This window comes from Chiroxiphia lanceolata, chromosome 21 (assembly GCF_009829145.1).
Source record: "Chiroxiphia lanceolata isolate bChiLan1 chromosome 21, bChiLan1.pri, whole genome shotgun sequence".
Taxonomy (NCBI): domain Eukaryota; kingdom Metazoa; phylum Chordata; class Aves; order Passeriformes; family Pipridae; genus Chiroxiphia; species Chiroxiphia lanceolata.
Window position 1 is genome coordinate 1518627 of NC_045657.1, and position 566992 is coordinate 2085618.

Consider the following 566992-nt stretch of genomic DNA (forward strand, 5'->3'; position numbering starts at 1 on the left):
GTGCTCCCCAATTCACCCATCCATCTCCAGCCCAAAGTGAGCTTCCAGGGGTGAAATAAGGTCATGGCAGAGTGAGGAGGGAAATGGAATCTGTGTGACAATAAGCCAGGTGTCACATCCACGCACAGAGCCCGAGCAAGGACAACGCGGTCGTTCTCTGGGAGCGGGGCTGGGATGTGGGGAATTCTGAGCAGATGTTAATGGGATGAATACACACCAGTCCTACAGCCTCAGAATGATAATGCCACTGAATACCAAAAGCATATTGATCTCGTGAAGTGCATAGTCAGAGCATCTAATGGCTCTGGAGAGAGCAAGGAAACACTCCGAAGGGGAAGGGGGAAAATAAGAAAAAGAGAAGATGAGATTTAGATTGGAGAGTTTTATCAGCTAAAAAAGCCTTGGGGCACACAGGGATGTTAAACTGCTGCTGCAGACACTGAGGGACCCAAGAACACACTCTCTGTGCACAGGAATGGGAGAATAAATTTACACAACTGCTATGATTGTAACAGGTCTAAACCATGTGTGCTAGGTAGAATATTAGAACCGGGAAGAACCCAAAGAGGAAAATAAATCCTTACTGCACTGTCCTGATGGACCAGAACTGTGGGAAAAGAAAAGCTACCACCAGTGAGGCAGAGAATGCAGATACTGTTCAGAGGAAATTCAAAGGGAAATTCTTTCTGTTTTAATGACCTCAGCTGTTATTAGTGATGCAGATCAGGCTTTTGTTCTGAAAGGAAATCTCATTGCTAACCTGCAGTGTCCCTGTCAAGTGAGAGACATTGAAAGCCCCTTTTTACACAGGGGCTGTGTAACTGGAAATTCAATTCATTCTCTGCTCTGATATCTGTTTAGTTCAGCACTACACACACCGTGGAAAGCAAAGTGTTATCCCTGCACTGCACACGAGGGCCAAGTGGTCCAGAGGAACACGTTCCCTGCTCCACGGAACAGATCCAGTGTTTTCAGCCTCTCACAAAGACATGCAGCTCTTTGAGGGAGTACAAGGCTCCAGGACAACAGGACTGCAAATTATCAGCTGGTTCAGAGGTGTTTTTCTTTTTTATGAGCTACAAATCAGCCTAAGCTACTCTAACAGAGAGATCCCTCTAAAGTTCAGTCCCAGCAGTGCCACCATAGGAGCATATCAGAATTCTGTGAACACTGGTCAACAGCATTATATATCCCTTGAACCACGAAGGACATTAAGCAAACACACTGAAGAGATGACAAGAAAAGATTCCAGCTATCCAGAGCTTCCCACTCTCTGACCACAAAACCACACTCTCACATCAAATGGGGAATGCAACTCGAGGGACGTTTTAATCCTACACCCCTGCTCTAATTAATAATCCTACTTTATCAATATTTGATGGAGCTGTTATGGTGTCTGCCCTGACCATTACACTTTTCATAAAATGCTCTGAATTATGCTGCTCAGTAGCAATGCAAAAGCAATGTACTCTTTTGCATTGGTAATACAGAGAGGAAACACGGCACTTTCCTTGGGCAGTGCCTTTCCAGAGGGCCCTGCTCCAGGAGCAGCCTGTGGGATGGATTGGCAGCTCAGGCAACTGAGCATCAACTGCTGCAGAAAGATCTATGGACTCAGCCCTTAACAACCCCTCCCCATCATACCCCACTATGCCACCATCAGATGGGGAGGAAAATAAACTCATATCCTGAAAACCAAACCACAACAGAGATAATGCTGAGACAACAGAGCATGGTCATTGTGCCCACTGGCAGAGAGACTCACTGTTAATAAGGAACAAAACCAATTATGACATGAAAAACTCACAGTTCTTTGCAAAGAGAAGTGCTGAAGAGAAGGATGCTAAACACAACAGCCACGCCTGTCCCTCCCCACAAACCCTTCCCTCCCTCACACAGCCCCACACAGGGAGCAGGCCCAGCCGTGCTGCTGTGGCTGCACTGCCACAGGTCAGGGGTTCCTGCTCTCCCCAGCTCCTCACAGCACAGCCCCAAAGCGTGCTGGGCCTTCACTCTGCCCTGCAACCGCAGCCACAGAGCTCCCCCAGCAGCTGCCCTGAGCAGGAGGACTCACTGAGCCACTGCCAGTGCTTCAGCTAATGGCAATTGCTCGGGTAAAGGCAGCTCAGAAACAATTACAGCCACTACACGGAAAGGAAAACATTCCCCAATCCACACAACAGTCTTTAAGGATCCTCTTTGGGAAACAGAATGCTCAGAATTCTCCATCAGTGCAGAACCATTATGATCAGTCCCTGCTGCTGAGGAACAGAGACGCAGGGCAAGGCAGTGCAAATTCATGGGTACACAGAGGGCTTTTTCTGTACATGCCTCAGTCTCTCAGTTCCTGAACCCTGGACCTTTCACCTGCATTTTCTCAGTGCTCCCCAGCTTGTTCCCATACAGCACAACTGCTCCCGAAGCAGGGGAGGGGCTGAAGCAAGGCACCATGTTGGCAGGCTCACATTTTCCTGTCAGACTGCACATTTTCCCAATTTCAGGCTTTTACTGCATTAGACAATGTTGGATCATAACTGCAGCTATCAGTTAATGGAGAAATACAGTGCAGGAGCAGAGAAGCAGGTGGATTCATCCTAGTTCAGAGGCTCTTCATGGAACAACAGGTAGCAGTCAGAGTGCCAGCAGCAGCCAGAGAGATCACTAATTACTACGTGCCTTCTACACTTACATCTGACTCAAAGCCCAGAGTAATTAAAGACAGCCAGCAATTACAGCAGGCTTTGGTTCAGGCCCATGGAGAACATGCTCCCAGGGAGCTCAGTCCTTCCACGTGTCAGCAGGTTGTGACAGCCATGAGATTGGCAAAGGTCAGAAGAACTATGGAGAGAGGGAGTAAGTCCTGAATGACATCTGTCCAGTGAGTTGAAAACACAAGACAATGCAAGCTTTGAGGAAACTTTTATGTCATCTGTCCTGTCGTTAGAGAGAAGAAAAGATGTGGTTGCATTTTACTTTTCCACAGCAACAATACAAGCACAGAACAGCAAACAGATGGAGGTGTCATAATGAAGTGTGAAACAGAAAAAAAGAATAAAGTGAGAGCCCCTCTGCTGGAGATCCTCGTGCTGTGAAATCCTGTCTGTAGTGACCTGTCAGAAGAATGCCTCGATCACTGCAGGTTGGGATAAGCACAGGTACATAACCCCAGAGCCAGAGGGGCTGACAGCCCCCAGGGGAGGGCTGGGGATCCACAAGGCAGGTCCTGAACTGGGCAGGGCTGCAGCAGTGCCCCAGCAGACCCAGGGCACGGGGTGGGAATCAGCCCTGGAATTACACTGCCTGCAGGAGCATTCATGCAAATTCTGAGCAGTGGAGCTCTCCAGAGGTGCCAAGTGACAAAGGGATGCTTTGGGTTGTTTGTTTCTGGGCGGGGAAATGGGGAAAGTACAGAAGAGAAGAATATCCCATAAGTGGAAGGAACTAAATGTTACCAATATAAAGTGGAAAAGGTTTAACATGGACTCTCAAAGACTGTGTGTCCCCATCAGAGGTTAGCAAAGCAAACCTAGCCTGGTTTAGCTGAGCAGTATGGATTTTGAGGGACATACTGTCTTACCTATAAAAAGAGAGTTTGGAGATGTTACAATTTAGTCTTTTTTTTTGCCAGGAGATCCTTTATTAACATTGCTGTAAATGGTAACTTGTTCAACTGAAGAAGAGGCTCTTCCTGCCACGAGCTGTAGGAGGACATTAGCTTTCAATTCTGTTTTTCAAGAATGTTTCAGATATTGATCTCTACCTCATGCTCAACATAAGTTATGTTTGCTTCACAGTTCTGGTGCTCAAAGCAGAAAGAAGCAGCATTTTCCTGAACCTCTAAGCAGATCTCTTTTAACACCATGTTCTCTGAACAGATCATCCCAGTACTTCTCCATCCCATAACCCAGCAGCCATAACAAACCAAAGTATTTGGCAATACTGAATTGCTCAAAGAAATCTGAGCCTTCTCTCTGTTCTTAGTTCTCCCTCAGGGCCCTGAGTGGGTTGCAATAGCACAGACAGTTGCTCTAAATAGCTTGGATCCAAACTCTGCTTGATGGTGATTAAATATATAAAATGTTACCCATCCAATGATTGAAACACAAAGACCCAGAGCACCTCAGCAATGCTTTCCACACAGAGCAATTACAGCCCTGGAAATACTGGAAATACCATCCTGTCATCCAGGCACAAACTACTGTTCTAAAGAGAAGGAATCCAGAACAGAGAGGAACAGTGAGAAAGTTCAAGATGCGAGACTGATTTTTTTCCCCTTTTAATTCCATGTGCAAGCCACTCTTTTTTGCAGACCTGTATGAGAAAACACATCACAGACACTCAGTTACTACACAGACACCATTCCTAGGAATTATGATAGTCTAGGCCATCCCAGGCAGAGTTTTTTCCTGCTACTGTGAGATCTGTACCCTTCAGAAGTTAGGGTTTTCTCCTTTGAAAAGGCTTTACTTTATGAAGATGTTGCTAACAGAGGAAGTGAAATCTGCTACTGCAAATTAATTAGACTTTGTTATATAGCTATACTTTTCCCTAGTACAATACTGACAGCTGGTTCTGAACAGCATCTTGGTAGTGGTTCTCAGGAGCTGCTGACTCACTGGGCTCTGATCCTCACTGTTCCAACAAACTACACAGGAAGGCAAAGCAAAAGCACAGACAAGGCAAAAACCATCTCTGGCTCATCAAGTAATTTAAATACATGAAAGTAAGCATGGCTTTATAGTCCTTCAATTATGTATTGCACCTGAATTATGCATGGAGCAGAGGGCATGCAGGAACCCTGGTGGGAGGAACCAGCACTGTGCAATAGCAGGACCAGGCAGGAATGTGCTCCATGACAGGTTCTCTCCAGTGCAATGGAATTCCAGGACATGCTGCACACCCCTCTCATTGCAAGGACCTGTCTCACACCTCAGAAATCCCATTGCCCCCTCAAAAGAGAACATTTACATTGCTGGTGAGCAAAAACTTTCTCCTACGTCCTGCTGTACTTTTATTTAGGCTGAATGCTGTTCAAGAATAATGTAATCCAGAGGTGCTTTAAAACTATGAAACCTAATTTATTTCATGTCAAGTGCTTAAATACAGAATACAGACAATGCCCTTCATATCAGTGGTTTTGTAATGTATGGCATTTACCTTATCTGCACTTTCACTGTTCTGATGACTATGACTGTTTTTCCTACTCTAGTTCAATATTTACACCTCCACCATTTTTGTGAGGGACAGAAATGAATCAACTCTTATAATGTCATATAATCAGGTTGTAAGGCCCCTTGGAAACAAAAGCCAACTTTAATCACTGTATCATTAATCAACATTAATCATGATATTAAATTCTGCCACTGTTACCTACAGTGGATCTATAATGAATGAGCACATACACAAACGATCCAAGAGTACAAAGACTGTGTTCTGTCCTTAACTCCACTCGCTTCTTCCCATTTGCTTTTGTCTTCTATTTTCTAGCTTTCATTTTAAGCACCTAGTTGTGTATTATACATAAATAAGGACAGACTATTTAGAGAAGTGGCAGTGGATAAATGATTAATCCTGTGAGTCAGTTTGACAGGTTGGTCTGTCCTTACCCATTTCCACAGCCAGACATCAACAAGGACCATCCTTCCAGCTCCCCCCTGCCTCCTCCTCAGCCTGGCTCTGTCCCGGGCACTGGGCAGACACTGAAGCCTCTCACCGAGCACAGACAGTGCCGGTCCCGGGTGCTGGGCACTGCTGGCACTCCCGGAGTGACTGTGTTCTGGCCATGTTCTCCCCTTCCCCGGGCGCAGGGAGCCGGGGCCGGCACCGAGCGGCCGCTGCCGCGCGGGGGCAGCGCTCGGGCCCCGGCACCGCAACCGGCACCGCCGCTCCCCGCTCAAGGTGACTCTGCACATGATTCCTTGCCTCCTCATTAACCACTAGACATATTTATAGACAAATTAAAGATTCAAACTTAAACATTTATTCAGCTAATCGCCTTGAGTTCTAGCAGAATAAACAGTGTCAAATCAATTCATTAGCTCGGGGGTTCGTGACAATTTAACACGTCCTTTTTCTGTTCCCTCTCCGTGGTATCGTGTCTCACACAAGAGTTAAAAACATCAAACGCTCGCAGAGCTCTTTATAAGAAGGAGAATAAGAAGTTCTGAACCATCAGCTATTTGCTTCAACTCTCAATGAACATAAAATGGATTTGCTGCAATAATCAAATTAGGCTTGCTTCTACACCCCTCTCCCAAAGACATCATGCCTAATCTTTCAGTATTTAGCTGTTAATTCAATTACCAGCTTATTGAGAGCAGCTACAAACACCGTGTGTGTTACTCCCTGTGATCTGGATCACGTGAATGAACAGTGTTCCACAGGAGGTGCTCTGGACACCTGCTTTGGGGGACGTGCAGTGCAGCCTCCCAAAAGCTGCAGATTTTATTCTTTAAAGATGCTACAACAGCTATGACTTAATGCAGTTCATTCCATGCATTTTTAGATCACACAAGTCTCACCAGGTCAACCAAACCCCTCTTCCCCTCTCTGCCAGGCCATTCATGAACGCCCTGTTAATGCAGCACAGCATCATTCTGCCCTCAGTGTTCCAGACTTGCCTTCGTGCAGTTTGGCCCATTTCCTTTATCCAGACCCTGCAGACTCTTCTGCTTTCAAGTAATTAAGCACTTAAGCTTTGCTAATGGATTTTTATTTGCAGTTCTCACATGTTTTCACTAGCCTGGACACATGCAGGATGGCACAGAGCTCTAACAGAGGGATGTGGACCCCCTGGGCAGGGCTGTCCCCCTTCCTGCTGAGCACAGCAGGGCACTGCTGTGACAATGACAGAGACTGGCACCGTGCTTAACGAGCAGCACAGACCCTGGCATGGGGACACTGGCAGCTTAGGTTTGGTTGTTGTTGGGGGTTGTTTAACCCCAAATCTCCACCACCTTTCAAGTGGTAAAGCACCTGAATTAACCAGAGCCAGCTCTGAGAGAGCAGCACATGTGATTTCGTGCCCTTTTGCCACATGGATGCCTTGCAAGGCCAGCATGGCAAATCTTCTGCAAAGAAAGAAATCTGAGGAGATCACACTATTCTTGCCTTTACAGGATCTGAATAAGAATACTCATGCCCTGTTCTAGTAAAAACAGAAGTAGAATTACAAAGTGAGAAAAGAGCAATTTTCAGGATAGGGCACAACTCACAAATTGCAGGAACAGGTCACGATGGACAATCTTCTGGTGTCAGTCCTTTCCAAGTTTCAGACCTCTGCAGAAGCAAAACAGAAGATTCAACAAATTAAAATGTTTATGAATTAAAAAAAAAACCCCAAACCATCCCATCCTGGGTACTTCTACTCTTCCCCTTTAAATTTTCCACAGAACAGTGCTTTTTGTAGCTGCCAATTCTGTGACCTTGCTGGAAGTGGCCAAGCCAGAGATCAATTAGTGAGCAGAGAACAGAGGAGCAGCTTTGCCTGCATTGTGCCTGTCCCCTGGGAAGAGCAGCTGTGCTTCAGGGAAGGAGCAGCATAACCCTGGAAGATTGTTATCCAGCAGGAGTGCTAACACAGGTTGGGTACTAATGCAAGATGCACAATGCAGCAGAACTGACAGGAAACTGGAACATCTCCTTTTGCCTTTGACTTGCACATTTTAAATTTTCCAATGATTTAAAAATACTTTAATTTTGCACATAAGAAAACCTTGTTACACTAAATGATACCCACAACAAATACACACTGGTTTCAAACATATAAATTATGAAGCAAGCTCTATAAACCCTCAGGAATCCCCCAGCACCCCCCATTCCATAGGATGAACCAAAGCACAGAAGAATTTTGAGACTTGACTGTGTTCCACACCAAAGCACAGTGACAGGGGGTTGCAGCCCCAGCACTTCCAGGCTCCCCAGCTAAGGGCCCTGAGTGCTGAATGCCCTCAGAACTCAGCTGTGGGGCTGTCCACCAAGGAGACACAACTGCTGACTGACTGAGAGCTGTGCTGGGCTGCATGAACCCCAGCTCTTCAGTATTTAAATGAGTGCATAAATATTTCACATAGAACTTAGCCTAAAATAAGCCACCTGCCTGGTTACTACAATGCTACAGCAGCCTGTCTGCTTGCCTGAATTTGCAGGCACATAAAATGTTGTTTGTGAGACACACTACCCCATAAGGACTCCCAGAAAAAACCTCAGAGATCAATAGTCCTTAAATAAGTAATCAGATGAGCTGAAATAATTTAAGTCATCAAAGAGCAAGCAGGATAAATAAAAAGTCATAACTCTGAACATTTGCATCTAATAGAATTTTTACATTTATTTAAGTTAACTGATAGAGAGGCTGAACACCAAAGCAGGAGGCAGAACTGCTGGCTTTGGGCACCACTGCATTCAGGAAACACCTCACCAGCTTCAGCAAGGGCAGTGTTTGATCCCAAGGGTACAGCTTGGGAGCGTTTTCCAAGTGCCATTGAATTCTGGCTGTGTGTCACAAGGTTTCTGATGAAGTTACAAAACTACTTCATTATAACCAAAATTCTCATCATAGCAATACTTTTAGACCAGATTTCTGACCACAGTTCAAAGCAAGACAATTACAATTGTTCCCAAGAGTTCTCCACTGTCTGCTGATGAAAATTAGTCTTGGTAAAGGTTTTTAAATTATTATGACTGTACTGCCAGCTGCACTCAAACAAACTCTGATTCAAGTTCTAGCCTAAGGGTCATCGATTGACACTCAGCCACTGCTTCCATCAAAAAAATACTGATTGCCTAGACAGAAACAGGTATGGGAAGGAGAAATCATGCAGTTCAAAAACCAAAGAGGGAAGGAACCAAAACCACTGAAAACAAAAACTTTTTGTACCAGAAACAGATTGAAAACAGAAAGAAAATTAGCATTTAGGAATGAAAAAGCCTATTCACTGTTGATGCTAAATACAACACCCGTGGAGAGAGAAGCTGGGTTTATTTTTGATAGCAGCATAAACATTAAAGATAAGCCAAAAGCATTTAGAAAATATGGGTGCAGTACAAAGGCTCATGTGATGAGGACTGTTTTGCTTTTAATCTTGACCTGGAAAACCTCTCGTGTGACAGAGCCTCTTTTCAGTGCAGTCACAGTCCTGCCTAGTTGCTCTGCCCATTAGTGATAAAAAGGCCACCCAAGTTGTCTCTACTTCGGAATGATGGCAATTTTTCAATCCTAAACTTCAAAGAAAAGAAAACCACCCTAACACATCTGTCTAAGGACCTGCAGTAAACTCCTGTCATCCCTTATCTGGTCCAATCAGGTTCTTCCCTAAACCAATAACCGTGACAGCTGTATCACTGTTTTTCTAGAAAGGACATACATATTGACCCAAATATTTATCTACTTGCCACTGATATAAACGAAAATACTTATCTCATATTGATATGAGATCTTATATTGATATGAGATAAACATGTAACATATCCTACCCCCAGATGGGAAAACAGCTGATTTGCAGATTGGTTCAGCATGTCCAGTGACATGTAAGTGCAAACCACACCAACCACAGCCTCCAGGAGGGTTAAGCACTCCAGGAATCCCATCTCAAATGCGTATTAGAAAGTATAAAGGCCGAAAACAGTGAACTTCTGTGAAGTTCAGTGCAGCTTTGGATGTCTGTTCACACAGTCCAGAGGGTCTCCAGACCTCATCTTTGCAATCCATGCCATTGAACTGCAATGTGGAACATGCTGCCCACGACACTGCCACCCCCCTCGTGCTCAGGGACAGCACAGCCCCAGAACCTCCCTCCTGCCCCTTCTCCTGGCACAGCCTGCCCAGCAGAGCTGCCCTCAACCAGCTGCAGTGCTCCATTCCCAGGGGCACAACAGGCAAAAGCACTTCCATTCACAAGAACAATGCTGCAGCCCAGATGATGTATCTACACCCCATGTTGATATGTCACGTTATACCATGTTACAGACCAGGAGACTCCACAGGACCACCTGGGGCCTCACCTTCACTAGAAACTGTAATTCAGTGTTCACTGAAGGCAGCAATGTTACTTGTTTCCAGGCCTTCCTACTGGGTCAGTACCCCCATGGAGCCTGGTACTGTCCCTCAGAGCTGTGCCTCCTGCTCTGAGTTTTGTCATGGCCACCAGAAGAAAAGTTTTCCTCGTTCAGCAGCTGCAGGACGGGGTGAGAACACAAGCAGTGCACTGAGGGCAGCACAGTCTGCACCAGAGCTCAGCTGTGTCTCTCTGTGCCCTGAACAGCACCTATAAATATGGGATTAAAGCCTCTATGTTCACAAAGGGTTCAGGCACTGCTGACCTGCAGGCTCCTCCAGACAGCTGCCCTTGGGCTGGCTCTGCCCAAACCAAGCCAGTGTGGGCTGGCTGTGAGGTGAGGGCTGCCTCGCCCTACAGCAATTCACGGGCTGGCTTGAGGAACACTCTGTGCCACAGCTCTGCACAGCTGGGACACGTCAAACAAAGAAGGGAAATCAGAAAATTAACAAGCAGAGCAGCACATATTGAGGCATGCACTCTCTTTTTTAACCTAGACCTTTGTTGATTTTAATAATTGATATAAAGTAACAGATGACTCACTAATTGCACTTCTAAATTGTAACCCAACCTGGAATCAATCACACATGGCATAACTTCTGTTCTTATTTGAAGCTAAATCCACCACAGTGCCTGCTGTAGCCTCTCTAATAATTGCATTAGTCATAACCTGAAAGTATTTCCCATTTCCTTGGTTCCAGTTTTGCTTGCTTTTCAAGCTCATCCTCGTCCCTATCGTTAAAAGGATCTCCGAAATGTTTCCCCACAGAGCCTCCTCTGGGGCCAGAAGAGCCCTGTGTGACATTCCATGGTGTGATTCCTCCTCTCTTAGGGTCTGATTTTCCTCTAGCACCATTTTATCTCCTTTGCTCTAGTCAAACAATCATTCAGGATTGTATCAGATATTAGCAAGCCCTGTGTGAAACTCTTGGTAACGAGTTATGTACACAAGTGACTGCCAGATTTACCCAGGTCAGCTTTTGTTTCACAGCACTAATTCTCCATTTTTAAGTACCCTCTACACTGGATACTCCTCTGCTTGATTCTCTCATTCTATGCCCAAGATATACCCCAAAATAAAAGTGAATACATACGTTGTAAGCATTTTTCAGAATAAAACTCTTTGCCCTATCATGCCACAGATTAACCATCTAGAAGCTCTGGGCCAAACAGAAATGAAGGCAGAATGAAATGAAACCAATAACAGCTGGGATCAAATGTACACAATCCAAGGCAAATTCCAACACCTGGGAACGATGCAAAGTCAAGTAAGTTCCTTTACAAATTCTCCCAATTATTTGTTCATTTTAAGTCCTTGTCAAGCTTATGAGACTAATTTCCCACGCAAAGCCAGCTTTTTCTATGAAGATTTTTAAAAGACATGCTCATACAGTTATTTTTTCCAATTCAAAGTCTGTCCTCAGCTATCTGTGCACAAATCCCATTAACTTCAGCACATGTCTAAAGGCAGAATTCGAAACCCGTGAAGAACTGGGTCACTGGACAATGGTGAGTCTCAAACAGAGATTTCTGAGTTATCACAAGGAAAAGATCCCTCTTCCCTCGGGCACTACGAGAGCATTCCCACTCGTCTGTAAACAATACCAACCACTTGAAATGTGATCGGCTGCATTTCATCCTTGCTCACTTGGGTTTCGGTTTCCCCGTTCCCACCGTTAACAGCCATTTAGTCCTTAACGTGGTACTAAGGTGCCCCCCGAGGGGCTGCCCCTGCACAGGCAGTGCCCGCCTCGCTCCAGCTTAAAAAGGTACCTACCAACAGATTTGGAAAGGGTCCCCCTGCTTCTCGGGGGTTATTTGGTGCCCAGGAAAGCAGCTTTCACGTGCTGGTCATTTATACCAGCTCCTGCCTTGCCTCTCTGCGTTTTATTTAATATTGGTGACCAAAGTTCTTTATCACATCTATCAAACACAGCACAATCTGGCGTGAGGTCTACAAGCAGGAAAATCAGTCCAGGAAAAGAAGTTTGTGTTACAAAATAATTCTACATTTAACGTGTCAGTAACCATCAGTGAAATAATAGTCTTCAGCCACCACTCCTGGTCTCCACACTGACATCTCAGATCTGTTTTATTCCACTATAAACACTCTATAGTGCTTAAATCAGACCATCCTGACCTGATCTAGCCAGTAAAGAGACACAAAGACAGGACAAGGCACTGTGCAGTATTCAGAATTTAACTGTGAATTCCCTTTCCACACTCACATCTCTCCAGCCCCTGAGATTCCCCCATTTGTCCAAGGGATGCAGGTAACACTCAAAAATACATGACAATGTCTTAACTATCTCTGTGAAAAAAATCTGTAGGAAACACACATTATTTTCACCATAGTTATATATTCAAAAAATAATTCTTTCTATGCCAGTATTTTGTACCTAGAAAGAGCACAATTATTGTTAATTTTTTGAACTTTCATCAAGGTATCTCTAATTTCAGGGTGCTTTTGGCACAATTCAATCCCTATCTCTTATTGACTATACTTAGAGCTATAAATTCAATTTTCTTCCTTTTTATTCCATGAAGCCTAAAGACAGATGTTAACTTTTTTCCAAACCTCAGATGTTCTTTTCCTTGTTAAATTTATATCCTTGTACTGCAGCGCCAAAGCTCTTTCAATCCCCTGTATTCTAAATTAATCCATCAATCCCCTTTCCTCTGTGTTTTTGCCCTTGGCAAATCATTAGCCCAAGGGAGAACTCAACAGAAGAATTCAAGATTTCACTCAGACCACAGCTGAAAACATCTTTCTTTTACCTCTGCAATAACTTCACTACCTGAGGTGCCATCTCTTGCAGGTTTTCCCTCCTCACTACATTTCCAGCTGTGCTGCACAGCCACTCATTTCACAGCTGCCCCTTCCCATCCCACCATCTCTCTCAGCTGCCTTCCTGGGGGCTATATTTGTGCTGTGTTTCTATTTCCTGTAACTAATTTCAAACAAAAACATTCTCATGTGAAGTCCTTGGACAAGTCCTTGATTTCTATCTATTATCTTCTGTCTCTTTTCAAGGCCCACACTGGTATTTTAAGGTCACACAGGAGATTTTGACTAAACTCATTCGCTGCTTTGAAATCTCTCAATTCAAGACATGAAAGCAGTAACCGATATTCCTCATATTTGTTTCTCCTTTCAATCCTCAAACACGATGAGATAAAAGTCTGTTACAAAGGCAGAGTTATTCTGACTGTTCAGAACCAGGGTGACACTTCAGCCACAGCCTTGCAAAGGAGTACACAAAACATAAGTTTAATTGGAACAAGCTGGACCTCTTACTGCATGCAAAGTTATTAATGCACACGTGCTTTTCCTTCCACTCTAATGCTGAAATCACTTTCATTTTTGAATGAAAGTTACTGTTTCACTTCAGCACCGCAAATCTCCTGATCCTACAGCCTTTGGCCAAAGTTCCCTCACGGGCTGCTTCAACACAGCACGTTGTGTGGTGATTATTTTGGAACAGAGTTCCCCAGTCAGCAGTCTTTCATCTTCACAGCCTATGCAAAATCAGTTTTGAAAGGTGTAAAAAGTGATACCGAACACGACTGCCACGCACCTGAACGGTGAGAGCTGGGTTTGAAAAGGCACTGAACCTGGAAAACCTGGCAGAAATTCTCAAGCACTCGTTTGAATGCATCGGCCATTTGGGTGTGGAAGCACACGGAATGTTGAAGGGACACGAAGTTCTGTAAGGGTTCTAGAGAATGCACATCCAAAGACACAATAACACACCAGATTCATCCCTTCCTCCTCATACCTAAAGGTTCTGCCTTGCCAGGGCTTCTCTGGAGCCTGATGGACATCAGTGCTGGGAGCTCCTCAACTCCACAGCCACGTTCTGGGATTGGGAAGAATTATCCCAGGGAGCTGAAAGCCCTCTCGAACCCATCTGTCTTGATTTCTAGAAGAGAAAGATGGAGATCGTTGAACCCCACATCCCTTGTGCAGCCCGACCTGCCCGAGCACACCCCAAAGCTGCCTCGATTTTACCCAGCTCAGACAATGGCTGAGGGTTCCACACGGAGCACAACCGCCCACATGGAAACGCTGTTCCTGGGCTCAGCTCGGGAACCCGCTCCTTCTGGGCTTTGGGTTCGGCGGCGGGACGCGAAACCCACCGAGGCCGAGCGCGGTGTGAGGGGCCGCGGCCCTGCCTCCCTCACCCCGACCCCCTCCCCTGGGCGCTGCCCCCGGCCCAGCCCGGGCCCCCTCAGCCGCCGGGCCCCCTCAGCCGACGGGGCCGGGGCAGCCGGCGCTGTGGGCACCCACGGCCAGGCCGGTGCCGCCGCCCGGAGCCGCCCGCAGCCGGCCCTGCCCTCACACACCTGCCCGCCCTCTCCCTGCGCTCCCAGCGCCCGCCACGCTCGCGCTACGCCGTTTGCGCAGCGGGCGCCCTCAGGTGCGGCGGCCGCGCTGACGACACTACGGAGAGTCCGTAACACACACCGACCTCTCCGGGGGCTCTGCGCAAGCGGCGCTCCCAGGTGGGGCCCGCGGAGCGCTCGGGGCCGCGGCGGGGGCGGGAGCGCGGGGGGAGCGGCGGGCGCGGGGTCCGCGGGCCGGGCCGGCCGCCCTACGGCAGCGTCGCGGGGCCGGGCGGGCCGCGGGCGGGCGCTGCGCCGTTGGCGCAGTTGGCGCGGCCCGTACGCCGGCGGCGCAGGGCGCGCTCAGGTGCAGGGAAGGGGCGGGCGCCGTTGCCCGGCAGCCGCAGCCTATGGGGGCGCGGGGCGCGGTCACGTGCGCAGCCCCGCTCGGCGCTGCGGAGCCGGAGGAGCCGGACGGGGCCGCGCAGCCGGGACGGGGCCGCGCCGGGGCCGGGGGGCAGCGCCGGGGCCGCCGCCGAGCGGGTGAGGCGGGCGGGCGGCGGGGAGGGGTCGGGGCGGCGGGGCGGCCGTGCCGGGCACCGCTCCTCCCATTGCACCGGGCACTGCGGGCAGCGGGCAAGGGCAGGACGCGGCGCGGGAGCGGGGGGCGCTGCTGCGCGCGGGGGGTTCGGGGGGGCTGCGCGGGGCCGCGGGCGGGGGCGGCGGAGGGGCGGGGGATCGGCGGCCCCGGGCGCGGGCGGCCCCTCCGCCGGCGGCGGGCGCGTTACCGGTGCGGGGGGGGGGTTACCTGTGCGGGGCGCGCTACCGGTCCAGGGGCGCGCACCTGTGTGCGGGGCGCGCTACCTGTGCAGGGGCGCGTTACCTGGGGAGGGGGGAGGTGTTACCTGTCCAGGAGCGCGCTACCTGTGCAGGGGCGCGTTACCGGTGCAGGGGCGCGCACCTGTGTGCCGGGCGCGCTACCTGTGCAGGGACGCGTTACCTGGGGAGGGGGGGGTGTTACCTGTCCAGGGGCGCGCTACCTGTGCCGGGCGCGTTACCTGTGCCGAGGCGCGCGGGCGGCGGCGGGGCCGGGGCGCTGTCCCCGGGCGCTGTCCCCGGGCGGTCCCGCCGGCCCCAGGTGTGGTGGGACGGGGATGCTCCGGCACTCCCGCGGTCGGAGCATCCCTCCCGGGCCCCCGGCGCTGGGGACACCCGGCTGTGTTTTGGTTCATGGTTTGTTTGATTTTTTTCCTGCACTGGGTTTTGGTAATCATTAACCCGCTATTTTTTTCTGGAAGTGAGAGTGTGAAAGGGATGTCCAGGGAGCGACACGCGGGTTACTGAGCAGAGCAGAACTTGAGTTTTGAGTCAAAGTAGAAACATGCATTATCTGGCTAGATGTCTTATTATTTATTTACATGGCTCTGAAAATGGTGCCATATGATTTACAGAAAGAAGAGAGCGAACATTCCAAACAGCTCCTGCACAGGGCAGGGCAGAACAGGAAATTTGTGACATGGGGGTCCTGGATGTGTCTGAATTATTTTTTTCCTTATCTGTGTCCTATAGTTCATTAAGAGTTTTTAGAAGTTTTATCGTACTTTGTCCTGGAAACTCATAAATGCTAAGTGTGGTTAAAGCAGAGACAGACTTAAGTGGGGATTCTTGTCAGGAACAGCAGGTATTTCAGATCTGCAGTTCCAAAAAATGTCTGTGAAACTGTACGTTAATTAAAATAGCTGGGCTATTTAACTTAATTTAAAATAGCTGGGTGTTCTAACAAGCATTTGAAGCCTGGCCTTGTAGGGTAAAGACAGAAAATGAAAATAGTTTCTTCCATTCATGCACAATACTTTCTAACATCCTTAGAAAGAACAGAGAAGGAAGGACTGTTTGCAAACCTTGGTCTGGTTTTCTCTGATTTTTAAAGACAGGGTAACCATTTCTGAGACCCAAAGGAAGCAGCACCGGAGGCAGAGAGGAAGGAAGGAAGGAAGGAAGGAGGATGGAGCAGTTCTGTCTGTACTTGGAGGGGAGGCCATAAAAACTTTTGGAATGGGAAGGGAGGAAGGCCTGGTGGTGTCTCTGGAGAGGCTGCATTGCTCTATTCCTGCCTGTGCACAAGGTTGTGTCTCACAAAAGTGTTTTCCAAGAATTGAAACAGCCATCAGAAAGGTGGAAAAGCTGGGTGTGTTATTTCCCGCTGGTGCAGAGAGGAAGGAGAAATCCATGTCAGCAGACAGGGGCTGGCTGTAGCTCCTACTAAATTCCTGGTCGTTTTTAGGAAGTTGGACTTGCCTCTGGAAGTTCTTGGCATGTAGCATTTTCTTCTCTCTGAAACTTTCCAATCGTTTTCCTTTGCTTCATGTTGGTGTAGAATGAAGGGAGAGCTGTGGAGAAGAGTGGATAAGGATTGCTAACAGTGAGGGTTTGATGGTTTCAGTTTGCTGTTTCTCAGAATCCCATCACGGATGGTGCCAGTCTGGTGCTGCTTTGGCATTTCTAGTTCAAACAGAATCCTTAGGCTTGCTGATTTTGTTAGTCCTGATTTTATAAAGGAGTTTTATTTGCTTGGGCTGTTCATCCAGCCTAGTTGTTATTGCTGAACTATTGGCAATATTGACATCTCTGCACAAAGATGATGCTGATGAAGTGCCAGTTCTTGCTCCATGTGGTTGACAGGTTAAATACGGGGTGGAAATCTAGGACCTAATGCCTTGGGGAAGTGCAGAAAGATTCCATCTAGAAATACTTGTGTTGGGGGCTGGAGGAGCCCCAGGGGTAACTCTTAGGAAGGGTGCTGAAGGAGTGACCAAATCCAGCCTTGTGGTTTGTCCTGATGGAATTTCAGACGTGACTGGTTCCATACCAGAGGTTCAGAAGCAAGAGAATGAAGTAAGCAAATGGAAAGGTGCAACAGAAGCTGGCATAAGGCAGGCTGTGCCAGGCCTAAACATTAGAGAACAGTTTAAACTCCAGTGGATATGGGGATTTTGGTGACCCTTGTTTCTGACCTGTAAGCAGCTTTTCCATGGATGTTCATTCAGTACACGATGCTTGAGGTCACAGAGCTCTCTTTTGAAGGCCCTCAAAGGCCTGTGGGTGGACTGAGATTTTTTGGGGGGTTTGAACTGTGAAATCTTATTTGGAAATAAAAAAAAAATTAAAAAAACTAGTCAAAGGAGCTGCTTCATGTTGTGAAAAACCTCACTGTAGAATCATAAAAGCTGCAGTTTTTCCACGTTGCTTTGGAAGCAGCTGAACTTTGTAACTTGGCATGTAAATAGAGCTCTTTGAAGAGCACATCCATGGCTGGAAAGAGGGGAGAGGGAAAGAGTCTGGCTGGGTAACAAGCTTCTGAGTGTGTAAAAAGCCCCAGTGAGCATGTTTCAGTATTAATACAGAGAAGAGAAATTTGTCCTGGGTTGGGGTGATGCACAGACACCTACAAGGGGCCAAGGTGTGTAAGTGTGAATATGGGAACAGTAGAACTGTGGCAGTTGGTGTATTTTCTAGACTGGGCTGGGTGAGGGGGAGCACTGGGGGCAGGTGAGGGAGAGGTACCCGGGAGATTTTGGTGGCTGAGGGTCAGTCAGCACCTCCCTGGGCTCCCTTCCAGCTCCTGGGGAGCCTGGATTTATGGTGTCTCTCACCATGCCAACAGCAGAGCTCAGCATGGCATTTTGGGGTCTGTACCTCATTTTATGGGGTTGGGGGAGGGAGGACTGAGCTAACAACACCCACATAAGGAGCACTTGGCTGCTGTAGTGTCCTGGATTCGCTGTAACCCAGTAGTGTTGGCAAGTGAAGATTGCACTGCTGCTGAGTGTGCTGCAGGGATGAAACCAAAAGGAAAATTCCTGTTTAAAGCAACAGGAAAAACTGATACAGATTGAAAGAGCAGAAAAATTTAAGTCTCGAACCTTTCTGTGGAAAGCAGAGTTTGAGTACATTTGTTGCACTTGCAGCGTGATTTGATAAACAGAAACTTTGTACTTGATGTTTAAGGAAGCAGAAGCCTGAGCTGCCCTACCTGATATTTACTGATAATCTTTTGTTAAAAGCAATAATTGATACAAGCTACAAGGCCAGAGACAATATTTTTTCAGTTGTACTTCTGCCTTTCTTGGCACTTGTGTAGTTTTTCCTTCTTACGTGCAAGTTTTTCACGGAGCACTGATGGCAGAGAACAGTCCCAGTTCGTGTCTGATCCAGCTCACAGAGGGACAGTGTTCCCATTGAACTTCCCTGAAAACCTCAATTCATGTCCCTTAACAAAAAACCTGCACAGGAATCCTTATGAATTATAGGAGTGAGTAAACATGTTGCTCTTTGGATTTTTGGGCTTTATTCCGTAGCTAAATTACCTTCTGTCTCCGGTGGTCTCCCTCTGAAACACCATGGAATGGGAGAGGACAGAGAATCCTTGGGCCATGCTGGGCTGTTGCCTTGCTCACAGTTCTCCTTTGCAGTGCCCATCCTGACCTTTCCTGGGCAGAGCTGGAATGTGGACGAGGTGCTGTAGGAGAGAACAAACCCGGGGTATGTCGTTTGTTCTGCTCTTGGGGAAGGGATGTAAAGCACAGTCCTTTTCTGTCCCTCTGCTGAACCCAAGAACTCTGGGACTAATCCAAGGGGGGATTTTCTGGGCCACCTGCACATTTGCCCATTGGCTTCTCAAGGGAAGGCCAGGGATTAATTCGTGTCCTTGTTTTACACTGTTGGTTTTTCTAGAACTATGCACGACTTCACAGCTCTTGGAGTAAAATACTGTCGTAACGTGCTGGCAAATTAAAGGTGTAAATGGATGTTGAAGAGGAATAATCTGATGAAATCCATTTTAGGGGATCTCTTGGATTGTGGAAACTGAAGTGATCCTGCCACATGGGTTGATTTACATTAGTTCCCTTATGTTGTGGTTTGGCATGGTGTTTAAGAGCCTTAAGATGCTGCTGGTGATTGACATAACAAAATGTAAATTATATGCTGTTTTCCTAAGGTCTAATTTATCTGTCGTAAGGTTTGTGTACCAATAGTACTGAGCTCTTCTCACAGTAATGTTCTCTTCATGTAATGCCTACGTAGGGGAATTAAATTACTCTTAATTGTATGCTGAAAAAGAAAATAAACTTGGGGTATGTTTGGCTATCCCAGTAAATTAAATTTTGCTGCTTCTTGTTCTTTTTGTGCATTTACTTTGACTGTATTGAAAGATTAAATGTTTGAATATCTGGTTGGGAAGAACATTCTTTCTTGTGGGTAGCCACGAGATGTCACAGAACTTGAAGAAATATTATAAACCAGAGTTGATTAAGATTTTAGACCTTAAAGTTTGAAGTGAAATAGTGATTGAGGCAGAACTTGGCAGCTGGCTTGGCAGTAAATGAATTCAATGGTGAGAAACTGGTACTGCCTCACAGAAATTGCCCCCCAGTAGGAGCAGAAAAGGGCAGGTTGAGTTTAGGGCCCTTCCTTCTCTCTTTTCCCTCTGATTCTTGGGAGGGGAGACACTTTCACTGAACACATTCCTAGTTTGACTTGTCACACAGCAGATTGGAGTGTTGGCACAGCATCTCAAGTGTTGGGCCCTCAGGAGTCTTTAGTGTTCCCTGAGACACAGGGATGATGTTCCATGGGGAGATGTTTCTCCTGAGCTATTGCCCTGGGTTAAGAATGACCCCAAACAAAATCTTCCCTAATCCCAGTTCTCAGCTGGCAGCACCTGCCTTCTGGAAAGGCACCAAGAGCCCCCAGGGGTGTGGGAGGCCAACCCCACATCCCCTGTGCAGCTGGGTTGTGTGCCCACAAATGGGCTGTGCCAAAACTGGCCCTGCACAGGCTGAGGAGGCTGAGACTGCCAGGAGGGTCTTCTTGGGCATCCAGCACTCCGAGTGCTTCCAGTGAGAGTTTGCCAAGAAACGGCTTCACCTGGTTCCAGTGGTACTGTGGAACCAATTCACCTTTTTTAGTCTATATTTGAAAGGGGATGGCTCCTGTAACAGTGGATTGTGGTAAGTCAGGGAGGAGGCATAAAAATTTTCATTACTTACTGCAGGCTTTGTTTTTTGTTATGGTGCAGCAGCCAGTTACCAATTTAACCCTTTCCATAAACATGATCTCTCCATAAGGAGAGTGTACCAAAGTCATCAAGGAAATGAGCCACCATGCTGCACTCCCTGAATTCATTGCCTAATATTATTGAAGTAGGGATGTTTTAAGCTTGCCAGCTGGCATATGCCTGATTAAAGGAGGTGTTTGATTTAAAAGGTCTTTTTTACAGCCTGCTTAGCAGACAGGGAGCAGTTGGACCAAACACATCACCTGGAGACTGGGTGAAAGCCTACGGTTAGGACAGTACAAATAGGCCAATTCAAAAAACCAATTACAGCTCATATTAAAAAAGAAAATCAGGAGCATTTGAGGTGCCTGCCCCATGGCTCTCAGTGTCAGCTGGTGCTGTGTTTCTGACAGAGCAGCAGCATGATCACCTGGTGTGGGTTGGATCCATGGACTGGGCTGTGCAGGTTTTCATTAACCACAACAACTGACACGTTATCAGTGGATCTGCTGAGTAACTGTGTGTTAACATCTGATCAGTTTTGAAGTTGAATGCACAGAACAGCTGTTTATGTGTTAATTCTCTGGCCACGTGGGGAGAGGTGGCAGTGGCCCAACCTGCGTGGCTGGTTTTTCCAGCTGAGGAGGCTCTGTGATGTTCTGGTAGGTGTGTGACTGATGCTCAGTCTGGGTGAAGACATCCATTTTCCAGTATGAAGACAAGTAGAAAAATCAGTCATTTATTCCTAGTTTTTGATAAATTTGTGCTGAAGGGGCAGCTCTTTGCATATGGCAACTTGCTCTTTTTCTTGGATCTGGGGGCTGTAGTTTGCTCCCTGACCCTCCATGCACTTAGTGCTTTTCTACTTTTCCTTCTCTGCTCTGCCTGATTGCTGTATGTCTAATGTGACAATTTGGGGATATTTACTTTAATGGAAAGGACTCGGAATAGAAAAGGGAGCTGTAGGTGCACAGCCTGTGACTTAGGGAGTGAGGTACCAGAGAATACACACAGCCACTGGAAAGTGAGACAAGGAGAGAACATGGATCTCCAAACAGGCCATTTGAAGGGGTTGCAAGGAATCCATAAAGGACAATATGGAAGACTATGACGTGCTTGTAGAGAAAACTGAGGAACAGAAGGTACCCATGAAAATGTGGGAAGTGTTTAGCCCCATAACACTGTATATTGTGGCAGTTGTGCACCCAGAGCCACACCTGGACTGATTTAGAGTAGATTAGTAAGAGACATTTCAGGTTGGGCTGTACTTTACACTGGATTCCAGAAACCTGACTGGCTAATTTTTCTTTGTATATAAAGACAGGAAAGATGTGCTTAGGTGGGGTCTTCTACTAATGGGCAACACTTTAGATGAATGTTACTTATGTAACTCCTCACCCTGAAACAAAGAGAAAGAAGAATTTGTATGGCCTCAGTTCTTGGCTTCTGCAGTTGCTTTGCTGAACAATAAGTGCAGTGAGAACTGGAGATTTTTTTTTCCCTTAAGTAAACCAGGCTGAAATCCTACCTGAGAACCTGTTGGGGCTGGTGCCTGGACTCTCACTGGAGGGAAGGAGCTTGGGCTCATCTTATTTGCTTCAAAGACCTTTGCTAAACTGAGAAACAAGATCCCAGATGTAATCTCAGGTATCTGCTGGAATTTGTAAATGCATAGATACAGATTCAGAACATTTGGATTTCTACTCCTCTTCTACTTCCAATCCCAATCTCTTCCCCTTTGCTCTTTAGCTGGTTTAGCTCAACACGAGATGAGAGGAAAACATAAATGCTCAAGGCCTGATTTCTCCCCACCTCTGCTTTGAAGGACTTCTTTTCCATGTCATAGACTCTTACTGATTATCATTTTTCCAGAGAGCTGAAGCTGTTTGGTGAGCAGTTATTCAGTGTCCTAATGCTTCATGATCTCTTGATTCCATGTCTGGATAATTGGACTTGGCAAACAGATTAGGGCTTCTTTGGTTACCCAGTCATGCTGTCCAAGTCTTCAGTCATACAGAGACTTAATCTGTTCCTTTAAAGTGATCAGCTGTGCCATTTGGGTGACCTTAAAGAGCAGCACCAGCCTTGAAATGCGGTGCTGCCTACAGGGGTAACGGGGATGGGGCATCCAGGAGAACTGGGAGCATTCCTTCCAAAACTGGAAACTGCTAAAAAGCCCAGTGGGTAAAACCCTTCAACACCAGGCACTGAGCAACTCTGTGATTAACCTGCAAGTATTGATTAGGGGAGCATTTGGCCCCTTTTCAGGTTCTGCCGCTGATTTACCGCACAATTTAATTTCTTTGTGTCTGAAGTTCCCCTATGAAGATCTGAAATATTTCTCCGTCTTAGAAAAACTGTTATTTTAAAACCAGTGATAACTGTACTCCAGTAAATATGGTGACAAGTGTTCTAGAAAAGCCAGGAAGAAAGGCAAATACTGGGAAAGGGGGGGAGACAAAACTGATAACTTCTCTGTTTCTGGTGGGTGAGGGTGAAATTGGTGACTGCCAAAAATATGAGCTCAGAGAAGTAGCTTGTTCTGCTCTGAGCCCACATCTGTACACACCTCCTCATCTCTACAGATGGCCAGGAGGCTGGAGAGAGAACACAGTTGTCTAAATTTGTGTAAGAGAAAAGAATCATGACACCCACCTTGGAGCCGCTTAAGAACCTCCTATAACCGGGGTATTTTCAACAATTTACAAAATTTGGTTGACTTTTTAGCCTTAGCAGATTATGTGGAACCTGACACTGTGCATAGTTGCTAAATAAGTAACTTTTTAATATTAATTTGTATTAAAAGGTGGTTCTCTGGAACTGTACTGTTTATTCCTTCAAAACTAGCCTGCTAAGGAATAAATTTGCTCTAGAAGTCATCTTGCATGCTGATGCTTTAACAACTTATAAGACACTTTTCCACTTTAGATTTCATACTACATTTTAGAAATAACTGTCACAATAGTGATGGTGCTATCTGAAACAATCATGATAAAAGGCACAAAGATAAAAACAAAATATGTTTGCCTTTATGTTTCTTCTCTACTACCATTAGTGTGGGAATGAGATCCTTTTCCACTATTTTCATGCAGTCTGCTTTATCTTTTGAGGGAATTCAGTCATTTTCCTTTTGTTAGCCCAGGAGATATTGTTTGAAGCAGGTAGCTGGGAGTCAGTATTATATAAGTAGTAAACTCTTGACCAAAAATCTGGTTTTGTGGATGTGGCCTCATGTAATAAACCAATAAAAAGAGCAGTTTAGGAAGTGCATCTTTGCCAGGTCTCTGCTCTTTGCAGAGGGGTTGAATACTCAGTGTCCCTGAACTGGGACTGTACATGTTGCTCCCCTCCACCCGGAACACTGATGAGCCTGAAACTGGAAACTTCCTGACCCTTCTAAAAACAAACGAGCTGTGTTGTTTAACTTCTTGCTGTGGGTCAGGAGCCTGAGCTTCCTGCCAAGTTTGTGTGAAACAAAGTAAAACTGCAGAGTTAAGGAAAAACTCGTGCAAAAGGGTGTTTATGTGGAACTGATGGAGCTGTAACTGTTGAGAATCTACAGCAGATTCTTAAAAGGGTAATGAGAGATGTCCTGCCCTAAACATCCTTCGGTGAATGACAGTTCTTAGTTGAGACACTTACCAAAGTGCATAGGTGCAGTGTTTTGCTCCTTAATATGGCCTCTGCACATCAGTGTTGAAGTCACCCCGTTACAAATGGCTGTGCTCTTTCTGTGCAGTTGGGTGGTAACCAGCCTCTGTTTTGGTTCCTGTTGAGATGCTTCCAAGGGTGCTTTTAGTGGTGCAGCACGAGCACAGGGCCATTGTCATAACAGCATTCCACCCTCCCTGAGGAGTTGCAGCAGCCCCACACACAGAGGGATGAGGACACTCATCCTTCCAGCACCGTGTCTACAAAACTTTCTCTCATGCCTGTGTCAAATTCCATGAAATTTTGAAGGGGAGCAAGTGTACTGAAAGGACATTAAGGGTAAAGAGGATTCAGAAGCGTTTGCAAGGAATGGGCAAGTAGAGAGTGGAGCTCAGCTGGTTGGGATCAATGGCTTGCCCAGGGAGGTGGAGGCAGTCCAGGTGAAACTGTGACAGGTTCCTTCTGGAGTATCCATTTCCTGACGCTTCTGCAGTTACTGCAGGCTCAGAGTATCACTGAACTGGTGCTTCTGCAGTTGCTGTAGAAACTGTTGGCTCAGGCTGTCTCCTTGCAGCTCCTTCAGAGGAAGGGCTGCTTGGGGAGAGCCTGGCTGGCCATGGACTCACTGCTCCCTTTGCCATTTCCCTCACCCTGTGAGCTGTAATCTGTATTTTAATACAAATCCCTTGGCCAGTGTCTTTACTTTTGCTTATAAGTGTCTGAGCTGTACGTGGCACTCGCACACAGTAAGGAGTCCTCTTGTGCCAGAAGAACAAGGACTTGCTTTCTGTTTGTGCTGGGCACCAGTCACTTGCAGTAGTTTTAGTGCCAGTTTTAGCAGGTGCACCTTGTCTCAATGAGCTCCCTTTGCCCTCATCACACAGCACAGTAGCAAGTCTCATGCACAGCCTATAGAAAACTGAATTTTGGCAGAGCTGAGGAGTACAGGATTTACTGTACTTCCTCTGCTTTCATTATTTGTGCTCCTCTTGTGTTGCAGTTGGTGATTGTTGTGGGTCCTTTCCAGCTGAAAATACTCTAACAAACTTTGAAAAATCTCCTGAAAAGATCTAGGATCAAAGCAGCCATCCTGAATGAACTCCCAGGACTTATAAACTGCTGTTGGATGGCTGGAGCTTAGTGTGGAGCAGACTGAAGAGACCTTGTTTGAGGGGTGTGATTGGGGTCCAGGCATGTGCCCTCCTGGTCATCTGGGAGTTCCCAGTGTCTCTTCTGATTTGTAAGAGAGGTGCTCTCAGACCCTCTATCCTTTCCATTTGGTTTTGGGTGTTTTAGGTGGCCATGTAGTATGTAGTGTGAAGGCTGGGGAGGCTGACTGGTTAATTTGTTTGTTTGTTAAGAGAGAGAGAGAAGAATGAACTCCCTTATCCTCCACAGCCTGTTCCTATGTCTCTTAAAGCTCTAGAAAAACCAAGTGGCAAAGGCAGCTGCCTGTGGTTTTCTTCCTTCAAAGCCAAACCATATGGTGGAATTTGGTGTGCAGAGTGAGATGCTCAGTGCTGAGGAGCTGCTTTATAGAGCAGGGCTGCAAAGCTTCCCCTTACCTTGCAGAAAGGTTTGAGTCCTTTGCTGGTGTCCTGCAATGTTCTTCTTGTCCTTCCTGGCTCCTGTTCTTCCCGAGAACAGACTGTGTGTGTTCTGCTGCCTGACAGAAGAGGGGCTCCATTGTCCTCTCTGGAAAAAAAAAAAAAGAGGTTCCTGAGCCCACATCAGTTTGACTTTCAAAAGAGCAGAGTGCTCAAAAAACGTGATGCCTGAAAAGAGGACACATTGTGAATTAGATTCCAGAGTTTAACCAGCCCATATTCAGATATTGAATTGCTAATTTGAATCTCATGAATGCACAGGTAATTGGTGTGAAGGTTCCCTGTGACAGTTTGCCAGGCTGACCTGTGGGAAGGGCTGTGTCCTGCAACAGAGGGGGAATAGCAAAAGCAGCCAGGAATGCAGTGTCTGCTCAAATGAAACTAATGAAGCCTGAGGAAAGGGTGGAAAGCTGAAAAGGGGGGAGAGGATGCTTGGTGTGTGTAGTAAATGACAAACTGCTCTTCCAAGTCCTGCCACTGCTTTACTGGGGCATTGGGGCAGTCACTTGAATCCCTGGGGTCTCTGCTAAATGCAAAGAATGTAACATTTACACCTATCACAGCAATTGCAGAGTGATGTTTGAAGTGGTGTGGAATTCTTGTGCGTGTACCTAAGTCTGATTTTGGTTGTTTTGCTAATAAAAGCATGTTGGGACTTGTTACTGTAATCAAAATGGAAGAGACTGATGGAATGTCTCTGTCAGTTGTCTGAAATCATGTGTTCAAAGGCATGATGTTTTTTCCCTAAGCTTTGCAGAGTAACAGGACAGATCATGATTGGATTGCACAAGACACATGCTGGGTCAGTTTAAAGTCTGCCAAGTTGTAATTTGCAATTTCTCGAAAATTTAGAGCAGAAACATCTGAGTGCCTGCAGAAATCATCATTCTAAATTTAACTTCTGGATTTTGTCTCTGTGAAGCATGAAACTGCCTGGTAGTATTTGTCCACTGAATTTCAGGGACAGCCTTTGCCCGTGTTGACAGTTCTGCACTGGTGGTTCTGCTGTTCTGTGAGTTCTCAATGCTTTAGAGCAAAATGCTCAATGGAAAAGTCTTAGCTAGGTTTAATTATTTTTTGTTTCCCTCAAAACAAGCAACAAGCCTTTTCAAGAATGTTCTTCTATGTTGTTGTTGTTTTCTTTAATGTATTTCTGCAGTCAGTTAATGATGAGCTAACTTTTAGAGGCCAGTAAGAACCTTTTCTGAACGTCCTGTTGGAGCAAGTGTAGGAGTCTGCAAATGTCACTGGGAAGGCCCAATACAGAGAGTTTTGTTTCCACAACAGAGGAGCTGTGCAAAGAGAAGAACTCATAAACCAGCAGAACCAAGTGCTCTTTCAGTGCACAAAGCATTTATGGATTTTTTTAAAGAAGAATTTTTCTCATTAACACAAAATTTTAAGGTTATAGAGTTGAATTTTGCTTTAACTGTGGACTAAACTACATTAGTGGCATTATAACCTGACATTTTTAGGCTACTAAAAGTATAGTTTCAGACTGAAAACCAGGCAGGTTCTTTGCACTGACAAGAGAGTTCAGTGATCGTGTCCCGTTGGTGGTGGTGATGGTGTTGACATGGACACAGATTTCCATAGGTGGCTAAACAGGCAATAAAAACATTTACACTCTAATCTCATTTCCTCATAACTTCTCCCTGAGGGATGAAAGGTTTCTCTCCCCCTGCCCACCCGAGGAGAACACCCTCAGTCTGTGTGGCAGCTGGTTTCTGATCCCAGGTTTGGTCCTGCCCTCTGCATTGGGACCGTGTGCTCTCCCACCCTGACAGGTTGTGGCTTCCCAGGTTCAACTTCTTTAGAGAAGTAAAATAACTCCCATCAGTGTTGCTGTGAGGAACAGCAGCTTTCCTGTTATTGGGGGAACTGAAGTGGCCAGACACAAACTGCAGTTAATGGCCCAAAATAAACCAACCTGGATTGTTTTTCTCCAGTCTTTCCCCTGACAGTAATTTGAAGTGTTACTTTTAGCAACTCCAGTGTATGAAGGGAGCTTTGGGGAGAGAGTTGTGTTGCTGTGAATTGATCTCCCTGCCAAGCTGAGAGCTGAATGCTGCTCCTGACTGTCAGGCTGTTTGCTCCCCGGGGTCTGCCCCCGTTCCTGGGGGCTGTGCACCCCCTCACACCCCGGGGGTGTTTTCCCCTCCCCACACTCACAGAACAGCAGGGTCCTGTGGCTCGTGTGTTGCCTCCAGGATGCTCATGTGGATCTTCTGCTGCTGTTCAGAGATTTGTTGCTCAGTGTTGACAGGAGGGCAAGGTCTGACGCTGGGGACTCGATCCCAAGGAGATGGTGGGGAATGCAAAGGCTGAGGGAGCTTCTTTAACAAAGGAAGAGCTGGAAGTGTCTTTGCTGCTGTTCCAAGTGACACACTGGAGATGACATTATCTATAAAGAGAAATTAAACTAATTCACAGCCCTATAGGAAATGTGAAGAGGCCAAAGCAGCAAAGCTATGTCCATGATGTTCAAAATGCCATCCAGCTAGGATTGGCACATTTATTCTTCCCCCCCACCCCCCCGATTTTATTTGAAATTTGAAAGATAAGAAAAGATTGAGTGTAACTTTTCAAGTTCAGGAACACTTACTTGGCACAGTTGTGTTCTCCAAAGATACTGGAGAATACAGTGCTACAGACACCCAATGTTGCTAAATTTTTTAATTTCAGTATCCTATTAAAAATAAACAAACAAAAAAAGTCATTACTCGGGATGCTCCTAAGGGTAAGAATGACAGATATAACTTATACTGAGAAATTAATTTTGCAGCCTGGCTTGTGGTCTTCAAACTGAGCATTTCCACCACTGATGGTCCCTGCTGAAGTTCCTTTTTTTCCGTTCCCAACCCCGTCCTGTGCTGTGCAAACTGGAGAGAGGAATAACAGATGAGTTTTGCAAGTGAAGTTGGCAGATCCGACAGCACAGGCGTGCACTGGAGATCTGCTGAGGCAAGAGGATGCTGGACTGAGCCCATTTAAAATATTTTTAGACTCAATAGTTTTCCAGGGCAATAGGACTTTTGTTTTTAGTTATTAATTTTGTAAATCTCTAAATATGTCTGTGGCTCTTTTTCTTCGTCTTGCCCAAGCCGGGACTTCCCACTACAAAGTCTTGTCCAAGACAAATAACCTGGGTCACAAATGTCAGGCTGACAGTTCCTCCTCTGCCATCTCACACGCTGGTGTGTTTTGCTTTGATGGATATTGTTGCTACCTTTCATGCCTAAATAACCTAATTCAAATCTTTTGGTAGGGTTATCGTGCATTTGAAGTAAATAATTGTGTTGTGAGGCTGAAAATGGATGGCAGGCAGGGTGCCCTTCCCTAGAGAGACCTCCCTTCTCTGCCATTGTGGGGCTTGTGCTGTGTTTGGAGAAGGTTTCAAAAGAGCCATTTCTGTTCCCCAGACAGCCCCAGATGGTAGTTACAGATTCTGTTTCAGACCTTTCTGTGCCATTACATGTTGTGACGTTGAATCAAACTTCAAAAAACATGGTTGGATGGGCAAGAGATGGCAAGAAAAAACACTTAAAACCTTCAGCTTTTAGTAACCCTGAACCTTTGACAACGTGTTCATTGACAAAACAGCCTATTAGTCAGGAAGTGAAAAATTACCCTGAACTTGTTTGGGAGTCACAGTGGAACCAAAACATGGGAAAAGTCTGATGGAGAATGTGTACTGCCTGGGAGCACAAGAGCTTTTTGCACAGTACTCACAGAGTCTAGTGGTCTTCCCTTCCAAATCCTTTCAAATCCTCTCTCTTTAATTAAAAAAAAAGAAGTCACTGAGGCAGCAAGACAGACATACTAGAAAATGCATTTCAGTGGAGAGTCATGAATGTTTAAAGTGGCTGAAGGCAGCCGGGCACAGCAGCCAGTGTGGGTTTGCAGTACTGAAAACAGTGTCTGTATATATTGATGTTGGGGAAGAAATCTTGGGGAGAAACTTGTTTAAATTTCACTGTTGAGGGCTGCTGAAATTTTAGTCAGAGCATTTGTTCTCAAAAACGTCTTAATGCTTTGAAACTGAAACCTCATGTAAACACTGGGGACATGTGACTCTCAAAGACCTATTTGCATTGTGTCATTTGTAAGAATTACTCAATTTGTTTTATTTACAAGCAGAGGCTTAGGATCCATGTTGCCTTTCTCTGCCGTCTCCCTAATTCCCGGGCTGTGCATTAGCCTGAGCTGCAGAGCAGGGAACAGCTGGGAGAGCCAACGTGCTTGGCTCTGCCTCATGGACCGAGGAAAGGTGCAGCCACCAAAACAAGCAGGGCCAGTGCTCCTGCAGGACAGTTTCTTCTCCAGTCTCCTTCTTTACATTTTACTTATTGCCACCCTGGGGGCTGCTGTGACTCCCAGCCTGTCCCATGTGTGTGCCCGTGGCCTCATGGAGCTGTAGAAGCCCCTGTTGGTGGCAGTGGCCCCTCGCTGGCTGTTCCCTCACCCCAGCCCTGCTGGGCTGCAGCTCAGGTCCACCTGCAGTATCCCATATTCTATGGGATATGAATCACAGCAGCAAGGAAACTGGGGCACTGCAGCTATTTTGGTGGAGCCGAAGGGTGCTGGGGAAGGAATGTCCCTGTTCTTGGTCTCTTGGACGCTGTGGCTGCTTCCCATGGTGGCTGTGGAGCAGCGGGAGCCTGGCAGGTAAGGCAGTGGACACCAGTGCCAGGGGTGTGGGAAGTCTCTGGGAGTCTGGGATCTGCAGAGTGCTGGGATGGTGAGGAGCCCAGCATGGCACTGACTGCACTGTGTGGTGGAGGAGGTAGAACTGTGATTCTCTTTTGGAGAATGTGATGTCATTTCAGGCATAGATCCAGAATTTTGCTTAAACCAGCTCTTTCTCTGGAAAAATGACATTGCAGATGGTGAGTGTCATTTCAGTGTAATGTAATCCTGTTATTAATTTAGTTAATTCTTCAACTGTAAATGAATGTAGCCTGGGTTAGGAATTTCAGATGATTTTGAGTGTGGATGGCAGATTATGACTGCAAAGTAGCTTCAGGCTGCCATTGTCCAATTTAGCCAGGAGAGCAGGAATGCCTTTGTTAGGGTGTCACAAGCCAGAAGTGACTTTAGCATTTCACAGATATTGAGAATCCAGTGGTGGTTTCTGCCTTGTCTCACATGAATACTTTGCTATTCATTATTTATCTATTATCCAATCTGTGACTTTTTATTTTGGTTTTTTTCAAGACACCTGCCAAGAAATGCACCCTCTAAAATGTTTTGTTTCCTGGAGTGCTCAGATTTACAGGCAATTCAGTTTTGGATATTTCTGACTGGTTGAACAGGAAAAACATTAAACTGTTCATGTGTCAATTTGTTACTTAAGTGTCAACAGACAGTTCTTAAATCTTTCTGCACTTGGTCTGTCTCTAGTCAGTCTTGCATCCTGACACCCACACCAAGAGGTGAAGGCACCTTCAGAATGATTTCCTTGGAGACCCTCTGTAGCCCTGGCAATGCTCGGGGTTGGTGCAGGTGTCAGGGACTGTGAGGCAGATAAAAATCTGGAGGGAGATTTATGTAAAAAACACCACTGGTATGTGCTCTGAAGACCACCCTGTGAGTGTGGTGGTGTATCCTCCTGTCCTCAGTAGTCAGCAGCAGATTAAATCCCAAGGGAGAAGGATTTATATTCTTTCTAAAACTATATTCTTTCTTATACAATTCAATAGCTGCAGTTATTTCTGCTAATGGTATTTCTTTCTGAGACTGGCTGGTGTGATTCTATCTAAAATAGAGCATTTTCTTCTTCAGATGATTGTGTATGTGCTCACACAGTGCCTCTGTTGTTCCTTTTTTAACCTTCCTGTTAGGCTGGTAATGATTTCCCCTTAGACCATCTTTTCTTCACCCTCTTTCCAGGAGCTAAAAATACAAGCTACACCCTGACATCCTTGTTTCTTTTTACCTTTATACATTAATCTAGATTAAGCAATTGCTTGGCTTTGATTCTTCAACTTCTTTAATTACTGTGCCAGTGTGATTTATTTTGGCTGTTTTTCTAGTCCTTACTCCCCAGTTGGAGGGGAGTCCACGTGTTCACCCCTTTTCAGTTGCATCTGTGGCCTGAGGGTCCCCCAGTTCTCTCTCTGTGCCTTGGCACAGCTGGATTCTCTCCAGGAGCTCTCCCAGTCCCTCCCTCCACACTGACAATGGGCAGTTGCTTCGCTCTCCTGGTGCTGTCAGAGTTGTCAGAGCTCTGGATCCTGGAAGGTGACTTTGGTTCCTCAGTTCTGATGGTTACAGGTTCCAGATCTGTTTATCAAGTGTGTGCCTGCCCTGTCTTTGGCACTTAAACCTGGCTGTTGGGGCTGCCTGGCAGAGGCTGCTCTCAAGAGATCTCCGAGCACAGGAGCCTTTCCTTGAGATGTTGTGAGAACTGAACATGCAGGAGTAACCCCAGACTCAAGTATTTGTTGTATGAAGTGTAAGAGTTCGCCAGAGGAAGTACCTTTCCAGCTTTTAACTGTAGTGTTGCTTTGTAATTATTCATTTGGCTGGAAAATTCCAGCCTTCTAAAGGCTAACCCAGACACAACTTTGCCAGGAAATGCATTACATGGAAAATAATGAAACTCCTATGAATACACAGTCTCCAGGTGAAACTGGATGCCGAGCATATTGTTGGAAGCAGTCTGAGCCTTATTAAATATGTATCCCAGTGTTAGGGCAGCACTGCTTTCCAGAGTGCTGCTGGGGCTGAGAGTGGCCAGGATTTCTCTTCCTGTGGTGGGGAAGGAGAAGTTCTGTGCAGTGCACGGGGAGCTGGGATTTTAACTGGGGAATATCTGCACAGGGAGCAGGTCAGCCCTGCTTTGCAGATTTCTCTGCCCTGCGCTCCTCTCTGAATCCTCGTGAATTGTATTTCTTATCTGTTCCCCTCGGTTTGTTGATACTTTTAACATGAGGGAAAACTATTTTGATATTTCTCTGTCAGTTATTTTGACATTAATCAACACTGCAGATCTTGTTTTGTTTGGTGTCTGGGTACATCATAAAGAGAGTTGCTGAAAGAGTTCAATTACAATATCAGCATCTCTGCCAAATGTATTGAGCTGTTCTGAAAAGCCGCTTGTCTTTTCTGACCCAGATACACAGTTTCCAACTGTGGGAGATGCTGCCAGAAAGACTCTTGGCAGAAGGCCAGCAATAAAATTATACTGCAGAAAAAACACAACATATTTTCAGCAGCACTTTGTGTGGTGTGACGAAAAATTACCTGTCTCCTGAATGCAAAGCAGAGGCTAAAATAAACTTCCAATCTGAAGTTGCAAGCCTCTCATTCTGACTTTTGAAGGTCATAAAAAAGGATATAAATTCCATTTTTTTCTATTACTGTGTCTGATACACCTCAGGCTGTGTTGGATACTCATTGGTTTGTTATTAGCAACCTTGCTGCTCTGTTAATACAAGCTCTGCCTGCTCGTGGGGTGGTGCACACTGCAAACTGGGCAGACACTGGTGTCAGGCTAGATTAGGAGGGTGGAGGGTGTTTTTAATGCTTCAGCTGAACACTGTTAGCGTGTGCCTTCTCGATGGAGCATTAAAAACCAATTTTCATGGTGTTCTACTTGGCCTGGCCAGGAGCCTGAACAGCAGCTGACTGAAGTGAGGGTTTGGAGCACTGGTGTGGAGTGACCCCAATTCCCTCTTCTCTGTTGCACCAGTAACCCTTCCGTGCAAGGTGCTGCTCCAGGGGAATACTGGGATGCCAAACACAGTTCATGTCTCCTTTCCAGCAGCTCATGGCTCCCTGATTCTGGTATTTCAGTCCCCGTGGAATGCACGTACCTGTTTCTGCTGCCTTTTCACTCTGTTCACAGGCACTCCAAGGCAGCTGAGCATATTCATCACCCCGGCTGTTTAACTGCCTGTCCCTCGGGAATGCAGCTGCAGATGCAGGAATATCTCCTACTACAAAAGCCTCATCTGAAATTCTTTTCGTTTGTCTTGTGCCAAAGCATAAACTTCCTCTGTGAAGGATGGGATGTTTAATGGAACTGTTGCTACACTGTCATGGTGTTTTAATAACATTTCTAACGTGTCAAATCCCCAGTGATTTTAAACCACGCTGCAGACTCCGCTCGGCTCCGCCGTGACCTGGTTTGGAGACAGCGACTGTTTACTCTTGTTTCACACTTCAGGGCCACATGATGCAGAGGAAAAGGGACTTTTTCAAGGTCACCAAGGTCTGGGTTGGTGCAAGGAGCTTTGGGTAGAAGTTTCCGTGCAAGTGTGGGTGGCAGCCCCTGGGTAAGACAGCCACATATTTTAACACTGTACTTTTTAGACTGGGCATCAGCTGTAACTTCCCTGAGGATGCAGGAACAAATATCCTGCTCTAGCCTGGTAGTGGAATGAGGCTGTCGGATTTATGGAATTGCTCCTCACTTCACATAATGCTTTCTGATGTATTTGGTGCTGAGCTATGTTGTGCTGCCTTAGTCCATATGGTTGGAGCAGACTTGATTTTGGTTTTCCTTAATTTAATTCTGCATGCTGTCAGATGTACTTTGTTCTGTATATTGTGTCTACACTTTTATAGTAAACTCCCTCCTGTTTAGTGCTTTTGTTGAAAATGTTCTCTCAAAGTCTGAACTAAATTAGGGTTTCACTCCTGTGCGTTTCTGAAATATTCGTAGGATGTTAATGACTGGGAAGACATTGTATATCAGCTTCAACTCAACTTTCAGAGGTTTTTTCCCCAGCTTTCTAAATTTGATAATAAAGATCCCTTTGTAGTTTAGCTGTCTGTGCCCTGACCTCAGCCATGCCCTGCTGAGAAACAGGGCAGGTGAAACCAAACTCATAAATACCTTCATCCAACAACTTTTACTTGTCACTGTCTTGAAAACAAGAGAACAGGTTATTGCCTGCTTAAGGCAGGGTATGGAGAGGTGGGGGTGTTTGTGCTTCATCAGTCCAGCAGCAGATTAACCCCCCTCATAGCTGTGAAACACTCATTTTTGGTCCGTTCTGGATTTTCAAACACTGAAAAGCACTGGGCACATCCCGAACTGCCCCCTGAGGAGTGTCTGTGTGCAGAGCTCGTGGTGTCTCTTGCAGACTTGCCCTCTGGACAAGAGCCTGCTCAGCACTTACTGAGCACCAGGATCTGCCCAGCCAGCTCTCTCTGCCCATCTGCTTCCAGAGCTCTGTGTGAGCTGATAAGCAACAGCTTGCAGCAGGCTGGGGAGGGAGGCCAGGCTGGTGCTGCTCCCTCAGAGACACTGCACTGGGCATGTGCTGAACTCAGCACCACATTCCAGTGCCCTTCTCTCTGCCTGGAATGGCCAAATTACAGCCACCAGAGAGGATAACAAACCGAAAAGGTGAAGTGTGGGAGTGGCAGGGAAGAAGAGTAGGTGAAGACAGCTGGAATTGAGTGTGGAGAGAGAATAATTTGAAATAGATGATCTAGAAACATGTCTCATAGAAGTCTCTCTAGTATTCTATCTGCTGACTCAAACTATTATTATTATTGTTATTGTTATTATTGTTACCAAAACAAAAAGACCTTGCAAAGAGTCTGGTTGGTTCTGGAGGTGGTGAAAGGCTGTGGAGTGTGGAGAAGCTTGACTAGCTCACTGAACAAACAGTGCCAAAGCACTGATCTTTTCTCATTTTCCCTCCCAGCTGCCCCTGCCTGGCTTTCAGGATCTCTTAAGAGAAGAGGCTGGTTCTGTGAAAGAACACCCCCTTCTCTGATTGCTTCTGAGAAGCAATTTGGTGGAGTGTTAATACACCTTGGTGGGTACCGAGCTCTGTGATGAGCAGTGGGGGCAGTCGGGGTTTTCATTAGCTTGCTTTTCCCAAGTATTTTTAGTATGACTGCACTTAACTCTCCTGGGGTTTCTTCCTTGGCAGCTGCAGCTGCTGGAGCAGGCAGGGCTCTGCACAGTGTTCTTGTCTGGCTGCTTTTTGTTGTACCCAATTCTGCACCCTAAATTCAGGGCTGTGCAATACAAACAACTACCAGGCACCTGCTGGTCCTGTAAACCTGCTTAATTTCTTCCAAACTAGGCAAATAGGGAAGTAGGATTTGTTGTTGCCTTTTCCCCTGTTAAGTTCAAATCTCTACAGGATGCAACATTTTAATTATTCCATCACACCACGGTCTAAGCATCTCCTCAGCTTTCAAGTCATCTCACCTACCCCTCTGCTGTTGCCAAGCATGCTTTTAATCTCTAACAATGTCAGGATTCTCTGACACACAATATGCAACATATTGCAGGTGAGGGGGGTCGGCATACGGGAGAAAAGGAAAATGTTTGAGTGCGTGTGTCAGGCTGCACAGATTTACTGACTGGGTTTGCAATTGCTTCAAAACGTTGCTGGAGAGCTGATGCAACAGTATGTGCAGTGAAAGGAAAACAGGAATTTTCTGCAAGGACTGGAGTGTCTTGCTGTGCAGCGAGCTTATGCTTTCCTCTCTCACATTACCTGCTCTGTTTTTCTGCTCTTCTCTCTCACAGAGCATTTATTTGCAGCTTTCTGCTGCCAGTGCTGGAGGTTGTTTCCCAGTTTAGTACAAGAAGGCTGCTCTCACAGGATCTTTTCCATGCTGAGTGCTGGGAAAGGCAGTGTACGGGCAGCACAGGCGGTGTGGGTGATTTCAGCTGAGCTGCTCGCAGGTCTGACGTCTGCAGTTTGGGAGAATGTGCTTGTCCTTCTTTAAATAACAACTTGCAGTTATTGCCACCTGAAGCCTTGGTTCTTGTTGTGCAGCATCTGACGCAGGATCGAGGGCTGCACTGGGGATTTCAAAAGATAATTACTTTTTGATAATTAAATATGGTGTGTTTGATTGCTAACGTGCATGTGACATAAAAATAGAGGCTTCTTGAGCTGGTATCACAAGGAGCATGTTTGCAGGGCTGGATTTCCTGCCCTCATCCCAGGAACTAGAATTGCCAGGTGGCTGACAGAGCTCCCTGAAATCAGCTCTGGCACGGGACAGTCGTTCCATGTGTGGGCACAGCACAGGTAGCTGCTTTCCCCAGTGACTGCTGCTGTTTGGGGAGTAACTGGATCACAGGCTGCTCCCATCTCAAAGCCTGTGTGCTCTGAGCAGTGCTGGACTCCATGTGCTGCATCGAGCACTTCTGGAATCCTCATGCCCTTGCTGCTGCTTTCAAGCTGTTTCTCTCTTTTTGCAGGTGAATTAGACAAAGTGACTCCCAGAGCATCTTGGCTGTATGAACTCTTGAGCTGTCAAGAGACTGAGAGGCTTATGAAGAGGTTCTGTCAGGCAAAACAGTGCTTAGCAAAGACACCGAGGAGGAGGGAAAAGGAGAAAGGGAGGGAGAGAGAGCTGAAACACTAACAAACCATGGTAGGTATTTGTTGTCTTTCACAGGGCTGCATTAAAAGTGTTCTCTGCTGCCAGTCTTGCATGGGGCCTGATCAAACCCGAGGAAGGGGATTTTCTGACCTTGCACTAACTGAGGGATGGTGCTGTGTGCTTGGAGCAAAGCAAGTGAGGTTTGATGTATTGTCAGCCTCTTAAAACCAGAGAGTTGTCTTGTGAGCCTGCAGTACATGAATTATTAAATACAAACCAAGGGGATGCTCATAAGGTTTTCTAATAAAACTGGCATTAGCAGGCTGTAGCAAACAGCATCAGTGACCTTGAACTGGCAGATTGCATCACCAAATGCTGACATTCCCCTTCCACCTCTTCTCACAAAAGCATTATTATTCATACCTGTGTGTGGCTGAACGTGGCTCTGTGCAGATGAAATGTGTTTAGCCAGAAATACCTGGTGTATGTTGGTTAAGTGAGGAGTCACCTCTCATCTGCCTGGGAATGGCTCCACATTGGGAATGGCTGAGATGTGAATTTGTAAAGGTGTTCCAGTATGGAGTACTGGATGGTAAAGATAAGACATGGTGGGATGAGTTGTTAAACTGCAGCTCCTGCTGTATCCATGTTATGGATAACCACAAGAGGGACCTCCTGGAAGTGTTTTGCAGCCTTCCAAAGAACAGGGGATAATACCAGCCCCTGATAGATGTACTGCTGTTACTGCCCAAATTATCCATCTGGGTGGGAGCACAGGAGGGAGGAAGGGAATGGCATCACACTGACCTTCAATGGAAGGGACTCAGCGAGTGGAATAAACCAGGAAAATGTGGACAGTTCCTTAATGAGGATCCAGCCCAGAGGCCTCTGAGGTCCTTTAAAGGCCCTTTGTGTTATCAGGAATGGGTACAGTTACAAACCCATGGAGTTGGGGTGAAAATGAAACCTAATTAGGGTGCTTAATGTGTAGGAGGAACAGAGGTTCCTGGTTGGTGACTCCCAGGTCTGGGAGGCTTTTGGGAGGCTTTCAGCAGTGACTGATGTGTCTGTAGAGACCAAGACTTACTGCTGCTCTTGCCAGAGGTGTGTGCTGTGATCACAGCTGGTCTGGGGCACTACTTAGATCAAAGAAGTCTCACCTGGAGAGCGTGTGACAAACCAAAAGCTTCCTAGCATGGGTTACCCAACCACCCAAGTCCACCTTCCTCAGCCGTATCACTCAAGACTTTTTTAATTAGCACTCTCATCTCTGTATTAATTTGAAATTTTTTTTAAAAGAAATTATTTCAGTCTCCTCTTACCAGTTTATCTCTGTGCTCATCTTCATTCCTGGCTTTGTAAATCCCTGTGCAGTTTCTGAGCCTTTTGCAGCCTCTGTATTGCTGTGACTCCATCTGCAGCAGCAGCACACGTGAGGGACTGGCTCTCTGACTGCCCGTTCCAAGGTGTGTTGCTGTTTTCCCTGGTATAAAGAGAAGAGAGGTGGCTGCACTCAGCACATCCAGAATAGGCAAAAACTTTATTTGGAAAGTATCAACACCTTCTACAAAATAGGAATCTTCTCTCCTTGCCTGCCCTCCTTTCCACATGCTTTGCCCAGTCCGCTCCCACCCTGGGATGCTCACGTTCCAAATTCCCTGCCTTGGTGTGAGGTTCCCGGTTGGGATCAGGACCCTGGCTCTCCCCTTCGCTCTGAGCTATCCAGCTGCTGAAGGCTGGCACAGCCCAACACAGATTGCTGGAATTCAGGAACACCTGAACTCCTGCAAGTATCCCAGGGTAGGGCAGTCCCCCTTTCTCTCAGTGCTGTTGCTCACAGTTTGTATCTCCATGAGATGTAGGTCCTTCAGCAAGATCAGAGTCCAAGTGATTTCTCACTGACTTTGAAAGGTTAATGTAAATAACCAAACAAGTCAAAGGGAATGCAGCCAGGGGTTTTGTGTTCTCCTGCTTCAGCACTCTGTTATACTCTCAGCCAGCCAGACCATGCCCTCTTCTCCAAGAGAATCTTGGTGGGGGAGGTCAAGGAAAAGTGAGAAAAACAATGAAAGTAAGTTCTACTGCTTTAATGCTGATTTTTTTTTTGTACTTTTTTCTTTTTAAAGCGTTTGCTTTTTTCTTTTTAAAGTTTATTTAAATAAAGAAATTGCTTCTGCATGGTTATCCTAAGAGACATTACTACCCCTGCCAGGGAGGATTCCCATTCAGGCAATGTCCTATTGATAATCCAGTAACTTTGCTCTCTTTTCCTCCTGTTTCCCACTCCTCCACAGAGATCGATCCGATCGTTTGCTAACGATGACCGCCACGTAATGGTGAAACACTCAACCATTTATCCATCTCCAGAGGAACTTGAAGCTGTCCAGAACATGGTATCGACAGTAGAATGTGCCCTTAAGCATGTCTCTGACTGGATGGATGAAAAGAACAAATCTACCAAGTGTGAGGGTGATGTGGAAGCCAAGGAGGAAGCTGTGGAAGGCAATGCCAAGTGAGCCTCACCCTCCCCTCCCCCTGTGTCCCTGTGCTGCTCTCAGCGCTTCCTCTCCTCCCAAATAAGAGTCCCAGTGTTCCTTGGTTCTGCTGCATGTGAAGGTTCATAGAAGGAAGGGGATATATTTGGACTTTCTGTGGTGGGAGCAGGGAATGGCAGTGAGCCCAGTGTGGGCAGCAGTTGCTCTCCGTTTCTTTGTTTGTTTTACTGTGGTGTTGTGAAGTTGCATTTAGCAGACAAACCTTTCAGCAGTTTTAAGCAAATATATGTCCCTGTAACACACCAGTGCAAATCCACAGCCACGTGCTTGGGGGCTCATGCAGTTTAATACACAAAAGAAGTTTTTATAATCCAGCAGTCCAACTTTGCTAAGGCTCCATTACCTGCCAGTGCTGTTGTGGTTTAATCTCAGCCAGCAGCTCAGCCCCACACCAACAATGATTTTTGTTTTAAAAAAAGTAATCCAAGGCTGCAGTAAATGCTTTGGAGACAACTGAATGAGACAAGAACTTGTGCTGACCTATCAGAGAAGCATTTCCAGTCTGCAAAACTGGGTTTTTTGCAGTCGTTCAGGACTCAAAACTAAAGTGTCTTTACATTGCTTTGGAAGTTTTTTACTGTGGCTCTTAAAGGTTCTCCTAAACTGCATCTGGAGAGTAAAATGCCATTTTAATTAGCCCAAATTGTTTCATTTCCAGGGATCAAGGTGGTCGGACGTTATGTGGTGTGATGAGAATTGGCTTGGTTGCAAAGGGCTTGCTGATAAAAGACGATATGGATCTGGAGCTGGTTCTTATGTGCAAAGAAAAACCCACAAAGACCTTGTTATGTATCGTTAAAGACAATCTCCCAGCTCAAATTCAGGTGAGTTAATCTGGGGCAGTCCTGGTAGCACTGCCAAGGGTATTTGGGGAAAGGCTGCAATTTGTTCCAGGAAGACAGACAAGTGATATAAAGGAATTTAGTTTGAATCTAGGACGAAATCTGGGGCGTGTGACATGTTTAATGTGGTGCCATGAAGTACTTGCTCACAAAACAGAACATCTTCCTGCTGCTGTTGCCTCCTCCTGTCTGTGCTGTCAGTGCCCTGAGGGCAGTGACCCTCGTGTGTGGGACTAACCCAGCACATTCGGGCTCTCTGGGCTCAGTGTGACTGAACTGCAGTCCCAGAACCTCCCCTGCTCCAGTGGGTCACTCAGTCCCTGCTGTTGTCCCATCTCCTGCCTGAACCTGCAGTTCCCCCTGGAGCTGCTTCACTGGGGCTGTTCCCACAGAAGCCCCTCTGTGCTGCTGAGGTGAGAACGTGTCACTGCAGGTGGTCACTCACTCGCTTTGGCTCCTGTTAATCACGAGCTCATATTCATTTTATTTATGGCTGTTTAATTCTGCTGTTGGCATGCAGCAGGCAGCACTTACAGCTTGTTTAGGGAGACTACCTTTGTGACTGAGTTTCAGGCTGAGCAATCAGTTCAGCTTCCAGACTGACAAACACTGGTGCCAAGGAGCTGCCCAGGTATTCCACTGCAAGTGCCCCTCTCCAAACCACGACCAAACTCAATCTGCTTTTCTCCTGATCTGCTTTTCTCCCTGTGTTTTACCATTCTTGACAGCTGTTCTCACCATTTATTTGCTCACACAAAGGGCTTGTTTTAATGAGCTAATGTTGTACCTGCAGATGTGGCCCTATCCATAGCTGAAAATGCAAAGGATCTTTTGAGGAGTACAGAGTTCATTTTACTTGTTTGAAAATGATAGGGTTGTATTCAGTATTAAAGAGCAAATTTTGTTTGTAGTGAGGCATGAAATGAGGAGGGTTGAAAGTGAGAACAAAAGTTAGTGTGTGCTTCAAAAACAGTGAGATGAAACAGGAGAGTAGATGTAATTAAAAGATGTGAAGACTGAATAAATTCAAGGGACAGGCAGGTAAGATCCTGGGGGGAATTATGATGGGGATTACAGCAAAGATGAGGCTGTGACTCATGAAACGCTACAACTGTCTGGGCATGGAGGACAGGAGAGGTTCTGCAGAGGGATCAGGTGCTGGGGGGGAAGGAGGGTTTAGGCCCATTAGTGGACAAAAGGAGCAAGTGCAGTACAGAGACGTCAGCAGCTTCTGCTTTGCTGCTTTGAAGGCTCATCCTGAGCAGATGCTCAGCCATTCTCCTCCCAACAATAAAGGAGCTGCGGGAGAGCAGATGCAGCAGGGGAAGGAGTCGGAACAGACATTAGATACATGTTCTACCCGTATGGTCTGTGAGCCAGACTCGCACGCAGAAGGGATGGCTGCAGGACTCTGAGCCATCTGGGGCTCTCGCTGTGCTTCTGGAGGTTGAGAGAGTCCCAAAGGACTGCTCAGAGACCTGCAGAGAGATCACTGCAGAGAACTCGGATACAATGCATGTTAATGGAGCGAATGGTAAGGCAGTTGTAGTATGGGCTAGAAATGAAATGTTTGAAATGGTTTTTAATGAGGAAGGCAAGGCCTTATTTGTTATTGCAGTGTCTTGTGGGCTTCTCACTAGCTGAGGCACACACGCAGATTCTGCAGTCTTCCAGCTGATTGGGAGATTCTTGAAATCTTTGTTGGTGACTTTCAGAAACTTACAGAAGAGAAGTATCTGGTGGAGGAGCATGTAAATGAGGCAGCTATTGTTATCCGTAACACAAAGGAGCCCAAGCTCACTTTGAAGGTGATACTCACGTCCCCTCTCATCCGAGATGAAGCAGAGAAGAAGGAAGGAGGTACACAGAGCGTTTTAACTTGGGTTTCAGACTGTTCTAGCTAAATGCCCTGACTGTGCAGCACAGGGTTAAATTGGGAAGCAGGCTTTTAGCTGTGCATCACGTACTGACCAGACTGGCTATCGCCACCATAGATTACGTTACCTGTGCCTTCAAAAGACACCAGTCACTTAATCTTCATGTAAATACGCCTAATTTTCATTGGCCAGCAATATTCCTACAGTGTTAACTTAGACATACAATTGGATCTTAGTTCTCCTTTCTTTACACTTGCGATTTAATTCTTGAGCACCTGGCGCTGCACAGTCTTGTTTGCAAAGTAAGTCAGTCAAGTGGGATTGGTTCGTAGTTTCTTGAAAAACTCATTAAAATGTTTCTCTTTTTATGTAAAAACCCTCTCCTGCAAAGCTCGCCAGTGTGTCGTCCTGGCCCTCAGTTTTTATTGGTTGATGATGTGTATGTTTCTGGCTTTAGGAATTTCCTAACTGGGATACAATTGAAGTTAACGGTGCTGTGATACAGCACTTTTGCTTCTGAATTGAACATTGTACCTCATGTCCTTAGAGCAAAATAGATCTAGAAAACTGTCACTTAGTCCTTTCCATTCCTTCTCCCCTACGGCGTGATGTCCGACACAGCTCCGTGCCCGTGTTGGACAGGAATTCCGTGACAGGAATGTTCACTGGTAGGACCAGGGAGGTTGGAAACAAACCCAGAGCAGTAGAGAAGAGCAAACGTAGCCATACTCTGTTGTATTTTTTAAATCTTGTCAGTAATTTCTGCTTCCGCTTCCCAAACCTATCCCTAGAAACTTTGCCACTGGATGATGTCAGACCTTTGACCAACTGGCCACTCTCTGTCATGACAACTGAGGCAGCTGGGCCCGTGTGGGCTTAGGGAACTCCCTGTCGCTCTCTTCCCATTTCTAGACTTGCCACGAGTCCTTTGCTTCCTCCCTCTCCCACCTGAACTACCGACGGGCCGGGAAATGTTGGTCAGTTGCTCCTCACTCTGCTGGAGGCGATGGCAGGAAGGATCCCCTTCCAAAGACATTGAACACTTTGGCAGCAGCTGAATGCAGAAAATCTTACAGAACAGATGAATGGCAAAGATCCCCTAATTGCACTGGCTGTTTATTCTCAAATTAGTAACCATGCTCTTTACAAGGCCATTAAAAATAAACTGCACATTGCTTTAGTTGTTCAACTTCCCACAAGATGCTGAGATCAGCCCTGGAGCTGCTGCAGCTGATCCATGTTGATGGGAGAGCACAAAGTGCAGAACAAATTCTGATGGGGCAGGTTTTGTGAGGTTCCCACAAGGGGATACAATTTTGCACAAAGGCTCCTGCCCAAGTATTTTCTTGCAAAAAGTGATGCTGTTGCAGCAATGAAGTCCAGGGTCTTCTGAACTCAGATTGAAGGGGGATTAGAATTTTTATGCTTTCTCATACTTAATACATAGGTGTTCTATTTTGTTTTCAGTATATTAAAATATTTTTTAAAGTTCTCTACTATTTTTTTGTTAAACTTAAATTGGTTTTACCACTTCTCTTGGAGTGGTTCTGTGTGTCATTCTGTACAGCTGATGAGAGAGGGAACAGGGTCATGGATCTTGTTTTAAAGCCCAGGTTCCTTGACACTGATTCATCACAAGGGAACACTTATCATATTCCTTTTCAAGGTGTGTGAAGCATTGTGCAGATGTCACTAAGTAAACTGAAATGGAGGGGATACTTTTTTTCATAATGCTTCCAACCACATTTAGGTGACTTTCACTTAGATTCAGACCAAAAAAGTTTCATGTCTAATATCAAGGGAAAATAACTGGAGGAACTGGTGAAAACACCTTGATCTCCAAAGCAGTACCCCTGAACAACGGCAGCCAAATGTAAATACACTTCCTATGCAGTTTTACAAACTTGTTAGTTTACTCCCTGCATTCTTTCGAGTGAAGGAGCTCGAAATGCAGCTCAGCTTGCCTTTCATCTTCCCTGTAAGCTGGAGCCGGGCTCCGGGCGCGGAGCCTGCGGGGCACTGACCAAGGTTTCGGTCGGTGGGATTAGCACTAATCTGTCCTCTAACCAACGGCAAGGTCAGGCCAACGGCCCTCGGTCCCAGTGCTCCCATCTGTTCTGTAGGAATGCTGTGTGTGCCTTCATGCCCTGATGTCAGAATGTATCAAAAAACATTCCTGGATTTCTCTTCAGTCCCCACCTCTTTGGAGAAGTGTTCATGTTTAAGATGTGGTGTTTGTCCTATTTGTTTTTGCTGCTCGTTAGCAAAAATAAATAGTGGCCCAGTGTGTGTGTGCATTTCAGTGTTCTCACAAACAGCTACCCATAAAGCTCTGCTTTCTCATGTTGACTTGAGAAGCCAAGCACCTAAAATTCCTGCATTTTGCATCAGTTTAAATTTTAAACCCCTTAAGGAACTGAGTTTTTAGTCATAGCATCAAATATAAATTGGGCTTTCCAAACCAGAACCTTGTAGCTTGCAAATCAGTTGTTGTTACTGAGTGTACAGTACCAACAAAATGATGAATCACAAAGTGGGGCTCAGATCCTGTTGCTCCTGGAGCAGGACTGCCCAGCCCGTCTGCCTCTGCCGCCCTTGGCCAGGCACACGTGGCCAGTGGGGCTTCCATGGGGCCAATGCCTCTGGAGGGGCAACAAGCCCCAGATTTTGACCTTCCCTCTCCAGAGAAGATGAGGCTCCTTGTACAGCTGCAAATGACTGGAGTTGGCAGCTCCTGTGTGAAGAGAATGTGTCCAGCAGTGGGGAGAGAATTCCCAAGGGATTGGTTCTGTGCTGAACAGTGGGAGCTAATGTCAGGGCTTTATAACTTACTCTTTATTAAACTCCTTGGATCATTGCCCTTGTTAAAACTACAAGAGAAAAAGGAAAGCTTTGCAATCCCATTTGAAATTTCGATTGGGTCTCACTTTCCTGACTGGCAGAGCATGAAGAAACATGCCATTCTCCCGAGGGGTCCGAAGGGAGCCCGCTGCAAGCCGCTCGCCCTCTTCACTGCCTGTTCTCTTCATCTTTCTGTTTAATAGAATCTTGCACCCAAAAGTTGGCTGACTGCAACATCAGGACACTGGGACTGAACTGGCAACTGGCAAAATCCTCCAAGATATTTGTAAATTAGACCTTGGGAAACACCCTTAATCCTGTAGAAAGAAGTATGATTCTAACTTGTTGAAGCAAATCTTAGGAGGTCTTTGGTTCACCTGAATGACAGATGACACTTACTCTATTTGTTTTTAAGTTAAAGGAAAAATTAAATTACTTTGTCAATGGCTGCAACACACTTTAGCAAAGCCTGGTACAACACTTAGAGTCCCAGTTCATTGCAAAAAATTAATCATTTTGCAGTCAGTCACCTTTGCCATTTCTAACGTTTTAAAATAAGATTCTGATCATTCATTGACAGTACTTGTTTGATACAATACTTGAGCTTTAAGCAGATGTTTATATTGTCCCAGTGAAGTTTCCTCACAGAAATACACGGATGGATGTTCAGTAATCATGTGCCACAAAACGTCACTCCTGGAAAGAACGAAACTGCAAAGGAAATTTAAAAACAAATCTTGCATTCCAAAGTGACCTTTTGTGCTCAAAGAAATCCAGTGCTTTGAGACTTTGCAGCCTTCATTTGGAAAAGAGACAAGAGGAGTGATTAATCCCTATCCTGGAATGCTGTTGATGAGGGCAATAACAAACAATGCAAATATCTGCTGCGAAGTTCACAGGGGTTAGAAAATAAGCTTATAGCACTTGAGCCAGCAGCTGTGAACTGCAGCCATCACCTGTCACACAAGATACTGGTTCTGTTCAGTTTTACACTCGGGGGGGTTTTTTGGCTCTGGGCTCTTTCTTCCATCATAACATAAAGTGCTTTTACCAGAGCAACCTTCCCAGGGAAGGGCATAGGAGGGGAGGCAGCTTTAACATTAAAGGTGCAATTGCTCGTGCAGCCAATACTGTTCAAAGTAACCCCTGAAAATGGACTTAGAGATGTCACTAATAAGATGTCACTAATAAATTCAACTACAAACTGATGGTACTTTTTTCTCCTACCTTGTCCTGGTATTTTAAATGTCTTGCTGGACTTGGCTTATCTAGCAGAGTCTTCCATTTGAAATGGATTTTGTATTTCATTCAGTTCTGCAAGGGTGTCTAAAGACCATTATGAGTAATGAAAAGAGTATATTTATTTTTAAGTCAACAGTAATGGTGTATTCAGAGAAAAATAACATATTCAAGGTTTTAGTTGAGTCATGGGTTCATTTAGTTCTTCCAGTGTGTTACTCTCATGTCAGCTAAAACTAGTATCTTTGTAATCTGATTTCAGAGATGTGCAAAATCTGTCAATTATACAGAGTTTCTGGAGAATCTGAATGCTATGAACTCCTTAGGATTAAAATAAATAAATAGGGAAGAAGGGACTGATGCATAATGTCCCTTAACACAGACTCAGATGTGACTGCTAAAGGCAGTTTGTTGCAAGCTGGATGAAAAAAAGAAAAAGAGGGGAAAAAAGGGGGAAAAAAGTGTAAACCTGCACAGAAAATACCAGTGTCTTGTCTCTCAAATGCATCTTTGAATATCCTCTGTTGATTTCAGTTGCTGTTGGGCAGATTTTTACAAGAGGGCACTTCCTGTCGAATCCATTCATGATGTGGAAGTTACCAAACTCTCTCACTCTTTCATATGCTCCGGTTATATGAAAGACTAATCAAACTACAGTATTGTACTAGCACTTCCCATGTATTTCTTTTGCTGAATTATACTGGCTAGTACTGTCCATGCAATACTATTTCAAATATATTCAATGTTTTTCTCTGGAATTCTCAACAATTGCATGGATGTAACTTCACTTTCTATTACAATTTTTTTATATACCCCCCCTGAGAATATCTTCCTCTTGTCCAAAGGAGCTTTGAAATTCTGTGCCACCTTTGTGGAATAAAAGTCACAAAGAAGGAAAAGAAGAAGAAAAAAAGCCCAATACATCCCAACAGAAAAAAAAAAAAGGAAAAGTGCTATATAGCTATTTTCTGCCCTGAAATGTGTTCTACATTTTTAATAAGATCCCAGATTGTCTGTAGCAGTGGCCACCTTTATTATTACTATTATTTTACAAGGAGTGAATGCCTTTGCTTCTGTTGCACACGTGCACATTTACTACCTTTAATGGCTTGTTTAAATTAAATAACACAGTGCACTTAAAATTCTGGGAGTCTTATTATCTCATTGAGATGCTGCCGCTCTTTTTGTACTGTGACAGAAACCCCTTGGTCAAATTGTATCTGTCTCTTTTTATCCCATTTTTACCAGTAGATAATGTTGCGATGAAAGATCCTCCGGACTTATTGGACAGGCAGAAATGCCTGGAGGCCTTGGCGTCTCTGCGGCACGCCAAATGGTTTCAGGTTGGCTATTTGTTCTTACCTTGTTGTTATTGTAGCCTTACGAGGTTTTAATTTGAGACACTTTTAATTTTAATGCCTCTTTAATTTCTGACTAGTCCCTCCTAGAGCAAAGGTCTAGAATTCCGACCCCAGTGCTGTACTGTGCGAGGGCAAACGTGGCAGGGAGACAGCCAGCTGGTCCAGAGTTGTCATGAGGCTACAAAAGCAATCTTGACATTTCGCTTCCTTTTTTTATATGTCTCTCTAAATTCAAGTCTTGTACTTTTATAGAAGTGTTTTTATTTTGCATGAAGCTGATTAAGTATTAAGTAATAATTAAAAAAAAATAATCTATCCCAGGACTCTGTGCATTTAAAAAGAAAAGCAAAATTGAAGGCCAGGCTTTTGCAGGTGTATTGGAATCATTTTGTTTGTTTTAGGCCAGGGCAAATGGACTAAAATCATGTGTAATTGTCCTTCGTATTCTGCGGGATTTGTGCAACAGAGTCCCCACATGGGCACCACTGAAAGGCTGGGTAAGTACAGAAAGAGCTGAAGGCCACAAGGTCAGGTCTCAGATCTCCTGAGACTTGTAGCAATGTCTGGACTGGAGAGAGCAGTGTCCTCTATGAGACTCCTCCTTAAAGCCCTTACCCTTTTCTCCCTGCGTAGGGAAGAGAAGGAGAGTATTCCTTCAGTCTGTCAGTGTACTGATGCCATGGAAGGACACACACTGCTGTGGGCCTCATGCAGCCCTGAGCATTTGCAAGAGAATCCCACTCGTTGCCTTCAGTCCCTCTTGCTTAGCTTTCCAAAAGAACCCTGCTCCCATGACAGCAGCTCTTACCCTTCCAGAGGGGCAGGTTTGCTCTCGTGCCCAGAGAGGAACACTCTGTAGGTCAGTGGTGATGGTGTTTCTCTCTGAAAACCCTCTGAGAGGTGCAGAACACTCACCTGACCTGGCTTGAGAGGCTCCTCCTTTCCAACTTCCTGGGCAGACAGCGGAGAGCAGTTGGTGTCCTCTGAAGGCAGCTCAGAGCAGGGGACAAAGACGTGTGCCATGAACGAGGATGTGGCCTCCTCTGGGATGGGCCTGTCCATTAGACCTGTAGTGGATTAAAAATGAGTAACCTGTTCTTTCCCTCTGCCCCTCCATATTTAACTGCAGTCACAGTTACCCTTGTGTCCATACTAATCGTAATTTAATGTCTTCTAGCCACTCGAGCTTATATGTGAAAAATCTATAGGTACTTGTAATAGACCTCTGGGCGCTGGGGAAGCGTTGCGACGAGTCATGGAGTGTTTGGCATCTGGAATTCTGCTTCCCGGTAAGGGGCCAAATGAACTCCAGGAACACAAGGGGTTGATCAGCCAGCTTTAAATTTAGCTCTTGCTGTAGGATTAGATGAGAAATGCCTGCCTTGAACTCTGAATCTGCTGTGGAGTGAAACTAATGGTTTCTTGTGTAAAATTAAAATAAAAAAAAAAGGAGGTTGCATGGTGGTCACTGTGTGAATGAGTACTGCCACTGCAGGAGAGGTTAATGGGGGACAAAAGGAATGTGCATAAATTAACCCCGATCTCATTAAGAGGTTACAAATAAATAGACAATGTAGCTGTCCAAATTATTTGGATTTTTTTATTTTTAAACCTACTGCTTTCAGTTCATGTTATCACACACGTGCAGCGTTACCCTGCTAAGGCCACTACTGCAAGGATTAAAACCTTGGGGTCAGCTTGCTCTGTATGAGGTCTGGCTCCCTGCTGGAGAAGGAGTGATCCCCACTCTGCAGCAGCCAGCCCCAGCCTTCAGCATTCCCTGTCAGCCCCTGTTTCCATATTGCTTCTCTTCCCTCCCAGTAATCCCTCTGCCTCTCTCTCCCCGCCAGGAGGGCCGGGTCTGCACGACCCCTGCGAGCGCGAGCCCACGGACGCTTTGTCTGACATGACAGTGCAGCAAAAAGAAGCCATTACACACAGTGCCCAGGTAGGACACCCTGCAGATGGACTGCAGCAGGGAGAGCAGCTCATCAGCACCAGTTCTCCTCTGCCAGGGGAACTTTTTCCATGGCAGCCCTGACAGTTCTTGTGGGGTGCTACCCTGGCCAGGTTAACCCCCAGTTCAGGAGTGCAGGAGTTCAGCGTGTGTGAATCCCCTCAGGCAGTGGGATTGCCTGTGCCCTGCTCACATCCCACCTCAGTGCCTGTGGCACAGAGCTCGGGGTGGGCTCCCCTCAGGGAGGTGCTGCCCCCGCACCCCGTGTGCCAGGAATTAACCAGTTGCACGTTTTTGGACAGTGGCATTCTCCCCAGCTGGAGAAGCTGTCTCCTCAGAGGAGGGGGCTTGTGTCTACAGACTTACCCACAAACTTGGCCAGGTGATGTGCAGTCCTGCTGGGATGTAACCCCTGTTTCTCCTGTCCCCCTGCAGCATGCCCTCAGACTATCAGCCTTTGGGCAGATCTATAAGGTGTTGGAAATGGATCCCCTCCCATCCAATAAGTCATTTCAGAAATATTCCTGGTCAGTAACCGACAAAGAAGGTAGGTATCGTTTGTTCCAAAAATCACTGATTGGGCAGTAAACTAGGGGTTAATTTAGAATGGGTGAAGTTCCTGAGTTATGTGCTGTGAATGTGAAGTAGAGGCTTTTCTTTGTGTTATATGTGGGGTGATTTTTTTTTTTTAAATATTTCATAGTTAGGAGAAAATCTGGAATTTCTGTTCTCTAGAAATACCAAGAGAGGAGTAGGGGTACCGCTACAACAGAGCTGATTAATTTCTTTAAGCAGAAAGAAGAGCAGAAGTAGCATTTGATTCTTATGCTGGGAAGTAAAGACTGTAAACTGTCAAAAAGCATATAGTGAGTGTCCATAATAAGAATTACCCAAGGATTCTTCCTAGAAAACAATATACATCTAATAAAAATAAATTTCCACTTGTATTTTTTGTAAAAACAATACTGGTGGAGTTCTTGCCTTAAGAGTAACTGTGGAAAACAGCCCTGCAGGTTTGCAAGGCTTGTCTCCCACCTGGTATTGGCCACAGACGTCCTGCCTGGCCTGGTGCACTGAGCAGTAAACCAATATTGGCTTCTGTGCAGCAATAAGAGAGCTGTGACTGATGGATGAGCTCTTGTCACTATAAACAAGCAAGGAACCGTGTGGGACTAATCAGACTCCTGCTGTGGAATGCTGTTTTTCTAATGGCATATCCATATTACAAGGAACTTTATACCCCAGGTACAGGCTCGTCTGCTCTGAAGAGACCCTTTGAAGACAGTGTCGGGGATGACAAGGATCCAAATAAAAAGATGAAGCGTAATCTGAGGAAAAGTAAGTGCAGCACTTCTCCATTCTGTTTTCAAAGATCTATTGTACAGGGGGAGCTGCTTTAAAAGCTTCTCTGTGTTGGTGTGGTAGAGCATGTGAAAAAGTCTTTGGAACAAAAAGATGTTGTCTCTATCACCCCGCATTTGGAATGTCAAACACATCTCTTACTGTGCATCTGAATTTCCCCTGACATGTTTTACTAACTGAATGATTTGCATTTTTAACTGGGATTACCCATCAAGTTACACTAGAATTGAAGTTGTCCAAGCAGCTGAGGGATTTTATTGATAATGTCCCTATACTGTGGGTTTTTCAAAGTACTGCACTGACTTTGCTGAGTGAAGATTGGACTCTGCATTGTTACCCTTCTTGGTCTCCCAAGACCTCCCACAAAAAAAAAAAAAAAAAAATGTTTGATCTACAAAATGTTAATGTTGCATATAGGCACAGACTGGAAGTCTCCTGGCATTGCTGGGATCCAGTCCTTCTGGGGGCCATTTGCATTGTGCTACCTGGGTGCCAGCTCTGGACCTTGTTCCCCACTACCTATAAAACTTGTTACTCCTTTTATAGCAGCCAGGAAGAGTACAGCTAGCTGCAAAAGAGTTGTGTTAATATAAAAACTGGGTAATTATAGTTGCTACCCCAAATTAGACTTATTAAATAATATAGTTTATATTAAATATTATAGTTTATATTAAATGATATAATTAATCTTATTAAAGCCTTAACAGTGTTATGGCTCTCCTCACCCTCTGAGAGGCCAAGGGGTGGTTTTGCTCCTTGATACAAACAGAAGGCACTGAAATGCAAACTGTTTCATTTTTCTGTTCATCTTGTTTTGTTCATTTTCCTTCCCCCTCCTTCCCCCACCCTTTCTACTATCTTGTACTAGTACTAGATAGTAAAGCAATAGATCTCATGAATGCTCTGATGAGGCTGAACCAAATCAGGCCAGGGCTTCAGTATAAGCTGCTGTCACAGTCTGGTCCAGTCCATGCCCCAGTCTTCACAATGTCTGTAGATGTTGATGGTACGACTTATGAAGCATCAGGACCTTCTAAGAAAACAGCCAAGCTCCATGTGGCAGTGAAGGTAAGGCAGCCTCAAGTAATCTGCTAACCCCAGATCTTGGGACAGAGTATGAAATGTGGATAGAACTAGTAATATGAAACCTCAAAATTAAAAAAACATTGGATGAAGCTGATCTGCTTCCTGTGTGCTTTAAACACAGCTGGGCATGGTTCAAAGAGCATCACTGGTTTTGTGCTGTCGGGGGGCAGAACTTGCCAGGGCTCTTCAGGTCAGCTCATGTTGCAATGGACTGAATGTGGTGGTCAAGTCCTGGATGGGGGGGATTCAGTTGAGTTCTGTTCTATTCCTTCCTATGTTGGTTTGGAAACAGCATGCTGGTGGCTCCCTCTTTCTCCCCTTCCTTCTGTCCATTCCTGGCTTGTGAGCACCTGGAAAGATGGAGTTGTTTCCTGGCCTCAGTGTCTGAAAGAGTACCTTTGTGTACTGGGAGCAGCAGTGGATGTAAATGATGGGTCTCCAGTCAAATTTCCACTAGGACTGTGGTCTCATTCTGGGATGAGTCAACCTGCTGTTCTTCTTGGGGGTGCTCTACATGACAGCAGTGGCAGACTGGAACACCCAGTGTGAGCATCCCCCACATGTGGTGCTTGGGGACGTGGTTCAGTGGGGGCTTGGCAGGGCTGGGGTAACCCATGGCTGGATTTGATGATCTTACAGGTCTTTTCCAACCTAAGCGGTTCTGTGAAAGAACCTTTGTTAACAGAACTGCACCTCTGACAGGAACAGGCCCATCTGTCGTTCTGTGCTTTGTTTTGTTTTGAACAAGAATTTCCTTTTCAGAAGCTTCATCTGGCAACTTTCTGCTTTCCTTTGACTTCAGTTTTCAAAATCCCATTGTCCTATGTGCTTTCAAGTTCAAAGTGTCCAGAAGTATCTGAGGGCATGTGTTGTTCCTCCAGGAAAAGTAGCTCTCTGCATGTGTGTCCTTCCAGGCCTTCTGCCTTATTCTTTTTATTTTGCCTCCCTCCCTGCAATTGTTAAAAAAAAGGCCCAAAAAACCCACTTGCCCTGAAAAGCTATGACTGCTCTGCCCTTGAACCTCTCTGCATCAGCCAGATCTGTGCTGGTGCCGACCCAGCTCTGTTTTCTCTAAATTTACACATCAAAACATCCATGATTCAAGCCAAGAGGAAATGGGTGGTGTGGCAGAGACTTGCTTTTTTTCTTTCTTTCCTTTCCTAGCAGACCCAGGCCCTGCCTTCCCACTCTTATAACAGGGAATAATGTGACCATTTCACTTTCTAATCTGACCTCTTTAAAATGCAGAAGCCCTGAAAATGCATCCAGATGTTCCCCGATGGCATGGGAGCTGAGCCTGGGGTTACCTGTGCAGTTCTCAGCTGAGGGTTGGAACAAAGTGATTTTTGCAGACTTTGTTCTTGGGACTAAATTTTCAGCAGAGCTTCGGGCTCCTCTCAGATTCCTTTAGTCTGGTAGCTCTGCACTGCTGGGTCAGGAAGCTGGTTAAGGGAGAGGCTGGCCTTGCTAGTGGAGCATGTTTTTGAAGGAACTGAGCTCTAGAAGTACCATCTTGTACAAGGTTTTAATACTCACAAGACTGTTTGCCTTGTTTGCCCCACAGTCCATCTCCTGATCTGTCCATAGACACAGAGAGGGGAAACATGTGTAACTGGGCTTTTAAACAGCGTCTTTAATCTCTTATTTTACAAGGAATTCTCGAGATGGTGAATGATGCTCATGAGTAATTGCTATCTTTGAGACTAAAATTCTTGTTTGTGTTGATTCCACTTTTAGAAACCTGGAATTATTTTCCCCATTGATACTGTATTCCCCACTGATATCCATTGAAATGGTTATCTCCATTTCAAATAGGAGAAAACTACCATTCTAAGCAATCTGCTTGTATTAAGTGTATGGTGGATGTTTTTTGGTGTTGTGATCAGCTTTGTATTTGTTCCTGTCCCGCTGCCTCTGTCACAGTTCATTTCCTGGGGCTTTGTTGTAGGTTTTACAAGCCATGGGGTATCCCACTGGTTTTGATGCAGATGCGGAGTGTGTGAGTTCTGATGAAAAATCAGATACCGAGGGTAAAAATGAAACTACGTCTTCAATCTCAAGCAATAATACTGGAAATTCCACAGCGGACACCTCTGCTACCCTAGAGGTGAGGATTGCCTGGAAGGTACAGAGAGATGTGGGCTTTGGGTTTTTGCTTTTTACTGGTTTTTTTTCCTGTTCTTCTACTTGTCAAGATATTAAAACATGAATTTCTTCAGTTGGGAGACACTTAATTTCCAGACAGTGTGTTATCATGGATAACTCAAATCACATACATGTTTAGTCCACTGAGAAATTTCCAGGGAAAGGGGGTGTTTTAAACCCAACTGCCCTGTTTGTAACCGTGGCTGAGAGCATTCCATTGCAGGCTGATCTGCTGGTGTGCTGAGATCTCAGCTTTACCTTCCTTGCTCTCCAGACAGTTACAGATATTTCTGCTGAAACACGTGACCCGGGGTATGAGACTCCTTCAGTCAGAGCTGGGCAGTGCCAGGCCGTAATTAGATGGAGCAGAGACGTGTGCAGGGTTGGGAAGGCCGGTCTGTCCTCTCCAAGATAAACCCTTCCCTTTCAAGGAACTTGACACCACGGCCCCACCTTCAGCTCTGCATTCTCTCAGGGTTGTAGTTCCAAGTTCAGGTTGTGCAGGCACCAGACCAGGCCATGAGGACACTGCCCTCGCCAACAAACGGCTGTGACTTCTTTGACACCATCATTTGTCCTCCTGCCCTTCTTCAGAGACTTCCCACGTGCTCTGCCAGCACAGCACATCTTGCTGCAGCCAAGGCAGTGTTACCTGGGATACAGGTCTGCACAGCTTTGGCCGCCTTTTGAAGAGATAAAGGCTCTAAAGTAACACCCTGAATGTCTCTCTAGGTAAGAACTCAGGGTCCCATACTCACAGCAAGTGGGAAAAACCCAGTGATGGAGCTCAATGAAAAGAGAAGAGGTCTCAAGTACGAGCTCATCTCTGAGACTGGGGGGAGCCACGACAAGCGCTTTGTGATGGAGGTGAGTGCAGCAGAGCTGCAGTTGGGGGGAGTTCATTACCATGGGTCAGAGCCCCTTCCTGCTGCAGTTCAGGGTATAGTGCAGGCAAGGATGTTGGTCTGTAAGGCATTGATGAAGATGAGGGAAGCCTCACGTGATTCCTGTCAAGGAAGGCTCCAGGGGATGGGCTAAATCCAGTAGCCAATAGATACTGCTCCTCTCTGAATTGCACTTGTGGTTTCCAGATTCCCAGTATATGGGATACACGGGTTCTCAGGATAACCCTGGTATCCTTTACCAGCTTCATATCTAGATGAATGGAAATTTGTCACATAAAACACAAGAGGATTTTTTCCTCCTCAGGTTCTCTGTGGGTGGCACCTCAGCCCAGTGGGTGCAGTATGGTATTCCCAGAGATCAATACTAGGCATAAACTCATGTCTCAATTTTCAGGTAGAAGTAGATGGGCAGAAGTTCAGAGGTGCAGGCCCAAACAAGAAGGTAGCAAAAGCAAGTGCTGCATTAGCAGCACTTGAAAAACTGTTTTCTGGGCCTAATGCAGCGAACAACAAGAAGAAGAAGATTCTTCCTCAGGTAAGAATTGTTACTTGCTTTTTGGACTGCTCTGTTATCCCAGCTCTGGATTGTTTTTTGATACAGGAGGCAACATTCTAGTAAAGTAAGGTTAACACAGGCCGCTGTTGTTGTGAGGTGGTTGTTTGTCTTCGGGGTGAAATCCTGGCCTGCTGCAGTGGGTTCAGGAGGGTAAGACAGAAGCCAAGACAGTGCTGTAGGTCGAGGAGAGGAAGCTTGTAAGGAGGTGGGAAAAGAGCAGGGAGGAGCAGCAGAGAGAGGGTCAGAAGCCAGTGGTGTTCAGTGCTGACCAAATGTGAGGTAAATAACGGGGTCTGGGTGAGGGAACTGCTGGGCTCTGCAGTCAGTGCCCAGGCAAGGGGCCTGCCATGTTCCTGTCAGTCACAGCCTCCAGCACAGACCGCTCCAGCCAGCCTGGCACATCTGGCATGTTAAAGAGCTCTCCGAAAGGGGTCATTTAATGCAGGTGGCCTTGTATTCCAGCAACACTTTCACTCTCTGAATTGCTATTTTTTGTCACTCTGGGCAGACTAAAGGGGTTGTCAATACAGCTGTTTCTGCAGCAGTCCAGGCTGTTCGAGGCAGAGGACGAGGTGCTTTAACACGAGGGGCATTTGTCGGGGCAGCTGCTGCTACTGGATACATAACACCAGGTAAGGCACCACACTCAGAGCTGATACTTTGCTGATTTTTGTCTGCCAGGGCATTCTTTTTCATGGGTGTCAGTCACCTGCGTAAGTGATTTCTTTAATCATCTGAGATGAAGCAGAAGGCAGAATTCATGGGGCTCTAAATAAATCAAAGAGATGGAAAGCTGGCAGTGCGTGTCCTTTAAAATGAGTGTACAACTTGAAGCTTGGTGTGCACGGAGCACAGTTATGGGCATAATGGCTTTCCTGGCTTTATTATTTTATGATTTGTCTTCTTCATAGTTCACTGCCATGGCACAATTCCCAAACTCTCTTCCTACCTAAGAACCTCCTGGATCATGTGCTGTTTAGCATTAGGAGTGGCCTTCCCAAGAAACCCTTGTGGACATGAAGTGGGCAGGCTCCAGAGTCCCTGAGCTCCCAGAAACTTTATAAATGAACTGCACCTGGAAGCATCTATCAGTAGCTTCTGTGGTGGCCAAAAATAAAGGAATTTCTGTTCATACTCTGGCTGATGTGGAGTCGTGCATTGTTCTGATAGCAGAAACTGCTTTGGAAGTCCAAAGGCTTCTCGTTCCCATTTCACATTTAACCAAGAAAAAGTTAACGAAACGGACACTTTCTCCTTCCCCTTACTTTTCAAAGTGCATTTTCTTTGTGACTCTACAACATGTAGATGACAGGGAAGGGAATCCAGACATTGTTTTCACTTAAGAACCACAGATTTGTAAGAATGAGATGCTGAAGATGCCTTAGTCAAAGCAAATCCAGTAGCTTCCAGAAAATAACACTTACATTTCCCATGCTCAGGTTTTCAGATTACAGCATGAGCACTAATTACACCCTCCAGCAGCTCAGTGTGCCAACAGCACAGCCCTGTTGTTTGGGAGCCTTCCTTCCTGGCACAGTCAGCAGCCTGCCGTCTTCATTGTTCCTGTATGGTCATGTCATTTTAAATATTAAAAACCAGTAATTCATTTTTAATGGCTGTTAACATTGTTTTTGGAACTGTCTGTCTGCCTGAGGAGTCATTTATGAGACACTTTAACCTGCCAGGGGCATGCTTCTTGCCAGTGTGGAATTACTCCAGAAATAAGTTTAATTTCCCAGTTGCTGCAGTTAAGCTTTTATTGGCCTTGGCCTTCACAGATTATTTTTCTCCATCCTCTATTCTTGTCAGAAATCTCTTGCTTTTTGTGATGACACAAGCAATCTCAACAGAAAAAACCCCTGTAGAGCCTCCATGAACCACTGAGCTGTAGTGACCAATGTTGGTGTAATCTCTGTTGCTTTTTGTCTCACTCCAGAGTCACACTTTGCTCTCTGAGGGAAAACGATCTTGCTCTGTTTATGTGGAGGTGTTCAGATCTCCTCTGTGGAACTTTGTCTGCTAGAAATGGCAGAGAAAGCAAAATTCACAGGAGCTTTACCACTGGGGATGTGGCATTTGTCACAGGCATCCAGCATTCCCCTCTTCATAATGGAAATTTAGGAAAATGACTGTTCTCTGCATAGACTGCACTTGTGTTTTAGGAAGCACATAAGCAAATATGGGATCTCTGGGTCATGCCAACTCTGTGCTCTGACAGTGCAGACTTGAGGGATTCAGCTGAAAAGAAAATGCTGAGGAAAGGAAATAGGGAATTTAACTCTCTGATGCTGAGGCTTGAGGCAGTCCCTGGGTAGCTTGTTCTTCAGGCCAATGCACAGGATGTTGGCGCTTTCCGCAGCATTTCCAGGTGTTGGTGTCTGTCTTTGCTGCAGTCCCCTGCAGGGTGCAGTGCAGCTGTGCCTGACCCCTGTCTGTGTTTCCCTGCAGGCTATGGAGCACCGTATGGGTACAGCACAGCGGCGCCAGCCTACGGTAGGTACACACTGTCAGTAACAGCCCGAGCCGGGGCACAACGGGGGGGGCTGTCCACGGGTGCCAGGGCCAGGAGAAACTCAGAGAGATCAAAGCTCTTAAACCATGACAAAACACTCTTATGCCATAACCTTGTGGTTCTTTTTTGGTTGGAGTAGCTTTTTGCCTCTGCTTTGCCTGGTCTGTGGAAGGACTGCTTGTTCTAATTGCCTGTTCCCTTTATACTGGAACCCAGTGGAAGTAGTTCCCTTACTTTTTACAGCCAACCCGTGCTCCATTCAAAGACTACCGAAGGGCCTATTTCAGCATCTCTGACCCACATTTAGCTAAGTGGCATTACAGTAACATTGGTGAAATGTTTGTCCCCGAGTGTAAGTGGCTTGTGGACAAATCTCCCTTAATGCTGTCAACTCTGTGAAGGCTATGGGCAAATACACCCCCACCCCCACAGGCTAAACCACCACTGCTTGGGACAACAGGATGGGTTTGGGTTGCTTGGACTGTTAGTGATCAGACTGAAGGCAGCCAGGACATGGTCATTTGCCACAATGCTTTTTACTATGAAACGTGTGATATTAGGCTGGCAAAGCACTGGTTTCATGGAGATTGTAGAATGAGCTGATGACCAGAGAGCTGTGATGGAAGGGTTTTTCTTAACTTGGCTTCTCCCTCCCCACTGGCTTGTTTGATGCTGGACTAACAATGCATTCCTCTAACTGGCCCTTTTGGTTACTTTGAATGAGGTTTATGTGGCAATGGGAGCAGAGCAGTTTGGAGTCAGTGATATGTCCTGGCACACACAACTGAGCCCCCCAGAACCAGTCCCAGCAGCCTGTCCCGTGGCAGGGACTGCTCACAGCCTGCTGCTCAAATGGCCAGCACTTTTCAAGGCCTGCACTTTTTCCTATGGGAAACTTTGGCTTTTTAGCATTTGCAGTGCTTATTCCTCCCAAATCTGTGTCACTTGGGCAATGCCAACTCCCCTGATACTATTATAAAAGTTTGGAATATTTTGAAATGTTGATTTCATGACTTTTACAGCAGTACAAGCTCTAAGAAGGGAAGAATGCTGCTGCTTTATGGAAAGTGTTTGTTTTGCCTGACTGGGACCAGCTGGTCCAATTCTGTACTGAAAGGGGATGGAGGATGGGCCCACAGGCCGCACTCAGTGTGGAATTCTCCCCTCAAAACTGGAGCAAACCTCTCCAGTTTTAGACCTGCTGACTGGCCACGTGCTCTGACAGAAGGGCAGCTGGCAGCAGGGCTGTCCCATGGAGTGTTGTCCTTTGTGGTGCATCACAGGAGGAACAGCTACATGTTTCCTCAGGGAAAAATGAAAGGAAATTTAGTTCAGGGTATGGATTTTTAAAAAATCCCCTTGGTTCTTTCCAAGCAACATTCTCAGAGGATAACCAGGATGAGTGGCATCTGCATGTCTGTATTTTTACAAGCAGTGACACGCTGTGACATGTGGAATCCTTTCCCTGCTGCAGACAGGAATGCAACTGTTACCAAATTTCCTTGCAGCTTTTCTTGCTTTTTTCATTCATTCCCTCTGTTTTGTGGGATTTTTCCTCTTTTTGCCTATTTTGGGAGCTGGATTTTAAGCACTTAGCTGTGTATATGTGACATACCACTGACTTCAAAGCGTTGTGGAATTGGATGCCCCCATTTTTCACATAAAGAGTTTCTGTTCTTAATGTCTTATGATTGTGATGCAAAGTTCTGGGATAATGCTTTTTGGCTGTAAGGTAAACATGTCTCTTTGCCTTTGTAAGCTGTTGCATGTTGGGAAACTTCACTTTGATCATCTGGTGCTCTGGAATACCTGCTGTTGCTGCTTTGTGATTTCTAAATGGATACATAGGTTAAATACTAGAATTTAAATAGGCAAGATTAAAACACCAAACAAACGTTTAATTGTGCAGAAGTTTGTGAGGCCACAAGAACTCTAAAATAATCATGAAATCAGGCAGATGTTAATCTTTCCAGATTTGCCACTTCAATACAGGAGAGGGAATGCAGAATAAGGAAGCAGATGCAGAATTTACTGTAGGTGCTTGATTTTTGGCTGACCTACCTGGATGCTGATCAAAACTGCTGAACAGTTTCCCTGTGAGTTGTATTTTATGCACAGCAGTGCCTGTCTAGAATATCTGCAGTTGCAACTGGCCTGTGAAATGAACTCAGAACGAGCTAGTAGAGATTAATTACCATAAAGGCCATGAAGTAGAGCTTCAAGTCCAAATACACACTCTGCTTTTGAGAATATCACTTCCTTTAATTTTACCAAACACCAGGACAAAAATAAAAGCAGACTTTAAGCCAACCATCTGTCTGAAATAGTGCAAAGTGGTGAAGTGTTACTGTTCACGGGACTCTGCACCCTGAAATCCCATTGACTGACTGATCTGGAAAAGGTTAATGAGAACACTACTGTAAGCTCTTATCTGACTTTCTTGGATTGCTGAACTTATTTGGAGTCCTCTCCCTTTCTTCTCTCTGTAGGTTTACCCAAGAGAATGGTTCTGTTACCAGTTATGAAATTCCCAACTTACCCCGTTCCCCACTACTCATTCTTTTAGCAAATGGCAGAAGCTAATTCCTATTGATTGAACAACACAGTACAGTACAGAATGTTAGAAGAAAAAAAGCCTTTTTATCCTGTTTTCTTTGAACACATACTTGAGCAAAGTCATTTGTAAAGAAACATCTTTTTCCTACTTTTTGATTTTAACAAAATGCAAATTTAGTTCTCTAAAACTTGAAAAAAATGTTCTGTGAAATGTTACCTCATTTTCAAATAACTTATACCAGCCTTCTGTTATAGGGAAGAACTAGAAGCTTAAATCTTACGTTTTAAATGAAGTATCCGATTATGTAAAATTAAATTTGTGAAGGATGTATAGAATATAAAACACTGATCACAAATAAACTGTTTTGTTGTAACACAAGAGTACTGCCTGTTTCCTAATGCAGTCACACAGACTCAGTTAATGACCTGTACTTGCTGTAGGGTTATTAAATGCAGGGCATAGTTCTTTAAAAAACAAAAATAAAAATTAAAAAAAAAAAAACAAAAACAAAAAACCACACGATAGAAACTTTACAGTTAACATTTAACTTTGTAAATATTATGGTGTGTAATAAACTTAGTAAAATCTGGGTTAAAATATTGTTTTATCTTATTTTTTATAGTTAAGCATCAGTACCTGAGTTTCCTTATAGATCAGCATACTGTAACTGTGACTTTAGACACAGTCTTAATTATCCAAGAAGACTTTTCACTCGTACACAAAATGCTGAAAAACAAACAAAACAAAGGGAATTAATCTTAGGCTGTCTCTGTATAAGGCTGCATTCTGTGAAACAAGTATTAAACAAAGGAAGTTCCCACAGAAGGATTTGTTATGCAGTTCCAGGGATACACCTTACACCCGTATTGCCCAGAGAAAGGACGACACTAATGTTACAATCAGGTTCTTCAGAGCTCAAAAGCTGCTTCTTTTCCTTTTTTTTTCTCTTTTTACCAAAAAAAAAGAGAAAAAAAAAAGAAAAAAAATTGCACTTGTTCTTGTGGCCTTCTTCACTTTTGAGATTGTCTGCCCACCCTTGATTTTCCATCCACCATTTCTACAGAAAGCATTTTAGTTGTCAATTGTGTATTAAACCAAAGGTTCTCCTTTTCCCCCTTGCATTTATAAGAATCTAAAGCAGCAACAAGGTCCCCATGAAAACTTGCTATTTAATTGTCCCAGTTCTTGTTGAGTGCTGCTGTGAAAAGTGACACACTTCAGCCATAGGCCAGTACTTTCTAAGAGTCGGTGCTCAAACCCAAAGAATCCTCTTTTCCATGAGGAGTGTGTGCACCTGTCTGAAATTCCAGGACAGGCCCCAGCTCCACGTTGGAGTCTCCATGGATTGTGGACTGCTGTGGGCTCTGATGAGGGATTCCAGTGGTCTTTATTAAGGTATCACCCCACGAATCAGCAGCGTTGTTGGTTGCACTCTCTCCTCAGCCCTCACCCGTTGCTTTTCCATAGGCTGGCTTTAGTTCCTGCTCTTCCAAAGATTTGCCTTTATCCCCTGTTCTCTAACAGACTCTGCTGCTGAGGCAGGGGGAGCTTTGTATGTGACAAGGGTGTAAAACCAGTACTTAAAGCAACGTAAAGTTCCTCCTCCCCCACACCCCCTTTAGAGGGAAAGAAATATTAGAAAAGCTGAATAAGGGGTGGCTTACAGAACAAGCTGCTTTCCTTGGAATTAACTGCAGCTGTTATTCTTAAGCTAAGTATTTGTGCTTAGGAATGTGTTTCCATTTCACTGGGTTTCCTTCTGCCGGAGCTCTCCTGCCCTTGGTGCTGGTGGTACTTTAATAAGACGTAGATTCCTGGCCAGGAGGGGTGAGCCTGGCGTGTCCCCCCGCGGCAGCGGGAGCAGAGCAGGGCCTGGGGATGGACCCAAATTGAGGTGCTCAGAAATCACTGATCTGGTTTGCTGGCCTATGGATGAAAGGAAGCCATCACGGAGCAGAAAAAGCATGGCTGATCAGAGCCCATTTTTGTTAATCAAATATTCATTAAAGGAATCTTTCCTCCACACACTTCCCCCCCTCCCCTCCTTTTGGAGTTCCCCTAATTGGCAACTGTTTGTAGTTTCTTTTTTTTTTTTTTTTCCTGAATCCCCAGCTTTGTAAAATTTCAAACAAAATATTCTGCGAACCAATTCTATACCATGAACATTCATAAGCCAAAAACTTGTTCTTATTTCAAAGACAAGAAGGGCGCTATGCTCTTTTCCAACATGATGGCAGTCATTTCAGACGATTTATAGAAGTCATTTTTTACTTTTTGTCATTTGTTGGGAGTTACTAACCACATTGTAAACTTGCCCCCTTGCTGCATATTTTACATTTCTCTGCTTTACTGAAAATATGAATGAGCTGTCAGTTCTTTGTTTAGAAAGTGGTAACCTTGGAAGTGTTAGATGTTTCAATACCTTCAAAGAATTCAAAGTGCCCATTTTACAATGAAAATTCCACTTGCAGCTGAAAGAGCAGAGAAATTTAAATGGAGCTTTAGCCTCAGCCAGTCTCAGCAATTAACGTGAGGTTTTTGCTTCTCTGCTCTTCTCCCACTGTAGGTGGTTTTTTCATTGACAGTCCCTATTGCCAGCCTCTCAGCATCGCACCTTTTATTATTCACTTGGGCCCTCAAGATTTCTTCTCTGACTTCTAGAACCATCAGGTTGTGTGGCTCCAAATGGCATTTTGTACATGTCTTAAAAGCAAGAAAAAACGTGGCTCGTTTTGAGGTTTCTCAACTTCAGACATGGAATCTGAGCTTTTTTCCTTTTTTTCTTTTTTTTTTTCTTTAAAGTGTTTTTCTCACTTCTTGAACTTTGCTCCATGTAACAAAAAGCAATACTTAGTCCAAGCCACAGTCCTCTCTTTGGGTACATAGCAATAGATGTGTATATACTTCTGGTTAATTCTTTACACTGAAAGGGAAAGATTGGTGTGTCGGGGGGGGAAAACCAACCACCAAACCAAGGCACAATCCGGGCCGAGTGCTGCTTCAAGCAGTGACATCTGCCTGGACTTCCACTCCTGAAGTCCCTCCGAATTTTAATACTCTGCTCTATTTGCATGTCTCCTATCCAAGTTGCTACAGCTGTGCAATGGTCCCTCCTGAAGCAGCAGTGCTTTGTACCATTGTGTATGTCAGCAGACATGAAATGTAGCAAAAAGGTAGAAGAAAAAAACAGAATATGTATTTTTTTCCAAAATATAACTAAATGATATCTTCTCTCTCTCTCTTCCCCACATCATTGATATGAGGCACAAAAAGGGTAGGCCTAAACTGGAAAGTCAAGTGGATTGCTTTTGTGTCTCTTAATAACCATCACCAAATGATAGGAAAACACAGTATTTGGGAAACATCCAGTTCAAAAAACTTTGCTGCTCTAAATTTACTGAGGTTTTTTCCTCTTGAATATTTGTATGTTGATACTTTGAGATTGTCAATCAGCAATAATTGAAAGGTGAATGTTTTTTTAAATGGTATTGGAACATCTATATGTTGCAGCTTAAGACTTCTAAGCAGTTTTCAGCAGGTTAATTCCACTTTATTCTCATTCTCTCCGGACCTTCATAGCCATATGCACTTGTATAAAATAAGCAGAAATGTAGTGACTGTAAGCTGAGATCCTGATATAAAAGGTAAGAGATTTTATTTTCAGCTTAAAGAATATTTTTATTGCTTTTTTTCTAAGAATCTCATATATCTGTGACAATCTTGTATATGGCGCGTTTTTATTATGTCTTGTTTAACTCGGTGTTTAAAGAGGTAATACATAGGTCTGAATCCCAACTTTGTATTTCTCAAGCCCAATTCAAATACCCCCAGTTAGAAAGAAAATATTACCTAACACTTTTAAGAAATTGTTTGGATTTATCAACAGACTGTTCTCCTTCAAATATTTTTCTCTTGTGTAGCATAGAAAGCTGTATTGATACTGCTCTGTCAGGCACTGCATTCCCTGCATCCCTGTGGATACCTCTGGGTAGGTACCAAAGCCAGGCTCTGAAGGCCACACCTTGGTTCTGGGGATGCGGGATGGGTGACACTAACGAACTGCTAACGAGAGAAATTATTTCCCTAAACTATTCAAGCTAAACTCCAAATTAAGAAGGAAAGACTTTGATGATATTACAGTTAAAATCTGCAGAGATCAAATTACATTAGGCCAAATTAATTCAGGAAGCAGCCAAGTTTGCTTCCCTCCCGCGGGTGCAGAGGAGGGGAGGAGGGCAGGCAGGCAGGGATTTATCTCTGCGTGAATCATTTGCTTAGCTGTGGTTTTCTACAGCTGGAAATCAGGATACAGCCATCCATAAATAATTGTTTTCAGTTCTGTAGTAAATGTTTTAACACATTTTACTTGGATTAAAATGGGTTTGGATTATGACCCATTGGTGCACATGATATGTGTAGTTTTAAAATACTATTTTTTTTATTTGCCTTTTAAACCTTGCTTTATGCAAAGTTGCATAGTACAGAACTGCAGAAGTGCAGTACTTGCAGAACTTGAAGTTGCTGGAAACAACTCTTTTTATATAAAAATGCTTAAAAAATAAAAAAGCAAAAGGGAGCAAGTTGGTGACGATGTAGCAGCATTTTAGGGTCTCGATTCAGTGATTAAAACATAAAAAAACCTGTGACTGATCACAGTTTATAACGGTATCGACCAGTCTTGGTACAGACTATCTGCATCAAAATTCAAGAGCAAATATAAACTGTGTTTGATTTTAATACTGAGCCATCAGATTCACTAAATGACTGTGTGTGTAGGTTATCCATAGCTCAGGACATGTGCACAGAATTACAGGCTGATAAAGAGCTGCTGCTCCTGTGGGCAGGAACCTGAGCTCGCAGGTGGCACCTGGGGAACTGGACTTGAGGAGCTGTTGCAGGGGCTGGCCCTGGCAGCACAAACCCCTTCACTGACACTTGCAGGACAGCTGATGAGCCATCAGAACGTCCTTCCTGCTCAGGGGTGCAGGTTTCCATCTGTTATCTTCCAGGTACAAACTCGGGGCTGGGTCTGACACTCCCTTAAAACTGGGCTCATTTTTCATCCCGCCCGGCCCAGCCGTGCTGATCCCAGAGCAGCAGCTGATCCCAGAGCAGCAGCTGCTGTGCCTCCTTCAGACAGGAGTTTAGATGCATTAAGGTGCATTATAATGAACTTCTCCTGAGTATTCCTTTCCTAACTGCTGTCAGCCTGACAAGCACTGTCCAGTTCAAGGACTGATAATAAACATCTTGCCGACTCTCATTTGATCTGCTTCTTCGTGGACTGTGCTTGGCAGGTTAATCCATCTGTGTTTCTTTCCATCAGAATTGCTGTGACTGTGAATTTCCCTGTTTTTCTGCCATCATCCTTTTAACTCTTGCAATCCTAAGTATTCCACTCTCCTGCTGTTTTTTTTTTAATTCTTTGTTGGATCTTTTTTCTCTAAATTTCTCTAAAACACCGTTGTTTGTAATGCAGTACTTATGTCTGAAATATCCCCTTGCCTTTGCTGCCTCCCTTCACAGTTGGAGAGAACCTTCTCCTGACATGTGAAACAGGGTACTTAAGACTCCTGAATCCTGGGTTCTGCAGCCACTTGGAATCAGAGATCAGACCCAAGAGTGCAGGATTGCCTGGGAACCCCTCTCATTGATGTGGAACTTGAGCAAAATAGCCCCATGTGTTGAAGGGTCACAGAGTAGGCTTGTAAGTGCCTCCTAATGCTCTGGCATTTGAGAGAGCAGCCAAATTCTGTCAGTAGGTTTTAACCTAACTGAAGTATCAGGCTATTATCTGATGAGTAATTTGGGTAACATCTGCTTCATCAGTGTTGCAACAAGCACTGTTGTGCCAAGGCAGACCTAGAAACTCTTTTTTGCACAATGCTTGTGGGTTTCCTCTGAAAAGCCTCCTCAGAGCAGCGTGGTGTGAAGTGCCTCTGCTGTGAGGTTGGAGGTCTGCATTAGGGCTCCTGAGCTTTGTACTTCTGCGTGTGCCCAGCAGCCAAACACGTACCCCTGGTCCCATGTGCTCTGTGCAGCTGCCAGGATCGCTGCCCATTCCACAGCACCTTCCCAGGGAAGCACAAATGTTATTTCACAGTTTGAATTTCTGGTTCATGGAAAAGAATTCTGAAGAAGTTCCTTTCAATTAGTACATCTATAAATAGGAGAGCAGGGAAAGTCTGTGCCTGTACACTACCCACCTCAACGCTAGTTTTAGCTAACCAGATGATCGTGTGTATTTTGGGAGATGGTGTCTGGCACTTAAAGGATTAAAAGAAGCCGGAGATTTACAATAAGGAACTGACCTGTTTGATGTGTTATCTGTACTGGAGGTGAATGGCACTGCTATTGTCTTTGGAGTAACATCTGTGAGCTTTTGGGGGTCTGCTTCAGTCCTACTTTGCCAGCCACAGGAGATTCCTCCAGCCACGTTCTACCTAGAGCAGGTTTTAGAGTAACCAGACTGGTTTGGAGGGCTTGGCTGGCTCAAAGCATGGGCTGTGATGCTTCCTGCCATAGTGTCCTCCCTCTGCCAGTGCTTGCTGTCTTCCCTAAGCACACATTCAGGACTTGGAACATGGTGACCTTATTCCTGGGCGTGGTGCCAGGTGGATGGAGGGAGGCCAGGCCATGCTCATGAAGGGAATGTGGAACACGCGGCCTCGGTTGCCCAAGCAATTTCTGTTGGACACAGTGCCCAATCCAACCCTCACAAAGGCAATTTAGTGCCTGGGTAGGTGGTTCCTAATCTGTCTAATTTGCTGTCATGTAGCCAGTGTGAGCTAATTAGATGATTCAGCAATTGTCATGGCTCCCATTTAATGTGCTGTAAATGCTGCTCCCACAACTTTTTCTGCTGTTAAATACCTTTGCTTCTGTACTCTGTCCTCCTGCCCTGCCCTTTCTGATCACCTTCTAGTATCCCAGTAAATAGCTGATTCTCTCAAATGATGCAACTGTTACACAGAAGTGTCTAGATTCTTAAAAACTTTTAACCAGACTATGAAGCACTTCAAAGAAACTAGTTTTGCTACAAATATTTCAACTTATTCATGTGCCAGGGGACTATTTCTACTCATTTACAAAGATCTGAAAACTAGTCCAGGATCTCTGATCTCTGGAGACAAGGATTCTTTCTTTGAGAACACTTGCCTTCTAGTAGGAAAAAAAGATTTAAAGTGTGTCATACTCAATAGAAGACTGTGCCCTAAAGGCCCTGAAAGAACTTAATTGGGAAAAAGTGCACAAATCTAAAATTGAGGCTTTTTGCTTTCATTGAGCTACTGAGAATAATTTCCCTGACAACAAGTTCCTCAGATTATTAGGAAGTAGAAAATGCAGGAGGAGGTGCATGGAGATTTTTTCAGCTAGTCTAGGAAAAAAAAATCTCCTATTTGTTGGCTGTTCAGCTATGGAACATCAAACTCTTGTCATTTCTTAATCTCCACAATAGCAATAAATGTGAGCAGCTTTAACGTGCCATCCCTGATCCAGTCCCAGCAACGCCCCAGGAGAGTGAGCCTGGCAGTGCCTGTCTTTTCAGTCACCAATTCCCTGAAATGAAGTGTCCCTTGCTTCATTTGTAATTCTGCATCTGCACTTCTGAGAGCCAGTCTAGAGGTGGGATTCGTGAACACCTCTCCAGGTCTGTACAGATGAAGAGCAGGCAGACAAGACAGTACTTCAGTCTTTACTCAGACAAAATGGCAGGTTTCCCTCTCCTCTTGTGCTTGGTGTGCCAAGATATGCTCACTCGGTATTAGAACTTCTCGCCTTTAGCTAAATTCTCAGTAGACAGCTGCCTGTTACTTAATCAAGGGAAAACTATGTCCCAGCTTCCCTGAGTTCCAAGTCACAGAAGCAGCTTACAAAAACAGCTCCTATTTCCGGTGGCTCTGGGAAACAGCACAAGAACTCTGCGGCTGCAGATTCCTTTGGATACATGATGAGATGTGTAAACATGAAGTTCAGACTGTTGTTCTCAGTCGTGAAGCTGCCTAAGACCTCCCCTCTCTGGCATCAAAAGAATGAAAATGAGCTCTGTGCTGGGCTCACTGAGGAGCTCTGTTAGGAAGGACTGCTCTGTCTCAAAAAACAGTAACTCGGCTCCAGTGTTCAGCACACAGACCCTCTCGGGCTTCCTGCTGAATAATCTAGTGAAAAATGAGACACTTCATTGACTTGTTTAAAGCAAAGCAAAGAGACAGTGTAGTTGAATCTGCTGTCTATACAACAGGAGACAGCTTGTCTAAGGGCTCGTCGGGTTCATTCCACTCTCAGAGGAAATTCTGCTCAAGTCATTGTAGAGCAATTCACGGGAGAAACTGGGCACAGAAGTCCTGGGCCTGTGGACCATGGCAGCAGGTTCCCCTGCCCTTTCTTTGCAACATAAACCACATAAGCCAGTAGTGAAGTATTTGGCATTAAAAGAATTGTTACCATGAAGCTGTTTCATTACTTAACTCCAGAGTTATGTCTCCTTAGCTTTATTTGTGTCATCTAAATCCACACTTATTTATGTCCACGTATCCTACAGCTCCTGACACATCTTTCTTCTTCCCATCCTGCTCACAATAATGGGACTGATTCACTTGTTGGTTTGTAACTGTGTGAGATAACATAAAAGCACAAGTAGGACACATCTGCCTGTTCCTCTCTCCGGGATCTCTTAGGAGGAAGGGTGCTCTTTCTGCCAGGCCTGTCTGATGCTGTGCAGGCAAGGCAGTGCTCCACTGTGAGTGGTAGGAGTTAGGTAAGAGAAAAGGTCATCACACAGTAAGATTTAAATAAAGTGGGGTTTTTCTCCAATTCCTGTGACTGCATGAAACATTCAGACCATGTGTTTTACCTTGATTTTTAAGAGGAGCTGAATGTCCAAAAGTGGTGTGTGGGGATGTGCAGTTCTAAAGCAGATCTCTGAATTTAGATGTTGTTTTATCTTGTATTTGGTGCCTTAACTCTGTACAATTTAAGGTCATATATACTATACCACAGGTAGTTTAGTAGTAATACTTGAAAAGAACCCATCAAGCCTAGTCTATAGAAACTCTTGCACAGACTGAAGCCTTCTCAGGGGGAGAGTACTCTTCCATGTTTAATTAATAATCTACCGATAAATTAGAGTTGTAAGAATGTAAGAGCATATAAAAATTTTAACCACAGAGACTGAATTTATCTGATTTCTAACTTCAAAGATTTGGGGCAATAAGATAATTAAAGCTACAGTCTCTTTTATGCTGTGTAAGTAAACAACAGCAAAATGTTTTCTCACCAGCCTGAAGTGCATGTTTGTGAAAACCTCTGGACTGTTATCTCTACTAGAACAAATAACACTTAATTTTAAAAGGCATTAATTGAATGTAACTGGCTATCCTTCACTCATTAGTACAGGGGAGCTGGAATGAGTAAGAGTCGCAATTCACTTTTAACTGATTAAACTTAAGCCTCATTCCTGCCCCTTACCTGGATCTAGAAGCTCCAGCTGCCTTGTGCTGCTCTGCAGTTCCTGAGGTGTAGTGCAGCCCCTGCTCGAACACACCATTTCTGAACACATCTGGTCCTGGCAGGACGGACTGCGGCGAGAGAGAGAGAGACACGGAAGTAGAACGTCTTTCTCCAGTCTCAGGTAGAGCATCCTAGATAGGAAGTTGGAGGGAAAGTTGCACTGGCTTTTCCAAGTCCATTAAGAGTCTGTGGTTTATGTCTGCTGTGGAAAACCAGCAGCTTTAGTGTTCTAAAGGCAGGGGCAGATGGTATTGCTTTTTCAACAGTTAGTAAGAAATAAGAGGTTTAAGCTATCCAGACAGCTAAAAGCTGACAGTGATGTTGCTACAGGAGAATAATTTTTTTTTCTGTTCAGAAATGAGTCCAGGATTGCAGGTTTTCCAGAGGAGGAACACGAGAAATCCAATCATCAAATTCTTTTTCCTGATGCAACCCCACCCAAAATAAGGAGGCAGCTGCAGGCAGTGTATAGAGCATGCAACTGAATTTTGGGAGGGAAAGGAATAATAGTAATTTCCCCCTAAAGGAATACTAGTTAGTTATTTCTAGAGTGCCCAGAGTATTCTAGACAAGCTGCCTTTACAAAAAGGAGCAAGGCAACAAGGGAGAGCAGACACTACTCCCACAACTACCTGCTGTAATGTACCAGGTCACCAATATTGGTGTAACTAGTTATGACAAAGTAGGTTCATCTTACCAGCAAAACGTATTTTGACATTCTATCCACTTCTATTTTTTAAGCTAAAGGGGAGTTAATCATAGCACTCATCTGTTTCGAAGGGAGTAGAGCAGAAGGTAAGTTTTAACTTCATACTTCGAAGCTGCTATGAATAGATAAACAGTGTTCCATGGAAACAACCTGATATACTTCTTTATTTTCTTTGTGCTCCATTTCTGTGTTCTTGGAAAAGCACAAGCTTGTGTAAGCATAATCAATACAAAGTTACTCAGGGTACTGCATCATCCCAGCAGTGGACACTAACCACATCTTAAGTCAACAGGCACATATAAATCAAGCTTAATTAAGAGGAACAGGACATCTTGGCGAGTTTTGTTTTACTGCTGGCACTGCTACAATTTACTGATCTATGCATACTGAAATGTGTGTATTGCTGCACTCCCAACAGAACTGAGGGAGTTCTGTAAGGGCGTCCTGTAAACTCACAGAGTCAGTGTAGGAGAGGCAGTATTTATTCTTCTTTCATTATTTCCACAAAGAACTGTTTCTGAGCAGATGGAAAGTGATACTGCTCAAAGGAGAGTAATGGTGGGCTGGAGAACAGCATTCAGAGCAGTACAGCTTTTGAAGAGTTAGTGATCATATGAATTTAATTATGAAAATTCTGATTTGCTGTACAGATTATTTCCTGTGTTTTCAAATTCATATCACTGCTTCCCTGCTCAAAAATAACAGGATAAAGACAAGTGTAGTTTTCTAATAACATCTATCACATGGAAATCCACATCCACTGGAGGAAAAGGGAGGCTGTACTGCAGGGAGCATGTTCAACTACAGAGCCATTCTCTGGGCAATGCTGCATAATTTAGGAGTGGGTAAACACGCCTTCAGGGACAACATGACACACAGCAGATGGTTAAAACAAAAAAAATCACAGAAAAAAGCCTCAAAGCTTTGTCCAGTCATACATTCAGTGTTCCCTGCCAAAGGGACAGGTACATTCACAGGCGCTTAGTGAGTTATGTGTCAGGCATCACAAAGGTCCTTAAGGACAAACATTTTGGAGCCAGTCTCCTTTTGGACAGAAAAGGGAGGAAGTTGACTCTGTCTTCCAGTTCCAAGGTGCAGTGTCTTATTTCTAATCCTAACCCTAAGTCAATATTTATTGATCCAACTGACTAAGCTTTTTAGGCCGACCAGCTCTCTGCGAAGCAATTCTGTTCTCTTGAGCCTCTGCAGGGGCCAGTAACTGGTGCTTAACTACTGCTTCCACTGCGGAATGTCACCGTCCTCCGGCTGCCCCAGAGCCAGGCTGGGACACTTGCACTTCTCAGAGAGCAACACTGCTGGGGTGGGGGCTCTCAAAAGCACTGAAGTACTACAGCAGAGCAAGTCCCAGTGGGCTGTGTGCTTTTTAAAGTCCTGTCTAGCTCTCAGTGACAAAGTTGAGCATGAAACCTGCGCTGCCAAAGTACCAGCCCCTTGCTGAGGAGGACATCGATGGGAAGCAGGCTTGGAAGTGGAGATTTTGAGGAAAGGCTGTCCTTTTCCAAATCCAATCATAGGCTTTTTTTTTTTTTAATGGTTGAGCTTTCACCCACCAAAAGTCACCATCAATCCAATCAATTAAAATTGCTGCTAATTTGGGTTAAAATATCGTCACCTTTGTATAACCCAAACCACCACCATCCATCCATCTAAATAATTCCTAAGCAAAGACTCCTCAGGAGGCAGAGCCCTTCTGACAGGAAATCTGGCAGTGCAGTATGATGTGACTTCTCTGATGACAATTCCTTCTCCAAGACAATGAAAAGACAGAGGCAGTGCTTTGGGGCAGTGTTTCATGCTCAGCAAGTTTGTAGAGAGAAGGAATGCAATTCTATAAATCACTTGTACTGTATTTCTGTTTCTAGACTTGAATGAATTTCACTTTTCCTTTGTGGGTCAGCATAGTAAACGTTAAAGAAAAGCTCTATTTTTCTAAATCTCTTTCACCAATAAAGGTCTGACCTGCAGCCAACAGATGGATTTATTTATCCATAGAGGATGGAGTGTTTATTTTTACACTAAGATTGGATATGGATTGAATACAAAGAAGTATGACCTTTAAACTATCTAAACCTTAAGTACTATGAATGAATTCCACAAATGAGTAATATGGTAGACAATTCAATCTTTCTTCCCAATAAATCTCTATCAAAAGAAGTTACCCAGAATTGAACTTCCAAACGAAGTACAAGAGATCCTTGTGGTCTAATTACAGACCACTTTGAAAATCCTTCAGTTTTCTCCCAATTTGTAATCAGTAAAGAACAATGATGACTGAACTATCCCTGACTATACTCTAAATAAAGAAATTTCAAATAAAGTAATTTGGCAACAACCGTAGCTATTTATAGCATTAAAAATGTGATCTGAACATCCAAATCTTCTTAATTTGGAAGCAGTTGAGTGGGAAGAAAAATAACTGCACACTGAATTTTAAATTGAGCTGTCTCTACTCACTAGCCAAAAAAGCCTGCAAATGTCAAGGGAATGCTCTCTGTACATTCAGCTGCTTCCTCCCGTGCTGCTGTACCGTCCACTCGGCTTCATTCGGCTTCTGTGCCGTGGTTTGTCCGCCACCACTGTTCCTGACTGTACACAACAGATCTGCACTGTAACCTCGGGTCATTTGCCACTGATTGTAACCCAGTGCTACAGACTTCTCTGTACAGAAACCCAGAACCATGTCCCATTGCTTCCAATAGCTCCAATAAAGGCTTATCTCTGCAAACAGGAATCACGGCCTAATGATTGGGTTGGGGGGTTGGTTACAGAGAGGGAACTGGCTTTAAGGGATTTCTGAAGCCTGGGAAGCCAAACCACAGAGATCCACGAACCTGAGTCTGAGTCAGGTAACAGGCTCAGCAGAAAGGGGAGACAGGCTTCTGAAGGCTGCAGTGTTAGCAGAGATGGAGATGTCAACAGAAGGCACATTTATGCTGGACCAAGCAGAATGCATTCCTTCACAGAGGGGAGAGTGAACAGAGCACACAGGACTGCAACTGTGCAAGGGCTGCTGCACACAACTACCTCTGGGGTTTGCCTTGGAAGCAGTTACAGAAAAGCCAGAGAAGGCTGTGATGAGATTAGCCAGGAAGGGAAAAAAACTGGGCAATTCCTAGCATTTAGCTAATTAGAAACACTGGATGTCTATTTTCTAAAAAGATGAATTCCCTGTACAAAGAACAAGTAAGGTTCTCTCAAACTTAAGTATGTCCAAGTGTCTAGAGTTACAGAACCCAGTTTTACTCTTGAAGGGAAGCTAGAGAAGACATTTAACATATACTCTTACTGTTCTTAGAAGTGTTTTTACCAGTCTTGAAATGCTGAATTAAAGTCTGAGTGAAGAGGTCATTAATAAAATTTAGAAGAGATCAAACTTAAGGATTAAAAAGTGTTGTAAGCTGACTATAACAGAGAATGCTTTTAATAAAATGAGATGTATGAAATCCCACAGCTCAGCATACATGATGACTGGCCCAGGACTCGGTGTGAGACTCTCCCTCGACAGGACAGTGTGCAGCCAGCCCAGTTTCCTGGTGTGCTGCAAACAAGTCAGTTATGCACAAAGAACTGAGAGACCAACACATCTCTTAAAATTCAGAGCTGTATCAAATATTTAGCAAGTAAGATCCACAAAGAATTGAACAGGCAGTTAAGAAAACATCATTAACACTTGGCTGAAACTGAAGTTTTACCTTCTGTATCAGCATAATGCCAACCTATGCACATGCCTACTGTCAGCTGGTTTACCAAGAGGCCATTCCAAAAGCTCCCTTGGGATTATCATCTCGGAGGTGCTGAGAAGGCCAACAGCTCTTCAGCAGCAGCCTGGCAACTGCTGGTCAGTGGAACGAGCTGGGCCCACTCCAGGAGCTGGCGGGCATTCTGTGGCCTGGCAGGAATGGAAGAGGGGCTGACAAGGGAGTGATGCCCAGGAGGAGTCACACAATACTGGGGCTGGATTGATAAAGGAGGTTGGCACATCCTTCTTTGTTCTCTGTGAAAATGCCTGACATCTCCCACAGCTTTACTCCTGCCCTGCTGTAGCTAAGCTCAGTTTGCCCAGGCAGTGACAGGGTGTCTTGCTTGGGAGAACAGGGAAACTGTGAGCTGTGGCTCAACCTTCCCTCATCCCTTCAAACCAACATATACCCACGTCCATCTACTTTCTCTGGGTAACCTGCGGTGCCTCTCACTAGGAATCTGCCTGCACATGAACGCACACAGTGAAATCTGCAGCAGAAAGCTCCTTCAGCATTTTCAGGCCCTCCCCAACACTGCTTGACCACTCCAACCCCGTCCCTTGCCGGCAGGGCACTGAAGGGATCCATGCAGAAGGAACCATCTGCTTAACAAGCAGGATGCCCAGTTTACCTTGCTGCAATCAACATCACCTTGGAAAAGTGATTACACAGGAAGCAGGAAAAAAATATTTATTGACAGATGTCTAAGTAACAAGCCAGCTTGTAACTTCCATGTGCAAAGAACTGCTGCATCTATAAACCTGCCCAAAACAGCATCCCTCTTTCTGCCAGAAGAGAAGTGACACCTCACTTAATCGCTCACAACATTGTGCTGACTTTGGGGGTTTCCTGCAGGATTGAGTTCCAGCAAGTCAGCTAGAAAGAGTTCTTTTCTTTCCCATTTGCTAAGCTGTAAATTATCCTTCTCTTTTGGGACCCCAATCCTTGGTACAATCAACTGAGAGTAACTGGAGCTGCCACTGCTTTCAGGGCCCTAAATTCATCTTCACTTTGGGCTATATGTTCCAGCACAGTTATTTGCAAAGCTGTAAAAGGCCTGAGTGTATTCTTGTTACAGTTACAACAAAAGGCCTTTTCTGCTCTAGGCACCAACATGGGGCAAAAACCTAAAAAGGCCTCTGGATCTCAAAAAAAAGATCACGTACCCTGCACAAATAACACTTTCCTCATCCCCTTGGTGGCACACACCAAAGGTGGCATTTCCTGCTCACAGTAAAGGCAGGCTCAGCTCTCTGCTGGTTATGATTTATTCAAAGAGTTGGGTTTTTTTTTTTTAAATCTGCGTAACTTTGGATTACAGTAGAAGAGGGAAGGCTAAACCAGGGCAAGATGACAAACTACAGCTCAGTAAATCCAATTATGTTGCCCTGCAAAGCAGTTCCACACAAACTCCTATACTGCCAATACTGCAAGTCTTGAGGCAGCCACAGGATTCCTGCATCCAGTGCAAAGCAGACACATGGACAGGGGGCTGAGCTGCACAGGTCACTTACCCTGGGTTTAATGAACAATGTTATTTTGAGAAAGATGCTGTTACACGTTGAAACTGTTCTCACTGAGATCAAATGAATGATGACCTGAATAGAATTTAGAACTTGCCAGTTATACTAATTAGTGGCCTCCTCACTCTGTCCTAACCACAGAAACGACCAGCACCTGTAAATTCTAAAGACATTCAGAGTCCAGGCTGCTGAGGAAGTGGTGTCCTCTGAAACCAGGCTATTCCTGCAGTTCTGAGGCTGGGGGCACCCAGGAGCTCTAGTTTGCTGTTCGTGTCTGCAGCAGCAGCCACGGCATCCATAATTCACAGCAGTCTGCACAGGCTCCCACAGCCCCTCTGGCTGTGGGTTTGCACTGTACCACACTAAAATCACCTCAGGGAGACGCACAGTTGTCATCACACAGAAACACCATCCTTCCCCCTCCGTGCTAGACAAGATCTTGTTCCACGAGTGATTCCCTGGGGGATTATGCAGCAGTCCTACCATGCCCTGGGTAAGCAGAGAGCTCAGATACACATTGCTCTGTAAGTCACCAGCCTTCATCCTCCTCCTCTTTCCCACCCATTCTCTCTGGTGTGTATTAAATAACTGTAAAACCACTTCTTTAAATGAGCATAAACATTCAGGACACAGAAGGCATTAAGTTGCTTCCCTTTTTTCTTGCCAGCCAAGAACTGTGCCAAAACCACGTTGGTTTGCTGGGGTGTTCTTCAAAGAACTGCTAAACCCCCTTTGCTTACGCCGTGACAGCTGACAGTGGCACAGCACTGTCTCATCTCAGAGAGTCCTTCACTACCTTTTCTCAGACACAGCAATCAAATAAAATCTGCACAACAGTTTTCCTTTCCCCGTGCGGCACAAACTGACCAGCCAGATTAGTAAACCCCATATCAAGAGTTATTCCAGTGTCCCCTCCCTAGCAGCTTTTCTGACTGGGGCTCCAGGGCTCCCCTTTACCCTGGATGTGACAGCTCCCTGCACGAACAGACGCTCACAGCAGGGAGTTTAAACACACAGCTTGGATGTTTTCATGGCACACGCTAACTGTGCTCGGCATGGGGAGGGCTCCTGCTCAGAGCTGGCAGCCTGCAAGTCTCTCATCACTTCTGCACCTTCTGGAGCCTCAGAGCCCACAGTGGCTGCCATTCCATCTGAAGCACAGAAGCACCTTCCTAAAAATCACAGCTTCTGCCGCACAAGCTGTTGATGAAGGTGGACCTCTGTGACACCACAACTGACCCAGCCTGCTCCCCTCCATAAACCAACCTGCACTTGGAATCCTCAGCACCTCCAGTGACCGCCATGGCCACACTTAAACCACACACCAAGGGCCCTTAAGGGATCACGGGAGAGCAAGAGAACAACCAAGGTCACATCACCTCCAACTGTAACTCAAGCCATTAAAGCTGATTAAAAAATACTTTTGCCCTAACATTTTAATCAACATGCATTATAAGACTTCTGTATTCTGAAAAACTTCCATTATGTGATAAACTTTCGCTATGAAGTTTGCTACACCTCATATCTCAACTAATGTTGGTAAACCAAGAGAGGATCAGAAAGACTTTAAGCCAAGGTGGTGTACTTTAAGTACTTTAAGCCAAGTTCTGTATTAGAAACACATCCCATAGATTTACTGCCAACACATTTCAATTTTACTACACTTCCTCTCAGCAGATCGTTTTTGCACAGGGACATAACTTTCAGATCAGAATTCACAAAATGGAACGTTCTCGTTTTGTAATTACTCCAGGTATCGCTCAGACTGTAGATTCTGGATTTGCTAAAAGGAAATGATGGTTCACACACACAGGTTTTTGCAAATGCTGGGCATTTCTGGCTGGATGCTACTTGGCATCCTGACAGATTCTTTGTTAGTTCCTTACTTGAATCACCTAACTGCTGAATTTTATTGGAATAGATTTTAGCTCCCTAAAAGTATAGAAAACATTTAATTTCACATTAAGAGTTTGTTCAACGAAGACGATTGCTGCTATTTAATACTGCTCTTTAGAAGTCTTGCAGGGTGCAGGACTTTTACAGTGCCATCTGCAGCAATTTCATCTATGCCAATTTGGGCCAAACCAAGTAGAACAATTACTCAATTAAAAATACAAGATATTTCACAAAATTGGTGAGCAAACTGCTTCTGCAGTCCTCAGGAGGAGCTCAGATAAACCACATTCTCCTCCTGTTACTTCAAGAACAAAAAAGTTCTATTTAAAATAGTGTTTACCCTCTGTATTTGTATGCATTATGTGTGTAAACCTATAAACTATAGTAGGATTTTTTTCTGCACTCACTAATTACTGCACAGAAATAGCATCCCTTTACACATCTGCCCAAGCATGACCTCAGTGATTCTAAGATTTACCGAAGTGGGTTTATTTTTCCTTATTTGAGCTTTCTGTGCTCCCAGCACTGCAACACAACCAGCACTCAGTAGAACCTGTACCAGGGAGGAGCCCGTGAATTCCCTCAACCAGCAGCCAGTGGTGTGACTGGCTTCTCATCAAGCAGGGTCTCCACGGGGGGAACAGCCCACGGCAGCCACTCACCACATTACAGATCAAACAGCTCCACTTTATTACCCCTCACAGCCCATTTCAAAGCTTTCCAGCTCGGGGGGTCCTCAGCTCAGCTCTCAGCACAGACCTGCGCCCGTGACAGGGTGACACGAACATCACCCACCTCCTGCTGAAATGGTGCTGCTGCAGGGGCAGAACCCACCAGCTTCCTCAGCCTGAGGGGCCTGAGGGCGTCTGCAAGGGGGAAAAACCAGGGGGGAAAAGCAATTTAAACCCCGTGCAAATCCAGGGAAAATTTCACATCTTCTCCACAGGGGCCATTAACCCTCCAAGTTCTGCACACGTTTTCCCCGAAGTATCACCCATCTCCAGCAGTTAATGGTTTGATGTAAAGCTCTGGTGTTTGTCTCGTGCCCTGGCGCTCTCCTGACACCCACAGACGTTGGGAGAGCTTTGGGAGGAACCCCGCGATCCCCTCACGAGGCAATGCCCCGCCCAAAGGCCTCTGCTCTCCTCCAGCCCAGCAGCATTGTGTCCCCGCTCCGCACCTCCTTTCCGTCGGGCAGCCCATGCCTGTTCCCTTTCCGCGGCGCACCGCCCCCGGCAGCCCTCACAGCAAACAAAATGGCGCCGCGCCTCGACTCCCACGGCCCTCACAGCGAACAAAAGGGTGCCGCTCTCGCGCCGCCGGCTCCCATTGGCCGTTCCTGCTGCCAATCAACGCGCCAGCCTATCAGAGCTCGCCGCGGCCCGCGCGCCCCGCCCCCGGGCAGGAGGCGGGAGCCGTGAGGGCGCTGAGGCGGCGGCCTCCCTGAGCCGGGCGGGGGTTCGCGGAGCCCCAGGGCTGGGGTGGTTTGTTCAGGCCGAAACAGCCCGAGACAGTCACACGCACGTCGCACTTCACTGTCAGCTCGGTTCCACTCACCGCCCTTCAGGAAGAACTTAAGAGCACCATGAGGGAACACTTGACTTCAATGCTACACCCATAAAACGTGGCTCCTGAGCAGGGCCCTCGTGCTTGCCCATGTGTCCTGCCAACGCTGTACTCCCTGCAGCTCTGTGGACACAGTTATCCTAAGAAAACGCCCTCAGCCCTGGATTCCACTGCCCTCTTCATTAGTATGCTGAAAACGCGGCAAAACAAACCCTCATTCCTCAAAGTCATTAAGACATGCAGCGGTAAATTCTAGCAAAGCCCTGAAGGCTTTTGTACGCAGAGACCTTGATTGTCTTCGGTAATACAGAAGGCAAAATACCACACAAAAAAAATAGAGGAAAAAGGAGGAAAAAATAAAATAGAAAGCAATCCCTAGTGTGTCCAGTGGTGGCTCATTTATTTAGTTTAGAAGGACCCTCAGTTGAGTTTGTTGGCTCACACGAGGTTCCCTGATCCATCAGGGCACCGGCACAAGCCCTGGTGATCCACCCGCAGTGTTGTCCCCGCTCCCACCCAGGGCTGGAAAACCTCCCTGGATTAAGCTCTTAATGTTCAGCACCTCCGAAGTGTCTAAAGTTAGGCTGGATGAACGCGAGCCAAGCTGTTGAACAGATGGAGTGAAATCCTCCTCTTGATAACAGGAACTTTATATCACTGCCACGGATAAGAAGGGCAGCTAAAAAAAAGTCAGGGAGGTAGTTACATAAATTTCCAGACGGCTTACCAGCAATGCTTAAAGGTAAAACTTTCTGACAGATCCTGAATATCCACTTCCAGCTGCAGACCCTGAGCAGCCAAGAAGTTCTGCAACACAAATGAGATTGTAACACTGGAGCTCCCACACTGAGCCCATCGGAACTCAGTGATACAGCACAAACATGCAAAGCATTTGGAGCCTGGAGCCGGGGGCACAGGGGATTAAACCCAGTTCAGTGCTCAAACCCAGCTTAGAGGCACATGTGAGCTGAAGGGTGATTGACTACCAGCAAGTAACCATCTCATTAATGCCAAAAATGCTGCCAAACACACTCATTTCTTTTCACTTTACAGGGCTGTAAAACACTCATGCTTCACAGCAACTCTGACTCAATGTCCTTGGTTTTTTACCTTGCTTATTCACAGTTTTGAACATTCCAAATTTCCTCATCTTAAAACTGACCTGCTTCCTTGTGTAATTCCATGTAATTGTGCTTCAAAAGATGCACATCTCAGCACAGGATCCATTTTTCTTGATTAGTTGTGGATATTTTAGATGGAGTGAAACGCCTTGGTAATTCTGTGCATCAAAACCCTTCAGGTAGGCATGTAAAATAATCCATAATGGCTGGAAGCTGCCTATGAAATGTTTCAGATGAAATGCTGGGAAGCAGTTATGTATGTCCCACATCCATACTAAAATGGGGAGTATATCTGCCTGCAATTTGGAGGTAATGTTTACTTAAAGAGTGGAAGAAATCTGAACAATAAAGCAGCTTTCCCCTCCCTCTAAGTACCTCAGTTGTGGAGGAAAGTACACTCTTACACCATTTCCCATTCTCTTTGGGGAAGACAAGTGAATGAAGTGCTCTGGGTTGTTTCTTCCTCTCCCTACTTACCTTTAAACTTTAATTAAAAGTTGTAATTACAGAGAAATCGCAGAGCTGACCTTACCAAGGGATGTCCCTCTGGGAAAGACAAAGCAGCAGAGACCACGCACAGCCACGTAAAGCCATTCTCTTAAAGCAAAAGTAGGGCTGGAAAGGTGACACCACAACAGCCTCCTAGAGCAGGGCTGCTTCCCCAGTCACCTTTAGTTGTTTTGGTGACAAAAATGCATTTTTACTCCTTGTTCTCTCTGCAGAACACGGAGCTGGGGAGCTGAGCTGCCCCGTGACCCAATTAGTGCACCCTCCAGTCGTGCAGCTAAAAATCCTGGGGAGGATGACGGGAACCACACGTGACCCCATGGAATTTGGTGCTGATGGTGATAAGCAGAGCTTGCCTACATCTATTTTGCAGATTCAAGCAGAATTTGGAGGGCCATGGGAAAAAAAAAAATGTTCTAAATTGGGCATGTTTGAGAAATACTGAGTCACAAGTCTCAAGCTGCACAAGGTCATTTTGCAGTTTCTTTTTTCAAAGCAAACCCTAGATTTTATTATATAAACCAGTGTTGGCAGCACTCAGAACATGCAGTCTTTTTTAGCAAAGCCCTTTGCAGCATGACTATAGTTTCAGTCTTGGAGAAGCCTGCAGATGCTACTGCTTCTACTTTAAGAAGAGAATTAGTTTTATATTGCAAAATATTTAATTAACTTCCTGTTCAAATGAAATGAAACAACAAAATAGTTATACAATTTTACTAGTTTATATTTCAATTCATAAAGTATACACACTGCAACTATGCTACCACAATGTCCACGCATCTAATATTGATGGAGTTACAGTATTTTTTTTGGTATTAAACAATAGGGATAATGTATGCAGTTAAGGAAAAAAGCTTGGACATAGCATGTTCTATCCCGTAGTTACAGAGTACATTAGCTAGCATTAGTACAGTAAACAAGAAAAAGGTAGAAATACAAAATAAACCAAATATCTTTATATACAAACCAGTGCCTCTTATTGTTACCAGCTTATACTCACACTGCACACAAAATTTATCCACTGATGCAATAGATACTTCAGCATAACACAAACCATTATAAATTAAAAAATTACAAGGTGCAAAACTCCATTCTACAGCTTTCTGGTGAGAACTCAGTACAATCCAAGGAATAAGGACTCCAAGCACGTTTAGCACCTATTAGTGCAACTGCATCGAGCGTGAAGAAGGACCTACACCCCCTCGGAACTCCCAGGGAAGAGAGGTGACAGCTAGAGATGCTCGCAGCTACACCCACGCTGTGATTTCTGCCTCATATATATCTCAGTTTATTGTTTCTTTGTCCCATTCATACCTATGTGCAAAACTAAAACCTGGAAGCTCCGGGGGGGAGCTCCGCAGAAGGCCCTGCTACAGCCGGGTAAAAACAAACAAACAGGAACAAAACAGAAACCGGACAAACCCCAGACAGAGTCAGTTCCATGTCAGACCATCCACATCATCAGTACTCTTGAGCAGTCCTGTGGGGGCGGGGGAACGCTGCTGATATGTGGATGAACAACACGACACGAGTGAAACGGAAATTCGCCAAGAATTCGCATTATTCTTGTCTAGCACTTCCACAAGTCTCCCAGCCTGCAGTGGGGGATTCGTTTGGCTGCCCATGCCAAAAAAGCCCAGAGTTGCATAGAATTGATTAGTAACAGAAAGAAATGCCAAACACAGAGAGATGGATGCTACATCTACTAAAACAAAGTGGGGTTGCTCGACAGGAATGCTGAAATCATCCCCATTCATAAAGCAAAACATGTCACCTCCTACTCTCCATTTCCTACCTCTGGGGACTGCTTTCTGGCACTGATGTAGTTCTTGATAAAGTTGTCTTTTTTGTTGCATTTTTTCCTTTTTTCCTTTTTTTTTCCTTTTTTTTTTTTTTTACTTCGTTAGTGACACTTTTCCTTTCAAATAAAATATTAAAAAAGGTTATAACTGTAAAAAAACCTATCATATGTAAACTTAACAATTAGGGTTTGGTAAGTTCTCGTACCTAGTCTGTGAAAAGCCTCCAGCCAGACGCAGAATGGAGTGTTTCTCTGAAGAGCTTCAATCTAGCTACATCACCTGTTAAATATCAGTAGTATGAACATCCCATGTCTAGCAATAAAACCTCTCCTGTGTTTCCATCCTCTTTATCACTGACCTATTGAAATCCTGACATGCTGTGTTTCTATTTTATTTACATTCTGGTCCTCTCATGTCACAGAATTAAACATCTGGCCAAGGAAGGCAACAAAAGGTGTTGTGTTAAAAGGTGTGTTTGACAGAACTGCTTTTCAACAAGTCTCTTTTCCTTGGACTCCAGTCACTGTTTTTATAGAGCTTATTGTTCTGTTGAACCACGTTTTCTTTGCAGCTTGTACTTCATTCAGGGCCAGACCCAAATGGTGCTCCAAGTCCTGCAAACACAAGAGTAATTTCATTAATTTGTTATGCATTCACAGTACAAGGTTATAGGAGTCAAACTTAGAAGGCTCTAGGACATCTACAACCTCTTGGCCACTTTTAGAAGTTAAACCAGTCTTACATAAGTTAAAAGCAGCACAACAAGCCAATGAAGAGAGGAAAAAAACCGCTTTGAAAAGCAAAACAAGACTTGTGTCCTTGCCCTTAGTGAAACATTCCCCTTTCTTCAGTACATCCAAACCCTTTAATTCTCTCCCATCTGAGGAGGAGCTACTCCCACAGGAAGTGGACTTTCTACAAACTAATTTTTACCTTTCCGTGAACAAGCAGCACTGACACATCAGTTTTAGGCTAAAAGAACAACGTTGTCATGTTTTACACAAATACCTCAAGTACCTGGAGTGCTTTCCAATCGTGTTTTAAGAAACATGTCTAACATTTGTCACATGTTAGCTCTTCATTTAACACTGATTGCGAGATAAAGGAGTGTGTGATTCAGTGCTCTGTCACAGCTTGGATCCCTTCCAAGCAGTTGCAGAGGATCAGGCAGTCAGTGCTGCACTGCAGACAGGCAGATGTCTGCAAGTTGGAGGAGCTGGTAAATACAGTTCGTGCAACTCCAATTATGTTGTCTGCACACACCGAGTTTCACCCCCAGTGTTTGGTTAAATAGCACAGGCAGGAAATAGCAGGTTACAGTTTCAACCAACAGGCTCCGTTCCAATCCCTCCACAATTCCCACACACATTTTTCTAGGAATGCAGACACACTGTACAGACAACAGAACGAACCTCCAGAGCATTACCTGTATTTTACATTCCGCCTCCACAAGCTGCAGTTTGGTCTGGGCCAGCTCAAGCTCCATCTCCCTCAGCTGGTTCTTCAGCGTTTCCTTCTCCTCGTCCGTGTCCTCGTCCGACCCGTCCTTGGCAGTGCTGGCCACCTTCACCCGGCCCTCCTTGTTGAAGAACTCCCGGCAGTGCTCGCAGTCATCCACCTTTTGCTAAACAAACACCTGGTTGTGAACCAAGGGCTGGGCATGGGATCAAAGCCTCTTCCTGCCTCTGCACCAGAGGGATCGCTCATGGGAACCTGTGGGCAGGCACAGCCAAGCAGGAACTCCTGCCACCCCCCCCTCGTGGGCTCTGCAAACACTGCTGTGTTACTTGGCTACAATAATGGGCTTTGTCCCACCCCCAGGTTACTTTAAGGTAAAAGACAGCCAGAGAATCTCTTCCAGAAAAAAAAGACCCCTCAGAAAAATTGACAGTTATTATTGCCCAGCATCAACATTATCCTGTAACCACTACAGCAAGACAGGGATGACACCTACTCATCTTTTCTCCCAGACCTCCCCCTTGTAATCTCTTTTATCTACAGGAACTGTCTTGCAGCCACCATTTTAATAATGTAATAAATTGTGTGCTTGCTGGCATGATTTTGCTAAGGGACTGAAACATTGGAGACTGAAACACTGGAGACTGTGCATCTCTCTGCTCTCTTACCCGTATTTTCTCAATTTCAGCTTTATTTGCTGTTTGTTGCTTTTCCAGTCGCTCACTCAGCTGGGAACAAATCTGACAAGCAAAATTATGTTACCAGACCATTTATAAATGTAAATTTCCTCCCAAATGAATGCTAAAGTGCAAATAAATGCTACTGCAATATTAACATGGATAGTCTGAGGACTCTTAGAAAGCCAGGAAAATTGGGATGCTGCATTAAGTTGTCCTATTGTACATATTCCCATTCTCTACGTATTCTTCCATTCCCACAGGAAAAGGTGCAGTTTCAATGTAAGTTATTAGCAGTTTGGCCTTGCTAAAGGAGCCAGAAAAGGTTAAGAATAATATGGCTCTTTTTGTTGCCTTTGGGATAAAAGAACCATCAAGACAGAGTAGTAGAAAAGCTAATTCATTCCCTGAAACCTGTTATGGGCCCACTAAAAAGATACATGAATGTGCTCCCGTGATACCTTGTGATCAGGAGCTTGAAAACCAAAGGAAATCTTTGGAAGGAAAATGGCATCTTCTTTTTATTTCTTAGGTGCTGTTACCATTTGACTGAAAAAGGAAAGCTGGGAGAGAAGCTTTTGCAGATGAGGTGAGCCTTTGATCCACAGGAGCCCATCTGAACAAGGTCAGGCTGTGGTGACTGATCAAGTACAAACACCCACATCAGGGCAGACAGGACTGACCCCCAACACCAGCACCTCAGCAAAAGAAAATGCACAACCAACCCCAGGCTTCCCATGTCTCCTCAAATGCATGGCACAGATCACACTGATTTCCCGAAATCTCCTAAAATACCTGGGGAGGTCTTGCACTTTGATAGCAACCACATCCCCCTGAGGTTGTACTCACCTGTTTGTAGTCACCAATAATAGAACTGTTCTTTTTGATCTCTGACTCTGCCTTATCTAGTTCCCTACGACACATTTCCTTCAGCTGCAGGAAAGAAAAAGAAAAAGAAAATATGGCTACAGTCTGAAAAATACCCAGGTGGTATTTCCTCCTCCTCCTTAACTTCCCTGCTCTGCTCTACAGCAGGGAGCAGTGGCCCAGCTCAGCTCCATGGAGGCAAGGAAAAGCTGGGCTTTGGTGGCCATCACTGACAGCAGTGGACTGGTGAAGGGAAGGAAGCACTAGAACAGTGCTGCCAGCTGAAGTCCTGCACTGCCTCTCTGTGCAGCATCCCTGGCACAGCCTGTGACTTTGTGACTCCGAGTGAACAATTCCCACCCTGCGAAGCACCTGGCAGGGAAGTGCCAAATCCTGCTCTGCTGACGTCCTTCACACCGCAGAAGAGGGACAAACATGACTTAGAACATTAAGCCCTTCCCACACTTGTCACTTGTTATTTTTATCATTTCTGTACTGTACAGAACAGTGGAAATGGCAGAAATGCCCCCAACCTGAGCAGATTCTTCCTCCAGGCGCCTCTTTTCTTCCTCTGCATCAATCAGCTTCTGTTTGGTCATCAGCAGTTCCTTATTCAGGGCATCTGCCTTCTCCTCTGCCTGGAACACAGAGTGGAGGCAGCACTGAGGGGCTTCCCTGCTGTGCCTCCACCAGCACAGAGCCAAGAGTGCAGCCCTGTCAGTCTTGTTAAGGTTTGGCTCACTGTTATTAAAAACAATACAACTTTATTCTGAAAGTTATTTTTCTAAAAGTTACCATTGCAATGGCAAAGCACCAACAAATCAAAATTAGTGAACAGCACTTACATTTCATCACTCCAAAACTTCCTGAATTCGGTCATTAGTTTTAGCAAAACTGGAGTAGGGATTGCTCCAAAGAAATCCAATAACAGAAGTAAGTTGTGTTTTCTTTGTATCCAGACTGGAAGTTGACCAACACATTTTGAAGACAACCAAAGGCACAGCACCAGCTCACAACGTGCAAGATCGATAAAAGACTAACAACCAGCTCAGACCTAAGTTCAATTTGCAAACATTCAACCTTGCAATGAAAACAGAATTAATGAAAAAGGCCTCTAGAAGGTTTAAAAAGCCCCCAGAATTCTATGGCACCTACCAATGGATGTCATACATCTCTCATGTCACCCAGAAAATACTGCATGAAAAAGCTGAGCTACCAAGGCAAACATAAGAGCCAGACCCCTCTCTCCTGCCTCCTTAAGGAAAGGTCCCACCAGAAACCAACAATCCCTTTTTACTGCAGTTTTTAAAGAATAAAGATATGTTATTGAAAAATTTCAGGCTCTTTATAAATCACTAAAAACTCTGTAAAGTTAAGACACCTCTTCCTGTCTCACACACACAACACAGCATTTCCCAATAGGTGTATGGATTCTACATAAAAATAGATCAATAACTCAACTGATATATAAAATCTTCAGAAAGTAGCTGTACCGATTCCCTTCAAAGGAAGAAAATCAAAAAGTGAATTTTAGTCCCTTAAAAGTCCTGCTGATCCTTTAAAACAGATGGCAAAGGCAAAGAGAACATCTTTTCATTATAGATGGATTTTAAGCTGTTTTAAAGTTAAAGCAAACTGGGATGTGGGAGCCCAACCACAGCAGAAATATGAAGCCTATTTTCTGGTCTAGTGAAAGGATATTAAGGAAATTTTTGTATTTTCAAATGCTGTGCTTTGATCTTTTAGGTTGCAGATTTCAGACATGCCATGAAGGCATTAGAAAAGGTGTGTTAAACACTGTCCTTCGGTACTTTCCTTTCAGGACATTGGGCTGGCAGAGAGAAACTTATTTCAGGACCCAATTAAAAGAATTAATCAGGGTCCTAAAGTAGGATCAAACCTACCTATGTGCTCCCTGGGGATAACCCAAATGCTGCCAAACATCATTTATCATCTTTGAAGACAAGACTATTATATATCCAGTGAGGCATATCAAAGGTTTTGTCTGATTTTGTTCCCCTCCCAGTTCTCCATTTAAACAAAACAATGTAAAAGTGTAACTGTGTCTCATACAGGCTCAAGCAGCCACAAACAACAGTTAAAAACTGGTAGAAAAAGTTCCTTCAGGACATTTTTTGCTGGAGTCCACTCCACTGCCAGTTCTGGGCAGTCTGTAGAGCCTTCTGGAAGCCTCGTTAATGAAGGGAAAAAGCCCAGGCAGGAGGAGGGGAACACACCAAAGCATGGTGAAAACCTGCTTCCTGATTCACACACCTTAACACCAGAGAGCAGTAATTGTAATAAACCTGACAGTCATAAACCAAATCTCATTAAGAGCAACATTCACCCACTGGCATCAACATTTAGGGCAGGAACATTATTCCAACAGCAAGTTTCCAGGAGGTCGTGGGAAACCTTAAATTCTCTGAGGCAGATACACAGGAACATTTGAAAGCCTGTCAACTCCTGCACTGTATGACTTTCAGAAGTCATTTTCCTTTGAGATTTCAGAAATGCACTTATCTTGGTACAGAACAAGAATGGCAAAACACGAGCACTTGAACTCTTCCCCTCAGCTCCCCCAGCAGACACACGAAATGTGCTCCAGCCTGCCATGTGCTAGAAATGCCAGTACCTTTCTGTCCCTGCATGTCCTGTCAAAAAAGAATAAGCAGATCTCCCAAAATAATAAAATAATAACATATCTCAAACGTGAATGTGTAGAGAAGGGAATGGGACAGCAAGCTGAAAAAAAATTCCTGTAACCCAAAGTGAACCTGAAGTTTCCTCCTCAGAGCTCTCCTGACATGGAAAGAGCCCAGGAGGGGGAGTTCACATGGGCAGATTCCAACAAGCCAAATGGGAACCACAACAGTGTTTTCAGAGTTGCCCGAGGTACCTGAGAGCCTGAGCCACACCGAGCCAGACAGACTCAGCCTTTCAAGTTTATCAGGCACTTTGCAAACCCTGTCTGCTGTGAAATCATATTCATAAAAATCCCAGGAAAACAGAATCCAGCATCCATGTTACTGTCTCTGTGACAATTCAAAGACTTGGCATAGCTCTTGCTAGACTTTCTTTGAACATACAGAGAGAAGAAGGCAACTACTCGAGTCTGGGCTCAGAAGCTCTCCTTTCCCTCAGATTACTCAGAATGCTTTTCACACTCATCAGTATTTCAGTCACCAGTCCTGTGTCCTGTGTGCAACAAGGATGTGGAGGAAGGAATCCTGGCCCACCCAAATAAAAACTACTCCGTGTATCTCCTCTCCAGTGAGAGCAGCAAGAAGGAATCAGCCCTTGTCTGCACTAGACAGCACACAGACACATCTTACGTTGTCCAGGTCCTTCCTCAGCGCGATCTTGCTGGTCACCAGCTCGTGTGCCAGGTCGTCGTTCTCCTGCTCCAGCCTCATGTTTGCCTCCTGCAGGCGCCGGTTCTCCCTCTGGGGGACACGAGACAACAGGGATCCACAAAAAGGCCTTCCCAGAAGTTTGTGTCTAGAACACCAAGCCTGCTGTTCTTACACACAAAAGCCAGCCTGGTATCCTGAGTATGCAAAGACAACTCTACCTGCATGACGTTCCCTGAGGACAGAACTAGCTAATCATACTATAAATATAAAATAAATACAGTATTAGCCTTGAGAAGAAACCAGGTATAAATAACTCTGCTCAGCTATGACTTGTTGAGCTACAGAAATGTTTCTGAAGCCTGCAATGGGAGTGGTATCATTCTGCCATCGATACCTTGCCAGGCGCTTCCTACAAGTGCTGCTTTTCCTGGCTCAAAATAGATTTGCATGCTGGAAACAGGTGAGAGAAGAGGATCCTGGGAAAAACACTCTATTTTCTCCCACCTGTTACAACTCCCAGCACAAATACTAAATAGTTTACATAAAACTTTTCTGATTAAAATACATAAATTTATATATATGTGTCTGTGTGTGTTATTGTAGTACATGTACACACACATAACATTATATGTGTAATTTCTTCCTATATTTATTTGATAAGTAAACTACTCATAAAATGATATACTTTACTGTAACATACCTCATTTGAAATTAGGGAGAGTAGTATTGGCAGGATTGCAATCATGGAAGGCAGAGCTAGAATTAATTAGGCATTTCCTTTCTGTTCATGGGTTTTGGTGCAGTTGGCACGTTACACAAGTGCTAGAAACAGGCTCTACTGAAACACTTCTGCAACCCCAAATATAAATTCATATTATTCTTTTTCTGCACAAAGCTGGGCTCACAATGACCCCATCCTGATTAATGTTGCCAGTACAGAGAAAGATTGCCTTCATGGAGCCAATTCCCCTGTTGCATCCAAACTGGTCACCAAACAAAAGAGCTCAAAAAAAAAAGGAGGCAAAATAGGAATTTCCTGTTTGTTAAATCAGGCTGGAGAAGGTAAATGTTACCTCAAATCTTTCTATAGGATCCTCCTGTTGAGCTTGCTGCTCTCTCATGGTATGATATTCCTTTTCATATTTCTTCAGCTTCTTCTGGCTAATCTAAATTAAAGCAGCCCATTAGTTCCTGCCCAGAACATCAATGAAAGAACACAATTCACACAGGGTTATTATACCAGCTTTAGGCAACTGCTGCCTTCTACAAAACACAGCTCATGGCTTCCCCCAGCTCTGAGTGTCAAACCCTCAGAGATGGTCAGAACCTCGATTCCACTCAATACAATGACAGCAGCATCTCTGCCTCTCATCCTTTTGTGGAATACAGGGAAGGTTTCCAGAGGCACCCAGAGCATCCTGCCCCAGCTCTCCCTTGGTGCTGCACAGCTCTCTGCTGCTCCACACACTGCAGTGGCTCAGCAGAACAGAACCCCACGAGCCAGGTTTAATTTCTGAACTGGCCTGATGCAGAGGCTTCTTCAGCTGTAACATTTACCATCACACAGAGGTATTTGGTTTACTTTAACATGAGACTGCGAGTACTGAAAGGGCAAGTGCAGGCTCAGCTGACATCTCTGCTGGTGTCACTCAAGCTCAGCAGAAAACAGCCCAGGCCCTGGGTTGCCGAGGTGTCCGGACAAGCAACAGCTCCAAGGCATGTGAGCCCTGTCCTGGGCTGCTCTGGGGTTTGGGCAGCTGGAATGCTGCCCTGGGCTCCCATGGACACCAACACAGAAAGGTGATGTTGAATTCAACATTTTTTTGTGCTCAGTGCTCAAGTCCTACAGGGCCAGGGAACACAAGGGAGGCTGTAACAGATCCTGTCCAGCACCTTTCCTGGTGTCACCTGGGCCATGTACTAGAGTGGTTCAGAACAGGGACCATGCCCAGAGCACTGTGAGCATTTCACATCCCACTCACTGTGCATCTAAACGAAATCTCTGGCATAAAAAGTTGCTACTGAACCTTTAGCATTATTTCAGTAACCCAAATAAATGGCTATGGTTTCCTCTTTAAAAAACTCTTGTCTGAGAAACAGGCTGAATTTTACATGCATAAACGACAGGGAGAATGGAAAACGTGTTTGGTTTCTCTTCTCTCTGGTTTTATCATTAACAGCCTTCCTGGAGAGGAGCTGCAGAAACCTGGTGGCCAGGCTCCCTCTAGTGAGGGCTGACCAGAAGCACCTCCCGGCCCTTGGGACGAGGATGGCCCTTTTGGAGATGCCACCCCCTTTGCCTGGAGCAGCTCCAACCACATCACAACTGCGAGTTATTCTTACTAAGCACCCCAGAGACCCACCCAGAGTATTAACCCTTCCCTGAGAGTGAAGGCAGAACCTTGAGTGGATTATTTCCCTGCTCTGCCTCTGCTCTAACACTGCCAAGTCTTTGGGTTTTGTACCCCAAATCTCCAGCTGTCTAAAGGTTAGATCTTGAAAAGTCAGGCAGGGAGACAGACACACCACTGTATTTTCATCTTCTTTTCCAAGTGCATTAAGAGCATTTGCCTTTTTCAGGTGATCCTGGGAAGATTTGCCACTGTCACCAATTCCAGGCACTGGAGGCCTGGAGGGATCCCTGCCCTGGGGAAGGATTCTTGGTTTGCACGGTCAGAGGAAGCAGAAATGGACACTGCAGTCCCATCATAGTTTTTCAGGGGCACAGGAGGCAGCTAATATAACTCTGCTAACATTTGTTGCCCAGAGAAGCTGCAGCTGCCCCATCCCTGGAAGTGTCCAAGGCCAGGTTGGACGGGGCTTGGAGCAACTCGGGCTAGTGGAAGGTGTCCCTGCCCATGGCAGGGGTGGAATGAGATGAGCTTTAAAGTCCCTTCCAACCCAAACCACTCTGTGTTTCCATGATTTGATGGCAACAATGATGAGTGACTTTAAGAATCTAGTGTTGTCTCCAGCTGATCCTTTGCTGACCTCCTTTCAGCAGAATGCTGTTCTAATCACAGTGCCTTAGCCAGGCTACTTCTCCCTTCCTATAAATTATTTATTTTGACATCAGGCCCTTTTCTGCTCAAAAAAAACCACTTGCAGATACAGAGCTGGAGATTTCTACTGACAGCAAAGGACTTACGTATTAGGTCAAGGAAAGCAATATGTGCAGCACTTCCATCAGATGTGATACAGAAGTGTCCAGCACCTGTGCTGAGCCCAGCAGTGCTGTCTGTGCTTTCTCCATAACCTCCCCTTTAGTCCCCCCAACCCTCACAGCACTCCACAAGCTGTGGACAGCCTTGCCATGTCCACTCAGAGACTGTTTGCTTGTGCCACTTCACACAGCACTGGGAACGCAGGGAATTTTGGCAGAGTGGGAAGAGGAACAAGTTGTTATTTGGGAACATAAACGATAAATGTACTTATTATCACAGAATGAGAGAATATGCTGGACAGAATGGACCCACAGGGATCATCGAGTCCGACTCTTAATCCTGCACAGGACCACCCCCAGGAGTCACACCGTGTGCCTGAGGGATCTGAGCCAGATGCATGTGCATCATTTAATCTGTGGCTAATGGTAAATTAGAGTCAGGAGATAAAACAGCTTTACTCTTGATTATTCTGTAATTTCTACACTAGTTTCATAAAAAATATGCTTGAACTCTGTGCAGAATACTGGTATCCACACTGCTACTACACCAGGATCAGGATCCCAAGCTGCCTTGGATGTTAACATGCTGTGGAAGTTGTGTAATTCCACGCTGATGCTGCAAAGATTTCCACTGGTGAATCTGAAGGAGAAGGGATACTTTGAACCACACCAGTGTATCCAACTCAAAACTAATCTATGCAATCACATCCAATTAACCTGCATTTGCATCTGGACGAGTGAGTAGCTGGGTTACAGCTGGAGACAGGAGGTGTCCCCAGAGGAGCCTGCAGTGCCAGCACCCCTCACCTTCATGTTGCAGGCCAGCTCCATCAGCTTCTTGGCGTTCTCCTCGGAGCGGTACCGCTTGGGCAGCTGCACCCGGAAGAACTTGAGAGCCCCCTCGAAGTCAGTCAGTAACAAATCATCCTTGGTGGTCTGCACACAGGGAGACAAACACCAGAGAAAGCCCGTTCTGTACAACTGCTGAATTTCCCAGAGACAATAAAGCAGCAAGAGTTTTGGAAAGCTCTCAAAACATCACTGCTTCTTAACCTTCTGCAAAGAGTGCTTGTTTCTATTTCTCCAACCTTCTATTCACCCCCACAAAAAAGCACAGTGCTGCACAGGATGTGCCAGACCACAGCACGTGTAACACAGGGAGTTGTTGGCTTCTTAAAAGAAAGCATCATATTTTTGTAACCGGCGTCTTAATTTTTTATATTCTTAATGTTTCCATGATGATGCATAAACCACAGAGTAACATTGTATACTCACTTTTAATAATCCCAGTGCAACGTTAAAGATAACACTTATTCCCTGGAAAAAAAAGGAAGACAAAACAAATTAATTTCTCAGTGTTTACAAGCCTGGGTATGAATTTATTTGGTGGGTTTTGTTGCTTGTCTAGTTTCTGTGACAAGGAAAACCAGGATACACATGTAACAAGGTGCTCTTTTAAATCAAAGGCCCAGAGAATGACTTTGCAAACAACTGGGAAAGTGTCTTTACTGAAGAGCCATTACAGAGAGCAAAACAATTAACACAGTTTTACTATCTCCTCATTAGTCTGAAACAATGAAGGCACTGTTGTGCTCTTTATTTATTTTTAATGACTAGTTGGCCAGCTCAAGATAATTTAATTTTCATATAGCAACTTCTGCAAACACCAATTCAAATGCAACAATATATACACCAACACATCAAGTTCTCATCTTCCAAACCTGGGACAATTTGTGTCATGAAAAACAAAGTGACTCACTCCAGGACGAGTCCCACGGCATCTACTTTGCCACTACTCCTTACAGTGCTTTATTGATATAGTCCAATTAAATACCAACAGTTCCCATAGTCAGCAGTAGCACACACCTTCTCCAGGGGTCCTCTTGATAATTGTGACACTTTGCTCATCTTATTTCAGGATTGTCTTTCTTCTTCCCACCGAATTATTCTTTCACTATTACTTTACAACGATTAAAAAAACCCTTAAAACTTCCCTATGAGCACATTTACTGTTTATGAACTGAAAATGTGTTTCTAAACAAACAGAACTCATTTTCTCCATACCATCTGCTGCTTCCTATTCCACTGGCACATGGACAAAGCAAGCAGCAGACACAGAGAAAGGGCAGGAACACTGACCAGGAGGTTTATGAATGCTGGAACCCTTCAGTGAAGGAAAAGCCACTTCACAGGAACAACTGCAGGTCCAAGGAAGAATGGATGTGTAATGTCACCCAGCAAATCATTAAATAACTCAAGGATGCTTCAGTGCAAGATGGGATTTGTTCACTGATGTTAATAAGCACTGACTCTAATTACACTGTTTACCAGCACAGCACCAAATACACTGTTCTAAACATGATTGCAGACAAAATCTCCATGTAAAGAACTTTGCTCTCTAAATATATCCTGTGAAACATAGAGAGACTTCAAGTTTCCTAGGAAAAAGAGCTCCAAGCTTGTTGCCCAGCATGAGAGTTAGCTGGGCAATTTTATACCCAATGGCCTCCATGCAATAATATTCTAGGAAAAAAATAAGTTCTCATTGTGTATAATACACTGTAAGAAGAGAAGATCCACGTATTTTTAAATTAACTCTCATCCCCTGAGCACTGTTTAGAGTCATCTCACATAGATTCAGCAGTGCTATAGGAAATAGGAGATTATAATATTTTATGTAGATATTGACTCCTAATTTGAATCTTTGAAATGCTGAGAACTTCTGTCATTGCAGAAATATAACACTTTACATAAAAATATCACCTGCCTTGCTCTGACAGAACAGATAGTAACAAGGACATGAACATAGTGACAAACTGTCAGGAGCTGGGAGCTGTGCAAGTCTCCAGTTAAGACACACACCTCACACAGGAGCAAGTCAATAATATGGAAGACCATGTAGAGAGGGAATTTTGCAGTGAAGAGGGTCAGGAACCACTGGGAAGCATACATGTGTGCTTCAAGGCTGATGTCCAAGAAGTGGTTATACAGGTCAGGAATGTATTCCTGGGAATAAAACACACACACACACACAGAGTCAGTTAATTTAGACTATTCAGAGCTGCAGCTGAAATCTCAAATTACAGAGGTAAGTAGGGGAGGGTGACAATCAGTGCAGCAGGGCAGGGTTCTGCACCCACCATTCCTGACATGCCAAGGGGCCTCCTAAGGATGCCAAAGGCTTGTCCAGGTGTGGATGCCCACAGGGACACTGGAACTTGGCTCAGCAGACCCAGCCAGTGCTGGCTGACACAGCAGAGCCACCTCTCCACCCTTGCTGCGAGGTGAGCAGCACTGTTCCAGTCTGAGACAAGCACCAGGGGTCTGCAGGCTCTGAGCACCCACCTCCCCAGGCCCCAGCCCCACCTGCATGAGGCGCTCCAGCTGATAGAACTTGCAGTGCAAATCTTCAAAGTTCTGTTTGAAAAGTTCCCTGAGTCCATAATCGAACATGATTTTGACCAGAACACTGAATGCTTGCTCCTCAGGCATCTGGGAGAGAGGAAATCATTTAGCACAGAACACTCAAACCTCTCCTATCAGCTCCCTTGGCTGCACCTCCCTCCTCCTCCCTCTACTGAAAGGATAAATTGTCACCACTTTTTAATCCGGTTTGAGGGTAAACAAGAATATTAACACACAAAATGACATTCAGTGTTGCCAAGGGCATTGCAGTCTTATTCTGTGGAATAAACCACCTCTCAATCACTCCACTAAAAATACATCTTCCAGACATCAAGACCAAAGCAGTTTCCTGGTGTCTTTGTTCCAAATCATGTCAGAATCTGAATGTTACAGATTTTGACCAGTCTAACCCTCTGTCAGCTACATAAATAAGACAGAAGCAGTATTGACTAGAGGATGTTAAACAGGATCTTTTCCTTATTCTTAATTTTATATTTACCTTTTTCAATGACATTATTTATTTGGTGTTTATTTATTAGATGGCCCAAATAAGAGAGATCAGTAAGTGCCAATAGAAATTCCACCTATCCCAACTCAGCATTGGTTTGGGAAGGTTCAATGTCCCTTTCCTGCCAAAAACTGAAGAAACACTCAAAGCTCATCAGTGTTTTGACATTTTTCCCTGCCCTCAAAATTCAGTTTTCATATTTCTGTAGACAAGTCTGACTTTGGGTCAGTTCCTGGTTCCTGTAAAGGACAGAACATCCATTTCAAGTATTCTATTATTAATCTGCAGATGGAGTTTGTTAAAACTGAAAACTTTGCTGAAACATTCCAAACTGGGAGTGAAGGACTCTCAGAAACTTAATTTCCTTTTCTGCAACATTTGTTTTTATTATTTATTTTCCCCAACAGCCACACTCCAAAGGCTGACTTCAAAGACAATCAAAGAAAAAGAAATTTAATTGAAATTTAGCTTTTTTAAATGCATACATTAATCTCAGAAGCCACAACTGTTGTTAAAGGGAGAACTCTGGAATAACACGTGGTTCAGTCATGACAGTGAGTCTCTCTAATGCAATGGATATTAAAAAAATGGACATATGACAATGAAAAAGCTGAAAGAAAGCACATCTGTTTCAGTAGAAGTGTTCAGTTCTCATATCAGGAAGTGCTGCCCTTCATGATGATTCAGTGAGGAAATTAAGAGTTAATTGCTCGTCAAGTAAATATTGCAGATTACAGTTACAAAGAACTAAAAGGTTGTTATCATTGAACACTTGGCTTTTGTTTCACAAGAATGGAGTTTACAACCTCTTCTATATCCTCCACTGACTTTACAACACTATGGAAAGTCCTCCCCTGAAGACCAGACCTCCCCTTCCACCAAACTGCAGAGAACTCTTCCAGCTCAGTCCTCTGTGGCAGAACAGGCACTGAAGAGCAGCTGAGAAAAGGAACCTCAGAGCACAACTGGGCTTGGGAGCTCTGCAGTTCCAGCTCCCCCTTGCAATAGAAACACTGACAAAAAGCAGACGTTACTTTAAACCAGAGCAGTCTATAAATAATTTGAGCAGATTTCTAACCCTCTCCTATTTCCCAAGCGTGAGTGAATCTAAAACTTTTGCTCCTGACACACGGGAACCATCAATCTCTCTCCAGCTTCTGAACACACCAGCAATTAAAGGCTATTACACTGATGAGATCACTTCTATCAACAGCAATTAAGTTTAAAAAAGCATAATATAGTTTCTTTTAAAAATATTAAAATATTATTGTATCCTTCCCTAACCTCTGAAACCAAGGAGCACAAAGACCTACAGGAAACAGCCCACAGGCAGCACAGTCTGCACTGAGACCTTATGACTGACATCCCCTCAATGCCCTCCACTCATATATATACGTATATATATACATGTATACAGGACATGGCAATCACGATCCATATTTCTGACTGATTCCAGTAGAAACACCTTCTAAAAAGCTTAAATCTGACCTTGAAACCCTATAACAAAAACATTTACAGTGCTGTCTTAAACACAAATTCCATGTCTACTGGTGCTCGTGAGTACAGCCCTGAAGGAAAGGGGTCCTGAAACAGGAACTCAGGGAATGAACACTGACTGCAGACCAGAGTCCTCACAAACACCACAGGAGGCTTTAAACAATGCACTCTTTGCTGTCTAAAATCACGTTATTACTGACCAACACACAAGTGGATACGAGTCCTGCAACTCCACTAGTTCAGGAGTTTGTTCCAGGCAAAGTGGAGCAATAATTATTCTTCAGTTTGAAACAACTGAGGGCAAACCCAGCACTTACATGTAACAGCAGCACAGCAGCAAGAAACGACTGGCCTTGGCAGTAGCCAATCTCTTCATCGTAGACAGAGTAGGCCTGAAAAAAGAATCAAGACTTTACTTCTATCTGTCTCAGGCTACAAACACAAAGAATACACAGGTGCCACAGGGACATCAGGAAGAGGGAGAAGACCAGGAATACAAAAGTGCTGGAAGCCTAAACAAGTCCAGCTAACTGAATGCAGTGAGCTGTCCATTCCTGCCGAGCTCCTCCTGTTAATAAGCAGCCTCAGTGCATGTCTGTGGCTTTATAACATTTATGGGAGGTACATAGTTATCTCCAGTTACATAATTTGTCCAGCTTGATCCAGGCTGACAGGTCTGGAATCACGGGAAGTCTCTGCACCAAACACTTCAGTGGTCAGGAATCCAGAAGGTTTTATGTCTCCTGTCTGAGTGGCACCATCACCAGCTACGGTGAGGAACCAGAGTGAGCCAGGGCCAGAGTCTGTCTCCATGACAGGCAATGGTAACATATCCACATTCTTCTCAGCTACCAGTCACATCTGTCAGTGATGCTGAATGCAAGTTACCAAAACCAGCCCAGAAGAATTTAAAGAATACCTTGCATATTTTGTACAGGGAGTCCTGGCCATCCCCCCCAGTATCTTTAAAATAATCATGAGCAGGGAACGTTCGATTGATGTCTCGGGTGATGGCACTGTCTTGTGGAGACTCCTGTTAGAAAAAGAACACAATATGTAAATTAAAACACATCAAAAGAATATAAATCACAAATGCTAGGAACTGAGAGTTGGAAGATTGGCACTGGGTTCTCTGCACTGTTCTAAATTTAACAAAACACAGCCTACTCCACCAGAGCAGGCTGGCAGCTCCACATGACAGTCTGGATAGACTTGGTTACCTAAACACATCTGGGAAGGGTCAGGGAGGGGCAGGTCACACACAGACACAGACACACATGTTCCAGGCCACTGCAATGCAGAGCCTTCCCCTGGAGACTCCTGATCCCCAGAGCTGCCCAGGTACGTTCCTTTTATCTCCCCACCGCAGGGAGTCACAGTCCACTGTAAGCAGCTGCTGTCCACAATCCTGTCCCTGAGGTTCAGCTCAGAAACCACTCTGCATCCCCTCCTCAGAATTTAACTACAGAAAACAGAAACCTGAGCATGAGTCCCAGAAAGTATTGCTCAGTAAAACACAATCATGAGCAGGGATTTCAGCATGAGGAAGATGGAACTTTGTTCTCCACACCACTCTGACACCAGCAGTTTCAGATGCCTTGGACACTTGGAAAGCTGAACAGTAACAGAAAAAGTGTTTTACTCTACCCCAATAACCCACGTTTCTGTAGCAAATGGAAAAAGATTAGAAGTAAAAGATAGTAAAAAAAGTACACGATGTAGACAGTGTGAAGATCATTCAACAGGGCTTGTAGTTCTTTTTCTTCACAAAAGGATTTTGTAAACAACAAAATTACCACAGTGTACTTCATTTTCTCTTCTGATTTTAATCCAAGGTTAATGCTCCTCTCTGGGGCTTAATACAGACATTTCATTAGGAAAGCATTATGCTGCTATTAGAATCAAGTTACCAGATTGTTTGGGAAATTATATCAAAAGTACTGTTCAGCATTCCAATTTGATAATAATTAACGTGCTAAAGAGTCTGTCTCATTAAAAGGAAATCAGAAACAAACAAAATCCAGTGCTCAATAAATTTCATATAAACATCTATCTTTTAAGTCAAAGACAAGTACACTAATGGCTGGCTGTTGGCTTCAGCATGTTTTGCAAGGAGAAAAAGACAACGCTCAGAAACAATCCTGAAAACTTTAAACATGTGAATACAGTCTTAGTGGTAACTTTCAGTTTCTGAAGAGTTTGCAAGGCTGACTTGCAGTGAATTCTCTGCAGGAGCTCAGGTGCTGCTCACTGCCAGCAGCTCTGGTACCACACAAGGGGGTTTCCCGAGTGTCACCTGTTCTGCTGCATTGGCAAAATAACCACAAATCCACTTGCCTTTTAATCCACTTATTTAACAGCAGAGACCAGAGCATCTGGTTGGAAACTCTTAAGAGAGGCTTCTCAAACAAATCACTCATTATGGCTAAAGAGAACTAATTAGTGGCCTCTCTGGCTTTGCGTGACTTGGTCAGCACTTGACTCCTGTGTCTCAGTACAATTCCTCCAGCAATCTGTAACTCAAGTTCCTGCAGCTGAAGCACAGCTTGGGGAGAGAAAAATCAACGGAAATGATAAGGTTTAAAAAATGTTTTCCAAAAACTGTGGCTTTGAAATCTCCCCATTGGTACAAACTGCTGCAATCCAAGCATTGTGTAACCTTTTCTTTACTCCTATTTTTATACCTTGCTGTGAGAATTGGCTCAATGGGCAATTTCTCATGCTTTCAGGGGACTGGGAACTGAAGGAAACCCTTCTGAACCCACACCCTTCACAAACTGGGATTGAAAAATAGAAAGCTAAGAATGACAGGAAGAAAAAGAAAGTAGTAAAGAAAACAGAATGGAAACCAGCCATGAGAACTCAGGCGAGTGTAGTGAAGATTAAAATTCTCATGACAGTTTGCTGCTCTGAAGGAAAGCAGGAAAATGCAGATGCTCAGACTCAGAACATACCTTTCCTCCCCCTCTTTGCTGCACTTTAAAATATTAGAGCAGTTATACCAAAACCTTCCTCTCCAGCTGATTTAAACAGAAACTATGTGAGTAATTATGGAAACCAGGACACAGTCCAGCAGGGAAAAGCCCATCTATTCTGTCAGTCTGTATAGAAAAGCACATTAGTTCCCACCTCCCAAACTTGTCACACTTAAAAGACATTTTCCTTGTATTTTTGCCATCTTCCTGGGAGCATCCCAGGATGTGCAAACCGTATCATGCAGTTACAGACTTGATCAACATCTTCACAGTGAGACTGTGTTACTTTGGAAGCTTTTTCTGTAGCTTAAGGCACAATCAGAGCCATGGAAGAGCTGGAGTTCCCAGAACCTCTTCCCAGGGCTGATCTACTTGCAGTTTTCAGCAGCTCAGGTTTATTCCTCCTAATCCCCCACATAAACCCAAGAGGATGAAGAAGCAGCAGCAAAGAATTGCTGAAGGAACAAGATCTGAAATAAGAGATCTCCAGAGAACAGAGGGAGTTGCCTGCTGGAAATGGCTCATGGAGAAATGGGATGGGGTATAAAACCTTCACCTAGACACAGGATGGCTTCAAAAACAGCATAAAAAGGGAAAAATGGTAAGGTCCAAACTTTAGATTCCTCCTGCCCCAACCCCCAGAACGATTCCAAATGTGGAATTCTGCTCACTGGGTGAGTTATCTGACACACCCAGCACAAACCCAAGCTGTGCCTGACTCTCACTCTTGGCACAATGGGATCCATTTCCACATTGCAATTATTCCTTAGGAAGGTTCCACCGACTTTGCAAGAATTCTGTCACACGGGTAGAGATTACTGTGGGAAGAGTCTGGAGACTGGATCCATCAGTGGAATTTTCCTTGCTTTGCCCAGGGTCAGATCAGCACGTGGTGTGTTGCTGCAAGGCACAGACAGGCCATCCCAGAGCCACCAAGCCAGGGGCAGCTTCCAGCACATCCAACAAGCAGAGAGAGCCAAACCCCTGCAAATTTCCTGGGCAGCAGCAAGGGTAATGTTACACGATGGGGATCAGTTATTTGGAGCAGATCTGTATGTTTTAAGCACATTCAAAAATATTAAAAGGTCTTTTGATAGCTATTTTCAGTGTTAGCAGGACACTGTGTCACCTGGTCTATTTTGCAGGTTGATGGCATTCCCAAACTACTTTCATTAGGCAATATTTACACTGACTTTTACACAAAGTGCATTTCCTGCATTTGTGTTTGCCCAGACCGCTGGAGAAGGTTTTGGTAAGAGGAATTACACCTGTTACTGAGACCTTAAGGAAGTATCACAAACCCCACTTTCAGAGTAATGTACTTGTTAACTTCCCACAAGGAATGCTGCCCACAGAATGGAAGAGTTACCTGGAGTCAGCACTTACTGAGAACATTTACAGATAAACAGTATTTGTGGAAAAAAACCTGAATAATTTAGACAAATTTGGAATGGTTAGACAACTGCAACTGGACACAATAGTGCATTGATACAGCATACTTTCAGGCCAAATATGGCAATATAGTGCAATTCTAAAAATAAAAGTGAATCCCTTGTGATATCCAGTCCTTTCGCTCTGTTCGTTTCCTTTTAGGGCTCCAGTTTCCCACAGGAAAATCAGAGCACGGAGTTTGCCCACAGTGCCCTCCAGCACGGATGGACACAGCACAGACACAGGCAGGCTGCAAGGGCTGCCTGCTCCTGCCACCTACACACGGGCCAGGCTATTTAGAGCTACCAAGAGAAGAGGAAAAAGCCCCCCCCAGTCCCCAGGAACACACCTTTACCAGCACACACACACAGAAGGCATCCGGGACAAGACGTGAAAACATGTGACGTATCATTTATTTCTTAAATGTATTTATGATCCATTCAGACCTTTCAAATAAAGTGTACAAGTGCATTTCAGAATAAAAAACTACACTCTTCACACAGCTCTGTAGAACACTACATTTCATCAAGGAACTTGAAGCAAAAACTTCCTATTAAACCACCCATGCATCCTTTGGCTACAATAATATCACTGATCAACAAGTACTGCTAGTCAATTCAGAGTTTCCCTTTAAAGAGAAGGAGCATCCTAAAATATGCCACCCCTTCCAGAGACCTCTCTTTAAAGAGAGAATATTAAATAAATTAGCTAGGCTTTTAGGCAAACAGTAAGGCTACTTAGTACTGTTGATGCACGATCCATATATTTGGAGAACAGGCAATCCTAGGCTATGTGAAATGCGTCAACAGCCCTTGAAATTGTAGTAGTATCAAGATTACATCAATCCAGAACAAATGGCAGACAAAAATGTAACCAGTGGAACAATCACTGAAAAATGTGCAGTTTCTCTTAGGATGGGAAGTGCTGATAACAGAGTCAGAAAAGTGTTTATAAAATCTGCTAAGAACCACATTGACATTCTTAAAATTACATATTGTACAAAGCCCTAAACTCTGTGCCTGTACAGCTACTGCCATGTTCAATTGCTTGTTTGGAGGGACATGTACACACATATGTAAAATACACGTATATACCTAGTTTAAAACAATCAATTCAACGTGGCAGTGACTGTACAGCTGCACAGTACACAAATATATATATATGTACATCTACAGCAAAAAGGGAACAAGCCAACAGATGTGTGACACAGCTGGGGTACAGACCACCTCAAAGGGAATAATACATTTCTTTGAGTTTTAATAGCTCATAGCAAAATTACCTCTTGGAAATAGTTATGCAAAGATTTAGAATCAGATATTTACATGCTTCCGATTTATCTAGTTCCATTTAATAATTAAAAATATGCAAGTATTATTTTAAATCAGTATCATTTGTCATTTTTGGCTCAACTGTAGTTTTTCTTATTATTAGTCTTCGTTGAAAAATCAGCTACAGAAATGTCTATTAAAACAACGGGGTGGAAGAACCCCTCTGCCCTGTATTTTAACAACAGTTCTGAGTTGGCACAAAATAGGTAATTCTGGAGCCACAACAATAACTCTTCCTCAGCTGCCTTGCATGAAAACACCCATCTTCACCATCCCCCTTCCTGTGCAGGTACAAACCAGAGCAGACCCAGTGAGAGGAGGGACCATGGAGGAGCCCCCCCAACACCCCCATGGTCCCCACTGTGTCAGAACTGAACCAGCATTAGAGACTCTTAAGGGTTGGACAGGCTCTGATTCACCTGTTTGCTTTTCTAATCTGCTTTGGTGGATGTTTTCCCGTAGATCCTCCTAGCAGGGGTTTCACACTCACAGCTCTTTCTCATCTTCTAATACAAAACAATTTCCAGCATTAAAAGGTGCACAAGGTTCTTACAAACACACACATACACATTCTTACCTGTGATTTTATCTATTCTTGGCCCTCTCACACTCAGGGAAAAACTACCAGTTGGAACACTACTGGTGGAAGGAGCTGGACTGTCTCCCAAAACTCCTGTAACAACCCTCTGACAAAGGTCAGATCTCCACAGAATGCACCAAACAACTGGTGGCTTCTGCTGTACCAGGGACTGGGAAGGTGCAAGGAGACAGGTGGGACACAAGGAAAAAATGAGCATCACAGAATCATGGAATGGTTTGGGTTGGAAGGGACCTTAAATCCCATCTCATTCCAACCCCCTGCCGTGGGCAGGGACACCTTCCACTACCCCAGGTTGCTCCCAGCCCCGTCCAACCTGGCCTTGGACGCTTCCAGGGACGGGGCACCTACAACCTCTCTGGGCAACAGAGAGGTTTTAGAGTGAGATCACTCCACTGTGTTTCGTTCAGCAAAGCAACCTAAAAGCACATGCACGCACAGCCTCCCATGCTCGCCTTTAACTGTAAACAGCAGGTGAAAAAAACAATTAAAAAAGGTACGAATACAAGTTCGAAATCCCTGAAGAAAAGACATACCCACGAGTATTAAGAACAGTAAAAAAGCTCATCATTAGCAGTTGCAAACTCGTTTCCGTCCTGTTGCATTCATTAGAGGAATACAAAATTGAATCTAGTGTTTACATGCTAGACTTACAATAGAAACTGGATTTCAAAGGTTACATATGGAGAGAAATGTATCAGCATAGGAACCTGCAAAAGACTGTGCTGTACAGCATTTCTAAAGACACAGGTCTGTCAAGACAATACACATGATTGCAAATCCTTTCAGACAGTTCAAAAGCATGGCTGGAGGTAATGCTGCTTCCTGTCCTCTGAAAGGATTAACTGCACCATTATTTTTAGTAGGTTTTAGTGACAATTTAACCTCAAGAAATACCTAACCCCTCAAAAACTGAGGTGATCAGAAACATACAGGTACCTTACAGCCCTCAGGTTTTACTTCTTTGTACACTAAACATCAATTCATTTGACAGCATCTACAGAAAACGTTTTAAAAAATGTTGTTATGAAATACTTTTAATACTCAGTAATGCTAATATTTAAAAATACTTCACAGTGTGGTACTAATGTAACTTCATAAAACAAGCAACTTGAGTCAGCTAAAGCTCAAAGCCTTACGTTATATTAAAATAGTCCAAAGATTCCACACACACACACAGAATCACTAGCACTATAAATATACCTAAGCCACTTTAGTGCAAAGTCTGGTTTTGCTTCCCCTGACAAATCCCTCTATATTCCTGCCAGCATATTAAAATGTCATCCTTTACTAATCTAATTATTGATTTTCAAGGATTCATTTACAGCTGAAATCCCAGAAGAACTTTTTTCAATTTACCATAAAGGTAATGACTTGGTTTATTAAGCATTTGATTGCTCGACTCACGTGATCTCTAACGCTGAGAATGACTGGCACATGCACAGCAAGACAGGAGTTCATCTTTCCAAGGAGTCACTTGAATTTATTTCACCTTTTAACGAAAGGATCTCCAGTAATGACCATCAGAGAGAAGCCAAAGCTTTGAATTACAGAATTGCTATCCTCATCTTACAAATTGCTAATCAGAAAGAAGTCAGAACAGGCAGTTTGGACTCCCTGCCCCCTTTCTAACCCCCGAGGGTACCCTGTGCTCCACCTCAGGTGCCTCACATAAAGGTACTGCCCAGGTGGAGCCCTCCCCGTGATCACCAACTTCAAAACATGTTTGTCTACCTCAACCCACATTCTAAATATAGTCCAATGCAATGTGCATCCACTCAGCATTTCTAAAAACTTCTCAGCAAATAAAGCTCCTGGTTATCAACCCGTGCACAGGTGTCAGTCCCACAGTGACCTGATGCCTCCTGGTCTCTCCTGGAGCGGAGCCTGCACAGCCTTTGATCAGCCCAGGGATTGTGACACTCCTCCAAAACAGCTTCAGGACAAAACAAAGATGACTCGTTAATAACAACTTCTGTTTCTCAGCTGAAATAACTACAAAGTCACCAGCTAGAGGGTCAGTTCTGCCTGCACAGATTGCTGGAGAACACCTGAGGCTGTAATTAAAGCTGGATCAGGATACAGGAACATCACTTCTGGTAACGTTTTCATTAACTGCTAAAGCTCAAGAGATGCAAATGGGATATGGGTGAGAGCCACAACCACTTCCATCTGCAGCCACCACTACAGGCCTGTAGAGCAGACACAGCCTGTGGCTTGTTTTCCACTCTGCAATAGGAGCAAGAGCTGAGAGGTGACAGAGCTCAGTATTGCGTGGAGAGCCAGCAGCAAAGCTGCCTCCGTAAGCAAACATTTCATTTGTCTGGAAAATGATGTCACAGGAAAAAAAAACCTGAAAAGCTGAGTAAACAAACTATACCATTTGGATTATTTCCCTGGGGCTGGAACACTTCAGATAGACAATCATGACAGAGCCTGACTTTACCCCACTTCACCTGAACTCAAATGAGGGGCTGATCCACCACCCCAGGCCTGCAGGGAATCCCTCTGTGGTGGGTGCAGCAGCCCCAAGGCTCCGAGGAGCTGCCTCCAGAGAGCAGCAAAGCAAAAGCAAGAAGGTTAAACTCCACATTTTAAAAAAATGTGCATTGTAAAGAAAATGACCCAAATTAAATACCCCATTGTTCTGACCAAACTCCAGTGGGTTTCCTTTCTTTGTTTCCCCTGGCGACAACTTTCAGTTTCTGTCTCTAAATACAACTGCACCTCCTCCTAAACTTATTGGATTTTAATTTTGAAGTGCTGTCCTCTTCCAAAGGCATTTTACATACATAACTTTAGTATTAAATGCCTTTGCTTATCTGCAGAAGTGTCTTTTAAAGTGGTATCTCTGCAATGCACGGACAGGAAGGGAAAAAACAACTGGAATTGAGACATTGACCTCTACAAGCCAGGAGGACACTTCTCTTCTAGTGAAAATGGGTTGTTTTCATCATCCTAAAAGAGGGGCTGTTTGCTTTCATGGAGACAGTCTGTAAAACCTGATGTCCCAGTGCTCTGACCTGACCACAGCCCCATACACACCCCAGTATTCATTTGGTAAAAAATATTAAAGAATATTAAAGTTTGGATAAACGTGGATTAAAATCCAAGGTTATCCTGAATGACACCATGGGAAGGATGTGTCATTGTATTCTGCAAAGTCATGGAAGGGAAGAAAAACATTTCTAAACCAAACAACAAAATAAGGGCCAAGTCAGGCCAATGTCTCAGCAGGTGCTTCAAGTACTCAGAACCAAAAATGTGTTAGAACAACAACAAAAGCCCTCCAAAACCACCACCTCCTCTTATTAAACTAAAATTACCTACAATGGATGAATCAAGTAATCAGAAAAATGTTAAATGGGCCTTCTGTTTTTAATGTCTCAAGGCAGATTCCTGCACTCACACTCTGGTTGGTTCCTAAGAGATATTTTTTAAAGCATCGACTTGAATTAGGAAAAGTTCTGCCAACTTCCAACCCTGATGTGAAGTAAGATGAGACTGAAATATTTCAGACTTCCTGACTCATGGAGTTACATCCTTGATCATTGCAGCAGTTGGGAATACCACAATAAACAGTAAAAAAATCTGCATATTATATTTGCACACTGAATGTTTCCACCTTGCATCACACCCAGGCCTTGGAAGTGCCTTTTTCTGAACAAACTGCTGAAATTTAGGATTCTTACACGTAAAACCTCTCTGTGAGAGGGCAGGGCCAATGCCAAAGGGCTGCAGTTTGGGAGTTCTCCTTCTTCTGCAATTCTCTGTGCCTTAGTACTTTGTACCACTTTCTTCCTGTCAAAGACTTGTGACAAATATCCAAGACTGCCCCTTGGCACTCTGACACCGAGCCATGTCAGAATTCCAACCAGAAGAAACACATTTCTGAGCGATAAGAAGCTTAAAAACAAGTACAAAACCCCCAACAACAAATCAAGACTGTAGAAACTGGTAACATTTAATTAAAAAAAACTAGCAGTAGCATAACAGCAAAACTGTTGTTTCACACAAAACATATCTGTTGAGTTTAAAAATACTGTCACTTGATTGAGATCATAAAAAAATAATATTTCACAGATATTCTCCCAGTCTATTTGGAAAATGACAAAATAATCACAACCTAAACTTCCAGTAATCCTTAAAAAGAATAAAAATAAAGTGTTCTAGATGAAGTAAATTATCACCTTCTGAGAAGTTGTGAGTATTGAAATCCTTCCCATGGCACTAAAAAAAGCCACTGAATTGCATCCTGCAAATTGAACCTTCCAGCAGCTTAATTTGAGAGCGAGGCAGATAACCCTAATAAAAAAATCAGTTTATAGTCTGAGATGGAACTTCAAAATTAGTTCATTTAATCACATCACAACACAATTTTCATGAGGCTGTAATTTGATTTCTGCACTCTCCTCAGAGTGGCATTTATCTGTGCAGCGCTCTCGAGCACCGGCACACTCGGGCACAAACGGAGCCAGGGAAGGATTAGTTTCATGTGTACAACAAGGAAAAGGAGCCAACTGCAAAGTTTGCTGCCTGACAATTCCTAGCACAGACTGTGAGGAAAAGGATCCCTCCCTGTGCCTCGTGTGAGCTGCATGACAAAGGGTGTTCAAAGGGCTGCTGAGCAAACAAGGTAATGTGTGGCAAAATTATTTCTTCCAGTTGGCACAGTGAAAGGGAGTCACCCCCTGCAATTCCATGAGGACAACAGACTCTAATGTTATGAATACTTAAAACATCTAATCACAAACAAACCTACGTCAACATTAAATTAACTTAGAGGAAAAAAACTCTCATAATTTAAATTATTAAAAAAAATTAATAAATTAACACAGACAAAAAGAGAAATACTTGAACCTAAAACTAAGCTACTGAGGCAACATTAAAAGTGTCTGTACAAACACTGGATGAAACTTGAATGCACCAACTGGCTGCAACTCCTCTCCATCCTCATCTCTTGGGGACTTCCAGATTCTGATTTTCACCTCTCCCAGAGATTATCTGAGCTGAGGAAGACTTGGAGATGAGTAAGGCAACTGAAAACAGCCTGGCTGTCAGGAATGTAGAACTGAGCCTTAGCTGCAAAGCAGCAACAGCTGCAGGCATGGATCTGCATCTGGAACAGCCACTGTGCTCCAAGCACAATTCCAGGCTCAGAGCTTCAGCTCCAGTTAAACCTCTATGCCACGATTTAGACCCCTTACCAGTTTTAAACATTTTCCAAATTCTCCAAAACTAGCACACAATGATACTATTTAAACCCTCTATTCGTGAAAAAAACCAAAAGCAACAATCTTTGCTTCCACTTAAACCTGAAACTGCCATTTCTGGGGTTTTAGGCCCCAGCAGATTCTTCTCTTCCATTAAGTTTTAATCAAATGCTATTTCAATGATACATTGCATCACTTCAAAGACTCGGAAATGTTAGATAAGGTGAAGAGCAGAGAAAAGCTATTGGGAGTTTACCTGAGAGGCTGTTCCAAAAATACCACACACACACACTTTGATATTAGTGACTAAAGCCCTTAAATTGTTCCCCAAAGCCCACCTGTGCCATAATACCCACAAACCGCTGGAGAACAATTAGCCAGCTGATGTGCTGGGAGCTTATTATACCACTCAGAAATGACTCACTACACCCCTGCACTCCCCCCACGGCTGTCTGTGTCTAACCAACATTCAGACTGAGGGCTCTGCAGAACAAATCACCTCTGCCACGTCTGGAGGACCCGGCACAAGCCCTGGGTCCAGACTCTGCCTTACTACAGAGGAGAACAGATGTCCATGGGAAGGCATCAGGGTTTACACAACCTGTGTTCTTCACATTTCAGATGAACTGAGGAGGAAGTTTATCTGGAGAGGTTTGGACTGTGGATGGAACATGCTGGGAGCAGATCAAGATACAAGTTAAATGCTTTGCCACTGGGGTCCCCAAGGGAACGGGGCAGCAGCAGCAGCGGTTCTGCCCCATCCTCCCCAGAACAGGTACACACTCACCCCCGAGAGGAACCAAGTGCATCAGCACTGAGTGCTCACAAGCACAGGCTGTGCCAGGAGTGCTTTATCCTGCTGCTCTCTCTGCCCTTCCCTGTTTCCTCACTGGCAGCCCCAGGAGACTGTTCTGGTGCAAATGTGGATGGGCAGAGGGACTGCAGCAATCCTGGCATGTGACGGGCAGAGACTGGGCTGGGATCCTCCAGGGCAAAGGGCTCCCAGCAGAGCAGAGAGGAGGGGGGTGTTTGCTGGAGGGACAGGGCAGAGCACTGAAAAGATGATCTTGATCTGCAACAACAGACAACTTGACACCATTTAAAAAAACACAGTCTTCCCTCTGGCCAAGAGAATTACCCCAATTCTAAAATGATCCAATTCCTTTTCCCTAACCTTTCTTCGTTCCCACTGTGACTAACAGCACACACCAGCTGTACCAGAGCAGCTCGGGGAATTCCCTGAGCTCCCAGCACCACGGAGGGATAAACAGGGGATGCACAACCTGCCCTCAGAGCAGGTGTGGTGGAGGGACAGGCAGACACAGGACAACACAACTGTAACCCACTATTACAGGAACACTCGGTTCACTTGCATTTTCCAAAATGGCATCAGTAAAAAGACAAGGATATTCCTTAGGAAAGACTCAACAATTCTGCCACACTGCCTTCTTAACAGCTTTCCAGTACTCCAAACATTTAATCTAGGCTAGCTTGAACAATGTGGTCAATGACATTTGGTTTCTCAGATATTGCCTTTGTCTGACCAGTTAGATATGCGTTTGCCAACAGGATTTAGCTCCTGCTATATTTGAACCATCTTTAATCCCACGAAGGCTAAAGAAAAATGTCTCTGATTTAGCTCTGTGCACTTATGAATAACTCAAATACTACAGTTAAATTTACAACATAGTTCCCTTAGCTGTTTAGAAGACAATTGTTTTCTTTCCTTTCCCCTTAAGTTCTAGTATGTAAAATATCAGAAGAATTTAGATTAAAAAAAAAAAAAGGGACATGTTATTTTTAAAGTTGTTCTTGAGAAAATTTCCACATACAAACTCGTGGCATTTCTCCACTGGTTTGAGAATAATTTTCACATGTTGGCATCATCTTTGAGTGGCTGCCACAACTCTGGTATCATAAAGCAACACGTATTTTCTCATAGCTTATCAAAACACATTTTATTTAACTGCTAAATTTGGTCTGATCCAAGTTTTTCTTCTTACTTCACAACAAACAGGAAAACGCAGATGCCATACTCTGATCCAAACATGCATCCTACCAGGGAAACAGGCACGGACCCAGATCAGCCCCAAGCCTACGACTGCTCAGATCACATCGCTGCACTCACGGCTCATTAAAACTGAGTTCACACTGAAATGTTCACATTGTTCACTCCTGTTCTACAAGTCCTGTCTAGGTAGCACTGAAAAACAAATTGTTTGGCCCCTTCTGTTCTGACGCTGGAACGTTGTGTCAATATACTTTGGCATATATTAAAAAAATCCCTGTAATATACCATAGACTGTGACATTTCCACTTCAGCTCTATCATTTACATGTGAAGCACGAATCTCCAAAGAACCCAGTAAAGCTGTAAGAAAGACTACATTTTGCCGAAGCTCTCAGACACCCACTCCATTCAGTCACACCAGCTGGAGAGGTAAGTGTCAAGATACAGCTTTATTCTTTAAAATGAATATGGAGGTGAAACTCCACAGCCTCCTCCACAGCAATCATTTTTTAAAGTGAAACCACAACGATATGTGCTCCTGATTCTTCTGTGTCAGCAGCATTTCTCAGAAACCTTTTTGCAAATCTGGACATCTTAAAATCATATCTAACTTATTTTGCAATTTGCGGAGTCGTCCCTGCACTTCCCAGTCCAGCTGACAGGCGTCCTAGACATGACATCCATTGGAAGATCTTTTGCTCCTAGAGGTAGAGGAGTCCTTAGCTACCCTCTGTCTAGCGCACGAGGCACAGACGGCCCCCGAGAGGCGCTTCAGCCCCTTCTGAAAGACACTGTTGGAGAGACTGTAAATGACACAGTTGCAGAAACTGTTGCTAATGGCAAGCCAAGTGGTCAAGAAGGACGCGACGCGGTTACTATAGACATTGGAGCTCTCCAGCAGGAAATAGATGATGTAGGGCAACCACAGGATGTAGAAGACACTGGTGATGCGGAACAGGACCATGGCGTAGCGCTTGTCCGGGCAGGGCTGCGCCTCCCCAGCCTCCCCATCCTGGGAGCTGAAGCGCACCCGCCTCTCGTTGATCTCCTTGGTGTGCTGCTGGCAGATGCGGAAGATGTTGAAGTAGGTGAAGCAGACGATGAAGGCGGCCGGGGCGTAGAGCATCACCACAATGAACAGGGTGAAGTAGGGGTCAGTGTTCCAGGAATTGGCGCACCACTGGAACACATCCCCGTGGTATCCAGGCTTTCCCCAGTGAAAGGAGGGTAAGAAGACCAGGCAGGAGTAGAGCCAAATGGTCAGGATGCAGATTCGCAGCCTCCACGGGGTAACCAGCGTGTTGTAGGTCAGCGGCTTCGTGATGGCGATGTATCTGTCAATGCTAATGCAGGCCAAGGAGGCCATGGAGACGCTCTTCAGCACTGACACCACATAACCAAAGATTTGGCAAACCAAGGACTCACTCAAAACAATAGGATAGTGCAGCAGAGACAAAGAAGGCACCAGACAGCTCACGCCCACCAGGAGGTCAGCATACGCCATAGTCTGGATGAAGTAGCTGGTGGTGTGGTGGTTCAGCAGAGGTGCACAGTGAAAGACAAATATCACAATAATGTTGCCCGAAATAATCAGCACCATGAGGAACACAATAATAACCACTTCCAGGAGGCAAAAATTGATGGTCTCCAAATAGCTAATGGCCAGGAGACAGAAGGGCCGGCCACTCTGGTTGCCAACCAAAGAGGAGTTCATCTTGAGCACTGCAGTGATCGCTCTACTTCATGCTCCTGCCTGCTGTCTGCAGCCACTCCAGGCAGCTGCTGTCATTGCGGCTGGTGCTGTGCGTGCAGCAATGTCAAAACCGGAGCTCCGGTCCCCAGGGCTGCTCCAGATGCTGCTGCTGTGCATTGTCTGCAGCACAACTCCCCTTTAATTCCGGCTCCCCGCCGCTGCCGGTGCACCGGGACCCGGCGGCAGGCATGTCAGCAACTTCCCCGGCGCACGGGAGAGGGCTGATATTGGTGCCCGCCCGGGTGGGCTGCCGCGCCGAGCGGGGACGAGGGGCTGGGGGAAGAGGGAGAGGAACCTTCTGCGAGTCAGGACGAGAGTCCTCCCAAAGGCTGACAGAGAGAAGGGGAGAGTGTTTTACAGAACCGCCTCTCCCCGCCGCCCCGCTCCTTCCCCACGCCCTGCCCAGCGCTCGCCGCCGGCCCCGCTCCAGCCCCGGTGCCCTCCCCACGCCGGGCCCGGGCCCCGCCGGCGGCAGCGAGGGGCGATGCCGCCCCCGCGGAGCCCCGGCAGGCGGGCGGGGGGGATGCGCGGCGGGGAGGGCGGGGGTCCAGCCCTTCTCCGCTGGCTCCATTTTGCACGGCGCTTTTGTTCGCCGCCTCTGCCGGCCCCGCCGCCGCCCCGGCCCCGCCGCCCCCGCCGCCCCCCGCCCGGCCCGGCCCCGCCGCCCCGGCCCTACCTGCGGCGGGCGAACAAAAGCGCGGAGCATCCTCGGGCGGGCGGCGTGTGCTCCGGCCGCGGCGATGCGGAGCCGGGGGCGGGGAGGCGGGAGGAAGGGGAGGGAGGCGGCGGGAGCCGGGGGAGGGCGCGGCGCGGACCCGGCGGGGAGCGGGGCCGCAGCCCCTCCGCCCCTCGCCCAGGGGAGCGGGGCAGCGCCGGCCGCAGCCCCGGCACGGCGGGGGCCGCTCACGGGGCGCCCGGAGGGCCCGGCCCACGAGCGGCCGATGGCGGTGGGAGCATCACCCGGAGCGACCCCGCCGCGCCCGGAGAACACGCGGGTCCCGGCCCTGCCCGCGCACCCCACTACTGCAGGCACACACACAACACACACACACACCCGCACCCCGGCGCTGCAGGGACACACACACACACACACACAAAACACTCACACACAACACACACACCCCCGCACCCCGGCGCTGCAGGGACACACGCACCAACACAGCCGAGGATGCTCCCTGCTCCTCCTCCCGGCACCTCTGCACGGCCAGCGACAACCGCCCACCACGGGCGTGAATTCACGCGGTTCGTCGTCACTTAAGGCTTTTCCATCCCAGCCCTTTTGGGGAAATACTTATTCTGGAATAAACGTGCCTTTGCTAGGCGTGGTGTGTGCTGTTTAGGAGACACCTGACACCAAGGGCAAAGCTGAGAATGGTGTCCCACCGTTAATCCAGATGTAGCTCCAGGTAGGCAGGCACCTCCCTCCACACACATACACAGAATGCAAAAGGACTTGCTGGCCCTGACAGTCCCCAGGACACCCCACACCAAACCAGAAACCAACGACATTCCAGCCAGCAAACACGTGAGAGATTCACAGCACAGCTCTTAAACTTGCGTTCACACCATGAGCTAACACCATCACACTATTTAACCAGGAAAACCTCTCTGAAGGCAGAGAGGCATAACAGGAGATGGGTATTGTTTGCTGTTTGTCAAGAGTGTTTTATACAGGTGACATGCTGGAAAACACATTCCCGTGGTATTTGGAAGCTCATTCTCTGCCCCGATACCAAACTGCCCCACTGGCACAGCTTAGGACAGGCCCATCACTATGGGAATTGATCTTCCATCAGATCAAACCAGTAAGAGACTGGAGTGAGGCTCTTTGGCAATCCACATCATTTAGGCACACATGAAAGTGTGCAGCTGGCATCCTGACAGGCCTAAGTCCACACACTGAATTCAACCAATGTCAACAAACCCAAGGTTTTGGTTAACCTAAGCTAAATACTGGTCATTCTGTGCAATTCCTAATGGATAATTAATTGTGGCCAAAGCAACCACACTGCAATGCTCAGGATTGTACCTGACCTGTAAGTAGCAAAAAAACCCCCCATTTTATGAAGCACTTGCGTTGGTCAAAAATCTGTGCTGGACAACAGCATGACTTGGCAGATTTTTAGTTCATCTTGTGCAAAAGCCTGAAAACAAAAACTTGGGGCTTCCACCCTATCTTTACCCCAAAAAGATCCCTTTACTCTTGTCCTTCATTTTTGTCACAATTTATGGTGTTTCTACTCGTGGCAACTGAAGTACTAGAACTGTAGCTAGGAAACATAAACTTTGAATTAAATTTAGGCAAGGGCATTGTGGTTTTACAAAAAACAAGCTATGATTGAATTACTGCTGGAGAAATGATCTCCTATCTTTCCAAAGCAGAGAATGATTTACATACCGATTGATTCAAATAGTATTTCTGGATCCTTAGGCACGAATAGACACATTATAAACATCCCCAGGAAAACAACATACATTGAACTTTATCTCAGATGTATAAAAACAAGGTAGCAATGGAAATTGTGAGCCTGACCAAAACAACATCTGGTTGCAGGAATTTTTAAACAGAAGGTGCACCATGAAATCAAAACCTGCCCGATGTTCAGGTTTTTATGAGAAGTACAAGCTCAACACCCATCCAGCTGAGAGGTATTTCTGTCTGGTTTTCCCTTTAACTGCCATTCTATTGTTTCCCCAAAGCTGAGAGCAATAACTCTGTTCAGTGCTGCTGCCAACTTACTCCAGCTTGTTTAAAACACCCAAACCAGCAACACCTCAAATTCCTCCTCTTGATCACCCCTCACCAGCAGCCCGAAGTGGCCAAGGGGGTAAGGTGCAACTGGAAGGTAACTGGGCTGGGGGTCAGCACCTGCTACCCCAGCTCTGCTCCGGGGCACAACCAGCCCACTGAGGAACCACTTCCAGAAGGCACTGGCTGAGGTCTGCTGGGACTGAAAACTGCTGCATTGGAGAGACTTCTCCCACTCTACACCGAGGTACAGCACAACCTCATCTAAGGCAGTGAACAGGTACTCAAGAAATCAGTCAAAGTTACAGCGACAACTCTGGGGAAAACTACTTCTTGAAAAAGATAATTAAACTTTTATCACCACGTGATCAAAACTAATCAAACACGGGATCTTGAGGTTCAGACACACTGACAAGGCTACACCGAGATTCACAGACATGTAGGATTAATTTCAGTTGATTGTACACAATTGTGGCCCTTTGTACTCCTGCAAATTAAATTTATTCTTTTTAATTTATACGAACATATGGAAATAAGATTGTGATACAAGTGGAAAATAAGTGTTAACCACCCACAGCTAAAGTTCTGTCACATTTTATGCTACTGATGACAACACATTCAGTCAAATAATGGTAGTGACATTTTAATCTATTTCTTCATTAAAAACTAGTATCATTTGCACCAAGACAGACAAGTATATTTGGTAGAACATCTGTGTTCTGTAATCCTCTGCTCATGGAGACAAAAAAGTGGGAAGATGAGAAAGTATGTAGCAAGACTCCTGCTGTAAGAAAGACTGGAACAAATTAATCTCTTGCCAGGCCTGGAATTTCTACCAGAAATGGTGACCCCGGGGTAACATTCCAGGATACTCCTCCTGCCACTGGACTATTATTTTTTATTTTATTTGTGCCACAAGATGTCCCTCTCACGTTGTAATTTCTTAATATAGTGTATTTATCTGGTACAACAGTTCATGGTTTTTTTCCTTTCGACATTTCCTCCCACACAGACCTATATCCAAGAGCTTTTTACTTTCTCCTCTATACTGTAAATGTCAGATTCTTAAAATGTTGGTATTATGAAGAACTTCTCCACTGAGAGATTCAGTATTTGTACTAATCCTTTTTAAAAACCTTATCTGAAAAGTGTCTGTTGTCTCTTTTGCTTTGTACCATGTTTACTCATCTTTTTTTAATCCACATGGCTCATTTTACAAATTTTCTACTCAACAATACTTTCCATCCACCTATGGCTGTCAAGAACACGGAGTATTTTTCCTGCAGGTGTCCATAAATGCCTGGAGTGAGTCTCCACATCTCTTCTCCTACCCTGCAGTGGCTGGAAGCCTGAAGATTAACAGCCACAACCACGATTGCCAAAGTCCTACCAGGAACAGATGCCTCTCCCAGGGATTGTCTAGATCGTTTTACCTAGAGCTTGCTTTCTGTCCCCAGTAGGGACATGACCTTAATTCACTGGGCTGGCTTCCATCCACACTCCCCACCACGAGCACAGCAATCTGGAGTTGCTAAAAGCTTTATTATTGCACACAGATGGTGTGCAAATTCTCAAAAGTGACTCGTGGAAGCACCGCGACGGTGCAACTTCGCCATTACCGCAATAACAAAAGCGCAGAGAACAAAACCCCAGCCAGAGTTTGGCAAAGAAATAAAGAGCAAATCATTAATTAATGCTGCCATGATGACTGAATGCAAGGAGCACACCTTGATGCACGGGTTCAATGCCATTTCTAAGTCATATTCAAGAGGAGACCCGGACACAGCCTCCACTGGTAGAACACAACAGGAGACATTTCCTTTCCACTCCTTCAGTAGCCACATCTCAACAGCACACAAACAACTGTCCTTGCAGCAGTTAATTTGCAAAAGAAAGCAAAAACCCAGAGATTCCCTGAGCCTGCACAAGAAAGCAACCACCAGAAGGAATCCTGAGGTGCTGCATCCAACATCCTGCACACAAGGGGAAAAAAATCCCTGGCAGAGGCCAGAAGGTTCTGAAGCAGCTGTCAACACAGATCCTTATTAATTTGGGACTGTGCTGCTGCGTGGGGTCATGAAAAGCCTGGCAGAAATCAAGTGCAGCTACAGGAATAGAGGTCAACATTAAGAGGGAAGGGGCACTGGATTAGGAGCACTCACACAGGCTTTCTGCATCTCCTGCTCGCACCGAAGGGCAGAGGTTTCACATCGGCTCCTTGTGCTCCTGCACCACCCCACAGCAGTTACTCTCAGATAAACCACCTTCAGTGCATGGTAATGCAAATAATTGCATGCTTGACAGAGAGGAACTGGTATTAGGGACATGCAAGGCACTATGAGGATGGTGAAGCAATGTAACATAATGGACCTTTGTCTTCACAAAATTAACAATTTTTTTCCCAGACACATTTACTCCTAAGTATTGCTGCATATTGACTGTAACTGAGCTGCTATTTTAAGAGCAGTAAGAATTAGCCACGTTAGAACTCCAAAATTATCAAATTTCACGACAGGCATGAAATATCAAGAAAGGCATGAAAATAAAAATTTAAGGCCAAAGTGCAGTCCAGCATTAATTTATACTGTTGGCATATACTATACACAAAGGTTCTACAGATATTGCTGGATCCTGAATTCATGCTCTCACCAGCCTCGCAAACAGTCTTTGCATTCCCTGCCTGTTCTCCTCTTTAGCACCTCCACACAGTGACTGGAAACCTTACCCTTCTTCCACTGCCTGCAGAGTGAAGAAACCCCAGTGCCACTGGGAACCAAACAGACACTTGTGCTCTCAGACACCAACCTTTGTCCCTTCTACAGACGCAGTCCCAGCCTGTTTCCATATTTAAGTCACTGTTTTCATATTTCTCAGTTGTCACAACAAGAACAACAGGCACACCACTGGGCTAATATGGCACTTCCAGATGAAGGCAGCTTTGTTTTCATTTCCTTGAGCTGGCCATGGCAGCACGCTGATGATACACCACAGACCTCATGTGACTACAGCAGGGCCTGAAAATGGTCAGTCAGTACCCATTTGCTTTAATTTCTTCATTAGTTTCCATGCTGAAGGACCACTGCAGGTACAGCCAGTCCTTTTGCTGCAGAACACAGTGCTGGACCAGCCTACTCTCCCTTTTACTTGGACTCTAGAGATGCTTCCAACACATGAAATCCAGGCTATTTTCTTTGTCTCAGTCAAATGAAAATGAGTGGAAAGGTTTCACAGGTTTAAAAATGAAATGTTACACTATTCCTTTCTAGCTGACAAAGATAGTAGCAGTACATGTCACCAACTGTGCCACAAAGACATCATCCTTTCCATTCTGATACCAAAACACTGAAACAGAGAAACAAGTGATGCTGTCAACCACACACCAGGCAATTAAAATAACACAACAGGGTAACTGTGATCACTCCTTGCCACAGCACTCAACCTCCACATTATTTATATGATTTATTCACCATAAAACCCAAGTTACAGCTCTACAATGCATACACCAATATTAAGGCATTCAGATCAAGTTTCTTCTATATTCACTAAGTATGTGAAAGTACTTATGGCAGAACATTTTTAGCTAATCTGATTCATTCGCATCACGTAGGATCCTTCCTGCATGAATCCAGCAGAAACCAAGTTTAATTTCAGATGCCCTCCTGCCCTCAGAATTAAGGTGTTTAATTGCTCCTTGTGAATCTGTGCCATCAGAACATAGATATACAAAGGCTGATTCAGTTGTTTTGCTTTTTAACTGGTGAATAATTAATTTCTGTTATATTTGTACTAAAGCTGCATCATTAATAATTTCTAATACAGTCCTTCTAGACTTGCATGTTTGATGAAAGCAGTAAAATCCAATGTAGTTATACAAATAATGGTCAAATCCAAAGTAACACATCAGTGTTCTGGATAACGAGTCAGTGACATTTCACTTTGTGACCCATTTGTTACTCTAGAACTTTGAGAAACACTGGATGATGTCTGTACATACAATTCTTATTTTCTTTTCCTACCTTACTGAGGTCAGCATTCAAGATGAGGAATTAAACTGCTGTCTAAGGCAAAAATGTCCAAATTCTGGTTTTTCTTCTATCAAAAAAGGGTGCAATATCAACTAATGTCAGACTTTTAGCATAAATATTAAGACAATACAGCAAAATTCAGCTTTCAATCAGAAAAGCCAAACAAGCAAAGGAAAGGAACCTCTGTCAATTATGAGAGCAATCAACAGGACATTTATTTTTTACAAACTAACTCAGAACTCGTCTGAGGGAAACAGAACTAGGCCTATTAAAAGGAAAGCAGCCTAATGCCACAAGCAGCTCTGCCTGTTGGGGTTTTTGTTGTTGAACCCCTATATTCAGACACACTCATGAACCCTTAGGAAGGCACACACTCCCAAAAACCTCTGTCTGCCCATTCTTTAAGACATGGGGGAGGGGAAAAAAGCCGCCCAAAGCTGCTGAGAAGCCTCCTACCTTGGTGATGAGGATGCGGTACTTCTCCACCAGGTGGTCGTTGTTGTGACACCCCGCCAGCAGCTGCCACACCTCTCCCCGCAGGGCCTCGGGGACCCCGCTCCGCACCAGCGCCGACAGCGTCTTGGGCCGCACGCTCAGGTTCAGGTGCCTGGGGAAGGGGGGGGAGGATGTCACTGCCACCCAACCAGGAGCAAACACCACACGTGGCAAGTGACAGCAATTTCAAGTGGCAAGTGGCAGCCCAGATGCTGCCAGAGTAAGAGAAATTCAAGTTACGGAAAAATAAACGTGTATTCGGAGAAGTAGTTCACGAGCTCTCTTCTTGATTCCCATTAAATTTAAATGTAATACACATACATAACAAGAGTTCAAGAAGAAAAAGAGAAATTTAATCTAATGTAAACATATTATTTCATAGTAGAAGAGGTAGCTAAGTTGTTACCTATATATATATATGTATGTAAATAAACCTTTGTAAGTATTTTCCCCTTTCCTCAATGCTGAGTAGTTGTGTTTTGTCTGAAAACCTTCTCACGCTGGGGAAAATTGTGGGAGGGGGGCTTCAACTTGGAAATTGGATTTCTGGGGGTCTCAAACCATCACACATATATAATAATACACTCAGCAAACCGAAACTCTCCATCAAATACTAGAACTGGAGGACAGAGGTCATAAAGTGTAAATTCCAACTCCAGACTACCCCAAAATGATCAGTAGCTTGCAGAGGTCTCCACTGCTCGACACCCCACGCCCCAGCAGGCAGGTAACCCTTGGGGTGAGGGAGGGACAGAAGACAGACAGAGCTATAAAAACCACCTCACATGGTTATCTAACTACATCCCTGCATTAAAGCAGCTTCCACTGCACAAGCCAGTCCCAACTAAACAGCTCTTTCCAGCGAGACCGCTGACAGCTCATAAATTACAGCTCTGAAAGTTGTAAAAACCAAACCTACATATAATTTATGCACTTACAGCAAGTTAAGCTGAACAGCTCATTTGTGGCTTATACATAAAATTCCCAAAAGACACAGGCCTTAAATCAAAGAAATTAACATTTTTCTGCAGTTACTAAAAAACAAATTTCTGGGTAAAGTGATCAAGAGAACTGACAGACAAAGCCAGGCAAAAAACTGAACTTGTGTCACATCAATCGCATTATGTTCCTAAAAAGCTGTCATTTGATAATGTTTGTAACAGTCTAACAGATATGTGGATGATAATTTGACACAGATTGGGACTCTTTGCTGCCTTTCTTCAGTCTACAGTGTTCTGACTCAGTAATCTAGAGACTAACTATGTGGACATTTAAATCAGCATTTACTGCACAGAGCCCAGGACCATCATGTCCTCCTTCACTTTGCCTTCTCTAAAAGAAATCAACCATACCAAAAATAATAATAATAATATAGTAGTCACACCTATATCCATATACAGTCATACCTACAGACATACATTCACAGAGCATTTATTACACCTTTGTAATATATATTTATATCAAATAATTGTTACATAGAAAATAATCAATGTTTTTGTAGAGGCCTCTAAAACTGCTTTGCCCTAATCTCAGATCAAAGTAAGCACAACAATAGTTCCAATGAATACAGTCATGAAGGCTGTAGACTAAAAGCCACACACTACTGGAGCCTTCCAAACTATTTTGAAATGAGAAAATTGTGTGACTCAGCAGTTATGGAATATCAGCCAAATACTATTTAGAAATCACAAAATAACAATGCATATTTAATTATTATACAAATCTAATTACAGAATTCTAAAAAAACTAGCATGAAACTTCCCAAACTCTGATTTTTATGATTTTCAATCCTCTTATGTTAAAAGCTGGAGGATCATTGCTTCCAAATACACATTTTTAGTTAAGAAGGAAAGCCCTTTAACACATATTAAAGTTGTTGCCAGCATTAGCACAGAAGCATTTCATATCCTCTTAGAGCTGCCAAAACATTTCCAATGGGAGTCAGGTGGCTTAATTATCTTTGAGCCCTTGGAAGAATTACAAAAAATTCAAGTAGAAAGAAACTTTCTCACAGCAGCAGATGCACAGAGCTCATCTGGTAAAGATGTTTCTCCAAGTCTAGGAGAGGGAAAAGGGCTCATGGATCATTTTACCACAGCTTTCCCCCTTCTTACAAATGTGTCCATTTCTATGTCCACTTTCTCACCAAATTAGTGCAAAACCAAACTGGAAGGAAAAGTGTTTATTCAAATAAATAGTAACTGCAAAAAATAAAAAAAGTTGTTATAATCTTATTTTAAAGAGATTCCTCACTAAGTGGTCACATCAATACTTTCCCTCATTCAAGCTGCACAACCCTACCATCCTGCTCCTTAAATCTAATCCCTGCTGTCCTACTCTTAAATCTAATACCACATTCAACCTTTATTTGCTGTGCTCCCTTTGCCCTGCTCCTCACCAATATTAGGAAGCAAAAGGCAACAAGTAAAGCCAGAGTCAAAATGAAGCCTGTTTGAGCTCAGTCTCGTGTTCCTTGTCATCCCCCGTTCTGGGGAAAAAAATAAAACCTAACAAAAACCCTGAATTTTGCAACAATCAGCATCATTTCAGAACAGCTCAGGCTACTTCAAGATGAATAAAAGATCGCTCATCAAAGGAGGACGGTGTTGCATTAGCAATTGGACTGTCAAGAAACACTCCTCTTGTACACTGCCATTTTCCAGGGAAAAAACCAGCAGAGCTCATGTACTTCCTTCTTGGCAGGCTCTGGAGCCTTCCTTTAGATAAGGAAGAAAAACATCTTCGCTATCCAAGTCCAGATCTCCCATTTTCTTAAGCTACAGTCACTAAGATGTGACAGCTGCAAGAAAAACTGGCTGTGAACTACACTGGAATTACAAAGAGGAATGGGAGTGACTATGCAAAATAAAGACAAAGGAAGAGCTGCATTTTCTTTATACTACTTAGTTTAGGTTTTTCTTTGACAAATCTCAGGGAACTCACAGATAAGCAGAATACTCATTTTAAGACAGAAGCACCTAAAGACACAGCATAAGTGAATTTCTATACATTAAGCATGCACTCAAAAATTCAAATACTTAAAACACCCCGTGAAGAAATCAGAAAACAAGAAGCCAGAGAATAAGGGGCGTTGTGGGGATGAATAAAGGACTAAATCCATCCTAATCTTGTCTCAACTGGCCTCTGGAAACAACAAAAACTCTGAGAAGAAGGAGCAAACAGAACGAGAATATTCAGAACTGTAACTTGCAGAATGTGATTTTGCCACTCACCACTTGGACAGCAGCTCTCCCCACGTCTCAAGAATTTTTTCTGCACACTCTTTGGAAACATCTCCAGAACCACTTAAGAGTGGTTCATCATTGTCTGCCAACAGAACAGAAGGGACACTTCAGCCAAGGCCACATGGAAGGCCGGCAGAAAAGTGAAAAAGCAGAAACCCAAGTCATCCCCATCTCAGCTCAGAGCTCTAGGGCCACATGTTTATATACTCAGAACTAGTCCACGTTTTGGTTTAAAAGAATTTTTCTAAAGCAGAGAAGAGTTCTTGAAAATGTATTAAGTTCCAAGCTGGGCATGTCCTGGTACAGTTTTATCTATCACAGTTGTCCAGTTCTCCTCTTCACCAAAACATGCTGCCTGCTGAGACTTTCAAATAATATCAGCTTCTCATTTTTACTCTCAAATCTGTTCACAGCTGCTCAGGGAGGGGCAGAAGCTATAGGATAATCCCCAATTTTTAGCAGCCTCTTTTCACATTGCCCCAAATATATCATCACACTGGAGGCCTGGGCTGGGAAAAGCACAGATACAGAAGTGTCAGGGGAGGGAGAGGCTGCCCCAGGAATGCTGGGGTACTGGTTAGTGACTGCTCAGAGCACTCAAGCAAATAAAAACCCATCAGGAGGCCAGATTCTGATTGGAAATGATTCAACGTGTTTTATAACTGTGTTATTTACCATGTGCCCTTTCTCTCCCAGTCCACAGAGCACACAGTCTGCTTCTTACCTTCCTCTTCATCGTCCTCAGGGGGAGAAGGGATCATGGAGCCCTGGGAGCCCGACTGGGGCAGGCGCAGGGAGGGGCTGGCCGTGGTTTTCCTCCTCTCCCTCTCGGACTCGCTCTCCAGGCACACGACTTCATACAGCGTGTCCGAGTTATTCTTCCTGTCCTTCTGCTTGATCTGGGAAACAAGTTCCATTGCACTGAGAAAAGCTACACAAGTGCCACATCACTTCCTAAGGCTCTGCCTTCTCTGTCTGGAACGGAGAGCTGAGGAACAACTTCCATCCCATCCTGCAGTGAGGAATGCTGACACAGGGGAGTGCAGCACACTTAACGCACGGTGCAGGCCCGGGAGTGCTCCTGCCATAAAGGAACTGCACACAAATGCACAGGCTTTTAAAGCTATAAATGCATCTGTGCTCCAAGAGAGGAAGGTTCCTGCATATGAAGCAACTCCACCCCTGTTTCTCCTCAATTTTCAATGCTTTCATACCTTCCTTTCCTTTAAAGGAGGACTTTTCTTTGTCAAGTGGTTCTAAAATTTTAATGCAGTTTAAGGACTTAGAACTTTTTTTTTCCTAAATGAATAAAAATAGATAGTAGAAAAGGGAAGGTGAAGAAGAGAGGGAAATAAGATTTATAATTACACTCTACACTAAGCTCCCAGTGCTCAATTTTATCCTTTGGAGCATTAAAAATGAAAAGAAATGCATCAAAACTAAAAATGACTAAATCACTACATGTAATCTGAGCAAATAAAATCCCTCTGCTTTCACCATTTCCGAATAAAGAAACACTGCCAAAGTAAGATAAGCCAATTCTACACAGCTGTATTTTTAATAGGCTAATCATGACTCCACAGAAACAGGTTTCCCTTCCAGGCTTATCAGGCAGTACATTCTATATTTGTTGCTTCCACTATGAATTTTGATAATCTTCCATTAGTAAACACTGGAAGTTGGATAACCTGACAGTGCCTGTGGAAAAAGAGAATTGGCTAAGGTAAGTCACAATGCCTGTGAATTTGGTAAGACAAAAGATACAGAATTAGCTCAGCAAGATAAGCTTCCTTTAAACTGCCAAACAGAAAAGGCACCTTTTGGAGGCTGTAGAATATTTATAGCCCATCAGCCTCAAATGTTCAACATCTCCATGCTCCACCTCAAAAATATCCTAAAAAAAAGGCTGAGCTCATCCATGAAGAATTTTTCCACCTTAAATTTTGAAGGAAAGTGTCTGAAAATGTGTATTGATATTTTACATAAAAAATAGGACATACACAAAATAGAATCCCTGGTGAACCTCATCTTTGTTACTACCCAGATGCCATTCGTTGCTAGCACTTGAAGACAAGTGCAAAAAGAATGAAGAAAAGCCTCTTGTTTAATTGAAAACCTCTTTAAAAGAGAACACTTATCTAGTAATCAGGACTCCAACACTGCTTTTTTTTGGGCTGCACCCAAAATTACTAAACCTTGAGAGAGCACGTACATCCTCATTGTTATTTGCTTTTGTACATTTCCATTTCTTTAAACAAGACTTTAATTTCAGAACAATAATTTCTAAAAGAGCAGAACAGCAGCTACTCCAAATGTATCATCTCTTGAGTGACTTGGACCTTCAGCTTACCAGCCTCATTTTAAATTATTGCCTTGTTATTATGAATATCCTGGACAGGAATAATCTTTCCCTTTTTAGTAGACAGCATAAAAAAGTAAGTTGGAAAAAACCAGTAAAATTCTTTAACAAGTTCTAGGAATGTTTTGCAGTTGCTTGGATTTTTTCCCCCAGGGCAAAACTGGGGTATGTGTGAAATCTCTGCTTCCAACCACGTGGAAGGGGAAAACAGACTTTCACCAAAAATAATTTATTTTGGAATTTCAGATGGATGTTTGCTCATCTAAAAAGAATCTAAAAAGAAATGCTCAATTTGTATGACAAGTTTAGTGATGTATCAGATGTCACAAGGATTAGAGACTTCTTTTCTCTTCACCTCAATTGTACACAATCACCCCATTCTACCCTTGTGTCAGCACCTCTCAGCACAGCCCCAGATAAATCCTCTGGTCCTTTGATTTCTGTGGTTTGGCCGGAAAATCCATAAGCCTCTATGGAACTTTGCAGCCTCATCAAAGCTATCAAAAAAGCTATTTCCAGCTCTTTATGGGAACTGCAGATAGCCAGCAACAATCAGCATGAGAAAGGAGAGCTGCTCTAAAATTGAAGAGCATTTATTCAGGAGCAAAATGTGGTATTATGAACACTGTATTCGTAAAGGTTTTACCAACCACAGGGAGAAACAGCCCATTAACTGTCGATTCTGTTTCTTTATTTTTTAAAGCATTACCTGTTTCAATTTTAAGAAAAAATTTTCAGTGGAGCTCCTCTTGCTGAAGGGCCAGAACAGCCTCTCATTAGGGGAACAAACCCTGACTTTCGTCTCCAGGATGAACCGAACGGGTTCCTGCACCTCAGTTATCACCAGATCCACTGCTGTGGTCATGAACAGCACTTTATCTGCAGAGAGAAAATGAAGTGAGAGTGCTAAAAAAAATATTTCAAATAAAATATTCCATAGCCTCTTTCCTGGTAACATGAAAGAACAAAGGAAACTTCCTTTTTTAGAATCCATTTTTCCCCTAATTTAAACATCTCAAAACCTTAGAAGTTTCAAAATAGGGAAATCAGATGACTATGCACTACCCACTAGGGAGTAAGGAAACTGAAGTCTTCAAGCCAAGAAAATGATCTTGTTAAAGAGAATAAAAATTCTGCTTTTTCAAATCCCACTGAAGTGTATCCAAAACATTCATTAAACATTTTAAGTGCATATCTCTGCACTCAACTGCACAGTGCAGGTCTCCTGCCATCCAGCCTAATGACACTTCAGCTCTTTTTTGGTTTTAGAAGTTACTTGAGTGTTAAGTACCACGATATTAAAGGCATTTGAGACCATCTCAGCTGTGACATTCTGAAAATTGACTGCACAGTTTGATGCTCCAAAAGGAGGCTCAGTGACCTATGAGATCTCTTCTGGTACTGAACTGCTAAATCGTGTCCTTCAGGCAGGATGACATTCAATCCAGCAGCAGATTGTGCCCAGCAGCTGACTTTTATGACTTTGCCCAGTCAATTCCCATTAACTTCCCCAACCCTTGGCATGAAACTGTGACAACAGATTGAAAAGATGATAATTCAGCTGACATCTTAAAAGAAGCAATGACAGATCTGTTTCAGGACTCGAGAGAGCAATGGAGCATCAGCTATTTTTGGATGACAGTTGGGAGTGGTTTACTTTCATTTTCATAGGTACAGGGATCCTTCTGTTTTAATTAAAAACCTGGGTTTGGAAAAATCTGAACTGACCACAAGGAACTGAGCAAAGCAGAAATCTGTAGGAGTCGTTTAGTGCAATTCCCAACGGGATTCTTAAAAAGCTCCCATGGTGCACAAAGCACCTGCATCCTGTGCCCACACCTGCACAGCCCCCTGCTAGGACACAGTGCTTACAAGGTATGACTGAACACTGGGTTTAGTTGTCTTTTTTTTTTTAGATTTTTATGTGGCATTTGGCATCCTACTTTCTAAGAATACATCCCAAACTGTGAAAGTCTTTTTGTGGGATTCATCTTAAGGGAAAAGAGAACTGATCCAATGCCCACTATGGAAGTCATTTCCCTGCCTAGGGATAACCCTGGCAACGTTCATACCTTTTGGTGTTTCTTCATTTACAAACTGGAAGTGTGGAGATTTCTGATTCCAGCTCCCGGTGATCACGTAGGATTTCCCATCAGAGCTCTTCCCCATGGACTCCTGGAAACAAGGTAAGTGTATGTATCTTTATTGAAATTATCTCTACATCATGAAGTCTCAGCCCCATAAAAGAACCACTGCACTGGCAAGGGAAGGACAAGTCCCTGTGACAATCTGCAACAGATGATCTCTGAAGAACAGGCTTCCCATGCAATCCTTGGTCTCCTTGCTGATAACAAAAAGGCCAATTAGTACTAATTATTCTATATCTATGTGGTATGAGCATCTGTCTAGAGAGATGTGCAGACCAATAGCTCCTTTGGGAGGTGGCCACAGAGCTCACAGGTGCAGGTGAGATCACAGCCAGTAACACGTTATTCAGCCATTCAGAACCAAGTCAGTGTTTTATCTAATGTTCAGCTTGTCTGTCTTCCCAAGAACCTTTTTTTCTGGGCAATCCAAAGCCTGGTAAAAAGCAAAATTATTCATGTAGTATTGAACCTTTTTGAGTACTCACTATTGTAACAAGCATGTACTGCATAAATACTGGTAAGGTTGTTGTCACTTCACACTTGTGAAGTCAGATGATCTCTATCATTATTTTATAGATAGAAAAGTGAGTCATAAGAACAAAGCACCCACTAATTCTCAGTGTTCCATTTGAAGCCTCTCAGGCCTCGATTTATACAGTGATAAGTATGCTATAAAACTTTTCATGTTCAAAGCACAGTTCTTTAATATTCAGCACATCTAAAATAAGGCTCCCATGTTTCTTTTTTCAGGCCATTAACTGAGAACAGTCATGACTGACTATAAAATTGAGCAACTCCCTTGGCCAAGCATCAGGTCATGTTCTAACTCTTTAGAGGCTCAACCCAGCTGACCAGAACCTCACCCTCAACACCATGACCCACAGCACCAATCCCCATCAAGTGTGCAGAGGTGTCTAAATCTTTTGTGTCTATTACAATCATAGCCAAAATTATTGCTGAACTTTATTAATAAGAGATCCTCACCAAATCCAGAAGGTGCATGTCACCACTCCGGACGTCTTTCCCACGGCTGAGGAGGAGGCCAAAACATCTGCAAAGCCAGGCAAAAAAAAAAATAAACTGTAAAAACTAGACTTACTCATAAACAACCCATTAACATTTCTTATCTACATAATCACTGTGATACATCACAAACAGCCCATGAATCCACTGACAAATGTCAACAAACCATCAAGCATGTCTCCTGCCTTTCCTTAGGTTTGGGTTTGTTTTTTTCCTGCACAGAATTTACCCTGCAGTACAGACAAGAATCAGATGAAGTGCAAGGCCCTGTCTTTCATACTTTCATTTCACAAGGACTTTTGGCCCACACAGGTATATCCCACTCCATCCTCTGGTTTGCCACACTTGAGAGGTGTGGCATTAAATCACACAAATGGAGAGTCCATAGAACAACTGCCTCAGAGGAAAGAACACAAACATCAAACAGATAAAGAATTGTTTAAAAACTGATGAAATTACCTCTCAATAGCAAGCTCTTTATTAGTTGTCTGTTGGACGTAAATCACTATCTTCTTATCAATCCCCTGGCGCAGTTTGAAGCATTGCCTGTCCTTGTCTTTGGGAACTGCACTGTTATTCACCAGGAAAGTCAAAAAAACCCCATTTATCTGTATTCCTTGCATGTACCAAAGCATCAGACACTGGTAAAGACAACTTCTTACACCAAAGCACTCATCCAACACTTTCCTTCCTTGCACACTGCAACAGGTAATGTGAAAGAAATGAAAATATAATGATGTGAAAACCAAGGACACTCCATTTTCAGAATAAAACCTGTGATTTTATACAGTGGGGGTCAGTGTTGTGAGACTTCCAGCAGCATTTCAACCAAGTTTCTAAATATTGATTCCCCAAGTAATAATATAACAGCATTATCTGTTATGCTGCTTGCTCTCAAGGGAGGTGACTGCTGGGGCACATGACAAGCCAAGAGTGCACCAATCTTTACTTCCCTTTCTTCTTCATTAGAGAGAAGTATTCCCTCAACTTCCAGGTGAGTTTGAGTCCGCACAGGAAGGGTCACACAAGGATTAGTGTCAAACTGATGGAATTTGTTATTTGAACTGAAGTATCAGCACCTTTCAGAAAAGCCCAAGAACCATCAGCACCTTTTTAGGCCCTGAGCTGAATAATTTTTCAGTTTCAACACTTGAGCAGCCTTTTGGAGTGCTGAATAAATACTGGATTATTAAATGTGATTTGTTTATTTAATAAATACATCTTGAGCTGGATGTAAATCTAAGGAGAGAAGGAACTCTGGAGCTGTGGCTGGGAGCCAACGTGCTCAAGAAGTCAGAGTGTTTGGTAGACAGGCTGTGCTGAAATAAAGACACTTCAGCAATTACAGCACACTGTAAATGGTTACATAAAACACATAAGGGTAGCATATAGCCTTCTTTCATGAGACTTTATTAAAAATATGCACCCTTATGCCTCCTGCAGCATTCCCACAGCCTCTACACCTGGCTGAAAACATGCCCAACTCTGGATGTGAGAGCACAGTCACAATGAGGCACTTTCAGCTTCAGCAGCAATTCAGCTGAACACATCTTAGATATTGCATAGAAGAGGATTTCACAGAAAAAAGCAAAACAGAAAAAGCACGTTGCAGGTAGCACCAGGTTCAGCTCAATGACCAAGATTAAATAGTCCAGAGGGTTATCACTGTTTTACTTCCCAAAAATGCCTGGGTCTGGGATTTATTTAAACTAGAAGAGGAAACTTTCAGAAAAGGGAGTTTAGGAACCACCTCAGGCTCACACTCTGCATTCACTCACTGTCAACAGAACCACATGTTGGATGACCAAGGAATCTATACCTGAAATAACCCTTCCCATCGTCTTCTTTGATTTCCAGGGACACGGAGAAGGTGAAGATGTCGCTGTCGGGGGTCTGGGGGGTGGCAGTGGCCGAGAGCGGGGTCTGTTTGGCAGAGCGCCGGAAGGCAGTGGCAAAGCTGTACAGGATTCGGCTCACCTGCAGGGAACACAGCACAGGGAGCAGCTGACACCCACCTGCACCTCCACTGGGGAACAGAATGGGAGGAAATTGTACCAAAGTAATTCAGTTTTACCATCTAATTAACTGTTTCTCTGCACTTCATAGAAGGGTAAACTATAACCCATGCACTCATGTTTCATATCTGAGGCTATTATAATTAACTTAAATTGGGTAGAAGAAAGCCAAAAGTGATGAATTACATTACTTCTAAAGAGCCTGAAATGCTTCAATTTAATTTCAGTAATAAAGTTTACATGTACATAATTACCATTTGACAAAGAACTTGAACTTACAGCCTCTTGGATTTCACATCGGAAGACATGAATCCTGAAGAGTTCTGCATTGTAGTGGCTTTCAGTGAAAGCAAAGCAATCACTTTCAGGGGTCCCATCGTGCCCTCGTACACAGAAAAGGATTTTATAGATTGGATAATTTGCTATTTCTGTGTTTGTCTGAGGATCTAAAAGCCTGTTAAAATAAAGAGAGGGAGAAAAAAAAAAGGCAAGCTTGCACCTTTATAAGAATTATTTCAGCCACGTATTAACTGGAAAGCTTTAACAATTTCATACCTACTACAGAAAGTACATCATAAAAACTATCTCCTGCTTGTCATTTACTGCAAAGCTTGAACACAATAATGATATTTAAATTGAACAGCATAAAAAAGGACAATGCAACAGAATTCCATCCAATAATTTCCCCATGGTTTTCAGGGATTAGTCTTCAAAATGTTACACTAATATTCAGCAATGGATAGACTCATCCCTGTTAAGCCTTGTGTATCAGACATTTTCCATTCCTACAAACTACTTTCCAGGCTACTTCCAAATTGTTCACAATAACCACTCCCTCTATGGCTTTGGGGACAGCTTGGATCAGCCCAGTATTTCATACTGAGCCTTGGACATCAAACATCTTCAGTAAACAAATGTAAAGCATCACTCTTTCCCAGATGTCTTTTAAACCCACTTTTCTCACTAACCAAAATCCCAAGTTGCTCATGTCTCCTGCCAGGTGAACCAGCAGCTTGTCTGCTCTCCAGAGGAGCTGAGCTGAAGTGCCCGGTCCCGGGTGAGCCCCGTACCTCACTGTGCCCTCCGAGACGTTGGGCACGGACAGCGTCACGTCCAGGGAGATCTGGCACTGGCTCCGGAGGATGGACATCATCCGCAGGGCCTCCACCTCGCTGCGGGGCGCGTTCACCGAGGCACAGCCCAGGTAGGTGAGCTTGCTGAACACCACGCTGTCCTCATCCGTCACGGGGGTGAAAGGGCTCAAGTCCTCACAGTCTGGGGCGGGACACAAAGCTCAGCGTGAGAACCAAGACAAGGCACCCGTAAGTGAAGTATCAGGGACTGACTCAGCACCAACTCAATGACAAAAGAGACCAGGAAACACGGGGAGGTCAGGTCAGAACAAAATACCACAAGAAAACCCTGCCTGAAAGTGAGTTAGTGATGGCAGAGAGCAACTCCACTGCCTACAGCCAGCTCACTCAGAGGGCTCCATTTAAATATAAATATATACAAGAATGCACTGATTTTCATTAAAGCAATAAGATGCAGAGAGGAGCTAAATAGACCAATATCTTATACAGCCAGGCAAGTAAGCTTAATATTTCTGCACACCTCTCAGGCTGGTATAGCAGGTGTTTTCAGAAGAGAGGACAGTTCAACATATGTTAACTCTTGCCTTAGACACCCAGGCATTTACTGCACTAGGTGATTATAATGGCAGAGACAGGCAAAGGTTGGTGGACACACCTGTTCCTAAATTCTCCTCCCTTTCTCACAAGAAAACAAGCTCATAAGATAACACCAGGCACTCCCAATTCCTTTGTTTTCTAACCTCCTTGGGATGGTTTCACTGGCAAACTCATTTCTGGTTTCTGGAGTCCTGCCACTGACACTGGGTTAATGGTGGAGGATGCTGAGGCTTCAAGGACAACAGGTTCTTCCCCATCTCCATCAGTTCTAACTTCTTCTCCATGGTCCCTGTCACTTGACTGATCTTCCATGGGTGGATCCATCAGCACGTCCTCGAGCTCCCGCTGCAGCTGCTGTTCGCTTCCATTCCCCACGATCTGAGAGCCACACACAGAGTTGGGACACAAAAAAAAAAAAGACTGTTCAAACAACAAAAAACACCCCTTCTGGCACAGGGTCATTTATATGGCTTTTTTTCTACCAACCAAAGCAGCAGTTAACAAATATAACCCAGTTCCAGCCATAAACACAAACTGCAGAGTGCAAGTGCTCACCAGCATGGATTACATCCTCCCTGCTTTAACAAATCAACAAGCTCAAAGCAGGAATTTTCTAGCACTGGAAAAAGTGAGGAGATTACTTTCAAACTAGTCTTTAATCGCCAACTACAAAGACCAGCTTATGACAGAGAAACTCAGAGATGCCCACAGTATGGGCTATAATAATTCTCAGATTAGTACCAGAAGGAGACAAATAGAGTTAAGTACATTGTGTGGCTCATGGTAAGATAGCAAGGTTTCATGGGAAGAGAAGAATCTGGAACAAGATTATGCCATCATGCTGAGGAGAAGTAACAGCACTGGTTTACTTCCCAACACTCATCTGCAGCCTGACTTTGCATTCATTGAAGGCAATATGAAAGCATGAAGCAACTTAAACAGTGTGAAATTATGTCCTAGGCTAGAAAGAGAATGAAAACGTTCACTTCAGGAAACTCTCACATATTGTATCTAAGGAAACTCTTTGTCCATTCCTCTGCAATTAACAGGGAAGTGACCAGTGCTTTACAGAGTTTAGAAGTCAAGTATGGAAATGGAGTTCACAGAGCATTTTACCAGATGCCATCAGTGAAAGGTACTCGATGCCAACACTTCAGCTGCTGCTGGTTATTACTGCTGGCACCAGAACTGAAGCCTAAGAGCATTTCCATATCCTTACCTCTCTGTCAGATCACTGACATAAGATGCTACACACAAGCTAATAAAATCCAAATTACCCCAAAAAGTAACAACTTAGCGACTGTTTTGCTGCAGAACCTAAACAACAACAACAACAAAACAAAGACATTTACGCTTTTGAAACTCTTGCTCCATTTTTTGTATGGATTAAAATACACTCCTGTGCTCCCTGGGACCCTCTGCCAGGAGCAGGACAGAGGAACTGCCTCACTCAGCTGTACACCCACAGGAGTGTCTGTGACCTGTAACTAGTTACAGGAATGCACAGATTTCCATTTTCCTCCAAATAATTTTAGCATTCATTTGCATGATTCACTGTGGAAACAATGAAGAACCTTGCACAAGCATGGGGCCATCAAAGGCATTAAGCTTTTAAGTATCAAGTTTATTATTCAGGTCTTTGCAGGCATTCATCAGACAGATGATGATGATGGAAGATGCATCATGTTACTTTAATGTATGAAGTTTATGTGTTTTGCAACAAAATATAATGAATGAATTATAATGTCTTGTCAGCCCCTTTAAAGCCTATATATTAAAAAACCTGAAGTAACTTCTAGTTTACAGCATCTGTTCTCTGCAAAACCTGAAGTTAAAATTCGTTCTGGCAAAACTCTTTATCTGAGTTTTGCTCACAGTCATTAAACAGACTTTGGTTTGGGAAAGGAAGGTGAAAAATTCATACCCGGTGAGAATTAAATGTTGTAATGGTATTAACATAAAATGCACAGGAAAAGTGTTCTGTTTCATTAAGAGTGATCTACTGTATTTGGTAAAATAATCAGTATGAATTTGAATAGTTGTAATCAGTATGAATATCTAGACACTGCCCTATAAAACATGATCTTGAAAGTAAAATTTCCGAGAAATAGTAGTGACAGGTAAAACACAAATCCAAGTTGTTTATGGTGTGATAGAAAATAGCCTGTAAAAAGAAAAAAATCCATCTCGTAGATATTCTAAAACCTCATAATCAAAACCTTCATTTAAAAAGCAATTTAAAATAATCTCTCCAAGAAAGCCTTCCTTGTCACCCCAGACTACCCTCAAAAAGAATTCTAGAAGACACAGGAAGTACACTTTTGGACTTTAGGAGCCCTGCTGGTCTCATAGCCCCAAAAATCAAGTGCAACAAACCAGCTGCCTGCAAAATGGGGCCTAAAACACAAATTAAGGCCAACTTCATGTCAGCTGAAGTCTCCTATGCAGCCACATAAATTCACTCCATCACGGGAGCAGGGCACAGGAAGATGTAAACATGCTTGAAACCTTGCTGCAACCCAGAGGCAGCACAGAGGGTGCAGCAGAACCGAGGGCACAAGGGAATAAACAAGGGGCCCCCAAGAAATGCTTCAGGCAGTTCTTTCTGAGATAGAGCAAAGAAACCATTGACCCCAACCATAGCTGCCTCCACTTCTCACAAAACTGAAAACTAATTTTACTTAACCTTTAACTAGGAGGTAGGAAACTTCCTTTAGAGCAACAGGGGATTTATCAGAACTGTAATTTATTCCCTTCTCCTGACGCATGTGCTGGGCCTCTGCTGGGAGAGGTCTGGCTGCACTGGGTAGTTCAAGAACATCTGCTCTACACTGTGCTGCAGGAGCAAAGCTTTCCTGAACCCAGTCCAGTCCCACTGCCAGGGGGCAAAAGCAGACTCAGAAACAATACTGGAAAGCAGAGACAGCTAGAAAATTGTATCTCTGGAAAACAATCACTGACAACCCCTTTTTAAACTGAACGAAGTATTTCAGCACTGACAAAAAGCAGAAACACATTTATAAATTAAGACCAACTGAAGGAAAATATGGTCCCTGATTGTTATCAGAAGAAATATTTCTCTGTCTGGACTCGAGGAAGAAAAAAGAAAACTAACAAAAATTTACATTACTTCACAGCATTATTACTTAAAACTACAGCATATCAGCAAATTTGAAATGAAAGCCTCAGGCCTAATATACAAATGTCACAGCCTGTCACGCTCAGCAAACATAAGCCTGAGCTTCCAGCACCATCCTCAGACTGTGCTCATTAGCAAATGAAACATCCTCAAACTGCTCTTCTAAGAAAACAGAGCACCAAAAAGGAGACACCTGCTCTAAGAGGAACCTGAACTCATTTCCTGCTTTTCTTAGAGGGCACATCAAAGAAAATGGGTTTGACATATACAAATTAACTTAGTTATAGGTACCAAAGCAATTGCTTCTGCCTGAAAATAAAAATCTCATTTGTTCCTATAAAATACATAACCTCAGTTCTCCTGTTGTACTGTTAACATTAATTTTTCATATACTACTGAAACACTTTTAGATATTGCAGTAAGAGTACTTTTAACCTACCTCTGACAAGCTTCCCTACTCCACTTACTAAGTGACTGTTTGCAAGCTGAGAAAAAAAATATACCAAAACCAAAGCCATTTGTTATGGCAGAACATCTTTTTTTCTTGTAGAACAACACCAAAATACCAACATTTCTGTCCTGAAAAACAGCTAAAATGTCTTCCTGTTTCCTCTGTTAAAAATTTTCAGCTCCTTAACCAGAAGGAAGGAGGTTAACAGGAAGGTCCCCATGTGGGAGAATTTAGACTGTGCACTGAGTGCTTGTTTAAGGTGTGAAATTCCCATTAATCACTCTGGTTGCAGCCAATCCCCAACAGCACAAGCTCTCAACACCAAAATACTGAAAGGCTCCAGGTGAATCACTTTGTTCAAGGGTTGTGCTCAGTCTTGGCACCAAATTCATAAAGAAGCTTATCTTTAAGACCTGCAAAGCTCTGTGAAATTTGGTGCCGAATCAGGAACACCATAACTTTATTTTACAATTGTTGATGATCAGAAGGCAGCAGTGATCGTGTTCTTCTCTCCTCATCAAGAGAAACAGCACACCTGCAGCCAGCACTTCAGAAACCACTCTGGAGGCACACAGTGATATCAACAGTTCCCATGTGGAGCAAGAAGTGTTGCAGACTACAGTATTTCATGTTTCCAAATTTTCTTTGGGGATAACAGGCTGGAGACTCTGGCTGACAGGGTGTGTCTCCTGGGGTCTCAGATGATGCTTTGGGGGGTAATTACATGCACAGAAGCATTCTCAAGGTAAGCACCACTATGAGGCTGATCTGAATTCTTAAGTAGTGATGCTGATACTATCTTGGTGCTGCTGGTATTTGCAGCATCGAGAAACACAAGTGTGAGGCTACAGCCTTTCAGTGGGCATCATAAACCACCAGCCTCACGGTTTAAGAAATTCTCAAATTTTTTAGACTATCCTATGATGTGAAGTGGCATCTTCTACAATAACCATAAAATATAAGTGAACATCTTTGCCTGATTAAGCAAAAGATCAGTCTTGAGACTCTAACTTACAGAATTAGCTTGGAGTCCTATGTAAAGGAGCCACTATGGTGGCATGTCTTGTCCAGGACTCAAAGGAATGTAAGGAAAACAAACAAAGCACTGGGAGGTAAAAGCAAGATGAACAAAAGCATCAAGAAATGTTCAATAAAGTCTCTGTTACTACTGCTGCTACGGAAAAGAGGAGCACCCAGCCCAACAGGCAGAACATGGGATTTCTGATCATCTTTAAAGATCGAGATGCAGCTGTAGATGTCAGTCTCTTGTGATGGAGAAATATCTCGTTCCATCTCCCATAAAGAACCCACTAACTTGACTCACTCTAGAAAGGATCCAGTTTTCAACATGTTAAAATGATGGAATTTGGAGTGATTACCTTGCTTGTGCTTAAAGACTGCTGAAATGCAAATTGGGAGGAAAGCGCCTTTAAGTAGCAAAGAAAACCCAAAACCAAGAAAAGTAGAGAGTGACAAGGGTCTCTTCTCAGAACAGCACTTTTACAAGTGAGAAGATGTCAGTGCCCTTCCAGTTCTCACAAGGCTTCCACACAGGCTTGTGTTCTCTGATTCATGCCAAGTTGTTAGTTATAGCTACACTTCTACATGTCTTAAAGAGAACATTTCGCATTGGGGAAAACTTTGAATTAACATATATGCTCAAATCAATGTATGCTAATACTGCTTTCTACCTGAAAGCTGTGACAAAATCACAGTTCCAAGTTCTTGCCAGTCAGTGTGTTTCATCCTAAGCAATTCCTGCAGGATTCTGCAAAGTGGGAAAAACCCACAGGTAGTGATGGAAAGAGTTCTTACTCAAAACCTAATTACCACCTCTGACATCAGCAATGCAGAAATTACTGGCCAAACTGATTCTGGAATAAGCTTTCCCTTCTGTCAAGTTTTCCACAATAAAGAAGTCCCTCTTTAAGCTCTCTATGGTTAGTTTGATTTAGAAGAATAGGGAACAAACCCAGGTTATTGATTCTTACCTTCAGTCCTGTTTTTTCATCATCACTACCATTATTTGTAGATGGTGTTTCATCCCCTTGCCTGGAAACCAAGACAAAATCTTCACTGTTAAGAGTGGATACCGAGTCTGAAGAGACACTGATTTTTCCAACAGAAGCCTTGTCATCCATGACTTAAAAAGGAAGTTCGATTCATGAATGAGATTAAATATGTTATAAACTCCTGAAAAACAAAAATCATAAAAATACTTATATAAAACTTCATCCTAAAACGCTCAAACGCTTCTTTTCAGAAATCTGCTGGCTATTTATAAAAAGTAGCTCATCTGACAGCACGACCAAATTCCAGCTCCTCTGTCAGTGTGCACTCACAGTCCTGCCTTCATTTTGCTGAGCAGCACATGCTACTACAGCACCGGTTTCCACAGCTCACAGAAGGGAAGTTAATAAATCTTTGTGCAGTATTTCACGGTCATGTCAGGCACTGCTTTCTACACATCACACAAACCAGGCCCTTGGAACATACACTACACTTGCTGACAATTAAGGCCAGGACTATAAAATCCATTTACTTTCTTCAGGTAATATCTGCCTTCACCTGTGTTCACGCAAAAACTACTTTTTATCTATCAGAGCTCACTGTGTGCTGCACTCACACACTTTTCCCCCAAAAGACAGTTTGACCTAACTCTTGATGTTTTGTGATAAGGATGCTCTAAAACCTTGGGACATACAGCATTTTATAAATCTATGCTGAATCTTCTGTACTGTAAGGAGCAATAAAAGCAAAGACTTCCAAGAAGCAGGAAGAACAGCGTAGGCTGGATCAGTACTGAGAAGCAGAGCCAACAGAGGATTTTAAAAAGCTGGAACTGGCACTGAGAGGCATTTGAAGAAAGGAACAAAAGGTGAAGTTCAGCTGCACACCTTGAACTCTACAGCACAGATTCCCAGAATCCATGGCTCAAAACAGACTGCTGTGATAAAAATGGGCGATTAAATTTCCCAGAAACCCAAATATACCCTTATCACAATGGCTCGGGTCTTTAGAAACTCCTAAGCATGGCCAAGCTCAAGTGCTTTTTCAGCCTCAAGTTCTGCCTTCCAACCTGGAAGCACCATCCCAACCTGGCTTCCAACAGCACAGCCAAACCAGGGAGAGCCCTGGCAGAGCCACAGGCACAGCTCCTCACATTCCTGGCTGAACCAGGAACAATGCACCAGGAATAGCAAAGCCTGCTTTCATTTCTCTCCATGCCCTTCTCCCCACAGACCCCAATACAACATGAAGTCTGCCAGGAGGATGATTTTTTTCCCTCTCTGGTTATTTTTAACTGATCAGTTGAACCACTTCATGGTCCTGAAACATGTTTACTGGACAGCCAAAGCAGAGAGTAAGAGGAAGAATGAATGTGGTTTGTCCATGAATGACAACACACTTGTGATTATTTGGTTTCATTTTCAAAAGCATCTAAGGTATTTATATATCCTTTGCAAAAACATTTTAAGATGGGAATTACTGGCTGAGAAATTTAGACATTTTGAAAAGTTTTACTCACAATATATGTCTATGTGGTATTACTCACACGTATCTTAAAGGTAGGGCAGAGTTCTTATTTTTAAAGATGCTTTTGTTTAAAGAATTCCTATTAAAACATTTCTATAGAAGCTCCCTATTGCTCCATCTATATAATACACACATCTCTGAAAATACCTGAGCCAAATATCTTGAAACACAGACTAAAAATAAGCTTCAAACACTAAGCACCCCTTTGGCTTTACTGTTTTCATTCAAACAGAGCAAACTCATCTGCCACACTGACAGCAGGAGTAGAAGAGCAGGCTTTGATCTCAAGCAGCAGTAAAGATCATCCAGGCCATCAACTTAGCACTTTATTTTGGTACGGTGTGCCTGTCTTGAAGTGCTAATTTCACCTATTTCCCAAGTCTTTCAATCTGACACCTTTCACCACCATGCCTTCAATTCAGTAACAAGCACCCTGTGCTTTCCCAGGCTCCTTGTTCTGCCCGGTAAACAAACCCCCCGCGGCTGCCGGGCCCAGCCGGCCCAGCCTCACCCACAGCAGTGTCACAACATGGGATTGCAACAGCACAAGGTCCCGACGAGCCCGGCTTTGCCACCCTTACAGTGAGCAAAAGTCTCACTGAAATTACATAAGGTAGGAGAGCCCAGGAAAGGGGACGATGGGGCAGACGGCTGTACAAAGCTTTTGTTTGTCAGTGGTGTTGCAGCAAGCAAAGCTCAATTACCCAACTGGGCTAGAATCAGCCACAGAGATTCACTGGATTAACGCTCAAATAGGCAAGATGCAAAAGTAGTTTTAAAATTCTGCCTAAAGTAAACAAAAATTTCTATATTCCCACACTTTGCTTTGCATGGGTTTTATTTCCTCCATTCCCTGCTATCACTTTGTTCCATACAGATTATTACCACATGGATCATTTTACCTGAATCAGTGGCAGGATCCCCAGCAGAAAGCCTACGAGCTCGTTAAAATACAGGCCAGCCTAGAAGGGCACACATCAAAGAGCAGCAGAGCAATCAGTGTGGTTTATGATTCCTCTGGAGCTAAAACCCAAGAACAAGCAGCAGCAGTGACAGTGCTCCTCAGTAATTCCTGCAACTCACCTCAGCACCAAAGCCTTCTGCTCTCAGAGAGGCAGAGGAAAGGCCCCAGCCAAGCACAGAGCTTGAGTTTTAACATTCCTCAGAAGGAGCCAAAGTCTTATCCCCTACAAGGAAACACTTTGGTTTGCTTCAACACAAATAAAATATGAGCTTTTCAATTCAGCACAGTTTAGTTCCTGACACAAAACTACACCACAATAACGCAGTATTTGCCTGAAGGTGTCTGTACACTTCCATGGGAGACAGAGTGTCTGGGTAACATGCACACGAAGAGGTGAATTTTTACCAACCTCTTTCGTTGCTCACCTGTGTAATTAAATGGCTGTTGTGGCCTCTCCTCACACAACAGGCTATTAGAAAATCTGCAAACGGAGAAAGTCAACACAGCTGGCTCTTGGGTCACTGCTTTCAATTGGATTTAAAATTCTAATTCTCAGTGCAATTCCCCTTCGCCACTGTTGTTATACAATCCCTCACTTTCTCTGTTCAAGGAGGGAACATCAAAGACCTCATTCACATGCTAAAACCTCAAACAACTGGAAAACAAGCCTATCAAAGTTCAATTAGTTACACAGATTTATAAAATAGTTATCCTTTATTTTCCTACCCTTTCCCAAATATTTGGCACCTGACCTGGAACCTGTGACCAAAGCTTTCCTTGTAAGTACTGCCAGAATGAATTTAAAAGAACCTAAAGCAAACAGAATATATATAAAAACAAAGAAAACCTTCCGTTTGACATTACTGTAAGAGACTGAGGCTTTAATGCCACCTTGAGACACGTGTGACAAGTGAAGCAAGGCACTCCTAACTATGGCTGCTCTCACTCCATTTCTAAAGGACACCCATTTTCTGGTGTTTAGAACATCCACAGTCACACAAAATCCAGAGGGTGATTGGAAAAATCAATGCTTTGCCCGTGAACTTCTTGGACCTTTGAGTCAACAGCACATGTAGCACCCTTAGCACTGAATTTACAGTGAAATACAACATAAAATATACTTAAGTTCTGGGTTTCCAGGGCAGAAAAGAGAATAAACATGAGAACAGGTATGCAAACTAGGGAGGAAATGAGATTTCCCCCCCCCCCCATTCATATCTTTCTCAGCTTTTGTACTTCAGGTGCAGTTCCTGAAGCGACTTCACGAAGTTCCAGTATATCTGATGAAGAATGCACCAGATATAGAACAATACAGCAATATTAACTAAAGTACTGAAGAACAGTATAATTCAAGAAGCTGCCTTGAGAAGCAAAGTCAGAAAGCTTGGCATGCAAAATAAACTTATATTCTCTAGCCCCCAAAATATTAGAAAATGATAAAACATTAAAAAACATGGAAAACAAGGAGGTGGCATGCAGCAAAGACATGAGGTGACTGAAATACCTAAATATAATGTATTTTCTGTTTTATTCCTCTGGCTTTATGCACAGTCTAACAATAAATCCAGTATGGTTCAATTTAAACATACAAAGGTCTGCTTTCCAAGTGGTCATCATTAGCATCTTGGTGTGGGTGAACAGTGGAATTTGTGGCAGAGCTCAGAAGCTTCACAGTGCACTTTGCAGAGCTGGGCTGTGACAAAGAATCCAGCATTCTGGAGGACTTGGAGCCCTTACAGCCTTTGATTTTTTTTTTTTTTTACCTGCACAACTCACCTAGTGCACACTTGTTTTACAAATACACAGTGAGTCCTGGAAAAAGGACTGGAAAAAGCTCCAGGACAGTGCTGTGGTTACAGGTGGTCGTGCCAGGTGTGTCAGTCTGAGCAGCAGAAAGGTAAGAGCAGAAGTGACATCACACTGACACACACGTGGGGAAGGAGCTGAGGCTGCACTTTTCCTGCACACACACACACATACACACACACCCCACCTGTGTTTCATCACAGCTTTGGGGAAAAAAACCAGCATACGAGGAAGATCAATCACTAGCAACCTTTTTCTTCTCACTTATCACAAGGTCAGTCTGCTTAATTGTGTTTGATCTTTACCCACCTCCCCTGTGCAGCACACACTCCCAAATGCAACAAGAACTACCTGGCACTCAAAATGAAGCAGGAAAGCCAGAGGGATCCTGCATGTGAAAATATGGATTTAGGACGACTAAAGAGTAATTAACAAAAAATAACAACTACAATTCTAACTTTTCTGCTCATTTTACAACATGCTGACAGGCCAGAGATGTTCCCACTAATTTCAAGAGCCAGAAAAAGATACTGTTATTTGGAGATAATACTGTGTCCAGTTTCACCCCTCTCCTCACAGACCTCAGGAAGCTGGGTGAATCATGAGAACTGTATGCAAAACCAGGCACCAGAAAGACACAAGAGTTAAGCTAATGCAATCTTTGTTAACAATCCTTAACAGTTCATAGTTATTGCCAGCATCATTTTGCTTTCAATCTTAATTTGAACTATCTGCTCAGGGGACAAAACTGCAATTTTAGGCTCTTGTAATAAGCAAATTCCCCATCCCAAAAACGTGTGGCTGGTCCTGGGAAACCACAGTTTATAAAAGAAATGCTGACACTGCCTTAGCTGGCCCAGCACAGGAATGTCACTGGAATGAATTGACTATGAACAGTTGGTTCATCCTCACGCTGCAGCTGATGCTCCCCCAGCATCAGGCACATCTCTGCCCTGTGGAGCTGGGACAGGCAGGACACAGCCCGGGCTGAAGGCCAGGATAAAGGCAGGGATAAAGGCAGTGCAGCCAGAGGCTACACAAACTCCAGGGATGATGCTCTATGTGCTTCTGGAGGTGCTCTCTCATTAGGATTCAAACACAAACAGGGAGTTACGCTCACCAGACAACCAGAGAGCTTTAAAATATGCTGTGAAAGAACTGAGAAAAAAGGAGCTACGTTCAGTGTGTGCTACAAACACTGCCTGCACTTAGGGCTGGAAAACGAAAGGAAATCCCTAGCCAAGCTCCATTTGTTAATTTGTTTACTGTGTACACAAAAATAAGTTTGCTCAGGTCCTTGACCTTTTAATGTTAAGTAGAGGCCTTTAAAAAGAATCCAGTGTTTCCACAAGTCAATCAGCAGTGGGCAGTCCCTGCAGGTACACGTCTTCTAAGCAGCCAAAAGACTCAGAAATAACATCAAGTTGTGCTTTAACAAAACCTCTAAGTACCACAAAACAGGGAACAGAGCTCAAGCCATACTGTACAACAATATGTGTATGCACATGTTATAAGAATACAGGCATGCACTACTCATTCTACAGCTCGTATTCAATCTTTTCCCTCTCCAAACCTCTCACAAGATCCTTTCCCTCTTTCCAAACCTCCCCTGAGTACTTTTGCTCCTTCTCCTCTCTCCCTCGAAATGCCTCTATCAGGCAAAACTACACAGACATAAACCACAAAGTTTACTTCCAGCTGTTCGATTTCCACTTCATTTTTGCTTATGAGTGTTTTTAACCCAACTTAGCACAGTCTGCTCATATTTCATTTTCACCCCTAACTGACACAATCAGCCCTTAAAAATTATCTTCCGGGGATGTTTTAATCGAAACAAACACGTCCTTGACAACAGGAAGGAAAAAAAAAATCCGAGAGAAACACCGAGGTTACAGTACATGAACCAAATAAAGACGCCTGCACGCAATGAAATGCCATATGTTGGGATCCATCTGGAAGCAACAGGCAACAACCGACCCAGCCGGGACGCGGGGAGGGGATGCGGGAGCCCGGCCGGTCCATCCGCGTCAGCCCCGCGGAGCCCGGGACCGGACGCGGGGGGAACCCGGCGGCCCGGGGACGCGCTCGGCGGGGTCCCGAGGGCACTGACAAGGGTCGCGGCGGGTCTCCCCTGTGCCCCACCCGCAGCCGGGGAGCCGGAGAGCACGGGCCGGGCCCGGCGCCCCCCGCCTGCCCCGGGGCTCGGCCCGGCCCTGCGGGAGCCGGGGCGGCCGCACGGCCCCGCTCCCGCCGCCACCGCCCCGGCCGGGCGGAGGGGACGGGGGGACAGCGCGCCAGGAGGGAGACACGGCCCGGGGGGGCGAGGAAGGGACCGGCGGTACCGGGGCGCAGGAGGGGCCCCAGCTCCCGTACGGCGGGCAGCGCCGCGGGGGGGAGCGGAGCGGAGCGGGCCGGGCGGGGGCACGGGCAGGGCGAGCCCCGCGGCAGCGCGACCGCACCTACCCCGGCCAACGCCGCCGCCGCCGCTGCCGGAGCCGGGCCTGGGCCGCCGCCGCCCCACGTGACCGCGCGGAGGGGCGGCCCCGCCGGGGCTTCCGGGCGCGGCTCTTCCGGCGGGCGGACAATGCGGTTCCGAGTCGCGGTGCTGGGCTGCGGCGGCGCCTGTAGGTCCCGGCGGGCCGGCGGGGCGAGGGCGGCGGCCGCGGAGCGCGGCTCGGAGCGGCCCGCGGCCCCCGCTGCCCCCGCGGGCCGCGCTCGGAGGGCGGCCCGGCCCGGCCGGGGGCGCGGCGGGGCGCGGGGCCGCCCGGGGGGCGCGGCGGGCGGCCGGGCCCGGCCCGGCGCTGGGGCGGCGGCTCACGGCGGGTCTCCTCCCCTCTCTAGGTCCGTAGGCGGAGGTCGGAGCGGCCGCGGGTGCCAGCGCGGGGACGCGGCCCGGCGCTACAGGTACCTGCCCCTTCTGTCTCTCCCTCCCTGCGCGGGGCCGGGCCCGGCGCGGGCATCGCGGTTGGGTATTGCTTGGGAAAGCTGCGCGGGCTCCCGGCCGAGCGGGGCTGGGACACCCCTTTCCCGGTCACCGGGAAGTGCGTGTGAGCAGCCGGTGCCGCCGCAGTCGGTGAAGGCCGAGGAAGCACGTGCTTCCAGCGGGGAGCCCTGCCCGCCCGGCCGGGAGCGAGCCTTGGGCTGCCACCATCCCGAGGAGGAAGGGGCTTTGGGGTTCGTTGGATGCTCTTGGAGATCAGTAGTAGTGGAAACTGAACGTGTGCCAAGGCACAAGTCACAACCTCTTAGTCTTCAGTTTCTCACGATGTGACTCTTGTAGTCTGTCAGGGACAGGCTGAGTGGCTGCAATAGCTGTGTCTGGTTAACAGCTGCAAACCGAAACAACTCTGATTAATGAGAGATGCTTCTAAAAACGTTCTTTTTTGGGTTCTTCTTTGAACCCTTGTCTTGTGTATACATGCATTTCACTGGGCACGATGCCATTCCTGTGTGCACACCCAGCTGATACTTCGTGCCCCAAGAGAGCAGTATCTGCTTTTATCTGTAAACTTCAAAGCTTCCTTTTGAGCTTTATGTGGTGTTTGTAATAGTTGGGAAGTGTAAGTTTTGTTTTGTTTTGTAATTTTATCTCGCCAAATCTTGCATCATTTAGTCTCCTCTGATTTCTTCACCTCCTGCAATCTCAGTGCTCTGGCAGGGTTGTGTTAACAGTGTCTCATCAAGAATCAGTGTAGTCTTATAAATTCTTAAAAGAACTGTTGAAAGATAGAATAGTGATACTTGTTTTATGGGAGATCGACTGTTCTTCATTCCCAGTACTATCAAAGAAGAACAAACTTCCTAGGGAAGTGATCTTCCAAAGAAGAAGACAAGAAATAAGACCTCCCTTATTCCCCAGATGTTGAAAAGAGGGAGCCTAGAAAGGGTCATACTGAAGATTTTTTCCTGTGATCTTCAAAAAACCCAAACCAACACACAGCAAACCAACCCCTACAGAAAACCTCGGAAGACAATCTAAACTGATGGGTGCTGTGGGTATTAAAAATCTTGCTAAAAATACATGGCTTCCCTTTAAATTCCAGACAAGATGTGTGGAAAACATCTCAAGTCTTTAGGATACTGCTTCAGGAGAATTTCTGTCATAGCACCTCTACTTTTTATTCAGGCTTCATTAAATTAAAAACAGGTAAAAAATTATTGTAAGGCAAGATATAAACTTGATTTTTTTTTTTACTTGTAACGGACTTCAGTGTGTATTTAGGAAACAACATCTGAGAAACACCCACTTTATGTTATTACTTTAAATCTTTCTAACCTGCCTTTTAGAAAACAAAAAAGTTCTTATTGTTTTTTTTCTTGCTGCTTTTCCTTAGGTGTGCCAAAATGTCAGAAAGATCGGATATTCTTCACTTCAAGTTTGACAACTATGGAGATTCGATGTTACAGAAAATGAACAAACTGAGGGAAGAAAACAAATTTTGTGATGTTGTGGTCCATATAGATGATGTTGAAGTTCACGGGCATAAAATTGTCTTTGCTGCTGGCTCTCCCTTTTTAAGAGATCAGTTCTTGCTGAATGACTCCAGAGATGTGAAAATCTCTATCCTGCAGAGTTCGGAAGTGGGGAGGCAGCTGCTTCTCTCCTGCTACAGTGGCATCCTGGAGTTCCCTGAGATGGAGCTGGTGAACTACCTGACTGCTGCGAGCTTCCTGCAGATGAGCCACATCGTGGAACGCTGTACCCAGGCCCTCTGGAAGTTCATCAAACCGAAGCAGCCGCTGGAGAGCAAAGAGTGTGAACAGCAAAGTGACTCCTCGGAGCTGAAGGAACATCAGGGAGATGACGACTCTCTGCAGCAAGACTCGCCTTGTATCCAGCCCTCAGAAGACAGCATGGACATGGAGGATAGCGATATTCAGATCATCAAGGTGGAGTCCATCGGGGAGGTGACAGAAGTTAGGAATAAGAAGGATCAGAACCAGTTTATTTCTTCTGAACAAACTGCCCTGCATTCCTCAGAGCCTCAACACTTTGTTATCAACTCCACCGTTGAAAACAGAGCAAGTGAAATAGAGCAAAACCACCTCCACAACTATGCCCTTTCCTATGCCGGCAGCGATAACATCGTTCTGGCCTCTAAAGATATGTTTGGGCCCAACAACCGAGGGATAGACAAAGGCCTCCAGTGGCACCACCAGTGTCCAAAGTGCACGAGAGTATTTCGGCATCTGGAAAACTATGCTAATCACTTAAAGATGCATAAGCTATTTATGTGTCTGCTCTGTGGCAAGACATTCACTCAGAAGGGCAACCTCCACCGGCACATGAGAGTGCACGCAGGCATCAAACCATTCCAATGTAAGATCTGTGGGAAAACGTTCTCTCAGAAATGTTCCTTACAGGACCACCTCAACCTGCACAGTGGGGACAAGCCCCATAAGTGTAACTACTGTGACATGGTTTTCGCCCATAAACCCGTTTTGAGGAAACACCTTAAACAGCTGCATGGTAAAAATAGCTTTGACAATGCCAATGAGAGGAACGTGCAAGACATAACGGTGGACTTCGATTCGTTCACGTGTAGCGCTGCTACAGACAGTAAGGTCTGTCAGCAGGCTGATGCCAGCCAGGTACTGGATGCAGGGAAGCTGCCTCAGGCTGTGCTCAGTTTAAGAAACGATAGTACCTGCGTCAATTAAGCAATTAAAACCTGCCCTGTGCAGGGATCATGACTGAGAGGAGCAAACCATTGGTTTGGGTTCTTCCCCAAACTAGTAGTGTGCCCCAAAAGGCTACAGATGGTTGGATTGCAAAACCTGGCAGGTCTTCATCCATCGTTCTTAGTCTTACTTGATATTTTCTGTGAATAGCAATCCTCCTTCAGGTTTCTGTCTGTGTCTCTACTGTGGATTATGGGGTTAATTATTTCATTTCTCTCTGATTAGGAGACTCAAGACTAACACCTTTTGAAAGACTGTTGCTGTGGGCTGCAAGTAAACCATCTGCTGTACAGTTAGAGGCCTCTCTGTGTCTGGGCAGATGGAGGAAAGAGCAAGGAGGACAAGTCTGAGAGAAGCCGATTTTTTTTTTTAAAAAAGCACTGGATAACTGAAAACACTCCATATACTTAAATTTAAACTTACCTCTTAAAATTACCTTTCTCTGATCTTATCCCTAGACTCCTACAGTTAAAATGAAGTATTTTTGTGTCACTTTTTTGCCCTTTCTAAACTTATTTCAAGAAACTTCTGCTGCCAATCAATGCTCTCTTAATAGCTCTCAGGGTTTTTAACCTCAACATGCATTATGAAAAGATGAAACCCTAAATGATTTGGCAGGGTTAGCTGATCATTGCATAGAGCTGTTCAAACTGAGGATAAATTGCAGCTCTGGAATGTGAGAGGCTGGTGCCTGCAGTGCAAGTATGACCCATTTCTTATGCTGGCATACCTGGGATTTTTAAAGGGCACTCACCAGTGCATGTACTGAGACAAGCTAAACACTTCAAAGCTAAAAATTATCATCCATCTTCCATACGTTTTGCAGCACAAACCACAACAGCTGTTGGGTTTAAAGCAAAGCTGGAGTGGAGAAATACTGCTTTTTGACACTGTGAAAAGAATCTGTTTTTAAAGCTGCAATGTATAACAACTCCATGCTTTTTTTTTTGCCTTTTTTTCCCCCTCTTAGTTCTTGTATGTTTCTCTTTGATGTCCGATAAGGGCCAGGTGTCAGTTAACTTGAAACAAAAATACCTGCTATAAGAACTTAAGCAACATGAAGTTTTTTGATTTTGTTGACATTTTGACCTGCATAGTTCACAACCATTAGTGTTTTACAGAGCCTGGGATGAGGTATAGGTAGCACAATTTCTGTAGGTTAATATATCAGCTATTGACTGTACTCAGCAATACCTCTTGTATTACCGCCTTAAACATCCAATGTAGCGGGAATGGCATGTTCATTGGGATTCTGGGATTACACTGTATTGCTTCTCAAAAGTGCCGTGGAATTATCCGCATCCCAGTCGGGCTGAAAGCAGCTTAATGGATCTGAGGCACACCATTCCCAGTAGAACAGCACTCTTAGTACACTGAAGTGTAGCATAGACTAATAATCAAATGGCTGATCCTCGGCAGAGAACTGCTGTTTGTGTTTGGAATAAGTATTTCTTCCAAGGCAGCTCCTTTCCACAGGGTTTGCCACGAGGCTGAGATTATGCTTCCTACCTAAACGTAGCACTGTCGGTGTGTTTGAATGAGGGGTGGGGGTGAAAGGCTGCTATTGTGTGGTTAAAAATGCTAAACAGGTATGACCAAAGGTGTGTTGGAGCAAAAAGCGTTTCTCGTATGTCATTATCAGCAGTTGGTCTTGCTCTTCAGTTCTGTGTGTGTAGGAGCCAGGATTTCCTTACACAGACAGTTCACTGATGGACGATAAAACGTGTTGATGTTGCGGAAAGGTTTCAGAAATCCACATACTTTGAAGTAGAAAAGGAAGGTGATTCTGTGAATCGGTTTTTGCAATTGAGTTCTTGAACTACTGTACTTGACTGTTACACGAACTCTTACATGGACAGCTATGAAGTAAGCAATGGAAATGGCATCAGGGCATTCATCTTTCAAGTTGTAGCAAATATATTCAGGCCTAAAGTCTAACTATATGAAACTTTTTAAAATTATTGTTCAGGTTCCTGGGGCAGAAAATAGGTTTGCATGGGAAGAACTGTTTTTCCTCTTAAAGCCACCTGCTTTCAGAATTGTTTTGAGCTAAATTTGACCGTGACAGTTGCATCTGACACTTGCCTTCTACCTTCAGGCAGAGAATCTTCCGTATTGTTCAAACATTTGGATAATCTTATTCAATGTATGGAAAAAGTTACAGCACTAACGTCAAAATGAAGATAGACACGGAGAACAGGAGCTTGCAGAGCCAGGTCAATGTGCTGGAAGGTACTAGTGAACAATCCAACCCAATACGAATATGGACGTGAAAAATAAAATGGTCTTCTGCCAGAGAAAGGAATAAAACTGTACAAATGCTAGAAAGTGGCAGCAAAATGGACAGTATTGAAAGTTTTGTCTATCTGGGAAGTATTGGGCTTTTGTGGATTTATGAAGCTGTAATATTACTGTAAGGAAAATACAGCTTGTTGAAGTAGCTGTGGGTGATCTGAAGATGATATGAAGAAACAAGGGGTTTCCTAAGAAACAACAAAAAATTTTTTGGGCAAGATATGTAGGCTTTTAATCCACCCTGTGCTGTGGCGATTTGAATGTCTGAGAAGGCCGAGACTGCTGGTGGTTCAGTTAAAGGCTGCTGTGGTCATTTGGAAAAAGCAGAAGTGCAGAAGACTTTGGTCAGTGAAAATGGACACATCTGTTGGATGAAAAGTGACTTCTACTAAGGTCTGTGCTTTCAGCCTGGCAAAAGGGTGCAGACCAAAAGATTTATGCAGGAGATGGCTGCGTGACTCCAGAAACACTGGAGATCTAAGGGCACTGGTGGTAGAGTTCATCTAAGATTTGCCCCTATATGGAAAGACAAGTGAAGAGTATAGAAGAGGTACTAGAAAAGAAAAATGTGGCTAATGCTTCTTCTCTGAATTACAGATTCAAATGGAGTGAGAATTACTATAAATGGAATACGCAGAGGCAGCTCGGTTATAGAAGAAGATGAACTTAATTGTCCATGTATGTAAAATGTTGTCTTCATTGCAATGTCCCGAGTAGTGAAAGACTAGATCCATTGGTTGTTGCTACTGATGCTGCATATTCAGATGAGGACTATGGCAGTTATCATAATCTGTGTGTTACTGTGTAGAATACTATTTGCTGGTAAGTGGATAGTCTCACAAGTTAATGTGCTGTACAACTTCCTGCATATCCTAAAAATAACTGAAGTCTATTACAAAAATATTTTAATAACTCCTCGATATATTAGGATTTTTTTTTTATGTTGGCATTTTATTTATTTATTTTATATAGAAGAAGGAATTCTTAGAACTCTTAGGTTTGCCAGAGGTTTGGGCTCACCACTTCTCTGAGTGGTTGTAGCTTGTGTAGCACGTGTTCCTGCAGCACCTGCTGCAGCTGCACAGCCTCCTGCATAGATCAGGGACGAGTGTTTCCTTAATTTATTTTTCTTTTAGAACACAGGTTTTGCAAGTTAGTTACCGATAAAATTGAACTGTCAGTCTTTTTCTCCCCTGGCTTTTTGGCAAAACTTAGCTGCCGCTGAACTGTTGTTGAAATAACTGAAAAATTAATTTTGTGGGGCTGATTTTGGTTCTGGAGTCGTTGGGAGGAGTAAAAGTGAGGAGGGAGAATCAAAATGTGATACAAACCGAAACTGTTGAGAGAATTCTAAAGTCACGCTAAATGTCGATTTTTAAAAAGAGGGGGAAACAGTGGTGCCTCCTGACTTGGCAAGGGGTGAGAAGGCAGGACGGAAGGACGTTTTTCCTTTGAGATTGTATAATCGATGGACTGAGCATTAGCTACCTCTTCAGTGACTGGGCAAAAGTCTTACACTACGTGTGATAACCAAAGCAGGCGGGTCGGCGGCTGCCGGGCGGTGTCCCACGGCCGGGGAGCAGCCAGCAGCTCGTCCGGGCGGCGGTTCTCCGTTCTCCCGGCACGTCCCGGCTGGTGGCGAGGAGAAGCCCCGGCCGCCGCCCCCGGGATGCCTTACGGGGGCCGACGCGTCGCTACCTCTCCGGGCCGCGGGGCGAGGCGCGCCCCGGTGCCGGTGCGGTGTCCCCCGGCGGCAGCCGCTGTAGCAGTGCCAAGTCTTCTAATAAACGTGCTGCTAACTCTGTGTGCCGCCGCCTCTCATTTCCAGCGCGGGCACGGCGCGCCGGGGGCGGGCGGGCGGAAGGGGCGGGCGGGGAAGCGGTTCCGGGGCGCTGCGGCACCGGCGGGGATCGCGCGGGGGTGCGGGGACCGGCCGGTGAGCGGGGCGCGGCGGGCGGGCCGGGAGCCCCGGACAGCGGGCCCTGAGCCCCGGACAGCGGGTCCTGAGCCCCGGACAGCGGGCGCGGGTGGGCAGGGCCCGGGGAGACGCTCCGGCGGCGGCCGCGGGTCCCGCCATGGCGGCGGACTCGGAGGTGCTGCACTTCCAGTTCGAGCAGCAGGGCGATGCCGTGCTGCAGAAGATGAACCTCCTGCGGCAGCAGAACCTCTTCTGCGACGTGTCCATCTACATCAACGACACGGAGTTCCAGGGGCACAAGGTGATCTTCGCAGCCTGCTCCACCTTCATGCGGGACCAGTTCCTGCTCAACCAGTCCCGGCAGGTGCGGATCACCATCCTGCAGAGCGCAGAGGTGGGCAGGAAGCTGCTGCTCTCCTGCTACACGGGCGCGCTGGAAGTCAAGAAGAAGGAGCTGCTGAAGTACCTGACGGCCGCGAGTTACCTGCAGATGGTTCACATCGTGGAGAAGTGCACCGAGGCTTTGTCCAAGTATTTGGAGATCGATGCTTCCATGGAGAGCTGTGCCCAGGCTGCAGAGGGGTGCCACTCCTCAGATGCTGAACTGAGGAACGGGGATGAGGCTTTAGATAAAGACTGTGAAATAATTGAGATCTCTGAAGACAGCCCAGAGAATGAAGAATACCCGGTGAAGCAGGAGGAGGGGGATGGCCCACGGCCCATGGCACAGAGCTTGGTGTCAGAAAGGAAGGACACAAAATCCCCAGAAATATCAACAGTGGAAATCGGGTATAAGGATGATGAAATCTGTATCTTCAGAATGGATTCCGTGAGTGTAGCGAATGTAGAAAATGATCATTTTCCTCAGCCTTGCACTTCCTCTAAAACAAATTTGTATTTCCCAGAAACCCAGCACTCTTTGATAAACTCTACAGTTGAAAGCAGAAATACAGAAATGTCAGGAAATCACTTCCAGGCTTTTGTCAGTGACAACCCAGAAGGAACTTCTAGCGGGGTAAATGGGTTCCAGAGCCTGGAGGATTCTGGCAGCTCGTGGCGGCACCAGTGTCCCAAGTGTCCGAGGGGGTTCCTGCACCTCGAGAACTATCTCAGACATCTCAAAATGCACAAACTCTTCCTGTGTTTGCAGTGCGGCAAAACGTTTACGCAGAAAAAGAATCTCAACAGACACATCCGGGGGCACATGGGGATCCGGCCCTTCCAGTGCATGGTGTGCCTGAAGACTTTCACTGCCAAGAGCACGCTCCAGGACCACCTCAACATCCACAGCGGGGACAGGCCCTACAAGTGCCACTGCTGCGACATGGACTTCAAACACAAATCTGCTCTCAAAAAGCATTTGACTTCTGTTCATGGGAGGAGCAGCAGCGAAAAACCAAACCTGAACACTATTACAAAGGTTAAAATAGACTATGACTGACAGCTGGGTGGCTGTGGAGTCAGGCTCCACAGAAAGCTCCTGGCTAGTGAAATTCTAGATGCAATTCCAGCTCCAGATCCCCATGTAACAGAGAGAAGCACAAACAGGTGACTGGTGATCCCAGACAGGCCTTGGGGTAGCAAACTTGGCTGTTCACTTAAGGTTGCTGTTGCTGTCAGTGAAAAAAAAAAGGTGTTTCCTAATTGAAAGTAAACTGCAAATGATGGGAAATTATTTCATGCTTCTATTATTCTGAGCATGTTCTGATCCCCCCCAATGATGTTTTACATTCCTGGTTTCAAGGGCAGGCACCACTGACTGTCAAACTATTACTGATACTGCAATAAGCTGAAGCCTGAGCCATGGTGTTGGTGACAACAGCTGAGGGAAGGGGATGTTTGTGTTTATGCAGTCCCATCCAGTTCATGGATCATTTATGGTGAAATCATCTCCTTCCTTGCCCAAACTTTGCTAGATCATTCAACAGAAAGAAGGTGTGTTTTCATACCCAAGTCTGTGATGTTTAAGAAAGGATACACAACAAAAACTTCCTTACAAGGAAGCTTTCAAATCGCCTCTTGCAAATAGAGAATTGGTAAAAGAGAAGTAAACAAACAGTATTGCCTTGCAGTTCATTTGTAACTGGATAGTCCCATGAGAAGGACTTGCTTTTAGTTTAAGTTCTGAATTTTTATAAACTTTCTTATAATAGTGCTTTTTTTCTGTCATACCAGTGTTTTGCACCTGTATTTGAGTAATTTCAATTAAGTTTAGTCCTGGTTACTGAGTTGTAACATTTGCCCTCATTTTTTACAGACGTTAGATACACACACTCATGTGAAATTCAGCTGTGTGCTGTTGCGTAACCACAGTTTTAACATTAATTTTGAAAATTAGCAACAGCTTAGACATAGGGGTCTCATACTCTGATTCTGTGACACGGTAACACAGTAAAGATGTGTGTTTGCATAGGTGTGTTTGTGCTTTGTCAAAGCTCATTTTGGTTTCATTATGATCATCGAGAGCCCTGTGATGCAGAGTCTGTATCCTGAATGTGTCTTTGACTGGTACATGTTTCTTCCACTTAATGTGATATAAATAAAGAGTTAATTCAGTTGTTAATATGAGATAATGGTACTTACAATTAGCAAAAAGCAGTAGTTCTTACTCCTGTCTGTATCACACTTTCCTTCAAGTTTCAGAAGTGCTGTTACAAGTTCTTGCTCCGAGTCCAGACATCTGGCCCGAGTGCTCCAGAATCTGGCTGGTTCTAAAATCCAAGATAATAGTTTTTAATGTCAGTTCACAGGTTACACTTTCCTCCCCTGTGTCTGTGAGTGCACCAGCCACTGTTTGGGGTTTTACTGATCAGCTGCACGAGGGACTGGGTGTGTCCAATGTCTGCCATGCACTCTTCTGTTACTGCCTGTTACAGGCACCGTGAGGTGTTCTGTGGGTATTTCCCTCGTGGGCACTTCCCTGTGTGCCAAAGGGGAAGCAGATGCTGATCTTCTGTGGGAGCAGATTGCGAGTTATTTTGGTCATGCATGTAAACATGAGAGGGAGTTGTGTTGTGTGACAGGCCACCAGCATGTTCTGTTCAGTGGCTGCAGTGTCTCGGTGACCTTTGTGAACAAACCCTGGTCTTGTGCACATGTTCACATTCAAGGTGTTTCCTCTCCCCTGTCTGTACATGTAACATGTCCTGTCATAACACAATAAACGAAATGCAAACAAGGCATTGCTTCAGAAATACATCTCCTTTCTTCTGAACCAAGTTAACAATTCTGTGCATACCTTAACACTTGGTATTTTGGCTTTGCTATGGTGAGTAAACAAGATGTGAACAGAACACGGTGTTCCAGTGACAGTCATTTAGTAACACGTTTCTCTGCCCTTCAAAGGGGTCTGTGTGACCCACTTGTGCCATGAACTCCTCCCTCTCCGGAATGGCACCTCTGCACTGTCGCTTTCGTTAAGAAACTGTTGGTCTCTCAGTGCCCAAAGGAGGAAGGTCCATCCAGGTTGTTTCGGGGGGCGCTGGGATGGAGCCAGAGCCCCGGTGCTCCCCACACGGCCCTGGGCCCGCCGGCCGGAGCGGCCCCGGCCTCCGCCTCCTCGGCAAGGACAAACGACGTGCTCCAGAGCCCGCCTGCACTCCTCTCATCCTCCTGAGCGCCAGCGATAGCAAAGTTATTAATTAAAAATTAAAAAGGACAACAAATAATCGGCCCTAGCGGCCGCGGAGCGGCTGAGGCGACGCTGAGGGAGGCGCGCCGCTAGGCGGCGCTAGTGGCGCCGGGCGGTGCTCTGGCCACGCCCTCTCTATGTCCGCCGCTTCCCCCCTGGCGGCGGGGCCCTTCCGTTACGGGGCGCGTCTGCGCCGCCGTCTCTGTGGTAACTCCCCGTTCCTCCCTGGCCGGGCGCGGTCACGTGTGCGCGCGCGGGCTCTCGCGAGAGCGGCGCGCGGGGCGTGGCGGCGCGGCGCTGTCAGCGCGATGAGGCGGCGCCGCCGGGGCTCGCGCCGCTGCCTCCGCCGGGCCGCGCGCGCGCCCCATGGCGCCTGAGGCGGCCCCGCCCGGCCCCGACCCCGACCCCGCGCCCGCCGGACCCGCGCCCGCCCCGCCGAACAGGTACGGACGGCACGGCAGCGGGCGGGCTGGGCTGGGCTGGGCTGGGCGGCGGCGGCCGCCGCGGGGGACGCGCTGACCCGCCGGGGCCCCGCCCGCGCTCCCCCCTCCCTTCCCGCCGCGCTCCCGGTGCTTCCTCCGCCTCCTCCCGGCGCTGCGGGAGCGCGGCCGGGCCGGGCCCGCCCGCCGCGGAGCGCGGGGGTGTCGGCGGGCGGCGGCGCCCGGCAGGCCGCGGGGCCGGCCCGGGGACACCGGCAGCCATTTGGTGGCGGCCCCGAAATGACGGCGGGGGCCCGGCCCGGTGCGGGAGCGGGGCCCGGATCGGGGCCGGGCGCTGCTGACAGCGGCCTGCGGGGGCACCGGGGCTGCGGGAGCACTCACGGCACCGGCGGGCGGGGGGGGCAGCTCCCGGTGCCTCCCCCCAGCCCCTCGGGGGCCGCAGCCCCGGCGGCCCGCGCTGAGCCGTCCCTGGCACGGGGAGAGCCGAGCGGTGCCGGCTGTGTTCCAGGGTGGAATACCCCTGGAGCTGAGCTTTGGGGTAATGGTGGAGGGCAGTCGTAGGGGAGGACAGGCCCGAGGGCTGCAGGCACCGAGTCGCGTTTGAAGTGTTTTAAAAAAAACAAACAGCTGAGCAGGAGAAGCGTGTGTAGGTTGTGCTGATGCTCGAGGTGTCCAGTTCGGTGCAGAAGTCAGCACAAAGCACAGCAAGGGCAGAGAGTGGTGGGAGAGTGATGAGTGCTCAGTTCAGGGTTCAGAGGGGAATGGCGTGGAGCTGGAATGAGAGAAAATAATGACAAAGTTTAGGCAGGCAACCAGGACAGTTTCTGATCCAGGCCTGGTTCACTTCCGTGCAAACTTAGCATGTTGTTTGGGTTTAATTGTGATTCCTGTAGCTTTCCCCAAGAAAAGGTTTCTTATTAACTTGTGTTCCTGTCTTGTGCGAGGTTGTGGCCATTTCTCTCAAAAATATTAAATTCCAGCAGATTTTAGTGTCAGTGCTTGAGATATCCCAGAGTGAACTCCTAGTCTTGGGTGTTGATCTCATTTATTTAAGACTTTGTTGATTTACAGTAGATAAGATACTTAAAATATTCAGAGGGTGAGAGTAACATTTGTTAGGAGTGTTATATATTTCATTTGGTGATATTTTGTAAACCTTTAATGGGATAAATGGAAGGGGTCTCCTTGCTGACTGGACAACCCTAAGGAAAGGAAAAAAATTACATCCATGGGCATATTAAGCCATTCTGTACAACCTTTAAAGAGGCTTCCCAGCTCCTATGGAGCCCTGTGTTTTCTTGTCTACATCTCAGAATGGAATTAGCATTTCATTACAATTATTGGGAAAATGTTAGAATACAGAATTTCTCTCTTGTAAAATATATAGTTTAAGGATGGAGGTTGTGTTTTTGAAAACCAAAAAGCTTGGGGAACTGAACCATACATGGGAGTCCTTATTCTGTGAAAATATTAACTGGAGAGTCAGGAATTCTGCAGCATATCTCTTCGTGAAGTAACTGTGTCAGAATAGATCTGCTTAGAAATAGATTCCCTTTCTCTGCATTCAGAGGGAGTTCAGCTGATTTTGGTGGCAAAGAAAATTTTTCATTTATCTACCCTACAGTTAGTCCTGAAAAGTCAATACTGTTACAGGAGCTGGTGGCAAGGACAGACTCCCCTTTCAGTGACACCTACAGCACACGAGGAAAAACCCACAGTGGCATTACAGAAGTATTTAGGAAACTTTTCAAGTCTGTTAACAGGATTTCTGGTGGCAGCGCTTGAGCAGGGAGGAGCAGGTGTGAAGTGCTGAGGATGCACTGACTGGGGTTGGTTTGGAGGGAGTTACCTCTGAACTGAGTGAACTTTGGCAGTCACTGAGCAGCCATGAGCTTAAATTTATGTTAGTCTACTGTACCCCTGTTCACAGGAATTATTCTTCAGCCCCGTATTTTAAGGAGACAGAGGGCATCTAAGCTCAGATTTTTAACGCAGATAGCAAGTGAAGCATCCCGTAGGCATTTTGGCAAAACATGGTCTGGATACATGTATATATTCAGATGTATATTTAGGACACAAGGAACAGGAATGAAGCTCTGTCAGGGAAGTTCAGGTTGGACATCAGGAAAAAGTTCTTCCCCCAGAGGGTGACTGGGCACTGACCAGGCTCCCCAGGGCAGTGATCACAGCCCCAAGGCTGCCAGAGCTCAAGGGGCATCTGGATGATGCTCTTGGTCATGTGGTTCAGTGTCAGGTACTCCTGAGAGAAGCAGAGTTAGTCCTGATGATCCTTATGTGTCCCTTCCAGCTCGAGATACTCTATAATTGTAGTACGTCCCCAAGATTTCTCTTGGTAACTTTCCTGGGATGTGAATTGGGCTGTGGGTACTCCCAGTAGCATTAATGGTCAGTGAAAACATGGTGTTGAAATACTGTATTTAGTGGTCATTAAAGACGTTATATAGAGAATTTGCACGTGATACAAAGAGATTTACATGTGACAGATATTATGGAGTGTGGAAATAAGCAAGTCTGCTCTTTAAAGAGGATTTATTTTAATTTCAGGCCGTCATAGCTGAACGATGCAGATCTGTTACAGGGATGGCCCTTTCTTAAGCCTTTAATAAAGCTACTTTTTAGATCTATAGATGATGGCTGTTGAAGAGAAATTAATAAAAGATTCTAGCCCTTCCAGCCAATACTTTTGCACTGACAATTTGATTACATGGACATTTAAGTTTTTGATCCAGTCAGAATGCTTTCAGAAATACAGAACTTAGGAAAACTTGAAAAGGCTGCCTCTTTACAGTGCAAACAGACCATTAATCTGCATAAATGAAAAACTGTAATGGAGATCACTTTAAAAAAGAAAAGGAAATGCCGTGATCTCTAGCATTAAGAGCAAGCCAATATCAAGGACTCTTCAATTTGGTGATTAAAAATCAATTGAATTCTCAGATTTAGGCTTAATCCACAGTGAGACTGCAGTCGAACCTTGGTTGTGAAAATGCCGTATAATTTCGCAAGTTTTCCAAGATCTTCCTTCATCTGTAGAGAAGCCTTCCCTTTGCTCAGCACTGACAGAGTTATTCCATGTCTCATTTGTATCCAAGCTCTGCTTGTTCCTGTTCCCTTTGCCCGTGGCCCACAGGGCCCTGAGCAGAGCAGAGCTGACGTGGAGCTGTGGGGAGGCAGTTAAGGCTCCAACCCTTCCCTGACAGGGGATGGAACTTGCCTGTCTCGCGTTTTGGCAAATGCCCTGACTGAGCAGTGTGGGAGAGGAACAGACTGACAGAACACCCTGATCACCTAAGCTTGGTATCTTCAGGAAATCAGAGCTAAACGATGTATATCATGTCCAAAGGGGGTTGAGTAAGCACAGTGACTTAGATTAGTTGTAGAGAATACCTTGGGGTTAAGTAGCTGAAAGTTATTGTAAAATAATCTTACAACTTCCATCATCTATAAATGGTACAGCTGTTTGAGGAAGGTTTTGAGGTTTCACCTATCTTCCCTTCCACCCCACCTTCCAATTTCATCACATATTCTGTTCTAAAATGAGAAAATCATGATTACTCTGCTCCATTGCAGCCATTACTGCGATGGGAAAATACTACTGCATTAGAAACACAAAATTACTCGGCTGTACTGGTTTTTGCCATTACATAATGTCTGAACTTAGGCTTGTCCATTTCTCTGTCATCTGAAGCATTGCTTCTGATAGTAATACTGTAAAACTTACTGTAACTTCACTGTGTAATGATCTTTGAAGTAGCAACTGCCATGTCTTTTCAGACTGTTTGCCTTGTGTGTTTGACCAGTTTCTGTATCAGCCATTTCTTTGGCATTTTTTTTGCAGGGTGCTTCTACTTTGACAGGGAAGAGAAGCCCTGTGTATGTGTAGAGATAGAGAACACTTCTGCCACAGCGAACAGACCAAGGTTAATTGTTCTAACAGAGTGTACTGCCTGTTAAAAACAAAATCCACGGGGTTTCTAGTTTACCTTCTTCTTGCTCTCCTGTGTTTGCTCAGTTTAGAGGGCTGGAGCAATTTGTTCTTCAAGAGGACATCCCTGAAATACATTGTTTCTGACAAGGAGCAAGAGTCTATTAAACATTTGGCTTATGCTTTTTGCAGAAGTTGACATAGTAATTAGGAGATGTGAGATTGTTTTCCTAACACACTGGGGTGCGAGAATGGCAGGAGAGCTGGCAGCTCAACAGAGTATGGAGATTCCTCCCTCTATGGCTGCTTGAAGTTTGGGGAGCTTTTCCCAGCTGTTTGCTGATTTAATTAGATTTTTTTCCTGTCAAGAAATCTGAAGGTCAATACATGCTTAGTAGAATCTGTCATTTGGGATGATTAAACACCCAGAGATAGGTCTTTAAAACCTGGTGGTGCACACTTGGAGAATCTGTTGTGTTCATTTCTATGCTGGTCAGGAAAACAACTGTTATTTTAAATGCTTGTAAACAGAGAGGTGCTGCTTTCTTGCGAGTCTCTGAAGTACCTGTGGAAACAGAGCGTGGGTACTGTCAGAGAGAGAGAGATCCCTGCGTTTGAGATAATTAATGAGCAGTGTGGACACAGAGCCTGTTTATTAGCAGCTCATTAGCAACATACTAGCAGTTGAGCTCTCCCTGTGCCAGCCTCTTCCTAAACTTTTCCCCATGAGTCATGACAGTCACACACTTCCCAGAGTGCTCTGTGCTGTTACCTGTGTCCTGCAGTCAGATGGGCGAAGAAACAGCAATATCAGTCCTAGGTCAGCAGCAGTGTTGGTATCTTAATGTTCCTGGTAACGCTGCACAGAGCTTCGAGGAAAGTGTTTTCTGCAAGACTTTGCAGTTCAGTGCCTCTCTAGTCTTGCTGTTTTGATGGGGAAGCAGATGTGCTAAAGGAAATGGTGGGATTCTTTATAGAGGAATCAAAAATCTCGCTAGGCATGTTGGCTCACTCTTTGGTTTTGCTTTTGCTTGTTTTGCTTTTGAATTTCCTTGGTTAAAAGACATATGTAGCAATAACATGCTAAAGACGACTGTGTTTGTTCATCCCTGCAAGAGCTTTGGTTGTGCTTTCCTAGGAGCTGGATGAAAATCTGGTTTGTCCAATACATGTGAATATTCTGGCTTGTGTTGAAAGTTTAACCTCAGCAGTTTGGTTTTGAAGGGAGAGGTTCAACTTTCAATTTAGTGTGTTTTACACTTACTATGGGAATTCATCTGGGGGGAAAATCGCTGCATTATATTGAAAAGCTCACCGAGATAAGGACATCTTGTACAAGGATCCTGTTACTTAAAGGGCACTGAATGTTCATAGTACTAAATAGGATTTCTAAACAGATGGTCATAATTAACATAAAATACATCCACAGATAAGAGCCTATTTAGTGTTCTAGTAATTATTTCAATGGTGTGATACTTTAGCATTAATTAAACCACAGCACAGCCAACAATGGAATTGCAATAAGGAGTTCCCGAATTCAAACACGGAGGGGAGATCTTGGCTTCCTCAGAACAATTACCTTTTTTCTGTCATCAGAGGAAAAAAATAGAATGCTAAACACGTAATTAAAACATTTCTCTATTTGCATTTGTGACAAGCTTGCTCCTAGCCTTGAAGTGACCTAACTGGTCTGTGGGTTGCCCAGAGAGTCACCACGGTGGCACATCGTGGCCCAGGGTGGGGCTGTGCCACACCGAGGTGGAGCTCTGGGTTTCAATGAACTCCTTAGGCCTGGCACCTTTTCCGAGAACATGAGTTATATAAGATTATATAAGATGGCATGTCTCAGAGCAATCTCTATAAATCCATATCTTCTTTGAAATACATAAAGAATTTGTTTGGCACAATTGCACAGAGAGATTTTTCAAGAGACTGAATAGCAAGCCAGCTGAAGGTATTGCTTGCCTTGTCATAGGTTTTGTCCTAAGTACCTGGGTTTTCCACACATCAGAGATTTTCTCACTGCCAGTTCATGCCCATGAAGTTGTGTGTAAGGCAGGGATGTAAAAAGCAAAACTGAGTACAGCAGTCTCTGCCCTTGAGTATTCCAATGGGTTCTTGAGAGAAGAGGGGAAAGTAACACAGGAGAATCATAAAACTAAAAATTAATCTCTCATTCTTTTAGTGTTTCCTTATGATTCTTAATTTATTTGTCGCAGAAAGAGAAGATGTGTTTTAGAAAAAGCAAAGCTGGTTTTAGTTTGATGTGTGATTAAGTCTGGATAAGTTCTGCAGAAGGAAGATGTTGTTCTACTTCAAATGAATATAAGATTTTAACTCCACCAAAAAAAAAAAACCCCAAAACCAAACTTTAATGCCATTTATTGTGAATAGGTTCAATTTGTGGTAGTCTGCATTAATTTAGTTCATGAGCCTTTTTTGGTACAATTGTTAAACTAACACAGAGTTGGGGGTTTTGAGTGCTTCAGCATAAGGATTTGGTTTTATTCTGTGTAACACTGAAATTGTGGGCTATTTTTTTAAATTAAAAATCATTCTAAATTGCCAGAAAGCATCTTTTAAATACTCTGTTATTCACTTACAGCTGCCAAAACACAGTACAGTGAAATAATGGTCTGCTAGCCTGCTAAACAAGTGTCCAGCTTCCACAATGCCTGTGCAGGCAGCTCAGTGGACAGAATTTCTGTCCTGCCCAATCTGCTACAACGAGTTTGATGAGAATGTGCACAAACCCATCAGCTTAGGCTGCTCTCACACCGTGTGTAAGACCTGCCTGAACAAACTCCATCGCAAGGCATGTCCTTTCGACCAGACCGCCATCAACACCGACATCGACGTGCTTCCTGTCAACTTTGCACTCCTCCAGCTGGTTGGAGCCCAGGTAAGGGTTCAGCAGCTCTTTGTGTTGCCACTTTGTGTTGTTACCATTCGTGTGCCAGTTGCGATACGTGTTGTCATCTGGTCCCCCTCGTTTTAGCCCGAAAATCGGTAAGGCTTGACTTGGCGATATTTAGAAGGCCATACGTGCTCTAAAAGCAACCACACCATTTTCAGGACAGTCTTCTCATAAAATGAAAACAGGTCCTAGTTGTAACCTGAATTCTGATTTAAAAGGGCTCTTGAACTGTGGCTGGAGGAAAATCCCCATTGGGAAACAGTTAGTTTTGTGTCCCACTTGTCATAAGAAGAGTGAACCTGCAGATTGCACTCGGTCATCGTAGTCCTGCAAGAAATGTCCTTTCTACATGTCACATGTTGGAAAGTGGCTGTTTAACCAGGTTCCAGCAGTGTGTGTGTGTAATTTTTTTTTAAAATATGCCTGATGATGGGGCTTTTCAGTGGCGTTTGCAGACACTGGCTAATCAGGCCAGGAATGTTCCCTGTGCTGTCTCGTAGCAGTGGCAAAACAGTGATTATATAATCAGTGCTGCGCTTTATGGAGACTAAATAAGTCTGTTCCCCTTGTGCTGATTCATGTGCTTTTTCATGTTGCTCTCACTCCAGCACCTCGGTGATGCAGTAAGAAGATGCTTTTTACTTTGCTTTTTGATACCCTATCACATGCCTTGACACAGCTATTGGTAATAACACTGTGTCAAAGTGGTTTTGTTTCTCAAGTTCACGTGTTCCTTTCATTTTTTTTTTTTTGTGTCAGATCACTGCCTTGATCTTACAATATTTATTTTCTTGGTCTCCTAACTTCTTGCAATGCCTTCCAAACAATTAATGTATTATGACTAATACTCTCCCTCTGTTTTCCTTATCTGACCTTGTTACTCTAGTTTGAGTTTTTTCCACCAAGTTAGGCTTCCTGGTTCTTCTCTCAGAAGATTTCAGCATGCCCAAATGATGCTTAAATTGTTTTTTTTAACTTTGCTTTATTATTTTCACACCAGTTGATTTTTGTCTTGTGACTTCCCTCGTGTGTCTGTAGTAAATCATACTGATCTGGTACACTGATCATCCTCTCAGACCTCATGTTGTTCATCTTTTGAGTGCCTTTTCATTAGACCTTATTGTTTTCTATCCTATTTCTGTTTCTGATGTGTCGAGCACTAACAAAACACGTCTTTGATCCCCCCCATCCTCGTGTTGAGTGTTTTTAGTTGCTGCTCCTGCCAGAGTGGGTGCCTGGGCTGGGAGCTGTGTCCCTGCTCCAGGGCAGTGCTCACTTGCAGTGTTATGTAATTAGCAGTGGTGTGGCACCTCACACAGCTCACCCAGGTGGATGTCATTCTTCTCCCCCCCTCCTCCCCCTTGCATATTTTTTAGGTACCTGATCATCAGACAGTAAAGTTGAGCAATGTAGGAGAGAACAAACATTATGAAGTAGCAAAGAAATGTGTTGAGGATTTGGCACTCTACTTAAAGCCATTGAGTGGAGGAAAAGGTGAGTCTCTACTAACAGTGGAATTTTGATGTACCTTACTTTTGATAGCACTGTGTTTTCAGCACTGATTGTAAGTGTCAGTGAGATAATCCTCTTATTTTTTTTAATAAAATTTTCCTTATGATTTTGAAAGCTCATTCACACTTGTGACACTTGTTTGTGGTTTTTTTATTTTAAGTTTACAAAATACTCTATTTTATTTAATAATATTGCCTTGGGGCTAACTTTGTACTAAAGCTGAACTTTCCCCAAAGGGTGGCTTTGATGTCAGTTTAAGATTTTAATTAAAATTCTTTTTGATAATGAGTTACACAGAGTTGCCCAAGAGAAGGGGAGGTACCTGTGACTAGTATCCCAGTCCTAGAGAAAGAAATCCACTGTCAGACATTTTTGTTTGTGTTATTGAGATGAGTTTGATCAGAAGCAATAGTTGGCCTTTTTCTCCCTTTTCCTGAAGGTGTTGCAAGCTTGAACCAGAGTGCACTGAGCCGTCCAATGCAGAGGAAACTTGTGACACTGGTGAACTGTCAGCTGGTGGAGGAGGAGGGTCGGGTCAGAGCCATGAGGGCAGCTCGGTCCCTGGGGGAGAGAACTGTCACAGAACTCATCCTGCAGCACCAAAATCCTCAGCAGCTTTCTGCCAATCTCTGGGCTGCTGTCAGGGCACGAGGGTGCCAGTTTCTAGGACCAGGTAAGGTACCTGTAGATCTGTAGCAGACTGTACTTAGCTGTCCCTTTACTTAACAAAAATTTTTTTTTGAAATTTCTTCAGTTGAAGATGTACAATCTTAGTTGCAGCATACTCTTAAAATTTCTAATTATCACGTATCTCTGATAGAAAGGGCAAACTCAAGAACACTACTGAAGCAAGCATAGAAACAAGAATGAAATTCACTTTAATCTGGAAGTTGTCCTCTCTTGATTCCAGTAACTGATGATAGCATTCCAGTACTGTTCCCATATTTAGTTTGTACAATTTCATGGTGTAGCATTGATGAGTGGCAAAGGCTGCAAGACTGCACAGTGGAGAAGAGTATGAAAATTGCATTACTGATGTGTTCATTACTGAAAATTAGTCTTAGCTCTAAGTTGCTGTGCTTAGAGTGCTTCTAAATACTTCCTCTAAACTAGCAACATTCTTTAAAAGTTTACAAAGCTTTTTTTCTTATGATTAGTGAAATAAAAAGTAATAAGGGATTACGTTCAAGATGATTCAGTTGCTCCTGCTAATCTGTTCATATATGATAGTGTTGCTGTTTTCTGGAATATATTTAACTGTCTCTCCTTTTTGTGTGTTAAAGCTATGCAAGAGGAGGCATTGAAACTTGTCTTACTGGCACTGGAAGATGGCTCTGCACTCTCAAGAAAAGTTCTGGTCCTTTTTGTTGTGCAAAGGCTGGAACCAAGATTTCCTCAGGCCTCCAAAACGAGCATTGGTCACGTTGTGCAGCTACTGTATAGAGCATCATGCTTTAAGGTAAAACACCAGGATCTGGAGTTTGTTACTGTGAACTAGTGCAGCTCCAGAGAACCCAGCCTAGGATTAGTGTCTGTCACCTGTGAAACGTTCTGTAAATTCGCTTTCTGCACATTAAAACAGTGTAGAGTGAAAAGTCAGTTGTTAAAGGAGGGATCTTTAACTGTTACTACTTATTAGGTCACTAAAAGGGATGAAGATTCTTCTCTGATGCAACTGAAAGAGGAGTTCCGGAGTTACGAGGCGCTGAGGAGGGAACACGACGCCCAGATCGTTCACATTGCCATGGAAGCAGGACTTCGAATATCACCAGAACAATGGTCTTCCCTTCTTTATGGAGACTTGGCACACAAATCACACATGCAATCCATTATTGACAAGGTTTGTCAAAGGGGTGATTTTAGTGCCTTTGTAGGATTAGATTTGACTGTTAAATGTTATAATAAAAATCAATTCCTTGAATTAACTTTTTGTCCTTAGTCATGTCAGATATTAATTAAAACTGGATTGAAGTTTTCCCTACTGTAGCATATTCTTCCTATGAAGTCCTTTAATTCCCTTTTTGGTGTCTTGTGATGAAGCTGCATAGGGCAGATTCTGAGTTGAGAAATAAAATTTCTCTCCACTGATCCTCTCTATATGCCATCTGAAGACACTATATATTGAAGTTAGGAACCAGAGTTGTGAATATCTTTTCAAGATGAGTAGTTCACAGCTGTAAGATGCAGCACACTAATGCTCCCTTTATTTTCAGCTCCAATCTCCAGAATCTTTTGCAAAGAGTGTACAAGAATTGACAATTGTCTTGCAGCGCACGGGGGATCCTGCAAACTTAAACAGGCTGAGGCCTCATTTAGAGCTCCTGGCAAACATAGATCCAAATCCAGGTATGCAAATTCAACTTCTTAAACTCTTCTTGTGGTATTTTTCATTATCTAGCAAAATAAAGTATTAAGATGATAACCTCCATTCCTGGTTTCAAAATCCCCGTTAATTACCATAACAAACTCTTCTTCAGGGCTCTCTGAGTTCTGTCCTAGGACTTGGTGTTGTGAAGTGGTAGGAGAGTTGCCTTTTATTTGTGATACTACTGGAGTTATTGACAGAGTGACAACCCTGCTTTTAATAATTTCAGATGCAGCCTCTCCAACATGGGAGCAGCTGGAAAATGCAATGGTCGCTGTCAAGACTGTGGTCCATGGGCTGGTGGATTTCATTCAGAATTACAGCAGAAAAGGCCATGAAACTCCACAGGTAACCATATTTGATCATTGCATTGTATGTTTTAAAGCACATTTACTGAAAGATGCAACTTTAAAAAAATTACTGTTGATTTGAAATATTTATGACCTTTTCTGTGGCATAATTGATGACACTGTTATTTACTGCTTTGGGATTTTGAGAACCTAACATTTGTGAGTATGGAATGCAGCAGAGCTGGCTGTAGTGAGATAGATTTTCTGTATTTTAAGCCTATTTTTATGTGAATGTCTGATAGATTGTAAGAGGAATGTCTTATGGTTTGTTTTTTTTCTTTAAAGCCACAACCAAATAGCAAATACAAAACAAGTATGTGCCGAGACCTTCGACAGCAAGGGGGGTGTCCAAGAGGAACAAACTGTACATTTGCTCATTCTCAGGAAGAGCTTGAAAAGTGAGTATGGGAGACTTTTTCCTTTTTCTTTTTTTTATTTTGAATCCAAGCAATCTCCATAGAATTTGAAAACAATCTCTTCTATACATTCATTCGTTTGGAAGGATTTGTGAATCCCTAACGTGACAATTCTTTGTATGAAATTAGGAATAGAAACTAATTCCAGTTTTATTTTTTATTTTACTCCATATGAAGTAAAATTTCCTTTCCTGAAACTGAATCTAGGCTGTGTGTCTCTCATGGATTGGCTATGTCACCTACGAGAGAGAGTGTTAATTACATTTTAATTGATTAAAGCATGAACTAGTTATTGAACAGCATGCAACATCTGCATTCTTAGAGCTGTCTTCACCCAAATGCATTTTCAAAGAACTGCAGAATGGATCTTCTGAGGGGGGAGAGATGATTTTGAGTTACAATTGTTGAAAATAAGTCTGTAATTTTTTTAGTATCGTTTTCTTCTCAGTCCCTTCCTTTTGCTAGTTTTACAAATATGTTACAGTTCACAATGGGCACTTTAACTCATCTCTTGTGTGTGTTTGCACACGTGTTTGTTTACAGATACCGCTTGAGGAACAAAAAAATCAGTGCAACAGTGAGAACATTCCCCCTTCTCAACAAAGTTGGCGTAAATAGCACCGTCTCAACCTCAACGGGGAACGTCATTTCTGTCATAGGAAGCCCAGAAGCAACAGGGAAGATGGTGCCAAGTACTAATGGAATAGCTAATCTGGACAGTGGGGTTCCCCAGCTGATCCCTCGCTGTGCAGACACCTCCCTGAGGGCTCTGGAGAACACCAAGAAGGGAGGGAAGACTGGAGCCAATGGCCAGAATGCTTCTGGGTCCCCTACAGAATCACTCCCTGAAAAGTAGGTGACTTTTTTTTCATCAAGATGATTAAACACAACACTTTGCATTCAGATTATCATGGAGTCTGTGGATGGCAGACAGCAGATTCTGAATTCTGGTCCTGGCTTGCAGTCCTTGCTGGTGCTTGCTGGCTGCAGAGTTGTGTAAGATCTTGCACTGCAGTGCAGGTATTCTTTGGGTTCAGGTGGTCACAGCCAGCATCAGTTGTTTCAGTTATTGAGTACTCCAGTGCAATATGGACAAAATGGCAAATCTCTCCCTTTATCTCTTATTAAGTTGTTCTCAGCATGGTATCCCTAGTTACTGCTGGGTTATTACATAGAAATAAAACACTTAAAATTGGACATTTCCTGACACCGAGAAGGGTGCACTGTGTTCCTGGAAACCTTCTAGTTTTGGAGGTTTCACTTGAAACCAGTCAGCTACTTCTGGAGGAAGCACTTAGTCTCTAAACAGCTTTTCAAAGCCTTTGTCTTTACCAGAATGCAGTTAGAGAGGGTATGTAAACTTCTGGGTACACACCAAAACTTTTATATCCACTGCTGAGTTTTCTTAGGAGAAAGTCTAAGATGCACCATCAGTTTGGGGTATGAAAAACAAATTTCCAGAGGAAGTGACAGGGCCTAAATTTGCATGTTACATGGGAATGTGCACGAAGAGATGGCTGACAGAAATAAGTGAAGATCTGCTTAATGGTTTCTTGGTAATCCTTTTCAGTAAAATCGGTTCTCCACCCAAGACTCCTGTAAGCCAGGCAGCAGCTACCTCAGCTGGTCCTCCTAATATTGGAACAGAAGTGAATTCTGTGCCTCCAAAATCCAGCCCGTTTGTTCCCAGAGTTCCCGTCTACCCTCCACATTCTGATAACGTTCAATATTTCCAAGATCCCAGGACTCAGCTGTCATATGAAGTTCCACAGTACCCACAGACAGGTGAGTGAGATGAGCACTGAGTCAAAATCAGCTCTGAATTTTTCTGTGGGAAAGCCTGAATGTTGAGAAATAACTTTTATCTCGGTTTTGTCAATTTATTTTTCATTTTATTTTAGTTTATTAAATATCTGAATCTTCACCTGATGGAATGCTAATCTTTTTCATTGCTGGGTATGTGAGGGACCTGCAGTTTGCTCCCAGTGTTGGTGGTTGTTTGTGTGCTGTATGTTATGCAACTTGTACCTCAGCATCCAGAACAACTTGAACCTCAAGGTGTTTCATCTGCTTTTTCCTTTGTTAGTGTTTAACTGCTTTTATTTAGATTTGCTCACCTCATGGTCTATCTAATCCACAGGCAGGATTCAAAGCCAGAGGCATAGATTGCTTCTGCTTTGTGCTTGCTCAAATGTATTTGAAAGATTCCAGTTACCTTTTTAGATTACAGTGTGCATGTTTGTATTTAAGCAAACAATGAAGTGTTACAGCATCAAGTCATTCACAAGCTCTCAAGAGGCAGAGATGTTCAGTCCTCTCAAAAGGAAGAAGAAAGTCAAGTGTGAAATGGTTACTTACATTTGGAATTTGGAAATGGGTTTTTTTAGCAATACAGCTTTTTATTTTAGAGAGAACTATTTTAACTCCCTATATAAAGAGGTGTTTAAGATCCTGTCTTTTCAGTAGCATAGTTATTCCACAGTATATAATGGCAGATAAACTCCACCTTCCAAACTGGGTCCAGGTGGTGAAGGGGCATCTGCAAATGTGGTTGTCATACATGAAGTTGTGTTTCACAGAAGCGTGGTAGGGTCAGTAACAGGTTTGCAAAGTGTGACTCCTCGTTCTCTGAAGGTGCTCATCAACACTGTTTACAGTTTTAGAAGGTGTAAAACTTTGGGTCGTTCGTGGTTGCATTAAATATGCCTTTTTCCGATTTTTAAGGGTATTATCCACCACCTCCAACAGTACCAGCTGGTGTGGCTCCCTGTGTTCCTCGCTTTGTGAGGTCCAATAACGTTCCAGAGTCCTCCCTCCCACCTGCTTCCGTGCCATATGCCGATCATTACAGTACATTTCCCCCTCGAGATCGACTGAATTCTCCTTACCAACCTCCTCCTCCGCAGCCGTATGGACCAGTTCCTCCTGTCCCCTCTGGAATGTATGCTCCAGTTTATGACAGCAGGCGCATCTGGCGCCCACAGATGTACCCACGAGATGATATTATTAGGAGCAATTCCTTACCTCCCATGGATGTGATGCACTCGTCTGTCTATCAGACATCGTTACGGGAGAGGTACAACTCTCTGGATGGGTATTACTCTGTGGCTTGTCAACCTCCAAACGAGCAGAGGACTGTGCCTTTACCAAGGGTAAGTGAGAGCCAGGAAGGAAGGGTGTGTATTGTTTTGGTTCTGAAGGTCATTACTGAGAGGTTGGTAAATAATTAGCATAGACCCGTTTATTTGGGGTTACAGTGATCAAGACATGTGACCCGGACAAAGTTCTTGTTTTGTTTTTAACCTTAATAAAATGGGCTTGTAAAACTGACCACTCTAATCTGCATTAGGACCAGAGCCCCTCTGCCTCTTTAATTCCCTTGCACGTTGCCTGAATTAATTGCATATTGAAGATTTGAGTTGCCACACATGGGCTGGGCTCTCCTGCAGATTCTTGGGAAATTCTCCAAGTGATGCCTGTGGAGGGTCACAGACCCAGGGAAATCTGGGGGTCCCAGTGTGTCCCTTGCAAGTATTTGTCTTCTCCTTAGAGTGCAGTAGGACATACAGTCCCGTGCTTGTTCTTGCCAGGAGCCTTGTGGTCACTTGAAGACTGGTTATGATGAGCAGCTGAGGCGGAAGCCGGAGCAGTGGGCACAGTACCACACGCAGAAAACTCCTCTGGTATCGTCAACCCTTCCCATGGCAACACCATCGCCAACACCACCTTCTCCTCTCTTCAGTGTAGATTTCAGCACAGAGGTGGGAAGCCAAAGAACTTCTTTATTTTCCCTTCCTGTTTCTGAGAGGTGTCATTTAATATTTCTAGTAAAAGATTTTCCACCTGCTCTCTGTTCCTAAAATGAAACTGATCTTCTAGCAAAAGGAAAGTAATATCTAATAATGATCCATTCAATTTGATATTAAGGTGATGCTAAACATGACTGCAGTAAAAAGGTCAAGAAGTAAAGTGACTCAATTCAGCCTCACTAAAGGAAATGTAATTTTATTGAGCTAGCTTTGTGAACCTCCAGGTTTTTGTGTAGGGAACAACAGTTGCTTTCCATTAAAAAGAACATTCCCTTTCATACTCCAAATGGCTTTGTGACTTGATGAGTAGCCTGAATCAAGCTGCAAGTGCTTGTCAAGTCCCAGAAAATGCATATCCCTTACAAGTGGCAAAAGGCATTGGTAGAACATTGTGTACTTAGGGGATAAGTCCTGAAAAGAAGAATGGGAACTCAAGAAATAGCAGTAGTGTGCTTTTGAAGGGAAAAAAGCAAACTTGTGATATTTTTTTCTACCTGCGTAAATTAGATGCTAGAAAGAAACTAGTTTGAGAACCACTGTGCCAAGCAGTCGTAGCTGTGGTTTGCCAGTTTCATTGATGATATTTGAGGTATTAAGACTGATTATTCAGAAAATGCCATGTAAGGTAGGGTTACCTGAAGTCCCTTATGGGTGCATTCAAGATGCATCAGGGTTTAGTATATTTCTATCTGCCAGTTGCTAACACATTAAAGGAAAATGCATGGCTTCCTCTCAATTAAATTAGTGTGGGTATTTGCCTAAAGAAACCTGCCACTAACACAGTGGCACTGATTTCAGTCTCTCGTCTTGGCAGGCCAGGCAGTTATTTGTGTGGCAAAGCTTGCCCTCTGACAGCTGCCAGAGGCACTGGTTTAAAATTTGACAAAACAGCTTATGTTGTCCCCAAATCAAGTCTTGAATACGGCTAGAACTCCTTGATTGACTTTTGAGATAATTTAATTAAATAGCAGTAAATGTCTCTTCTCATTTTAAAACTGAATTCCCTGTTTCTATTATTCATTGCTTATTTATTCCCTTTTCTGTAGTTCTCAGAGAGTGTCAGTGATTTGAGTGGAACTAAATTTGAGGAAGACCATCTCTCTCACTATTCACCGTGGTCTTGTGGCACTATTGGCTCTTGTATAAATGCTATCGACTCAGAGCCCAAGGATGTGATTGCCAATTCCAATGCCGTGCTGATGGTAGGGGTTTTCTGCATGTTCTCTCCTTAGTGTGATGATCCTTACGTGCTGAAGTGTCTTCTCTTTGGTTAAACCAGCCTTTTTTTTTGTTTTTAAGTTGGTAGCTTCCATTATCAGTATTTTAAAATAGTTTTTGCCCGTTTGGAATATGTTTTTCCGGGTTTGTAAATAGGCAACAGTAATTGGGAAGTTATCGGCTGACTGAAGAACCTGAACAACCTCAATGAGTCCATATTTCTCCTGTCTCCTGAATGTGTAGGATTTGGACAGTGGGGATGTTAAAAGGAGAGTGCACTTGTTTGAGACGCAGAGAAGGGCAAAGGAGGAGGATCCGATAATCCCGTTCAGCGACGGACCCATCATCTCCAAGTGGGGTGCGATCTCCAGGTCATCCCGCACAGGTTACCACACGACAGATCCCATCCAGGCCACTGCTTCCCAAGGAAGTGCTACTAAGCCCATCAGTGTGTCAGGTACAAGTGCAGGCTTTGTGACAACAATTCATTGTTCATGTACATCATGAACATTTCATCCTCCTCGTGCTTACTGCAGCTATGAAGATGCAGAGAGCTAAAATACCTGTATACCCCACTTAAGAACAGAGAAGATAGTGAATGGTATCCTGATTTTTTTACAGATTATGTCCCTTATGTCAATGCTGTTGACTCAAGATGGAGTGCCTATGGCTCGGATTCTGCTTCATCAGCACGTTATGCAGAACGGTACAAACTCCTCTCTGTGTTCTCTTAAAAGCATTTTCTGTAGCTTGCAGTTCTTCAAAATCCTCAGTGTGTGGGGAATCTGGAATGTCTATTAATAGGCATTCTTAATTTTAAAGTAAAAGACCTTTTACCTAACCAGCATAAAGCCTTGGAAAAACTAGGTTAAAAGTTGTGTAGTCTTCAATACTTAATGCAGTTACACTGCTAGTAATTGTGCTTTATTATCCCTTGAGAGGCCTAATAAAAGTATTGGAGTCAGGTGCTGCCAAGCTGTCATGTCAAAATCTGAGTAGTTTTCTTGCCACATCTTACCCGTATATAAAATAAGGATGTTTGCTTCATACAATGCCTTGAGGTTTTGGGAGCCCCTGTGAAGATGAAGAGCACGTTGCCTTAGTCACACAGTTTCTGCCCAAAAATCTAACAGTGATAGACTAATGAAGTTTATGGGGCCTTGATTTAGAGGACTTGTTTTTAATTCCTAGTTTTGCCTTCTTTCTCTTAAAGGGACAGGTTCATAGTTACAGATTTGTCTGGTCACAGAAAGCATTCCAGCACTGGAGATCTGCTGAGTATTGAATTGCAGCAGGTAAGACAAGATGATATAATGGGTTTTTAATGAAAAAAAAAATTGTTTAGTAAAGTGGTTTTAAATAAGTTTTCTTAGTGTAGCCTATAGAAAATAGTACAAAAAAATGACAATTATCAATTAGGGTTAAACTAGGAGCTAGTCCTGCAATGCTTGGTATGCTGCTTTAGGGCTGCTAATGTGAGCTGTTCCACTGACATCAGTAAGGCCATTTTGAGGAGAAGGTGGTGGGCCTGATGCATGTCTGCAGATGCAGAACAAAATAAATGCAGTGCATTAAGGGCACCCGTGTTACCCATCTAGCAAGGGAGCTGTGCTTGTGCCAGCTGGTTTGTTTTGCCATTTGACAACCCGTGGTTTAAGTGTAGTGGCTGGTAACTGATCCCTTTCTTTCCACAGGCCAAAAGCAATTCCTTATTACTTCAGAGAGAGGCCAATGCCCTGGCCATGCAACAGAAGTGGAATTCTCTCGATGAAGGCAGTCGTCTTACCTTAAATCTTTTAAGCAAGGAAATTGATTTGAGGAATGGTGAGGTAAAGAAAGGGGTAATTGGGATGAACAAATCTTTGAGGGGTTTTGTATGTACAGAAGTGCCTGAATTTTAAATAAGAGTTAAAACTTAGTTTTAACACTCCCAAATGTTTATAGCATGTTCTGTGCAAGTTAAGTCACTGTTGTTGCACTCAATCATTTACCTGAGATTGGGCAGGTGCACCTGCTGTGCTTCTACTTCCATTTACAAAATGGGAAGAATAAGACAATAATTTTCATGCAGTTGTTAGGTTTTTTTCTATCTGTGTGAGTTATAGATCTAAACATTTTGCCAATGGACTCTACTGAAATTTCTACTTCAGTATTCATTTTATCTCTCTGTTCTGGTACTTTATTGTGATTACATTTAGCCTTGTATCCTGTGTTATCTGTGCCTGAAGCTCTATTGTGTCTAACTAGCTTGTTTGTATTGTAGAAATGTTGTGTCCTAGAAGTGCATCTTCTGTTTTCACTGTAATACTCCAGTGTTGTGTGAAGCAGGTGAAAAGCCAACTTGGTATTTACAGAATGTATTAATTCTCGTTTTAGTCTGATTATACTGAAGACTGTGCAGACACAAAGCCAGATCGAGACATTGAATTGGAGCTGTCAGCCCTTGATACAGATGAACCTGATGGGCAAGGTGAACAAATAGAAGTGAGTACAAAAATCTGTGTGTCACTGGGTCCTTTCATTAGTCTTTCTGTTGAAAGCAAAGCCTTTTGTAGTGACATGAAACATTAGCCTTATTTTTAACGCTCGGAGTCTTGTACTTCTCACTCAGATACCTGGTAGTTAATATTACTGAATTCAAAATGAGCTCACAATTTATACTACTCTTGACAGATGGCTGTCATTCACAGCCATCTTGGAATAATTGGCTTTTCCTTTTAGTAAAATGTGGTGGGCATTCCAATAGTATGACATGAAAATAAGGAGTTTTATGACCAGACTCCCATTTCCATCAGCTTAATGTAGTGGAACATAATAGGAAAATGTAAAGCTGATGGGGACAGAATTGATGGGCATTCCTCCTTTTCTCTTGTAGGAGATTCTGGACATACAGCTGGGGATTAGCTCCCAAGATGATCAGCTGCTCAACGGAACAACTGTAGAGAACGGGCATCTGCTCAAGCAGCACCAGAAAGAATCTCTGGAACAGAAGAGACAAAGTTTAGGTGAAGACCTTGTGATTCTGTGAGTGTTAGACAAAACAGCAGTGTCTGCCAGTATTAGACAAACAGCAGCATCAGAATAGTGGAAGCATGATTGTTTAAGGATGAACTACATACCTGCTCAGACTTGGATTAGACATCTGCATTGTGTATGCTTGGTGAAGTGAGAAGAACCTGTTCAGAAATAGAATTAGGTCACAAACCTGAAAGTCACAGGCTGGTACCATTGTTCGTATGCATCGTTGTAATTGTACACACTGAAACGTGTCACAGCTGTTCAAAATACCTTTCACATTCAGTAAGCAAAAAATGCAAAATATTTTTATAGTTAACAGAAATTAAGAAAAACTTCAAAAAGGTTAAATGTCGGACTGTTTGCACAAATCTCCATGGAGAGGTAGATTTTAAAACACACTATTTTAGGTTTCTATGTTCTGTAGTCTTTAATGGGTAAAGCAGCCTTTGAAACTGAGGCAGACTACATTAACACCTCGAGCGTACCGTTCCATAGTAAGATCTTTAGCCTGTTGCTAAAAATGAGTCGATGTCAGTATTTATTTAATGCACACAATTCAGTTCCGGATACTTGTGCATGTACTTGTTTAATATTTGTGTAACTTATTTTTCTCCTCAGGGAGGAGCAGAAAACAATCCTGCCCGTAACTTCTTGCTTCAGTCAGCCGATCACAACATCTGTTAGCAATGCAAGCTGCCTGCCCATCAGCACATCAGTCAGTGTTGGCAGCCTCATTTTGAAAACTGCTCACATTATGTCTGAGGATAAAAATGACTTTTTAAAGCCTGTTGCAAATGGCAGGATGGTTAACAGCTGAAAGGCATTCATCTTTCCAGCTTGTGACCACACCATGGAAGCATTTACACTAGCTTTTTATATATATAATATATATTATATAATGTATATTTTTTTTAAAAAAAATAATATTGGGGTCATGCATTTCCTGTGGACTCTTTGATACTTCAAGCCCCTCTCGCATTAGCATTCTGAAGAAAAAAAAAACTTACTTTACTAGGGTAAGGCGTTCACTTTCCACAAATGAATGGAATTTGGACATTGTTTTACTTAAGCTTAAAGCAGCTTTTTATGAGTTTGTAGCAATCCGGTGCGGTATCTGAGCCATTCTTGTTGAAAATGGCTTCTGTAGAAAACTAACAACTCAGTTATTTAAACTAGCAGGATCCTACGATGATACATCTAGTGAAAGGAAGACTAACTTATTTGTCTCTGTTTTGTTTCACGAGAGAAGAACTTGTGTCTTGTTGCAGCTGCTTTTTCCTTAGTTGTGGAACTTTGCATGGAGCATTGTTTGAAGGCTGAGAGGTGGAGATTTGGACTCGAGGCTTTTACAGGGTTAACACACCATTAGCTTTGCACTGTTATTTGCAGGTCTGTGGTGCAGTGCTTTGCTGCAGGTTTTGGTTTCCATTCCTCCCCCCAATTTGTGCTTTAGTGCTGTAGGTACACATACACAGGCTACTTGTCCGAGTAAAGTTATCAGAAGTAAACCAAGTGCCTAAGTCCTCCAGCTAGTGTAGTAGGTATTGATTTCCCCAAGTTATACGTGAAACAATTTGCAACGATTTTGAGAGGTTATGCACTAATGTAACAGCGATTTTGGGTTTTTTCATATTTTTTCTTTTTTTTCATTAATAGTTCTCAACTTGGAGATTATAGGATCCAGATGACTTGGCAAAAAGTATCAGGTGCTCTTGGCTTTCCTTTGAAAACCCTGTATCTAGTGTTTGCACTGACTAACAAGATGGTATTGCTGTTTTTTGTACTGTTTTGTTTTTAATTTAAACTAAATATTGGGAATTTAAGGCGGTTGTAATTACCTTTGTTAAATGTTGTTAATCATAATTTTGTATTCAGGTTTAATTTTTGCTTATTCAGTGGCAACTTATTTTCAAAGACCTTGAAAATACAATAAGATAGCATTATCTGACCTTCAGAGTACTGAAAACTATGAATTTATGCCCTGTTAAGAGGTGACTGAGAATCATGTTAGACATGTCAACTGAAAATTGGATTTCATAAATACACATGAACTAGGCATATTTTTTTGAGAAGCTTAAAAATCCAATTTTTTTTTTTTTAAAGCAGGACTCTCCCTCCTGATGGTTACTGTCTTCTCGTTTGTCCTCTTACTTTTCTTTGTGACAAGTTTTACATTTTTTTATGTTTTTATTAACTTCTGTGAAGTTGTTTACTCTGAAAATTGTACTGGAATATTTTAAGCCAAGCTGATCTTTCACCAGGTGTACTGCATGTAAGGGCTTTTCCTGCTAGCAAAATGCTTAAAGAGGATCATGTTACTGGTCGTCTGAGTTGTTATTTTACAAAATCACAGCTATGTGGTCGGGTAAGATTTTGATAACTGTTTTGTGCACGCTTCTGGGGGGTGGGGGTTGGCATTTCCCTGAGGGTTACTGATTAGACTAAGTAAATATTGGTGTTTGATATATCTCTCCTAACGAACCTGTCCATGAAATGATTATGTTGTAAATATACCTGCAAATCCAAGGGTTAGTTTTGATATTCTGGTGTCAGTATGGAAGATCTTACACATCTATTTAGTACTCCAGTGTCAAGGAATGTATGTAGAAAAGCAGTCCAGTAGTCTTTTCTTAGTTTCCTTTGGCTGTTGCTGTACCTTCTCCAGCCAGTGCCACCTCATTGTAGGGTTAGACTGACGCTTCGTTTCACTCGCAACGTGAAGTGAATGGATACAAGAACCAGACCACCTTTGCCACCTTAACTTATTTCCTATTGATGTTGACTTTAACTTAGAATGTTAGACATAAATATGATTGTTGTATATTTTATACCAAGACCATTCTGTAAATACGAATTTATATTACTTTTGAAATGCTTCTGAGATACTATTATTTGCTGTACAATGTAATTCCAAAACAGATATGCAAACAAGTATGTCTCTTTCATGGATATTTAAACAGTGAGATCTTCCATGTTGAAGGTGATGTAATTTTTTTAAAAGATTTTTAAATTTTAAATTGCTATTTTGTTACAAAAATAGAGAAAATATAAAGGTTTGAGAAGTCCTTATTTGCCCTCAGGGAAAGAGCCCTCTGTGCACCAGAACTCCACAGAACATCTTCAGCATGATCTGAGGGTGAATATATACTACATAAATTGATTGTGTATTTACCTTTAACTTTTTAATTTTAAAATTGCAGTTTTAAAAACTTGGTTGTGCTCTGCTGGAGGGGGTTGGGATAAGCTGCTTACACACATTTGCCTGTTTGTCCAGTGAAATGACATAAGCCTGACATATTCCTGCCAACTTCTTGGCATATTTAAGAACAAATGTATCTCTAGACTTTTGTCTGCAGCAGGAGGTCCCGTGATAGAGCAGTTCTCTAGGGTGACCATACACTTCAAGTGGAAAGCTGGTTCTGAACTGAGGCCAGGGTTTTTTAGTTGATTTTTTAAGCTGTAGAAGGACAGGCAAAAGAATTATTTGGGGGTTTAACAGCATGCCAGCTTTGTCTTACTGTTTGAACAGTGACTGTGTGGTTTTTGCCATGAAAGTAATGCCCTCCAGTGCCCTGACAGGGAGAAGAAGCTGCAGGTGGGAACACCTGGCTGTGGCTTTCTTCTATATTGAAGTTTCAGCCCTTGACCCTTTACAAACAAGTATGTATTCATGTTGTTAGTTGTAAATCAGGTGCCTTTGGGCTGTGGAAGGGCTTATTTTCTGACACTGAGATGGAGTGACTTCCCTGTGTGTGTTAATAGCAGTGATGCCCATTTAGGTTTTGGCCTGACTTACCTGTGCTGTCAGAAAAGAAGGCCCGTAGCAGATCGGGGAGAGAGATTGGCTCTTTTGCTTTGCTTGGACAAGCATTTTGGGTTGTTTTGGTTTGGTTTAATTTTTTTTTTTCCCCATTAGGGGTACAGCAGGGATTTCACATGCAGGAGAGACAGGAATTATTAGTATCTAAGTTAATTGTGTTGCCTCACTACCTGGATTCATTCCTTGATTTGCCTCATTTCCCACATAGGTCTTAATAGAGACTAATGCTTGTGCTGGGAGAATGCTTGTGTGAGAAAGTAATTATCTGTACATTCTTAACATATACTTAGAGCAGAGTGATTGCCCTGCTACTGATATTTTGTTCCTGTAAACAGGTGACAAGAAATGAATCTTAGTGTTTATGCAGATTTTGCATTGTAGAATGTATACTAGACCCTTCAAAGGCAAGGTTAGACTCTTTGCAAAGCAAACTGGCGTTGGTTCTTGGTAGTCTAGTACAGGGACACTGAAGTTTGGCATTTGATTTAGGAAAAAAAAGTTGTACACAGCTGATTATGTTAAATAAGCTCTTAATTAAGCTCTCTGTAGAAGTCTAATTTGGAAGGTTTTAGTGCTTTGATAACTCAATTGAAATTTTAATTTCTCCTGTACTCAAGAGCTGAATGCTGTTCTTGTATAATAGTGTACTAGGCTGGATGAGGTACAAAATAATGCACAGTGGTCAGAAACAGCTGAGGAAAGAACGCTTCAAATAACTCAATCTAAACTCAGAATAGTTCCAAACATTGGTTTTGTTTGCTTTTTTAAAGCACAAGTTGTCAAGTTGTACCTGTTGCTGTACATAAACACTGTATGCCAGCAGCTCCTTGATCATATTTGTGAACAGACTTTTCATTCATTATTAGACTGTTATTAAAGGAAGGTGTTGAATTTGAGAGTGTAACAAAATGAGAAATGATCAGATGATCTGTAGGATGTAAAAGTCCATTTTTATGTTGTAGTTTAATCCCTTTATTAGGAAGTTCCCTCTCATTGAGGGACCTCTTCTGCAAGCAGAACCCAGTAAATGTGCTTTTTTAAATGACCCGATTTCCCAGTATAAATGAACAGCTGACTTTGGCAGTAGTCGTCCCCGTGCATCTCTTTGCTGGCAAGGGAGCAGGACAAGGGGAAAAAAAACCCCAAACTGTCAGCGATGAGATGAAACAAATCTGAATAATCAAAGTGCCCAATGCCCAAACATAATCCTACACCCCGTTATTTACGGATGCTTGTGGAAGCTTTGAATCACTCGAGACTTTGCTGTAAAAGCTGAACTAAAGCAGAGCCTGGCTGCGTTTCTTACTGCCAAAAGCCAAGGTCATTTGCACATAGCCCCTGGATTTCTCCAGAGTAGATCTCCGTTACCCAAGGCATGGGAATGCATGCGTTTTCTTAGCTGGGCAAACAAGTACATTATACAGTAGTTGTGATACAACACACGTGGCTTTGATTTGTACTGCACATACCCACTGTACAGCCACTCCAGAGTATTGTGGTTAGCTTGCAGCATCTGCTGTCGCATTGATACTGTTTACTGCGTATTCTTTTCCCTGGAAGTTTTAAAGAAAATTTTTTTTTTCTTGTTGCATTGATTACATTTTATAAATTTGCTTAGCTGGAAAGTTTGGGAAAAGAGGCCTGTTTGTCAATTGTACAACCGATTGTGAAGCTCTAGTGTGAATATTTTTACGTCTGTATTAGACATTTTCTTTGCAAATCTATTGTTCGATTGAAATGTAAATGAAATAAAAGATGGTGTACACCCATCATGTATAAAGCAGGCACCATCGCTACGATGGATTTAATGCTCATTTTTATGGCGCATTCTCAGCTTCTATTTAAAACTATAATTTAAAGAAAAAAAAAATCTGTAAAATGAAATGGGGATATATGGGGGAGTAAATTCTATTCCGTTTATTTCGGTTTTGATTCCCACTGGTAATGTTTCCCTTCGTGTTAGAGTAGGGGGCCCCCGGTGGGGCCCGTGTGTCGCTGTAGCACTGACGTGCAGAGGTTGTAGCTTTGGCTGGGCACGGATAGAGCATCCCGGTTCGGTGTTTGAGAGACTCGATGGAAGAAGTTTGCAGTATTGACATGTATTTGCATGCACGAATAAAAATTATTTGTCCACCTTAACCGGGCTGTTTGTCTTCAGCCGGGGCCGGGGAGGGACGAGCGGGGGGGGTCTGGTCCCGCTGGGGTGGGGGGAGCGGTACCGGGGTGGGGGAATCCGGCTGCTCCCCGGGCGGGGGAGCGGTACCGAGAGGGGTCCGAGGGTGCTCCCGGTACCGGGGTGGGTCCGCGCATTCCCGGGGCGGGGCAGCGGGGCCGTTCCCCTTCCCGGGGCCGTTCCCGTTCCCGTCTCCGCCCCTTTCCCGCCGTGCCCCGCGCGGCGGCCCCGGAAGGCGGCGGGAGCGGGTGAGGCGATGGCGGGGATGGGCCGGGCCCGGGGGTCCCGGGGAGGAGCGGGGGGCTCGGCCGGGGGTGGGCCCGGGGACGGGCGGGGCTGTGGGGCCGCTTCGTTCGGGGCCCGCGGTGTCACCGGCCCCAGGCCCGGCCCCTCGGGGGTAATCCCGGTAATCCCGGGCCAGCTGCCCGCTGTGATCGGCTGGAGCTGGGTTTAACTCCCGCAGCGTTCGGCAGGAAAACCGGGAGCCCTGCTGTGTCAAGGGCTGGAAAACCGGGAGCCCTGCTGTGTCCAGGGGCTGGAAAACCGGGAGCCCTGCTGTGTCCACGGGCTGAGTGGAGTCTGTGCCACACACGCCCAGGGCTGGCTTCTGCGAGCAGGAGAGCCCTGCAGAGAAGTGTGAGCCCGAGTCAGCTGATCTGGCTAATATTCCTCCTTCCAGGTCTTGACAGAAGCTTGTCACTGAAGGACTGCAAGGGAATACAGGTCAGAACGTTTTAATTGGCTTAATTGCATTGGTGGTTTTTCAGCTCGCGTAAATAATTGTTAAAATAACGCAAATAATAGTGGGCATTTAAATGTCAGTGACTGGGAATTGGGCTGGTGGAGCTGTCCAGGGAGGCTCACAAGGCTCCTGAATCATGGTTAGAAAATTAATTCTCCATGAGTGAGAACACAGGTGTTTTCACTAGTGAGCCTCAGAGCAGTTCTGTTTGTAAAGGTTTTAATTTAAGTGAGTTTGAAATTGTGACCTAAGAATTAACCCAAGGGAATGACTCCACCAAAGGCTGTTGGCTGGTGGGCTGTGAACTGTTCTGGGGCTAAAAACTGCCCTGAGGAAGTGAAGGATCATGATGATGCATTTAAGGTGGTATCTCATGCTGCGTGTTTGATCAGAGGTGCATCCTCTGGTTTGTTAATTTATTTTTTAGGACATAATGACTACTGCAGATGATAAACTGCTTGGTGAGAAGCTCCAGTACTATTACAGCAGTAGTGAGGGTGAGGATGAGGACAGTGAGAAGGAAGATAAAGAAGGGGAGAGCAACATTCCTGAAAGTGTTGGAGAGGTCGAGCTCAGCAGTGATGTTAGCACCGATGTTAGCACTGTCAACACAGGTATGATCCTATCGGTGGATTTGTTCTGTAAATGCTTTTTTTATTGGAAATTTTATGTGTTATTCTAAAATTCATTTTTCAAAGTGAAGCTCCTGATGTTCTGCATATTTGGGTCAGAGAGTGATCGTTTCCTGGCTGTTGTCTAACCGTATTTTTAATAGCTGGTTCTTGATTTTAATGTTTGATTTCTCCTCTGAGATACCTCAGTATTTTATCTGAAGCAGTCAGGCTTTGGATAGAAAGCTGATACAAGGCTGATTTGTACAATTTGGTTGATAATAAATCATTATTTTTGTTCTGATGAAAGCCGTGTTAACAGTAGGGGAAGCCTTGAGGGCTGGTGGTTCTATTTCAAGAGCACAGATACTGATCTGTGGGACAGTTATGAGAATAGCCTAGTTAGATAAACTTTAGTCTTCTTACTAAAAAAAAATAGATACAAACTCAAGGACATGCAAATGGCAAATCAGTTCTTCCATTTCAGTGTTCTGCACGGTTACAGAAAGTTTACAACAGGGCCACTGTTTTACTGCTGATTTATAAATTACTACTTGATTTTAAATGCTGATAAATATAATTGTGTTACCCTTTTATACGAAATGCCCACACATTTAATCTCAGGTCCCAAGGGAGTCATTAATGACTGGAGGAGGTTTAAGCAGCTGGAGACGGAGCAGCGGCAGGAGCAGCGCCGGGAGATGGAGCGGCTCATCAAGAAGTTGTCCATGACCTGCAGGTCTCACTTAGATGATGAGGCTGAGAAGCAGAAGCAGAAGGAGCTTCAGGAAAAAATCAATGGAAAGGTAGCATGGCACAAAGGAGTTAAAGTGCCACTTAAAATGTTTAACATTTTCGTTTGCCACAAATAAGTGGTTTAGCTGCAGTACCAAAGAAGTCCAAACCCTTTTCCCAGATTTCCCTGGTGTGTTGATCAAATAAGTCAACTTCATTAGTATGGAGAGTGGTACAGCAAACCTATGAATGCTGCCTCCCCTGCCTGAAGCAAGAGCTTAGGAGCCCTCATTGATTCCATAGTAGTAAGTGGATGTTGGGAATTTAACTTTGAGCTCCAAAGATAGAAGGCATTGGAGGTAGAGAGTGGTTTTAATCAGCTGGGCCATGAACTAGCCCTGAGTGTTAGTGAAGTTAGTAGTTAGCAGACAGTGTTTCTGCTGTCAGGTGATGCAGGTTGGCTGTGCTCTCCTGTACCTTGAGTGATGCAGATGAACAGACTGAAGTGCATAAAATCCTGTTCATTGCAGTTCTAAAGACAGGATGGTGCCACCACATGTTAACTGGAAAGCTAAATGAGGAAGAAGCTCCTCTTAGGTCAGGCACAGTTTCCCAGTTAGCGCTCCCAGCTCGGTGAAAGCACATGGGCACCATTAACCTGGATTAAAGTGGGAGCACAGAGCAGCCACTTGTGCCATTAGTGCAGCTTGTGGAAACTGGAATGCCCAGGGCTAAAATTGCTGTTCCCACTGGACATGGTTTCTAATTAGCTCAGAATGGAGTGTAATACAGAGGGTGCTTGAGCCTTGCATGGGTTGCACTTTGCTGTTATTACAGATGAGTGACCCACATTAATCCTCTTGATTTACATTCTCATTACATAAGTGCCCCACATCGTGGTGCAGATCGTTTTCACGTATCTCTGTGTGTGTTCTTAGATGACTTTACAGGAGTACAACATGATCCACAACGACGAGGACGACGAGGAGTTCCTGCAGCGCTACAGGAAGCAGAGGATGGAGGAGATGAGGCAGCAGTTGTACAGTGGGCAGCAGTTCAAGCAGGTCTTCGAGATCACCAGCGGAGAAGCGTTTTTGGACACGGTCGACAAAGAGCACAAGAGCACCCTGATCATGATCCATATTTATGAAGATGATATCCCTGGCGCCGAGTCCCTGAACGGCTGCATGATCTGCCTGGCTGCCGAGTACCCCACGGTGAAATTTTGCAGGGTGAAGAGTTCCCTCATTGGGGCCAGCACCCGCTTCACCAACAACGCCCTGCCAGCCCTGCTGGTCTATAAGGCCGGGGAGCTCATCGGCAATTTCGTGCGCATCACTGACCAGCTCGGGGAAGATTTCTTTGCTGTAGACCTGGAGGCTTTTCTGCAGGAATGTGGTTTGCTGCCAGAAAAAGACCTACTGCTCCTGACTTCTATACATAACCCTTCTGCATGTTACAGTGAGGACAGTGATCTGGAAATAGACTGAGGCACTGACGCCGAGGGCCCGTAGGTGTAGTTGTGCTGTGGGATGTTCTGTGCTAGGGATTGTTCTCTCCCTTCCATAGCGTGGGTATGTGTTCCTCCCCCTCCTGCACTTCGACTTTTGCTTGTTAAAAATAACATGAGGAATTCCTAGCATTTTCTCATTTTCTTAATTCAGTAAAGTACAGCTGAAACAGTCTCATTTCTATGCAATTCAAATGTGTTTTACTTACCATGAAGTTTTAACACGATTCAGTAAGTTTAGGAAGTTGTGTGTTGTCATCTCCCTTCTCCAAATTTCTTTTAAAGGTTTTGTTCTCAGATCAGCAGTGTGTGGTCATTGTCCTTACAGGTTTCCTGAACCAGTGTAATATAAATACCAGTTGGATCAAGATGTGGTCACCAACTCCCTAAGACAAGAATTGAGACTGCAAATAGAGGCATTTTTAAAATTCAGGACTTAATAACCTGGTGCTGAACTGCTACCAGTTAACAGTGCAAGGTCCCATCTGCCAGTTTGCAGTCTCCTTCTTGGAAGTACCTTGTTCTAACACTTGGCCTCAAATATTTGTTCCTTTCTCACTTACAAATAACAACATCCCCTGACTTCATCCTGAAAATTGCTTTTCAGATGGAGAGAGTTCTTCTTTCTTTAACCTTCCCTGAGACTTAAATGAGAAAATCTCGCAATTACAGCTTTTAATACGTTCTTGGGTTTTAAAATGCTCATCCTTAGAGTTCACAGTAGTCACTCCATCAGAAAATGAGCTCTGGCTCTTCAGAGAGACTGTTACAAAGAGCTCCAACGTGTGTGCTGAGCAGCAGCAAGAAGAATTTTGTTGGCAAAATGCAGAATTAGGACTTAAATAACCTCAGAATTTCATCTCTCCCTAAAATTACTAAATCAGTGCTAAAGTTCATTTCTGTCTGCCTTCAGTAGTAAAAAGTAGACTGTCATTACTTAAATATAGGACCCAGTGTAATGCTGTGTTTAATGATGAAATTTACTTGCAATTTTTATGTAAACCACTTTGGAACACCAGGAAGAAATGCAAATGTATCTGTGGGTCATTGTAGGATCTTAATAAGAATGGATCTTGGGCAAGAAAAAGGAGAATTTGTAACTGTGTCTATTTGAACTGTGTTTTTAGAAGTAATACGAGCAGAAAAATAAATAATCTGTAATTAAAAATGACTGAATTGGCACAAATTGTAGCTGTTTTAAGGAAACTGGCAGAAATCCAGGTTTTTAAGTGTGCTGAGAGATTATTTCTTTTCATCTCAGAATTGCAGAAAAAAACCCCTCATGTAAGTTATATGAAATTAAATCACTGAGTGTGGATATCAGCCCACTTAAGGAAAAAGTCAGAGTAGCTGTAACTTATATCCAGGATGAGATTCAGTGAAGTCTGTTGTGCAGGCGGTGCATTTCAGCATCATCACAAAACCTGGCTTGGAGAGGGGGTCAGGGGAGAGCTGAGTTGCTGCTTGAGTTGCTTTGAAGGTTTATTTTTATAAAGTGATTATTTTTTTTACCCCTGTGGCAGCAAAACTGTGACAGGATCAGACCCTCTCCTGCTGCTCTGTGTCCCATGGCCTGGAGCAAGGTGACTCCTGGTGAGGAACCTCCTGTGCTCAGGCATGGGAGAGGTGGTTTGCAGTGCTGATAGCAAAATGGAGAATAAAAAAGGTCTGAATCCAACTGCTCTTTGATCTGGAAGAATACAGGGGAGAGAAGCTGTGCTACAGTCCTGCTGCTCATTTGTGCACACATCACGTGGGAGTGAGGGGGCTGAGCTGAGAAAAAAAGCTGCTGCTGCTTTTGGCTGTTCTCGAAGCTAAATCTTCAAGAAGTTCTATAAATAGGAGTTGGAAAAAACACTTGCCAGGTAGGTTGTGTTGCCACTGGGAGATGTTCTGTTTTGGAAAAAGCAGCTCACGGCAGGGAGGCCGCCGGGGATGACGGGTTTCACAAGCAGCTGTAACTGTGGGAGGGGAGCGTGGGATCACCTGGGGCTGCTCACGGGTAATTGTGTTCCAGCACAAACAGAATTTGGGCACAGAGCGTGAGTGCACAAGGAATCATGGACAGCTGCTTGGCGAGGGCAGGAACGAAACCCCAGGATGAGCTTAACGTGGCATTTGATCGTGGTGCCAGCCTGGGTGCAAGATTTAGAAAAGAAAAGCTTGTACTGATCTTTTTTGGCCTCTCGTCTTTGTAAAATGTTCAAAATACACCCTTGCTGAAAGTCCACACAAGGTTCCCCGTGCAGTCACTGACCTGGCTCACAGCACAGAGAGGCCTGCTGGGGCAGACTGGGGGAGTCCAGGGACTCCCTCCAAGGGGATAAAAAGCTTTTCCATTCAGCCTTTGGACCATTCACCCCCTGCTCAGTGAATCATCGCCTCCGAGGCCACACAGCCCCAGATGGATGTTTTCATTGTTGCTGCACGAACCCAGGCAGCCCCATCCTTCTGTCCACAACCTTCCAGGCGCTGGCAAGCTGCTGAAGACTTGTTTAAAAATTCAGAGGATGTCCTAGGAGCTGTGTTTACCAAGAGCTCATGCAGAGGGTATGTTGGCAGACCCCAGAGCACACAGGAGGATGTGGGGGCACAGGGAGTTCTTGCCAGGGTTGGGTGATGCTGACAGACAACACCATGGATGCAAACCACTGGCTCCTGCCTTGGATGTGGCTGCATGTTTTGATGGACAAGCTGGTGAGGATGTGAGTGATTTCTGCAAGCTGCCATGGCTGGAAAAGCGTCGAAGAAAACACAAGGGCCCGGCAGTGCTGGGCTGGGGGAAGCTCTGTGCAGGGCTGTTGGTCCCTGGGCTCCTGGAGGAGATTTCAATAGTGTATTGGATGCTGTGCCCAGGAATGGTACCTGTTGGTCCTACAAAGAAACAATTTCAAAGCTTTCCCTGCCAGCAGGAGGGAGATGCTTCACTGTCCTGGACTGGGGGCACAGCTAGAAGAGGGGTCAGGTTTGCCAGTGTTGGCTCAGCTGAGTTCCCATGCAATGTCCCTCCTTGGTGGCAGAGCATCCAGGCTCCCTGTGTGCCTGAGGGGCTCTCCTCACTTATCAGTTGGTCCCAAAGCAGCGCTGGCAGCCAGTGATAGCCACAAACAAACCCAGGATGTTTGTGGTCTAACTGACACCAGCCCAGCTCGTGCCTGTCTCCAGCTGGGGAGGGATGCTGGAGGCTGGAGCAGCTTGGGAAGAAGGGTGGTCACACGCACGTCTGGCTGGAGGCACGGGGGGTGGATCCAGTGTGGGTGGGAAAGGGCTTGTTCTCCTCTTGGCTTGGTGCTCAGCACTCCTGCACGACATGGGGGGAGCAGCAGGACTGGGGTGTCTGTGTGCCAGGACTGGGCAGGGCACAGGGAGGGCAGGGCCAGCCCAGGTGAGCACACAGCAGGTGAACCTGCCTGCTATGCCCTCGTGGGTTGTGTCAGCCTCTCTGCCTCCCCATGTCCTATCAGGAAACTAAAATTCGGATGGTGCCCTGGTAAAACTATCTCATTTCTGAAGGGTTAAAGAGAGCGAGAAGGCCTTAGCAGTCTCTACTTGCAGATGTTCCCTTGCTGTGACATCCTCCCAACACACCCCTGCCAAGGCACCAGCCCTTTAAACCTCCTGTAACATCTCCCTGTAAGCAGTTTTACTATTGCCTGGAAGAGCCTCACAACCCCCTCTTGAGGAATTTGGATCATGACAAATTTGGCTGATCAAGGTTACAAAATCAGTGTGAGTAGGGTCCAGCCGGGAGCAGCGCAGCCCCCACGGCCTCGTGGCACGAGGTCACCAGGGCAGGTGGGAGTCCTGCCAGGACACAGCAGGGGCTTGGGAGCAGTCCCCTCCGTCGGCTCAGCACAGGAGGAAGGTGCAGCCACCTACTCCTTTCCAGACTGTGGCTGTTTCATGCCCACAGAACACCCGGGCAGCCAGACTGACGTGTGGATGGATTTTATGTGACAGAGATACACAGGGTTGGGTGTGAGTGCTGTGTCACCACAGAATCACACAACACCCTGATTTGGAAGGGACCCACAGAAATCATCGAAGTCCAGCTGCTGGCCCTGCATGGGACAATCCCAGCAATCCCACCACATGCCTGAAACCATCACCCAAACACCCTGAACTGTGGCATCAGGACAGCACAGGGCTGGGGGTGGCTGAAGGGCAGCGTGGCTCAAACCTGCAGGGGACACTTGGGCTCAGAGACCCCCACAGAAGCATCTCCTAAGGAGGGTGGTCACTCCGTTTATTCTTCATGTGCGGTCAGCAATGACCCGGCACAGCCAGAAGTGAGAGGAGTTTTTAAAATCATTTATTACTTTAAACGTCCGTTTTCCTGGAGGTGACCTGGGATCTGATGGGGATCAAGGCCAGTGACAGTGGCTGCCAGTGACACGTGGCTGGGCTGGGCGAGGGCTGACGTCTGCGTGCAGGGAGCAGGACAGCAGCAGGCTCTGTGTGCTGTGAGGATGTGTTTGCTGAGCTGTTAGTGCAGGGAAGTGTGATGATGGTGGGATGGAAGGGACTCCATTGCTGTGTGTGCACAGAGGCAGCATCTCGCTCCGAGCAGCCCCGGGTGGGCAGCCAGCAGCACGTGCCAGGGTCCAAGCCAGTGTGTTGGAGGCACAGGAGGTCTGGGAGGTCTGATCTGATGCTTCTCCCCTGGTCTCCTCCAGGAGAGACACTGCTTTGGTTCCTTCTCCTGGCTGTGTCCCGGCTGTGCCCCTGTGCTGGACAGGCTGGGGTGGACAGTCCAGAGGATGCAGGAGAAGCAGAGCAGGGCAGGTTCCTGCTGCAAGCTCAGCCACTGCTGGGGTAGCAGGAACACCTAAACCGTGTCCTTCCTGTCCATTGGGGAGCTCATCACGTAACCAGGTGCAGCAGAGGAGGGAGGAGTGTGAGGGCTCTGCACTCCTCTGTCCCGAGTGGGGAGGCCCTGTGGAAGAGGGGCTGCTGGTGGTCTGGTGCTGGGATGCAGCGGGGATGGAGGGTGACGAAGCACAGGGGAGTCCAGAGCATCCCCTGGGGAACCCCAAAGCTGGTTTTGTGCAAGGTATTCAGTAGCAAGAGATGTGAGTCTGCTGAGGACAGCAGGGCAGCCACACTCCTGAGGCACTCCAGCTGGGAGCAGCCTCTCCTCGAGGGCTGGCATGGAGGACATTCAGGATGGGATCATCTCCTGTCCTGCTCCTGCTCGGCACAGGGGTGGGCAGGTCCCTGTGTCCCCACTGTTCCCTGCAGGAAGGAACGGGATACTCAGCACCAGGCCGGGAGCTCAGCTCAGCCAGTGCCCGGGCAAGGACAGTCCCTACCTGGGCAGGTCATCCCAGTGCTAGAGCTCTGTAGATGGTCCCCCAGCCCGAGGGCTGCCATGTTCCACAGCATCTGGCACGTGGAACCCGACGTACGGGCACCTCTTCACGTTGAGGCACACGAGCTTCTTGAGCGATGCCGTCTTCACTATCTCAAAGCCGGTGGCTCCACCAAATGTACTGGGTTTCCAGTACTCTGGGGAGCAGATGGGATTTCCAAAAAGCCCCTTTAGGGAAAATGGAGCTCCAATCTCCACCATGCTTTCCCCAAAAATGCCATTGGGTTGGGGTTTCTCGAGCAGCAAGCCTGGATAAAACTCCAGAGCATCAATGTCTCCATACAGCTCTTCCAGCTCCGCCGCCTTCTCTTCCTCTCCTGCCCCAAGGGAACATCAGAGTGCTTTAGCAAGGGAATCAGGCCTGGCAAGGACCAGTCATCCAGCCCACAGGAGGAAGGGCCCCTGCAAACTGGGCATCAGCCCAGTCTGCCCCACTGCGAGGGCCACGCCCAGGCAAGGCTGGGATGGGCAGGAGTGGCTGCTGTGCGGGGCAAGCCCGGTGGCAGCGGGACAGCTTGTGGTCTTGTACCCACCTGTGGGCACAGGGCACCTACCCTGCCCCAGCAAAGCCCCAGGCAGCACTGCAGCCCTACCTGTCAGCTCCTGGAAGGACTTGTAGGGCTTCATGCCAAACCTCTTCCGATACTCGTTGAAGGGCTGTAGCCTCAGCTGCCGGGATTCCTTGATGACCCCAATGGCCACATGCAAGACATTGGCGTTGATGGTCTGTCCCCCACCGATCTGGAGGGCAAGAACACACGGGGGAGCACACGTGAGGCACAAGGCAGCACCAGCATCAGCTCCAGGAGAGCCACTGCGCTAAACCATCCGTGTGTCATGGAGACACATCATTGCAGCAGAAACAAGAGGGGGAACCACTGGACAGTGCAAAAAACAGCTATAGAGCAGCTTGGGTAGGTCAGCCCTGTTCCCAGGGCAGGGAATGGTGTGGGAGAAGCCCTGAATGGACCGAGTGACCCGGGAGGAGGAGAGAGGTTACAGAGGGCTGGAGTTGCAGGGAGAACCCGGACACCCAAAGAGCCTCAGCCTCAGCCGTGCTGCTTTGCACAAGAAAAGAGGTTCAGGAATGGAGACGCAGTGGCTTGGAAGAAAACATCCATGCGATGGCAGCAAAGAACAGTGCCAGACAAGCTGCTCCACTCCCCACTGCTCCGGGTCGGGAGATCGCCCCTTCCTCAGGCTCCGGGGTGTCCGTCACTGGGGTGGTTACTACAGAGCACCAAGAGCAGCAACCGGCGCTGCCAGGGCCAGCCTTGCCTCGGTGCTTGTGGGGAGGACTCCTGATGTGCCCATCAGGTGCTGCCCTGGGCAGACTCTGTGTGTGTCCCACTGCCAAATGGGGACGGTCGTACCACCTCCGGGGTACCACGAGTGTCCCTGTGAGGTGTCACAGCCCGGCACTGCCAGGGAGGGGAGAGCAGGTCCTTACCCTTCCTGCTACCTGCTTGGAGAAGGACTCCACCAGTGCCTCCACGCCGTAGTCCATAAGCATGGAGGTGTTGTAGAGGAACTGCTGGTAGCTGTACTCTTCCCCCTGGATGACGAAGGAGTCGGGCATCAGCCCGTGCCAGTGGTAGAGCTGGTTGAACTCCACCGCGATGCGATTCCGGTACTGGAACTGTGACCCAAACAGCAGCTCAGGGTCGAACTTGAGGCTCAGGTAGTACCCACTGAGGTGCTGGACATAATCTTCAACAACGATCTTGATGGTCTCCCCTGGGCAGGAGCAAAAGAAGCAGCTGGTGGCAGCAGGAGCCACCAGCTCTGTATCCTGAGATGTTACCCATGTGCTATGGCAGCACATCCCAGCACCCAGCATCTCCTGGGACCCTTCTGACTATGGGCTCAGTGAGCTGGTTGGGAATTTTTCAGTGAATTAGTTCTTCAGTAGCAAAGGTCAGCCTAACAAAACTGAAGGGTTCCTGAGGGAGCTGACCTGGATATATTTTTTAGAAGTACTGTGGTGACACGGCTTTTTTATGGATTTTGGTCAGAAATGACTTTTCATGAGACATGAAAAGCAAATTTATAATGAACATTTAAAAGAAATAATTCAAAATTATGACAAAATTTTTCAAAATTAGTATTTTTGATGGACCAAACCCAATTTTTTTGCTAAATGGGCCAAAGCCAATGATCTCCAGAAGGATGCCAGAGGAACTTCTCAAGGCAGTCTGGCCACCACCCTCAGAGACTGGCCAAAACTGGGGCCTTGGGGCTTGCCCGGGGAGGTGGGACACAGAGCTCTGTGGTGCCCGTGCCCCGTGGCAGTGCCGTCCCTCACCGATGAGGATGAGCCGCGCCGTCTGGAAGAGCTGCTCGTCGTCCCAGGTGGGGTGTTCCCGCCTGAGCACGTCGCACACGCGGTTGTGCTCGCGCAGCCAGAGCGTTCCGTACACGCACAGCCCCGGCAGCAGCCCAAACACCTCCTGCCCCATGGCCAACTGCTGCTCCTTGGGCACGGCAGACGGGTACACCATGTGAACGGGAGCGTCGGTGACCACGGGGGGGTACATCTCCCCATCCACCACCTGGGGACACAAGAACGAGGTGGGAGAAAGGGCAGAGGGGAGAAAAACACTCTGGTGAAAGCTTGCCCAGCCAGGAGCTGCCTCCCTAAGGGCATGTCTGCTCCCCTGTAAGAAGTGAGTGGGATGGAAACAGCTCCTCGTACAGTCCCAATCTGCTGCACCCCAAAGCTTGTCCCCCAGCCAGCAGCCACATGGGGCATCAGGGCTGGGGTCTCCCTGGAGCTGCCAGAGGGACATGGGCTTCAAACAGCCCTGGGTCACAGTCCTGGGTCACATTTCAGTCATGCTGGGTGGTACCTGGAATTTCAGTTTCCCATCCCTGAAGAGTCGCAGCTGGTGCTGCCGCTGCAGGTTGTCCCCGTAGAGATGTCCCAGGTCCACCTGAGGAGGGGGCAGGGCATCAAGGCTGCTCCGAGAGGCACCTGTGCCCCGTCACCCTCCTCCCTCCCACATCCCCCGTGCCCCTCACCCCGTGCCCCAGAGCCTTGGTGAAGCCACGGCCCATCTTCCCAGATGTCTTGAAGAACTGGTGGGTGAAGTGCTGGGCAAAGAAGGCAAACATCATGTTGGTGCCTCGGGGATCAGCCTCGAACTTCTGCCGCAGCAGGAACCTCTCTGCCAGGAGCTGGGGGTCGGGGAGCTGCTGCTTCCCTGTGAAGGATGGAGGTTGATGGCAGATGCCCAGTGCCGGCCTGGCTGGGTGCCAGCGCTGTCCACAGGGCTGCTGGTGGTGTCTGCAGACACATAGCCCTCTCACACAGGCCGTGGCATGCCCTGAGCTGTCCCAGCAGCATTTCAGATGCCATCAAGCTCCTCCTGCCATGGGGCCAGCCTGGGCAGGACAGTGGTAGGACGTGGCACTGCCAGTGGTGCCTTGCAGATGTGTCCACGGCAGTGAAAGCTTGGCCATGGGTGGGTGGGAAACCCTCAGGGTGCCAGTTCTCCAGGCCAGCACATACCTTTGGTGCCCATGGGCGTGGGGCAGTCGTCCGGCACGGGCGGGAGGACGCGGGTGTAGTAGCTGACGTTGGCATAGGCCTCCCAGCTGATGTAGCCATAATCGGAGTTGAAAGTGGGGGGGCTGGGGATGAGATTGGCACGAACTGAAAGGAGAGAGGGGGATCACCACTGTGGGGCGCGGGGCAGCACCCCACAGCCTCTGCCCTGGCCCCTGCCCACCCGCTCTCTGCTGCCAGATGCCCTCCCCTGACACCCCGAAAAGCAGGAAGGTACCAGCAGCAGAGGCACGTGGGTGTCCTGGGATTTGCTCCGAGCCTTTTAAAGGCTGCAATTCCCCAGGGAAAAGGAAGGCCTGTGCTAATGCTTTAAGTGGATTTTTGGATGATAAATGAGATGACAAACCCATAGAAATGGTGAAACCAACAGCCAGAGCCTTGCGAGTGTGTCCCTACGGCTCCGAGAGCTGGAACCTAAATATTTATGCAAAGTGATAAATGTGGGGACATGAGTAACAAGGGCCATATTTGCACAGGCTGCTTTCCATGCAGCTGCACGAGAGCCCCTTGGCCCGGGGAGTGCAGCATGCCAAGAGCTGCTCGTGTTTTCCAGGTGGCTGGCAGCCCAGCACAGGGCTGGGGACCCCCTGAGCCCCACCACTGCCTGTCCAGGCAGCCCCCCTGGGCTGAGTGACAGCGTGACAGCATGATGGAGCGATGGGGTGACAGCATCCTGGCTCTCCTGGTGAGGTGACTCCACCTTGATGCCCACCATGCCCACAGGAGCTGCTCAGCATCACTGCAGCCGTGCCATCCCCACCCACACCTCTGCTCATGCTGGGGCATCCTCGAGTCCTGATGAACACCGAGACCCTCTCCAACCCCTCACCTGTCAGCACAAGCCTCATGAGCGTGTCCCTGATGAAGGTTCTGTTGATAATGTCCCAAAACCACTTGAAGTGGGTCAGGATGAAGTGGTAGAAGGCAGGACTGGGCTTCAGCAGGTTGTGGAGGCGCGTCCAGAACTCAGCTGGGGGAGGCAGACCAGGCAAATCACTCACCCCACTAATGAAGCCCACTAACAGCCTCGGTCTACCCACACCACTGCTGTTGGTGAGAGCAGTGCTGTGGGCACAGTGAGCTGCCCTGGGATCCAGGGGCCAGATCTGGGCCACGGGGACTTACGGGAGGTGCAGTTGACCCCGTAGTATCCTGTCCTCGTGCAGTCACACTCGTATTCTCCCAGACCAACCCTCACACACACCCCTTGGTGCAGGCAGGGGAAATAGCAACAGGGATTCACTGCAGAGAGAGAGAGAGAGAGAGAGACAGAGATCACCATCCAGCCACCCTGTCACAGCATCCAGTGGCTCCCTGTTCCTCACAGAGAGACACTGCCTCGGACACAGCTGAGCTGGGTGCAGCTCAGGAGATGAGGTGCTTTGGTGCAGCCACCTCCGTGAGCCCAGACCCCAGCACGTCAACAACGTGCTGCAGGAGCCCAGTGCTGCCTGTCACGGGGGTATGCTGCACACCCGGGGCTGTACCTTCGTGCCTGGGGGGCTGCAGTGCCCCCAGAGCCGCAGCAGGGATAAAGCCATGCAAACACACCCCTGTTCACCACAGCAGCCATTGTCAGGGCAGGGTTTGCTTTGGCAGGCAGCCCCTCCGCCCCGAGCGGGTGGAAGGGGCCTCGCCGGCCTCACTCCCCGCTCCAGCCCGGCCCTTCCTCCACCACCTTCGTGCCCGGCCTGCAGGCACGAGATAAGGGCCCCTTCCCGCCCGTCCCAGGGCGGCAGGATCCCGTGGGACAGGAAGATCCCCCCGGCACAGAGCAGCTCCTGCGCTGGGGCAGTGCTGGGCACTATCCATGCCAAGCTCCTCTGATCCATCCTGAAGCAGGCAGGTCCTTGTAACTCCACCATCCACAGCCCCTCCAAGAGCAGCAAAACTCAGGGGAGAAAGAGCAACACAATCTGGGGTGGCTGGAGAGCCCTCTGCCTTCCATCAGCCCAGGGAATGCTGTGGAAATTGGGACGTCCTCTGCCACAGCTGCCTCCTGAAAGCCTCACTGGTGGCATCCTCAGCCTCACTGAGGTGGGTTGGTTCCCACAGACCCAGGATGGAGCCTTTGTGCCAGGAGGATAAAAGTGCATAGAGCCAAGTGGCTGAGTGTGTTGTAGCACATCAGAGGTCACCAGCCCCACCAGGACACACAGCACTCAGGGACACGAGTGCCACCAACACAGCATGCAGCTCCAGAGCCACTGGCTGTGGGAATGGGGAGGATGGGCAGCACGCCCTGAGTGCCACAAAAGACTGAGCGCCACTCCCAGTGTGCCCAGCATGTTCTGGATGATGAAGGAAGGTCTCCTGGGTCCATCACCTGCTCTGCATAGTCCGTGAGCTCACCAGGCCCCTGCCAGACCTGGTTCAGATTCTTCGGGAATTTGGGAACAGGTTCCAACACTGGGGTGGAGAGGGTGGAGGTATGGGCATGCAGAACAGAAACCTCATTTTTTCCATAGGAAATTGAAGCTAAAAATTAACATCTTTAAAAAATAAAGCTAATTTTGTGACGTTGCTCAATCTTCCAGCAGCCACATGCTCGAGGCAGGGCAGGGGCTGCCTGGGAGCCCAGGGCTCAGCCGGCAGCTCTGCCGGGCTGTGCTCAGCCCTGTGGCCCCAAATCCCTCACGGCACAGGGGCCGGCTTGCAAAGACGTGCTCAGCTCCCAGCACTTCCATCAGGCTCCCTTTCATCTTGGATCTTTTCATGTCTCCAGACGGGAGGCAGCAGGCAGGATCTTATTTATCTCACACAAATTAAGGTCAGACCACCCGTTCGGATTTTTGCAAGATGGGAATTTTTGGAAAGGGGGAGGTGTTGCAGTGCATCTGCAGCATCCTGCGGGATATTCCCATGCTGGTACCTCTCACATGGCTCTGCTGCAGACCCTGCAAACATCCCAAGGAGCAACCTCGAGCTGTGCCCCGTGCAATCCGCAGGGATGCGGGGCTGCTGCAGGTGCCGCAGCCGCAGGGCTGGGAGGATGCTCCACGCCGCAGGCTCTGGCAGAGCAGGTCGTGTCCTGCCCTGTCTCTCCAGCTGATAGGGGGAGTCAGGAGAAGTTCATCCTGCCGGGGCTCTCCCTGGTGCGGGGCTCGATGGGAGGTGGTGGGGAACCCTCCTCCGAGGTGGGTTTGGCTGCATGCCGGGCTTGGCCGAGCCGCCTCCTCCCACGGTTCAGCGCAGTGTCAGTGCCGCGGGGTCCCGGAGGTGGGGTGGGAACAGCATGTTCCAGCCAGAAGGGTGGGAAGGGGATGGATGGAGCGTGTCCTGGCCCGCGACAGCAACCCCCTCACGTCCTTCTGGAGCCTCCCTCCCGCAGCAGCTCCTGCCTCTCCCCACCCCGGCCAGGAATCCTGCACCAGCCCTGCCAGGAGGCTCTAGGTATGGGAAAAGCTGCTGCCAGTCTCTGCGTGGAGCACGGCCCCTCCGTGACGGCAGGGCTGGTGAACACGCTCCATCACCGCTGAAAAATGCCAGATTTTGGGGACAACATCCGCTCTGCAAACCGCAGCCAAAGCAACTTGGGGTGAATCATGGCCGGGATGGAGCCAGGCTTGCTCGATGGGACATGGCCCCGCGGCCACAGGCTTGGGGATGATGAAAGGCTCACGCACTTGTTTTTCCTCATCCAGGAAGGTTTTTCTCGGCCCCACGAACTGCTCGCAGCACACGCACCACAGCCAGATCGTCATCTGCATCCACTTCTGGCAGCACCACGAGCAGGAGCAGCGTGCCAGGGCCGCAGCTGTGCACCACGTGGGCTCAGCCACCCTCCCCCTGCACCTGAGCGGGGCTGTTGGCCCTGAGGATGGGCTGGAGGGGTGGCAGCCCCAGGGCTCTCAGTGTGGCAGCTGCCTCCCCTCTGCAGCCTGAGGTGACGCTCCAGGAGCCCAGCTGCAGAGGGGATGTGCTGGGAGGAGGCGCAGACCATGGGCTATGCAAACAGGCATGAATCCAGAGAGGCTCTGCCAGAGGTCCCCAAGTGCCCTCACACAGCCTGGTCCATGCCAGACCTGCCCTGTGGTTGGGGCTTGGGCAGATGCTGATGTTGGGGTGCTGCCCCAGCTCCTGTTTGGCAGCAGTGACGCAGCTGAATTGTGGAATGGCTGTGGAGAGGACGGTCAGGTTTAGTTTGCAAAAACACTTGTACAAAACTTCACCCCTGAAGGCAAGCCAGCTGCCAAGGGCAATATCTGCAGGGAAAACTGAAAAACACCATGGGAGCAGCCTGGCTCCACTCAGCCAGAGGAAAAGTCTACAGAGAACAAACACCGTGGCTCAGAGCCAAGGTGCAGCCAGCAAGGATCAAGAGGAGAGCTCTGAGCAGCAAACACCAAGTGAGCAGGAGATCCCAGCCTCAGCCCAACATCCTGTTATTTGGTCTTGGGGAGCAGATCCGAGGGCTAGATTAGGGCTGTGGTCCTCCTGGCACAAGGCTGGGGAGGAGCAGAGCCCAGACACTCTGCTGACAGCACCTCAGGGCACAGTGCAGTTCCCCTAATTTCTCAATCAGATATCTCCCTCCCTAATTAAGGCTTGGAAGAGAGACATCCTTTCATGTATATCATGTATCCCAGGTATTTTTTTTCCTCCACGTAGTCAAATTTGCTTTGATCCTGGTGTGCAGCAGTCAGCTCCAGGGCTGCACCATTCCAGCCTGCATCTGTCCCAGCTGCTTCAGGCACATGGGTCTCCAGTGTATCCCTAGGCCTTTGTCCTGTGCCAAGCAGAAAACACAGGTGCTGGTCCCAGATGTCCTCAACCCTCAGAGGGGCTTCTCAGGAAGATGAGAGCCATGCAGAGGGATGGCCAAGCCAGAGGAAGAGCCACACAGAGACTGTCCCTTGCCTGTCCCTGTGGTCCAGCCCAGCAGATGACAGCCGGGTCCATCCCATGGGATTACTCCTTTCAACAGATGTGCCCAATGTGCCCCTCAGTGGGGTGACTGCCACCTCCCCAGCACCGGCCCCCTCCTCCAGCACTGGCTCCTGCTGCTCCTGCTCTGACCCTGTGCCTGAGGCTAAGAAGCCAGAGGTTTTGCAGGGTGTCTTGGCTACGCTGGCATCACCCAGCCCTGCTGTCCCCAGCAGCTGGACCTGCCACCTCCTGCTGGGTGGACTCCTGGAGTCTCCTGCAGAGCTGACACAGCCACCTCTCTGCATGGCCATAGGGCCTCTAAGCACTGCAGCTCCGGGTCATGTTCCCCTTTTGAACACATTTGCTGCCAAAACAGGGAAGTCTGCCCCTCTGGGTCACTGCTTTTGCACAGGACCAGCTGCTCCAGCACAGAGCAGAGGGTAGACCCCGGCAGGGTACTGGACACAGGGTCACCATCAGCACCATTTGAACACAGTCAGAGCCCCTCGAGGGATGCAGCCCATGGGTCTGGGCTGGTTTTGCTGAGAACTTTCCTTTAGCAAGGAACTGTAAAATCTGATAAGTGCCCCAAGCTCCAACGGGGATGGCGTTTTCCTCCAGGGAGGAAGATCTTTTCACAGAAGAGGAACTGGAGTCAATGCCCCTGCTCAGGACCTGGGGGAATCTGCACTGTAGGGGCTGGGGATGGAGCTAATGGGATTCAAGAAAGGGTTTTGTTTAACAGCATGCTCCGTGGGTGCCTGCCACAAGCAGCATTACTCCTGGACATCCCCGAGTTCACCTGAGGTGGGCAGCCTGAGCCCAGTGTGGCCATGCCAGCACGTGGTGAACTTCTGCAGCACGTGGGCATGGGAACCAAACGATGGCTCAGGGCATCGGAGCCATCCCTGCTGCTCCCAGCCCTACATCCTCACCCCCAGCTGCAGTTTCACCTGGTGTGCGTTCTGGGACAGCAGGAAAGTCCCTGACTGCCAGCATGCATGGATATTGTCCCTCTTTCTTTCGAGAAGCCCCATCCCGGCTGGGGGGCTGCAGGGACCAGCCGGCTGCTGTCCCTCAGCCCAGTGGCTGGCCTGCCCCGGGGTGGCCGCAGTCTTGGCCGGGGTCCAGCCCTGTCGTGCGTCCCCGGCCACCCCGGGCCAGCGATGTCTCCTCCAGGCCCTGCGTGTGGTCCCTGCGCTGCCGCTGCGGGAGGTGGAAGGGAAGTTTGTTCTACTCGGGCGGTTTTGCTCCCAGCCACGCGTGACAGGCCAAATCCTGCAGCTCCCAGCGCTGCGGGCACCCTGAGCCGGGCGGGGGATCCCGCCAGCCGCCCCTGCCCACCCTGCCTGCCCTCCGCTCGGGGCTCCTGCTTGCAGCTCCGCGGGCACTGGCGGGCGAGGACCAGCCCTGGGCGACGGGTGCGATCTCTCCCGGGACCCGCCGGAGCGCGGCCCCGTCCCGCAGCGCCCGCCCCGCGACCCCGCGACCCCCGGTACTGGATCCTGCGGGACCAGGTCCCCCCGCATCCCCCGGGGCCGGATCCCCCCCGGTGCGGGATGTCGCCGCTCCACCGGTACGGACTTCCCCGCGCCTCCCTCCCTCCCGGTGCGGTGTCGCCCCGCGTACCGGAGCCGGTGCCGGCGGCGCTCCCGGCGGCGCAGAGCAGCAGCACGGCGTGGGCGAGCAGCAGCCGCAGCCCCGCGGCCGGGGGAGCCCGGGCCCGGCACCCACCGCCCATGGCGAGAGGCAGCTCCGCCGCGTCCCGCCGTCGCGCCCGGCCCGGCCCCGCCGCCCCCGCCCCCGCCGCGCCGCCTCCCGCCCCCGACGGGACGGGACGGGACGGGACGGGGCCGCCTCCGACAGCCTGGCCCGCCGGGGGGCTGCCCCAACCGCCCTCCCCTCCCCTGGTTGCCGCGGCCACCCGTGCCCCCCCAGTCGTGCCCCGAGGTCCCCCAGGAGCCCCAAGTCCCCCCATTGCCCTCCCTGAGCATCTCCATACCCGGCTTCTGGTACACACATGCCCCTGCATTCCCATGCCCTTGTTCCCACGTCCCCCTGCATCCCCATTCCCAAACCCTGATCCCTAGGTCCCCCGGGACCCCATGCCCATCCCCTGATCCCCTGGGCCCGGCTCAACTCCTCCGAGTGGCCACAAGAGGCTGCCCTGGCAGCGCCGCCCGGTCGTGCCAGGAACCAGGCTGCCCTCAGCCGCCGGTGGCCAGAAAAGCCGAGTTTATCGGTGAAACCATCGCCGGGTGTTTCCTGCCTGGATGCTTTGTTCCCAGCGCCAGCCCCTGGCAGCAGGGACAGGATCCAGCCAGCCGAGCCCGGGCAGGCGCAAGACACCCCACAGGGATCCTGTGGGGCTGGAAGAGGTTCTGCTTGGGTCTGGGGTGGTGTGAGCATGGTGGGCTGCAGACCTTGCTGGGATGTCCCCAAGCTGGTGGCCCCCAGGGCTCAGGGCCTGTGGCTGCTGACCCTCTCTCGTGCTGCACTGCGGAAGCAGCAGAGACCCCGACACAGGGCCGGCTGTGTGTGGGGGTTATCTCGGGTTGTGCTGTCCCTCCTTGCAGAGCTGCAGGAAGCCCCGGCAGGCGGTGTGCGGTTCCCACACGGCTCCTCCGTGGATCCTGCGTGGTTCCTGCACAGGGTTCCAGCAGCAGAGAGGGAGTGTCCCCACAGGCAAGCAGCCTTTGCAGGTGTCCAAAAATGAACAAGGGCCTCAGATCCAGCATCAGCCATGACATAAACATGATCTCAGTGGGCTCTCAATGCGCTCACACAGGGTGGGGACACCGCCTGTCTTCCACTGAGGAACATGGCTGGAAACGCGAGGCGGGTTTTGCTGTGTGTGTGCAGTTGGTGCAGTCGGTGTGTGCTGGGGCCAGGGCTGCTCCTGCCCTCTGCCAGGCTGCCCACGGTGTCACAGCCCCACCGAGAGCAGAGTGGTTCCCCCGTGGGCATGCCTGTTTCTCCTCCATCCCCTCAGGCAGCACCACCAGCCTCAGCTCTGGTGTATCCCCCTCCTGTCCCACACCCAACGCCTGATGCTGTCTGACCGCAGCACGTGTGACCTGTCAGGGCCTGACCCCTCTCACCCAAGGGCCAGCCCAGCAGCCCTTGGGGATGTCCCTCTCCAGCAGCGCTCCCATGCTCACTGCCCTTCCCTCTCATCAGGTTTTAATAATCACCCTCTTGCACAATACGGGAAACAGTTGCAACAGCCCAGAGCCGGCTGTCTCGCTGGGGCCGCTGAGGGGCTGCCGTGGAGGGGCTGTCCCCACGCTGCTGGGCAAGGGAGGGGGCTGCTGCTGCCAGCTGCAGGGTGTCCTGCAGACCCCTACCACTCCTCGTGTCTCACCCAGTGCCCAGATCCCTCACTCCAGCACTCAGTGCTGCACTGGGCTGCTCAGCTCTAACCCAGCAGCTACCGAACTCCCCAGTGCCAGCCCCGGCTGCCAACAGACCTCCTGTGACTCTGTCTGAGCCACAGCCCAGGATGTCTGACCACATGTCCCAGACTGGGAGCCAGCCCTGGGTCCCCACATGAATTGTTGTTCCCAGCCAGTGCAAGGACGGGTGGTGCTGCCTGGGCATTTTGTGAGACTGTGGTTTCACAGCCTCAGTGTGAGGCTGGAGCCACTTGGGACATGGAGGCACGTCAGGGGCCACGGGCTCAGCAACCTGGGCACTGGGTCTGGCCAGCAAACACTGACACCACACTGGAGTAGGGAGGGGAGCTCCAGTGTGGTGCTGCCAAGCCCCAAATGTGCCTCACCACCATGTCCTGGGCAAACGTGGGAGAAACCAGACAACCAGACATTGACCTGATGAACTCCCTCAGAAGGGTGAGGGAGGCTCTTGTGGGGCAGTGGCACTGACAGTGGCTTTGGGAAGAGCAAGGGCCTCCCTGGGACTGGGTGGATGCAGGGCTGGGGGATACCTCTGGGGTGTGGCCTTGCCATGGCTCCTGGGAGCACTCCTTGCTGACCAGCTGCAGATGGAATGTGGCACAGGATAGATGGGCCTGTGGCAGTGGCAGCCTGGGCTGGTCGGGTTCTGGCTGGAGGGTTTCAACCCTGAGAACCCCAAACCTTCTTTAGTGGTGGCTGGAGAAGTTCCTGATGCCCGGAGGTTTTCCCTGTCATGCCACACTCCCAGCTGTGCCTGTGCCGGTCCCACGCTGCTCTTCTGCTTTTCACAGCAGCAGCCGCGGGCGCCGGGGCTGCGGCTTTGTCCCTTTTCCTCCCGCGGCTTCCCTCCTTCTTCCGGAGGCACAGCTGGAGTTCTGCTTCCTTTTTCTCTCCCCAGTGCAGGGATGTGACCGTGACCCCACTCTGGCTCTGGCCGTTTCAGGGCTCTTGGTGCTGCCCTGGGGATGCGCCAGTTTCAGAAAGGCGGGATGGGCGTGGGAATGGCCACAGCGCTTCAGCTCCAGTGTAGGGTAGGATGGGGAAGGCGATTTCGGAACCGGGCTGGGATGCACCCGAGCCCTCCGTGACCTGTCCTGCCGTGGCCCCACGTGCAGGTCCAGGCAGGGACGGCGCGGCGGAGCGGCCAGTGCTGCCGGCGCGTCCTCCCGAAGGGAGGCAGCAGAACACCGCCGATGGCAGCGCGGCGGCGGGCGCAGGGAGGCACTGGGAGGCGCTGGGAGGCACTGGGAGGCGCGAAGCACCGCTGCTCCCGAGCTGCTCTTCCTTGGGCAGTCCTCCGTCTCCCCTCGGGACCCTTGAGACCCCCATCCACTGGGTTTGGAGTGATGCTGCCTCTGGAATCTGCAAAGCCACTGGAGCAGGACAGGGGGACATAAGCGACTGAGTGGGTTGATACCCCAAATCCTTTCCCCCATTTTCCCAGGGGCTCTGGAGCCATGGAGACACCTGGTGTCATGAAGATATCCCATAGGAACACCCAGTGCCGTGGGAACACCTGGTGTCGTGGTCCCAAAGCAGTGAGATGGGGGGCAAAGTGACAGCTCAGGGAGTCCACCCACCCTGAGCCTCATGTGTGGGGGGCAGCCAAGCAGGGGCACCCCACAACTCCCCAGTCCAGTGCTCCGGGGGTGGCTGTGCCTGGCCATAGCATGTCCCCCTGATCCGAGGGGATCTGCATTACCATGGACCATCCCCGGGCTGATGACCCCATCCTTGTCCATCCCTGAGCAGCCCCTCAGTGGGATGTGGCTCAGTGGGGGAACCCTGGTCGTGGTCTGCGGGGGATGGGCAGAGAACACAGAAGCTGAACCCCACGTTTTTCTGCTGTAAGGTTACAAGTCCCTGTGGGGAAGGTCCCTGACAGCCACAGGAACTTAGTCCAGAACTAGAGCAGAGCAGATGCTGGTGGCTGGAGACCCTGCACGAGGCATCCCTGGGCTCAGAGGGTCTGTGGGGGCGCGGGGCCAAGCGGGGCAGCAGCGGGGGCAGCCTGGGGAGCGAAACTGTCCCCAGTGGCCGAGCAGGGCAGGCGGCCCCTTCCCCAGCTCCGCCGGGCACAACGGCGGAGGACCCAGCACTTCCTCCGGCCCGGGGAGCTGACAGACGGTTTGGGGGGCTACAAATCAGAGCTGAAAAGTCGGGGCTGGACAGGCTGTCTGGGAACTCGTAACCTGAGCCCCAGGAAAGGAGGACTCAGGAAAGCGCTTTCAGCAATCATATTCATCATCTTCAGCTCGGGCTCATTAGGCTCGCGGAGCCCGGCCCCGCCACCGCCAACGCCTCCCGCACGCAGATAGAGCCGCCGGCTCAGACAAATAAATGCTTCCAGCTTCCCGGTGGATGCGGCAGGTCAGGGAGCATCTGATGCCAATTACCCGCGGTGTAGGGTTCCCCGGCCGTGCTCGCCAGCACCGCGGCTCCTGCACTCCGGCCACGGGGTGCTCGGCCACCTACACGTCCCCTCCAGTTTGGGGTGGCCCCATGGATCACCTTCTGCCAGAAGCCATGGGGGCAGCCACAGGGGAGAGTTTTGGTTTCCCTTTGCAGCAGGAAGAGTATCCCTGTGCCACTGAGCTGTGGGCTCCTCCATCCCAGGATCGGGGTCTGGTGCAGGGACTGATAGCCTGAGCATTTCAGGGGATGCTTGAAGGCCACCTCTCCACATGGCCATCCCCACCAGCACTGGGCACCAGCGTGTCACTGCTGTCACTTCCTCCCAGGTTGTCCCCAGCACAGGTGCTCACAGCATGGTGTGGCAGGGACCCTCCTCCCTGCTCCCCAGTGCGAGGCAGAGGGTGGACAGATGCCCTGGCTGGTGCAGCAGATTTGGAGCCATCCTGGCCAAGGGTCTGGCAGAGTCCCGGGCACTAGGCAGCCCTTCACCAACAATGGGAAGGGTGTTGGGGCTGTGCATCACCATGTGAGAGGACATGGGTGCCCTGCACCCTGCTGTGCCCACCGTGCATGGGTCCAGATATCCCTGGGGCAGCACGTCCTCATCTCAGGGGCTGAGCAAAGGGCAGCTGTGGCAGTGATCATCGGGTTCAGGTCCAAAATTACACTGGACCGTGGAAACCCACAGACAGGGCTGGGAAGGGCTCCCAAGATCCAGGCCTCCATCCTGAGGGGTGATGGCAGCCACCACAGCCATGTGGCCTCACTGATGCCCCCCTTGCCCTGCAGCTCTTAGGGACAGCTGCACATCCCCAGTCCTCGAGGCTCAGCCTGGCCTGGACATCCTTAATTGCCCAAAGGTTGCTGTCCCCAGGCCTGGGGCCACGTGTCAGAGTGACCCCGGGCAGGAACCTGACACGGACACGAGTCATTCGGGATCAACGCTGGGGGCCAGGAAATTGCAACGGACACGAACCTAAATACGCTGCACGTCCCCCCAGGTAATCAGGGGCCGGGCCAGATTCCAGCTGACAGCTTAAATGCCTTAATTCCTTGGCCGCTGTGGTTGGAGGGGGTCCCATGTGCCATGGGCTTCTCCCAAACGGCCTCTGAGCTGGAGATTTGTCTGTAATTGGAGGCGTGTTGCATTCCCCTGAAAGTAGCCAGGTCCCGCTGGAGGGGGGCTGCGGGAAGGCAGCAATTTCCCTTATGGAATTATTTACCTGATTAGAGAGTTTATTTTATCAAAATTGCTTCAGAATGGGGCTGCTCAGTGTGTCCAGCGTGGGGAGCTCCCTGGTGGGGCTGGCGACCTGGAGACAGGTAATTTGTGTGGTTAATGGGACTAATCCACCAGGCAATTACACCAATAGATTTCACGGCTGCAAAGTGCTCTGTTCCCATTAATTAAAAATCTGTTAAGAAGATTAGCACGTAAAGGCATCAAAAGAAACCCACGAGTTTCTTTCCCCACCAGCCCTCGAAGGCGAGTGTGGGAGTGCTGGATTGCTCACATTAGCACAGAAATTATTCTTTTAAAGGTAAGGGCTTCGAATCCAAAGTAACCGCTGACAGTTTCCCCTGACTTCCCTACCAAGAGGTCCTTTATCTTTAATTATAGTTTGTTTAAATTGGGCCTGATTGTTCATGTGGAGTGTTAGCTTAAATATATTTGGAACGCGTGGTTCCCCCGTGTGTGGCAGTGCGGTGAGAGGAGGGCTCAGCCCTGTGCCCTGGCAGATGCCCCCACTCTGGGCTGGTGCTCAGGACTGCTCGGGAGCGGATGGGGGTCTGGGGGAGTCTGAACTCAGCGTCCCACGGTTGAGATGGTCACAGCAGAGCAGGAGCAGGATGGCAGTGCCAACATTGGTATCACCATTGGCCGGGGCTCACCCACCAAACCCGGCTCTGCAGTGGGCACTGGGCTGGGTGGGCACCTCCCTGGTGTGGTGAGGAGCCAAGACCTCTCCAGTGACTTCCCTGTGGCATAAGTCCCATGCCAGCACCACTTGCACCCCGCGGACACCCCGCTCCCATCCCCACGATGCTGCTGCCGGCCAGCCCGGCTCTGCTCGGCCCCTCGCTCAGCGGCCGGGGCTGCCCCTGGGCTTTGTCCACAGCCAGACTCACAGCAAAACAAAAGCAAATTCCCCGGCAGCTGAAGGTGCCATTTTTACGGCTGGGCTGAACGAGGAAGTATTTTTTGATCTCTTAAAAATCCTGAATATTATCTGACAGTTTATCTTGTTTCTCGCATCCGTGTCTTTGCAGCAACGCCAGCTCATTTACATGTGTATTGCGCCTGCCTCCACGGGTGCTGAGGTCAATTGAAACTCAAGAAAAGAGGAGAAATTTATGCAAAACTGTTGATTGCATTTGTATGTAATGAAATCATCCAATATTCATCTGACTATAGACTCTAATCTGAAAGGAGAAGTGAAGGACATAAGAGTCACTGGAAAGCAATAATGAGCTTCTGTAGTGATTAAAAAAGCACTTGAGCTTTCTGAAAATCCAGCCAGAAATCGTGTCTAATCAACACGGAATATAGGAGGCAGAGATTACATTGATACATTTTGCAAAGCTCACTGTTGAAAATGTATGCGAGCTGTAAACTCTGACATGCCATCCAGGGTCTGTTGGATACAAATCCGGGCGGCACAATCAGCGCCCGGCTCGTCCCTGGCACAAAGCAATCTTGGTGTCTCTGCTCGATGACTCACAAGGAGCGCAATCACATCTATTTTGAAGAGCAATGTTGTTTTTTAACTATGTCGAGAGCTTCCAGCTTCCTTGGAGTTTTTCCTTCCCTTTGCCTCCGTTTTGAGTGTCCCCCCGGCCGCCCAGTCCAGGAGCTGGCCAGAGGCTGGTGCCTGCCCTGGTCCCTGTCCAGCAGCTCAGAGCAGACTGGAACATACTGGTGGTGCTGAGTGTGGCTGTGGCAGCCTGGGGAGGGTGCAGTCTCTCCCGAGCGGGGATGTGCACAGGAATGTACCCCTCGTGCTGGGAGTGTGACCCCTCAGGGACACCCCCCCCTTCCAGGCCATGGCAGCACTCGCCAGGTGGGAACACAACAATGCCTCAGGTCAACAGATGCTGTTGGGAGAGGGCTCCTGGTGAGGGCAGAGAGCTGTGGACAGCCCAGGGCAGAGCATGAGGGGCCTGGCCACGGCCCTCCCTCACCCCCTGTCCTGCACCACCCACAGCATTTGTGGCTGAGGCCAAACCATGTGGTGGCCGATGTGGCATCACTGACACAGACCCACATTACACCAACCCAGCTGCTTTCTGGCCCATGTCCCTACCCCTCCTGGGTTATTTGGCACAGCTGGAGCTCCTTCCCACCCGCCAACAGCATCAGCTGCAGCTCCTTATCAGCTCTGGGTGCAATCCAGGCTGGAACCAAGTGAGAGGTTCCTGCTGGTGCTGCTGGAGGAGTGTTTGGAGCAGGCAGATCTTGTGCTGCAGCTCCTGGTGTGGAGCAGCAGGTGATTTATGCTGTGAAGGGAAAGTGGGACCTGTCCAGAGCTATCCTGTGAGCGAGCTGGTGGTGAGTGCTCATCCTCTCTTCTCCTGGGTGGTGCTGCTGTGGTCCTATGTGGTTGGAAGGTGCTGGGGCTGTGGCTGGTGCTTTTTTCTGCTTGTCCTGTAGTGTAAGGTCCCACAGGGAGCAGGATGGGCTGGGGGGGGCACAGCTCCCTGGGCTCATGTGTTGCCTGCCCTGCTTTGGTGGTACCAGGGCTGAGAGCAGCATCTGTGGGTGCTGTGGCTGCTCCTTGCTGATGCAGAGCACAGGGCTGAGGTGGGGATGCAAATAAATGGACTCCCCAACCATCCAGGCAGCTCCATCCCCAGCCCAGTGCTGGAGCAGTTTTACCACAGGTTTTATTTCCTGGGAGGTGCAGTGAGATGCTACAGGGTGAGGGAGAGCAGTAAATATTTGGGAAATTCCTCTGTACAGTGACCCCCTGAAGCTCCAATGCCTGCCTCCATCAGCCCATCACCACCCCTCAAGGGCTTGGAGAATGGGAAGAGGCTGGAGAAACACCCATGGGCAGGAGCAATTCTCCACCCGCCCTGGCTTTGTGGAGCTCCCAGCTCAGCAGCTGCTGCTCCTGGGCAGGTATCAGGAAAACCCTTCAGGGCCAGGCTGCTGCGGGGATGCTGAGGCTGCAACAATGGCAAAAGAAGCCCAGTTGATAAATGTCAAAAGAAATCCAGTAATCGGCTGAAAGCAATTTCCCGAGCCGAGGAACCGCCCTGGGCTCGCCATCTTCCTTTATTCATTTATCATGGTAAGGGCTTTGGCCAAAATACACAAAGCAGAGAAATTGTTGACATGTGGGGCCCTAGCAGAGCAAATCCTTCATCCTCCTCCCCCTCCCTGCGGCACACAAACTCACTTTTTGGGAGTTGTTTATTTAAGGAGTGCAGAGCACTCGGCGCTCTTTGAACCCGAATGCCTTGGGAGCAGGGCTGGGGGGCTGCCACCACCTTCCTGCTCCTGCCATCACCAAGGCCGTTTGCTGCCATCAGGAAGTACCTGCTGGCAGCCAGGAGCTGAGCTGTCTGATGTGCTCAGGACCTTGTGCTGCTTCTACCTCCTCCAACCCCACAGATGTGGTGCTGGTGGCTTGCACAGGTCTTCTGTAACTGGTCAGAAGGGGCAGATAGTGGTTCTGGAAAGTTCCTGTGTTGGCTTTTTGGTTGGCTAAAGCAGTCATGCTGACAGCACTGGTTTCAGTTCTCTGCCCTGGGAACCACAGAGCCCCTGCCCACCCTGCACAGCCAGTGCTGAGCTCCCTCACCCCTTCCCAGTGGGGTAAACGCTTCCTTTGGGACATAGGAACCCAAGAGAACACACCAACCAGGACCTGGCTGTTGCAAGGCTGCTCCTCCACATCTCATTTTGACTTTATTTCAAGAAAAAATAAGTGCTGAGGGTTGTAGCAGGTTCCCCCTGCACATGTTCCTGGCTCCTCCTGGGCTGGTGGTGCAGGAGCACAAAATGGGGTGTGAGGTGAGCAGGGCAGTCCTTCCTCCTCAGCTTCCCTGGCAGCCCTTCCAGCAGCCTCCAGTCCTCCTTCTGGATGTTTTATTTCTCATTTCACCCAATTCTGTTCCCACCTGGATGAACAGCAAGCAGAGTTCCCCCCTCCCTCCAGCACTGCCTAGGTGGGCAATGGGAGCAGCCAAGGCACAGAGCTGCTCATCCCTGAGGCTGCTGCTTCCAGGCAGGGATGAGTGCTGGGGCACGTGGCAATCCATTCCTGCTCGAGGGGCAGTGTGTCCATTGGGAAGGTGTTTATCCAAGCAGCTCCTTGGTCTTTGCTGCCAGCAGCTTGTCCATCTCAGCGACAGCCTCATCTGCCATTTGCTGGATCTGTGGCAAGACAATACAAGTCAGAGTCCTGTGTGAGGGGATGCCAGAGTTTAGAGGGAAAGGAGTGACTTCAGGGCACGGCAGAGACCTGCTGGTGCTGGCACCAGAGAAGAGAGGGCTGTTCCCTCCTGCAGCACTATCAGAACACACAGGTAACAGCAGGAGCCTTAGTACGTGCCAGGAATACACACACCCAGAAACCATCTGTTTGTTTCTTGTAAAAAGAAATAAAATGGTGGTTGTCCAAGCCCTGCCCAGGGATCAGCTCTCCTGGTAACATGGGATGGACAAGGCAAGAATGTAAAAGGGATCAAGATGTGCAGGCCCTTGAGTAAGAGCAGGTAAAGGCTGGAGCACAACGGGGGTTATGCACTGGTTTCACAGGTTTATGTTCTGCTTGCTCCCAAGGTCTAATGATGACCTTTCTTCATGAGGAAAAATTTGGGTACAAGAAAAAATTCCACTGGAGATGTTACCTCTACCAGTGCAGAAAACCATCTGTCTGCTCTGGGAGAGCTGCTTCCCAACAGGATTTGGTTACAATGGCATGGCCATTTTTCCTGCTTGCACAAACACTCTGGATATCGATGTTTATTTTTGTGAGCACACAGAGAACTGTCCCAGAGCATTTGCAATGTATCTAACTTTAGCTGTTAATAAACAAACAGCTAAGAAGTAATGGCCTGCCTTCAGAGGCATCAATTCAGCAGAACACTTAGGCTTGTGCCTGAGTTTATGCCCAAGTAATTGACTTTAGTGACATCTGCTCTTAGGGAATTAGGCATGTGCTTAAGTATTTTCCTGAATTGGAGCCAAAAACTCTGGACAGAGATAATCCTGCTAGCCTTTTCATTAATAACAACTGAAACAATCCTCATTAACACCCACTGTTTGCAGTGGCACTGGGTGAGTGGCGGTACAGACATGGACAAGGATTGTTTTGCTCCCCAAATTCAGCTGGTTTGTGCAACAATTCCTCGTAGTGCAAAAGCTTTTGGGGAATGTTTTTTCCCCTGTGTCAGCCTACCATGGTTCATATCATAAATTTGGCTTTGAGATTGAAGTCCCCAATCTCACAAAGCAAAAGCAAATACAACAGCCATTGGCCAACTCCAAAAACACAGCCCATTCCCTGCCGGGTTCTCAGTGATGGAGATTTGTCAGCAAGGGCTGGGACAAACCACTGAGCTCTGAGACACCAAGATATGGCAGAAGGGAAGAAAATTACCTGCTTTTCTAGCAGATAGATGGTATCTTCTGACACTTTGCTCTTGGACTTCTTTACCTGGCTGATGCTTTTGCTTCGCACCTTTCTCAGGGCCTCTTTGGACTTGTTGGTGGCCTGCTTGGCCAGCTTGGCCAGGTTCTCCCTGTGCTCCCTGGTGACCCTAGAAACACAGGGAGAGGAAAAACACCAAAAGAAAAACAGTGTCATGTGTGGTAAAGCCAGATTTATTTTCTGTGATGGACTTTGGGTAAATGAGTGATCCTCTCTGAATGGTGAGGCCCTGGCCAGGGACACCCAAAAGCTGCTGGTGTTAGACAGACCTTGCTCTGTTTGGAGGCCCTGTGTGTCACAGGGCAGAGGGACTGAACAGCTCAGGGCACGTTTTTATTCTGCTTTGGTCCACCTGGAAAAAACAGCCACCTCTGCACAGCATCCCCAGGGCAGCAAGTCTTGAGCCTAGAACGAAAAATTTCCAGCCTGGCCCTAAGCTGGGGAACTTGGACTGAATCTTACTTGGTTTATAGTTGTTGCTGCAGTGACTGAAAGTCATGCTGAAATGTTCAGACTTTCCTTATTTCCTGCTGCCAAAGCATCTGTGGGAAAGAGGAAAAATCCAGCTCCAGACCTGAAAGATGGAACTGAAAAGTGTCATCCTGAAAAGCATAATCCTGCAAAGCTGGGAGGAAATCTTAGTTCCTGAAACTCAGATTTGCCTTCCTGCAACTGAAAAGCCTGAGTTAAGGACTGGGAAGCTACAGAGTTTATCTTTCACTCAACTTTATTCCAGCTCACCATGATCAGGATTTCCCACCAAGATGATGTGAACACCTGGTTGGACACGAGGATGCTGCTGGACATGGTCAGCCACAGGTAACTTGGCCCACCTTTAGCTCCACCTTCCCCCTAACATGGAGCCAGTTATTGCTGTGGTGCCACGAGAAAATCCTGAATTTCCCATTCCAAACTGAAAACTGCAGGTGGTGAGAAGGGTCTGACCATCAAGAAGTCTCAGGAATGGCTAGGGTGTCCCCTCAGCTCTGGTAATGCTCCAGCACCTACAGCTGATCACTGTCAACTGCTAGTGCTTAACAATAATATTTTAATAATTTTCATGGCTATTGGAGTTTCCAGGCTGCCTGGAGAGGGAAAAACCCCGGTGCTCTCGCTGAGACTTGCTAGCTCAAGGGAGATATTGCAAAATAAACATTTCACAGGAGTATTTAGAAATTGGCTGTAGCAGCCTGGGTCACCAAAACACTGGGGCTAAGACTTTTCCTGCAGAGAGCTCAGGAAATGTGGGGTGGGGGTGCCTGGGCTCTGCCCCACAGTGGGTGTGTGTTACAGGGAGGCTGTGGGGGCACAGTGGGACCCTTGTGCCAGCAGGTCCCTTCCCTGCAGGCAGGTCTCTCCCAGCAGATGTCTGCAGAGGTACTGGCCTCATGCCAGCCATCTCTATTTCATGGTGCCAGAGGGAACAGGCTTCCTAGAACCAGTTAGAAATTACAGGAATTTGGGATGGCTAGGAAAGCTGACAGACCCAGAGAGCAGCATCCCAGCCCTGGCACCCAGGGTGCCTGTCCCCTCCCTGGGAGATGGCCAGGGAATGTCACACAGAATATCCTGAGTTGAAAGGGACCCACAAGGATCATCAGTTCAACCCCTGACCCTGCCCAGGACACCCCAACAATCCCTCCCTGTCCCTGAGAGCATTGTCTAAACACTCCTGGAGCTCTGGCAGCCTTGGGGCTGCGCCCACTGCCCTGGGGAGCCTGGTCAGTGCCCAACCACCCTCTGGGGGAAGAACCTTTTCCTGAGATCCAACCTAACTCATCACATGTGGCAGGAAGCTCCCGGTCAGTACGGGCTGAGGAGCGAGCAGGGATCCTTGTGATCCTCGTGGTTTCCCTGCATCCCAACATCGGTGCCTCCGGGGCTTCTCGTGTTCGACCTCCCTGGCCAGAGCTCCCGCAGCACATTTGGAACCACCAAAGCCGGCTCACAGGCAGAGGTCCCCGTGAGGTCAGACTCTCAGGCAGCTTTTGGGCGGGGGGGGAGTCAATCCTGGCTGCTCAGCTTGGAGGGGGGAGCTGGAAATCTCTCCCATCTCCTGCTGGGTGGCGGGGGAGCCGCTCAGCGCTGGGAGCCGAGCGCAGCTCTCGAGCTGAGCCGAGCCGAGGGTATCACTCGCCTGCCCGGGGCTGCTGAGCCTTGAAGGAAATGTTTTTGTTTATGCAGCGCTGCCAGATTTCCTCTGCTTCTTGGCACGGGGTCACAGCTTTCATGCCTCCTTGTCTGTCTTTATTAACACCAATTTCTTTTTATCACCGTGCAGTGCCGGGGAGTTTCTCAGCGGGTTTTATGTTCCAGCCAGACTGTGTGTAAATTCTCAGCAATGCTACCAACAATGCCAGAAGTGGACGCTTTTCCAAGCAGATGCTGTTTCTGGTTAAGGAATCCATCAACACGAGCCAGGCCCATGGTTTCTAAGGACAGTTGTTTAATCCTGCCCCTAGATGTGGGACTTTTAAGCTGTTCTTAGGTATGTTTTCTTTTCTGTCTATAAGCCAATCCCTATTAGTAATCCCTACCCCCACTTAAAGCTAAAAAAAAGTGTGAAGTGAACTTGGGGAAGGGGTGCCAGAGTGGGGAATGAGGACAAGGTCCCCATCTGTCACCCCCGATGCCCTTCCTGCAGCTCACAGAGCAGCGGGCTCAATTCCTGCTGTTCCCCCAGGGACCAGGACAAAGCCTGGTGAATGACATGTCAGGGGGGGTCACAACACACACCATCCCACGAGTAAAATCTTTTTTTCTGCCTCCCCCAGCTCCAGTGGTTCAAGCACTGCAGCCCTTGGCAGAGCAGACCCACAGCGAGCTCGACAGGGCTCGTCTCAAAGCAAGACGTTTATCCGGGTAAGAGCAATTTCTGTATCTCAAACACGAGGAATTTCCTGTGAAGGAGAGGGATCAGTTAAAGCAAAGCAGGCTGAACTAAACACTCTGCATTCATAATTGCAGATAAACACAGGGTGCAGCATTTATTGCTCAATAAAAAGCAAGTGACAGACTCCTGACAATGAGCGAGTGCAGCTCGGAGCAGCCTTGGTGTGTTTTCAAGTGAGATTTTTTGTGTCCTTTCTCCCCATAATAGGTATTTTTGCATATTTCTTAAAGGGCAAAGGGAAAAAAAAAGCTCACAATGAGTCATTAAACTTTCAAATGAGTCATCTGGCTTTCAGTAAAACATGTGTAAAAATATTACTGATTTACAAACAATATCCAGTGTAACACAATGGGTCCAAAAAAGATGAATCTAAAAATGAGGCAATACCATAAAAGACACAAGGTCAGGTCAAATTCGGCCAAGAGATCAACCAATACAAACGTTCCCATGGCTGGTTCCTATTTTTATTTTTTAACCCCCGGAGGCTACTTTTTTATACAAATAAATATTGCCTATGCAGCGATAGCCACAGAAACAGGCGAATGCCTCGGGGAGCAGAGGGATCCTGGCAGGCAGCAGAAGTAAACACCAACCACACGAGTGTATTTTTTCTGCTGAAACGGCAGTGCAAAACCTAAACTAACAGAATAAATACTGAGAAGCAAACTCCACTTTTAAATGCTCAGCTGAAACACTCTGGAGCACAGCTGGACCTGCACAAGGCAAAATACGACACACGTGTGTCCAGCTGACAGGTCAGAGTGAGAAGTGGTTTTAATGACAGGTAAGGACAATTTGGGTTTGGTTTTATTTTTAGTGTGACTTCTATTCATGAAAGAACCAATTTCTGCAGTAACAATATCAGTATCTCTTAATTTTGGATGTGTTTGCTCAATTTCCATATCAGACGTAATTTGGGCAATTTTACTGCATCTGTCTGTCATATATCCTCTCATAAACTGTTGGAAATAATGAAAAACCTAGAATATTTTAAAGAGCAATTCAGGGATATAGTATTAAAGAGAGGCCTCTTGCAGAATTTGATTGTTTCTGGCCCCCTCTTTGCAATAGGGGGTTTTAAAAGGCTGGAACTGTCTGCTTGTCTTTTCAGTAAGTGGATGAAACTCCCAAAGACCCAGCCATGTAACTGGAGAGCAAAAAGGGACTAGAGTGCCAGTGAGGGCAGACCCACAGGGCACAGCTCCCAAAAAATCCTAACTCAGGACTTCCCAGGCTCCCAGGCAGCCAGGAAGTGACCAGGAGCAGCAACCCTGACACACCAGAGGAACACTGGAGAACACCAGGCAGAGCTTCCCTGGGAAGAGAAGACTTGTTTTCGCTCTGCAGCTCCACAGAAGATGGTGACAGACCATGCACATTTGTTTAAAAACACAGTATTTTGTTAAAGCTCCAGATCTGCAGTTTTGGAGTTTCCTCCCCTGCAATTCGTATTCAAGGATGACCCAAGTGCCCATTAACAATCAAACCACTGTGCAGCAACCCGGGAGCCTCAGCAATTATGAAGATAATGGTGCCCTCCTCCTCCTCTGCCTCCTCTCCTGAGGAATGGGGGAAGGGCAGGGAGCACGGGGAAAGAAAATCAGCAAATAGAATGATAATGTCATTGCCTCTCACCGACTGCAACGGAAAGCTGCAATTAGACTTCTCTGATGAAAATGCTCGGTAAAATTCCATAGAATTTTTTTAAAGGAGATCTAAAGCATAAGAAATACCTGGTTCATCTTTACCAAGAAGTCACCTGCTCGTGCAAGGGGTTTGTGCACTCCCTGTGTGAGAGCTGTTTGTCTTTACCCCAGGGTGTGAGTTCAGGTACAGCCACATCTGCCCAGAGGATTTGGATGCTCCATAAGGTCTAAGCACCCACAGGAACCTGTGAGCTTTCCTTGTGCCACCCAACCCTGGTGCCCCTGTGACAGGCAGTGTCTGTGCCAGTGAGTGGAGCTGCTGGGAGCCCTAATTTCACCTGAAAGGACCCCCATTCCCAGGTAGAGCCCAGTATGCTGCAGTCCAAAGCATACTAATGGATCATCAGGATGGCTTCTCCTGATCACAAACTGAAGCATGGATGCAGTGGCACCTCCTGCCTTATCCAAGGGCTGGGAGACACCTGTGATGGGTGAGGGAAGCAATGCTCATGCCTTGGCCAGAGGCAGCCTGCTTTTCCATCAGCCCCACACCAAAACTTCCATGCAGCCATCAGTTACAAAATGTGTATTAGATGAGAGGAGGGAGCAGATTTTTCAAAGCTATAAATTTCCTGCCTCTCCCTTTCACCACTTCCTTTTAGTGTTCTCTGCACCAAGGTGCTACTCATCCCTAATACTACTGGTTCACTAAATTCACTCCTGCCTTACTGCTGCTCTTTGCTGGTGTAATTCTGGGAATTTAGAGCAGGGCAACAAAGAATCAGCTCCTGGGTTAAAGCAATACAGGTTCAAAAGCCTCTGGCTCTCCTGCAAAGTGCTGCAGCCAGCAAGGACCAAGATTTCTCTGCAGGGGGAGGATGAAGAGCAAAACCAACCACCAGATGCCAAGATGTGATGACTTAGAGCTCAGGCACTCGGAAGAGGTTCCACCAGACGCTTTTAGGGGCTCAGATTTTTTTCCAGACCTGAACTTACAGCTATTTGGAAAGCAGCTGCATCAGGATATTCAGCAGTCATGCACGTTTACCCTCTGAAGGGCACTCACTGCAACCTACTGTGTTGTCTTGCATGGTGATGAGCTCGGGCAGTGATACTCACTTAGGAACTGGCACCCGAATCATCATCCCGTCCACCTCGGGGTTCAGGTTCATGCCACTCTCCCTTATAGCCTTCATAGCTGCAGCTGTGCTCTGTAAAGCAGATCAAAAGGTAAAAGGGAATTAGGAAATAATCATTCCCATATGCCAGAACTCTGTCAATAGTTGGCAATCCATCTCCATGGAACATGGAAACATTTACTTCTGTTACCAGTAAGATCAGGAAGTTACATTGGTGCAGAGAGCTTTGATCAGACCGAATGGGAAACTACGGCCACTTGTATCGGGGTAGGGGGGCACCAGGGGGGGAGAGGGGAAGGCAGACAGGCAACAACAAAAGAAAACTGTTTTGTTTCTTTGAAACTATTCGAATGGTTTGAGGCAACGCAGAGTGAAACCGCAATAAATTCCCAAGGCAGAGCCTGACTGTGGCGAAGGAGATGAAAGATTCTGAGCATTTAAAAATTCCAGCTGAATGTTTCCCACTAGAAATCACCCAGTGCCAATTCCGAAACGTTAACAAACTTAACCACTTCAGCACTACAACCTGACCACAGGACATCGGGGTGGCAGCAGATGGCTGAGAAACAGCGCCCGTGCCCAGCTCTGTGTTTATTTTACAGCTCATTACCGAGGATTAACTTCTCAAAACTCCCCTGCCACTGGCTGATGCTCTGCTCTGCTTAAAAGGTGGGGTGGCAGGTTTTCCTGGTGACTGCAAGGTGATTAAAAGGCTTTATGTCCATCCCAGGGCACAGGTTGTGCCTCTAGAGAGTGCCAGGCAGAGTTAAAGCAGAGTTTGGCCGGGAGCTCCTGCGAGGCTCTGCCAGGTCGTTTTGTTCTTGACATTGCCAAGCCCAAGGAGTTTGTGTTCCTGTGGCACTTGTGTGGTGTTTCCTACCAGGCACGATGCTATTTCTGATACTCTTTGCCATCATTAGCTTCAGCTCCAGGCTGCTGCAGTGTTTATGTCATTCAAAACGTATTTGTGAAGCTCAGATTTTGTCATCTGAGGCACAAACTAAAGCTCTGCAGATTTGTTCAGGTCCCTGACACGTGACATCACTGAACCTAATGAATGCTCTGCTGGTGTTCTGTAAGAGACAACTGCTGTCCTCTGAAACTACAAGGGCAGAGAAAACGCAACCAAAATGATCTCAGCACGCTAGGAATAAAAAGGGACAGTGGAAAGAAACACTCAGTAAAAACTGTGTTGTTTAACACAGATATTGGAGGAGGTGGAAGGAGGGGAAAATATTGTAATATTTTCCCCATCCTCTTGCAGCCCATGAAAAAAAAAACATACCTAAAAAACCAGCATCTTGTTCAGTTTTATAAATCTTGGGCAAACAGACTTTGGCCCTGCAAGTCTATGACTGTTTCATTTCTCACTCTTCAGGCACTTTTATTTTCTTCTCAATGTCATGAAGTACTGACGATATGCTGCAAATGATGACATCAAGTAATCGTGTCTGTAATGGTTTTAAAGAGTTCAGTCCATCACAGAACAGTTATGGTATAAAGCAACTGTACTGAGAGAAACAGTTCTAGTTCAAGTGACAAGTGGTCCTTTGGCTTAGAAAGCAAATGCAGGCAATGCTATACAGAGGATATTTAATTTCTCACATGCCCATTTCTCAGCCTGAGGTCCTGTTTGACACGGGGTAAGTCCTGGAGTGCCTTCCCCGGCCCTCTCAGCGTTGGCTCTGCGGGACCTCGGCGCACTCACTGATGAGGGGCCTCTGTTCTCCAGAGCCTTTGTACACTTTAAGAAACACTTAGGCATCAAGTGCCTTACACTGACCTCCTCTGAGACTTTGCTGACTTAATTAATAGGGGAAAGCCTTTGCAAAATAAATAGAGGTAAGCCCTGGCAAACCTCCAGATGTGGGTGAGATGAATCGCTGACCCTGCGCTGGCTCCTGGTCCCATTGCCTGGCTCTGCCTGTGGGAGCTGCAGGGCACCCCAAGGGCTTGATCCCCAGGTGGGATTTGCATTGCTGCCTCATTTAGGGGCAAGTCTAAGGCTCCTGCAGAAAATTAAGGGAACTTGTCTCTCACAGAAGATAACTTAAAGCACTTCATTTGTGTTCTGACCTGCAGATGCCGCCTAAGGAGGAGCTCACCAACCTCAGCAGTGCCCAGCTCGAGCTCTGTGACACCGAGCACAGCTCAGTCCCACCAGGGAGGCTCCTCAAGCTCACAAGCTCCATCAGCAGCTTCTCCCACGAGCTCTCAGGGGTGTCCCCAGCCCTGGTGGTAAGTAAGCAAGTTCCAGAGGTGTTTGATGGTGTGTCCAGCACGAATTCCAGCTACACGGCTGTTTCCGTGCCTGGCCACGTCTTCACAGGGAACTGAATTAACACAACAGGGCAGGCACAGTGTCAGAGACACGTCTGTCACTCAGGTGAGTGTGTGTGTGTGCTCAGGACTGCTGGGTGCCATAAATACATGGCAAAAGGGGAGGGCTGGCAGGACACAGGGAATCTTGTCTGTGACTTAATGTTGCTCTGCAGATCCACCTGACAGGAAAGCAGCCCCCAAAGCAAACCCCTCGCAGTGTGGCACTCACTGGATACAGCCCTGAGAGCAATCCCAGCATGGAACTCTCCTGTGACCCCTCACAGCTGCAGGTGAGCTGCTCTGTGAGCCAGGCAGGGCTGGGGAATCACTGTCAGCAGCAAAATACCCCTTCTGTTCTGTGTCAGCACAAAGTGACACAGCCCAGCCAGAGCTCCCAGCCCTGCCACGTTTGACTGATTTTGTCTAAGTGTTCCTTTGCTCAGCATCAACCTGTTTGTTCCCCTGGTAATTATCCCTTCCCACTGCCTTCAGTCACGTGTCCTTCCTTACCTCTGGAAAACTGGTCATGTTCACTATAATGAGCTGTGGTGATTTCTGTGAGATCTGCCCCAGCTGGTTCAGTGGAAACTTCCCATCTTTGGTCACCACAGTTATGTGATCCAGGGCCCCTCAAAAGAACCAAACACAGGCACTTTCAGTATGATACAGCAGTTTGCAGCAGTGCTGAAGAAAAATGCGTCTGCAGTGTCCCACTTCCCTCCTGCTTTGCAAAATATAGATGTGACAAAGGAAAAAAAAACGTGTTTATTCAGACTTCAGGTGCTGTTTGTGTTCAGGCATCCCCTGTGTATTCACAAGCTAAATATTTCAAAGCTGCTCTAAAGCACAAAAACATGAAAACAAAACTCGTGTTTGTTTTTGCTACTAGAATAGAAAAACTAAGCAGGATTGTTAAGAATGAAAAGGAAATAATTATTTTTTAATCCTTAGTATTTAAAGAAAATAAAAATGTCGCTGTAAAAATCAAGAAAAATATTGTCTTTAACTTAGCAGTGCTCTCTTAAACCCCTCTTTTTTTTTCCCCAGGTCCCCAGAGGGGTGTTGTACACTGCCTAATTTAAGGTATTCAGTTTCTCCCTGAGCTACTCTTAATCTGCTCTCTAGTTTCTGCTGCAAAATGTTAACAGGCCAAAAGGCACATGGGACAGGAGGTACTTTATCAGTAGAATTAAAAAAAATACCTATGGTTAAAATAAATAGTTAAGAGACCAAGCTACGCTTTCCAACTCCATTAAAGACAGAAGTGCCCCTGCCAGAGCTGAGGTGGTGAATGATTCAAATTTGGTCATTGTTTAATGTTAAATTTTATCCCTGCAACTTGATACACTCACAAATGCGTGAGTTCAGAGTGTTATAGTAACTGTGGCTTAGTCAAATATATTCACATTTCTTCCTAAAGCACAAAATCCACTAAGTGAAGGAGGCTTGTACAGGTCACTGCCCACAAAGACGCACGGCAAAAAAAAGTTTGCATATGCCAGACACCAGCCTGATGGCAATTTCCAAAAGGCTAATTTGATGGCAATTGGATTTTTCCTGCCTTACTGCACCATTAGCTGACAACCTGCTTCTCCATCACATCTGCAAACAGTTCAGTTAGAGACTTTTGACATCTCCCACTTACAAAAGCTATTTCCAGGAAGCTATTAGCCAAAATGGATTCTTCCTGGTCAAGCTCAGGGTGAAGAAAGCCTTTAGCTGGGATGTCAAGGCTGCAGTAACTGGGTGCCCCGTGAATAACTCCAGAAAAAGAAAATCAACTTTGAAAAAATCAGAGTTCTCCGTTACTGGGATTTGTAACCTTATTTACGGGCCACAGAGCATCACACAAGGAAGTTACCAACCTGGTGAGGTTCTAACACTGATGTTCCTGCTGAAATCTTCTTTCAGAGCTTCTATGACTGCCTGCATGTCCTCACTGGTTTCCTCCAAATTGATAATATCCTCAACTAGGGCAGCACTGATATTCACTTTGGCTTGGCTCTGCCCTTTACCTTTAGCTGCAGATTGCACAAAAAGAAAAAATTTAATTTCTATTTGTGACAACAATTAGTTGCTGCATTAGAAAGCAGACTCAATACAGAACTGAGTCTAAGATAACCCAAAGTAACTGTACTTTTTAATGATTAAAAAGCCCAGTACTTGAGCACATGTGCCAAAATATATACATATATATTATGGAGAGAGAGAGGGGTTGCAAAATCAGGAAAAAGCTGCTGTTTTTACCCTTTTTGGTAGCCAGCTGTCTGCTCAGTAGCACCTGATGGCCACACTGCCTGCAGCCCTCCAGGAGCAGGGCAGGGCAGCCCGCGGGAGCCCCTGGCAGCCCCCTGGTTAGCAGGAAGGACGAACGGTGCAGCAGGGACGGGAGAGGACGGAGCCACCTCAGTGCCAGAGCCATCATCCCAGCTCCTCTCTGACCCACCTGGAAGAGAGAAAGGCAGGGGGGCTACTGGGCCTGCTAAAAACAACCTGATTTAGGGCTTAGTGGTATGGGCACAAGGTGACAGGTCAGCGACGTGGGCACTGGGTCCGGGCATCTGCAGTGGAAAGGGCTCGGTGGTTGCCAGGTATCGGTGCCAGGCTCTGCGCATCCGTGCAGACGGGCACGGGCCTCTGGCACAAACCCCGCGGCTGCCGAGGTGGAGCAGCTCGTACAGTACCGGGTGTGGGCTGAAACTTCTGCCACACGAGGTCTGACGCCCCGCGGCTCCCCCGCACTCACGGGGTTTATTTATTCCGGCTGCCCGGGGCTGCGGGGCGTTCCTGCAGCCGCGCCAACACCGACGGGGCTCGGTGCCCGCCGGGGCGGTGGAGGGAGGGATCGGCCCTCGGTGCGCTCCGGTTCCCTGGACCCTGCTCCCCCCGATCCCGGCGCGGGGGTCCCGGGAATGCCGACCCCGCTCCCGCTCCCTGCACGTGCGCGCAGGACACGCCCCCTCGGGACCCCGCCCCTCCACATGACCCCGCCCCTGGGGACGCGCCCCGCCCCGCGCCTGGCCCCGCCCACGCCTGTCCCGCTCCTTGGGACGCGCCGGCCCCACCCGGTCCGGCCCGGCCGCTCCCCGGGGGCCCTGCGGAAGGCTGGGCTGGGAACCGAGGATCGATGGGGGAGCGGGGATCAGCCGGGGGCCGATGGGCAACCGGGGGCGGCGGAGGGGAGAAGGAGGGCGGGCGCCGCCGCCTCGCTCACCGTCGCGCGGCCCTGCGCGTCCCGGCCAACGTCATCGGCGTGCGCGCGTGACGTCATAGAGCGGCGCCAAGGGCGGGGCGAGGCCTGCGCGGCCCCGCGGTGGCGGCGAGAGCGGGACGGGCCTGGCCCTCGGACCGACCCCGGACAGACCCCGAATCGACCCCCGCGGCCATGGAGCCGGGCCGCCAGGCGCTGCCCCTCGAGAACGCCTCCATCCTGTCCGAGGGCGCGCTGCAGGACGGGCACCGCCTCTGGATCGGCAACCTCGACCCCAAGATCACCGAGTGAGTCACCGCCCCCCGGTGCCCCCAGGAACGGGACCGTCTCCCCCCTCCAGCAGCGCAGCGCCCCGGGCCACGTGTGCGCTGCCTGGCCCTGCCCTGCCCAGCCCTGCAGCCCCCGGGGCTCAGCCCCAGCACTGCCGTGCCCCCGGTGCCAGCGGCTCTGCGGGGCGTGAGGCTCGTCACCCCGGTTTGGGTGCCCCAAACCAGCTGGTACAGGCTGGTACAGCACCCCCAGCTCCTGCCTGTGCCCTCTGTAAGGGGTGACAGCCGCCCACTGGAGCGGTCCCCGAGTCCCCCCGGCACTGAGGAGCAGCCCGTGGGGGGGGGATGTGTCTGGGGTGTCTCCAGAGGGGCTCAGAGGCAGGTCCTTAACCCCTGCAAACAGCATCCCCCGAGGCACTGCTCGGGCTGGGAGCCCAGGGGATGAAAATATCCTTGTTCTCTAAACTGGGGAAGTGGTGGAATATCACGTTAGAGACTTTCAGGGTGACAGTGGCCAAACAACGGTAAAACAGGACACAGCCCTGGAAATCATAACCCAGAGTGGTTGGGGTTTGTTGGGAAACGAGGGTGGGCAGAGGAGATCTCATATCCCCTGTATCACACAGGGGCCTGGTTTTGTTTTGCTGGATGTGGGCTGAGCAGAGGGGAGTTTCTGAGTGACGAGGTGGGAGTGGTGGGGCTGCTGTGCTGGGTAACTGCACACATCAAACACGTGTCTGTGCAGTTTGTGTTTTCCCCAGGCTACAGATAATTATCTCCTGAGCAAACACAACATTTGAACAGCTAAATTGTCAAGGGAATGTAATGTGCTGTCCAATATTTGGATGGTGTGCTGTGAAATCAGTAGGTTGTATTAAAAAGAAAAAAAAGACACAAACCAAAACAATTTGGAGTTTACACACTCCTGAGAAACAAGCATTTTTGATTAACTATTGTGTGTGTCTGTCATGGAATACTTTTCCTTCCTGGTCCTTTTTGTGTGTGTGCAGGTGCTGGGGTTTTATTCTGAGTGTGGTTCATCTGAGCAGAGCAGTTCCCTAATAGCCCCTAAATGGGATCATTAATGCATTGTGCTGTTCAGCCATTCAGCTCTGGGAGGTTTCTGCATTAATTACCATTTTTATCCCACTCCCAGCTCTGTTACTCTGGTTTGTCCACATTCACTGACCATGTAAAATTAGATACAGGAATTCCTGAGGGTGTTGTTTGCTGGGTCCTCAAGGATTCAGGAGCTGGTTTGGTGTGAGGGTCGGAGCAGTGAGTCTAAGTGCATTGGGCCCTTCACTTCCCAGGGTGATCCTGGGAAGTGCAGGTTGTTCCTCTGAATTTCAGCCAGACAAGTGGTAGTTTTATATGGCAGAATTCACCGTTTTCATCACCTGGCTGAACTGAGTTTGGTGGTTTCATTCCCCAGGGTCCTCGAACCTTGAGTGCTTCCAGGCTCCTAAATGTTTCAGGTTTGCCTGGTGATGAGTGACAGTGCTTGTTGCTTATTTCAGGCTTTGTAACCCTGCTTTTGGTTTTGCTTTAAAAATGGCTTTTCTCTCCTGAAAATTGTATTATACCTCCATTTCCTTGTGAATAAAAGAGGAGGAAGTTCCTTTTAACACGTTGTCAGTGTAGAGAGAAAGTGTGTGGTCCTATATGAGGTCAATAAGTTTCTGTAAGTCATCTTGCCCTTTATTCTCTTATGCTCATAGCTGCTCATCTCAGTTACCCTTGTTGAGGTTACTGCTCACGTGACTGAATCACTTCTCTGAAAAATAAATAGCTCTTTCTTCGTTTGCTGCTTTTGTCTGTTTTTTAGGAGAGTAGCCTTTTTTGTTTCTGTGCTGGGTTTGCTTAGGACAGAGTAAGGTTGGTTGAGTTGTTGGCGGAGTTTAATAAGTGGTTTTGACACTCTCAAGCAGAAATGAGTTCAGAAAGTCTTGAATCAATCCAAGGCTTCCATTTAAAGAGCAAACTGCAGCTGCAGTCAAGTGCTGGGGAGTTAAAAAGTAAGGTACACGTTGGAGCACAAGCTGCAGGAACAGGAATTTATAGATGTAGGGCTGCCCACAAATTACAGCCTGGGACCTGATGGGTTTTGGGGGATTATTTGGGGGGTTATTGGGCAACTGTGACTCAGCTGGGAGTACTGACATACCCTGTGCACTGGGTTAGGGTGGGTCTCCTGGTGGGCATTGCTCCTTGCTGGTGATGTTTGTGGGTGACTTCTTTTATCCAGCATCCTTAAAGGACTGCCTGCCTGTGGAAGGAGATGGTATTAGGAGTCTCCTGGGAGTGTTTTTAGCAGCTGGAAGGAGGTGAGCTGGCACCAGGGGACCTCCCAACTGTTTGTGACATAGGACTTCTGGTGCTGAATAATAAGCCCTGTGGGGTCTGCCAGGGCAGAGTGATCCCTGCTGTGGGGTCTGCCAGGGCAGAGTGATCCCTGCTGTGGGGTCTGCCAGGGCAGAGTGATCCCTGCTGTGGGATCTGCCAGGGCAGAGTGATCCCTGCTGTGGGGTCTGCCAGGGCAGTGCACGAGGAGAGCAGCAGGTGGTTGGTTCTGGTTGGGTGTCCTGAGGAAGGAAACCATAGATCCCCCTCACCATCGCTGGGGGCACTGCCTGGTGCAGTGTTTGTCCCCCGGCTGCACAGCAGGGCAGGGGTTGTGCTGTGGTTCAGCTCTTTGATCCCATCACCCCTTAGTGCCCCCATCCCATGGGGCAAAACCACGTAGTTTAGTTACGTCTCCGTGTGACAAGTGGGGCAGAAGTGCCTCCTCTGCCCATTCCTGTTTGCAAAGCCCTCTGAGACTTCACAGCGTTTGGGGCAGGCAGGGATTTCGTTTTCAGCTCTCTGGTCACACACACCTATTATCTGGTTTCCCGTAGCCTTTGAATGACCATTCATTTTCCACGGGGGGTGAAATAAGCGGGTGTTCGACTTCCTCGGGCCGCTGTGCTGCTTGTCGAGGATCCCATCTTGATGAGTCTCACCTAGAAAACAATGTGTGCACAAGTTGTTGTTGCAGCCCCCCGCCGGGTCCCAGTGGGGCAGAATTCCTCGCAATAATGGCTTTCGCATGTGGCCCGGTCCCCGCGCGGGCTCCTCGGGACAGCATTGTTCGGAGGAAGCCTTGCCTGCGTCTGAATAGCGCTGGGGGTGCCAGGAGGAAGAGAGGAGGAAAGGGAAATGGGGGAGCTGCTGGTTTGTGTCGCATCCATATCAGATGACAGGAAGTGGGGATGGAGGGTGGCCGCGGGATCTGCGCGGGGCCACGGCTGTGCCAGCACCCCCCGGCTCTGCACGGCCCACGGGGTTGCCATAGCAAAGCTTTTTGTGTGGTCTCACTTCTTTTTTTATTAAGGCTTCGGGGTTTCCGTGGCTGGTCTTCCTTCAGTACTGAAGTCCTGGAGAACTGCTTGTCAAGTTACTGTTAATGCCCTCAATATTTTAGCAATACAAATCATAGTCACAGCCTGAAACATTTAGTTGTACAAGAGCTCTGAGCTGTTCCATGGAGAGTAGGTGACCTGCAGTTGTAGGTTTGCAATTGCAAATTGCATTTGCATCCTCTTCAATTTAAATAAAATAGATGACACAAGTTGCTTCTAGACTCTTAATGAAGTTTGTTTTCAAGGAGCAACTACCACCTCCCTGCTAAGAAAGTGTTATTTGAATGCAGAGATTCACAGAAGAAAACAAACCATGAGGAATTCCTTTTGGTAGGACAGCTACAGGGTTTTGTTGGTGCTAAACAGAACACAGGGGAGAATCCTCCTTGCCTTTCCCCTGCCTCTGTAATGGCCAGAAGGGGAACAGCATTCTGGTGATAGGGACTTTGTTTCCATCCCGCTGAAATTCCAAGGGCTTTTTTCAGCAGTATGTTTACAGAAGCAAACCTGAGGTGCGTTTCCGTATTTTGGAGGCTGCTGTGTAACCATCACCTTTTTTTTTCCTGCTCTTTTCTGTCCCCCTTGCCTTCTGAGCACAGACTGAGGGTTCCTAGGCTTCTTGGAAGACCATGCACTTCACGTGTATTCTGAAGGATGTAGGAAGCCTCCCATAAGCAATTCCAGTGTGTGTGCTCTCCTGGGAGACAGCCTGGCCCTCCCGCGCTGCTCGTCTGTGCACACGCTGCACCTTCACCTCTTTAAAAGTGCACATCCTGAATGTCCAACGAGACCCATCCTGTGGGATGACTCACATTCCTGGAACTTTCTTGCCTGGCTCCTGAAGCTTAACAAAGGGCTAAAGCCCTTTTCAGACATCCTATCAGGCTTTATTAGGAAAAATGCTATCTGCCCTTCCCATCTGGACTGTCCCTGGAGTTGCCTGGTGCACTTGGCTGGCTTGGGCCACTACTGAGCATTCGTGTCTGGACATGGAAGGTTTCATCCAGTGCCTGGTGCTCCATGGGCACTTGGTGTTATCCTGGTAGGCTTTCAGAGCACTGAGTGTTACCTTAAACACTGAAAATTGGGCTTAGACTACTTGGCTGTCTAACAAACGCTGTACAGCTCTTGGGAGGTGAGTCCTGACTAAGACACCCTTAATAAACAATTAAATAACTCTTAAATGCCAGGGATGGGGTCAGACAGTGAAGTAGCAACTTTCCTCCCAGGTCAGCCAGTGTTGTTAAACACTTCAGTCCCAAGGAACCAAAAAAGCTGCAAAGAACTTTCAGGATCAGATGTGGCCGAAACAGCAAATGTGCTCCTTGTTTTAAGTTGCTCCATGCACTAGATACTAAGCAGACAGACTTACCCTGGCTTTCCCCAGTTTTATTGGAAACAGCACACAATCCCCACTGGATGGCAGGAAGATAATTGGCTAAAAAAGTGTCTGACTTCCATGAGCCTGTCACTGAAAAGCTGTCTGAGCCAGAAGCACTGGCAGATTTAGCCTGGTTGATAGTGAGGGCTGTCTGGTGCCCTTTTTTTTTTGAGATGTATTGGCAATTCCTGGTTTGTTCTGTTTATTCTTCTGTCTTCCTGCTTCCCCAGCTCTGCCAGGCGAGTGTGGCTGCCTGTCTGTGTGCCCTGGCCATGTCCTTGTCAGTGCACTGGTATTGGCACAGGGAAGGGATGGGACTGGCACTGCTTGTACAGGGAGTGGGAGGGCAGCAGGAATAGCAGGACCCTGAGGGACTCAAGTGCTGTGGACTGTGGGCTTGGAATACTTGTGCTGGTAGAGGAATTCAGGGGATGGAGCTTCAGGTGGTTACATCAGGGCTAGAGGGGGGGAAACATAGTGGTTATGCTTCAAAGTAGGTGTGATTTAGAGAAGCAGAAGGCAAAACCCTCCCAGACCCTCAGGAGCCATTGCATAATTGCCCAAAAGCCAGCTATTAATAGATGTTCTGTATGCCCTTCAGCTGGCTCTGCTGGGAGGCAGCTTTGTGCCTTGGGGTTTTGGAGAGGCACTGATAACACCACTCAGAGCTCTGGATGCTGGAGGGGTGCTGTGCAGGGCACCCCCCTCTGCAGGGATTTGGGAATATGTGTATGACACAGCTGAACAGCTTCTGTGACCGAGTGTGAACTGTGTGTGTTGGGGGTTCCTCTTTATCTCCTCACTTTCAGTGTGATAAAAGATGTCATGAATGTCTTCTCTCCCTTTCAGATACCACCTTCTGAAACTCCTTCAGAAGTTTGGCAAAGTAAAGCAATTTGACTTCCTCTTTCACAAGTCTGGTGCTCTGGAAGGGCAGCCAAGGGGTTACTGTTTTGTGAACTTTGAAACCAAACAGGTAAGTTGCTTTTATCTAAAGTTCGGATGGTTTCTTTCCCCTCCTTTTTTTTTTTTTTTTAATATTAATTTAGAGCTACAGCAGGAAGGGATAAATTCAATACCTTGTCTGCCCAAACCCGTGGACTCTGACAGCTCCACTCTGTCACAGCCACTTTGTGACTGCTCCTGGAAGTAACAAATACTGATTTCCTTTCTCCTCTGTGGTCTTTCCCTGAGTCCTGCTTTCTAGTGCTTCTCAGAAAGGGGCAGTTCTTTGGCCCACTTTTGCAGTGAGCTCATGGAGTTGCACTGTGGACACGATCCACACCTTGAACCAGCCTGCCAGACCACCTGAAATCCAGAACTGCTCTGGAGTCCTCCTGGTTTTAATTTTGGCTTCATGAAAGCACAAACCCCAGCTTATACAACATGACACATCTGCAGCATCCTGGAGTGAGCTGCCCTTAGCTCTCCATTTGGGCTTCTAAGTCTTGTTTCAAATCAAAATTTCAAGTCATGCTCCCCAGCAACATCAGAGTTGTAGTTGTTTTGTCGTAATTCTGCTGGAATTGTCCAAAAGTTAGGAAGAAGAGCATGTTTGGAGGTTGCTTGTGGCTGTATGACCTCAGTTGCTGACAAGGATGTCAGAAGACCCCTGACACTCTGGATTACCTCTAGAAAATTATTCACAGCAAAGTGGAGCAGCATTGCAACATAAATCTTCAGCTGCTGTGAGTCAGGTTTTATGGGAGTGTCCCAAAGCTGCTGAGAACAGGACTGAGTGGATCATTCCCCAGTGCCCACGAACAGGATCTGGAATGAGCATAGATAGGTGTTAATGAGACACATGTAGTCACTGTAAAGAGCCACAGTATTTTCTCCTGTAGCATAAACTCCCTCTGAATGCTGTATTTTCCCCATTTCCTCCCCCCAAACGAGTCTGAGGATAAAGCAGTAATGCTGCTAAGTCTCTTTACTCAGATGTTGGGGTCTTCCAGAGGTATCCCTGGACTGGGACACAACGGGGTGGACTCTCTTTGCCCTCAGAGAGAGGCACTTACAGTGGGCTGGTTAACGGAGAAAAAAGTCTCTGTGCACGTGAGTGGGTTTTGACTAAAGGCTTGGTTTGTTTATGGAACTGTCTTCCCGTGCAGGAAGCAGAGAAGGCGATCCAGTGTCTCAATGGGAAGCTGGCCCTTTCCAAGAAGCTGGTGGTGCGGTGGGCACACGCACAGGTCAAGGTGAGCGGCTCCTGCAGACAAGAACTGCTTCTGCTCTGCAAAACCGAAACACTTGAACGTTAAGGAACAATTCTTATCAGAGGTGTATTGGACTGGCAGGGCAATTTCACTGTGTTCTGGGAAATAACTTGTGGAGTTGATGTTAACAATGTACAGCTTCTCTTTTGTACCATGCTGTGCTGGATTAGCTGTGGGTGAGGACAGGCCCTTTAGCCTGCTGTTCTTTGTGAGGGGATTTCTGATCAGAGCAGTGTGAACACATTACTTCTATAAATGTCCATGTTTCACTCTTCCCAAACTTCATGAATAATTGGCTGCAAGTTTGAATCCTTCCCATTGTGGTTTTGCTCCCTTTTGGGATAGCAGAGGTATGGAAATTCCCAATTACCGGTAACTGTGTTACTTTGTTTCACTTCTGAAAGCACTTACGTGGCAGGAGTTTTAATTAGTTTTGACTTTGAAGTAACATATTTCACATCTAAGCTAAATATCCTTTTATTGCTCACTCTGCCACATAAACAATCAAGTTTTTAACTTAGTAGCTTCTGGAACACCCTTGTTTTAATTTTTTTTTTAATTCTCGTTTCTCCTACAGTTATTTACTATCTCATATTTGATAAAGCAGTTCATTTTTAATAAATTTCTTTGAAGATAAACCAATTCTGGGGGAGGCAGAGGAGAGCTGTTTGTTGCTATGTTCCTTTGGGGAGTTTCCTTTTAGCACATGTTGATTATCCTACAAGCAGCTTTCTACTCTCTCCTATCAAATGTATTAGTGCATCTGTTTTGGATGCTAAAAAACCAAACCAGGTATCTTCCTGGGAGGAAACCATGTTGTTTTAATTACTGACTTCAAGGGCTCTTGTCAGCACATCCAAGCTGGTGCAAATCCTGTCTCCATTTTCTGTAGCTCCTGGAGTGCCACGTGCTTCCAGATGCCTGGGGAATGATCAGGCCATAGAAGGAGTTTGAGGAGTGAGTGTCTGCTCAGCTGGAGCTGAGCTGGGCAGCTCTGGGCCTGGCTGGCCAGGCTCTGGGGAGGAACATGCCTAAATAATCACTTTGGTGCACATGGCATTTTCTAATCCCTCCGTGGAAAGATTTAACAGCACAAAACTTGGGCTTATTGTAACAAGTGTTTGTTTTAGACGAGATCAGCACAAGACAGGCAGTTTTGAGATGAGTGGCCAAGGCTCACCAGACACTGTCGGTTTGAGCAGCTCTGCTGAAAACCAAACCTGACTCTGTGCCAAGCGAAATAAGGAAGCAGAACACTGCAAATAGTTCAGGAGGCCTGTTGCCCACAGAGATGACAGACTCACAAGCTGCTTTCCACAGAAAGGAGGTGGTTCCTAACTGGTCTTTTTTATTTTTGCCCCCTTGTTTCCTCACAGCCCCGCCTGATTCCGTGCACTCGTGTGCTTGGGTCACCTTCTGGCTCTGCACACGAAGAGCAGAGCAAGCAGAACAGTAGTTAGTTACCTTAAGATTTACCATCTTTGCTTCCTGCCTTATGTAGAGGGGAACAAGAAGTGACAGGATAAGGTTTAAGGATCCATAGTACAACGCACATAACTGGTATCAAGAGTCTACATTCCCTGCTGGTACAAACCAAACATTGTGGTCGGGCTTTGTTTCTGTGCTTGGCCACTCAAATCCTTCCTAGCCAAAGCTTCACAAACCCCGAGGTGATGTTAATCCAGCTTTAAAGTGTACCTGTGGGGAAATGTTTCTTTGTTCCTGATTCCAGCTGGCTCAATCCCTGCTCTCTTCCTTGCAGAGATATGATCACAACAAAAACGAGAAGATCCTTCCAATCAGTCTGGAGCCGTCGTCCAGCACGGAGCCGCCCCAGTCCAACCTAAGGTAGGAGGTGGGGTGGGTGAGAGGTGACCCAGCTGTGGGGCTGGCAGGGAACCAACTTCTTCCATTTCAGTAAGATTAAGATTTAGAGCTGTTGGCATTGTTTGTGCTAAAATTCTAATGTGGCAGAAGAGCTGTTTTTTGGAAAGGCAGCTGCTGTAACTCATTTAATGTGGGACATTTTAGACTGGAAGTTTATTTTCCAACATGCAAAGCTACTTGGGCAGTGGGAAGGAAAAGAAATGAGGAGAGGAATTGGGAATGTGTAGCATTCCAGCTCCTTTGGCCAGAATATGCTTTGGACTTCATGTGGATTTCAGTGAGGGGGTTTGTGCTGGACTGATTTGTTTCAGCAAAATGCTTATGAGCAGAAATTTCTACTGTAGTGGCAGAAGATTAAAACAAAGTCACAAGTAGTATTTAACATAAAACTAATTTATTTTATTTGTTTTTTCTGGTGTTAGGGCTGTAAGTCTTTGTCTGTGGGATGTGATAAATTCCAACCCTTGCATTTACCTAAAGCACATAGTGCTGCTTTGCTAATTCTCAGTATGGCTGAGAGAGTGTGTGGTTTTCCTCTGTGTTGTGTCAGTGGAACCCTGTAAGGAACCAGGACCAGATTAATGCATTAGCCTTCAGATAAAATGAGCTTGGAATTCAGAAGGAACAGGCTAGGAAGCAAGGAGCAGAGGGGTTTGAGTCATGCAGATTGCTAGTTGCATCAGTGGCACAAAGGGGTTGTTCTAGTGAGGATGGATGGTGCAAGAAGCCACAGCGGGGAAGGGAACATTGCTCAGTCCATATCCAACAGAGGATACTGAATAACAAAAGTCCTAGGAATTTGGGGTGTAACCTAGGATAGCTTCTCCCTTTGGGATAAACCCTGCTAATGCTGAAATAATGTTTCTTCCTGACCTAATTAGAGTCTGGGGTTTTCCCATCCCGAGCAGGCTGTAGCTGGGAGGAAGTCTGGCTTTCATTTCTGTGCTGTTCCCAGCAGCCTGCTCGGGGCTGTGCTCTGCTGCACATGCTCAGACCTCCTGAAGTGACATCATTTCACATGGAGTAGGAAGCCTTGTCGTGTTCTTGCCTCAGCGTCCTCAAGAAAGTGCTGAGTAGGTGCAGGGGCCGTTACTTTGTGGTGCTGTGATGTATCTTGGAGGAGCAAATCCGTGCTGAGGGTTGAAGTGCAGCAGTGTGGGCTCTGAGCAGTGTGTTCCTGCCTCGCTGAGGATGCAGCAGTGGGGCTGCCTGGCCCCTCCTCGTGTGATGAGTATTCGTGTGTCAGCAAAATCTCTAGATTGCTGTAGTCTGATTTCATGCTAAGATCAAGCTCAGTCTCTCTTCTGCTTTTTCTCTTTCCAGTGTCAGTGCAAAAATAAAGGCCATTGAAGCCAAGCTGAAAATGATGGCAGAAAACCCCGATGCAGAATATCCTGCAGCACCTGTTTATTCTTACTTCAAACCACCCGATAAGAAAAGGACTACTCCTTACTCCAGAGCTGCCTGGAAATCCAGAAGATGATGCTTTAGGAGCGAGTGATGGTAGCAAGAAACACTGCTTTGTATACGTGGAGTGCTCCAGTGCTTTTGTACTTTGTAGAGTGGGAAGGACGCTGGCACCTGAGCAGGGCACGGCTGGGCAGACACAGCCTGGCCCACCTGAGGGGCTGCAGCCCCTGCCAGAGCAGCTCACAGCTGAAGGCTGTTCAGAGAAGTAGGTTCCCCTCAAAGCCTCTGATGAACACGCAGACAACTTCTCGTTAGCGTGCATTCATTAGCCAGATTAGAAACAGTAACCAGCGTACGGAGCAAAGCACATCCAAAAATACTCCATTTAACTGATTACTTTTTAAGTATTTTTGAACAAAAAAGTATTCCGGTTCATGTTTTAATGGAGGGGAAGCACTTGGTTTTGATTAACATGTTGTAGTTACCATGGAAAACTTTTTCATCTCAATAAAACTCATTTTAAATAGATTTTACAACACTTCTAGTGACTGTGCATGCAATATTTTATATGCACCAGAGCCAGTTGATTTTGCATTTTGATTTGCAGACTTCACAATGTTACTTCAGGATGTGATATCCTTAGGCTAATGACACAGCACAAGTATTTTCAGTGTCATTTAGGTTGTAGGTGTGTGCCTCTGTGTAGGAATTGGTGTATTTACACACCACTGATGTGCTGTGCCCTGAGCTTCAGAGTTTGTGTTCAGTGATCCCCATCAGTGGTAGCTCCTCTTGAGCCAGATGTGACAACATGAGAGTAACTGCAGCCTCTGAGACACCTGCCAAGCCCGTGACCTCAGTGTTTGCCCCCCGTCCAGCCCAGCTTTGGTTTCCACTGGCTGGTAAAGGTGGTCAGCTGCCCCTTGGTGTGTTTGTGGTGAACTGGTTCTGCTGTTAGCTGGGATTACCTGCCCCAGGGACTGAATCCACAGGTCTGATGGATGGCTCTGGATCTGATCTGCAGCTCATTTTCTCCCTAAATATCTGCAAAATAGAAGTCTGAGAAAAAAAAAAACCAAAACATTTTCCTTTGTGCACACAGTGCTGTGAGTGCGTGTGCCAGTGGGATGTCAGAGAACACCTGCTGGGGTCCAGGTGACACTGATCTCATTTTCCAGTGTGTGCTCTCCCTGCTCCCATCAGACCTCGCCAGTCACTCCGGAGTTGCTTCCCCAGTCTGGTTAACGGTGGTCTCAAACAAGAGGGGGGAGACAGTTTTTAAGGAGCCCCGGTTTGTGCACGCAGGAGCTGCTCAGTGGCACAGCCCAGGGAGGTTTGTATTCCCTCAGCAGCACGCCTCCCTCCAGGCAGAGCACGCTTCCTGCTTCCCAACCCAGCACCTGGAGCGGAGCCGTGCGTGTCTGGTGGAGTGACTGTTGAAAGATGAATTGTTCAGAAGTAGGTCTCATGCTGATAATGTTTGCCTCCTAGTTTTTGGGTACCTGACTAAAGGGAAAAGTCATATCCTTGGGAGTTTGTACCCCTCTGAGTGTCAGGAACACCGGTTTACATTCCTCTGTGAACAGCCTGTGTTTGATCCTGTGTGCTCCAACATTTGTAGCTCTCTGGGTCTGTATCTGCATTGTTTAGAAGAGCTCTCAATTCTGTTCCCATCAGGAATTTAGAAAATATCTGGATTCAAAGCAGGTGTGTGGTTGTGCTCCCATCAGAAACACACTTTGATATTTATTTGTATTTAAATACAATTTGTTGAAATTCTCAGGGCCCTGAATAAACATTTTAAATGCATGTTTTCCTCCAGGAAAGCGAGGGTGGCACAAGCAGGAAGTGAGTGAGGGTGGTAAATGCTTGGCATCAGCCGAAGTCCACGGATAGAACCCGGGTACAATGGCATCAGTCTCTTATTTTAATTGTTTTTTTGCACTGCCACTGTCACTAACAGAAGTGCCTTGTCTGCAGCTCGGCCAGACTCAGACCTGGGGGAGCCTTATTGCAGGTCAGTGTTTGTGTTGGTCGTCGCTGCTGCCGCCGACCCGGCAGGCGCTGGTGCTGCCGGTGCTTCCCGGGAATGCTGCGCTTCCCACGGCCCTGCAGCAAATCCAGAGAGCTCCTAACCCTGGAGCTGAGAGGAGGTAGATGCTCAGAAACATGTTTTCATGAGCATCAGCCCTGGGACTTGGCATGAAACCATCATAAAACAGGTTTGAAGGGCAGCGGGGAGCGTGGCATCGCTGCAGCCGGATCTGGAGCTGTAAGGAGGGAGGTTGGCAGCTGGTGGTGGGCAGCAAAGTGGGGCTTGGTGCCCAGCTTCCCTGAAGAGGAATTGGGCTGTTTCTTGCCTGCAGCACATAGTCCTGTCCTCTGAGGGGATCCTTGCTTCCCCTGTATTTCCAGCAGGTCCCTGGGAGCAAGGTGGGGTACCAAGGGCAATATTCACAATGTGGGCTTTTCCTCAGTATTTCTGCTATTCTTATGCCTGTGGTGACAGTCCCTCACTCGGGATGGGTACGGAATCATGCCTTCGCTGTGGGAACACAGAACATTCCCAAGCCCAAATTTCAGGATTCTGTATGAGCTACTGTTTGACACGCTGCCACCTCATTGCTGCCTTGTAGGAGCTCCAGCACTGGTGGAGGGAGCACATGGGGGTAAGAGTGGGGATGGAGTCGGTGCTGATACCCTGTATCCACTGCTTTGCATTCCCCAGGCACTGCCCAGGCCCTGCTCCTGGTGCAACAGGCACATGGGAGATTTGCCCGGCCTCAGCAGTGAGGGCAGGAGACCTGCTACCTGCAGGGGCCAGGACATGATCCCAAGGCTGAGGCATGGCTGAGGCTGGGCTGGAGTCACCCTGTTCCTGAGCCTCTTCTGACTGCGGGGCCCAGGGAGCCTGGTCTTTAATGAGCAGCACAAGGGTGAGTGGGGCTGGGTGGTGCTGGGCCGTGGTGCTGAGCCATGGCCATCACAGCCCGACCTCACTCTGCGATGCAAACAAACCCTGCGTGGCCCTGCCTCAACTGGCGCTGCGTAGGGGGACAGACAGCTTTCGTGGCTGTGTCCATGAAAACTCCTACGTGTTTCTTCTGGAGCAGCCAGAGCTAATTGAGACCCTGCCAGCGAAAACGAGGGGTTTAAATTGTTCTTTCTCAGCATCCCGCCTCTGCACTTGTCCACGTTCCCCCCATGCTCGGCCTCTGCGGAGCTGGGGACAGATGGGAGGACGAGCTGGTGGGCCTTGGACTCTGTTTCCTGGGGGTTTCTCAGGCTTTACTGCAACCTCGATGTTTAAACCTAATGCCTTGTATTTATTCTAAAATGGCTTTCATCTGATTTCCCTCTCGGTTAACAATTTAGCTGTCACAATCAATAACGGCGAGGATCCATCCCCGGCCGCCATCAGCTCACGTTACCGTCCTGCAATTACCCGGCGGTGGCACCGCTGCCGGGGCTTTGCTGGGGAATTATCAGGTTACTAATGAAGCCCGGGCAGCGGCGGGCGGCCAGACGCCGCGGCGGTGGGCGCGATCCCCGCCGCCGCGACCCGCGGGGGGCTGCGGGGCCGTCCCGGACCGTGCGCCCCGTCGGGGCGGGCAGCGGCGGGGCAGCACCGGGACGAGCCGGACCGGGGGTCCCCCCTGCCCTTCCCTGCCCTACCCTGCCCTCCTCGCCGCGCCCGCGGGCGGTGCCGCGGCCGCAGGTAGCGGGGCCCGGCGGGGCGGGCGGCCCCCGGGGCGCGGCAGGGGGGGCGCCGCTTCCTGCCCGGCCCGCGGCCGCCCCCGGCGGGGGAGCGGGGCCGGCGCGGTTCCCCGCCCGGCTCCCCGCCCTTCCTGCCGCGGCCGCGGGACGCGCCGCCCGCGGGCACGGAGCGCGGCGGCGGCGGGCGGAGCGGGGCGCGCCCGCCCCATGCACCGGAGCCATGGGGGCGGGCAGCCCCGGGGCCCGGGCCGCCGCGCCCCGGCCGGCGCCCAGGCGGGCAAGGTGAGCGCTGCCGCCGCTGCCGTCGGGGCCGGGAGCGGGGCCGGGGCCGGGCCGGGGCTGGGGCCGCTCGCTGCCTCCCGCGCCGGAGGGGTGGATTTTTCCATCCCGGCGTTTTCTGGGGCGTTTTGTGCTCGGCGGAGGGAGAGGGGGAAGAATTTCGATTTTTAATTACTACCATTAAAAAAATCAAATTTGCAATTCTTTGGGTGGCCTGATGGATTCCCTGATTGACAGCCGGAATTGACACTCTGGTACCTCTTATCTCGGGCATTTACGGCAATTTCTAATTGCAGGTAGTTTGGGGGGTTTTTCAGCGCCTTGGCTCGCATGGGAACCGAGCGATTACTTCAAGAGGCCCGGGTTAAGTGCAGGCAGGGGGAGAATTCAATCCACATTCAAATTGCTTCATTAAAGAGACGCAGCTTTTGTTGCAAAGGATTTAAATGGCCACTAGAAAGTTCTTATTTATTGTTTTGAGGCGGTTTATATAGGGTGCCCCGCGCTCGCCCGGCGCATGGAGCCGCAGCCTCCGTCTCCCGCTCTCTCCATCAAGGTGATGCCGCCGGAGCCGCTGCCCAAGGGGAGCGCCCGCTGTCTCGATCCGCACTCCCGCGCCATGGTAAGCGGGACCGGGGGCTGCGGCGACTCGCCGGGACCCGCCGGGCCGGGGATGCGGGGTCGCACTGGGCCGGGGATGCCGCGAGCTGTGGGGATCCGCCGGGCCGGGGGCTGCGGGAACGCGTCGGGCCGGGAATTACGGGATTCCCGCCGGGACCCTCCAGGCCAGTGTTGTCAGGGGTTTGTGGGTGCCCGCCGGCCCGGGGATGCCGAGAGCTTCGGGGACCCGCCGGAACGCTCCGGTTCGGGGCTGCGGGGAACGGCGGGGCCCCGGCTGACGGCCCCGCGGCGGCTCTGCCCGCAGTCTCAGCCCGACGGGGAGCCGCTGCCCGGCGCCCTGGAGAAGGAGGACGCCCGCTCAGCGCCCAGCACTCCGTCCACGCCGTCCGTCTGCTCCCCGCCATCCTCTTCCTCCTCCACGCCGTCGGCCGGCAAAAACGTCTGTTCCAGCTGCGGGCTGGAGATCCTCGACCGGTACCTGCTGAAGGTGAGCGGGGCGGGGGGCGGCGGGGGCGGCGGGGGGCGGCGGGTGGCCCTGGGTCTCAGCCTCTTCTCTGCCGCAGGTGAACAACCTCATCTGGCACGTCCGGTGCCTGGAGTGCTCCGTGTGCCGCACCTCGCTGCGCCAGCAGCACAGCTGCTACATCAAGAACAAGGAGATCTTCTGCAAGATGGACTACTTCAGGTAGGGACCGGGCCGGGGCCGCTCCGAGGGGCTCAGCCGCCGCCGGGTGCCGCGGGGCCGGGGCCGCTCCGGCACTGCCGAGGGGAAGGTTTGGAAAAGCCGCCGGGCTCCCCGGAGCAGCCGGGCGGGAGACGACCCTTGGAGCACGGGAAGAGAGGCGGAAAGGGAGGTTGGGGTGCAGTTGCCCACCCTCCGGAGGGGTTCCTGCCCCCCGGCCGTGGCTGTGTGGGACACCTCGAGCTCCCCGTCTCGGCGGCGGGAGCGCCCGGCTCCGTGGGTGCGGCGTGGCGGGGATGGTGCCCGCGGCAGGGAAACGGGGATGGGACGGAATGGCCTCGTCCCGGCTCTTGCCGGAGGGTAAATTGGTGCTGCTGGCCTGCGGTGCCGAGCCCCTTTGGGGAGCTCCTGTCCGAGCTGCGGCCCCGCAATCGCCGGAGCGTCCGCGGCGGGAGCGCGTTACGGAACCGAAACGAACGACGGGCGGCGGCTGCGGTCCCGGGGCTCGGGCCGGACCCGCACCCCCGGAGCAGCCTGTCCCGCAGGGAGGAGGTTCTGTCTGCGTCAGTCTTTCTGTTCTAAACCTTAACCCACGAATTTTCCCTTAATTTGAGTGGAACGAGGGGATTGAGTATTTTGAGCTCCTCGCCAGGGTTTAACTAAACATCGGAACCCCCGCTCTGACTTTCCCCATCCTACCAGGATGAGGGAATGCTGTTTGATCTGAGAGGAAGGGGAATGGCGGGCAGGAAATGGGAATGACCCCGGCGGGGCGCAGGGGGCTCGGAGCATCCTCCGGCCGCGGCGGAGCTCGGGGCTGCCCCGGCGGCAGCGGGCAGGGGAGCTCGGGGGGCACCTCCGAGATTCCTCCGGTGCTTTTTATTAAAGGGTCTGCAAATACCCGATTTTCCGCAGCTCAGCCCCTGCCCGCGCCGGGCTTGGTGCGGTGCCGCCGGGGGTGCGGGGCTCATGGAGGCGGGTGCGGGGCTCGGAGAGCTGAGTCTGTCCCGGAGTCACGGAACTCCGCGTCCTGTCCGGTGGTTGTTGTTCTTCTTATTATTAGTTATTGTTATTATTTTTAAACTGCAATTTTCGGTGACTTCACCGAAATCTCCTCCACTCCACATAGAAAGGCTCAGGGGGTCCCGTGGCCACGGTGATGTTTTGGGGCACTTTAAGCGTTTTAATTCATTTATCACCGTTCTGGTGCAGTTGATGTGTGGTTTATTTTTGGTTTATTTTTGAGAGTGAATCTTTCCAAAGGCGGTTTTGAAGTAGCGCCGGGATCTCGAAATGACCTTCGAGCAAATGTGGCAAATAACAGCGTTAAAATTAATCTGTTTCGCGAGCCCCCCGTCTGAGCAGCCCCGATCCCCTCTTTCGGTGGGAGCAGACGGGCTGTGCGCGTCGGTATTGACGGGCCAAAGGGAAACAAAACGAAAATCGCGGAAGCCGCCGCAGGACGCTCCCGGTTCCTGCGGCAACCGTTCGGGGGGCGCGGGGGCTCCCAGCCCGCGCTCCGCAACTTGCCTTTTGCACTAAAAAGTGGGGATTTGGGGAGATTCTTTTTTTTTTTTTTTTTTTTTTTTTTGTGAATCTGAGCGGCGGCAGCGGCGGCGCTCGGAGCCCGGCGGGTGCGGATCTGCCTCTCTCGCCGCAGCCCCGCGGGGATCGCTGCGACCCCCGGGCGAGCCCCGGGCCGGCCCCGATGGTCGGGGGTAGCGGGCGGGGGTCGCTCCCGCGGCGGAGCCCGCCGGGCTGAGCCGCCGCCGTCGGTGCCAGTGCGTGGCTGCTCACCAGGGCAGGGGCCGGGGCAAATCTCCCCGGCTGTCCTCGGCCAGCTCGGCCCTTTGGCCGCTCCCTCCTGCACCCGCCCGGCCCTGGGAACATGCCGGCCGGCATCTTGCTGATTCCGGCCAGTGGGACTCAGCGCTTGGCGCAAAACAAACTTGACCCTTGGGATGGATTTTAAAAATTGTATTTATTGTTTGCTGTAGATGAAATATGTGGGGGTTTTTTTTAAAGCAAAGCAGAAACCCCATCCTAATGCGTGTGGTTTGGAGCCAAGGCAGATGGAAGGGGCAGTGGGATGCTCTGCACGGAGCACATGGATGTTCTATCACTCCGGTGCTGGTTCTGACACTGGTGCTGTTGGGGGACGCTGAGGATGGAGGCTGAGAGGCACAGGGCTGTCATGTCACAGCCCCACTGCCCACGGGGAGCATGGTTAGGCCTGCTCTGTCCGAGTGTCGCTTCCCTGTCCCCGTGAGGGGCTGTGTAGAGGTGCTGGCACTGCTGTGGATCCACGGCCTCATGTGCGTTTTTAGGCAAATGCTGCTGTTTTCCTGTGTCTTGTCAAATAATTACATTTGGCGTCCAAGGCTCCAGTGCTTCAAGGAGAACCAAATTAAAATTGGATCTCATTGAGCAGAACATTGTGTTCCCGGGCGATGCAGGGGCTGCTCACAGTCAAGCTCCCACAGCTCCGGTCACCCCGAGGCCTGGCATGATCCCGGTGTGATTCCTGCTGTGCCCCTCTGTGACCTCGATGGGCAGCCCACGGGCATGTGAGCATGGGGTCACTGGCCTGGCTGTGGCTCAGGTGGGCTCCATCACCTCAATCAATGCTCCAGCTTGAGCACTGCCATGTCACAGCATGAAGATGCTCGCTGAGGCACCCGCTGCTCTGCTGGGAGATTGGGGTGATGTCTGGAAGCTGCAGCTGCCTCTGAGGGCTGTGTATGGGGCTTCTTACAGAGTGGAACCAGGAGATGTTTGGAGCTGTGAGCGGCCCTGGGGCTGGGTGTCCCTTGCCCTGTCCCCACAGGCAGGGATGGACAGCAGGGCTCAGGGAGCTGTGGTACCTGGGGACAAGTGGTGTGTGAGAGCCAGGACACACCAGAGCGTCCTCGCGCCTCTGCTCTTCCCACTCCCCAGATGATGCGGCTGCCCCTGGGGGAGGTGGGATGAGTCTTTCTTGGATGACTCTCTCTGGGATGAGTCTTTCCTGGTAACGTTGTTCTCAGCTTTCATCTCCCAGGGTTAACCTTTGTGGAGAGCCATCAGCATCTGCTCACCCGACCACAAACCACGCGCGCGGGGTGTGAGCCGATGGCTCTGGGAGTGGTTGGTGATGCTCCTGCCTGTGCCACAGTGCTGGGCTTGGATAAAACCTCTGGCTCTGTGTCTCTTGCTGCAGTGCAGCCCTGCCACCATCCCTGTCCCTGTCCCAGCCAGGCTGGTGGCAGGGGCCATGCGGAGCCCCTTTCCTGGTGCTTTGTTCTTTGGGCTCTCGCTGCCCTGTGAGCTCAGGGCACTGATGCCGGTGTTCTGGTGGAGCTCTTCATTTGTGGCGGTGACGGGTCGGGGCAGAGTGTTCGCAGGCATTTCCCTCTCTGTTCCTGTGGTGCTGGCAGCAGCAGTCTCACAGTGGTGGTCCCTGTGGTGACAGTATCAGGTGACAGTGGGTGCCGTGCCTGGCCCCAGCTCACCCTGGTTTCTGTACAACCCGACTGCTGCAGCGGTGCTGCAGACGGGGGTTGGCCAAGAGCTGCAGGCGCAGCGTCAGCGGTTGCCGGTGCCGCAGCCTGTGCAGCCCCATGCCCACGTTGCTGCTGAGCCTCAGCCTCTCTCTGGGTGCTGTTGGTGCCGTGGCTCTGTAGGGGACAGTGGCATCAGTCCCTGACTGTACTGGCTGCCCTGTTCCCACGAGCTCCCGCGCCTTTGGCAGCCCCTGTTCCGCTCCCTGGGCACTGCCACCAACCCAGGGGTCCCGCCTGGCCCCAGAGGGTACTCCATGCTGTCTGGGGCCTCCTGAGTGTCTCCCCCAGATCCCAGCTGGTGTGTGATTGGGGTGTGTGACCTTTCCTGTGCAGTGCCCGGTGTCCCAGTTTCCCCCATCCCCGTGCTGTGCTCCCCCTGCACAGGCTGGGATCCGAGCAGGGAGCAGCCATCACCACGTGCCATTAGCTCGGTGCACTGCCCCTCGCTTGATACTGCTCAGCAAGTACGACTGTTTACATAGCACATTGTTCAAAGTAATTCAATTTACAGGAATGATCTTTACTTCTAAATAAAAAATTAATATGGTTCTTTTGTTTGTGCGTTTATATAAACGAGCTGGCACGAAGTCAGTTTACAATGTTCCCATCTGAAGTAAATTAGTGAAGTCTCTTAGCTAAGTCTCTGTATAATTTCAGCACAGAAATGTCCTCTTTCTTTTTTTTTTTCTTTTTTGGTCAGCTATGGTCAGGCTGAAAAATTTAGACCCTTCGATTCCTCCCAAATAGTTTTGCAATTAGTAATTCCAGCACAGGACGGCCTTCTACATCTTGTTGAGCCCATGGTGGGCGGCAGCTCTGTGGTGTGGGGTCAGGCACAGGCAGTGTGTTGGTTGTGGTGGCCTGATCTGGGCTCTGTCACTGCCTGTCCACAGCACCTGGGGCTGCACTGGACAGGCAGTTTGTGGGGTTTGTGGTGTGGGGTCTCTCCTGTTGCTCAGTGTGGTTGTTTCTTCTTGGTGTTTTGTGCCTGTGCTGAGAGATTCAGGAGCTGCTCGGGCAGGGCTGGCAGTGGCTCTACTCCCCACTGTGGTGGGGGCTGGTGAGAGCCCCTGGGGAGCCTGAGGTGGCAGTGGCAGTGCTGGGGCTGTGCTGGGAAGCGCAGTGGCTGCAGTCGGGGCTGTGTCAGAGCCAGCACCAGCTCTGCGGTGGCAGAGGACAGGCTCCTTTCTCCCCTGATGCTCTTACCGCTGCTCATTGCATTTATTTTTTTAAGCAGCAGCAATACTGAAATGCAGAAATCAAACTAAGGCTGTGCCTGGCTCCTCCAGGCACTGGCCTGGGGGTTCAGGGCTGTGGGGGCCACATCTACTGCTCCCTGTGAATCGCCCGCCCTTGGCCGTTGGCATCCTGGCAGGAATGGAGGTTTTCAGGAGCACACGATCCCACGGTGCAGGGATCCTGGCTGTCTTGTTGCCTCTTCATTGTGCTGAGCTACCTTCCAGCATAGCTCACACCAGCACAGTCATGTGCAGCGATGAGACCTCCTCGATGGAGGAAAAACCAGATGCGTGCGCCTGTACGTGTGAGGAGAGCACACATGGTTTGATTTATGGCAGTGGGAGAGAACCAGCTCTGACACAGTTTCCATCCGAGTCTCACACTGGCTGTTATCAGAATGAAAAATCCCACGGGCTTGGAAGCTGATTCACGGCGCTGCGTCACCTCAGCCCCTCGGCCGCGTCTGGTGCTGCAGGGCTGTGGCGAGTCACACCCCGCTGCTGCCCACACCGCTGCCCACACCGCTGCCCACACCGCTGCCCACACCGCTGCCCACACCACTGCCAACACCACTCTCTGGGGAATGGCACCTGTGGGACAGTTTTGTTGTATCTCTCCATGCTGTGGGATTCGGGCTGGTTCAGGGTGAGCGATGGGGTTGGCAGCAGCGCCTGCGCCCCAACATCACCCTGCCTGTCCTCACCCTGCCTGCCTTCACCCTACCTGCCCTCACCTGCCTCTTCTCCCCCCTGCAGCCGGTTCGGTACGAAGTGTGCCCGCTGTGGCAGGCAGATCTACGCCAGCGACTGGGTGCGGCGAGCGCGGGGCAATGCCTACCACCTCGCCTGCTTCGCCTGCTTCTCCTGCAAGCGGCAGCTCTCCACCGGCGAGGAGTTCGGCCTGGTGGAGGAGAAGGTGCTGTGCCGGATCCACTACGACACCATGATAGAGAATCTCAAGAGAGCGGCAGAGAACGGTACGGAGCCCCAGCACTGGGGTCACGGCCTCGCCCCGGGGACCATGCAGGGTGTCACTGTCCCCTGCCCTCATCCCGGAGTGGCGGGGTCGGTCGTGTTGTTGCCAAAAAGGGTTGATGGGTGGCCATGGGGTGGCTTGAGCACAAGGCCCTGGGCTGGCAGAGTGCTCACGGGGGTGGCCAACGTGCTGGCAGCACCTGTGGCTCACGGCAGACCTGGTTGCCGTGGGTGGTACCAGGGACGAGTGCCTGGTCTCACACAGCCCAGCATGCAGCACGTGAGGAAGCTACTGGGACTTTGAGGCTGTGAGTCATAAATCTAGAAGGTGGGATTGGCGATTCAACAAAACCTTCCCATCATTTTCCACCCGCCCTGCCCATCCTGGGCTGTGCTGCTCCCAGCTGGATGGTGCTGTGCCGCGCCATGGCCAGCCAGCCTCCAGTGTCCCAGTCGGGTCGGTGACACCGAGGTCACACGGCACCATAGCTCCCGTCCCCTTGAGCCCAGCCCCATCCTGCGTGGCAGTGGCCGGAGATGCTTGGAGGAACAAATCTGTGGGGTTAGTCCAGCGTAGTGCACAGAGAAGCCGGGCAGTGCCACGGCATGTGTGGGAAAAGTACCTCAGTGCATGGTGGGCACAGGCAGTGACACGCCATGCCCCGGCCCATGCAGCATGTGGAAACCATTAACAACCTGATGTGAAAATAACATGTTTCTGTTTACTGTGTTTGAGTAAGAGGATGAAAACAGAGTGCCCAGACAGGCTGGGAGGGTCCCGGCTCAGGACGTGGCTCACGGCATGTTGGTCCATATGGTCAGCTGCTGTGGAGGCGTGAGGGAGGTGGTGGGAACAGGGATGGAGAGGGAGATGCCACATGGCCTGGAGGAGCAGTTTGGTGCGAGAAAAGCAGGATCTGGCACCAGGGAACCTCGCAGAGCTGTTACCCCAGCTGAGGGCTGGGATGGTGGGTTTTCTGCTTCTCAGAAGGACCTGCTGGTGTGGGCTGAGCACTACGGTGTTGGGCAGCACTGGGGCACCTGGTGAGTGCCCTGTATGGGTACCTCTGTCAAAGTGTCCCCTGGTTTTGAGAAGGGGGTGGGATCACTTTGCAGAGCTGCAGTTGCTGTGAAGTTGGAGGGCCATGCTCCCCCCTCCAGCAATTACCCAGCAATTTCTTCTGCACATGAGGTTTTACATACAAGAAAAATAAACAGATGTTACTGAAGTCAGAGTCCCATTCATCATCCGAAAAGAACAAGTCAAACTATATGAGAAAGTCCTTCAACTCAAGCCAAGACAATCACAGCCTGGTCCAGCTTGTGGAGCGAGCACTGGGCTGTACAGGCGCATCCTGGGAGTGGGGTGAGCGCCAGCCCTGCTTGGCCTTCCTCCCTCCTCCATCCCTCCTTGGTGCTTCACCTACACTGCTGAGAGCAGACAGGCATGGCCTGGGCTGCAGGGGGGACCCCAGTGAGGAATGAGGGACCCCAGCTCTGGCCACCCTCCCTGTAGGCTGTGTGGCAGTGTGAGCACAGCTGGGCTCATCCTGACGCTGTGCTTGGAAAGTGGGAGGTCGGTGTCCCCCTGGTGTGTCCCCCTTAGTGTGGCTGCTGCTTAGGGCATGGGCACCCCAAGGCCATGGGGATGGTATTGCTCCTTCTGCTGCTCAGGGACCCAGGAGGAAGAGGAGATCAGGGTGCTGGGAGGATTTGGGGCCGGGGAAATGAGCAGAGAGCCCATTGAAACTCTCTGAGCAAATGAAACGACTGATGGAGGCAGCACCGGTGGAGGAAAACGGGGTCACAGGGAGCAGCACAGGGCAGGAGTGATGGATGTCAGTGAGCCCAGCAGAGACAGGGTCCCTTCCGAGCCGCTCCCTGGAGGATGTGGCCGAGTAGTGACCACGAGTCAGGGCCAGTGGGACATCAGTGCTTGCCCTCACACACCACCTTGACATCCCTCTTCCTGCTGCTGTCTTCCTGTCCCTTATTCCCCAGGGCTTCCACCACTTGCTGCATTTTTCTTAATTCAACAGTAAGCTCTTCGGGGGAGGTGGTGTCTCCTTCCCAGTGTGCTGAGGGGCTCAGCAACCCAGGGCAGCTCCCAAGGGGCAGTGCTGGCTCTGTTCTTTCTGCTCCCACTTGCAGCAAAGGATGCTGTGGGTGCCCTACCCTGCCAGGCGTGTTGTCCCTTGGTTGAGGGGATGCCGTGGGTGCCCCACACTGCAATGCCACCGGCCATGCTGTCCCCCAGTTGAGCAGCTGCTGCATTTGGGGGTGCCAGGTGGGCAGGGGAATTTCTGACCTGTGGCTCATGGGCTTCTCTCCTGCAGGCAATGGGATCACGCTGGAGGGGGCTGTGCCCTCGGAGCAGGACAGCCAGCCCAAGCCAGCCAAGAGAGCCCGCACCTCCTTCACCGCCGAGCAGCTGCAGGTAGGGGGGCTGGGCCGGGGGGGCTGGAGGGGCTGCGCCTCCCCAGTCTCATCCTGAGCCCCTCTCTCCTCTCTCCCTCAGGTCATGCAGGCACAGTTTGCTCAGGACAACAACCCCGACGCACAGACGCTGCAGAAGCTGGCGGACATGACGGGGCTGAGTCGGAGGGTCATTCAGGTGAGGGGCAGCTGGGTGGGCACCATAGGTCAAGCAGCCCCAAGCAGGGCAGGGAGGGTGCACCTAAAGGCTGGCACCAGACAGGGCTCACAGCCCCGTGGCCCCTCACTCCTGCACATCAACCCCATGACATGCAGCATCCAGCAGCTTCGTGCTGCCTCCCCAGCGTGTCGGCTCACTGGCTCCCGTAGCAATGCCAGCACCATGCTCCCTCTGTCTCTCTTGTGGGTTTTCTATTTGTTTTTCCCTCCTAGGACGCAATGAAACAAACCCCTGTGCAGCCCCAATAAGTCACCAGGTGGGAAAGCTGCCCATGAGCACAGTGACCCAGAGCTCTGTGTTCTGCCCCAGCTCAGGCAGCCCGGGAGCTCCCCTGGCAGTCAGTAGCAGTCCCTGCCATGAGCAGGCAAAATTCTCAAGCTTCAGGAAGTGTTGGGATTGAGAAGTTTAAAGAAAAAGGGGTTTTGCAGCCCCAGGGGACGTGGTGGCAGGGAAGTCCCCATGCCTGTGCCGGGAAGGGAGGGAAAGTGGTGCTGTAGGGACTGAGAAATGTCCCCTCTGCAAATCCCAGCTCATCATCCCTGCAGACAGCCCAGCTTTGCCTCTCGGTGACATTTATACTCCTCACTTTAATGTTCTGCTGACATACTTTCTGCATACAATAAAAACCACAAATGATGAAAATAAATTTGGAGCTTTCATCAGGGATTGTTTTGTCAATGACACATTTAAATTTTGTGTGTGAAAATCTGGCTCGAGCCTCCATTACTGAGATTCTTCATTTAGCTAAAGATCAAGCAGGCTGCACACCAGGTGATTTTTTTTGTGGATATTTTTCAAAGGCGCTTTAAACAGGAAACAATTTGTCAAATGCTTGCGACTGTTTCCTTCTCTGTGGTCCAGTGTGCTCAGCCTCAGAGAGCTGATCTTCACTCAGCCTCCTCAGCATAAAAAAACCCTTCCATGCATGTTTTATCTCTAGGATGTAATTCCCTAACTATTCCTTTAATTAGAAGCACTGAGATATGGTCAGAGGGCTCATACCTGCTGCTCACACAGACTAGAGCTGTGTCCCACCACAGTGCCCTCCTTTCTCAGCTTTAATATTCTGTTGATGTGGTTTTTGAATATGGTAAAACACAAGTGTATTAAAACATTATTGTTTTCATCATCCTTAAAGTCACAACGTCTCCAAGTCTAACTTTCTGCTGGGTCTTGTCTCCCCTTGTTCCTCTCCTTGCCAATGCTCACGTGTTTCCCAACTGATCTCAGCTGTGCTTTTAGCCCAGGTGAGCTGGAGCTGCAGCCTAAGATTTAAGACCTTGAAAGGTGCGCCCGTTCTTTGCAGGGGAGTTGAGCAGGGACAAAGCTTTGGCTTCACTCATGCTCCGATGGGTGTAAAATAAAGCTGTGGAAACCAGTGAAACGCTGGTGAGGGGCAAATTTCTCAATTTTATTTCTTTTTTTTTAAATGCTTGGAGCAGACACCCACCCTGGGGTTGCGGTGAAGGACCACACTTCAATCCAGTTGTCTCTGAAGTTGACGCAACATTTGCTGCTTTTGTTTCAGGTTTGGTTTCAAAACTGCAGAGCCCGCCATAAAAAACACACCCCCCAGCACACGGTGCCGCCCTCGGGAGCGCCCCCGTCCCGCATCCCCTCCTCGCTCTCCGACGACATCCACTACTCGCCCTTCAGCAGCCCCGAGCGGGCCCGGATGGTGACGCTGCACGGATACATAGAAAGTAAGAGTGGAGAGTGGCCGGCGGGGCTGCGGCGCTGGGGGGGACTCGGGGAGGGGCAGGGGGAGCTCCCCCGGGGCAGGCGGTGGCACCACGGCACAGCACTGCCAGAAACGCTCCTGTGCTGCTGCTCCTCCTCCTCGTGCCTGGTGAACTCTGCCTTTGGAGTTTTCTGAAGGGCTGTTAATGTGGGAGGCTCAGATGAGAGAGGGAGGGGACAGAGTACTGCTGCTCGTTCCCTCCATGCCTCATCCTCAGAAGAGCCACTGCCTGGGTTTTACCTGGCTGATCCTTGGCCCTCCATGAGTTCTCTGTGTCATGGAGGAGAGCTGTGAGTGTGCCCTGTTGAGCTCGGTGCTCCGTGCTCTCCTTCCTTCTCCGAGCAGCAGAGTTGCTTTCCTTAACAATTCCAAGTGCTGGTGAATGATTTGTGAGTGGTGGGCAGCTTTGGTCATGCCAGGATGGAGGCTTTGGCTCCGTGGCTCTTGTGAGGTTTCTCCCCTCCCTCACCTGTGTGGGCTCCTGCTGTGCCTCTGCCTGATCCATGGGGCACTTCTTGCTCCACGTGTGTCCCAAGCTGCTCCCGGTGGAGGCCTGGCCGTGCTGGCTGGAGGGCCTGTATTGTTTGTAGTAACAGAGGCTGAAGCCTCTTCTCATCCACAGGTCAGGTACAGTGTGGACAAGTGCACTGTAGACTTCCCTACACTGCTCCACCAGTGCACCTCAAAGCAGACATGGAAGGACCACTATCTAATAGGGGTGAGAAGGTAATTGTAGTCCCTGCTCCAGGCTCTGGGGCCGACCCTCCACTGTAGCAAAGATCTGTGTGTAACATCATTGCCACCTCTGCCTCCTGCTCACTGCTTCTCCATGACCTCCCATGTGTCTGTCCTTAGTCTTGGTGGCCCTCAGTTGGTGTACCCACTGTTGGTCAGAATGGCATCACTTTGTTCTTCACTAAACACCCCTCCTTGTTGTGAAGTGCTGCATTCCCTGAAGGATTCTCATGTCCTCCTGCTGACTCCCCTCTCTGGTTTCTCCCCTTCCTGTGTGCCCTGAGCTCTGTCCTGCTCCGTTCCTCTGTTGATAACAGAGCAGAGGGGGCTGTCAGCCTGTGCTGACTTCCCAGTTTTCCATGAGTTAACAAAAAAATATTCATTTCTTGTGGATTGCAGTATTGCTTAAAAAAAACAAACAAACAACTGGCTGTTACAATATCTGAAGCAGGAATGTTATTTCACAATGTCTGGCCAGGGAACAATATTGCATGTTGATATTTTTCTGTGCAGTGCTTCCAGTATCTAATACACAGCTTACCGGGGGCAAGACTTCTCAAACATGCTTAGGCTTGTAAGATTTTATTTAGGGTTCCAGTTTCAGTGACTTTCCTTTGAGGAAACACTGAGCCTTTGGCAACTCTTAGTGGTTTTAGCTTTTGTCTTTACTGGTAGAAGTTCTCAGCATCTCTCCTTTCAGATCTCTCTCTACTCAGTGCAGCATTGGCAGCTTATTGAGCTCTGTTTCAGCGAGCACAAGCAGGGGAACAGGAAAGTTACTTTTTCAGTCTAAATGCTACCATTTTTTCATGATACTTGCACAGTGAGCTGGAGAGTTTTCAGAAAATATTATACAGTCCCTGTGCTGTCATTCAGAGAAGCTCTGCTGCAGCAAGCAGCTCCTGATTTAAATGCAATTACTTGCTCGCAGCTGTTGCAGAATGGGGTTCTCAGGACATGGAGCTGCCCCCCAACCAGCTCGTTTTCCAAACAGTCACTTGCATGTTGAATTCCTGAAAACTGAAACAGCTTTTTTTTCCACATCCAAGATTTTTTTAAAAGCAGTGATAGCTGAGATCTTGGGAAAACACTTGTAAATGCTAAGTCTCTGTTTCCCTTTTCCTGTGGAGCACCCCCCACGCTCCCCTTGGGGTGCCCAGTGCAGTGGCTGGTGAGATCTGAGTTGTGACCAGCTCAGTAGCCACTTCCCTTGCCCGATGGCAAAGGCAGGGGCCGTATTTGCAGAGCAGTGAGGTGAAGTGGTTTGAGGGGAGCCTGTGGTGGTTATCGAGGGAGGGGGATAGAGTCAGGACCACTCAAAATGGTCTTTGTCTTTCTTGGTAGCTGCTGTATCACAGGACAAACTGGTTAAATCCTGGTTTCAGTGTGCTGACCAGTTTTGTTTGGTTTCATAGCTGAAGGTGTGCCCAGAGGGGCACCTTTCCTGCAGGCTGTGCTGCCACAGTCCCGTTACCTCCCACCTGGGCTCCTCAGTGCAGTGCCAGCATCCCTGGCAGCTCCTGGGCAGACAGTGCTTCCAGAGGGGGTTTTCCTGGGGGGAAGTGGCTTCCACAGCAGAGCCCATGTCTGTCCTGTTCTCCCTGAAAGCACATTGCCTCCGTGAGTGCTGCCTGTCTCCAAAAGCAGCTAACTCTCTGCTCCCGTTTCTCCCCCCAGGTCATCCTCTTTCAGTACTGACTGCCCGGACTCTTCCTCACCTGCCCATGGCCCTACCAGCACCACTGCCCCTCAGCCGCTGACACGGCGTCCAGCCCACGGCAACTGGCATCAGTCCCAGAGGAGAAGCTCAGATCCAGCGCTCCCAGTTCTTCCCATTGACCAGCACCTCACGCCCACTCCGATTTCTCCAGCGACACTCTGTGTGTGTGTGTGTTGAGTGCAGAGTTACATTTGACACTTGTTTCTTGTGGACTTGTAAAATGATCGTGAGTCTCTCCAAGGCAGTGCCAGACACAGTCAAAACTAGTGACTCTACTGTGCTTGCAAATCTTGCTCCCAAACCCATGGGAATACGAACAACCCAGAACACGCTGAGTCTCAGGGGGGTCGGTGATCACCTCTGAACATAAAGGAAGGAGGAATTTACGTGGTTTGGCCTGATTCTCTTTTTGCACCAGTGAAGCGGTTCCCGGACATCCCTCCTTATTTCCACTTGCATGTGTGAAATCTGAAATGGGCTTTTTGGCTCAGCAACTCGATACATAGACAGACCTTCCTGAGCCAAACTCGCAGGTAGCCGAGACTCCACTAAGTGGAAAACATGATGCCAGCTGGAAATAGGCAGTTTTTCTTCCTCCTCAAAGTGCTTTAGAATCACATGTCCTTTGATCACTCAAAGGTAAGTAAATCTTAGTGTTTTTCCCCCCCGTTTTATAGGAGGGGAAACAGAGATGTCCTAAATGGAGAGGAACTGTGGGGGTTGGTGGCAGAGCCCGGTTTAGCACCCTGAAGTTTTTGATTGCTGACTCGTTCTTAGAACACTGAATATCTCTCTCCTCTCACAGCCATCTGCCAAATCTTCATTTTTTAAATTTTTTTTTTTAAAGTTTTTTACTCTTGTTCTTTATTAACAAACTACTTTATTTCCTTGGAGTCATATCACAAATGGGTGATTTCAGAGTGTACCTACACAAAACTCTCAGACTCTCCATACTCTGGGACTGGGAAATGCTCAATGGAAGGTGACCATAAAGGTGTAGAAATGTTCTGCCCTGCTGTGGACCCAAGTTCAATCAGTGGAAACAGTCAGGTAGAAACTGGAGACCAGTTAAAAAGGTGAAGACCACAGTAAGGCCAGCAGGAATGGTCACTAGCCGAGTGGACAGCGAGGTGGTGGCGTGTTCCTCTGTCTGGCAGCGTCGCTCTGATTCCCTCTGCCCTCCCGTTCTGCCTTGCTGGAGTGCAGCTCTTGGTCCTGCCAGGCCCTGGGATGAAGGTGCAGCTGGGGAGAACTGCTGCTGGCGGGCTCACGGCAACAGCAAAGGAAATGCTCAGCAGTCTGGCCCCGAATCAGGAAAAAGGCTCCACAGTGATCCTTCATTGACGGTAATAACAAAAAGTAAACAAGTGACCTCTGCCAGCCCTTCTCAGTTTGCACCGAGCCAAGAGCAGGTCTGTACCAAAACCTGTCTCCACGCAAGCACACGGGCCTGTCCTGCTGCTAAGTGTCCGTGAGGCCGCACGTCCAGGAATGTGAAAGCCCACTACGAGCCACAGCCAGTGAGGGGAATGACCCATCCGTGCCCCAGGAGCAGGAGATGGGAACTCATCCCTTACATAACTTGTTTTTAGGTCGAAGTGTGCATACACGTGTTTTCCTCTCTGGGAGATCCTGGATCCATCTCCAGCATGGAGGGCAGCCGTCCATCCCACTGCTCTGGCCAGCCCCTGTTGCACACATGGCAAGGCTTCTCCTGACCATGTCCTTGAACTCCATGTGACACCAGCGGCCAGGCACGTGGCTCTGGCTGACCAGGAATGGCCTGGGGAGATGTGAATGTCTGCTGAGGTGGCCACCAAGGTCTCTGGGTTTGAGAAGTAGCTGAGTACAAGCACACGTTGATATTGGTTGGAGCAAATGCATATGTACACGCACACTCTGCTCTGTGTGTGTGTGTGTATGTACTGAGAGAGAGTGATGGTACTACCTCGGACAGTTAAGCCAGTATCTGTCTAATTGCAGCCAGCAGCTCTATCCCCAGGCTTTGAAAGCAGAGAGGGAATTAAGTCCAGAAAACATTATTGTCACCTCCTGACGTGCGAGCGACCATTCCCAGTGTGTGACATCCCCAGTGACAAGGCACTGCCACACGCCTGCCCTGACTGGAAGCAGCACTGCAGAGGTGTCCCCTCGGGGAGGGGACGGTCACCAGTCACAGCAATTTTTGTCCTTGCCCGTAGCAATGAGTGAAGGACTGGTGTTCCCTTCGTTGGCTCTTGGTGAGTGTTTGTGATCACAGGTTGAGGTGGTTGCTGGGTTCATGTGCAACAGCCTTGAGATGCTGGTGGGGGTCAGGGGGGGTCACCGGGGCCGACTTTGTTCTCCATTTGTGCTCACGCATCCTAATGACCATTTAGTTATGGAATTAGTGCCGTTATTTCATTTAAGACTGAAGGAGAGACTTCAGGCTGTAACTTGCCCTGACATCCCACAGTCCTTGAGATTTCCACAACTGTTTTGTGGAGGGAGAAAAGGGTTCGATGTGTTTCTCTTCTGTCTCGGTGGTGCAATGAAAGGAAAACTATGAAATATGTATCTGCTAAATACCAACTTGATCAAAAGAAACCCCACTTGTGAAATGTACTGTATAACCCAGGGTTTGTCACCGATCCCACGGCAGAGCCGGAGCACAAGGTAGGGGCTGAGGGGGTGTAGGTGTTTCTCTCCAGGGACGTGGGCTCACTACAGACTGTGCTCGGGGCACTTCCCCCCATAAGTAGCCAGGAGCAGCTTTGCTAATTCAGAAATCAGGCTCTGTTTATATTAAGCCCAAATTGTTTGCAAAAACTGGAAGCAATTCAGCTTGTGCAGTTTTAGAGCTAATTATGTGTATGGAAAATACTCAACTGTACCAAGAATGTAAGAAATCTTCTAATTTATTCAATACATTGTTTCACAACATATTTCACACTGACTGTTGCCACTGAACCAAACCTTATCTCAGGTCATTTGCATTCATCTCCTGTCTGTGGATTAAAAAAAAAATAAAATTAAAGTCATTCTCATTTTCTTAGTTTATTCAGTAATTGCCAGATGGGTTCTGGTGCAGCAATGCAGACTCCACGCACTAAACTTTTCCAGTTGCTATTTACAAAGCCTTTTGCAGACAGAACCCACTGAGGACAGCCAGTGAAAGGCTCTTCACTCCAGTTTAATAAGGTAACTAATACGGCTCGGCTCTGAAAGTGGAATGGTTTAAGGTTTTATCACCAGTGATTTTTTTTTTGGCTCATGCTGGTTAACCCCAATGCCTGAGCTAAAGGTGCTTACACAACTCACTCGTTGGGATGGGAGTGGGAACCAATCCTGCACTACTATCAGTGATTTATCTGTAGGATGCCAACTAAACGCCAGTTTTATTTCATCTGCCAATCATTTTGTTGTAGCATGTTGCAATTCTGCATGTCTTGGCTACAATGGTTAAAAAATTTTTTCTCTGAATGAGTGGACAGTCAAGACTAATATTTATTTTAAAAAAGTAAAACTAAATTGTAAGCACTTTTTTGTAAAACCAATGTCTGTTTTGTTACATACTTTTAATGTTGTGCTTTGTAAATGTCTTATTTGTGTAATAAATAAAGTTAATGCAAGTAGAAGTGCTGGCACTTACATCCAGAAAATGATGTAATTCCATTTTATTTTATTTTTAAATACTTTCTGGCTTACTAATCAAGCAGCAACCCACCCAGTTTTCCTCTTTTATTATTTTGTTAAACTCTGGCTTCAGGAGAGTTCAACAAACGTTCGTAGTAAATGGATATAATTTCCTAGTTAGCAAACCAGTCATTAAAGAATACCTCTGGTGTACATTATTACAATGATCAATCAATATCAAAGTACTGAGCAAAAAGAGAGGAAAGGAATTCACCAGGACAGCTAACTAAAATCTGGGAAAATAATGTTGATTAAGATGGATTTGAATGACTTCAACACCGAATCTGAGGCACTCCTTTTAACAAATTGTTTTCAGGCTTAATAATGTTTATACATACTACACTGCACACCTCTCAGGAATATTATTGTGAGTACAGTCGGCTTTTTTGCCATGGCTTTTGCTCAGCATGACTGATTAAATGATTATTTCCATTTTTGTTTGTGCTGACAGAGATGACAGAAAGATTATATTCCTGTCGAGGGAAAGGGTGAGACAAATCCACGAGGACAAATTGCGTTTATTGTGACTCAGATTACCTGCTTTGCTGGAATATTATTGTCTAGCAAGATCTGGTTTATGGTTTCGGTTTGTGCTCAGCTCTTCCACCCCCAGCTTTCCGGCAGGTCCGAGTGATCCATTCATGCTCATCATCGTCTGAAAGGGAGATAAAGAGAGCGCTAAACATCCCCGTGTCAGAGCTGCTCTCTGCAGCGCTGGGGTCCAGCTCAAACAAGCAATTTTTCCTTTGAAAAGCAAATCCGTTTTTAGCCGTTGTCATCTCTTAGAACACTTTTTTTTGTTGCTGTTGTTGTTTGTTTAAAAGACCGTGTGCAGTTGTGTGGAAATTTGTCAAGGCAGGAGGTACTGGATCTGTGGCAAGGACTGATTATTTGTCTGTTTGAAAAGCTTAGCTTGGGTGAACTATAAGATTTGCATGTATAGATTTTATATTTTGTGTTTGGGGCAAAATATGCAGGAGAAGCATTGAAACTATCAGAAGTTAATATAGACCTTTTTTTAAAATACTATGCCTGCGTTGCTTGTCAGTTTATGAAAAACAAAGGTAAAGAAAAATCTATAGTAAAACCCCAGGTTCTTGTCTTCCAGCTTCTCTTTCCATGCTGTTTTTGAGATGTACGTTGTGGCAGGTATCCATAAACTGATGCAGTGGCTGAGAGACACATTTTAGACCATCTTCTGTGTCCCTTGTTAGTATTCATGTCTGTCGTATTTATTTTGAGAGCATAATGACAGTGTGGAAAGAAAATAAAAGCAAAGACAATGTAGGAAAAAAATAACTGCCCAGCAAAGTTTGAATAGAAATTTTGTGTATGATTACAAAAAAATACCCTGGTGAATGTTAAGTTGTGGCTTCTTAATTCCAGGGATTTAAACAGTCTTGTCTCCAGAAACTGTTCTGCAGCCATTTCTTTTGTGTTGGTGAAGGGGAAAGGAGATCTATGTAGTAAACCAGGAAAACCAAACTTCAAAGAGCTTTGGAAAAAAAATCAAAGTATTACTTAAAACAATATCTGTATTTATTTTTACATAAGTGAAATGTATTCGAGCTGCTTCTTGTGTTTAGCACTGTCTTAACAAATCCGTACTAGGTGCTTGTGATGTGTGTTTCTAACCTGCTTCAGTTTAGATTTTAAGAAAGAATAGATGACTGGGAGGAGGATGGAGCTGAGGGAGCTGTGACCTTGTGCTGTGACCATCCTTTGGCACAGTCAGGCACAGTCCCATTTAATCACACACTGAGCACCCTGCTTGGGTAGGTCAGAAGAGATGGAGAAAAAACATGTTCCCTGTAAGGAGTCAAATTTTCACGGAGATCTTTTGATTGTGGAGTTGTACCTTTACATTAAAGTGACAGAGGAGCATTTGAAATGCAAAAGGGAGGAAGGTCCCGGGAATGAACTGACTGAATAATCAGTTGTGTTGTGTTAATCTAAGAAGTGTAAAGTATGTGACAAATTCAGTCTGTTGCACAAGTCATCAAGCTCGGGGGTTAATCTTATTGATTGTGGAGGGCTTTGAATCAAGTCAGCTTTGTCTTTCCTTTTTTTTCTTCCTTTTTTTTTTTTTTTTTCATGCTGCCCTCCCCTTTTTCTCACTCCTGGCCGAGTGAGGCGGGCACACGCCTTGTCGGGTGCTGCTCACAGGCTGCTCCCTTGGCATCCTGGCACAAGCAGGGAAGCATCCTGGTGAAAGCAGGGAAGCACGTGCCAAGGCATTTGCTCCTGTCTGTCGGCAGCGCTCCTGTGCCACCCCTGGCAGGCACTGATGGGAAGGGCCGCTGGCTGGAGGGAGGTTTCCCTGGGAGCCTGCTCTCCAGTTCGCCCTGTGCTCGCAGTCACTGGGGCCAAAGTGCTGCTGTCCCGCTGACCCTCTCCTGGGTTCCCACTCCGGGTCACCGGCTTTCAGAGCTCAGTTTTGGTGGGGAGTGCCCACCTTCGAGCAGCACCCCAGTGACCGTGAGCGGGCTGAGGACACACCGGGGCTGCCGTTGTTCCCACAGATCAGCCACAGGGCGCTTTAATGACTGGAAAATGGTCACGATTTGGGTAGAATGGCCAAGTTCAGCTCCCTCTGTGTTTCACTGATCTCTTTTTTATTCTTTATGCCTAGGAATCCCTAGGTCCATAACAAAATGCCCTGTTAGTGGCGAGTTTCTTATTCGGGTATAAACTAGGGGAAAACAGAGGGGGAAAAAATATGCTAAAAAGGGAATTAAAAATATGAGCACTGAATCTTGCTTAAAGACCACGCAATCCTTAGAGGCAGATTCCACTGAGGGCTGCAACAGGAATGCAAATGCGGTCCTTAAGCTTTCTTAAAAACAACATCCAAGCCATAATCAGTGTGCTGGCTTTTGTTCTATGCACTAGGTGTTCCAGACAGTAACGACGTGTCACGTGAGCCCCGGCTGCAAGCAGAGATTGTCCAGCCAGGGTGGCTCTGTGATTTTAGCTGGAATTGCCTTAACTAAAAAAAAAAAAAAATAAAAAAAAAAATAAATAAAATAGTAAAAAAAAATAGTTTATCTGAGCTTGTAATAATGGCAGGAAAAATTAAACTTTTTCTGCCCTGGTGAAGGAATAAGCAGAAGTTACCCAAGCTGTACTTCAGCAGTGGTATCTGGGTGTATTTGCCTCACCTGAGCACTAGAAGTAACCAGCCTGACTTTTACTGGAGCCATCAATAACTCTCACTCAGCTGAGCACCCAGGGATAAGCACAAAGAAAGGCAGATGTAACTTGGCTTCATCTCACAGGTTTCCAGCCTGTCCTTGGTTTGCCCAGGTTGTTTCCTTCTGCATTCTGGGTTTTCCTGGTCTCCGAGCAAAGCACACAAGGCAAGTAGCTCCAAGGATTTTACCCTCTCCAGGCCTGTCCCAAAATGTCTCAGTTCATGCAGTGATCTGATCCCATGCAAATTAAACCCGTGTTCATAAGCCCTGCTTAACTTGTATTTAGTTTATTCAGATGTAAAACTGAGTGAACAAGTGAATTGAAACTTTGTGTATGAAAATGATTCAATCTGAAGTAAATCCCTAGAACTGCCACCCGACCCAGTGTTCTGTACAACTGCTCCTTGGTCTAGGTAAGGGGAAATGAAAGGATTGATCCAGCATAGCAAGAAGAACCACAGCCCCAGAGATGAGAATGGCTCCAGGGCTGGCTATGGGAGAGGAGGCAGGGAAATATTAGAATGTAAAGAGTTAAGCTATGGTAAAACATACTTTTGCTACACTAAAGAAGACTGGTTGATAATTACTGTAGTTTTAGGGCTATTTGAATCAGTGCAGCTGCAACCTCTTCAGTAGTAACCCCTGAAACAAGACAAACTGGGTTTATTGTACTGAACAAGTCTTAAAGCTCCTCCCTGATTGTTAGTAATTGGCAGCAATGGACTTAACAGCCTCTTGACTACCCTTTTTACACTCTACCTGACTGTGCAGCTAACAATTTAAATCACAGATGCCGATCCTTCTTTGTGGCAGCTGCTTGTTAACTACACGTTCCTCTTTTTCTGTCACTGGCTGCTTCCATAACCCTGCAACACCAGGGTTAGATTGGAGAATCACATTTCATCAATATTTAAAATGGAATTAAACCTTGAAGTTTGATTAATGCTACCGGATAGTGAGTTGTAATTACTATTTTGCAAATTGCAATTGTTTGAATATGTTAATATGATTGTCTAAGCACATCTTCACCTTCAGAAGTAATTTTCCTTTTAAAAAAGATTTGAAAAAAAATACAAACTCTTTAATCAGTGGTAAATTATCACCCTGTGCACAATTAGGTAGTATGGGTTCCTCATGTGGTGTGCTGAATTTTGGGTCTGCATATTTATCTTTTAAAAGTTTATCCATTTTTTTTAGATTTTCCTCAGTAGAATAAACACTGATGGAACAGACTTTGCTGAAACAGGACCATGTTGAAGGTAAAGGAAAAAAGCTTTGTCTGAGCATTTCATTGCAATCACATGTACCCCTGTGCAGTTATTAAATGTTAACCAGTGTTTTCTTCCAAAGTCAGTGAAATATAATTATTATTATCATGGCATATTATTGAAATCTTGAAACTAAGAGAGACAGAGAGAGATTGTAATGGATGAGCTGTTGGAATATATGTAAGTATTGACTGATTCTCTTGAATTATTTCCTTGTGTCTCATCCAAAAATAAGATCAGTTTCTAGCACCCCCTAAATATATTTTCAATATTGTGGGTGAGATCCTCAGCCAGCCCACAGTGGGACAGCTTCTCTTTAATTTTTGTGATTAATTCAGGCTGTTTTCATTAAGCAGGCAGAGGCATATGGAGCCAACCCTGGCAGGCACCTGATCTCCAGAAACAGCATCTCCCACAGTAGATGATTAACCAGGGGTGCAAGTCCTCCTGATCTCCTGTTGGACACTGTCTACACAGTCAACAGGTCAGTTTGGAGACAGTCTCTTTAGGCAAATAAGACCCAGCTAAAGCTGTTGTTTGTAACGTGCTCCTATAAGTAGCCTGTTCCAAAATTTCTTCGCCTGGCAAGTTTCTGCCTTGTTTTGGGTGGCTTTAGGGGAAGCTCCAAATGCCAGCCAAGTCCAAACAGGTCTGTCAAAACCCCTGTTAGGTGCGTTCCACAGTGAGCTCAAACTGCAGCTCACCCAGATCAGTGGATTTCTGCTCAGCATCTCTCCAAAATGAAACCACTTGTCTAATTTTCAATGATCAGTCTAAAAGTAGTGGCAGAAGAGACTTCCCCAGCTACCACACTCCAGATTTATCTCTCAGCTGGGATTAGAAACAGCTGAGAATTCAGGGTGGCCTTGCTTCAGGGTGCTTCCAAGGGATGACTTGCAAACACGCTGTAATTTAGGTGCGTTTAATCTTGCTATATTAAATGCATATTGCAAAGTTTAGAATTATTTGCTTCTAGCTATCGTGTTTCTGTGTTGCTTATGGAAAGCTCAGCTATGAGAGACTTCTGAGGACTCTGCATGTTTAGGTGTCTGCCATGGTGCAGAGCAGAGACTGTCAGCAAGGACAGTATTGCCATGTAAACTTCTAGATTTTTTCTCTTTAATGTGTTCCCAGGAAACCACCTAGAATATGTATTGGAATTAGAATATTTAGTGGCTTACATAGGGAAAAAACTACACCTTAAAAACCTTGTCTATGTTAGGTCTTTGTAGCTGTGTGTGATCCTGGTGTCTTAAAGGCTGACCCTACACTGGAGGCCTGATGCACTCCCCAGTGCTCCCCAAAATTCAGATCCATGGCTCCCTGCCCTGCCCAAGGGCCACGATGGGCATTGTCCCTTTGTTCTCTTGCTTCTGGTAAAGTCCCTGTGAACAAGGAGGGAAGTCGTTCCCTGGTCTGTGCCTCCCCCAGGGCAGGGAGTGCATCCTGGGGACCAGCCCCGTGGGAAGAGCAGCTTTCCATGCCCATGGATTGTCAGGCTGTGTTTACAACAGGCCATCCTCGAACAGGAGCTGAGCTTCCTCTCTGTTTGCAGAGGGCCAAGCACTCGCAGCCCATTGTAAACAACAATATCACCGAATTCTTTCACATCCCTGACTCCTCCCATCACCCGCGGCGCAGTTTATCGTGTTCTTCCACTGCACAATTCCAATCCCATGTGATAGGATCTCAGCCATGGATTCTGCCTGGCACACCCCTTCCATTTCCACTGCCCCCTCCGGGTCCCTACCACCCCTTTCCTTACTGCACCTGACCCCACCAACATCAAGGCTGGCAAGAAAATGGAAAATACGTTTTTCAATTAACCTTTGCTTCCACCCACAAATTCTCACCCTTCCATTTACTTTTAATTACTGTCATTCCAAAATGGCCCCCAAATGAACTTTCCATCTCTTGTAAAACTTGTTTTCACATGGACTGTATAGTGGAATGTAAGAGCCTATAAGACTTGTGTGTAAGCTATTTAATGGATTCACAATAGGACAGTTAGCACCCAAACAAAGGTGTTATTCTTGGCATGCCACTCTTTGGAACTGAAACTTCCACAGTTTTCAAAGAGATAAGAGCAGGAAACCACAAGGAACAATATATCTGCAAAAGCTCTAGCTACTGAAATTACCGTAGTAACTTACATCGTGATGCATATGTTAATATTATCACTGCTGGCTCCAGTCTTGAATATAAATCACGTTGGTTCATAATCTATTTTGCTGAATGGAGGATGTTTTAGATTAAAACATGTAAGCCAAATTTAATCTAAAAATATTCTTGGTTGCTCGGATGAGAAGTCTCCAAGGATCTCTGTCTGTCACCTGAGCAGACTCTGACACCGAGAAAGGCATCAGAAGTATGAATTTTGCATTCAAAATGTGCCTGATCCCAACACATTTCTATAAATAAAGATGTGAAAGGAGCATATGATGGGTAGGAGAATTGGTCCAACATTTCAAAAAAGTGTTTAGGGTAGAGTAAGGAAAAAAAAAAGAGAAAACTACAACTTCCTGTAGGAGTTTGGGATCTTCATTTTAAATGGGGTAGACTCAAATGCCTCTGCCATCTTCATTGCTCATTCGTTTGCCTTCCCCCTCAGCAGTCCCTGTTTGATACTTGCTAGGGTTTGGCCTCTCCTCCTTCTAAGATTTGGCTGTTAAACTAATTTATTTAAGAATTGGGGATTATTTAGCTCCACAGCTCTCACATCGGGACAAAACCTATCTCAAAAAATAGGAAGAGGTGGATAAGTGACACTTGGAGATCCAGATCAAAGTTATAATACAATCCCTGACCTTCTCAAGTCTTCTGACTGTCACAGAAGCAGCGAGTCTGGAGAGCAAGTACCCAAAAACTGGAACTGTGTGAATGTGGCCGAAAAACTATGTCCTGGGACTGAATGCCAGAGAAAAAAGTGCGTGGGAGGTGGAGGAGACAAAATCAGAAGGTGAATTTGTAGGGACTTGTGTAGAGCCTTGTGGGCAACGAGAAGAAGCTGAGTGCCATGGCAGAGAGGGAAGATATTTTTTGCAGTGGTATTTTTCAGGAATAGGAAGCAAAGAGGCCAGAAAGAGGAATTAGCAGCAAAAAGGATAAGCACTCCAGCTGTTGTAAGAAAAGCAAAGGGCTACTCGCTTTCAGATGCTTTACTTGTGTAAATGGAGAGCAGTATTGGCTCTCTGCTTTACAAAGCCTGCTTTCAGAAATAAGTTTGTCAGCCAAAGTAAAGAGAAAAAGATCAATGGATTGCAATAAACGGCATTTAACATAAAAATGAGTAAAATTTACAATCCAGTTAACTTGTTAAATGTTACAAAATCAGCAAACAATAGACACGATTTGTTTTGTTCAGAGCCCAGAGGTAGAGACCAAATCCTCTAAATTAATTTCTGCAAAAGCTGGGTTTTTTTTCCAAACAGGTCTGGATCCTATTCGTTGTAGAATATACTGATTACCAACTATTTTTAAGAGCTTTACACAAACATTATTTCTTTTGTTGTGTGAAATGCAGAATCAGCCATCTGGCAAATGCCCCAGAGCTAAAATCTTTTACATGACATATAATTCAAAATGATTAAATATACAACAGAAAATAGCTATAGCATTGCACTTAAAATAGCATGAACTTTTACTGCCGATCAAAACTGATTTCTTTAGCTTAACAAGTATCCAAAGAACAATTATTTGAAGAGCTTTTAAGAGTTTCAATATGTAGGAACTAAACCTCATCTAAATTCAGTATCTTAAGTCAAATAAAAAAGAAACAAATGTACAAAAGATTAAATGGCCCTGCGTTATAAGTAGACATTTAAATCTATGGGAAGCTAAATTCATTCGAGCAAAAATACTATATTCTCTCTGAGTGTGTGTTGCTGGGGCTTCCCCCTCCGTTGCTCAGGGCATCTGCCTAAAGAACTGGTACATTCTTAGGCAATGGCCCAGCCTGGGCTCAGCCTGTCCCTACCCTCCCTGCAGCAGCACAAGGGGCAATTCCAGAGAAGAACAGGGGGTAGAGCCCCGAGGGTGAGCCCCCAGTGCAGTCAAACCTTCTCTCCTGCACCACAGTCGACTTGAAGTTTTAAACTTGCTGTCTTTTTTTCCAGAAATACTCCAGGCCTGAAAAATTGCCAGGTCCTCATCCCACACCCAATTCTCCAGTAGTTTATGAGAAAGAGCACGCAAACATCTGCATGTGTTTGGGGTACACCAGGGTAGGTACAGAAATATTACCCTGAGCAATTATTGAGCGGTTATGGCTCTTTCTCAACTACATTTTTCAGAGAAGTCAAAGCCTGCGTTTCCCAAAAAGCACTTGGTGCAAGGCAGATCTGAGCTGCAGGACAAAAAAAAAGAAGTCTAAACGTGGGAGATTTCTCTCAAGGATTTGCATACTTGGATAAACCTGAAATGGGTGAACACATCGCTGCCGACTGCCCAAAAGAAATTTTGCTTCCAAATTCTTTCAAACCAAGCGTGAGAACCTCCACCCCAAGGTAACAACGGGAGGAAACTGCAAATCTGTGTAAATCTGTGATTATTAAGGCTTAGAATTAAGATGGCTTTGCCCCCTTGCCTGGGGAGTTGGGTCAGCTTTCATGACCAAGGAACCTCAGACGTTCTAACCCCAGACTTCTCTAAACTATAAGAAAATAATGTTCTTGAATCTTGACCTTTTCAGCTCATAATGATTCCTGAAGCAGCAGGATTTTTCCTGTTGCTTTTCACAAGACTTTCAGGCTTGTAGAAATGCTGATTGCTGGCTGGTTGGGGTCTGCAGCAACACCAAACCCCCTCCTCTTACTAAGACACTTGTCCTGCTTTTCTGGGCCTTATCCTGCTCTTAATTCAGTTCCCTGACTGAGCACTGAGTGCAAAGGCAGATTTTGTGTATTCCTGCTCTTGATTTTATATGAAGAGATGCAAATATATTTCAGGTAATATTGACTGCACCCAACACATACGAATTAAACCTGAAGATGGAATATGAAAGTAGTAGCACAAATATTCTCATATTAGAAAGAGGAAAAAAAATGTTTTATATTATTTAACTTGTCCTTGGGAGAGCCACAGTAGAAACAAGGCAATTTTCATCAGAAATATCTTTGCTTTTCATCAAGAGAGGTGACCCAGGCAATGTCCTGAGATCTTTTCCATCTCGGTGTAAAAAAAATCCTATTTTTGATGGTATTTTCTCTTTGAAAGCTCTGGGCTTCTCTGATAATTGAGGGCCCTAAAACCTGACTGTCACAGCTCTTCTTGTACCTCCCTGCTTTGCATTAAAAGCAACATCTTGTAGTTTCTACTTTTCGCTGAAAAATTGGGAAATCATCCCATCTTTCTATTGACCAATCCTTACAAAGGTGCCAGGAGTCCTATTTCTGGGGGGGGGGAAAAGCAAAAGGAATACTCCTAGTGAAACAGGAGTCTGGCCCCAGTATCTATTCAAAATAAACAAGGTATCTCCTTACAAATGAGCACTCCCATTCTTATTTATGTGCTCAGTTTTGCCTACTTCCCAATGCTGGAAAAAAAGAAAAGCTTGAAGAACACATGGAGAATGAAGAGAAATCTGAGCACCCCCGAGGAAACAGAGGTTTAGGGATGGAGCAATAACTGCAGGGCTGTAATGAGAATTTGGAAGACTTAGCTAGATAAAAACGTACAACAAAACTGTTGCTGTCATTTCGTTCCCTGGGCTGATTATGTTTTCACAACGGGCTTTTGCTCTGCTGCAGCGGTGAGAGCCCTTGGAGGAAATGAGGATCAGACCTCCATGTAGGGGAAGGCAGGGCCTGCCAAACTTATCGGGGGCTCTGAGGGGCTCGACATCCTCTCATCTCCACAGAGAAGGGCTGGAACCAAACTCAGGAGCTTCAAATGGCGCCTGTTTTCTTCTCCTCCGGAGCGGTACCGGGATGCTGCCAGGCTGCAGGCGAGGCAGCGCCAAGGGTTCCTCGCCCTCTTCCACAAACAGCCGAGAAACAATTAGAAATTGCTTCATAATAGGGGTGAAAGGTGAGACCTGGAGTGTTCTGCAAACCCGCTGCCAGGGCTGAGGGAGATACTGTCATTTTGGTAAACCTGTCAAGCTGTTGTAAGAACTTCCTGAATGCTTCCTACCATCTGCTTTTGATGCTTTCAAGACTTGGCTGGAAGCCTGGAGGTTTTCCTGCTCCTTCCTGCCCAACCTATAATGGAGTAGTTCTGGATCTGTTCCCTGTCATCTCAGCCTCTTCCTCAGTTTCTTCTGCTTACAGCTGGTTGTTTTTTTTTTTAAAATTTTTTTTTTTCTCTTTACTTCAGTGGCCTTGTGCCCTGAATCATCTCTCCTGGGGCGGGAAGAGTTCCTCTGATGTTGAACAAGTGCCGGGTGTTTCAATTGTGTTCATGTTCTTGAGAGGAAGGGTCTGGCCTACATGACACATTCCTTCTTCACACTCACATCAACAACTTTAACTTTGTGCACAGGCTCTCGCTGGAAGGGCCACACAAAGCCCATCTCCACGACTGTCAGGCCTCACGCTGTGCTGGGCTGCCGAGCCAATATTGATTGATATAATTTGTAGGGTTTGAGATAAATGTCATAAAGGACAATGAGTTCAAAGAGCAGATTAAAAAACAATAAATTGAATTCCAAGGCGTTCCCCCCTGTACTAATCTGTGTAGGTTCCTGTGTTTTTGGAAAGCATGTTGCTTATCTTCCTCATCAGTAGGCCCACTGCATTCCAGTATTTTGGATCAATGCCATTTGTAATAATCTGGATCAGTTTTTATTCAACGTTTATAAAACAGGCCATGTATCATAGGGTATATTTTATAGCAGATGGTATCTCCAATTCATTTAACCCCCCCTCACTTCCCTCCTCCAATATCACAGTGCACACTTACAAAAGCTCTTGAAAGTAGAGCAGGGCAGAATTTTTTTTTTTCTCAACAAATAGTAAATTTGCTGAAAAATGGAGTTTCCAAGCAACAAAACTGTTAAACTGTGGCATGCTGAAAATGAAACGTTCTGGTTTTGAAAAAACAGGTTTTGCAATTTGGGCATTTGGGGGGGGGAAAAAAAGCGAGGTGGGTGGTTGCTTTCAGAAATCATTTTCATTTAAAAAACCTCTACATCAAAAAGGTGATAAATACAAAGGTTAAATAGCCAGAACACAAAGTGGGTTTTTTTCAGGTCAGATTAGGTTTCTTGAGCTATCCCATTGTCAGCCGTTCGAGGATCTTCTGTGGTTTTTTTAATTTGAAAAGTTTCTCTTTTGGCTTGATGAGAATGAATTTTCCCCAAGGCTTTTCAGTTTGGGGACTTACCCACAGGACCCAGTATTTGCCAGACTCTACTCAGAACACAGCTCTCAAAAGTGAAAGTGTCCTGTTCAGGAAGGTAAGACTAAGACTGATTTTAATAAATTGGACTATTGTAACATGTAGAGATAAGCACATGCTTGAGCACTTTGCTGGTTCACAGCATGGAGCTTTTTAGCTTTCAGGATCAATGGTGTGCCCCTCACAACCACTCCCTTGCTTGAGATCATAACAGAAGAGACTGAAGATTTTTCTGAGATTAACATACCAAATGGTAATACTATATATTTAATTGTATCTGCTTGGGAATACTTCACTGTAATTTTGCAAAATATGATTTATACAACTCTGGGGATGCATAAATCACTGATAAAATAAATAAGTAAAAGATATTTTAGCTCGGTAATAAGAGAACCAAATCATGGAGTTGTTTATGTTTCAGCTTTAATCCTAGGAGATAGGACAAATAAACTCATCTTACTTTACCTTGTAAAAGAAGTTAATCATACCTGCATTTCTCAGAAATGTGAATTTGTAGTCAACAACAACTCTGGTTTCAGGATTGTAGAATCCATCACCACAGTCGTAACAACCTTCTGGGATTGTTTTGGGAGGATCCAGATTTGTAAGCTGAGGAATGCCTGAAGGAAAAAAAAAAAGGATTGATTTTGGTTTTTTGGGTTGTTTTTTAAATTTGAGTCTTTGATCAAGATGACTAACAAATACATCTCCGTGGCTTTTGCTATAAAAACAATGCTGTTATTTTACAATAATTTTGTAAAACATTTTTACAGTTTTGCAGATGGAGAAAACAAAAATGGAAAAATGCACACCCAAAAAGTGTGTGATAAGAAGCTGCCACTTTGATTCCCTCACTCACAGTCCTGTGATTCAGCCCCACCGAGCTGACATTACAAATACGACCCTAAAATCCAAACTGGGGCCAGGAGAGACTCGCTGGCCTCACAGAACTACATGTCATCACTAAAATATTCTATGTATAGAGTACTGTGTGTATTATGTTACAGATTTTACTCACTTGTTTCCTTATAAATCTTTCCACCTTTCGACTACAGACAAATAATAACATTATAAAAGCAAAAATATAGATGGGACACAAATGCCTGCCTTGGCATGTACTAAAAAGCTACAAGGGGCAGATGACTGAAACTTTATTTGATGTCCTGTTATTAAAAGCACACTGCTTATGCAGTGAGGGTGAAATGTGTCCAAGGGTTAATCAGGGTATCAAAAGCTGTAAATAAAGCCCTGTCCTGTTGGTCATCACTCCAAGAGCCCCTGCTGTGGATGCAGTGCTGCATCCCAGGCTGTGCTGGTGGAAGGTGGTGTCCACATTCTTCTGGCAGCCTCCTATGAAATTAGCCAGAGCCTTTCTGCTCCATGTTACTCATGTAGCTGAATTAATCTTTCTTAGGCAAAGTTGTTACTTTAATTCCTTCCAGACTCTCGGGATCGCAAAGTGCAATTTAGTACCTGGTGGTTTGAAACCAGAACAGATTTCTGTATAAAATCTTCTGTCGTAGCCATCGCAGTAATGCCAGTTTTTTTCTTCATATTCGAGACCATCTGCAAAAACGAATTTCCCCTGCAAAACATGTTAATAAATATGATGGATGGAGGGAACAGCAGGGCCAGGTTCCTCGGTAGAACCCCAGCAGGGCCAGCACGGCTCAGCTCGGGTTTGGAGTGCTGGGAACTGTATCTGAGGGATGCCCAGCAGCCTCCCCCCACCCCGAGAGAGCCAAAAATCGGCTTGGCTCGAAAATCCATGTATTTCACGTCCAAACCTCCCCCGCAGCGGGGCCGCTCCCGACAGCGGGGACCCCTCGGGGTGAAGCCCCCCAGGCCGGGGTACCTGCGTGGGGATCCCGCGGTCCCAGAGCGCCCGGTATCTGATGCCGTTGGGGAAGAACAGCTCTCCCTCGCCGTGGAACATCCCGTCCCACAGCGCTCCCCGGTACTCGGTGCCCGTTGGCAGCTTGTAGAAGCCGTGTCCCTCCATCCTGGAACAGACGGGGTGGGTGGGGAGGGGGGCTGTTCCCCCCCAATCCCCCCGATCCCACCTGCCTCCCGCGACCCCCGCCGTGCCCTCTGTGTCCCCGTGCCCCTGGCCGGCCCTCCTGACCCCCCCTCTTGCCCCTTCCCGGTCCCTCCGGTCCCACCTGTCCCCAGTATTCCTCTTGCCCCTTCCCGATCCCCCCGACCCAACCTACCCCCTCCCCGGTCCCACCTGCCCCACGCGCCCCCGCCAGATCTCCCGTGTCCCCATGACCCAGCATCCCCCTGCGCCTCTTCCCGGGGACCCCTGTCCCCACCCGGTCGTCCCGTGCTCCCCGGTCCACCCGATCCTCCTTGGACCCCCCGTGTCCCCCGATTCCCCCTGCCGCACTCATCTCCCCCCGTGTCCTCCCTGTCCCCCATTCCCCCGATCCCTCCCCCCGTGTCCCTCGTGTCCCCCCGTGTCCCTGTTCCCCGTCCCCACCTGCCCCTCACGACCCCTCCCAGGTACCGATCCCCCACCAGCTCCATGGCGGACCCGGCGGCGCGTCCCGTCACCACGGCAACGGTCCCACCGCCAAGCCCCCGCCCCTGGCCCCGCCCCCCGCGAGCCCACGCCCTCTCGAGGCCCCGCCCCTGCGGGGCGCATGCGCGGTGCGGGCGGGCGCTGAGGGCGCTCAAGGAGAGCCGCCATGCCCGGGGTTGTCCAGGTGCCCTCGCTGGAGGAGCTCGATGTGCAGGAGGTGAGTGCGGTCCCTTCCCCGCCCTGCTCTCCCCTTGCTTCACCTCCCCCCTCACGGCCGCTCTGCCCCCGCCGCAGGTGGCGGTGAGCTCGGCCGTGCTGAAGGCCGCGGCGCACCACTACGGCTCGCAGTGCGACCGGCCCAACAAGGAGTTCATGCTGTGCCGCTGGGAGGAGAAGGACCCGCGCAGGTGCCTCAAGGAGGGGCGGCAGGTCAACCAGTGCGCCCTCGACTTCTTCAGGTGAGCGGGGACGCGCCGGGGCACACGGGCCTGGCGGGGCCGGGGCCGCGGGACCTGCCTGGTCCGGCTGAGGTGTTGGAGCCCCTCTGCTCTGAGACAGGCTGGGAGAGCTGGGGGTGTTCACCTGGAGAAGAGAGGGCTCCAGGGTGACCCTAGTGCAGCGTTTCACTGCCTGAAGGGGCTCCAGGAGAGCTGGAAGGGGACTTGAGACAAGGGGTACTAGTGACAGGACAAGGGGGAGTGGCTTCCCACTGCCAGAGAGCAGGGTTGGATGGGATATTGGGAAGGAATTCCTCCCTGTGAGGGTGGGGAGGCTTTGGCACAGGTTGCCCAGAGAAGCTGTGGCTGCCCCATCCCTGGAAGTGTCCCAGGCCAGGTTGGACTGGGCTTGGAGCAGCCTGGGCTAGTGGAAGGTGTCCCTGCCCAGGGCAGGGGTGGGACTGGATGGGCTCTAAGGTCCCTTCCAACCCAAACCATTCTGTGATTCTAATTAAAAGTGCCAGCACTATCACAGCCTTCAAAGCCTTTATTTTTGCTTCTTAAACTTTAGCTCCAGGGGATAGAGGCCACTTGTTTTGTCTTGCTTATTTATACATGACTTTATCCTTTCACATGAAGCCCTGTGGCTTATGTTCCAGAGCAGGTGGCCTGGTTTTTTTTTTGGGATCTCAGAGCAGTGGTGGGAGGTTGCTGCTGCTGCTGCACCTTGCAGCTGTGTTATGAAAGCCAGGAATTCAACCTGAGCTGTGTTGTTTGTTCTCCCTGTTCCACAGGTGAACTACTGTGAAATCTTAGGGACGTGCACCAAAAATATAGATCCAGGGCCATTATTGCTAGTAAAGGACCTCATTTAATTAGCTCAAAGCGTGTCCACCTCGAGTCTAACAGCTGGTAATCAGAAACCTCTGTTCTAAGTATGGCTTCTTGAGCTTGAGATATCAAAATAATTTAGAAGCATTAGAGCATTGTATAATGTGAGTTGTTTGGCAAAACAAGGATCTCCTGTGGAGGAGCTGTGAACATCTGCCCAGAATACCCTCCACATATCATTAAAGTTATTGCTACCACTAGCTGTAGCTACAGTGATAGAAATTTTACAGGTATTTGTGTCAAGTTCTGTTAAATGCTTCAAGTACTGACTTCTCTGAAGATTTAAATGTTCCCGAGAACTCAGAACTGCAAGAAACACTTTACCACAGGTTGAGGTTTGAGTGAGTAAGAGAGAAGAGCATTAAAACTGTGGCAGGTGCTGAGGGTTTTCTGTGTGTGGCCCCTCACAGAAAGATCAAGGCCCACTGTGCAGAGCCCTTCACCGAGTACTGGACGTGCATCGACTACACCAACCTGCTGGAGCTGCGGCGGTGCAGGAAGCAGCAGGCAGCCTTTGACAGCTGTGTGCTGGACAAGCTGGGCTGGGTGAGACCTGATCTGGGAGAGCTCTCCAAGGTAACTTCATACCTCTTTGGTCTCACAGTCAGATCCTTCTCTCCCCCCCTATGGACATCTTATCCAGACCAGGTCTCCAACGTCTCCTGGCCAGATGGTGATTCCTGAACTCAACACTGGAAGTTTGTGGCCTAATAGAGTCCAGACTCTGTCAGCATTTTCCTGGGTTGCTTTCCTAGAAGATTTGTGCTTTTTTTAGGCAGTGACACTCTTGCTTTTTGCTTTTTCTGGTGTAGAGACTTTTCCTTCAGGAGTGAAGCTCACACTCATGTGGAGCTGCTCAGTAGTTTTGAGTGAAGTGCCCCTCCCCTCACTTTCTTTAAAAGTGCTCAGGAGCTCTAATCAGCTGAACAATGTGTCCTTAGTGTTGTTTGGTACTTCTTGGTAGTTTTTCCTTTAAGTTCTGACTCAGTGTGGCTTTTCTGGTAAATGCTGTGGGAAGTTGTCTCATTCCTTTGTTTTCCTTTGCAGGTTACGAAGGTGAAGACAGACCGTCCTTTGCCTGAGAATCCCTATCACTCTAGACCCAGACCAGAGCCAAACCCACCCATTGAAGGGGAGCTGAAGCCTTCTCGCTTTGGCAGCAGGTTCTTTTTCTGGTCCTGGTGAAGTGGGCAGGCTGTGACTCGGGTGCAGAGATGTGTTGCTGCGCGTGTAAATTGTCCGGTGTGCGTTGGGTATAAGTAATGATTAAAGAGCCCCAAACCATCACGTGGCTGAGCAGAGTTCTTTAAACTCACCCTCACAGCAATGAGAACAATGCATTTCCCTGTTTGCACGGGGCTCTGCAGTCACACAGCCCCTGGGACCCTCTGAGCACCAGTCACGCCAGCGGGCTGGCGGTGACACAGGTTCGTCCATGACGTGTGCAGATGTAGCCCAGGTCTTTGACTACTGTCCCCATCAATCACAAACTGGTGTGAGACTTCATTTGCCTACTGAGAACATTGCCACTTGCATCAAGGAAACTCTGGGAACAAACAAGTCGTTAATGTCTTCCTTTAGTCCTGCACCTGATAATTGTGCATTTTGCCAAGGGACTCCTGCAGGGATTTGACCTGAAATCAGTCTTGGAGCACGTGTTTAGTCGGATGAGGTCAGTGCTGTTTCTGACGTAGAGATCCCTGTTGTACTTGCCAGCTTCTCATTCCTCATGCGGCAAGGTCAGTGGCTTCCATACTTTTTATTTTTTACTGGGGCAACCCAGGCTGTTACACTGTAAAAATCACACTATTTTCAGCACCTTGAAGGAAAAATTTCCTTCTAAAGGATCTTGTGTCCCACGAAGCAGACATAGATTCCCTGTAAGAACGTGGCTTGTATTCTATCTTGACTGATGGCCCTCACTTGAGGGATTTGGGGCAGATCCTCCCTGTTGTTCCATTATGATGTTCTTTTTGATAGAGGAGTCAATCAGCTTTTTAAAATACATCTTTTCTGCGATATCTGAAAGTGATATGTTTCGTAGGAATTGGATCTAGTCTCTCATTCACCTCTACCCAATAGCAAAAACATTATTACAAGGTCAGAAAAAATCCAGTGACCTTGTTTTCCCAAAACCATGTGGATTTAACTTGCTCTGGGTCAGGTTGTGTCACCTGAGCCACGGCAAAGAGCGGAACAGCGCCCTGCTCCTTGAGTAGCCTGGTGTTATTGGGATCTGGAGGTTTAACATCTCCTTGTTTGAGGTAGGATTAAACTGTAATGGGTCTGTAGCTGCAGCATATGTTTCTGATCCATGGAGCTGGAGGGAAAATTGTATAACATTTATCTAAAAATAGCTCCTGCACTGTGTGGCTCGTGGGTTCTTGCTACTCTCTGCTGGGGTGTGTTGACTGAAACTCAAAGCAGGTGCTCCAAATGTATACATGTTTGCATTTTAATGTACATATCAGGCTGTCTTAGCTCCTTGTCTAAATCTGCTCGATGGTGTTGCCCCTTTGCAGTTTCTCCTCTCAGGTCACTGCCAGCATCTCAGAGCAGCCATGTCTTGCTGAAGAAAGATAACCCCTCTCTGCAGAGACTGAACTCAGGACAAGCTTGGGGTCTAATTACATTCAGCTGAGTGAGTGAAATGAGGTTTGGCAGAGCAGAGGATAAATTGTTCTGGGATGTTAACACGTATCCCATCAGATCTTTGGTTGCCGACCCACTCCCAACAGTTAGGCAGCCTCACAGAAAGAGGTTTTAGATATTACTTACCATGTTTCACTAATAATATACTATTGTCAACAAAATGTATGAAGCTTGCACTGCTAAACATTTGCTTTTGAATAAACAGGTGTGGGCATTCCAGTAGTCAGCCCCTAGTCATAATTAAAGAGTATTTTTTCCCCATTAAATTGCTTCTGAAGAGAAGGGTGTGCATAAATAGGGGGGCAAGCTTTTTAGACAGCCTGTTAGGAAACCCACCCTTAAGTTGGCTAATACTATAAGCAAAAAAAAAAAAAAAATTATTTATGCTGCAGCCTCAAAGGTTTTAGATTGTTCATCTGTTTCATGACAGCTGAATCTACAGCCTCCTGGGTCAGAGGTGGGGGATCCAGCACTGATGCACTGACTGTTAAATGTCAGAATTAACTGTCTGCTGGCCTAAAGCCCCTCTTCAGCTTGAAGCAGGACTGGGCAGGTGAAAGTACAGAAGAGATGAGCAGAGGAGGACAATGAAGTCATGAAGTCAAGTAGAATTCAGCTGCACTGTGAGCACTTCCTTCATTAACCTCTCTGAGATAATCGCTTCTAGTCTTTATCTCTTGGCTAAATCTCTACAAAAAGAAAGTGTTGCCAGAGGTTTTTAGTGGTGCTTTCCATACAGCCTGTATGGAGCTATTTCTGCTCTAAATCCCCAAACAGAGATGCCCCTTTGGAGCAGTAATGTTTTCTTGGAAACTAGAACAAGTGGATGTCAAGATGGAGTAAAGACCATAAAAGTATTTTTGAGGAATGTGTCTTGACAATTTTTTGGCAGATGGAGAGCAGACGCTACAGATTCAACACAAATGTTTCACTGGTGCTGTGAGAAGTGTTACTTGTTTTGCTGAGGGCTCTCAGCTCTGCCAAAGCTTCTAATCACGTGTCAAATTAACAAAATGCGAAGCCAAGGTCGCGGTAGAGTGCCCCCACCACACTCCTTTCTTTCAGATTATGGGTGGGAGGAGTGAAATCCAAGTGTAATTTCTAATCTCAGTAAGGTGGGAGTGTGTGTTTTCTAGTGCAGCAGCAGCACAACAGCACATTTCTGAGGAGAAAGTGTCCCTCCAAGACATCTGGAAGTTTGACGTGCCCTGACCTCAAACAACTCTGCTCGTATCTCAAGGACAAACCCCTGCAGAAGGTACTGCTGGCAAAGAAAACCCATGAGTCCCACAGCAGCTCCCACTCTGCTCACAGCCATAGGTCTGAGCAAGTGCAGGGAAGGAATTGGTTTTATTTAGTTGCCCTGCAAGTTCCACAATTCTGTTGCATGTCAAATTATGCATGTTATCACCCCTGCTGTAAAATACACTTTTAGGTGTCACTTTGGTTGGGACAAGCCTTTGAAGTATTTATAAACTGAGACTGGTGAGGACAAAACCCACTCGTGCACTCCTTGTGCCCTGCCTTTGATTGCAGTCTGGTTCTAGAGTGGATCAATAAGGTGTTTCCCCACCCCATTCCTATGAAAAGAAAAATCTGCATCTTTATACCAAAGATTCATGATTTTAAAGAACTTTTTCCTTCAGAGCAAGGAAACTCCTGTAAAGCTAGAGAAGAAATGTGGAGCTCAGGATTGTACAATCCTTTTGAAGCTTGTTGTGTGCTCTTATACTGGAAGAGTTCAGAAGCCAGAATCCATCTGGGCATTAACAGAGAGATTTCAGACTCCCTCTTGTGGCTGCGTTGAGCTGATTTGGGGCGTCTGTGGGAAGATTTTGCCATCGTGAAAATCCAGTATAGAATCTTGATTAGATCTTTTGTCTTTGCTACAAAATTCACTTGAACATTGTGGCAAGTTGATTTTTCCTACATATAAAAACTCTCGAGTACAAAGTGAGAAGAGGAAGAAAAATGGTTTGAAAACCTTCCGATCAGCTCAATCACATTTGATGTGATTTGAGGAAGCTAAGGTGGACTGGAAGTAGATGGAGGTAGTTGAGAAATCCCAGTGTACATTGTATTTGCTTCTCTGAATCCAGAAAGGAGATGGGCCTGGTGCTGCAGAGAACAGGGTGGTTCTGAGCTGGGGGGTGCAGTGTAGGCAGTGTGGGACAGGCAAGGATGGGAAGCTGCTTAATTGCAGTATTTACCTGTGCTTACCAAAAGGACATTATTTCTCTTTGTTAGGATCAGACATGACCACGCTGAATGGTCTTAATAACATAACCCTGTGCTTCTGTTCGTGGTTTTCTGAGAAACACCTGAGGTCACGTTTGTCTGTTGCAGATGCCTGAACAAAAGGATTCCAACCTGTGAGTTCCTGTGCTCTTGGCTGGGCTTGGTGAGTGCAGGTGGTGCAGGGGAGCGTTTGCTTCACACTGTGCTCTGCAGCACAAAATGCCAAAACAGCTTCTGCAGTTTTGATAGGGTTTAAATTAATTTCTCCCTTCTCACCAGGGTAAATGAGGGCTGGGAAGAGTGGCCATGCCTGTTGCTTTGTTAAGCTTGGCTTTGGCTACAATTCTGGCACCAAGAAAGGAAATAAAATACAGGGAAGGGGAGCTCCATAAAAGAGCTATGGGTCTGCTCCTAAGTTGATATGTTAAACTGTACAAACCCCTGACTCTGAGGCATTGCTCTAATATTGGTAAAATCAGCATGGCAGCTCTGTGAAGGGCTATGAGTCACCCTGAGGGTGGTTCAGCTCTTTTTAAGCAGTAGCACAGCCTTCTGCTTCCACACAAACAGGAGTGAGGATTTTAATGGAGCCAGAATTACCCCCTTGGTTGGAGCACTATCTGACCTCTGCTTTGTTGTCGCTGCCTCCCGGGTGCTGCTGTGCCGAGAGGGAACCCGACACATCTTTACCCGTGAGAAAAGGGCTGGATGGATCCCACCAGTGCAACCCTCTACCCCCCCCCCTCCTGTCCCACTCGTGGCTCTCTCCGGGCTCTGTGTCCCAGCTCTGCCCGGCTGCTCCTGCGGGACGGGGACTCAGGTGTGGCCTGACTTGGCTCTGGCTCTCAGGAAGGCGCTGACAGCGGGGCTGACCCGGGCCATGTGCACGCAGCAGGAGGCTCTGCCCGGCCCCAGGCGCGGCCCCAGGCGCTCGTGGCCAGCCTGAGCTCCAGGCTAAACAGAGGAAGGTGAGGGTCAGCCACGGAGAGCTCTGCCCAAGGCTCAGGAAGCACATTTTGGCAGAGGAAAGAAATACAATACCAGCAGGGAGGGAAACTCGACTTCCATCCAACCCCCTCCAAGAAGCCTTTGGCTCCCTACAGCTGCTGGAGTCTTTACTACCAGTTGCAGGGCTCTTTATTTTTACAGGCTGTCGTGTGTTTGTTTTCTGTCTCTTAACACCAGCGTGTTGCAGAGGGGACAGAGCGGGGCAGAGCAGGAGCAGGGGGACTGGAGGGTACAGCCCTGCCCGGGGGACAGGCAACCCAGCTTCCCTTTCCTGCCTGTCACTATCTCATTGTGTGGCCTTGGGGCATTGTCACTTCCCTCTCTGCCCTGGCTCCTCTGCCATGGGATGGTTCCACCCAACACAGATCTCTGCTTGTTTACTGTCTTTGTCCTTGGGAAGGGCCTTAGAGGAGTCTTGGGGGAAGCTCTGCCTGGCCAGGGCAGGCACAGCCCCAAGGCCCAGCGCTGCTCTCCCTCCCCAGAGCGAGCAGCAGGAGCCACACACGGGGATGGGGTGTGGGTGGGCAGAGAGGTGGCCATCACCTGCCCTTGCCACTCAGCCCAGCACGTTTGAAGGATGTTCTTCTGCAGATTCTACCCAGCTTGCCCTTTGTGGGTGTGCTGGTGGGCAGCTCTCTGACTGGGGAGGCACCTGGAGACTTTGCTGAGGGATGAAAGAGGAGAGGTGTCCCTCTGAGCAGTCTTGGAGGGATATTTCCCAATTCTCAACTCCTCAGGTCTCTCCTGCCTTTCAGAGATCATAAGGACACATCTTGCCTTCCCCTTTGAGCTGTTCTTTGCCTTGGTGGCCAGGAATGGTGCAGGAAACCAGGGAGGTGGTTCCAGGAGCCAAAGTCCCCAGAACATGTGTAGCACCCAGTCCTTGCAAACCCTGCTCTGCTCTCCATCATCACTTGCTCAGAGCCATTGTTTCTTCTAACCTGTTGTGGGAGGTTGTGTTCATAATCTGAGTCTGGGACTCCCCTGGAAGAATCCTCTTGAAGATTTGCTAGTCCGGCTGAAATCATGAATGTGCCGTGCTCTAAATGATCAGTAATTAATAAGGGGAGGTTTCTGCTTTCTTGTGTTCTTTGGTAGGAAACAGAGTGATTCTGGCTGCATCAGTGGTGTTTTCCTTCAGGAAGGTCTGTCAGAGGCACACTAATGTGTTCATAGAGCCACTGTCCATCTCTGTTGCTGATAGCAGATAATTTGATTAAAAATATGTCACTTCCTTTCTCTGTGTGTTGCCTTTCTGTGTTTGTTTCAGCTTGAACAGCAACAAGGGCCTGCAGGATTTATTTGCTGTTTATTGACATTTTCCCTTTCTGATGTGCATCCTTACCTTACCCCACGGAATTCAGCTTGTGTCAGCCACAGAGGGGTGGTTTGAGGAAAGGCAGCATTAACTGGAAATGCCTCTTCCACTTTGTTCCCTCCCAAAACACTCACATTAACAATGCACTTAAAAATCCTGAATTGGAACATCTACTTCCCTTTTAGCTGTTATTGACCTGAAAATATGTATTGCTATCCATTCCCATCTGCATCCTACTTTTGAGAGGATGTGTCATTCCCTGTCATCTGGAATAGGCCTGTAGTGCCTCATTCTCTGCTGTGGATGGATCTGCTCCATCCTGGTGTTCCTGCCAACCTGTTCCTGCCACCTCCTCTCCTGTTTTTCCCTGGGGTTTGCAGCTGGGGGTCACACAGGTTGGTCTCTCACCTGTAGCTTTAGCATCCATGTTTTCAGGTGAAATCCTGTTTTAAATCAAGACCCCGGAGCTGTGGATAACCTGGATGACTCCAAGCCCCCCTCTCTTGGTGTTTGGTTTTGTTTTCATTGCAGGCCCACTGCCCCACGGACCTGGGAGGGGAGAAAGGCTGAGCCCCACCAGCACTGCTGGAGCCCTGTGTCCACCTGTCTCCAACATTTCCAGAGCACCAGCAGCTCCCAGGCCCTGGCACTGGGCCGAGCCCGTCGGCGGGATGTGGGTGGCTGGGCCCCGGTGGGCAGGCAAAGCGCTGTCGGAACAAAACTGAATTGAAGTGATTCTTTTCCTCTCCCTTCGGCCTGCGAGGAAATCTTTTTCCATTTACTATAAAACATGGTCCTTAATAGTGCTGAAGTGTTCTACATATTTTAAATAAACATGAGTGGATTTGAGCCCAGGAGGACATGAAAGAATGCAGCATTTGCGGGGTACCGGCCCGGCACACATGTCAGCAATTTGGCTGCCTTGTGTACTTTGGCTTTTAAAAAAGCATTTAAAAGTAAACAAATGAAGGAAAATCTGGCAGCTGGATTTCAAAGTAAATTGCTTTCAGCTGATATACCCTGTTTCCAGCTTGCTTGGGTAGTATCAAGCCATACACATCCAGCAAGAAGTGCGAGCGGCCAAGGAGAAGAGCGGGGGCGGGAGGGAGAACAAGAGCAGGGAAGTTCTGTGGATTTAATTCTTCCATTTCCTTCCTTTGCACCAAACCCTCTCTGCCTGTCAGTGCCCTTACATCAGCCGGGCAGGTTCATGCTTCAGACAGCAAACTGTGCTCCATCTTCCCTCGGGTCCTGTTCTGCCAGGCTCTGCCTCTCTTCAATCAGGCCTGGAGCAGGGATGGGATGGGATGGGATGGCAGTAGCATCCATAGGAGGGCGTTTGTTGGCAGAGCTGAACCTTACTCTCAGCTGTGACCTGCAGCTACTCCATCAAACCCTCATCCCAACCACTGCCCCACTGAGCATGATGAGAGTGCCATCCCAAGCCCAGCCCAGCGGGATGAATCCATACATGAGGGATTTGGGAGGTGTGGGCTGGGATGCTGCTCCCCCAGGATTGCCAGCCTGGGGAGGACATCAGCCCTGCAGTGGTGGAGGGAAGTGGGGCTGGGAGTGCCAGAGATAACAGAGTCATTAGAGGAGGGGGGCTGAGGGGAGGCCCCGCTCCTGCGGAAGGGCCTGGTGTGTCCCCAAAGGAGGGGACTCAGCAAATGCTGACACATGATAGTGAGGTCCCGGGCTGGACAAAGGGGGAGGTTGCTGAGGTCATGCTTTGGCTCAGCTTTGGGCTCCTTCTGCTTTGACTCGCGTTTCCTCAAGTTTATAAAACTTTCTGTGGGCTGGTTCAGTGGAAAGGGCAGAGGAAACTGGTGGGTCTGGAATCCTGGTGGGACAGGGCTGGGACAGGGCTGCTCTGAGCCCTCCATCAGCCCCCCACACATGGCACTTGTGCCTGGGGCTGCGAGGTGGGGCGAGGGCCACCAAGTGTCCCTGAGGGGCTCCCAGAGGTGACACAAGTCCTGCTGTGGCACAGGAGTGCAGGAGGAGCCCAATGGGCCTGAGCAGAGCACGGCAGACCCGGGGTGACCACGGTGTGAGCATGGTGGGTCGTGGCCCCACGAACAGTGTGTAGGTGGGACCTGCTGTGCTACCTGCACGGGGACCTGTGGTGCTTGTCCATTCCTTCGGGAGCTGTGGCCATGCTGCAGGGGATGTCAGGCTCTCAGGGGATGTCAGGCTCTCAGGGGATGCCACGCTGGCATCGTGCTGCGGTCCCGCCCTGGTGCTGCAGTGCCCCTGGAGCACCCAGGAGCCGTGAGAGAGGCAGCCAGCAGCAGAGGGGACAGTGACCCTGCACATTGCTTGGGTCCTCGCTCCTGGCTGCCAGAGCTGCTCTGCTCCTGGCTGTGTCAGGACTGTGGGCACGGCTCCATGTGGTGCTCCATGCAAGGCAGCAATTATTTTGTGTGCATCCCTCTAGTGTCTCTTCTCCTCCCTGTAACTCAGCACACGAGCTGCCTTTCCTGGCTTGTGACTAACCCCGGGCTCCTGGCAGTGCTGAGGTGCTGCCAGCTGGGAACTGTGAGGCAGAACCTCTGGGTGATCAGTGTGGGAAGCAGAAGGAGGCCACGGCTCATCCAGTGTCCTCGGCATGTGCTGCTGCCATGGAAGCCAGCAGGACTGGCTGTGCCCGGAGCACAGCTCTGATCATCCCTTGGCACAGGAGGCCCCTGCCACTGCTGTCAGGGGCTGGCAGTGCCCACACACACCTGCCTGCACCACCGAGCTCACTGGCCCTTCCTTGGCTCTCATTGATGTGGTGGAAAGTCATTTTTTTGGTTCTCTCCTCTCTGCCACCCCCCCCAGACTCGGGTGGGAAGGGGCTGCCCCTGCACCAGGGGCTCCAGGGAAGGGGCAGCACAGAGGATTTGTTCCACGGCAGGAGTGGCCATGGGTGTGAGGTGGGAACACTGACATGTCCTGTGGTGGGATGGAAACGACCCCCATGAAACAATTGCTCTGGATGTCTCTGGGATAGATATGTAAATGTATATGGGCGTTGTCATGGCTACCACAGGAATCCCGGGGGAGGCAGAGCCCCTGTCCCAGCCTGGGTCAGGATTTGCATTCCCGGTGCAGCAGGACCCCACACACCCGAGGGTGCTGGCACGGGAGCAGCCCGACTGTACCGACCCCTGTACCACTGTCACCTCCCCAGCGTGGGCAGGGGGACAGTGCCCCAGCAGCATCCACTGCTCACCATCCTGCAGCAGCAGCCTGGGCACTGCAGCCCCTCACCAAGGTGGGTGCACCCCCATCCTGGTGACAGGGTGCCCAGGGAGAGAACACCCTCCTGGGAGGGGTGTCCCTCAGATCCCATGGTCAGGCTTTGTGGTGCAGCAGCAGCAAGCTGGGTGCAACCAGGAGTCAGATGAGGATGAGGATGGGGATGCCCAATGTGCCCCTAACACACCTGCCCCAGGTGCACAAACCCCCAGGATGACCCAGCCCACCTCCCACCAGGCCAAGGAGAAGGAGGCCCTTCCCAGCAGCTCGTTTTTGGCTGATTTTATAAAGCTGTGAGGGAAAAGGGGCTTCCCTTGCCTGGAGCCTGTGGAGCCTCCCTGCCTGTGGTTCTGGTGAGTGCTGTGGGTACAGGGTTGTGGTGGGGTGGGTTGTGCCTCGCGTCTGGCTGTGTCACACACCAGTGTGCCTGTCACGAGTCCTGGCAGGAGTCCTTGTCCCTTTGTGGGCATCACGGGTGCTGTTGGCAAGTGCCTGTGTGTGAGCTCTGTCCCTGGCATGTGCCAGGCAGCTGCAGCCAGAGGGAGGTTGGAACTTGCTGGTGCCCCAAGTGCTTGTAACCCTAAAGTTCCTGGTGACCTGTTGTTTACACATCTCCTCCCCTACAAGATGGGCAAAGAGGGTTTAAAGCTCTGTAGAAGAGACTGGTTGCTCCTATAAACTGAGAAACAAGGGAAGGAGGAGATTCTGAGCCTGCTCCTGGTGTCACCTGGCTGTGGGCAGTGTTGTCAGACCCAGTCCTTCTGAGTCCCCAACCCCCTGGGCACAGGGACCCCTGGTCCCACAGCCCTTCCCTGGTCATCCTGGGCTCTCTCTGCAGTCCCAGGGCTCGGCGTGCGCGGCCGGGCTCTGTCTGCTGTTTCCTTATAATTTAAAAGCCTTCCTCACATTAATCTTTTTATTTTTATTTTGACAAATGTATGTTTCCAGGAAGTTGCTGAGGTCAAAGCAGCATCTGTTGCTCGTTATTTTGGGGGATGCAGAGGGTCTTTGTGAGGGTTTCCAAAGCAACAAGGAATTAAGTGGTTTGTAAAGCAGAGAGCAGGAATGAGGAGTGGGCTGGGGCTTCCCGAAAGGCAGCTGAAGATGCTGATGAAAATCAGATCAGCTCAGCTCTATTTTCTTGGAAACTTGATCTATTTTTCTTGCATGACTGTCAGCTTGACTCCTGTATTCCAAGTGCTTGGCCACTGCCAGCTCCACGTTTCAGCACTGGGATTAGTGTGGCCCCGGTCAGACTCACTTTCCCCGGCTCGTGCCGCCCCGGCAGGGAGGACACGGGCTCTGTGGGATGAGAGTGGAGCTTTTGGGAGTGGCAGGAAAGATCCCCTTGTCTGGGGACACAGGTCAGAGACCTCTGGGATGGGCACCAGACCCTGTCCCTTGCCCCAGGGATGCCCCTCACTCCCCAAAGTCACACCATGAATGGCCCAGTGCACCCCACAGGGGGCCCGCGGCCAAAACTGCTTTTTCTTTCAAAACAAGCTGAGGAGAATCCAGTGCCAAGGCGAGGGCTGTGGAGACCCAGGAGATTTATCGCTGAGGAAATACTTTCTCCAGCGAGGGCTGACGGCCGCAGCAGGAACAATGGGAGATTCGCAACGTGAACAAAGCTGATTTCGTTCTTCTTTTTATCAATGCGTTTTCCTTGCGGATCCTCCCTTCCTGGAAGTGGGAGATGCAGCTTCCCCCGCGCGCCCGGCGGCGTAATCAGCAGGAATGGCCATATCCTGGCTGGGAAGCGAGCTGTGAAACGCTGTCGCCCGCGGTGATTTATGAGCCCGTGGCAGTGGCCAGCGGCGGGGCTGGCCCGGGGACAAGGTGCCAGGGCGCGTGCAATATCCACGTATTCTTTCTGCTCCTCGCCGGGTCCCCGGGGAGCCGCCGGAGGAAGTTAATGGATTAGACACACACGTTCCACTTGATTTTTATTTTTTATTGCCGTGTCTCTCCAAATGCCTTTAGCAGATGCACGAGCACAATGGGGTCGGGCGATGAGCATCCCGGCCGGGCGGGCAGCGGGGCAGCAGCCAGCCTGGAAAGGTCAATGTGGAGAGTGCTTGCGTGGGGACACGGGGACAGCCTGTCCTGGCGGGTACAGTCCTGCCCCACTGGGGCTGTGCTCGGTGCTGGTTAAGGTGACTCCAGCTCCTCCACAGCTGGTGCTGACCGACAGCCTTGGGCCATCACAGGGTCATTGGCACTGTCAGAGGCGGCTGATGCCGAGAGGATCTCTCGGGTCTCTTGCCCTGCCTGGAGCCATAAAATCCTTCCTGGAGGGCTCATGCCCGTGGAAGTGGATCGTTCCACTCCCCGGCACACGCTCCTGCCACATTATGCAATCCTCACCCGATACTGGGAATATGAAATAATTATTCCAAGTGATCAGATTTTAATTATGCAACACAGAGGATGATTATTGTACGCCAAATTGGTGCCGAGTGCTTAGTTATGTATATGCCAAATTTAGTCTATACTATTATACCCAGTGGGTGGCCATAGACAATCAGGAAGTAATTAGTTTTGCTGGAGGTTGTTCGCCTGCCTGGTTCGCTGTGCTGTCTGGGGAGCGTCTTGCTGCGCTCCGTGAATACCGCGGGCTCCGAGTTCAATACCGTCTTTTTGTGACAAGCTAATAAGCTGTCTGCATGGCGGCCTGTAATTAGCGCTGTCGATATTCATTTGGAAACGGGGACCGCGCTGAGCGGCTCCGCTGACAGTTCTTCCCTTTGTGGAGGCTCCGGGCTGGTCCCTCCTCACCTCCGGGGAGCGGTAGCGGAGGGACGGGGGTGCGGCGGGTGTCGGATGTGCTGGGGTGTGTGTGGGACACTCGGGTTCCCACTGAGGGAAGCACCAGCCATGGGGGTGCTGAGCCCCCGAGATCAAAACCTGCCCCACTCCCAGCCCTGTGTGATCCTGGCCCCGTCCTCCATGGCGGAGCTGCCACTGGCCCCAGGTGGGGGGTGTCCCTCGTGCCCTGTCCTGTGGCACTGCGTGGGGAGATGGGAATGTGGAGGGGGCTTTGCCTGGGGTGACTGTCTCTTTCTGGAGTTGTGGGGCACTCAAGGAGCCCCAGGGATCACTGGGACGTGCTGTGTTGCTGCATGGTCTCACCTTTCCAGGCAGCCTGATCCTGGGGTCTCACATGCAGAGTTCCTGAGGGGCCTGGGGCTACATGAGCTGGGAGATCACTGGGACGTCACTCCCCAGGGTGCTGTTTGCAGCTGGTCAGTGTTGTGGGGGCACCAGGAACCACCCCCTTCTGTGGGAATGGCCTGGATCTGTTGGGCAGGAATTGTCTGAAGTATGGAGCAACTTTTACCTCTGTTACACAAAGGAAACTTTCCTCCTCTTTCTGTCGGAGATGCTCACTCCATTGAGATGATTGGCATACTGGAGAGCTGAGAAACTAAATTGTTTATACACTAATGAATAGAAGCTTGATTGCAAGATCCTGTTTGGAAAATTATAGTGCTGAATTGAAGCCGTACAATTACATCCAAAATGCTGCATATTCATTTCATCTGCTTTGCATAGAGATTAACAAGCGAGCCCTAAAGCAGACTCTGAAATTAAAGCTAACACCAGATTTAGTCACAGGTTACAAACTAAATGGCATTGTTTGATGGATATGAATCTTTACCACCTGCCTGCCTGATGATTGCTAGCAGCTTAGCAGACAGCAAAGGAAAAAGTTTCTTCCCATGAAGGAAGCATAATAAGGCTCTGGGCTGGAAGTGCCCCCTCCCCATGCAGGCAGCCCCCCCGGCAGATGTCTGTGGTGGGCCCGGGGAAAGGGCTCCCTGTTCCCCACTCTGTCCTGCTGGAGACTGTACCCACTCTGTGGAGGGATGGAGAGTAGCCCTGGGACCCCAGAGGTCCTGGGTGCTGGGTCACTCCAGTTGAGTCCCCTCTCCTGCACAGGGGGAGGATCTCAGGGTCTGTCCTAGAGCCTCAGTGCTGAATTGCACATGGGTTCCCTTCCTTGCACTGCAGGGTGAGGATGAGGAGGAGGGCAGGGGCTCTCTTGCCTATCCTGGCTGCAGGCAGCCCCTGGGGTGTCCCAGAACCCTGGCATGCCACTGGTCCCATCCCATCCTGCATCAAGCTTTGCCACCTGCCTGCCATTTGCCTACTCCCGTCTTGTACTCACATCCTGTGTGCTGAGGCCAGGATTTACTTTGGGAGCAGAAATGGGGCCTAGAAAGGGCATCCTGGTGGAAGCTGTGGCAGGTGGTGGTCAGTGCCATGCAGCCCGCGTGGGTGCTGCTGGGCCTGGGACAGGAGGGGTTCACTGGAGATGGGCCCATCCCTGACTATGGAATCCCTCTGCCCTGTGGCAGCATGTGTGGGGACACAGGACCTCCCATTGTCACCAGCCTGCCAGGGGGAGCAGAGGGAGCTGCTGGGACCTGCACTGGGGCTGCAGGATGGGGAGGGTGTAGGGAGTGGGCTGGCAGCTCAGGGGCTCAGCTGTCATTCCCAGCAGGAATCTTCCCTCTTTGGGAATACCTGTACAGTCCAGAGTCTAACCCCACAGGCTCAGGACTTCCTCTGCGTGGGCCCCGTGGGGCAGAGACACAGCACTGGCTCTGCAAATCCGACACCTTTATTTTTTCCTTTAAAAGTCCATTACGGAACCTCAGTGAACGGACACATCATCCTATGGACGGGCTGGGCTGTCGCTACCGCACTATGGTACAGCCCAGCCCAGCTTTACAGCCCCCAGCCCCGTCACCAGCCCCCTCCCAGCCCTGTCACTGCCATGGCCGGCTCTGGGGTGCATGTCCTGTCACCCCTATCTCCCTGTGGGAGCAGCAGTGTCAGGGACAGGCAGTGTGGCTGCCCCAAGTCTCCATTTCCGCTCGACACTTCCCAACTTGACTCTCCAACACTTTCCCAACACCCTCTCACAACCAGCCAAGGTGGATAAGCATCCCCTTGTTCCCTCCCCAAAACCTGCCCTTCACCCAACACTCTTCCTTAGACCTTAACTCCTTCCAGGACAGTTACGCTTCCCAGACCAAACCCAAACCACACTGTAACACCCTAAACCAGTGCAAGGAGCAGCCTCCTGCCTGCAGCCACCAGCAAGATCCCAAGACATGGGATGCATCCTTTCCCTTCTTGGGAGTCGCCTCCCACTGCCACAGCTCCCAGGGCCAGCCCTGCACCCATCTGTGGCCTCAGGGGTGGTCCCCAGCCTATGTGGGCGTGGGTGCTAGAAAAGTGGGAAAAAGGCACCTGTGGAGGGAGGCAGTGGTGGCTTCGCCGTGTGGGAACACAGTGGTGGGGCTGCTGTCCCCAAAGCTGGGCTGGGCACAGCATGGCACTGGTAGACACAGGTTGCTCTGGAGAGACCCAGCATGGTGGCAGTGGGGGGGGCAGCCTGAGACCCGCCTTGGGGAGCTGGGCAGGGGAGTGACACTGTGGCTGTGCCACATGGCCTTGCTCAGGCTACCAAGGGCAGCAACCGGTGAACCAGAACAGCCTCGTGTGTGGGTGTTCCCAGCGCTGCGTCGTGCCCTGCCCAGGGCTTCCACCCTTCAGTTCCCAGGGGTTTTCTGCCGTGGAGCATCCCTGGCTGTGTGAGCAGGGACAGGACAGTGGATGGCAGTGTGAGCTGGTGCAGACCAAGGGCAGGGCTGGCCAGGTCCCATCCTGTGCGGTGGCCCCGCAGGTGGTGGGGGGAGCTGTTATGTGGGATGGGGACAGCAAGGGGACCTGCCTCGCAGCCTGGGCACAGGGACCCCCAACCCCAGCATAGGGTTGTGGACGCAGCTGTTGAGGCTGCTGCCACCAGCTGCCACCCACTGCAGTCCCACTAAGAGAGGACCCTGCTGGGCCCCATGGCAGTGTCCAGCTCATCCTCAGAGAAGCTGATGTGCAAGCAGGTGTCGTCCGCAGAGGAGAAGGGCAGGGAGCTGTCTGTGGGGCTGCCCAGGGCTGCCAACTCCTTGGCCAAGGTTTCACTGGCTGCTGGGTCATGGATGCTGGCCAAGGGGGACATTGGCCCGCTCTCTCCAGTCCTGTCCTTGCCCAGGCTGCGCTGGCACATCCCAGCAGGGCCGGGCTCCGTGCTGGAGGCAGTGCTCCGTGCGGGAGTCCTTGCCTCAGAGTCCAAGAGGGTGAGGGAGCTGGCAGTGATGCTGGTGAGGCTGGAGATGCTGGCACTGGGCAGGCTCAGGTTGGCAGCGCTCTCAGGCTTCACCTCCACCTCCAGGCTCGGGGAGGTCTTGCTTGACCTTTTGCGTAGGATGGGCGGTGGTGGGTTGAGCTTGGGAATGGGTGGCTGCCGCCTGGGAAGGCAAAGAGAGAGAAGAGGTGATGGGCAAGTACTTACCTGCACCACTCAGGGTGTTCTTGGGCCAGCTGGCAGGATGCAGAGGTGGCACATCCTACCTGTCCTCGTCCCCTCTGTCCGTGTCATCCGCCTTCTGCCGGCTGCTCCCGTTGAGCAGAGCGAAGTCACTGACCTCGGAGCCCTCCACGCGCCGGCTGAGCCCGTCCTGCCCCTCCAGCACTGCCAGGCACTCGTCCCCCTCCTTGCTACTGCAGCGGTGGCTGCCCCTGTCCAGGCTGACGAGGTTGAGGTAGGAGTCCCTGGGGCCCAGGGTGGGCAGCGAGCCGGGGGCCACGGGGCTGCCCAGGATGCTGGCGGGGGTGGAGGTGGACGGCAGGTGGACGTCCAGGCTGTAGTGGTTCTTCAGGTTCAGGGAGAGGGATTGGGCCAGGGACAGGTTTTGCAAGGAGCGGTCAACTGTGAGAGATGGACAAAGGGACACGTGAAAACTGGGGACCTCCAACTCAGCTGCTTCCCCTAGACCGAGGGGTGCAGAAATGCCCCAAAGCCACCCAGAGCCTGCTGGGATGGTACTGGGAGCAACCCAATTGCTCCCCTGTGACCTCAAGGGGTGTGCAGATGGTCCAGAGGGAGGAACTGGGGGCACCCCAGCACCCAAACAACCCTAGTGTGTGTTGGGGGGGTCACTGAGCTCACCCGGCTGCCGGTGCTCATCCCGCTGCTCCTCGCGGGCCTCCAGCACCGTGAGCTGCCGCACCAGCAGCGAGACGTGCTGCAGCAGGTCGCGGTTGGTCAGCAGGAGCTGGTCGCACCACGGGCCTGCGCCTCGATCCGCGCCGCTGTCTCGGCCGCCAGTTGGTCCTTCAGCAGCTGCACCTGCGGGCCGGGCCGGGGTGATGCGGGGAGGGAAGGGATGATGCGGGCCGGGCCAGGCCGGGCGGAGCATCCCGGGAGCATCCCCGGGAGCATCCCCTGAGCATCCCCGGGACCGCGGAGCGGCGGCGCCAACAGCGCCCCCTGCCGGCCCCGCCGCGGCACCCCCGGTGACCCCCCCGAGCTGGTCCAGCGGCACCCCGGGTGTGTGTGGGGCCTGTTGCCCCTCCGCTAACGAGAAACGAGCAGGGGAGGTGCCCAGCCGCGGGGCTCCCCGCTTTGATGCTGGTTTGGGGGAAGAGTCACTGAGGGAGAATGATTTCCATCCAAAAATGGGATGAAACAGGGTGAAATGAGAGCTGGGGGCTCTGCTGGACTCTGCCACGCTCCCGGAGCAGTGTGAGGTCGTGCGTGCAGCCAGCCCCGGGCCTGGGGGAGCTCAGCCGTGCTGCAAGCGGTGCTGCACGGGATGCCACAAGCAAGGCTGCGAGTTGCACTGCAAGCGATGCTGCGAGGGGAGCTGCAAACCCTGCTGTGAGCTGTGCCACAAGGAATGCTGCCAGCAGTGCTGCCAGGGCCCCAGCCCACTCCTACCTGCCCCACTGTCAGCCCAGCCTGGCCAGGCTGGAGCAGGGAGAGGAGAAGGGCTGGTGCCACCTGAGGGGAGGGCAGGACGCGTACCTGGGCCACAGCCACCTGCGTCTGCTGCTGCTGCTGGAGGAGCTGCTGCTGGAGCAGCTGGAGGCAGTGCTGGGAGGCCAGCGGGGTGATGGAGGCCGAGGAGCAGGGGCTGCTCGGGCTGAGCAGCTGCTGGGAGCTGGCCAGGTGTAGGGAGCAGTTCTCGGCATCCTGGGCACAAAGAAATGGGCAGGTGAGCGGATCGACCAGCTCAGGCTGGGATTTGGATTGTGGTTCCCCACAGCTCTGACCCCAGTGCAGCAGAGGGGCCCCTGCACCCCTGGCACTCAGGGGGATGTTGAGGGGGCAGCCCTGGGCTCGGTGTCAGGCTCTGCATGTTGTGTGATCCCCAGGACAGTGTGTTTTGGAGCGGCTCCTGCTCCCAGAGAGCTGGCAGGGCTGCATTGGCTATGCCTGGGGAGGGCAGGTCCCCCTGGGAGGAGACAGCAGGAAGTGACCCAAACACCCCACCACCTTTCCGTGATGTGGCTGCCCAGGCTGGGCGGTATCCTGGTGCCTGGAGCATTTGCCAGTGCCTGCAGCCCTTCCTGCCCCTGCCCTCCCCTGCCTGGGCAGCGCCAGAAGGAATGCACAGGAAATCCCAGCCTTTCCAGGCACGCAAATGAATCCCATGGAGTGCATGTCAGTGCAGCTGTTTTCAGCCAGGCCCTTTGAGCCATACGGTTGTGTGAGCTGAAGCGATGCCATTCAGGCCCCCAGGGAAGTGCTCCCAGAGCTTTGTGGAGCAGCCAATCATTAAGGCAAAACCACTGCTTGTGCTGAAGGTGCCCTGGGTACCTTTGCTGTCAGGGTTGGGCACCCTTGGGATGTTGCTCCCTGGGCCTGAGTGCTGAGGGGAGCTGGGGATTGCTGCTGACGGAGTTGGACAAGCAACTGCTGCAGAGCAGTTCTGGGGGCACAGAAATCCACCCTGGGCTGTGTCTGAAGCCTGCTCAGCCATGCGCTGTGGCCCCACTCCTGCCTCTCGCCTCAAGCCCTGCCCCAGCACTGAGACACAGCCCTGCTGTGGGAAAACTGGGAGCTAAACAGCCTGTCCTGAGCAGGGAGCCAGAGGTGAGGGGTCTGCAATGGGGTCTCCATGAAAGTGCCTCCAAATCAAGCCATGATACAATGACCCTGAGCAGAGGGACCCCAGCAGTGGCAGAGCACATGGACTGTCACCCAGCCCTCCCCACATTACCTGGCCGTTCTTATCCTTTGAGGCTTGCCCAGGTTTCAGCATGCCAAGGTCTCCCCTGGCACCTGACAGCTCTCTGGGTCCCCTCTCAGACATACAGATGCCCTCCGTGTCGATGCCAACCTCGTCCACATCCGTGATCTTGGAGCCCTTTATCTGGTGGACTTCAAACGAGACGGACACATGAACCCGAGCCCCCCTTCCCTGTGCAGGATTGCAGGAAGAGCCGGGGCCCCGCGCAGGGCTGGGAGCTGGGGGAAGTTCAGGACAACAGCCAGGATTGCTCCAAGTCTTGGCATGCGGTGAAGGGGCCAGAGGGAGGGAGCAGGGCAGCCGAGGGGGCTGCAGACGCCTGAGCTTGCTGGATGAGGGGGCTTCCACCTCCCCAGTGCCCAGTGGGCAGACAGGGTAGATTCCCCATGCCCCCTACCTGAAGGGGTATGAAGCACATGAGGGACGTGCAACCTTGCAGCTGCCCACCCCAGAGCACCCCCACACCCGCTGCCGAGGGGTGGGGGGTCTGCCCGTGCCCCAGGGGAGCCAGGAGTCACCTTCCAGCGGCTGCTCCTCGGCTGACTTGTCGCTGGCCCCGTCCGCCTGCCCGTCGGCGTTGTGCAGGGCGTGCTGCAGGCTCAGCTTGTGGCACACCTCGAAGGCCTGTCCCACGGTGCGCACCACGCGCATCGCCTGGTTCTGCGGAGCAACCCCCCGTGGCTCAGCCCAGGGTGGCCGCGCTGCCACCGCCACCACCCCGCCACCCACGGGGCACTCGGGAACCTGCCCCACGCTGCCGGGCCTCCTCCTGTGCCAGGGGCTCCCAGTTCCCCCCTCTGGATCTCAGTGTTCCTATCCCTGTGTGGACTGCGCCGCTGCCCGGGCTGGGCAGGAGGGGACGAGCATCAGGCACATTGTTTGGGATGTCCAGCACTGGGCGCTGCCTTAGTGTCTCCCCAGGGATCTGCACCCTAACCCAGCAGCTATGTAGGTTCCTGCACGGGAAGGAGTGAGGTCCTTCATAGACCTCTTTCCCAGGGATGGCCCCAGTGCAGCCCTGGCAGTGTCCTACCTTCTTCTTGGATTTGAAGACGTTGCACCTGAAGGAGTTGTTGGCGCCGTCCCTTGCGAGGTAGCTGAAATTTTCAGGTCTTGTGAGTCATGAGAGACGTAGAAGATTCTAGGTGGAGAGAGACAAAGGGAATTAAACAGCCAGGGGATTTTCTGCCCTCCAGACCACCTCAGCTCCTGTGGGTCCCCAGGATGGGTGGGCTCACAGCCCCAGGTTGGAGGAACGAGGTGTGGGCTGCTGCACAGCCCCTCCTGCAATTTTGAAGGCAGGAGGCGATGGATTTTAGAGTGTGTTTCAGGCTTGATGAAAACCTTCTGGTTTCTGAGGCAGGCAACAGCTTTTTAAAGATGCTGTGGGAAAGTGAAAAAATCTATAGTCTTGGGAAAGTGTGGGCTATTTTTAGCCCCAGCAATTAACCCCTGCCCAGGCTGCAGAACTGCCTGTATGATGAGTGTCCTGCCCCTCAGGGCAGCCAGCCTGGGGACCTGACAGGTTCCCCCTGGGCAGCAGGCAGGTGGCACAGCACAAAAGCCTCTCCCAGGATGCTGAGTGCACTCGGAGGATTTCCTCGCTCTGATATTCAGGCTGACGCCTCTTCCCTGAGCTGCAAAACCATTTTTGAAGACTTTTTATATGTTTGATTTAATTGGGTAAAAACGTGACAAGTGAGTTCAGCTCTGAACAGAGAAGAAACCAAAGGGATCCTTGAAAGGTTTTTTTTCTTCTACTCTTTTCTGTCACTGGAATTTTTTGGGTGTTGAACTTGCAATTGGAGCAGTTGTTGTAGATCCTGTAATAATCTTTAAAGAAAGTCAGAGGTGAGAAGTGGGCATGGATAATGCATCAGCACGTCCTCTGCTCTTTAGCTCCTTGCCAAGGGCTCTGACCCCTAAAACCAGTGTTGGGAATCCCAGTGCTGTGGGCTCTGTGCTCATGATGCAATTATTTATTGGCAGATCTAACAGCCTGGTGCACTCTGTGCTCTTAACTGTGGTCATCAGGCCACACATCATCACTGGGGTTGCCTTCTCATCCCTGGGGGCTCATGAGGCACCAGATGGGGCTTGTGGTCTCTGAAATTCCTCAAGATCCCACAGCAGGCACTATGGAAAGTAATGCTCTCTTACCACGTCCATAAGGGTTAATTCCCTGCAAGCACTTACACCTGAGAGTAAGGTCCTTCTTCAGAAGCACACAGAGAACCATGCTCTGAAGGAAAACTGTGGGAGGCCTGTCTTCAGAGGCAGAATCAGAGAGTAATCTGGGTTGAGGTACCTCTGGGGGTCACCTGGGTGACCCTGTTCAAAGCAGAGCCAGCTTCAAAGCCAGATCAGTCCATCTCGCTCTCAAATATGTATGAAAAGGATTCCCCATCGGCAGTAACTCTGTACCCTCGTTTTAGATGGTCCTTTGGAAAGCTATGGTGGAGGTATCTCAGCAGGTGGGAGGATGGTACACATCATCCAGGGCTAACTGGGCCTCCCTGGTGTGAATCTCCCACCACGTACCTGTACACGGGGTCGTGCATCACCACCATCTTACTCTCGTCCCAGGTCCACTCCTTTCTCTGTTAGAAGAGGGCAGAAAGAAAATTACAGTAAATCAGGTAAAGGTGAAACTCCACCACGCTGATGGTAGGAAACCTGGGCAACGGTGTGTTTGACCCCAGCCAAAATCCAAGCTATAGCGTGACTAGATGAACAGTGGCTGTTTTAACAGTATCTTGGATGGAAATAGATTTTTTTGGATCATTTATCATATCTGATCACAGCCTTCAGGGCTGAAAATGGTCTCTAAGATTAATTTATACCATCAAATATGTAGAAGAGTTCTGTGTTTTGGGGAAGAAGGCCCTGAGCTGGGGCTTAGGAGATCTGGATCCAGCTGCTTGGTGGGAAGCTCAGATGGGCAAAGAGCTGAGGGGTGCTCAGACCAGGCATCATGGAAAAAGCTTACTGGTATTAGCAACAAAAAGAAACAGTATTTTTTTAGAGCTTGGCTTTTTTTTTTTTTTTTAATAGAAAAAACCCAATCCTCTTCCCATGGTGTAATTTTCACACTCTTTTTTTCAGCAAGGTTTTGTTGTTAGCTGGATGGAAACCGTAGTGTTTTCTTGTGAAAATTCTGGGTGGTTTTTAAGAGAAGGCCAGTTTTGGTTAGAAGTGTGACTACCCCGAGCAGCAGTAACACCCAGACATGGTCATAGCCAGCATCCCAGGTGCCTTGGCCCCAAGGGCCCTAGCTGGGCTGGAGAAGCCTCACCTTCTGCTTCTTGCGCAGGATCACCTTCACCCCGTCCACGGACACGATGATGCTCACCTTCTTCTTCTTAATGTTCTTGGCTTTGAATTCATACTGGTGAGAAGAAAAATCCAAGTTTAAAAGAATATTGGGGGGTATCTGGGACAGTGTGTGGTAGCCAGTGTCTTATGTGAAAATGTCAGGGTTTAGTTTAATTTCAGCTGCTGAGGGAGGTAGGAATTTGTTTTATTCTACCATGTCAGAAGACCTGCTGCTGTAGCTGGGATTGTGGGCAGGATCCTGGCTTTGTCAGGAGCATCCCTTAGGAGAGGACTAGTAGAGCTCAATCCTCTGGACTCATTTAGTTTTGGATCTGGGAAGAACTTTCCTGATGTGTTTTGGCCATGCCCTGGTTCCAGCAGGATTCTGCTCCGAGTCTGATGGGAGGTGGCACTGGCAGCAACACAAGCAGTGATTTTATGGCATCCCTTGTGTGTCAGTGCTGCGGTGCATGGGGAACATAAAAATCACTTAGGAGCTGCAGGGGAGGGCCAGATGGGCGGCAGTAACGCAATTATAGCTCAGTCATTTGCATAATCACATTAACCTCTGTGGGATCAGGATCTCTGGAGAAAAACCCAGCTCCTCACCTGCAGGTGTCTGCAGCCTGAGCTCACCTCCATTTGTGTTAAAAATTAAACACTGGCTTTTAAATGTTGCTTTAACTGACAGCCAGAAGCCCTTCCACTCTGGGGACCGGTGTTTACAGCACTCATCCTTCCTGCCCCCATTTTAGGCACTATTTTCAGTTCCAAATACAGCATTTTGATACCCCATATTTTTTTGCATTCCCTATCTGAAATCCACCACTTTGTCACGTCACTTTGGAGAACCAACGCAGCCCGTGTGATTTTTGGGTGTGGAGCAGCCAAGTGCAGTCTGAAGTCTACCTAGGCCATGTAATTAGACACCTAATTAGAACTCTGATCTCTTTATACAGTCAGTGGAGGTGCAGGGAGCACTTGAGGTGTTAACAGAGTCCAGGCACCTCTTTTGGGAGGCTGAAGTTGAAGGACTGTGTGTGGCTCTGTCACCCAAGCTCTGCAGGGAAGATGCAGATCTTCCCAGCTCCTCAGCACCCATTGTAAGCCTTACAGACAGAAAATTGGGTGGCTTTCATGTGTATCAGGCCTTTGATGCTGCTCATTGAATTGTTAGCACTCTGTAAGGTTTATGGTATCAGACAGACTCTGGATTAAACCACAGCCTTTTGATCTCCCCATGAATTATTACTTTCAGACAAGCTCTTTAAAAATCTATCTATAGCGCTATTGCGTGTGAAGCTGGAACTAAATTTGCTATACACGTTTTTTATTTATGGGGAGGAGTGAGAGGAAGGGTGAGGTGGTGAGGGCATCCTGCAGACTGCCAGGGAGGCCCACAGGGATGTGCTGTGTGCGGGTCTGAGGCCAGGCAGATGGGCCCACCATGGCCAGTACCTGAGAGGGTTTCTACCACCCTCCACCCACGCAGCCCCTCGTGCCCAGTGCCCCCAGCCCAGCTGCTCCCCCTCCCCTGCACTCATCAAACTGTTTCTCCTTGCCTGCTTCCGTGAATGTCAATAAACCCGGGATAGACTGTTCTGCCCGCTAGAGAGCTGTTTATCTTTCTTTATACACAAATGGCTGGGAAAATACTAGCTGGGCTTTCCAAGAAAGAGCAATACAGTGTATTTTCCCATTGTAGCAACAGGGGTGCAATTACATTCAAACAAGGCTCTTTACTCAAAGGCTTTAGGCAAAGTCCAAGCCTGGATTTTGCAGAGATGCTTTTTCTTTCTCTCTCGGACAGAAAGGAACAATTGGGAGCAGCGGCAGCGCATCTGCGGGTGCTGCCAGGAGGGATGGTAAGGCTCTAATCCCAGGGAACTCCAGCCAGCTCCCACACAGCACCTCCCCAGCCTGGCTTCGGGACAGGTACAGGGTTCAGCTCCAGGCAGAGCTGTACAGCACTGTGAGCTGGATGCAGCCCTTTGCCACAGCATCCTCAGTGAGGAAGGAATTTGTTGGTTCTCACTCTTGGCCACTGCTGCATCCTCCTGGGAGCACCTGGTCAGGGTACAGGAGGGCTGGGGGCCCAGCTGTGGTCGGAATTAGTTCAGTCCCAAAACAGTTAAAACTCAATGGGCCCCAAAATCCTTTCTGAAGGGTGAAACCCCTCAGGCACCAGGAGCTGTAGGGTGTCCCAGCACAGGCAGCAGGAACACCAGCTGGGTGAGAGCACCATGCTCCAGGAGCAGGGATGGGCAGAGCCCCACGTGAGCTGGGGCTGGACTCTCTCCCCACCTCTCCACAGAAGAGGCAGATGGGATACAGCGTCACTCATTTAATTGCTTCCTATCAAGCAGGAATCAGTTATTTTAATGAACTGTGATTTATGTAAGGACAAAAAAGCACATGGAAAAATACACCCAAAGGCTGCAGACTTTCTCCTATAAAATGGTCATGCACAAACCAACCTCCATCCCGGCACGAGGCTCCTGGCTGACCTGGCACTGCCATCAAAGCGAAGTGTAGCCACTGATTTTTTCTTACTACTGAAATTGACGTGATTTTTTTCCCCTGGATTTGTCAAGGTTACCGACAATCCAAACCCACACAGCAGCATTTATCTCTGCTGCCTTCCACAATTCAATCGTTATTCCCCTGCTGCTTGTGCTGTCCTATGGGGGAAAGCTTTGTGGATGCTAAAGGATCTGCAGCTGCCCTTGCAGGCAGCAATTCAGCAGTCTGGCAGCTTTCTTAACTAGGGAGGCAAGATGGGAGACTTTATAAAAAAAAAATGCGGGTCAAAAAAGGGCAATTAATCTCATTTATTTTAGCAACGTCATTAATTCTATATCTTCTACGTCTGACCTGGAATACTTTCCATTTCTGCTTTTAAATCCCCATGTTCAAGTCCTTGCCTTTCATATGGTCCCAGACACTGTTGGCATGTAACTTACCCACGAGCTAAAGACTGTATGACTAGAAATGTTAATGGCACCGTGTGATGCATATTTCATGGGATAATTCCACCCAAGTAGATATAAATTACACATGCAGTTACCAGCTTCCATCTGCTGATGAAAGTTGGGCTAATGCACATTGGAAATCATGTGCAGTTTCCAGCACTAGGAACAACCTGCATGAATACAGTTATTCAAGGAAGCAATTCTTAATGTGATTAATTACCGAAGGTATCAGGGCCTTCATTATGCAAATGAAAACTGTCATAAAATAGAGAGTTTGCAGGTCTTGGAGGCAGACTCTGCTTCCAAAAAATGCATCTTCCTCATTAACAAGGAGCAGCAGGGCCAGAACATGCTCCTGGCCACGGTTCAAATGGCGTTTTAACTTGTATTAAGGGAAATCAAGGCAGAGGCTCTCCAGGTTTTTAAACAGAAGTGTGTCAATGCTCCCAATCACAGCTGGGTACAGACTTATTTGCATGCCCAAAGGAAGATGCCACAGGCTTGGAAATGGAAAGCTGTAAATTCTGCAGCCAGCCCTCAGCCTGCTGCCCTGCCCTCGGCCTCCCCTCGCCCCGGCCCGGCCTGGCAGGGTGTAGGATCTATGTGTCCATAAACAACCCCCAACAATAACCAGTCCCAGCCCCTTCCCAAGCCCAGCCTGCCAGACGGACACAGGGAGCATGGCAATGAGGAGGTGGAAATGAGCTCGGCTCTGCCCCCGACAGCGTCCCCCTGGCAGGACCCCCATCCCTGCTCCCAGCCTGGCATCCTTCCTCCACTGTGGTGTGTGACCTCCGGGACTATACCAGGGCCACCTTAGGAACTAAAACCATGATGAATCCAAGTATTTCAAGCTCAGGAATGTGATTAATTTCAAAGTGACTGACACTGTGAGGACGGTGAGGACAGGGCATGAGCTCAGCTGCTGTTTGAACGGCAGGTGCTGGGAGTGCTGCCCTTGGAACTGATGCTACAGAAAACCCCAGAGTTCTTCTCCCAGCCAGCACAGCTTAGCCGAGCTCTGTGTGTCGCCTCAAAGCTGACAAGGAGCAGTGTCAGTTCCCACACCATTTGGACAGCAGGCTGTGGTCCAGCCTCTGATCCCTCCTTCAGCATCACATCCCACCTTCCCGGGACAGCTGCTGCGGTCAGCGGTCAGCGCTGCCCTCCCCGCGGCTCCGTCTGGACACCGCTGGGTTATGGCCCTTCCTTTGTCCCTCTGGGGAAGCATGTGCCTGTCTGAATCCTCTGAACTCCCCGTGCCTGTCTGAATCCTCTGAACTCCCCGTGCCCGTCGGAGCACACGCTCCTGGGGCCGTGGCCGCTGTGAATGTGGCCAGGCATAGTCTGGGGCTGTGCTGCAGTAACTGGGCAACACGGACACAAAAGCGACGCAGGAAGTGCTGCAGACCAGGAGAGCACCTCCTGCCCAGTGGAAAAATGAGAATTTATGATCCTTGGAAACATAAAACTGTTCAGTGGAAAGCAGAAACCAAAGGGGGAGTACAATAGGCAAGGAGAATGCTGGCAACATACCCAAAGTCTCTTTTTCTCATTTAAATTAGCTCCTTCCACCATCCAGAAACCCTCTGTAGATGCCACACACTGCTGCCCACGCAGCGAGCTGAGGGGGCTGAGGAGCTATCACAGCCCTCCTGGGTTTCTGGGAGTCCCTGGAAGGGCAGCAAGGAAATGTGACCCCAGCCCATCACAGAGGATCCCTGGGTGGCCAGTAGTGCTGGCTGAGCTCGGGCAGGGGCTGTGAGGATGCTGCCCTGGCTGGTCAGGTAAGGAGAAGGAGGGGAAAGAGCTGTTTTTTATCCAGGTCTCCTTTGCCATCTGAGGAATTCTGCTTCACAGCATTCAGATGGACATGTTAATACAGGCCTTCCTCTTCATCTCCTTTCTCCTCATCTTCAATAGATCTTACCCTTGGGAGGTCTCAGACTGCCTTTAAGGCCTCATAGAGCCTTTAAGGATAACTTGTGGCAAAGGACGTGGCTGGAGCTCAGATATTCCTCTGAGCCCATCCAAAGGATAGGGAGCAGACAGTGATCAGAGTTACACTCATGGGGGTGAGCAGGGCTCCTGCAGGTGATGGGAGCTGGTGGGGAGACCAGGGCTAGCAGAGGCTCGTAATAGTCTTTTCCACCTCTGAAAACCCGCAGACTGTTCTAGAACAAAGCTACTCCGTCTGCTTTAAAAAAGGGTGGGATAAAAGCAGCCTTTTCATTGCCTCCTCCCTATTAAAGAGATAGTGCAATGCTGCTGAGCTCCATCCTGAGAGGCACAAGCAGCCTCACAGCCCAGCACAAGGTGACATCATCTGGCCTTTGGTGCCTCTCTGACAAAAGCACCATTGTGTGACTGTCACTTCCAGGAGCTCCCTGCTGTCCCCAGGTTTAATAGGGAGCTTTCCCACACATGGCCCTTCAGTCCTTGTCTGGCCAGGGCAGGCCAACCACAGCTCACAGGGAAGCTTATTTTCTTCCCTACCTCTAATCACTTTGCAGGAGAAAACAAATTACCTTTTCCCTCTGCAGTGCCTTGGATGATTAATTAGCTTCAGTAATGAAGTAGTGTCTTGGGACCCCACCCCAACGGAGTCCATGTACCAGGCAGAGTGCACAAGAGCATGAAAATGGTCCCTACCTGGAAGAGCTGCTAGGTTATTGCAGATAAAAAGTGCTAATTTCATTAGAAGCAGGTCAGATTCACCTGAAATAACCCTGAGAAGTGAAACTGCAGTTATACACTGTGATACCTTCAAGTAATTCTCTATTTCCCTATAAACATTGGTGTCATGAGGCCCTGAAGAGAAAGTCCTGGTTTAGTAAATGCTTCATATCCTAGTTGTCCTCCAGACTGATATGTAGGACAAGAAGCAAGGTAGGAGACTGGATTGCTTTAAACCTTGCTCATCAATGTTCAAACAACAAAGCTTTAAAGAGCAGGAGCCAGGACTCTGCAGCAAGCTCAGAGCTTCATGGAAAAACCCAAGACCCCCTGTATGGCTGTGGGAAGGTACTGGAGCATTTTGTGTGTCTGATTCTCACTCACAAAGCAAGAATGTTCATTTTCTACTTCATTCATTCAGTTGTTCTGGTTACAGCCACTCTCTGCCAAGTGACAGCTACTCAGCACCTTGCTGGCAGGGCCAGGCCAGGCCACCAGATACTGCTCCTACAAAGACATGAGCAGGAGGCAGCTGAGGATTTCTGCTGCTTGCTCCAAAATCCCTGTTGTACATTTGAGCCTTACCCACCCCTCCCCATGAGCCTGACAGGCCACAGCAGGGGAGATGCTCCTGGATCACTTCAGGTATTTTGGCTAAGCTGTTCAGAGAGGAAAAAGAGAAGCTGGTGCTCTCAGAGAAGCAGGAGGGAGAGATGGGACAGGTAATTAACAGGGCTGCTTTGCTCTGTCTCTGGGAGTTGGTGTTTATTGCTTGCTTGGAGAGAGAATGAAAACTGAAAGCAAATTTTGTTCTTCTGTGGCTCTTCACAGGTGTGTTTGTGACGGTGTTCTTCGAGGAAGCAGAGCTCTGTTCAGCCCACGAGCAGTCCATGGCCACGGGAGACAGGCAGGACCCACCACGGTGAGGCTGCGGGGGCTGCAGTGTGTGGGGTGGGGGCTTAATGGGGGTCCTGGTAGGGGCTCACATTGGCACAGTACAGAGATAGGGAGAAACCCTAATCCCATGGCCATGCTGAGGCTCTGACAAAGGCAGGTGCCAGGGTTTCAGGCCTCTAAATAATGCAACACTTAGTGTTCATGTAAGGATGCTATTTTAGTGCAGGTGCCCAAGTGAAGGAGGACGGCACAGCAGAGGTGGCAGAGGCCGGCTGGGAGCCACCTGAGTGCAGGGATGGAGAGGGAATGTCGGTGCTCCCGAGGCCCAGAGCAGGCAGGTGAGGTAAAGATGGAGAAGGCTGAGGAAAGAAGGTCCCACATGTTCAACTCAATAACCAAGTCAACCCAGCCCCTGCTCCCAGGAGGACCAGGTGTGACCTACAGTGGTTCCCCACTCCCAGTACCTGGTGCTGCTCTGCAGCCTCCTCCTTAAAGCCTCCATGACCTTGGGCTGTGGAGGAGATGATGCTGAGCATGTCCTCCCAGTGTGGATACTTATCCAAAGGAGAAGGAGGAATCAAGCTTGCTGTTGAGAATCTGGAGAAGCTACATCTGCATGACTAACATCTGCTCTGGGTAAGTGCTGCAGGGAGGGAACATCTCCTGGCTTCCAAACCTGCTATCACACCCCATCTGCATCTCGTGTGCTGTCCACCAGCTCTGTGCCTTGTGGTTTCTCCTAGCCACCTACTAGGGAAATTAGCATTTTCTTTGCATATCCACAGCGGAGTCAGGAAGCTGGACTTGGCACCTTTATCTTTGAGCAAGCAAAATCCAAGCTAGAATGAAGACTTGATCTCCATTTGCATTCAGAACCAGAACTTGATTACAAACTAGACCAGAATGAAAATGGGGGATGCTGAGCTCTGTGCAGGCCAGGCTCCATGAATCCTTTGCTAGGTGCAATCAGGCTTTGTTCTCCTTCATGGCAAAGAGCTCTTTGTTAGCTCAAGCCCTGGGTGCAGCTGAACCTTTCCACTCCTCAATGCCAGCAACTTCCATGAACAGCCTTGCTATGCGCTGGTCTGAGACAGTCAGGGACCGAAATAATCTGCTTTATTCCCAGGTAAGGAGACTTTTCCTGTGTAGCTGTTAATACTATCGATCTCCAACAGTTCCACTTGAGAAAACATTTCTTACAGAAAGCCCAGTGACTTACAGTCGACCTCCAAGCATTGCACTGAAAGCATGTGTCTGCATCTGAGAGCAGCAACAGCACAGCAATTCCAGCCAGGAATAGGCCATTGAGCTCAGAGGGGGTCGGTCCCTGTAAGGCCACAGGGACTGTGTGGGGAAGGTCTGTTAGTGAAGACTTGGCAAGCAGTGCTCTAAGATCCTGCCTCCTTAGGAAAATCAGAAGAGTCAGGTCCAGGGCTCAGATGCAACTATTAAGAGGGATTTTCTAAAGCAGACAATTCTTAATTCCCATTGACTTCAGAAAGAGTCTTGGTTGTTCTGAACAACACGCGGGGCACAAATGGCTTTTGGAATCTGCCCAAGAGCTCTTGTATCATGTGCATTTCTGGAATACAGCAAAGTGAAGACAAACAGAAGGGAGCTCACCCTTCTTCTGCCAGGCTGCCCCTGGCAGTCCCAGCTGGCACTACCCAGGTGTGCAGCCCTGAGCAGACTCAGGCACTGCATGGATGACACGCTGCTTCTCACCAGTTGGGCCTTGGTTAGAGAGTATTGAGTGCCAATAAAACTGCAATTGTTAAAGGAAGGTCTCTGAGTTCTCCTCAAATTGTCCATGAAGCCCTGCTCAAACTTGGAAACGAGACTGCTACTGTAAGAGAAAGGAAATTCAATGCTAATTGTGTCATTTCCAAAACTCCAGAATATTAAGCAGTACAAGGACACCATTAGCCTCAGGGGAGCTACTGAGATTACTGAATCGTGATGAGAGAAAAGCCTGGGTTTAGATAGTGGGAATTATGGAAAAAGAGGGTTTTACAGTATCAGTACTTGTTGTCATAGAGGTCTTGTCATCAAAACTGTACCAGAGCATCACAGCCAGGGGCACAGGCAGAGGCAAGCAGATGGGGCCAGTACCTGGGTGTGCAACTACTTCACAGACAGGTAAAGAAAGACGAAGAACTCATTACAGACAGTGACAAAAGCAGGCACACAGAGTGGGAGCACCTTTTATCACTACAAATACAGCTATGAAACGCTGATGTCCCCCTGCTTGGCAGTGACCACCCTCAGGGTGGATGTTTGTTCACTTTCCTGACCCCTGCTCTGTCCCCAGTGCCATTCCCAGCGTCCATGGGCCAGCAGTGCTGTCAGCAGCAAGGTGTGAAGCTGTAGACATCAGTGCACCTGCACTGCTCACATACAGGTCAGTGATTAATCCCAGAGAGTGCTCCCTGCCCCAGCTCACAGCTGCTCCTGCCACCAGCTTGGGTGCAAGGAAGCGAGACAAGCAGGAGACCAGCACTGCCCTGGGGGGCAGCAACATGGAAATAGGAAAGTGTGCCTGGGATGGAAGTTGATGCCCTGCAAATCATTAGCAGCAAGAGCACAGGCTGCAGCAGGACTGAACTGGTCCATGATGGTTTGGGATCACTGAACCTTAGTGCTCCATGTGCTGCATGTGGCTCTGTGGTAGGCTCTGTGGCACAGGGTACTCGACAGGTGGCAAACACCGGCATTTGGGCCAGTTCTACAACGTGCCTGAAGAGTGCCTGTGTGCCTTACACCCTCCTGGAGCAGCTGTGACTGCCCTGTCCTCCATCACACTGCCTCTGATCTTAACACATCCCACTGCTCTTCTTCATGTGACAAAAAGGATTTGATTTTTAGAAAGAAACCCCTGGAGCTCAGAGGGTTTGGTGGGATTCCTGGGGGTACGCTGGACCTGGCTGTTCAGGGAGCAGGTGATCCAGAGCCCTGGCCTGTGATGCTCCCTGGAATGCACAGGGCCACATCCTCCCCCCAGCAGACCTACCCAAGGCAGGATCTCTGCAGCAGCAGTGACAGAAGGATGGAGGAAGCGGGAAGTGACTCAGGTGTCCTGAAAACTGTCAGGCTGTTGCCAATTAGTCCAAATAACCCATCTGGCCCAGGGAAAGGACATTTAAAGAATGTTTAATCACTGCTGCAAGAAAGAAGGAAAACCATCCCGAAATGCCTTTGAAAAATCCCTGCTCTCTCATCAAAGCATCCTTCCTTCCGGGGACCCATTCAAGACTTTCATTCTGCAGGTTTAACATACAGTAATTTGGTCAAAACATGAAGTAGCTTGTCAAAGTATTATGTTAAGTGGCACTGATTCTGTTTGCCTTCAGGCCTCATTTAGTACAGAACAAAAGCAGAACCAAGAAAGCAAATGTAGGACCAAGCTATTGTTAGCAAATCTTATTTTAATAGGCTGAATTTGGCTTTGTAGTCATGGTCCCTCAGGGTCCCATCTCAGAACACTGATCCATAAGGACAAAATCAAGACAACATCTACAAGAGTACCCATTGCTGTGGCACTGGGTCTGGCCTTCCTGCTGTGTCCAGCACAGACTCAACCTACAGACCAGAAAGGCTCAGTCAAGGCATGAGGTTACACCACAGCCAAAGGCTGATTTGTTTTTTATTTTTCCCTGCATGTAGATGGTTTCATTCATGGGACAGGTTTAAGTGTTTGCATCTTCATGGGCCATCCTGTTGTGTACCTGAAATACATCCCCCTGCTCTGCTGAAAATCCCCCTGTGCACTTGTATTAGCTGTGCAAGGAGGGTCTCTGCTCCGCCCCACAGGCAACCCCAGCTTCTGTGCCCCTGCAGCTGTCACTGAGACTGAGGCACCTCCTCATTACCAAGCCAATCCAATATCCTTGCTACCCTCTGGTTACCATCTCAATTACATTTTTTCAGACACCAACAAAGAAGCAGCTTTGAGTCGTGGCTGAGCGTTCTCCACCAGAATGTAATTTGAAAGCCATTGTATTTCATCTCTGTAATACTCTACAACCAGGAACATAATTGGTGAAAAAGCCTCTCTATTTCAAACTAGATAAAAGCTTTGCAGAGATCTCATACTCTGATATTTTAGCTAGTGAAATTAAATGCTTCACTAATATAATGATAATTCTGGTAAAGGCACTTTATTTTACAATTAAAAGGTACCTGCTCCATTGCCAAGATTCAGCCTTAGACAAAAAATCTGTCTTGTTCTATTTAGCACTAACATTTTAATTTAGCTTTTATCTATTTAACTGCTGCTTTTATTAGCCTTCAACTAAACTCCAATCCACCATGACTCTCATGCAAAACAGTATTAATGTGCTTCCCTGTTCCACCCCCTCGCTGGAGAAGCCATGGAGTTCTGAGGAAGGCACTAAAGGTCACCGTTGCCTGGAGATGACACATTTCACTGACTGATCCCTCCACCCATCTGTTATCAATCATACACTGAACAGGCTGGAAGAACTGAAGCATCTCTAGTCACTGGCCACTCCTCAAAAACTGGGTCATAGCATGTGGCTAGTGAAAAAGCCCTAAGCTGTCTTTTGTCACAGTGGCCTGTATTCACAGCTTGACCAGTCCCCACTTGTTTCAGCTCAGAAGTGACAGAAGGTGACTAATTATTCTGTGGCAAGAAGTCCAGGGGTGATTTAGGGTTGGAGATGAGCAGGGTGGAAATCTGCAGGAGTTTGTAAGTCAGTGGAGCAGCTCTATGACACGGTAAGACCCCCAGGTAGCGAGCAGAAGGCTGGATTCTTGCGTAATCTGAGGTGTTTTTTCCTCTCCTCCCACTCAAGATGTACAAGCAGAGCACAGTCAGTTCTCCACCGCAGTCACACAACGCTGCCTAGAAACGCTGTGCATGGTGCCACTGCAAAACCAGCTCATTAAGAGCTTCTTCCCTGTGTGTTATGATAATAGGAACAGCAGACAATGGGTAAAACAAGATTGGGTTAGTCGGAAACAGGGCAGACTTGATTCTTCTACAAAAGCAGCTTCCACGTTTTGAAAGCCATTTCTTCAGTTTATGAAATGACACTTTCTGTAAGGCCAGGAAAGCAACATGTGCACAGAGCACACCTGAGCCTGCCAAGGTGACCACAGACTGGGTGACGTGTAGAGAGGCCTAAAGAGCTGCACCTGCATCACCCGCCCTTCCAAACCCAACCTTGGGCCTTCATGGCAAGGGACATGAGGGAGATTAGTCCCACCTGGTGTTTTGGCTAATTAGGGCTGCAGGGCAGACTGGGAAAGGGGAGTGGCTATAAAACTCAGTGGCAGAGCAGGAATCCCTTCCTGCAAGCAGGATGGGAGTAGGGTGAGGAGCAGTGTCTGAAAGGTGCTCAAGCTGAGGCCACTTGTTTTGCCTGGAGAAAGGGATTCTTGCCACACCTTCTGCCAGAGGGCTCACCTCCTGCAACATCCTGTGCTGCACAAAGGTAAGGCCTGAAATGTGTCTGCTATCACTTAATGTACAGTGAGAGCCCTGTCAGGTCCCTTATCTTCCTAAAGACCAGCAAACAGGCTGTGGGAACCAAACTCGGGGCTGTTTGCAGTGTGGAAGAGTAACAAGCTTTCCAGTAGAGCAGTGCACTGAATGTGGCAGTTCTAGGGCTCCCTGTCCCAGTTAAACCCACTAACCAACCCTCGGGCATGGGAGAGGGCAAAGAACCTGCCGGGGGCTGGGCTGGGGAAGGCTCCAGTGAAGGTGTAATAGGAACGGGTGCAAAATCTGCTGGATCATGGAAATGGGCTAATGTGTGTGGGGGGACACTGGATATTCTGCAGGGCTGCTGCCTAGATTCTAATGAGAGCCTAATTAGAGGTCTAGGGGTCTCTGGCTCCACACCCAATCTCCTCCTCTTGGATGGGAGCAGGTAAGAGGCTGCCTGGCAAGGCTCAGGTAGGACCTTCAGAGCACACGGTGGGAATCCTGCCTCCTGGGAAGCCCATCCTGATCCCCATCCTTGAGCAGGAGACTCTGCTATAGCTGTAACAAATAGAGGAAAACAAACTAATGAGGCATTAGGGCTAAACTTAGCTGCAATTAACACTTAATTACCATCCTGAAAACACTTGCTGTATTTTGCCAGGGCCTGGAAAGGTAAACCCAATTAGCTTAATCTTGTGTGGTAGAAACCTTAAACTGGCTCAGATGCCTGTTGTGGATGGGATGCTGGGAATAACTGGTGTTTTTGAGACCACAGTGCCTGGAGCTGAGCAGTCTTGTGGGTGGGCTGGATAATAGGACACACCCCTGCTCAGGGCACCAAGTGCCTGGAGAAGAGAAGGGCTGTATGGCAAGGATGTCTTGGACCAAGTTATATATGTGTAGTGAGAAGGCTGTCTGCCTGGGAAAGCTGAGGGAACTGTTCTAGAACAATCTCACTAATGGGTCTGTGAAACATCTCTATCACGGTGATAAATTAAGCTGAGTGGGCTGAAGGCGGTCGCCCTGCCCTCTGCCAGCTGTCCTCTCCTGGTTCCTCTCCTTCTGTAGCAAGAGCAGATAAATCACATCCACATTTGCTCCTGAACCATTGCAATTTACAGCCTGGCAGGGCTCTGAGTGTGAGCTGCTGTGTGAGCCAGCCCAGCTCTCAGACTGGGAGCTGCTGGAGTGCAGAGGCAGGTTCTGTGTGGCTGTCTCTGCTGCCTCTGCTTCACAAGTTTGCACTGTAGGATTGTAACTTACTCATCCTGATTTAAATTGCTGTCATGTCGCACTTCAGCACTACCAGTTGATATTTGGCAGTCACTCTGACTTGCAGTGTGGCAAGATTGCACTTCCTCACTCAAATACCATGTGGAGAAACTGCAGAGTGTTGAGGCTCTGCTTAAAGCATGGATGCAGTAAGAGTGATCAGGGTAAGAAGGAAGCTGAAGTGAGAACCCAGTTCTCACACCGAGGAGAACTCAGGCACTTCTGATATATCCTGTGTCAAGAATTATAAATGTTTGTTTCTCTGGCACACTCGCCTCTGGGGAAAAAGGCTTATTGATTAAATTAAGTGCAAGAAATGTGGAGGTAACAGAAGAAACAGTAGTCTGGATGCCTGCCTCCTGTTTGTTCATCCTGGTGTTTGGATGGGCACTGCACCAGCTGGCTGTTCCCTTATGGAATGATTAAATAATCCAACATCTGGCTCCTTTCTCGGTGTCAATACCTGCTTAGGTCCAAGCTAGACCTTCCAAACAGGACTGAAATTTCTAGGCTTCAGAGATATGTAAGTGCAAATTCCAAGGAAACCGATTCTGTGCCTTAGAGGTATTTAAATGGAGTGTCTTGGGGAACTGCTGCAGCAGGCTGTCTGTGGGGATGACAGGCTTTGACACTTACTCCCACTCTGTCCTTGTACAACTCACCACTCAAAATAGCAGCACTTCACTGGGGCTGCTCGGCTGGCTCTGAAGTGCTGGACTGAGGGGAGTGTTGCTCTAGGAAGGGAACAGCTGACTCTCTGCTCTGGTCAGTGCTGGCTCTGGGGAATGGATGCAGATGGGGAATGTGGTGATATTAACCTTGCACTTAAAGCCTGGTCTCCCAGACTAAGATTTTTTGAGCAACCTCAGGGGCTTCAAGGAAACATTTTGTGTTTTACGAAACCCATCTTCGCATTAGCTACCACTTGACTTGTGCAGGAGGAAAAACCTTGTGCATAAGCTCCCTGGAGTGCTGAGAAGGCTCAAATACCTGCAGATGAATCCACTCCAGCAGAAAGCCAGCTCCACCAGGACGCTGACGGAGCACAGGAGCGTGAGCAGGAGCTGTCAGACACCCAGACCTGGATGGCCTTGGGCAGCCGTAGGCAGCAGATGCTGCTCCCTGGGAGGTGGAGGAATTCCTGCCTGGGTGCTTGGAGCTGCAGGATGAATTGGACTCTGCTAAACAGACACTTGACATGCCTGTCAGAGTACAGTGTACTTATCCAAGCAGCAAACTCATTTCATCACCTCCCCTGCCAGGGCAAGAGGTAGAAGGATTAGTTTGAACTCTGATCGTATAATAACAACATGGCAGCTGTATGCAGCTAATAATCCATTGGGAGGATTAGCAAACTTAAAGTTGTCTAGCTCTGCATAATGGGAAGCTAAGAACAGCAGCTTCCCTGTTCTACCTATTGCATTTGCATTCCCTCCAGTGGAAACATAGAACATGATGAGACAAGGTTTTCCAGTCTGTTATGAAATGGGAATCTAATGTGTGACTAATGGAGTATTGCTAGCAATTCTACAAGCATCCATTCAGCCTGGAAGATGGATTTAAGCTTTACTAGGAGAGTGCATCTTAAATACCTACTGCCAAAGAGCAGGTCACGATTTCAGCAGGCTAATGCTAAAACGTGTTGTTTGAGGCTCCCTGAGAGCAATGTCCTGAACTCTGTAAGCAGACTGCTCTCTAATGCATGGAGAATCCCACTGAACCGCTCCCCAGTTCCCTGGCATAATTCATGTGTAACTGGTAGAAGAGCCCAGCACAAAACACAGGACAAAGCTTAGCACTTGGAGTTGCTACTTCCCTTAGGCCCTCTCAGGGCACTTGGAGTGCTGGGTAGCTGGAGGCTTTTCCCTGGGGAAAGCGCTTTTCATCACAGCAATGAGACATTGTAGTGGGAAGGCAGTTTTGGAGCTTGTATCAATTTACCAATGAGTAACTAGAGTAACCAGCTCTGTCACAGCCTGGAAAAGGGAGCTGTGACTCCTCATCCTCCTCCCTGTGTCCCTCCCAGCGCGGCAGCAGCGGTGAGTAACAGCCCGGCTGTGCTGTGGGCTGGCTCCCGCCTCTCCCATGTCACAGGGCACAGGGAGCAGCACAGGGAATGTTGTGCTGGGGCTTGTACCGTGCGACTTTTCCCTTCCGCTCCAGTAGAGAATTCCAGTGGAACACTGGAGTGCACAAAGGATGAAAGCTCCAGCACGACGTGCCCCTGCCAGCACTTGGCAGGGCTGCGGGACCTTACTCACGCTTGCAGTGCAAACAGGCACCACCACTCACAATAACGTGGCAGGAGAATACTCACTTCCCTCAACAGCTTCTTCCACTGTTTCCTCCCAGTTGCAACTGGTGCTGCTGAGAGTCCATGGGAAAAAACTCCAGTACAGGCAAGGCCTCTGCATGCAAATGAACGCTACATAAATAAACCCCATCTTCCCTCAGTTCCTAGGTTGGGTACTCTGTGCACTAGAATTCTCTTCAAAGACCTCCCAGTTCATTCTTTATGCTCTAATTAAGGATCAGTGCCAATTAACTATCTTCAATAGAGGAGCATCTTCCGCTCAGCAGCCAGGAAGTGTCTGAATAAGATCCTGCTGTACAATGTGCACATGAAAAGGGAAGGCCCTCCCTTTTTGGAACAGGCTTCCAAGATTAAAAACCCACGATAGAATACAGGATGCCTACTTGAAAAATATTGTGTGATAAGATTAACTGATGGCATCCAGGAATGCAGAGTGGGTTTTTATATCTCTTGTAGCACTCAAGCATGCTGTTGCACTCCCAAGGCTCTGAACCACGTACCATTGTGGCAACAGCAGGTGTGGAAATGGAACGCAACACCTTCTTTTAAGTGATATTAAAATATGATTTGCTTTTTCAAGGTTTTCTGTCAAGGGTGTTATCCAGTCAGAGATCAGCAGAAGTGCAGTGTCAAATCTGATGATAAATACTGATTCAGATGAAAAACTGTCAGTAGTTATGCCAGCACCTAAAATGCCCTGGTGGTCTTCACCTACTGCCTTTGCTTCCTATAGATGTTCACCTGTTCCATAAATAACCAGGCAATTTAGACTGCTGCTGCACTGTGTTCTGAGCAAGAGCTGTGCTAATAGTCTGAGCAGGCAAAGGGAGGGGAATGTCATTTCTGAGCTTGGCTGGAGATGAATACATCAGCTCCCCAGCCAGTTACAGGCTAAGTTTAAAAAGCACTATTCTGAAGGAAAATTAGATGGTTAAACACTGTGGGGGGAGGGGAGAAAATAGGATAATCCCTTCAAAGCTTTAAATGGAAGAGTCTCAAACCTGCTTCAGCTGATGTGAGACATATGAACAGCCTCAGAATTAAGACCCCTGCAAAACTTCAGCCAGACACAGCAGCTGCACTGCCTTTTGGGGGAGATGCACTTGAACTGGTTATACATGAAGCAGATGTGAGCTACCCACCCTGCTAATCACAGCTAAATCTGGTGACCATTCACAGCCTGCTCTGCAGAACAAAGGGGTAGAGGAAGAAGAGCACAGGCTTGGTGATGAGAAACAAGAACTGTAAAACTGTACTGGAGGATGGGAAGAGCAGCAAATTATTCCATGAGCAGCAGAATCCACAAAGTCTAGTCAGATGGGATTTACATCCATCACATCTGTCAGGCCACTGATGTGTCAATATATAATAACACAGTATATTTGGAACTGTCAATGAATTTAAGTGCTTTTGTGGAGCAGATTGTGTTCAGCTTATTTTTCACACACACAAAGCTCCATACAGGATAAATAAATCTCTTAGGGTCAAGGAGAAGCCCCATACCTCCTCAGCACAGAAGAGTGGTTTATGTTTGAGTTTTGCTAACTGATCCTTTTGCAAAGAGTAGGGGATGGATCTATCCTAAGATGCCTTGGGAATTTCAGGAGAAGCTTGTTACAAACTCGACTATGCTGAGATTTGAGCTGCAGATAGGAAGGGCTGGGGGAAATGCAGAGCAGCACACTGTGACCAAGTCCCTCGATGGAATGTAACCCTTTATTCCACGTGAACTTACCCGGATCCTCCTCATGGCTGCCACAATCTCCACGCGGCTGTTGGGCCTGGGGACGTCCAAGCTGCCGATGTACTGAAAGACAGAACAGTGAGATGTCTGTTCAGCAATGCACAGGTCAGTGGCGTTTCTTCAAAACAAACAGCATCTCTCATTTATTTAGTCCCTCCTTGGCTAGACTCTCTTGACCCAGGAGATTATAGGAATATGTGTGGTGGATAATGTTATCAAAGTCAGCGAGTTCATGGATTTCTAAGGTCGGGTGTGAGGCTCTGACCTCATTTGGATTCTGGATGTGCCTTTACCAGTGCTTTGCAGGGCCATGTCTGCTGCTAATTGAGTTACAATCCTGTGGGTCTGAAAATGGGACTGTCCATCCTTTGTTCTTCCCTGCTACACCTGCTTTCAAAAGGCTCAGACCTAAAAGCATGTAAGAGTTGGAAGGTTGCAAACAGCTTTCCTGGAAAAGGCTTGTGATTCTGGCCTAAGTTTTCAGTCTGGACCATCAGACTGAAGGTGTCTCCCTGGACACCACTGTCCCTGCTCGGTTGGACCAGCTCAGCTGTCTGTAGAATCCTGGTAAGCCCAAGTCTGTGTCCTATACCCCTGTTTTTAACTCTGCTTAGAAGAGCTGCAGTCCTAACCACTGGTAAGGCTGGGCTGCCCTTGGTGTTGAGTGTCAGCATTTCAGTGCAGGCTCCAGTTCTAACTCGGCCCCTTACTGGGGTCTGAGACGTGGTAGATGGTGGGTGGGTTCCCAGCACCTCCACCTCTACCAGAACACTCAGAGCCTCCTGTGAGTTGGTTGCCTGTTCTCCTGTGTGGAATGGCAGTTATGTTGCAGATGCTCCAGGGGTTGTCAGGGAAGACCTGCAGGCAGCTTCCCGCTGCTCCTGTGCTGCCTGTACTCTGCCCTCGTGCTGGGTTGTAATGCTTGTGTGCCAGAGCAGAACCTGCTCCTGCACCTGGTGGCAGGAGGCAGCTGCTGCTGCGCAGGGGGACTGGTGACAGCACGTGTGGCACGGAGGCACAGGAGTGCTGCCTGTGCTGCCAAGTGGAGGAGGCACAAAGCTGCCAGCTCAGGCTGGGGAACAAGGAAAATATGTGGCATCCTGGGCAGTCACAATGTGTGGGGAGCAAAGGCAGAGGCCACTCATGCTGTAAGGTGGTGTGGCTCACCGCATGTCAGGGGCACGCTGGTGAGGACAGGAAGAATGTCATCTGAGTGAGAGGGTGAGGGCCCAATGACTAATGCCAGTGTGTGCCAGGTGTGGCCCTGGCAGTCAGGGGCAGGTGCCAGACTTGGTGCTGGCAGGATCTCAGTGGGGCCCATCAGCTCCTTCAGGGTAACACAGCCCGTCTCGGCTGTTGGGGGGGGGGCAGAGGGCAGTTCCCAAAGCTTAGTGAGCCTCCCAGGAGCATTTGGTTCATGAGCTGCATCTGGTTTTTAGTGTGTGGTTTAGTTGAGGGGGTTTTTTTTGGAAGTTGTTTCCTTGCGGAGAGGAAAGGAGAAGGAGGAGCAGCTAATCAGGAGGCCCCTGCAAACATTCAGGGTGATAATATATATATGAACAGAGACAAAATAATACCCCAAGAGCAGCCCCATAGCTATCGCTGTTACTGACACAGTTCTGGTTTTATTTCTCCACTGTAACACTTGCAGCTTGCAATGGGTTTTATCTTGTAAAATGTGTACTTAAAAGGGCTTTCAGAGATGAGCTCTCCTGGCTCAGTCTTTACTGCTCTTTCTCCTGCCTTGAAATAAACACCGCAAGCAATCTGAAAGGTCATCTGGCTTTGCTGCTGCTTCTGTAAATGCCTTTGTAAAATGGCATTTTTAAGAGCAGTTAAGTTCAGCTATAGCCTTTGGTAAACCACAGGAGAGCCAAACTCGGACCACAAGAGCTTGAGGGCAGCAGGGAGGGGAGCATCAGAGCCAGGGCTTCCCTCTGAGCTGGTGGGGAGAGCAGGGCTGTACTGCTCCAGATCTGTGGCCTTTTTGGTGTGCAGATCTCCTTCCCCGCTCTGCCATGGCTGTCAGTACAGTCACAGGTAATCCAGAGGAATTCCATGCAGCCAGCTGGCCTTTTGTCTGCCACAACAGAGCTGCAGTGGGGAACAGGCTAAATTGCTAAATTTATTGGGGCAAGAGGAGAGCTGGTGACTGCTGGGCCAGAGGAGGTTGTCCCAGACTCCCTGCTCTGGCCTTGCTGCAGAGTTTGGGTACCTGTGCTCCCACACAGAGCCACGAAGCTCATGAAACAGCACGTGAAGCTCTGCCCAAACAGCCGCCTTTCCACAAGCAGCTCCCAGTACTGACCTCCCGAAGATTACAGGGGAAGTAAGGCAGTTTGGAATGTGGAGATTAGAGAGTGAGTGTGGTCAGTAGGATTGCCTGGTGAGGGACACCTGCAGCCAGCTGCAGCCTTGTCATTGTCAGCGTCCCAGCTGACTGATGTGGCCACAATGAGCAGCCTAATTGGAAGAGACAGACTATAGAGCAGAACCAAGCAAGCTCAGTTACTAGGGCAATGCAAACCCCATCCCAGACCCACACATCCTAACAGCCTGTTATCCACTCCAGCTCTGGATGCCTGCAGCTGTCAATCTGAAGAAGCCAGTTTCACTCAGTTAAAGGTACAGTTGCTTCCCGTCTTTTAAAAATCAAAATAAGGATTTTTTTTTTCTCCTTGGCACAGTGTGCAGCCCAGCAAATGTTAGTTTAACTCAAGAAATCACAGATTATTTGTTTTTCTCCCCCCTGAGGAAGAGAAATTTTTTAAAATATGTGATTAGCTGTCTATTCAGATTCATCCCATTTCCTGCTTAAATCTTACAGCTCTTTTAGTAGGAAAACCAAAAGGCACAAAATCTGTATTTCAAAGCTTTATTGGAATGTATATGCCCCTTCTTTCCAGCTCAGGAGACAGCAGGCGTGAATTCCATTTCTAATCTGTGTTAGGCCACCTGCAAAGAGGGGAAGGGAGCCTATGAGTTGCTCCAGCAAAATGCAATTCTTCTTGTCAGCTGAATTATAAACCCGTTCCCTGTGCTGTCTACAGAATGCCAATTCCAACAGAGCCACTCTCTGAGAGTACTGCTGTGCTGCCAGGCTGTTCCTCATAATCAATATGAAATTTCTGACGATATCAGTATTTCTTTCTGATGCCTGAAGGATGCAGACCTTGCCCGCCCTGCTTTTTGTGCAGTGAAGGGGTCAAATGGAGCAAGGCACTATTATTTAAGCAGCACATAGCAGTCTGCTGGTTTCTAAGGGAATAGGGAGCTGTTACCCCACTGTGACAGGAGTGGGGTTCTGCCCGATGGGGTACAGGACAGGCACCCGATCGGGCAGGGACGTGCACCTGGTACAGTGTCCACGGTGCTGTCAGGAGGGGTCATCCCAGACCAGATCCCAAACGAGGTGCACGAGGCAGCGCCTAAGGATTACACAGCTCACAAAATACTGGGAAAAGCGCAAGAACCTGTTTGATTGTGCTAATTAAATGTAAGGCTTTCATAACTGATGGCTGTTTCCTTTAGACTCCCTTAGACCTGGCCCACGGTTGCCTGGCCCAGGGGCACTTCCAGAGCTGAAGAGACAGCCCGTGGCAGGGCTGGGGGGGGCTCGGCGAGCCTGGCCTCGAGCCACGGGGCCAAGGGCCCATGGCCAGCGGGTACCACCCCGGTGGGGGCTGGACAGCACCGGACCCCGGCCCGCGGGGACCCCCAGCCCGGGGCTGGCTGCCAGGGGCAAAGAGGGGGGAGCCCGGGGGGCCGCTGCCAAAGCCCCCGAGCGCGGGGGGACGCGGGGCTGTGACAGGCGGGGGGGACCCGCTGCGCCCCCCGCCCCGGGGGCTGGGGAGGGGAGCGCGCCCGGGGCTCACCTTGGCCTGGAAGTGGATGCCGTGCTGGAAGGCCTCCTCGTTGTGCAGCGGGACGCGGGAGTCGCAGCCATCGTCCACCAGGTTGTACCGGTTCTTCACCGGCATGGCGGCGGGCGGGCGGCCGCCTCAGCCCGCGGCCGCGCCGGGCATCGCGGCCGGCAGCGCCCGCCCCGCCGAGCCCCGGGCGCCGTGCGGGGCTGCGGGCACCCGAGCCCGGCCGCGTTTTGAATGAGCGTCCGCGGGAGCGAGCGGGGCCCCGGCCCCGCCGCGGCGCCATTGGCCCGAAGTTCCCTCATGTGATGCGGGGGGCGGCGGGAGCCGCCCGGCCCTGCCCGGCCGCCCCGCCCCGGCCCCGCCGCGGGGCTCCGCGAGGCACCGGCTGCGGAAGGCAGGTAACGAGAGGATGGTGCCAGGCTCTTTCTAGTGGTGTCCCCCTCTCAGCCTTCTCTTCTCCAGACTAACCAGGCCCGGCTCCCGCAGTCTCCCCTCCTCAGAGCGATGCTCCAGACCCGTCTCCATCGCTCCAGTCGGTGCGGGGCACCCCGAGCGCTGCCCGGGCGCTCTGGAGGGAGCAGAGCCCTGCGAATCGGGTAGGGAGGTCTGGCCTCGCAAGGATGGCTCCGTGGGTTTGAACGCACCTAAGGCACCTGGTCGAAGTTTGGTCATGGAGGGTTTGTCTCCACACGTCCAGGATGTCCTGGCCAGACAGTGCCCTTTGAACCAGAGAAGCAATGCTATGTCAGACCCTTGGAGGGCACAGAATGCCAAACCCGGGCTGTAAATGTACATTTTTCCATGTTAGAAACTCTAAACAGGCAGATACACAATGATCTGGGATCACAGCAGCTCCTGTGTGAGTGGTCACCTAAACCCATTATGTGTGTCCAGTGTTAATGTGACTTACAGCCCTGTTAGTAATTAGCACGTGCCCTCTCTCCGAAGCCTGACGCACAGTCATGTCCATGTCTGCTGCATGACTCAATATACTCTGAGGATTTGTGGCACCCTGTGTGCTCAGGGTGTTCTTTCCTTCCAGCTTTGTCTCGGTGGCAAGGCACTGCCAGGCACAGGTGAGCCCTCACGGATGCCACTCTGGGACACTGACACGCCTGAGAGTGACATTCCTTTCAGTGGGCACCAGCATGGGGAAGGGATGAGCTTTGTGCGCAGCTGTGATGGCAGGACCCAAGTGTTTTCTTCTGACTGTTATTACAGCCACGATCAGAAATGTGAACTGTGTAGAATCCAAAGGGTGGAGGGTTGCATGGGTTCCAGTGGATCTCATCTGGGTTTTCCCAAATTAATTTTTGAGTGATCACTTGTAACTTTTTGTCATATAAATAACTCCCCAGACAGCGGTTTGAACGTTGTTGGACATCGCCTTTTATGTGGCTTTCACATTAGCAAGAGAGAAAATTCTGGCCACAGGCAGACACGGCACAAGTCCCTGTCTCCATCTCAGGGGCATAATCACCCTGAGCTTCTTGGCATCTCTGAGTATTTGTAAGTCAGTGGGAGATGGGCATGAGCCAAAAATCCAGAAACTTATAATTAGGAGAGGGAGAAAAAGCTCCAGGAATTAATATTGGTTCACAGACTGTGACCCTACATGTTCAAGTATTTTGTGGTATTAGCAACTCCTCCTGGCACTAGTACTGGTGAAGGTTCTGTGGTCAGCCTTCTGTCTTTGCTAAGGTTTTCTGTTTCCAGACAGGCTTTTTTTCTTCCAAGTTAAAATGTTGCATTATATTGCCATTTAAATATTCACATGTTTATGCTAATCCCTCTTCTATGCAGCATAACTCAATATGGGGTTTGTCTCAGGTATGTTAATACATCAGTTGGTTTCTGTCCAAGATGCTCCTCTAGATACACATCTCGCCTGCAGATGCATGGGTTTAGTTTTTTGTTGGTGATTTTTTTGTGTGGTATTTGTGCTGATGTTTAGTACATACTTAGAACGTTTCATGGCACTTTTATTATCTTGCATATCTCTTGATTAAAAAAATATCAGTTGACCTGAATGAATAACCTAGATTTTGTGTGCAAATGCCCTTGGACTGATTGAGCAAGATTCAGGTCTTTGGTTCTCCTAAGCCCAAGGAGGAGGAGATGCCACCCAGTCAGCCTATGCTCATGCTGCCTTTGATGCTAACGCCAGCAAAGCTCAACTCATAAGGGGAAAAACCTAACACAGCCACTACTGGTGAGTCTCTGCATTGATTCTGCAATACTCATTTCAGCTGAGGCGTGCATGAACCTGCCATCGTGCTGAGCTGCTCAGACTTTCTCCTCATTACCCTCCCATTGCCACAAGAGCATTCCTATAGACGTGGGAGCATATGGACTTCGCTTGGGATAGTTATATTTTAAAATCTGATAGAAAGTACAGGATGAAATAACAAGAATGGTCTTTTTATTCCCATCCTGGTGCTCTCCAGTATCCCACAGATTACAAAATCCTTTGGGTAGGAGGAAAGAAACATCTCATGGGAATCCTGAGAAAAAGAAGGCAACTGTGATTTAAAAAAGCTTGAAGTGCCAGTCTCTGTTAGATCACAATTGAATGGAGGTGTTTAATATTCCCTGTTCATGAACTTCTGTGAACTTTTCATAGGTCTTAACTCTCCCAAGGTTAATGGTTTGAATCTGTGTTTGAGAATTGAGTTTGAAGGTTGCTAGACTTAAAAAGCTGTTAACTTTTTAATTTGTTTGTTGGTCAAAGAAAATTCTTTGACTCCATTGGAAGTAAGAAATCTGTACGCCTTTTCTTCTGGACAATAAAACTGGCAAGTATGTGGAATGAAACAGTTACACAGGACATCGTCACGGATTTAGTATAAACAAACCCTGAGTAGCATTACCCCTTCTTGACCGAGCTGTTGGCCAAACCCCATGGTGGGTGTTTGCATCACATGGAGGTACTGAGGAGTTATTCCTTTGATGTGCAAAGCACTCACAGAAAGTCCCGTTTCTCTGAACACAGTAGGAGTGAAGCACCAAGACAGCTTCTTGGCTCAGAGCTGCAAGTGTTTTTGCAGGGAACAGGTTTGGATCAGCTTTCTTTCTCAGGCACTGGCTACCAAGATTTCTTTCCTCCTCTTTCTCTCACATGGGTGCACATTTCTGCCTGCACTGCCATTTACTCTGCATGTAAATCCCTATTCTTCATTTTTTGAAGATGCCTCGACTGTGGTCCTGCAGGGTGTTCTTTATCAGTTGCTCAGCTGATTTACAGGGAAGGGAGCTGTTGTTCCCATCAGATCATGTCATATTTTTCCAAACCCACCTTCACAACTCAGATAAAGTTGCTGCAGATCCACTGTATGCTTTCAGCTTTCCAAAGGAGACCTGGTCTTGATGCCAAGGAATTTTCCTCCCTTCTTCTAACCATTTTAAGCGCTTATTTCTGCACAGCAGCGCTGCAAAGATTTTAAATGATAAATAAGATGTGACATAGCAAGAACAACCAGACAGACATCCAGTAATGGCAGACAAAACCTCTGTTACAGGAAAGCACTTCCATATCATCCTTGTGAGAGCTGAGAGATCTGTGCATGCTTTACCATCCTAGGAGATCTGGGTTTGTCATGCAACTTCATCAACATTATTAATACTTATTGTGCTGGTGCAATTTTTAGAGCAAAGTCTCTGGTATGCTAACCCGCCAGCAGACTTCCTAGAAATGCTGCTGTGGGATGAAATACGGAGGCAAGAATAGATAAATTAGCTACTGTTGACTGAAATTGTGTGTTGTTACCCTCTGCATTGGGGATTTGAGGAAAACCAAGAAAACTCGCAAACAAAATCTTTACTTGAGTCCCTGAAGCTGGCATGTGACGTGAGCTCAGCGGTGACATGTGGAACTCATGGTTTCAGCCCCCTCAGTTAGTGTCGTCTGTGCCCTCTGCGAGCAGAGGGGCTGCTTGGTGAGATGATTATACCAGATTTGTGTTGCTCAAGAACAAACAGAAGCTTAATGTCTCGGTGGTTCGGCACAGGCAATCTGCCTGTCAGGACTGCAGCCTCTTTCATGCATGGCCAGCTCCAAAGGGCTGTGCAGCAGGACTGGGGAATGAGAAATGTCATCTACAATTAGGCATATTTTCATCATTTTCTATCATGCAAATCCCCCCCACCCCAAATATGCGGCAAATGTTTTGTTTGCATATGTAGGTCAACCACAAATCTTCCGTGGTCTAACATAAACATGGGCAGCAGGGGTGATGTATGTGGATTTAAACCCAGGCTGAAGCATAACTCTACCACGGACATTTTCCAGGAGGAGCTGGTTTATAGATTTATTTTCTTCTGATTTTTCATTTTGCTTTCTTATTGATTTGTGAAAAAGTACAACTGACAGAAGTTGCGTCGTTGCAAAAAGAGCTACTAACTTCAGACACAGATGGATAGTTCTTCATGAGTAACTTTTTTTTTAATAATAGCTTGAGGAATGTGTTCTTTTTCAGAACAGTACACTAAAGTATTTCTGCAAATTTGCCTCTGGCAGGGGGCCAGTTTTATATAATATTTTAAAAAGATGGTTTGTTCTTTTTGTAAATTACATGTTACTTGGTTTTTCTTGTCTTGGCTTTCTTTGAAAAAGAAAAATGTAGAAAAGAGTGCAGTTACTGTCCTTATGATGCTAGGGAAAAGCTAGACATTTTGATCCCAACCTAGAAACACAAAAGCTTACTAGAAGAATGCAAATTTATTGTTAAAGAAAAATGTTACTTAACCTCATAAGCTTGATGTGTTCCCATGCCTAACTCATGAATTCCATATACCACGGGTTGGCAGCACAGTTCACCCTCAGTATGAGCTGCTGGGATCAGCACACTGTCATGATGGGAAACCCACACTGTTCACTTACTGCACCTATAAAACTGCTTTGTTCCCAGATTCCAGCTTGGACCTGGCAGTTACCTGTGCACACAAACATCAGGTTAGCCCTGTCATGGTATAATGACCCAGTAAGTGATGATTTAGGGTAAATGAGTGTGAAGTTGTTATTGAGAGATGAGTAAAATACTGTACAATCAGGCAGTATCCTTCCCCATTCCCATAAAATTAGACCTCGTTGTATTTGACATCCTGAATTTAATGAGAGTACAGGACATTACAGTTCTCCTGGATGGAATGCACATTCTTGTTCACTTATTATCACGAGACAGTACCAGTTTGTTCTTATCAACAACTCCCTCTGAGCAAGGGTCTCAGGAAACAAGCTTATGTTTAACAGCACACCATAACTTTAATCTCCCCTCTCCTCACAGGGGACAGATGATCTGAAGTTTTCTATTTCTCTCCAGCTGCTAGATCCAGCTTGCAGTATCCAGCAGGATACGCTCTCCTGCATTACCTTGTACCTCATTACCACCCAACCTATACTTTACTCTCCACCCTGCAGTACCTGAATGCCACGTACAGCCTGACCCCACGCTGCACACTGCAGCCCATCTCTATTTATCTCAACAGGAAATGAAGGTTTTCTCCACACAGTCCAGGGCAAAGCAGGTATCTGATATATTACAGTTTCTCGGGCAGAGAAACAACTAGTCTGTTATTAGCCTGTAAGAAATGTGGATATATCATGATTAGATATAAAAATATTTCCCCTTTGCCGTCATTTTGTTTGGTATTTCCCATGCTCCAAAGCCTCTTAATGCCTTGGCCCATCTTAACTCTTTCCCTGGCTTTCCTTCAGCACTGCTGACATTGGTGAGGATAAATCTGTGTGTTAAAAAATGTTCATCTGGGAGCCTGGCAGTAAAATGGGAGACAGTCAGAGTCAGGTCACCATTTTAAATCACACTCCAACATCTTTGAATTGCTTTTCTTACAACTGAACTTTTTGTGCCTATGTTAAACATAAGCAAAACATTCCTTTTTCTTCATAATTTGTTCCTACCCATGGAAGAGGTTTGGAACTGGATGGTCTTTAATGTCCTTCCCAACCCAAACCACTTTGTGATTCTGTGATCTGGTGGTGGTTGGTGAGACCAAGGGTGTACCTTGAGTGATGAACACAGAAAAGACACCACCCAGACAGCTCGTCCTGCCAACATTACTGGTCCCTCTAAGCTCCTGCTGGCACATGGAAACGCTCCCAAGTTTTTAATTAAAAACTGTCACAGCTATAAAAATAAAAAAATGCACATCATTTAATAGCAACCTGGGAGGAACCAAGAGCGAGCTACATCGCCCGAGCCTTCCTGGTCACTTCACATTGTAACTCTAGTTAATTAATTAATTAGTTTCTTTGTTGCCTGCAAGGGTACATGGCAGAAGACAGGTCAGGCACTGAAAAAATATGGGTGTAAAAAACTTTTAACATGTTCTCAATTTCATTGCCCCATAACTATGTCGTGAGTGTTGCAGGTGAAGCTCTAGTTTGCTGTTGAAATAAGACAGTGTCTTGGTAATTAAATTTTCTTCTTTATAAACTACAGCTGACTTCTGGAAAAGGGTCCACCCGTGTGGAACCACCGTTACTGGCGTGTTGTGTCTGTAAAACACCCGTGTGTGTGTGAGGTGAGAATGAGAGATTAATCCAGCTGTTTTTATAACCTGATTTAGCAGATAAAAGATACATTGATATCTCCTGGCCTAGGGAGTTCCACAGTCAGGAGTGTGGTCTTGACAAGTCCTTTTTGTTTTAACTCGCAGCCAACTGAAGTCCCAGCTTTTGCAGCATTTATTTAAATTTTACCCTCATTTAAATGGGTTCTTTGCTGCCTTGATATAGGGCAAGACTCTAGTGACCGCTCCTTCACACAGAATCCTGACCATTCCTGTCTTTTTTCCCCCCAAAGTGTCGGAATTCCCTGCATCCAGGCTGGATTTCCCAGGGCGCAGCGCCACCGCCTGCCCACTGCCCTGCGCTTCCTTAACTCCCCAAATCTGCTTTTGCTCCCTTTTAAGACGTTTTCAATTTCATTGCAACTATATGGTGAGGGATTCCTATATCACAGAATCCTAGAATCCTGGAATGGTGTGGGTGGGAAGGGACTTTAAATAGATGATATAGTTCCAACTCCTGCCGTGGGCACGGACAACCTTCCAGCTTGCTCAGGTTGATCACAGAGCTGCTGTTAAGGTTATTAATTCCATTATAAACAGTGTAAAAGCTGTTTCCGTACTTTCTTGTAGTGCGTTTGAGTCGGGCAGTGTAAGAGTGTTTAAAATCCGGAGATGAGGGGCTGTAGCAGCACTGATTGAGCTGAACCCGAACAGAGCGTGGGAACACCCTTTGTGAGGAGGCAGCGCTCACATGACAATCGCTCCACCACACGGTAAGGAGCGGATTCAGTGTCTGAGCCCCCCGGGAACGGGTTTCAGTGGTGAACGACAGGGCGGCCACAGGCGGCCGCACCCACAGCCCCCCCTGAGGCGGAGCCGCCATGAGGGAGGGGCTCCGCCCGCTTCCATTATGGCGGCCTCGCCCCGCGCCCTTCGAAATGGCCTCCCCGGGAGCGGCGGGCGGCCCTGCCCCTTTCCAAAATGGCGGAGACGGCGTCAGCGCGTCACGGCGGCGGGGGGCGGGGCGAGCGGGTCACGGGCCGCGCCGCTGCCATGGCAACGGGCGGGGAGCGGGGGCGGGATGGAGCCGGCCGGGATGGAGCCGGCGGGGATGGGGATGGAACCAGCGGGGATGGAGCCGGAGCCGGCGGGGATGGGGACAGCGGGCATGGGGGTGGAACGGGCGGGGATGGGGACGGCGGGGATGGAGCCGGCTGGGACGGAGCCAGCCCGGGAGGCGGAGGAGCCCCCGGGGTCCCCGGCCCTGCCCGCTGAGCCCCGGCAGGCCGGGCCGCCCGGCGCGGCAGCCCCGGGGGAAGAGGCGCTGCCCGGCGCGGGCGGGCGGGAGCGGCAGCGGGAGCGGGGCAGGCGCGGGGCCGGCGCGGGGCAGGGCCCGGGCGGGCGGGCGGCGCGGGGCAGGGCCCGGCGGGCCCCGGGCCGGCGCGGCGGGGACGAGGGCGGCCGGCGGCCCGGGGTCACAGTGGACAGTTCCAAGGCCAAGACCTCGCTGGAGGCGCTGAAGATCAGCCTGCGGCAGCTCCGCTGGAAGGAGGTGAGCGCCCCGCGGCGGGACCGGCCCTCGGGGGGCTCCCCCTTCCTGCCCCTGCTCCGGCCCGGCCTGGCTGCGCTGCTGGGGAGACTCCCCTGCCTCCCCTCGGGGTCTGCCCCGGCAAAGCCTTCCTCCCTCCTCCTCCTCCTCCCCTGCCTCCCTGAGCAGCGCTGAGCTGCTGAACCGGGGGGGCGTCCTGGCTGGGCCACCCCGACTCTGGGGCGATTTCTCACCACATGTCACGCCTGGAGCTGGTTCGATTCATGATCGCGACCTCCCATCGCGCAGGGGGCAGTCAGATATTCCGCTTACGGAAAGGGCAAGAAAGAAACCTGCTCCTCATGTGGAAATGTTTGGCGTGTTATGTGCGTTCGCATTTCTCCCTACCACCCTCCCCTGGGGGTTTGGGTACGTGGAATCCCGCTCGTGGCAGCGGCAGGAGCTCTGAGCCGGCAGATCCGCTGCCTGATCCCGCGGCAAAGCCGCTGCCATCATCTCAAAGGCGTGTCGGAGAGCGTGGTGTATGAATGAAATAGTGCTAAGCCACTGAATAAAGCACACATAACAGGCTTTAGCCTGCTAATTTACTTTATGTAGAGGAGCTATGGCTATTTTTTAATCCTGCTACTTGAGTCATGTGTTTTCTCTGTGCTGTGTGAGCAGTGTCTGCCTGTGCTGAACTGGAGTCATAGCAATAGGGGAGCTGGCACAAAACTGATGCTTTGGAACTCGTTGTTTAACTTCTCAAGAGATTTTTTAGATATACCTTACTATAGGTGGTAAACTGTTGTCAAACTCTAAAGATTTTCTTTTACCGATAGCTTTACAAATGGCTTTTTAGGAGTTGAGATGGCTTCTAGGAACTTTGTGAGGAAGTTGTGTAAGAAAAAGGGTATTTTTAATCCATTTGGAGGGGAAGGGCAGGATAAAACCTGAGGATGATCTGTTTCTCGCGTGCAGAGCTCGCATGGAGCTGTGTGATCTCTGACCTGCACCTGCTCCACAAAGCTGCATTTGGGATCCCACTCACCAGATAATGACACTTCTGTGCACCTGGTGCATTTTAAACAAGATTTATACAGACTTGGAGCAAACAGTATATTCTGTGTTGTTCTTAACCTCAGATGCTACACATGTATTTTCTGGAGGATTGAGTGGCAGTAAATGTTACCGAGTTTATTCATAATGTCCTAAATACCTAATTCCACAAAGACACGTATGCTCCGTGCCAGGGAGTGTGATGCTTTCTCCTTCTCTGGCTTGTTAAAACTTTGTTTCAAGATTTTTGTTATTTAAATCCAGTGGGAGAATTTCAAAACCTCATTGCAGGAGCGCCCCAGTTCTCAACTTCTGCTTGTGCAGCAAAATAGTAACAAACACGCCGGAGCTTTGAAATTAAAACCTGTTACATTTACCTCTCTTAGCCCCCAGTGCACCTGTGGAGTGTCCGTCAGCAGCCTTGCTCCGTGTCCTATGCAGGAACATACAGAGCAGGGGGACTTCACACTTAATTTCTTTGTTTTAATGGTTAAGTTTTATGTTCAGGGGGCCCAGAGCTGTTCCAGTGAGTGTTTCTGGATCACTGGTATCAGTTAGCCCTGCAGACTGTGCTGGGAACGAGCCACACTTAGTGGTAATTTGGTCTTTATAGCTTCCAGAGATTTCACTGTTTTGCATGTGTCTTGCGCTTGGCCTTCTGTCCTACTAATTGACTTGTTTCACAGGCTCTTGTTCCTCTCATGAATCTCTGCGTTGCAATAATCAGCTTTTTCCTTCCTGCTCTGCATCCCCCATCAGCAATCGCTGCTGCCTTTGCTTCATCTCTCTGTTTTCTGTCTCACTCAATATCCTTTCTCCTCCATCTCCTTCTTCAGTCAATATTTTTCATTTAGTCTGTTGCTTCCTCTTCTGGCCACTTTGTATCTTAATAAAGAAGAGGCCTAATATGGAATTTTGTGGTGCTTGACTGCACCATCTGGGTGGCTGATAACTCATTCCTTAAGACAAGTCACTCTCAGGTCTTCCTGTATATTTGCAGCTTACAAATAGGTTAATAATATGAATGTGATGTTTCCTTTTGTCAAAAAAGTATACATTGATACAAGAAAATATGTGTCAAATCACATTTCCTCTGCCTTTTTTCCCGCCCCATCCTGAAGGTGGAAAGAGGAATGAACCAGTATTAGCTCTGACTCTGAACTAGTGCTGGTTACTTTGTGGAAAACACAAAGGTGAAATTCTTCTAGGATGGGAGCAAGACAAACTCCTGCCTCCCAGCTGGCAGACTTCAGTAGATATAGGCAGTCAGTCGTCAAGATCTGGTCTGCATCTGAAGAGAAAAATAAACAGAATTAAGAAGAGAAGTCCAAGGAAAACTTTATTCAAACTGCATGTAATTTTGAAAGCTGTCCCTTTCAGATGTTTAGAGAAATAGCAGTAAAATATTTGTTCAAACCACTGTCACCGACGGGCAGAGCCTCGGAGCTGGTTGCACTGTTACAGCAGGACCAGCAGAGGGAACACGGATGTTGCTTGTAGGATCCATACAGATATGCAAAAAAAGTCTTGGAAGCAGTAATGAAATGCAGATATTTTAAATACTGATGTTTCAGTGGCTGCTGTTCTGCTGTTATCCCTTGTATAATACTTTTCAAGTGATCCTTCTTCTCCTTTTCCACTTCTTTTACATTTTTTCCCATTGCTGGTTCTGTTTTGTTTCTGTTTCCTCTATTTGCTGCTGGATGTGTTGGCTGGAATATTTTATTGGGCAGGAGACAGTATAATGTCCTTTTTAAAGTGGGCTCCTTTTCATTCATAACTTTTTCTCTCTCAGCATTTTATGGTGTCACGTATCCTTTTTTTTTTGGTTTTTTTTTTCTTTGGTTTTTTTTTTTTTGTTTTTGTTTTTTTTGTTTTTTTGTTTTTTTTTGGGTTTTTTTTTTGGTTTTGTTTTTTTTTTGTTTGTTTGTTTGTTTGTTTTGAGTTGTGCATTCCAAAACCTCTGGGCTGTAGTTTCTATGGCTTGCTGGAAGAGCTTGGTTTCAGTCACAGTCTGTTCCCTGCAATGTGCTCCATTTGCAGAAGTAAGACACAAATGCACCGTGTGATTACAGAATTGGCCACATGGTAGTAGTTCATTAGTGAACTGACATATGGTAAATGCCATAATAAGACACAGAAAAATTAAGAATACTCTGAACATGGCTGATATTGGTGAACAGTTTATTCTGTGGCACTGATACATGAGGAAGGGGTGAAGGAGTCCAAGACAGAGCAAGTTGACATTTGAGATTCTGTTACCATAAGCAAAAGACAGGAAAAAACCCCAACTTTCTTCTTTCAGCTGTGGGAATTTGGAGTGAATTAAATTATCAACTGTGATAGGCCTGTCTGGGGTGGACCTTTTAAAAAGCATTGCAGAATTTCCATGTGTCAGTGGAGCAATTCCCATCGCTACATCGGACCATCTGATCCGGCGTGACAGACTCTTTAAATGAACATGATATGCCAAATGAAATAATGGGCACAAATTGAGCTTGCATCTCGAGTTTATTCATCACTTAATAAATTATTTCTTCAGCAAGCTTTCAATTACCAGGAAAATGGAAGAAGCAGATGTCTCGGGCATCAAATATCCCAGCGTCGAGTGTTCCATTTGTCTCGCTGTGCCCAGGCTGTGTGGAGGCAAAGGGATAGCTGGAAATTGTATGCTGGGAAAGGCTGACTGGAAGACGAGTCATTTAACTTGTCATTAAAGATGATGGAACAGGCTGATGTGACCCGTGAGACAGTTTAAATTATTGGCTTCTAATCCAAAGGTAGAAGTGACCTGCCTCGCAGATTTGACTATGATGGATTGTTAATGGTGTCAAAGTTGTGGAAACAATGCCATTCTCTTTATGACTTCTTGTTTGTTTTGTTCAGACAAATGTTCTCCAAATGTGAATAAAAAAAGATTTTTAAAAAGGATGGCTCCAGTCACCTTTACACCCTCTGTCCCCTTGTGGTTGGGACCATCTTGGCTTTGGCACCAGATAGTGAAGCTATTCCAGCTGCCACAGGGGAGGTGAAGATAGGAGGTTTTATATCCATCTTTCTTTTTAGCCTGCACCAGGAGCTGGATATGTAGTGAAAACTCCTCTTCTACCACAGCAACATTAATTTCCATCTGCCTGTCACTGCCAGAGGCGCCAAATAATCGAACTTGTTGGCTCCTCTCCAAACACTGCTCTTATGTAATAGTGTAGTGCAGAATAGATAGAATCCTCCCCAGCTCGTTCAGAGGAGTTTGATGCCATTGTTGGATAAATCCAGATAATCTTGGTTCCTCGGGACGTTGCCATGCTGAGTTGCTGACGTGGGGCTGCAGCACTGCCACGTTCCTGTCCAGAGCTGCTCCCTCCTCATCTGCTGTGAAACCATTTCTGTGCAGTGTTTGTAGAGTGCTTTGATATCCTCCTTAGATGAAAGGTGTTATATAAATGCAAATTTCGTTCCTTTCATTTCAATTTCATTTAAGAAATAAATATATTGTTCGGGTTTTAGTGGGAAGGGCGCTCTCAGACCGAAGGCTGCATCTGTATTCTGGATGTACCTGTGGAGAGAGGTTAAGGCCACTGATTGTCTTTCAGAGCCCAACAGAATTAATTTTCACTCGTACAAAAACAGATTTTGCAGGCTGAATAATAATGAAATAAGTGCAGAATTCACTGGCTCTGTTAAATTGAGTTTCTCATCCCTGCGAGTAAGGAAACAGAGAAAGGATGCATTCCTCAATTAGCATTTTAAATTAATTTTTGAAGGCTATGTACAGAGGAAGCTGAAATTTTAATTAAAGTAGCAAATAAAGTAATGCACTCAAAAGCTTTATGAGATTATTTTTTTCTGTCATACTGGAAAAAAAAATAATCCAGTGCTTAAAGAAATGTTTTAAAGCAAGAAAAATTGCATTTGGAATAAGGAACAAGACATTTCTGCAAAATACTGCGGTTCTTTCAAAGAGTAAACGGTACTGGGGGATGAGAGTGGTAGATATTTAATGCAAATGTGCCCTAAAAATGCTAAATATAGCTTATTTATTTGAAAAAGATATAGCCTAGTCATAGAAGTGATTCCTGTGAATATATTCCATATGGTAGTTAAATGGCATCTACATGGAGCTGCAGATAAAAAGGGATTTTTTTGGATTGATAAATGGGACTGTGTCTAAGAGAACAAGCGAGAAAAAGAAGAGAACCTTCTTTACACAAAACTAATTGGGTTTTTTTAAACCACTTTATGACTATTAGAAACTTGCTCTCAGTAATTGGCAGCGCTGCTTCTGAGCTCTTCAGACTGCTTAGAAAAAGGTTGGTCTTTTTGATAATAGAAAACAAACTATGCAGGTTTCCAATTTCCAATGAAATCTTGTGTGAATGGGAAAAGAAACTGGAACAGTTAATAGTGTTGAAATAATTGCCTTAGTTCTTAATAGTTGAAATATATATGCTCAACAAATGATTAATGCAACTGCAAGCTTTTATTTTAATTACAGGCTATTAGTACCAGAAAGGAATTAATACTGTATAAATTAATACTTATAACTGAATATACATAAATGAATAATGCAATTATTTCACTTAAATATCTTGCTTTGAGTATCCATTTCACATTTATTGCAGCTTGGACACCAATGTAAATGGGCTTACTCAGAAAGTGCTTTGCAGTTTTAACTTACTGTAAATTTAGAGCAATATTCCTCCTTGTAGGTGTTCCCTGAAATAAAGTACTAAAGAACAGAACTGTTTTGTGCTCATGTGAGGCTGGGAGCTCGTGGAGATGCCACATGGTTGGGGGTGAAGGGCCTGTGGGTGTGGGTGCAGTCTGGGAGAGGGATGTGGAGAGGGGAGCACGGACTAGGCATTAAATGGTGAGTTTTTTAAGAGCAGGAGTTGATTCAGTAACTGCCAGCAGTGACAACTCCTCCATGGCCTCTAGTGCTTGTGTCCCTTGGTGGTTACTTGTCATCCCTTAAACTGGGAAGGAAAAAAACCCAACCCCAAAAAAACCCCAACCCCAAAGTCAGCGTTTACTTCCCAGCGGTGGCACTCGCTGTTGCTGTGCCTTCAGGTGCCAGAATTAAGTCCTTCTTAGTGGAATTTTATTCCCTGCAATAGTATTTTAAATTATAAATGAGCCATGCCTTGGATGTAGTTCATTAGATGGGGTTTCCCAGTACAGCTCGTGCCTCTCAGTCATTTGGGTTTGGTTTCTAAAAACCTCTCCTGGTTTGTTAACTTAAGAGCCTCGAACCGATCCAAATATTTTTAGTTTTGTAACCCAAATACAGAACTCGTTTTCTTTTGACAGTCAGAAGACTATTCTTGAGTGGTTTATACTTACTGTGAGTGTTTAGAAAAGAAAGGAATGAATGGGTATTCCCATCTTTGAATGGGTATTCCCATCCTGCTTCAAAACTTGTCTCTTGTCTTCCAGTTTCCTTTTGGCCGCCGCTTGCCCTGCGATATCTATTGGCATGGGGTGTCGTTTCATGACAATAATATCTTCTCAGGTCAAGTCAACAAGTTTCCAGGTACTTGACTTCTGTTTCTGGTTTAAACAAATGCTTTAAAAACGTGAATATTTGACCTATATCTGTGTTTTACTGTGTTTTTAATGAGAATTATCTGCCTAGTCAGCTGATAGTATTTTTAGCATGTTACTGGGCTTGGTAGGTGATTTCTGCTTAGGGGGTAAGGATATGAGAATGAGTCTCTTGAACAGTTTCTGAACTGAAATTTGTTTTGGAGAGAAAGTGGTTTTGATGAGAAGAATACTTCAAACACATGAATTTAGGAAATATTGGAGTGTCAGGCTATAATTTAAGTGAAGTGTGCAATTACTGTCTGTTATCTGGTGCTGATAACAGTGCCGTGTCTTTGGATTTGGTTTTGATTCAAAGTGGAAAGAATCTGTTTTGTTTCCTACTCTGGCTTATCTTGGGGAGAAGCTCGAAGCAGAATTCCTTAAATGGATTTTTTAATATTGAAGAGTTCATGTCAGTCCTCATCTTATGATGACTCTTCTACTTTTTTAAGCTCCTTTTTTTCCCCATTTAATCCCTGTTGAGATCTCTCTAAATAAGAGCTAAGAGCTTAAGTATTGACTTATCTAAGCCCTTTACTTCAGATTTATTGCTGCTGTTAGTATGCTGTGAGCATAAGAACCTCAGATATCGAACTCCAGGCTTTATTTTACCTTGGCTTTCTCCTGCCTCAGGGAAGTTCCCACTCAGGTGTAGGATGCTGTTGTTTTGTGGTGGTTTCAGTCAGTGTTAGATGAATGTTACCTCTCTGTATTCCTGCTTAGCAAGTGGCTGCACAGGAGTCAAACCAGAGCCCTTCAGAACCAGACCTGATTTCCAGGACTGTTGTGCTAACTTGATGCTGGGTTTTACTAGAAACTTTTCCATAAAAATAACACCTTAGTCATGTTCCCAATGGATGCAGGATTTCAATAAATATAAATAAATCATAATTAAAAATATATATGTGAGTTTGTTTTACTGTTCACAAAATAACCCATTCTTTGTGATGCAGTTACTTAAATGACTGCAAAGTAAACACAAAGTGGTTCATTATATTCAAATGGCATTTTTACACATTCCTGGAACAATAGGCAATAAAAATAATTTTGGATTATGGCAAAGACAACAGTTAATATTTGAGTGAAGTTTTCTGTCTTTGAGCTGTATTTTTGGTAATTAATTTTTTTCTACTGTGCTACAGTAACACATACAATGGGAAATGTGGCAGGGGAATGCTACAACTATTTTGTCAGATTTTAAATTTTAAAAGGTGTTCAGCTTTACTGGCAGCAGTGACCAGAATGCCTTCCCAGCAGGGTGGGTAATGATTAGCCATTTACTTCTGGGGTGAGACTTGAGAGTGGATTTTTTTGTCACTTCTAGACACTGTTCTTTTCCCAGGTATGATGGAGACAGTCCGGAAAATCACCCTGAGTCGGGCCATGAGAACAATGCAGGACCTGTTTCCTCTTGAGTATAACTTCTATCCTCGGTCCTGGATTCTGCCAGAAGAACTTCCCCTCTTTGTGGCTGAGGTAGATTGCTTTTACTCTCAGAATAGTACAACTTGTTGAATATTGTACCCATGTAATTCTTTAGTCTTCTACTGAGTTATTTAAAATCACACTAAGGGCTGTGAATGACATCTTTTCCAGTTTGTCTGGGATCAGTCATAGTCTGGACAAACTGCTTTTGTTTGTTATATTCTAGAATAAACTTCAAAACAGTTCTGCTTCTCTGCCATTGCAGTAAAGAGGTCTGAAAGTTGAACCTGGTAGAGCCACAAGCCCTTTCCCTGCACATTCTACTGGCCTGAGGAGGTTCCAGAGCAGTGTGGGGAGTGTGGTGCTTCACCAGCTTCACTGGCACTGGAGTCTTTTTAGTCCATTTGGCCTGTTGTATCAGAATCCTTCAGAAGAGCATTTTGTACTGTGCCTTGTTAAATACACTCACATCTTCTCCTGTCAGACTGTTGCTGTGTTTAACTATTCAGAATGTAATTAAATACCATTCTTTTTCAGCTTTTTGGAGGAAAAAAAAAAAGTGATGCTGTGTGTTGGTGTTTTGTTCTGTTATTACAAATATTTTTAAAATACTGCGTGTGTTTGTTTAACCCTGTCTGACTCACCCAGTGTCTTCTTGCATCCCATAGTGTGCTTTGCTTGGAAAAGTGAGGAGAAAAAGGTCTGGGCTTTAACAGACTCCTGTGTAACTCTGTGTTACCTTTTAGATAATTACCATATCCACAATCCAATTGAATCCATTAACATATTTTTATTATTTTTGTTTTTAATTATTTTTTTTAAAAAAATATATTTATTGTTTTTATTCTTTTTAACACACTTGTCAAGTGTGCTGGATCACTGCTAGGAACAGTAAAAATGAATAAAATCCCGACAGCACTTCAGCCTTACTGCTGTACAAACTGTAGGACCAAGTTTAGCGACGACGGGTCAACCAGTGCAAATAACTCGGAAGTAAACTTTGAGAAGGGTGCAGTGGGGGTGTGCTGGGGAGTTTTTTGGGAGGTGCAAGGCACTGCTGACCCGGGCTGGGCAGGAGGGGCTGAGCTGCAGGCACCAGGCTCAGCCCCGTGCGCTGGCAGCAGGTGGCACTGCGAATAAACACTGCTCTGCTCCAGCACTCACTGCCGGGAAAACGAGCCGGGTTTTCTTCCAAGAGTAACAGATGTCCAGTAACACACTCCTAGGAGTTTCCTTTGCATATGTTCTTCCATCTGTGTTGGAGAAAAGCATAGTTCTTGTTATCAAACATTATATTTTATGTTGTAAGAGTTTATGTTCTACTTAACACGAGTTCGGAGTGTAACCCCTCCAGAACAAGTTAAAATACAAACCCAAACATTCCAAATCCACTGTGAACCATAAAAGGTTCAGAACACTTTTCACTTGCAGTTTTGTGAGTTCTCAGTAGGAGTTCTCCAGTCTTTTCTGTTGCTTATTTGTTCATATGTGGTGGTGTTTGCTTTGCAACTGAGGGACCCTAATGCTGCCAAAAACGTCAGCTCTCCGAGACTGCACTTCAGCTTGGTCACAGACAGGAGGAGTTCAGCACTGGTGGTGTCTGCACATTAGACGTGTCCCTGGAGGAGCTGGAATACACTGGAATATGAATTATCAAAGGTCACAAATTGTGTGCCAGTGTAGCTGTAGGTCACACACGAAAAGATGGTTTGGTGCTGTTTGTAATGTAGGATTTTGTTGCAAAGGGCTGGACTGAAAATGAACACCTGTGAGATTTTGCCTGTAATAGAAATGATTATTGAAAGAAGAAACTCCTTGAGAGTTTGTGTCTTACTGCCTCCCCAGATGCACTGCAACATTTCAGAATGATTTCTCTCTCAAATATTCTTATTGTGCCTCACTTCGGTAGACATGATTGTGAACTTTTTCATACACAGGTATCAATAATGAAATCAAATGTTTTCAGCTTTTCCCACTTTCCCCTATGCCTAGATTCAGGTAGAAAACACTACAGGCAATATTAATCTTCTGTGCTGTGAAAGCCAGTAGTTGGTGAGAAAACTGCACTCTTGAGTTTGTGGTGGATGAGCTTCAGATTGGAAGTACCAACAAAAAGGGAGTTCCCTTCGTGTCATTTGTATTGAAACGATGATGGGTATTTTCAACAAGGGCTTAAAAGTTCATTTTACTAAGTAAATATGTATTTAGCTATTTTCAATATTCGCCAATTTTTAACTTTATAAAACATTTTCTACTAACATGTCACTTTAACAGAAGATGAGTTACAGATAAGCAAATCTCAGGTGCTGCAGTACTTGCTTCTTCACTAGCAGAGAAGAATCTGTGTGTGCTAAGAACTTACTTCTAATAAACCCTAAATTTGAGTTTCTGAGAAGTAACTAGCTTGGGATTCAAACAAGGACCTTGATTGTTCTCATACTTCCTTCTTTGTGTTGTCTGTGAGGATGATGAATAGACCAGTATGATTAATTTTTAATAAGAATCTAATTTGGACAGTCTAATTTCTAGCATAGCTTATTTTTGGTGGTTTAATTAGGTTTTCGGCTTTTGGATACCTCTTAGGCATAGACATGAATATTCTGGTCTTTGTGCTGTCAAATCTTATAGCCCATTATATGCATTTTTCCCAGAACACTGTATTCATTCAGCCTGTGTTTCCTTATGAAAGGCAAACCCACAGATTTTCCCCAAACTCTCCTCTTGCTGTTGACTGTAAATGGTTAATGTGTTTTTTAAAGATAATTTCCTTCTGTCAAGCAAAGGACACAGAAATATCTCATTTCATATGAACTAATTTTCCTACATGAGTGAATTTTCTAAGTCTGGACAAGCCTCCTCATAATGAGAATTTGAAAGAATGTAGTTGAGGGGATTGTGGAGAATTTGAAGATGACTGTTGGGAATTTCCTTGAAGATCAAGAAACCATCTGTTTTCTTCAAGACAGTCAATCTGCTGAAAAACAGACTGACTCTGGATTACTATTCCCTCTTTCCACACCAGCCTATCTTCATCTGCCACGTGTAGGTTTTGATGGACAAGAAAGCCTCAATAATGTCCAGGCCGTCTAGTCCATCAAAAATGAACTAGAAAGAGATGGAGAAAATTATTTACTTTTTATTTTAAGAGTAGAGTTAAGCATGAGATCTCTGAGACCAGTGGCTGTTACAATGCAGTATTTTTGAAAAGCAGGTTGCTGTTGCATCGTTAGCAATAGTCCCTGGAAAGCATCATCTCCTTTGGAAAGGTGCTGCTGGAGCAGAGCAGGAGTAGCCTGAGGGGTGAACAGCAGACGTGAGCCTGGGAGGCAGATTGTTCCACCTGGTTTCATAGAGGTTCTGTGTAGCTTTCTGCCCTGGTAGACCACAATTGGCACTTCACACATCCAACTAGAGTCATATCAGGGGATGTTTGGTCATGGAGGCTTCAGATTAACCAGGTCTGTCTCTGTGATGCTGAGTTCAACAACGGTGAACCAGAGGACTCCTCTGCTCTGCAATGTCACATCAGGGGAAGATTATTCTATAGTGGTAAAAAGACTAGGGCATAAATCCTACTTTCCTTCTTTGCACATCTAGGCCTGCTGATCTACTTGGACTTATTTATCCATGTGCCCATTTATGTAAGCCTGACCTCCAACTGAGGCATTTTATCCCTCAAAGTGACCTATTTTGGAGAAGGATCTTTCACTGAGTCAGTGTGACACCTGTGCATGAGAAAAATCCTAGTCTGGATAATAGATCTTGAGTTTCTCCTGCAGGAGTGTGACTCTCAATGAAATAAACAACTGGATAGGGTGGAGCCAGAAGTCCTTCAGACCTTGGGAATGTCACTGCTGGCAGAGCTGGGCCTCTCATGGAGGTCGATGGCTTAATGTCACGGCAGAGAAAATCACAATGATCTGACCACGCTCAGCCTTTTTCTGTGGGCTGATTTTTTTCCTCTCACTCTGCAGTGCCAGGCCTGATGGCAGCAACTGATTGTTTTTTCTTTGTTAGCTTGTGTCCTCAGGCTTCTAAAAGTCAATCTCCAGTTGTTGCTGGCGAACCGCAGGGCAAAAACCAGATCTCCGCCTCGGTTCAGCACGTGCCTGGCTGGAGGGAGAGAGTAGCAGCTGCAGGTCTGGTGCCCTGAAATGTGTGGATGCAAGAAAAGAATGATCTGTGCTGTGACATCCCTCCCTCTTGAAAGGACGAGGTTTTAAGTGCTTTATTCTTCTGAATCCCACGAGTAGCTGATAAACCCGTAACCTGCATCCTGTGTTTTCTTTAACTGCTTTCTTTGTTAGGGCTCCCCTTGCTTTCTCAACTTCACCTCTGCTAATTGAGGCATCTCCATCTCTGCAGTTCTGACTTTTGCTATACGAGTAATAAATTGAAGTTTATTTAGGCAGTGGGAAATACGCATGTAACAAGAAAAATCTGATACTCAGCAGATGTGTCAGTGACCTGGTTATATCTGTACATGGCTCAACATTCCCAGTTTTACTAACACTGGGCATCTGATTATGAAAAATATTCACAGTGGGGGAAAAAGGTATTGTCAGTGCCAAATTTTTACTTTATTTTTCCTTCTTCTGGTACTGTTTGCATTCATACCTGAATAAATAAGGCATCTTGTGTTAATGTGTTAATGATTATCTTTGTCAGTTATTGTTCAAAATATAGCACAAAAGTTTAACTTTGCAGTTTCATATACTACTAAGGTGGATCTCCTGAGATATACCACATTTCCTTCTGCAAATTGGTACAGAACATTAAAAAGAAGTTCTTGAAATCATCTATACAACGGCTTGTTAAATAAAATGACTTTTTATGTGTACTAGTAATTCCCTACTCATGCTTTTTTGTTTCTCCTTGTGCTTCTCAGCACTGTTTATCTCTGCCCTTTTTGCATGGTGTTCACTACTCTGGGGGTGTGATCATGCTGTTTTTATTTATTTTTGTTTACTGGCTTTCACAGTGTCAGCCCTTCTTCCCCCCTCAATCAGTGCCTTTCAGTGCAATACTTTTCCTTCCAGGTTCGGGTGATGAAGGACAGCGATCCGTCCTGGAAGCCCACTTTTATTGTGAAGCCTGATGGAGGCTGCCAGGGGGATGGAATCTACCTCATTAAGGACCCCAGTGACATCAGGCTGACAGGAAGCATCCAGAGCCGGCCAGCTGTGGTCCAGGAATATATTTGCAAACCACTGCTCGTGGACAAACTGAAATTTGATATTCGTCTTTATGTCTTGCTGAAATCCTTAGAGCCCTTAGAGATTTATATAGCCAAAGATGGACTTTCTAGGTTTTGTACGGAGCCCTATCAAGAACCCACTTTAAAAAATTTGCACCAGGTTTTTATGCACTTAACCAACTATTCACTAAATATCCATAGTGAGAATTTCATCCATTCTGACAGTGTAAACACTGGCAGCAAGAGGACTTTTTCAAGCATTCTGTGCAGACTGTCTTCCAGAGGAGCTGATGTCAAAAAGCTCTGGTCAGATATAATTTCACTGGTGATTAAAACTATTATTGCACTGACTCCAGAACTGAAAGTTTACTATCAGTCTGACATCCCGTCAGGAAAGCCTGGGCCAACTTGCTTCCAGGTAGGTTGGAATTTCTGCCAGAAGTGCAGTCATTTCTGTGCATGGATTAATTTTGTGGATGTTTAATGCCTTTTCCCAAATGTTTCTTTAGTGATGTTGCTGATCACTGGTTGGGTGTCTGTGTGTGCACACACTGGGCAGCATTGTGGGAGCTCAGAGCTTATGTTCTCCTCGCCCAAGTCAAACCTCAGTCTCCTGACCTGTGTTACCATCAGCCCTAAACATATATGGAGGATTTTCAATGGGTGTAATTTGTCACTTACATTATTCACTCCAGTTTCCATCTTCTGCATGTTAGAATTGAAGATTTGCAGCTTCCTAATGCATCTGTAATCATGGCAATTTGAAGATCCACTTGTCACGGGTGCCAAGATTCTGTGTTGGCAGATGCAGTATTTAGGGATGGGGGTGGTGTGAAAGGAGCCATTAGTATCCAAGACAAATGGCTTCTGTAGTTATTCAGCAGTATATAGAGTTTCTTAGTTGTTTATCTCCTGCCCCTCAAATGTTTCTTCCTCAGTGTTGCCATATGGACGACCATTGCATTCTCTAGGAGAACACTGGGAATAGAACTGAAGTAACATATTGCTTGTTATGCACAGATTTTAGGGTTTGACATTCTCCTGATGAAAAACTTGAAGCCCATGTTACTAGAAGTAAATGCAAACCCCAGCATGAGAATAGAACATGAGCAAGAGGTAAGACTTCTCAGTGTGATGGTGATATTGGAATGAAAGTGCTTAGGTTGGGTTTTCTGGGCTTTTTTTTCCATGTTTGAAAGATGAAAGCTGTCTGCTAATATGAAACCTCCAAGGTTCTCTGTAATTTTCTGCTTCGAAATCATTGCTAATCTTATACACTGCAAATATGACTTATTGGAATAGTGAAAGCTCTCCATCATCTTTGTCATAAATGCATTTATTCATCATCCCCTGCAGTTGCTAATTGTGTTTAGGGGATTGGTAATAGTCTTTTTCATGTTTGTATACATGATATAAACAGTAACATCGGCAACAATTTTTTTTTTAATATTTCAGTTTCCTAGAGAAATTTGCCCCAATTTGCTGTAACATCATACTGAAAACCTGATGATGTTTGTGTATCCTTGAAGAAGTACTTTGTAATCCATCACTGCATATTTAAAATATAGATGATGGGCGTGAAGTTTGAGCAATAATGTGAGCAAATAATCCTTGGTTCTGTAGTGAATAATTGTTATCCCTTTGTGATGTAAAGCTTTCTCCTGGAGTATTTGAGAATGTCCCAAGCCCTGTTGATGAAGAAGTGAAAGTTGCTGTCATCAGAGACACTCTGCGCCTGGTGGACCCCCAGAAAAAAAAGAGGAAAGATGCCCAGTAAGTGTGTTTGATTTTCTGTGGGGTTTGCATCTGTACCTTGCAGTAAGTATAACAGTGAAATATTTTTTCCCAGTTGTATTAGTTTATCCAGGACACTGAGTTCCCACCTTGGCACTGGCCACGTGCTGCTTTCCTGCAGGAATGGTGGAAGTTCAGGAGGAGCCAAGGTTTTAGCTGAAGGAACTGAAAAGTTCCACAAACTGATAGGAAATCAGGATTTACCAGTTCCCCTGGAGTATCTTACTCTTAACTGGTGCAAACAGTTTAGTAAGTCAGATTTATTTATTTGTACTTGAGGCCTCTTTTTTTTATTCAAAACAGTCACGAGCTGTAAGTTTGTTTATTAATTTGCTTGAAAGTCACAAATTACTCTGAATGAATTGCCCCATTGGAGCTGAAAAGTACTAATATTGTATTTAGAAATTGCTTCCTTGATCTGTGATAATAAACATAGTTAAATCTGTGATCTAGAAATGAGAGGAGCTGCCTGAAGCAGCTTGCACAGGAATGCCAGTGGTGGGATAAGGCTGAGAGAAATCATATCTTCTTTTTTGATAAACCACCTTATTTGAAGCCGTTTCTTGAAGACATGAAAAGGAGATTTTTTTTATTATTTTTTCCCCGGGAATTCTTGCTCACAGGCCTGCCTCCATACTAGAATATCTGCTTTGTTCTTCTCTTGGCACTTAGTGGGACCCTGAAATATGTTATTCACATTCTATAATGATTTCAAGTGCAAATTTGCTGTCCTTTTGTAGACTGAGTTCCACGAACAGGACATGACTGATACTACCTACAAGTTCTGTAATATTATTGTAATATTATTATAAGATCAAACTCTTCCTTCAAAGGCAGTGCCACACATAGAGGTTGCTGTGGTCAGTGTACAGAACGTTTTGCAAAGCAATTTATAGCCTGTACTTAACCTCCACCCTTAAGATTACTTCAGTGCATGGAGCTGAAAAAGATCATTTTTTAACCTGTAATTATGTAACTAGTCGTGCCTTTTTTTTTTTCTGCTGCAGTTATGTCAGGCATTCATTAACTACATATTAGATATGGAAAAAAAGGCAAATGATAATTACAAATAAATTGCTGGAGGATGCCAGTGTGTGTGGAAGGCTCATTCAACTGAGGATTCCTCTCTGATACATTTTGAGTGCTAAATAATTTATAACAGGATTAGTTGGCGATGAGATAAACCATTGGCTCTTCACAGCAAGAATTCATCAGTGACGCAGCTTTTTTTCCAGATAATCTGGTTAACAGAGCATCTTGTTGATGAATATTTCTGTGTCTTCACCATAAATCAACCCCATTTCTTGCTGCAAAGGGCAATACCCTGGTAATTTTTTTGTGTGGATATGCAGGAACTCGAGTGACAACTGGCCACCCTTCAGCTGAGATTTACTCCCTCTGCTTCCAGGTTGAACTGGGGATGGTGTGTGGAGCTTCTCCAGTAAAATTTGGCCTATTGTTAGAAAAAACCCTGAAAGAATTCCTGTTCTAACATCAGCAAAGATTGTAGACTCAAGTTTTGATGCTAATTAAGTAATGGACATTAATCTCAGTAAAGTTTTAGCAATATGTATAACACAGAGTTTGAACACACAGGGGAAATACTGAAAAGTCTGAGCTGCATCTCAGGTAAATATTCTGCTGTGGAGATGGATTTGATTTCCTTCTAATTATCTCCCAGATTAAAATAAATGAAGCATCTAAATGAAAGTGAGTTTTAGAAGTCATCCTGAAGTACTTCATTATCAGGAAAGATTAATAGCTCAGAATTTTTTTTTAGTTTAATTTTTCCTCATCTTCATGGAGTTTTGATATGTTTTTTCCTCCTTCTTTCCATGTGATGTATAATATTGAAAGTTAGTTGACTAAAATCAGTTTATCATTCCATACATACCTATTAATTTTTCCAACACAACTCCAGTCTTTATGTGCACTGATCACTAATAATTATCTTGGCACTGCCAATAATTAGTGATAGAAAATCTGCAGTTCCAATCAATGTACTTAAATATACATGATGGGGGTTCCACAGTAGAACTGATCTTTTCTTAGTTTTAAGAATTTGTCCTGGCCACTGAAGTACTGAGGTGTGTGGGTCATATATTGTGCCTATAGCAGTTTTAAACAACTTTTAATTCATGCTGAGAGGGTTTTTTTTATTTAATAGAGGAAATATCTTCTGTTGTAGCATTTAGGGAAGGTTTACTGTGGTTCTGTAATGCAAAGAGCATAAGGAATTAAAACAAAATAAAAAGTGACACTGTTCTCAAGCCATGCTGTGACCCAGAGGGTGAGTGGTGCCTGGCTCTTTGAAAGCCTTTCTAAAACTTAGGCAGCTGATCAACTACATATTCTATGGTTTGTTTTACATTTTTGCTCTTCTTCACAATATTCATTTTCATTTGGAATTTTGCAGGAGTCAAAATGTAGACTTTCTTTCTGCCCTAGCATGGGTTCTTAGACTAGTCCTGTTTTCCTTAGGCATCCTTAACGTGGAACTCAAGTTTCACTCATCATTAAGGAAGTAAAACATTTAATAAAATAATAAGGTACTAACTCTTTGCCTTTGTTTGTGTGGCAGTGCTGTTCTCGTGGATTTTCAGGCTGGAGTAGATCATGGCAATCATCCAGGCCAGTGACATGCTGGAACAAACACAGTTATTTGTGTGATTGAAACTTGTCTAAAGCTTGTGTAGTATTAAACTTGCTCTGGTTCACTCCTTGCAGCAGAGGTGGTGTTCACAGCCTGCTGAAGGTGGGAGAAGGCTTCACCTACAGGAAATTTGCACCGTTAAATGAATGGTCTAATGACACCTAACAACATGGAAAGTAAATCAACGTTACTTATGTAAACAGCAGTTTAATTAGGATAATCACTGATGCAAATCATTGTGTATGTTGTGCCTCCAACAGAAAATCCATTTCAAAAGGCTTCACAAACTTCTGTTTTTCTGTGCCTAATTTGGAATCTTTATGGTGGTAAAAGGTTTTAATTTCAGTGTTTGTTTAATTATTAGGGATTCATTGTTCTTCAAATTGCATTAGATTTGAGGAGCCAAAAGGAGTCTCAGTCCCGGCTGTGAGTGCTGAGTGTTCTCCACTGGATGTCACATGTTTGACTGGTGGTATAATGGCAAACTGGGAGGATCACTTGGAGCAGGACTGCTCTGACTGTTTTAGGAAGATCATTTATATCATCTCATCAATGCTAATGACCCGCTTTCCTGTCCTGTCAAAAATATTTATGCCCTAGTTTATTAATGCTAATTAATCCAGCAATAATAAGGACTTCTTTGTATTTTGGGTGCTGTTGTTTACTCTGTGTCCTAGTGTGATCTCTTGCATTTACATTCCTGGTTTCTTACATATTTCAAGACAGAAAATAAGCATTTTATTCTTTTGATAAAGAAATCACAGCCTTGTGGCACGCCTGCCATTAGAAATATGAGTTGCTCATGGAATAAAATCTGTTTTTTCCTTGCTGGAGAGGATGAAGGTGCAGCCCCCTAAGTAATATAATGACTTTTATTCAGTTCTGAAATAGTCATTGACAGAAGAAAGAATTGAAACACTTTGGAAATGGAATGTAATCTAATCTATGGCTGTTACAAAAACAATCAATTCATTGTGCCCTCCAAACTGAGTGCTTTTGGTTTATTACCTATGATGCCCTTGCTGTCTCACTGCTAGTTTATTTTCCTTGGGTGTTACTCTCTACCCGTGCCACTGCAGTGCCTTTTCTGTTTGAAATCAGCCTTGAAATTTATTTGTGATGTTCTGATTTTTTTTTTTATTGCTTTTTAAAATATGTCAGGTACAATTCTCCTCTCTGGACTCTGTGGCTCTAGCAAATGTCAAATATGATTAACTAATTTCCTGAGCAGGAAGAACCCCAATGTGGTCGCTCTCAGATTTTTGCAAGATCAGCATACAAACACTGGCTAATGTCACTCTGTTCTGAGAGCACCCTCTAAATATTAATGTCTGTCAGACTGGCTTTTTATTTTATTCTTTTACTGTTATGTAGTTAGGGAGAAATTCAGTCAAGGTTTTGTAGAGAACTTACTACTCAAAAGATCTTCCTCTTGCACAAAAAAGATGGTTCATTTTTTCCACTGTGTGGATTACAGAACTTTCTCACTTTAAATGATTTCTTTCTCTGATAGAGGACAAAATTAATAGTTTCTGGGGGGAGAATGTCATCTGTATTTGATGAAAACATGAATTAATTTCTGGGCATTCTACTGAACAGACATTCTGACTTAAATGTGACTTATTTTACAGTGGCAGCTTCTATAGGAGACATCACCTGCTGTGCTTGTGACCGATGGCTCTGACCTTGTCACTGAACTGCAAGAGGTCTTTACTTCAAAAAGCCTTGCAGTAAAGGATCTCTTTTGTATGTTCCAAAGACATTTTCCAAATCCTGGTGCTATTCTTAATTTCTTGATGTCGAGGATCAGTTCTGTACTTCCTTAAGAAAAAAAAAAAAAGTCAGGAAATCACCTGTTCAGCTGTCTCCCATTTATTTTCCAGATATTTTTCTTCAGTTTCATAACCTCCCCTGATGTTTGTGTCATGTTTAATGGAAATGTGAAAATACACTGTGCAGAGCTGTCTCGAGAGTATGATTATCCTAGATTTTTTGATGATAAAGTCATTCTTGCCATTTATTACTGTGTTTATCTCACTATCCCTATTCTGAGGTTATGATTATGTGACAGGGGTGGTTTAAGAGGGTCAGGAACTCAGTGCACAGGCATATGGAGAGGCTGGATGGGAGGGTGCTGGTGCTGCAGCTATCACTGATCAGAAAATAATGACTGTTCTTCAGGCTTGCTGTAACATATCTCAGTTTCCACTGCTGTGAGCAACTGGATTCTGTTCCTCAGGGATTCATTACTCAGGGCTGTCGGTGCCCTTTGTATTATATAGAGCGAGTTTAGTGCTTATCAAAATAAGCACATAACAAACCCGGCTGTGGCAGCATCAGTGGTTTGTTTCCATTTGCTAATTGACTTTTGCTGGAGCTTGAGGTTGATTCCTGCTATCCCTTGGAAATCTGCTGGGGTTTGCAGCTATTCAAATGCCTCTCGAGCACCACCTCTTCATTCCAAGCCTTATTTCTGCCCGAGAGTGAATAAACTCATATGTGTGGCTTTCTGGAGATTGATCTTTCTCCTCTGCTTCATTTTGGAGGCTGACACAATTTTTTTCTCCATCAGTCAAAATGACCCAGCATTCATATTGAGGCTCTTTGTGGCAAAGCCCTTTGCAAGCACATTGAATTAGCCCCTTTCTCTTTCCTAGAGGGCTTTCTGCTTTATTCCTTCATCAGGCGACCTGCCAGCTCCACTATCAATTCTTGTCTGTTCCATTAGCCCGGGCGGCTTTTGATGGCTTAGACATGTGAGGGAGACTTTTAAATGTGATGTTTGTCAATGTTCCTTCAGTTCACATTACTGAGATGTTAACTTTGTTTTTCTGTACTTGGAGAGTATTTATTTCTACTGCTATTTCTCATCCTGGCCTCAATTCAGTTCAGTTTTCTGAAGCAGATGTTGTGGTGTCTTGATCCTTGCTCTCTGTTCTTGCTTTTCCAGTTATTTATCTGCTTTCTCCTATTGATTAGGACAGGCCCAAGTGGAAATTCTCAAACTCCCATGTCCCTCCATGAAGGGAAGGGAAGGATCTGGTAGTGCTTGCCTGACAGGATAGTTCTACATAGGTTTTAAGAGCCCCTTAGAGGAAAGTGCCACAAGAGTGTTGTAGTAGAACAACAGAAAATGCAATACTGAGTGCAGAACAGAGGCAAATAATTTGAATCTGCTGTGGCAGCAGTCATAACACACAAAAGATAATTAATAAGTGACTCTAATCTGAGATATAATCTGAAATGTTTTAAATGACTAAAAATGGGTAATAATAATACTTCTTAAAAATAGCTAGGACCATATCCCTAGCATAGATACAGCAGGAATCAGTAATTCACTTCAATGTTTTTCTCTATCAAACCATTACAGGAAAAGTTGATTTTGTGAAAATAACTCTGAACTAGGACACACAAGATGCAATTTCTGTTCCTGATTCAGCAGTTTATTCAGTGACCTTTAGACAGAACATTTTCCTTCTGCTCCCATTTTCCTGCTGTGAAATGAGGATGAGCCTTGTTTCTCCCATGCATTGCCAGTCCTTCTAAATTCATAGTCTTCAGGGTATGGCCTGTTGTTCTTCATGGTATTATGAGGGCAGTTTATGTATTGTTATATAAAAATATTACAGAAAAGCTTCCATTTTCTTCTTTGGAACACTCTAGATCTGATTTCTGCACTCCTCAGGAAATATCCCTGATGGTTACTAAGGTTTTCTCCCATACAGAGTGCTTGGAGTCACTATATTTTTCTCCACAATATCCTAATTTGGTGCACGATGTGCTGTTTGAATATTCAGTATTTAAAAAGGGTTTTTCTTAATATCACTCTTTGATAGTGTTATTTTCATCTTCTCATTTTTACAATGCTTCACTAATAAACTGGAGACCTTATGGAATATCACTGGAATGCACACAACCACAGCATTAAATAACTTGACAACAGATTAATTTACATTTATTCCTATTTTAGCCTTCACCATTGCAAAAAGTGCTGTTATTCATAGTTGAGTTTTGCAGGCAGGTCTGTGTTTGCTCACATATTGTATTCCAAGCACTCACATCTTGAATGGACAGGCTGTATTTTAACTTGCACATAAAGAGTGAATTCAGTGAATTCTGAAGCTCTTGCAATGACCCCATATTGAGGGACAGCTGGAAGTGCTTACAATGTACTGAGCAAGTGAGCTGATGACAGGCCCAGTTCATTTAGAAATTTTAATGGACAAGAATTGATATGGGTTGCAGGATCTGAAAAGGTTTCATTTTCAGCAGTGTGGAATTAATTGGCCCAAACCTGTCGTGTGCTTGAGCAGTAATTGGTGTGCTCAGTGCCCCCGGCTCAGGGGTGAGCCCAGCTCTGGGTTTGTGTTATCAAATTGGGAATGGAGACTAGTTTGTCCAATTAGACTTGAATCACAATGTTTTGAGATGCAGCTAATCTAATTACTTCTTTATTGACATCTCTTTTCTTTTTGCTCTTTAAAATCTCTTGTGAGTGATAGAGGAAGCATTGGAGATAAATTGAGGAATGTGACCTGTCACAAATATCTCCATAAAATCTGAACTTTCCAAACATTTGAATGTATCAAAACATGCTGGAGCAATTACATCTCATAGACATTCACACCATATTACATTTTAACTTGATCATTAAGAAACTTTTTCGCTTTTTTCTTTTCCTATTACAATGATTCTTAAATAAAAAGAAAACCTTTGTGGTAAAATACAGAGAAAAGGAAAAATATATCACCTTCCTCTAGTCTTTGTAGTGCAGCCACAAGAGTTGCTGAAATCTTTGAGGTTTGTCCAAAAAGAAAAAGGTCAGGAAAGTGGGGTGGCAGCTTAGTGTCCTTCCACATGGCATCAAAGTGAATGTCAGGCAGTGGGTCTAAATATATCTTATATTCAGTTATTTGATTAGAGATTGTAAGTGAGTCTTGATGGTAACGGAATGTGGCTTGAGGCAGATTTGGATGCAGTTTGTGTCCCTCAGCACTGTCCCAGCAGCACTGACTGGGGCAGGAGGAGCCCTTTGACTTCCCTGAATTGCCTCCTTCCCGGACTGCCAGCGTGGATCCTGGAGCTCCTTTGGTGTCTGCTCCTGCTCTGGCTGAATTCTAACAAAGGAACCTGTTTTTGTGCTGCTTTGTTTTGTTTTTTAAACCATAAAGTCAGCAATAGTTCAAAGCCAGCCCGGGAGCTGTGTTGCATACAGATGTGCTGTATCCAGGCGTTGCTGGTGGGAAGCCTCAGCTGCAACCACTGAGAATGCAGATTAAATGTGGTCAGAGATTTGCTCAGGTTGCATTGGATGTAAAACAATAGCGGTTTTGACCTTACTCGTCAAGTAATTAGGTGCTTATTGAAGTGTTTGGTGGAGTCAGCTATCTGCACCTTTGGGAGGGTGAAATTACTGTGGTAGTTAAGGCCATTCACCTTTTCTGATAACCTCTGCTTGCAAAAATAATATTGTAGAGAAGTCCTTGATGTTCTTAGATGTTACTTCCACCATTCAGGGCTTCTTGTATATAGCCTTCAAGGGTGACATCTCCTCAGCCTGAAAAGGGTTAGTGGGTTTGTGTTGAACATTAGCTTAATTTCCAGATAATTTCCAGTACTTGGCTCAGGTTGTTTTGCCCTCAGTGACCAAACATCCACCAGTTCTGAAAGTGCAATACATTTTGTCATGGAATGATCTGGATTGGAAGGCACCTTAAGTATCATCTCCTTCCACCCCCTATAATTTCCTCTTTATTTGTCAACATAAGAAAGCTGTTGTGGTTTGAAGTTAAAACCACTTCTTTTCTCTCTCCTAAAGTCTGGGGCAGAGGCAACATCTGCCTGTGCCTTCCCTGTCCAAAGGGGTTCACTGAATTTCCATGATCTTACAGGGGAGGTGATTAATAGTTAGGCTGGAGTGCAGACTGTTTTTTCCTGACACTTTAATATGTTAATCATTTGAGCTGAGTTCCTTCTATCAGCAAAATCATCTTCACCTCTATGTACCCCCTGGCTTGTTAACATAATCTAGTTTTTGGGTGGTATTTTACTGCAGGAGTAGTGATTCAGCTGCACTCTTCACTATAGAGCTTTTCCCTGGCTTTTGTATGTGCACAGTTTCCATTATTAACCTGCAGTTAAATGCTTCTTGAATGAAATTTGATTTTCAGGTATTACCTTAATTGCCTTGTCTAAAATGAAGGATATATGTTTATTTAATTTGACATTTTCCCCTTTTACCTTCTCAAGTGTGTTTGTGCTGTGCAGAAGCAACTCTGCCTTTAAATTAATTTTTCCAGTTGGTGTATAGTGTAAACTCCAGTAACTTCTAATTTTCTGTGATCTCTCCCATACTAAACTGCTTCCCACCAGATAGTTTTCATAGCATAAGTGTCCAAGTGCATACTGTGAAGAGAAAATATAGTGTATGTAGTGTATTTATGTCTGTATATACAGCATGGTTACCTGTGTATAGTATAAAAATGTCTTATTTCTTACCTGCCTCCTTGCCATCTTTACAATCCCTATGTTATATGTCACTAAAACTGTGACCAACTGTGATAGTTTCACATAAATTCTGTGGGAGGAGCCTGGAATACTTTGTCTTGGTTTCAGTTCCATCTCCCAGTTCCTGGTGTGGCTCTGGAGTCTCAGTGTGTGCTTTGTGTTCTCTCAGGAGTGGCACAACCCCTGAACAAATTGATTTAAAACAATCAGATTTCCTGCAGCCTGGAAGATGTAAGAACCAATCGATCAGCCAAGGGCAGACTAAGGTGCATCACCTCACTAATAAAAGAACCAAATCCCTCCTTGGAGTCCCCACTCCTGGGCCACTTCCCAGTGTTCAACAGATAACAGGGAAATGGAATAAATGAGTGCTCATGCCTGGATTATATCCCTGAATACCAATAGAAAGTTCTTATGTGCAGATACCTTCTCAGAATTAGAATTTAAAATAACATGGATATACATGACAGCTGGAAATACCGATTTTTTTTTTTTCTTCAACATGAATACTGTGATTTCTTGGGACAAAATTGAAAATTATATCTTTTCCTGGCAAGATGTTTACTGCTTTTCAATACTTTTTTTTCCCCTGTTGTAATTATAGGGTAAATGCAAGCATTTATTTTTGCTAACATTTTGTCTTAAATAGGCGTGGAATGAAAAATTAACAAAAAATGGGGTTTATTTCACTGATTTTTGCAGGAGCTTTATTATTCTCATTAGCTTCAGGCCATCAGAAAGTTAGTGCTCTCAGGTAATGCACATAATGAGTATGAATATTCAGTCATAAACACATTTGAGAGCTGTTTGCTTATTCCCCTGTTTATACTCAAATAATGGTGAGGGAGTGCAAAGCAGGTTTTTAAGGGACAGCAGAATTAAGTGCTTGGGATTTTGGCTCGGCTTATGCGGAGGCATTGAGCAGAAAAATAACATTTTCCCTCTTACAGATATCCTTCAGGTGTCAGTTCTGCAGGATCCTGGTTTTATTACATCAATCACAAGCAGCTTAAGGCTTCCAAAAACATAGTCACAGACAGATGTTGAGCCTGTCTGGGGATTAGAAATATCCTCTTCCATTAAGTATAAATTAACTTAATCACCAGGTATGAAAGATAAGCAGCATAAACATCATTCCCTGAAGCTTTCATTAAAATTAAAATTCTATTTAAAACTAGGCTTGTACTTTCTATGACTTGATCCCCCTTCAAAGAGATTATATCTGCTGTAAATTTTTACAGTGACAGAGTGACAGAAATTAATGTATTGGGGGCAGTGATGTTCTCTATAATTTAACTTCTGCTGCTAGTCATCTTTTAGCAAGAGAGATGATTGGCTTATTTTTAAGTAATAATTGGTCTCTAGTCTCTGAAAAACTGAGAAAGCAATAAAACTGCCTAGCACCCAGTTGCCACAAAATGAAAGCATAAAGCCACATGACTTAATAGCAGTGTAATCATCAGGAGTGTTATTTTGTGTATGAGAGTTCACCTGCTTTAATAGGAGGATTAAGGCTGATAAAATGCAATTGCACTGCTGCTTTCTGCTCTGTTGGATGACAGGATAAAGCTCCTTTTCTGTCCCAGCATAAGCACAAGTGCTTTCTAAGAATAATTTCCACATGGGAAGAAATATCCTGGGGTTTTAGTTCTTTTTCTGTTCTCTGGTAAGACACTTGGTGGTCTAATTTCAGTGTATTCCTAGGCTTTAAAACTGGTTTGCCTTTGCACTATCCTGTATTATTATTATTTTACAGGAACATTTTTCTAAAGTAACAAAAGAAACTCTGGAGAAATAATGAGGCACATAAGTACCTTGAAAGCAAATAGTGAACACAAATAAATCTACTAGAAATAATAACAGCTCCCTCCACAAAAAATAAAGTATCAGGGACTATATTTAATGATCTTTGTTCTATTATAATTTTTTGCTATAGTGGAATGAAGTCTTTGGGTGCAGGATATGCATTGCTTATCCATTATTTCATTACAGTAATGCCATATTTTCTGCAGCACTCACAGCGGACAGGTAATAGCATAAGCATTCACTGCTTCTGTTACATTAAAAGTAATAAATATGTAGCTAATACAGACTGATATCACCATTATTCTTAATGTTGGAAGTAAAGTAAACTCAATTAATAATTAGGAAATAGCTGGGGTTTTTTCCAGCACCTGAGATTCCTCAGATGCATTTCTTCTTTAATGATTTAAACTACGTGTTATGGAAGGCTACAGAAATCTCTCAAACCAGAGCTCTAGTCTTTTCTGCATATGAAATGAAATTGTCAGTAATGTTCTCATCCATGGCTCTGTGTCCTCGGTGTGGAGCAGATCAGGATCCACGCCAAGTTCCTGCATCTTGGAAAGGCTCATTAACACCGTGCGAGGGCTGCAAACTTCCAGTCGTCTGTTTTCTGCCAAAAGCCATTTAATCTTTAATGAGAAGTGTTTATTTTTATAATAAATCCATCAATCTGAAGAGGCAGCGAACCATCCCTCTCCAAAAGGGAACCGATGGCTGTGGCAAGGAAATAACACTCCTGGGACAGGAATGGGGAGCCTGGAAGGGGCGGACGCTGCGGGTGAGAGCTGCTGTGATGGCTCTGACAGGCTGCAGGGGTTTAACTTTTCCAAGGGTCTGATGAATTGTTTTGGTCTTGTTAAGCAAATGCCAAAGCTATGGAATACATTTTTAATTGATCCATGGATTCACCTAAAATGCCTTTGCCAACTCTCCCTTCCGCAGTGAACACCGTTCCAGACCTGGAAGCTGCAAGGGAAGTTGGACTGGTCGTGCTCACAAGAACATTAAAATCTTAAGGGAAGAGATTTACCCAGTTGATTTCTCTACCTGAGATATGGGTCCTTTTCTCTCAGAGAGAGAGATTGAAATTCTGCTTTCAGCACTTTGTGCTTCCCAGAGACAGAACAGCTGCTGTGTTTTCAAAATGTGTTTGGTATGATCAGAAGTTCGTTGTCTGCCAACAACATGGTGATTATCAATCCTTATGTTTAATCTGATGGATTCTGCTCTTTGAAATATGGACTCTTCACTGGGCTTGCTTTGCCTGCCTCAAAGCATTCTCCAAGTATTGAATAACTCTATGTAAGAGCAATAATTTTTCTAACATAACGTCAAAAATCTCTTACTCTGTGGGTTTAACATTGTTTTAATACTTTTATCTTTGTGCAACTATGTTATTATTTTGAAAGGAGGAAATACTTGTGCTGTTGATGTTTTTTTACTTTGCCAGAGGGCAAAGAGGGGATGAATATTCATTTTCTTCAAATGACACTTCACCAGTGTCCAGAACAAAACAAAAGCTGATTACTCACACAACATGCAGGCAAACCATGAAACTGTTCTTGCCATGACATCCTGGGAGTGCTGGAAGTCTGTGTTAATAAAAGTAATGAGATTAGTTCATAAAAGCAAATTCATGAATGGCTGATAATGCAGAGACACTGCTCAGGCTTTGCCTTAGTTTCCTAAATGATTTATTTCTGTGAATGAGAACACAAACATTTCGTAACTACACGCTCCAGGTACTAACACAGATCTGTTCCTTGGGAGGTCCATATTCTGTGGTGATAAATGGGTGGATAGATAGATTTGTCATGCAAAATATTCTTTGCTTTTAACTATGTTAACATAGTCCTTGCTTGGAGAATAGAGGCTCAGCTGAGGGAATAATTATAGCTTCAGAATCCAGAACATAATATTTTCTTTTATTAGGTAAGCAGTTGTAAGCTGATACTGAAATTGCTTAATTTATACTTCTAGCAATGCCCTAAATGTAAAATATAGCAAGTGAGCATTCTTAGAAATATTAATATTGTGATTCTTACCCCAATTGACTGAGAATTTGAGAGTGAAATTTTATGTGCAAGTATACAAAATGCTGTGAATTTTGAAGCCCTTAATTAGTAGTTGCAAATTTGTTTGTCCCTTAGCAACTTGTATTTGCATAAAGATTAAGGCTGGACAGAATGAAAAGGATAAAACATAGATGGCGGAAACATTAATAAATTAGTAATCATGTATAAAACATAAGTAGTCTTAGATGTCATTTCCACAAGCTTTATTAAAATTTAAATTTTTTTTTTTAAAACTGCAGTTAATATTTTCTCCACAGTTGATCATTTCTAAAGAAAGATCTGTCATAAGCTGCAGAATTAGAGAAATTAATGTATTGAGGTCAGACATTAGTATGTAAATTAAGCTTTGCTTTTTTCTGGGTGGCAACAGAAGCATTACCTTATATTTGACCTTTCATTCATTTGCCTGACTCAGCTATGTCAGTCAAAACAATTAATTCTAATGAGCAGCTTTAAAGTGTGGGGCTCAGCTTCCTTCTCCTCCCCTTGCCTGTTGGGAATTCCGTGAGAGAGGAGCTAATGGAGGGAACCCGGGCAGGATTCTCTCTCTGGAGATGGGGAGTTTCTGGTCCCTCCTCCACAACCCCATTGTAGAACTTCTCCAGGGACAGGTTGCCCAGAGAAGCTGTGGCTGCCCCACCCCTGGAAGTGTCCAAGGCCAGGTTGGATGGGGCTGGAGCAACCTGGGCTAGTGGAAGGTGTCCCTGCCCGTGGCAAGGGGTGGGACTGGGGGGTCTTTAAGGTCCTTTCCATCCCAAACCATTCTGTGATTCCACGACAGATAAAATTACAAAAATGTGTACTTCCGTATTTTCCAGTTGATAATGAGTTAAAGGCAGACATGGAGATGAAAATCCCCCTCACATTTTCACTGTTGCTGGACTTGTAGCTGTATTTCTGCTCTTTGTGGCTCCTTCCTCTTGCACTCTTCACACAATCTCTCCTTCTCTGTGCTTTTTTTCCCCTCCTTTTTCTTTCCTCATCTCTTCTACTCTGCTCTGAGGAAGGAGCTCACGCTGGTCTTTGACTGTGTGACCCTTGGGGAGTTCTGTCATCGCCCTCACCCGTATGGTGTGGTGCTGGCAGATGGCAGTGAAATGCAGGGGAAACGTAATGGTGCATTGCAAGGAGTGTAATTTGTCTAAGGGCTGGGGCAAAAAAAAGGCTGTGCACTGATTCCTTACAAAGACGTGCAGATCACAGGAAAATTCTGTATTTATAGACACTGTGCCTGGCTGTACCTACCCAGGCAGTTTGTCTTCATTGGTTGTGTTGAGACCACATTGAGGTGGGGGCATACCAATTGAATAATACAGAGAATAAACTTGCATTGAGGTAGTGCCTGTGGTAGCAGTGGAGAATTGTACCCGAATATAATCGGTGTAAGTCAGTGAAGGTGAGTGTGCAGAACAGGCAAGTCTGTGTATCAGTTCATAATGCAGGTGTGGACAAGCTCCTGTGCAGGTTTGCTTTGAAAAGTCTGAGTTTCAATAAAAGTGCAAAATATACCTTTCACTTGAATTTAAATTATATGGTCATATTAATTAAACCCTAGTGCATTAGAAAAGGAAATGTAAGGAAATCTTGGGGAAGGAAGCTAAAGAATGAAAACAAATCATTAAAATTTATAAAAGCAGTAACCCCCAAAAGCAAATTAAGAAGTATATTCTTTTTTTTTTTTTTCCCACTGAATGGAAATACAAGATTTGGCAGTGAAGACTAAATTAAATTTTCTTATTCTGATTTAAATATTTTACAGACTTTCCCAATGTATAAGTGGAAAGGAATGAGACTTGCAGTAGCATACAAAAAAGCTACTGATACTTTTCTAATAAGAAATATGAATTTAAGAGGTGTTTCAGGTACAGATTTGTGAAGAAAGCACAGGTTTGCAGATGAAGAGCTGTTGTTCCACAAGTCCTGTTTCAATGAGTAGGGGGGATGGAGAAGGCTCCAGCCTCACTCTGTGTCCAGGCAGTGCTGGGGCCAGAATTCATTCCTCTGAAGCTGATGCCTTTAACAGTCTCTTTAGTGTTTTCTGTAAAAAATGAAATTTCCTCAGCTCCGTGCCTTTTAAAGTAAAGCTTTATATTTTTTAACTAAATACATTAACGATAAATGAATAATGTACAATCCAAAACGCTGTTGAATTTAGGATGAGAAAGGGTTTGGGGCTTCCAGGCGTCATTAAAACAAGATTATGTTCCAAACAGCACAACCCTCTCTCCTACTGAGGACAAGGTTTCACATTTGGTCAAGGTCTGGTTCAACTGGCTGAAGATTTGAATTTTTAGATTCACGAATTTTAAGATTAAAAATAGAATCCTGCGTACTTGTTGTGTCTTGGCTGTACATCCTCTCACTCTTTTGGCAGGTGTTTGATGGCAGTGGAACCACCATCCCATCTTACATGAACACGAACAAAACTAATAACTTGTTACTTTAAGCTTCACTCAGCTAATGACAAAAACAACATCATTTTTCTACTCTGCTATCTGCAGCAAAGAGGGACATTATCAAAGCACTGCTATTTTTTTTAAAGACTTTTAGACTTTTGTCTCATAAGTGATCACAATTATAGACATTCAACATCAGTGTGGATACAAAATAAGTGGTATTAGTTTAAAATTTTGTAGCAATATTGTTATACAATATTATAATATTGTTAACAGAGCGGGTGCTTTGTGACCCGCGGTGTGAGGGTCCCACCCGTGCAGCGGTGACTCGGTGCCACGAGTACCACGAGTACCACGAGTACCACGAGTACCACGAGTACCATGAGTACCACGAGTACCACGAGTACCATGAGTACCACGAGTACCATGAGTACCACGAGCAGCCTGCTCCAGTGGAAGGTGGGATGGAATGGGATGAGCTTTGGTCCCTCCCAACCCGAGCCCCTCTGTGATCCTGTGCCGCAGGTGTCCACGCTTGGAGCACGTGCCGGAATCGAGCGAGTCGCTGCCGGATGCGGTGCCGGCCGAGCGGCCGGAGCCGGACGGTCCCCGGAGCCCCGAGGCCGGGCTGCCCTCCCTCTGCCTCAAGCAGGTGTTCCCCAAGTACGCCAAGCAGTTCAGTTACCTGCGGCTCGTGGACAGGGTGGCCGCGCTCTTCATCCGCTTCCTGGGGGTCAAAGGCACGACCAAGCTGGGGCCGACGGGTTTCCGGACCTTTATAAGGTTGGTTGGATGAAAGCTGGACCTAGTATTGGTGCACCTGTAGGTTTTGTGATGCCTTCTAACATTGCCTGTTTTATTGTAAAATAGATACATTTTTGTCATTCCGAGCTCCTCAAATACCTGACCTACGAATCCGTGTCTGGTGGGGAGTGGGGCCTTTATTTGACAGCAGATCAGTGATACTTGGGCAGATACAATTTGCAGCCTTCGTCAACATGTCACGTTCCCAGTAAATCGGAGAAATACCATTGTGAGACAGTGACAACTGAAATTGGGTCACTTGATGTGATTGTGGCGGCTGTGGGGGCACAGCCGTGCGCCCCAGCCCGCGGGAAGGATTCCCAAATGCCAGTTCCTGATGCACTGTGCACGAAGGATTCGCATTGTGAAATTGCACCATGCAATGACAAGGAACTCAATTTATTTCTTTCACATTCTTTTTACTTGGGAGGGTTTTTTCATTGTTTTTTATGGGTATATCTGTTCGAGTCATGGTCCAAATATCTCATTTTCTGTCTTTGATTGACTATGACAAAAGAAATGAGCAGCAGCAGCAGATGTACTCTTAAAACACAGATCCTGTTTCTATGCAGATGCATTTAGCATTCAGGAATGAATCTAAACAATTTGGTTTATACAAATTACGATATATAGAAAATGACTGAAGGCATCTGCTCTATCCACAGACCAGCACAGGATTGCATCCAGTTCTGTATTTTCTGTTGTTTAATCCAGCCTTATTTTGGCACTTGTCAGGAACACATAATAAATGCCAGCATTTCCTTTTAAGAATATTCAAATAAATTGTCTTATCTCAGTGAAATAGGATTTGCAGTTTCTTAATGCATGTTAAATTCAACCTTTTATTATTGGCAGATATTTTGTTTATTTCCTCCCAGAGGCTCTATACCAGCTATATGGCCCTTTTCTGAAGTGCTGTATTGCTGCTCATTTCAGAAGGAAGGTCACATTTCTGTGAGCTGTATCACTTTTCAGGAATAAAATGCTCCACAAGCGGGATTTCATGTGTGGGCACGAGTGTGTGGGCAAGTGCTTGCACAGACTGTCCACCCAAATTCTGGCTAATCATAATCTGTCCTCCTTCAATATTTTCTTAATTCTAAAAAAATAACTAAAAGGGAAACACTGAATGTGATTCTAGTCCTTGCTTAGGTGCTGCCTGAGGTTTTTTGGGACTGTCTGGGCCAGACCTTGCTCTCTATTTTAAGGGAGCTCTGCCGAGGTTTGTAGGACGAGAGCCTTTTCAGTTATCCAGGTTTAGGGTGGGGTTTTTTTGTTTTGTTTTGTTTTTCTTTTCTGGCTAGAAGTTTTGGCCAGCTCTTTGGCATGTGCACTAGTGGCAGCCAGGCTGCCAGACATCTGGAAATCCTGGACACACATCCAGTTCCCATCTTCTGATCAGCACCGCACTGCGGACCCGCACGCAGGAGTGTCAGATGTCCACAGCCCCAGCAGCCCATCCAGGGTGCTGCTGCTCTCCAGGCAGTGTTCAGTACCACCAGGGTAAACCCCTTCCGTGTTCAGGCATGGAGAAGCAATGCTGTGCCTGAAAGTTTTCCTCCACCCCTTTTCAAACAGAATCAATCAGACAAATAAAAGAGTATTTCACTGTGCAAACTTTGCCTTGTGCAGATTTGTGAGGGGGTTCACAATGGACCAATTAATTCCATTCTGTTACAGCCTCAGAGTACTGGCAGTAGCCTGGGAGAAAGCTCTGTGTAACGGTCAGGTCGTATTTTTAATTGAACTATTCTGAGTTTGGGCCTGTTCTCTTTCAGATACGAGCACTTAATGAGCGCTGGTCTGTTTGATATCTGCTCTGTGTGTGTTATTAGACTGAGCAGGTTACAGTGGGTCTGCAAACATGGTCTCCCAGTTGCCCTTGCAGAATTTTTCCTTACTTGTGAGTTTGGATGTAATCAGGATCTCTTCTTTATTTTGTCTGTTTTTAACAGAAACTGCAAACTGAGTAACAGCAATTTTTCAATGGCTGCTGTAGATATCCTGTACATTGATATCACAAGGAGGTGGAACAGCATGGGAATTGACCACAAAGAATCAGGTAACACAGGTCTGTATTCCAAAACTATGGATGTTGGATTTTGGGGTTATTTTTTTTCAATTTTGGTAGCTTAACCACACTTCAGACATTCAATAAAATGGGAACAAGGCATGTGCACCTGAGGCATGAATGTGTACAGCCAATTCTTATAATTAGTTCTGTGGCAGTTACCCTTCAGGGCAGTACTTTAGGTAGGTTGGGGTCACCTCACTTTCACAGATGTGTAAAATACAAGTATTTGCATTTAGCAGTTCAGGGTGAGTCTGTCTTTTCTGTGGTTAGCTGATAAAATTTCACTAGCAAAAGTAGTAGGCATGGAACTGAATCTTCAGGCTTTCAGAAATTAAGAGATTTATTGACAGTCTCAATGAACCAGATGTTTTTTAGGTGTTAAAAGACAAAGTACCCACCTGTTCCTGTTGGCTTTGTGTTTGGCCCACTCCCAGCTCTAAACATGACAGTCACAATTCTGTTGTTCTAAAACAGCAGCTTCTAACTTTTTTATTATATGCTTCACATGAGTGTCACTTCTGGGGGAGAAAGTGTGTGTGCTACCAGAGGTGGTTTCCCTGCCTGCAGCTCACCATGACTGATAAAAAAATTTACTGAGCTGGCAGCTGCTGCTTTCAGATAACTCAACAATTCTTTTGCAAGCTGTTTTACAGCCAAGATTGTAAACGACCCCAGCTGCAGCCTTGGTTGAGAGAAATTATACTTCAGAATGTAATTGTCATATTTTGAAAAGGTGCCTTTCCTGCAGCATCAGTAAGCCAACATCAAGTTAAAAACCCCAAACCTTTCAATATCTCGTCCTAAAATAATCTTCTTAAGTGTCTATTCAAACTGGGAGAGCCAGTTAAAGCACAAAGCAGCTCTAACTGTGCCTTGTGGCTGCCATTCTGCACAACCAATTGGGGTCTGGCTTCTTAATTAAGATTTCGAGTGGGTATTACTTCGAGGTTTTAAATACAATAATTAGTGTTAATACACAGCCCCTCTTCCCCTTGGCTGTGGTAATGTGTTATTAGTGAGATGTGATGGAACAACACCTGAAGAGTCTGTACTGCAGCATGTGGCTTCTGCAGGGGACTTTTGTTTGTGAAGGGGCAGAGTTTTATTATAGCAGAGACATTTTTTGGCACTGCACACTTTCAGCTGTTTGTTTTTCATTCAGCTGAAACAAAACCACTGTTGTGGAATTGCTGGGTTTGGCTGAACAGATTGGCCTCCTCACCTTCACGAGGGTTCGTACCTGTGCAGAGGGGAAGTAATACTTCAAATGAACTCACATCTCTAGGAGGTGATACTTGGTAATGGGGTTATCTTTACAGTGCTGCAGACTGAAGTGGCACACTGCTGTGAACTTTGGGTTAGGGCCATCTCTGAAAACACAGAGTTGAAAAGACTCGATGCAGTTGCCGCCATAGACTTGGTTTTCTCTCCAGCTGGATTGTTTTCCTTGGTGCTCAGCGTGTTCCTGTGAGTCTGATTTGGTTTTGGTAATTGAGGCAGCAGAAATCAAGGCTGATATCACAGCAGTTTAATGGTACAATGTCTTAAGATGGGTTACTGCTGTACCAGTTTGCCTCTGGATTCCAGGCTGAGGCAACTGCCTCAGTGACAGGGAATATCACTGTCCATAGCCCAGGCTGGGCTCACCCTGCACTGAGACACTCCGTGAGCTCGTGTGTGTGACATACAAAAACAACCTCGCTCTTTCTGAGCATTCTGGAGGGCTGCCATTTAAATGAAAAGGTGTTAACTAGGACGACTGTAGTGTCCACCCCCAGCACATACACATTTGGTCTTGCTGCCACACGGAACAGGAGGTGGTGTTATGCCTGAAGAATGCCAGGGAACGCTGCGCTCTGAACCCCCCGTAAACACCTTTTCCTTGCAGGAATGTGTCTGCAGGCCTTTGTGGAAGCTTTCTTCTGCCTGGCTCAGAAGAAGTACAAGTCCCTCCCTCTGCACGAGCAGGTGCTGTCGCTGATCGAGTTCTGTGAGTGTCACTTGGCTGCCCTGGACGAGAAGCGCCTGCTGTGGGGCTGGGGGGTCCCGGAGCGCCGGGGGGGCACTGGGGGGCCCTGCCAGGCTGAGGGGCTGCACCTCAGCCCAGCTGCTCCAGCCCTCCTGAACCGCACGGCCACGGCCTCCAAACTGGCAGATTATAGAACCCAGCGCAATTAGGCGGGACAGGACTGGGAGTTCCTTCCCAGCTGTGCCCCTGAACTGCTGGGGGAGACACAGGCACTGAATTCCTCCATCTGAGAGTCACAGCTGTTTATTTCAGCTGGTTTTTATTTATGGTCTTCGAAAAGTCTTCTGCAGGCTGCCATTCTCAAATAGTGACCTTGGCAATGGCTGTTTCTTGAGCTCTCTGTGGGTGCCCCTCCCGTGACACGCTGTGCTTTCCTCCTGAGTGTGTGGAAACCAGGCAGGAAGGGGAGGACCAAAACACGAGGGGAACCAGCACCGTGGGATTGGCTGCACTGGTGGAGAGGCACACTCGTGTCAAAGGAATTACACTGCTTTGGGAGCACAGGACATGTCACAGAAACCAAGGAAGGAGCTGCAGTTTCAAATACCAGACTTCGGAAAACTGAAACCTGGAATTACATTTGTGGTCAGACTTCAGGCTCTGACCCCTCTTCTTTCAATGGCTTGGCTGTACACGCTGGAATCGATACAGATTTGGTCATTGTCTATGTACTTATTTTTTAAAGACAGACTTAAAAACACTGAAATCCTATTTTGGCTTCTACTTCTTTGTACATGTCTTTGCCATGACAAGTACTGTTAGTTTTTTAAAGAAAAACTAAAGCTATTTATCCTTTTGCTTCCACAGAACTGATAAGCTCACACTTATTCACAGAAAAAAATTTACTTCCTCAAGTCAAATTTGGTGAATCAAGTTGAGGTTTTGTCTTCAGGGACTCAGCACTGCTTCTGCAGAAAGCTGTACAGTTTAAATTCCAGTGAAACCAGTCCTGTCACTGACTTTAGCCTAAACTAACTGTATTCTAGGTTTGTTTATTTTTTGCCATTTGCATGTTTGTTACCCTGTTGGGACCTGCAGTATCATCTAGAGCAGAATTTTTGTGTGTCTTTGCACTTAATTTTTTCCCCTTAAATAACAGTGTAAGTCTGTAAAAATTAGATCTATATTGTTTAATAGGATATTGTGTCAGAACTGCTGGCCTATAGCACTGGAATTGTACAGAGGAGTCTTATTTTTCAGGAAATGAACCATAACTTCCCATGCTTCTTAGGGGGGCTGAGCACAACAGAGACTGGCTGGAATAACAGGACACGTATAATAAGGACAGGAATAACTGGGAATTTCAGGGCTGTTCAGTGAAACTCTTTGTGGTCTCATATTTTATTACTATGTGTATGGCTACATCTGAGTTTGATTTTCCTCCTTTGTTCTCCTCTTTAATGTTAATGACTTTGCTTATGTTTTAGTGTCCTCCATCCTGTCAGAAATGGCAGAGCTCTAAGCTGGGCACTGAGCTTTGGATTGGAGAACATTCCCTGAGCTCCAGGTCGGAATGTCCCAGTGCTGGTGCACCAGAAACGTGTCCTCTCAGGAAGCCCAGTGTCAGTGAGGGGGAGCCCACCCATTTCATGTCATGGACTAAATGCACACGTGGCACTGAGTGAGTTTTTACTTCAGGGAGTGTTCTGAGTTTCTTCCCTGGTTTCAGTTTAAGCAGCATGTGTTTCTCCCAAGTGGCAATAGCAGCATGGCAATGCAATGCAGGAGTCAGGCTGAGCCCACACATAACTAATCCCCAGCATGTGTTAATCTCAGGTGTGGGGGCCCTTCTCTTTATCTTTTCCTGTAACACCAGTAAAATAGAAGTAGATGATCTTTTTTAGTTCAACGGCCAGACTGTTTGAAATGTTATGTATTGTACATAAGAGGACAATTGTAGACTAATGCCACTGCCCTCAGCCTTGTTTGAGTTTCATAAAGATTATTGCAGTATGAAGATAAAATGCCAAACTCCAAGGTCTGGCATCTGTCAGAACAAATGAAGCTGAAAGGGTCATTTTTTTTTTCGCACTTTCATTGTAATATATTTGAAGACATTCACAAGTTGAAAAATGGTTACTTCTCCTTTTGTGACATCTGACATTTGTCTTGCGATTGGCAGTGTGTTACTGGAAAATAGCTTACAGTTCCTCTCATCTGGTGATTGATGTCCTGGAAAGGGAGTCACAGAGGAGCCGGATTGGAAATGCTGCGGCCGTGAATGCCTTTCCTTGCACCTTTCAAGTAGTACAATCTGTGGCCTAAATTATCCAGGTTTTGCTATTGTATAACTTACCCTGATATCAGTGGAATAAATTAACTATTGTATACTGAACACTGATAAGATCTCTCTCTGTGCTGGAGATCTTTATACTCTCTGGATCTAGTAGAGGTTTTTATAGCCCGAGCATCCACGGGCTGATGCAGCACAGCCCATTCATCTCCCACTTCAGATATGAAGGGTCCCTTGTAGAATAGTCAAAATATTCAATTATCTGCCTCTAGTAATCCAGTGTTCATGTATTTATATAATTGGAAAATTGAATGCCATATTATTCTCAGAGAGGGGGGAGGGGATAAACCAGGAATGTTCTTTAGAGACTTAATGGCAGTCACATTTCTCTTCCCTCCTGTCTAATTCAATTTCCTCTGGATATTATTTAGCATCCAATTTCATAGAGCCTTTGAGTTACCAGTCTGTGCCCATGTAAATGGCCAGAGACACTTTATCCAGAACATGAATGCTAATGCACTGATAATCTGTTAATCCTGAGGTACCTCTCTAACTACAGACACAATAAATGAAAGGTTGGGGTTTTAATAGCATTTTTCTATATATTCTTTTCAGAGAATATCACAGCACTCATTATTCCATTTATGACATACACGATATGGATATTGTATACCAGTGAAATCTTTCTCCTTATCAGACACTGGGTCTGGTATTCCTCTTTGGATAAAAATCAGAATAAAGCAACATCTAATGAAGATTTGAGGCAAGTGAGTCCAGAATTTCAGCTCCCCTTCCCTGCAGTCCTGTGTGTAGCCAAATGTGCTGAGCCCTTGCTTTTTTTAGGCAACAGCTCTGCTCACGTCCCTGCCTTGGTGAGGGTTCCAAAGCTTTCTCCACAGGGAGGGAGGGCATTGCTGTGCCTGGGCACGGGACCAATTTGGTCCCTTCTCCTGCTGCAGAGGTCCTGGGTGGATGAGAGATGGTGTTTGGGCTCCTAAATCCTGCTGGCACCTCATCAGTGAGGTGTCTACATCTGCCCAGCCACGCTTCACTTGTCCCGCTCTGCCCTCGGGTTGTTCCTCCGTGAGGGGAGATTGATAAAGTATTTATTTTTCTCTGGCTGTTCCCATCTGTAGTGCCTTGAGAGCATCCTCCTGCTTGCTGGGTTTGTTCCAGCACGATGAGGTCCCTCCTGCTATCCCTGCCCCAGCAGCCCAGCTCCTGCTTTGCTCTCCGATTATTTCTGCCTTACTTACCTTCACTTCACCTTAAGCACACACACAAAAAATCATCAGCACTACCCAGATAAATCCATCTGGTCTCTGTCTCAGCCTCATTTAACCTCGCATTGAAGAGATTGTATCACATGGTATTCAGCTGGAACCTATTACCTTGCATGCCCAAGCATATCACATTGAATTACCCTGGCCCGTGGGCCTGTGGTGTTTGCTAATGGCTAATGGCTGCTTTTAACTTGCAGGTGATTTATTCGAGCACGTTTCTGTTCCTGCAGCAGGGTGAGTTGGTGAGTTAAGCAGAGCTCAGGGAGGGACAGCAGGGGAGGCTGAAGGCAGGGTGGCTTCACAGCTGCTGGGGTTTCCCAGTATTCCCATTCCTCACCACTGTCCAGACAAAGCAAGTGGTAGGGACTGGGAGTGGCTCCTGCTGCACAGCAAGGGATGCAGGAGGACACAGTGCTCTGATTCTTCTGCAATTTACTGCAGCTGTAGTGTAGAACTGGTATGAAACTGTGATAAAGGACAAAATCAAAAGTGTGTTATGGTGATGTGATGCAATTTTCCCTCTTCCTACACCTCATCAGTGGAAGTACAAAAGCCCTTCTGCAGGTCAGGGTCAGATACACCAGTGAACAAGCAGAAAAAACTGGGAATGTGAGTTATGGATGCAAACTCAGCTCCCTGATTTGTAGTTTGGAGTCTTGAGCCTCATGTTTGTCCTCTCATCAGCCCAGGTCCCCCAGCACACCTCGCTCAGGGGGTGAGGGAGGACTGTGGTTTCCAGGAGGAGTAACAGTGACTGTAATAAATCAAAGTCAGTCAAATTGGGAGCTCTGTTATTCAGGCTTCATTCCTCGAAGATGTGGCAAAAAAATCAAATGTTTGAGGTTATTCAATTATGGCTCATACCACCAGTGGGGAAATCTGATCATGTACAGGGCCTGCATCAATATTATTTACGTGATGAGGAGCTGTGCTGGCAGAAATCTTACAGGTGTACAAGTCCTTTCCTCTCTTCCTCTCACCTGGCACCGCCAGCCCTTCCTGCAGGACATGGAAGAGTGTGGGCAGTCAATAGACACGGATAAAATAAAGTTGTGAACAGCAGCAGGAGCTGAAATGGCAACATCAATAACAGTTTCCAGATAATGATCTAATTAGCACAAACAACAAGTTTCCACTAATGACTCTTGTTCTTCCAGCTCCTTCCTTTCTGCTTGCCTGTCATTATTGACTTCCCTGGCAGGGAGCTGCTGTGCTCCCGTCTCTGGGGCCGAGCCTTTGGAGGTTTGTTTACTGCCTGCCTTTGAATTCCTGCTCCAGAGGGTGTTTGCTCAGGAGCCGGGGCTGCCGTGCTGGGATGGCTGCACATGGAGGGCGGGGGGAGGAGAATCGGTTTGGTTTGGGTTTTGTAGCTCTCTGGGTGCCCTGGGAAAGTTGTGCTCTTGCTGCATGTTCCTGTTGTGAAAACAAGGATGATGTTCACCCACTGCAGTGGAGTGGGAGCTGATTGTGGAGGGCTTGGGAAGCTGTGAGGGAAAGAGGATTGTCAGCAGCAAAGATCAGAGATTATTTATTATTGGAGGAACAGTAACAAACTGTTTCTGTCCATGCCCTCCCTGGGTATGAACCTCATCTCTGTCAAGTGCCCAGGGATGTTCTGGGTGTTTTGGGTGAGGATTCAGCTCTGCTCAAATGAAGCTGGAACAGCTGCTAAGGAGGTTTTAGCAAGTCAAGGTGGTTTTGACTAATCCCTCCTCGCAGCATTTCCTGACATGCTCTGTGTTTCCAGGGATGTTTTGTTTTGTTTCTCTCAACCTTCAACATCAACGAGGTTGAGGGGGATGGCAGGGGGACAGCAAGGCCCCAAGGGAGGATTGTGGCCTGGGTGGGTTTTTGCCTTCCCCCCTTGGGCAGGTGCCTGTTCCTGGCAGGAGCAGCAGAGGGTTCTCCTGTCTGGCTCGAGACCTCAGTGCCCAGCCCGGGTCCAGCTGCCGAGCTCAGGAACAGCCACAGGTGCTCTCACATCCCGACTCATTTCCATGCAGCCAGCCTGGCTCCCTCCGCTCCCGGAGGAGCTAATTACGGTGATGTTAATGAGGCAGAGATGCTGATGCTGCCCAGGGTTTTAATGACTCTCCTCCAAGTTTTCTGCTTTTACTGGAGAGGCAGAAGGGTGGTTTGGAAGGAGTGAGGGGCAGTGGTGGGGGCTGTCAGACCCCCCAAGCGTGTGATGGGTGCTGGAAGGGAAGGTGGTGGAGCCAGTGAAATGCTACTGGGGAGCAGATTCCAATGATCTGTTTGGGGAGACAGGTAAGACACATTTGTGTGTGCACGTGGCATGTGCCAGGATGCTCTAAAAGCTGGAAATGACTGAGTAGAGGTGCTGGAGCACTTGTGTAAAATATCTAAATAAATCTTTAATATTTCTAATTGCAAATGTACATAAATTGCACAGCCACATCATTTCTTTGAACACCAACAACTTTCTCTGTACATTATTACATAGTTTAAAAGGAGCTGAAAGAGATTCAGCAAACACTTCCACTTTGCTTTTTTTTGTTTTTTTAAACATACTTACAAAAAAAATTTGTTTTTCTTTATAAGAGGATATAAAACATAGCGACTGCTTATCAGGAACAAGTATCAGCCTAAGCAGATATACAGAGAGAGGTATATCTTAAGACACAGTGATGTATGATAAAGGAATATGTGAGGATGGAGGCTGCACTCTGGGGTACTGGTAGCTGATGCAGAGCCACATGGCATTTACAGCAATGTCACAGCTCAGGTGATCTGTAAAACTCAATGCTTGAACGTGACACCCTTTTCCCAAGCGTGGTTGTTTCTGGATGTTGTGAACGCCCTCAGCACTGCCTTTGGTTTGTGAAGCCCCTGAGCTGCATGTTCTCAGCTGCTGCCCTCCCGCTCCCCCAGCTGGGATTTTCCCCACGGGAAAGGCAAAGGCAACAGTTTATCTGGGCAGGGTCGGGGCAGGGCAGGGGCTTCTGTGGCTGAGCATCCTCTGAACTGCCCTGGGGCGTCAGGACCTGCCGGGAGATGGGCACAGTCCCTCCTGTGGCCACTGAAGGGAGCTCCTGTGGCCGGGAGGCCGTGGCTCTGAGCCACACTGGTGCCAGTCCTGGCCATGCTGGAGGCCTGGAGTGCTCTGAACACAAACCTTTGGGAGGAGGTGACCCCGACAGTCACTGCGGGGGAAGGACAGAGCCCAGGGACAGACAGAGCCCAGGGACAGCATCACGGTTTGTTCCCTTCGTGCTGCCCAGGCAGAGCTGTGTGTGAAGGACAGGGCAGGGACCTGGGGCAGCTGCTGGACACACACAGCTGCTCACAGGCTGCTCTCAGGTGTCACCCGAGGGTCACTCTCCCTGCCCTGGATCACTGGGGAAAACGAGCCCCTGGCAGATCAGATCCTGGCCCACAGCCCGTGGCTGTCCTGGCTGAACAGATCAGTGGATCTGCCATCTCCTGTGACAAAATCCCCTCCTTGTCCATCACAAAACAGACCTCAGTATGTTTTCTATTGCATCTGGGAATGGACATTAGGGACAAGGGAAATCCTATGAGCTATCTAAACTTTGGGAATTACTGATTCCTTGCTGATTGCTTTCCTAGGAGAGCCTGTGACACCTCACATAGGTCCAGCAAGTCCCTTTGCCCTTTAGGAGTATTCATAGCTGCAGAACCCGTGACCTGCACCCTGCAGCAACCTATGGGGCTCCCAGGCCAGAGGGTTCTGTGTGTTCTCACAGTGCAATCAGTGCTTTACAGCTGCAAAAGCAGAAAACAAAACCAACCAGACTCAAATGACAATGTGGAGCGACGCCGGACTCTTTGGATGGCGGCAGGATTTGCTTAAACTGGTGCAAAAGGGGCTGGTGACTACACTGTAGTATTAGTTGGCATGGGGAAGGACTTGGGTCCCTCCCATCTTTTGGCACTGAAGCCACAATCCCTGTCCAAAAGGAAGATACTTACAGTCTGCAGAGACCGTGGGACTCTGGTCAGTCCATTCCATCCCCTTTATACACAAACCCGCTCGGTTTTCAGGAGCCTTCACTACAGTTTGACAAAACCCCAACTCAAAACTCTTAAAACAGAATCCTTGAGGTGGGCCCAACGCAAATCTGGATCCCTGCCTTCTCTCCCTTCCCCTTCCCTCAGATCCCCACGGGAGGAGGCTGGATTCAGGACCTGGGACTGGATCCAGATTTGCCAGCTCGAGCCCACCTTTCCAACACAGCAGTGAGATACAGCCAAATCCCGACCGAATAAGCAGCACCAGAAGTTAAATTACTATATACAACTGTTAGTGAGATAGATACGGTACAGTAAACACTGAGAACATTTACAAAAAAATATTAAGACTTGTATTAAGATAAAAATCGGAGAGTTTTTGCTTTGTTTACACTTTGCACTAGAACAGCCTCTCACTGTAGAAAGCGCAAGAACCGGGAAGGAAATGGAGCCGAGCACAAAACCTTGGGATAGTGGTTGTTGGCTCTGGTGCTGCAGCACCTCTTGGGATCACCTCTGGTATTGCTATGCCAGGGACCAGCTCCGGGGCCACGGCAGGACCCTCTCACACACACACACACACACACACACATCAATGTACAGCTCATAAATAACAGAAACACGAACTGAAGGAACAGAACTGAACTGAGCCTGGATCTGAACACCTGCCCCCAAACCTTTTCAGGGGAGGGTCAACGTTAGGTCCAGTTGTTGACAACTGCAGGGGAAGGAGACAGGGGAAAAGTGGGAGGAGGGGGGGAAACTCTACTGCAACGAGACTTTGTCCTGATTTGAATTTCTTTTCATACTGGCTTGGGAAACTAAGCAACAACTCCAGAAGGTGTTGGCACTGGAACTTTTAAGATTTTAATAACTGGCTATGGAAGGATTTAAGCGTTCCTGCTCTTTCAGCAGAACAATGTGTTCAGTAATTTGCAAGTTTGAGGTTAACCAGGAGTTTGTGACAGATCGGGTTGGGGGGGAAGCAGTGCCTTGGCTCGTGGTTGAGGAGATTAAGATGGACTGTGCTCAGCTTCAGCACTAAACAATTGGTTTGTGGGTGTTTCTTTTTCCAGCTCTTACAGAGAGCACTGACTGCATCCCAAAATTACCTCCATGTATGAATGGAAACGTCGCTGGTGGGCGCCTGCCCCCGTGCCCTGTTAGTGTTTCCATTCCTCTGTGTTACTTCTGTCTTGAAAAACTCCAGTCTCTCGCAACACAAATATTTAGAATTCAAAAACAATCAGCTCTAAACACACATCTCAGAGCAACAGCATTTAAAATAAGTCTTTTTGCAGGGTTCTTATCAGGTATTTGACTCTGAGACAGTGGCAGACGTGAGTGCACGTACCCAACGCTTCACAGTACCCTGTATATTCCTAACCTGTCTGGGTCTTTCTCCAGTTGTGACCTTGTCAGTTTTGTGAGGTTCTTCAAAGCCATCTGTGCTAGTCTCCAAAATTCAAAGGTGACTGTACTTGCCATAAGATCTGAGTTATGACATTGCTCTGAGGAGCTCCGTTTGGGGTCTGCTGTGTGCTGCACCCCTTGGCAGGTGCTGGCGGGGTGTGGAGACCTCAGTGCAACACTTCTGCTCCTCCTGGGCTTGGCCCAGGGCTTCCAGGGACCAGTAAAAACGTGTAGGAAAAAAAACCCCATCTTTAATTTTGCGTGTGGAAGAATGCTGTTAAAGAGCCTTACGGCTGTGGGGCAGCACGGCAATGCAGAGCTTACTGGCAAAGTGTCCTGCTCAGGCAGCCTGGGCAGTGTGAGGCTGGAGACGGTACCTAAGCAGAGTTCAGGGAACATCCTAGTCCCTCTGAACATTTACTCGTGGCAGGAGGAGCTAGGCCAGGCGTTGAGCAGTGTGTGACCCTTTGTGGGAGCAAAGGCAGATGTCCTGTACACTGTACACTGTCATCCGGGTCTCAGAGAACCCTCTGGCTCTCGGTACGAGGGACCTGCTCTGAGAGTGGGACCCGTGAAGGACTAACTGCAAGAAGCACAAACCAACAAACACACCGTGGTGGCAGCTCAGCGGCACGACCCCCGTGAAGGGGTGACCCCTCCGCTGAGCCAACGTGGCCGTGCCGGGTCTGCGCTGGGAAAGTCTAATCCTGGCTTAGGCCTGCACAGTGCTCCTGACAAGGGGGCTCTCGGTGGTGGCTGCTGTTCTTGGTGGTTACTCCCTTATGACCATGTTTTACATTCTTCAAGCCGGTTAATTTCCATGCAGTGCTCATTCCCAATTTAAAGAGGACAGTATTCCAGAAAATGGGATCTTTTTTTTTCTAATGCATACTGTGAAAGAAAAGAAATACAATTACCGATCTTCATGGTTCTTCAGGGCTTTTTTCTTGTTTCTTTGTCTGTTTTTCTCCCCAGAAATAGTAAAATTCTCCTCACAGAGCATTCCATCCCCACAACGACCCCTCGGTCAAGCAGGAAGCTGCCATTCCACGTAGCCCCTCGCTCCCCCTCTACCACAACGGGCACCAGCAAATCCAGCCCCTGTCCCTCAATCACAGCTCAGGGACCAAGCTCAGGCAACATTCACTTTATTCTGTGGCTGGAAGTGCACATGGGACAGTGCCTGGGGCTATTGCTTACACAACTCTTCCCCTTTATTTGAGAGAGAGCAGAAGCAGTTGACAGGAATCGGGTCGCCATTCACCAGGTGCCAGCTCCTCCCCTCCACTCGTGTGCCAGAGCCTTGGCCTTGCCCCTTGCCCCTGGGCTGCCCACGGACCCCGGGAGCCCCAGCAGCACCAGTCCTGCCCATCTCCACTGCCCTGCCGCTGGGGTCCCCCACACAGCACCCCTCTGGCCACCACACGCCCTGACCTTCCATCTGCACTGTGCTCCCTGGATGGGCGGAGTTAATGACACACTAATGAGCTGCGTAAATGCCCTGTGGATGCTGTAAAAGTCAGTGGCCTCTCAAAAGCCACGTCGGGAAGGACGCTGGGCTGGGCTGGGGTTCACTCTGGGAGGGCTGTGCTCCGGGGGGAGGCACAGGAGGAGCGGGCTGGGCTTTGCTGCCGTCCCTCGGACGCTACATCCAGCAGCACACTCAGCTGGGCTCACTGGGCCCCGCCTGCTGCAGGCTCTGCCCAGCTCCCTTTATTTCGCTGACTGACACGACAAGGACGTTACTCCTTGCTGGGGAGGGGTGAGGCATATCCTTTGGGCCGGTTTGGAAGGAAAAGGTTACTTCTGTTTAAACATTAAACACTGATTCAAATCCAACAAGTGACAGCGATTCTCGAATATGTGTTATTTCCTTATGCCACTCATCTCACACTCGACATTCCCGTCCCTCAAAGTGCTGGCATTGGCATCTCCCACAGCTGGGTCGGCGCCGTCCGCAGTCAGGAGCTGGTGCTCGGGCACAGCCGTTCTCTGGCGCCGCGGCTCAGGGTCCCTCCGGCCAGGCCTCCTCCCGCGGCAGCGCCCGCCGCGCGTCAGCAATTACTGCTGTTTCTGAATTCTCCATTCTCTGTAATCTGCAATTTAGTTGGGTTTGTGGGGGAGATCCCATTACGTGTCTGCATGCTGTACCTCTCTTTCAGCTGAGTAAGGGCACTCATTAGCCGTGCGTTGGCAGCGTCCAGGGAAGCGATGCGTTTCTCCTGCAAGCAAACGGGCACAGGGCACGGTCAGTGCCAAGGCACGAGCCCTGTCCCCCTGGGATGTCAGGGCCTCTCCCCAGACAGTGACCCAGAGGCCTCTTGGACCAGAACACTTCTCTCTGGCAATCTTAGGTGCAGGGGTTTTAAGTGCTACGCAGCGTTTTTTGAAATCCGCTGCTCTTGGCAGGACCACAAATGTCCTTTTCCTGTGCAACGTCAGCTACATTCATTTTAGGATCTTGAAGAAAATGGAGGTTACAAAGTTCCTCTAATTATTCAGTTATACAGAAATTCACTGTACTGTTTGTTCTAACTCAGCTGTTGCCAAGATGGTAGGATTCCTTTTCTAAACCCAAGCTCTCCCAAGATAGTTATTCCTGTCAGTGTTTAATTGATTTTGTTAGTGTAAATTAATAGTTTAAATGACTTGTAGCCTCCCAGGATGTCTTTGATGGCAACTCTCACCAATCACAGTATTGTTAGAATGGAAGCAAGAGCTTCATGTTGCAGCCTGATTGTGCTACTCATGTTCTTTGTGACACTGATGCTCCTCTCTGTTACAAACGAAATGATTATGGATTATATTTTCAGGTTCTCTTTTCCAAGCATGGTGTTTTGCACCCATCATGTGATGCTCCTCTTCCACTGTAGCTGACAGCAGTAACTGAGCTTCCCAATACTACAAGCCACGACTCAAAGGCTGAAAAAACATGTTGGCTTGGCTGTGGCCAGGCTGTGTGTTCCTCGTGTCCAGGTCCTTGGAAACATTACTGGGACATGAAGCACCAAGCAATGCTCCAGGGGGGATATGATCCTTCCACTCACTGACTGACCTGTGGGCATGATCCTTGCCCAAACTGCCACCCCCACCCCCTGTGAGTCTCCTGCCACACTCCCAGGCTGCAAAGAGCTGCACAGATGTGAGTGCTGTGACAGTGACTCGTGTCCTGCTGAAGTCTGACTGCCCTGTCCTGCACCTGCTGACTCATCCCCACGGTCTCACCACGCTGGGCTGGCACTGCTGCTGAAAACTGCTGCAGCCCTGGCATGGGGGACTCACCTGTGCATCAATGATCTTCTGCTTGGAATCCACGGCAGCCTGCATTTCAGCATGGTCCTTCTTTAACTCCTCCTCCACTGACATCAGTCTGGGAACAGACAGGAAAACGTTCCATTGGCTGGGCTCTGCTAAGGCCAGATATTAGTCTCACACTCTACCTCCTCTTACACACAAACCAAACTTTTTCCTGGCTCTTACTCTTCCCTGGAGCTCTCTCTAGAAGACCAGCCCAAAGCTGAAGTGACACAGCACAGGGAAGGCTGACCCATTCACAAGGGCTGAGTGAAAGCACTCAGTGGCCCTGGCTCAGATAAAGGTGTCCCAGACAAATGTAAACACCACATCCCACTGGGTGGGAGAAAGGGAATTAGAGCTCAGAGTCAGGGATGGTGGTGAGATCCTCAGCTATATGAATGGAACAAGCCTGCCAGAGCCTCTGGGAGCTGGGGTAGGCTGCCAGCTCTCCCTTCCTCAAGTTTTGCCCTTGTCAGTCAGGAAAATGTGGTTTTCCTTGTCCCAGGTAACACTGAGAGGGAAATCCAGATGGGAAACCTGATTCTCCTGAGCAGGGATCAGCTCTAACACCAGCCAGGCTGCCCAGCATTACTGCCATCCCCAGCACTCCCATCTCCCTGTACCTGCTGATGATGCCCTTCATCTGGATCTCCTTATCCTCCTGCTGCCTCCGGAGCCGCTCCTCGCTCTCCTCCAGCCTGGCCTGGTACTCCAGCACCAGCTTCTGCGTGGTCTCCTCCTGGCATTTGAAGCGAGTCTCGTATTCCTCCAGCTTCTTGTTGGAGATGCGGAGCTTGTCCTGCAGCACCACCAGGTCCTGCTGGTACTGAGCACCCAGGGACAGACACAGGAGGAGAAAACACATGTGGCACGTTACCTTGTAGGGCTCTGCCCGTGCCAGGGGTTCCCCCAAACCCGCTCACGCCCCTCTCTCGTATCAGACTAGCTGCAAACCCGTGTCAGACAACCCCGCTCGCCGACACCTCCTCTTCCGTCTTCTCCGCTGCGCTAGGAGTGATCCCGGGTCCGGGGCAGGTCGCTGGCAGTGCAGAGAGTGGGCTGTTAGCAGAGTCTGGCATTTCACAGGGGAAATGCAGGTTAGAGCGAGCGAATGGCAAAGGCACCCGGCAAAGGCACCCGGCAAAGGCACCCGGCAAAGGCACCCGGCAAAGGCACCCGGCAAAGGCACCCGGCAGCCTCCCCGCCCCGGCAGCGCGGGGCCCGCGCAGGCAGGAGGAGCCGCAGCGCTGGGCTTTGGGGTTCACGCAGCAGCTCCTCACCTGCAGCACAAACTGGGGGGCTTTGGGCAGGCTGGGAGCCCAGCACGAGCTGCAGTGACACACGGGACACTGCTGGCTCTGTATCACCTCGGTGAGGTGATGGCACCACGCTGGGCACGAGCAGGGCATGGAGCACTCCTGCTTTTTGGGTCCCAGCACTTTACACAATCACATCTCAAACCAGGGTTCGATCCAAGAAGAGCCACTGTGTGAAGCCAAGACCCCACAGTTGTACTGTTCATTCGGGTGAAGCTATAAATCAGCAGCAGAATCACAGAAAGCAATTAAAAAAATTAAGAGCTTTTGAACTCGGTAAAACTGGGTTCAGCTATTGCAGCAGCACAGCATTCAGTACAACTTGCTTTGCTAAAGGAAAATCCAGTGAGTGTGTGCCCAAAAAAACCTGCTTTAATTTCAAAAAATTATCTTTGGAAGTAGTCTTTGGAAAAGAATCTCAACTGAAATAACCTTTGAATAATTAACATGCAGCTGATAATGTGACAAGCTGTTTTTAAAGAGCCAGATATGGGAAAAAGCCTCTCATCTGAGTCCTGAAGGCTGTTAAAGCTACAAGTGTTATTCATGAACTTTCAGAAATGCACCTGGGTAAGCACTGCCATGATGGACTGGGTCGTGTCCATTATTTGAGAGTCCTCCCGGGGTGTGTGATCCCCAGATCAGCTCTAGGGAGAGGGGAGGGCAGCACTCCACTCACAGCAAAAACAACTGCTGTGCCCAAGGACTGAGAATTTTCGATGCTGATGGTCTTCCTGAACTGCCACAGTCCCACAGCAGAGCTGGCAGAGGGCAGGGCCTGGAGCTCCCCCTGCCCAGGACAGAACACTCCAGTTTTCCTTTAGCAAAGCTCTCGGTGCAGCACGGAAAGGACACGGTTTGCACATGGAACCTGGAACGATGAGGGGACACAAACGCCCGTGCAGCTGCACAGAAGCACTAAGGCCAGACAGCAGGGAGTTGCTCAAACAGGAAAGATTAAATACCTACCCTAGCCTTAAAATAGGAGCAGCGTAAGTGAGCTCAAAGGAGAGCAGCAGAGGCCTCGGAGCCCGAGGAGTCACTCCTGTCCCTAGAACACTCCTCTCATTCTCGGTTACCTTTCATGTCTTACGGTAATGGGGAGAGAGATTATGCTAATGGTGATCTTGGATGTCAGTGACTGATGGCACAGCAGAGGAAGGAAAGATGCTGCATGGCAATGAGACAGCGGGGCAGGGCTCCCGCTGGACCTGGGACAGGGACTGGGATGCTGCAGTGCCACAGGGGTTTGTAACCCCACCAATGTCTGCCCTGCTTAGAGTAAGAAATGGGTTGAACCCGCAAAGCTCTGCCCTGCTCTTCCTGGGGCAGCTGGGAGCTGCTGCCTTGTACCTCCTGGGCCCTATGATGATGCCTTTGGCATCTCACTTGGATTTCAAGAGGTGACAGTCCCCAAATGACACAGCACAGCAGAATGAGCACAGGAAGGCTACTGGAACTAAAGCAGAGACATGTCTGTCCTGGGAGAAGAGGGTAGGGATTTGGGGAGGGTGATGTCTGCAGTGCTGAGGGACAGGAGGTGACGTGTGGCTGGTGTGAGAGGAGAGAAGCACAGTGAGGAAACATCCCAAGTGCTAACGGTGCCCAACTGCCCACTCCCAGCAGAGCCAGGCTGGACCCTCATTTCTAACCCTTGTTTTTCACCCTGGTCTGGCCTACTCTGTCTCTTCCCAGCTTCTCCCACCCCAGGCTTGCCCAGGAAGGAGGGGAGGGAGCAGCACCCCTCTACTTCAGGGGCACACGGCCTCTGTGGGACCAGGGACTGAGACCGAACTCTGGATTGGGCTTCCTGGCAGATTCCCACACTGGCCTGGCCCTGATCTGTGAGTCATAAGCTCATGGCAGTGTCACTGCACTGCTGAAGTCGCCTCAGGCCCCAGTGCTGTCTCTGAGACTAAAATCTGGACTTAATTTTTAGGTCTGTGAACAGCCTTTTGACATGGAAGCTGCTTCCTGCTACATGACCCTGTTGTGAGGCAGGAGACTGCCTGTACCTTACTCCCACCTCTGTTACAGGTGTGCTTAATCCACCTTTTCAGCTTTCTTCCCTGCAGCTGGGAGAAGTTGGAATGGGGGCAGTAGGAGGCACTGGCTGGCTGCAAAGTTTGTTGCAGGGCAGCATCAGCACTTGATTGCTGGCTCCTGTTTTTCTTACTTGCTTTCATCAGAAGGTGATTCCAGGCACTGTGTGTGTGAAAACCTCCCAAACCTTCTCCAGAAGCTCTCTGTGAGGCTGAGCAGAGCAGCACCCTCTCTCATGGACAGGGATCCGCACACAGCCCACCTTCTCCCCAGGGTGCTCAGGGAACAACATTCAAGGAAATCCTCTCTCTATTCAGAAACTTGTTTCAATCCAATCAGGTTTTACCTTTTCTGCTTGGCTGAGCTCGTCCTTATTCCTGAGCTTATCCCTGTGCTTGGAATCTGGGTCAATGCTTTCATCTTCTAAAAACTGCATGTTCATATTCAAAAGCCAAGCAGCAGTGCGGTCCAGGGCATTGGGGTTCACAGGAGAAGGGGCCTACAATGAAACACACAACCATGACAAAAGAAAAACCTGGAACAGAAATGGTCATGAGGCTGGAGAGAGAGAGAGAGAGAGAGAGAGAGAGTTTCCTTCCAAGCAGATCCTCAGCAACGCTGCTCAAACAGCAACGAACCAGGCTGGGCTGCCAGAGCAGCTGGGACTGGGGGCAGGAACAACTCCTGTTCTGCAGCTGCACATTGGTTTGGGTCTAACAGCCTCTGAGAGGCCAAATCCTTCCCTGTGCCATCCTGCCTGCACAGGTACAGCGGAGAACAGCAACAGGATCCTGCTCCAAGTCACAGCCCAGGTGTCTGAGCAGGTCCTGCCACCTCAGAAGGACACGAGCTGCAGGTGAATGGAGTGTCTGGGCATGGTGTGTTCACTCCATGAGCAGAGAAATCACACTCTTCAGCCTGTTGCTGAGCTGTCTTTGCTTGCAGTGGAGATTCCACACAGGTAAAACAAGATCTGAAAACTGAAATGCTCCTTATGATCATGCAGGTGTCTTCTTGGAGAAAAATTTCCTTTGGGCTGAGGCTACACTTGGGGTGCTGGAGAGATCTAAATGCTCAACTTCTCAGTAGTTCAGCTGTAGTTTGTTCATGTAGCCAGGGGAGCTGCAGGACCAGTGCTGTTCCATGGTCAATGAGCTGGAGCCACAGCTGCTGCCTTTCAGTCCTGGCCTGGGCAGGGACTGCCAATGGCATTGCCCAAATATTTTCCAACCACATTACACAGCTGAGGAAGTCACCTTCCAGCTATTTCGCCTCCATCCTGCCTCATTATAAACTGCAGTGAACAGCTGGATGAACACATGGGACCTGGATGACTTGGTCAAGGCAATTCAAGTGAACAAATCAGAAATGTTGGGGACTTTCTCCTTCATCCCAACCTCTGGACAGTGGAGAAACCCGGTCACTGTCAGGCAGCAGAACAGGAGGTTCTGTATCACAAGGAGTGGGGACTGGTTTAATCCCCTCACTGGGGCCAGAGGCTTTTCTGTGCCATTTTCCAGTCTGGTCTTCTCTCTCCAGAATAATGAATCCAAAGTGTCAGACTCAACTCATGAACACTCATGAACATCATTTGCTACAAATCCTCATCCAGCTTGTGGCTTTCTGCTTTTCTCTACACCTCCAGCTCAGGCACTGTACCTGGGGTGGCTGCTGAGAGAGTCTGAGCCACAAAGCTGTGGCCACTCAGTGTTGTTCCAGCAGCATAAAGGCCACTGGTAAAGGATGTCAGTGAACACAGCTCAGCCCAGGTCTTTCTGCCTCTTCCTTCCTTCTCTGAAGAAGTACATAAGGACATCTGCTGTGGCCTGGGAGAGCGTGGAAGTCAGTTCAGTAGATGACCTTGCAGATGTAGAAGCCTTTCTGGCTGGCAGCAAGGAGGTTCATAGACTTCTAAAAAAAGCCACCACATGGGATTCCTCTGGTCTCAAACAGCATTAAATACAACCAATGAGGAGCAGTTTCCAAATGGTTCCAGATGCTGCCAACATGCAAATAAAATGTGCAGAGTGAGGGTGGCAGAGGCATTCTGAGGACTCCAGGTCTGGAGAAAAACTTTGAGAGGATCACAGGGGTGGGTGGAGGAATGGTCTGCAAAGAGAACCCGGCCAGGGCTTTCCGAAGGCCACCCGGAGATCACAGATGTCTTTCTGGAAGAACCTCTGCTGCAAACAGGCCTGTGCTGCTTGCAGAGCTCTGTGCCCTCTGTCCCTAATGAGCATTGATCCGTGTTACATAAACGCTGCTGCGTGGCAATGCCAGCTCAGGGATCGATACCGAATGCATGGAACAGCTCCAGATGGGAGCATGGAACAGCCTTCTGTGGGCAGCACTGACCCAGGGCTGCCTCGTGCAGGAGAGGAGGTCACACCAACACTGTACTGCTGGAGAGGTGACTGAACTCTGGGTCTGGGCCGAGATGCAGCAGCTCCTGCCTGTTGTCCACGTTCTCTGGATCTGTGTTACTTTCACAGCTCTTCCTTTAGCACAGAGAGGCCCTGCTGTGGTAAAGTTCTATAGGCTAGTTCTGAAATGTAGGGTGAATAAAATGAGCACTAGAAAAACCATTTGTCCGTGCCAGGGCAACCAGAGGGCCCTGGGCCTGTGACCTACTGCTTTCCATTTTAGCCCCACAAACAGTGGACTGGATTTCTGTGCAGCCCAGCACTGGGATCACTGCGGGGCTCAGCACAGCGGGAACGTCGCTCTCGGCGGGGAGCACCTGCTCCTTCCTCATCGCTCCCACCTCCCAGATGCTCTCATAGGAGGGTCTCACAGAGTGTCCAGCAGTGCCACGGCCCCGCCGGGATGGGAGCAGCAGCAGGGAGGCTCTGAGGCACAGGAGATCAGGGCTTGTTCCAAGCCTGGGAGATGGCACGGGGTTGACTATGGCATGGGATGAGAGCCTGGGCATGGAGAGGCAAAGCAGTGACAAGATGGTAGCGCAGGACAGCGGCTTGGCTGCCACGGCCCTCGTGCCTCTGCCACCTACCGCCTCACGCGCCAGCGTGCCCTGTGACAGAGGAACACTGCCAACAGACACTGGGCTGTGTCCCCAGCCCTGCAGGGGCTCCATCTTGGGCCGAGCTGGGTGCCATTATCGAGGTACATCCCCACGTGTGATGCCACCGCGGGGTCGGCACTGACACGGTGACTCAGAGCCACATCCCCTCCCGTGGCATCGACCCCCACGGGCTGAGCCCCCCCAGCCCCTCAGCGCCCAGAGCCCGGACAGCCTGAACTCACCTGTTTGTGCATCGTGCGCTGCTTCATCTCGGGGCTGTCGCCCTTGGAGGAGGAGGACTGCTGGCGGAGCCGGGCCCCGCTGCCGGGCCAGTCGGGCGAGGAGGACATCATGCTGCCGCTGGAGGGCCGCGGGTACTGCACCGTGTTCAGCAGGGACGGCGGGGTCCGGCCGCGGGACACGGGCGGGGGCGGCGGGGGCGGCTGGTCGATGCGGCGCTGCGGCCCCGCGCTGTTCTGCCGCGGCATCGTGGGCTGCCCGCCCTTCTCGGTGAGCGAGAGCTGCCGCCGGGCCAGCTCCCCCGGCCGGCGAGAGAAGTCCTCGGCGGCGGCGGGGCCGGCGAAGCCGTGCTTGTTGGCCGTCAGCTCCTCGCTGTTGCTGTGCGAGCTGAGCGAGCTGTGGCACTCGGAGCCCGAGTCGCCCAGGCCGCGGGGGGACAGGGGCAGCCCCGCGGCCATCTGGTACACGGGGTTCTGGAAGGACAGCGGCGCCAGCAGCTGCGGCCGCCCCGGCGCGCTCTCGCCGCTGGGCGTGGTGGGCGTCTGGCCCACCCGGCGCACGGTGGCCATGCCCGTCACGCTGTTCTGCTGAGTCCGTGTGGTCCACACGCCCTGCAACTGCCCCAGGGACGACTGACTGTCATTGAGGGAGTCGGCCGTGCCGGGCGCGTTGGCCCCACTGTCCAAGAGCCGATTGTCCTGCAAGTCCACCATGGACAAACTCTTGCTGCCATTAGACATCTGCACGTCGGGCTCATTGGCCTCTGAGTAACTGGAGCTTCGGGCAGGCGAGGGCTGGGCCCCAGCAGACCTTGTGACAAAAAACAAGTCCTTGTTTTCAGGGGTTGGAGATGGTAACCGTGTGAAATCTATCAGACTGCGGGGAAGTCAGTGCGTAAGGAAGAGGAGAGGAAAACAAAACAAAAAAGAAGAGTTGTGAATGCTGCACCAGAGCAGGAAAACGAAATCACTCAGAAATCAGGGTGGCGCAGCTGTGTGGGACTGGGATCGGGGTGGGGACATGGACAGGACCCAGCCCCGGCAGGGGACAGTGTGAGGGACGGGGAGGACGGAGGGTGCCATGAGCCCCAGGCTGGCCTGGGAGTGGGCAGGTGAGGACAGGTGAGCGAGGGGAGTGTGTGCACGGCCGGAGCGCTGGGCAGGAGGCATCAGGGACGTGCTCCTGGCGCTCTGCCACCCCAGCTGGCTCTGCTCCGGGCCAGCATGTGTCACCTTTCCTGCTTCCAACCGTGCCACGCCCGTGTCCCCTGCTCTGTACCTGGGCAGCAAACTCCAGTGGGCACCCTGGCCAGGATTTGTACAGCACAGAACACCGTGGGGGCCAGATCCACACCAGGCCTCCCAGGGTCAGCAAGCGCAGCAGAGCTAAAGCCTGGCAGCTGAAGGTTATCCCCCCATTCCTGCTGCAACACACATTCATGCAATATTGATTTCTTGGGGATAGGAAGAGAGAGCTTTGCAGTAGCTTAATGCGAATATTCTGCTGATCAAAGATGGTGCATTGTAAGCAAGTATTTGGGGAGAAGCATATTGTCAGAGATCCTCCATAGCATTAGACAAATAATTGCACCTCATGCTGGGAAGCACTAGAGATGAAAGCTCTGATTAGAGGAAGTCCAGTGCCATTGCTGCCTTTCATTTCTAATTAAACTGTTAAATATTATCTAGTTTCCACTTACAAACTATTTTACTAGCACAGTCTTTCCATTTGTGTGGGCTCCATTTCATTTTCCACAAACAGAAACATCAGAGGTCTGCAACAGCCTCATTCTTCCCCATGAATAAAGCTCCTTACTTAATCAGGGCAAAAAGTATGTAGGTGACTGTGTCTGTGAATCACTGCTCATCATTAAAAACACCCAGTTTTATAAAAACTGGACAGAGCAGTCTGGAACTCATTGTGAGGCCTCTACAGCTTGGCAACTGTTACAGAAACAGCAGGTTTGGATCTCAGTGAATTCAGCACATACCCTATGTCTTACAAAGATGGGTAAGGCCAATCCTGTACATCTCAAACGCTCCTTACTGATGACACCCATCATCTTGAGGTCAGCACAAACCGACTCTCAAGTCCTCAAAAGATGAACATTTTGCTTCTCAACAGCCGAGAGTGGGACCACCAGGTTCCTGATTTCCCAGACCACATGCCCAGTTTTGGCTCTGAAAGGGCTCAGGATGGAGCCACAGGCTGGCACTACCCCCCACTGCTCTGGCAGTGTCAGAGCAGAACTGCATCCAGGATCAGCTCTGTGATGGGAAATGGTCAATGGACTGGACAGCAGCACACTGCACCCTGTCCTGCCTGTCCCTGCACGAATACTCCACATTTCCCTGGCGTGTGGCCCGGCCACGGTTCATCTCTTACCCAGACAGGTCATTCTCTATCACCATTTTCTGGAGCCCTGCAGAGATGCTGTTGCCAGCGCTGGGCGTGGAGGCGCCGTGGTCGGCGGTGACCGAGACCTGCACGCAGGCCGGGTTGCTGAGCGCCGCGTTCACGTCCCTCAGGATCCGGGGCAGAGGGCCCAGCTTCGTGGCAGTGCCCTGGGCAGAGGAGAGAGCAGAATTACTACCAACATCTCGTGCTTTTGGCTAGAGAACCGTGGGCTTTGCCAGCTGCTGCACAGTCCCTTCAGTGAATCACACTGACAATATTTCCCCCATCATTTCCACCCCCTGGGTACCTGCTCCAGTTGGGAAATGACTTCCCAGAGTAGTGAGTGCAACGTGGACAGTTCCCGGCCCAGGTCGATGTAGCCCTCAAAGCCAGCTGTGTTTGAGATGGTTTCAGGATTGGAAATCTCCAGGAGAAACCTCTGCATGTTAGTCCATTCATGTTCCAGGAACTGATTCATAAAGGACATGTATTCCTCTTTGCTGCCAAACCTATCGAGAAAGCAACATGGATTTCAGCTAAATCCTGTAAAAAGAAGGGCAGTTCACAGAAAGGGCAGGTACATATGCAGGTAAGAACCCTCCTCTGGCATCTGAACCCTTCAGAGCCTTTGGGATCCCTGGGCTGCCAGCAGGCACCCGGCACACCTCACTGATCATGGAAACAAAAGTAACCCCAGCCTGATCCAGCTAAGTCCTCATCAGTGTGGGATCTCCACAGCACAAATGGAGGTGAAAGCTAGAGAAACACAGGAGTTGTTGGTAATGGACCCTCTCTTACTGCTGGGTCAGGGCACAGCCTCCAGAAACAGGACCTGTCACTGGAAATCAAGATGCTGTCACAACAATCACCCTCAGTTGCTGGCAGTAGGAATCCTGCACTCTTCAGCAACGCAGGCACAACTGCTCTGGGGCTCACCCTGGAGAGCCACCCCTGCAGCTGGGCCAGCTTGGGCTTCCTGCCACCTCCTTCTGCCCTCCAAGCACTCCACCCTCACTCGTGTGTCTTATTTAGAGCACAACAGGGAGGGCCTAGTGGTTGGGCTGTCCCAGCTGCAGTTGGTTCTGTGGGACAGGCCCAGTGCTCAGGGATAGCTCTGCTTGATCACTTTGGCTTGACTAATGTCAGCTTAGTTAAAGAGCCTTTCCTTGAGTGCTGGAAATCTGAAAGCCCTTTAGTCAGGGATTGGTCGGGTGTACAGAGAATTCCTGTCATCGAGTGTAACACACTTGTACATCTCCCGCCTGCGTCCTGTGCACGTTCGGGTGTTCCTGACTGTGGGTGTGAGCACTAAGCCAGTCTCCAGATCTAAGAAGCTTTAGACAGAAACTGTCCATTCATGTTACAGAAAGCTCATCATTTTGTTATCAGAGCTCAGGATAAGGAGCTCAGAGCTGCAGCCAGTGAAAAAGATTTTCAGAAATCTCTCGCTTTGTTTCCATCAAACCAATGGGCTTAGTTAAGAATTGATGGTGTCCCTGTTCTCTTCTCAGGCTTTCCCAGTTCAGACAGCTGCATTTTAATAGCAGGGAAGGTCCCAGAGCTCAAAGGAGGGACAGAGCAGCTCCTGAGCTGTGCACACCACTGCTGCTGGTCGGGTCTGGTCCCATACCCGCGGGACACCACAGGACTGTGTCCCCGCTGCCATCCCGCTGCTCATCCCTGTGGTCAAAACAGCCTGTTTTCCTGCTCATAAAACATGTCCTGTTTTGGAAACTTTAATGATCTCCCTGACCCAACAGTCAGTCCCAGAGCGATGGGGGGGGAAAAGCCAACAGGAAGCTCACAGGCCCTTTCCAGCGAGGGAAGGAGCAGCGGGTGTGGGATCCACGTGGCTCTGCCACACACCCGAAGGTTCCCTCCCCCCTCCCGCTCCCGCAGCCCGGCTTACTTGGCGAAGTTGGCGAGGTTCTGGGTGACCTTGGCGATGAGGGTCAGGGTGCGCGCGGTGCGGTCGTCGGGGTACTCCTGCAGGAGGCTGAAGAGGGACGGGGACATGATGGCCGGGCACAGGAACCGCAGGAACAGGGAGGCACTGATCAGGCGCTCGCTGATGTCGGGGCGGCCCCGGTTGCTGCACTCCTGTCGCCACGAGGCAAAAACTTCTTTGAGCTCCCTTGGGAAGACGCTGAAAGGACAGAAGGGCAGGCAGTGTCTGTCAGGGTTAGAGCGTCAGGAGACTCAAACCACACGGGAAAGAGCTGCTCTGTAGAGCTGTGAGAGGGGCAGCTTCCATCAGCCCAGTGTCCTGGTTGTGCCGGGTGCCAAGACCCTGGACAACTGGGAAGGCTGGGATATGAAACAAACTGTGCACAGCAGCTTATCAGGACTCAGCTGGCTGTGCCATGAATCACCAGTAGCTCCAGGGTCTCCAGCACAGCTGGAGCTTGGAGGGAGGGCTCTGCAAATTGTAATACTCCTGTTCAAGCACCTGGATCAAATCCCAGTGTGCTTAGTACAAACACAGAGCCCCACCGGAGTTACTCCAGCCTTGTAGCTGCACAGACCTCAGCCTGCCTTTCCCGGATGCTAGAACTCCCCTGGGTCCAGCAGACACTCTCTGCAGCAGCCCTTATCGCTGGAGAACTGCTGCCTGTTCCTGCTCGGCCCTCCCCAGCCCCCTGCTCCCACCTTATCCTGTTCCCAGCACGTGTTGTTTATTCAGCTGGATACTCCCACCTGGGAGAAGGCTGGCACTGGGTCCCACCGTGGGTCCCTGTGTCCCTGGCACACAACTCCCACCACCCCAGCCAGGAACCACCGTACTTGTCTCACACCCTGAGATGATCACTGACAGCCAGGAGTACCAAAGCAGGGTGAAGGGGGGTTCAGGCTGCATTTTAGGCCATAAATCCCCTTTACAAACAGCCATTTCCGAGGATGGTGTTTCCCAGTTTTGCTGTAGGGACTATCTGGTAGAAGTGAAGCAAAGCCAGCTGGCCTGTCCCCTTGGTGGGACTGACTGCCCCGGGCTGAACTGTTCACAACCAAGAAGGGGAGAAAACCATGGGAATTGCATGGCCAGAGACACCAACAGCACGAACCAGGTGGGAGGCTCCAAAAGAGAGGAGCCCTCCTACCCATCACTGTCCCTGTGGCAGCACTCTCAGGGCTCTGGGCAAATACAGGGGCAATCCTCCTGCTGCCAGTGCTCCACATTCTCCAGCCTCTGCTTCCCAGGGCTACGGACACTGCTCACCAACACCAACTGCCTGCTCCTTGCCACAGCCACAGAGTTCAGGACCTGTGGGTTTGGGGTCTGTCAGAGGGGCAGGAGCCCTGCAGCCACCCAGCCATGGCCTCTGGCCCTGCAGCCGTTCTTCAAGCCCGCAGGCAGAGCCTTTCTCCAGTTCCTCTTTACCCTTCCAACATGCTGCTGACACTCCATAAAAGTGCCTGGCAAATGCTGCCATCCCGTTCAGCTTTTGCTCTGTGCTGGCTTCTCACTTTCACTCTCATGAGCTTTTACCTCAAGCTTTACAAATAACATTAGCCACCGTCTTCAGCTGGATAGATTCTCCTCTGTCTTTGGCTTGATCCACACAATTGGACAAAGCCCTTTTTCTTCACGGTATTTGCCCAGAAACAAGAGAATCCTTTAAGCAATTTAAGGCTTGAATGATCGGGACAGGTTATGCAGTTACTGGAAAGTAAACCCCTGAAAAGCAGCCCTGGCTGCACGTTCCCCATCAGGGGCTGGAGCCCGTGGAAGTTTAATTGTGCCACAGCGGATGGAATTCAGCTCGTCGGCTTTATGTGACAAACGGGCCCGTAATTCATTACCCAACTTCCCAGTAACGAGCTTCCACATGCTGAAATTCTGCTTACACCGAAACTTTCCAGATGTCCAAATTATGTCATAATTATAACAATTTTCGGTTATTGTAAACCCCTTTCCTCCGCCTGCCTCTCTCCGCAGATGCGCACTCCAGGCTCTATTTAAAGCAGGATCCTTGGCTGTCAGGATACCTTGGCCAATCCCAACACTCATCAGCCCAATTAATCCCCGGGAACCGCTGAGCACAAAGCACCGAGGGGGAACCACTCAGAGCAGCAGCTCAGCTGCTCCAGCCTTCCTTGGAAGAACGAACTTCCTGTGCATTCCTGACTCTCCTTAGGTCACTTTTCAAGACTATTTTTAGAGTGACCTTTTAGTGCCGCTTTGGGTATTTTTAGGAAGACATTAATTCAAACAATTATAATCCACTGGTGACTAGAAGTGGTAAATCCCTCCTGGGAGAGCAGATAAATGCCATTCCTGAGTCAGAGTTGTTAATTGGCCCAGGATAAGGGATAGGATACCTGTAAAGAACCTGCCCTTTGTGTACCTATGGTGGATAACAGCAGCCTGAGGGAACCTCTTGCTCCTTGCTGTCTCCCTGAGCAGGATCAGGAAAAGCAATTCCCTTCCTGGCTTGCAGGAGGGCACACTCAATATCCTGGGAAATTACTTATAATAAGTTTTCTGACCTCAACACAACAGCTGGGATAGGAGAGAAAATGATAAATCCTCATTATGAAGGACTTCCTTCCTTCAATATTATCCCTAGCTGATGCTTTGCAAGCAACAGTGTTGCTACTAAATATATTAATAAAAACTAAGCCCAGATTTTAAGCAGGAAGGCTGGAAATCCAGCAGTGGGACAAAAATGCTCCTTCTCTCACGATCAGGATGAGAGGCTCTGGGTACGTTAGCACGAAGCACAGAGACAATATTTTTATTTCTCCAAGTAAAGAGAGTCACAAGCCCATCTTTTCCACCTTTCAGGTTACCTTTGCAGGCAGCAGGTTCACTGGGGCAGGGGCTCCTGGCTCCCAGTTCCAGCAGGAACACCATGAGCACAGCATACACAACAGCCAACTCCACAGCAGGATACAGCTGCCTCACTCTGACAAATCTGGGATATTCAGGCCTGTCCCAACTGGTAGCAAGAACCTTTACCCTGAGAACAAACAACTCGGAAATGCCTCCAGCTGCATACCAGGCCCTGGGCCAAGGAGGCAACGGGCTCCCATCGGGCTCCCATCGTGCCCCGGCAGCCGCCCAGGGCTGGGAGAGACTGGGGTTAACCCAGAGGAATGTGGGATGCTGAGCCAAGCAGCAACCTGGGAGAACAGCAGCATCCTCCCAGCTCCAGCACTGCAACCAGGGAACATCTGCCCAAACAAAAGCTGCCTGTGCTGGGTCCCTGCCTGCTGCAGGATTTCAGAGCTTCACCGGACGCTCGGGGAGATGCACCCAGACTGATTCATTCCATGGGTGGGAGACCCAGGACATGCATTTCTGCCCTTTACTCCAGAATTTCATACACATTTGGCATCAAGTGCCTCTCTGAATGGGTCACATTGGCAAAGGCATTTTGTGTTCCTTGACTCCAGTGCCCCATCCCTGTGCCCCAGTGACCCTCCAGCACCTCTGAAAACAAGGGTGATGGAGAATCCACGAGGCTGTCGCACCCCTAGAACTGACACCCCAAACTCTGGCAGAGCAGCAGCTGCTATCTCACCTACTCCTGGACCACCAGGACGTGGGCAGGGCCCCACAGCTCCCCTCCAAAGCTCTCTGACAAGCTGCTATGGGACAGGTCCCACCACCTGCAGACAGACCCCTGCCACCCTGCCCCACTCCGTGCGAGCCGAGGGAGCAACGCTCCCTGGACACCCACCAGTAGGAGTTGATGATCTTGCAGAAGGCCAGCTCACAGCACATCTTCAGGTTGCCCTGATGTTCAGGAAGGTCTGCAGACGAACACTTGCTGGGATCCACCTCACAATTTTCATCTGATTCGTACAGCGCCTTGATAAATTCCCCTGGAAAACAGAGAGAGTTGGTGATGGGTTTGGAGACACTAGAGGAGCTTTCAAGCAACTCTGTTCCTAAGCTCCAGTGCCCCAGCAGCTCCCTGGGACCCCATCACACCGGAAGAGAAGATGGCTATGGGAGCAGGTGGTGACCCCAGAGCCCCAGCCAGCTCTCCAGCTCTCCAGGAGGGCCCAGGAGAGCCTGGCAGTGCCTTGGGAGCTCGTAACCAGCATAGCACACCCTGCACCCGGGTCCTGAGGAGCACATTCCATCCCTCTTCCCCAGCTGGCAGCTCTGCCCCCGTGGCTGTGGGATATTGCATCAGGACTCTGCTGCCAAGCACCCGCTTCCACAGCCCGACCCCCCACGCTCCAGTTCCAGAGACGCTCCCTCGGGCTAATCCAGCAGGAAGGATGCTGGCAAGCTCTCTAATTATTGGTAGCATGGCCTGCTACTGCAGACTGTGCCCTGGCACTGACAAGCCACTGTGATTCACAGGAGAAACAGGTAATTAAAGGAAAGAAACAATTTACTTGGTTTATTTTGAGCTGAACATCACACGAAATTAAATGAAAATATTTCTCTGAGATTGCCTGTGCTCCTGTTTGCTGCCTGGCTGCTCCTCACCCTTGCAGAGGCTCACACTGTGGCTGCTGCACCAGCTCCTGCTCTCGGGCCACCCTTCACCCTGGGGGACCTGGGCACAGCCCCCACACCTGGCTGAGGGGGTGTCCCACCTCGAGAGGGGGGGTCAGTCCTCCATCCCAGCAGTGACTGGGGGCACCAGGGGATGGGACAGCAGGGATGAAAAGGCACCCTTGTTTAGCTCGGGTGATGTTCTGGCAGAAAGGTCTGCTTTGGTTCTCTTCTCATTCCAGGTGGTTTGCTCCTAATTCCTGTCTGCCTTGGATTTTCCCATCCTGTTTTCTCCCCACTCCAGTCTGCATTCCTTCCCTATTGCCAAAACAGATTTTAATTATATACTGGAGAGTCTCTCCAATGTATTTTCAGCTCTGCCAGGGAGCTCTGGAGCCACTCTGTTCACCTGCAGGTGATGCCTGCTGTTCTTACCTGGCCCCATTACCTGCTCCATGGCTCCAGGACAGTGCCACGCTGCCCTGGGGCACCTTGTGACACGCAGGGGAACCATCTCACTGATAAAAGGTCACTCACAACCAGCATGCCAACACTGAACAAGAACCCCAGGTTCCTCCTGCACAAGATGGGCCTGGCAGCACTGAGCCCCAAAAAGGGAATATTTCAAAATTCTCTGATTTCATTAATATTCCAGCTTTTGAGAAATTATATGAGATAATCTACTTACAGTCTTGCCTTCAACCAGAAAGCATTACAAGGCAGATATAAATAATATTCTTTTTGCTATTCTTCTGGGCTCTCTGTTGCTTTGCCTGAATTTGATCAATTATTTCCCTTTCCTCAATGCTGTCATTATTATTATTCTCTTAATAAAGTATTTATGCTTCTTTTCTCCTTGCTAAAATAACACAAATCCACTAGCAGGAACCCAACACACTGAAAAATTAACACCTCAATAGAAACCCTGCTCATTCCGCTCTGGGATGCGGATCCAAAGGAGCTGCCTCTGGCTGAGCTCATTCCAAGGCAGCCTCTCCCCATCCTCGTGCTGTGCTGCCTGCACACAGCAATTCCTTCCTGACCTGCCCAGAAGCAGAAGCTTCTAATTATTTTCATTTGCATCAAGAGAAATATTTTTGGAGCCATAAACAGAGCCAGCACTTAAAAAAAAAGAGAAAGCACCAGGAGGGTTCCCAGCGCTGGGTGATCCGGGAGGCAGCTCATCACTGACTTGGGAGATCTCTTCTGACTCGGGAGCACTGCAGGAGCGTCTCTGGTGGGGGGTGTAAGGGGGGAAGGATTCAATCAGTCCGTGACACGGCCAGTGCTGAGACAGAAGACCTGGCAGGCAGCATAATGCCTTCAAACATCCATTTGTTATCTCCTCTGAGAGCAGAGGGAAGCGCCAGCTCAGCGGTCACCTTCCCCTGGGAGCAGAGAGCTCCTCACAGCCATGTCCACTCTCAGACCTGCTGCCAGGGAGACCCTCCAGCAGGTAAGTGCTGGTGCCTCTGATGGCCATCAGGGCTCAGGTGAAGGTCCCCACCCTGCAGCTCGGAGAACCCTCTCTGGGCAAGAGCTGCCAACGCTCTGTACGTACCTAAGGCATCTTGCAAGTATTTCTGCCCCACCAGCTTCAGGTATTCTTCGATCGCTTTGGTGGCCAGTGTGTTCTCCCTGAAAATGAGATGCTCATTCTCACCACAGCGATCAACTTCAGACATCATCAGGTCAGTCAAGAAATCCTGGAAAGCAAAGCCCATGGTGGGTCACACACAGACACGTGCTGGTCCCGCAGAGCAGCCGCCGCCCCGGCCCCGGGGGAGGCCCCACCTTCGTGAGACACCCGAGGGTGTGGAGGTGCTGCGGGTGATCCTGTGTGTGCACCTGCCTTGCTACCTGCCCAACTCCCTCATGGGGACAAGAGGAGAAATAAATCTCTGGAGAGCCCCAACTTTTGCCCCCCAGCGACTCATCCCAGACCTGCGCTGCATTTGCCCCTCCAGCAGTGGCTGGGCTCCCAGCACCCTCACATTTTGTGGGTGAAACCTCTTCTCCCCTGTGAAACGTGGCTGTGTTTGGTGTCCAAGTGCACTGCTGCAAACCAGGGCCATGCTCCGATGTCACGAGCTGTGCCCACAACTAATGGCTGAGAATCAAGCCTGGATATGCACTGAGATGCTCCAATGTCCTGTTTTCCCAGTATTCTTGGAGATAAACAGCACTGCAACAGAGCCCATTTTGGGCACATTTTTGGTCTGATGTGCACACAACCAAACCCATGGGCTGTGATAATCCTCTGTGCTGCCCAGCAGTGGAAGGGGTGAGCAGGAGCAGCCCCTGACAGCTGCCCCTGCCCCAGTCTGGGCTCTTGGATTGCAAATTCTAGAGGAAAACCAGCATTTCAGAGAGAGCTCCAAATCTGCTTCAGTCCCAGAGCTCACTGAGCAGAGGGTCAGCAGCTCCTGTGCTGCAGCCAGGGCTAACGCAGGAGGAATGCCAGGCAGCTCCTAATGCTGATACATGTCTCTGCACTGCTCATGGGCAGAGCAGCTCTGCCCATGCCTGGCTCCTCCTCCTGCACCAGGTGCTGAGTGTCACCACTCACCTGGATGACAATGGAAAGAGGGGCTGGCACTGTGCAAATCACCCTCTGACAGCTTCCCCACGCAGGAGACAGAGAAACGTTGACAGACACATTCACTTCCACAACCAAGGGCACCTTCTTAAACTCCCTTTTACTAAACCAAAATAATCTGCTCAGTAACGACCTTCCACTAAGAAATTCTCCTTCATTCCTCATGGCAGTACCAGTTGCAGCCCTGGTTGCTGGCAGGGGCAGAAGGAGCACCCCAGGCTGCCACGCAGTGTCCCAGTGTCCCTGCCATTCCCAAGCACAGCACAGTTCCCAGAGCACCCAACAAACCCACTGCTCCCACATTCCCACAACACTGTGACTGGGACCAACCTTCCTCCAAAAACCTTCAAAAAAGCCAAAGAAGGAGCTTAGGGCTAAATAAATGAAAAGTCACTTCCATTATTTCTCCAGTCAGAAGATGCCCTTCCTCAGATCCCGCTACGTCTGCAACGCTCCGGCAGCTGCAGAGGCAAAAATCCCTCCTGGAAGCAAAGCACAGCCTCCCCCTGCTATTTTCTCTCATTTTGCCCCTTTTATCAGCCAAGCTGGAATGAAACTTTAAACCCTGCTCAAATCCCGTTAGCTGCTATCTGGGTAACTCTATCACCTTTATCTTCCCGGGGCTCTCCCAGGGTACGTTTCAATTCCAAGCCACCGCTCAGGCTGACACAAGGTGCTGATTCTTAATTAGCAGCCACTGACCTTGGCTTTGCTTGATTCTCTTTCCTGTCACTTTCCCAACATACTAATTACCTCAGGAACACCAAGTTTTACAGCGTCTCTCAGCCAAGTGTTTGCTTTTCCCCCTCTTGTTGGCTGAGCACTGGCTGCCCGAGTCCTGGAAACCCAGAGGCCAAGTGGTAGCCAGAGAAGATGTGAATTTGGATGATTTTAGCTGATCTAGAGAATTCACTAGCATTTAAACGAGGCAAAATTCCACGGCAGGACTCAACACAAAGCCAGAAATATCCCCTGGAAATCTCTGCTGCTGCTGTCATTCCCTATGGAGCACCTGCAGCTCAACAGCTGGGAAAGGGAACCTTTGTCTCCAAAGTGTTAAGGAAAGCTGCTGAAATCCCAGAGAGCTCCATTAGGGCACAGCACCCAAAGCTGGGCTTAGCACGGCAGAACCTGGCCTTGTAACTGTGCAGGGGAAGAGGGCAGAGCCAGGACACCCAGCAGCAGCCCACAGAATTCTCCCTGTCCCTGCAGCCTTCCCGGGCTGCAGGAGCCATCCTGCCAGGCTGTAGGACCTGCCCCTGGGATGTACCCGGGGTCTCAATCCCCCCAGCCAGTGTCCTTGGGCGAGTTCCTCCACAGGGACTGCTCTTGGCAGCCGTGGGAAAGGCGCCTCGTCCAGGGGTCAGTTCCCATGACATCTTATCCTGCCACTTCTGTCCCAGGGCCAAGGTCCAGACCTCATCCTCCAGTCCTTCCCTCCACACAAAAAAGCCACATCGGCTCTGGATCACACTTGTGGTATCTCTGCCTTAAGTACTCCAGCAGCCAGCACTCAGAAGACACAAATGGAATGCAAATACTTGTGGAATCCCTCCGGGGGCCTCACTCACCCACATACAAGGTCCTGAATAAAATGCAATAACTAAAGCCAATAAAACTCCCTGTTTCTGAGCAGCAGAGATCAGCAGGGGGTTGTTTTCAGTTAGGGCCCCTGGCAATGGAAGAAATAAGATGCTTTATTTCATTACATCGGAGTCGAGAGGGGAAGGAAAAGGTCTACAGTCAAAATTAAGGGCTGTGCCAGTGTTCTTCAGGCCTGTTTCCATGTTTATTTTGAGGCTTTTTGCTTCAGACTGGACAGAGCTGAACCTGTGAGACCCCAGTCGCTGCACATATGCTGATAAAGAAGAGAATTCATAAATAAATAAATTCAGAGTAGACAGCACAAGGCTGTGCTGGTCTCCAGTGCTTTGCACACAAACCAAGCATGAGCCCACAGCAGCGTGTGCTATTCCAAGGCAGCTCCTCCACAGCTCCAGACATGTGGGCAGGAGCCTGGCAGCCTGATCCCACAGCTTGCCAGTGCCAAGTGAGCCCACCCTACCACTGAGGGGTCTGTCTACACTAAATATGCCCGTCCTAGAGGGTTCCAAGTGCCAGTTCCTGAGCCCAGGGGTGTCACTGGCAACTCCCGCCCCTCCAGCTCCTGAGCCTGGGAGGCAGAAGGATGAAGGCAGCTGGGTGCCTGGCAGGGCTGTGGTGGAAGCAGGAGAGCTTTCCAGGGAGCCAACAAACAACACAAGTCCTGCAGGATATATCCTGTTCAAAACCAGGAAGGATTCTGCACCTCTCCCCCCTGGGGCAGGTCCTCCTGGCCAGCTGGAGCCCGTGGGGTGTCAGGGAGCTGAGGAGACCCCCCCACACCCCACGGGGGTCACACACCCTCCGGGCTGAGGCCGATCGCTCCCATATCGTAACTGACTGGTGGGCAGATTGACTTTGAAATAATAAGGTTCTCCAAATCACAAGCCTGATTAATAGGATTGACTTAACCTTAAGAGGATTGAATTGATAAAGGTAATAAGATTACTGCTTATTTCAAAGACTAGCTCAGAGTCCAGCTGGGCCTTTATGCAAAGGTGAAAAACACCAGGGGTCGGTAGGGCTACAGGTTACAGGTGGAGGAGTGCTGGGACACACCTACAGGGGAGGGAAACGTGGCACTCAGTGGTGCTGAGCTGTGCAAGGAGAGCAGTAGAGGGGCAGCGAATGGGTCCTGGACAGACCACGTGAAACCAAGGACCCCAGCCCCAGTCCCAGACTGTTCCACCACACAGATCCTCTGAGAATCTGCTCCAGACACTTCTCTGCCAAGAAATGTAGTGCTGTACCCTCCTTCAAGCCCTGGAGCTCATCCTCACTGCTTCTGGCATATTCTAATTCTCCTTGGGAAAAGGCAGTGAAGTGACAACATGAGGGTTAACACACAGGAATCTCTGTCCATCACCTTGCTCAGGGAAATGAGAAAACCTCAGGGATACAGCACCAACCCACTGAGTGACCACTCCTTATGAGGGCAGAGGGGCTGGATCCCACACAGGAGGCTTGGGAAGTGCCCATCACCCTGAGAGTCAGATCCCTACACTGATCCCTGCACCCACTGGTGTTCCCAGTCCTGCCAACCACTCTGACTGCTCTGCTTGGAGATGGAGAAAAACAGTGGGGATGCTCATAAAACTGATTAAAGGACTGATTAGCTCCACTATGGCTGCTATAAAATATTATCAGAGAGATAAACTCTTTGTGGGGGAAATGATAGGGCTGCTGCTGGTCTGTTTGTGGCTGAACATGCACAGCATCCTCACTTCCCTGTGTCCTCAGCCTTTCCAGGATGGAGAAGGGAGCAGTGCTCCCTGCAAGGACCAACTGAGCCCTGGTGCCACCAGCCTCCAAGCCCAGCTGTGCCACATCTCCTTGTCCCTGCCTGAGCTGAGCAGTCACTTTTTGGGAGGTCCCAGAGCCCTGATCCAACCCTGGCTCTGCCGCTGGAATGTGGGGTTCCAGCAGACTCATGGGGAGAGCAGCTACATCTGCTCTGCGGAGGCAAATCCTCACAGCACAAACAAACAGGGACACATGTTTATCCTTCACTCCATTCCCAACACCATAAATATTTATTTCCAGGGAGCAGTCGGTTTGTTAGAGCTTTATCTAATGCTGGGTTTGATCGACCAACTCTTCGCACAGGAGAGGTTTTCTTACATATTTACAGCCACGAATTGAGCCCCAGAAGCTCTAAGACAGCCCTGAAACAAATCTAAGCATGGTGAACATTCTGGAAGCATCAGAAGTCCATTGGGAAGGATGCAGCTTGTCTACTCAGAACCACATCACAGGGCCCACATGGAGCCCTGCTAACAGCAGGGGTGAGCACTCCCAGTCACACCAACCACGGCAGCAGAAACACTTTATGGCTTTGTCTTTTGTCTGTGGGTTGTAAACCACATGAAAATAGCTGGGCATCTCCACCCCCTCGCAGGGAGCACATCACCAGCCCTCTCACTGGGAAGGTGGAAGCAAGTAACAAGTGAAGGACAGAGCTGAGCGCCCACATCTGTGTTTTAGCCACCAAACAACATCCTCCTTCCAGCCTCTCCTTGCCACAAAGCCGGGAAACACCCGTGTGTGCCGAGAGCTGATTGAGTGCTGGGTGTCTGTCAGATTTTCCAATGGGCTGGGGTAGCTCCCTTCCTCCCTCCCTCCCTGCCTGCACTCAGAGCCTTATCAAAACCCTCCTCCCCTCCTCTCCACCCACTGCCTTGGCAGATGCTCAGGGGTTTCCAGGCATGCCCTGTTTCACACCAACCCTAGTGCAGCGCTGTAGGGATGAAGCTCTTCCCTCTCCCAAACAGAGATCAAGGGAAGCAGGGACTTTGACTCCAGAGAGGACCCTCTGCTTTCATGCCCCACCTTTAAAATCTATTGTGGTACAGCTACACAGCCCAGGAAGAAGTAGGTATTTAGGGAGAAAATTCACCTACAGCTCCTGTCCCCTTTCCACCTGCAGCCCCAGGTGTCCCCCCCAAGCAGGAGGGACTTGGGCAGTGCCTCGGGGTTTCCACAGCTTCAGGTAACAGGGAACAGCTCAACGTGGCAGAGTGGGGTGTCTGCGGGCAAGGATGGCCCTGCATCCACCCGGGGGCTGCACAGGGACAATGGTGGCAGGGACCTGGCTGTGGGTGGCACGTGGCCCCAGCACATCGCACCTCTGCTGCACGGCAGGGACCCGATCCCTCATTAAGAGATTACAATGTATTTACAGCAAATCGCTGCAGGGAGACAGGGCCCGAAACAGCCCAACACCAATTAGCTGCTAACGAGTCTTCGTGATAATCTAGTGGACATTTGTTCCTCAGTCCAACTGTAATTGCTGCTTTAGGGTCATCTACAGCAGCCAAGAGCCACAAAAACCCCTTTATCAGCAAAACACATCAGTGGTTGCCGATTGCCAGGTCTGCAGGGCAGGGAGAGCTCTGAGGGGCTCACTGGGAAGGCTCCTGGTGAGGCAGAAGGATGGGAAACTCCATCTCCAGCCCAGACAAGCTTTGGAGGGTCACGGGAGGATAGAGGCCTGGAGAAGGGGGGTCACTGCTCTGCTGGCCCTGCACACAGGGCCCGGGATCAGGTGCTCCCACTGCTGGGCTGGAGCTCTCCTGAGGGGCAGGGAGGTGCACCCATGTCCCCCAAGCAGGGGTGAGGGGTGCTTTCCTTTCTCATTCATTATTTTGTTACCTTACTGCTGCTTTTCCCTGTCTCTGCCTGTCCAGCTCAGGATGCACCACCTGGTTCCCATGCTCCAATAACTCCTGTTGCTCTGACAGCTCCCCAAACCCTGTGCTAATGCTGATGGCAGATGACAGGCAGGGAAAGCAGGAGCTCCATTTTAGGGGGAAAGTCATCAAGTCTGTTTACTGTTTGCTGTGTCCCCTGTGTAGAGCCTCTGGGATCTCAAGCACTGATGCAGACACATGTCTGGAAACACACTTGCTCTCTCTGGAGCCTCTCCAGTTCTGAGAAGAGGAAAAAGGCTGGAGCAGTGACAATTGCTCTCAGCCATGCCCACACATGATCCACAGTGACTGAGATGGGGGTGACACTTGAAGACTGTTTCACCACAGACAGGTCTTTCATGACAGTGCTATTCCCACAAAGCCCTGGCACTGGAGCTGCTGCAGCCACAGCAAGGGGCAGCAGAGCCCCTGGTACTGGCAGAAGGTTGTGCCCAGAAACCACGTGCTGACGGCGCCCGAGCCCTGGCACAAGGAGTGAGGAGGGACATCAGTGACATCTCCTTGTGTCACCACAGCATTATTCCACATGCCACGAATCACAGGCCTCTGAGGGGACCAGGACCATGGTCCTTCCCTGCACTCCCAGGGTCCAACACTGCTGCCCGGGATCACGAGGGCTTTAACTGAGCTATTTTCTCTGCCGCTGCAACAGCAGGGCCCCGGCCCCGCAATCCTCTCAGTGAGCTTTGCCTGCCTTGAACTAGATCAGGAGGCCAAGCCACTTCTCTGTCCGACAGATGGTAACTCAACCTAATCCACGAGCCCGGCCATGGTCCCCGGCAGCAGCGGCAGCTGCTGAGGAAGCAGAGCCTTGTGATTCCCCCTCAGGTGAGGAGCTCATGTCTCCTCAGCACTGCAAGAACTTTGGACATCTTGCTCTTCCCCAGCTCTACCCTGCAGAGTTCACAGAGATGGTAACAGAAAAAAATGCTGATGCTTTAACTCCTGCAGCCCCAGCACGGGCACTGCCTGCCATGGCTGTGCCAGGTCACCCGGGGACGGAGGATGCTCTGCAGCGGGTGGGTCACTCCGTGCCCCGTGTGCTCAGCAAGGAAGGGGGTTCCAGCTCTGCTCACCCTGCCTGCACCCTCACAGATCACAACCAGGAGCAAACCCCACTCTCTGCCTCCTCCTGGCCTGCTTCTTCCCCAGACCTGCTGGAGGATTCCCAACCAGGTAGGAGGCTCAAAGCGGTCCACAAAGGCTCCACTTCCACCAGGAGCAAGTCGGTGGCATCAAACCACAACGAGCACTGCCCTGGGAGCACCCCTAGGCTTTCCCACACTGCTGCCCCCCTTCCAAGAGCAGCAGAACAGACCCTGAAGACCAAGAGTTGATCCAGAGACACGTGTGCCCACACAATTTACCCAGGAATTCTCAGGAGGCTGCTCATTCCCATTCAGCTCCTGCTGTGTTCCCCAGGAACACCCCGATACCCAGCACACACAGGCTGCTCAGCTCGGGCCAGCACTGCTTACATTCCATCCCTGAAATCTGCCTCCTTGCTTACTTTTACATCTGTGCCTGTTTATCCAGTAAGAGCCTGGCCCCTGAGCCTCCAGAAGGAGAGCAAAGTGACTCAGTTGGTATCTCGCGCTCCCACCGACCCCTTTGCTAATTAAGCAATTTGCGCTGCGCGTGCTACCAACTTGTGTGTAATCAGAAGAAAAACAGAGCGTAGTAACGATGCCCAGTCGGGCCTGAAGCCCAGCTGACGTGGAGATCCCCCAACCCCAACACAGGAGTCTGCTCCCCGTGGTCCCCGGTGGGAGGGGACGGAGGGTGGAGGTCCTACCTTGGCCTTGCCCGTGCTCTGCAGGATGTGCACCAGCGCCGACGCCATCTCCTCCTTGTTCTTCACGCTCAGCGAGGGCTCCAGCACCGAGCACAGCACCATGTAATTGTTGGTGATGTACTCGGCGAACTCTTTGTACATCTCCATGGGAAGGATGCTCATGCTCTGGTAGCGGGATTTGATGCGGATCATGGGCCCCGGGGACTTGCCCTTCCCGGGGTTGGGGCTCACCACCGGGTACCATTTCTCGACGAACTGCCGGCCCGTGACGGAGCTGACGGGGATGTTCACCTGCCCAATGAAGTTGGTCTTGTCCTTCTTCTTCTTCTTGTCAGTCTCTTTGTATAAGTGCACCGTAATGTTTTTGAGCGACGGGAGGTTATTAAATTCAAAGTGCTCCCCCCAAAAGACATTATCAGTTTTCAATTTACAGGTAGTTCGTGCATAAAGAACGTCATCCAGGCATAATTCACACAAGTACTTTTTCTTAGCTGGCAGGTCCTTGGCTTCAATAATCCATAACTTTAACATATTCTCTACCCTTCTGCTGTTGTCCTGAAAAAAGAAAAAAAAAAGCAAAGAAAAAAAAGGTCAATTAAAAATACAACCACAAAGCCAAGCACAACAAAACTGGAGATATGAGTTAATTATTTCAGATGTGCTAAATGAGCGGAGGCTTAATTACATTTTATTTTAAGGAAATACTGGCTCTCAGGAATTTGCATAATAACACTACTTATGTTAATTTTCCAAAATATCATCGTGCTCTCCATGTCTGTTGGTGCCAATTAATATAAGGAAGAAGGAAGATAAAACCCCTCCAAATCATATATGTACTGTTTCCCATTCCCTGCCAAGAGGGTCTCCAAAGAAACGGAAAGAACCTCACTGATCATGACTGGCTTTTGCAAAGCAGAAGCTTTTACAGGTATCTCACAGCTCTGGAGTTCATTTGCTTTTAACAGAGCAACATAAAGGCACCTGAGTGCACACCCAGGGATGGCCTCATCCACATGGGAATGCCACCACTGCTGGTGGGGAAAAAACCACATTTTAGGGCAGAAGCCCAGAGCACCCAAGTAAAACATTAAGAAGAATTATGGGAAGGAGAGTGAGTCCCAGGGGAGAACCATGACAATTCAGAAACAGAAATTTGCCTTGGATATCTTTTAAACAATAACAGAGCCAAGAATACCGGGGATCTTTCAGAGCTCCCTCGTGATGCTGATCTCATCCTGCAAGAACATCCAGGGGTATTTTTTGCAGGAGTGACTTGAAAGATAAAGCACTGGTGGCTGAACTGCTGCTGGGATTCTGCAAAACCTGTTTTGTTTGGAAACCCCTCACTGAAACAGCAGCCACAGCTTACTCTGCTCAGCCCAGGAGTCTGGGCAGGAACACTCCTGCTGGAAGTCCACAATGGAGTACTGTAGGTTCAGGAAGTACACACAGGAACTGCACAAGAACACTGAATTCCTGACAGAAATTTCAAGTCAGATACTGAGAGTTTATTGTGTATGAACTCAAACAAAGGTGGAAAGAGAGCCATCAGTTACTGAATGCTTTGAGATGAGGGCACACTTCCAAATGGACTTCCACTCAACACTGCACCTCAAAGCCAGCGACATGCACAGCCTCAACTCACATTCCCAGGACTTCTCTCACGCTGAGCATGGCCACACAAATCTCACACAGCTCTCTCAGGTCAGTGCTGCCAGGGCTGCTGCCCTTGGAAAGCACCAGAGCCACTGAACTCCACATCCAGGAACACGCTGCGAGAGGCAGAGTTCACCTCTCCCCTCCACTGCTCCAGCTCTGACATTGAAGCAAACCTTTTATCCTGACATTTGGCACTGTGCTGGGAACAACGAACTCCAAGACTGAGGGCTCCTTTAGAACCCACCAGGCCTGGACTGAACTTGTGTGGAATGAGTTCCCAGATCATGTCACTTGTGTCTTCTCTGCCCAGTAGAAAAAGACGTGGTTGAGCTCATCAGCTGTGGAATCCTGCACTACTCCTGACCAATCTTTGCAGCCAACTCCAGTGCAGAAAGGGGGGAGCAGCTGTACATTTTGTTTGAGGATGTACTTAGTCTTGGTGGGCCATAAAAGCTCATGTCGAGTGTCCCTGTGTTGTAGCCAAGAGAAGGATTTGTTCCTGTAAAACTCAGAGTAGATGACTTTGCACCTCAACTAAGGGAGAAGGGAAAGCCACATTCTACTACTGCCTCCAAAACTCATTGTAATGGGTATCTGAGTTCCTCCCTCACTGAAGTAGACACTGTGTCAGGAACTGACTTGTGAACTCTTTAGACTACTCAGTCTTGTAACTTTGCTGGCAGCTACCTGACATCTGTCCCAGAGCTTCTGAGAGGTGAAAGTTCTATGCAAGTGGCAAGTACCATCAATAACAGAGCAACACTGAAGATTCTTCAGGTCTGATCAATTCTTAGCAACAGCTGAAGCAGCATGTGCTGAGAAAAGAGGGGAAGGAATAATTGGCACTTGCCTGTAAATATAATTGTGGGAGAAAGCAATATGGAAAAAGGCTGACCCAGAGTTACACTTACTGCAATGACAATACGTCCCCTGCTGCTCCCATGCATTGGGCTATAAAATGTAATAACGAGGAACTGAACTAGAACAGAGGCAATTCCTCACAGCCACTACCTTATTTGGGTGCACGGCACGCCGCAGGTTTTCCATCCATTTATCTCGCTCTGCTGCAGAACGACACGAGAAGCACTTACTTCCTGATGAAGTCGTCACCTACAGGGAAAGGAACAGGATTATGTCTTGACCAGCACACTGCAGACCATGATTTGGGGGGAGAGAGGGACTTAGGGAAGATGCCAGTGGATTTTTTATTTTTTTTTTTTAAGTAAACAGCTTTACCCGAGCATGAAGCAACAGCCCCTAAGGCTGGCAGAAAAACAGGACAGCTCTGTGTGTTACAAAAATAATCATGGAAGCAAATTCCAATTACTTCTCCTCTTCCACACCAGAAAACACTAGATAATGGGCCTCATGCATGTGATGCTTTAAACCACCAAGTTCCACAACTGAGGGAGTGCAAATCTTTAGACGAACTAATGATAAATTGGAACACCGAGTGGATACCTGGCCTTCCTCCAGGCCCAGCCCAAAGCCTGTGACAGTAACAACCCATTCCTTGTTTCCAGCAGAACATGAGACCCGAAAAGGCTGTTTTCCACCTTTCCCTCTTGGTGTCCTGCTGCTTCTGGAGCCCATGTTGTGAAGAACACAGGGACAGGAACATGTACCCCACTCCTGACCATGGTTTGAGCCCACACCAGCTCAGAGCCTGTCTTGGGCATTCAAGAGCCCAAGGCTGGGATTCCCAGCCTGGAGATAGCTGGGGAAGTGCTGCTGAGGTCACCTCTCATGCTTCCAGGATCACTCCAAGGGATTTTCTGCCGTATCTGTGTGGCTTTCTCTGGTCACTGGGATTTCATAGCCAGGGTTTAGGAAGCACACTCACAGCAGTGACATTTCCAGTGGTGTAAGTGCCCCTTATTCCTTATCACATCCCTGCTATCCCAAGAAAACTCAACTCTGCTGAGAGTCAAGGAAGCACCACTGCCTGGTAGACCAGCATGACAGGCACTAAACTTTTCTTCCTGTCCACTACAACAAAATTCTCTGGCATCAAGTACTGAGCCAAGGTCTGAAAGGCCAATAGTTCCCTGCACCTTCTCCTACACAGGTATTCCCCAAACTGCCATCTCCTCCAGTCCTGCTGGTCCTGACCTCCAGGACCGTGGTGCTCATTCCTGGTGGTCCCAGGGCCCTTTGCATTCCCAGCTTTTGTGCAGCCATATTCTCCATGCACAGCTCTGCTGGGAGGCCAAATGGACCTGGCTGGTGCTTTAAATAACTCCCCTCTGAGCTTCATTTCCGCCAGTTTCAACCTGCAGAGTTATTTCTGAGTGCTTTATCATCTCGCAGTGTTTGTGTTTACACACTGTGCACTGGGTTATCAGCTTCTGGGAGACACAATCTCCTTTAATTTCATGTATCTCCCAGAAGCCCAACCTGTTCTTACAGCAGAGCTGGCAGCCACTAAGATTTGTCATTAGCAAACCTCAATGATAAGTTGAACACATCCCTTCCTTTGAACACAGACATCTAACCAGGACAGAATGAGAAGAGGCCTGGCCTGTCTTTACATAAAAACGCAAGAAATCTTCCAAGCAAGAGGCTTTCTCCTTCAGATAGACACTCTTCCCTGTCCTTACATGCTTTTATACTCTGCCTGTAAAATAGACTCTTCTGAGCACAAGCTCTCTTCTAGTTCCAAGAACAGACTCCATATTAGCAGGCACAGCAGTGTGATCCTTCCAGCACCCTTTCATGCTTTCAAGTATTTCCAGCTTCTTCAAAGTCTCCCATTCCAAACCCACCCTGCCTCATCTCCTCGCTGCTGCTGATACCCATGTGAACCTCCATCCCTGAACGTTCCCACACGGAGTTCTGGTGGCACACAGGATGTTCCACTTGCAAGACTTTTGTCTATGCCATGTGATCCCCATCCCCTGCTCTGCCAGAGGGTCAGGCAGTCCTGCATCCCGATCCTTCTCTCAGGAAGAGTTTCACACATGACAGGCGATGACGCCCACGGTGCTGTGCTGCCTCAGTGCTGAATTACAAACATCAACATCCCAGAAGAAACACTTGGCAACAGTTTTAAGACCAGAACTTGAGCAAGCACTGCTCCAGGCAGCTCCCTGTGCTCGATCAATGGGAATTTCTGGGACTTCAGAGGAGTTCTTTTCAGACACCAACCTCACACATCAGAACTTGAGCCCTGCCTTACTCAGAGAATTCAGCTGCAGAAGACTCAAAATCATCTATGTCCAAGCCCAATCCATCGAAGTCCTGACACTCCTGGTACAGCCACAGTGCCCTGCAGGTGTTAGAGCCAACCTTCTGCACCCCACAGTGGGGAAAACCCTTGAGGTTCTGACCAAGGCCATGAAACTCCATCCCCACCAATCACATAGAAATCAGTTCATAATAAAGGTGGAACAGGTCAAATACACCTTTCAGTAAATGATATCATTAGTCCATTGCCTTAAAGGCCATGTCTCACCCAGCTTTTTGTTTAGCTCTTTGGCTTTGATGGAGTTTGATGTACAAATGTGTTTGAAAATGTTCTCAGATCTAGAGGATTTGGTAGGAAACTTGGAAGCTCGTCCAGGAAGGAGAACTAAGATTTCTTTGGCTGGTGTTGAAAGATGTTCCCTTAAAGACAAGTTCTCCTTGGTGACACACATGGATCCCAGAGCTGCACAGAGGATATAGAGGGTCATATCCAAATAAATAACCATGTAATCCAGCTGTCCTTCTACTGAATTTTCATTCAATATCAGTTTTTTACCAACTATCTGTTAAGCTGAATATCTAATATATTTTCTTGCCACACTTAAGTCAACACATGAGTTATCACGGCAAAATTAATTACTCAGTTTTAAAATAATTATCAATTAATTAATCACTCAAACCCTAAAAAACCTGTAACTGTCATACTGAAGTGAGAGAAGGGGAAAATCATGTGTCAGATATGAAGTGTGTCTTGATCAGACGGAAGCTGAAGGTCATATCTACCATGTGTGACCAAAAATGTAATTTTCCCCAGATCTGCAATCACACCCCAGCTTTGAGTTCTGACCTAAATATCATATGGCATTAATGATCTTTATGAGATATTAATTATCTTTATAAAGAGAGTATTCTGGTCTCATCAAGATTTTGGAAATGCTAGAATACTGTTAATGTACAGGATAAACTCAATTAATAAAACTCATTAATTTCTGAAATGTTACTTATTCCCACTCATTATCCCCAGTCCTCGGATGGGTGATCTCCTCAGTCAGATAAAATCTTGCCATTTCAAGGAAGTTTTAGGTACAGGGTGGGTTCCTCCCTTGAAGGCATCTCCATGGAGTAACTGGAGATGACAACTGAGCTACCAAGGCTGCTTCCCTGAGTGTCCAGAGGATTTCATGAGCACAAGCTGTGGCTCAGCTGCTCTGTACCCCCTGACCTGGTGCCGAGGGGCACCAGCGCTGCCCTCGCCGGCCCCGCGCCCCAAGGGCCACGCGAGCAACGTTTGCACAGCTGGATCCAATTAGTGGAGCTAAATTTAGCTGCAGCACATTCTCCCTCACTGAGGCAAGGCCAGGATGAGGCAACACAGCCTCGGCTGTACCGGAGCTACTGCAGTTTGTCCTTCTCCCAGCCGTGTCCTGGGACAGCTCAGGCACGAGCTGTGCAACGGGACAAGCCTTTGGTCTGCTAAGACCTAAGAGAGCCCCTCGGTCCTCAGTGCCCTGCCTGGCCCAGGACCCCACAAACAGCAGGGCCAGGAACAGGCTCTGTAAGCCTGGACTCTGAGTCTCCACTCCTGGAGAAGATGCCCACTGTATATTTAGCACACGCAGCATGTGCAGTGGCACAGGATGATTTGCTGACTGGGGAGTCTTATAAGGAGAAAGAAGATGATGCTGAGTAATTTAAAAAAAAAAAAATCAATGAAGAAAACAAGCAAATACTGACTACCAAGTACTGAGCAAGTCAGGAAAAAAGCAAGTTTCACAAAACTAAGCAGAAAAAGCTGAATGCAGCCCGTGGAAAAGCCCTGCACTGCTGCTGAGTGTCCATCCCAGCAGAGCCCAGCCGAGGGGAGCGGAGCCCAGCACGTCTTAATGCAGGTCGGTGGAGCCAAAGGAGAGGAACAATTCCCTGCACCTTCATCCACCAGCTGCCTCCCAACGAGCCACTTGGTTGTTTTCCACTGCAGATGGCTTTGGCACCTCTTGCTTTTGTCTCCGTCTGGGTGTGCTGCCAGTTCCCTCTCAAAGCCGCTCTCTTCCATCTGCAGCCATGTCAGACCGTGCTGTCCTGCCTCCCGAGCCACGAGGCTGCTCCGGTGGTGTGGTGCAGGAAAAGCTGTGTCACACTGTGCCACACACAGGGGAGATCCAATGGACACCAGCCAGCTGGGGATGGAAACAGCTCCCGAGGCACTGTCCCCGCTCAGCCACCCCACTGCCAGGAGAATTCAGTTAAGGACTGTGCAAGGCTGGCACTGCCCAACAACAGCCACCCAAATCTGCCTGTTCCTGACAGATCTCCATAAAGAGCAGACCCACAACAGCCTCAGTGGCAAAGCCCAAAGGCAGTGCCCCCTCTTTGTATCCACCAGTGGTACCCAAGTGCTTGGCAGACTGTGGTCAAGGCCTGGTACCCACCAAGGATCCCAGGAGACCTGCAAACTCATCCCAGCACTGACCTCACCCCAATTTGGAAGAGGCTCTCTGGAGACAAGAGGCACTGGCACAATGTGCCATTTAGCTCTCACCTCGGTCCCTCCCGCTGCAGCTTGCTGGTGAGCAGCCACCAGTCACAAATCAATGTCCCCTTTGTTGCCTGGCATTCTTCCTCCCCTCTGCAGGGTTTGCAGGACAGCAATTAACACGTTCTTTTTTTCTGTGTGACTCCTCTTTATCCAACTCACTCATAACCAAAATTTTCTTCCTCCTCACAGGTGCACGACTTGTGCAATTTCCCTCTCAGTCAACTTCCTGCAAGTACTGTTCACATCCCTTCCTCTGCTCTTGTGCTGAACAGAATTGGTAAACAACCCTTATATTATGGATGTCACATCTATTTTCCATCTAGCTTCATTTTATCTTTCTTGAGTGGAATGTAATAGAGGCCATATAATTTACAAAACTGTTCCCCTCCTGACCCACCACACTTGTTCAATTCCTCAGAGAATGAACAGCACTGGAAAATTTATACCTCAGCCCACTCCAGAGTTTGTGTTTGGGGCTATATTTGTAAGACTGTTTTCGTGTTACTTGCTTTCATTTTAAGAAATGGATCTTCTAACTCATTTCTTTCAAAGTGTGCTAACTTCAGTAAAGAAAAGGTATTTCTCTCCCCAGTCTGACTCCTCTTGGACTCTGACAAGGTGTTTTTATCCAGCACTGCCCACCCAAGGACAGCCTGCAGTCACATCCTACAGCACAGTCCAAGCATGGATATACCATTTATCTGCTTTTCTATGCCCAAGCACAAACAGGTTCCCTTCTCTCGACAGAAACACAGGTATTGACCACCTTATTACTGTAAGAAAACCATTTCCCTGTTCTGTATCCAGCCACTGCCATAAGCAATAATACTTTGCCATCCACAATTCAGGACAAATGATTCCCAAGACATACTACATTGAATTATCCAACTACAGCCTGGTTTGTACGTGTCCTCCTCCCTCCCGCTAGCACAGACCTAACCACATGCCATAGCAGATGTCAAAATAATCTGAAATACTCACAGATTTTTCTATTTACCCAAACAAGCGAAGCTTCAGTTTTCTAGACAAAGTCCTCAACACTCCCACTGACAGCAGTGGGTTGGCTCTGTGACCACATCTGATGTATTTGGGAACACTGAGCAGGGATTGTCAGCACTTCTCAGTATCTCTATGAACATAAACTCCAAATGGATGCTGTGCTGGAACACGGCCCCGGGCGGGGCAGCACCTGTGCCAGCGGGAAGCTGCGACAGGGCTCACGAGGAGCTCATTGCTCTGATCGTGGGGATATGATCCTCCTTGAAGAGATGGGAGAAATTTTCTGCCTACAAAACGGTCTCTGTGTGGCAATTCAGAGCAGAAATGTTGTCCAGCAGCGAGAGCCCCAGATGCCAGCACACACCTGGCCCCCCCACGGCTCCCGGCACGGACCGGCGGCTCCTTACCTCGAAGCAGTAGTCTTGTCCCAGGATGCTACTGTGGACTGGCTTGATGACCACCTCCTCCTCCATACTGAGATCCAGAGCCTCAACAGCACTACTGGGACTGAGCAAGGACTCGTGGGAGCGCGATTCTTTCAGCCTCGGCATTAGATGGGATCTAGAGGAAAAACGGAACGGTGTCAGTGGATGCTCTCCTTCCCACAAAAACTGTTCAGTCCATCTGTTAGCAACAACTGCAGAATGTTCCTGGGACTTTTTTGCCATGAAATAACCCAGGGCCCTGAAGAACAGGGCCTGTTACACTGTCTCATTTGCAATTTCTATTACAGGCTGTATGAGCAGTAAAACAATTTTTCCCAACTGTGATGCAGCCAGGAGTCGGTTATTAGAGGTTTGTAGGCTCTGGGTCTCTGCACAGCTGAGTAAGTCTCTAAATGGCCACCACACCTGCTGAGTGAGACTTCCCAGGTGTGGTGCTTTGCAGTATGGGCACATTAGGGAGACCAGCTGGCCCCAGCATCCACTGCTGTCTCATCAGCACCACCAGGTCCTGCAGCCCCTGGTCCCAGAACCTCACCATCTCCAGCACAGACACAGCCAGCATTGGGATCCACACTCTGTAACCAACAACCTGAGGGCTCGTGTGCTCTCTCCGATTGTTACACACATCCCAGGATGGGGACAGGGTGGAAAATAAGGCCATGATAGCCCTATCGACTGATCTAAATGCTCTGGAGTCCCACTGGCAGCATTTAGCAGCAGGGAGCCCACAGACAGCGAGCAGAGCACCATTTTTTGAGACAGCCAATACAATCAATGGTGCTGTAACTCTTAAAGCAAAACCAGAGAGCTCAAGGGGGACCAAAAAAAAAAAAAAAGAAAAAGAAAAGAAAGATAATTAAGTAGTCCCAGGGAAAACACAGCAAAACCAGGAAGTGGCAAGGGAAAAAATAACTTGAGAGAAAAGGGAGTAGCTGCTTTCTCTATGGCTTGCACCATGTCAGATGTTCCTATGCCAAAGCTCCGATCCTGGTAACTCTGACCTTTAAAACCCCTGACAAGCACTTTAGGGGCTTTCAAAGAGACCAAGTGCCCCTGTCTACAAAGAGAGCGTGACGCCTTCTCCAAAGGCATGGAAGGACAGCAATAAGAGGAGTTTGTGATATTCTCAGCATGGTTTTTCATGAGCAAAACAACAATGCTCCCAGTATACTCCCCGGATTGCTCTGCTCTGTGTGTTGAGTTTTGTTGTTCTCCAGAATAAAACTGACCAAAACAGAGAGAAATGTCAACAGTGCATGCAAAATTCATCCCTTCCAGTGAATGACACGCCAGGCTGAATCTAGAAAACAGCCCAAGGAGATTCTAAGATAAAGGGCAGCAGAAGATAAACAGGTGCTTCTCTAGATTTGCCATTAAGATTCAGGCCATGGATGAAGCCCCAGGTGCTAACAGAACTGCCTGCAGCTGGTTCTCTGGCTCAGCATGTTAAATGGGCAGCTCTGAGTGCCACAGGCCACCCTCCTGGCCAGCAGCACTGCAGGACACACAGCCTGGGGACACGTGGCCCGAGGGTTCCGGGACAGCGCCGTCCCCAGACACCTCCCTGCACCCACCGAGGCACCAGACAGGACCAGCTGTGGTGGTACCTGCAGAACATCTGCAGAACAACCACCACCACATCTTTCTGAGGGGACAACCCCCAGCCCTCAGGCATTAAAAGCCCGGGGTTGGCAGAGCCCTGTGCTGGATCAGAAGCTGCAGCTTCCCAGCAAAGGCTCTCTGTGCCATTAGCGATTCTCTCAACTGCCCACTCACCCCGTATCTCTATGGTGAATAAATTGATCTTTAGGAACCCAGCACAGTCATTTCCCAGTACTTTGTGGCAATTTTACACTATTTTCACAGAAAAGGGTCCCTCTCCTTTTCCTCTGAATGGTACTGTAAATTAACTCTAATACAGGCAGACAGATCAAGTTACCTCAGAATGCTGAGTGCAGAACCAATATCCAGCAGCTCAAGAACTGACAATACAGACTGCTCACCCAGTCCAGATAAGCCCTGAATCGAGGTATTTATGGTAAATCTTATTTCCATATTTTTAGGATGAAATTAGAAAAGGTAGATAACCAAGCTGCAGTTGGTTATTTACTTGCATTCTTGTGTAGACAAATATAAATATTGATAATCTAAACCCACAGCTCAGGACTACATACTCTCACACACATACACGTACATCATTGAGCTGCACTGCTTCATGCTGGCCTAAGAATTTTTGTTAAAATTAAAACAAATCAAGCCTATTTTTCATTTAAAACTACTGCAGCTGCAAGGCCACGGGTGGGAATGCAGATGTTCAACACGAAGGATTACCAGGGGGGAGATTCTCAGGACATATTATGCTCTCACGAGATTCAGCAAATGTGTATTTATATCCCTCCACGCTCTGCCGGATGCCTCTGGGAATCCTAAAATTAACGGGACTTTTTTAGGGAGGTTATTTGTCAGGTTCCTGCCTTGGCAGGACCTGCTCCCACAACATCCCTCCCACTCCTGAGCGGCCGATGGGATCCGACCCAGGTCAGCAGCAGACACATTTCTCACCAGATGCTGCCTCTGTGCAGAGGGAGCGCTGCAGGTCTCAAACCAGCCCTAAAAACCCAGCATCTGTCTCTGTATCAAGAGCTAAGTGGGGAGATGTCATTAATTAGAGACTCTCCTTGGAAATCTCGGTGGCAGGAACGAGGGATCTCTGCCAGCTCAGCCCTGGCAGTGCAGGATGAGCAGAGCCCCCTCCCAGGGCTCTGTCCCATCCCGTCCCCCAGAGCTGGCCCCAAGACTACTGACTTAAGCCAGAGCAGCCCAGCACAGTCTGGGGTGAGCTACAAACACCCTGGAGGAGGGTTACATAGCACCTGACTCAAAGGTCCTTGCATTTTAATACCTGTTCCAGCGCAGAGAGCACTCTTGTCCCTCGGTGACATGGCACTTGCAGCAGGGGCCCATGTACTGGAAGACATTTGCCAGTCCCACACACTTCCCTTTGTACAGGGAGAGACCATAAGCTGCTTTCCTGACTCCAAGAGCAGCATCCATAGTGACAGGGATCCCAGAGTCCCTGCAGCCCTGTGCTCCCCATTAGCCATCCCACTCCTGAACAGTCAGACACAGCTGGAACACCATTTGCCCACGGTGAACACACACTTCCAAGACAACAGAGGTACTTGGTTCAAATTCATGTCCCTGCCATCACTGCTCAAGACACTGCCTGTGGGGCCATCCAATCTCCTGCTCCAATAACTCGCTGTGTATTCCAGGTCCCGTCCTGGTTTACGTCAGCTGATCTAATTCCAATCCTACACCTTTGTTTTAATGTGGTGGGAACAGCCAGCTGCCCAGAGCCATCTCACAGCAGGAAACCCTCTTTCCAAACAGCACATTCTGTTCTTTTTGCCAAGGGCCCTTTTTTAATCCCTTTCTACTTGCCTAAAGTTCAGTTGAAATGAAGGGGGGAGGAAAAAAATCTCATAAAAGACCACATTAGTTCTAAAGAGAAATAACATTACTGCTACTGGCATTGACCTGGCGAGTCCCACAGAGCAGCAGCAAGTCTCTGGCTATTAAAGAAAGAGCTTTGCTGCCCAAGAGCAATGAGAGAGGATTGTTGTGCTAAATAATAAAGTCATAAAACATTACCATGCGAAGGGATGTATCCCCTCTGTCTGCACCCTCTACAGCCAGCAGAGTATCACCCAATCCAACCAGGGCCATGTGGACTGCAGGGAAGTGGACCTGGAAAAACAGGCATGGAGGGACAATCCATCCTCTCCTCATACACCTCCAGAGCTGGGTTTTGAGCAATGGAGGCAGCAAACAGGGCCTCAAAGAGACAACCCTACTGGTTCTCATTTCACAGCCTCACCTGCCTGAAACCACCCAGCTGCTGCTCCTGTGGTTTTATGATGAAAACCTTCCTGGCTATTTTCGAGAGGCAGAAACAAACAGGGAACCTGGCTGGGTAGCTGCAGAGGCATGGAGCAGACACAAAATGTACTGAAACATGAGGAAAGAACATAAAGGGCCTTTCTCAAATCTCCTACTGTTCTGCTCTGAGAGCATGAGCAGGTTAGGGAATTCTGAAGGAAGTCCAGGCACTAAGCTGAAGATGTCCCACTAACACCAGCTGCAGAGCCAGCAGTGTGAATGCCTCCCCAGTGTCAGAGGGATCTGATCTCCTAAATTACAGGTTTGACGCTGTGACACGTCTCCTGGTCAGGAAAGGTTCCCTGTGTGAAGCTTTTTGAGGCTGGTAGTTCTGTTCTGTGACCAGCCAGCAGTAGGTTCTGCAGGGCAGCCCTGACCCTCTCCCCGGCACACACTCACTGCAGGGGGTCCTCTGTGCCCAAATGCAGCAGCACAGACTGTCAGATCCACGTGCAGCATAGACAGAATTTAAATCTGTCTCCAGCCCAGGGATTAGGGGTTTGTTATGACTGAGAACAAAGTGCACAACTCCAGTAAATTGATTTGCAACATCAGATGGGAGAAGGATTTTAGCAGCCGCAGATGGGAGTAAATCACCCTCTGCCAGCTCTGCCCTGTGCCCGCTGTCCCACCTGAGCCCCTCACTGCTGCTGGGTCACACTGGGAACACGCTCTGCAGAGCCCAGACTGCTCCCATGGCTGCACTGCTTCCCACTCTCCTCCACAGCAGCTCTCCCCAGGGCTCGGCAGCAGCACCCGGGTGCCGACTTCCCGCTGACCTCCCGACCACGGCTGGGAGTTCTCATCCCTTCCTCCCCTGTGCCTCATCCTGCTTCAACCTAACAAATAAATATAAAAGTGATGTTATGGGAATAGCCACGAACAACAGCACAAGAGAACTTGCATGCTTCCAGAAGATGAAGCATATTTTTTTTCCTGTAGGAGAGGACGTGGGGATGAAGTCTCAGCACACAGCAGCACATCCTTCTCCATGTTTTGCTACCCTGAACTTTCTCCTGCCTTTTCCTTAAGTCCAGCTGCTGATCTCTGCCTGGGAAATGCTGCTCATCACACTCACGATGGGAACCTGGCGTTATAGGTTACCCTCACTAATGCAACACCTTCCCTGAGCAACACAAAGGACATGTAATTAAACTTATTAATGCCTGCCCTTGTTTTTAGACTGTTCTCAGTTTAAACCGGCAGCAGGATTAATTACATTCAAAAGGACTCTGTCAGCTCATACCAGATTCCAAACCTTGTTTTTGCCAGAGCAAACCTGAAGGATGATTTTAACCCGTGACATTCACCTGAGCGTGGCTATTTGTTTGTTTAACAACGTGCCACTGGGAAGTTTGTCAGTACAGCCAGCAAGGGCAATGATGGCATTTGTGACAAGCTCTGAGGAACTGCAAAAGCAAGGGAAGGGCATCAGGAGCAGGATGCAAAAGGTGATCAGAAACATATACCTGTGTTTCAATCATCAAAAATGCTGTTAGGGAGCCAAGGAAGCACCTTCTCTCTCTTTCCCATGAGAACAATGGCACCAACACGTTGCTTTTAACAGAAATCAACACTTATATAAGAAAATTACCTTTTCTTATCACATCAGCCTATAAACAGTGCTGGATCTGGGGACATCTGATGCAAACAGCAGTGACAGATCCACCACTCCAGTTTGGAGCCTGAGCCACAGCACAGCCCTGAGAACGAGTCGTTCCCACAGCACCGGCTCTGGAGCGAGCAGGGCCCCGAAAAACACCTGGGGCACGTCCATGGCAGCAGAAGCGCAGCCGGGATGTTGTGCTGTTGTGAGCACCGAGGCAGAGCCCCAGAGCCCCCCGCTCCCTGCAGCACCCCCGGGGTGCTCCCAGCTCCGCTCCGGGCTCACAACCTCCCACGGTGGGAAGAGGGTGGGGACGGAGGGTTTGATTTTCATCACCGAAATTTTGCGTAACACCAGCCTGGAGGCGGAATCCGGACAAGGCGGCAAAGGCGAGGCAGGATCCGTCCTGCTGGACCAAACCACACGGAAATGGAGCCGCAAGGCCCATCCCCGCACCGCGGCTGCCCAGGCATGAAACGGACGCTGAAAACAAACCGCGAGCACACGGAGCGAAGGGACGGACACCGCCGGGCCGGGCCGGGATGGAGCGGCTCTGCCAGCGCCGGTCCCTCCAGCGCGGCGGCCTCCGCGCCCCGGCCCCGCTCCGCGCCCTCCGCCCCGCCCGACCCCGCCGGGGCCGCCGTGCGGGACCAGCCCGGCCGGGGCGCGGGGAGTTCGCCTGGTCCGCGCAGGAGCCGCGCACACCCCCGGGCACCCCCGCACTCACCCGCAGGGCCCGGCCCCGCCGCGCCGCCGCTGCACCGCCACCGCCGCCCCGCTCGGGCTGGGCCATACCACGCTCCCGCCGCCGCCACCGCGGGCGGGGACCCCCGGCCCCGCCGCCCCCGGCCCCGCTCCGGGCCGGCCCCGCCGCCGCCCCGCCCCGCCGCGGCCCATTGGCTGCGCTGTAGCTGGGCAGAGCGCCCCGGGCCCGCCGCCCCCGGAGCGCGGGGGTTCCGGGGGGCATCGCCGTGTCTGCGGGGGGCATCGCCGTGCCCCGCGCACGGGGGGTCCCGCCTCGCCCTCCCGGCAGCGCCCCGTGCCCCGCGGGGCCGCCCCCGCCGGCCGCGTCCCCGAGAGCCGCTCACCCCGCTCCGCATCCCGCCTGTCCCGCCCGCCGCCCTCATTCTGCTGTGATGAACCGGGGGGAAAACGCAGCTCTGCGGGAAGAAAGCCCGTGTCGTGCAGCCGCTGCCCCGCAGCGTCCCCCGGCCCGGCACCGGCAGCGGAGGGGAGGGACGGCGCCGCCCGCCCGCCCGTCCCTGCCCTCGGCCGCGCTCCGCATTCCTTTCCCGTTTGGGAGCCGAGTCACTGACCTTTGCAGCAGCGCGATCCACAGCAGGGAGTAGCGCCTGCAGCAGCAGCCGGCGGCCCCTGCGTGAGCCATGGTCCGCACCCCGCACGGGGCCAGCCCGCATCGGCGCGGGGCTCAGCGCGGGGCTCCCCGGGGGGCTCCGGGGCCGGGCGGCCTCAGGGAACGCGGCGCCCGGGGCGGCAGGTGAGCGGCAGAGGAGATGGGAGGCAGCGCAGAGGAGAGGGGGAGGCTGCACGACATGGTCCCACTGTCCCGACTGCCACCATCCTCACCCAGCCCACGCCGACACGTTCCCAGAGCCAGACTGCTGCTGTCATCCTGGCGTATTCAAATGCCTCCATTACTCATCAAGAACAAAGTAGGACTATCTAGTAAATGAAAAACCACCACATGGCACTGTCCCCTGCCTCTTACTGATGGCTGCTTCCTCTTCCACTTTTCAAAGGCTAGTGTCCATGTCTGCAGCAAGGCATTAATCCTCCAGCTCATGTGAGGCGGCTCCGGATCAGCAGAGAAAGCCGACACCTGGGCTGCAAACGCTGGTCAGCATTGGAGGGGAAAACGAGAAGTAAACATCCCCAGGTGACAGCAATACTCGGGGTTCCTCCATAGCACAGGAGAAGGAAGCAGGTTTCAGAGTGGGAGACGGGCAGGTCCTGCCCGAGGCAGCAGGTCCGAGTCTCGCCTCCTCCAGGGACTCACAAGCTGGATTCCCAGCCGGACCGTCCCTCCAGGCAGCAGCACCATGCACGGCGGTGACAAACAAGTCAAAATACGCAGGTTCTCTGCCCAGTTCCAGCACTAACTCCCTGCACAGCCTCACCCATGTGCCTTTCCTCCTCAGCCAGGGAGGGGGCCATGACCCTTTCACCTCCAAAGGATCCAGAAAACATGAAGCAGGATTACTGCTGGGCTTCACTGACAAGGAGCTCTGCCTGTCACCTAAAGCCAGTAGGGTCCTTTCTTCCTTCCAAGGCAAAACAGTGCCCACCACACTCCCAGGACAACAGCACCAGCTCACCAGCCAGGCTGGCAGCAAAATGCCCCAGTCACTGCCTGTCCCACCTTGCCTCCTTAGCAGAGAACGTCCAGACCCCTTCCCCTTGCAGTCTGCAAACAGCGCTCTGGATTTAGCACATTTTGCCTCATTTTTGCCTCCCCCCATTCCGCCCGCCAGTGGTTTGAAGTTTTCTCACCCTTTCCTGGCAGATGCCATGCAGAGAGACAAGCTCGCTGTCCTTGATCTGCTTTTCAGGGCTTCTATAAAGTAGGGCACCAGCATCAACCCAGCGTCAGGTTTTTGATACATTGCTGGAGTAGCCAAAAATAATAACAGGCAGCTTCAGTCAATCTTTTCCTTCTCAAATCTGCAGCAGCAGCAGCACAGGGGTCCTTTGTGTGGCAGAGCAAAAAAGATGGTGCATGCCAGACTGCAATCCTGGTCAGCAATCCAGAGCCATTCCTGCCCGGATCCGGGCTCCCCGCAGCTCCCGAGTCCTGCAGCACGTGGGTCCTCAGCACGGAGCTCTTGCCTTGTGGGGTCCCCTCTCCCAAGCCATCCGTGTTTTGCTCTCCCTATTTCCTTTAGCACCTTATCTCCCGGGCTGCTGTGAAACACTAAGGTCAAGTTACAGTTTTACCAAGCCTTTTATCTTTCTGGCAAGGCACGAAAATGCAGAACCTGAACTTTGGAACGAGCCCTCGCACCTGCAGTGGGTGGAGAGCGGAGCAGACCCAAGGCAGTGGGAGAAGGGATAATCCAGGTTCTCTGCAGCCCAGCAATGGAACTGTCTGTTGCACGTTCAGACACTTTATTAGGAGACTCTGGAAGGAAGTGCTGAACCCAACAAACATGTGCTTTGGCCTGTGCCCCCGCAGGAAGCCAGCTATCCTGGGAACTGTGGCAGCTCCAGCTGACGTAAGGACCCAGCACGACTCTGCTGCAGCTTCCACATCACAGCAAAGACCAGCAGGACCCAGCCAAAGAGCTCTGTCTGCTGGGAACTCCCCAGTTGAATTCCCCCTGTCCCCAACCTGAAATTCCAGACGGTTTGTGCAGGACTGGGACACGAGCCAGGCATCAGGGGATGAAGTAAGGTTTGACCTTGGAGCCCCTGTGCTCTGTGGGTCTGTTGTGCTGCACATTGATTCTCCACACTCTCACCTTGGTGAATGACAACTGTGTTTTGCCAAATGTTGGGAAGTGCCACTGTGCCCCTGCCCCATCGATCCCGCTGGGCTCAGGATGGTGTCTGTAGCACACAACCTTCTTGGGGCTCCAGGTCTGGAATGCACAGGCCATTCCTTGCCCTCTGCCTCTCCACAGCCCCTGGACTGAATACCCGTGGGTGGCTCGGGAGGTACAGGAAAAAGCCAAAACTCTACAGACCAGGGCCCTGGGGACCACTTTGTCCCCTTCCCCAGGGAGTGCCAGGCAGTGAAGGAACCACATCCCACTGACTCAGTGTTCAAACACTGCTGCAGGGAGCATTACTGCCACCGAGAAGAAACCTGCGTGTCAGAGTCTCAGCTCCTTTTATCCAAGCCGGGGCTTATCCAGTTTCCTTCCAGCGAACTCGTGCCTCATCCCTTGCCTGCACAAGGTGATGTTTCCCTGCAGAAACACCTGTTCTCTGTGTTCAGCAGGTGATAACACAGGTGTACAGCACAGCCAGAGCTCTGACTGTCACTGCAGTGCTGGCACCGTCCCTGGGCACTGTACGTGACCTCCACCCCACCCCTTCTCCATATTTACACTCCTGTTCCTGATGGGATCCCAGCACCCACCCACCCGGCTCACTGCTCAAGAAATGGCATTTGGGAAAGGAAAGCTGCTGTGCCCGGTCACAGGGCAGGTAAACACTTCCTTCCATGGGTTATTACAGGAAGTTTTCCATTCCCAGTTATTATTTGTGGTATTTGTAGCCCTCTTTTCTTGGGTCATGTTTTCTCCTCTGGTCCCAGCCAGGCCTGGCTGACTCTGAGGAGGATGGTCACAGCTTTGCCTCCAGCAAAGCAACCTTTCCACACTCCTGCCATGTTTACCTTTTGGAGCTATTAAACCCAGATATCTCTCACTTTTTATTGACTGTGAAGCCAGCGCTTTATGCTTTATGACCACGCTGTCTATCACTGGGAAACAAACAATTTTCTAATAACCTTGAAGAGTTAGCACTGGAAGGGATTGTGATTATCCAGATGTATTCTAAACTTACAGTTAAAATCAAATAACTGTTGATGTTGTAAAAGCGCTAATTTTATAAAGTGTGAACAATCTCATATTCCAGCATAATTAACATTAAAATACATGGAATTGCACAGCTGGCTGGCTGCTACTGGGTTGCTTCTCAAGCACTGGGGTGGGCACAGTCATTACTGTGGGGTTCTTGTGAAAAACTCCTCAGTGCATGTACTGCAGCCTATGGCACTGTCAAACAAGGTCCAGATTTCTCTGCAGACATCACTAAATCGACTGTCAGGACTCCCAAAGTTCCTCTATCAAGCTGCATATTCCCCCTGTCACTGCCACACAGCCCCACTGTGTCACCTTCACTGCACTCATAGCTGGTTATTTTGTCCTTTGGTTGAGTTTCAGCAAAAAGGTAATTGGAGGCTGAAGGGCACAAAAATTACCCAGGCCTTGCACACTGCAGGAACAACGGCCAGAATAAACCAAGAGACTGGGAAAAGATTTCTTCACCTGCTTCATTAAAACCTGCTCCATGTCCCCCAGAGCTGAGCTGCAGCAATGGGGCAGAGTTGACTCGAGCACCTCTGAAAAATCAGACACCGTATCAATAATGTTTCCACTGAAAGAATATTTCCTTCTGACTCCAGCCAGCTTTTACACCATGTTTCAGAGTGGCCAGACAGCGGATCTGACCGGCCAGTTTCTCTTTCTGCTTATAATTAGCTCCACTTTTCCACTCTCCTGAACAAGCATTAAGACTTTCCTCTAGGAATGTAATCCCAATCACCAAGAAACCTGTCTTTACTGAGATGCCACTCATCTTTTCTGGGGGTTTTATTTAAAACAGAACATTGTCATTAGCAGCAGATTTTTCTAAACCTTTTTGTGAGGTCCCATTCCTGCAAACATCCAATATCATTCCGTGCGATTAGTCTCGCTTCAGAGACACCACTTAACATTCAACCACAATTTGAGCCAAGACATTTGCAGGAGTCAAGTTTTGAATTTCAAATCTAAACTACAGAGAGGTACCAGTGGTGAATGACTTTGAGCCTGACAAACACAAATAGATGTTTTAGCATCTAAACTACATTTTCCTGTGATTTGTCCTTCTGTCTAACAATACTGCCCCGTATAATGGCTTCAGTTTCGTAGGGAAGAGCTGACTTTGAAGGCTGAATGATGTTCTTCAACAAATTGATGTTCTTAAACAGCAACATGCAAAGAAGGAGAAGTTTATAATCAGAATAAGGTTGGGGAAGTGTTATTTTGCTGCTGCTGAACTTTCCCATAAAGAAAAAAGAAGAAGGAAAGCTCAAAGCATTTTAAAGTTTGTTTTGATTGTGTTGTTTTAATCCATAGCTGGCACCAAGATATAAAGCTAATTTCTTCCAATTGTTATCTGCCTTCGAGCCAGATAGGTTTTAGTGTCTTTTAGGGATTTAAAGCACATCCTTCTCATGGGAGCCTTCTTCTCAGATGGAGTGAGAGGCTCACACCCAGGAAGCCGGTGGTTTTTCTGTGCCTCTCAGAGCTGTGACTGTGGGTGATCAGTCCAGGGACTGCACCCACTGTCCCCTGCTCTCCCCTGCCTCCGGCACCTTGAAGGAGACAGAGCCTTTGGGAAGAATATTTCTGCACTCCTGCAGCACAGGGCAAAGGGAGACTGAAAGCCCCAGGAATGCTGAAGGCAGAGCCAGAGCTGGTGCCTGATCCCAGCCCGTTCCCTCTCTCCCTGGGCTGGAAGGAAGCTCTGAGCCCCCTTCTGCCAGCCTGGGGCTTCTCCTGCTGGGGTGCTCTCCACATCCAGATACCAACAGAAACCAGGAATACTGACACAGGGACCTCAGCACCTCCACAAACAGCCACATCCATATGAAAAATACAGGTAGGAAGAGGAAATATTCCCACTGATAACCAACCCTTTTCAGGAATGACTCATTTGTTTCTCCTGGAGCAGCGTGAGGTACAGCTCTGCACCAAACCCAGGTCAGCTCCAGTGACCCCCCTGGACCACCCTGGCTCTTACCATTCCAGACTCCATAACCAGGGATTAAACTTGGCAATCCTGGGGTGCACTGCATCACTTCCCCAGCTCATTTTTCTAAGTGCAAGTATCATTACTGCACACTTCACGCAATGCCAAGGGCAGCTACTTCCAGAGCTGATGTAAAAATTGTTATTAAAACTTACAAACTGTGAAAAACTCTTATTAAAAAAAAAAAAAAGTCCAAATCCTGGCACTGCCCTAAATTAAATTACAGCTGTGAGCTGCCAGGGGTACCTGGATAAGCACAGAGCCAGGCGTGCGTGCAGCCCTTATCCACAGCCCACACCTGCTGCTCCCTCCTGGAAGTGCCACTAATGAACACCCTGTACAGCCCAGAGGGTTCCAGATAAGGGAAAGGTCAGAGGGACGGCTCAGGAGTGAGGACCAGACTGAACGGGGTTCATAAATGACAACCCCACTTTAAACCTAAAATTAATTTTTTCAATAAATTAGGGCAAGTGAGCTTTCCTCCAGCTCAGACAACGCAGCTTTCCCTGGATACGGGCTGCTGGCAGGAGGAGGAGGAGGAGGCACATGCGCTCAGGAATCAATGCTAATACCCTCAAAAATTAATCTCTGAAAATTGCTTCAATGGAATAGAAACGATTTCATATAAATCTCTGTATAGCAAGAGCTGATAGAGTATCACAGTGATACCTGGAGTAAGCACAGAGGGAAAAAAACCAGGTTTTGTCTTTCTGTAACACAGGGTTGGTGTGGCCACTCTGCCTTCGTGTGCCTCAGTCTCCCTGCTGTGGACACGGGAATCTGGGAAAGCTGCTGGGGTCTGCTGAGAGCTAATCAGGGTTACACAGGGTGGATGTGGCTTCCCCAGGATGAAAACACCAGCTATTCTACTTGAAATGAGAGTCATGGTTTGGATTTCAAGATGCAGCCGGGATGGCTCTCTCCAGGGAAGGGAGGGACGGGCTCTTATCGCAGCCATGGGAGCGTGTTGGACTCGGAATGTGTTTCTGAATGCCAATGTCTGTGCAGATTGTGCCTTCTGGTACCTGCAGGACAAAGCCAGCCGTGGTGGCAACAAGCTCTGCAGATCTAAATCAGACCTCTGAAGAACAAAGTCTCTCAGCCCGGCTGAATAACATATTAATTAAAAGAAGACAATGAGCAGCGTGTCAGCTTTGCTGCTGAGAATTCACCTGGGGAGCTGCAGACCTGCAGCCCCCCCTTCACTCCACCTGAGCCGTGCCCGTGGGGCTGCTGAGCTTCCAGGGGCTCCTGTTGCTCCTGTACCCAGCCTACACCTCTGCACAGATCCTGGGCAGGGGACCCAGAGCCTGCCTGCCAGCCACAGGATCTGTGCAGGGGCAGCAGAGCCATCCAGTGCAGGGCAGTCCCGACCCAGTAGATCTTCCTGACCAGAAACACTTTTTCCCATCCTCTGGATGGGACATGGATGTTCCTGAATGAGCTCTCTCCATGGGTATCTCCACCCTCATCTTCTACACGGGGGAGCCAGAAGGGAGCTTGTCCCAAAGCTCCACGCTGGGGAGGGGATGGAGGCAGGAACAGGGGCAGGGCTGAGCCCCAGTTCAGTAGCTGTACAGCAGAAGCAACTTCCTTTTGTAACCAAGCTATTTTAAATCAATCTAGTCAGACAGATGCAAAGCACTGAGACAGATGCACTGAAACTGGTTTGATCCTTGCCTGAACAGGATTAACTTGCTTCAGTTATTAACCAAATTAAACCCCAGCTCATCATCATTGCAAAAATGACTGTATTTTACACTCAGTTGTGCGGAATTTTTGTAGAGGCAGAACGTGGGAGGATTTTCCTGTGTCGTAGGTGTTCAGGGTCACCACAGAGCTCCCCCACAACCCGGCCTGGGCTCAGATAACTCCTTGGGGTAGATCTGTGCTTGTCTCACCTGCAATTTTACTCCATTCCTAATGTCTAAACCTACATTTTAGGCCATTAGCCTGTAGTGATCACAGGAAGAGTTAAAACTATTCAGACACACGAAGAGCCTGAGCTCATGTAAGTAGATTGAGTTAAAATAAACACAGTTGCACAGACCCCTCTTTTTCTGCAGATCCAACCCGGCTTCAGTTCTTGCTCACAGTCCCGGCTCTGCCTTTTCCACAAAGCCACTGGCTTTGCTCTGTGCTTCCCAACTCTGCAGGGTTAAATCTGCAAAGCAGAACCCAAACATTTTTGGTTTACTTTCTTCTGAGAAAATGCAAAATGTTTGGATCTGGAAAATTAGGGTTTAGATTTTATTCTTGTATTTAATTTCTTAAAACACCAATTTCCACATTTTTTCTTCCTCTGGTGGAATATAAAACCATCATCCAAGAGAGAAGAGCTGACAACCCCCTCTGCCCTGCTGCCCATCCGCTGAACTGCCGCTATTCCAGTGCACTAAACCACTTTTTCTTATCCTGACAGATGCTGAGCTTAGGTCAAATCCCTGGGAATACGTGGGGCCAGCGTATGCTCTCACAAACAGAATTGCAATCTGCTCCTGAGCTGATGAGGCTGCCCTGGATTTACACCAGCGCGGCTCACCCGGGCTCCGTGTGGAGGGTGTGTGGCCATGGGCACACATGGGCAGTACCAGGGATGTGCCTGCTCTGATCAGAAATCAGATGAGGTGAACAGAAAGGACAGAGTGTGATGGGCCATGGAGTCCCCACCCAGCCCGGTGACATCCCTGTCTCCGTGGGGAAGTTTAACCGGCTCAGGCTGCGCCGGCGCCGGACTCCCCTCGGCTGTTAGAGCAGTGATTGACTCTGGTCACACAGGCTGTAAATCCATAAATCAGAACCTGCTGCACTTGGGGAGGCAGCTGACAGGCTGCGAGGTTTAAGTGACTAGAAAGATTCGACTCCTTCCCTGAGCAGGGCTGTGCTGGCCCAGGGCTGCCAGCTAAGGACTGAACTAGGGCAGGGATGAGCCAGAATGGCCCAAAAAGCAGGAGGCTGAACTCTGGGGTCCAGTTCTGCAAATCCCTGCCCAACATCCACCACCCTCACTCTGCTGTTCCCAGTCCCTGCCACCCCTCTCCTTGGTCCCTACACCTCTTTTCCTGCCCCAGACTCAATCAGATGGGCACATACAGAGAGGGCTTAGAAGGAAAAACAAGCTACAAGCGCTGCCCAAGACAAGGGTGAGACCTGCAGCATCCCCAGGGAGGGGTAGGGAAGGCAGGGAGAGAGGACATGCAGCACCCCCAGGGAGCAGTAGAGCAGGGAGGCAGCAGGCTCCCATTGGTCCTGGGTGGCCCAGATGCCATGGCCATCACTGGAGGAAGGAAGACAGAGGAGAAGAGCAGGTGCCTGGTGGGCAGTGAGGGGGCAGAGCCCAGGCACCTCCCAGCCCAGAGCCAGGCCCAGCAGGACTCACCTCGCTCTGGCAGCATGGCCCAGCTGGCTGTGCCTCCACTCCCTGCCAGCCTCCAGGAAAGAGCCTGGGTGCCTTTATATACCATTGCACTGCACCAAAACTGAAAGCATGAAGCGAGTTTCCAAATGAGCAATGGTGCTCTGAACACAGCAAACAAAGTCCAGGATCCCCAGGCCTCTGATGTCACCATCCTGCATGAGCAGCATAAAGCCTAAAATGGCTTCATAAAAAACTGGGGACATTTAAAAAGTAGGTGCTGTGTGGCCCTGGATTGTACTGTCCTTTCCAGGACAGGACTGACCCCCTGCCATGTCCTGCTGTCCCTGTCACAGGGCAGGGGGCAGAGTGGGATTCATCCAGGGGACACATAGGCACAGCCAAACACAGGTGATTCAGCTGAAGCTCCCAAACAATTCAGGTGAAAGGGGAGCTCTTTTCAGCAAGAGCTCTGCCACCTCCCCATCCAGGATCCCACCCACTGCCCCCCAGACAGGTGTCCCCTGCCCAGGCTGCTGCCCAAGGGTTGTACCCCATGGATAGGTGGGGTACCCCAGGCAGAGGCCACATGGGGTTGCAAGGGGTGCCACATGAGGTCTTGGGGGACCTCATCCAGTGCCACTTCTCCAGTGCTGCTCAGAAGCAGCAGCCTGGCCATCCCAGTCCATACTGGTTTCACACCGTGAGGGGAAAAGCTTCCTCTCCTGTGCATCTCTGCTCTGCCTGGCTGGGTTTGTAGCTCCCTGACTTCATCCTCCAGCCCAGGATAATGCTGCCAGCTCCTGAATCCCAGACACACAGACACACACTCCCCCCCACTCAGACACAGACACACTGGGGGACTGGTCCCTGTGGAGCCGTCACGTGCAGTGTGATTCACCCCGGGCTCGGGCCCTGCGCATGTGTCGGCGCTGCCTTTCCATGAGGAAATCACAGCCTGTCAACAGGAATTACACCGACAGACCCGGCTGGGGGGGAGAAACAGAGCACGTTCTGTGACTGAGTCACTGCATAACCTCCAGTCATATCTCATTTACAGGGCACAAGGGCGACAGTTCAAACTGCTGGGCTCGGAGCTGGGACAGGGACAGGGACAGGGACAGGGGCAGGGACAGGGACAGGGGCAGGGACAGGGACAGGGACAGGGACAGGGACAGGGACAGGGACAGGGGCAGGGGCAGGGACAGGGGCAGGGACAGGGATAGGGGCAGCACTGGCACAGCGCTGACTTCTGAGACAGCGACTGCCAAGGCACAGAAATGTCCCGTGGGTTCTTCACTTGAGAAAAGCACAGGTGCTGAGGGTCTGGCTGGCTGATGCAGGGTAAAGCAGGGATAACACAAGAGGATCTTCCCTGGGATGAGGGATGGGTTAAACGCTCTGTGCTCTCCAACCTACGGCTCCTGCAAAATCCAGATGTACCAGCAGCTGCCACACAGAATATAGGGAATTTGGGAAAAGCTGCCAAGTGCCTTCTCTCTGAAGGGCCCACAATGCTCACATCCATGTCACAAATGATGGGATAATAACTTAGATTTTTTGTTTAAGGATTTTTTTTTTGTTTAGTTTTAGTTTTTTATAAAGAGATTAGTGTTGGAGGAAAGTTCAGGAAGCTCCAAGTCTGAACACTGGTTTTTGGGAGGAGGCAATAAAAGAACTCCTGCATTAGGTTGATGTGTGATTCCTGAGTACAGTCTTGACCTACCTTTGACATGTGGCTTCCCTTATTCCATCCTTTATACACTTTATTACCTTATGCACTTTAAGAAACAAAATTACTTTTTAATTCCTTTGCCTGTAGAAGTGTGAAAGCAGCTTCTTCATAAATCCAATGAGATCCCAAGTGGAGCCAGGAAGCCACTTGAGTTGTGCACCATAAACACTTCCACAATGTGAATTAATAAGTCTCTCTGAGGATTGGGAAGTGTGCCACATGCAGCATTTCTGAGTCCACAGCCCTTTTATCTAAGTTGTTTTTTTCCTTTATCCTTGTCTCACTCCATGACAGTTTTGAGATTTTTGGCATCCAAGCTGCAGCCTGGCTTGTCAAGCTAAACATCAACAGAGCCTTTATATGTACGTGAGAAATGAGAATAGAGACAAAAATAGTTATTAACTCTGCTTTTAGAATACTGAACCAGCGAGGTGGCTGTGTGCCAGTGGAGGAAGGGGCCTGGAGCAGTTCTGATCCACATCTGTTTAACACTGTCCAGTCGCTCCAGCGGAGCCGCTCCCCGGCGCCGGATGGGAGGACTTTCCTCCTCTGCTCTGTTCTGTTCCCCAACGATGCTGTGTTTGGGCTGTGACCACATTAGCAGGTAGCAAGGAGCACATTTGAAGTGGAAGACCTGGTGCTGCCCTGTCTGCACCCCAGGGAGGGGAGGTGGCTGCTCCTGGAGCACACCAGTGGGTTTGGCTCGTGCACCAGGATGGCCCCGTGGTGCAGACCCAGGCACCGTGTGGGGGGGAAAACACAGCTGAGAAGCACATGCCCAATCCACCCTGTGACACTGGCATGGACCCTCTCAGAGCCCTCAGCACTCCAAGTGGGAGCCACATCCATCCCTCGGCCCTCGGAGGGCAGGAGTGCTGTGCAGGGACTCTGCTCCCAGCACGGTGACACTCCCTCCGCCTCAGTCACATCCAGACAAACTGTTTCTCGGAGACCATCCCAGCTTGCTGCAAACACTAAAACAAGTTTGGAAACACTGGGAACACTGGACTCCATTAAAAAGAGGTGCTCCATGCCAAGGCTGAGAGAAGAGGAATGTGACCCAGCGGGACTGCCTTGGCTTGCAAATGGCTCGTGGACAAAGCTCGCTCTTTCTCCCTTGCTTTTCACCACTGCCAAGCAGGGCCTCGCTCCCTTCATTCTGGCAAGTGTCTTAGGTAAAATGTACAAGAATTTCCCTCCATGGAGTGAATTTTAGAGGAGACGTTGGAAAATGGTGCTGGGTGACCAGCTGGAGCTCAGCAAAGTGCTGGAGCAAAGTCCTGCAGAACTACTCTAGATGGCAGAACACCTGGCCCAGGACTGCAGGATGCTGCAATACTTACAAGAAATTTTAATTATAAACAGGAATAATGGGCATGGCCCAGATCCTCATCCACTGTGGAGTGCTTTCCCCACACTTTGAAATAAAGCTACTAAAATCAGAGATGTTCAGCACCCATTATAAGACTGCTAAAAACTCCAGCTCCTTTGGCAATTACTATAAAATACTTGCAGGCAGTTTTTAAAGGCATTAGTGAGATAAAATGAATAAAAGAAATACTGCTGTTGAGAGGTATGTTAACCATTTGCCTTATCATCCAGCCACTTTATTTTAATGAGGTTTGTTTTACTTCTGATATTTGCTTTGTCACACAGTGCAAGTCTCTGAGTATTTCTGGGTGAGATAAATGACTTTTGAGCAGGTGGGGCTGGGAGTGTTGTGGGCTGTGGATGCCAGCCAGGCTGGGCACACTGGAAATGCAGTTCTCACTCATGCCCTGTGTCACTGTGGGCAAGCAGAGCCTCTGCTTCCATCACACCAAAGCTCTGAGGGCTGCAGATCAGAGGTGTTTGGAAAGGGCCACATGTTGATCCCACGAGTGGGAGCACAGCTACAGGAGTTTTATTTATGGTGATATTAAATATGCAACAATCATTCCCCAACATCAGAGTAATAAACATCACTGCTCCATCTGATCTGGAATCAGCAAGCATGCTTCTCACATTCACAGGCAGAGACAAAATGCTAAATTATTTATGCTGTGACTATGAACAAATAGAGAGAAATAAGTGAATTCGGTACAATGCAGCAGAGCAGATTCGGGGCCGATTATTGTACGTCCTTCAATCAAAACAGACTCTGTCATTACAATTGTTTCTCCTCCAAAAAAAGTGGGTTAAGGCAGTCTAATTGAGGGATCAGCAGAACAATTTCTGACAAGTTTCTTCAGATCTGACTTCCCATGTACAACCACCGCCCCTCTCAATCTCTGAGTGTTTATCAGGATACAGCACCAGCCGCAGCAATCCCATAGGAAAGCAGGAGCTGACTGACTTCCCAGGACATGAGAAGATCCAGCTGGTTGGTAGGAGCAAATGTATTCCCAACTATGTTTTACAAAACTTCTAAACCAAAACAATCCGATGTGGTCATCAAGCACCAAAGCAGGAGAGGAAAACACAAAATTGGACCATTCTGCCTCGTATTTGCACTTCTGATCATGTGACAAACTGTTCAAAGCCAGGGTCAGTCCATCTCCAGTGATTTCTGCTCCACCCTGTTCATGACAGAGTGGAACAACCCTGCAAATGTCAGTCAGGAGTCACAGAGTTGTCACCTGGCCATAAACTGCTGTCTCTGTGTACGGGCACGAGTCACAGGACCTGCCCAGCCCTGGGATCAGGCTCCTGGCTCTGGCAGTGCCTCCCAGGGGAGGACAGGCATTCCTGAGCCCTGTCCCTCAGCCAGTGGCCAAAGGGGAGCCCCGAGCCCCCAGCACAGGGCTCTGGCCCCACAGACGTCAGGGTGTCCTGGTCACACAGGGGGACACGGTCCCCCCATCATGCTGTGCTGGGCTCAGCAAGTCACTGCAAGGACACCAAACATCTCAAATCCAGTGCTTTCATTGTACCTGCACAGGGCTCTCTTATGTTTTATTCAACACTTCCCTGCCCATACAGAAGGCTGAAAACACCAGCACAGTAATGAACTCATTTATGGTCATTAGAGCCATTAACCAAGGAGGGCTGTTGTGCAAGGCTGGGGAGCTGCAGACCAAGGGTTCTCCCCCTCATTCCCAGCCCTGGCTGTGGGAAGCACAGGAATTCTCTGGATGTGGAGTGTGTGGCCCTTCTGAGCCTCAGCTCTGCCACTGACAGATTTTAAACATCCCAGGAAGCTCAGTCATTAAGTGAATGAATCAAAGATACTCCAGAGCTGCACAGACACCTTCCTGCTTTCCATATAAATGCAGGATCACTGTTACACCTTCCACGCTGCCCCGAGACCTGCAGCCAGAATTAGCCCATGTTTGCCATGCCCCACTGACATTTCAAGCTTGGCAGGTATAAAAATCCACAGGGAAAGTGGTGCAACTGCAGGAGGAATGACAAGAATTCTGGGGCAGCAATGCCCTCAGAGCCTGATTTTCAGCAGCCACCTCGAGCCCTCTGCTACCCACATGTGTGTGCGTGTGATAGGGAAGGGGATGAGATGGGAAAGAGGGGATGAGAGCTGTCCTTCAATTTCTCAACAGTTCCTTAACTTAAATCCTTCATTCTGAGTTTAAGTACTAAATCAGGCTCAAGGAAGGAAAAACTTAATTAATCAGAGGTAGCCAAGTTCAAAGTGCGCCTGGGGTCGGCTTTATTACTCCTTCACTTTGGAGGTGCAGGGTTTATGGATAATCCCTGTCTGCTGCAGAATGACAACTATGTGGTGCCTTGTATTATTTCCTGGCAGTAACTAAATTTGAAGGTCTCCTTCCACTCATCTTTTTAAAGTTTAATATCGTCACAGAAATATAACCGAGGGCCATATATAGCACAAGGGTTTAAAATACCATGTACAGCCTGGTGACACCATGTACCAGCTCCACACTGCACCTTGCACACTCCCCTCAACCAAGGCTTTTGATCCCAGTGAAACTGGAAATTACTGGACAAGAGCAAGGGCTGTGTGGTGTCCTGAGGTAACAGGCCAAGGAAGCCCACTATCATCTGATTGTTGAGTGTCTCCACATCCATAAATCTGCTGCTCAATGCAGGGAACCAAATCATTATAACAAACACTTGATTATCTCCATAACAAACACTTGATTATCCACATGGATAGAATCACTCAGGAATTTAACCAACACCAACAGCCATCAATTACCTGATTAAACACCAGCAATGCTAACGCCATCAAAAGCAGAATCAGGTCTTTGTGGAGCATCCCCCGTGCCCACCTCTGCCCACGGGATTGACCCAATCCCAGAGGGTGGAGGGATGTCACCTGCTGGGTCACCCTCTCTCAGTGCTGGAGTGTGGTGACACTCAGCCTGCCCAGCCTGCCAGGAAAGGCTGAGGGGCACCAGGGCTGGGCACACTCCAGAGTGAGGACGTGAGAGGGACAAGAGCTGCTCAAGCTGCAGGACAGCACTAGTGAAACAAGTGGCTCAAAACTGTCTGTGAACAGATTCAGGCTTGAAAATCAGGAGAGGGCTTTTAATAGCTAGAGAAGTGAAATCCAAGATCAGCCTTCCAGGAGGAGGGAGAACAGGGGAGAAAACCTCAGTGATGTTAAGATGGAGAAAGTATGGTTATGAAGGATATTCCAAAACGTGGCCAGCAGGAACAGAACAGGTCTGGATCTGTTGAACAAAGAGGTCCCTTCTGGTCATACGGAAAAGGGCCCGGCTGGTCTAATGATTTCCTGAGTCTAATGATTTCTTTGGCACGTACAGAGACGCACAGCCAGTTCCTGGATATCCTTCCCAGAGCTCTGGTGAAGAAGGACAAGTTGAGGCAGAGATATCCAAGCACAACAGCTGCTCCCAGCTCTCACAGCAGCCCTGGCAAGGGAGGGCAGATCAGGACGATCCGGAGGCCGCGGTCATTCCGTGTGAGGCGGGATCGGCTCCCGCCTGTCCCACAGGCAGGAGTGTTCCCACTGCACAGGGACAGCCCCGTTCCCAGCAGCCCCAGCACGGATAGATGGATGGATGGAGGTGGCTGGTCCCCAGCCAGGACCAGGCAGGTGCACTTGGCTCCCCAAGGGCTCCCACAGTGCCCTGTGCTGGGATCCGTGCCAAGACCGGCATCTTCCAGGGAAACATTTGTTGGGCCTGGGACGGTGAGTTCCACCCCGTGCCTAAACAGTAAAGCCAGCATTTAGTTCCTTCATCCCCACGCAGAGTATCTCATTTCAATTTAATTTCACAGTTGTAATGGATTTTTCAAAAATATTCAAGAACATATTTACTTTCCAACATCTTATTTCCTTTCGCATTTGAAAAAACTTTCTATCTAATCCCTCAAGTCATCCTACAGTCTGAATAATTTCAGGTTTTTAATCAATAGCTGTCAGACTTGTCAAATTACTTTAGGGACCACAAAGCAATTTTTAAACATTCATAAACCCTCGTAGAACAGTTAAGTGCACTGAATTTTAAAAGAAAGAGGAACTGAATAACACTGATCAAATAGGATTATATTCTGGCAAATTATAAATTAGGTTTTTTATGAATCATCTTGCAGCTACTTATCTAGTGTCAGGCTCCTTCTGCTGCAGGAAGAAGTGACTGTTCACCTCTGGAGAAAGAAGCCTTTTCTCTCCTGTTCCTGACCCTCCTAAGCAGGAACAGGGTGCAACACTTTTTCTGTTGTCCTTTTTAGAAGCAACGTCATTATCCAGCCAGCTACCCTGGGGTTCTCTCCATCATCCTCCTGCCTGGGCCAGAGATGGCCAAGCTGCTGCTCTGAAGCTCTACAAATGCATCTTGGCTCCTGGCATCCTTCCCAACCCTGCCTTTGCTTCCCAGTGTGCTTCTGGCACATGAATCTGTCTGACATGTCAGTCTAGAAATGAGGGTCGCCAAAAGTTCTCAATTTATTGGACATCTGTACCAAACCACAGCTTGAACCCTTTATGGGGAGGATTTTCTGCGTTGCACTAAGTCAAACCCTGAGGTGAGTGTGGGAGCCTGTGCTGCTGTTGCCTGTTCTGTGCTTGTTCTGGGAGCAGAGATAAAGAATGTCTGAAGGAGTCAAACACGTTTATCCAGAAATGACTTTACACACAACAGTCCCACGTCACCATCGCAGCGTCTTTCTTAAATTTGAGGGATGTGGCCTGAATAGGGAGAAAAAAAAAGAGCTTCATAGCTACACCAAGAATGCTGGAAGACTTCCAGGAAAAAGTACAGCCCAGATCAAAGACGAGCTGAAGGATGCTCAGAAGAAAGGAACGTCTGGCTGGCCACAGGCAGACTAACAACCCTCCATCCTCCTCCTGCAAGCAGAACTGATTCCTCAGAACCACCCCTAACACACCTGTGCTGCTCCTGTTCCCTGGCAGGCCGTGTCCCTCCTTGTTTCAGGAAGAGCTGGCCACCAGCACAGAGCCCTGTCGGTGGCACTGGATGCACCACGACACCAGGGACATTCCTGGTCCTTGGCTACTGGAGACAGGCTGGGCCAGGACAGTGTTTTCCTGAGGAAGAGCTGTCAGCAGGAGGGATCAGTGCTCAGGTAGGGCTGTGGGAGCAGGACACATCCTGCCTGCTGCAGGCAGGACAGGGGGGTGCTGAGGTGCTGGACACACACACTCTCTGCTGCTGTTTCACACCCAGTACAGAGCCAGCCAGGAACCAGGGCACAGGCCTCCAAAGTCCTCCTCTGGAACACTTTACCCTCTCCTGTGCCTTGTTTCAGTACTGCCAGTGCTCCAGCACTGCCAGCCCTGCTCCCACCCCACAGCTGGCCCAGTGGGCATTAAACACCCCCCAGCTCTGCATGTGCTGCACGTGCCCTCTGCCACAGATGTGCAATTTTGTCTGTACAGCCCCTAAACACCAAACAATGGCTGCTTTTGACCTCTGCACAGGTTTCTGGTTTCCCAGAGGACTCTTGCTGTTGCCACCCCCATCAGCTGAGCTCTGACAGCGACAGGGGAGCCCCGTCCTGCAGCTGCCACACGCCCGCCCAGGCACTGATGCCCCGGGGCAGGATGTCCAGCAAACACAGATCTGGGATATCCAGCTGACCTACTTTTGACAAAGGCTCCGTGCCCAAACCATTGCTCTGGGAGCTGAACCTGTCCTGGCTTTGGGAAGGCTCGTTCCTGGGGCCCAGGTGGCCAACATCTGCCCCAGCTGCTCCCTCGGCTCCAGCCGGGGCTGGGGATGAGTCACACAAACAGCTCTGAGCAGGAGCTGGGAAAGGGCAGCGCAGGAACTGCTTGCTAGTCCAATTCAGACGGAAATGTGGGATGTCTGACTGATTCACAGTTGCTTATTTTTGTAGTTTGAGCTGAAGATGCAAAAATTTTTCTCAATGAGAACATCTCAGCAAGTTCCGATGTTTTTAAGCTTGCTTTGCTTCTCTCAGTGAGGTGCTTAGTGGGTTTGTCAAGCTCGACATCACAGACATCAAAAATCTGATAGTCTCATTCAGCTTTCTCTGTATTTAGCTTCTTTCCCTGCATTTGGCTTTTTCCCCCTGCATTTAGCTTATTGCTGTTTGCCCAGTATACCAGAAAACCAAACACACCTCAGCACACTGTGCTAACACACAACAGCTCATACAAACACACGTGCAACCACATGAGTTGTCTGTTCTAGGCCAGAGCAATACAGTCTCAAGATCTAAAAAATCCAGTAAAGAATAATCAATCTAAATCAACAGGAACAGGACACTGAGCAGAGAAGTTCAGCATAAATGATGGACCAACTTTTCCTTTCAGCTGAAATGATTAACCCCCTGAATTACACTTGATAAGGATTCAAACATTCCATTACTTTGTGTTAGTAATAATAATAAAATCAAAGTGCTTTTTGTTATGAGATACCTTGCCCAGGGATTTGTTAAAGAACATTTAATTACAGGGCTATTTCATTAAATGTAAAATTTAAACTGAAGACAAGAGGCTGTGATTTGTGGAAAAAAAAGTAACAGTGAAAAAGAGGCACTTACAGGGTCCAAAAGGAGATAAACACCCTAATAAAGCACTGAAGAGCAAATTATCATATTCAGAGAAAGAAACCTTCCTGGGACTCCCAGGACAAAAAACAGAGAGAAGAGGACTGAACAAAATGCAACCAGATAAGGGGGAAAAAACTCCACAAATGGAGTAAGAAAGTTGAAACAACTACTTCAGACATGAATTTTGAGCTGACTGCAGTGCCCTCGACCTGTTTCCCAGTCAGCTGGGTGCATTTCCTTCCCCAGGAGGGTAAACCAGAGGCAGCCCAGAGGCAGGAGCTGCCCACGCCACCACCCCGGTGTCCTGGATTCCCCCACTGCTCCTGGATCTGCCCTCCTGCCCCCACAGCAGAGGAAGGCTCTGGGAGAGCTGAGTGTTGGTTTTCTGACAGTTTGTCCTTATCTGTATTTGTGGAAGCATTTCAGAAACTCCATCAGGGCCTCAGGGAGCTGTGGGAGTGGGAGCTGGGAATCACTTGGGAACTGGCCGGAGCAGTTCAGCTCCTACAGTGGAGGGGTGAGAGCAGATCAAATCCCACCTCCCCTCAGTCCCAAGGTGGGTGGGAAGAGAAGAAATATCAAACAGAAAAGCTTGGATCTGTCTGAATGCATTGGGTTTCTCTTAAACCAGGCTGTACCTTCTCTTTCCAGAGCTTTTTCCTTACACCTGCCAATGCAGGTTTTTTCCTTTTCAAATAGTTGGTGCTGCTTCCAAACTGTGTCTGCAACACTCCCAAAACTGACAGTTTCCCTAACATGAAAAATAAAATCCATCCTGAATTAATAATGGCCCCCAAAGCCTTTGCTGTCACGCTGGCACAGCGTTAGCCCTAAATATCCCCAAGAGCCACTTAATCTGTACCTGCCGGCTCCCGGCGCCTCTCGGAGCCCAGCTGTGGGACTGGGACTAAATGGACTCCCCACCCAGCTGGGCTTCTGTGAGCACTGGTGTTAACGGACAGAAACACCCACTGCTTTCAGAGCTGGAAGTGCTTTTCACAGCTGAGTGACTCTGGGCCCCACCGGCCGGGATGCGGCTGTGGTGGGAAATAAGACGGGAAAAACCTCCTGGAAGTTCTGTGCTTGTCATCGCCTGTAACAGGGTGCTCTGAGGAGAGATCAACCACCAACACGGAAAAATTAGGACATGTTTTTAAACTCCACTGAAATGCTTGATGCCCCGGGAAGATTTCTGGTGGAAAAGTGGAGAAAATGCCAGATGAGGTGGTCAAATGTGTGGCCAGTCCTGCCGAGGAGCGCGTTCCAGTATGGAATATCTGCCCACACAGGTGAGCAGGACTGGGACAGGGCTTGGAGGGCCAAGACCACGTGAGTCATCCAGTACTACAGCTCATTCCTCTCATCAAGCAATAAACCTGGTTTAGGAATAGAGTTCCATAGAAATACTGTGAGATCTGGCCTTAATATGCTCAGGTTTATAATTAACACCAACTTTAGTTGTGCAGGTGAAGAGGTCTCTGGGGTCCTGATCAGGGAATAATTGTACCTAAGGCCTGGACTGATGGTGTGTTACAGCTGTACACGTAGCAGGAGCTCAGGGCTCCAACAGTTTGGTTCAAAAGTACTTTCAGGGGATCTAAAAGGACTTTTAGGGGATCTGAAGTGCAGAGAGCAGGCACAGGGTCTCAGTGTTCCATAAGGCTGCCAGGGCAGTGGAGAGACTGGAGCATCATTTCTAACCAGCTCCTGACTAAGCAGGAGGAAGAAGCAGAGATGGAAAATACCCTGAGGTTATCAGATGGTGTTTAAAAAAAAAAGAGGTTCCATTGAGAAACTACTGCTGGGATTTGATCTGCTGCCATTCCCATTGGCATTTCTGGGAAATTTCCTCTTTATAAATAAAATATATTTTAAAGTGAAATGTCTTGCTTCCAGGTTTTCTGGTGCAACCCAGTGAAGAACACTGCATAATGTCTTTGTAGAAAATAAAGCTCAATTATCTAATAGGCCTCGTAGCAACGGGGATGGGAGCCCTGAGCAACAGGAACTGTGCAAATATAGAAAGTGAGCAAAGCCACAGAGATTCACCATTTCAAACAAAAACTGCTACAGTCATCCAGTCACTCAATTTTGCCAGCTGTGAAATGGGAATATAATCTATAGCAGCTGCCTTGAAGAGATTGTAGAATCATAGAATCCCAGACTGGTTTGGGTGGGAAGGGACCTCAAAGCTCATCTCCTTCCACCCCCTGCCATGGGCAGGGACACCTTCCACTAGCCCAGGTTGCTCCAAGCCCTGTCCAACCTGGCCTTGGACACTTCCAGGGATCCAGGGGCAGCCACAGCTTCTCTGGGCAACCTGTGCCAGGGCCTCCCCACCCTGGAGGAATTTCTTCCATATATTGAACCTAAATTTCCCCTCTTTCAGTTTGAACCCATCACTCCTTGTCATATCAGTGCCATTCCTGATAAAGAGTCCTGCTCTGATGTTAGGAGGACTTATACAAGTGTAATTAGAAAATAAAAATATATATCTGTGTTAGATGTTACTTTTCCAAGAGCATTTTCCTGTGATCTGCTGGGAGGCCCAACTGACTTCATGGCCTTTGGCAAGATGTTTCTCTGTCCTTTCGTTCCTGTTTCTAGCCCAGCATCCCACACCAAGTTCCTAGTCCATCTAACACAGTATCCTGCCTCCAGCAGTAGCTAATAGGTGATGTTTCAAAGGAAGGAAATCTTGTTAACAGAGGGAAAATACAGTTCCTGACCCTTGAAGGCAGGCAGGCAGAGCCCTGAAACTTTTGATTTATTCTTCTTGCTGATGTTGGTTGCTTAGCTACAAATATTCTCCATGCTCATAAAAGCCTCTCTCCATTAGCCCTCACCGTGAGGTTTTAAGTCCAGCCACAGTTTATTTTTCTTGAAACCTAGGTGATGAAATTTCATGTTGCTGTTACATCTGCGATGTAGAATGCCCTGTTCCCTCTCCAGATCCCGGGAAACTGCTGTTAGCAGGAGCACAGGAGGATGTCAGAGGAGGAGGAGGAGACATGTCACCTCCAACACCAAAGATGGGCAACGGCGCCCGGCTCTGATGTAAGAGCACTCTTAAAAAAGGAATCAGAAAGGAAAAAAAACAAACTAAAAGCCAAGCCTGATGAACCAAACTGAGCCTGAAGCTCAACCAGACCTGCTGGCAGCTCAGCCCGTGGAGTGTCCCAGGCAATGCCTTGGAGTCTGCCGGCTCTGCTCGGCATCTGCTGACAGGAGACGTGCGGAGCCGGAGGCTCTCGGGGGAAACCATCCGTGGGCAAATCAGGCTGGATGGGATCAGCTGGTACAAGTCTGGCATAACGAGGGCAAAACATCCCAAACACATGACGCCGTCCCCTACAGACCTCCCTCTGCCCAGCCCCTGTGTCCTGGAGTGCCCCAGGAGGGGGTGGTGCTGCTCCCCCCTCCGTGGGGGCTCTCCTGGGGCTGCTGCAAGGAGAGAGTGTTTGTGAACCTGGAGCTCCAGCTCCAGCTCCAGCTCCAGCTCCAGCTCCAGCCTGCACTGCCTCTGTGCGAGGGGCAGGAAAAGGCCAACAACAGGTGACATGAGTCAAGGGGAAATGGTGGTCTGGTCTCAGACAGAGAGAAATGAAATTACTGCAAAAACAATCCCGTTGTGGAGCTACCCGGCAGAGAACAAAGGGAATGGGTCTGAGTAGGAGCCCGGGGACAATGGTGGCACCAGCTGTGGGGACAGGGCAGGCGACTGAACTCAAAGGTGGCTTTTTTCCTGCCTGCTGAAATCAGAGAACAATGAGCAAAACCTCTGTGGTAGGAAGGGGAAGCAGCTTAACAGGAACACACAGCCCTGGCACCTGAATGCTACCAGCAGATCAGCAGTACCCAGCTCCTCCCTGCCCAACTGGGAGGTAGATCTTTATGTGACCCCAGAATTACTGGATAGGAAGGAACAGACAAGCACAGAGAACTGTGAGTGCTGTCACATTCTGATGACTAAAAGCTGGAACACTTGACCAGTGGAAAGCACCTTTTGGGCTAACAGTGCCTCATGTTCAGTGAGCAGGTAACAGAGGAATGTGCTGGGAGTCAAGGGTCTCTTTATCAAACTAATTTTTTAACTAACAACCTTGCACCGATGCCAGGAGAGAAGCAGAAAGCTCCCAGTCAGCACTGCACTGCAATCAGCGATTAATTTGTTGCCTGATGCTTTGCTTGCTGCCCATGACAGAGCCCATAAATCCTCATTTTTATTGATGTCCTGGCCGAGGGGCCATGCTGGAAAAGGCTGGCCTGTGCTGCAGGTGTCCTGGGCAATCACCTTGCAGGATATGACAAATTGCTTAGAGGCTTTGTTAAAGCCTTTTAATCATTTTATCAGCCTAATTCTTGTTCTTATTGTCTTTGCTGTAAATCCATGGCTGTGGCTCAATTTGCATCCTGCTCTTTGTTGGGAAGTGGAGTGTGGGACCCTCCCATGGCAGCAGGGCAGGGGCTGTCACCTCTCACTGCCACAGCCCCAGCTAAACAAACCTCCAGTGCCACCAGCAAGGTCCCACTCAGGCCCAGTGGAACTGGGGCCCATCCTCCCTCTCATTCATGGCTGCTGGTGTTACCACAGGGGAGGGCATAACACGAGGAAAATAAATTGTGGCTGTTTAAAAAAGACAGAAATTCCCTATATAGTGAAAAGGTGAAAGAAGGAACCAGTGCTGGGGGAAGGGAGACTCTCTTGAAACAGTCTTCAGATATTGTCTGCCGGACAAGTCTTTAAAAGTATTAAAGTCTGGGACTTAACAAGGCTTAAAAACTGGGTCTTCAGCACCTAAAATTGGGACTGAACAAATCAGTGCCTTTATGTGCTGCTACCCCAGGTGACACAACTCCAAGTTCTTTGAATATCTCCTCTCAACACAAGTGACAACTGTATCTTATTAAATCAGACATCAAATGGCAGGTCTCTGAAATGGTGCAAGGCAAAGGGAAGCAAAGCAGGGGGTGTTTCTGTACAATACCCACTGGGGCTGAGGGAGCCTCTTACATAAGAAAAGGTGTTATTTCTGCCACTTGGAGCAGAAGGAAACTCAGGGAGTTACTGAGTGCTTCTCATCCCACTCACAGCCCGGGCCAGGCCAGCCTGGCAAGTGCTGTGACAGAACAACAGCCACGGGGCTGGGGCTGGGGGCGAGTGGAGCTCCAGGGATGGGAGTCACCAGAGGGAACAGCAATGTCTCTGCTGAGGAACTGGGGCTCCCTTTTGTCTCCAGCACTGCAATTCCACCCACTCCACTCACATCTCCAGTTCTAATATTGGCACTAACGAGGCCACGGGAGGTGGCTCAGCCTCACAAGAGTCCCTGTTATTCTCACAAGCCCCACAGCAGCCTCTTCTCCAGCCCTGCCCAGGGACACTCCTGCTAACTGCTGTGCCATGGGAAGGAGGATGGTGCCAGCAGCTGCTGGCTGAGTCTCTCCAAAGACCATCCAGATCCAACCCTGCCTCACTGGTGCTGCTCAAAGGAAAAGGACCCAAATGATGGTCGGGAATCCAGAGGAAGCAAGGACAGTCACATCAGTTTACCTCTGAATATTAACATGACTATTAATTACCATTTGCTACATCAAGCTGTGACTCCATGAGAACCAATACAGATGTGGCCATGACCTTTTCTCACTCCTTTCCTCACATCCATCCTCCCTGCCGTGATCCCCAGCCCTGCCCAGGGTGGATGCTCAGTGTCCCTGCTGGGCCAACTCCTCAGCTGTGACAGCTCCCAAGTCTGAGTGAGGCTTGTCTTAACACAAGAATTCACTGCTGTTGTTACATTTAGCTGTTCCTAGTTGTAGGTATCACAGAATTCCAGAATGGTTTGGGTTGGAAGGGACCTTAAAGTTCCTCTCATTCCAACCCCCTGCCATGGGCAGGGAACCTTCCACCAGGCCAGGTTGCTCATGTTATTATAAATATGCCTGGTTTTCAAACTGTGACTATTATTTGCTGCATTTGTTAGCTAGTGTGTGGCTAAGAGGGATTCTGCTGCTGTTTAAGGTATTGTGAGCAATACTGGCCACCCTGCAACTTTTTGGGAAAAGGAGATGGGAGGGAGGAAGTGTGCCTGAAGCCTAATGAGGACACAAGTGCTTGCCAGGTTTTAATTTGAAATACTTTCTTTCTTTTCAACAATATCCTTTTCCTCTGGGCTCTGAAAAGAGCAGAGCTGGACAATCATACGGAAAACCAGGAGAGACCAACAATAGAGGAGGAGCGGAGAGGGGAGTGGAACCAGCCTGTCTCCTTGTACTCAGAATTAAACGTGAAAAAGAAACAAATTGCAGAAAGGATGACTAACAAAGACAGCTTTAAAAATCATTTCAGGGTTAGTCTGCTCAGGTTCACAGCAGGGACAGCAGGAAGGGACGTTCGTTTTCACATGATACGTAAGATTTAGCCCATCTCCCTTTCAAGTTCTCCTGGCTGAGCTCCCACCACAGACCAGCCACCCACCCTGCCCAGGACTGCCTGCAAACACCCCCAGTTCTTGCTGTGCAGTCACACAGACCTTTTACAACAGCTTTGAAACATCTCTTCATTCTGCCCGACCGCTCCGCTCCCCACCAAGGAGGGAACTGCCTGGGAACTCCCAGACTCTGCTGGGAACCACTGCTCTTCTGCAAGAGCATCAGGGCCCAGAGCAAACACCTCTCCAGCAAACCACTTCACCATCCCATTCCTGCGTCTTCCTTCCCCTCCCCAGGAGCGCCTGGAGGAAGCACCACACGCTCCATTCCTTGGCAGATGATGGAATACAGAGTTGGCTCCAGGCACAGCTGCCTCGACCCCCACAGGAAACAGCACAAACATCTGCACCACGGAACCGCCTGACAGACCTCGGGAGAGCTGTTCCAGCAATCCAGCACCCCAAACTCCAGCCCACTGCAAGCTGCCACAGCCCCAGCAGTCCCCAGCAGCTGAAACAACGTGCTGGAAAGTCTGTTTTTTCCATATCTGCTCCCTGAACCCTTTTGAAAACGCGTTATACGAACTCAAAAGCTTTTCCAATCTGGATCATCCACTTCCAGAGCAAGTTCACAAAGGTGCAGGAAATACTTTGCCATCGCAGTGCCACTGCAATTTGGCAAATCCCAGTGAACCAGCAAAGAGAAAGGCAAGTGGAAAACTACCAGGCACTTACCCAAGCCTCCGCGGGACAGAAAAATAAGATCAGGACAGAAAATTAAGATCAGGACAGAAAACCAATGCTGAGGTCCCCAGGAAAGTCAGCTGCTCCGAGGGCAGAGCGAGTCCATCCTCTGGGCTGCCCTCCCTCGGCCGGCTCTGCCCGCACTGTGGGATTCAGGCTCTGGAACCGCTCGCAGACCAGACTCCCGGGCTGCGAGACTTCCTCTGCAGCTGATAGCGGGGTTATGAAAGTAAACTCACTATTGCCCTTTGTGAGGGGAGGAGGGGGCTGGGAAGCTCAGCCCCTTCCCTTCCTTTGTAATTCAAACCCTTCCTCGAGGCTTAGTGTTTTGGAGGAGAGGCATCTGCTCCCAGCCTTTCCCGGCTGCCGAGGAGCTCACACCGGTCCTGGCTGCGATCCAGGCTTGGAAACTGCACTCCCGGCTTACATGACAAAGCAGCTCATTCCTAATTAAACTTCACCCAGCATTTTTCTGTCTCATACATAATTAGTGCAGAACAGCAAACATCCAGGTGAGAAGGGAGAAAGTTTGCACATGGCACAGGCTGCTCTGGCTGCACCTCTGATTAATTTTAAGGTTTCCTCTTGATTTATTCAGTAACCACCTCCCATCGCTTCCAAAAGGTTATGTATCCATCATCCCTCCCGGGGGCACTTGGCCTGACACCGCTGCCAAAGGCTGGGCAGTGCTGGGAGGATGGATCCTGGTTGTGTTGGAGGAGTGCACATTCCCAAACCCTCCCCGAGTCACGGCGCTGCTCCCGGAGCCTGTCAGTGCAATGTCAACATGTTTCCATAGGCAGTTGCATCGGGATCGGGCAGCTCTGATCTTTATTACATCCTGGAGGCAGTTAATCTTTAAAGCTCAAACTATAACTGCTGTCAGCTTAGCTTGCAGCCTCCTTCTATTGGTATTTACAATTCACATTTTAAATTGAAAAGAAGTCCAGGCGTGGGGGAGTATGTCCACAGACCAGACGTACAGGAATTAAAGCACATTCTCCTCAAATCTTCTTGAAATCTAAACTTTTATTATTTGCCATCCCCAGTGCTACAATAAACTCTAGTCCCTGACAGCAACATATGGATCTCATCTCCACTGTATTGCAGTATTACAGCACTCCACAGTGACCTGGTAAACAGGCTCAATCCAACAGATTTTACTTCACCCTGTCAGTGAGAAAGTTCTGGGACGTTACAGAAATAAAACTAAAAAAACCACTGAATATTTTCTTCCATTTCCCGCAATTCCCTGTCCCTTTCCCAACACATCCTCCTCAAGGCAGAGGTTCTCACTCATTTCTGACGGCAGATGTTTGGATTTGCTGCTCTGGTGATGGCCACAAACAGCAGGGATGGCCAGATTATCCATTTCAGCTGTTTGCACCATTCCCTGAGTGAAGGAGAAACGGAGCCGAGAGCGTGTGCTGTGACCCAGGGCTCAGGGTGCTCCAGGACAGCCCTGAGCAAGGACTGGTGACTCTTCCAGCCATGTTTTTACTGGGAGAAGGGAGTGGAAGGGTGGAGCTGCAGGGATGTTCTCTATCACACCCCTGTTCAGTGCCCAACCTTGTGCCAACAGCTCACAGGGACTTGGGAATAATCCCAATAATGCACTTCACTGTCACCCCAAAGCAAATGTCACCTCCCTAATCTCCCCTGGGCCATTTGCTCAGCCAGACTCAGGACATGCAGCCACAACCTGAACCACCTTCTGCCTGAACTTGGGGGTTCTTGCACCAGAAATCCTGCTACACCCACAACCTGGAGATAGGAAGGGAACAGGTTTTGCCAATGCCCATCATGAAGCGTGTGTGGTGTCTGCAGCCAAAGGCCACTTTCACAAATGTCCAGTGGCTGTGTTCCCTCTGATTTAGCAGGAGCAGGATCCGACTCTGAAGCAGCTGTTGTGGGCTGACTGCAAACCTCCCTCTTCCTGGGATCCCCTCCTTGCCCACGCTGAGTTGGGCTGTCAGACTGGCACATCAGGACTCATCTTAAGGCCTCAGGGCACCACTAGTAGGTGAACACTCAATGACACAATTAAAACGTGGACAGTGCAAGATAAGACTGGTAAAAAAGAACAGCTAACCAACCAACCAACCAACCAAAAACCCCCAAATACATGTGTTCATATTGTCTAAGACACAAGGAGCTTGCTTTTCTTCTAATTACACTCGTTCAAACTAATTACTCTCATTTATTCTCCATATACATGGGCACATTAAAATAAGAATTGACCCAGCGTCAAATATTCCCTGTTTTAGGAATTATTCCAGCTGCTAGGAACACAGAAGGTCCATGAGAGCCTGAGAGAATGTATCCACATGCTTATCTCTTCATTTCAGACCATTCATCATTCCTTGCCTGGCAGCAACAGTTAATTTACAATAACTCAATGTCAAGATGGCAGTTCAATCCTCTCGAGGATTGCCCCAGGAGAAGATTTTGTCCCAGCTCTTCTGCAGCCACTGCAGATTCAGCTGAGCCTCTTTTGAAGTCACTTAGTTTTAGAGCGTGATAGAAATTAAAGAAGAGCAAAGACCTGCTGGGCTGCAGCTCCTGCCCATCCCAACCCAGTGACTCATCTCTCCAGAGCCTTCCCTTGGGATTTCAGCAGGCACAGAAATTAGAGACAGTGTCACAGAGCCATGGAATGGTTTGGGTTGGAAGGCACCCTAAAGATCATCCATCTCCAAGCCCCCTTGCTACGGGCAGGGGCACCTCCCACTAGACAGAAAGGAAGAACACAACCAGCCAGGAACCCCTGCAGGCCATGGAGATGATTTCCTGTGGGTTATCATTTTGTCTGGATATAAACAATCCTTGCACAGAGTAGGAAGTATTTCCAAGTTAGAACGGAGGAGAGGGAACTCCTGGGCTTCCACCAACAGACTGGACCTTTCTGAACAGGCCGTGCCAACCAGACCTGGCTCCCGACCCTTCCCAACAGCAAATCCTGACAAAACCCTCAGGAGGAACCCTCAGCCTTGACATCCCCTTCTCCCCTTTTCGCCTCTTACATTTGTTCGGGCTCAGCTTTGTCTTTTCATTTTAAGGGCCCTCTTGCCAGGTGTCACCGATGCTGATGGCCCTTGCCTTTTGCCAAGGACAATCCGCATCCCGCTTTTTGGGAGGCAATTATTGAGAAGCCCTCAGGTGGTGCGGCTGCTGTGCCATCTATGGAAATCAGAAGGTGTCTAAAGAGGGTGTTTACAAGCAGAACGCTGCTAAAAGTCTGCCTTGGTTGCAGATAACAAGGCTGAGACAATGACAGATTTCCTTCCCCTGGCAGCCAAGAGCAGCTCCCTGTGATTGCCTTTGCCGTGTTTATCCAGGATGCCGGGAGAGAGCAGGCACCAAATATGCAATTAATTGGCAGTTTGCAGGAGCATATTGCCTAAAGATAAACAGAGTGGGTGATCGTGTCGGATGGAAAACGGCTGAGTGCTGCAGATGTAGTGTTGACCCAGTTTAAAAAAAAAAAAAAAAGAAGTTTTTTTTGTTCTCTTGGAAAATAATTGTACTGAAATGAATTTTTTTTTTTTTTTTTGCATGGTCCCCGTGGCCTTTGAATATTTTGTGTATGTAAGCCATTCCAGGGTCTTCCTTAATCTGGAAGTATGTAGTAAATTATGAATTTGCTGGAAACTTTTCCTGCTGACATCAGGGGAGCATTTTATCCACAGAAAATGGTTTGTACAGGAGCAGACAGGTACATTGTAACACAGTGTTAATGGCCTTTACTCTTCACAGAGGGTGTTTCGCAAGCAGGAAAAGACAAGACTACTGGAGCTAACTGGGAATCAGGTGATGTGAAAAGGAGCAGTGCTGCCTAGGACAGACAGAGGTGTGTGGAGATCAGGTCTAGAGGGGAGAAATGGTTATTCACAAGATCATGGAATCACAGACTGGTTTGGGTTGGAAGGCACCTTAAAGCTCATCTCGTTCCACCCCCTGCCATGGGCAGGGCACCTTGCACTAGCCCAGGTTGCTCCAAGCCCTGTCCAGCCTGGCCTGGAACACTTCCAGGGATCCAGGGGCAGCCACAGCTTCTCTGGGCAACAATTGAGGGAGGATCTGGACCAGGAACAGGGGCAGGGGAACAGCTGATGCTCAGGAACAGGAGTGTGCAGTGAGTGGAAGGGACAGTTTGTAAGTACAGGTTTTATCAGACAAAAAGGCACAAAGATGACATGAAACCCAGAGTCAGGCAAGGCAATAAAAAGATAAGGGAGAAGACTGAATACTACAGAGGAGCTCAGGATACACAGTGTGGAAAATACACCGTGGGACCGGGAAGGGGAAAGGCAACTCAAACGTGATGCTGGACAAGCTGGAGAGACGTCAGAAGGGATATCTGTGACATGATCAGGGCAGCAGCACAAGCCTGTGGATCAAGTGCAAGGCCCAAATGCTAAACAGAGGAGCTCTGGCTTTCAGGAGACAGAAGGCATTGGAAGGAAAGTGCTCGATGTAGGATTTCAGACTGAATGTTCTGCAGCCCCTGTGCAGAGCAGGCAATGAAAACCCTCACAGGGTGCCCTCACAGGATAAAAGGACACTCTCCCCTCTCATTTTTTATATTCAGTGCTATAAAACTAAAGACTAAAGCATGTGACAGATCTCCCACTTCATTTTCCTGTGACCACCCTGACATTACCAGCACTGATCAGACCCAACAAGAAAACAAGTCACGGCCTTTGCAGGGACAATGCACCGAGATTGGATCTGGCCTGACCAACATGACACACCAAAAACGCCTTTACAGGAATTCCTGATCCCAGGGAGAGATTGTTACTGCATGCTTTGACTTGTTGTTTTGCTGGATACTCTCCCTCTGCCCTCAGCCCAGGCTGTGAAGGGTGGACAGCTTTGTGTGCGCTCCACAGGTGAAGACCTTCCTTCTTCACCAAGGAGATTCCAGGAGAATTCTTCATGCAGGACTCAGTCCAGATTTCCTTTGAATTCCCCTGAAGGTCAGGCCTTAAGGAGGAATTGGAACACCAACACAGGAGCTTGGTGTTTCAGAAGCATGGCAAAAATTCAGCAGCTTTTTAAAAAAATCTCTTTCTTTTAGATCAAAGTTTCTGTATTTGGGTACCCAAAATTAGCTATCAAAATAAGTGACATTTTATTCAGAGATGCAAAATTTCCATTGATTTTAATGGATTCAGCATCCCAGAAAACTAGGCCACTTATTTATGTACCTACATAAGCATTTGCATCCATAACTTGAAGGAGCCAAGTTTGTAAATGATGACCTTATGTATTAAAAATCATGAGACAACTCTGCATGCATCAGTCTGTTATTCCCTTTATTTCTGTCAGCAAGGCTCATTCAGAGGTAGATTTAAGCTGTAAAATGTGCCTTTAAAGTTTCCTGCAATAAGGTCTCCTCTATTTAGCAAAACACTTAGGCACAGCTTAATGTCTTCCCGAAGAGAAGCACTTGAGTGAATCAAGGCTAACAGCTCTCTCACAGACCTGCTCCAGACGAGGAACAAATCTCTGTCTCCCCACAGAAAATTGCTGATCCTGATGGGAATGGCTCAGCAGCCTTGAAGGCTCTTTCTGCCTCATCACCTTACCCCAGGAACAGAATATAACATCAGCAGTGCTTGGGTCTGCAAAGCACAGCAAGGTAACAACACTGAAAAACTGCTTTGCAGGTGATCCAGGCCAGGCTGGATGGGGCTTGGAGCATCCTGGGATAGTGGGAGGTGTCCCTGCCCATGGCAGAAGGTGGAACAGGATGGGCTTTAAGGTCCCTTCTAACCCAAACCATTCTGTGATTCTGTGATTCTGAATCTGCTGATGCAAATCAGAGGAACTCCCCAACCTGTTATTTATGCTGCAACTCCTCTGTTTTAGTCCTGTGCCACTGGAAGCCTCTCAGGGAACTGCCACTGGGCTCCTTAAGGAAAGAGCCGTATAATTTAGCTCTGATTGTTTAAAACACTTGGCAGGAAACAATAGATGAAAACTGACAGGACTTTCACAGTTAACAATGCAACCTAATGAAGTGAAATACTGCTCAGAGAAATATTGTGACAGGTGTCCATGGATTCAAATAAAGGCAAAGACGTGGCGGGGTAGATTGAGCTCTGCAGTCCCTCAGTCCTGACTTGGAAGGGAAGTCTCCAGACTTTCCTTCCCTCTGTCTGCTCTCAGGCTGGTTTGGTTACACAGCACTGAATGCAAGTTGATGGAATTACACAAGTTTAAAAAATTCCCAGAGAGGAGCCACAAACGAGTTTTGCTCCCGTCTGCCACACTTCCACATTCCCACAGCTGATTCCAGCAGGAGCTCACCAGCAGAATGACACGGACCATGGGAGGGAAGCGACGGGGAAAACCCTGAACTTGGGCAAATGCAGAAGCAGCACTGGGCTTCCAGCAGGAGCCTTTGTGTGCAGGGGTGTTCACAGAGCTCCAGGAGCTCAGCACAGAGCTGGCATGGGCACGGAGGGCTCCGTGTCCAGCTCACTCCTAAAGGTACCTGCGGGATATCGACCTCTGGGAGAAGGACTCGCTGCCACTGCACACAGCTACGGGCACTTTCCATTTCCCTTTATCTTACACACTGCAGCCCAGAGCCTGAATTATTCAGAGCAGACTCCAGTGACAGCTCCTTGGAGCAGGGGCCACACAGACACACAGATGGCAGCTGCAGCTCTCCCCTGCTCACAGTGGATCCCAATTCCCAAGCGTGTTGGACGGGACAATCAGTGCAGTTTGTTAAGCAGGCAGGAGGCAGTGAGGGGCAGCAGAGAGGGTTGGGACCCAGCCCCTCTCATCCCTGTGTCCTCAGAACACAGGATGCTGCAGGGGGGCTGCAGCCACCCTGCCCTGGCCAGGGGACAGGTCACAGGATATCTTGGTTTGATTATTTGTGATCCCACCCAGTGGCTCAGCTAAAATGACTTTAGAGGTCCCAGAGAAACTAATGACCAAAAGCAGCATCAGGGTGGTTTCCCCGGGGTGGTTTCCCCTGTTGTGATCTTACTGTAGCACAGTAAGATTGTCTCAGGGTGCTGTGAGGAGGTTCTGTGCATAGAATACCTTGATGAAATATATATATATATATATATATATATATACTGCTGACTGTGACACAGCCCCTGGTGACCCCTCGCACAGCAATTCCACTGCCTGCCTGGCCACCCTCCGTGCTGCCAGCCTCCTTCTGCCTTGGCCACAATGGAGAGACATAAGGCTGCAGCTTTCCCAAAAAATCACGTGCAAACAGAGCATCTGGACTTCGAGGGAAGTTAAACACTAGGAACTAATTTGGTTTCCATGGTGAAGCACTGCAAAGTTCCACTTACTCCAGGAAGAATGGGAAGTTTCCATTTTCTGGCCCCAGGTAAGAGCGTAAAGAAAATTACATCTGGCTGGGGGTGGAGACAACTTGCTTGGAGAAAAGTAAAGCAGAAAATGAAGCAGGGAAGTGCTGCAGCTCCAGCAGTGCTGCCTGAGCAACATCCTGTGTGGTGAACCCCGGCCAAATCTTTGTTATTACCTGTCCAACATCTTTATACGAGTCAATAAAGAGCACCCTGACCTGTGGTGGGGATGTGCTCCAGCAGCTCTGAGGAAACAAACAGACAAATCCCTCCAAAGGCAGGAGAGTGGGAATTCTGGCTGTGTGCAGAGCCAGCACAAGCCCCTGCAGGGCCCAAAGCCCACCCTAACCCACTGCTGAGCCCTCACTCCTGAGGGGCAGATCCCCTGGATCCATGGCCACACTCCCTCTGCACAGCAGGGAGTTTATCTGCTCTGCTCTGGACAAACCCAGAGAGGGAACGTTTCTAAAAGCATCTGCTCTGCTCCCTGCAGTCCCTTCCATCATCAGGACACTGCTTTCCTCAACACTTTAAGCTAAAGCTGTTCAAGGGAACGTGAGACGTGCCAGGCTCCGGATTTCTAATGGGAGCTGACACTGCCAGCACTGGAATTCAGATGGGAAGGAGTCCTCAGACAAGGAGACTGATTAAAAAACATCACTGACACTGGCAAATAGCTTAAAGGATTTTAAAACCCCAAAACTAAATCCATCCTCAACCCAGAAATAAAACACACCAAAAAAATCTTTACTTTTATACAAGTCAAAGTTAATTTAAAGACAAGGAAATATTCTAAAGGTCACATGGATCTTTCATATATCCGTATACCTGGCAGTCAAGGCAGTGTTTCCAAATTCCACTTGAAATTAATTTAAAATTTACTGATGTTTCTGAACTCATTGAACCAGAGCTTCACAGGGAAGGGCAAATAGGGGCAGTTGGATCAGATCAAACACCGTTTTCCAGGTGGAAAGAGGGAAGAGTCCTGCTGCCTGGAGCACTGGAAGGATACCAAGAGCTCTTTGGAGCAGTTGCCCCTCTGCCCTGCCCCAAGTTCTGCATCCCAGGCACAAAAAGCTTTGGATATGTGTCTCCACTCCCTAATTCCAGCCCCCAGAGGAGCAGTGGCTCACAGGCAGGTGTGGTTTGGGGTCCCACAGGAGAACCCCACGGCCTCACCATTCCCTGTGGCACAAACATTCTCCCCAGGAATGTCACCAGTGTTGTCTCTCAGGGTGTTGTTCCCTTTTCAAACACAACTTGTGCTCCATTCACAGAAGAAAACGACTCTTTGTGTAAGAAAACACATAGCAGGGTTAAGTGTGACACTGTTGTTACCACAGCACAGCAAAGATGAAAGAAACAATAATAATAGTAACCAAAAGTTTAAAAATATCTCTATGCATACATATTTCATTACAACATAGAGATTGGGATGCTCATCTCTAAAATTGGGTGAAAAAAAAGTCTTAAAAAATTGTTTTTACTATTTTAACTGAAAATACAGGAAGCTTTTTCTGCCTCTGCCTACTCAATGACCCCATTTCAAGACGTTTTTCAACATTTTCATTACACAACAAGGGGAAAAACAGAAAGAAGGAAACAGATAAAGCCCTGGCTTTTGGCTGGTGAAAACTCAGAGCATGTCAAAGGTATAAAGTATAATTTTATGGAAGTGGGGGATGTTGAGATGAATCAGAACAGGTTCTGGAAAGCTGAGCAGGGCGAGTGACCCTGTCCTGTGGCTGGAGCCAAGGATAGAACTGTAGGAGGGAAACTCTCTGAACCAGCATGTTTGAAGCCTGCAAACAACCTGGATGTTGGGTTTGGTGAGTCACAGTTTGTGGCAGCCCAGAAAGACCTCTGTGTGTGCTGGGACTGTGATTAATCTCTCAGATACATCCCCAAAATCAGAGTTTCAAAGGCTCCTGGCTGCAGCCAAGCCCTGACAGCGCTGCTGGGTCTCTGGGGAATTAATGCTTCCAAGCTGCCCCTCCTGCAGCCCAGACAAAGCTCCCTGTGACTGAGGGGACAGGGACAGGCTGCAGGAGGCACAGACATGGCCTGAGCTCCCTGGCTGAACTGTGCTCTGAGCTGCCTTGCTGTGCCCAAGGGGACTGTCCATCGCCCTGGGAATGCCAGTGGCTCTTTACAGCAGCTGGGAGGGATCAGGGGCTCCTCAGCTCCTTCCCTGATGTGCAAAAGCAGGAGCAGCAGGAGCAGACAGTGGGTACAGAGGGAAGGTGCCACACACTCCTGCTCTGAGCAGACCTTGCCCACTGTCCTGCCAGCCCAGCACCTCCAGCACCTTCCCAGTTTGCTGATCCCTCGGGATGCACAAGGAGAGGGCTGAGAGCAGCCCTGCAGGGTGGAGGTGACTGCAGTGACACGAGGGCACACAGTCAGTGGGTCAGGCTGTGGGGGATGCTGGCAGGGGCTGGCAAGAGTCAAGCTGGAGGCCCCAGGGAGCCACATTAGCCCCAGAGTCAGTGTTAACCTTCTCCCAGCATTGCAGGCTCACAGGAGGGTCAAGGGCTGTATGTGACCAAGCTCTACTTTGATTTCCTCAGGGGAGCTCAGCAATGCCTGGGGGTTTTTTGTGTTGTTCCCAACTGAATCCCTGTCTAGTAATTTTTTTTAAGTTCATAAAAATATATCCCCATACAACAAGGAAGCCCAAAACTGCACAGAGTTAACCCCAGAGACTGCCTAATGATGTATCTTCCTGTTGGTACCTGGGGCTGAGAGCAGAGTTTTACTGCAGAACAGAATCCACCTCCACCACCGTGTCCTCTGGATGTCATTAATAAATAATAAATGAAACCACTCAGAAAGAGGGAGAGAAAACCTCTCTCTGATTTTTCTGGAGCACACCGAGAGGCCACGAGCAGTGACAGGCACGAAAGGAAAAGTCTAAGGAGCCAAGCTCTGGGGAGCACCAGCTTTGCAGAGTCACAGAGACAGGTTTTCCTTTTCTCCACCTCCACTTCCATTTGAGCTCGTGGAGGTCCCTGGAGCCTCCACTGCTGGCACTGCCTCCTGCTTCACTAATGGACCTTGTTTCACTGGGACTGAGGGTGGAAGAAATCTGCTTCCCATCACTTTTCCCGTGTTTGGGCTGTGGGGAGGGTATTATTTCTTAGAGGATGAGGCAGTTTATTGGCTGGGGATATTTCTAGTGCATTTATTTTGTTGTTGTTGTGAATTTGGATTAGAGGCATCTCCTTCCTCCTGACAGTTGCTGGCAGCACGCAGTAAAAATATGATTAATTAAAGTGTGACTATGAATCCACTCAAAGGCTTAGAGTTTTCCTCCTTTTACCACTAAAGAGAGAAAGGGCCATCTAACAAAGTTCAGACCTTGAAGCAGATTTCTAAGTTCACTGCAGTTTAGCTCAGCACAACGAGGAGCTTCAACCTTCAACATTTAAAAGCTACGAGCCCTTGGAGAGAAGAGACTTCTGCTTCTGGTCCAATCCCAAATACAGAAATAAATAAATAAGAGATAAATAACCAAGCCACGCTCAAAAAGGACTTCAGCAGCACAGCAGAAATACACTGGTCACCTGGGGGACTCCTCCTTAGCCTACGTGACATTTTTACCTTTGTAGGCGGCTCAGCCACGGAATACACACAGTCCTGAGGTTTTAGATTAAACCAACACATTCTGGCTCTTGCTCTGTGAGAAGCCACTGGAAATCCTGGAAGACCTTCAAAACTGAGCAGTATAAGCACTTGAAAAAGAGAAACAACTCGACTAAATTGAAAAATCTGAATTTCCTAACATGGACTTAAAAGGTGCTACTGAATCTTTAATGACTGCGAGATAGAGCTGCCTCAATCTGAGCAGGGCTCAAGGTCTCCTTTTGAAGAAGTCAAACTTAAAAAAAAAAAAATAAAGTAAGAAAAATGTCTGCTACATTCCAAGGTCAGAAAAGGTTCCACGAAACTCTGAATCCCTCCCGACTCCGACTTCCTAAGTGAGAGTCACTTGTGAGTCCGGAGCACCCACTTCAAACGGAGCGTAATTAACTGGGGAAGGGAGAACACGCCAGGAGAGGAAAGTCCTTCTCTGATAAGAGGTTGTGAGGGGCAAATGTGCTGCAGAGACAGAGGGAAAACGGGCTATTTATCTGTTTATCTCAAGAGCACAGCATTCTTATTCATTAAATGGTACTTTTAAGCCTGCCACGTTTTCAGGTGTTTGGTATTCCCAGCCTGACTGGCAGCTCCGAGGGGCTTTGGTACTTACTGCTGTCTGTGGGGTCAGTTCCCAGCCCACTTTTCCAAGCTCCTACACTACTTATTTCCCATCCCCAGCATCATCTTCAATCCCCACAGCCTGCTCCTCTGCATCAATAATTCTCTGGTTTAGACAAAAACCTATAGCACCTGAACAATAAGCTGTGAGGTAAAGCCATCAGTTCAGATGGTGCAAGACTAGGAATGCAAATTTAAAACCTAACATTTAAAGTTCGGGTGAGGGTAAAAAAAAATATATAAACTTTTTGAAAGGACAGCAATTATTAGAGATTATAAACCTGAATGCTAACTTATGTGATTTCGATTGACATTTTCTTTCTAATTCGGTTTTTATTCCTTTCCTTGCGTGCAGATAAAGTCTAGATAAGAGCATTGTGATGTGCAGAAGGCTTAATCCAACAGAAACCCCTAATATGCAATTTAAGGATCTCAGGTTCATTAATAGTCCCAGGAGCATCTTCTTTAACCCAGTTTATTTTGTAGGACTGAGAGCTCAGGTATGGCAAAACCACCTTCCTACAGAAGCCTTTGGAGTGTCCGTGCCAGGCTGCTGTGGGCACAGAGCTCCTGCCAAGGGCACTCTCCATCCTCTGTCCATTTACTGGGCAGGTATAAACTGCACAATCCAGGAGGGTCTGTTTCCCAGAGATTCCAGCACGATCTGTCCTCTCTGCAGGCATTTTGATAAGAAAATAAATACCCAAACACAACCCCTCTCATCACCCCATCGATTCACCTGCTGGCAGTTTCAGTAATAAATTACATCAATATAATTATTGTGTGTGCACACAGATGTCAAATCACAATCACTACGATCAGATGAGATGGGTCTTTCCTAGAAAAACAGTATTTATCCATATTTGGTAGAGAAGAGAAGGTGCAGCTGCCCATCCAGAACCCAAAAGAGATAAGTTTCCCACTGAGGTTTGGACCCTGTAACTGTGCCGTGGACTAAATCCTGAAAAGAACTGATTTCACTCAGGGAAAAAAGGTCTTTTTTTTCTAGTTCTGTGCTCTACCCAACTGCTTCCTCTTCAATAGATCCAACTGTAAGAAAGCCTAAAATTTCTTCAGACTTTGCTGCTCCCAATGCATTGGCACAAGTCAACATTTTGTGGCCGTGACCCCCCCACCTCCAGTTTTGTCCCTGAAAGGCACAGCTGAGACCCACACAGGAGAACCCAAAGTTACAAACCAAGACCCCCACATTTGCAAACAAACCCTGCACCCAGGCCAGGACATCAAAACCACAGCACCAAGACATTCCCCCCTGTCCCCCCAGACTCCCTCTCCCCCACAAGGCTCCCTGCCCTCAGAGCCGGCCTGGGACCCTCTGGTACTCCCGGGAAGCAGAAGAGACCTGTTGGGGGATTGGCTCCTCCAGCACATCCTGCAGGTGTCTGGCAGGGATGGGATGGCAGGGATGGGAGCTTCCACTGCTCCTCCAGGCACTGACCCAGGGCAGTGTGCAGGTGGATTCCCCATGCTGGATACCTGCAGCTTCCCACCTTGTCCCGTGTTTATCTCTCAATTATCCACCCTAAATTCTTTCACCTCCCCACTGTTGACACCTTTCAAACACATGGTTATGAAATCCATCATCTGTTATCTCTCAGTGGCCTAGAAAACAGCGCTGCCTGTGCTCCACACTCTGCTCAGCTTCTCCAGCACTCACCCAGACAGAGACGCTTCCCAAACTCCGAGTTTGATGCTATCAGGGGCTGTGTTTAGATCACACATCAGGGCCTCGTCAGACACCATCCTAAAGAGCATCCAACAGGGCTCCATTCTACTTTGCTGCCTCCAATTTAGCTTGTTAACCGTTCCCAAAAATGAGCATATTTTAATTACCGTTTTCTGAGAATTGGGATTATTTTCCTCCTAAATATATTCGTCTGATTATCTCCAGGATGAAATTCATTTGGTTAATTACCATCTTTTTAATTTGTTTAAGACTATGTTTCTGTTTCCTGTGCTGTAACACCTCCCTGCCAGCTCTGCCTGCATTTATTCAGTGTCTGACAGGGTCCCATTTCGGGGAGCAAACAGAAGGTTTCCATGAAAACACGCTCTGACCCAGGCCTTGCAGGCAGCCTGTGATCCCACCACACATCCAGCGTGAGGGAGGAACATCTTTCAACCCCCCTCAGCCTCCAATTCCACTCCCAATCCATACACACAGCCCAAGCCCTCCTCCTGTCAGACACCATCTTATGTAACTCATCCCTATCTCATTATTTGCCAAATCCCAGCAGTTTTGTATCTAATACCTGGATTATTCCATCATTGTCTCATTACTACCCCAAAACAGAGGTAGACAAACTGCAATTTCATTATCAAGATCTTGATTCCAGTCAGTGACGTATTTACTGGAAGAACCCAGATGTAATTTTATTAGTTTTCTAAACCCTCCCAATAATAAAACATAAAATCTGCCACGGGTAATGCAAATGAGACCGAGGGAGACATCAGGAGAAATTTCAACTATTCCTAAGCCAATGGAAACACTGCCCAGTGGGAAAGGTCATGGCACCTAATTAAATTACACACATGGAGCTGAACTGCAGGAACACCAGGAGAGCATCCAACAGCTTGGGAAAAGCTCTCCCAGGGCTGCCTCCAGTCCCTGGTTGTGCCCCAGCACAGCCCCTGGGCCACCCCAGCCTCAGCTGCACCCACATTTCTTTTCCATGCCAACATATTTCCATCTTACTCAGAAAGCTGTTTGTCCCTTAATAGGGCACATTTTCCAACCAGCTTTGTTGTTCTGCAAATTATGGGCTATAAAGAATTAATGGTGGAATATAAATCAATTTAGTTCACTGAGAGAGTGTGTGTTTTATGTGGCAGAGGTTTTCAAAGAAAAGTAATTAGCTGATTTGGCATTTGAATCTCCAGAAAAATAAAGAAGCTATTTTTCTGCTAAGAGGATGTGTTTGAACACATAAACATATGCTGCATTTTCCGAAACTATATTAAGAAATATTATTTATTGTTTCGATGTGGCTGATTGTTGTTTCTGTTGCCTCAGGAAGATTCTTTGTGATAAAGATTTCACCACAGGGACTGCATTTTACTTCCCAAAATGCCTGACTAGAAGCTTAAAAGAACCAGAGAGGTCCAGCTCTCTCCTAGGCCGGGCCCTTTTTCCCCCAGGTTGGTCTTTTTCCCCCTTTCTCTCCCAGGTGGGTCATTCCCAGGGATGTCACACGGAGGTTCCACGACCACGGGGCTGACGTGTGACCGCGGCTCATCCCAGGAGCCTGTTCCGTGGTGGCCACGGGTTCCTCCACAAGGATTGTCCCTCTGGCCACTTCCACAAGCAGCAAATACACACCAGGGAACCAAAAATGCTCCTGTGCTACCTGTGTGTGAGGAGCAGCCAGGCCTGCCCTGCTCTGGGAGCCTGGGGGAGCTCAGGGAGCGTGGGGACGGTGCAGAGCGATGACCCCCCTCCCGGGGACTGTTGCATAAGATGCCACTGCTCTGCCATTTGTTCCCTCCCCGGCTGCAGCGTGAGGAGCTGAAGCCAAAGGGCTGTTTTGTGCTCTGGGAGGGAATAAGCCAGTCCCACTGGTGAGTCTCATTTGCCCTCTCCGTGTCGCACAAAAATGAATTCCACCTTCCCTCCCTTTGCTGAATTCCCCCCATGAACGCCCTGGGTGTGTTCAGCAGAGCCAAACCAAAGCCAGGCAGTCACACATCTGAGTTTGCTTCCCCCCTGCTCCCCACTAACAACTCATTTAACAGCAGCACAGCAATTAGAAAATCAATATTCCATTCAGACATGAATGTTTCGGCTCCAGCATCGCTTAAGGAACGTCTCTCGCAGGCTCATCTCTGCCTGGACAGAGGATAAGGCAGGAAGGGCACTCTGGAGCTGGGTGATCTGATTGATTTAAGATGATTTCTCTTAAAGCCCACACAGTATTTGCAGAATGTTTCAGGTACAGCCAGTGTGGAGATGACATTCTCCTAATAAGCAGCTCTGTGCCAGGAGTGTGTGTGTAAATCCAGCTGCAGAGAAATGCAAGCTTGCTTTCTTGTTTAATATCACACCACCCACCTGAATAAAACAGAGCCTGACACATGTCATAAGGAATTACTCCATGAATGCAAGGCCCTGAGGCGCCAGAGCCCCATTTGTATTCCAGTCGTATTAACCAAAAATAAAATAAATAAGTAACAATCACATCCTCCTTGCCATGAAAGGATTTTCCAGCCATTCAAGCTCTTACTACATTGCTGCTACTCGTTCCCATCCTGGAAGTGCAAGGGCAGCAAAGGGGAACGAAAGCAGAGACAAAGTGAATCACAGCGGAGAAATTAGTGAGATTTGCTGCCTTTGAGTTTGAGCTGGAAGGCTCAGCCTGGCCCAGCTCAGCCCTCCCAGCTCATCCTGGCCCAGCTCAACCTGGCCCAGCTCATCCTGGCCCAGCTCAGCCCTCCCAGCTCAGCCTGGCCCAGCTCAGCCTGGCCCAGCTCAGTCTGGCCCAGCTCAGCCTGGCCCAGCTCAGCCCATCCCAGCTCAGCCTGGCCCAGCTCAGCCTGGCCCAGCTCAGCCCATCCCAGCTCAGCCTGGCCCAGCTCAGCCTGGCCCAGCTCAGCCCATCCCAGCTCAGCCTGGCCCAGCTCAGCCCATCCCAGCTCAGCCTGGCCCAGCTCAGCCTGGCCCAGCTCAGCCTGGCCCAGCTCAGCCCGGCCCAGCTCAGCCCATCCCAGCTCAGCCTGGCCCAGCTCAGCCTGGCCCAGCTCAGCCCTCCCAGCCCTGTGCAGACACAGCGGCCCCGCCGCCTTCCCCGAATTCTATAATTAGTCTCAGTGATTATTCCAGCAGGATTCAGAACCCTGCCCATCTGCAGAGCCCAGGGTGGGAGCAGCCTGCTTTGTTTTCATGTTATTTAAAATAAGAACCGTAATTGCCAATTGTTGTGGTGGAAAACCACTCCCTGGTGGAGACGGGCACAGGGGAAAGGCACTCGGTGGGCTCGGGAAAGCCACCACCTTCCCGAGTCACTGGGGAGAGTGGGAAAGCCAAAATTCCCCAAACTTGGAGCAAACCCACCCACCTTGCCCAGAAAACTGAGGATCAGATGCATGGTTACTAAACTGAGGAGCAGGAATTCCTTTAGTGGGGAACACGAGCGCTGAGAGGCGTCCAACACACACTTCCCAAACGCATCCCACATACCAATTCCTGGTTTGTTTGCCCGTGTGTGTGCTGTTGTGTAAGCCATAATTATGCAATCTCCCAATTTACCATGGAGCACATTCCCAGCTCGTTCCAGCTGAGCAGCAGCAGCAGCTTGTGGCCATAACAAAAAAAAAAAAAAAAAAAAAGTGAGATTTTTTTTTTCCACAAATTTGTTGACATGGAATAAAGTGACCTCTTGTATCATGGAAAAGGGCAGTGCAAAGATGAGCTCTGGGAAAAGGGGCCCCTGCTGACCAAAATTACTAGCAGTGGGCTTCTAGTTAATGCAAAATCACTCTGACCGTGGCAGGGACACGTAGAGCCTTTAAAATTGGTCTGTGACGAGGTTTCTATAAATTGGATGCCCTGACACAGAAAACTGGGAGCTCGGTGACCTCAGAAGCAGCACAACAAACAACTCCTCAGAGCGAGGCACTGGACTGAGATCAAACACTTTCCAGGGCACTTTTTGATGGAAATGGTAGATAAAATCCCTGGGCAACACAGCCCATCCTCAGTAATCACCACAAAGTGCTGAATTTGATGACTTTTTTCCGGTTGGGTGATTAGTCACTCCAATAATTTTTCAACGAAAAAATAACGAAGTTTTCTCAGTAGGTTTTTCAGGCAAAGTAAGTCTAATTTTGAAGGTTCACAAGTGGTTGTAAGCAATGGTCAGGTTACAGGAATAGCTGCAATCACTGTTTCCAACTATTCCATCTCCAGAGGTATCCAATGGGTTCTGGAGATCTGTGTATGTTAAACTCAGTCCTAGGGCTGAATGCACTTAGGGGGAGTCACTTCCTCCAATGGATTTGACTGACACCCAAGTGTTGTTCTTTATGTACCAAACACCAGGAGCACAAATCAGATTTAATCCTGTGCTCTTTATGCACTGACATTTATAGAAAGAAAAACGTGTCAGAGGAAGAAAAGCGTCCAAAAAACTACTCAGGGCTGAATGATGCTTTCTCAGCTTATCAGTGACAAGGGCTGTGGTTTCAACACATCACACAGGAGAAAATAAAAATGCCAAGATGCAGGTGATACAGCACAGGCTGTTCTGGGAACACTGACACTGCTGTAGCCTGGGACTCACTGGAGCAAGGAGCAGGAATGCCACGGACTTGGAACAAAGTAGGATAAGGGGATGGGTGAAATCAGGGACTGTGGAATTATCACAGAGTAACAGAATGGTTTGGCTTGGAAGGGACCTTACAGACCACCTCATTCTACCCCCTGCCATGGGCAGGGACACCTCCTACTAGCCCAGGTTGCTCCAAGCTCTGTCCAGTCTGGCCTTGGATACTTCTAGGGATGGGGCAGCCACAGTTTCTCTGGGCAACCTGTGCCAGGGCCTCACCACCCTCACAGACATTAATTCCTTCCCAATATCCCATCTAACCCTGCCCTCTGGCAATTTGAAGCCATTTCCCCTTATTCTATCACAACATACCCTTATAAAAGTCCCCCTCTTAAATGTTTAAGGGAACTTGATACTTCCAAAACCTTCAGACTTACTATTGGATTAGTGGAATTATTTAGGTCAAGTCCTGTTTTGCGTGTTAATTTGGAAAAATAATAAAATCTAACCTGAGTTCAGGACACCAATGCCAGGCCGGTCAGCCCAGGAAATTATTGATGAGCTTTCAGACAGGACTGAAGCAATTAAAAGCCACCATTTGGCTGCCTGGACCCAGCCTGGTGACCTGAGTCCAGCTCTGAGGCAGGGAGAGGAGATCCCTGAGCTGTCAGTCAGAGCTACCTTCCCACAGAGGATTTTTTTTTGTTACTAGAAGATTTGCCAGGGTTCCTGGGATGCAGCAACTCCCATTACACCTGAGCCCTCTCAGCACAGAACAGCCACACACTGATAACCTGGATGTCTCTGCTGCAGCTGCTGTTCCATGGGCTGCAATCCTGCTCCTCTGGGGCACTTCCATCATTACTGGCCCCATTATTTTATATCTTGTTCCTCTGTGTAATGCTGACTTTGGATCCCTTTGTTTTAACAAAAGGATACATTCCTCAGAGACAGGCAGGGATGAGGAGTCTCAGGGAGGGAAAGGGAGGCTGGAGAAAAGGCAGCAGGTCGTGCTGTGCCTGGGCTGAGGGAGCATCCAGGAGCCTTGGAGCCTCTGTCCCAGAGGAAGCCCTGGAACCTCTGTCCTCTGGGAGCCCTGGAACCTCTGTCCCAGAGGAAGCCCTGGAGTCCCTGTTCTGTGGGAGCCCTGGAGCCTCTGATTTGTGGGAGCCCTGGAGCCTCTGTCCCAGTGGAAGCCCTGGAGCTCCTGTCCCTGCTGCTCACAGATGCCCAGAACGGGTTTGTCAGTGCAAAGAAAACAGGTGTAGAAAAGGTGTTTCTCCCAATAGAAAAGGTGTTTCTTCCCACAGCATAATAATGTACATGTGCAACACATTGATTAGGGAATGCCTCAAGGAATGATAAAAACCACAGAAAACAGGCTGAGAGGAGTCTCTTTAGCTGGAAAAGACAAGGAGAGATGACACGACAAATTATCAGCAAATAAGGCTGCTGAAATGAGGAATAAACCGCCTGTTTCTATTTACTGTCTTTTACAAAAATGGCCAACAACAGATAATAAAGATGAAAGATAAAGAACAACAGATTAAAAAACGTCAGGGCTATAAATTATGTACCAGACATCTCACCGTGGCTGTGGAGCTCATTGATACGAGATGTAATTGAGACCAAAAACTTCACACGACTCAAACAGCACCATTATTATTATTATTTTTTAAGGCAGTGCAATGGTTTATACTATTCAGAAGAGAGATCCAAGCTCTCGAGTCAGGGGCACTGGGCCATCACTGCCACGAGCTCGTGTCACCCTGTTTGTCACTCCCCTGCCATCACAGCTTTGCTCTCACTGAGGGTGTGTGGAGGCTCTGCCTGTTGTTGAGGGAGAGCCTCAACATGAGTGACTTTATCTAAGGAGGGTGAGACACCCCGTCCTGCTTTGTGCAGAGAGGGAGCTGCAGATATAAAGGCATCAAGGCAAACTTCTCTCGAGGGCACGTCAGAGCAGGAACGAGAGGGCCGCGATAATGAAAAAAAAGACAAATAATTCTTTGCCCTTTTCTTGCAGGCTTCACTCAAGGACTGGGATTGCTTTATGAATACATATCACAAGGCTGCCAACAGTCTTGAGAAGCAGCAGTGTTGTACAAAGATCATAAGCCACGTTTAAGAGATGAGAGTTAAAAAAACTCCAATGCCGCAGTCAGTTGATGGTTTTTCCTATCTTCTATCTTCTGTTAGAACATGTTAAACCACAATTATTACCTGCTCTGTAGGGCTCAAATGCCCGTGTAAATGAAGCTGGGAGTAACTAGTTAAAGGAAGAAGGATTGAGGAGATTAATGTGAGCTAACTCACTTCCCTGGATGGCTCAGAGAGCTTATAACAGAACAGGGATGCAGGAAAGCAATTAAAAGAACTAACTTAAATAAATCTCTAGTGCTGAAGGTTTGCCAGCATATACCTCTAAATTCTTCTCTGATGCAACCAGGCCCCTTCCTCCAGGGATGTTCTAACAACCTCTCAGACATCAGGATAATTATTGCAAAGTGTGACCCAGACTGTGGTTACTGGTATAATCAAAAACCCCCTGAGGTTTCAACATTAGACACAGTCTCACCGGTGCAGCAGAGCTTCCAACTCTTTGTAACAGTGTTGTAATGACTAAACTTCAAATTCCACTCTCTGTGATGGGGCCACGGTCCTGGTGGGTTGGGGGTAACGTTGGCTGCTGAGGGGCTGCTTCCCCAGGTGGGTTTTAGTTTCTGTGATGGATCTGTCCCACTGTTACCCCTAAGCAGGAGTCCTGGCAAGGAGCACACTCCAGGAGTTAGAAAGGAGAAAAAAGAGATAGTGGGTCACAGAATCACAGAATATCCTGAATTTTGAAGGACCCACAAGGATCATCCAGTCCAACTCCTGGCCCTGCACAGACACCCCTGCCCCTGAGAGCGTTGTCCAAACCCTCCTGGAGCTCTGGCAGCCTTGGGGCTGTGCCCACTGCCCTGGGGAGCCTGGGCAGTGCCCAGCCACCCTCTGGGGGAAGAACCTCCCTGAGATCCACCCTAACCCTGCCCTGATACAGCTCCAGCCCTTCCCTTGGAATGGAGAGAGCCAATATCCAGTTGCTGCTCTCACTGGTGCAGTCCCTGCTCTGGCAGACCGGGCACCGCTGTTCCCTCACAACATTTCCCAAGTAAAACATGTTCCCCTGATATTTCAGCTCCTCAGACTGGCTGAGTGTTTGATCCCTTTGGGAAGCTTAAGGACTGCAGTGGATTTGCTGCTTTCTGCTGCACAGGGAACTTCCAGGGCTGGGACATAAATCCTTGCTTGGTTCTAACCCGCAATCTCCAATTTAAGCAAACGGGGAGTAAGGGAAGAAACGAAATACTAATTGCAATCCAAATTGCTCCATCTTCCATCCACCCCCTGCCAACTCTCCTCCCTGCTCCCTAATCCATAAGGTCTGAGTGATGATCAGTGAATAATTAATTCAGGGTGAGCTGGAGAGGTTCCTGCAGAGAGCTCTGCGGGTGCAACATCCCGTTCAGGAAAGGCCTGGGGAGCACCCGGAGGTTCCTGTGGTGCCTCTGAGTGCCCAGGACCCACCAAGGCACCCCCTGCACGTGGTTCTGTGCCACCCCACTAATTACAGTCTGTTGGACAAACCCTCTGTGCTCACCCACACACACACACTGCACAAACAACACGTCCTTCCACGTTCACTGAGAGCACCAGGGGAAGGCAGGAAATGCCACAATCCAGGGAAATCGTGGGCAATGCCGTGGCATGATTGGAACTATTAAGGTGCCCAATTTCAGCAGGTACCAAAAGAAATAAAAACACTGCCTTGTGTTTTCAAACCACGTAAACCTCGTGTTCCGAAAGCACAAAAGTTGAAATAAAAGAGCTCAAAACCAGGCAAATTTTATGCCTCAGTTTCCTGCACTGCTCCAGAATGGCAAAATCTAGGAGGCATCACACACTGCAGGTGTCCCTTCCCTTCACAACAGTCCTAAGATGAACCTGTTGATCAGGTACTGGAATTCAAATCATCTTCTGACTGTATTTAGCAGTAGCCAGGACTAAAAGTGTGCAGATGCCACCAGGCAGCAAGAAACACTTTGCAGTGTGATTGGAGATGCCAAACCCATCACACACACACACTGACACACACACGTGCTCCAGACTCTTCATGGCACTGATTCCAAGGAACTGGATGACTGAGGGAGTCCCCAAAGGATCTGTGTGCACCCTGCCCTGCTCTGTCCATGCCTGGGGACAATCCCAGTGCCTGGGATGGATCAGGTGGTGATACAGGAGCACATCAACCCTCCTCAGGGAAATGTCACATCCCCATGGCATTGCCCTTGGTTGGTGCCCAGGAGGATAATGCCCAGGCAGAGGATAAACACCAGGCTCCAAGGTGAGCAAAGCAGCCCTCAGTTCTTTCATTTCAACCCTCAGAAGCCAGGCATTGGGAAAAACTTTACTCTCAGTAAAAAAATTTAATATATAAATGCTCCTCTCTCTCCCCCTCTGTGCCTCCACATCATGTAAAGTGCTGCTATACAGCAACAAACATATCCCTGATGGAACAAACCTCCCCACACAGCCAGGACAGCAAAGGATTAATAATTCAGGGGATATCCAGCTGAGTTATGGAAATCATTTGGGAACCACCACAGGCCCCCTCTGCAGAGGGATGGGGGGTGTGGGTAATCCCTCATGGAATGTGGGGGGGACAGGGCCAGCTTAATCCCAGAGACATCTGTAAATGTGAGCAGAGGGGACAGTCTGATGCAACACCTCTGTCTTTACAATTCCTAAGACATTTACATCCTCTGGAATGAGGGAATGCCGCCCTCCTGCACACCATCAATCATCTACAAGGCACGCCACATCCCTTTCTCATATAATTACTTATATAACACACGTGGATTAAAGCTAAATTCATATTTCTGGCTTTAATACAAATCAGTTCAGTATTTTTAAACAAATTACATTTTAATTCCAGCTAAAGTGCATTGGTTTAATTCAATTAAAATCAGTTTTTGCTTCTTTTCATCACACCTGACCTGAATTTTGTGGAGGAGAACATAAGCGAGACCCTCTGTATTGTACTGAAAATTAAAATTATTATAAACACTGCCAAGCAGATCAACAAGATCACAATACCAGTGTTATGAGAAGACATCCATATGTGAACAATCCACCTGAAATCTCTCTAGCCATCATTTCAGAGGGTTCCATATCACAAGGTTTCATTATAGACTATGGTAAGAGGAAGGCCGGAGCAGCATATTTTTCCTCAGTCTGGTTTTTTAATTCCCTCCCAGCTGATGGATGAACTTGACAGAGTTATTTGGTATTCACAAGTCTTGAACATCATTATACCCAGTGCTCTGTACAACTCCCAGCTAGCAGTGAGCTCCACGCTCGGGCTGCTGCCTCCAGCTACAATCAGCAGATTTGGGTGCCCGACCACTGCCAGACAAAACGGGATAACAAGGTACACACGTCAGACATCAGCACTGAACAAAGGCCTGAAATCCTCCCCCTCCTCGCTCTGATGTTCACTTGCAACTCTTTGTCCCTCACACAGATTTTCCAATCAAGGTTTTGCAAGGTTTTCAATAAAGAACAGGGTGAAAGTTGGGTTTAAACATTTTTTTTTTAAACATCCCTTCCTTCCACAAGAGAAAGCCATTTATTGCTAACACTAAATGCCAATAGAAATGACAGAGTAGAGGACAGCAAAATGTGAGCCAACAAGCTCCTATGAGATGGGAAATCCCATGGAAGATGGGAAATGGAAGTAGATGTCAATTGGACACCCCTCCCTCATGGCCAGACAGTGTGAGGGGCTGAAACTGGGAGTACAGTTACATCCCATTAAATGCTGCTGCACGCTACCAGAGAAAGGCCCTGCTCTGCCATCTTCCTGCTGCTCTGCAGCTACAGGACTTGGTTCAAACAGAAATCACCCTTTAAATAACAATTTCCCATTGAATCCACTTGCTGACCTTCCCAAGACCGTGTGATGCCAGGATCTGCTGGAAGGGGAACATGTGCTCAGGAGGCAGAGGGCTGGGAAAAGGACTGTTCCCCTCAGTGCACGAGTGATGGTTTCATCATGAGTAGTTTTCTCTGTGTGCCAGAATCCCAGGATGGTTTGGGTTGGAGGGGACCTTAAAGCTCATCTCATTCCAACACCCTGTCATGGGCAGGGAAGCTTCCACAGAGCAGGTTGCTCAGGGCATAGTGGAAGGTGTTTAAGCCTGGGGTAGAACTATCTTAGTATCTATTGTAATCAAATTATAATTAAAACAGCCAAGAGAAGGGTCTGGAAGGCACAGAAAGCGTCCTCTGGTAGAAAAACTGCAGTGATGGCATTTTCTTTCTCTTTTTTTCCCCCTGCGTTCATTGACATGAAGAGCAGTGCTACTGTAATTGCACTGAAACCCAGGCACAGGAAAACCTCACCAGGGTGAAGGCAGAGTAAATGGTCTGTTTGGAAACAAAATGTTGATGCAATGGAGAAGCAGTGCCTGCCTCTGATCTGAAGGGTATCGGAACCGTCACCCTCGCTCAGGGTCGGTGCCGAGGGGACACGAGCACAGCTCTCTGCTTGTACTCTCGAGGTGTGCAGGGATGCACCACGTCAGGGCTGCCAGGCAGTGGCCAGATGAGTCAATAATATGCATTCAGCCTGGGAGAGCAGGCAAAGGAAAGCAAGCATCCTTCTATCCATTAATCAACCCGATCCTGCGCCGCGGAGACAATGCCTTCCGATCGCCGGCGCTTCCCAAACATCCCTCACGCACTAACCATCTGCAGCTGGGATACAATGCTTTGATTGCAAACGTCAAAAAGATAGAGCAGAAAATTAACTTCTCCTTATTTAGTAGGTTTAGAGAAATGTGGCTTCACGCTACACTAATTCAGTGCCCTCAGTATGAAAACTCCCCATTACGATGTCTCGTCAAATTAGAGCCGACGATCCAACGATGTCATCTCTATCCTCGCACAACACTCTATTTTGTAATTAAGCAGGACAGGGAAACAATGGCCTCGCTTATAGAGAAAAGGTCAGGGATGCAAAACATATTTTTGCAAGCTAATTGTAAGATGCATGAAGCCAATTATCCCAGCAGTGCTGCATATGCCGGAGCAGGAAGGATTTTTATCATTTTGCTCCGTGACTCCCAAGTGGAATCAACGCGCCGGCTGTGCCCCGTGGGGCACGGGGGCTGATTGTCCAGGCTCTCAGGGAAACAGGGAGCACAGAACTGGGAAGAAGGCTATGAAGGTAATTCCAGCCTCTCGGTCGTTCCCTTGACATTCTATTATGGCTTGAAGAATTTCCAGGAGTTAATACAGTCTTTACTGGGAGGTATTAGGCATGAGTGCCCTGTTCAGGGAGAAACTTGGATTGAATGTGTGGGATAAGGAGAAGTGTTTCTGTATTTCTTTGGGAATGGGGAATCATTTCTCTCAGGCAGCCTCAGATACAAAGTCACATGTATGTGCAAAAGCCAAATTAACAGGAGGAACAGTGGAGACCTTGCTGTTGCCTTGGGAGAAGCTGAGAGGCCCCACGTTGTTTTCAGTCTGTCTCTGACCCTCTCGGGGTTGTGAAATTATTTTTGTTTCTTTCAGTGACTCCCAAAAAACACCCTCCTCAACCCCCTCTTTTTTCCTTTGCAACATTCCCTTTTTAAAAATACCAGTTTCTAAGCTTCCTAATACCATGAGCAGAAGATGAGGAACATCACAGTTTCTGGGGAGAAACAGTGATTTCCTCCTGCATCTCTCCTTCAAAGCAGCTGATTTTTCCAGCCTCCTAATTACAGATCAGTAATTAACTTTCTGGTTCAGGAAATATTTTGCAAAGGAACCCCATTAAAAGGCTGATTTGCATATTGCAGGACAAAGCAGCCCTGGTATAAATGCAGGTACTGTGTGAGGCCAGTCTGGATTCTGAGACTGTCCTTGAACCTTTAAGCTGCTGAATTCCTTGACTGGGGGGGAAGTGGGGACAGACACTACCCAAGCACAGGTGACATTGGTACCTGCTGGATGCTCCTGACTTTGCAAGATGTTTTATTCTGCATTTCAGCCACTGTTGACAGTGCTGAATGGTTTCCCTACACAAACTGAACAGTCGTTCCTCAAAATATCTTTATTATAATTAAAACCAGAGCCCAGGTGCTGTAGTTAGAGTGCTCTTGGTGTCACCCTTCGTGGGGTCCCTACTCATACAAGTGTTCCCATTCAGAAAGATTCCCTGGATAATGCCATCTAAACAAGGAGCCAGAAGAGGAAGCAGCTCTCCAGCACTTGTTCACACAGATCTTAAAGCCCTTCATGCATTCTGGGGTCTGCCAGTGCCCTAGTTCTGCAGGATGAGTCATTCCTCTTTCCAATTCCAAAGAAAATAGAGCAACTTCATCCTTCGTCATGCAACACTCACCATATTCTCATCAAACTTCACCAATTCCATCATGCCTAAAAATATTTGGCATATCAGGTTTGTTGGGAATAAACAAGTGATAATTAGATCTCAAAGAACTCCCAGACTAAGTTTGCTGCAGGATGCACCAAAACAAGCTTTGAGCACATGGAAAACCCCGACAGCAGCACGGGCACTACATCAGTACATCAGGAATGAAATGTGCTGCAGCACGTGACTTGTGCAGTTCCTCTTCCCTCTCTGGGTTATAAGCAAAAATTTTGGATGGGCTAAAGACAAAAAGCAGTTTAAAGAGGAAGTCTCAGTAGTGCAAGTCTGTTATTAATGCAGGGCTGTACCTCTTCCAAGGCTGAGGCTCATTTAACAATCAACCATATGCTCAGGCTTTTGTAGTGCCAATAAAAGCTTAAATAGAACGTTATCTCCTGGAATTATAAGAAAAAAAAAACCCTTGCAAAATAATCACAAATGTTGGTAATCCAGAGTCCCTGAGCATGAAATGAATTCTAGGTGCACTGAGGCAAAGTGTGCCCAGGAACGACCAACTCAGGGATTCCAGCAGAACACTGAGTTCCCCAGAGTACCCATTTTCCACCAAGTCAGGACAGTCTGAGGGTATTTGTGCAAAATCACCTTTGCCACCACAAGCAAACAAGTCCAAATGCAGCACCACCAGTTAACAACCGGAGCAGAAGAACCTTCTCTCGCTTCCCTGGCTCTGCTCCCTGTGCCCCACGTCCAAATCAGAAATTTTCTCCATCACAAATTTTGTAGGAGAAATGTGGATCCAATTAAGAAAAATCCATCTGCCAAATGCTTGATTTGTGGATGATTCCAGAGGCCACTGCAAAGCCAAACATTCAGTGTTCCATGATAAAAACTTGGTGAGCTGCTGCAATAAATCAGGAGGCAGGAGATGTTGTTAGCAAAAAAGCCACTTTTTGGAACCCTTTTTAGCTCTAACAAGCAATGTGACCAGCCAGAAAATTGAAAGGAGCACTCATTTCACAATCCTCCCTTAGATCTCGCACCTACATACTCTGACTGTACCAGATTAATGCATCTCTCACACAGAATGTGAGTTACACTTGCTCTGATTTTGCTTCTTTTATTCCTAATCAATAATTTTATTGTTGTTACTGTAACAGAAGTCCTAGACAAAAAAAAAATGTATGCACAAGACTGGCAAAATTTGGCCAACCACATCCCTGTGAACCCCACAGTAATTTAGTGAAGTGCAAACCCTTATTCCAGCTTTTTTTTTTTTCAAACAAGAGGTTTCTTCTCAGCCAACCTTAAAACCCAATGCCACGAGAAACAACCGTGTTTTTTCTATAAACATAAGCTCTGCTGACTATAATCAGGGTATTTTTTTCAACACAACACTTTGAGCAATTCCTCAGATGTTCTTTATGGAGGAAAAAATATTTGGCCAAGGTTTTACTAAACCAGGCTCTGAACACACACACAGAGGCCGTGGTGTGAGCTGATGCCACTGAGACATCCTGTGACTTTTCCAATGTTTACTGTTATTTCCTTGTTTTCCTCACCCTGTACAACTGTCTCACTACTCCAGGAGGTAATAATTTTCCATTTTAAATTGGCAGGATGCATTTAAATGCATGCATTAATCAAACACAGGATAAAAAGCATAGATATGTTTGTTTATATCCTCTGCTCCACACACAAGCCACATCCACCTAATTATCTGTCTGAACATGTGTGTGCACAGTTCATACATTTCATATATTCACACACATCTGCAGGAGAAACAGGACGTGCAAGGAAAGGAAAAATAAAGAAACTAAGAGGCAGGAACAGTCCCAATTCAGATACACAGAAGCCAAGTAACAGAAGCATTTATGATCTACTGTAGCTCAGTATTTCAGCCTGGAGTGTTGTGACTGCATTTACTGCACTATTCATTTTTCCAATGGCATCTCCCGCAAAGATTGGACCAAAGCTCCAGAACAGAACAGTGTTATAATGGTGACTTCCATGAGCAAAGGAGTGGCTCAGGAACAATCAGCTTGGATACAAGATGGAGTCAAGAATCAAATATTTAAGAGGCAAATATTCCAGTAGCAGACTCTTCCTTGAAACAGTTCTTGGATTACGAGTGAGACAAGCACAGCAGAAAATGCACGGGAGGGATCTGAGAGACTCCAGTCCTTTTCTATACATTGTTCATGCACAATGGGATGGGAATGTTCAGGAAGATAAAATTATCTTTTGAAACCCAAACCTCCCTGCATGACTGGGAGGCCCAGGTGCTGCTTTTCTTTCACCTCTCTGAGAGCAACAGTCCCTCAGGCCGAGCTCTCCTGCAGAGCATTCTGCTCCCCTGACAGGTCTGACACTGCTGTGTCAGCCAGGGACCAAGAGCCTGCTGTCAAACCCCCTGTCTCACTGTCCTCCAGCTCAGGGCACGTCTGTGGACCACAGATGAAATGCTTTTTTGAGTGATACCTGCCTAACAGAAGGTGTAATCCCAGGGATGATGAAGGGATCATTCATATGCAGCTTTTCATACCCATGTAAGCAAATCCTTGACTGTTATTCGAGGCTGCCAAATGCCACCTCTCCTCTAAGCCACCCTTGAAGCTCTCCACTGAAAATGCACTACAGCACTCCCTGAATCTCTGTGAGGAGAAGTTGCAGTACATCTGGCTCTCCCAAAGCCCAGCCAGCTCCGGGCTCTTGTGCTGGGAGGGCAGGGAAATTACACGGCTTAATTTGGGAAAATGGCTTTGGCTGCAGGGCTGGCCAGAACAGTTAATTCCCAGGTCCTACCCTGCCAAATCACTGAATGAAACAAAACTCATCCAGGTAGAAAGAAAACGTTGCCTAATTTGCCTGTTCTCTGAGCGAGGCAGCAGCACCGTAGGCAGATTCCCGGGAGAAGCCCGGCTCCACTCGCTTCCCTCTGGAACACAGTGCCCTACTTCGAGCATTTGGGAAAACTGCAGCACGGGAATCCAACCAACTCTGTCTTCCCAGACAGTAACCCCTGAGATCTCGCTCTGCACTAACCAGCACAACCCTTTCACTTGCAGAATTCAAAAGGAAAAAGGAATAGGTCGGGTAAGGAAAAATCCAGACTTTTTTTTGTCCAAATTGTTGTTTGTGGGCTTCAGAAGCTCACAGTCCCTCCAATGAATGAGTACAGCTAAAACAAAGTTGTCATTGCATTTAAAAGTGAAGCATTTACTCACTGGGTCTAAAGTACAATCCTGGTATGATAAAATGCCTCTGCTAGGAACTGGTTACATCAGGGTATGGCCAATCTGGCGTCATTGTCACACAGACTTTTCCTGGCACTTCAATATCTCTGTCATTCCCCAAAATGATTCATGTAAGGGTGAAAGATCTTCCTTTTGGAAGCAAAGCACTAGTTTGTTTCCGTGGCTGGTAATGGAATCTGTCTCACCCAACCACGACCTTGATCTACATCTGAATTCACACATAAATTTCCCTCAACCGGTGCCTGTCTGATGCACACACAGACAGAAACCCACACCTGCAGGAACACACAGAAACCCACTGGAGAGCTGCTACACTTTCTAACCAGCTGAAGAATAAACCCAAGGTCTCATTTCTCTTTCATTCTGCTTGCAATCTGCTCCAACACCGGCCATCCCACGTCAAATGCTTTATCAGACCCATCTGCACGTTCCCTGCGACGCAATCCCGGACTGAGCTCCTGTCATGGCTCAGGCAGGAACAGCAGCTCCGGCCACACGCCGAGAATCCATGGCCATGTAACAACAACACACAAGGGCAGTGCTGGAGGAACGTGTGTGAGGGGCCAGAGAGGGATTTGGGGAGATTATGGTTGTTCCTGCCCTGTGTTATTGTTCATTCCGTGTGTAACCCAGCTGTGCTCAGTGCAGTCCGGTGTGGGAGCATCCCTGCCCTCCCTCCCTCACCTGCAGCAGCTCTGGCTGCTGCATCTCTGTGCTATTTATACGCTGGTGCATCAAGTTAGGATTTATTGGGGAAGAGAAAGCAGAGCAGACAGGCTGCTCTGCACCTGGTATTTAACCTGAACAGGGAGGGCTTGCACCATGTCCTCACCAGCAAATTAAAACTGCCCCTCCTGTGATTAAACCAAGTCTACTTCCATCAGGGATGTAGTCCCTGCTCTGAACCAGATAAGCAAGATATTAACGAGAGCTGGAAAAATCAATCTCCTCCTTGTGTCCCACACCCCCTCCACGAAGCGTCCCCTTACCTTTCATGGTCCACACTCCTGAAGCCAGGTAAGATGTGCCGGAAGCTGCTGTTCCTGTCGAGCTTCGGTTGGCTCTTTGTCCTTTTGATGGAGCCTTTAAGCCGGCGGCTGAGGAACCCCTGTGGGGTGAGACAAGAATACTGGATTACGGCAGGGTAGGGAGAAGGGGAGCGGGGCGGCGGGGCAGGGTGTCCTCCCCAGCCGCGGCAGGAGCGGTGTCGGCAGCGCTGCCTCAGCTCCCAGCCAACATCTGCTCCCGGCGCTCCCGAGGCCGGGGCGCTGCGGCGGCGCGAGACTCCCCGAAGCCTCCGTTGCCCTGGCAACCATCAGCTCACATAAAAATACTGTCTGAAAGACAAGACTAGCACATCCCATCACAGCTCCTGGCGGAGGAGAGGCTGGACCGGGGGCTCCGGCCGCCCCATCCCAGACGCCACCCACGCACCGGGAGACGGGCGAGAGCTCCGTTACCTGCTCGGAGCCCCCCGGGTTTGCAGCCATGGCTCGGGTGTCTCAGTTACATGGACAGATCTCCCCTAAAGCTTGGCCAGACCTCAGGGCTATAGGCACCACCTTTAGAGGAGAAAGAGACCCCGGCTTGAAGGTACAGCTCCTTCTCCTCCTGCCTCCTCCCGCCCGGAACATAAGTCACGGCTCCTGGAGTGCTCCACAGCAAAGCCAGCACTAAACGTTTTAATAGCAAAGCTTCTAATGTGTTATTTGCTTATTGTTAGGAGTTAATGTTCTACATAATCTGAACATTACATTTAATCTCTCCGCTAAATAAGGTAATAAAAGTATAACACTACTGTGCTGGCCGGCCTTTACAGCGTGGGAGGGTTGGCTTAGAGAGGGTCAAGCACGTTGGCAAGAGAAAGTCAGGGAGCATTTTAAAGAGAAACCAGGATTTTGGGGTGAAGCCTGAAGGAGTGTTCCTTTTACAGACCATCATACTAAAGAAATAAATCAGCTCCACACCAACACCTCAGCAAATCCCTGCAGAGCCCGAGGTTCTGCACCCGCTGCTTCTCTTTCCTCACCCTCAGGAAAAGGGGAAGATATCCACTGGATTAAGCACAGATTTTGAAATGCATAAGGAAGGAAATGTGAGAAGAACAGGTGTCCTTCCACTGGGTACCATACCAGCATCCCAGAGGTGCCCACAGCACACCCTCTGCTCCAGGCAGGAGCCTCGGGAGTTTCTCCATACACAGGAATGGATCCTTAGCTCCCTTTTACAAATGAATACCCCTTATATGTCTTGCAGGAAGATAATCACAGTCTAACTTCCATCCAGCCTGTCATTTGTGCGTGCCATTGAAACACTCCTTCCCCACCCCTCAGGATATTCATGGCTCACATTATGTCTTTCTCAAGTCAGACAATCTCCCCGGAGCTCTGCGCAGCTCTTGTTGTGGAAGTGACTTTCCTGTTTGTAAGTGCACCAAGAATCTGAAGCATCTTGATAGCCAAAGGTGTCTCACATTTATTAAGTGTCACTTTACTTACAAGCCAGGTATGTAACAGGCATTCATGGGCACTGAAGGTTTCTCTGGGAGCTGTTTGCATGACTGGAACAGCACAAGGTGTATAACACAGCCCACCGGGTTGTACATTTTGTCATCTCGCACAAAGCCAACGCCTGAGCCAACAAAGGCCTTTTCAAAGCTGTTCTGGCCATGAGAAATACCTTCAGAGGATTTTTACAGTACAGAGAAGCACGACTGTGAAACAGTGAACTTGAGGATTTGCATTATCTAGAGCATTGTTAAGGTATTTCCCTCAGTACTCAGACCCCAGCCAGCCTCCTACTCATTGTATCAACGTGCTATCAGCCTCATACTCATCATATCAACGTGCTATCAGCCTCATACTCATCATATCAACCCTTCATGCTCTCGTTCCTCTGGCTGGGTCAGGCTCTCTGCTATGGACACCAGCCAATATTTGCTGTGAAGGAAAAATCAAACCCACACAACTGGTCGGTCATGCGATATTTCCCTAAATGCCACTGGTGAGCAGGTTTTGGCCCAGAAGTGAGAGACTGGTCTCCCTTAATCACTGCCACCCCACCCACAAATATGTCCTCGTGTAATCAAGCCACTTCTTCAGTCCAGGAATAGCTCTGAGCTGTGGACAGGGAATTGCTAAGGACAAACCCAAATGCTTTCTGCAGCAAATGCTGACAGCCTCCTTCCTCCATCCTGTGCTTCACATCTTGACAACTGTTACATGGTTCGTGCAGGATTTGGAAATTAGAATTTAGGGTTGCAGCAAGACATTACTTTCCTTCTGTTTCCCATTGTTTTTACATTCATTGCCACCAGAAGGAGAACACACTGAGCCATTTTCCATTTTCATTGCCATCTTCTTTGGGAGAATGAAATGTCAGAAATTTTAATGCTGATAAATTATGCTGCTGTAGCAATACTTTGCACCTCCACAGTGCACACCAGAGATCAGAAAGTCTAATGTGTGAATTACTACCTTCTGTAATTTTCAGATGGAGTAAGGAAAAAAGAGAGAGGAATTAATCTGTGGAAATACAAGAGAGAGAGAATCCGACCCTGGGGTGTGACTGCCAAGCTTTCCTGGTGAGATCATAAGGACATCATCCATTTCTTCTCCATGTAGGACTTTAAACAACATTTGATTCTGATCTCCAGACAAACAAGGCTAATCCCAGCCTCTGAGCATTGCCTCCTCCTCTAGCCCAGCTGCATTCTTGGGAGTTCTGGTAATTAAAGCATTGCCCTTTGTATTACATGTTCTTGATACACTTTTAAGTTTCTATTGAGAGCTGTCTAGGGCAGGATTGTGTCTTCCTATGTGTGGGCAGCATTTACCACCCGTAAAAATATCTTAGCAAAGATTAAGCTACTAACTGAGAAAGGTTTCATTCAGAAGTTAATAGTCTGTATGAAATGATAATAAACAGAAACTTGCAGAGCCCCAAATCCCTTCAGATATAGTAAATCACAAAACAGCCTTTGAAATGTTACAGAGGTACAAGCCACATAAATTCATCTTTAGGTATGGAGATATTTTAGGGTCTTTAGAGACGACCACTGTGGTCAGGAGTGTGGCCCCATGCAATCCATGAGAGCCCCCAGAGGAGTGTGGCACACACAGCTCATCAAGCCTGGTGAGAAAAAAGCAGGAATCATGGAATCACAGACTGGTTTGGGTTGGAAGGGACCTTAAAGGTCATTTAGTGCCACCCCCTGCCATGGGCAGGGACACTTTCCACTAGCTCAGGTTGCTCCCAACCTCATCCAACCTGGCCTTGGATTCCAGCCACAGCTCCCCTGGCAGCACCCAGAGCTTGCACTGAGCAGTGATTTCACCTTTTAAAGCCTTGCTTTCCTCACTTTGTTTCTGCTGTTTTGCCTCTGACATCTTCAAGCCCGGAGTACAATCGCTCTAATCACAAGAGCTGACTGAAGTTATAATAAGACACAAAGAATGAAGGCAGAAGGAAACAAAACAAATCCTTTGGAGGAACGGCTTAATCACAACCACAGCACCTCCAGCTCAAACAGGACGACACAATTCAAAACAGCACAATTAAGTCTGTTGTGATTTGGGCTCTTTTCTTACAATCTGACAAACCCAACACCCGACGACACCGTCTCGCTGTAGGTGCAGGAAGGTGCAACTCTCATTTTAATTCCTCTTCCTTATCAAATTTGGCATTTCCAATTACCCTAGAAGCTGGAAATAATCTTATATTCTAATGTTTGAATATTTTTAATATTATAATACTTTTTAAAGCATATGTGCAAACCCATCAGCACCATATGCCTTTGAGACGCAGGGACTGTGTGATTCCACACACCCTGGGGCAGCAAGAAAAAAAAACTAGAGAGAAGAGAGAAAAAGGGAGGGGGGCAAAACTGAGCAGAGTGTTAATGACAGCAAAATCCTGAGCTCCTGTTTTATTAAACAGAAAGCAATGATGCAAATCTCGTGTCTGGAACTGACTCCCACACCAATAATGTTCACTCGCGGTGAACCCACAGGATAAAGTTATAAAGGTAAAAATTCAGCACCATGGAAACACAATGGAGATGGAATTTTAAAAATGATATATCAATAAATCAAGCTGGGTGCATCACCAGCAGCTTTCTTTGGAGGAGTCCTGGCAGCTCTCTGTGTTTTCCAAGGCAGGAAAACGGGGAGCAGGGCTGGGCAAGCACACGGGGGGTGAAGTGTGAGGGTCTGAGCTGGGCACTGGGAGAGCACTGGTGTGACTGGAACTGAGACACAATCCTGCCTTCTGCTCCCATCCCAAACCCACACAGAATAACCACCACAAAGACAGATCACAAGAACCAGTGAACAGATGGGGTTATTTTTATAGTTCCTCCACATCTTTTTGTTTTAGATCAAGCAAAGCTCGACTCCAGAGGACATGAGAGGACATCAGACATTTTTTTCACCACTCATAATGAGGGAACTGCCATAAATAAGTACTTGCTGGGAGCACAAATGTGTAATGCAGCTTTTCATACTGGGTGTCCATGTCTCCTGGTGTATCAGGGATTAGCTTATAGGTATGAAATTGGGAGTAAATCCTTTCCACCAGACGTGTCCTTATTCTGAGCTTTAGAATCTTAATTATTTTTTTTATATTAAACTTAATTCTGAAATTAGGTTTGGGGTTTTTTTTTATTCTGCTCTTGCACAACGTGTGGAAATACCCTTTTATTGAGGCTTCACTGAATGGATAATTAGTACTTTCATTTGTGAACCAAGCAGAGCTGTGCCAACACTAAGCATCCTATTAGAGCCATAAATGTACCAAAAAAGGGGAGTTTACCCATCTCTACAATTACCAGTGTTAGTCTTAGCTTTCAAAACAAAAGAGAAACCTGTTTTGGGCAGCATCTGATACTGTTTGTTACCAGGTAAAGACACCTAAGTGCACATTTCTGCTCTTCCCTTTGGAGAACACGACTGCAGGAAGCTACACCAGGAATGCCCAGACCACCAAAACACTGAGGGGGAGTTTAGGAAGAAGCCCAAGAACAGCAGGAACACCCTGAGTGGTCTCCTGGCTCTGAATCTGAATCGGGGAAGGAAGGGAATTTCTGTACAGCTTTGACCTCTATGGATCAAATATTTTTCATCTGTTCAGTGTCAGAGGCGAGGGCTGGAAGTGTCTGCAGCCTCTCAAACACTTCAGATACCACTCATTTCTGTCAGCTCTTCTGATCTGGACTTTGGAGTTCTCAGTTGCTCTCCTACCGTGCAGTTCTGCTCCTGTCAGGGCTGATGAAGGGCTCTGTTCAGGAGCTGACTGAGCAGATGGCCCCTCTGGAATTCCCTTCCCAAAATCTGCATTTCTAGGATATGTTGCCTGTACAGGGTCTGTTTTGAATTTGGGCACATGGTAGGCAGGAGATTGTCAACAGTGAAGGTGAAGACACTCCCAAACTTAAAAGAATTTTGCAGAGTTAACCTCAGGGAATTATATTCTTGTGAGTTTATCAACCAACAAAGGCAAATTCTGTTTCCACGACAAAGCCCAGCTTGCTCTGGTCAATCAGACCCACCCAGGGAATCCCAGGGGAGGGGCAAAGGAGAGCAACAGCCTCCAGAAGTCTGAGGAGCAGGAGAGATGGGAACTTCAAAGGAAAACCACACCGGCTTGTTATCTCTGGCCCTAGAAATGCACCCAGAGATGAACATGAATCCTCCCTCTGTTTAGGGGAGGCTGAGCCCATGACTTTGTTCAAGTGGGTGAAAAATCCCTCAGCTTCTCCATTTTACTTGATGAATCTCAGGATCATTCCCAGTCACCCTGTGAGCCCCCAGGGACAGATCACAGAATCATGGAATTGTTAAGGTTGGAAAAGACCTTTAAGATCAAGACCAACCATCAATCCAGCCCCACCATCATGTTCACCACTAACCCTTGTCCTCAAGTGCTACATCCACACATTTTTTTAACACTTCCAGGGATGCTGACTCTACCACTCTCTGGGCACCCCATTCCAATGCTTGCCAACCTTTTCCATGAAAAAATTTTCCTGTTATCTAATCTAAACCTCTCCTGGCATCTGTAAAAGCAAGGAATCAACGTTGCTCCAACTGATGTTTCCCTAAAACATTATTCTGCAGGGATAAGGAAATCCCCTCTATATGTAAGTGTCTTGGAATTAGGATAAAACCCAAAAGAATGACAAACAAGCTGAATTAGGATAAAACCCAAAAGAATGACAAACCAGCTGCAAAACCACTGAGTGTCCAGTGATAACTGGCAATGGAAACTCCAGCCCTGCCACTCCACACACTGTGGTCAGAGCTGTGCCCTGGCATCTGGAGTTAAAGGTCAAACATGGAGACAGAGCACTTGGGATCATGAGAGGGTCTGTCTGGGAGCCAGGCCATGAAGCAGCCCCGGAATGTGAGGAACAGCTCGTGCTGGAAGTGCTGCTTAGCAACACTGCCCTGGACTGCCAGACATTAATCAGATCTGCAGTGTCAGTGGAAACACTCAGCTCAGGCCACTGGAAAAATCAGATGAAGATGCACCCACATCCCCCAGGTCACCAAAGGGATGGTGTGGGCCTGTCCAGGTCAGGAAAGCTGGAATTACATCAAATGAGAGGCCCTGAGGGTTAATTATGGATACGGCAAATCTCATCCCTGTGAAAATCAGCAAATCCCAGAGTGAAGGACCAACAGCAAACACATTCAACACCTCTCATCCCTTTCCCACCTCTGGCCAATACAGGATTGCTGCCCAAGCTCTGTTTTTGTAAGGATTTTACCTATCTTGTTGAAACTGTCTCAGTCATGGGATTTTCTCCCACTGCCCTGGAGAAAGAATTCCATGGATGGCAGCTCTCAGAGCCATGCATCACTCAGGACATTTTCCCTGATACCCAGCTGAATGATTCCTTACAGAACTTCCCTCTGTTCCTTTTCTGCTCTTTTCCACCAGGGGAAGATCCCTCTCCCAGTCTCTGGAACACTCACTCTCAGCCAGCTCACCCTGACCAAGAGAACTGTAAAAACTTCAGGCTTATGAGAAAACCATGGAAACCTGAGGAAATCTCAGTCTGGATTCTCCAGATATCACTGATGACTTGCATGGAACATGGACAGGGAACAGCTGGGACATTAATCAAGTCCAAATGAAGGAATGCCACTGCCAGGGAGAATCTGGAAGACAATCACAGTTCAGTGGCTGTTGTTATTCAGGGATCACCTGGATTCTTTTGTTCTCCTGCTCAAACAAACCCACACTACTCTGGATTATTTGTTCACAGCTCCATAATTATCAGACTGTCAACATTTCATATCCAAACAAGACAGATAAATATTCCTTCAGAAGGCAGAGAAGGGTAATTGAGCAATCAGGGATGAACAATGCGGAAACAGAGACACAGGGAGAATGCAGGGAACCCTGAGGAACAAAGCCAGGGATTCACCCAAGGACAGCAGGGCTGGGAACAGCCAGGATGGCAAGGATGGCACCTGAGGAAGGATTTCAGTGGGGTGGAACAGTTTCCTTATTTAACTGGCACAGTGGAGTCACCCAACCCAGAGGACAAACTGTCCTTACACAAAATTCCTTTGTCTTTAGGGAGACAATCCTGGCAGGAGCAGAGCACCTCCAGGGCAGTGCCAGCCTCACAAAGGAGAACAGACCAGGTGACACCTTGCAGGAGATGTTTTCCAGCTCCTGAAACCAGACTTATGGTCATCCCAAGCCTCTGCTTCTCCTTGGATCATCAAGGAAAACCTGAGGGAACATCCCAACATCTACGGCCTCTAGGAGAGAGTCATTCATGCTGCTATTTATGAAAAAGAAAAATAAGGCATTTAACCTTAATGGTTAAAGCAAGCTGGTCTTCATGGAAGCTTTGGAGATTGAGTTTCCTCCAGCCAGGAAGGAGAGGGGAACACCAAAACCACCTGACAACACGCCAGGGTTGTTGAGACTCTGTTTGCCTTTATCATGTCATGCAGGGAAGCCCAGGATGTTTTTGGTGGGGATGAACTGTCCCTCCTCAAAGCCTCCTCCAGATCCAGCAGATCCACAGCTAAACCATTACTCAGCACTTTGAAAACAAATCCTTCCATTGTTCATTACACAGTTTTAAGTGTTTGCCTTTCAATAAGTGTAGTGGGTTCCACGTTCAGTCTCCCCCCACTGTTGACACAGGAGATCGGTTTTACAACAGAGAACAACAGATTCCAATCAGGCAAATATTCAGATCTGGAGAGAAGAAGTGCTTTTTAAATTAAAAGGGATAATCCCCAGCTGACAGAAAATTATTCACACTCCTATAAATTTAAACGCCAACAATACTTTTTGTAGCATAACAATGACTTAAACACTCCATATCAGCTGTGATTCATTACAGGCATCCTGCTTTCAACACAGAGTTGGGATTTAACTGAAGATAAGGTAAAGAACTGCTAGGACACGGTAGCAATGTCTGTTTGGATGTTTGGTGAGCCCATTCAGGCATGAAAAACAACCAAAGTCTGCGAAGATGGATGGTTTCTATCATTCCCATCAGATTCTTTATAGGAGGTATCCAAGGGAAAACACCTGCAGGTTCTTCAGACTTCAAGTCCTGGAGTGGAACTGTCCAAAAGGTCCTGCTGGCTCTGACAGGTGACTCAGTGCAAGAGCCATCCTGAGCCAGGATCCTTTGGTGCTTTTGCCACAGGCTAAAAGAGCCCAGGAGCTGCACCTTGGAACTGTTTCTGCAGGGCAGCACTTCAGCCCCAGCGGGTCACTGGCCACAGTGCTCAGCCCTTTACACCAGCTACAAAACCTGCCCAGGAACAGCTGGGATAAACCAACCTGCCCTTCTATTGCAGGGGGGAAAAAAAAAGGTATTTTTCCATATAAAGCAGATTAACCTCTTTCCCAGTATCAGACGGGAGAAGATGCCTTTGAAAAGACTCCAGAGGCACATCCAGGCTCCACACGGCTCCCGAGGAGGGGGAAACCAGGGTGTGCAGGTGGGAGAGCAGGGAGGAAACACTGTCAGAAGAGATGCTTTGGGCAGGTCACAGAGGAAATGAGTTTGAAGGCAGAGCTGTCCAAGAGATTTGCTACACTGTCTATGCACAGATAAGCTGCAAAGCCAGGATTACTCCTCAAGTGCTCATTCCTATGCCAGCAGTCCTGCCATCCAAAGACATTGCTCCTGGTAAAACAGGTATCAGGGCTCTCCAGGATGAGCAATAAACACACAGGGGAGATGAGAAAACCATCTCCATAAATCTCTTTACATTACTGTGCTCTTTTAAAGTCCACTTTTGCAATGATACAGAGCAAAATGTTTCATGAGGGTGTTTTATCCCTGCTTTCCCTACTTTGATTTATGGCCTCAGAGCAGCACGTGGATGTCATGTTGTATCTGAGCATCTTCCTGCTCACTTCCATCTGAAACCTCTGGAGCAGAGCAAATATTGGAGGAGATAACCCCATTTTCCACAATATTGATGGCCAACTTTAAGTCTACAGCAAGGTATCAGCATCAACCTGCTTCATTTTCACTGACAAATCTTGTGTGCTCTTAAGTAACACATTTTCCACAAAACCAGCTGCCAGGCCAATAAATTTTAAAAAGCAGTTGGTAGATGATGTGTTTAGAATAAAAAATTATTATTATCTTTGGAATGGAGGGATTCATTGTGTAATTCTGCAGTAAAAGTTACTCACTCGAATATGAAACTCATGTTTCAGGCAGATGCTCTTTTGGCTCCAAAGACTTTCCCCACAATTCTGAAGCTCAAATTGGAACATTTGTATTCAGCAATAATTACAGCTGCAATCAAACAAAAATGTTCACTTTTGCAAAGGTTGGGGAATACCAACTGCAATTCAGATGACACATCAGTCCTGCATTTTTTTCCCAGTCTGCCTCCCTGATTTCCCAGACACTGTACAAATATTGAAGTTCATTTGTCCCAACCTGAGAATTTGGAAAAATGAGTATTTCAGTTGGATTCACCTTTTCCTTTCAGTTTTGGTAAAAAGGAGGAAAATTCTGGTGAAAGGATAAATCTAACACACATGTGACATTTCAGGAGTTTCTCCATCCCTCAGGACACACAGATCAGAGAATTTTTGAGTAGGAAAGCTTAGAGAGGAATGCAAACCAAGGCAGGACTACTCCCTGCTAGTTTTTTTCCACCTTTACTCCTTTCCTTTTCCTCCTAAGCTCATACTTGGTGTCTGATCTTTGGATTGAGGTGGTGAAGAAGGTGATGAGAGACAGCAGGAAACTGCACAGGTGACAATTCTGCTCCCAAAAAGACTCACATTGAAAGATATAAACCAAAAAGAATATCCTTTGAGAATTGGAGGCAAAAATTAAGTTTTATTGCTGGTTTATCCCTCAAAATAATAAGACAAACATTGCAAGTGACAGATCCTATTTTTGGGTCTTAGCAGTGATTATTTCTTGCCTCATTATTAGCAGTGGATTTACTATCTTTAAAGCAGAATTTTGTCACCCAGCAGGAAAGTTCAATTCTAACAGGCAGATTTGAGTGTCACTCATTTATTCCTTCACTATTTTTGACTCAGTTGCTGATTATCAAGGAAGGCTGAAGGCAGGGCCAGGGTGCTGCCCCTCAGGCCCAGCCAGGGCCACACCAGTGGGACCATGGTCTTGTTTCCTAGGAATGTATATGAAGGGATCCTCCTTCACCCCTTAATAATAGGAAAACCTGAATTACTATTTGTAAATCTTCAAACATTCTACATTTGACAGGTAGGTACAAGGACCAGCTGGTCCAACCTTTCCTGGCAAAAGCACAGCCAGGACAAGCTGGGCCAGCCCCGTGTCCTGCTGAACCTCAGGAGTGTCCAACACTGGGAACCCACCCCTTCCCTGAGGAGATTGTTACAGTGATGGATTGTTCTTACTGTGACAGTTTTCCCTCTTGTGTCTAATTAGCACCTCTCCAGGAACACCTTGTCCCCATCACCCCTCGTCTTTTCCATGTAAAAAATCAAGTAAAAGTAACCTTGAGCTGGCTCCAGTGAAGCAAAGTGAACGTGATCACTCACTGCAGTCAGGTCAGCCTGTCACACCCCGGGAATTACATGGATATGATCTGGCAAGTGGCAGGAATGAAGGGAGGGACAAGGGCAGGTCGTGCTGAGCCCTGTGAATCCCTCCCGCGGAACCGCGCTCGGAATACACGGAGCCGTTCAGGAAATAAAGACATGATTAGTTCTGGAGCTCATTTCCTTGGTGCTTTGAAGAATGTTGCAGGGAAGATATGATCCACTGTAATTATGGAGGGAGATAAAGACAAGAAAGTTGCTGGCAGAGCGCCAGGCCCGGGAACACCTGAGCAGCTCAGGAAAAGCATCCCGGCTTTCCCGGCTCCCTCTCCAGTTCTCCTCGATGCCTGAGCCCTGAATATCCCTGTTCCCTGGGAAAAATGGGGTGTGGGGAGGACAAACACAGCCTATTGCTTATCACAGTGCAGCGCTGAGGAGAAGTGACAGCATGGAGGAGAAAGGGAATCTTGTTTCCATGGCAACTAAAGTTTGAAAAAAGTCTCCAGGAATCGCTGTGGTGCCACCTCGTGTGCTCACACCCGGAGCCAGGGGCAGAAGTTATTGAACTGCAGCCTCCCCAGCCCATGGAATCACCACGGGAGCAGGGAATCAGACCTGCTGTTCCAAGGAGCTGCACTTGGTTTGGAACAACAGTGTCACCACCTGGAGAAACAGCCTCACGTGAGGCAGCACCAGGCTGGGGTTTGGAGGGGAAGAAGGAACCTCCCAAACATTCTCCAAATGATCCAGCTCAGCAGCCCTGCTCCAGAGGAAGGGCCAAGAGCTCTTCCATGTCTGTTAAAGTTCAAAGTCTGACACTTCCACGGGGGCAAACAACACAGACAAGGTCACTTCCAGCTGGGATGGGGCACCCCTGACATGATTTGCTGCCACAGCACCCTAATTATTATCAAAGTACTCAGGTGCCATGTGAACCATCTACCACAATGAAAGGCCAAGAGATTATGGCCCAAATTATGGCCTAGTTTGGCTACTAAGGAGAAGTGTTTAGTCCAAGTGAGAAAAAATATGTCTCAGAAACGAATTTAACACTTGGTAGAAATGCACTGATAACTATTCAGGGTGAACTGTGGCAATGACACACATTTCTATTAATGACACACATTTCTACTAATTCCACTGCAATGAATTTATATTTCAGATAACACCTAATATCCATGAGCTAAAGCAACCCTAATTCCCAAATGGGCAAAGTTCAGAGATGAAGGTCCTGATGAAATGGGCACTCCTGCTCTACTGAAGGTCTCCAAGAGATCCAGACAACACCTTCCCCTGTTTGACTTGTTCTCTGCAAGCACAATGTCAGTGCCACTGAAAGAGGGAGAATGGAATGTGTTTATTATCCCACCTTTCATATCTGCAGGACAATCCTTTATCTGTGACCCAGAAACAAATAAAGGGGGCACTGTCACGTTGAATATTTTAATGGTCCTCTTTGCTCTGTGCTAACAGCAACCTGAGAGTTTTCAGTGCCTGGAGGTTTAAACAAATTGAAGCTTTTGTTTGTTTATTTTCTGCCTTTCATTCCCTCCCCAGCAATGAAACCAGTCAGCTCCAGTCAGCCTATCAATTAGTCCAGGCTGTTTGCATTTGGGCTTCCAAGGAAGAGACTGAAATGTTACTGATTTTTTTCTTGCAGCAGTTTTGAAATGAGCATTTCTGTTCAAATCATCCTTTGGACATGGAAATCTCTCAAGAAGTTATATGGACCCAAGGATGTTGCTGAAAAATCCAGTGAGAGTCTGAGGTTGTTCCTCTGTCTTTGTGGGGGGAATTCAAACAATTGCAACAGACAAAAATCCAACAGAGCACCTGAGTGTGTATCAAACTGTGAAATTACCACCAAAAATGCCAAACAAACATGTTTTAGAGAGCTAAGGCCACTCAGCTGACCAGTTTTAATAATTCTCACCATTTTAAATGATGCCATGAGTTGGTTTTGCTCCTTACAAGATGACCAGTAGCACTACTGCACAGCCCCAACTGTTCCAGATGGATTTTGAATGATGGGAAAAGGGATTTAACCATCCCATGCCTTAGTTTCCCCATCTATTTTAAGGCATTATGATAAATTGCAACCCCACAGTGCCTGCAAGCCTGAATTCATTCAGATTGGCAGAACACTTTAACAGCTCCAGATGAAAGGTGCTACACAAGTGCCAAGTACTATCACTGTAATTATCATTCAATATACACTGATCAAAAGAATGAAAAGTGAATTAGCATTTCCTATTAGCCCTACTTACTGCCTAAATGTTAAATATTCCTCCCATGGGCTCTCTCCATGAAAACACACAGGAACTGGTGGTATTTCTCATCTGGGTCCAACACTGCTTCCCCAGGAGGGGAGGGATCTGGAGAGGAGGGTCAGGAAATCAGGGGAACAACACAGGATTTGCCTACAAAAGGTTGCTCAGGGACAGGGAGCTCAGAGCTGCTTTCACTCCCCTTCCTTTCTCTTTCCTGCACAAGGATTCTGCCCCAGTCCCAAGGATTTGGCCTCTTTGGGACCCTGAGCCCTTCTCAGAGCTCTGGGTTTCACACAGCCCAGAGGAATCGCTCCAGTGTCCCCAGAGGCTGAGAAAGTGCAAACATCTGGAATAGCTGAAGGCAATCACTGGAATTGTGCTAATTTAGCCCCACTGCAGGGCCAGGACACTTGCTGAAGTGTTTGCTTCCCCCTTTCCCAACTGAGAACTAAACAGCATTTGACCTTATTTTCCCTGGAAGCACAAGCTTCCCTGTTCATCCACTGCCCAGGCCCTGCATAGGAAGCAAACTCTTGAGTTTCTCCCCAGTCCTGAACACTTTTGGTGGTGTCGGGGCACAGAAATTCAGGGATTCGTGTCATTCCCTCTCGGGGCAGATTAAACACAGGGCTCTGCTCTGTGTGGATCCTCACCCTTGGGAGCTGACCCAGCTCTGTTAATTCTGCCCTACAAAGCACCACCAGGTCATGTCCCATCCCCTCCTCACCCAGAGCAGGGCCAGCCCTGCCACTGTCCCCGTGGAACCCTCTGCTGCCCCAACCACATCACTCTGATAGCAATCAAAAGCAGGCCAAAACCCCCCAGAAACTACACCAGGATCACCAATACCTTGAAAGAAAAGTGGCCTCAGAGTGTGAATTAAGCTGTTGATGAGCCCTTGTGCTCTTCCTTTCTGTGGAACTGCCCTTCAGACAGCTGAGAGAGAGACCTCCCTGGAACACACTCGGTTCAAAAAGGGAAAAAATCCATACCCTGCCTTGCTGAGTCCTTTGCAGTGAAGCAGGTCAGAGCACCATGTCTTTTATCCTGTCAGGCCTGTCTCCTGCTTGATGCACATAATAAATCCACAGTGGTTTGACTGCAGCTCTGTGCTGAAATCTGACAATCCCTCCTATCTCCTTCCACGCTTCCAGCACTCCCCAACTGCAAATTCCAGGTTTACTTAAAAAAAATTTCAATATATACAAGGTCAGACTCAACAAATTAAACATATATTTACAGTCTCAGGTTCATTTTCCAGTCCCTGTGCTATGCAGCACTGAGTAGGGGAAAAAGATCCCCTTTTTTAAGACAGAATTTATCTTTCATGCCTTAACCAGAATTTATCCCACGTCTCGTGAAGTACAAGCAAAAATTGAAGGACAAAAATACTCACAGATTTATGTTAATAAGATGACTTAGAAAAATCAGACAGAGGGTTCTTATTTAAATAACAAGCAATTAGAAATTTGACAATATGGGCTGCTGGCAGAGAAAGGAAGGAAGCCAGGCATGTCTGCCCTGGGAACAAGGACTGGGGAGGCCAGGAATCCACTTCCTCATTTTTACATTACAGCATCAAGGTGGAAAATCTGTAATTCTCTTGAAACTGAGGAGGATTTCAGAGGAGTAATTAGGAGTAGCTCAGCTCGTGGTTAACACCAGGACTGGGAATTGGAAATGAGGAATTTCAGCTCAGGACACACACATTTCTGGGCTTTGGTGCGTGAGCAAATCAAAGTTATTTAAGTTTTCTCTCCCTCAGTTTTTGCAGCTGTGAAAAGGAGGGTGTTAAGAACAAACCCCCTTTGTGGAGAGCTTGGAAATGCACCAAAAAAGATGCTTAAGGCACAAAGTCTGAATGCTGGTGCACCTGACAAAAAAGGATGTGACAGCAAGATCAGCCCTCCCAGTTCTCAGTAAACAGCACCAGTGAGACTGGAAATAACTGCAAATACTCCAAATGACCTCCTTTTCTTCCAATCCCTAAAATGCTCACAAACCCAAAGCTTCCAAGCACGTCCTGTTCCTGAAGTGGGGACTGAACTGAGATCCATTCTCCAAGTCATTTCCATATTTCTTGCTGCCACTGCCACTGGTTCTCCCGAGTCAGTTGACAGTTTGATGATAATGGCTTGATGTTTATATATCAGTGGTGATAATGTTCCTGCTCTCCTTCAATCCAGGCCCTGTGGAAGGGACACTTTAATGTGTGCAGCCACAGCCCAAAATGACAGTAATTTTCCCCTCGAGCTGCAATGGTTTGTAAACAATTACATTTCAATTAAAGCCAGGGTGATCACACCCAGGGAAGGGCCATTCCACCCTCCACATCACACAGGAGGAGAAATTCTCCAAAGTCAAATCATTATAATATAATTTACATGACTGCTTTCAGAAAAAAAAAAAAAAAGAAAATTAAAATGGAAAATAGTGTGTCTTATGGACAGGCAAAAACTTGGGAAAAAAATCCTTCAATATCTTGTCCACAGCAGCTTGAACTTGGATCCCATTATTTAGGATTATGTTCAGTGAAGAGGAATGGCAGAAGGGCTCCTCACTTTCATCTCTCCAGGAGTTTCCATTTAGTGCCATTAGTATTTAATACCTCATTTATCAAGGATTAAACCCAGGATGGATGGAGGAATGCCATGAGAGTAGCTTAGGATGTATCACTGCACACTCAGCTGTGTGCCAGCCCAAAGAGGCAGGAAAACTGCAGGAGAACAAGGCCAGTTCCAGGCAGGAGGAGAACCAACACCTCAGAAATGTCCTATTTCTCTGTGACTATAAATGCTGCATTATTAAAGATCCTGAAAAGCAGAGGAATGACACATGGACCACGAAGGAGAGCTCCTGCTCCAAGACATCCCATCCCATGTGCAGAACCACAGACACCAAGCAGGTGATGATGGAAATAATAATGGCAAAATGAGGATCTGGGAAAATGATCCTCTTGGCTGATAATGAACCACTGGACAGTGTGTGTCCAGCACTGGGCTTGGCCTTTGAAACTTCTCTGAGAATTGTTTCCTTCCCAATCCAACTCACACAATTCCATGGATTGTGTAGCTTAGACCTGCAATGTGTTTTGGTTTGAGGGTGGGTTTTTTTTTGGTAGCCAATGTGGCTTCAACCACAAGAAGCACAGAAGTGGTTTTGATGGTCCTGGTGATACCAGAACTGAGGATTAAAGGTCTGGAGACAAGAAATCCTAAATCCTATCTAGTAAAAGACAGGATACAGATGCTTCCTCAGACCAGCTCTGGGGGAAAGGCAGAGAGGCATTTTCAAATCTTTTAAAAATATTCAGAGTTCACTTTACATTGATTCCCTCTGGAAGGGGGGTCCTTGCACACTCAGTGAGGTGGAGTAACAGCAAGGAATCATTCTGGTTTCTTCATCCAATCACTTGGTCCAATCTTTCTGCACAAGTTCTTTGGCAATTTGGATTTTGCTTGGCCTGGGATATTTTCCCAGAAAACCAGATAAATCTGGCTCTAACAGAAGGAGTCAATAGATGGCAGTGCTTGATGGGATGGGAGAGAGTCCTCACTCAGGGAGCCTCAGCAACCCACCCCTGCTCGTGATTCCCCTGCAAGGTGGGCACAGTGAGAGGATTTCATTAGCACTCAGCAGACTCTCATCCCCTGGGCCCTGTGCTGGATAAAATACCACACAGTTTTTGGGTTTAGCCCACGCCACACCTCAGGCTGTTTGGATTCAATGCTCCTCTCTATTCCTTGAAAGGTAAATTCCAGCCAACCCAAGGCTTTCCCACCTCCCTCGGGCACAGAGGAGGCTCCAGCACTTCCCCTTGGTCACGTTGGTGTCTCCAGCACTTGAGATCAGCAGCTGCTGCCAGTTGTCCACTGACAGTGGAGACAACTCTGGGTCCCTGCCTAAGAAAACATTTTCACTGACATCTCATGCCAAGTCAAGCCTTGCCTTTCTCTTCCTGTCCTTATATATTGACTTTTCCTGAAGCACTCCTTCATTAGGTCTCTTTGTTCAAGGGGCAGGATCCTGATGAGCACAAAGGATTCCAACAGGGCCACTGAACTCCAAAGCTGCCTCCTGCACACAGGGCTGTGAGGACAGGCAGTCCTTCCATGAGTGCTTGTGATGTAAGAAATCCAGAATTTCCCTGCTTATGTTTAAGTTTTATGGCTACACACACCAGATCTACTGTTTCTACAGATGGGCTGTGAAACACACTCCTGGTTCTCCACTCACAGACTAAAACCTGGGCACTGCCCTTGTTCCTCAGAGCAGGAGCAGGGACTTCCCAGGAGTGTTCACTTGGGTTAGTCTGGAATCCATTGCCTGGAATCCAGATCCTGCAGAGCTCTGGGATCCCTGAAGTTAACTGAGGGATTTACATGGGAAATAATCATTTTACAGCATAACTGGGGCTAGGGAAGGTTTTTTTCAAGTTTAAGAAGCTTAGTTAAAAATTTTGTTTCAGTAGAAGGAGTAAGAACAGGCAGGTCACATATTAAGATACAGGAATCTCAAGACTTGATTTCAAGGTTATATTCTATAATTCAAGAAACTACCATGAGCTCCTGTTTTCCAAAACCACAATGCCCAATTAACTGTAACTTGCCTGGCAAACTTCTGTGTGGGAAGGGAGCTCCCAAGGGATGTTCCTGAATTTCCACCCTAGTTTTGAAATGAAAGAAAGCAACTGAAGAGTTCAACACTGTTAAAAAAGCTGAATCCAAGGGCTCCTGAGCTTCCCAGTCCCCTGGAGACTCAAGAGCAGAAGGATGGAGATGTCAGGGAAGAACAATCAGCTGTAAAATATGAAAAAACTTACAATCTCCAAACCTACAACAGCAGGCTCCAAAGTAATAATCCCATTCCCACTAAACTAAGGCACTAATTACTGTTCCCCATGGCTGGAGTGGACTGACTGCTAATGTTCCTCTGGTTAATGAAGGGAGGTGAGGGAGAATGTATTTCCTAAGTCAGACATCTGCTGGAATCTGGGCAGCCCTAAGAACTGCAGTAATGAACCATTCATATTAATGCAGTGACATTCCCAGGGCTGAGCAGCAGAGAGATGAGGTGATGGTGGAATTTAACTGGGGGAAGACAAAGGCCATGTGTCACCTGTGTGATGACTCCCCTTGTTTAACCCACACAGAACGACAGAGCTGCTCAAAGCAACCACATCCCACGTGTGTTCCACTCCCAAGGGCTATAACCTGCTTAAAGCTGGAGTAACTTCTCTAAAAAAAACCCCAAAAAGCAGGATATGCACCACTGGAAAGGAATAAACAGCATTTTATTTTCCCTGACTAAAAGTACACTCAGAAAAACACTTCCAAATCCTCTGTCTTGTGAAGAATCCACATTTTCCCATCTTTTGCATTTTTCATCAACAAGCAGTATGTTGTTTAAGGTCCAAAGACACTCACTTACTGAGCTGGATAGGTTCTGATGGTTGGAAGGTACAATTTATAGAACTAAAATCAACTCCTTGTCCAAGCTGCTGCTCGTGACTCATTCACCAGTGCAAATGTTCTCAGGTGAACTGGGTGTGCTCTGATTTTTTTAGATTGCACCATTGTCTTTCCTTTGAAATTCTGGTTCTGCCTCCCTGGGTTTGTTGTGCAGCAGCTGAGCCTGTAAAGAAGGTGTGGCCTGCAGAGAAAACCTGTCTGGAGCAAACCACCTGCAAGGCCATTTGCCTCTTCTCTCAATAAAAATACCTGTGTGCAAGCTGATTATCCATGATTTCCTCCTGAAAACAGGACCTGCTGATTGCCTTGGCTGGGGCTCTTACTGGGAGCATCCACCTCCAGCTGTGGATATTTTATGCTTCAACTTATTCTTTTTAAATTCCTACCTAGATTTCTCTTTTACTATTCCTTAGGTTACCCTAAATGTTACCCAGAAGCACATGGTGACTTCAGCTGGTTACAGAGCCCCAGATTCTGTTGCATTAACCAGAGATGTGTCCAGGCTGATGATACATTAGGAAAAAACCTCCACAAACACTCCCAGCTGCATCTTTGTTGCCCACTTTTAAAAATCTATTTTGATCCCACCACTGTGCTTTCATCTGCCAGCTCGGTGTACTCCTAAATTAAATCATTCCTTGGATTTGATATTACTTGTTAGATAACACAGCCCTTGGGGTAAGAATCCCTGTGATCCACTCTAGAAGTCTGCAGGAGTTAGAGAGAGGACTTACATCAGTGATAAACCCACTGTGCACGTTCCAACTAAAGGAGAAACAAAGACTTTTAACTCACTCCAGAGCTGGTCCCCAAGGATGACAGGGACTGTCACCTAAAGCTGAGCCAGCCCAGACTCCTGAGTGGGGAGAGGAGTCCTGTGCTCAGACTCCTCACTCTGCTCCAAAACTGGGCTGCAACAGAGCCAGGGCTCAGCACCAACAGATCCCATTCCTTGGGTCCTTATTCCTGTAAAATGGACACAGCAGTGCCCTTCCCACGGAGCAGCCAGACCCCCTGTGCCCTGTTGGATTTTGGCAGCACTGCTAGTCCTGTCAGTGGAGCTGCTCCCTTCCACTCCCAAACAATTCCCACTCTTCACACACAGCAAATCAGGGATGAGCAGAGCACCTCAGGGCAAAGGGATGGAAAGACATGGCAAATAGCAAATGGCTCCTTTAGGCTCCTGCTGCGAGAGGATCCCAGGCTCTGGGGAACCACAGCTTGGCAGTGTCCTGGGAGCTGATGGCAGGTTTTTCTACAGGAGGTTTTCCCTCTGTAGGAGGATGAGGACACTCTGCAGCTGCAGGCCAGTAAATACATCTACGAGTGCACTGCACTGGCACTCACCAAGGAAACCTTTCCAGGAAGGTCTCCCAAGCGAAACAACTCACCAGAGCTGCTCCAGATAGAGCAACAAGACCTGAATGTCAACCAAGATATATGTCACAGTTGCTAAGAGTATCCAACACCACCCCAGTTACTTAAAAGTAAGTCATCAACCAGTTTGACTGCAAGTGAAACACTGCAGCTCTTTTCTCGGGGTGAGCAAGTTCCTCTCCCTGGTGGCAAAAACCTCACGACACTCATTGGGATCCTGTAACACTCTCTAAGATCCTGTAGCATTAATTAAGGTCCTGTAACACTCATTAAGGTCCTGTGGCACTGACCGTGACCCGGAAGGGCGTCGTGGCCGCGGGTTCCATGGTGGGGTTCTTGTCCGGGATCCCGCTGGGCATGCTGCGCCTCTGCCCGCACCTCTCCGGGGGGGACTCTGGGGAGGGAACACAAAACAAGGACAGTTACAAACCCAGCAACACAGGAGCAGCCCAGCAATGCCAGCAGGCCTCACAAAACGTGGCTCATCTCCCTTTGAGGTGCCCTTGCAAACGAGCCAACACGGCGACCCCGAGGATTCCGCTCCCGTTTCTGCCTGGAGCAACATTCCGTCAGCAAGACTTTCACCTTCAACTATTAGCATTTTTTATACAACTGTAGGCTTCAGATAATGCCTGACAGGTTGGCATTATCATTATTTCCAGTCTGCAGATGAGTAAACAGAAACTGCATTGAGCTGAGTGGGAATTATATGCAAAGTACAGATCCGTGCACTTGTGGATTTGATCCTCCTCAGGGAAACTGCTAATGGGGTTAGAGGCACAGGATGCTTAAGTTACCTCTCTCATTCCCCCAGCAGTTTGCTTTGGAACTAGGAAAAAATTATTAAATCCTGCATTTGCTAAAGTATAAAATGAGGATAGGAATACTCACCTCCTTCCCCGGGAGCGAGGAAGGGAGGGGGCTGAAAAGGCAAAATTAATAAATATGCCCAACACTGAGGAGGAGAAGATGTTTAGAAAGTTGATTGGACAAGTCAGCCACAGCATCATGAGGTGGTGTTTCCTCAGTTCACAAACCCCCTTGGAAAGCACCGTGGAACTCAGAAAAACATCGATTTCCCAAAGCATTCCAGAGTCCTCCTTAGCCAAGCATTTCCATGGAGGCTGGTCCCTCAGCAGGGCTCTGCCCTCACCAAAGCCTGCCATCACCTGGGATCTGCAGGAAGCAACCAGCACTGGCAATTCCACCAGCAGTTCCTGAGATGTCTCTTAACCTATTCCAAAAGAGCAGACTGTGACATTCCAGCCACGGACTGGGTGAGGTGCTGGCTCAGTGACATCTTCCTTGGTTGCCACGTTACCTGGATGAATCCCAGACAGCCAAACCCAGCAGTTCCCTGCTTTCCCAACCTCCAGCTGAGCCTTCTAGTGCCTTGGCCACTTTCTCTGCACTTTGAATGTCGAGGAGGCAACAAAGTCCTTTGGTGTCATCTCCTCTCACATTCAGGCTCCCACCCCATTCCTTTGAGCCTCCTTTTGTTTCAGGCTGTCATAAAAAACTGCTTGATTACAGCATTTTGAAAGTGAGCTCGAGATGACAAGACAACTGGAGAAGCTGCTTTGCATTTTCTTAATGGCCAGAAAAAAATCACCATTTGTTTAAAGCATTTCTCATACCTGGCTGGGAAACAGGAATGATGGGATGACGTGAAAGGCAGAGACAAGAAAGGGTTTTCCCCAGAGGCACCGAGCTGTGCTCCCCACCCAAACACTGCCCAGCACTGAGGGAAAGCACTGCAAGGGTGTCACAGCCCCTCAGGGCTCGGCCAGAGCCAGGGCACAACTGTCTCACTCCTGGTGATCTCCCTTGATGTGATTCCTCTCCCAGCCACACAGGTCAGAGCTCTCCAGGGAAAGGGAGAGTGTGCCATGCCCCAGGGCTGCTGTGCACCCAGGGCTGATGGCACTGAAGGCACAAACTGAGCTCTTAACCTCTTACTTCACTGTTAAAACAAACCCAACAGAGCCAGCAAACACCTCAGCCTCACCCAGACCAAAATACAGAGCTGGGTTAGGACCTAAAGCCTCCTCTAAGTATTAAACTCATGGTTCATAAAATGTTTAGAGTCAAATCTCCCTTTTAGCTTCGTTTGAGCACTGTGGGTTTCACTGCAGGAGAAACACGTTACAAAACCCTCTGTAAGGCACCAGAAATAACCAGAAGGAGGGTTGGGTGTGGGTGTTTTGGGGGGAGTGTGGGGGGAGCTGTTTGTTTTAAAGGTTAATAAAAATAGCTTACAGGTAAATTAGTAACTCCTAACCACCAGGAATGTACAGCAGAACAGTTTTATACGGGGAACAGGATGAACATAGAAAGGTTTAACTGCCCTTTTCACTTCTTCAGGGCTGGAAGCTCAGCCTCAGGGTCACCCTGCCCTGCTGCCACAGCGAGCCCACGGCCAGTAGCCACATAAATAGGTGCTGAAAGGCAATAATAAAAACTCTCTGGAGTCACTGGAGGCTGACAAAGAAATGTCTTAATTTACAGCAGAAGATATTTAGGTTAGCCATTGGGAACAGTCCTCTCTTGCCACAGACAGTTACACCCTGGGACTGATCATTCCGAGACAGAGGTTCAGGTACAACGAGCTCCCTTCCCTCCCCTCTCCTGGGTCACACGGATACCAGACATCTCCTGCAGTTCTTTCCAGACTTATTTTCTCCCATTTCTGACAAATTTGCCCACTTGTGCAAGCAAACTGTAAGAGATCAGATTCAGTGTCTGACTTCAGCTTTTTCTTCATATTTAACACTTCTTCCTCCTCTCTGGCTGGACAGGTTTTGTGGCCAAGGTCCTGCCCTGACCTCAGTTACAGCCTCTTGGACATTTTAATGCTTCACATTTGATAAAAACCTTGATCATCCCACAGGAACACTGCAAGGTTTCCTTAAGGAATGTCTGCCATCCGTTTGTATCCCAAGAGAAAGGATTCCATGAGGAGGAACAGTACCACAGCAGGCAGCAGGGAATGACATTTCCAGAAACTCTCAGTTTTATCAGACAACACCCTCACCAGACAAGGAATTTCTCTGTAAGCTCCCAAAATTCCAGGATTACACCTCCACACGCCCATTCCTCCGCTCAGCATCAGTGGACACAGACACACAGTATCTCAGAACACAATCTGTCCTCCCAAAGCCCTCAACCTGATACAAACTTAAAACCTCCAAATCTTTCTTTTATGACCCAGAGGCCTGAAAATCGCTGCAGTAACAGTTTGGTAAAGGAGGATTAGAGTGCAGGAACACTGGCTCTGAAAACAGATTCCTTGGGTGCAGTGAGGAAAGCCAGAGATGCCAACGTGCAGACAGGGATGCCCCTGGCAAGGGATGGTTTCTGGTTCTCCACCGTTTCCACCAGCCCACAACAGAACACCCAAATAAAGGCTGGGATATGCAGATAAGCAATAAGAAGTTTCCTAATTAATGCTGGACAGCTGAACCAAGCAGGCCCACCTAAGTATGTCACCTGGTCCTTTAGAAGCTCTTAAAAACCTCAGAATTGGACTGGGAAAGGTTCAGAAGTGACTCTGAGGAGGACTGAGTCAATTCTGATGGAGATTCTTTATTCCTTGTCTAATTTTCTCCTCATTGTTACTGGCATTTTCCCTTCTTCTCTGAACTCCCCCAAGGATCACTTGGCATTTCTACTCACGCTTTACTCTCACTCTCCCTGCTGCAGAACTGTGCTCCTGTGGGCTCTCCCAATTCTTTTCCAGGAATATGTCCTAAATGTCCCCATAAGCAGCAGGTTCAGTGTCTGCACAGCCCGGGGCTGTTCTGGGCTCATCCATGTTATACAACACAGGAGCAAGAAGAAACAACCACCAGGGCTTCCTGCTTTCCCAAATATTTACAGGAGGCTGCAAATGGTTTGCGTTTTTCCTCAGTGCAGAATAAGATCTTCAAAGAGAAACTTCCTGGAAATTATCAGTCCCCTGAAGCCTCTTCCAGGTTATCCCACATGGCTGGGCCAGCCCAGTGTTTGCTGTGCAGGCACAAGGAGCTTTTTTAAGCAGCCAGAGCTGAAGGTATCCCACTTCTCCAAGAGGATACACAGCCCTGCAAACACTGCACATTAATTTAGGACCCGGGGCTTATGAGTATTTCTGAAACTGTTTCTGTACAGTAATAAACACATTTGATTTGTTGACTAATTCGAGGTGTTGGAACTGGCAGGATAATTAATCTTTCCTCCCTGTTTTTCATGCTGTGGAATCATTACAGAGCAGCACAGGGATCCCCCCAAGGCTTCAGGACAGCAGCAGAACAGGCTGTGAGGAGACCCTGGCACCCAAACTCCTGGTTAACCCACCCACCATCAGTGCCTTTGATTCACCTTCTCAGACACTGCTTCAGAGCAGGTTGTTATGTGTAACAAACACCCAAACTAATATTAACACTGTTTACTTTGCACTTTGCAAGTGAGGTGTTTCTACATTTGCATTACCTGCTCCTGTGAATCCCAGCTAGTCCAAGAGATCACCGGGATTTTACTCTCATTACTGGGAATGAAATCCATTAACTCCTTCTGTTTGTTCATCTCTCACACACAATTCCAGGGATGAGCCAGTGGGAGAGACGACAAGAACAAAAGCAAAGAGAAGCAGCTGGAAGGAATAACTAACAGGCAGGCACTTCCCAACGAGTGGACTTCCCGATCTGAAACTGCTCCAGCTCCAAACCAGAAAGGGAGGGACAACCTGAGGGAGAAGTCGGGAGGAGAAATCATCTCCCTGCACTCACCAGAAGGAAGCTGTGCTGGCGAGCAGCGCTCATGCCATGGCACTCGGAGCCAGCCAGGAGCGGGAGAAGGAGAGGTGATGACTTCATGGGAGGCAGAGAGAGAGGGAAGTATGACTGGAATGCCAGAGCAGGCACCGGGACACACGGCAGGAGGGCAGGGTCCCGCTCCGTGACGTGCTGAGAAAGGAGACTTTGGAGGGCAATAAACCTTCACCGGCTCATCCGGAGGGAACGCAGAAAACTAAGAGTCCGTCAGAAGCAAAGGCCGGTGGCAAAGGTCCCGCGGGCAGCCCTGCAGAGGTCAGGCTGGCTCCAGAGATCCAGCGGAGCTGAGCTCTCCCTGCCCTGCCCTGCCCCGGCGGGCACTGCCCGGCACCTCCGGCTGCCCCAGCGCTCACCGGGGAGGAGTTTCTGTGAAACCAGAGGGAACAGGAATTACCGGTCTCCTGCTCATCCAATTACAGCCCGTGAATTAATTTTATTGCTTAATGAATTTAGGTGCTATTCCCCTAATTTCTGCATTATCTAATAACTCCTTATTACAGACTCGGCAGAGGGGAGGAGGAGGCGCGGTGACAGTGATTTAACAAGGCTCACGTAGCACTTACAAATTAAGAACAATCCCTGGAGAACACAGATTGTAGTGTCTGAGTGACTCCAGGTCCTCAAGAGAGGCTGCAGAAAAATCAACATTTCAGACAGCTCTAGGTGGCCACATGAGGCCAGGAGGAAAGATGGATCTTTCATCTGAATCCAAAGGGGGATTTAGAAGCTGCTGTTGGAATAGAGGCACTTCTAAAAAGTGGAACAGACAACAACAGAAAGTAATAAATGCTGAGCTGAGCCAACCTTCCTCTTCACGAGGCTTGAAGAGCTGTGGGAAGTGGAGATGCAAAAATGTCTGATTCCAGTGGAATAAGAGCAGTTAAGAAGCTCAGGGGGATGATGAAAACCCTTCCTGCTCCCAGCAGCTGGACCAGGAATTCACCTGCAAGGCCACCTTTGTGGTTCAGTTACCTGGAGAACTGTTTATTGGAACAGATCTCCCAATGCTGATCCTGCAGCAAATTCCACTCGGTCCCTCACAGCAATGCTATCACCATTATGCCACGCAAAATAATTAAAAGCCAAACCTTTATCAGGCAGTAAAATAGACTTTTAAATGAAAATGGTCATGAAGCAAAAGTTTGAGGCAGGGAATGGTGCCCTCTGAACCAGCAGAATCATCTGAAAGCAAAGCCAATGAACACAGGGAGGGTGTTCCCCAGGGTAAGGAAAGCTGTGCCACCACCACTTCTTATTTCAGAATAAAATTATTTCTTTTTGCATCTCAGAATCTCTGGCTCAAACACACTTCCACAAAGCCCAGCAATCCCACTGGCTGTACCCACAACTCTTCCACGTCAGAATCATTGATCCCCTCCCCACTCATTTCATGCTCTAAGCAGAAATAGTTTCACATTTTCTCATGCTCTCACGACCTTCCCAGACAATTAAGGACGCTGTTTACAGAACTACAGCTTGTAAAAGAACCTCTCCCTTATCTGACCATTTACACAGAGAACAACAACAACAACAAAAAATATAAATTGGGATCATTACTTGCCTTTTGTGCTACACTCTGGCATAAAATACTTGGAATTAAACAATTGGTTGTGTGCCTGTAGCTGATGTTCTCCACAGTGGCTGCACCAAACAGACCCAGTTCTCACCACTGCCTTTGACTCCAGAGCCACAAACCCTCCATGTTGAGCGTGGTGGGCAGGATGCCATCTCTGACTCAGCTGTGTCCCTGCCTAAAGGCACCAAAGGGCACGTGAAGCACCACTCAGAGCCACCCAACCCTCTGCAGCTCCAGGAGCAGGGGCTGGGACAGTTGTGTCAACTCAAAGAGTCCTTTTAGAAGTGGCTGCAAAACAACAACAAACAACTCCCGGAAGGTATCAGACCACATTGGTTCCCTCAGCTAAAATTTATGAGCATCTTCTCACAAAGTAGGACTAAAAACTTGGGGAAGAAAAGCTTTTTCTTTGTTAAAGAGTGATTTGAAGTGACAGTGACCTTTGGCAGTGCATGCTGTGCACTTTAATGGATCTCCCATCAGCTCCGTGTCAGGCTCCCGGATATCGTGGATTTAATATTCCTCATCCTGCTCCTGAACAAGTGCTATTAATGGCTCTTGAATACAGCACTGAAAAAAGCCCTGCTATTTTTCTGAGCACTTGATATGTATCTATTCCTCTATTTTCTCCCATATTACCCAATGAGGGGACTCTTCCCCCAGCAGAAGCTGAGGTGTGCAGGCAGCAAAGGCACTTTCTGCCCTCTCCTCTTGCCTTCCTGAGGGCTCTGCCTGCCCAGTGTCGCAGCCCCTTCTCTCCTGGGAAGCTCAGGTGGGATTTCCACCTCCCAGATGGGGAATAAGGTGTTCCCGTTCCCGTCCTCTCCCAGCAGCGGGTTTGGGGCTGTGGCACAGCAGCAATCCCGCTGCCTCACTAGATGGAGCTGGAGGCCCTTGGCTGGCCGAGCACACCCAGCACCGCCCCAGCTCCTGCCCGGACACGGCGCTGGGGTTTCTCCCTGCAGTGGTTTCTCTGGTTTATCCATAGTTAAGAGGACTTTCCCTGCTCTTTCCCTGCTGTGGAGACCCATTCCTGCGCTCACACCAGGGCACAGCACCCCTGGGGTGACCCGGCCAAGAGCTGCCCCTGCTCTTGCTGACACACATAGGGCAAGTCCTGCCCCAGAGAAATCCCTGGGGAATATTCCTTACCTGAGGAGACAGCTCAAGCAGAGCTGCCAAGGAAAAACTACTCTCAAAGGGGAAAAAAAAAAAGGAAAGGAGAGAATAACACAAATGGGGAAGGAAAGCTAAGATAATTCTCTACATGAGGAGTCTGAAAACACCCACAGCAACTTCTTGGTGCTACAAAACTGAAGAACAGATCAGACCCACGGACAAAAGGCACAGCTGCAGGTCCCAGACCTGGTGCCAGGGAGGGAACATAAGGCATCCAGAAAATGACCCTCCCTCTCTAAAAATAAACAGCAAATTCTGCTGATCGAGCAGCCTTTATTGCAAACTCCTTTTTACTGCCTGGTATTTTTTAACTAAATATGTATATATATATATATATTTGGGTTTTTTATTCTTTATTTATCAGTCTCTGAAATAAAATATGTATGATATTTATCTTTCTCTGGTATGAGAGCTACACAACAAATTCCTCTTTTGCTACAGGCATATCGTGAGGAGCCTTTTCTCCAGGGTAAAATTGAAATCAAGCTCAGACTTAAAAAAGGAGGAAGAAACTGAAATTCTAACGTGGTTGGGGGTCAGATTGTGGCACTGCCAATACCCTGGTTAAACTGGAAGGGAGGATAAAGTGAAGTGGAACATGAGCTTCCTGCCATGTGATGATCAAGATGAGCACTGTGGAGTGTGGAGAACAAGGAGTCAGCTCTGGGGAGATTTAAATAAGGCTCATCCATCCTGCTGAACCTTCCTGCAGAGATCCTGCACTGTTACCACACTGCCTTCCACAGCACTTCAGCCACAGAGGAGAAACTTCCACGCCCTGCAATCCCTGTCACTGTCACCTGGATGTGTCACCTGGACACCTCAGCCAGGACAGGGCCTGGCTTTGTCCCTGCCATGAGGTTTGGTTTGGGGCTTTCCTAACAGCTCACCTGGCCAGGTGAGCCACCAACCAGGCCAGAACAATTTCTTTCAGGTGTAAACACCCTCACTATAAATGAAAACTTCACCCAGTTTAATTCCCAGCCCATTTTTCCAGCCAGGTGCAGTGGCTGTTGGAACAGGTCCGTGCTGGCAAAATGCAAATTAAATAAATAAATACTTAATTTCTAAGCATGATTCATCAGAGGTTTCATCTTCTCCAGCAAAGAAACAGATGTTCCATTGATGGCACTTCATTAGAGAGATAAATGGGGTCACACACGTATCCCTGTTCACATCCATCTGCGTAACAGACCGAACATTAAAACTGGAATTTCTCTTGGTACATGTGGCTCTTCCATCAGCCTCCACCAGCCCTAATGCCCAGGGCCAATTCACCCAACCCACATCACCTTAACATCCAGGGAACTTTAATACTATTCGGGGAAGCAGAAGGTTGGGATTTAACAATGGCTATTTAGGATACACTTTCACTGGAAACGTGGAAGAATGTTGGATCTTAACTAACTGGATGGCAGCAAAATATAGTATCTGTTCTGATGATACAGTGACAGGAGAGTCTGTAACCACTGCCCTTCCTCCAGCTGCAGTTACTGAGGGGCAGGATTAGGGATGGGGTTGGGAATAGGTGGGAGGGCTTTTTCTGGCTTTCCAAACATTTCCACAGGAGGCCTTAGAGCTCCCCTACCAAACACAAGCAAGCCTCCTTCACTCTAATATGCTTTAGATAAAGATAATGCTTATAAAATGAGTGTCCCCTCCTTGCCACTGGGATTATTTTGTGAAGGTGTTTGCCCAGATGTTGTGCCCAGGCAGGGGTGCCAGCTACAGCAGGGCTGCACACCTTGGCAACAGGTGTGCCCAAAATACTGCTGGGAGTCTCTCCTTCCTCACTGCTGCTCCTCAGACACCTTCCTTCCCCCAGGAATTGCATCACAATTTCAACTTGTGGAATGTACATCCTAATTTATTGTGACTGATACTCCTATTTCCTTTGGGGGTGGGTGTTTCTGCTCCTCTCACAGAAACCTGCTCTGCAAACACACTCGCAGGTGGAGCTGCACACACACACTCAGTTCTCCAGCAAACAGCACCAGAGCCAAGCAGAGACAAAAACCATTAAAAAGCAGCTTTGTTGTCACTTCCCATCCTGTCTTTGAAGTGGGAGAGAGCAGGAGGATGTTCTTACCTACACCAGCACTGACATTTGCATTTTCCATCCTAAAGAACATGCCAGATAAACCTAGGGATTCCTCCCTGCAGTCACTCCCAGGAGCAAATTGGCAGCTGAACAGCAGCACTGCAGAACAATTCAGCAATTTAGTGGCCAACACTCACCCTGCCTTCACCTTCATTCTCTGAAATTTGAGTTTGGTATTCACCCAAAATCCAGCTGGTCCTGGAAGTGAAGTTATGTAAATGAACACCAACTGTTCTCACTTCAAACACGCTCCAGCCCGACCAAAATGTGTTCTCGTCTAAGGGGATAAAGGTAATAATTGGTAACCTTTGACTGCTAAAAATGTAAAGGGAAAATATCTTTCACTTAAAACTTGCCCATTTGGTTACCATGGACACTGCTTAATCATGAAGGATGACTATTACTTGTTCCTATAGTAACCAAGAAGCTTAAGAAGCATCCTGTAATTTAACTCCAGATGCCGAATTTTACACCAGTCCACCTATTACCACATTTGGGTACTTCAGAACAAGCCCAGGCTTGATTTCTGACTCTAAAAGAAATTCAGTGATGCAGAAGTGCTGTAAGAAATCAAAAATGTGAGCACATAATGTACAAAAGAAACTTGCACTTCAAATGAATTGGTTTCTTCAAAAGGAAACATTAAGTGCTCAGCATCTAAGGATTCCTCCTTCAGTGCAAATGTTAACGAAGCAAAACTTTGGCCCTCTTTACTCCTGTCAGTGTCCTCAAAGTCCATACAATTGCAGGGCACGTTTTTCCTCCAATTGAATGCTTCAGTGCTCAGTTAAAGTGAACTTTTGAAGTGATGATGAGAGGCCAGGACTCAAAAATGAACCTCCAAGAGCAGCTCAGGGTCCCAGCCTGGCTCTCAAAACCAAACCTACAATGAAAACACGCCCCTCATGCAAGAAAAAAAGCAATGGGCAGGACAAACCTTCCAAATTCAGACCATGTGTTGCTCTAGACAGCCTTTTAGAGTATTTCTGCTCATTAAAAGCAGCAGAACACGTGTCTGACACTGCTCATCACCACCAAGCTTCACCTTCAGCACCACCAAAGAAACATCCGTCAGAACCTCTGTCTCCTGCAGGTCTGGGGGAAAGAGGCTTCCAGAAATGACCTGTGACTGACCCTGTTCCTCGACCCTCCCCAGCCCTACAGGGATATGAATTCACAGTTCTCCAAAAGCCCTCAATTTTCACAGGATTTCCAAAGGGGCCTGAGGTTTAAAAGCCTGACCCTGAGGCTGCACAAACCAGGGACATGAGTGAGGAAGTTCTGGGGGTTGTGCACCCTTTTAAATGAGCAGATACACAGACACACAAGCAATTAGTATTTACACTGAAATATTCCCTGGAGTGTTTAAAAGGAAAGCAAACTACCCTCAGTAGTGCCTGAATTGAAAAAGCAAAAGTGATAATGCCCAAATGAGAACGTTCCCTGACCCAGCTCGTTCCCATCTCCATTGAGAGCAGAGTGAATTAAAGGATTATAGAGTGCCTTCAGTGCAATAACTTAGGGGATTAGTGGCACACCAGAAGACCTCCAAGGGAAATATAGGTTTAAAAGCTTTAAAAGGCAGTTCTGTGTCTAAATTGTTTGGACTGCCACAGCTGTAAGGAGACAAACTTACTCTAATACATGAGTGATCATGAAAAGTCTGCTGAAACCCCTCTAAGCAAGCTTTTGGAAGCAATTCCAGTTTGGACTCAGACCAGGGTTTTTAACCTCGTTCTCATTTATTACCTGTGGCTTGTAGATAAAACCTCACTCTGCATTACTCGAGAGCAAATCTGCTACTTATTTCCTTTCAGAGTAACCAGCCCCTCTTAGCAACACCGTGAGGGGAAAGTGAGGAAAGGACTGAAAACAGAGATAAAGGAAAAGATGAGCAAAAAGAGACAACAGTCAATCTTCAAGTTGCCTGGAAGCTGCTGGTACAATTTCCAGATTTCTGTCCCGGCACTAAATGAGCTGTTCCTTGGACAGTGATGTCCCAAGTCCAGCAGCACTGACAATTCCCATCATGTTATTGAGGCTGTTGCCATATTTAATTCCCTCTGAGAGGTGCATCTGCCTGGACCATGGGACATTCAGGTACACGAGAGCCAAAACTCCTGAATATTTCCTATTTTGGGGCAAAAGGAAATCTCAGAGAACAGTATGGAGACACTGGAGTTTGGCTTTTCCTGCATGTTATCCCTGGACACCCCACTGGGTAAATATGAATGCATCAAACTACAGCTTCTTTCAAGTCCACCAAGTATTTGCAGTTCTTAGGAACCTGATAAAGAAAATCAAACAACTATTCCCAGGCAGTGTTTTGGAGATGTTCCATTCCACAATGGACACCCAGCCCACACTAACAGCATCAGCAGACAGGTACAACATTTCCAGTTGCCCAATTTCATCAAATTCCGGGTTCTTTGGTCAAATCTGCTTCTTTTCAAGGTGTTTATCTGACCTGCAGAGCTGCCCCTGCCTCAGCCCCCACATGTGGCTAATACTGAGCCACAGCCCTGCAGGAGCTGTTCCCACATCCCAAGTTACTCCCCACAGTTCTGTCTTTCTCTCCCTTCCCTTCCTTCCCCTACTCCTTTCATGTCTCACTATCAAAACTCCACAGCCAGCAAGTCTCAAATCCCCTCCTCTGCAATGTGCTGCTTCAAACTGGACAGAAGTTACGAACATCAAAGGAGGGAAATGCAAAGCTCTCCAAACACGGGACGTTGTTGGGAGGAGAACAGGTGAACAGTAAATCATCTGTAGGGTGTTACCTCAGCAAATGAATTGCCTGGTCCCCCAAATCCTAAAAACCAGCCAGGAAGATGGGAGGGGATGTCTGTGAGTCTCTGTTTGCAGCTCCCCATGCAAACACCAGAAGGGCCAGTGCTCCTCATTGATTCACACTGGTGTTTCCCAGGGGAAGTTTTAAAACTTGATTCATTTTTAATCTGGTAGGAATTGACAGATTTTCACAGAAAATACAAAGTCTGGATGTCCCTGACCCATCTCTGGAGGAGGTGCTGCAGGTCAGGGTGGCATCCCCAGCACTGCAAGGCTCTGCTCCCACCTCGCTCCTGCTGAAGGGTCAGTTGAACATTTGCCTCCAATAAATTCACCCTAAACTTTTGCTTATTAAAGGGATGCTGAGATTTAAGCATTGTTTAACATCAAAACAATTCCAGAACTCCTCCATCACGCACCGCTTCCCAAGTCATTAAATTTTAGTCTCGATTTTTACTAGACAATGAAGCATTGAACAAACACAGCAAAGTCTCAGCTGGAGCACTGGTGCTAAAAATAGCACAGCTGCCAGTGAACATTCCCTATAAACAGCACAGCTTAAAACATTTTGCATATCTTTTCTATGGGCATCTGTCAGCCACGCTGGTAAAATTTCAATGAAAAACTGCCCAAGTTCTGTGGTGAAACAGAAAATGCCACAAAAGAGACGTGAAAAACAAAAGCAGTGGTCATTAAAAAGTGCAAAGCAGGAAGGTCTCCTTTTCCTGACATTTAAAAGACACCACCCTTGGAAAAAAAAAAAAACCAACAAACTATTGCTAATGTTTATTACAGGGCTCTTCGCTTGCCTGCTCCCAGCCCTTAAATGAAAAACAAAGTCCTGCAGAGGTGGAAAGGGAGCAATTCCACATGGCATTCCTTGTCCAACATCACTTTTTGTTAACGTGCTGCAAACCAGGTTTTCAGCTAGGAAAGATTAGTGAGGAGTGAGTGCAATTTCAGCTGGCTTTAAATCCAATCAAACCTCCTCAGTTGTTGTGTCACTCTGGGACACGCTGGGCCAATTTCCCAGTCGCTGCTTCCCTGAACCTCCAAGGTATTGACTATTTGGGTATAAACTGATCTCTCATTTATCACTTAAAAGGTTTCCATTTCATCAAAAAGAGAGAGAAAGACTAAATTCCAGCTGTTTTCAACAGATGTGCATCTGAATAGCTGAGAATAAACCCAGCCTGACCTCAGCCTCCCAGCTCAGCGTTTGGAGCACTGAAATTCTGGGCTTTGCTGAAGATCAGTGAGTTTTCTCTTCACAGCAGCCATCAAAGGAAAGGGAGAAGAAAGCCTGTTTAATAAAAATCCTTTTCACAGAACACCTTGAAAAGCATCTGTGATAAACAGAACTCAGAGCAAGACATTTATGTCCGAGGCTGACAGAGGCAGGAGTATCAGGAACACCAAACCTTCAAGATCAGGAACTCAGAATGTTTTCACATCCTCAGAGCTTTGATGCCAAGTGATTGCCTGCAGAGTTTTACACAAGAAAGCCCTGAAGCCAAAGCTGCATTTGGCTCAGATTTGGGGCTGCGAATGGAGCACCCTGAGCAGCTTCTATCAGCAAATGGTATTTACAGAACACTTACCACTGACCCCCATTCCTTCCCTGGATCCACGAGGAGCAGCAGAGACACTCTGAATAAAGCCACAGACCCAAGTGCAGCCAGAAACAGGTGTTGCTGTGACTGAAAATTTTCCTTCTCCCCTCTCTGCCTCCCAAGTACCTTCCACTCCATTAGCTGGATCACCTGGGAGCAATTACAATTCCTGCCACCATTCCTCACAGTCACACAGCTTGGAGCGAACAGATGGGCCAGGGAAGGGCTGAGGGTTCTGCAGGTGGGGTTTTTTTAACTAACTAATGTTTACCTGCAGCGTGTCCTGACTGTCTGTGGAGAGCAGAGCCAGGAGATTTCAGACACTACCATCATTCCAGCAGAGATTAACAGTGGGGTGAAGCCCGTCTTGTTTATCCACTATCAAACAGAATGATTTAAGAGTGCTGGAGGCACGATCCCATGGGCCTCCTGAGAGCAGGCCTTGCTTTTCTGCTTGGGTTTGCCCTCCCCATCAGTCTCACTGTTCAGATATTCTAGCCCTGGGCCTCCCAAAGGGACAGGGTGGCAAACACAGCAGAACCTGAGGACTGTGCTAAAAGCCCCAGAGAGCTCTAGAGCAGAGGATACCACCACTGAAAGAGCTGCTGTCACTGTCAACAGCTCAAAGTCCTGGACATTTTTCCCCATGCTACAGCAGATTGGCTCCATCTGGAGCTCCAACACAAAGCTCTCCCCTCCTTCCCTCAGATCCCTGCACAGAAAATGCAAATTCTGCTCCCTGTGCCCAGCTAAAGGCACCACAGCAGCGCTTTCCTCAGGGAGGGGTTCTCTCTGCACCTCAGGAAGCAAAAGCCATTTCCCAAAGCAGGTCTCAGCCCTCCCAGAGCTGTGCAGGCTGTAACCCCAGCCTGACTGTTCCTGCTGCCCCTGGGGCAGGATGGGCTCTGTCCCTCCATGCCTGGGAAGGACCAGTGGCAGTGGCAGAGCTGGTCAGAGGGGCACGTGTGGGTGGGTGGCATCGCCACAGGGGGAGAGTGGGATAGGACAGTTTATAAAGATATGTTTTTAAACATATATTTGTGTTATATATATACCCAACTCTGGTGCATTCAGAGCCTGGTGGATACAAAGCAGAGGGGGCTGCAAGGGGGGCTCTGACTCCTGGCAAGCAGGAGAGTCCCACCACTGGCCCAGCAGCCAGGCTGGAATCACACCCGAGGCTCATGGGTGCTCTAGGCAGTCCCCATCCCAGAGGGATCAGCACAGGGAATGGTTCCAGGTGGGGAGGGGGATCCTGTGCCAGCAGAGATCTCCTCCCCCTGGTAAATGTGTGACAGCAGGATCCCTGTCCCAAAGCTGCTGAAGTGACACCCCTCAGAAGAGCTCAACTTCCAGGTATCCCTGGTGCTCCAGCCAGAGCCACAGGCTTACCTGGGCCCTGGGGGATCTTGGCAAAGGGTCTGGAGACTGCAGAGCACAAAAAGTTGCCAAGAGGATGTCTGGGAAACACACATGTGGCAAACCAGAGTGCTGCCAATTCCTGTGAAGTGACTCCAACACTCCTGAATTTATGGCAACCTCCCACTAAGGATTTCTGATCTTTAAGTATCCCAGCCAGAGACAGCAAACCCTGCTCTGGATCAGCCTTTGAGGAGGGGACCCTCAGCTCCCTCCTTCCTCCAGACTTGTAGGGTTAAACCAAACTCCAAAATCTAGAACCTCATTCTGATTTCTCCACTCTCCACAGCCCCCAGGCCCCTACAGCCTCCTGCTCATTCATCCTCCAGTGGGATCAAAGCTGTCAGGAAAGTATTCCTGCTGCTGTATTCCAGCACTTCCATCCCCCTGCCCAGCTGGCAGCGACTCCAGGCTGGCCCAAGCCCCACCAGGACCTGCTGGGTGACAGCACCACTGCACAACCTGCTTCCTGCATCTCTTATCAAAAACAAGGAGAAAATTCTCATCCAGTTTGCAAATCCCTCTCACATCTACAGACAAGAGGAGCTCAGCGAGCGCTGAGAGGGAGGAATCCCAGAGACAAACACAAAATACTCCAGGAGAGATCAACAGCAACGAGATTGCAGCTGGTTCAAATCCAATTTCTTACAAACATTCAGGCTGATTCCCATTTCCATCAAATCTGCCTGTGCATTCCTCGTGTTCCTGACAAACTACAACATTAAGTTCACACCGGGTTACCCAAAGGAAACTAAACACATTTCGTTTGTCACAGTAACTGAAATGACAGTAAAACATGTTGGGTTTGCACAGCACACAAATAAAGGGGGAAAGGGAAGAAAGGGAACCGGTGAATGTTCCACAAACACTCCATGTGACAGGCAAAACAACCAAAAAAATCATGGAAAGCAAACCACTGTCTGCTTAAAGGAAAAGCTGAAGCTCAGGGACTGATTGAGCTTCCTATTGTTTTCTCAGCAATGATTCAAAATCCTTTAAAATGTTCTGAATGCCAGGAAAAGAGGAAAGAGGACATGGCACTCGGCTAAATCTTGCAGTGCTAGAGTCAAGTTTGAAACCTCTTCGTAAATCAGAATTAACTCCAGTGAGACAAGTCCAAGCCTGGATTTGCACAGACACCTGATGCAGTGTTGCAGTTGTGCTTTTTATTCACACAGTAACAAGAAAAAATTAATTCTCTTCAGTTAATGGCTTTGATTAAGCTCAAGACATGATAAATATGCCTGGATTGCCACCCTGGAGGGCAAACAGAACCCTCTCCACTCCCCCCTGAAAAAGTTCAACAGCAAAACGACTCAGAGACTCCCACTTTTTGGCTGCTTTAACGATAGGCAAAAGCACCAGTAAACAGTTATTTCACACTAGAAGAGAAAGGCAGAATAGCTTATTTTAAAAATGCAACTGGGTCAGTGGCTGCCTCCAGCAGGAGAAATGGGCTCCTGAGCAAGTGTGCCCTGCAGAAACGCTCCTTGTGGACCCCACTCCTGCTGGGGAGGACAAATAGGCCCTTTTAGAGCAGGATTTTTAAAAGTGCAAAGTGATTTGGGACTACAAGTCCCACAGGTTTCTGCAATGCCTTGGGAGCACAATCTTTAGGCTCTTTGGAAAATCTACCCCTAAACTGTTCCCAGCTTTGCAACCTCAACCCCCCTGGTGACACTCAGCTCGTGAAGAACAAGAAGTTCCAGCAATACATCTTTGCACAGGGACACCATCCCGTAATCAAGGATTTTCCAAGCTCTGTAAGCATCAATTAGGCCTCCAAACATCTCCAAAAAGCAGTTCCCTTCATTATACAAACTGCAAAAGCTGAGCCGCGGTTCACTGAAAAGCCCGGGTTAGTTCCAGCACCCGCGCTCAGCTCCTAAAAACCCAACCCCTTCTCCCCCCAGCACTGACCTTGTGCAAAGCTCGCCACGCTCACGGGGCACGGGGACAGTGACAAATCATCCTCACCTACACCCGGAGCTACCTGCGAGAGCAGCAGCTCGGCTGCCTTTGCCCCGGCAATTAAAGAGAACTGTGGTTGCAATTACCCCGACTAAGCCTGTTCCGGCTGCGGGATCTGCTGCGCTGTCTCTGAAGTCGTGACCTCCGGAGCAGTCGGTAGTAGTAAGACGGTCTCCCCGAACTTTTCCTGCTGTTCATGGACATTTTTGGATCTATTTTACACACATACACACATGCAGGCACAGGTTCGCTCTCCCCCTCTGGCACAGGAGCAAAACGGTTCCAGCGCTTTAATGACCTGGAGTTTGGTTCTTGGGAGTGGAAAGGGAGAGGGGGGAAGAGGAACTCTTCACTTTACACATTTAAAAAGGAAAACAACAAGGAGAAAACGTAAAAGAGAGAGAGGGGGGGGGGAAAGCACGCGGCACCGAGTGCATGTCTCAGCTGAGGGACGACTCGAAGCGAGCAAGATAAACTGTACTAACAATTCCTGCCCCCAAAAAGATAAGCCTGCTGGAGTTGGAATAGGAAGCCAGACTTGGCCTGGGCTCTTGAAACGTGAAGAATAGGCTGGAAGAAATCCTGGACTGGATCCTCTCCGCCAGACAGCGACATGTGATCCAAGTGTCCTGGAGGAAATGCCGGCTCCCTGCGCTGCGCGGCCGCGGGTCCGGCCCGGCCCTGCCCGCCCCGAGCATCCGAGCCTGGAGGAGATGGAGCTCCAGGAGCCCGACCTGCAGCAGGAGGGATCTGGGAAAGGCTGCACTGGGGAAGGGTCTAATGATTTCCTGGCCATGGGACACATGTTAATAATCATCATGGAGCAAAAAGCCCCGGAAAATAAAGTGAAATTTGAGAGGGGAAAACTTTAATTAGAAGTTGAATGAACAGAGCTCCAGACTCCCCTGGAGGCCCATTTCCTTTCAACATTCAAACTGAGTTATAGCACATCCCACAAATTAGAGAAAGGGCCTATTTACCATTTGGGTTCTGATGGCAGCAAAGATTCTGCCTCCGGCTCATATTGCTCAATAAAATTACATTTCAATGGGCAGAATTAACACTTTAAGCTATGGAAGAAAATAAAATAAGAAATGTGTGTTAAGCAGATAAAAAAATTTCCTTCCATGTTTACCATTTCTAAAGGTCAGACGTGGATTGTCCAGAATCCTGCACTAAACTCCTCTCCTTGCTGGCACAAAAATCACTCCTAAGGAAGAGCAACAGACAACATTTTGGTGGCCAAGAACTGCTCCTCCCAGGCTGGCAGGTACCAGGAAAACCTCAGCCGAGTGGGATGAGCTGCAAAACCATGTCTGCACAATAACTCTCTGTGTTGTATCCTCGTTTTGTCATTTTTCCCAGACTTTAGTGCAGATTTATCTTTGTGGTGCCTTGTGACCAGACACGGGTTTGGCTGCGGATGAGCCCGTTCCCCAGTTCCAGGAGCTTCTGCAGAAGCTGGAAAGCTCTCCTGGACTGTCCTGTGTGGGACCTTCAACAACAAGAGGCAGAAACTACCCGAGCTCAGCACCCTTCCCATCACCAACCATCCCAATGTTAGGATTTCATAAACCTGTGCAGTCACAGAGAGCATCAAAATTCTACAAACCTTCTATTTTCCCATTTCCACATTGAGTAGTGACCCCCTGATGTTTATCAGCTGAGAAAGGCCCTTCCAGGAGGAAAACACACGGGTCTCGATCTTCCCTGAAGTCCATGCCTGGTTTTGAGGCCACACGGAAGGAATTCGGCGCCAGCTTTCAGGCGGTGCAGGAATGAGCAATCGGGAGGGCAACGACAAGTTCAGGTCAGGGAGGCAGATCCCAGCTGGACAGCAGAGGCTCCCTGCCCCGAGAGGGGGATGCTGCACCGGGACATTCCTCTGCTCCCACCCCTGCTCTTCAGCCCACATCCCACATCAGAGCCCGGCAAAGAGGAAAAGCCTTGGGTTGCTGCACATCTGCCCTCCTCTTGTCAGCCAGAATGTGGGGGTTTTTTTCATATTTGGGTACATTAAAAAAAAAAATACAGGAACAACTATAACCGTTTTCCAGATGAGCAGAGCCTCTTCCCGTGCAGCTGATTCAATTCCCAAAGGGAGCTGAGAACATCTAGAAAACAGTGATGGGAAAGGCTGAAAACACTGAGGTTTGGTTAGAGATTTGCTGTAGACAAAAAGCTGGATATTCAGGTGTCTCTCTGCAATTTTGTCTCACAATAACTGAGCTGGGAGCTCTGAAGAGAATCTTTCACAATTGCACGTTTATCAACAGAAATGTCTTTAAAATGGCCTATCCAATTCACTTTTCCCTTTGTCATTCCCAACGGGGAAAAAAAAAAAAAAAAAGGCACTGATGGAAATGAAAGTTTAAACAAAACCATTTCCAAAGCACGCCTGAACTGAAAGGAGAAAGTTCAGGTGGTTTTGCTTAACTGGAGCCAGGTGACTCCTCCTGGGAGCACGTGGGATGCAGGAGAGGTGGGTGCTGGGGATCTCCCCAGCCTCACAGGGAATGCTCAGGAGCTCCAGAGGGTGGGACTGTGGTCACTGTGCCCTCACCCACTCGAGCATTTGTCCCATATTTGGGGATCTTTGGTTTTAATCCCCCTTCAGGAACATTCCTACAGGTGACCACGAAGCAGGAGAGGTTAATGAGGGACTATAAACCATCCTGCCAAGAGGAAGCAGCCGGACAGAAAAGCATCAATAAATGGCTGGGGGGGTTTGTTCCAGTTTCTCCACCTTGGCTCTGTCTCTCTCACTTCAGTGAGAAGGATTTAACTTCAGAAGCTCTGGAGCAGCCAGGAACAAAATGAACAACCTACCTGGGAGGGGTGTGACCAGGCTGGACCTTTGCAATGGATCCAGCACTGCTCTTTTGGCTGCTTTCTTTACTGGTTTTTTCTCTTTTTGAAAGCCACCCCCTGACACAAACACCCTGTGTGCACTCTCACAGACTCTGGGTGTACTCTGGCAACACTCAATCCCTGTCCCTAAAACAACACATCCCAGCCTGGCTGGTCCCTCCAAGCAGCAGCTGGATGAGTTTGGTCACGGGGCTCTGCTGAATCTCTGGGTGAGAAGAGCCAAACATAGCAGTGATTTTTGGGGTGTTAACTCCTCCTCCCCAACACCAAACACAGACCTAACCCATGGAATTAAATATCTACCAAAGTGCAGTAAAACACCCAGTCTGAGACCCTGCTGGGCCTCAGAGCATTCACCACCCTCAGCTGCCCTGGGTGTCACCACTGCTGTCCCCCTGCCATTAAACCTGCCTAAAACCAGATTTATTTCACTCTTGTACCAAAACTCACAGCGTGTGAATAGATTTTAAATAAATAGATTTTAGTAGATTTAAATAGATTTTAAACCAAGTGCTGGGGTTCAGAGCTGCACAAACACCTCCCAGGGCAGAGCTGCTGCCTGGGCTCCCCGGGGGCCACCACTCGCCTTTTATCGGGTGTTTATGGCTTTGTGCTGGGGAAATAATGACCCCACTGCCCGAGGCAGCTCCTGCCACTAAACCTCCTGTTCTCTCTAAGGGCTTCAGAGGGAAGCAGTCATTCCTCTGAACTCCCTCTGATTTTAGGGCAAGGAGCTTGAATTCCTTATTTTGAAAGGGAAAGTTTCCCTGCTCTGTTGGGGACCCCAGTCCAGCCCCAAACTCTCGGTGTGGACAGGTCTGAGTTCACCCTGACCTGTTCACAGACACAAATAATGCCCTCGGAATTTAGGCTGCCTTCTGCCTCAGGAATTTCACTTCACTTTCCCAGACTTTTTTCACAAAGAACTGAAGTTTTCAAAACCTAACAAACAGCAAAAAAAACCCCAAAACTTAAACCAACCAAACAAGAAAAGGTGTTGGCTCAGCCAGCAGAGTGGAGTGGTGGGTATTGGTTTAATTTCTAATTTCTATTTGGTCAATGAACTGCAGGCAGATCATCAACAAATGGAATAAAAATCAGACTCCAACCCTGATTTCCCCATCAGGTGCAACCCCACTGCCCCTGCAGGATGATTGTGTTCCTTCCAGAGTCTGAGGGGAAAGGAAGAGGGGGAAATCTCTACAAAATCTCTCTTTTAAAGCAGCAGAGAAACATCCCAGTGTTCTGCCAGGGGTCCTGGACACCCTCAGGATGTGCCTGCCTGCCTTTGCCTCCACATCCCCTGCAGTCCCCAGCTCAGCTGGAAGATTTCCAGGCTTTTTGCCTCAGGGCTCCCCGGGATACACCAGCCCATGTGCAGAGCCAGGGAGGAAGGGAATTTCCTTTGTGTGAGGATAACTTCACTTGCAGTTCAGCTCTACCCACACCAAACTCTTCAGGGACCTATTTGTTTGAAGACCTCAGAAGGAAAGTTTCCTACACATTTTAATGGAATCCAATGTTATTTTAAGACTACACAGAGGCAGATTCTTTACTTACTACCTTAGGTGGAATGTAGCAGCTTCTTGAGAGCTTTGCAACAATGTGGTTCACAGATTTGGGATCCAGATGAGAAATAAGCATTTACATTAAATTTAAGCAGAGGATTCATTACTCTCCATTTACTGAATGGTGTCAGAGCTACCAAGACACTGTGGATTGCTCTTGCTGCCTGTATGGTGAGGAAATCCAAATGTAAATGGAAAGAAGCCATTGCACATAATATAGATATTTAATGAGATTAATGAGTAGAAAAAGCAGTGCCATGCAAAAAAAAGCAAGAGGAAGGACGTACATCTGAATAATGAAATATTAAGCAAGTGTTCAGAAGGTCTCCTGGAAGTTAAATCAGGACATGAATTCCTTTAGCATCAGTGTTCCCTGTGCACAGACTCTGCCTATTGTTCACTGCCATTATATCCATTATATATTGACTATGGCAGGGCCCAGAGATGCACAAAAGGATCAGTGTCACGTTGTTTTGGGATGTGCAGAACCACCAATTAAGAGGTGACTCCTTGTCCACAGTCCTTGTGATCCAAGGGAATGCTCAGGGTGTTGCACACACTCAGTAATTATAAGTTACCAGTAATTACAAGTTCCCAGCCCATGTCATGAATGGAGGAGCAAAGCCCTGAGTGATTCAGTCAGTCCTGTGGGACTGGGGCAGAGCCAGGAGATCCCTGGATTCCCTGGATTCCCTGGATCCCTCTCCTTGCCCAGAGAACAAATGGAGCTTCCTCACTCGCTCCCTTGAGACAATCCCCTGGGGATGAGTAAGTATTAAACACAAGAATATCTTCTTTTCTCTGCAGTGCCTTTGATCCAACAGAGCTTCTGCAGAGGCTTCTGCATATTTGCTTCTGCAAATACTTGTTCAGTTCAATGTACTTAAAACACACAAACTTCCTTTTTTTTTCACTCAGGTAAAAAAAAAAAAATCCAAGGAATGTGCCCTATGTTAAGTGGGAAAGTCAGTTGTTTGCTTCTACTAAATGATGTCCCAGTTATAAGAAATGTGAATAAAAGAGTTTGTCAAAAATCACAAATCAAAAAGGAGGTAAGAGAAATAAAAACAGAGGCGAGGAATTCTACCCCCAATTCCCAACAAGCTGAGTTTTGGATCACATTTAATTCTCCAATGGGAATTCAGCCCAGCCCCCTGGATCCCAAGCAGAGTGGAACAGGCCAACAGGAGGTGGACAAACACGTTATTTATTCCTTGTGCTCTGTGACACACCCGTGAGGCAGAGGGAGGGTCTCTCTGGAGGGTTGGAGGGTCTGAGAATCCAGAGGGAACTCTGGGAACTGGGAAGAAACGGCCCAGCCTCAAAGCACAACGAGCTTCCTGAGCACTTCCCAGCAGAACAATAGAGCTGAAGAACAGAAACCTTTGCAAATCAGCTCCAACAAGTGGGGGAGACCAAAATAAATCAATTAACTCACTCTATTGACATGTATTCCTAATGATGTTCCTAATGTTAAAGATTAATTTATTCAGATAAATTTATAACCTGCCTGGTAACGATGCTCATAAAATTCAGAAAGTCCAAATCTGTCTCGTGCTGTGACTTCTATAACCCAACAGAGTGATTAAACACATGGAGTCCAACACAAATCGAAGAATAAACTTCTACCAGAGTCAAACCTCCTGTGCCCCAAACCAGCCTGTGCTCCTCTCTGCAGGAGGGAAAAAACACGAGGGAAAAGTCTCCCCTGCACAGCAAAAACTCCAAACCAGAAAGCAAAACCTTTTCCAAGCCCCCAGATCAAACCAGGCTCCTCAGACATCCCCGGGAGCTGCACAATAATGGGATTTCTCCCCAGATCTGTGCTAATATTAACCAGGATATTTACCACACACCACTGCAATTTCTCTCCTTGGACGTCTTTTTTTTTTTTGTGCTGCTGGGATCATTTTAAAAGTAGCCCTTTTGTTCAGATGCTTTTTTTTCAGGAAAATATTGCTTAGTCAATTTTTTAAATTATTGTTTAAATTGGAAATAAAAGCACTTTTACAATTGTCCACACCACTTCTCCAGTACAGAAAAATTGGGAAAATTGCCTTATTTACTGTGAAAAAATAAACTGAAAGATAGTCAAGGTCCTGCAAATCTCACATTGAAAACTTGAGGGGAAAAAAAAATAAACATATGATGACACCACCACAGAATAGGAAAGCTGTTGGTTATTTTCTTCAAAAAACAAAATGTCCATATCTGTTTTTTTTTCTACCACCTTTTTTCCAGCTCATCCCTCACTTTCCAGCAGCTCTTTGCTCCATGAGCTCAGTCTCTGTTCTTTGTGGTAAATGGAAGAGATTTGTTTGGTGCAGGAATCTTGGAATGGTTTGGGTTGGAAGGTCCTTCAAGATCACAGAACAGCCCAAGGAGGCTCAAAAGGGACCTCAAAATCTCACCTGTTCCAACCTTTTTTGGGAAAAGGAGCCCAGCTGACCTTTACTTTCCTCTCTGCACATTTAAATAATCAAAACCCACGTCACCTTTGGGTTAGGAATCTAATCATTAGATGCAGTGATAAATTATTGTAATAAACTACATCTCCTGCATTGCCCTCGATCAAAATATTCATATCACAAAATGAATTAACTCCTAAAAATATTTTTGTGTTTCAGCAGCAAACTCGCTGTTGTGCTGCTGCAGGGAACGAGCTGATAAAAAGTCTGGCATCGCCGACTTTCTGGGCCAAATTTATGAGTTATTATTAGCAGAAGTCTCAGCTATTTACTGTGTGTTCCCCTGCAATGGCTTCGTGCTAAAAGGGCAGGGAAAAAGATGAACCTCTCAGGAAGTGGCTGCAGGGCATCACTCTCCTTGGAAGTTGAGTGTGTTTTAACACCGGGGGGAGAAGAGAAGGGATTTACACCTGAGACCCCCCCAGCAGCAGGAACAGGCACTCGGGGTGTTGAATCTCGTGACGACATCCCACCGAAAGCAGCATCTCTGCTGGCAAGTGAAATGAAAGATTAACTTGATTACACGTGCTATGTAAAGCTTACTTCCTGATTAATTAATAGATTAGGCACTTCCAATTCATGTTTAAATGCCTGATAATGATCTTGTGCTCATATAACAAATCGCTGATTTATATACACACAATCTAAGCTTCATTTTTCATGTGACAGATTATTTTCTTCCTTTCCTTGCCACATAATTTGCAAACTGCACTGCAGATAGAGTTGCTCGTTTCACTTGCTTTTTTGGCATCAGATTACTCAGCCAAGGAATATTTTGGCAAGAATGCTCTTTAGCCATCTTCCTTATCAGCCTGACATGACAGTGCAGCACAGAAAACACCCTCTGGTTTAAAAGAATTCCCTGTTAACAAGTTGAAAAATGAAAATGCAGCTATTGTTTTTAAAGGCAGGTTTACAGAAACCGACTGGAAATCCTGCAATCAGTTTTTAAATACCATTGTGAGGGTGGTTTATTTGAATCCACGTCCTTCCTTCTGGCACAACAACACGGTGCTGCTCTGAGAGATGTGATTGTCCAAGTGCCTCAGATTGCAAAAGGTGGAAAAACCTCCTTAAAATAACAGGAATGTGAAAAACAGCCCGAGAGCAAAGCAAGGGCTGGGATGTTTTGAGGTGTGGAACCTCAGAGCAACCAACATCTCCAGTGGCTGAGCTCTGCTGAGCCCCCCTGCAAAGCCTCACCCCTGGGTCGGCACCTCACAAGCCCTGTGGTGACAATCTGAGGAATGACACTCTGGACAAAAGTATTGGAAAGCCTCTAGCAAGGCACACAGAGCCCAACAATGCTCTTCTACTGCAGTATCAGTTCAAATTGGAAGTTTTCTGCATGTTTTCCCAGTTATTCATATAGATTTTCCACTCACAAGAGTCTGTAGTCCACGTGTTCCCATTCCATTAATATTGCCATTATATATTTAGAGGGAAAAAACTACTGAAAAAAACCCTCTTCCTACTGAATTTATGTCCTTTTTTCTTCTAATAGACTGACTTTTACTGGATCTACAAGTCTAACTCTTTCCTTCAAGCCCTTGCAAAGGAGTATCCAACAAGAGCTTGTCTTCACATCCTGGTACATCCCTGTGGCAGCAGTTGGATGATCTGGTTTGCAGGGTTTGTACAACTCTTTAGTCAAAATGTTACATTAATGCAAACAAGGCAGAGTTTTCTGATGCCTGTTTGCTGTTTTATCTAAAACAGTTGGGTGGCCCCAAAGCAGTCTTGGTAGGAGGCACAAAGAGTAGCTCCCAACTGACACAGCATATGCAGGAATCATCCTCCCATTTCCTTGTTCTCCAGCCTAAAAATGACCTGTGTTGTTGGCCCCTGTGCTGACCCTCACAAAGGTCCCTCTGATGGAAACACAGAGCCCTAAAAGGGAGCACTCACCCAAGCAGGGCCCAGCACTGCCCACCCTGGGGGTGGTTCAGCAGCAGCCCTGGACAGACAGCCTTGGATTTGCATTAGAGAGGAAAATGCAAACACCTGCTGCAACTCTGAGTGCAGGATTTCAGCACAAGAACAAGCTCAATGTGACTTTGATACAGAACACAACTGAGTCTGCAGCCCCTAAACAATGCCCAGATATATATAAATATATATCTATATATATCAGGGCAGAAGGAGCCCCAGCAGACTGCCCAGCTCCCACCAGACCCGGCAGGATTCTGCTTCACAGCTCAAACTGCACAGCCAGTCTTTGCTAATCCCAGTCTAACTTGAAACTCTACTTATCTTTTCCTTTCTAAATCATCCCCAGGACAAGAGTAGAACCTCTTTTGAAATGTAAAGGCTCTATAATAAAATTTAGAAAGCACATATGGTACAAATATCAAGCGTGAACATCTCTTCCCATCTCGTACGATTCAAAGCCTGTGCAAACAGCACTTTTCCCTCGTTTTGATCATGCAGCCAAAATGAGTCATCTGTGAACAATTATGGCTCTGGCAGGGGCCTGACTGGTGGAGAATGAAAGGAAACACTTTATTATTGAAATGATCAGTATGCCAAGCTGAGAGGCGACTGCAGAGAATGTTAAGAGTCCTTTGTCCTTCTTCAGCCAGGAAAATCAGGAGCAGTGAATGCAGCACCCCCTGCTCGGACACCTGAGCACACCTGAGCTGGGGATGGGCAGAGCAAAGCACAGGGAAGTGGGAGCTGTGGGGATGAGCAAGGGAATGTACTGCAGGAAAAGAAACACAGCCTTAAAGCAGGAGGTCTGGCTTAAGGAAGTGTTGGTTATTCCTGGCTTAGATCTCCCGGAGGAGTCGTGAAGGCGTTAAAGGAACACACAGTCAGAGGCCGCGGAGCTGAAACCCGAAACTATTAAAGGACATTTGTTGGGAGTTTGGGACTGGCTGAGTTTAACAGGCTCTTCTGAAAGGAGATGAATGGAATTCCCCTCAAGGAATAAAAATAGCAACGTAACAATTTAGCAGGAACACGAATCTCCCCGTGTGCAGCCCGTCTGAGCAGTGATGCTGCTGTGGCCGGGTCTGCTGCCAGGGGGGCAGGGGGCACATAAACCAGAGACAAGGTCAGCGGGCTCGGAGAAACCTTTGCTGCACACACGGAGCGCGGGGGGACAGGGGAGGAGGGAGGGAGGGACACCGGGCGCTGCGGCAGCGCTTCCAGGTCTGAGGGACACTGCTCTGTTCTGGGGACGGACCTGCTGCCGGTCCTGGGCTCAGAGGGAGGTTTTCCCCAGCACAGCAGATTCTCTCACAAGGGAACACTCTGAGAAGTGCCCGACTCGGCTCGGATGGGCTCGGCTGAGCTGAGCTGGGCTCGCCTGGGCTGGGCTCGCCTGGGCTGGGCTCGCCTGGGCTGGGCTCGCCTGGGCTGGGCTCGCCTGGGCTGGGCTCGCCTGGGCTGGGCTCGCCTGGGCTGGGCTCGGCTCCGCACGGCTCTGCTGCCGCCCGGAGGCGGGAGGGCGCCGGCTCCGCACGGGAATCCCTCCCACAACACACGTTATGCGCTTCCCAAGATCGGTTTTCCTCTTAAATTTTTGACGGAACTTATGGAACATGTTTTCTTTTTTTCCCTCCCCCCAGAAACCAGAGAGTGAAACCCCCCAACCTTCTCATACCCGAATAAACTCTGCCTTAGCATTAAACATCACCGAGGAAAAGAAATACAAGGTATAAAAAATACATATCTAATAATAAAATAAATGCCCTGTGAATATATAAAAATAATAAAATTATAATGTGAAATATCGTGACTATTATAATATTCACAATAAATATTGCAATAAAATAATGTAAATATATACAAATATATAATAAATACCTATTCTGCAATTTCTTTGTACAGTCATTTTCATGCCCAGATGATAAAGAATATTATTATTATTACTTAATTGGAAACCCCGGTGATATTTCCAAGTGAGTTTGTTACTTGAGGCTTCAGCAATTCCAGCTTACAAAAAACCCCAGCAAACCACAAATCCTTGTGTTTGGGAATAATATTTAAGAGAGGAGTAGTCCAGGTGAGCCAGTGACAGGACAGCTGAGGAGTAAAGTCAGTGGCAAAGCAGCAGATTTAACTTTTAGTAATAAACTGAGGTTTATCAGGCAGGTTCCTCACTCGTGGTGCTGCACCCAAGGGAAGATTGTCCAGATTTCACACACAAAGAGGTAAAGTGGGTTTGTTTTTTGGCTTGCACTTCATTTGCTGTTTGATTCATGAAAAAGGAGCCCATTCTATGAGATGCTGAACAGTCTGAGGTCAAATTAGCAAACCTCTTCCACACGTGCTTAATTCCAAGAACATGACTAAAGGAAATCCAAACAGCCCAGGTTTCATTGCTTCCATCTGGAAGAGCCCAGCCCCGGGGAACGCTCCGAATCCTTCACCCCGAGCAGTTCCTGGCCATCACAAAGCTTTTACAGCCCTGCCTGGGAACCTCCCCAGCTTTCCCAACCTGCTTTTCTCCATGTCATACTCAAAAGCATATGTGGGTTTAATAATTGCTAATCCAATGACTGTATTACTTTATTGTGTGCAACTGAGTTAAACGTGCCAGCATCCGAGGATCCCAGAGCCCTGGGTGGAACTGGATGTCTGGAATGTGCCTCTGCTCCAGCACCACGTGGGATCCAGCCCGTGCCCACTCTGGAACACGGGCTGTGCCCGTGGCTGGAGACATGTGGGATCCAGCCCGTGCCCACTCTGGAACACAGCCTGTGCCCGTGGCAGGTGCTGCCCAGGAATGGGACCCCGAGCTGGGAACTGAGGGGTGGTTTGGAGCAGAGTTTAAGGGATGTGTTTTCCCTACCAAAAAGGGATGAGAGGAGTACTGAAGAACAGGATTATTGCTGCAGTGCACTCTGAGACCTTGGTTTGGACACAGGGAGAACAGAGAGGGACTTGCTCGGTGTTTTGTGACCATCAGATGAAGCAGCTGCCACTCTCTGCCAAACCCACCATGCCAGGGTGCCCATTCCCAGGGGATGTTCCCCTCTCCACTGGCAGTGGCACCGGGCTGAGCACACAGAGTGGGTTTGGCACAGCTGTCCTGTCTCCAGGGATGGTGTCACCCACTGTCCCCTGGGAGGGCTCTGACCCACGGGCCCAGCTCCCAAAGCCCAGAGCACTTCCAGAAGGTGCCAAAGCTGACTAAGAACATCCCACCAGGAGAGCAGGATGTGGAGGAAGCTCCTGGCTATCTGCCAGGCCTCACCACTCTGCTTTTTCATTTTTAGTTTCTGCTCTTTGCTGGAAAGTTTCTACTTATGCTCCCGTTGCCATGGCAACTGCATTTCTTGCCTTTCTTCTCCAGCATTAAATTTTTTATTTGATTTCCCTTCTTCCCAAGACATGACTCTCTTTTCCTTTTGTAAAAAGGAATTAAGTGTTGTCTTCTCTTTGCTTGGTGATATTTTTAAAGGAGGTAACAGAGACTTTACTCTCAAAGTGATGCAGAATCTGTCTGGAACAGCAGCAAAGATCATCTCCCAGGGAGGAATGTCAGGGGATTCCCCTGCAGAAAACCCATTTACTGTAATTATCTTAACAAGGTTATGACATGTGAGAGTTCCAGATACTGTTGAACCCAACATTTTTTAAAAATTGGCTGCTTGTTTTTATGAGACCAGACCTGGCCATTTTCTCTACAACTAAACATTCTATTTTTTCTTTTAAGCATTACTTGTGGCTGCTGAGCAGTCTCAGGGGAACACATTAACAGTTCCAGACTGGAAGAGAATTCAACTCTTTTCACTGACAGTGTTCTCATCTGGCTGGGAGTGGGGTTGGGGTGGGTGACAAGGCAAAGGGACCCTTCCCCTGCCCTGCACCCCCTCACACAGAGACAAAACCCCCAGAACTCATGGAGCTTTAGCTAATTAATTTGTCTTGCCCTTGCTGTGTTGGGACTGAATCCATCTGACAACCGGAATAAATTGGAGAATGCCAAAATTCATCAGAATAGCAAATCTGGATTAGGTCTCCCCATTTGGTTTTTCCAGGCTTTGGGTTCCTCATAAACACAATTTATATGCTGCAAAGCCCTGAAATAATAGAGGCTTTCATGCCAGTTCACTATGAGAGATTCCCTCCACATCTGAATTCTCCAGCACATTCAGGCCATAAAGTGACCCTCCTGTACAGTTGTAGATTACAAGGTTTCCAGTCTTTATCTCTGCCTGGTGGGATTTCACAGTAAATTCTTTCAGGACTGAATAATTAAAAGAAGCAAACCCACAGCATTTGGCTCACAAGGCAACACAAACAAATCTGTCCATGGGTGCTATCTTGTTTGCAGCACATGTGCACAGATTTACATGTAGGATTGAGGCTTAGTGCTCTGTTTGTTTGGATTTTTTTCATTATTCAGTACCCCAAGCACAAGGCAAATTATATAAAAACTGAATATGGAACAACTTTAAGAGTGAGCTGCCTTTATGATCATCTTAAATCATTTTATTAACCCAATTTTGCATTTTTTTTTAGATTATTACTACTCAGAAGAAATAAGGGAAATGGGTCAGGAGTGAGGAGTCCAATGTCCCATACTTGGTTCATGCTTCTCTCCTGCTCTCAAATTCCCTCCTCCAATGAATATCTAGGTCAGGAATTCACAGGATCTTATAAAAACCTGGCAATGTTCAGTGTGTTTGCCAGCCAAGCTATTTTAATTGTCGGATATTAAACGTATCTGCCAAGATCCGCGTCGTAAAACCCCATTACAACATCCACTGTCATAAACTCCCCGTCCACGGCTCCACTGCAGGCCAGATCCCCCAGCTGGAGTCAGGCAGGAGAGAAGTTTTAGCCAGCTAAGCATGGCCTCCCTGGAGCTGACAGGATTGGGGGTTCAGGGAGCTGCTTTAGGTGGAGTCCCCCAGACCGCAGCCGTGATGTGGTTTTTCCGTGGCCACGGAGGCCCCGTGTCTGCGCTGCCTCAACCCCCAGCGGGGCACTGATGGAGGCAGAGCTCCCTCAGCTCCCCCAGCTGCTGTGCTGAGCAGGGAACATCCAGCAGCCCCTGCTCATCCTCGCCTGGCTGAATGATTTGCTGGCCAGACTTCAGAGAGAGACTCAGCGAGTCCCTCCCGGCGTGCCAGGATTTGTGAGCCGCTGCTGCTGGGCTGTGATTGCGGCGAGAAACGCTCATCCATCACTGCAGCTCCCCCACGACGGCGGCAGGTACAGCAAGGAAGAGGTTTTGACCTGCTCTGCTGGAAAACACTCTGATCTTGCAGATAAAGATGGGAATGCTGTCCTGGTGACAGGCTGAGAGCCACCCGAGCCCTCCCACCCCGAGAGGCACGACCACCCCCCAGAGCAGGGGCAAGAGGAGGCTGGAATTCCAATCTCATCCTCACTGCTGCACTCAGGGACACCAAGCTCTCAAAGGAATCCCAATGTTTTTGTTGATGTTGCTGGCTTGATGGTTTGTTGGTGTCAGAACAGTGTCCACTCATCCCACTGCACTTCCCACCAAGGACAATCCTTGCCCTTTATTACTTTCATACCATATTAAAGAGTCCATCCTATCCAGCCAAGACACCTCCTAAGGGTCCAAATGCTCCCTTCAGTGGCTGCAATTCCTGTTTTAGAATCACAGAATCATGGAATGGCTTGGGTTGGAAGGGACCTTAAAGCCCATCCAGTGCCACCCCCTGCCCTGGGCAGGGACACCTTCTGCTATCCCAGGTTGCTCCAAGCCCCGTCCAGCCTGGCCTTGGACACTTCCAGGGATGGGGCAGCCACAGCTTCTCTGGGCAACCAGTGCCAGGGCCTCCCCACCCTCACAGACATTAATTTCTTCCCAATATCCCATCTAGCCCTGCCCTGTGGCAGTGGGAAGCCATTCCCCCTTGTCCTGTCATGCCAGGCCCTTGTCCCAAGTCCCTCTCCAGCTCTTTTGGAGCCTCTTTAGGTCCCTTAGGAGGGGGCTCTAAGGTCTCCCTGGAGCCTTCTCTTCTCCAGGCTGGACAGCACCACTCTCAGCCTGTGTCCATAGCAGAGGTTCATCCCTCAACATCCATCCTAAATGATCCAGAACTCCAGTCTACAGAGGGTGTCCCTCTCCCAGTCTCTGTTCCTGAGCTATTTGAGCCCCATGACAAAGGTTTCCTCCTCTCTGTGAAGCACAACCTGAAAATCATCATCACTTAGTCCCCAGTGGGACAACAGAATCCCTGTAGGTAAAACCAGGACTGAATGGGGATTCCTGGGAATCTCTACAATCCTTATCACCCCCATTACTGCCTCAGCCAAATTTACAAACTCTCCTCTAAGAGCACTGCTGGCTTCCCACCGTCCCAATGACGCCCGGACTCGAATCGCTCTCATTAATTTCCCGGGGTCTAATAGAACACAATCTTAACACGATTTATTGGGACCATTAAAATTCAGAAAACAAGCTTCTCCGTGCTCCATAAAGCACAGCAAATGTATTTGCTGCAGTCAGGGAAACTCTGCTGCCCAGAGCTGGGCAGGAACTCGGCACAGCCCGGACAGGAGCTGCGGGCCCCCCAAAGCCCGTGTTCAGATCCTCCCTCAGGGCTGTGTTGGCAGCTGGGGGCAGCTGAAGGGCCCCCACGGCTCCAAGGGCCTCCTACACCTGGAGAGGCACTAAAAAGACTCAGAAAATTGAAGGTTTGGAGCATTTCTGCTTGGTGTGTTGTGTTCAGTGGCAGACACCACCCTGTGCTGCCGAAGGCTGGTTACCAGGAGGGGCTTGGAGAGTTCACATTGTAATCCTTGGGAAACCAAGGAAAACTGAAGCTTCTCAAGTTCATTAAACAGGGAACCAATCTATCAGACAAACACAACATCCACAATAAAGAGGGTTTCACAAGAGACTGTGTGGTGAAGGGAGAGGAGTCCTGCTCTGTCCCTGGAAGGGATGAGACGCCTGTGGGAGCTCCCGGGAAGCACCACTGGCAGCTCAGCAGAGCTCTCAGATCCACTCAGCCTGGAATTCTGTGTTCCTGGGATGCCAAGATGGAAAATACAACAGTGCAGGGCACGCTAGAAAATGTCCCTGTTGGAGCAATGGGCCAGCAGTGCCTTTGGACACAGTTCCTTCAAGGGAACTGCAGGAAGGTCCATCAGGGACTGGGAGGTCACACAGCTGCCATTCCCACCAGTTCTACCAAAAACTGTGACCAGTTTTAGAGCTGTACATTGATACAATCTCATATCTTAAGCTCCCTTAACCAAAGACAAAATAAATGGATTTTTCACCCCCCAACTCAAAAGAGCCCTGGTTGGAATCATTACAAGTGTGTAAAAAGGCTGCAAGCATTTGGCTACCCCACACTCGAGCCCTGATACACGGATTTATTGGATGAAATCACTTTATTTGAAACAGATCACCAAAGAGCCAGCTTGCATTCAGACTGCCTTGGAGAAGAGATGTCACGCCAGACATTTTTCCAGTCACTTATAAAATAATCAGTTGTTTAAAGTTATGTCTCTATGAGAGGTAATTATGAAGTGAATTTAGAATATAATTGCCCTGAACACGGATAAACTCATATTCTACCCTGAGTAAGCACTCCAGGCAGGTGATAAATTGCCAAAGTAATGCTACATCAGTTTAACTTCCTGCCGAGTCACCCTTTACTGCTCCAGCCCTGCACAGAATAGCCCCGGCTTTCATTACTAATAAAACACAGAATTAATTACTCAAAATAAAAGAGGCCTTGAAAATGTGCCCAGACACTGAACCACGCTGGCTTTTGCATTCTTTCCCCCTTTTTTTTCCTCTTATAAAGGAACCTCAACCCCATGGCTCGTTATTTCTTTAAACTCAGCTGCACCACATGCAGGTTCCTGCCAGGTCTCTTTTTAGTCCCAGGTGGATGCTCACGACCAGCAGATACTCTGGTCATGATACTCCCATCAAAATACTGAGACTGATGGCTGACAGCTCTATAAATTTCATTTCTCTGACTGGATTATGAGCTCAGTTTTGGAGATTCAGTCAAGCCATGGAAATATTTTAGACTGGGATCCAAATCTTTCAAATGTCTAGCGCTGGACTGGAATCCTCCAGGGACTTCCAGGCAATTCTGCTCCAGCTCGAACAAGAAGGATTCTAGGCTTGTTATTATTAACAGCTGGGAATTTTTATTTCCCTACTCAGCTGTAAGAAGGATTCCAGCTTTTCCCAGAACATGCAGGTTTTTGCAGAGGAAAGCTGTGCCTGTTTTCATCTCGGTGGTTCTCCAGAAATTTGCTTCAAGATAAAAAGGTCCCGCCAGGTTTGTAGGAAACTTTAGCTCATGTCCCATTTGTGTTATTCCCCAACACATGGATGCAGGGCTCTGACAGTGGGAGACCTGCATCCTCCTCCTCCTTCCAAGTGACCTTGTCACGAGCAGGACGAGGAACAGGCCGTAAAACTTTAGAGAAACACAAACACACGGACGAGGTTTCCACTGATTCATAACCAGAGTGTTGAAAAGCTTCTGGGCAGATGTCCAGCCCCTCTGGCAGCTACAGCTCATGCAGGAAGAAAACATGGGAGAAAGAGGCAAATCCAAGAAGCACAAGAGGCCTCCAGCAGCCAAGCAGCTGCACAGGGAGCCCGGGATGGGCTCTGCAGGTCAGTTTGGCCGTGGCAGCACCAGCCCAGCACGACAGGGCCGAGCACCAACCTTGATTTGGGACCTCACCCGTGGCTGTGATAAATCCCCTTCATGGTACCTCCATTCATCTTGGTGACCTTTACTTCCCACTTTATCTGCTCAGAGAATCCCCCTGCTGTGAGTCAACAGAGAGGAGGGCTGGGATGGTTTCTCTAATTGTCAGAGACAGCCTGAGAGCTGCTTTATCTACCTAGCAGTGTTTCCCTGCAACACTTCACCATCTAAGAACATATTTGGTCTGCTGAGCAACTGTTGAGTCTCCAGTTCTCTGAGGCAGAGGGTGACACATAAGGCAGGCGGGATTTAGTGCGTGGGTTGGATCTCCCGAGAGCAGATTCCGACTGCCGAGGTAAAGTCTTGGCTACATTTTATAACGCCGGAGTTAATTTTGTTGCTAAGAAAAGCAAAGCCCTGATGAGGATTGGCTCCAGAGATCACCCAGTGTGTGGTCTCTGCATCTGAAGAGCTCTGCACGGCACTCACTCATGTTACATCAATTACTTGAACCGAGTTAGATTCAGAATAATATTTATAAAGCCGAGATCCACAGACCTTTTTGCAATCACCTGGGTACAATCACCTCATTCACAAGAACTGGCTATAAATTATGCTAATCAGTGAAACACTCAGAAGATGAAGAGAGGTTTCTTGTGTAATTTTAAATGGATTCCTACAAAGAAAAAAAAATTGGGGATATATAAAATTACAGAGTTTCAGTGCACATTCCTTTTGAAATCTCGGGTGTCAGTAATATAAAGGTTAAAGCGCCGTGATCAGGAAATTTAAAATATGTCATTTTTATGGTGGGACCCCTTCTACCTCTCCACAATAATTAAATATATCTCTGGAAGGCTCTGCTGGGCACAGATGTCATCTTAAGCACCAATCCTGAGTGCTCAAATGAAGCTTAAATGAAGGGGCTGTAATTTTGCTCTCCAGGTGACAGCCCCATCTCTGACTCAGTCCCTCTGTTACATTTTACCATTATCTTCAAAATGAACCTCTTGCTTTGCAGTTTTTATAAAATAAAAAAAAATTAAACGACACAATGACATCCAGTTTTCACTCGATGTCTTTTGGGGGGTAACTGAAAGGAATCCTTGGCTTTAGCCCCTCTCTGAGATGGGGTTCAAGGAGTGGATTGCTCGGGTTAGACTGGACCTGCTGAGCACTTGGAAGCACCAGGGAGTGGAATTATCTTTGGTGAGCCTGTGGTTCCTCCTGTAACACCTGGGCTGTAAAAGCAGAATGTCCTAAGTGAAGCCCCTGCCCAGGCTGGGGTGTGTTCCCTGGGTTAGGGGGAGCTGCAGGTGTTGGATTTGGAGCTGCATTTCCTCCTGTCCGACACCACGGGACCTTCTCTGGCTTCTGAGTACCCAAACCAGCCCTGAGAGCACAGCCCAGGAGGTCACTGGCTGGGAGGGGATTTCCATCTTTCAACTCAGGCACGAGAAAGGGAACATTCCCCATGTTTGCCAACAAATCCCAGGATTTGGAGGTGAAGCACAGGAAATCCCGCATTAGGTGCCACATCTGGCAACTCTCATTTCCGGCGGGATGATGAGCAGGGAGGAGGAGAAATGACTTCTCCAAAGCCACAGAGCCACCCCCTCCCAGCCAGGATTAGCTGTGGGCACGGCCACTGCTTTCCCCCATCTGTCCTTGCCTTCTCTGGGATCAAAGTGGGATATTCCAGCCTGGATCCTTGCTGCCTGGCTGTCTCACAGAGCAGGGCTGCTCCATCCTTTTTGCCCAAGTCAGACTTTTCCCCCTTCCCTACAGTTCAGAGGATGCTCTGCACTATTTTTGCTGTTCCCAGCACACCACCAGGTAAATGCACAGCCTTGACTTTGTCAGATGTTGTCAAGTTCAGATCCCATGAAATTAAAAATCACCAAATAAAGGTTATGACTTCAAGTTTCCAGACTTTTATACGACTCCAACATTTTGCAGCCCACCCCTGATCCCTGTAACACGGCCCCAAGGGCTTTGAAAGCATTATGGAATCTCCTCGTGTGTGGATTGCTCCTCGTTTCCACGAGGTTATTTGCACAGACATTAACCAGTGCTGCTGCTTGGGACACAAAACTCCATTAAGGGGAGCGATGTGCTGTCTAAAATTAACTATGTATTTGTTTTCTCCTCAGTTTCTGCAGAACAGGAGGAGTGATGCAGATGGTTAACAGCAGTGAGATTATAGTGATAGCTGTAAAATTTGATGACTGTTATCAAAAGCATCGTATGGCTGATGAGAGCAAGTGGCAATTAAAAAAAGAAAAAAAAAAAAAAAAGGAAAGAAAAAAGATTTCCAAGCTTTACCCTGGACAGGGAACAGGAATAGCAAAGGGGGGTTAAAGCCCTGAAGGATTTATTAAAATAAGAAGATCACAAGAATTTCCAAATAAGAAGATCCTTCAAACCTTAAGAGATCCGGGTTATCTGAAGCGATTCAGAGGTGAAGGAAATCCAAGTGCTGTGCACGAGCCTGAGCCTCTGACAAAGGGGGATTTAAAGCTGGGGGTGGGAATTGCACTGCTCAGGAAGGCAAGGCTGGGATCAGCTGCACTGAGCTGAACAAATGCCCAGCAACTTGCTCCAGGATCCCTGGGCTGTCACTCCAGCCAGGTCCCTCTTTCTCCATGGCTGGAAAAACCACATTTTTATGGTGAGGGAGACCTTTAACAACATCAGCTCCACTCGTCCCCATAATAAGATTTTGTTCCACCTCTGTAGGTGAAATAATCTGACCTGTAAGAGAATGATACCCACAATCCTATCACAGACCTCTCTGTTCAGCCTCTGCTTTGGAGAATTACCTTTGCTCTTTACCCAGCTGGAAAAGCTCTTGTATTCCTGCTTCCCCCTCCCTCTTCTGAGCTGCCATGGCTGGAACTCCAGACCTTCCAAAGCTCCAGTAATTTATTGAAACCAGTTCTCAGGAAGAGCTCTGGCAAGCAGGAGCTGTGCTGATGCACCCAGAAATCCACAGAGCAAGAGGAAATCTCCCAAGAAAATTTCCAAGAAGGAACAACTAGGGAAGGGTTGGAAGTTTTCGATGCTCCCTGAAACATGGGAAGACCAGAAAAATTAGTTATCTTTTCACTTAAGGTGCATATCTGTCCATTCACTATGGAAAATGAGGGATTGATTCTTTGGAAATCAGGACAGATGAAAAGACAGGACACACTGTCTGTTGGCTTGACCTCTAGAGGACACATCCAAAGCATCTGTAAGAGATGGACACTTAACCCTTAAACATTACAGAGCTTTCAAAATATCCATGTTACATCTACTGGGATGCAAGTTTTTTACAGCAGGAGAAAGTTAATTATCCGTTGGGGAACGCGTTTCTCTGTGTTGGTTTTTAATTTATATTTAATCTCTATCCTGCACCAAAATTTGTGCATCCATAATTAGCTTAAAATATTTAAGAACATTTCTTGGTGTGGGATCCATTTGCAAGGGACATGACAGTGAGCACCAAAACTGAACTGGTTTGCTGCCAAAGCATCAGGATTTTCAAAACAGCTGAAAAAAATTCTCCAAGTGGCTCTTAAGTGTCCCAAAAGGTCGAGAAGTCAGACAGCAATCTCCAAAGGCTCCTAAGAAACCAAGATGAGCTTATCAACAACATTAGGGCATATCTATATGTGGAAAATTTGGGGCTGCATAAGAGAAATTCCTGCCATCTTTATCCATGTGGATTTATCAATAGTTATAAAACCCCCGAGGGTTCAGGATGGCAAAGGGTTCAGAGCAGGGGGAGGCCCCAGGAAAGCCTGGCAAGAGGTCAAAGAGTAAGACATCAGAACTTTGTCAAGAAATATTACCCAAAAAGACAAGTTTGGAGGAAAAAAAGGCATAGGAAGATGAAATTAGCTGAATTTTCTTTGGGAAATAATTCTGCAGAAAATCAGGCTTTGAGCATTTCAAAGCCCTCGATGTAATTGCCGTGAAGCTCTGGGTACATTTGTTCAAAACTGAATTCCCAAGATTCATTTTCAGTCCCCGTTCCAGTCCCTCCATCCTGCTCCCAGGGTGATATTCTGGGTCAGGGATCTGAGGACAATCCACCCCAGAGCAGGTGCTGTGAGAGCTTCCTGTGAGACAAGAGCAGCCACGGGCTGAAATCCTTTGGGAGGAAAGAGGGCTTCCAAAATTTCCATGAGGAAATTCAAAAACCAAACCTCCTTCTGCTGATTTTTCACTTCCACAGCTGCTCTGCAAAATGGTTTCACACAGTCTGAAGCAGCAAGCAGGAATTCTCTGCTCTCCTGTGCTTGCCATTAGGTTGTCCCAGTTTTCCTGGAGTCCTTCTCTCCCCGTCAGTGCTTCTCCTCTGTTTAAAGCACTGGTTTCTGGGCTTCATCTGACCTACATGGAGGCAAGATATCAATTTTTTTTATCTTGATTTTCTTGTCTTATCTTGATTTTCTTGTCTTATCTTGATTTTATCTTGGTTAATATTTTGATAGTCTACTGGCAAGCACCAGGAGCAATGACATCATAGCAGGAGGCGGCATCTATTCCGAGGAGCTCAGAGCCAGCAAAAATACTCCCAAGATCACAGAAATAGTTCCTATTACATTTTAGTCCGTGGCAAAGGAATATGAGATTATATAAAAGGCAAAGCCAGCACAGATACAGGCAAAGGATGGGATAATGGTGGAGCCTCATCCCTCTGGTTCAGGTCTGCAGACTGGAGACCTCAATTCTAGGTAGGTCAGGTTTGTCGTGAGCTGAAGCTCAACTAAAAATATCCTGATTTAGGCTCCAGGCACCAACTGTGGCAGAGGGAGCCACATTCTTCGGGAATTGAGTGAGATTGAACTCCCAGAGAAAATCTGGCACCTAAGTCAGACAAGAGTGTTGTGGTGGAGGAGAAAAGGAATCCGTGTGGATCCCTGAAGTCAGGCTGCAAACACAAATTAATGTCGCACTGTCAGGGTGCCACTCGAGCAAAAAAAGTACTTTCCTATCATGAAAATGAGAATTCTTCTCCTTCAAGGAAAAAAAAAAAGGTCTGGTCTGCTGCAAAACCTGTGCTGAGGTTTTCCAGACTCTCAAGGCACGCCGGGTAGATCGTGCTCTCCATAGTAAAAGGATAAATGTCCTCCAGCACTTTATTATTATTTTTGAGGGGACAAGGAGGGAAGGAGAGCAAAGAAAGGGAGATGGGTCAGGAGGAAGAGTGTGGAGCAAGAATGGCAAAGGACCGAGCAGGCACACAGGAGATCCAGTGCCACTGCAGTCCAGGATAAAAGCACTTCTAATTCAGTGCCCCTGTAAAAGAAGAGGATAAAAGCAGCACATTTCACCTGGCAGAAGTTCCCTAGATCAGAGAGGGCAAACACTGCAGTGCTGATGATCATCCCATGAGCCACAGGCAGGCAAACCAAAAGTGCTTTAAAGGGCAAGATTGCCCAGTGCTGAGCTGGGGGAGGTTTGGGAGGGATCCAGCAGCAAATCCTTCTCTCCAGGGTTACAACCAGTCAACTCTACCCAGGCAAGAACATCCCTCCCAGTTACCCTGAACCAAGGAACTGGTCGATGGGGCAGAAAAAGCTCGTCCATGCTGAGCAAAAAATAAACACCCTTTAGCAGCCAGCTGGGGTTTGACTGCAGTGTGCACATGGACATTCCATGGAATTACAGAGCTTGGATTCCACTGCCCCATGTGCTGTTGGTCTCTCCTGCCAAGGGCTGAGAACCCTTCTGCCAGCTCTGGGATGGAAGTGCTCCTACCTCTGGAATTCCAAGGGCAGAATTATAATCCTTGTGCTACTTCCCTATAGTCATCAGGGCTGGGCCAGGGTTAGGGAGATCTACTCCTGACAATTCCGCCAAAAAAGACCTAAGTGAGCCCTGTCTGTTATTATTACCAGCAGCAATGAATGAGGAATAGTTTTTCTACGTCCAGAAATGTGGTGATTACTGGAAAATCCCTTTTTTCCTAGTGCATGCGTGGCCTTCCAAGGCTTTTTTAGCAGCCATGCAATGAGAGGCACACACTTGGCTTGCACCAGGCACAGTGAGACCTTAATCCATAGATCCACATATCCTGTGTTCCCAGGGAGGACAGCAGCCAATGGACTGCCCTGGTGTTGCTCCTCGGTGTGATCCAGCCATTCCTCCACAGAACCATGGAATATCCCGAGCTGGAAGGGACCCACAAGGATCATGGAAGCCCAGCTCCTGATCCCTCCTGTGGCTGCCACAGTTTCCCTGATTCAGGCTTCAGCAAAGTAAATCTTCTCCTCGTTAAAGGAGTCGCTTTTGATGATCTGGCACCTCGCCAGACAAATGACTAAGTGAAAAGATGTCTCACTGCTAATTTTTCAGTGACACTGCAGACAGCAACAGCTCTTTGCTGTACTACAGAACATTTGCTCCACAGGCCTGAGTGCAGGAAAGCACAGGAGATGTAAGACCTGCTCTTGTTTATCTAAAATGGATTCAATCTGAAAAGTTTGGGTTGGGTCAAGTATCAGTCACATCAATACCCTGCTCCCTTAATTCCAAGTACTAAACATTTCTCTTGGAATGCACAGAAGTACATGCAGCTCACACATGTACTACACACCTACAGTCAGCACACCAACATAAGAGAGGAAGCCAAAAATCAGATATCTACCAAAAATAAATTACAACGAACCTTCAGCAAAGTCTCAGAAATGGGCTTTGCAGATTCCTCCCTGGAACAGACTCCAGGAAATGGGATAACCTGACGCAGGAAGGAGGGCTGAGATTCTGCAAAACATCAACATTTCACGTCCTCCCTTGGCTAACTTTGCCCTGTGTAGACAGAAGAGCCTGACTGAATGTAACCTTCAGAACAAACATTATAACTCTGTTATCAGAGTCACATCCAAAAGTTCAGGATGTGCTCCCAGTGGCCACAGGCAAGTGTTGCCAGGCCTGTTGCTGAGGGTGAAGGAATGGCTCCAGTTTTCTCCCCAGGGACTGAGGCTGCCCCAGCAGGTCACTGTGAGCAGGATTTCAGGGGCTCACAATCTACATCTTGTCTTCTGGAAGTGGAAATCCAGACTGCTGAAAACTAACTGTGTTTGGTCTGAGGTAACAGGCTGAGAAAGAGATCCCACGAGCAGGAGAAGGAGAGTTGAGAGAGTTCTCTTCATAAAGATGCAAACCCGAAAAACAGCTGCTGTCCTTAATTACAATCACACTCACACTGCACAAAGTTTGTGTTAAGACCCATTGTAAAACAATTTCTACACAAAAGAGCAAAAGACAATCATTGTTCCAACTCTGCTCATTAAAGAAATTCAGAGACAAACCCCAGCCTTTGATCCCAGGCTTTGCTACAAGGGGACTGTACATTGCAAAGGAGACACGTTCATTCCCAACAAAACAAACGCAAGTAAAAAGTCAACCCCGGAATTCCAAAGTCCTTCTCTGCTTACCTTTGGAGGAGCAGGTCAAATCTTTGGAAGCAGTTTCTCAGAGCAGCTCAGACATTCCATGTGAACTCTGGTGCTGCAATAACCAGCTGCACAAGTCCCTGATTTCTCCCCCGGGTTGCTGCACATGCTGAACCCCGGCAGGAATCCCACGCAGGGAGAAAAAGAAAGGCAAAACAACCCCAAAATCCCACAGGAGAAGCACCTCGGCCCTTGAGCAAAGCACACAAAAAGTTCAGCAGGGAAACAGAGAGGAAATCCAGCGACAACTAAAAGTTTGGATAAGAAAGGGGGAGAGCAAACAGCTCCCCTTGCCCGCAGTCCCGGCTGAAGGTGCCTCTGGAGCAGAATCCACCGCCGGCTCCGGGAGCAGATGGTATTCACACATTATTCCCCAACAGCAGCATTCCCCAGCCCAATCAGGAGGCAGCACTCGAAAGCCAAGCGCTTCCCAGACTCTGTTACAGTTTTCAATAGCTATAGCACAAGATGAATGACTCAGAAAATGAATAAGCAGGGAAAGAAAACCTGGCTCTCTGGGCTCGGCAGCGGCGCGGGCAGGCGGGTCGGCAGCCTCGGCACCGAGCGCTGCTTTCAACCCACTGCACCTGCTTTTGGCCCCTAAAGCCCCTCAATTTTCTGTATCTTAAATTTCTTCATCTTGTGTTAGAAGTCACGAAAATCAAATTTTCTTATTTTTTTCTTCAGTCTTAAAAGCAACAAACGTTTGTAAGAGTCAAAAAAAAAGGATGAACTGTGTGTGTGCTCCTCCAGACAACTCAGAGAAACCCCCCCTGCCATCCCTTGCTGAAAAAATGCATCAGTTTCTAAGATTAAGGTCTGACTTTACAGATCCTGTTGCAAACGATACGAAAAGAAGAAAGGTTCATTTCAAAGCTGTCTCTCCTAAGCAGATTAATACATCCTCTAGTTTTGCCTGAAGTTTAACAGGAAACTTTAAATTACAATAAAAGACATGCATGTTAAGAATAAATGAACTAAAAATGACTACCAACTTGCAGGGGAAGTATAATCACTACTCAAAACCTGGCCAAACAGAGCTAGAAAACTACTTCCAAGTGCTTTGTGTAGCTCCCAGACCGGCCCATCCAGAGAGCACTTTCAAACGCAGCTCCTCAGTCAGTGCCTGGTTTTTCTGACAGCTGCAGCCCAGTAGCAAAGGATGGGCTGCTAAACAAAGCCAGTTACTCGTGGAAACGTGCACAGCACCAGGATTCTCCCTGGAATACCGTCGTGCACTGCTGGGCTTTCCCACACACGCTGAAATGCTCCTCGGCTTCGCAGGGCAGGGGCTGCCCGGGGGTGCCGTGTGCTCCGAGCCCCTGCTCTGCCCTCCCTGCGCTCCCAGGGAAAGCTGCAGCCAGGAAAGAGGGATCAGTTAAATCACTGAAACTATCTGGGGTGAGAAACATTCTCCCAGGTCCCCCTGGACGTTTTCAGATCTTTGTCTGTGGCTGTAAATTGATCCTTTGCATTCCTGTCTGACACATGGACTGTGAAAAGCTCTTCAGGGATATTCCCCCTGCCATGAGTAATGCTCTGACAGGGGTTCTGCAAATAGAGAGCCAGTTGTAGAGACAATAAAATATCCTGAACTCTGCTCTAACTTTCACTAGTATTATTTTAAGGCAATTTTTTTTTTCTTCATCCTGGACCAAATAAAAGAACTCTGCATCTTACTTTCCTACTTTCAAAACACCAACTATCAGGATTTCCCTCGAGGGTTGAGGGCAGGACCCACCTCCGGGGGCATCGTTTTGCTCCATCAGCCAGGCCATGCCCACCAACGTTAAGCAAACAAACCCACACATAAAGCTCCAGCACAAAGAACAAGGGCTCGAGTTATTCCATCTGCCACAGCTGCCCACCAACCTCCAGCTACAGCCAGAGAAGCATTTAAAGGTGTCAAACAAAACTAGAGGCACCTCTAGATCCGGGAGGAAAACAAACATTTCTTGCAGCTTCATTTTGGCAGGTATTTTCTGATCCTGCATTGAGCTCCAGAGCAGCCAAAATCATTGAGTCACTGAGCGAGGCATCTGCTGGGCCTCCAAGCCTGAGCCAGCAGCAGGAATGCTTGGCAGTTCAAGCTTTTCCATGTGCTGGCTCCTTGGAGATGCTCAGGGAGGAAACACATCTCCATGGGAATATTATCCCGTGGGATAACCCCGTGTGTGCACTGAGGGATCTCCTGGGCAAAGCTGGTGGTCAGACAGTGAGGAGCAGTGGAGTGGCTGGGGGGGAGCAGCTCCTCATCCCCTCTGTCCCTCACGTGTGGGGGTTTGTTGGACATGGATGTGAAGCATCAAAGGCCATCAATCTTTGTGGGCACTACCAAGGGGGAGGTGCTGGCCAACAGCTCGGTTACATCCATGGGATCCTGATAGTCCTGGATTAAAGGTCTCAGAAAACCCACCTGACTCTGACTGTGCCAAAATGTGGGGCTCAGATCTCATTAACAACTGACAGTTCCTTCTGTGGCTTCTCCAGTTTCTGCTGTCTGCCACCAGAGTCTCATGAATTTAAAAGCTTCTGACCTATAAATACCTTGATACGTCAGATGGATGCTTTGAATTCCTCCTCATCCCTGCTCCCCTGAGATCCCTGGGCTGTGCACTCTTCCATTCCATTTAGTTACACTGGATTCACTTCCAGCCATGGCTGATGTTGGACACAGTTCTGGGAGGGACTCGTGGTGGTGTCTAGAGCTGGATCTGGGAGGTTTCCTCACAATGCTCTGCTTTGAAGTTCCTCTCTTTTAGAAGGAATATAAAAGAGGCCTTGGACTTGCTTGACTATGAAAGGACCCTTTTCTTTATTCCAAAGCATGAAGACACTGCTGTGACTCTTCCCAGCACCTCCAAGTCTGGATGGTTACATTCCAGTCCCTGAATGTTCCTTCAGGATTCCATGTGGATGGATCTACCCTGCTGTGTGCTCATAATCCAGTGGGGTGCTCGTTTATTGATTGGCTCTACCCTCTCCTAAAGACTTCAGCAGGGAGAGAAGGGAGGCAACTGCATGGAACAGTTATCCACAATTAATTCCCAACCTGGAAATTGTAGGATGCATCTACAAACCACTGCACAGCAATCTGCTGAGTCCTTGCTCTCCTGTTCCCCTGGAGCTTTCCCACACAACTCTGCTAACAAACCACATCTAAGCTACAAAAAATATTCTGTTTTCCCACTCCTTGCTTCTGCTTTGCTCTCTACCAAGTGTGATTTTCCTGCACACTGTGGTGTCATTGGGGCCAGGATGTCACTGCTGCCCTGGAACAGCGCTGCAAGAATCTAAATTACCAGCAGCACACAAAGTTCAAGGCTGGCTGTCATCCAAGTAATTCACCTGGTTCACTGTGCATGTCAGAGACTGAAGAAAATCTGCTGTAATTATTGTCTTATTAAAGCACAATGGCTTGATTTCACTTCTTTGTGGCACAAAATGTGCCTCTGTGATTCACACCTATTGTGTAGGGAACATGATTCCACCAAAAGCAGCAGTTGGGATCTGGTCTACAGGGCTGTTCAAAAGGTTGTCTAATAAAAATCTTGTGCTCTTAAAGGATTAACAACTAAATCACAAAGAAATATTGTCAGGACACAGGAAAGAAATAAGCTCAGAGGTGGCTCCAGTGTTGACTAGAGCTGTATAAACTGAGATCTGAGCAATTAGAAGACACAATGAATGAATAATTCAGAGATATTTGGTACTCCAGAGTTTGTACACAAATAAAATATCTTATAAATCTTCACCAGCTTGCAGAAAGCTGCTGAGTTGTCTTTTATTCTTGTAGCTGCAAGTGGCTATAGCAGAAAAGAGAAATCTGTAGCTCTGATATGTCATCCCTCTGAAATGGGTAATTTAGGGTTATGGTTTTGGAATCAGCACATTCTTCAGCACTTTTCTTCCAAGAATTTTTCTTTTTTTTCTTCTTTTTTTTTTTTGTGAAAAGAATGAAGTAAAGGCATGCCAGCACATTAAAAACAACACTTTAGAAAGTCAGAGCTGTGAGACATCACCAAATGACAATAATCTTTCTTTATATTCCTGCATTTCAGAGAATGGAAAGAAAATCTTGGGGGTGGGGAGGAGAAAGTGGGTGTTCTAATGATTTTTAAAAAATCCACATGAGAACCTGTAGCTTTATGTGAGTCTTTAACCCAGCCACACGTGAAGAAAAGACACAGAACTTCCACCTCCTTTCCCAAATACCAAAATGGAGAGCAGCCATGTGTTCAAAGCAGCCAAAACACTGCAGCTCAATGAAGAACCACAGAGAAAAACCCAATAACCTTTACACCCACAGGCTGGGATTTGACTCCAAAGTCTGTTCTGTCAAGACAACTATCACAGCTCAGATCTCAGCCCCAGATAAATGAGTGGTCACTCCCTGTTCCAGTTACAAGCAATAACAAATCTGAGAGGCCTCTCCATGAACAGCTGGCAGCCTAATTTGATTAGGAGAAATCAAGAAATGTGCTAAGAAATGAGACACAGCTTCCCAGCCTTGAATATTCCACCAACGTCCTGCCAGCTGATTTGTGCAGCTCGGGAAGCAAATGGAAGGGCTGTAGGAGGCAAAAAAAGAGCAACTCTCAAGTATATTATTGCCACAAATTGTCCAGAGCAGCTTTTCCTGTCACTAATGAACTATTGACTGCGCTGGCAATGAGAAGGAACTGAGGCTGAGTGTTGAGGCAGGTGGTTTAATACACGTGGACCCCCAGGTAGGTCAAAAATTAAAGAGCAGATTTCATTCTGCAGCCAGAGAAAGGGGTTGGATTTGATATTCTTGAAGGCCAAAAGGCACTTGTACAGCAAGCCCGGGAGTTCCAAGTTGTGGTCACTTCCCAAGGCATTAATATTTGTCCCATGAGCAGCCCAGGGAGGGGAACACAAACTGCCAGAGTGTTCCCTGCAGGGTGGAGGGTCAGAGGGACTGAGGGGCTGCTTCCAGGAGGGAACATCCTCAAAGGGGCAAAGCTTTCCTAACAGCATTTTGCTGGCACATTTCTGAGGACATTCTACATCCTGGATTCATGCACAATGATGGAATATCAGAGGAGCAGCTGACTCCTCAGTCCTGCAGTGCTGCAGCTCCAGCAGCAGCACAGTTAAACCATTGACCTCCTGATCAATAAATGGTTCAGCCCATTTGTTTTACAATGAGGTCGTTTAAATCAAAGTAATTAAAAAACACTAAAAGGAAGGTGGGGATTCACATAGTTAGGAAGGGGAACCAGAGAAGGTTCTTCTCAGATCCTTGGTACCAGCAGTGCTTATTTATCTCTCATTTCCCAGCTTATGAGCCTTCCCAGTGTCTCCCACTTATTAGAGTATTTTGTACACAGTGTGACACAATATATTTACATGTCTGCAAGAAGAATGAGAAACCTGTGTATCTTAAAACATGCATTCCAAATTTAGTGAGCCATTTTAACCTATTAGAGAGAATAAAGGTGAACTTGCATTTCCCACAGAACCAAGACACTCTCTGTGACTCCTGAAGTCCAGATTCTAACGCTGGAACGGGCAAGAACAGTGACTTTTATGTTTGTTAACATCAGCTCAAACTGTGCATGCACTTCTCTGATAATCCTAAAACTTCCTGCTCTAGGGAAAATAAGATTTAATTCTGTATCTTAGTGGTCTAAGAGGAGGTATAAGACATGAGAAGCAGATACAGTTCTTCTAAAAAAGAATTAATATAACTACATATGAAAGAGGATAGAAAAATGAAATGAAAAGCATGATCCTCCTCTCTTAATATTTTCGTGGAAATATCATCCTTTGAAACCCCAGAAATCTGTCCTTGATTATGTTAAATTCGATTTCCAATGGCACAGAGCCCCAAGTGAGGCAGTGCTGCCCACTTCTATCTGCCCAGTCAACTGTTCCCATAGTTTAAGTGTTACTTCATTCCCTTAACCACATTCTTTCCACACAGTTTTAGGTCCCTGTGACATTAACACTGCAGTTGTGTCCCACTTGAAGCTCTAGTTGCCAGCAGAGGATCTGCTGGGGAAATACAGAAGTAGTTCCTGAGCAATATCCATGTAGCAAGTGCAATACTGGGTGGATTGCAAACTGTATTCAGAATATACCCAATGCATATTAAAGAGCTGAGAATCAATTTGTTCAAAAACCCACCATCTTAAGTTGTTTTCATAAACAGGAACAATTTGTTGTCCTCAGTGCAGCCAATTCTCTCCACTAACAGAGAAATAAGATATGCAATTGCAAACAACTTTTCCCCCCAATTTATGCTTTTTTGTCTGCCTTCCAACAGACCAGAGAGCAGAACATCAGCGTGTGGAACGCTATAAATCCATGGAATAGCTGCAGTTTTAACCATGGACTTTAATTCCAGGGTGAATTTATGTGGTCCTTAGCTAAATATATCCTCCTAAGTAAATTACTCATGCAGTGCCTGGAGGAAAGCTCTCTGCAGATAAAGAGTCTGTTCCCAAACGCTCCGTTTGGCAGCACAGACGGTACCAAGTTCCAGCCTCTTCCCAGGGGCAAAAAGCCCCCCAGACTGACCCAGGGGAGTGCAGAGAACCCCTTCCCCTGCACAGACTGCCCGGGAGACAGGTCAGTCCTGCCTCATTCCTGCTGCTTCCCAGGGCACATCTCAGCCCACTACATTTTATCTCCAGCCCCTGGAAAGAGAGGGATTTCTCAGATCATGTGAAGCACATCACCACATTCATTTCCACTTAGCCATGCAGAAGACAGTACAAACACGAGCCTATCCCTGTGCTTTAGTAGGATGGGAAACTCAGACACTCTCTCATTATCCTTTTTTTTTCCCTCTCTTTTCTATGTTTTCTACTTCTTACCATTGGAGTTGTCCTGGTCCAAAGGATTATCTGGTTCCATTACTTCAAATAAAAGCATCCAACATGCAGTTCTCCATGCAGCAGAGGCATAAAAACACAGCAGTTGCCTAAGCTGATTCACCTGATTTATGAATTAGTGCAGCATCCATAAGAGGCTGTGTTTCTTCTTTTGTATTACATCTGGCTCCTTTTCCAACTCGATGGCTGGGTATTACAGCATGCAGGCCTTTTTCCAGCATCCTCTTAATGCATTATATTTAAAGTAGCAGCAACCTTTTTCTCCCATCCCCCAGACTAAGTTCCAGCAGTAACTAGGCTGAGCTGGCAGCGAGCGCAGCTCGTTCCGAGCAGGACCTGCGAGCGTTCTCCGAGCCGTGCTGCTGCATAAAGAGAATGATTGATACAATCAAAAGTAAGTGGGCTTTGACACAGCACGGCTTGCACTGCAGAAAATCCCACCAAAACCAGGCAAAGGTCCTGAGGGTTTGGGGAATGCCTGGTGGAAGCCACCAGCCTGCACCCCCCTCACGCACCAACACAAATTATGTCCTGTTCCCTCCTCCTCCTCCCCCCGCTCCGATCTTTTATAACCCTGGATCTCCTCCAGCAATAGTCTGCTGCTTTACTCGCTTTATAATAAACTCTGCCATTCCCTCGTGTCCCCCGGGCTGCCCTGGAAAGGAAGGAGGCTGTTTGTGGATGAATAGCCCAGCCCGTGCCTGACGGGGAGGCAGCGCCGTGGCTGCACCGGGCACTGGGAACTTGCTGCAGCAGCAGCAGCCCTTGGCTGGGACCTTGTCCTGCATTTCCCTCCTCTGCCAAGCCAGGACTGCTGCTAAGCTGGCGTTTAACAGCTCCTGCAAACGAGCTGGAGGACGAGCCCTGGCTTGGCTGGACTCTCCCGGTAAAGGACACCGGAGTGTCTCAGCAGAGCCCGGCTCAGCTGACAGACACAGCAGGGTGGCACAACTCAGGTCACCTTCATTCTGCCCCTTGGGTCTGCCACCGCCTCCCTGAGACCTCACACAACCCATAACTCTTCTTTGTGCCTCAGTCTTCCCTAATACTGACACTGAAATATATCTTGGCGTGCAGGAAAAGAGCTGAAACCTCCCAGCTTTACATGCTTTGAACTTCTTGGATAAATGATATGGCACGAGGGCTGAGGAAGAAGACTCCATCACCTGGCTCAGGAATAAAAACCTCATTTTCTCTGAAGACATGTCCACAAAGTAGCATTTCATTTCTCATGAACGCACGTCCCCAAAATAACAGAAAAATCTATCAATGTGCAACTCTAAACCAAGCTGTGCCTCCGAAAGGTAAATTCATACTGCTGTAACAGCAACCCTGAAATAATCCTTCAAATCCAGCTTTCAGGATCCATTTTACTTTGAACCCATGATTCAAACACTCCAGTTAAGGCACTAAAACATGCCTTGTTTCAAAAGAACACTTTCCACAGAATGGAAGGCAGGAATTGCTCTAAACAGCTACAGCACGTTTAGTGCATTTGGGGTCTGTCAGGGCTGGTGCCAGAGGACTCTGAGGCAGGCAGGGCTTTCTATTTTGGGGCCCCCTGGGTAATGCTCCTGCCTCAGCAGCTCCCTGTTCCCAGAGTCCTGTGAGCAGTGTTTGGAGCTGCCTGTTGCCGCCGGGTGCTCCGGGCTGTGGGCGGACAAATGAATGGCTGGAAAACACGGAGCTCTGCGTGGAGGAATTCACAGCAGCTCGAGAGGACTCTGGTAATTGTGCCTTGCAAACACATTGGAGCACTGTTCCCGAGGATTAGGCCATATTAATAGCAGAAAGACTCATTTCCATCTATTTGTTTTAAGTAGAGCCCCCATTAAACACGGCTCTGAGATCTGTGCCCCGGTGGAAATTGCAGTGCTGCAAACCCTGCGCTCCCCCCTCACCCCCCACGCTCCCGATGTTCTTTACAACTTCAATACTTCTCCCACTCGCTGCCAAAACAAAAAACCTCCCTCTTTCCACGTTCCCCACAAAACCACCCACTCTGTGACTCCAGGCACATGGCACTGCCTGTTAGAGCTCCACCTGCTCTGGGTCATGTCCCGGGTTTAGGAGCCCATGTTTGATGGGAAGGTGTGTTCACTCCTCACCCTGCAGTGTGGCAGCCATGGGGCAGGAGGGATATAGAGAAGTTTGGGGGCTGAGGAGTGCTAAGCAGGTATCATCTGCCCATCCTGTGTCCCAGCATGTGGGAATCCAAAGACAGGCTGAGTGAATCACTGCCAGCCTTCCTCCATCCCAAGGGACTAAAAATGCCCGGGGAATCGTGGCTGTCGACGGAACGGAATCCACAGTTCTGGGAAGAACATCTGAGTCAGGACAAACGATACACAGAGAAACAATTTGTATTCTTCCGTGAAACAGATGCTGCACATACATAATACAGATATTTTAGAGCCAGGGAAGAATAAACACCTGTGACATCTTTCCTTGTGGAGAGTCAGAAATAGTGCAGGAATGCTGCAGAATAGCTAAGATCGAGAGATCAAGATAGGAAAGTGGAAGGCAATAGTTATTTAGACTTTAATGATTTTGTGTGACAACCAATTTGATTTTAATGACATCCAAATGATTTGCTGATCTGTAGTTGCAGCCCTAGTAAAAATTAATCCTCAGTGTGTAAGTCAGAGTGATGTCAATATTTTGGCTAAGGCAGCGTTCACAGTTCCCAACAATCGTGCAATTGTCGTACCTTCTTTGTTTGAGCTCAGCTCAGGCAGGGAGGCAAAGGAGCTCATGCCATGATTTTGAAAAGCAAGGGACAGTTGGAAGACCAGGGCTTTGATCACTTGGGATTTTAATTGCTCAGGCACTGAAAGGAAAACTGCAGAAGTGAAGAGGGAAATGATTTTCAGTCAAATGGCTGAATGGGCAGAGGCTGTGCTAGACCAAATCCTAGGAAAGGAGCCAAGAGCACTGAACTAATGAGCGTGGAAAGAGAAGTGGAGCTAGAATGTTCTCTGGAATACCCATGAGGTTTAAGTAGAACACAAAATGTGGAGTTTTGGAAAGCTGACTCTTCAAGGAAGGAATTTAGAAATTGTTGGAAGGAAGTGGAAATTAAATGTCTTCTGTTTCTGTCTAATCAGAGCATCTCTGCATTCCCCTCAATGGCTGGTTTGGAGATGAAAAAAGAAGGACTATCTAATTGCCTAATGGCTGTAGGATGTTTGCTTCAGCAGCTTGTATAACCAGGCTCCAGTTGTGCTCAGTGTGTCAGACTTGACTTTGGAGGAGTTTGGAGCTACCACTTCCTAACTCCTGTGCCTCCTCCTGACAGATGGAGTCATCCCTCACACTGGCATTTATTTTACACTGTGACATGCAACTGTAAACAAGAGGACCCTTGCTTTTAGTTTGCTGTAAAACTTTGGGCACATCCCCTCATCTCTCTGGTACCAGCCACACAGATCAGCTTTGAGCCTTTATCATAAATGAGTATTTCCAGGTTGAGCAATAAGTCTGAGTTTGAAGCAGTATAAATGTGGTGATAAAACTGCTCTTGGATTTATTTCAGGGCAAAGGATTTCCTTTGTTGGTCTGTTTGGACCAGGTTTTCCTCCTTCATGGACAGTGGCCATGATTACAGTCAGCAGAGTCCAGGGAAAGTCTGTTTTCTGTTCTACCAGGTGCCTAAAGACCTATAGGAAAAAGTAAGTGGAAATACTTTATGTGTGAACAAGCACAGCCAAGGGACATCGTGAGAACAATATTCCAGTCTTCCAAATAACATTCCATTCATCCAGAAGAAAGTGTAGGCATAATTTTTGTGTTGTTCCTGGTAACACATCATTTTACTGTGATAAAGCCTGTCTCAGTCTGAGAATGATGCCAATGACATCACAAGCATTAATGAGGCCTTGCTCACAGCAAGTAAACGTTACCCTTGGCATGTTGTACCCAGAGACCCAGGAGCCCAGGGCACCTCCTGGCAATCATGAATGTGAGTTATAAAAGTGAGTTACAAAAATGAGTTATAAAAACTTGAAGAGCTTCAGCTATTTAAAAAGTTCCAATAGCCCTAAAATGAGTCTTTTGCAGTACAAGCAGGTTAAAAAAAACCCCAAACATTCAGCAATTACATCTTAGTTGCAAACATCTTTGCAAAATGATCCTTGGGCACCCCTGCCCAGTGTGCCACCTCAGCAGTGCCCCACTGTGTGAGAAGACCAAGCTGGAGATGGAAAGGTCCCTGTCTCAGCAGTCTGACTCCATGATTTTAAAGGTCTTTTTCAACCTAATGGTTTCAAACAAGGAGACATTCTAAGGCTGGGGGCTGGATATCTGCAGGGATGAGTGGGAAGGGGGTTGGTTGCTCTCCCCCAGGAGCAAAGTGGGCTCCGTTGTTGGGAGCAGGGAAAAGGCTCAGCGTGAGGCCCCAGCTGCCACCTCCCAGCCCTCCTCTGGAACACAGACTCAGATGTAGGAGGGAGCAATGAATGCCTGTGAGTTGAAAAGCCAGTGAGGCACAGACCTGCTTAACAAAACCGTTTGCCAAGGTTACTGGGGGTGTTGTCAAAGCCTCCTCTTTTATGAGGGCTGAATAACAATTCATACCCAGTAACCGGCTCCGCTGTTCCTTTGGCTTTACCTGGCAAGTTTTCAAAGTCACTGCTCATGGCTGGGGCTGTTCCCATTGAGAGGCAGCTTATCTTGCCCTGGACAGCAAGTGCAGGGATCATCCGACTCCAGAAGCTCCTGCCAAAGCCCTTTTGTGCTGCTTTGCTGCTTGAACTGAACCACAGCTCTTAGAAATGTGCCTGAATGTGACACGAGCACAAAGTGGAAATGAGGGAGCCTTGGTTACCTCATCCTGGAGGGGAGAATCCCCCTGAGAGAAAATTAACCTTTCATTTGGTAACCTCAGATACAACTGAGGTACAACAGATACAATCTTCAGGAAGCCCCAGTTGCAGAGCAGCCCCAGGTTCTGTCCATGCAGAACACTCCTGCCAGCCAGCACAAGTCTGGGTAAGAGAAGGCATAACCCATTTTAAGCTTATTCCTCAAGAATCACTCCAAGGGTGATCCCTCTGCTGAGGTGCCCAGTGCCACATGGAAACCCCTGCTCTCAGCTGTGTCCCCTCTGGAAGGTGCAGTAACAGGGCAGACATCCTCTGAGGAGCCTGTCTCTGGGGACATGGAGTTGTACACTATTAAATCAGCAGGCTTTTAGGTAGTTTTCAGCAGAAGGTGCTGCTCTATTCACACATCTGAGTGGCAGCTTTTCATCCAGAACTCAGCAAAGCTCCACCAAGGAGAGAAAGGATAAGCAAAAGAAAAAGGTGTAATGGTTAAATGGAGCGTGAAAGCTGGAAGAGCTGTGCTGGAGAAAGAGCCAATGTGAGAGACATTCCCTGGACATCAGTGCAGGAAATGGTTCCTGTCACATCCTCCCCTCAGTGCTCCCTGGTGCTGGGGGCCTGGGGAGTTTGGGGCATAAGGAAGTTCTCAGGTGTAGGAGCAGCTCAGTGCCCCAAACATGTCACTGACTGAACCACCTTGGGCTGAGAAACCACTTCTGCCCTTTCTGAACAGACTGAGCCTTTTATCTCTGTTCAAATCTCTGCCACAAACTACTAAATTTTGTAATCATTAACAAAGTTCTAAAGAATAAAATAACAAAATGCTTCGGAGTTACAGGCTCTATAGTCATTACAATCAGAAAATACAACTATTGCTATGAAAGGAGTACACATTAAAACTTCTATCATGAAAAATGCCAGCAATCAATATTTTAAAGACCCAAAACATTAATACCAGCAGGACATTCTTTCAGGGTCACTGGAATAAAACATTACCTCTTGCTACTGTGCACTTCAGACTGAGGAAAGTGTCTTTGGGCTTCTTTAGTAAAACCCTACTGGCAGTTTAAGGGAGGAAAATAAAACCAAACTGACTCCTGGGCACAGCAAACAAAAGGTCTGCAGCACCCAGAACTCTGTGCCCAATTTACTGAGCTGTCTGCTCGGATTCCACCCCAGCTGACTCTACAGATTCCTCCCCATGTTCCTGCAGTTGTCTCCTAGAAACAGGAACAAGAAGCGTTTGCTGTTTTCTCAGCTCTTTTGAAAAGCTCTGCACCAGCTTTTCCTCACATTCCAGACACACAGGAATTTCCTCAACGGATGGACAGCCCCAAAGAATGGATTCCTCTCTGAAACCAGGTTATGGAAAGGAGATCCAACAGCAACAGGTGCAATGCCAATGTATCATTCATAAAAAAAGTACCAATGGAAATTATCAATGTATCATTAATAAAAAAGTACCAATGGAAAACGCAATTCCTGGGGAAATCATGGACAGACTCTTGAAACACGGACACAAGTTGCACCTGATGTTTCTGTGAAGGTTCAGGCTAAAATAATAACTATCCAAAATAATAACTATCCAAATAAACTAATATATCCTACTGGGAAAATAGCCCTGGTGAAGCATTTATAAATCTTTCTAGACATTGAAAATTCCCCTGCCTTCCCTCTTGCAGGCAAGGGTGACTCTGCTATTTCTGCACATTGGGGATTGCACATGATGGACCAAGACTGTTCTTTGTTTCTCCAGCCTGGATCAAGGCACCTGGGACTTCCAGGAAATTCTGCTGCACTTGGCAAAATTCCACAAAAAGCAGAAAGGTTACAAAAAGCAAACACCAGGTTCAGATGGATCTGAGATTATTTCAAGTGACATGACCAAGGCCTTGCATTTTGTACAGAAATGGATCTGTCCAGGGTAAAACCAGTGTCACACTCAGTGTAAATGACAGAGAAAAGTGACATCCAGAGCCTCTGAAATCCTGATTTGCACAGAGCACTGGAGTATTCCCATACATCCATAGTTACAGGACTGAAATCCAGCATCAAAATATTGTTTTCTTTCCATTTTCTCTCCAGAAGTATGTGAAACTTAGAAAGAAGACAAAATTCCAGACAAGGTTTAGGCACATGAGCAAAGCTGTTGTGTTGGGACGTGGTGTGAACCCTCCAAGGCTCTCAGTCTGCCTGCTCTGAGCCTCCTCCTCCTTCTTTTCCTTCCTCCATTTATTGTTTCTTGTCTTTTCCTCCCTCTCTCCTTTTTTTGTTTAGAGATCCAGCCAATTGTTGTCCCTCCAGATCAAGCAGCCTCTTTGTTTCAATGGCTTTTTCAGGCTAAATTGCTCCATATGGTCTCTTGAGTTACATGAAATTCCCACAGCAAAATGCAAAGATTTGGAACTAACTTTTGTTTGCTGCTGTCACATGGAAAGTGAAGCTCAAGATAAATGATGGCATACTCTTTCCTCCTGTTTCTAATCTGTTTCTGGTAAAAAAAAAAAAGGCTCATAATAACTCTTTTTTTTGGGATATTACTGTCATTCTTTTTGTTGTCCAGTAACTTCTGATTTCACATTCACTTTTTCAGTTCTCTTCCCTGCTTTAGGCAGAATAAAAACATGAGAACACAGTCTCTGCTCCTTCTCCATTAGTTCTGCCTGAGCCAAGGCCTCAGGAATGGAGAAACCAGCTTTTGACCCGAGGTTTGCACAGGATTGTTGAGATATCGGTGTGGCTGTGAAGTACATCCAGCAAATGGAATTTCAGACTTGGCTGGAAAATGAGAAACTTCAACGAAATCAACAGGAAAAGGAAATAGAAGGTGAAAAGACAGAAAATAAATGCTCATCTTGGCAGGGAAAAGGAGACTGTGAGGTTCAGTCCTGCTATTCACTACTCTGATGAACGAAAATCCTGACTAATCAATCATCCCTCCTGCACCTCCTCTCCTGACTCCTCCGCTATTTCTCTGATTAGTCCATGTGAGGGTTGTCCTTTGTCCTTTTTCACAGAGTATGTTGGGAATCTAGACCAGGAATCAGGAATCACACAGCTCAGTTCATGGATCCACCACAGCCTGGCATTGGGGCCAATCTCAGCTGCTTCTTCCATTCACCCCGAAACATTTCTGAACTCAGCACAGATGAAGGGCAAATAGAACCAACATTTACTTGCATTTTAGGCAACGTCCTTCTCCTTCCAGACACCCTTTCCTGGTGGAACAGGCTGGTTTTATAACCAATCTCCTGAAGAGCTGATCTGCTCTAGACACTCCAGTAAGGTGTGTACAACTTGTTCACCTTTTCCCAAACCTATTAATTTTCTGTATCAGGTCTGACTTGCTGCAGTAACTGCTTTAGATTCGGTTGCTGCTCCTATGACTGTTCAGACATGTGTGTCCTCCTTGCCCTGTGCAATATTATCCTTCTCAGATCTCCAGTCTTCCAAGAGTAACTGAAATTATTACAAGAGTTGGAAGAATTAAAAGCACTTTTTTTCCTCCTCCTTTTTGGCAGCCTCCTTTTATCTGATTTAGCAGCGTCCTCGTTTGCCTTCTTATTCTGACAAGGAGATACAACAAATTTCTATAATCAGTTCCCATCACTTGATAGAATAATTCCAGTGTCAGATGAAAGTGGCTGTGCCTGATGCTCAGAAATGCCCTCCAGCCTTCCCAGGGAGGGAGATCCCCTCTGTGGGTCTCTGCCATCATCACAAAATCCTCCCTGTGTCCAATTCTCCAGCCACAACGGGCATGTCAGTGAAACAAGTCTGTCCCAGGGTTATGTAAAGTGCCCCTCAGACACTGGAGCAGGGGGTTCAAAGCTCTTTGAGCTCCCATATCGAGCACCAATTTAATTTCCCTTTCTTCATCAATTCTTCATTCTCTCGTGATGTCTTGGCAACATTTGGTTCCCTTCTACATTCATCATTAGCTTCTTTTTTTCTCTTACTTCCTTTTATATTCCTTTCCCTCCCCATCTGCTAATTTAAAAGGAAATTGCCTGGTATTCAGCATTATCAGCCAATCTGTTTACTCTGCTCTTGTTCCAATGAGGACCATTTCTCACACTCTGAGCTCTGCCTCCCTCCTGCACACCATTATTATCCTCAAAGCCGGTATTCTCCTCCGAGTGCCACCTGGAGAGCCAACTGCCCTTCCAGAGGCTTCCAAAACTTCAGTCTCTCTTTTGAAAAGGAAGACAAGGGAACAGAGCTCCCTGGGGGAGCAGTGAGTTGCCCAGATGTTGCCTTCTGTCCCTCCCAGGCAGTCCCAGCACAGCAGGACGTTGGCACACGTGGAAAGGAAAGGTCCTGGCACCGTTCTGCCCATGGGAAGAGCAGCATCCAACCCTCAGATGCCATCCCAGCCAGGGAGAGCATCTCTGTGTGGAACGAGCTTTTCCTTGAGAAGCAGCTTCTCGTGGTCCCGAATCCTCCACTCCCACCTCCTCAGCCCGGCTGTTCCCAGCAGTCCCTTCCTGGAGCACCTCCAGCATTCCAGTTCCACATCCCTGGTTTTGCCCACCCTGCCTTGCTCAGTATTTCACAGCTCAGGATTTCATTGCTGGAAATAACACTGATTTTGAGCTCCTGCTCTGACCCTTGAAGACACCCGATGAATAACACCAAGTCTCCTTTGCTCCCTCTCACAGTGGTTAATGCTGGGAGTGAAATGTTGGAACAGCCCTTGATGGAAACAACATGGAAGTTTTGCATCCTCAGGCACAGCCAGTGCAACTGGTGTCAGTGCTGCTGGAAACCAGAGAAACAACTCACAGCAAAGGCTTTGTTAAACCTCACGGTCTACTGAGACACTTTAGAGAGACCTCTCCAAAGGGGGCTCACCTCAGGAGTGAATTATTCAGCAGGCTCACCTCCTGCTGAATTATTTTAAATATCAGGATAAACAGAAATGGCACTGAAATATGCATCTGTTTCTATAGAGATGAGATTGGCTGCCAAAAGTGATCTCCACTCTGAAATGTCAGATGTGAATCTACAAAGTGATCAGATTTTTTCAAATTCATAATTAACTTGGCTTTAAATAGAGGAGTTTGGAGTAAATGAGAGAACTGAGATTGCACCTCATCAAATATTATAGTTTGCATTTCAGGTGGATGTTATGAAAAAATCTGTGCTGATGTGAACAGAGGTGTGACATCCTCTCTCTGCCCTCAAGCTGGTCCATGGTGAGAGAGGTATTCAAGCCCACAGGTAATTTTAAGCAGGTAAGCAAACAAACCTGCTCCAGAGTTGAAGCATTTTACTTAACTGGTGCTTTGATAAAAGCAAAGTCAGTGAAAGCTCCACAACCTCAAAATGGCAAAGACCAACTTCTCTGGGGTTAGTTAACCAAAAAATATTAGTGTATATGTATATTTAGCACTTGGGAATTAAAGTCAATTTTTGTATGATCTTGTTACTATTAATACAAATCTTTATGTGCTGAAATCTTGTGTGACTGAAAAGTAGATCAGAATGATTTTACTGAATATTGGAGCTTGACTTCTTCCCAAGTGCAGGAGGGGATCATGCTGCTGCATTGTATGTTGCTTAGCAATATAATGTGAGAAGCAGCACCACAGTCCTTGACAGCACCATTGTCCATTGAAATGCTTGTGAAATATTACCTGGGTTACATAAAGGTAGCACACAGTCACAGAAAGGAGCATGGAGTTTCCAAAAGGACAAAGAGAAAGGAGGCTGCAAAGAACAGGCATTGCTATTCCAGTGGCAGAAAGGTCTCCCTGGCTGATCTTTCACTCCCTGAATACATGCAGCATAAATTAAAGATGGAGAAATCTGTAAAGTCTCACTCCAGCTATGCTTAGGAATGATCTGCTGGACTGGAGAGTGACTATTCCCTCCCAGTGGAACAGCTCCAAGCCCATGGAAGTGCCTCTGCATTGCTACCTCACAAAGACCTCCTGCTTATTGTTCCCAGGTTTTGCTTTGGAGGAAAATTTTGTGTCCTCCTGTCCAGCTTCCTCAGGCTGAGCAGAACATGGGCAAGAGGAGGAGAACTAAGCCAGGATGGGTTTGTCCTACAAACAGGTCACACAACAGGGCCCCATGAGTGTGACAAATGGGAATATCCCCCTCTGGAGGCCTCCCAGCACCCCCGGGTACAGGCACACCCTCTGCACTCCCTGGGCTTGCCTTTCTGTGGTGCCTTTTGCACAGACATGTCAATCTGCTCCTGCTTGATTGGTTTGGACAGGAACAGCCTCTGCCAGGATCTGCCTTCGTGTGTGCCCTGGGATGCTGCTTTGGCCCCTCTTCCAGCCATTCCCCAGGTTGTAACCAGTGAGAGAGAACAGCCTGGGCAATCTGCTCTCCGACCTCCCCAGAGATCCAGGGCCTGGGCACTGAAGCACACCCAGTGCTGCTCCCTGCCCAGTGCTGGAACACTCTGACTCTTCAGCATTCCCCTGATCCTCTCTTTTCTCCTGCCTGGCTTCTCCTCTGTTCACCTTTCCTGGTGCAATGTTGAAATCACACGGGAATGAGCTGCAGTGACAGAGCTGTGACCGACTCCAAGGGCGATGGATTCCTCCGAGCTGCTGCAGTGGGAGTCACAACCCCAAGGAAATGGATCCCATCAGACTGACTCCAAACTCCAGGACATTCACCAAGTGCTGTCATCTGAGGAAGCATCAGGCTCATACTCTGACTTGTTCACACGGAACAAACCTCAGATTCTGATGGTTCATAAAGACACAGGAGCGTATCTGCATCTTAGCAAAGGAGTATTGAATAGACATGACAGATCCTAGGGGCCTTTCCAAGGAACAATTCAATATTCCCTTTTATAGTATTTGGCACAGCACAGAGTTTATTCAGCTTGAATTAACTAATGGATTTGAGCATTCTCTTCAACAAAGAGAAAAGATGTTGAGCTGCACTGACTGCAGGGTTACAGAATGCTCTGGACCAATCTCATAAACTGACTGCCCACAGAACCTGTGCTGCCTTTTCTCTAAACTCACAGGCACTCATGGCTCATATTTCAAAATGAGAATTTCTAAAACGTGCTTCTAACGCTCATTTTTGTTGGTAGATGTATCACCAATAAACTTGGGAAGTTACTTGCCTTTATTAAAAAAAGTGAGAGTGGATAAAATCAAAGATGTTGTGCTGCAGGAAGAAACCATGTGAGAGAACCAAACACTTCAGGGTGGCCACTCCCTTCCAACATCCCACAAACCCCACTGCAGGAACACAGGGAGCAGGGATTTAGGGCAGGACCCAACGCCTGCCCAGAGAGAAGAATCTCTTACAAATTCAGGAGTATTTTCATGACAACCTTCCTCTGGCCTTTGAATCATTTCACATTTCTTTGAATGCCTTAATTTGATCCTCCTAACTTAGCTTTTTTAAGCTTCTGACATATTCTTGGTGTTCCAGCCCTGGCTCCCTTTTATCCCATCTGAAATGAAGATCTTTTCTGTGGCCTCTGTGCCTCTAATGGATTTTCTGGTTAAACATAAGTGAATGCATAATTCAGCCAGAAGGTCTTTCATAACAGTGCAGCTTTACAATAGATTAAAAGCAGTTAGCTTTTACTAATACAGGCCCCTTTCTGGAGCTGGTGCTTCAGAGAAGATCAGCAGAGACAGACTTGTGCCTTTATTCCTTGTTTTCATCCTGAGGAGAGGTTTTTCAAACTCACTAGAACTCAAGTTGCTTTAATTTTTTTGCTTTAATTTTTTTGCTTTAATTTGCAGCTGAGGACCAGCAGAGCTGGCTGGCATGATACAACTGAGCTCTCTGCACAAATAATTTTAGCAAGGAGAATAAATAACATCCCTTTTTTCACAGTCAATTGCTCAGAATAACTTCCAAAGGCTGCCCTTACGGTTCTGACCTTCCTGAGCACGCTGGAAGCACCCAGAAGTGGGGAACAGTTGCAGTCAAAGGGTGAAGAGCAAACCCTTTCCTGGCTTCCTCACAGCTGAGCCTTTCAGGATCCATCAGCATCATTTACTTGGCTTGTCAGTTCAAGGCCACAAACCCATCCTTGTGTTTCCCTCTGACTCAGCTAAGCCTTGGCACTAATTCCCTCTGGTCAGAGGGTAGAAAACACACCTAAACAACAGCTGGGATGCACCTGCCTGCAGTTGGAAGTTCAGCAGTGACTGTGGCAGGTGATGCTCTCCCCAAAAGGCCTTTCCTCTCACCTGGGTCCCCTAAAGGGGCTGCAGAGCAGACCTGGAGCCAAGGGATGGAAGGGGGGCCCCCACTCGTGTCCCAGAGGCTCCTCCCCTGCACAGCAGGAGGACTCAGCACCTTCGGTGCACAGATGACCAACAAGAAGCAGGATTAAGTGATAAGAGAGCACCTACACACATGCCAAGGGACACAAGGGAACAGCTTTTCCCCAAAGACCCCACAGTGAAGTGCAGCAGTGATGGGAACACCTCTGTGCCCTCGAGATTTGGGCAGAGGACATCGAGGCATTAAAACCTTTTCACTGGGATTATCTGAAGAAACCAGTTTGGGCACCGGTGCTCGTGGCACACTTCGGTGCCACCTTTTGTTCCCCCATAGCAAAGGCTGAAACTCCCTCTTGTGGGGGATTTGGGAAGATCCCCTCTGGAACACAAACACCACGGCAAGAAATCCATTCCTCTCTTTTCAATCTTCCCTTTTTCCCACACTGTGTCCCCTGACCCTTCCAAACAGGCTGTGCAGGTCCATCCTTGGAGCATTTCAATACCAGACAAGACAGAGCTCTGAGCAACCTGATTTGACCTTGGAGCTGCCCCTGTTTGAACAGGAGGTTGGAAAAAGAAGTGTGGGAACATGTTAGGAACTTCATACTCCTCTCCTTTTCATTAGTTCCAAACGTAGTTGACATCATCATCTGTTGAAGACTTTAGGCCAATCCCTACAGGAAACATGGAAATGTACTTCAGTGTCCTCATTCCCAAGACAGATGGAGAGAGGCTAAGGATGGAACAGAAGAACAAATAAATATCCAAGATCAAGCTGAAGTATCTTAAGAGTCTCTTCTTCTGTCTGTGCCCCGAAGGAACCACAAACTGCAACCTCAGGTTCTGCTAAATTACCATTTGGATTCACCACAGCCGAGTTTTTAAAATACCAACACGGTTCTGAGCATCAATATTTACTTTCTAAAGCCAACTAAACAATCCATCTACACAGTTTTACATCCCCAAGCCTCAAAGCACTTTGCAAAGTCAGAGGAGCACTGCAGGTCCTCAGAGGTTACAACTGTTTGCTGGCAGTTATGAGCTGAGGTGAGTGCCTGGATCCTGGGCTTTGCTGTGGAGCTCAAATCATCCCATGAAAGTTCAGCTCAGTCACTTTGGGCTCATCATAATGAACATCTGATGAGATGGCAGAAGACACAAGGGCAAAACAGAATTCACCACTCAGGAAATGTTCCCATTCAGAGCCTGTGTATAAGAATAAACTCAAGAAATAAAAAGAGCATTTCAGTCATTTCTTGCAATGAAGGTTTCTAACATCCTAACCAAGGTCCCGAGGCCGTGGTATCAAATGCTGCCCCAGCACAGCTGTACCCTTCTCTTCCTTACATTTCTAACTGGAGTCAACTGCCCGTCCTTGAATTTATTTTTAACAGCCAGCAGTCATTTCAGCTGTGGGGAAAGGGCACTGGGAGTACACACAAACACACTGCAGTGGGAATGAATAAAAGAAGAAGACATCCAGATCCTTCCAGCTTGGATCCCATTCATAAATTAACCACAGCCCTCACCCTCTGCAGTTCTGTAACACAGAGTGCAGTGGTAATTATGGGGAGTGTTTCCTCTTGGCAGATGGAGGTTTTGCAGCTTCCTCACCTTGCTCTGCTCTGCAGTTTCTGGATTGTGCCCTGACCTTCTGTTTGACTGCATTCACCCTGTCAAACCTTCCAGGGCAATTCAGTCCCCTGATCCTGCTCCAGTGCCAATGAGCTGCATTTCTGTTCCCATATCCCACTCCTGATGCCATCTGTGTGTCCTTCCAGCCACAGCAGGTGGGACATTGTGCTTGTCCTGGGTTCCCTTTGATGAGGAATTTTCCCACTCCCAAAATGAACAGCATATTTGTCCTACTGGTTAGGGGTTTGTCCCTTTTACTTTCCACATCTCTGACAGGTGAGTTGACTGCACAGGAATGGCCAAGTTCAGTTGGATCTCAAATGGAAAAACACAGCAGTGAGGAAGCAGCACCCCTTTTCCTGGGATCCCAGGACACAGTTAAAAGAGGTTCAGTCCCACAGATCACTGGCTCTTCTTGGTTTGTACCATAATTAGAATACTGATTTTTACACAGATCTTTGAATTCGTTGCATTTTTTCCATGGAATTTCACTCCATGTTTTCCATAATGCAGAGACTGAGCAGTTTCCCCCTATAATAATAATAATCCCAAACAGGTACAGCTATTTATAGAGGCTGGAGACGTCCCCTCTTCTTAAAACTCCAGTTCTTGTAAGCACATCCTCAAATTGCACCAGAACTTTAATACAGATTTAAACCACGCACTGGCACAGCTCTTATTTCTATAATTTTTTCTTTAATTGCAAACAAGAAAATAATTTATCATTTCCAAAAGGTTCTGATGGCACCCAAGAGCAACAGAAACAGGAAGAAATCTCCAAAGTGACAAATTGTTTTTTAAAAGCAACAATGAAATCCAGGGATGGGGGGTTTGTGCACAGGGCAAATTCTTTGCTCGGTAGAACCAAAATCTTTTTTACTGCAGAGGTTGTTCCACTATAACAGAGAACATTTGGCTTGAAGCTGATGGGAAAGGTGGGTTTACAATTTGGTATTAAAGGACAATCAGTGACTGCAGAACACAATGAGCAAGACAGCCCCTGATATGAAATGCTCCTTGTCAAGCTTGACATTTTCTGTCTCTATTTATATCAGTCTCGAGGAGATGGAGTTTGCTGGCTGTAAATCCCAGCCATTAAAGCAGGATGGAACCTGCTGGAAAAGTTTGTGGCTGGGTTTAATTGGGCTGTATTTATCATTAGCATTATGGTCTTTAACATTCAACCTACTGACATTATTTTTCTCCTTCAAGCCTTTCTCCAGTGACACAGAGTCTTGCCAGGAGTTTTTTGTTCCTGTTTTTTGGAGTGAATTCCCTGCCCCCTTGGCTCCCAGAGTGAATTATAAGACATAATTTAAGTTTTAATTAAAGAATTTTATCAATGATAAGCAGAGAAACAGAACTAATATCACTGGTGAAAGGGACAAGATTTTTCTGACAAAGAGGTTCTTATCATGCCAGCAGATATTAGGAACACCAAACTGGTTCCTAATGGGAACACAGGAGGAAATCATTGAATTTTCAGATGAAACACTTTGGGTTTTCTCTGTACTAATTAATGTTTTCAGACTATATTCAAGTACACTTTAAAATATTTTGGAAGAAAATTAAGGAAAAAAAAAAGAAACATTCAATCATGCCCCAGAGCTCCCTAGGCCTAGGTAGAATTTTTAATCTGTGCATAACAGTAAAAGTTTTTCATTTTCATGTTTCCCTGCAATCACAGCAGAAACAAATGTTAAGCCTAATGTCCCCACCAGCAGTGAGGCTCATTAGGCACAAGTTGCACCATTTCAGCAGGAAAAACAATACATTTCTCTGTGATTTACGAAAGCCAAAACTCAGCCGACTGCTCAGGTCTCTCCCCTGTTGTGTTACAGCTCAGAAATTTGCAAATGGACGTTTAAAACACGCTTGAAGACAAATTGTGTCTGAGTGTACATCTTGTTTACAAGAACAAACCACTGAAGCTGAGTAATAAAACTTGGAGAAGTGCATTTTATAGTGGAAACACTGGCAGGATTTTAATGACTTCAGTGTAACTGGCACCTCTGGCCAGACTGTTCAGCCACTGCCAGTGTGTTTTAAACCAAAGGAGAAACTCATACAGCAAGAAATAGAAACATAAATCCCTTCCAAATGCAAGAGGACTTCAGCTGAGAAAGTTTGCAACCCATTAAGACAGTCCTGTGGATGAAAGGAGAGGCAGGCAGTGGGATTTCCCCCATTGTCCGTGTTGGTTCCAGTCTAACCAGAGCCAGAGGGAGCTTTAAACAACTTAATAAGGAACGAGACCTCAAGTCTTTCACAAACTGAGCAAAAATAGTAATTTAGGAAATCACTTGCAGGCTTTGAAGGAAATGCATGTTCAGCTGCTGGGTGAGGAGAGATTCACCCCACTGCCCACTCCCTGGGGACAGGCAGCAAAAGAGAACAGAAAGAGGTGCAGGATCAGGAGGGGCCAAACAATCCCTGACCTGATGGACTTCAGGGGGCTGTGGGGAGTTTTCTCCAGCAGGGAGAGCAGCAGGGAGCTGGTCACCCCCTCCCTGCTCACACAGCCCAGCCCTGCAGGCCTGGGGGGCAATAACACACTGCCCCAGAGCCCTCAGCTGGCAGAGTTCATGCAAGAGAGGAATCCAAGAGTGGAACCACCCCAGAGACCCCTGGGGGTGCACTGCAGGAGCTGCTCAGCACACGGGAACAATCCAGGCAGGAAAACCTCTGCATCCAAGGGATGTGAGGCACAGGGGAACCAGGATGGGCTGAGAGGGCTCCACTGCTCCTCTCAGCCAGATCAATTAATCCATCTCCCCATGAGCTCCAGGGCTGTGGCACCGTCACAGTGTGTGACCCACAGCCACACTCCCCCAGAACAAGGACAGACCAACCCTGAGACAGCAGGAGAATTTTGGGAGGCACAGGGAAACCATTCCTGGCTTGAAGCAGGACAAGACAAAGGCCAAGGAGATGGCACAGGACCTGGAATGGAGCAGAAGATGTCAGGGACTGTTTTATGCTGCCACTGTGAGCTTTCTCACCACAGCTCTATATTGATCACCAGTAAACACAGTTATTGGAATCACAGCACAGTTCCCTCCTGCCTCGTGGTGTTCCTTGGAGATTCCTTCCTAAAACCAGGCCCTGCCCAGTGTTTGGAAGCTGATGTGAGTTAAATGCAAGGAAAGAGACCCTAACCAGTCACTTTTCACCAACATCCACACTGCACACAGACACAAAGTACTTGCTTCTAATTCACACAGTTCGACTAAAAAAATATAAATAGATACCAAAATAGCACTGAAGTCAGATTATGATGTTTTACATATATACCAAACTGCTCTCATGTTGTAAATGAAAATAGCATCTGTTACTTAAGTAAAATAATTAACAGTAATAATCCTAAAAAAAGGTTTTCTGCTAAACAACTTTCAAAATATAGCAAAAATCAGGCCAGTGGGGAGTCACCAAGTAACATATCTGTCACAAAACTTGTAAAAAAACCCCTTTATAGCTTCTTGGGGCTCCCTCCTGCTACTTTAGCTATGACTAATAAGAAGAGATGTACTCAATATGAAATTGTCCTGCCGAAGCAGTAGAAATAAAAGTAAAATATTTCCTTCACAAAGCACACCAGAAAGTGCTCTGTGATCAGATAATCAGCTGCTCAACAAACACTGCACAGAGACAAGCAATAAAAGTCACTGACTAAAGAGTGTCTTGACAGCTCTAAAGAAAGCTTAAGTAAAAGCTTCCACAAGCAGTGCTTTATTAGAGATTTACTAAATATAGCAACAGCCACTTGAAAAGTTTATCATCATATCCAGTCATTTAAATGTAGTCATCAAATTTATCCAACCTTCTACCCAACTAGAGGGAGATAGTCAGAGGCCAGAATGGTTTAATCATCTCTATTTTCTTTCCAAACAATGTTATTGCTGGCCCTGGGGGGTAAACACTTTGTTGTAACTCTTCTGTTCTCTTATATAATATTGCACATAATATATTTGGAATTACTGCGGCAATTTCAGCTCAGTCAGGACTTGTGGTGGTTATACTGAGGGTGGGGATAACTCCTAAAATATCCAGAAGTTTTAGATGCTGAGGAAGGCACAAGGCAGAGTCTGAGCTCTCAGAGTAAAGCCCAGGGGTCGTTAAGGTTGGTGACTCTGTGCTCAAGAAAGTCCTGGGAGTAACCTGCAGAATGGGCCTGAAATCCCTGAGAATTCCCTCTCTCACCACCTGTGAAAGGGGCAGGATCAACCTGACCCCTCTGGGCTTGGGCAGTTGGCTCAGCTGGACTCTGCAACCACATTAGAAACCAGGGAAGGGAAAAAAAAGTCTCTTCTAACTTGGTAAGGTGATATTTGATCCCTTCCAGCAATTTACCTTTCTAGAATCCTGCACTGCCACCCCAAATTCTGGGGAGAATGCAGGCAGAAGTGAGAGTGGAATTACAAAGGCCAGAAATGCAGGATACCCCTGAGCTCATTGTTCTCTTTTGAGCTGTGAACAGTCCCTGGGATAATTTCACCACCTGGCTTAAACAGCCACTCATTATTTTCCATTGTTCAGCTGCTGGCACCGGCCTGGCTCTGTTTGCTTTTGTACAATGGAGACAGTAAATTTTTCTCCCATTAAACCACTGTCTTTAAAATTATATAAACTCTTCTTAATTACTCCTTTTATTCTGTGCTAGAGCTCCAAACACCTGGTGTGCTCCACTCAATCCATTTAAAGGAACAAATCAGACGAGCCAAAGGAGAAATATTTCATTTCCAGTACCAAGCACTCGTGTCAGGATGAAAAATCCTGAACTTTAGGGTTGGCTGGTAGCTGCTGTTGGAAACAGTGCTCTCTACATTATATTCCACATTTTACTTGTGCAACATTATTTCCTCATCCCCCAAAGGAAAGTAGCAGCAAACAGGGGAAACAATTCAACAAAAGATGAAGAGCCAAAGCAAGAGGAAAGAGGCTGCAGGTAGCTCTGAGTTTCCTGAGGAGATGGGGAGAAAGAAAATTCCTTAACTTGGAAACAAATTTCTACTGTTTTCCATGTTACTCTTCAATTTAAAGCATCAATCCAGAGAATTATACTCAGTGTAAAACAATCCAAGTAGTTCCTGAACTGGAGTGTGGGTACAACACTGGCTTTAATTACCTCAGTAAAAAGCAAATAGCAGATCCCAGACACACTGAACTTTTTAAGTGCCTTCCAAAACAATCCTCATTATTTTAAGTTGCTAAAAGTGGTCTTCAAATCTCAGGAAGAGTTCTGAAATTCCAAATATCCCATTTGCTTATAGGCAAACACAATTTTTTTGTGTGTAATATGTTCTTATTTCTTTGTTTAATTTGCAACTGAAAGAAACGTTTAAGTTAATTTATGCTCTTTTCAAAAAGGTTTCTCTTATATTTTGGGTCGGGTTGTTTAATAATTTACTCACATCTATGCAAGAGAAAATAAACAAAGCTATTTTCTGCATACCTGCACTGTATTCCCAAGGTATTCATTCCACTCCTATAACCTCCATACACACCTTCACTCTGCTGAGATTTTACAACACATGCAGGAGGTGCAACATGTGTAAAAGGGGAGAGTCAAACCCCAGGTTGTGTCTTGGCTGCAGAACCATCTGTTGCTTTGTGAGAACCCCTGGCTGTGCAGAGGGTGTGACTGCTCTGGTGTGAGGGTGCAGACAGCATCTATTCTACTCAGATTGCCTCAATTCAGTGTTTGCCCTCATTACAGCACAAGTAAAAAAATACATGTGTTACTTCATTTGCTCTAACAGTCAATATTAGAAGACAGTCAAAGATGAAGATGCCTCAGTCTCAACCAATTACAAACACCACCATATGCTTTGTTCATAATGAAGCCATTTGTATGGCCCATGGAACTGGGAGGGAATTAATCACAGCTGACTCCTGAACTAACACTTGATTAAGTGAGAATCAGTCTCTGCCGTGAACCACTGAAAGCTCTGGTAGAAAGGGAGGATGAATAGATGGTGCATAATGAATTCTAAGGCTGTGAACTGATCTGTGTTGATTAAGAAAGTGAAATCAAGTGAATAAAAGCAGGGCCAGAAATAGCACAAGGGCCCAGTGAATCCCAGCTTTGGCCTCTGAGCAGCACGTTCCACCAGGAATGGATTGTTCAGTCTGGGCCTGGTCCCCACAGCCCAGGGCAGGGGGTGTGCTCAGCACCAGGGAGGGACAGAACATTCCAGCTGCCAGAGGGCAGGTTTGGGGGGGATATTGGGAAGGAATTTGTCCCTGTGAGGGTGGGGAGGCCCTGGCACAGGTTTCCCAGAGAAGCTGTGGATGCCCCATCCCTGGAAGTGTCCAAGGCCAGGTTGGAGCAGCCTGGGATAGGGAAGGTGTCTCTGCCCAGGGCAGGGGGTGGCACTGGATGAGCTTTAAGGTCCCTTCCAACCCAACCCATCCTGGGGTTCTACACTAACCAGAGGCCAACACAGAGGCCACAGGCAGAGCTGGGCTCTGGGACTGCAGTGCCATGGCCCAGGAGGGCAGGGAGCACATCCAGCAGCAGGGAAGGAGGGAATCAGAAAGGGAATGAGGCAGGACTGGAAATCCCCAGAGATGGGCACAGGAAATTTCCACATCTTATGACCAGCTCTGAGTGAGATGTTAATGCTCTGACTCTCAGACCCAGCACAAATAATTAAATATTTTAACAACAACAGCAGCTGAATGGAAAGTTACACCAACCCACTGAGTGCTGAGCTGCAGCTTCTCCCCAGTGTCCTAAAAATCTCATCATTAAAGGCAGTGATTAAGACAGAAATGTCACCTTACATTTATAAAGCCATTTTCATCCTGAAGCACTTCATTAACTATCTTTCCAAAGATCACTTTGCAATACTGATTTTGCTGTATTTCTCCTCTCTCTACCCAATCACAAAAAAGAGGCAGATTGTACCCTTTTTAGAATCCATCAGATAAAACCTTAAACTGGGGTTTCCATAGAAACACATCATAGGGCTCTCAGTTTCTCCATCAAACCTGTTCATAAACTTTCAGCTTTACTTAATGCTAGATTTTCAAAAACACCAATTAGGTCTTTCATTTCATTTAAGAGTTGGACTCAATGATCTTACAGGTCTTTTCCTGCCTAAATGATTCTATGATTCCATAAAGAGACAAGGGAAGAACAGCAGCTGCCACGGGCAGGGGAGCAACAGGGAAAATTGTGGTTTTTGGTCAACTAGTAAAATCTCTGAGTGTCAGTCAAGTCCCATTTGCACTTAAAATCTCCTGTCAAAGGTTGTTATGGAAATTTGAGCCTCACAGAAACCCTGACTGTGGAAAAAACCAATGTCATGCAAATGGTGAACACAGGGCTGGGACATTTCAGGAATATTCTGACACAAACATATGACTTGTCACAGTCTATTGCCCCTGACCCCCCAGCTCAGAGTCAAGTTTGTTGTGAATAACAAGTGAAGTGATACAAATGTTTGTCTTTATTTTCTCAACATTTCCTTCAGTTCTTCCCTGAATCCAGCACAGTTGAATTAATGCTGCCAGAAATATATTTGCAGTAAAATACATCCTCAGAGCTTTGTTACTTAAAATACATCCTCAGAGCTTTGTTACTTCTGTCATCAGATTTAGGTTGTATTGTTTACCCTGAAATGCTTTCAGTGTCTTTCACAGTTATTCTGGTTTAAAATACAGACCTGTTAAACACGGAGTGAAACGTGCAGCACTTCAGCATCTTATTATTTTTTCAGCACTATAATCTCTTATCCTGCAACTAAATCCTTCAAGCGTGCCAGTGTTCTGGAGTGCAGTGCTGCTCCTCAATTCCAGGGATGTGATAGCTACAAGTGCTAAACCCTCCAGGCTGTGTAAGTGTGAGACAAACTCGTCATTTCAGTGACACACTGCAGCAGAATTTCTCCTGAGCCCGAGTTTCTGGAGCAGCAAAGTGACACTGCACTGCTGCTTCCAGGCACCTTGATGGCTCTGCCTTGTTCTGGCACATTTGCTGGGTTTGTGTGTGTTACCTCAGGCTTCCTCTGTTTTGTCAAACACAAATGCTCTCTTTTGCCAAACCTACAGAAGCAAAGAAATCATTATATTGAAAAATCAAAAAAAAAGAGCACTGGGCTGCCCAGATGGATCCTGGGTAAAGCAGAAATGACAGGTAAAGGCTCTGCACACACAATCAGCATGGGAAATGGGAGAAAGGCTTCTCTGATAAGAAAATTATCTGGGAGCTCTGGGAAATTTGGGAATTTCAAATTGCTACATTCTTTTTTATTTTTTTTCCCTTTTATTTTCTGTTCTCTGACATTTCCTTCTGTCTCCTGCACAAAGCCAGCAAAGCTGGTTCCTAAATCCCTCTCCCCACAACTTCCAGCCAAAGGGGGAGAAGTGTGGTGTGGGGAGCAACACATCAGCCCAACCTGGCCCCAGGGCTGTGACAGAGACCTCAGACTGCTAAAAACTCCTGAAAACTCAGTCCTCTGCCTCTCTGAGCCATAAGAAACACTTCAGAAAGCAAGAATTATTTCCAATGTATTCCCTGTAAGCAAACACCATCAGCAAAGACAGTTTAATTTGACTTTGATTCGTGTTTGTGGACCCAAATATCCCTTGAAAGAATGTAGGGGAGAATTAAAAGGAATCAGCTTTGTAAAATTTCCCAGATTTCTAAAATACACAAAATGCTCAGAGATAGTTTGACAGTAAAAGTATTTGCTGCAAATCTGACCAGATTTTCTTGATATTTGTCCTAATGAAAGCATTTCAGGTGAGGAAAAAAAAAAAGCAGATTATTTTCCATACTACTTTGTTTCAATGCCCCCATGGGGGAGACAGACTGCTGTGCCCCTGGTTTATCCTGTTAAATACATGGACAGCAGCCACAAAAGCTCAGGCTTCCCTCAGGACAAGCTTTGAGTGGAGTTTTATATGTATTCTCTAAGTGTAAACAACATAAAAATAATGAACCTCCCAGACTCAAAGCTATTTTAAACTATGTGTCTTTTAATGTGGGAGAAATGATTCTGTTTAAAGGACCCTGATTTAAGAACATTCCTATTTTGAGATTATTATCCACATATACATGTTCCACTTACACTGAAAACAAATAGTCCCAGGATATAAAAATAGGCAACTAAATGAAATGCAGGCTTTTCTAGCGTGGGAAATGTTTGTTGAACTTGCATTCTGGGTTTGATTACTTTTAAATGTTTAAGGAGGGACTGATTCAAAGCAGTGCTCTTCAAATAAAAGCTAAAATATATGTAAGACCCCCCTCCTGCAAATGTGTAATGCTGAATGAAAAAGAGAATTAAAAATTCAATGAAGTATTTAAACACACACATAGCAAGAACATAGGAGGTGTCCTGACATACTTCAAGTTAAGTTCACCCTTAAAAACTCTGAGTGGCAAACAGCAATGGAAACCAATGTCAGAGCCCCTTAAAATGGATTGTAAACTGGGAAAACCCACAGTATAATAAAGGACAGTAACACACCTCGTTCCCAAACTGTTGTGTGTAATCCCTGGGGGAAGCTGACAGCACTTTAGGGGTTAGAAGAGCATGTGCACAACTGAAGTTTCACACAAAATTTAGTGTAATAGACCAGCTCCAAACATAACTGGGAAGCTGAACGTTCCACATCCAGCAACGTTTTAAGGTAAGAATCAACGACAGCATCAGGAATAGCCTTTGCTATTATTCCATAATTGTTAGGGACTACAATTTACTGTGCTTTAGAAAAGACTGAGGTGACAAAAATCAGTGTACTTGATACATGCTTCAAACAAGGCTGACACCTAACGGCAGCTTCGTGCACTGCTGAGGGTTTGCTGCTTCCCAAAAAGTCACATATTGGTAAACAACACGTGGTAAAGAAATATCCTGACTGTAGAGTATTGCCCTCTGTGTCCAAGGCTGATACACCCCACACAAATCCTCCCTCTAATTAACTGCCCACCAGACACACTGGAATTCAAGGAAATATTAAATAAACCAGGCCTCACTACAGAGCAGTAATGAGGAGTCACTGTTGCCAGGAACTTCCATATTTGAAATCAAACTGACTGCTGGAAATGATAAAGGCAGAATCCAATGGAATTTTTTCTATTCATAAATCCTAGAGATCAATAAATGGATTTGCAAGTCCATTGGGTTCTTCCAGTTCCTTCCTTTAGTTATTGAACCAAAAACCAGGAGAGAAGATGTTCCGATGTTACTTTTTAGCAAAGAGGAAAAGGGAAGGGGAAGGGAGAGCTCCCGCTCCGGTGAGGGTTCCAGGAATGCCGTGTGGAAGCGCACCTGGATGGCAGCAGGTGGCAGCAGCGCCCCAGAGCAGAGCAGCGTCCGTGCCCAGCACCGCCCTGGGCTCTGCCCAAGGGCCCTGGCACACGGCCAGGGAGGAAAATCCTGGGAATGCGGGCCCGTCTAAAATTAGAGAGACGCTTCCTCTTCCTTAAGCAGAAGGCCAACACAACTGTGTGCAGCCAGTACACCTCGTGGCGCTGGATATCGCTGGAGGAAGGTTCCCAGCTCCACGGAGGATAAAGCTCTTAATTGCTCATTTTTCACTTTAATGAGAGGGCAGATGAATAGGTGCTTCCTCTTCCTTGCTGAAATAAGGTAAACCAGTGCTGCACATTTTTTAATGCTCAATTCATGTTAATTTTCAAAGCACTTGCAGAATCAGAGGATTTTTCCAGTGCCAAATTTGCTGTGGATGACAAGGATTCATCACAGCTTATCTCCTCTTTTCACAGAGCCTGTCCCTCCCATTTCCAGCACACCCTTCCTTCCTTATCCATGTTGATACACTCTAAACAGTCTATTTGCCAGAAGACCCAGGTCAACCAACTCCTGGAATCCCACACATTCTAATTTAATTAAAACATCACGATATTTACTGCTCAGGGTCAAATATCATATTGCATTGCAAGTTTCTTTGTGGTATTTGGGAGCTGCATGGGGATGACAAATGGAGCCTACACAGAATGATTATTTATCAGTTCTCATTTGGAGAGCTCAAAAGATCTCTCTTCCTTTCATATGTTTCAAAAAATATATTAAACATAGACAGCTAACATATTAGCATTTTTGTCCATCTTTCTTATGGATGGTTTGCACAGTAGGGAAATGGAAAGAGACATGGAATCATTTAGGTTGGAAAAGACCTGTAAAACCATAGAGTTCAAATTTCAGAGAAGCATCTCAGCCAAAGCACCTCAAACATTACCTTGCTGCTGCGCTGCTCCTGGTCAGGCACTTGAGGAGGACGTAGAAATGCTGCTGGTGGAACCACTTTCATCCACAGTGGTTTATCCACTGCACCTACCCCATGGATAAAGACCCCCTGTGGTTGTTTTATTTCCCAGGAGTACAGGCAAACTCACACAAGATTGCAGACACCAGGACACAAATACTGAGGAATTACTAACATGAGAACAGCAGGTGTCAGCACTCAAATGCATTAATAGCAACTGCCCACAAACATGCTGAGTGAAGAGAATGGACAGAAGGAATTTTATAAGGTCACTCAGGGATCTTGAGGCAGATTTAATCTTTAGTTTCATACACTGCTCATCTGGATCAGTCTGAAATCAACAGGTACAAGTGGCAGTAGGAGTTCACAGCAGCACTAGAAAGAGTGTTCATTAGGTGTCTTACTCTTTCTGGAGAAACTATTGGTCTTTCTCTGACACTGCTCGTATCCTTGGACTGGTGTATGAACCAGGACTGCATTTAGCATTCAGTGCTCCACTCATGGCTCAATCAATCATGCTGCTCTGGTACATAATGGACAGCAAAATTCAGGCTGCCCATTCAGGCTCTTCCAAGGAAGAGTCTTACACAGAATAAAATCAACACTGAAAATAAATGTGCGTATTTTAGTAGTCTAACACCACTTTTGCTCATAGGCTGCAATGTGTTTTATGAAGGCAGTAATCACACACTGTCAGTACAGCAGCACAACGAGAGATATGAGTCTGCACATGTCCCTCCCTGCCTACTAATTACCAACTTCCCACAGAGAAATAAAGGTTAAAGAATAGCCAGGGCTCATTTGCAGTCCTTGTAACTCACACTGATACAGAACTCAACCTTGGAACTCTTAGCAAATGCAACAAAATTTACAGCACCTGGTATGTAATGATGTGTGATGATGTGCTCTGCACCCACCTTGTCTCTGTGGGATGGACTTTGCAGGGAAGCAGCAGAGATCACAACCTTGGCATCTTCCAAAAGGGGTGAAAGCTCCGAAGTCTCCATCAGCATCCTGCAACATGAGGAAGAAAATCAATAAAACTTGAAACTTGAGATGAATTTTTGAAAAGTAGAGGGTTTTTTCCGCAGAATTCCCTTCCAATTTGGACACATACTTCAGCATGATAACAGAAAGAAATATGCTGTGCATTAGCATATTATTCCTCAAATGGAGCAGTTAAAAGGTAGATTTTATTAGCTTGAAAACTGCTCCTTATTCAGTTTTTCATGTGAGACCATACCTCACCCATTAAAAATTATTACTTTCATGGAATCACAGACTGGCCTGCATTGGAAGGAACCTTAAAGCTCCTCTCATTCCAAATCCCCTACAGGGACACCTCCCACTATCCCAAGTTGCTCCAAGCCCTGCCCAGCCTGGCCTTGGACATTTCCAGGGATGGGGCAGCCACAGCTTCTCTGGTTAACCTGTGCCAGGGACTCACCACCCTCATTTACCGTAAAAAACTTCTTCCTTATATCTAAACTAAATTGACCCTCATTTAGTTTAAACCCAATCTCCCTTATCCTATTGCAGCAGGCCCTGCTGAGGACTTCGTACGCCTCATTTAGACACTGGAAGGAGCTCCAAGGTTACCCTGGAGCCTTCTCTACTCCAGGCTGAACAACCCCAGCAGTCTCAGCCTTTCCTCATGGAACAGTTGTCCCACCCGTACATTAAACCGCAGGTCAAGGCAGATGGGACCTCCCTTGTTGCTCCCCTCAGGAGGGGCTGCTGGGGCTCACTTACCTCAGGCGATGGCTCCCTGCCTTCCCCTCCTGTCTTCGCTGCTGCCCCTGCCCTGCCTGCTGCCCTGGGCCGCCTTCCAGCCACTGTCCCCCGAGCCCAGTGCTGTGGGTGGGGGTCCCACCATGGCCATCTCCCCATCCCCTCAGGAACCCCCATCCCCTCAGGGACCCCACACATCCCCTCAGGGACCCCGTGACAGCCCCTCACGGGGTTCCGCCATGGCTGCCCCTCCATCCCCTCAGGAACCCCCATCCCTTCAGGATCCCCCCATCCCCTCAGGGGGTCCCGCCGTGGCTGCAGCCCCATCCCCTCAGGACCCCACACATCCCTTCAGGGCAACCCTGCCATGCCCGCCTATCCATCTCCTCAGGACCTCACACATCCCCTCACGGGGTCCCGCCATGGCTGGCCCCCCATCCCCTCAGGGCCCCGCAACCCTTCAGGGGCCCCTCCGCTGAGATGGCCCGCTGATGGGCCACAGCCCCTTCCCCTCAGGACGCCACACGTCCCCTCAGGGTCCCCCACACATCCCCTCAGGACGCCACACATCCCCTCAGGGTCCCCCCACGCCCCCTCAGGGGGTCCCAACATGGCCGCCCCTCCATCCCCTCAGGGCCCCTCCCCAATCCCTCAGGGGCGGTGGCGCCCCCTGGCGGCGGGGCGGGGCAGGCAGCGCGCGGCCGCCGCGGCCACACCCCGAGCCCTTGGGCGGGGCGGGCGCGTGGCGGCGGCGCTGAGGGAGCCGCGAGAGAGCGGCGGCGGCGGCGGCTCCGGGCGGGCGCGGAGGGCACGGCGGCGGCTCCGAGGACACGCCGAGGGGGCTCCGAGCACACGCGGAGGCGGCTCCGAGGACACACCGAGAGGGCTCTGAGGGGACGCGGCGGCCATGGCAGACAGCGAATCGGGGTTCCCGCACAAGACCCGGCGGCCGCCAGGTAACGGCTGCGGGGGGAGCGGGGAGGGGGCTGTCCCCAAACGGCCCCTCAGCGGCCGCTCCGAGCGCGGGGCGCCCTCGTGTCTGTCACTCCGATTTTGGTCTTTTTGTATTGTTTCGGTTTCAGTTACTATCCAGTGACTGTCTTATTTAGTCCTTATTTAGAAGGAAAGTTTGAAGATCCTTCGGCAGAGTTTAGCCCGCCGGGAGGAGCGAGGAGCGGTCGTGCCTTCGCCTGCCGGGCGGTCGCCGTTTCCTTCAGCCCCGGGGGCCGAGGGGTCTGACCGGCCTCAGCCGGTCCCCGTTATCCCCCGGATAACGGGGAGTACTGAGCCCCTAGACTCGGCTAACGGGGGAATGAACTCCCAGCCGCAGTTAATAGGGGGGTCTGATCCCCCATCCCCGGCTCACGGGGGGTCTGATCCCCCATCCCCGGCTCACGGGGGGTCTGATCCCCCATCCCCGGCTCACGGGGGGTCTGATCCCCCATCCCCGGCTCACGGGGGGTCTGATCCCCCATCCCCGGCTCACGGGGGGTCTGATCCCCCATCCCCGGCTCACGGGGGGTCTGATCCCCCATCCCCGGCTCACGGGGGGTCTGATCCCCCATCCCCGGCTCACGGAGGGTCTGAGCCCCCATCCCCGGCTCACGGAGGGTCTGAGCCCCCATCCCCGGCTCACGGGGGGTCTGATCCCCCATTCCCGGCTCACGGAGGGTCTGAGCCCCCATCCTCGGCTAACGGGAGGCCGAGCCCCCTGCCCC

General features: G+C 47.6%; 17 protein-coding genes, 2 long non-coding RNA genes and 1 other non-coding gene across 51 annotated transcripts in view; 12 read left to right on the top strand and 8 right to left on the bottom strand.

Moving 5' to 3' along the window:
- The first annotated feature begins 14456 nt into the window (after positions 1 to 14456).
- Positions 14457 to 73776, top strand: STRBP (spermatid perinuclear RNA binding protein). Of its 11 annotated transcripts, XM_032708628.1 has the most exons (20): positions 14458 to 14561; positions 36886 to 37061; positions 39305 to 39522; positions 40224 to 40389; positions 42123 to 42267; positions 47613 to 47707; positions 48127 to 48222; positions 48903 to 49014; positions 49576 to 49673; positions 50118 to 50229; positions 50928 to 51020; positions 51913 to 52112; positions 54079 to 54237; positions 55008 to 55142; positions 55575 to 55715; positions 56245 to 56368; positions 58185 to 58229; positions 64385 to 64449; positions 71057 to 71110; positions 73503 to 73611. In XM_032708628.1, the coding sequence occupies exons 2-18, from the start codon at positions 37059 to 37061 to the stop codon at positions 64405 to 64407; spliced, it is 1965 nt and encodes a 654-aa protein (XP_032564519.1). In that variant the 5' UTR covers positions 14458 to 14561; positions 36886 to 37058; the 3' UTR covers positions 64408 to 64449; positions 71057 to 71110; positions 73503 to 73611. The 11 variants fall into 11 exon arrangements, with proteins under 11 accessions (XP_032564516.1, XP_032564513.1, XP_032564519.1 ...); XM_032708626.1 differs by having other exon boundaries at positions 70255 to 73776; XM_032708627.1 differs by having other exon boundaries at positions 71057 to 73776.
- LOC116797249 lies at positions 15768 to 79487 on the bottom strand. Its single transcript, XR_004360600.1, has 10 exons — positions 79385 to 79487; positions 70274 to 70383; positions 61442 to 61531; positions 48641 to 48792; positions 45709 to 45821; positions 38333 to 38493; positions 28464 to 28579; positions 27870 to 28101; positions 25656 to 25785; positions 15768 to 18900 (listed from the first exon to the last, which is right to left on the bottom strand). It is a non-coding gene; the product is annotated as an uncharacterized LOC116797249 (long non-coding RNA).
- A 2611-nt stretch (positions 79488 to 82098) lies between these two features.
- Positions 82099 to 156334, bottom strand: RABGAP1 (RAB GTPase activating protein 1). Of its 4 annotated transcripts, XM_032708616.1 has the most exons (27): positions 156219 to 156334; positions 155564 to 155691; positions 138770 to 138971; positions 133332 to 133566; positions 132568 to 132772; positions 131777 to 131951; positions 131302 to 131459; positions 129942 to 130052; positions 129444 to 129510; positions 128385 to 128487; positions 127022 to 127191; positions 124678 to 124852; positions 123942 to 124035; positions 120670 to 120820; positions 99051 to 99164; positions 98449 to 98523; positions 96088 to 96213; positions 95584 to 95727; positions 93997 to 94038; positions 93529 to 93657; positions 90632 to 90724; positions 89538 to 89648; positions 86736 to 86840; positions 86185 to 86268; positions 85327 to 85398; positions 84627 to 84824; positions 82099 to 83814 (listed from the first exon to the last, which is right to left on the bottom strand). In XM_032708616.1, the coding sequence occupies exons 3-27, from the start codon at positions 138917 to 138919 to the stop codon at positions 83692 to 83694; spliced, it is 3210 nt and encodes a 1069-aa protein (XP_032564507.1). In that variant the 5' UTR covers positions 138920 to 138971; positions 155564 to 155691; positions 156219 to 156334; the 3' UTR covers positions 82099 to 83691. The 4 variants fall into 4 exon arrangements, with proteins under 4 accessions (XP_032564507.1, XP_032564506.1, XP_032564508.1 ...); XM_032708615.1 differs by lacking the exons at positions 155564 to 155691; positions 156219 to 156334 and adding an exon at positions 145549 to 145614; XM_032708617.1 differs by lacking the exons at positions 155564 to 155691; positions 156219 to 156334 and adding an exon at positions 141399 to 141502.
- GPR21 (G protein-coupled receptor 21) lies at positions 104749 to 114828 on the bottom strand. 2 transcript variants are annotated; one of them, XM_032708634.1, is made up of 2 exons: positions 114594 to 114828; positions 104749 to 113768 (listed from the first exon to the last, which is right to left on the bottom strand). In XM_032708634.1, exon 2 carries the CDS (start codon positions 113398 to 113400, stop codon positions 112354 to 112356), a length of 1047 nt encoding a protein of 348 aa, XP_032564525.1. In that variant the 5' UTR covers positions 113401 to 113768; positions 114594 to 114828; the 3' UTR covers positions 104749 to 112353. The 2 variants fall into 2 exon arrangements, with proteins under 2 accessions (XP_032564525.1, XP_032564524.1); XM_032708633.1 differs by lacking the exon at positions 114594 to 114828 and adding an exon at positions 114116 to 114181.
- Positions 145636 to 152003, top strand: ZBTB26 (zinc finger and BTB domain containing 26). Of its 2 annotated transcripts, XM_032708631.1 has the most exons (4): positions 145636 to 145709; positions 145927 to 145989; positions 147420 to 148677; positions 148993 to 152003. In XM_032708631.1, exons 3-4 carry the CDS (start codon positions 147430 to 147432, stop codon positions 149005 to 149007), a joined length of 1263 nt encoding a protein of 420 aa, XP_032564522.1. In that variant the 5' UTR covers positions 145636 to 145709; positions 145927 to 145989; positions 147420 to 147429; the 3' UTR covers positions 149008 to 152003. The 2 variants fall into 2 exon arrangements, with proteins under 2 accessions (XP_032564522.1, XP_032564521.1); XM_032708630.1 differs by having other exon boundaries at positions 145637 to 145709; positions 147420 to 152003.
- ZBTB6 (zinc finger and BTB domain containing 6) lies at positions 153028 to 155543 on the top strand. Its single transcript, XM_032708632.1, has one exon. It carries the CDS (start codon positions 153138 to 153140, stop codon positions 154419 to 154421), a length of 1284 nt encoding a protein of 427 aa, XP_032564523.1. The 5' UTR covers positions 153028 to 153137; the 3' UTR covers positions 154422 to 155543.
- A 681-nt stretch (positions 156335 to 157015) lies between the features above and the next one.
- Positions 157016 to 182561, top strand: RC3H2 (ring finger and CCCH-type domains 2). Of its 4 annotated transcripts, none has more exons than XM_032708608.1 (21): positions 157017 to 157054; positions 163603 to 163899; positions 165291 to 165408; positions 165866 to 166099; positions 166710 to 166885; positions 167066 to 167266; positions 167640 to 167772; positions 168021 to 168139; positions 168427 to 168539; positions 169101 to 169409; positions 170128 to 170342; positions 171282 to 171709; positions 172148 to 172318; positions 173413 to 173568; positions 173828 to 174041; positions 174206 to 174290; positions 174798 to 174879; positions 175279 to 175413; positions 175961 to 176068; positions 176460 to 176608; positions 177221 to 182561. In XM_032708608.1, exons 2-21 carry the CDS (start codon positions 163669 to 163671, stop codon positions 177417 to 177419), a joined length of 3576 nt encoding a protein of 1191 aa, XP_032564499.1. In that variant the 5' UTR covers positions 157017 to 157054; positions 163603 to 163668; the 3' UTR covers positions 177420 to 182561. The 4 variants fall into 4 exon arrangements, with proteins under 4 accessions (XP_032564501.1, XP_032564499.1, XP_032564502.1 ...); XM_032708611.1 differs by having other exon boundaries at positions 157018 to 157054; positions 176460 to 176589; XM_032708610.1 differs by lacking the exon at positions 173413 to 173568 and having other exon boundaries at positions 157016 to 157054.
- On the top strand, positions 167436 to 167551 carry LOC116797294. Its single transcript, XR_004360609.1, has one exon. It is a non-coding gene; the product is annotated as a small nucleolar RNA SNORD90 (small nucleolar RNA).
- A 181-nt stretch (positions 182562 to 182742) lies between the features above and the next one.
- PDCL (phosducin like) lies at positions 182743 to 187364 on the top strand. Its single transcript, XM_032708575.1, has 5 exons — positions 182743 to 182843; positions 183275 to 183318; positions 183765 to 183951; positions 184573 to 184754; positions 185622 to 187364. Exons 3-5 carry the CDS (start codon positions 183771 to 183773, stop codon positions 186171 to 186173), a joined length of 915 nt encoding a protein of 304 aa, XP_032564466.1. The 5' UTR covers positions 182743 to 182843; positions 183275 to 183318; positions 183765 to 183770; the 3' UTR covers positions 186174 to 187364.
- A 2914-nt stretch (positions 187365 to 190278) lies between these two features.
- PTGS1 (prostaglandin-endoperoxide synthase 1) lies at positions 190279 to 201742 on the bottom strand. Its single transcript, XM_032708639.1, has 11 exons — positions 201631 to 201742; positions 196258 to 196374; positions 195962 to 196102; positions 195076 to 195219; positions 194586 to 194767; positions 194414 to 194497; positions 193870 to 194116; positions 193015 to 193301; positions 192158 to 192305; positions 191506 to 191881; positions 190279 to 191428 (listed from the first exon to the last, which is right to left on the bottom strand). Exons 1-10 carry the CDS (start codon positions 201740 to 201742, stop codon positions 191526 to 191528), a joined length of 1818 nt encoding a protein of 605 aa, XP_032564530.1. The 3' UTR covers positions 190279 to 191428; positions 191506 to 191525.
- An 8971-nt stretch (positions 201743 to 210713) lies between these two features.
- MRRF (mitochondrial ribosome recycling factor) lies at positions 210714 to 223993 on the bottom strand. Its single transcript, XM_032708458.1, has 7 exons — positions 223709 to 223993; positions 222742 to 222940; positions 222360 to 222515; positions 221005 to 221123; positions 218153 to 218244; positions 212444 to 212603; positions 210714 to 211215 (listed from the first exon to the last, which is right to left on the bottom strand). Exons 1-7 carry the CDS (start codon positions 223763 to 223765, stop codon positions 211138 to 211140), a joined length of 861 nt encoding a protein of 286 aa, XP_032564349.1. The 5' UTR covers positions 223766 to 223993; the 3' UTR covers positions 210714 to 211137.
- Positions 223770 to 234810, top strand: RBM18 (RNA binding motif protein 18). Its single transcript, XM_032708459.1, has 5 exons — positions 223770 to 223992; positions 229609 to 229735; positions 230871 to 230957; positions 232738 to 232823; positions 234186 to 234810. Exons 1-5 carry the CDS (start codon positions 223880 to 223882, stop codon positions 234343 to 234345), a joined length of 573 nt encoding a protein of 190 aa, XP_032564350.1. The 5' UTR covers positions 223770 to 223879; the 3' UTR covers positions 234346 to 234810.
- A 3386-nt stretch (positions 234811 to 238196) lies between these two features.
- Positions 238197 to 255795, top strand: LHX6 (LIM homeobox 6). Of its 3 annotated transcripts, XM_032708409.1 has the most exons (10): positions 238197 to 238271; positions 238750 to 238890; positions 239194 to 239376; positions 239453 to 239574; positions 245108 to 245328; positions 247663 to 247763; positions 247845 to 247940; positions 249511 to 249685; positions 250346 to 250441; positions 252136 to 255795. In XM_032708409.1, the coding sequence occupies exons 1-10, from the start codon at positions 238197 to 238199 to the stop codon at positions 252216 to 252218; spliced, it is 1293 nt and encodes a 430-aa protein (XP_032564300.1). In that variant the 3' UTR covers positions 252219 to 255795. The 3 variants fall into 3 exon arrangements, with proteins under 3 accessions (XP_032564300.1, XP_032564301.1, XP_032564302.1); XM_032708410.1 differs by lacking the exon at positions 238197 to 238271 and having other exon boundaries at positions 238443 to 238890; positions 250346 to 250449; XM_032708411.1 differs by lacking the exons at positions 238197 to 238271; positions 250346 to 250441 and having other exon boundaries at positions 238443 to 238890.
- MORN5 (MORN repeat containing 5) lies at positions 255060 to 270237 on the bottom strand. 3 transcript variants are annotated; one of them, XM_032708414.1, is made up of 6 exons: positions 270163 to 270237; positions 269509 to 269656; positions 269127 to 269238; positions 268142 to 268273; positions 256391 to 256508; positions 255060 to 255165 (listed from the first exon to the last, which is right to left on the bottom strand). In XM_032708414.1, the coding sequence occupies exons 1-5, from the start codon at positions 270180 to 270182 to the stop codon at positions 256429 to 256431; spliced, it is 492 nt and encodes a 163-aa protein (XP_032564305.1). In that variant the 5' UTR covers positions 270183 to 270237; the 3' UTR covers positions 255060 to 255165; positions 256391 to 256428. The 3 variants fall into 3 exon arrangements, with proteins under 3 accessions (XP_032564305.1, XP_032564304.1, XP_032564306.1); XM_032708413.1 differs by having other exon boundaries at positions 270136 to 270237; XM_032708415.1 differs by having other exon boundaries at positions 270174 to 270223.
- Positions 270238 to 270280: 43 nt separating this feature from the next.
- Positions 270281 to 272792, top strand: NDUFA8 (NADH:ubiquinone oxidoreductase subunit A8). Its single transcript, XM_032708573.1, has 4 exons — positions 270281 to 270394; positions 270472 to 270635; positions 271916 to 272081; positions 272553 to 272792. Exons 1-4 carry the CDS (start codon positions 270344 to 270346, stop codon positions 272688 to 272690), a joined length of 519 nt encoding a protein of 172 aa, XP_032564464.1. The 5' UTR covers positions 270281 to 270343; the 3' UTR covers positions 272691 to 272792.
- A 12193-nt stretch (positions 272793 to 284985) lies between these two features.
- LOC116797162 (carboxyl-terminal PDZ ligand of neuronal nitric oxide synthase protein-like) lies at positions 284986 to 315895 on the bottom strand. Its single transcript, XM_032708479.1, is given in 13 exon segments — positions 284986 to 288284; positions 288388 to 288745; positions 288986 to 289100; positions 289103 to 289165; positions 289844 to 290011; positions 291042 to 291202; positions 291590 to 291731; positions 292105 to 292175; positions 292178 to 292212; positions 293613 to 293671; positions 294367 to 294459; positions 311702 to 311773; positions 315586 to 315895. Coding segments are annotated over 13 exon segments (1917 nt in total). The 5' UTR covers positions 315691 to 315895; the 3' UTR covers positions 284986 to 287809.
- A 7122-nt stretch (positions 315896 to 323017) lies between these two features.
- On the top strand, positions 323018 to 359539 carry TTLL11 (tubulin tyrosine ligase like 11). The gene is made up of 10 exons (XM_032708660.1): positions 323018 to 323392; positions 323498 to 323659; positions 330131 to 330227; positions 331623 to 331756; positions 336745 to 337320; positions 337923 to 338018; positions 338557 to 338675; positions 354659 to 354916; positions 356893 to 356999; positions 358900 to 359539. The coding sequence occupies exons 1-10, from the start codon at positions 323018 to 323020 to the stop codon at positions 359187 to 359189; spliced, it is 2214 nt and encodes a 737-aa protein (XP_032564551.1). The 3' UTR covers positions 359190 to 359539.
- Positions 359540 to 364911: 5372 nt separating this feature from the next.
- Positions 364912 to 565447, bottom strand: DAB2IP (DAB2 interacting protein). Of its 10 annotated transcripts, none has more exons than XM_032708469.1 (17): positions 565296 to 565443; positions 564461 to 564557; positions 488610 to 488713; positions 468149 to 468267; positions 405228 to 405381; positions 399111 to 399209; positions 396441 to 396995; positions 388296 to 388440; positions 385962 to 386106; positions 382187 to 382423; positions 380585 to 380786; positions 380266 to 380444; positions 377883 to 378756; positions 374965 to 375117; positions 371883 to 372085; positions 371245 to 371332; positions 364912 to 370184 (listed from the first exon to the last, which is right to left on the bottom strand). In XM_032708469.1, exons 1-17 carry the CDS (start codon positions 565431 to 565433, stop codon positions 370017 to 370019), a joined length of 3660 nt encoding a protein of 1219 aa, XP_032564360.1. In that variant the 5' UTR covers positions 565434 to 565443; the 3' UTR covers positions 364912 to 370016. The 10 variants fall into 10 exon arrangements, with proteins under 10 accessions (XP_032564360.1, XP_032564363.1, XP_032564361.1 ...); XM_032708470.1 differs by having other exon boundaries at positions 369892 to 370184; positions 377883 to 378690; positions 565296 to 565444; XM_032708472.1 differs by lacking the exon at positions 374965 to 375117 and having other exon boundaries at positions 565296 to 565444.
- LOC116797163 lies at positions 537916 to 538815 on the top strand. The gene is made up of 2 exons (XR_004360582.1): positions 537916 to 538013; positions 538697 to 538815. It is a non-coding gene; the product is annotated as an uncharacterized LOC116797163 (long non-coding RNA).
- Positions 565448 to 566076: 629 nt separating the features above from the next.
- Positions 566077 to 566992, top strand: part of STOM (stomatin) — a 12394-nt gene continuing 11478 nt past the window's right edge. Inside the window, exons 1-2 of the mRNA XM_032708053.1 lie at positions 566077 to 566133; positions 566178 to 566230. Coding sequence (XP_032563944.1) covers positions 566182 to 566230 — 49 coding nt within the window. The 5' untranslated portion in view covers positions 566077 to 566133; positions 566178 to 566181. The remainder of the gene's footprint in view (positions 566134 to 566177; positions 566231 to 566992) is intronic.

What these genes read in the sequence shown, in the direction of transcription:
- STRBP (XM_032708619.1), top strand. An exon ending in GAAGCGTAATCTGAGGAAAA is followed by an intron (nt 51,021 to 51,912) that starts GTAAGTGCAGCA and finishes ATCTTGTACTAG; the next exon opens with TACTAGATAGTAAAGCAATA. An exon ending in AGAAGAAGATTCTTCCTCAG is followed by an intron (nt 55,716 to 56,244) that starts GTAAGAATTGTT and finishes CACTCTGGGCAG; the next exon opens with ACTAAAGGGGTTGTCAATAC.
- GPR21 (XM_032708634.1), bottom strand. Translation starts at nt 113,400, where the DNA reads ATGAACTCCTCTTTGGTTGGCAACCAGAGTGGCCGGCCCTTCTGTCTC.
- RABGAP1 (XM_032708616.1), bottom strand. Translation starts at nt 138,919, where the DNA reads ATGGATGACAAGGCTTCTGTTGGAAAAATCAGTGTCTCTTCAGACTCG. An exon ending in GGAGAGCTGCTGTCCAAGTG is followed by an intron (nt 120,821 to 123,941) that starts GTGAGTGGCAAA and finishes CCCCTTCCCCAG; the next exon opens with GCACCTGAACCTGAGCGTGC. An exon ending in AGCTGGAGCGCCTCATGCAG is followed by an intron (nt 95,728 to 96,087) that starts GTGGGGCTGGGG and finishes TTTTATTCCCAG; the next exon opens with GAATACATTCCTGACCTGTA.
- ZBTB26 (XM_032708630.1), top strand. Translation starts at nt 147,430, where the DNA reads ATGTCAGAAAGATCGGATATTCTTCACTTCAAGTTTGACAACTATGGA.
- ZBTB6 (XM_032708632.1), top strand. Translation starts at nt 153,138, where the DNA reads ATGGCGGCGGACTCGGAGGTGCTGCACTTCCAGTTCGAGCAGCAGGGC.
- RC3H2 (XM_032708608.1), top strand. Translation starts at nt 163,669, where the DNA reads ATGCCTGTGCAGGCAGCTCAGTGGACAGAATTTCTGTCCTGCCCAATC. An exon ending in GTGCCAGTTTCTAGGACCAG is followed by an intron (nt 166,100 to 166,709) that starts GTAAGGTACCTG and finishes TGTGTGTTAAAG; the next exon opens with CTATGCAAGAGGAGGCATTG. An exon ending in AAACATAGATCCAAATCCAG is followed by an intron (nt 167,773 to 168,020) that starts GTATGCAAATTC and finishes TAATAATTTCAG; the next exon opens with ATGCAGCCTCTCCAACATGG.
- PDCL (XM_032708575.1), top strand. Translation starts at nt 183,771, where the DNA reads ATGACTACTGCAGATGATAAACTGCTTGGTGAGAAGCTCCAGTACTAT. An exon ending in TGTTAGCACTGTCAACACAG is followed by an intron (nt 183,952 to 184,572) that starts GTATGATCCTAT and finishes ATTTAATCTCAG; the next exon opens with GTCCCAAGGGAGTCATTAAT. An exon ending in AGGAAAAAATCAATGGAAAG is followed by an intron (nt 184,755 to 185,621) that starts GTAGCATGGCAC and finishes GTGTGTTCTTAG; the next exon opens with ATGACTTTACAGGAGTACAA.
- PTGS1 (XM_032708639.1), bottom strand. Translation starts at nt 201,742, where the DNA reads ATGGGCGGTGGGTGCCGGGCCCGGGCTCCCCCGGCCGCGGGGCTGCGG. An exon ending in CACGCCCATGGGCACCAAAG is followed by an intron (nt 194,768 to 195,075) that starts GTATGTGCTGGC and finishes CATCCTTCACAG; the next exon opens with GGAAGCAGCAGCTCCCCGAC. An exon ending in GTCCTTCCAGGAGCTGACAG is followed by an intron (nt 191,882 to 192,157) that starts GTAGGGCTGCAG and finishes CCCTTGGGGCAG; the next exon opens with GAGAGGAAGAGAAGGCGGCG.
- MRRF (XM_032708458.1), bottom strand. Translation starts at nt 223,765, where the DNA reads ATGACGTCACGCGCGCACGCCGATGACGTTGGCCGGGACGCGCAGGGC. An exon ending in ACGCGCAGGGCCGCGCGACG is followed by an intron (nt 222,941 to 223,708) that starts GTGAGCGAGGCG and finishes TCTCTCTTCCAG; the next exon opens with GTGGGTCAGAGAGGAGCTGG. An exon ending in CAGTGTTAGAACCTCACCAG is followed by an intron (nt 221,124 to 222,359) that starts GTTGGTAACTTC and finishes GGTTCTTTTGAG; the next exon opens with GGGCCCTGGATCACATAACT.
- RBM18 (XM_032708459.1), top strand. Translation starts at nt 223,880, where the DNA reads ATGGAGCCGGGCCGCCAGGCGCTGCCCCTCGAGAACGCCTCCATCCTG. An exon ending in TGAACTTTGAAACCAAACAG is followed by an intron (nt 229,736 to 230,870) that starts GTAAGTTGCTTT and finishes CTTCCCGTGCAG; the next exon opens with GAAGCAGAGAAGGCGATCCA. An exon ending in CCGCCCCAGTCCAACCTAAG is followed by an intron (nt 232,824 to 234,185) that starts GTAGGAGGTGGG and finishes TTCTCTTTCCAG; the next exon opens with TGTCAGTGCAAAAATAAAGG.
- LHX6 (XM_032708409.1), top strand. Translation starts at nt 238,197, where the DNA reads ATGCACCGGAGCCATGGGGGCGGGCAGCCCCGGGGCCCGGGCCGCCGC. An exon ending in ATCCGCACTCCCGCGCCATG is followed by an intron (nt 238,891 to 239,193) that starts GTAAGCGGGACC and finishes CTCTGCCCGCAG; the next exon opens with TCTCAGCCCGACGGGGAGCC. An exon ending in TCACCGCCGAGCAGCTGCAG is followed by an intron (nt 247,764 to 247,844) that starts GTAGGGGGGCTG and finishes TCTCTCCCTCAG; the next exon opens with GTCATGCAGGCACAGTTTGC.
- MORN5 (XM_032708413.1), bottom strand. Translation starts at nt 270,182, where the DNA reads ATGGAGCTGGTGGGGGATCGGTACCTGGGAGGGGTCGTGAGGGGCAG. An exon ending in GGAGGGGTCGTGAGGGGCAG is followed by an intron (nt 269,657 to 270,135) that starts GTGGGGACGGGG and finishes CGTCTGTTCCAG; the next exon opens with GATGGAGGGACACGGCTTCT. An exon ending in TTCTGGTTTCAAACCACCAG is followed by an intron (nt 268,274 to 269,126) that starts GTACTAAATTGC and finishes TTTTTCCTTCAG; the next exon opens with GCATTCCTCAGCTTACAAAT.
- NDUFA8 (XM_032708573.1), top strand. Translation starts at nt 270,344, where the DNA reads ATGCCCGGGGTTGTCCAGGTGCCCTCGCTGGAGGAGCTCGATGTGCAG. An exon ending in TGCGCCCTCGACTTCTTCAG is followed by an intron (nt 270,636 to 271,915) that starts GTGAGCGGGGAC and finishes GGCCCCTCACAG; the next exon opens with AAAGATCAAGGCCCACTGTG. An exon ending in ATCTGGGAGAGCTCTCCAAG is followed by an intron (nt 272,082 to 272,552) that starts GTAACTTCATAC and finishes TTTCCTTTGCAG; the next exon opens with GTTACGAAGGTGAAGACAGA.
- TTLL11 (XM_032708660.1), top strand. Translation starts at nt 323,018, where the DNA reads ATGGCGGCCTCGCCCCGCGCCCTTCGAAATGGCCTCCCCGGGAGCGGC. An exon ending in CTGGGCCAACTTGCTTCCAG is followed by an intron (nt 337,321 to 337,922) that starts GTAGGTTGGAAT and finishes TGTTATGCACAG; the next exon opens with ATTTTAGGGTTTGACATTCT. An exon ending in GAATAGAACATGAGCAAGAG is followed by an intron (nt 338,019 to 338,556) that starts GTAAGACTTCTC and finishes TGTGATGTAAAG; the next exon opens with CTTTCTCCTGGAGTATTTGA.
- DAB2IP (XM_032708469.1), bottom strand. Translation starts at nt 565,433, where the DNA reads ATGGGGAGATGGCCATGGTGGGACCCCCACCCACAGCACTGGGCTCGG. An exon ending in AAGATCATCAACTCCTACTG is followed by an intron (nt 382,424 to 385,961) that starts GTGGGTGTCCAG and finishes CTGTCCTTTCAG; the next exon opens with CGTCTTCCCAAGGGAGCTCA. An exon ending in TCATTTCCCAACTGGAGCAG is followed by an intron (nt 380,445 to 380,584) that starts GTACCCAGGGGG and finishes TCCTCTGCCCAG; the next exon opens with GGCACTGCCACGAAGCTGGG.